The following is a 576,716-nucleotide window of genomic DNA, read 5'->3' on the forward strand; positions in this document are numbered from 1 at the left end:
TAGTACCTGACATGCAGAATACCACGGACTACGCCACCCCCTATCTGGGCGGGGGAAACCCCTCAACTCTGCAGTGTGACTGATGCTAAACCTTCCCCGCAAAGGAACAGTTTACAAGAGGCATATCTATGAGCAGTTCAAATTTATTACAAATTATTATAAATACAATTAAATGATGTGAAAGACAGGAACAAGGACAATAGAGGGCAACTGGCTGGAACTCCTCAAAGTAATAAGGTCGTATCAGCACACACAGCTCCCATCTCAGGTGGCCCCAGTGAGAGAGAGGAAAGAGGCAGCAAAACCCACACCACACAAGCATGCACACAGCAAGCACTGCACACACACACACACACACACATGCAATAGCTGTGAATATCACTACAATATGACACACTGTGTTGTATATTACCAGTACACACCAAGATAGAAGTGTCCCCCCTCAGTGCAGCCCCCCACAGAAAGGAGCTAGTCAGGTGCGGATCCGGCCCTGTACAGAGAGAACCTACATGGAGACAAAAGCAGGAGAACAGCCAGCTCCCAGTACGACAATAGACTAAAGTTAAAGCTTACGTACAGTATAACTACGGGGCAATATTTACCCAGGTAGAAACACTCAGGGCAAGTAAATACTGTGGCTATTTGAAGACAGCCAGAGCAGCTAAACAAACAAACAAACAAAAAAAGCGTAAACTAAAAGTAAAACAGTGACTGGCCTGGTTTTGCAAGAGCGTTCAGTGCTGCCCCACAGCACAGTAACATGGGAGCAAAATGGGACATTCCAGTGCAAATCAATGTCTGTAGCCCAGCTACTCAAGAGGTGGTAAAGTCTTTACTGTAAAATCAGGCAGTCACCTCTGTGTCCTCCATGAAGTGGAACACAAAGCACTCACCCTGCATAACGGGAACCCAGACACAATGGTAAATGGCAGGAGGAAGCCAAACTTTATAACTTCCTAGTTGGTCATGTGACAAAACAAGCAGCCACACAAATCAAAGCCCTGCATTATCAGTGCAGGTAGCCACACACAGATCCCCACATGTATATTTAGGAAAGCAAGTTAAAATAGATTGAAAGCAAGTTGAGGCATGCAAATGAAATGAAAACCATCTACAATTCAAAGTGCAATTAAGTTTGTCATTAACAAACACTTTTAAGCCTCTGAAGTGTTCTTCTATTATGCTGTGTCAGTTATTCTGTAAGTATGTTGATCAAATAATACACTAGCACGAAAATATAACTGACTTGGAGCAATAGTGTGTGATATTTTCCAAACTCAATTATATAAAAATAATCCCATAAACAAATATGAAAGATGCAATGTACACTGCTTTATAAAATATTCATGGGTGCCAAATTGGCTAGAGTCTTCTTTATTGAATGTGAATTTAATAATCGTTTTAGTGGACAGCCGTCAGTGCACAAGCTATTTTTTTTATAAAGCAAAATAATATGCTTGAGATGAACTGTATGTGGCACTGTAATGTGATCCTTCAAAGTAGATGAATTCCTTTTGCTTTACTCTCCGTGTTACCATTTCCTCTCACTTATATAATTCCCAGAATTTCAACCTACTGAAATAAACACTAAACAGGCTGTATTATTTAGCCAGTTTTAGCTAAATTATCCATCACAGTGCGAGAAATTTAGCTTGTAGTCTGGACTGGGGTTTTCAGATGTTTATTTATCAGGTGCATATAGAAGATCAGTACAGCATCATAGTCACCAGTCAGTCTATCCATGTACATTACATGATTTCTGAGAGAAAAGTAGAGAAAGGAAGGTGATAAGACCGTTCTGCTGAGTGTGAATATCCCCAATTTAGAACAAACACACATTTCATCCTGAACAGCCTGAGCAGACCCTTGTCACACAAAATAGTGGTAACAATACTAATCTCAACAGTCATTTCAAGTTTTTTTTTAATTTCTGTTTATATCTTCACAGATCTTCACAACTACATTGACAAAGCAGTTAGAATTTACATAAAAATAAGTCTTCACTAGTGGCGTAGTGGAGGCCATATGCATGTATAGGCTGTATACTCACTTTATTAGTCAGGCTGTTTGTTTTTTTGTTTGTACATGACTTTAAAAAAACATAATCTTGCACATCTGAGAGTTTATAGCAGAAGACATAAATAATAGTAGGAGTATGTATGTACATGGAGGATATTACACAGTTGCGTGAAGATATGAAGTTTATCTTCAAGTGGTGAATATATTCATGAGTGAGTGAAGTAAACGAGAGAAAATATTTTCAACATGAGAAGATAAACCTCATATCCCAGTGCCACCATATAATGTTCTTTATATTATACAGGCACAGCCAAAAAAAAAAGCAAGTCAATAAAAATAATTTGAATTTTGAACCAGTTTGCCATTTTGACAACACACAACTCGTCAGCCGAAAAACACTGGGAGTGATGTCTCATCTCATCTCATCTCATCTCATCTCATCTCATTATCTCTAGCTGCTTTATCCTGTTCTACAGGGTCGCAGGCAAGCTGGAGCCTATTCTAGCTGACTATGGGCGAAAGGCGGGGTACACCCTGGACAAGTCGCCAGGTCATCACAGGGCTGACACATAGACACAGACAACCATTCACACCTACGGTCAATTTAGAGTCACCAGTTAACCTAACCTGCATGTCTTTGGACTGTGGGGGAAACTGGAGCACCCGAAGGAAACCCACGCGGACACGGGGAGAACATGAAAACTCCGCACAGAAAGGCCCTTGTCGGCCACGGGGCTCGAACCCGGACCTTCTTGCTGTGAGGCGACAGCGCTAACCACTACACCACCGTACCGCCTGGGAGTGATGTAATCAGAGTAAAATATTTAAATAATATTGACTGGCTTTGAGTGGTATATCAGATATATTCCATTCAGCTAGCATGATATTGAATGAGTCGAAGACGAGTAGCTGAATGGAATATATCTGATAGACCATGAAAAAAGCCAGCCAATATTATTATTATACATACACATTTGATGGAACAATTACAGAATTTACAAAAAGTTAAGAACAGGGCGGTAACTTACCAATATTGAATACTGATTCTGATCGAATGTAATTCAATGTTCTGTCAATCCAATGTACAAAGTCAAAGTTCTAACAATAAAAATGGTACAAGTCCAAAAAGCCTGAACAACAACCCAATTTATATACAAGCTAGATACAGGTTGACAGTTCAAGTTCAAAGTTACTTTTGGTCGTAGTTAATTGTTCCATTGCAGTTGTTCAAAACAAAAGGGCTTTGCTGAGTGAAGTCCACGAGTGAAGTCGTCTTGTAAAAGTCTCCATCATTTTTCCTCACCTCCAAGTAGAACTTTGACAATATTTCCACTATTGCTCTCTTTTCCAGTTTTTCGATGTCCGTTGGTCTGTTTTTCTCTTGTAAATATGCGTGAAGAATATCCAGTGAAGGTTTGGTAGCCTTTTGGGTGTTCAGCGCATCTTTCTTTTTCAAAATTCTCTCTAAATCTTCCGCTTTTAATGAAGCAAACCTCATGGCCATGTTTATGTACAAACTGTTACAGTCACTTGCTAGTGCAGAAGTTTTGCATCTCCGACATGTCTCTTTTTCAGTTTTTGGGTGTCCGTTGGTATGTTTTTCTCTTGTAAATATGCGTGAAGAATATATAATAAAGTTTTGGTAGTCTTTCGGGTGTTCAACGCATCTTTAGGTTCAGTTTATTTATTTAGTGCTTAATCCGAGCACTGAATTAACCCCATCTTCTCTCTCTGCCAACTGACAAAGAAATGATTATGCACATGCACAGCAGAAAAGTTTTGTCATTGGCTCTTTGCATGAGCTCCGAAGTGTGACGTCATGTTGTCTTGACAATATGCAATATTATAACAATATTGTACGCTCATTCTCCATTTAGGAGAGTGGTGTAATACATGGAGGATAAGCGATATGATAACAATACTACATGCCATCAATAAAACCACTAGAAGGGAATAGAATACATGTTTTTATTCAATCAAAAAAGTGGCCTGTATGTACAGTGCCTTGCAAAAGTACTCATACCCCTTGAACTTTTTCACATTTTTCCACCTTACAACCATGAACTTAAAAGTTTTTTATTGAGATTTTATGTGATAGACCAACACAGAGTAGCACATAATTGTGAAGTGAAACGAAAATTATAAATGGTCTTCAAAATTTTAAACAAACAAAAATCTGAAAAATGTGATGTGCATTAGTATTCAGCCCCCCTGCATCAATACTTTGTAGAGCCACCTTTTGCTGCAATTACAGCTGCAAGCCTTTTGTGGTATGTCTCTACCAGCTTTGCACATCTAGACACTGAAAATTTTGCCCATTCTTCTTTGCAAAATAGCTCAAGCTCAGCCAGATTGGATGGAGAGCGTCTGTGAACAGCAATTTTCAAGTCTTGCCACAGATGCTCAATGGGATTTAGGTTTGGACTTTGACTGGGCCATTCTAAAACATGAATATTCTTTGATCTAAACCATTCCATTGTAGCTCTGGCTGTATGTTTGGGGTCATTGTCTTGCTGGAAGGTGAATCTCCTTCCCAGTCTCAAGTCTCTTGCAGCCTCCAACAGGTTTTCTTCCAGGATTGCCCTGTATTTAGCTCCATCCATCTTCCCATTAACTCTGACCAGCTTCCCTGTCCCTGCTGAAGAAAAGCATCCCCATAGCATGATGCTGCCACCACCATGTTTCACAGTGGGGATGGTGTGTGCAGGGTGATGAGCAGTGTTAGTTTTCTGCCACACATAGCACTTTGCATTTAGGCCAAAAAGTTCAACTTTGGTCTCATCTGACCAAAGCACCTACTTCCACATGTTTGCTGTGTCCCCTACATGGCTTCTTATGCCTGTCTTTCAACAATAGCTTTCTTCTTGCCATTCTTCCAAAAGGGCCAGATTTGTGGAGTGTACGACTTATAGTTGTCCTGTGCACAGATTCTCCCACCTGAGCTGTGGATTTCTGCAGCTCCTCCAGAGTGATCATGGGCCTCTTGGCTGCTTCTCTGACCAGTGCTCTCCTTGCTCGCTCTGTCAGTTTAGGTGGATGGCCATGTCTTGGTAGGTTTGCAGTTGTGCCATACTTTTTCCATTTTTGAATGATGGATTGAACAGTGCTTCTTGAGATGTTCAGAGCTTGGGATATTTTTTTATAACCTAACCCTGCTTTTAAACTTCTCCAGAACTTTATCCCTGACCTGTCTGGTGAGTTCTTTGGTCTTCATGATGCTGTTTGTTCTTCAGTGTTCTCAAACAAACCACTGAGGCCTTCACAGAACAAGTGTATTTATGCTGAGAGTAAATTACACACAGTAGGACTCTATTAACTAATTAGATGACTTCTGAAGGCAATTGATTGCACTGGATTGTATTTAGAGGTATCAGAGTACAGGGGGCTGAATACTAATGCACACCACATTTTTCAGATTTTTATTTGTTTAAAATTTTGAAGACCATTTATCATTTTCGTTTCACTTCACAATTATGTGCTACTCTGTGTTGGTCTATCACATAATCTCAATAAAAAACTTTTAAGTTTGTGGTTGTAAGGTGGAAAAATGTGAAAAAAATTTAAGGGGTATGAATACTTTTGCAAGGCACTGTACAGTATAATAATGGAAAAGATATAATTCAGATCTGTGACGTGTTTCATATGAATGTGAGTTTTTCAACACAAGAAGATAAACTTCATATCTCCAAGCTATGGTTATGGAAGCTATGGAAGCCTTGGTTCCCTATGCCCTGGATCTACCTCATATGAAAAATACAAGTGGTGTGTTTCCCAGTCAAGCACTTGTGTCCATATAATATAAAGATGTATGTATGATTTGATATGACATACGCTATGTTGCTTGATCAGATGATCCACATTGTACAGTGATGCTTGAAAGTTTGTGAACCCTATAGAATTTTCTATATTTCTGCATAAATATGACTTAAAATGGGTGGCATGGTGGTGTAGTGGTTAGCGCTGTTGCCTCACAGCAAGAAGGTCCAGGTTTGAGCCCCGTGGCCGGTGAGGGCCTTTCTGTGCGGAGTTTGCATGTTCTCCCCGTGTCTGCATGGGTTTCTTCCGGGTGCCCCGGTTTCCCCCACAGTCCAAAGACATGCAGGTTCGGTTAACTGGCGACTCTAAATTGACCGTAGGTGTGAATGTGAGTGTGAATGGTTGTCTGTGTCTATGTGTCAGCCCTGTGATGACCTGGTGACTTGCCCAGGGTGTACCCCGCCTTTTGCCCGTAGTCAGCTGGGATAGGCTCCAGCTTGCCTGCGACCTTGTAGAACAGGATAAAGCGGCTCGAGATAATGAGGTGAGATGACTTAAAATATCATCAGATTTTCACACAAGTCCTAAAAGTAGATAAAGAGAACCCAGTTAAACAAATGAGACAAAAAGATTATATTAGGTCATTTATTTATTGAGGAAAATGATCCAATATTACAGATCTGTAAGTGGCAAAAGTATGTGAACCTTTGCTTTCAGTATCTGGTGTGACCCCCTTGTGCAGCAATAACTGCAACTAAACATTTCCGGTAACTGTTCATCAGTCCTGCACACCAGCTTGAAGGAATTTTAGCCCATTCCTCCATACAGAACAGCTTCAACTCTGGGGTGCTGGTGGGTTTCCTCACATGAACTGCTTGCTTCAGGTCCTTCCACAACATTTCGATTGGATTAAGGTCAGGACTTTGACTTGGCCATTCCAAAAGATTAACTTTATTCTTCTTTAACCATTCTTTGGTAGAATGACTTGTGTGCTTAGGGTTGTTGTCTTGCTGCATGACCCACCTTCTCTTGAGATTCAGTTCATGATCAGATGTCCTGACATTTTCCTTTAGAATTCACTGGTATAATTCAGAATTCATTGTTCCATCAATGATGGCAAGCTGTCCTGGCCCAGATGCAGAAAAACAGGCCCAAACCATGATACCACCACCACTATGTTTCACAGATGGGATAAGGTTCTGCTGGAATGCAGTGTTTTCCTTTCTCCAAACATAATGCTTCTCATTTAAACCAAAAAGTTCTATTTTGGTCTCATCTGTCCACAGAACATTTTTCCAATAGCCTTCTGGCTTGTCCATGTGATCTTTAGCAAACTGCAGACGAGCAGCAAGGTTCTTTTTGGAGAGCAGTGGCTTTCTCCTTGCAACCCTGCCATGCACACCATTGTTGTTTAGTGTTCTACTGATAGTGGACTCATGAACATTAACATTAGCCAATGAGAGAAAGGCCTTCAGTTGCTTAGAAGTTACCCTGGGGTCATTTGTGACCTCGCAGACTATTACACGCCTTGCTTTTGGAGTGATCTTTGTTGGTCGACCACTCCTGGGGAGGGTCACAATGGTCTTGAATTTCTTCCATTTGTACACAATCTGTCTGACTGGATTGGTGGAGTCCAAACCCTTTAGAGAGGGTTTTGTAACCTTTTCCAGCCTGATGAACATCAACAACACTTTTTCTGAGGTCCTCAGAAATCTCCTTTGTTCATGCCATGATACACTTCCACAAACATGTGTTGTGAAGATCAGACTTTGATAGATCCCTGTTCTTTAAATAAAACAGGGTGCCAACTAACACCTGATTGTCATCCCATTGATTGAAAACACCTGACTCTAATTTCACCTTCAAATTAACTGCTAATCCTAGAGGTTCACATACTTTTGCCACTCACAGATATGTAATATTGGCTCATTTTCCTCAATAAATAAATGACCAAGTATAATATTTTTGTCTCATTTGTTTAAATTACTTCTCTTTATCTACTTTTAAGACTTGTGTGAAAATCTGATGATGTTTTAGGTCATATTTATGCAGAAATATAGAAAATTCTAAAGGGTTCACAAACTTTCAAGCACATCTGTATGTTTTCATTCATTTAATTAATTTCATTTCATTCAATGTATTGCTTAATTAAGACCCTGGGTTTATTAATGAGTTATGTCTTATCCTGTATGTCTAGACTTTTTTCCCCTGGAAAATACTTTTTTTTTAAACTTGGAAATAAAGTTTGCTAAAAACATTTCTTTTGAATTGCTCAAAATCAGGGTGCATCAGAGAGCCACCTCCTTTTAGACCTAATCTAATCTAAAATTTCACACAGCAAGATGCTGTTTATCTTGAATATCGCTTAGCTGGCAAAGTGTTGCTTTAGAATACCAATCATCCAGAGTGCTGCTGTCATGACATGAAGTGCAACTAAAAAATACACAGAATGATCAGAGAATATAGATTTGTGAAGCGGCTTGGTTATTTGGTCAAAGTTATGTGTGTGTGTGTGTGTGTGTGTGTGTGTGTGTGAGAGAGAGAGAGAGAGAGAGAGAGCCTGTTATCAATTTAGCAATCCTTGTGACTTCAAAGCAGCTATATACCATGCCATTTGTATAAAAATTTGTGATCACTGTCTACAATGAGGCTTTCTATAAGAAAGCAGCATCATCTTTGTTTGTGATGGACTGCCAAAACATGTTTACCCAAGTATGTTCTCATTTGGTATTTTCTTATCTGTTGATCCATCCATTATCTGCAGCCACTTATCCTGTCCTACAGGGTCGCAGGCAAGCTGGAGCCTATCCCAGCTGACTGTGGGTGAGAGGTGGGGTACACCCTGGACAAGTCGCCAGGTCATCACAGGGCTGACACATAGACACAGACAACCATCCACACTCACATTCACACCTACGGTCAATTTATAGCCATAAATTAGCCTAACCTGCATGTCTTTGGACTGTGGAGGAAACCAGAGCACCTGGAGGAAACCCATGCAGACACGAGGAGAACATGCAAACTCCACACAGAAAGGCCCTTCCCAGCCACTGGGCTCGAACCCAGAACCTTCTTGCTGTGAGGCGACAGTGCTAACCACGACACCACTGTGCCGTCTGCAGTGAATTCATTTGAATGAAATAGTCATGTTGTCATGCTCCACCCTGTACTTCCACTCCGGAGATTACTTATCTCCCAGGTCAGCACTAATCTGGATCTGGGACGGGAATTCCATCTTGCCTGCATTCACTTCCTGTTTTTTTCTGCTGTGTATGTAAATGCCGTTCTTAGACAGGGACCTTGCCAGAACGTCTCGCTTGTTACTCTTGTCGTTTCTGTGCCTCTTATGCTTCTCCTGGTTTTTCTCTCTAGCATATGTTCTTGTTTATGTTTTTTTGCACTAAGTCTTTTTTCTTGTTTATGATTTTTTTGCATGAAGCGTTTTTTGTTGTTCATATTTTTTTGCACTCGTGTTTTTTTCTTGTTCATGGTTTTTTGCACTAGCGTTTTTTGTCCTTGCCTGCCTTGTTGTTGTGCCAAAGTTTTTTGTCTCTTTGTACCTGGACTATTTTGCTATTTGTTTTTTCATCCTGTTTATTTATCTTTTTGCCACACACTTTTCCCTGGATTAAATCACCTTATTTATTGGATTACTGTCTGTGTTCTGCTTCTGGATCCTAATCTCGCACCTCATCTCGCCACCCTTAACAGTGCATTCTGGCCAACATGGATCCAGCAGAACTGACCCAGCTGAGAACGGCTATACAGCAGCAAGGAGCTCTCCTCAGGACCCACCAACAGGAGCTCCAACAGATTACCCAGAACCTCTCCACCCTGTCCAATTCACTCAACCTTCTAGCCACGCAACTCCAGCACTCCTAAGCCGTGCTTACCCCTACCCAGTTGCCTCTTTCTTCACCTCCTGCCACCTCCGCTCTCCACGAACTGAGACTCCCTTCGCCTCAGCCCTACAGTGGAGAACCAAGTACCTGCAGATCTTTTCTGTCTCAATGCTCACTGATCTTGGAGCTACAACCTCTGGCCTTCCTCACAGAATGTTCCCGGGTAGCCTATACCATCACACTCCTCACCGACAAGGCCAGGGAATGGGGAACAGCAGTCTGGGACGCCGATTAATCCTTTTGTTCCAGCTTCAAAGAATTCTCAGAGGAAATGAGGCAAACATTCGACCGCTCTCTGTCCAGCTGGGAGGCAGCTAGGGAGCTCGTGGAGCTGCAACAAGGGTCCCGATCTATCTCGGATTATGCCATCAAGTTCCAGACATTGGTGGCATCATGCGGTTGGAACGAGAGTACCCAGGTCGATGCATTCCTACATGGCCTGTCTGACGCCATAAAGGATGAACTAGTCTCTCAGGAACTGCCATCGGACCTCTCCAGCCTCATGAACCTTGCCAATCACATTGACGCTCGGATTCAACAATGGAAGAGAGAGAAGAACTGCCCCAGCTTCACCTCCTCTCCACCTTCCACCTCATCTGTCAAACCCATGCAGGTAGATCGGATACAGGTGTCAGTGGAGGAATGACTGCACCGGCAGAGCATGGGGGCCTGCTTCTACTGCGGTCAGCAAGGACACATCTGCCGAGCCTGCCCACTAAAAGGACGAGCCCACCAGTGAATCGAGGGGCCCTGGTGGGCAATGCTCGGAACCAGTCCCCTGCTGACTGACCGTTGCTCCCCATTATCATCACCCACAACAACCGGCATCACCATCTTCAGGCATTCGTCGACTCGGGGGCGGACAGGAACCTGATCTGCTCCACCACCACCAAGGATCTCAGAATCCCGTTACTCGCCCTCGAGGTCCCTCTCACTGTCCTGACACTCAATGGCACTGGCTTGACCACCATCACTCACCTTACTGTCCCACTCACCTTAAGGATTTCAGGCAATCACTCTGAAACTATTCAATTTCACGTCATGAACGACCCTCACGTTCCCGTTATTCTAGGACTACCTTGGCTGATGCAGCACAACCCTCACTTAAATTGGACTAATAACACCATCCTAGGCTGGAGTCCTTCCTGCCTGGCCTCCTACCTGAACTCCACTCTGCCTCCTGCCAAACCACCACAGCCCTCAGCCAGCGAGTTTCCTGACCTCTCTCATGTGCCTCCTGAATATCTGGACCTTAAGCTAGTTTTCAGTAAGACACGAGCAGTGTCCCTCCCTCCTCACAAACCCTATGACTGTGGTATCAACCTCCTGCCCAGGAAAGCGCCACCCAAGGGACGCCTCTACTCTCATTCTCCCACCGAAAGACAAGCCATGGAAAAATACATCACTGAGTTGCTGGCAGCTGGGATCGTCCACCCTTCCTCCTCCCTAGCAGGGGCAGGGTTCTTCTTCATCAAAAAGATGGACAAGTCACTCCGCCCCGGCATTGACTATCGGGGTCTCAATGCTATCACAATCAAGAATCGTTATCCACTACCGCTCATGACCACGGCCTTCGAACTACTTCAGAGAGCCAAAGTGTTTACTAAACTGGACTTAGGCAATGCCTACCATCTCATTAGGATCAGGGAAGGGGATGAGTGGAAGATGGCCTTTAACACCACCACAGGCCACTACGAGTACCTCGTGGTCTCTTTTGGCCTGACCAACGTGCCCGCGGTCTTCCAGGCACTAGTTAACGATGTCTTGAGGGACTTCCTTAACACCTTTGTCTTTGTGTACCTGGATGAAATCCTGATTTTCTCTCGCTCCCTGGAGGAACATTGGGGTCATGTCCGGCAGGTCCTCCAACGCTTGCTAGAAAACAAGCTGTTCATCAAGGCAGAGAAAAGTGAGTTCCACCAAAGCTCTGTTTCATTCCTGGGGTTCATCATCTCTCTGGCAAAGATTCAGATGGACCCCCTCAAGCTGGAGGCAGTCGCTGATTGGCCCACTCCATCTTCGAGACGAGAGCTCCAGCGCTTCCTGGGGTTTGGCAACTTCTACAGGCGCTTCATCCACAGCTTCAGCACGGTGGCTGGACCTCTCTCAGCCCTGACCTTGATCAAGACCCAGTTCAAGTGGGGGAAGGAAGCAGAGAAAGTCTTTTCCACACTCAAGCACAGGTTTACCACAGCACCCATTCTCACCATACTCGATCCAACCAAGCAGTTTATCGTCAAGGTTGACGCTTCTGAGTCGGGGGTTGGAGCCATTCTCTCCCAGAGAGCCAGTAACAACAAGGTCCACCCGTGCTCCTTCTTCCCCCACTGGCTGTCCCCAGCCAAATGTAACTATGACATCGGTGACAGAGAGCTACTGGCTGTGAAACTAGACTTGGAGGAGTGGAGGCACTGGCTCAAGGGGTCTGATCTTCCCTTCCTAGTCTGAACTGACCATAAAAACCTGGAGTATCTCAAGTCCACCAAATGCCTCAATTCTCAACAAGCCCAATGGTCTCTCTTCTTCTCCCGGTTCAAATTCATGCTCTCCTACTGCCCAGGCACCAAGAACTGCAAACCTGACGCCCTGTCCAGGATGTTCTCTTCCAACTAGGAGGAGTCCAAAACGTCTGTAACCATCCTCCCTCCACAATGCCTGGTGGGGGCTACCATACTTGAGGTTGAGACACTAGTGCAAAAGGCCCTGGAGCAGGACCCAGAAGAAGGTAACTCCAACAACATTCCATGGAATCATCTGTTTGTTCCCTGTCCTGTGTGAACCCAGGTGCTGCAGTGGGGTCATGGCTCCAAGATGGCCTGTCATCCGGGAGCTGCCCGAACCCTGGCACTTATCCAGCAGCACTTCTGGTGGCCATCCATCAAGGAAGACGTTCAGGAGTTCGTGGCAGCCTGCTCCCGGAACAAGACAGCCAATCGACCCCCTGCTGGCTTGCTAAGACCCCTCCCGACTCCACATAGACCTTGGTCTCACATCGCCCTGGACTTCGTCACAGGACTCCCCAACTCAGGTGGAAACACATGCATCCTCACTGTTATTGACCATTTCTCTAAGACCATTCATTTCATCCCTCTGCCCAAGCTCCCCTCAACTAAAGAAACCACTGAACTACTCATCCAGCACATTTTCCGTCTACATGGACTACCCACTGACATAGTTTCTGACCAGGGTCCTCAGTTCACTGCGCAATTCTGGAGGGCCTTCTGCAAATTCATCTCGGGGCCACCTGTAGTCTCTCCTCAGGCTTCCACCCACAAACCAATGGCCAGACAGAATGGGCGAACCAAGCTTTGGAGGTAGCACTCAGGTGCATGGCGTCTAGGGATGCCAGTTCTTGGAGTAAATGACCTACCTTGGATCGAATATGCTCATAACACTCTCCCTTCCTCTGCAACAGGTCTCTCTCCATTCCAGTGCTCCCTAGGTTACCAACCACCACTGTTCCCCAGCCAAGAGGAGGAAGTCGCCTTACCCTCAACCCAGCTCTTTATACGTCGCTGCAGGAGGATGTGGGCATTGGCCCGGAGAAGACTCATTCACTCCACCCTCGCATCCAAGAGGCAGGCCGACAAATGCCACTCCAAGGCACCCACCTACCGGGTAGGACAACGAGTAATGCTCTCCACACACCACCTGCCATTTAGAACCGTCTCCCGCAAGCTAGCACCCAGGCTCCTTGGACCCTTTCCCATCAAGAAGGTAATCAACCCATGTTCTGTTAGACTGGTATTACCACTCACCATGCGACGTGTTCACCCCACCTTTTACGTATCACAGCTCAAACCTCTGGTCTCCAGTCCAAAGTTTTTTGTCTCTTTGTACCTGGACTATTTTGCTATTTGTTTTTTCATCCTGTTTATTTACCTTTTTGCCACGCCTTTTCCCTGGATTAAATCACCTTATTTATTGGATTACTGTCTGTGTTCTGCTTCTGGATCCTAATCTTTCACCTCATCTCGCCACCCTTAACACATGTATAAAAAGCTTCTTTCTCTGGCCTGAATTACTGTGTTCACACTAGCAAGAGACATTGCTTGTGTCACTTCAGTGTCTTTAGTTGATGTGTAAAAAGCACTAATATTGTAGTGTTGCTTGTAGACATGTTCAGTCTGTCCATTTTTAAAAATTTATTTTAGTTTTGGTAGTCACCAAAGTACGTAGCATATTGCACACTATTTCCTATAGTGTATGACTTTCTTTTGTTTAAAATGTATGTAAAATGTATTGTAACCTTGTGAGTGGGGGGGGGAAAGGCACACGACATGTGACATACCAAGGAATCGTTCGAGCAATTGTTTGGATTAATTGATTTACCGTGTCGTACATAATTTGAATAGAGTTGAGAAAATTGTAACTCGCTTGTCATGCTGTCACTTTGTGACTTGCTGCTGTCACTCAAATTGGAGCTTGTTAGTATGACTGCATGGTGAGGAAGGTCTGACTAAAATAACACAGCATACATATCCTTCATCTCTCTCTCTCTCTCTCTCTCTCTCTCCCCATCTCTCAATATGCTCTAAATACAGATGGTGTTGCCTGCATGGATTCAGTGTGCACCTGTATGTACCTAATTATTGTCACACAATGCACCTTTCACTCCTGTATGATTACAGACACTCCATAAATGGGCACTCCATAAAAAGAACAGCCTCCATTTGAGATTCAACCGTATTTGAAAAGTGATTACTCTTTGGTTCCTGTGAGCTCTCTCTTATAGCCAAGCACAGCGTCAGGCATTAATGACTTGCTGTGTGACTAATTGCACAACAATCAGTGTGCTAGTCATGTGTGAAAAATGCCCCTTGTTTAAACTGAGAGCAGCACATTTCTCCCAAATGAGTATGTGCTATAGACCAGATATATGCAGGCAACCATTGATAGCTTTGAGAACAGGATGAGCAGTTGATTATATTTTGAGTGGTGCTGTGTGTAAATGTAAATCATTGCATTACCTTTTATGTCAAATTCATTACCCGCCACTTTAACAGGACCTTAACACAACATAAAACATATTGTTTGTATGTCTATAATAATTAACAGCAGCAGAGTTGTTGAACCCTTGGCTCAAAATGTTGTGTAGGTGGATAGAGTAAGTGTTAAGGCCTCTGCATGCTCTTACGACAAGGCTTTCGCAGATAGCTTTTCGCAGACAGTTGTAATTTATCATTGAGCGGGGAGTAATAGGCGTGCGCGATGTTATTCACCGGCACAACGCAAGGAGGCGCGAAGTCGCTAGGAGTAGTTGGTGGGTGTGGTTAGTGGAGTGTTTATCCTCCGGTTACTTATAATGACTAGAACTTTTTTTTTTTTATAATGACTAGAACTGGAGTCGTATAGATGTACGTACTTCCTCAATCAACCGCTCTTCGTGCTGCTCCATCTTCGCTCGTGTTTTTAAAAATGCCGGTCGTGAAAACAAACCAAACCGGGAAAGTAGGGAAGCGGAAGTGCGTGTACAGCGGATGTAGAGTGGACCAATCAGAGCCCTCTTGTCTGCGACGCTGTCTGCGAGGCTTCTGCGGTGGTCACAATTTTTGGGAGGTGCGCGCAGAGCATCTGCGAAGGTGGGTGGGGCTACGCAGACACTGTCTGCGATGCTATCTGCGAGGACTGGGTTGTCAGCATAAATTGGCCTTTAGATGTGGGACATGAATGTAATGATATGGGCCAAGAGAACAGCTTAGAGTGGGACCACACACACACACACACACACACACACACACACACACACACAAAGAAATATACAGAAACACACAGAAACATACACTGATCAGCAATAACATTAACATAACCTGCCTAATATTGTTTAGGTCCCACTTGTGCTGCCAAAACAACCCTGAAATATCAAGGCATGGACTCCACAAGACCTCTGAAGGTGTGCTGTGGTATCTGACACCAAAGTGTAGGCCAAGTGAACATCTTGAACTCTTTTTCATGTTCCTCATACCATTCCAGAACAATTTTTGCTGTGTGGCAGGGTGCATTATCCTGCTAAATTAGGCCACTGCCATTCGGGAATACTCTTGCCATGAAGGGATGTACTTGGTCGGAACAGTCTTTAGGCTGTTGGTACATTTCAAAGTAACATCCACATGAATGCCAGGATGGAATGTTAACATCCACATGAATGCCAGGATCCACATGAATGCCAGGGCCCAGAGCATCACACTGCCTCCACTGGCTTGCCTTCTTCCCATAATACATTGTGATGCCATGTCATGCCCAGGTAAGCAACGCACATGCACTGGCCATCCAAATGATGTAAAAGCAAATCATTCCAGAGAGGCAGAGTCTCTCAGAAGTTAAGATGGGTAGAGTTTCACCACTGTGTGAAAGACTGTGTGGGCAAACAGTGCAACAATTTAAGAATAACATTCCTCTATGTAAAATTGCAAAGAATTTGGGGATCACGTCATCTATGGTCCATAACATCATTAAAAGATTCAGAGAATCTGGGGAAATCTCTGTATGCAAGCGACAAGGCCGAAAACTGACAATGGCTGGCTGTGATCTTCGGGCCCTCAGGCAACATTGCATTAAAAGCAAACATGTCTGTAGTGGAAATCACTGTATGAGCTCAGGAACACTTCAGAAAACTATCGTCTGTGAAAACAGTTCATTACTGCATCCACAAATGCAAGTTAAAACCATATATAAACAATATTCACAAACACCGCCACCTTCTCTGGGCTTGAGCTCTTTTACAATGGACTGAAGTGAAGTGGAAAATTGTCCCGAGGTCTGATGAATCAAAAACAAAATGTGATTCATCAGACCAAGCCACCTTCTTCCATTGCTCCATTGTCCAGGTCTGATACTCATGTGTCCATTTTAGGCACTTTCAGTAGTGGACAGGGGTCAACACGGGCACTCTGACCGGTCTGCAGCTATGCAGCCAGTGACTTCTGATACCTTTCTATTAACAAAGTCAAAGTCAAAGTCCTTCCCACGCCTTACAGTACCTGGTATTCCTAGGCAGTCTCCCACTCAAGTACTAACCAGGCCCAACCTGTATGTGGCGCATCGGGCGGCGCCGATCTCCGTTTCCATAGCCCTCAGCCTCTTGCCTATTACATAGCTAGGGTTACAGTGGGGGGCTAGTCCTCTGGTAACCACGAGAGTTTAACTCCCCATGCACATCTGTATTGCAGCGTGCCTTGCCAGATGGCAGTAGGTACCATTTTTATGATGGTCTTTGGTATGACCCAACCGTGAATAGAACTCACGATCTCCCGATCAAGAGGCGGACATGCTACCACTAGGCCACTAGTCGGTCACCTTTCTATTAACATTTCAACAATTTGCGACACAGTAAGTCTTCTGTGGGAACCATACGGGCTAGCCTTTGCTCCCCATGTGCATCAATGAATCTTGGATGCCCATGACCCTGTCACCAGTTCACCAGTTGTCCTTCTTTGGACCACTTTTGATAGGTACTAATCACTGCATACCAGGAACACCCCACAAGACCTGCCATTTTGGAGATGCTCAGACCCAGTCATCTAGCCATCACAATTTGTCCTCAGTCAAAGTCACTCCAATCCTTTCCCATGCTTACAACACACTTCATTTTCAAGAACTGACTGTTCACTTGCTGCCTAATATATCCCACCTCTTGACAGGTGCCACTGTAACAACATAATTCAGTTTTTCACTTCACCTGTCAGTGGTTTAAATGTGTGTGCTAACTTTAAATGCTAGGCCTAACACTATCTTTCTTGCTCACTGTTTCTGTCTCTCTATATGTACTGAAATGAAGGTAATGAAATCATTTTAACGGTTATATTTTTATGCAATAATATTGCCGAATAATGGTGTCAAATTATGGGTGTTGTGTGTTATTACATGTACTAGTCTATGTGCAATAACCCTGCAATCCTCTTATTCTCTTTCTGCATGACAATACTGATAACAAGTTGAAGCAAATATATATTATATGCAAATGATGAAAGAGCACTTCTTAAGTGCGGGGTGTGTGTGTGAAACCTTTCAGTAATTCGGCTCAGCCTTTGCAGCATGTCAGTTATTGTAGGCATAGATTAATTCTTTTTCCTATTGTATTTTCTTCCTTTAATGGCTAGTCATATTTGTTTTAATTTATGGATATGTTTTGGATTCTTTCAAGTTCAAAATTCAAATACCAAATACCAAATTTCTTATGCAAATACTCCTATGAATGAATTGCAGATACATTTGAAATACATTCTAAATCCAGCTTGATACATGAGCCCCAATGTGTGTGTATAAAGTGAATCAATTCTGCATTATGTCTAGCTTTCTAGGTAGAGATGCTGTTCAATATGTACTGTGGGGCAAACTAGTATGAAATTAAAAACATATACAGGGGAAGACATAAAGGTGCTGGGAGTAGCCGATGTCAATGTGCAATGTCAAAACCAACAAAAAAACTTACCTCTCTACATAGTCGGTGGCACTGGACCCAACCTGCTGGGCCGAAGCTGGCTCAAACAATTAAGATTGAACTGGGCAGAAATTCACAACATGAGTGTAGCAAGTGGGGAAAGGCTGACCGTAGAACAGGTGCTGGCGCGTCATGAAGATGTATTCAAGGATGAGTTGGGGATGTTGAAGGGAGTCAAGGCGACCATTAACGTTGTGCCAGGCACAATACCCAGATACTTCCGTCCTAGACAGATCCCTTTTGCTATGTGCCCTAAAGTGGAAGCCGAAATAAACCGCCTGATAAAGGAACAGATAATTACGCCTGTCAAACACTCAGACTGGGCATGTCCGGTGGTACCCATATTGAAACCCGATGGGTCAATTAGGCTGTGCAGTGATTATAAGCTCACTGTGAATCGAGTGTCCTTCTTAGAACAGTACCCAATCCCAAAAATAGAAGACCTGTTCACAGCCGTGTCTGGAGGCCAACAGTTTTCAAAACTAGATATGAGCCATGCTTATGCACAGATTCTGATGGATGAGGACTCAAAGAAGTACCTCACAGTGAACACACACAAGGGTCTTTTCACATACAACTGCTTCCCTTTTGGCGTTTCCTCTGCCCCGGCTGTTTTCCAAAGAACGATGGAGGGGTTGCTGCAGGGCATACCAATGGTGGCTATTTATTTGGATGACATTCTTGTGACAGGTGTAAATGCCCAGGACCATCTCAAGAACTTGAATGTGGCGTTGAGACGCTTGGAGGAGGCCGGGTTGCATCTGAAGAGGTCCAAATGTGAGCTACTGAAGGATGAAGTGGGTTATTTAGGCCACAAGGTGAATCCACAGGGTCTGCACCCAATGACGTCAAAGGTCAAGGCAATCAGCGATGCCCCGACACCATCAAACGTTACAGAGCTCAAAGCGTATCTGGGGCTGCTGAATTATTACAATCACTTTCTCCCTAACCTGTCTACGCTGCTTGCCCCAGTGCACCAGCTGCTGAGAAAAGATGAGAAATGGGCATGGACAAACAAGCAAGCTGAAGCTTTCCGTAAGTCCAAAGAACTCCTTCAGTCTGCCCATGTGTTAGTTCATTATTCTGCGGATAGGGAACTAATTTTGGCGTGTGATGCATCCCCTTATGGGGTGGGTGCTGTGTTATCGCACAGGATGCCTGATGGAACTGAGAGGCCGCTGGGTTTCATGTCAAGAACCCTTACTGCATCAGAGAAACGATACTCTCAGCTAGACAAAGAGGGTTTAGCTGTCATATTCAGTATCCAGAGATTCCACAAGTACCTATATGGATGTAAGTTTACCATCACAACCGATCATAAGCCTTTGATAACACTGTTCCATGAAATAAAACCTGTACCCCACATGCTCTCACCCAGGATCCAGAGATGGTCTGTTCTGCTCAGAGCCTATGAGTACAGGATAATCTACAAACCTGGGAAATTCCACAGCAACACCGATGCGCTAAGCAGACTGCCAGTTCTATCCCTGCAGACAGAGCAGGAGACACCAGAGCGGGTGCTGATGTTGGACCAGATGGATGATGTACCCCTCAATGTGTCTCAGATCAGAAAGTGGACATCCAAAGATGCCACACTGTCTCAAGTATACAGTTATGTTCTCAGTGGATGGCCAGAGATAAAAGATCCTGAGCTCATGCCGTACTACAGCAGGCGACTGGAGCTGAATGCCCAAGATGGGTGCATCCTCTGGGGAGCGCGAACTGTGATTCCTCCACCCAGGCATACAGCACTCCTGAAAGCACTCCATCAATCACACCCAGGCATCTCACGCATGAAAGTGCTGGCCAGGTCTTACATGTGGTGGCCACGGATGGACCAGGACATAGAGAGAGAGGTGAGCGTGTGCCAACAATGCCAAGAGAATAGAAAAGCACCACCAAATGCGCCACTGCACCCGTGGGAGTGGCCGGAGAGGCCAGGGTTGCGCATCCACATTGATTATGCAGGGCCATTCTTGGGAAAAATGTTCCTAATAATCATCGACGTGCACTCAAAGTGGTTGGAGGTTTACCCCACAAATGGAAGTACAACCCAAACAACCATTGAGAAGTTACGCCAGTGTTTTGCAGCACAAGGTCTTCCACAAATACTGGTCCCAGATAATGGTAGCTGCTTTACAAGCTCAGAATTTTGCCATTTCATGGCTCAAAATGGGATTCAGCATATAACATCAGCTCCGTTCCATCCATCCTCCAACGGGTTGGCAGAAGGGGCGGTGCAGACTTTCAAAGAGGGGGTGAAGAAAATGAAAGGAGGCAGCATTGAGGCACGGGTTTCCAGATTCTTATTTAGCTACCGCATCACACCACAAACAACAACTGGGGTGTCACCAGCAGAAATGCTGATGAACAGAAGGCTGAAGTCTGCCTTTGATCTATTAAAACCAGACTTAAAGTCCAAGATTGAACACAAACAGATGAAACAGAAAGAGAACCACGACAAAACCGCTCAGCTGAGAAGGTTCAGCCCCGGCGATGCCGTATATGCCAGGAACTACGGCCTGGGTCCTAAATGGATACCAGCTACTGTAGAGTCACCGACGGGTCCTGTGTCCTACACTGTGATCTTAGGTAATGGCCAGTGCATGAGGAGACATGTTGACCAGGTGAGAGCTCGTCATCCTGAATCCTCACCGTCACTGGAAAAGAGCCCAGAACTCCCAGAGCCTCACAGACCTGACGACGAGCCGGAACCATCGTCAAGTCAGCCAGTGACAGAGCTGCCACCTTCTTCTGGCCAGGGGAATCTCCAGAGCCCCATTCCTGAAAGACTGGACTCACCTGGAGTTCCACCAGTAGAGCTGCACTGATCCACCAGAGAACGGGTGTCACCCCGATACCTAAAAGACTATACTAGCTAGCAGTGAGATCATGTTTGAGGAAAGGCAAGAATGCACCTTATGATCTCATGGAAGACAGGCAGTCTACCTTGTACTTCCTTAGTTTAGTTAAAAAAAGAGAAAAAAAACTGTTTGTAAATGTTTATGTATTGTCAAGACAATGTGTTCATGAGCTTGGTTCTGTGTACATCTCAGGTTGTGAACAAAAGAAACCTGCTAGGAAGTTCTGTATTTTCAGTATTATGTATTTTTAGTAGTTTGTACTGTTAGTACCTATGTTTTATCTTAACAGTGGGGGAGTGTAGTAATCCTATGATTTACCTGAAGCCCCTAGGGGGCACTGGGGGGTTTGCTATGCATATATAGAGCTATTGCATTTGTGTTCAGACCAGAGAAGAATATCCCCAATGCATTGTGTAAATGTAATGCCCGTGCTCTCTTCATATAAAAGATTCAAACGGATTTGTAGGTACTGCCTGTCTCGTCTTTCAGGACTTCAACTCCCATCACCAGCTTCCGCGTTGACCTACGTCACACCTGGGCGGGATCACCTACGTCACATCCTCTGTGAAGCCATAAGTAACTGAACACATTTCCGCTCTCTCTCTCTCTCTCTCGTCTGGACAGCTGTCTGCAGGCACAAAGAGATCCGCTCGGCCGAGCAACCCAGATAAAGACGTCTTTCTGGCAAGAATCAGAATTTAGCGCTTTTCTTTTACTTACCTTTGGCCACGGTAAACTCTAGAATCGTGCGATTTTGACTCAGATTGAGATATAACCGGTTTCATTTGTTCCTTATAAGTACGTACGACTGCAGCCCAAAGCAGTTAATTTAAAGTTAGAAGCGACCGGCTTCCTTCTAATTAAAGCGCTGTCCACATTGTTTGATCAGAGACTTCTTTTCATCACGAGCAACCACGCGTCGGACCAAGAAATTCTCTGCGCTTCACGGAGGCCTCCACAACTGAAACTCCAAAAGTCTCGGAACATCTTCTCATAATCTTGCATAGAGGCGAGATACTGAAGTAAGATTGGAATTTTTGGGCAAATTAGTCTTAGGAATTAGCTTATGAAGTAGTGTGAATTTAAACTCAGGAACTGTTTAAGTGTGCACACTGATTTTTTTGTGTTCCATAATTGTTCTATGTTCTCTCAGTCGTTTGTTTAATAGATAAGGTTTTGCATGCTCTCTATTCCTTTCTAACACTTTTAATTTCAGTATTACACATATTTTGACCTCATCAAGATTTCAGTGAATTTGGTAATGTTTTATGAGCTAGTGGGTTAGCTACAAGCTAACTCTTTTGTTCTACTTAGGAACACGTGGTGACCCCTCCTCCACACATACATATCTTAGTTAGCAACCAAAACTAACTCTTTTGTTCTACTTAGAAACATGTGGTCACCTCCCCCCACAACACAAACACACTTTAGATAACATTCCAAGCCCTGATTCAATTCAAACCCACATATATCAATGACGACCATTTGAATGTATTTCAACTGCTAACATCTAATTTTTTTTATCACACACACACACACACACACACACACACACACACACACACACACACACACACACACAAACACACCTTAGCTAGCATCCCATGCTAGCCTTTTGTTTAAGCCATAAGGCCTCTCCCACACACACACACACCTTTTGTTCTTAACTCCACGAGGTAGGATTCTTGGGCCTTAGCTAGCAACACAAAGCTAATCTTTTACCTCCACACGTGGCTACACACACACAAATACACACACACACACACACACACACACACACACACACACACACACATACCTCACTGTTTGCTGAAGATTTCAACTGCTATTATTCATTTTTATCTTTGTTATAATAAATTCAATTAATTATTGAAACTGTGTGTTTATTTGTTGTACCGATATTTTTGAAGTTACCCAATCTCAAAGGATTCCAAGGTGCATATAGGTTGTGTAAAATGGTAAGTGATCATAATAATTTGGAATATGCCATGATTTAGCTGTTTGATAATTTATTATTAAGCATCAAAATTAAAGGTATTATTTAATGAGACTGATTTAATGGTATTTAATGAGACTGATTTAATGATTTAATGAGACTGATTTAATGAGATTGATCACTTAATTACAAATTGCACCTACAGACTGATGGTGTTTGTGTTTGTTAATGTAGTCAAGATACTACAAGCTTCTTTAATGAAGTAGAGGGCAGAGGTACAGTAGGGCTCAGGCAAAAAAATCAGTGGTCAAAAAACAGGCCAGGAGGTCAAAAACACAGAGGAGCAGGTAGGCATGGTCAGGGACAAAAACAGGACAGAAAAATCTTAACAAAAATCAAAGAACACAGGGACAAGGGAAATCCAGGCAGAGGAAGCAAAAACACAATCCAAAGGAACAAGCAGGTAAAATGGGCAAAAAACTGGACAGAAAACAAGGAACAATTCAGGCAGGGGGAATCATGAAGACAATACCAAAGGGTTGTAGCCAAGCGAGGAAAGTCTACGAGAGACAGTCTGGCAACTGGAGTAGCTCCAAACAGTTCTTAAGAAGGCCCTGGCTGATGGGAGAGGAGTGGTAGCAGGTGTGGGAGTGCTGCTTCAGGGAAAATGGCCTTCAGTAGGGCAGGACTGAATTCCTGTCCCGGATCCGGCCTGGAGCCGGCATGGAAGTCCCACAAATTCAGGCATGGATGGACTGGACCGGACTCTGACAGTACCCCCCCCCTTAATGGGCACCTCCAGATGCCTTAGGAAGTGCCTCAGAGTGTTGTTGGTGGAAGTCCGTGATGAGGGTGGGATCCATGATGAACCTAGCAGGAACCCAGCTCCTCTCCTCAGGACCATACCCCTCCCAATCAACCAGGTACTGGAGTCCTCTGCCTTGGCATCGTACCTTCAGCAACCTCCTGACCGTGAAGACCTCACCACCATCTATGAGCCTGGAAGGAGGAGGGGGTTTGGGTGGGGATAGGGAACTGGAGACAAGGGGTTTGACTTGGGAGACATGGAAAGTTGGGTGAATACAGCACATGGTTACGGGCAGAGACAGTCTTACAGAGCAGGGATTAATTTCCTTGGATACAGGGAAAAGTCCTATGAACCTGGGAGCCAATTTGCGGGAGACCGTCTTGAGGGGCAGGTGGTGATTGGAGAGCATTACCCACTGCCCCACCCGATAGATGGGAGCTGCCGAGTGGTGTTTGTCAGCTTGCTCTTTAAACATCTTGACAGAATGTAGGAGCTTTTTCCTGGTCAATGCCCACATTCTCCTGCAAAGGGCACAGTGATGACTTCTTCTTGGATGGGGAAGAGTGGTGGCTGGTAACCCAGAAAGCACTGGAAGGGGGAAAGACCTGTAGCAGAGGTGGGTAAGGAGTTGTGAGTGTACTCTATCCAAGGAAGGGTCTTGCTCCAGGAGGCAGCATCCTTGGACACTATGCATCTGAGAACCACTTCCAGCTCCTGATTGGCCCATTCCATCTGTCCATTGGTCTGAGGGTGAAAACCTGAAGACAGATTGCAAGAAGCACCAATGAGTTTACAGAAAGCCTTCCAGAATTGAGCAGAGAACTGTGGTCCATGGTCTGATATGATGTCTGAGGGGAGTCTGTGTAGACGGAAAACATGGAGTATCAGCAATTCCGCAGTCTCCTTGGCAGTGGGAAGCTTGGGCAGAGGGATAAAATGAACAGCTTTAGAAAAACGGTCGACAACAGTGAGGATACAAGTATTGCCACATGAATTAGGGAGTCCTGTGACGAAATCCAGGGCTATGTGTGACCAGGGCTGGCGGGGAACAGGAAGGGGTCTCACCAGGCCAGCAGGTGGTCTGTTGCCAGTCTTGTTCCTGGTGCAGATGTCACAAGCTGCCACAAACCTCTGGACATCCTCCTTGATGGATGGCCACCAAAAGTGTTGTCGGATGAGTGCCAGAGTCCAGGCTGCTCCTGGGTGGCATGCCATTTTGGAACCATGACCCCACTGCAACACCTGTGCCTGGACAGAAACAGGAACAAAAAGATGGTTAGGAGGTGCATTACTGGGCCCTGGGCCCTGCTCATGGGCCTTCTGGACCAGGGTTTCCACCTCTAACAGAGCAGCCCCCACCAGGCACCATGGAGGAAAAATGGTCTCGGGGGAGGTCGATTCCTCCTGGAGGGAAGAAAACATTCTGGACAAGGCATCGGGCTTACCATTCTTAGAGCCTGGGTAGAAGGGAAGTGTGAACTTGAAATGAGAAAAGAAGAGAGACCATCGGGCCTGACAAGAATTGGAGCACTTGGCAGTCCTGAGGTATTCGAGGTTCTTGTGATCTGTCCATATAATGAAGGGAAGGTCTGACCCTCCAACCAATGTCTCCATTCTTCCAAGGCCAGTTTAATTGCCAACAGTTCCCTATTGCCAATGTTGTGGTTTCTCTCAGAGGGGGAAAGCTGATGAGAGAAGAAGGAGCAAGGATGAAGCTTGTTGTCACTAGCTGATCTTTGGGACAATATGGCCCCGACCCCTGACTCCGAAGCATCGACCTCAACTACAAACTTCCGGGATGGATCTGGAATGGTGAGCATAGGTGCTAACGTGAACCTTCATTTGAGCTCGGAGAACGCCTTCTCTGCCCCTTCCCCCCAGCTGAAAGGGACCTTGGTGGAAGTTAGAGCCGTGAGGGGCCCAGCCACCATATTAAAGTTCCTGATGAATCGCCTGTAGAAATTCGCAAACCCAAGAAACCGCTGAAATTCTCACCGAGAGGACGGGGTGGGCCAGTCAGCAACTGCCTTGAGTTTCAGGGGGTCCATCTGAATCTGTGCAGGGGAGATAATGAAACCCAGAAAGGAGACAGAATTTCTATGGAACTCACATTTCTCAGCCTTAACAAAGAGTTTATTTTCCAGGAGTCGTTGAAGGACCTGCCTGACGTGGATGCAGTGTTCATCAAGGGAGCAGGAAAAAATCAATATATCGTCCTGATAAACAAAAACAAAAAGGTTAAGGTAGTCCCTCAGGACATCATTAACAAGGGCCTGGAAAACAGTGGGAGTGTTAGTCAGGCCGAATGGCACCATGAGATATTCGTAGTGGCCCATGGGGGTGTTGAAAGCCATCTTCCATTCATCCCCTTCCCTGATCCTCATGAGGTGGTAAGCATTACACAGGTCTAGTTTGGTGAAAATCTGGGCTCCCTGGAGTAACTCACACGTGATAGACATGAGAGGTAGGGGGTAACGGTTCTTGATGGTGATGTCATTTAGCCCCCGGTAATCAATGCAAGGGCGCAAAGATTTGTCCTTCTTCTCCACAAAAAAGAATCATACCCCTGCAGGAGAAGAGGAGGGACGAATAATTCCAGCTGCTAAGGACTCAGTGATGTATTTATCCATGGCTTGCCTTTCAGAAGGAGAGAGTAAAGTTGCCCCTTAGGTGGTGCAGTCCCAGGGAGAAGGTCAATTCCACAGTCATAGGGCCTATGGGGAGGAAGGGAAACAGCTTGAGACTTGCTGAACACAGGTTTAAGTCATTATACTCAGGAGGCACGTTAGAGAGGTCAGGATATTCACCAATGGTGGGCTGGAGCAGCTCGGTGTGAGGGAGGGTAGATCTCAGGCATGACGATAAACAGAATTGACTCCATCCTAAAATGGTGTTGTTAGTCCAGTTGACATGGGGGTTATGTAGAGTTAGCCAGGGCAGACCAAGAACTATGGGCACATGGGGATTACTCATGACAAAACTGGATGGATTCAGAATGGTTGCCAGAAATTCTTAAGGTGACCAGGGCTGTTTTATGGGTGATAGTGGTCAGACCAGTACCATTAAGGGTCAGGACAGTGAGGGATGGGTTCAGAGCCATCAGTGGGATCCCCAGGTGCTTGGCGGTGGTTGAGCAGATCAGGTTTCTGTCAGCCCCTGAATCAATGAGTGCCTGGAGGTTGTGGGGCTGATTGCCATGGATAATGACCACTGGGAGTAGCGGTCAACTGGTAGGGGGCTGATTCTGGACATTGCCCACTGGGCCCCTAAACTCACTGGTGGGTTCCTCATTTTAGAGGGCAAAATTGGCAGAAGTGCCCCAGCTGTCCACAATAAAAACATGCCCTCATATTCTGACAGCGCTGTCATTCCTCAGGTGAGATGTGGGATCAGTCTGCCTGCATTGGCTCAGTGGAAGGAATGGGGGGCTGAGGGGAGCAAGACTAGTCCGAGTTCTCTCTTTCACCTGTCTGATCCGGGAGTCAATACAACTGGCGAGGTCCATGAGACCAGGACGATCAGGTGGCAGTTCTCATGAGACCAGTTCATCCTTGATGGAGTCTGACAGCCTGTTCAAAAATGTGTCAAACAAGGCACTCTCATTCTAGCCACAAGATGCCGCCAAAGTGCGAAACTTGATAGCATAGTCAAAAGCGGACCGGGCACCCTGCCGCAGCCCCATGATTTCTCTTGCTGCCTCTCTGCCAGATAGGGAGCGATCGAGAGTTTGCCTAATCTCCTCTGTGAAATCCTTGAAGCTGGTGCAGCATGGTGCATTGGCATCCCACATAGCTGTTCCCCACTCCCTAGCTTTGCCAGTGAGGAAAATGATGGTGTAGGCCACTCGGGAACGTTCTGTCGGGAAGGCCAGTGGTTAAAGCTCAAGGGTTAGCAAGCATTGAGATAAAAATGATCTGCAGGTACCTGGTTCTCCATCATATGGCTGTGGGGCAGGAAGTCTTGGCTCTCTGAAGAGGGCTGGAGCAGGAGCTGGAGGATCGATACGTGGAGGGGGTTGTGTAGGAGCAGATGTTACTTGAAGCTGTTATAGCTGAGTGGCAAGAAGATTGAGAGTGTCAGAGATGGCGACAAGGTTTTGATTCACCTGTTGGATGTCCTGTTGGTGGGTCCCAAGGAGCACTCCCTGTCTCTGCACCACTGCTCTTAGCTGGGCAAAATCTGCTGGGTCCATGTGGGCCAGACTGTGCTGTCAGAAATGGCAAGCTGAGGTGAAGTGAGTACCCAAGAGCAGACTCAAGACAGGCAGTGTACAGAGAAAAGCTTCTTTAATGAAGTAGAGAGCAGAGGTACAGTAGGGCTCAGGCAAAAAATCAGTGGTCAAAAAAATGGGCCAGGAGGTCAAAAACACAGAGGTGCAGGTAGGCATGGTCAGGGACAAAAACAGTACAGAAAAATCTTAACAAAAATCGAAGAACACAGGGACAAGAGAAATCCAGGCAGAGGAAGCAAAAACACAATCCAAAGGAACAAGCAGGTAAAACATGGGCAAAAAAATGGACAGAAAACTAGACAAAAAACAAGGAACAATTCAGGCAGGGGGAATCAAGAAGACACAATACCAAAGGGTTGTAGCAAGGCAAGGAAAGTCTATGAGAGACAGTCTGGCAACTGGAGTAGCTCCAAACAGTTCTTAAGAAGGCCCTGGCTGATGGGAGAGGAGTGGTAGCAGGTGTGGGAGTGCCGCTTCAGGGAAAATGGCCTTCAGCAGGGCAGGACTGAATTCCTGTCCCAGATCCAGCCTGGAGCCGGCATGGAAGTCCCACAAACTCAGGCATGGATGGACTAGACCGGATTGTGACATAGCCTGTCTGGTCTAATCCCACAGAAGAACTATTGCACCACAAATTGCTCCAAATGTTAATGCTGGCTACAGTATGATGGAAAGGTGTCAGAACACAAAGTCCATCACAGCTTGCTGCGTAAAGAGCTGCATAGCTGCAAACCAGTCGGAGTGCCCATGCTGACCCCGTCCACCACTGAAATCTCTTACAATAGGCATGTGAGCATCAGAACTGGACCATGGAACAGTGAAAGAAGGTGGCCTGGTCTGATGAATCACATTTTCTTTGACATCATGTGAACAGTGGTTATGTTCAAATGATGTTCACAAGAACATCCATCATATGAACATGTGGATGTTACTTTGACATGATCAGATCAGACAAAACTTTATTTATCCTCAAAGGGCAATTAGAAGGGTGAAGAGCGGTACATAAAAAAAAGAGCAAGAAAATAAAATCACAAAAAGAATAAAATCACAAAAAAGGGTGGGCAAAAAAAAGGCAGCAGATAAAATATGGCAAATAAATAACATTGTTGCAGACTAAGTACACCCCTTTGATTTGAATGCTCGAGCAAAGATATGATACAAAGAGAAGATAGATATCTGTGGTTTTGACCCATATTATTTAAAAAAAGTCAGACTTTTCTGAAGATAAGACGCTTCTACCGACCATCGAGTGCCCAGATATCGCGTTCTATCTGGTTTGGCTGCCAAAGAATCAAGTCCGATCTTGGACAAAACATAGCCCATTTTCTGAGTGGGTGCCCAGTCTGGATTGTTTCTTTCGTATAATTTTGCTGCCGCTCCTAAATAACTATAAATAAATAACATTGTTGCAGACTAAGTACACCCCTTCATGGCAACAGTATTCCCTCATGGCAATGGCCTCTTTCAACAGCATAATGCACCCCGCAACACTACAAATTGTTCAGGAATGGTTTGAGGAACATGACAAAGAGTTCAAGGTATTGACTTGGACTCCAAATTCCCCAGATCTCAATCTGATCCTGCATCTGTGGGATGTGCTGGACAAACAAGTTTGATCCATGGATGCCCCACCTCACAACTTACAGGACTTAAAGGATCTACTGCTAATCTCTTGTTGCCAGATATGACAGCACACCTTCAGAGATCTTGTGACGTCCATGCCTATAATAGATGACTTGCACATGATCAAAATGTGCTACATCATGAGCATCCGCCATGATGGTGGGTATGCAAAGCAACTAGGATAGCAGCTGCTGAAAGCGTGTCTGTAAACAATTGCTGAATTTTCTCAGTATTACCACGATTTGAATGCTCGAGCAAAGATATGATACAAAGAGAAGATAGATATCTGTGGTTTTGACCCATATTATTTAAAAAAGTCAGACTTTTCTGAAGATAAGATGCTTCTACCGACCATCGAGTGCCCAGATATCGCGTTCTATCTGGTTTGGTTGCCAAAGAATCAAGTCCGATCTTGGACAAAACATAGCCCATTTTCTGAGTGGGTGCCCAGTCTGGATTGTTTCTTTCGTATAATTTTGCTGCCGCTCCTAGAAGTGAAATGGTAATACATGTGTTAAAATTATAACAACAAACGAGTGAACCACGACAAGAGAACGCTCATTTTATAGCAAATTTCTAGCAACACGAAATAAAATTCTTCCATGATATTATTGACAGAGCTTTTGAACCTCACCTGAGATAAAATGATTACTGCAAACATGAGCTGTTTTGGTTTTAGCCTCGGTTAGATCAGCCCTGCCAATGTTGTTCAGCCATGCTTGTTTCCTCTCCATACTAAGCCTCAGAGTTTCCTTGTCCTCTTTCTGAATCACGGACGGAATTCTAAAAAATCGGAGTGTGCCACGGTCACGAGTACTGTTATGATCACAACCATATACAGCACAAAGATATGGCATAGCTAAAAGAAAGCTTAAAGCAGTGGAAAAACAAAGACAGTTGTGCACGCATGACTATATTTTGTATGGAATGTCGCCTGACCCTGCATTTGTATATCCACCAACATGGCCGACATCCAGATTTCTACTTTGCTTTGATGTCACTTACAAGTCAAGGATATTAGGCCTGTGGTTTTAATTTTATGGCTGATCGGTGTAGTCTCTGAAGACATATTTGAATATTGTATGTTGCTCTCATGTATTAACATTTGTTAATGTTGTAGGCTTCCTAGGCACCATATTAGCCCAGTAGCAGTATTTGCTGTATGAATTATGCACATTATATTATAAAACTTGAAAAATGAATAACACAAGCTATTCTGCACCTAGGCAATACCTGGAATCACCATTTCTTGTAGCATGTTTTAATACAGAATATAAGGTTAAGGAATATAAGGCTCCTGTGCAGAAACGTGATGTGGTGTATTTTGTTTTAGGATGTGTCAGTGCTAAAATATTACAAAATGCTTATTTTATGTTAGCAATAACCCTGAAAATTGGTTTTCCCCATAGTACCAGCAATGTATTTTTGACAGAAAATGATTAGTCACACTTTTTTTGTATCACATATATCCATATGTCCAAATTTTGGGACTTTATTGAGCAATAAAAAATATACACCAGGGAAAATATTTAACTTTTTCCATTATTATTTTTTTCTGTTTTTCTTTTTAAATTGTCCTTCTTAAATTGATCTCCTCCAACATCATGAGAAGAAAAATGCAGGTCGGTGTCTTTTCAGCAAGATAACAGTCTGAAAATGTTTGACCTTATTGATAAAACAATGACATCCATGGTAGCAAAGAAGAGCAGTTTACGTCTGTTATTTGTGTGTGTGTGTGTGTGTGTGTGTGTGTGTGTGTGTGTGTTGTTGGTGTTGCTGTTGAAAGTTTTTTTAATAGTCTAAAAAATTAAGTGCGTTCATCCGGCTCATTTGTATTTGGTTCATGTTCCATATCAGCCGCCTCCCTGGAGAGTTCAACTAGTTTCTTAATTTTTGGACCCCACTCATCCAAGTTGTAATCTTGTTCAGAAGGGATTCCAGCTGAGCCTAGGGAACTGATGGAACCTGCCGATGACCCTTGACCTTCATATGCGTAAGTCTGTAGCGAATCGTAAGGGGGGACACTAGTATCCTGGTCTGCCTCTGCTAGTCTCTCTTTGATGTAGTCATGGACATGTGTATCCTCATCTGTCTCCAGGGAGGTGGGACTGTGACGGTTACAGCAGGGTCTTCTTGTTAACCTGGGATAAATCCCCTCTGGCTGAACATCTCGCCGGAACTTGAGCTCTTTAGCAGCTTCAGGATTGCGGAGAGCAATGATATCAAAAGCTTCAGTATCCTCCTCGCCTCCGCCTTCATCGTCATAGGTGACCACGTTTTCCCGAACATCTTCCTCTGAGATGATCAAAGGCTCTTTCTTGCTTCGCCTCAAAGTGATGAACAGAATCACGATTGCTGAAAGGAAAAGCAGAAATAATGGTGATCACTTTGCATTAATTTAAGAGTTAAAATGATTGCATTTGTAAGCAACAAACCACTTATATTTAATTTCAAAACATGCTTTGGGTTAAGCTACAGTTCAGCAAAAGACATATGGTTAATAATATTAGTGTAACATGTGGTAACATGCTTATTGTTCTCAGTAAAACAGGAAAGGTTTAAAATGTGTATAAAAGGTTGATTATAAATGGAAAAGTAGTAGTATGAAAAATATGAGTTATGACAGAAGATATAGAACAAGAGCTCATGATGGATTGACATCCCATCCAAGTGTGTATTCCCATCTCATGCCCAGTGTTCCTGGGATAGACTCCCAGATTCACAGTGAACCTGACTATGATAAAGTTTTTACTGAAGATGAATCAATGATTTGGGTGGCACAGTGGTGTAGTGGTTAGCACTGTTGCCTCACAGCAAGAAGTTCCTGGGTTTGAGCGACCAGCGAGGGCCTTTCTGTGTGGAGTTTGCATGTTCTCCCCGTGTCTGCGTGAGTTTCCTCCGGGTGCTCCGGTTTCCCCCACAGTCCAAAGACATGCAGGTTAGGTTAATTGGTGGCTCTAAATTGACCGTAGGTGTGAATGTGAGTGTAAATGATTGTTCGTCTCTATGTGTCAGCCCTGTGATAACCTGGCGACTTGTCCAGGGTGTATCCCGCCTCTCGCCCATAGTCAGCTGGGATAGGCTCCAGCTTGCCTGTGACCCTGTAGAACAGGATAAATGGCTACAGATAATGGATGGATAGATGGAATCAATGATATACAGTATAATAGGAAAGTACCATAATAAACCTAATAATATCATAATTAGAAAAAGAAAACCTTTTCATAATCACTGCAAAGAACATCAAGGGAAAATAAAATCCACTGACCAATTACATTACATAATCTAATTATAAACTTCAAAATAAAGAACATATTAAACTGCACTGGAATCTTACATTGTACTACATTTCATAACTCATACCAAATTTATATTACAGGAAGTAAATGATCTGTAATGTTGGAAAGCTGTGACATATTAAATTAGCATTCAAACATCACCTTAGCAAAATGTCCTTTACTGAGGAAATTGGACCGACTCAATGGAAGTGAATAACAGTTCTTTAATATTGCATTAGGATGCAGGGCTCCAGTAGAGCAGTGTGTATCTGGGACTTGTGAGTTTATAAAACACATTAGCTGTGTTTGGCATGGAGACCAATTTTGCCGTAACCGAATGTATTCTTTTGGTAAAAGAGGAACATTATTGCTGGCTCCTCATACAAAACATTTAGCCTAAGGACTCTATATTTTGCATAAACATCAAGGAATTAACAGGGGGATAATTGACCTCTGGTTATATTCATATACCTTCCTTTAATAATCAGTTCAGACTATTAGAAAACCACGACCCTGATTTAAATACTAAATCCATTAGCATAAAGACACTTTGCATTCTCTTATTCTCTAGATTAAATTAAAAATCCAAGCATCACTAAGCTACCACGACACAATTATACTCAATATAAAAATGGCTGTTTATTATTTTCATTGTGAGTGCTTGAAAACATTCCACTTTCCTTAATGAAGTTAAAGTCGAGTGCTACTTGGAGAAAAACAGCAAAATGCATTTTGTGCCATATTTAAAGCTGCTTATTTTTATTATACTTTATTGCCATGCAGATTTTGATAAGAGCGTGAGGTAGAAAGATGTGTTTTTTATTTAGGAAATGAATTGTTTTGGAATAGCAGGCTTTGGGATATATTTATCCGAAAGGGGCTGCCTAGGTGAATGCTGAAACTTTCTAGTCCTTGAAAAGCTGACTCATCCATCCAGCACAGAGCCACAAAGGGAACAGACAAGTGATGGAAAGAGGAAGGGAATGGGGGGGATAATCAATCTGTGCCTCTGTTTTCAGGTCTTGTACATTTTAATAGCGATCACTGGCCTGTGACAAGCCAGGTTTTTCCTCCTACTCTCTTGCTGCCCACAGCCTCTGCACCTTCTCATCTCCTGTTTTTTCTCTCTCTCAGTCTCGACCCATGCTTTATTCGTTTCTCCCACTTAACTGTCTGATTTTAAATACTCTGACTATAAATATTTTTTGTGGCATTGATTCAGTGATTTTCTTGTATGATAATTCTTGCTCTCTCTGTCACTTTCTGTGAATGTATGATACTCACTTTAACTACTCCATCTCAGTGATGCCATTCTCTTCAACTTTCCATCTCAAGCTTTCTCTCTCTCTCTCTCTCTCTCTCTCTCTCTCAATCAAATCATGCTAGTGCTGCTTTGCTAAATAGAAAATTTAGCCTAAATTCTATCCTTGGACACATTAATAACTAGAAGGGCACTTGCTTCTCGATACTTCCACTAAGTCACATATTATCACCATCAAAATCAAATTACTTGAACCAAGGATAATACTAAAGCTGTATACCAAATTTCATCAAAATCTGTTCACTATTTTTTGAGTTATGTTGGGAACAGACAAAAAAGTCCTGGATCTACATACATATCTGGATCTTGGATCCATATACTACATATCCAGATTTGCATCAAAATCTAAGCAATTGTTCCTTGGCCCATGGCTCACTTTTCCTCAAAATTTCATCAAAATCCATGTCCTACTTTTTGAGTTACATTGAGAACAGAAAAACAAACATAATGGAGGTGAAAACATAACCTCCTCCAACAAAGTTGGTGGATTTAATCACTGCAAAAAAAAAGTGCAAAGGACAAAACATCACCGACACATCATTTAGCTTGTGTTCTTAGTTTTTTTGTTTCATCTTTCTATTAAAATTCAGATACTGTCCTGGTTCTGGTTGACCGCTGCTCATGTGACCCACTGTGTATATGGGACAGTCTAAATGCTAGGAATATATGTAACCTTCATGCTTCACTGTTCAGGACAAACTGAGTTGATCTTCTAAGATCCCCCCACACAGATACATCTTCCTGCAATCACAGCACCCCATAGGTTTATTAATATTGGACATTGGCCTCTCATGTCAAAATCTGCCCTCTTTTTGCTGGTACACTGTTGTTTCCTAAGAGTGCTCTAATTGCATCTGTTGTGCTTATAATGAAATTTACCAACAGGTCTGGAGGATTCTGTCAGCACTGAAGAAAAACAGCATTAAGTAAAAGTAACACTTATGTCAATGTGCAAAGGTGACCTTTAATATGGTTATGACTCAATTAACTGCTGTCTTCACAATATTGAAATCTAGGCTGAATATTCCCCATCCCACATTGTCTACTTGTAAAACAAATGCCAACTGGTAAATAACCACAGTCAATATAGATATATAAGTCTGTGCTATATAAAAATCACAAGTGCACCCACATGAAAATGTGGCCTAGCCTACAATATCTGCATCTAAACATGATTTGAAGTCCTAGTTCTTATGGCAGTATTAGTCAATTATGTTATTTGTGAAAAATGATCACTGCTTAATGTGTGCATTTTTCTGAGTGTTATCAAATGTAGTCACACAAAATGTGAAGAAAATGGGGAAAAAACAATCAGTGCTTGTAATAATAGCACAACAAAGACTCATTTATGTCAAAAAGAAAAAGAAAACTATTAAAGTCATGCCTAATTCAGGAATATTCCCTTTCTCACAAATTGGACATAAAAAGTAAACAATAATACCTCCATAAACATTTATTAAAAAATATGAACATTAGTGTTTCAATAAAAAAGACGAAAAGTTGATATTTTGCTTGCTGTGTCAAAGGCAGAAAAATTGACATATGTGCATTTCACAAAAAATTAACAGAAAATGTAAAAGAAAAAGAAAACCTCTTTTAATCTTCTGCGTCTTTTTTGACAGTATTATTACAGGCCTCTTATCTCACTGCTATTTATTAGCACCAGTACTGCCTTCCCAAAAACTGACCTTTCTTTGTTTGCATGTGATGTCATAACTAATTATGCATGAGGCTTTGAACCAGAAGTGGGCCATGTTGGAGGATATACACAAACTCATGTGCTGCCCATTTACTTGAGAAGATATGCTCGAGAGGTTATGCTCAAAAATTCCATTTGTTTCTTCGCTATGCCTACTTTATCCTTGACGTGATCAAAATGTGCTATGTCATGAGCGTCCACCATGATGATGGATGTACAAAGCAACTAGGATGGCAGCCACTGAAAGTGTGTCTGTAAATAATGCTGAATTTTCTTGATATTGCCATGATTTGAATGGTCCAGTGAAGATTTGACACAAAGAGAAGATAGATATGTGTGGTTTTGACCCATATTATTTAAATAAAGTCAGATTTTTCTGAAGATAAGATGCTTCTACCAACTATCGAGTATATCGTGTTCTATCTGGCTTGGCAGACTTCATGGGTTGATAAATATCAAATGAAGTTTTATAAGTCCATGGAAGTCGATAACTTCTTTGTTTCTGGATGGGTAAATACCTTATTAATAAAACCAGTCAATGATGATAAAGCAATTGTACTTGCAAGGGTAAGTTAGGGCTTCTTTTGCATTTAGTTTACTTCTATGTGTAAACAACAGACAAAGTGTGAAATTTTGATAGGTCTCTAGCTTTACCATTTTCTGAGTGGGTGCCCAGTCTGGATTGTTTCTATCGTATAATTTTTCTGGTGCGCCAAGAAGCGAAATGATAATACACATGTTAAAATTATAACTACAACTGAGTGAACCATGACAAGAGAACGCTCATTTTATAGCAAAATTCGAGAAACACGAAAGAAAAATTATTCCACGATATTATTTAGAAAGCTTTTAAGTCTCACCTGAGATCAAATGATCACTACAAACATGAGCTGTTTTGGTTTGAGCTTCTGTTAAATCATTGTCAGCCCTGCCAATATTGTTCAGCTGTGCTCGTCTCCTCTCCATCCTAAGCTTCAAAGTTTCCTCGCCCTTTTTCTGAATCACAGACGGAATTCTAAAAAAAATCTGGATTACCATGGTTACGAGTACTGCTGTGACAACAACCATACACAGCACAAAGATATGGCATAGCCAAAAGAATGCTTAAAGTAGTGAAAACAAAGAGAGTTGTGCATGCATGACTATGTTTTGTATGTAATGTCACTTGACCCTGCATTTCTATATCCACCAACATGGCTGACATCCGGGTTTCTAAGTGGCTTTGACGACACTTGCAAGTCAAGGATATGCTGCAATTGAATCTGGGCACAGCTCTATTCAAGACAAGGGGAATTATAGGTTATTTAGAATTCCAACAATTAGAAATCAAGGAGAAAAAACAAGACAGTTGTCCACGGAGTGTAGACGTCAGTGGCTGTCCAACATAAACTGGCTTATCTAAGCAATGACAAAGCAAAAACCACACGAGTCTGCAGTGAACATTTTATCAATGGTAAGCGCCACGAACTAGTAATTAATGAAAGATTGGAATATATAAGAAATATTGGATTGTTTAATAGCCTGGTCATGCAGAAACTCGCTGCTGTCAAACGTGACGAAGCTGTGATCATCGAGTGTGTGAGCCAACAATCAAAGGCTTCTATGATTATTTCATTTTAAAAAGAGCTGTATATAATTTTTGATGACATTGCTTTTATTTTGCTTTTTCTTTCCATTAGGGAAACCAGCTGATCTCTACGATTTTACGGATCCAGACTGGGCTCCAACACAAAATATAGGCAACAACAAAATAAAAGATGGTACTAAAGCTGTAGCTTGAAATGCTAAGCTTACAGAGTGCAGAAAGAAACACAAAATTATTGAAGAATCTTCCCAAACGATCACAGAGTCAATCAAACAAGATTCAGGTCAATCAACTACCTCAAATCCTGCAGCCTCCTCACCTGGTGAGTGCTCTTTTATAACTAAATGTTAGATGTGCGGTAGATGCCTATCAAATCTATTTTAAAAATAGTCAAAATGATTGTTTTTAAAATAGATTTGAGAAATGACTACAAGCTTCTACTTACTACTGTATATCTTGCCACTCTCTCTCTCTCTCTCTCTCTCTCTCTATATATATATATATATATATATATATATATATACGGGCAGCACGGTAGTGTAGTGGTTAGCGCTGTCACCTCACAGCAACACAGCAAGAAGGTCTGGATTCGAGCCCCGTGGTCGGCGAGGGCCTTTCTGTGCGGAGTTTGCATGTTCTCCCCATATCCGCGTGGGTTTCCTCCGGGTGCTCCGATTTCCCCCACAGTTCAAAGACATGCAGGTTAGGTTAACTGGTGACTCTAAATTGACCATAGGTGTGAATGTGAGTGTGAATGGTTGTCTGTGTCTATGTGTCAGCCCTGTGATGACCTGGTGACTTGTCCAGGGTGTACCCCGCCTTTCGCCCGTAGTCAGCTGGGATAGGCTCCAGCTTGCCTGCAACCCTGTAGAAGGATAAAGCGGCTAGAGATAATGAGATGATCCTCTAACATGGTGGTGGTCAAAGACGCAAGCAGTTTTGGTTACATGGTTGCAAACAAAGAATACTGCCCTCTGAGAGGTGTATTTATTGGTTCTAACTTTTCTTATGCATGAATTAATATGAAGGCTGGCATAGTGGTGTCATGGTTAGCACTGTCACCTCACAGCAAGATGGTCCTGGGTTCGAGCCCAGTGGCTGATGAGGGGCTTTCTGTGTGGAGTTTGCATGTTCTCCCCGTGTCTGTGTGGGTTTCCTCCAGGTGCTCTGGTTTCCCCCAAAGACATGCAGGTTAGGCTAATTGGTGGCTCTAAATTGACCGTAGGTGTGAATGTGAGTGTGAATGGTTGTTTGTCTCTATGTGTCAGCTCTGTGATGATCTGGAGACTTGTCCAGGTTGTACCCCACCTCTCACCCATAGTCAACTGGGATAGGCTTCATCTTGCCTGTGACCCTGTACAGGATAAACAGCTATAGATAATGGATAGATGTAATTAATATGAAATCTGATGACAATTCATAAAAATTTGCATGTAGCTCTATGATTTTAATGTGCTAAAAAGGTCAGCAGAATGGTAATGATTGGTTCATGCACGACGCATATCAATGGATAAGAAGTTCCAGAAAATTGCATTCTTCACTTTGTGCTTGGCTGCCTGTGTCTATAAGAGTCTTTAAATTAGACCTCCTGTAGGCAGGATGTGTGTCACAGTGAGGCCAATAATTCAGTGTTCAAATTAAACTTAAAAAAAAAAGAAAGAATTCAACTTACTCCAAAGTTAAAAACAGTTTTAAGGGTGGAACTGCAGGGTGTGGATGTGGACTTACCCAGTAGTATTAGCACACACAGCAGGATGGCGATAAGTGCTCCAGTGCTGAGGCCCGCAGAAGAAAGGAAAGCCTCGCCCTGACAGATTTTGTGCCGGGTACCATGCTGACAATGGCACACACGCAGGGTCAGTGTGCTGGTGCTGCTCAGCAGGGGCTCACCTCCATCCCACACCACCACAGGCAGCTCATATGTCTCCTGACTCAACCTGTGGAAACGGCGCCGCCTCGATACAATGCTAGCTGTGCTGTCTGAGAGAGAGAGAGAGAGATGGAAGAGGAAAAGAATGGAATGAGGGAAACAAGTAGAAAAATTAACATGTGAGCAAGCAATTACAGAGACACAAAAAAGAGGATGATGTTATGAAATATTATGAAATGTTATGAGATATTGGCAAATTTGTGTTTGTTGTACAGGCAGGTTAAGGAATATAAATATCAGAACATGAAGGATGTGAGAAAAAGGGAGGATGATAGAGAATGGGGAAAAGGAGAGACGAGAAGTATTAGATTACATTAGTGTGGTTTGAGCACAGGCCATTCAGGCTGTCTGGTGCTCTCAGAGTGTTTAGGAGCCCATTCCCACAGATGGGCTTTTAATGGGGGAATTAAGGTGAGGTTCTGGCACTTAGAGCACGGAGTAGATGAGTCCTATCTAGTAACTGCAATCTGGAACACTGAGAGCAAACCACTTGAACAGAACATCAACCTAATGAGTTTCCATATCTCTACCCCTGCCATTGTCTCTCTCTCTCTCTCTCTCTCTCTCTCTCTCTCTAACCACAGTTGGCAACTATCCTTTTAAAGTGTCCATGCTACAGAAGTGTTGATATTGTTGAACATAATGCAATGGTGTGAGACACATTTTGATAATGAATAAATTGATTACAAGAGGTAATAATGAGTACAGATGACGGTTATGTCAAATTACTATATATCTAGTTTTTGGAAAATATGAACATACTTCATTTAAAATGTTAGACACAGTGCACCATTTTGGTTTTTATGACCAAAACCAACTGCAGTCTTTAATATTACAAGCAGTAAATCAACACTGTCACAATAATTTAGATTTGCATTAGTGTCGATTTATGCTTACATGCTTTATCATCCATCCATCCATTATCTGTAGCCACTTATCTTGTACAGGGTCGCGGGTATGCTGGAGCCTATCCCAGCTGACTATTGAGGTATTTCACCTGACATCACAGGGTCACATGACGCCCCGGTGTCCGCCATTTTGGACGGCAAGCTACATACTAAAGCTGCAGACAGAGAGGGAGAACCAGCTTGGAAAAAAACGTGTTACAGACACCTAGAATAGATTAATTTGTCAGTAAGCACTCTATAAATAACCATGGTGTTTGCTTGTTGTGCTGTGGGCTGCCACAACAGACAGGGACAGCGTGCAGGACTCTCCTTTTACCGGTTTCCTACTGACCCAGACAAGAGGGCCAAATGGATTGCAGCTGTGAAGAGACAGGATTGGGAGCCAACAGAGTACTCCAGACTTTGCAGTGATCATTTAATTTCAGGTTAGTTTATCAGTCAACGCAATTTTGATAAAATATATAGCAAAAAGTAAATGGGTCAGTGTTTGTTAACCCATCTGAGCAGTGAAACAAGGCAGTGTTAATTTGTCTAGGGTTGCATGTAGCAGACATTTTGTTCTCCTGTTTGTCATGTATTATTTTCCTTTTGATGAATAAAGTTTATAAATACTACTTATATCATGTCATAGCCAGAGCTCGCTAGCGCGCCGGGGAGCTCGCTAGCACGCTCGGGCGCCGGAGCTCGCTGGCGCTCTCGGGCGCCGGAGCTCGCTGGCGCGCTCGGGCGCCGGAGCTCGCAGGCGCGCTGGGGAGCTTGCTAGCGCGCTCGGGCGCCAGAGCTCGCTGGCGCGCCGGGAAGCTCGCTAGCGCGCCGGGGAGCTCGCTAGCGCGCTCGGGCGCCGGAGCTCGCTGGCGCGCCGGGGAGCTCGCTAGCGCGCTCGGGCGCCGGGGAGCTCGCTGGCGCGCCAGGGAGCTCGCTGGCGCCCCGGGGAGCTCGCTGGCACGCTGGGGAGCTCGCTAGCGCGCCGGGGAGCTCGCTGGCACGCCGGGGAGCTCGCTAGCGCGCTCGGGCACCGGAGCTCGCTGACGCGCCGGGGAGCTCGCTAGCCCGCCGGGGGAGCTCACTAGCATGCTTGGGGGCCGGGGGAGTTCGCTGGCGCGCCGGGGGAGCTCGCTAGCGCGCTCCGGCTATGACATGATATAAGTAGTATTTATAAACTTTATTCATCAAAAGGAAAATAATATTCTATTCAATATTCTATTCTAATCGCCCAAACCTGTGTATGGCGATGGGTCAGTGAACAATCCTGGTGGAAGCAGGTAAACGTCGTTCTCTAAGCCTGCTAACCTCAATTTTTGCAAATACCTCTCCCTCTGCTCGCCCTGTAAATGCCCTACGTCGCTGGATAGTGAAGGTGTTTTCTGCATCTCGCTCCTTTTTCTTTTATGTTTTTCGTTTGTCGCCTTCCTTGCATTCAAACTGATTAGAGCCGTGCCGTCCAAAATGGCAGCATCACATGACTTGGTCACGTGGGTGAAATACCTCAATAGGCGAGAGGCAGGGTACACCCTGGACAAGTCGCCAGATCATCACAGGGCTGAAACATAGAGACAAACAACCATTCATACCCACATTCACACCTACGGTCAATTTAGAGCCACCAATTTGTCTAACCTGCATGTCTTTGAACTGTGGGGGAAACCGGAGCACCCGGAGGAAACCCATGCAAACATGGGGAGAACATGCAAACTCCACACAGAAAGGCCCCCTTTGGCCACTGGACTCAAACCCAGAATCTTCTTGCTGTGTGGTGACAGTGCTAACCACACCACCACCGTGCCGCCACATGCTTTATCAATCCAAATTAATTCAGTCTGATTCCAGATTGTATTTGACATCTTGAAATTTACAAGACTCTTATAATTAAGATTCTTTCAAGGGTACTTCAAGATGTCATTGGACAGTTGAGGGTTCTCAGTTTTCTAAAAAGCTTCTACTTGGAACCCTTTTTGATAGGAAGCATTTTGATAGGATTATGTAAGATTCTATGTAGGCCCTTTACAGGTTCCCTCAAATGGACAGCCAGAGAACCCTTAAAGGTCCAGCGAGGCAAATGAACAGTTGGTCAAATGGTGAGATGTTTTTTATTGGTCTAAACAAGATCAACTGTTAGCTACTGCTCACTTACGTATATCCCTGCTCCTGCTTATATCAGAATACAAGCAATTGAAGGAATGGGACACATTATGTATGTTGACTTCAAATAATTAACCCTGAAACAAATAAGTAAAGAGCAGTGTTCTGCCCAGGTATTTCAAATTATCATTTTGAAAGAGCATTTTGCTTCTTGAAATAGTGTCAAAATCCACCCTATATGTTTTGTAAATACATTCAGTCAGTAAACAGGAAATCGATGTGGGGCAGATCTGAAAATGGTATACACAGTATAGAACCCCAAGCTGAAGCTCGATACCAAATATCAAGCAGTTATCATCTGTAGTTGCTGAGAAAAGTGTTACAAAAATTTTATAAATCCACCCTATATGTTTTGTAAATACATTCAGTCGGTAAACAGGAAGTCGATGTGCGACAGACCTGAAAATGGTATGCATGGTATAGAACCCCAAACTGAAGTTTGGTACCAAGTGGCTATGATTTGTGGTTGCTGAGAAAAAGGGTGTTTCGGATGGACAGAGAGACGGACGGACGAACAGAGGTAAACCAGTATACCCCCCTCCTTCGGAGCGGGGGTATAATAATACAATAGAGCACAGATTCCCAATCCTGGTCCTGGAATACACCTTGCACATTTAAAGGTGCCCTTTCACCAAAAACGTTTAATACTGGCTCTTTTTGAAATACCATAGTTCACTCCGAGTTGCATATGCATGCTGCATGTGAAAATGTAATTCTACTCCCATTCCCTGTATTAGCTTATGAAAGAAAATAGTCAGAAAAACGAGCGGATCAGAAAAAGCCATACGAAGTTACATCACTTCGAAAATTAGTATTCATGGCCTCGCCCACCTTGACTTGCGACCGCCCAGGGGAAGAAAGTTTGGATTTAAGTACGAGGAGAGATAGCAGAGCCCATCTGGTCAGTAGCTAACGAAGAGGACCTAACAGCAAGTTGAAAACATGTCTGGACAAGTTAGTGCCTGTGTTATTTAACAAAGAGCACCTAACAGCAAGTTGAAAACATGTCTGAACAAGTTCGTGCCTGTGTTATTTGTGGCAGTAACACATCAACGTTGCATTTCTTGCCCAAGATAGAAGAGCTGAAGAAGAAATGGTTGGAATTTATCTTTGGAACAACACCAGCGAAGTATAATGCAACGTTAGTACTGTGTTCTGATAATTTCAACCACAGTGACTTTTCAAACTTCGGTGCCTTCAGTAGTGGTTTTGCTTTGAGGTTGTTTTTAATACTTGGATCTGTAGTCAAGACGATCGACCACCAGCTCACAAGCTGTAAGTAAAACACTTCGAACTTTTTGTTTGAAGGTTTTTGTTACAAAATAGCATGTTGATATTCTCCACATTAGCACGCATGACATGGTCACAAGCTAGGCAGGGATGAGAGTTTCTCACTTTTTGGCTGATTTCTGCTTTTTCTGAGTAAAAAACGACCTTTTTATATTATGCCAAATCTGTTGAGAATTTTTTTTATTAATTTCAGGGGGTTGGGGTATGTTCCTTCATGTTATTCAAACTTTATTAACTCCAACGATGTTTACACATTATTTGTAAGTCACCATCTTTAGTCTTGTTTGAATCTCGTTGAATGTGATGTAAAATTCGCGTTATCTACATTGTTATTGGCCAAAACATCGATGTCGAGACCATAATAGCCAATCAAAACAGTTTTTACAAAGACACCCACATCCGCTTGTTCTGACCCACTGGAGGTAGTGTCACAGTGCTGTTAGCCAATCAGAGGTAACACGTTTACTGATTGCTGTTAGCCAATTAGAGGTAACACGTTTACATATCATGAATATTAATGAGTAAGAGCTGAAATCCTGTCGTTCTCCCGCCACCCACTCCTCCACCAAACTAGAACAGCCTGAAACAGGAGAACCACAGCATTTTTTTCACCAAAACTGGCTCACAGGGCATTCATTCATACTAGAGACCACCGCACAATTAATGAAAAAATGATGCAAGGAGACCTTTAAGAGTTTTCGTTGCTCTAAACATACCTTATTCTGAAGTAATTAAGTTGAAAGTGGTGTGCTAGAGCAGGGAAAACACTAAAGTGTGCTGCACTTTGTACTCCAGGGCCATTTACATTTACCTCATTTGGATGATGCTTTCATCCAAAGAGACTTACAGTTGAACAGTGTTGGGATCCTGTCAGATAAAGCATGTTGAGTGATAAAACCTTCAGCAGTTATCCCAAATGCAACTGCAAGATCATCCCAGTGAGGTGTCAAAGGGTTTAACGGATCCCATAGACAGACAGATCGAACACAGTTAAAGGTCCGAGACTAAACTCTAATTATGTATCTGACTGTGGACACATAACCATGGATAATGGGTCAGTGAGAATCACCTGGATAATTCAATTCAATTGTATTTGTGTTTATTTATTTGGATACCTTCTGGGCTTACGCAGGCACCTGAGATTTTCAAATGAGTTATCAGCTGAATTATGGCTGCATATAAATATAGCTGTTATAATTATGACTGTTTTGGTTTTCTTTCATTACATTGCTAAGTTATATCAGTCTATGCATTGTAAAACATAGTAACCTAAAGAGAAGTATAAACCTGCATTATCAAGGTTAGAATGAATATTTGAATTGCTTCTCCTCAAGGTGTAAATGTTGTAGGGTTTGGCATTGTTTTTATTAAATATTAAGGCAATAAATATCTAGTACCTGCAGCACTGTTCTGGCACTGAGGGATACATCAGCAACATGTGGTCTAAATATTGCAGATTGCCAATCGTTATGTTATAGTCTCAGTGGTGTTCCAGAGTGTACCAGGGCCAAAGCCTGCAATGTATGGACTGAATGTAAATACACACTTTAATGGAAGTTCTTAAGTGCATATCCACTAACAATATTCCCTGCATGATGAATACAACTAAACATCTTGTTCTTTTTAATTTTTTTTCTTTTTTATTTAAATTAGTATTTATGTCACGTTTGTTCTTATATACAATAATAACATTCACTTGCTTTTTGAAATAATAGGGTATTTGGATCTCGGTCGTCTCATTATCTCTAGTCGCTTTATCCTGTTCTACAGGGTCGCAGGCAAGCTGGAGCCTATCCCAGCTGACTATGGGTGAAAGGCGGGGTACACCCTGGACAAGTCGCCAGGTCATCACAGGGCTGACACATAGACACAGACAACCATTCACACTCACATTCACACCTACGGTCAATTTAGAGTCACCAGTTAACCTAACCTGCATGTCTTTGGACTGTGGGGGAAACCGGAGCACCCGGAGGAAACCCACGCAGACACGGGGAGAACATGCAAACTCCGCACAGAAAGGCCCTCGCTGGCCACGGGGCTTGAACCCGGACCTTCTTGCTGTGAGATGACAGTGCTAACCACTACACCATTTAGAGATTTGTACACCAGCAGCAATGCTTTAAAGTCAATTCTGTAGCTTACTGGAAGCCAGTGAAGGGACCTTAGAATAGGAGTAATGTGCTCTGTTCTTTTTGTTCGTGTGAGAACCCTAGCCGCTGCATTTTGAACCAGCTGAAGTCGTTTGATGGTCTTTTTTGGCAGGCCTGTGAAAAGGCCATTGCAGTAATCAACCCTACTAGAGATGAAGGCATGTATCAGTTTTTCCAGATCATTTTTTGACATAAGTCCTCTTAGTTTGGAAATGTTTTTTAGGTGATAAAATGCCGTTTTAGTAATTGCTTTCATGTGACTGTCAAAGTTTAGCTCGCTGTCAATGAAAACACCAAGATTTTTAACCATTTCTTTAGTTTTAATCCCTTTTGTGTCAAGAATAGTGGTAATCCTGAGTCTTTCATCTTTTTTTCCAAATAGAATTACTTCTGCTTTATCTGTGTTCAGCTGAAGAAAATTTTGTGACATCCAGTTGTTGATTTGATCGATACACTGGTAGAGACATTCAAGGGGGGCATAATCATTAGGTGATAAAGCAAAATAAATTTGGGTGTCATCTGCATAGCAGTGATACAAAATTGAATTGTTATTGATAATTTGCCCAAGTGGGAGCATATAAAGGTTGAATAGTAATGGTCCAAGAATTGACCCCTGGGGGACACCACAGGTCAAGGACATTGACGTTGAGGAACAATTTCCCATGGTAACAAAGAAGCTTCTATCTTTTAAGAATGAATTTAACCAATTGATAACTTTACCAGTCAACCCAACCCAATGTTCAAGTCGATATAGCAGTATGTTGTGATCAACAGTATCAAAAGCTGCACTGAGGTCCAGTAACACCAGGACCGATGTTTTGCCTGCATCAGTATTAAGACGTATGTCATTTATAACTTTAATCAGCGCTGTTTCAGTGCTATGATTGGCACGAAATCCTGACTGAAAATGATCAAAACGGCTGTTTGATATCAAGAAGGCAGTTAATTGATTGAAGACAATTTTTTCAAGGATTTTCCCGATGAATGGTAAATTTGATATTGGCCTGTAGTTATTTAATACTGAAGGATCCAGATTTTTTTTTTTAAGAAGGGGTTTTACAACGGCTTTTTTCAGGGACACAGGAACAACGCCAGTCTCTAGGGATGCATTTATAATTTGAAGCACATCTGTAATTATAAGATGAAGAACAGACTTAAAAAAGTTGGTGGGCAGAATGTCCAATTCAGATGTTGAGGAACTGAGATTTTGTACAGTTTTTTCAAGAGTCTCATAATCAATTAAACAAAATTCTGACATTGTGTTGAAGTTATCTATCTGTGTAATTGGTGATTGCAGTTTTTCAATTTTTTGCAACTGAGGTATATTATGAGCAATATTCTGCCGTATTTTAACAATTTTACCTTTGAAGAAGGATGCAAACTCATTGCATTTATTAACTGAGAGAAGTTCAGGTGCTAATTGTGGTGGGGGATTAGTTAGCTTCTCTACTGTTGAAAATAGCACACGGGCATTGTTCATATTCCTGTTGATGATGTTGGAGAAGAAAGACTGTCTTGCTTTACGAATTTCATAATTATAATTACAAAGCATCTCTTTATGGATTTGATAATGGATGTGAAGTTTAGATTTGTGCCATTTTCTTTCAGTCTTTCTACATTCTCTCTTTAGCAGTTTAACAGCCGGGTACTGCTTCCATGGTGCTTTCTGCTTATCATTGACTCTTTTGATTTTGAATGGAGCAATATCATCCATAATTTGGGTCATATTTAAATTAAAAATTTCCAGTAAATCATCTACAGAGTCTGACATTTTGGTTGAGTTCTGAGAGAGAGCTTGCTCAAAGAGAACACGTTGTCTTTTATGACTCTCCTACCCATAGTCGTTGAGCTGTTCTGAATGTGAGGAGACATAGAAACATCAGAGAAAACACAAAAATGATCAGATAAGGCCAGGTCAACAACAGTAGGAGAAACAGTAAGACCCTTTGTGATGACGAGGTCAAGGGTATGACCACGAGAGTGGGTCGGCCCCTGTACATGTTGTACTAGGTTGAAGTTGTCAATAAGTGCAAGTAGTTCTTTGGCATAAGTGTTTTCAGTATTATCTACATGCAAGTTAAAATCCCCAGATATAATAAGACAATCAAACTCTAAGCAAATGACTGACAACAGTTCACCAAACTCTTCAAGAAAGACTTTGGCTGAATGTCTCGGAGGCCTATAAATAGTTAATAATAATATGTTAGGAGAGCATGTAACAAGTGCACATAAGTGTTCAAAGGATGTAAAATCACCAAGTGAGGATTGTTTACATTGAAAAGAGACTTTGAATGTCTTTGAATGTATTTACTATTTCATCTTTGCACTATGCACCATCCTGGCGACTTGTCCAGGGTGTACCCTGCCTTTCGCCCGTAGTCAGCTGGGATAGGCTCCAGCTTGCCTGCGACCCTGTAGAACAGGATAAAGCGGCTAGAGATAATGAGATGAGATGAGATGAGATGAGATGAGACGAGACTATGCACCATATTGCACCAAAAGGGAAATCCTTTCTGTGATGAACAGCTAAAATCCAGATTCATATATCAGTAATATCACTTGTAAAATATCTGAACACTTATACCGTCATTCTGTGCCCACTGTATACTTTATATTTATTTAACTATTCCATACTTGACTTACCTGGATTACTTTGCACTATGCACCTATTTTTGTTGTTGTTGTTTGCTTGTTTGTTTGTTTTGTGTATACGCTTTATCTGTTTTGTACCATGAGAGCTAAGTGAACCAGAGTCAAACTCCTCATGTGTGTCCACATACCTGGCAATAAAAGTGTTTCTGATTCTGAGGTTAGGCTAATTGGTGGCTCTAAATTAACCATAGGTGTGAATGTGAGTGTGAATGGTTGTTTGTGTCTATGTGTCAGCCCTGCGATGACCTGGCGACTTGTCCAGGGTGTACCCCACCTCTCACCCATAGTCGGCTGGGATAGGCTCCAGCTTGCCTGTGACCCTGTAGGACAGGATAAGCGGCTACAGATAATGGATGAATGGATGGATGACTGTTTATTACTATTTATTCAGTATTTGATTCTTTTAAATATTCTCATTGTAATAGCATATAATTACCATTATTATTTATTATATACAGTATCACAATTGTACCACTATATTTAATACAGTGCATTATGGCATTCAGCTGCTGTCCCCCCCACTGTAATATAAATTACAAGCCCAAATCAGAAAAAGTTGGGACAGTATGAAAAATGCAAAAAAAAAAAAGAAAGCAATGGTCTCTAATTTATTTTGACTTGTAATTCACTGTAGACAGATACCCAAGATATTTAATGTTTTGTCTGGTCAACTTCAGTTTGTTTGTTAATATACATCCATTCCTGTGTTACAGGCCTACAACACATTCCAAAAAAATGATGGGGCAATTTAGGGCTAGTAATGAGGTCAAACTATTAAATAATGAAATGTGTATTGTGGTCAGATGACAGCGTATTGCAGTACATTTTTGGAAGAAATGGATATCATGTGCTCCAGACCAAAAACGAAAAGGCCCATCCACACTGTTACCAGTAACAAGTCCAAAAGCCAGGGTCTATCATGGTATGGGGTTAGGTCAGTGCCCTTGGCAAAGGTAACTTACACTTCTGTGATGCAGAAAAGTACACGATTTTGGAGCAACACATGCTGCCTTCAAGATGTCATTTTTTTTCAGGCATATTTCAACAAGACAGTGCAAAACCACATTCTACACACATTACAAAGGCATGGCTGTGGAAGAAGAGGGTGTCTCTCCCCTCTGTCCCCAATAGAGAACGTGTGGTGAATTTTGAAATTAAATGTATGACCCCATACTGTTGCACACCTTAGGACCTGTTTACAGGAAGAATGGCACAAAATAACACCTGAAACACTTCACAACTTGGTGTCTTCAGTCCTGAAATATCTTTTGAGTGTTGTGAGAAGGAATGACAACATTACAAAGTAGTAAATGCTTTACCATCTCACCTTTTAAAAAAAAATATGTTGCAAGAATCAAAGTGGGGGCGGCACGGTGGTGTAGTGGTTAGTGCTGTCGCCTCACAACAAGAAGGTCTGGGTTCGAGCCTCGTGGCCGGCGGGGGCCTTTCTGTGTGGAGTTTGCATGTTCTCCCCGTGTCCGCGTGGGTTTCCTCCGGGTGCTCCGGTTTCCCCCACAGTCCAAAGACATGCAGGTTAGGTTAACTGGTGACTCTAAATTGACCGTAGGTGTGAATGTGAGTGTGAATGGTTGTCTGTGTCTATGCCCATGTTTACATTAGACCGTATCAGCGGATCATCAGATTAACGTTTTTAAAACGATTAGTGTGCACACAGCAACACCAATACACGATTTGCGTGCACACAGCAATACCAATACACGGATACGCTCGGCTCCGCAGGCATCCTGCGCTCCAAATCACTCCGCCCTGAACAGCGAGTGCCCTCTGGAGGGTGCGCACTCCAGCCTTGCGCAGCTCACAGAGCACGCGAGTGAAGTGAACAAGCTGTGATTCGGGACTGAGCCGCTGTGTGTGTGATCCCAGTGCATATCACTTACCACTTGCAAGTAGAAGGATGGCAAGCCTAAAGACAATCATAACTACACAATGGGCAGTATTTGCATCAGTATTTGCAGTATTTTCATACTTTTATACTCTTTAATGAAAGGTGATACAAGGCGGAAGTCCGCGCCGTTTTTCAGCAGTCGCGTCACATGACCAACGCCAGCGAATCAGGAAGGTGGATGTCACAGTGACGTTGTCCAATGAGACGCCAGCTAGAGCTCAGCACAGCGTATCCGCGTATTCTGAATGTTTACACAGCACCGGAGCTGACACGATCTGGATTGAATACGTGGACGCTGGCGGATTCCCGTTTCCCGGCGTTTCCAGGCGGTTTAATGTAAACGGACAGTGCATCCGCGAAGAAAACGAGACAGATACGGTCTAATGTAAACGTAGCCTTAGTGTCAGCCCTGTGATGACCTGGCGACTTGTCCAGGGTGTACCCCGCCTCTCGCCCGTAGTCAGCTGGGATAGGCTCCAGCTTGCCTGCGACCCTGTAGGACAGGATAAAGCGGCTAGAGATAATGAGATGAGAATCAAAGTGGAAAAAGTGTATATTAAAAAAAATCCCAATAAAATTCATGAAGTAAAACATATGCTGTTTTATTGTTTTGTATGCAATAAATGTCAAATATTACATATTAATAAATGCTTTCAGCTTTAATTTCAGTTTCAACACACAGTCCTTACTTGTTCTGATTTGAGGGTGTACAACTGAGTGTACCACTTTCTGCTTAACGTGCAATATTTGGATATTAGGATGGGTATTGTGTTGTGCTGTCTGTGATGTGTGTGTTGTAAACTGCGTTGAACATATCATGCTCTGGCCAAGCACCATGGAACTTGAATATTATTGGCAAAGTTATTGGTTGTATCTTTTCTTGCAACATCATTCATTTGAAAAACCAGCTGGATTTTACATGAGATCAGATATAATAACTCTGAGCCTTAGCCTGGCTCTGTGTTGAACCTGTCCTTGAAATTGTGTGCCAAGAGCTCCAGCATGCCTGAGTATTATTGTCTGCAGCTTGTTTCACAGCTTATTAGAGCTTCTTTAAAACACTTGTACAGCTATTGAGTGCAGTTTCCTCTGTGATTATTCTTCCCCATACCAAGTACAAGCTCCGAATTTGTCCCTAGTCAGGGTAATTTCATATTTTTTACATTTATACATTATGACATTGATATTAGTCCATTATTGCTTAATAAACTGTGCTAAAATGTCAAACTTTTGTTCCGAGTTTCGCTTTGTTATCAGGCATACACACACAAAAAAAATAAAGGTCATATCACTAAAGCATGGATCAATGTCAATCATATGGTTTAGTTCTTGAAAAAATTTCCAGATGTCTTTCATTCAATTTCTAAGCTAATAAGAATTATTTATAACAATGTTTTCCAGATAACCTTTTGTGACATTGCACTAGCTACGTTAGCAATTTCTGCAGTGGTGTCGAAATTACAACCCCATTCCAAAAAAGCTGGGATGCTGCGTAAAACCTAAATACAAAAGATTGCAATGATTTGCAAATCTTTTTTTTAACCTATATTCAGTTGAATGCAATACAAAGAAAAAAATATTTAATATTCAAAGTGATTAACTTTATTTTTTATTATTTTAATTTTTTTAATAAACACTAATTCTGAATTTGATGCCTGCAACACATTCCAAATAAGTTGGGATAAGGGCATGTTTACCACAGTATCATATCACCTGCTCTTTTAACAACACTTAGTAAGTGTTTAAGAACTGATGACACTAATTGTTGAAGTTTTGACGTTGAAGTTCTTTCCCATTCTTGCTTGATAAATGAATTTAGTTGCTCAACAGTCCAGGATCTACTTTGTCATATGCACCACTTCATAATGCACCACACATTTTCAGTGGGAGGCAGGCAGGCCAGTTTAGCACCCACACTTTTATATGAAGCCACACTGTTGTAACACATGCAGAATGTGGCTTGGCATTGTCTTGCTGGAATAAGCAGAAATTCCCCTGAAAAATACATTGTCTGGATGGCAGCATATGTTGCTCCAAAACCTGTACATACCTGTAGCAGTTTGTGTAGGTGGGTGGAGCACAGAAGGACGGCAGGACAGAACTGATTTCACAAAACTCTCTTTTATTCAGCTTTTCAGTGTTTATATCCATTCCCACACACTCAGACACATGCACACACATTAGCCGTCTGGTTGTGGAGAGAGCTCTCTCTGCTCTCGCTCTCTCTCCTTAAATAGGGCGCGGTCACTGGGAAGACACACAAACACATTAATTAACGACAGGTGTAGTGATTCTGCCACTTACCTTCCCTGACTCCGCCCTCCTGTCACAGACCGATGCTAGACCACGCCCCCGCTGCCACATACCCCCACCGCCCGACTCAGGCCAGGCAGCTGTCCGGCCCGCAGCCGACTCCCCCCCCCCCTTGACGGGAGAGGAAGTCCACCACGACCATCTGCGCCCCCGGCCTGTGGATCACCTTGAAGTTAAATGGTTGGAGTACCAGATACCAACGGATGATCCGCGCGTTGGCATCCTTCATGCGGTGGAGCCACTGGAGGGGCGCGTGGTCCAAACAGAGGGTGAAAGGGCGTCCCAGCAGGTAGTACCGGAGGGCGAGGACCGCCCACTTGATTGCCAGGCACTCCTTCTCGATGGTACTGTAGCGCCCCTCACGCACCGACAGCTTCCGACTAATGTATAAGACTGGGCGATCCTCCCCCTCCACCTGCTGAGACAAAACGGCCCCCAGCCCTCTGTCCGACGCATCCGTCTGCAACATAAAGGGGAGAGAAAAGTCAGGGGAGTGTAAAAGTGGCCCCCCACACAGTGCAGCCTTTACCTTAGAGAAAGCCCGCTGGCATTGCTCCGTCCACTGGACCGGATCTGGTGCCCCCTTTTTAGTCAGATCAGTCAGCGGGCTGGTGACGTCCGAATAATTAGGTATAAACCTACGATAATAGCCAGCCAGCCCCAGGAACTGTCTCACCCCCTTTTTGGTCTTGGGCCTCGGGCAGGCCGCAATCGCTGCAGTCTTGTTAATCTGGGGACGCACCTGCCCATTGCCCAAGTGGAAGCCCAGATACCGTACTTCCACCCGCCCAATCGCACACTTCTTTGGGTTGGCTGTGAGACCCACCCGCCTCAGCGACCTAAGGACGGCCCTCAGATGTTGTAGGTGCCGCGGCCAGTCATTACTATAAATGATGATATCGTCTAGGTACGCGGCCGCATGGGTGGCGTGGGGGCGGAGGACCCTGTCCATCAGCCGCTGAAACGTAGCGGGCGCCCCAAACAGCCCAAAAGGAAGTGTGACGAATTGGTGTTAGCTGAACGGTGTGGAAAAGGCCGTTTTTTCCCGGGATAATGGAGTCAAGGGGATCTGCCAATAACCCTTTGTTAAATCCAGTGTCGAGTAAAAACGAGCCGTGCCTAGCCAATCAAGCAACTCATCAATACGAGGCATTGGGTACGCATCGAATTTAGACACCGCGTTGACTTTTCTATAGTCTACACAGAACCGGACCGACCCGTCGGCCTTGGGTACCAAGACCACCGGGCTGCTCCAGTCACTGTGGGACTCCTCGACGATGCCCATTTCGAGCATGGCCTTGAGTTCTTCCCGAACCACCTTTTTCTTGTGTTCAGGTAACATGTAAGGGCGGCTACGCACTACCACCCCCGGGGGCGTCTCAATGTGGTGCTCTATGAGGTTAGTGCGGCCGGACAGGGGCGGGAACACGTCCGAAAACTCGGTCTGCAACTGGGCAACCTCCACGAGTTGGGTTGGGGAGAGGTGGTCTCCACAGGGGACCGGAGAGGGACGTGATGCTAATGTTCCTTTTTGAACCTCCGGCCCCAGCTCTGCCTTCTCCGGAACCACCGACACCAACGCCACGGGGACCTCCTCGTTCCAGAGTTTGAGTAGGTTGAGGTGGTAAATCTGTAGCGCCCCACCCCTGTCCGTTCGCTTCACCTCATAGTCGACGTCCCCGACTCGCCATGTGACCTCAAAGGGTCCTTGCCACTTGGCGACTAATTTAGAGCTCGATGTGGGCAACAGTATGAGTACTTTCTCTCCCTGTGCGAACTCTCTAACTCTCTCTTGTCGTACAGGCGGGTTTGCCGTTCTTGGGCCTGCCACAAATTCTCCTGGGTTAGGTGTGTGAGTGTGTGGAGTTTTGCGCGCAGGTCAATAACGTATTGAATTTCATTTTTGCTTGGTGAAGGTCCCTCCTCCCAGTTTTCTCGCAGCACATCTAAAATGCCACGCAGCTTACGCCCATATAATAATTCAAACGGGGAGAACCCCGTGGAGGCTTGGGGGACCTCTCGCACTGCAAAGAGCAAGGGTTCGAGCCATTTATCCCAGTTATGTGCGTCCTCACTTACAAATTTTTTAATTATGTTTTTAAGGGTGCGATTAAACCGTTCCACTAAACCATCTGTTTGTGGGTGATACACGCTGGTGCGGATCAGCTTAATACCTAATAACCCATACAGTTCATTCAGTGTTCGTGATATAAACGAGGTGCCTTGATCAGTCAGAATCTCTTTCGGGATTCCAACTCGGGAGATGACGCGGAAGAGTGCCTCCGCAATACTGCATGCTGAGATATTGCGAAGAGGCACTGCTTCCGGGTATCGTGTTGCATAGTCCACTAGAACTAATATAAAGCGGTACCCTCGTGTTGACCGATCTAATGGCCCGACGAGATCCATCCCAGTTCTTTTGACCAGGGTCTCGATTAATGGTAGAGGGCGCAAGGGCGCTTTTGGAATGGCTGCTGGATTTACTAACTGGCATTCGCGGCACGCCATACACCACCTACGGACATTGTCATGAATCCCCGGCCAATAGAATCGGGCCATTATTCGGGCTAGTGTTTTATCCTGCCCTAAGTGTCCAGCCATGGGATTAAAGTGAGCCGCCTGGAATACCAATTCCCTGCGGCTCTTCGGAATTAAAAGCTGCGTGACTCGCTCTTTAGTTTGAGTGTCCTGCGTCACTCGGTATAATCTATCCTTCATAATCGCGAAGTAGGGGAAGGACGGGGTGGCGTTCGGCTGGAGCGTTTGACCATCGATTACTCTCACTTGGTCAAACGCATGCCGCAGAGTCTCGTCTCGCGATTGCTCTAATGGGAAATCCGCGAGGGATTCCCCAATAGAGAGAGGAGGGGCCAGCGGCTCCTCACTCTGATGTGGAGATGATGTAGACGGCTCTGTGACAGCTGCTCCCGCCAAAGCAACACCGGGACCTCCCCCTGTCAAATGGCAGGACCCACTCTTCACTAAGTGTGTCATTAAATCCTGAAATCCCAGCCAATCAGTCCCCAAAATTAAAGAGTGGGTAAGGCGAGGATTAACCGCCGCCTTCACTATAAATTTTTCCCCTCGGAAAAAAATGTGGACCGACACTAAAGGGTAGTTGTGAACATCCCTGTGCACACACAACACCTTCACCAATTGTGCTCCCCCCACTGCCTCGTGTTGCACCAGGCTTTGGTGGATTGAGGTCTGATTACAGCCAGAATCCACCAACGCCTGATATGTATCCCCTTGGATACTCACCGGTATGCGATACGCTCCGGCCCAATCGAGGGCGGCTCTTGGCGCGTTGGGGATCCGAACCACCGCGCCCACCTCCATTACCAAGCATTGCTGTTGGAGGTGGCCCGGTTCCCCGCAGTGCCAGCAAACCGGCCCGGGGTTCCTCTCTGCACTAGTGCTCTGGGGCTCACTCACCTGAGGGGGGGGAGAAACAGACACAGAAGGGAGACACAGATGGGCACCGCAGGTGCGGCGGGCCGGCTGAGGTGGTGCCGGCCCCCGCCTCCGCGGTGGGGGAATGGGGTGAGGAGAAGACACAGGAGGAGGGGAGAGAGAGAGAGAGGAGAGAAGAGAAGAGGTCGTCTGCTGTCCTGCCATCGGGACAACCGCCAGATGATCCTCCGCCAGCTCGATTGCCTGATCCAGCAACGCCGGGCGGTGGCACTGGACCCACTCTGCGGTTCCCGCTGGTAAACGCGCAACAAACTCTTCCAGTACCACCTGGTCGATGAGTCCCTCGGTGTTGCAGCTGTCGGCCCTCAACCACTGCCAGCAGGCGTCCCGGAGTTGCTGGCCAAACGCGAACGGCCGGACGACTTCCTCCAAGCGCAGAGTGCAGAAACGCTGATGTTGTTGCTCCGGGGTGCATCCCACCTGCTGGAGGACGGCCCGGCGAAGGTCCACGTAGGCCAGCCAGCGGTCGGCAGGGAGCTGTAGCACGGCCAGCTGCGCCTCTCCCATTAGCAGGGGGAGGAGGTGCGCTGCGCGCTGTTCCACCAGCCACCCCGAGGTCTCTGCTACCTGCTCAAAGAGCGTGAAGAATGCCTCGGGGTCGTCCTGCGGGCCCATCTTCATGAGGGTGAGGGGGGAAGGGCCCGCGGCGGTGGAGATGGTGGACCCCGCCAACGCGAGGAGGTGCCGGAATGCCCGACGATCTTCCTTTTGCGCCAGCACCAGGGCCTCGAACCGTTGTTCTTGCTCTTTTCGGAGGGCGAGCAGCGCCTGGTGCTGGCTCTGTTGGGCCGTGGCGAGGGCATGGATCAGGTCGGCGAAGGTGGAGGACTCCATGGGGCTGTTGTCTTCTGTGCTCGTCCTGGGTTTCGGCACCACTGTAGCAGTTCGTGTAGGTGGGTGGAGCACAGAAGGACGGCAGGACAGAACTGATTTCACAAAACTCTCTTTTATTCAGCTTTTCAGCGTTTATATCTATTCCCACACACTCAGACACACGCACACACATCAGCCGTCTGGTTGTGGAGAGAGCTCTCTCTGCTCTCGATCTCTCTCCTTAAATAGGGCGCGGTCACTGGGAAGACACACAAACACATTAATTAATGACAGGTGTAGTGATTCTGTCACTTACCTTCCCTGACTCCGCCCTCCTGTCACAGACCGATGCTAGACCACGCCCCCGCTGCCACAATACCTTTCAACATTAATGGAGCCATAACAGATGCGCAAATCACCCATGCCATGGGCAATAACACCCCCCCACACCATCACAGATGCTGGCTTTTGAACTTTGTGCTGGTAACAATCTGGATGGTTGTTTTCCTCTTTAGCCAATAGTTAAACGTTCATGATTTCCAAAAACAATTCGAAATGTGAATTCGTCAGACCACAGCACATGTTTCCACTTTGCGTCAGTCCATCTTACCTAAGCTCAGGCCCAGAGAATTTGGTGGCATTTTTGGATGATGTTGATATATGGCTTTCACTTTCTATTTGCAGATACAGCGACAAACTGTGTTTACCGACAGTTGTTTTCTGAAGTGTTCCTCAGCTCATGTAGTAATGTCCTTTATACAATCATATTGGTTTTTAATGAAGTGCCATCGGAGAGATCAAAGGCCACGGGCATTCAGTGTTGGTTTTTGGTCTTTCTCCTTACATGCATAAATTTCTCTGAATCTTTTGATGATATTATGGATTGTAGATGGTGAAATCCCAAAATCCTTTGCAATCGTACATTTATGGCCCTTTTCCACTACCCTTTTTCAGCTCACTTCAGCTCGCTTCAGCCCGACACGGCTCGCGTTTCGACTACCAAAAACCAGCACGACTCAGCTCGTTTCAGCCCTGCTTAGCCCCTAAAACTCGCACCGTTTTGGAGTGGGGCTGAAGCGAGCCAAACCGTGCCGACTGAGGCTGGAGGCGTGAGCAGACACTCCCCTGTGCACTGATTGGTGAGGAGGAGTGTCCTCACATGCTCACACACGCCCCGCGAGCGCGCTGGGATCTGTAAACACCGCAAACCCGGAAGAAGAAGAATTACGAATTACGAGAATTTCTGAAGCCTTATGCGCCTCGCCTCATCTATACGCTCTTGCCAGTATCTGTTGGCGTTGTTGGTGACAACAAGCCACAGCACCAAGACCAGCAACACTAACGACTCCATGTCCTCCATGTTTATTGTTTACTATTCGGGTCGTGAGACTACCGCTTAAAAGATCACTGAATCAGTGACACAGAGCATCGTGCACGAGTTCGCGGAGCGCAAGGCTCGTCGTATGCCCTTCAAATAATGCGCGCAGTAGGCTATTGATGTTTTATTATGAGCCATGTACAGTATGTCACCTAATGTTTTTTTGTTTCTGAGTTACATGTTCGTCTGAAGGACTTGATGTACAAAATAACATAGTTGCACCCCGTAGTGTTGAAATTGGTAAACACAGTGCATTCAGTGAGGTTTGCACCGCCCTCCTTTTATTTCTGACTCTTCCTGTCACCACTCTGAGCGCTCATTCGTATGCCCTTCAAATAATGTGCGCAGTATAGGCTATTGATGTTTTATTATGAGCCATGTACAGTATCCTAATGTTTTTTGTTTCTGAATTACATGTTCGTTTGAAGGACTTGATGTACTAAATAACATAGTTGCACCCGGTAGTGTTGAAATTGGTAAACACCGCAGTTGCGGACATTTTGTAGCCTAAAATGATGTTATGATAAGCTTTAATAAAATGCCCGGTCATTTGCCCCGCCCCCGGCCCGGCTCGGACTTGTTCCGCCACTGTCACTGATGTCACTGTTTGCGCTGCTTAACGACATCACATGACGTCCACCCACTTTCGCTAACTCCACCCAATGTGTCCACCCACTTCCAGCCAGCACGGTTCAGCGCGGTTGTAGTCGAAATGCAACTCCAACAGCCCCGCTCAGCTCGACTCAGCTCGACTCGGCACGGCACGGCTCAGCCGCGTTTGTAGTGGAAAAGCGGCATTAGATATGTTGTTCTTAAAGTGAAGAACCTTGCCCCATCCTGGCTTGTGAATGACTGAGTTTTTCGAGATGCTCCTTTAATACCCGATCATAATACTATCAGTCATAGTACTGTTGTCCATTATCCTGTTTACCTGTTTTTTGGGTTTTTTTTTTTAGCATTCCACAACTTTCCCAGTCTTTTGTTGCCCCTGTCCCATTTTTTTTTTCTTTCTGGAACATGTTGCAGGGGTCAAATTCAGAATGAGCACTTGCAAAAAAGTTTATCAATTTGAACATTAAATATATTGTCTTTGAATTGTATTCAGTTGAATATAAGTTGAAAAGAAATTGCAAATTATTGTATTCTGTCTTTGTAAAACATGAATAAAGTATCCCAACTTTTTTGGAATTGGGGGAATAAAAGTAACACACTGAGATGGAAGGAGTGAGGGAAGGAAGGAGATGAATTGCCAGAAACAAACATGGTTAATCATATGCACAATGAATTTGACTTGGTTGTTGGCATAGCTGAATTTATAGATTCAAAAGTTATTGCTGCAGCTCTCTGAAAGAAGTGGATAATAACAAGGATAATAAAATGACATTCAGCATGATAACAATGTCAGGTGAAGTCATGAAAAATAGAAGGTGCCAAGAGTCTGGTGAATTAATTAGTGTTTCATAACACATATTAACACAGTATTGTCTGTTGTTGTTTTGCAGGCAGAAATTATGTGAAACAGAAAGGCACAAAGGATCATCAACACTATCAGAAAGCTTACTGTTGGCTCTAGAGCTAATTCTCAGCCAAGCAATCATTAAAATAATACAGAATGAGGAAAGAAGCAACCGATGTCATGATAAGCTTGCACAGACAAAAAAAAAAACACAATGTGATGCAATCAGGTTTTAAAACAAGCCCAGAGAATTTAACCTCACACAATGTTGCAGTGTTGTAGTCGAGTTACTAAACCTCTAGTCCAAGTCCAGTCTCGAGTCCCCAGTGTTCAAGTCCGAGTCAAGTCCAAGTCATTAAAGCATATATGCAGAGCCATGGCCTCACTTTTGTTTATAAATGCCTTGAGACCTCAAGAATGGCACAGGAATAGTTTTAAGCATTAACAATAAATCTAATATAGTAATTTTTACGATTAAAGTGATTTATATAGGTAGCGGTCTGAGCGAATGATCTTGATGTCCGTAATGTCACAACAGGAAGTCTATCGGTCTCATTGCCATTTTCGTTATACTAAAACACAGAGCTGACTGCAACTCTAATCCTCCATTTTGAGCTAATTTATCGCCATGCCACATAGATGCGTTTCTGGGTGGTGCAGCAACACAACAGAAGCTGGATTTACGTTGCTGTCCCAGGTTTTAGTAATTGCCTGAGCCGAGCAGTAATGGCGGAATACACAGTATGAAGAAAAGTGAATGAGTGGAGCAGCCGTCTTATTTCTAAACTGGATATTGCTGCCATCTCGCCCCTACATGGAAGACGAGAATGAACGGAGAACTGAACAAACAACTGAAAGTCAGATTGTTTCAAAAACAATCGGCCTTCAAGAAGCGAGAACACAGATGGGTAAGCTCCAACTCTCATTTGGATAAAAAAAAACAACAAAACATTGTTTACCTGCATTTAGATTAATACATGTAACTTGTATTGTGTTTAAGTTACCAGTATGAGATTATTTAATTTGCTTCAGAATGTGATTGTCCCAGTTCATCTGATTATTTAATTAGCCTTTTACATTTTATCAGTGAAAATGCATGCATGTACATGTATGTTGCACAAGTTATAATTCCTATCCTGTTTTAATGAGAGTCAACCCACAATCAATGAAGTCAAATCAGTCTTAGTTGAGCAAGTCGGTAACAGTATTTCTTAAGCCTCACTCACAACCCGCTGTAAGTGTTTTGGACACGCACGGGTCGCAGGGTTTGGTAGCTTGCAGCCGTGCCACAGGGTCGTGGTGAACCCGGGGGAAAGTTTGGGGGAGGAGTACGGGCAAAGTACTTGTCAAGTATAGGTTGCACACTTGACTTCCTCGAGGCGTGGGAAAAATTGCACCGTTCGCTCGTGGAAAGCGTATATCTGACGCATGTGATCAGTGTGTGTTCAGTGAGTGTGGAGTGTGCGAGACTTGCATTTTACCAGTTTCCTGCGCAACGAGTTCGGGCCGCACTTGTGAAGCATGTGTGACGCATGTGATGAGCACGTTATAATCACTCATAACTTGCATGTGATATAAGCCAGGAATGGATATAAAATCAGTGTGTCTGCAGCATTCTGCATCTGTCTTTCGGCTGAAGAACATTGGATATTTAATGGGAAAAAGTAAAAATTTTCAGTTTAAAGTTTAGAAAATGGGACCCAAGAAGAAGCGAGCAAAAGTGAAGTAACCCAGCCTGAAACAGCAGAGGGGGAGGAGGAGGAAGAATTTGATGATGATGGCAGCAGCACTGGTGAGCCCCACACGGATATGGAAAAGTTTGCCTTCAAGCCGGCAGAAGGCACAGCACCCCGCCAGAGGGATTTTCACAGGTAAATACACATGCTTTAAACATTCATTTCAGTAGCTATATGCTTATGTAATTAATATTATATATGCTGATTTTCATGTATGTTTCAGCTAACGATGCCCAGAAGTGAGGACATTACAATCCCATCATCGCTGTCAGGCCATTGTGCCATGCTCAGTGATAAGGACAAGGACATCCCGACACCCCGTCCTACCACTCAGCAGGAGTAGGAGCAGGACAGTAGCTCAGAGTCAGGGTGTGTTTCAGTGCCCAAACTGTTGGGCTATTTAGTTGGGATTTTTTACAATGTAATAAAATGCATTATTCCCTTATACTCATGTTTTATTATTTGACGTTTGCATGGTAAATTAAACATATACTCAAATAAAAACAGCAAATGAGGTGGTCTTCTTCCCTTCTACAATGCTACACGCTATACGATCGGTTCTTTGGTTCCTCCCCAATATATATACCCAGAGTCTTGCCCCTTGTGTCGTGTGCAGGTTGCGTGCGCTGTGTGCACACCACACATAGGGGTAGAAAGTGAGATGTACTTCTGTCTTGTGCGTCACACAAATTGTAAGTGTGGATACTTGTGTAGTATTTCTGAGGTACGTCACTCATACAATGACCCTGTGTCACTCATGAGTCTTACTATCATTGCAAAAAGCCTCTACTAGCCGCGCTGCTGACTTGGTTCAGGCGTACAAAAGGAGTATGGGTTCCGTATGTAGTGTATGCATTCTTGATTTGTCACAAGACCTGGAGAATTTGCATGTGCAGGACCAAAAGTCTCTACGGGCAGTCTGCGACCTTCTACGGCGCTGAACACACGCAAGTGTTGCGCAAGTCTCAAGCATGGTTTTGCCAATTTTTTTACCGTAGACCACCCATAGCAGCCCATACGGTGGGTTGTGAGTGAGGCTTTACTTTCACCACAAATTTTTATTGATATGACTTTGGTCTATAGCTGTAAAAGGCCTCGGTCTTAAAACTGGTTCGTGCTGTGATGTCACGCACTCAGGCATGGCTAGCTCAGCGGGGCAGCTCGAATGCCAACTTTGTGGTTGATTTTAACTCTTAGAAATATATTTTTTTAATTCCCACTTATTCAGCATACAAGAGTCAAAGATGGGGATACTATCCACTCAGAAATGTTTTTAAAAATAAAGGCTCTGCGTACCTCCTTTAAAGAAAATTTTGAGTCGGGTCTGAGTCAAGTCCACTATTGATCTGAGCCGAGTCCGAGAACAAAACTCCAACTGCACCATTTGATGGTGGCTGTTGCTGCCTTTATGTGAAAATGTCTCTGCTACTATGTTGGACTAACATTATTGCTTGACTGCCCCATTTTAGTTAACAGGCTACAGATAAAAAGCTTGTTCATCACTCAGCAAGTCCTGCTATCAACAGAGCAATGGACATAGCATGTCATTTCTTTCTCTGGGTGTAGTCTTACCAAATGATGATTGAAGTTCGAGGTTGTCCCCGTCATCTCCTCGATAGTTCTTCTACATATGGAACACATAGCAGTGCATTTTTTCCCACTGCACGAGAAGTCTGTTTAAGCAAAGCGGACAATCCTAGGGGGGTTCTCTCCAGACATTTTAGCGCCATTAATGTTAGTTTGTTCCTGAACATGATGTATGAACAGGCAAATGTGCATTCTCTTGCATGATTAGTATGAAATTAGTATAAAAATTAATGTAGATATAAATATCTTATGCCAAATTATTATGACATGTTACAAAAAATAAAGAAAAAAATCGGAGTCCTTGTCTCCAATTTACGAGACCGAATGCAGTTAATGCACGAGTCCGAGTCCAAGTCCGAGTCATCAGTGCTCAAGTCCAAGTCAAGTCACGAGTCCTTAAAATTAGGGCATGAGTCGGACTTGAGTCCGATTCCTGGAGTCGAGTACTACAAGCCTGCAATGTTGTAACCAGAATATAGGAAAATCTCCATGCACACTTACTGAGAAGCTGGTTAAAGGAGATACGCAGAGCCATGGCCTCACTTTTTGCCTCAAGAATGGCACAGGAATAGTTTTAAGCATTAACAATAAATCTAAGTGTGGCAGCGGGGGCGTGGTCAAGCGCCGGTCTGTGACAGGAGGGCGGAGTTGGGGAAGGTAAGTGGCAGAATCGCTTCACCTGAGTGTAATTAACCTGTGGTTTGGGTGTGTTCTCCCCAGTAAACCGCGCCCTATTTAAGGAGGGAGAGTGAGAGCGGAGGGGAGCTTGCCGAGAGGAGATTACGGAGTGTGTGTGCGCGAATCTCCGAATGTTGCTGGTTAAGTGCCCGACTGAAAAGTGTGGCAATAAAAACCGATATTTATCCTGATCTCTGTCCTGCCGTCTTCTGTGCTCCACCCACACGTTGAACCCGCTACAGTGGTGCCAGAACCCGGGAAGGTGGAGCACCTGTCCTGCAGCCCCATGGAATCCTCCCCGTTCGTGGACTTGGTCCACGCCCTCGCCACGGCTCAGCAGAGCCAGCACAAGGCACTCATCACGCTCTGGAAGGAGCAGAAGCGCCGCTTCGAAGCCCTGGTGCTGGCTCAACAGGAAGACCGAGAGGCATTCCGGCGTCTCCTCGCGTTGGCGGGGTCCACCAGCGCCCTGGCCGCGGGCCCATCTTCCCTCACCTTGACCAAGATGGGCCCGCAGGACGACCCCGAGGCTTTCATCACGTTGTTCGAGCAGGTCGGCGAAGCCTCGGGGTGGCCGATGGAGCAGCGCGCGGCGCGCCTCCTCCCCCTCCTGACGGGAGAGGCACAGTTAGCTGCACTACAGCTCCCCGCCGACCGCCGGCTGGCCTACGCCGACCTTTGCTGGGCTGTCCTCCAGCGCGTGGGGTGCACGCCGGAGCAGCAGCGCCAGCGCTTCCGCGCGCTGCGGATGGAGGAAGTCGGCAGCCCGTTCGCGTTCGGCCAGCAGCTCCGGCATGCCTGCTGGCGGTGGCTGAGGGCCGAAGATCGCGACGCCGAGGGAATCATCGACCAGGTGGCGCTGGAACAGTTCATCGCCCGCCTACCCGCTGGAACCGCGGAGTGGGTCCAGTGCCACCGCCCGGCGTCGCTGGATCAGGCCGTAGGATTGGCGGAGGATCATCTGGCGGCTGTCCCGGCGGCAGGACAATGGATGACATCATTTTCTCTCTCCTCTTCTCTCTCTCTCTCTCTCTTCCCCCTCCTCCCGTGTCCCGTCCTCGCCCCATTCCCCCACCACGGAGGCGGGGGCCGGCTCCACCCCAGCCGGCCCGCCGCACCCGTGGTGCCCTCCCGTTTCTCCCTTCTGTGTCTGTCTCTCCCCCCCCTCAGGTGAGTGACCCTCAAAACACAGCTGCAGAGGGGAGGCCCGGGCTGGTTTGCTGGCGCTGCGGGGAACCGGGCCACCTGCAGCAACAGTGTGCAGTGATGGAGGTGGGGGCAGTGGTGCGGATCCCCGATGCACCAGAGGCTGCCCTCGATCAGGCCGGAGCGTATCGCATTCTGGTAAGTGTACAAGGGGCGACATATCAGGCGTTGGTGGATTCGGGTTGCAATCAGACCTCGATCCGCCAAAGCCTGGTGCAAGACGAGGCATTGGGGGGAGCACAAGGGGTGAAGGTGTTGTGTGTGCATGGGGATATTCACAGCTACCCGTTGGTGTCAGTCCACATACATTTCAGAGGGGAAAAATCGATAGTGAAGGTGGCGGTTAATCCTCGCCTTACCCACTCTTTGATCTTGGAGACTGATTGGCCGGGATTTCGGGGGTTGATGGCACGCCTAGTAAAGAGTGGGTCCTGCCGGTTGTCAGGGGAGGGTCCCGGTGTCGCTTTGGCTGGAGCTGCGGTCGCAGAGCCGTCTACGTCATCTCCGCGACAGAGTGAGGAGCCCCCGGCCCCTCCTCTTTCTATTGGGGAGTCCCTCGCGGATTTCCCACTGGAACAATCGCGAGACGAGACTCTGCGACACGTGTTTGACCAAGTGAGAGTAATCGATGGTCAAACGATCCAGCCGAACGCCACCCCGTCCTTCCCCTATTTTTCCATTTTGAAGGATAGGTTATACCGAGTGACACAGGACACTCAGACGAAGGAGCGAGTCACCCAGTTGTTAATTCCAAAGAGCCGCCGGGAATTGGTATTCCAGGCGGCTCACTTTAATCCAATGGCGGGACACCTCAGGCAGGATAAGACACGCGCCCGGATAATGGCCCGATTCTATTGGCCGGGGATTCGCGGCGATGTCCGTAAGTGGTGTACGGCGTGCCGCGAATGCCAATTAGTAAATCCAGCGGCCATTCCAAAAGCGCCCTTGCGCCTCCTACCATTAATCGAGACCCCGTTTGAAAGAATTGGGATGGATCTCGTCGGGCCATTAGATCGGTCAACACGAGGGTACCGCTTTATATTGGTTCTGGTGGACTATGCAACGCGATACCCGGAAGCGGTGCCTCTTCGCAATATCTCCGCACGTAGTATTGCAGAGGCCCTCTTCCACGTCTTCTCCCGGGTTGGAATCCCGAAAGAGATTCTGACTGACCAAGGCACCTCGTTTATGTCACGAACACTGAGCGAACTGTATGGGCTACTGGGTATTAAGCCGATCCGCACCAGCGTGTATCACCTACAGACGGACGGTTTAGTGGAACGGTTCAATCGCACCCTCAAGAATATTATCAAAAAATTCATAAGTGAGGATGCACATAACTGGGATAAGTGGCTCGAACCCTTGTTGTTTGCAGTGCAAGAGGTCCCCCAAGTCTCCACGGGGTTCTCCCCATTTGAATTATTGTATGGGCGTAAGCTGCGCGGCATCTCGGATGTACTGCGGGAAAATTGGGAGGAGGGACCTTCACAGAGCAAAAACGAAATTCAGTACGTTATGGATCTGTGCGCAAAACTCCACACGCTCACCCACCTAACTCAGGAGAATTTGCGGCAGGCCCAGGAACGGCAAACCTGCCTGTACAACAAGGGCACGCGCCTTAGAGAGTTCACTCCGGGAGATAAGGTACTCGTCCTGTTGCCCACGTCGAGCTCCAAATTAATCGCCAAGTGGCAAGGGCCCTTTGAGGTCACACGGCGAGTCGGGGACGTCGACTATGAGGTTAGGCGAACGGACAGGGAGGGGGCGCTACAGATCTACCACCTCAATCTGCTGAAACTCTGGAACGAGGAGGTCCCCGTGGCGTTGGTGTCGGTAGTTCCGGAGAAGGCGGAGCTGGGGCCAGAGGTCCAAAAAGGGTCATTGGCATCTCGCACCTCTCCGGTCCCCTGTGGAGACCACCTCTCCCCGACCCAACTCACGGAGGTCGCCCAGTTGCAGACTGAGTTTTCGGATGTGTTCTCGCCCCTGCCCGGTTGTACCAACCTCATAGAACACCACATAGAGACGCCCCCGGGGGTGGTAGTGCGTAGCCGTCCTTATAGATTACCCGAACACACAAAAAAAGGTGGTTCGGGAAGAACTCGAGGCCATGCTCAAAATGGGCATCGTCAAGGAGTCCCACAGTGACTGGAGCAGCCCGGTGGTCTTGGTTCCCAAGGCCGACGGCTCGGTCCGGTTCTGCGTGGACTATAGAAAAGTCAACGTGGTGTCTAAATTCGACGCGTACCCAATGCCTTGTATTGATGAGCTGCTCGATCGACTAGGCACGGCTCGCTTTCACTCGACACTGGATTTGACGAAGGGATATTTGCAGATCCCCTTGACTCCATTATCCCGGGAAAAAATGGCCTTTTCCACACCGTTCGGCTTACACCAGTTCGTCACACTTCCGTTTGGGCTGTTTGGGGCGCCCGCTACGTTTCAGCGGCTGATGGACCGGGTCCTCCGGCCCCACGCCACCTATGCGGCCACTTACTTAGACGACATCATCATTTATAGTAATGACTGGCAGCGGCACCTGCAACACCTGAGGGCCGTCCTTAGGTCGCTGAGGCGGGCGGGGCTCAGTGCCAACCCGAAGAAGTGTGCGATTGGGCGGGTGGAAGTACGGTATCTGGGCTTCCACCTGGGTAACAGGCAGGTGCGTCCCCAAATTAATAAGACAGCAGCGATTGCGGCCTGCCCGAGGCCCAAGACCAAAAAGGGGGTGAGACAGTTCCTGGGGCTGGCTGGCTATTATCGTAGGTTTATATCTAATTATTTGGACGTCACCAGCCCGCTGACTGACCTCACTAAAAAGGGGGTGCCAGATCCGGTCCAGTGGACGGAGCAGTGCCAGCGGGCTTTCTCTGAGGTAAAGGCTGCACTGTGTGGGGGGCCACTTTTGCACTCCCCTGACTTCTCTCTCCCTTTTTTGTTACAGACGGATGCGTCGGACAGAGGGCTGGGGGCCGTTTTGTCCCAGCAGGTGGGGGGAGAGGACTGCCCAGTGTTATACATCAGCTGAAAGCTGTCAGTGCGTGAGGGGCGCTACAGCACAATCGAGAAAGAGTGCCTGGCGATCAAGTGGGCGGTCCTCGCCCTCCGTTACTACCTGCTGGGGCGCTCTTTCACCCTCTGTTCAGACCATGCGCCCCTCCAGTGGCTCCACCGCATGAAGGATGCCAACGCGCGGATCACCCGTTGGTATCTGGCGCTCCAACCTTTCAACTTCAAGGTGGTCCACAGGCCGGGGGCGCAGATGGTCGTGGCGGACTTCCTCTCCCGTCAAGGGGGGGGGAGTCGGCTGTGGGCCGGACGGGCGCCCGGCCTGAGTCGGGCAGTGGGGGTATGTGGCAGCGGGGGCGTGGTCAAGTGCAGGTCTGTGACAGGAGGGCGGAGTTGGGGAAGGTAAGTGGCAGAATCGCTTCACCTGAGTGTAATTAACCTGTGGTTTGGGTGTGTTCTCCCCAGTAAACCGCACCCTATTTAAGGAGGGAGAGTGAGAGCGGAGGGGAGCTTGCCGAGAGGAGATTATGGAGTGTGTGTGCGCGAATCTCCGAATGTTGCTGGTTAAGTGCCCGACTGAAAAGTGTGGCAATAAAAACCGATATTTATCCTGATCTCTGTCCTGCCGTCTTCTGTGCTCCACCCACACGTTGAACCCGCTACACTAAGATTGTAATTTTTATGATTAAAATGATTCATATTGTCATGCTCTGCCCAGACATCCACTTACGGTTACGGTTCTCCCACATCAGCACTGATCTGGATCCGGGACGGGAATTCCATCCTGCCTGCTTCCCCGTTCAGCGAGCGCTCACCTGAACTCTCTTCCTGGTTTTCACCCGTGCATATTTAAAGGCCGTTCTCAGACTCTGACTTTGCCAGAATGTCTCGTTTGCTACTCTTGCCGTTTCTGTGCCTCTTTTGCATCTCATGGTTTTTTGCTCTAGCTATTTTTCTGGTTCATGGTTTTTTGCACTAAGCATTTTTTCTAGTTCATGTTTTTTTGCACTAGCATTTTTGTCTTTGCCTGTCTTGTGTTTTTGTCAAGTTTTTTTCTCTTTTTACCTGGACTATTTTTGCCATTTGTTTTTTGTCATTTGTTTACCTTTTTGCCACACTCTTTTTTTCCCTGGATTAAATCACCTTATTTATTGGATTACTGTCTGTGTTCTGCTTTTGGATCCTTATCTCACCACACCTCCACCACCCATAACACATATAGGTAGCGGTCTGAGTGAATGACCTTGACATCTGTGACATCACTGCAGGAAGTCTATCGGTCTCGTCGCCATTTCCGCTATACTAAAACACAGAGCTGACTGCAACTCCGATCCTCCATTTTGAGCTAATTTATCACCATGCCACGTAGATGTGTTGCTGGCCAGTGCAGCAACACAACAGAAGGTGGATTTATGTTGCATTCATGGCCCAAGAATGTTCAAACTGCAAAGATTTGGATGCATTTTGCGAGAAGTTCACGGGCACATTGGGCACCTACGAAGTGGTCTTTCCTCTTCTCTGCACATTTTACTGAAGACTCGTACAAAACCTCTGATCTGTTGAGGAGCGTTGGCTATAAGCCCGTATTGAAAGAGGGTGCAATACCAACAGTTAAAGGAAAAGAAAACTACAAGAAAAGGGAAAGTAAGTTCAGTTGCACCAGTTCTCCCAGAGTGTGAGCTGAGGGTTGTTGATAGAACGGGATGGGATGTGACATATTATCGCTCGGGCAGTGACCTCCCCATGGTTGTTGCTAAAATCGGTGACGTTCCGTACCATCCTGGGTTTTAGTAATTGCCTGAGCTGAGCAGTAATGGTGGAGTACTCAATATGGAGAAAATGGAGAATGAGTGGACCAGCCGTCTGATTTCTCCGCTGGATATGCTTGTCTCAGCAGCAATATCTCGCCCTTATGTGGAAGAAGCGAATGAACAGAGAACTGAACAAACTGAAAGTCAGATTGTTTCAAAACAATTGGCCACAAGGTCGGCCTTCAAGAAGCAAGAACGCAGACGGGTAAGCTCCGACTCTCATTTGGATACAAAACAACAAAAACAACAACACTCACTGTTTACCTGCATTTAGATTAATACATGTAATTTGTATTGTGTGTTTAAGTTACCGGTATAAGATTATTTAATTTGCTTCAGAATGTGATTGTCTCAGTTCATCTGATTATTTAATTAGCCTTTTATGTTTTATCAGTGAAAATGCATGCATGTACATGTATGTTGCATAAGTTATAACACCTATCCTGTTTTAATGAGAGTCAACCCACAATCAGTGAAGTCAAATCAGTCTTAGCAAGTCGGTAATGGTATTTCTTACTTTCATCATAAATTTTTATTTATATGACTTTGGTCTAGAGCTGTCAAAGGCTTCAGCCTTAAAACCAGTTCCTGCTGTGACGTCACGCACTCAGGGCTGGCTGGCTCAGCAGGGCAGCTCGAATGCCAACTTTGTGGTTGATTTTAATTCTCAAAAATATATATATTTTTTATTCCCATTTATGCAGCATACAAGAGTCAAGGGTGGAAATACTATCCACTCAGAAATGTATTTATAAATAAAGGTTCTGCGTATCTCCTTTAATGTGTGAAGCTAAGTGTTGAAATGCCACAAAAGAGGATATTTTTTCAATCACATGTAAGCACAAATAAGACTGGAGGAAATTTCTCAAAGTGAGGGAGTAGAGTGAAGGGAGACATTTTTTATTTCTGCAAGAGAGGAACTTGATTTCCAATTTCATGATCAGTCCTGTAGGCACAGTAACAGCAGTCCTTGCAAGCATAGACTCAAAAGGGAGTTATGTTCTCAATCATGCTTCAAAAATATTATGGAGACCACTCAACAGTTCTATATGTGTGAGAGAGTGGTTTGATGACACTCTGTGTCATGAAAGTAAAACAGTACAACTCTGTGTTTACAGTGTGAAGGTTATTGTTGCTAACCCTCTGTTTGTGTTGCTTGCTATAAGAGCAATGTACCTGCTTAGCTCTGGAGACACAACAGCAATCGCTACATCAAAGAGTAGCTGAGAGAGACTGCAAAATCAAAGTAAAAGGACCTGTTACTCCTTTTACCCTTTCGCAATGAAAGTAGTCAAAGAAGTGAAAGAAGTCACTGTACTGCAAAAAGGAAGGCAAAGAACGATGAATAATAGCAATAAAAGAACAAAATATGCAGTTTGTTTTATCTTATATCCTGAAATGAAAATGCATTTAACAGTGGATTAAATAACTGCCAAGATATTAGGTATCACATTTTTAGACACACAATTTAGCTGCACAGACTCTACTGCTGTATTCTAACCTATTATTCTGCATAGAAATGGATTCCAATTAACACCTTCAGTTACACCTTTTGGAAAGTAGTCTTTTTATGCTCTTTTATTTGGAACATACACTTGTGGTCAGAAGTTTACATACAGTGACATGAATGTCATCTTGGATATGAATGTCATGGCAATATTTGGGCTTTCAGTAATTTCTCTGAACTGTTCTTTTTCTGTGGTAGAATGTACATCTTTAAATAATAATAATAATAATAATAATAATAATAATAATAATAATAATAATAATAAACACTAGAATTTGGTGCACAAGTTTTAATTTTCTTTGGGTTTTCTGAAATCAACACAGGGTCAAAATTATACATACAGGGTCAAAAATTTACATACACTCGACTAGATTATTAATTCAGAGGTGCTGAAACTTTCAAAATGTCTCTTATCTTGCCAAGACCATGGTCTCTTAACTTCCTGTTAGTGATCATGATTGACTACAGCTGGTAGCTTCTCTGTGCCTTCATAAAAAGGGTTTGTTTACAGCACTCATTGGATTGACCAACACACAGTAAAACGGGAAAGTCCAAGGAGCTCAGTGCAGATCTGAGAAAGAGGATCGCAGATATACACAACTCTGGACTGTCTCTTGGAGCCATTTCTAAACAACTGCAAATTCCAAGATCAGTTCAAACAATTGTATCCAAGGTATTGTGAGGTGTAGTGACTTTGCCAAGCCACTTTGCTTCAAGAAAACCCAAACTGTCACCCTCAGCTGAAAAGAAATTGGTTTGGATGGTCAGGAACAACCTGGGAACCACCATGGCACAGCCCTGCCATGAACTGGAAGCTGATGGATAACTGTCTACAGTTCAGATCACCATGGACTAAGAGGCTGTTATCCAAGAAATAATCCCCTGCTCCAAAATTGACACCTTCAAGCTTAACTAAAGCTTGAAGCTGACAACATGGACAAATTAAAAGGCTTCTGGAGGATAGCTGTATGGTCAGATGAGACAAAGATTGAGTTGTTTGGCCACAATGACTACCATGTACAGAAGGACACTGTACTGGACACACCACTGGTGGTGGTAGGATCATCATGCTCTGAGGCTGTTTTGCTGCCAGTGGAACTGGTTCATTGCACAAAGTGGATGGAATAATGGAGGACTACCTCAGAATTCTTCAGCATAAACCATCAGAAACTTGAACATGACTTGGGACTTAGGAGTTACAACAGGACAATGAACCCAAACACGCATCAGAGCTGGTTGTGGAGGATAAAGCAGGCTAACATTAAGCTTAAAACAAGTCCTGACTTCAACCCTATTGAAAATATATGGGCCGTGCTTATAAGTTGAGTCCATGTCAAGAAAAAAAAATAATTGAACTTTACCAATTCTACCATGAAGAGTTGTGAAATATCCAACCAGAATTCTACCAGAAGCTTGTTCATGGTAAACAAAAAATGTTTGGTCAAGGTGAATCTTGCAAAGAAACATTTTACCCAAATATTAGGTGTGCTGTATGTATATTTTTGACCCTGCATGTATAATTTTGACCCTGTGTTGATTTCAGAAAACCCAAAGGAAATTAAAACTTGTGCATCAAATTCTAGTGGTTTTTTTTAATTAAAGATGTATGCTGTACAATCATTCTGCCACAGAAAAAGAACAGTTCAAAGAAATGACTGAAAGCCCAAATATTGCCATGACATTCATATCCAAAATGACATTGACATTCATGTCACTGTATGTAAAATTTTGACCACAACTGTAGTTGACTTAATAATATGTCCAGCAGTTGGTCACACTTCTCCAGATCTTGTAGGTCATGGGAAAGGATTGTCTGTGTCATACTGATGACATTCTGGTATTTATAGACATGAATGAGGAACATCATTCACTTTCATAAAATGCTGCAGAGTTAAGATATGTACTGATAAGTCATATCAGTTGAAATGACCCATGTTAAATTCCTGGGCCATGCTGAGGTGCAACATGATCCAAACAACATGAAAGCCATCACTTAGATACATCCATCCATCCATTATCCGTAACTGTTTATCCTATGCAGGGTCGCGGGCAAGCTGGAGCCGATCCCAGCTGACTATGGGCAAGAGATGGGGTACACCCTGGACAAGTCGCTAGATCATCTCAGGGTTGGCACATAGAGACAAACAACCATTCACACTCACACCTACGGTTAATGTAGAGCCATCGATTAGCCTAACCTGCATGTCTTTGGACTGTGGGGGAAACCAGAGCACCCAGAGGAAACCCACACAGACACAGGGAGAACATGCAAACACCACACAGTAAGGCCCCCGTCAGTCACTGGGCTCAAACCCAGAACCTTCTTGATGTGAGGCGGCAGTGCTAACCACTACACCACCATGCTACCCCATCACTTTGATGTTAAACACAAAACTGTTCTTTCTTTCTTTCGTTTGATTTATCTAGACCTTTTCTAATACCTAAAGTTGCTTTACAAAGTGTGTAACACAAAGTAAAACCAATGAACACCAAGTGAAACAAAAGTGTGAAGAAAAAAGTTTTTCAACTCAGAGTTGAAAGATGCAACACAAGTGTAGTCACAGAGAAACTGAAGTAGGCCATTCCACAGTTTTGGGATCATGAAGAAGCAGAGGTGGAAAAACCCGGGTGCAGAAAGTAAAAACCCTGCCACATTTTTGCTCCAGCCAATTCAATGAAACAGCTGATCCTAATTACCACATCCCCTAAGCCAGGTTGATGAGCTAATTGGTGAAATCACCTGTGTTGAGAGCACAGGCAGAAGGAAAACCTAAGCAGGACTTTTACTTTGTCAATCCAGTTTTTCCACCTCTGTGAAGAAGAAGTCGTCTTTATTTGTCACATGTATACTCAAGCACAGTGAAATTCCTCCAGTGAACACACACATGCACACACAAGTAACCAGTGAACACACACATACCCAGAGCAGTGCCTGGGGAGCAGCTGTGTGTGTTAGTACGAGACCTTGAGAGCTTTAGCTTGTGGAGCAATAAAGCTCACATTACAATAATTAATATGAGTTCTAACTCTATACTTAATTATGATGTTTATATGGCAATATATTCACTATTTTTATTTATAATGGTGGTCCAAAGTCACTGCCTAAGCAGCACACTGCTCCTCCCACTCCCACTCTGATGATGCTGAAGAAACAGCGACACTTCAGCACCACTGCTTTGGACCACCAAGAGCAGTGTGACCATGGGGTGGAACCAGCTAAACACTCACTGCTGGAGCAGCTTAAGCGTTGTCTCAATCTATCCTCCTCAAGCAGTCAAAGGAGTATAAAGAGGTGCCACCACAAACACAGGTTAGCTGGGTTGTCTCATGCCCCTTTTCCACCAAATCAGTTCCAGGGCTGGTTCGGGGCCAGTGCTTAGTTTGGAACCGGGTTTTCTGTTTCCACTGACAAAGAACTGGCTCTGGGGCCAGAAAAACCGGTTCCAGGCTAGCACCAACTCTCTGCTGGGCCAAAGGAAAGAACCGCTTACGTCAGCGGGGGGCGGAGTTGTTAAGACCAACAACAATAACAAGACCGCGAAAGATCGCCATTTTTAAGCAACGAGAAGCAGCAGCTGTACAAATGCGAAGTCATTTATTATTATTATTGTTGCTGTTGCTGCTGCTGCTTCTTCCGTGTTGTTTTTGCTTTGATATTCGTGCCAAGGTTTATGCAAACGTAGTGACGTAACTGATGTATACAGCAACGTAATGACGTATACAACGACGTAACTGACGTATACAGTGACGTAATGACATGTCTTCCCTTAGCACCGCGAGCTATGGAAAAGCAAACTGGTTCTCAGCTGGCTCGCAAGTTGAACAAGTTGTGAACCAGCACCAGCACTGGCCCCGAACCAGCCCTGGAACTGATTTGGTGGAAAAGGGGTATCAGAGCAGACTGACTCATGCCTCGTTCTGTGTCCTGCTCAAGTCATTTTGCTGAGACTGAGGATAATGAGGAAGACGCTGGAGAAACTAGAGTCCTTCTTGGCAGCCACCTTTGCTCCTGCAACTGTAGAACAATGGTGAATGAAGCCCACGCAGCCTCCGCCTGCCTGCAACCCAGTGCTTGGCTGGTCTTGGCCTTCTGCCTCCTGCACCTGCTTCGCTCCTCTCATTTCCACACAGCCTCCCTTTTCCTCCCTTTTGCAACAAATAAAAGAGCAAATGTTTTTCCACTACGCCTGGGTTGAATGCTTGTGTTTCCAGCCGCGAGTGCTACATATTTTATAATCAAATGAAAAGAAATACGCATAAAGCCATGACAGCATAATTCATAAATTTGTGTATTTTTTGTAAAATATATCACTCATAAAATATATCACTTAGGAACACATGTATACTTTCACATTCAGGCAGTGATCTAATCAGTCCAACAGTGGCAGCAGTACAATGCAAAATATCATGCAGATATAGGTCAAGCTCTTCAGTTAATGTTCACATCAAACATTAGATGTGAACCCTTTGTGACTATTTCACCCTCCTTGGTTTGTAACTGTCATGTGACGGGGAGACTTAGGCCCTGTCCACACGGCAACGGATTCAGGTGACTCCAATACAATTGCTTATCGTTTAGGCCTGGCGTCCACACGGCACCGGCGTTTTGGGTGCCCAAAACGAAATCTTTTTGAGAACGGGTTCCAGAGTGGAAAGATCTGGCAACGTTGCCGTTGTGAAGTCGTCTGGATGAGTAGAACGGATTTGTTTACGATGACGTCACAACCACATGACTGTGAGTGCTTCACGCCGGGTAGAAGTGTAACGAACTCGATGCGAGTTGTCAATAAATCCTATAACTTGGTTCATGAAACACGCTTACAAAATATTTTCACTGTGAATATTTATTGTGTAATGGTGCAAAGTGAGAGAGAGAGAGAGAGAGAGAGAGAGAGAGAGAGAGAGACTCTGCCCTTAGGGCAGAGTCAATCCCGCCAGCAAAAATAGGGAAAAAAAGGAGCGATCTCACCTCTTCAGATGTTGGTTTAAGTCCTAAAGTACATTCCTCAAAAAGGGCGTAGAAGAGCAAATTAATCCATCAACGTGTAGCATTCAATTTATTCCGGACCATTAAAGACGCCGCCTTCCGCGTAGAATCATACGTCATCCTCGCCGCCATATTGGATAGGTCAAAGCGGAGAATAAAGATTCATGTGCTGCGTTTAACTGTACCGTCCAAACGAGATCACATGGGATTACCTTTCACAGGTGAGAAACAACAAATTAATCCATCAACGTGTAGCATTCAATTTATTCCGGACCATTAAAGATGCCACCTTCCGCGTAGAATCATACGTCATCCTCGCTGCCATATTGGATAGGTCAAAGCGGAGAATAAAGATTAGCTGCGTTTAACTGTACCAACAGGTTTGCCATCCAAACGAGATCACATGGGATTACCTTTCATAGGTGAGACTGGAAAAATACTTTTCATTGTATTTGGTCATAATAATGTAATTTTACGAACAGATTTTCCTGACTTTGTGACTAATATGAAGTCTCGCGCATGATATACTAAGTAACTTTAAAAATGCACAATGGAATTCAACACGATATCACTTTAGATCCATGCATATATTTGAAATTTATGATATTGTATGTAATGCACACACATCTTGAAACATCGATAAAGGACATTTATTGTCAAACTCAAGAATTAATTCACAATAAAAAAATTCAAAGTGACAGTTGGTCCATGTTCGGACCGTCATGCTGGAGATTCTGGGTCTGTGTCGTCCAGGGGTCTCAGCAGCAGTGACTGAGGGTGTCAGGAATCTGTCACGGAGGTGAGCTAGCCTGATGTGCTGATCCTGAACTGGCGTCGTGACTCGAGGCTGACCAGGGCGTGGACGATCCCTGGTGCTCCCTGTCTGTCTGTAACGCTGACTCAAACGGGAAATGGTCGAATGATGAACACCGAAGTGCCGGGCGACCTCTGTCTGTGTACTTCCGGCACGCAACATCCCGATGGCCTGTTCACGTTGATTTTGGCTTAGGCGTGGCATCTTCAATAATGACAATTTTCCCATCATTTCCCCCGGGTATTTATAGGCAAGATTGTGTGTGTACAGTGTATGCAAAATTTGTTTGAAAATTAAAGCCTGTCCATGTCATTGACTACCCGAGTCATATTGTACATTATTGAGTACAATTCCCTTAAATTCTGATTTGAGCACAGATTTGGAACTTATTCGGGCGGAACGAAGTTATTTTTCCATTGTGATATATTTCTTTTCTTCTTGAGATAAACTCAGCATGAATTCAGCAAGTTTTATCAATGTGCGTTTTTAAAGTTACTTAGTGTAGTTTATGCGCATGCGTCCTTACTTCTATTGTTCTGGTGTCTCCGAAGGGACCGTCTTACAGCGCCCCTAGAGGTGTGGCATATGTATTGCATCGTTTTCAGCAAGCGTTGCGTTGCCATATGGACCTGATATTTTACTGTTCGTTGCCCATTTGGACGCGATATATTTTTAAATAACATCTCATTGCTGTTGTCGTGTGGATGTAGCCTTAAATGGAGGATGGGAACTGACTATCACTATATTCGAGAGAGAAAAAAAAGACTATCTCAGATACAAAATGTTCAAGAAGGTGATGAGGTCTGGGAATAGTTTAATCCTTATATTCCTTATGTCTGTCTATATCCTTGTATTGGATAGTTATGTCTGCCCTTTTATTGGAGCAGAATAATGCCTATACCAGCACAGCTGATGCATGATCTGCACTCTGTAAATAGCCAGCTGATAAAGGGCAGGAGAAACATCTCATGTGTGGTACCTCATAATTAATCCAGATTAGATTGCAAGAGTTATTCCACATGACTGCACATGTTTCTCTGTGTATGAGATTGCATGAATATATACAGATGGTGGGGAATCACAACCAAGTAGGAAGGTGTTTTCTGTTTAAAAGAATCATTTCTTTTAACACACAATTAAATGGCTGCACAAAAAGAGTGCCGTCCCACTCCATTTTCCAAACAAACTCCTGTAATAATTATAATGGTAGACAGTTGAGGACAAAACATGCCTAATTAACTTTGTGTGTGTGTGTGTGTGTGTGTGTGTGTGTGTGTGTGTGTGTGTGTGAGAGAGAGAGAAACCAGAACCTCAACATTTTTGGAGCGCCATAGTTGGCTAAGTGATCGCAAGCAGTGATTTATATTCATGATCACACTTTCCATTTTAACCCAACTGTCATGAAATGCAGGTCCATAGCCAAAGCCCCACTTAACCAATTCAAGAGGGCCATGTCCTATAGATCAACAATATTCAAATGCAAATTAGATGCTCCCTGCAAATTATCCATCCATCGCATGCAATACAGTAGATGCTAATGTATGACCACCAAAACAAACATTTAATGTTCTAGAAATATTCTATAGACCTGAATATTGCATATTATTATTATACATACTGTAGAGGACACTTTTTTGATGGAATAAAAACATGTATTCTGTTCCCTTCTAGCAGGTTTCATTCATTTGGTTCGATAGCATGCAATATTGTTAGCATATCGCTTATCCTACATGTATTACATCACTCTACCCAATGGAGAATGAGTGTTGAATATGGTTTATGATATTGCATGGATGCCAGGACAACATGACGTCACACGTCAGAGACAAAAAACTTCTGTGCTAGTGAGTGACTGTGACAGTTTGTAAACAAACATGGCCGGCAGATTTGCTTTGTTAAATATGGAAGATTTTGAGAGAATTTTGAAAGAGAAAGACGCGCTGAACACCCGAAAGGAATGTGTATGTATAAAAAATAATCATAATATTGGCTGGCTTTTTTCATGGTATATCAGATATAATCCACTCATCTAGCATAATATAGAACTCGTTTTCAACTCGTTCAATATCATGCTAGCTGAATGGAAGATATCTGATATACCACGAAAAAAAGCCAGCCAATATTATTTAAATATTACATGATCTGCGCTGCTAGAGGGCAAGAGTAGTTACAGATGTTATCAACCTGTCATCTATCTATCTATCTATCTATCTATCTATCTATCTATCTATCTATCTATCTATCTATCTATCTATCTATCTACACATACACTGTGTGTGTGTGTGTGTGTGTGTGTGTGTGAGACTCTTCCCTGTGTAAGAATTATTAGGCAGCAGCATGAGTTACTAAATGTCAAATGGATGGTTTTTCTTTTCATCCCCCCACCTTCCAATACACGAGAAGCATTGCTTTACCCCTCATGGCTCTTCGTTGGTAATTATTTATTCTTTGGTCATTCTTTTTTCCCCTGTAGCATCTCATCAGGAGATTCTACATTCAGTTTAGCATGCATACAATAGCATTTATAAAAACATGAGTATTGCCTCTCCTGTCACAATTTCAGCCCTTTACTCTCCCATTAAATATATGTGAGTAGCATGTCGGATAATTAAAATTTTCAGATATCATCCTGACAGCTTTATACCCTCGTGATTAGTGAGTATTCATGAAAGGCTTTGCTGTGATCACATGTGCAGTTCGATAATGTTTTTAAATTAACTGATCTATTAAAGAAAAAGTCATTTAGAGTAAAAAATACCATATAATTTTTTTTGAAAAATACATGAATATATAAATAAACGTCACCCTATCAAATGTTCACCCTATTATCCAGAGATTGTGTGGCTCCCATGGTTGGGAGTCCAAGAGACCATGAGAGCAAAATCAGCTGGGCTCTCAGGGAGAGAGGGGTGGCATACTACTCCTTCTCAATAAATCACAGCAACACTAGCCAATCATGGGCATCTGTGAGCTCATGCGGGCTTTCATCTGAGTGTTTTGTGCTGCCTCCTGACATTACATAAGCAGTAGTTTGAAAAGATGTGGTCAGCCTGCTTCATGTTTCTCGGTGGAAGCATGTAATAGTCTTCACCCTCCTTGGTTTGTAATTGCCATGTGACAGGGCAGACCTAAATGGAGAATAGGACTTGGCTATCACTACATTAGAGAGAGAGAAAAAAAAGTTGAGATATTCTTTTAGATTCTGTACTGACTGATTGATTGCTTTATGTATTGCACAATTAAGACATTGTATGAATCTCTTCTTGGAGGTAACTCCATTTGGTACTAGATAACAGCATGTTATCTGTTAGAAATGCAATGTGAAGTGTTGACCAAGCCATATTTCAAACTAGATGTACAGTGTATAGCCAAGGTTAGCAAAAGTTTCATGTGAGAACTTTCCACTACCTTTAAAACATCTGTAAAAAAAAATCAGTATCACAAATTGTAAACTGAAGCACAAAAATAATACTGCTAGTATAAACAGAAAGTGCAGTTTGTGCACAGGAGTTAACAAGAACAAAAAGATAAATAAAAAAATGTGTTATATGTGTCATCAGTATGAAAGTATCCATGCAGTTGGAGTTATAAGGTGGAAGTTTTGGCCATATTTGTTGGATATGGTCAAATAACCAAGAGCCTAGAATGAAAGTCCATCCTTAAAAGTAGTTAAATCCCCCATTAAAACACCAGAATTAGTCTGATTATTCAGAAACAGTGAAAGGGCAAGTAATCAATTCTCCTCTCAGAAGCTTTTACAAATACTGAAAACTGCTTAAAGTGTAATCATCTGTCAGGAAAGCATTAACATTTGTGTAATAGCTTCCAAGCCTCAAAGTGAGTGGCCAAATGAGTAACTGTATAAAGAAAATAACCATTGCCTGAGGAATGAACCCATTAAACAGCATGTGCACTTTAATAGCACTTTAATAATAATGGCGGGGGGGCATCCTTAACAGAGTCCCAAAAAATGTAGTTACAGCATGCTTCCCTGTTAAAAATAAATAAATAAAAAATAACCCATCCAGCCAACCAATAAATAAAAAAATAAACAAATAAATTAATAAATAAATAATCTAAGAACAATATTAAGAAAAAAATATTGCTTTCATACAGACCTGTACATGCAGTAAATTGCTACTCAGACCGACACCTTTCCAAGTTTTTTGCCTAGAGAGTAATTTGCCGAGGTTGACCACATAGGTAGAGATTGTCCTCCTTCAGACTTAAAGCTAACACAACCTTGATCAATTACAGAAATCCTACAGGGAGGCCATTCAGCAAAACAAACATATCCTCTAGTGTGTGTAGGACAATAATATGAGAGAGAGAGAGAGAGAGAGAGAGAGAGAGAGAGAGAGAGAGAGCAATGTCAAATATGCTTTGAGAATTAGCTGTAGCTAGTTACCAATTGCAGAAAGAAAGAAAGAAAGAAAGAAAGAAAGAAAGAAAGAAAGAAAGAAAGAAAGAAAGAAAGAACAGACTGATGTCTGTCCAGGATGTTTTTTTTTTGTAATTTTTATAAATTTCTTCAATTCAACAGAAATAGCATGCCTCTTTTTAAATTTATTGTAGCATAGCATCAAGAAACAGAATGCAACACATATTATATACTTGGCCTTAAAGAGTGTAAATTATTTGTGAGTCACATTATACCACATTTATAACCAATTATAAGTTGTATATGTGAGCTATAAGCAAAGTGAGACATTACTTTAAAAAAAAAAGATTATTAAACCTACAGCATGTACAGCACTGTATGAAGCCCAAAATTCACTATAGTTAGATGTCTACAAAAGACACTGAATGAAAGTTAACTGTACTCCTGTTATTAAAAGACACAGCAAAAATGAGTCAGAATCTATTCATGCTGAAAATGAACTTTTCTATTAGCAGTATTATGTGTTGTTTTACATTCACAATTCATATTGCATATAAACATAGCTATAATAATTATAACAATATGGCCGTTCCTTCATGAGTCCATTAAAAGTTTTGACTGTGAACTTTTTGGTTTAAACGGGAAGCATTATGTTTGGAGAAAGGAAAACACTGCATTTCAGCATAAGAACCTAATCCTATATGTGAAACATGGAGGTGGTAGATAAAGGTCTGGGCATGTAGTGCTGCATCTGGGTCAGAAAGGCTTGCCGTCATTAATGGAACAAAGGATTCTGAATTATTCCATTGAATTTTAAAGGAAAATTTCAGGACCTCTGTCCGTCAACTAAATCTCAAGTGAAATTGGGTCATGCAGCAAGACAGTGAGCCTAAGCCCACAAGTCATTCTACCAAAGAATGGTTAAATAAGAATAAAATGAATGTTTTGGAATGGTCAAGTCAACATCCTGATGTTAATCCAATCGAAATGTTGTGTGAGCAGTTCATGTGAAGAAACCCATCAACATCCCAGAGCTGAAGCTCTTCTCTTTGGAGGAACGGGATAAAAGTCCTCCAAACTGATATGCAGGACTGATCAACAGTTACCAGAAACATTTAGTTGTAGTTATTGCTGCACAAGGAGGTCAACACTAGATACTGAAAGCAAAGCTTCACATACTTTTGCCACTCACAGATATGTAATATTGGATCATTTTCCTGAATGAATAAATGACCAAGTATATTATTTTTGTCTCATTTGTTTAATTGGGTTCTCTTTATCTACTTCTAGGACTTGTGTGAAATCTGACAATGTTTTTTGTCATATTTATACAGAAATATAGAATATCCTAAAGGGTTCACAAACCTTCAAGCACCACTGTATGGACCCATCCCACGTGACATCACGACAAATGCGGCTGCCATTTTGGACATGAACTACCAGTAGTCTACCACAGCCAACAACGAGGAACGACGGCGAAGCATCGAAAGGAATATAGCCACCAAAGAAAGTTTTTACTTTCAGCAAGACTTCCATCATGCCATTATATTGTTGTGCACCTGGATGTAGTAACCATCAACACACAAGGCAAGATTTATCATTTTATCGGATCCCGACAGATGCTGACCGACGGAGAAGATGGATGGTCTCTAAAATATTGGCAAAATGATGTTTATTGACATAGCAATCATGTGTAATGGGAAGCATTTGCATATCCGAAGTGTTGTGTTTACATCAAAGATAAACCGATATGACAACGACTGCTGCTGCCAGGTTGGGGACACAAACTAGTAGAAAGGAAGTGTGCCAACAGTGCCAACACACTTCCTTTCTACTAGTTTGTGTCCCCAGAATTTTCCCACGACTTCTATCCATGTTTCTGTAGTTGCCCCTCTTTCCCACGGTTGTTTTGCTACAATGTTTGTAGTGGGTGTGGCAGTAGGTTGAGAAAGTGTTTATCATTCGGTGCATCTTCAGATCATGCGAGTGCTAGTCTTCAGCGTTAGCCATGTCGAAAAGAAAACAAGGTACTCTTTCGAGTTTTGGATTTGTTAAGAAAAATAAAAATTCCAAGGAGCAGCAAGATGGTTCTTCAGCAGATGACAGTGGACAACCGTCCGCAACCACCATCACTGCACCTGCTGGGAATGCCGGGCCCGCTGTCAGCATGCAGCAGGATGAGCAAAACCCGCAACAGACTGTGTGAGAAAAGCCTGTCATCACTACTTTTTGTGGATTTAAATGGGCCCCCACTGGAGCGATTTGACCCAGCACCCTTCATCACATCATGGATTAAATCAGGTCATCGCCTGTCCATGTCATGGGTTTCGGGACCAACAGCCAAGGAAGAAGAGCCCAGGCCTTTGTGGTCGATTCTGCTTTAAGGTAAGATGCATTTAATTATTCGTCTGCTGTGGGTTTGGAATCGGTAGCCTGACCAATTCGTTCATGTTTGTGGTGCCATTTGTTTGTTGACGCGTGTTGAAATGGAAGATTGGTTGTTGACATGATTTCCAGTGATGCTTTGGTGCTGCTGTGGATCAGATGTGTTGAGTAGCCTGACTGTTTTTTTTTTTTCTTGCGTGTGGTATCATTGTTGACGCGAGGTTGTTTTTTGAACATGCCAATGCGGACACGATTTCTCCTGATGAGTTATGACTTCAGACGCGATGCGTGTGTGGAGTCCGCGTGATATGTGCGTAAGATAGGCTTCTCATGTGTTTGGAGATCCGCGCTCTGAGACAAGCGCAAGCGCAAGCACCCCCCCCCCAAGGGAAAAAAAGGGACCCCCCGAAAATATCGGCATAGTTCGAACACTGGGTTGGAGAAAGTAATGGCAAATAGTGAGTGCACAACCATAGAAGGTAAACTGTACACAGCGCCAGGGCAGTGTGATGGTATGTCTACTTTTAGATTGTGTTAGCTTATCAATGAACACACTCGTCACTCAACGAGTTTCACGTCTTTACAACGGATACTTAAATGTGTGTTAGGTATTATTGTTGCAGTCTAAGCAGTCATTGTAGCAGCTAGATGAGCAAGAACCGAAAGGGTCTGTGCCATAAACCGTTATTTCTTCATGTCCAAAATGGCGGTCGCGTTTACGAAGGTCACGTGAGTGGGAAGGGTCTATAGAAACTTAACACAACTTATCTAAACCAAAGGATTAATAGTCTATCCATCTTTACTTCATTATCATTACCATACATATACCAGCGTGCTTGAATTACTTTATAATTCTATAACCCCAAATCAGAAAAAGTTGGGACAGTATGTTGAAATTTAAATTAAAACTGAAAACAATGATTTGTAAATAAACTTTGACCTGTATTGTACTCAAAACAAGACTATAACAGCACATTTTACCTTGTGAATTTTGTTTTTCAAAATAAACACTTCAATTTTGATTCTTGCAACACATTAAAAAAATGGGATGGTAAAGCGTTTACCACTTTGTAAGGTTTCTGTTCCTTCTCGCAACACTTAAAAGCTATTTAGGGATGAAAGACACCAAGTGATGAAGCGTTTCAGGTGTTACTTTCTCCCATTCTTCCTGCATACTGGTTTGAAGGTTTGCAACACTACGGGTTGTTGTCATTTTTCCATTTCAAAATTCACCTCACATTGGGGACAGACACCCTCTTCTTCTACAGTCATGCTTTTGTAATATGTGCAGAATGTGGTTTTGCATTGTCTTGTTAAAATATCCCTGGAAAACATCTCATCTTGAAAACAGCATGTGTTGCTTCAAATCTCAGCGTACTTTTCTGCATTAATGCTGTCATCACAGAAGTGTAAGTTACCAAGGGCACTGACGCAACTCCATATCATGATAGACCCTGGCTTTTGGACTTGTTGCCGGAAACAGTCTGGGTGGTTCTTTTTGTCTTTGGTCCAGAGCACATGGTGTCCATTTCTTGGAAAACAAAAAAAAGGATCTGGAAAACTGATTCATCTGACTACAGTATTGTTGTGTTCACATATATACCGGTACGATAGTGGTATAACTGTATCGATACAAAGTATACCGGTACAGTTTAGTGCATCTGTCCACACTAGCGAGAAATGTTTGCGGTTTTCTTTCACGGTAGTTGAAATGCGCGTGCGCGAAATGTTTCCATGGTTACCGAGTAACTTCCTTCCGAGAATATGCCAGATGAAACAACGTGTGTGTGCTTTTTGTTGTCAGTGTACAGTCTGTATTTCTGGTGGTCATTTATTCAGTCAAATCGTATAAAACGCGTGAGGCAGTTGAGAAAGAAACAAAGAAAACGAATCTCCGTTCTTCACTATTTTATTCAGCAAAGACATCGATTGAGGTGTGTGACTTTGCACATGCGCATTATATTTGTATCGATACAGAACCGCTTCATCTGTCCACACTACAGCGAAGCGCTACAGTACCGATACTGTACCGGTACGAAACCCATACATTTGTGGGTTTCGTACCGATACAGTTATACCGCTACAGTACCGGTATAGTTGCTAGTGTGGACAGATGTTGCGGTACGAAAGTAGTATTGTATCGGTACAAAATCCCTAGTGTGGACAGGGTATATGTGTAACCACTGTGAGATGGCCTATCCCAGATGCTTCAGAGCCCAGAGAAGTCAACGGTGCTTCTGGACACAGTTAACATCAGGCCATTTGTGGCTGTAACTCTGTATTGTAGCTTGACAAAGGTTTGCCAAAGTAATCCTGAGCCCATGTGGTTATATCAGCCATAGATGAATGACGGTTCTTGATGCAGTGCTGTCTGAGGGAGTGGAGATCATGGGTGTTCAGCTTAGGCTTGTGCCATTGCCCTTACCTTTTATGGTCATTTAATGATATTATGCAACAGAGAAGGTGATATATCCAAATCCCTTACTGTCTTTCTTTGAGGAACATTGTTTTTAAGCATTTCAATAATTTTCTCACACATTTGTTGAAAAACTGAAGATCCTTGGCCCATGTTTGCTCCTCAAAGATGAGGCCTTTCCTGGACACAGATTTTGCACCAAATCATGATTACAATCACCTGTTGACATCACCTGTTTCAAATCACATCGTTATTTGTTTTACCTCATTACTAGCCTTAAATTTCTCAGTCCCAACTTTTTTTTGGAATGTGTTGCAGACCTAAAATGCAGGAATGGTTGATTATTAAGAAATTAAATGAAGTTGATCAAACAAAACATGAAACATCTTGGGTTAATACAGTCTGCAATGAAATACAAGTCAAAGTAAATTTAGAAATCACTGTTTTCTTTTTTTAAATGTGCATTTTCCATACTGTCCCAAACTTTTTCTGATTTGGAGTTGTAATAGTCTCATCTCATCATCTCATTATCTCTAGCCGCTTTATCCTGTTCTACAGGGTCGCAGCCTATCCCAGCTGACTACGGACGAAAGGCGGGGTACACCCTGGACAAGTCGCCAGGTCATCACAGGGCTGACACATAGACACAGACAACCATTCACACTCACATTCACACCTACGGTCAATTTAGAGTCACCAGTTAACCTAACCTGCATGTCTTTGGACGGTGGGAGAAACCGGAGCACCCGGAGGAAACCCACGCGGACACGGGGAGAACATGCAAACTCCGCACAGAAAGGCCCTCGTCGGCCATGGGGCTCGAACCTGGACCTTCTTGCTGTGAGGCGACAGCGCTAACCACTACACCACCGTGCCGCCCGAGTTGTAATAGTGAGTCTTTAAAATCATAATCATATATGTTCACTGTCTGTGGATGCTGAGTCTTCATATTCATACAGCTAGATGAACACTGGCACTGACACTAACTGTACATTACTTGTATTAACAAAGTGAAACAACTGCTGTGTTTGCAAAGAGAAAACACACACACACACACACACACACATATACACGCACACATATACACACCCGTGTATATTACAGCCTGAGGACAGATATTAATAAGGAAGTAATAATGAGCTGTGAAGTGATGGAAGGATTAAAGATAATTTGCATTATAATTTCAGCCTGCAACAATTCCCTGGAAATATTTGTGTATGGAGGATAACTGTGTGTGCGTGAATTTGTTTATTATTCTCGCATGTGTGCTAAAAGAATTATGTGATTACACATCTGGTATGCAGCAGGGAAGTGAGTCTCCTTGACCAGTGATTGATGCCTTTGGGCGAGTGTCATTCCAAACATGCTCCCTTGCTAATTATCCTTGATGCCTTTACAAGTCTAGATTGAGCAACTCACATAATCAAAGTGAATGTCTGCAAGGGCTCCTGTTTTTTGCTCAAAGCCCATTTACTTTGTAATATTATGCATTGAGAGACACTGAGATTAGAAATTCATTCTTGTCCATTAAACTTGCAGTTCCAGACACTGAGGAGTGTATATGGATTTTATCAAACTAAAGATGGAGCATACCAAAAACTCACAGTATGACAGTCATACATTCGTATAATTTTTTAATGAAAATTATCAATGAAAACCCATTACATCACATTTATTTAACTAGTAAGTCCAATGGCTGCCAAATGTATCTGTAAAAACATTATCATTATATAATCTTAGCTGGAGTTACTTTCACCAGTTCTTAGATCATCCTGAGCTGACAAGCAAAAGTAAGCAAAGGCCTGCCTGTCTCCACATTTGTAGCCTAATCTTCTTATGTGTTAGGTATCCAGGCGACAGACAGATATAAAAGCAGAACAGAGTTTATTGAGGCAAACTGGCAGACAAATCCAGATTGAAAGGCAAAAAGAATAAAAAAAAGGGCAATGGTCAGGTGAGACACAAAGAGAGCATCAAAGGCAAGCTCCAAAGGCCAAGTCCAAAAACATAAACTTGCTTATTTCTTTAATAAAATAAAGTCAGCAGGCCAATAACAAAGGTTTAGTAAAGTCAAACACACAGACCTAAGCATTTAACTGACGTGAACAAAGAGAACTAAAATATTTAAACAAGTGTTGCCAGGACGGTGGTGTAGTGGTTAGCGCTGTCGCCTCACAGCAAGAAGGTCCTGGGTTCGAGCCCCGGGGCCGGCGAGGGCCTTTCTGTGTGGAGTTTGCATGTTCTCCCCGTGTCCGCGTGGGTTTCCTCCGGGTGCTCCGGTTTCCCCCACAGTCCAAAGACATGCAGGTTAGGCTAATTGGTGACTCTAAATTGACCGTAGGTGTGAATGTGAGTGTGAATGGTTGTCTGTGTCTATGTGTCAGCCCTGTGATGACCTGGCGACTTGTCCAGGGTGTACCCCGCCTTTCGCCCGTAGTCAGCTGGGATAGGCTCCAGCTTGCCTGCGACCCTGTAGAAGGATACAGCGGCTAGAGATAATGAGATGAGAAGTGTTGCCAGGCAAAACAAACATCACCCGACAGCACTTATTTTATACTTATATGTTGATAATGGTAATATTTCTCAATCATCAGCTGTCAGGTTATAGTCCTATGAAAATCCATGACCTTGAGTACATGTAAAAGCCAGCATCTGTGATGGTATGGAGGAGCATCAGTGCCCATGGCATGGGTGAATTGCATGTGTGTGAAGGCACCATTGATGCCGGCGAGGGCCTTTCTGTGTGGAGTTTGCATGTTCTCCTCGTGTCTGCGTGGGTTTCCTCCGGGTGCTCCGGTTTCCCTCGCAGTCCAAAGACATGCAGTTAGGTTAACGTGGGGCGGCCTTGGGCTGAGGTGCCCTTGAGCAAGGTACCTGACCCCTGACTGCTCCCCGGGCGCTTTGGTGTGGCTGCCCACTGCTCTGAGTGTGTGCGTGTGTTCACTGCTTCAGATGGGTTAAATGCAGAGGATGAATTTCACTGTGCTTGAAGTGTGCATGTGACGAATAAAGGTTTCTTCTTCTTCTATTGAGAATCTATGGTGTGTCATGAAGAGGAAAATCAGATGATGGCGACCATGGACTGTTGAGCAGCTGAAGTCTTGTATCAAGCAAGAATGGATAAAAGTTCCAATTGCAAAAATGCAACAATTAGTGTCTCCAGTTCCCATACGATTAAAAAGTGTTATTAAAAGGAAAGGTGATGTAACACAATGGTAATAATGCCTCTTTTTTTTTGAGTGCGTTGCAGGCATTAAATTCTAAGTTTGTTTATATTTACAAAATGCAACTAAGTTGCTCAGTAAAAATATTGAAAATCTTTTCTTTGTACATTTCTCAGTTGAATAAAGGGTCACATGAATTAACAAATCACAAATTTTTGTTTTTATTGCATTTTGGAAAATATCCCTGTGGCAGTGGGGGCGTGGCCAAGCAGCAGTCTGTGAATGGAGGGCGGGGTCGGGGAAGGTAAGTGGCTAGGTCATTACACCTGATGTCAATTTGTGTGTGTGTGTGTGTTTGTTGCAGGGATGGAGTATAAAGGGAGGGGGAAAGGAGAGAAGAAGGCCCCCGACCACAGCACTTGTGTGAATGAGTGAGTGAGCGAGTGCATGAAAGAAAGAAAGCAAGCAAGCTGAAAAGCTCAACAAAAGTGTGTTTGTGTAAACACGAACTCTCGCCTGCCATGCTTCTGGGCTCCACCCACATCGGGGTTTACTACAGTGGTGCTGAAACCCAGGCCGCACAGAAGGAAACCGTCCCATGGAGTCCTCCCCATTCAAAGAGCTCATCCTGGCCCTCACTACCGCCCAGCAGAACCAGCATCAAGAGCTGATCACCCTGCAGAAGGAGCAGCAGCAGCGCTTTGAAGCCTTGATGCTGGCCCAGCAGGAAGATCGCCAGGCGTTCCGGCACCGGCTCACGTCAGCAGGGCCGCCGGCCACCGCTGCCGCCACCCTCACGAAGATGGGACCGCAGGACGATCCGGAAGCGTTCCTCGCTCTCTTTGAGCAAACAGCCAAGGCGTGGGGGTGGCCGCTAGAGCAGCATGCGGCATGCCTCCTCCCTCTCCTGACTGGCGAGGCACAGCTCGCAGTGCAGCAGCTCCCTGCGGACAGCCGGCTGGTTTTTGCGGACCTGAGGAAAGCCATCCTGCAGCGTCTCGGCCGCTCCCCGGAGCAACACCATCAGCGCTTCCGGACACTAACACTGGAGGAGGTCGGCCGGCTGTTTGCATTCGGCCAGCAACTCCGGGATGCCTGCCGGCGGTGGCTGAGGGCGGAAGACAGCGACGCAGAGGAGATCATCGATCTGGTGGCACTGGAGCAGTTTATCTCTCAACTTCCGGAAGGAACGTCGGAATGGGTCCAGTGTCACCGCCCGGCATCGCTGGAACGAGCCATTGAGCTGGTGGAGGACCATCTGGAGGCGGCTCTGACGGCAGGCAGACGAGGCACCTCCTCTCACTTCTCTTCCCTCTCTCTCCCTCTCTCTCTCTGGTCCCCCTCTCCACCCTGTTCCCCTGCCACGAAGGTGGCGGCTGGCTCCTCCCCAGCTGGCCCATCGCACCCGTGGTGTCCTCCCATCTCCCTCTTCTGTGTCTGTGTTGTCTCACCCTCAGGTGAGTGACACCCATAACACCAGTGCAGAGGGAAAGCCTGGGCCGGTGTGCTGGCGCAGCGGGGAATCGGAGCATCTCCCGAATCAGAGCCCCGCAAGGGAGGTGGGGGCTGTCATCCAGATCCCCGACGTGCCAGGAACCGCCCCCGATTGGGCCTGAGTGTATCGCGTACCGGTGAGTATTCAAGGGGGTACATATCACGCTTTGGTGGATTCCGGTTGTAATCAGACCTCAATTCACCAATGCCTGGTGCAAGGTGAGGCATTGGGGGGAGCACAAGCGGTGAAAGTGTTGTGTGTGCATGGGGATGTTCATCATTACCCTCTAGTGTCTGTCCATATTCTATTCCGGGGCCAAACACATAAGATGAAGGCGGTGGTTAATCCTCATCTTACCCACTCGTTGATCTTGGGTACTGATTGGCTGGGATTTAAAGAATTAATGGAGTATTTAACACGCAGTGGGTCCTGCCCTAGTAGGTCATGGGAAGATCCTGGTGTGGCATTGGCTGGAGAAGCTGTCACAGAGCCGTCCACATCAACACCGTGTCAGAGTGAGGAGCAGCCTGCTCCTCCTCCCTCTCTTGGGGATTCTCTTGGGGATTTCCCGTTAGAGCAGTCGCGAGACGAGACTCTGCGGCATGCGTTTGACCAAGTGAGAGTAATCGATGGTCAAACTCTTCAGCCAAGCATGGCACCAACCTTCCCCTATTTTGCCATTATTAAAGATAGATTGTACCGAGGTGACGCAGGACACTCAAACCAAGGAACGAGTAACCCAGTTGTTAATCCCAAAGAGCTGTAGGGAACTCGTATTCCATGCGGCTCACTTTAATCCCATGGCTGGACACTTGGGGCAAGACAAAACACTAGCCCGAATAATGGCCCGGTTCTATTGGCCTGGAATTTGCGGGGATGTCCTTCGGTGGTGTGCGGCGTGCCGTGAATGCCAATTAGTAAATCCCACGGCCACTCCAAAAGCGCCGTTGCGCCCTCTTCCTCTAATCGAGACCCCGTTTGAGCGAATTGGGATGGATCTCGTTGGGCCATTAGATCGGTCAGCACAGGGATATCGCTTTATTTTAGTTCTGGTGGACTATGCAACATGATATCCGGAGGCAGTGCCTCTCCGCAATATCTCAGCACGCAGTATTGCGGAAGCGCTCTTCCGCGTTATCTCCCGGGTCGGGATTCCGAAAGAAATCCTGACAGACCAAGGCACCTCGTTTATGTCACGCACACTGCGCGAGCTGTATGGGTAACTGGGGATTAAGTCCATCCGCACCAATGTATATCACCCACAAACGGATGAATTAGTAGAGCGATTCAACCAGACACTCAAAAACATAATCCAGAAATTTGTTAGTGAAGATGCGCGTAATTGGAATAAATGGCTCGAACCCCTGTTGTTCGCAGTACGAGAGGTCCCACAAGCCTCCACAGGGTTTTCTCCCTTTGAATTATTATATGGGTGTAAGCCACGTGGCATTCTTGATGTGCTACGGGAAAATTGGGAGGAGGGACCTTCACCGAGTAAAAATGAAATCCAGTACGTGCTTGACCTGCTCACAAAACTCCACACCCTCACGCAATTAACCCAGGAGAATTTATGACAGGCACAAGAACGTCAAAGCTGGCTGTATGACAGGGGCATGCGCCTTAGAGAATTCACGCCGGGAGAAAAAGTACAGTGGTGCTTGAAAGTTTGTGAACCCTTTAGAATTTTCTATATTTCTGCATAAATATGACCCAAAACATCCTCAGATTTTCACACAAGTCCTAAAAGTAGATAAAGAGAACCCAGTTAAACAAATTAGACAAAAATATGATACTTGGTCATTTATTTATTGAGGAAAATGATCCAATATTACATATCTGTGACTGGCAAAAGTATGTGAACCTCTAGGATTAGCAGTTAATTTGAAGGTGAAATTAGAGTCAGGTGTTTTCAATCAATTGGATGACAAATCAGGTGTGAGTGGGCACCCTGTTTTATTTAAAGAACAGGGATCTATCAAAGTCTGATCTTCACAACACATGTTTGTGCAAGTGTATCATGGCACGAACAAAGGAGATTTCTGAGGACCTCAGAAAAAGCGTTGTTGATGCTCATCAGGCTGGAAAAGGTTACAAAACCATCTCTAAAGAGTTTGGACTCCACCAATCCACAGTCAGACAGATTGTGTACAAATGGAGGAAATTCAAGGCCATTGTTACCCTCCCCAGGAGTGGTCGACCAACAAAGATCACTCCAAGAGCAAGGTGTGTAATAGTTGGCAAGGTCACAAAGGACCCCAGGGTAACTTCTAAGCAACTGAAGGCCTCTCTCACATTGGCTAATGTTAATGTTCATGAGTCCAGCATCAGAAGAACACTGAACAACGATGGTGTGCATGGCAGGGTTGCAAGGAGAAAGCCACTGCTCTCCAAAAAAACTTGCTGCTTGTCTGCAGTTTGCTAAAGATCACATGGACAAGCCAGAAGGCTATTGGAAAAATGTTTTGTGGATGGCTGAGCCCAAAATTGAACAATTTGGTTTAAATGAGAAGCGTTAAGTTTGGAGAAAGGAAAACACTGCATTCCAGCATAACAACCTTATCCCATCTGTGAAACATGGTGGTGGTAGTATCGTGTTTTGGGCCTGTTTTGCTGCATCTGGGCCAGGACGGCTTGCCATCATTGATGGAGCAATGAATTCTGAATTATACCAGGGAATTCTAAAGGAAAATGTCAGGACATCTGTCCACGAACTGAATTTCAAGAGAAGGTGGGTCATGCAGCAAGACAACGACCCTAAGCACACAAGTCGTTCTACCAAAGAATGGTTAAAGAAGAATAAAGTTCATGTTTTGGAATGGCCAAGTCAAAGTCCTGACCTTAATCTAATCAAAACGTTGTGGAAGGACCTGAAGTGAGCAGTTCATGTGAGGAAACCCACCAACATCCCAGAGTTGAAGCTGTTCTGTATGGAGGAATGGGCTAAAATTCCTCCAAGCCGGTGTGCAGGACTGATCAACAGTTACCGCAAACATTTAGTTGCAGTTATTGCTGCACAAGGGGGTCACACCAGATACTGAAAGCAAAGGTTCACATACTTTTGCCACTCACAGATATGTAATATTGGATCATTTTCCTCAATAAATAAATGACCAAGTGTAATATTTTTGTCTCATTTGTTTAACTGGGTTCTCTTTATCTACTTTTAGGACTTGTGTGAAAATCTGAGGATGTTTTATGCCATATTTTTGCAGAAATATAGAAAATTCTAAAGGGTTCACAAACTTTTAAGCACCACTGTACTTGTATTATTGCCCACATTGAGTTCTAAATTAGTCACCAAGTGGCAAGGGCCCTTTGAGGTCACACGGCGAGTCAGGGACGTTGACTGTGAGGTAAAGCGAACGGATAGGGGCGGGGCACTGCAAGTCTACCACCTCAACCTTTTAAAACGCTGGAATGAGGGGGTCCCTGTGGCGTCGGTAGTCCCAGAGAAGGCGGAGCTGGGGCCAGAGGTAAAAAGGATAACATCGCAGGCCGCTCCAGTCCCTTGTGGAGACCACTTCTCGCCGACCCAACTCACGGAGGCAGCCAGGTTGCAGAAGGAATTTTCCGACATGTTCTCGCCCCTTCCGGGCCGTACCCACCTCATAGAACACCACATCGAAACGCCCCCGGGGGTGGTAGTGCATAGCCGCCCTTACCGCTTGCCCGAACACAAGAAAAAGGTGGTTCGGGATGAACTCAAGGCCATGCTCGAAATGAGCATAATCAAGGAGTCCCACAGCGACTGGAGCAGCCCAGTGGTCCTGGTTCCCAAGACTGATGGGTCGGTTCGGTTCTGTGTGGACTATAGAAAGGTCAACGCGGTGTCTAAATTTGACGCGGACCCAATGCCTTGCATTGATGAGTTGCTTGATCGGTTAGGTGCTGCTCACTTTTATTCAACACTGGATCTCACCAAGGGATATTGGCAGATCCCCTTGACTCCTCTATCCTGAGAGAAAACGGCCTTTTCCACACTGTTTGGGTTACACCAATTTGTCTCGCTCCCATTTGGGTTGTTTGGGGTGCCCGCTATGTTCCAGCGGCTTATGGACAGGGTCCTCCGCCCTCATGCTGCCTATGCGGCCACCTATCTAGATGACATAATCATCTACAGTCATGATTGGCCGCGGCACTTGGAACACCTGAGGGCTGTTCTAAAGTCGCTGAGGCGAGTGGGCCTCACAGCTAACCCAAAGAAGTGTGCGATTGGGCGGGTGGAAGTATGGTATCTGGGGTTCCACTTGGGTCATGGGCAGGTGCGTCCCCAAATTAACAAGACTGCAGCGATTGCGGCCTGCCCGAGGCCCAAGACCAAAAAGGAGGTGAGGCGGTTCTTGGGGCTGGCTGGCTATTATCGTAGGTTTATACCTAACTATTCGGACGTCACCAGCCCACTAACCGACCTCACTAAAAAGGGGGCTCCAGATCCAGTCCAGTGGATGGAGGAATGCCAACAGGCCTTCTCTGAGGTAAAAGCTGCACTGTGTGGGGGGCCACTTTTACACTCCCCTGACTTCTCTCTCCCCTTTATTTTGCAGACTGATGCATCGGACAGGGGGCTGGGGGCCGTTTTGTCCCAGGAGGTGGAGGGTGAGGAGCGCCCAGTGCTGTACATCAGCCGAAAGCTGTCGATGTGCAAGAGCAAGTACAGCATAATTGAAAAGGAGTGTCTCGCCATCAAGTGGGCGGTCCTTGCCCTCCGATACTACCTGCTGGGGCGCCCTTTCACTCTCTGTTTGGACCACGTGCCCCTCCAGTGGCTCTACCGCATGAAGGATGCCAATGCGTGGATCACCTGTTGGTATCTTGTTCTCCAGCCATTCAAGTTCGAGGTGATCCACAGGCCGGGGGCACAGATGGTGGTGGCGGACTTCCTGTCCCGTCGGGGGGGGAGTCAGCTTCAGGCCAGACGGCTCCCCGGCCTGAGTCGGGCGGTGGGGGTATGTGGCAGCAGGGGTGTGGCCAAGCAGCAGTCTGTGAATGGAGGGTGGGGTCGGGGAAGGTAAGTGGCTAGGTCATTACACCTGATGTCAATTTGTGTGTGTGTGTGTTGCAGGGATGGAATATAAAGGGAGGGGGAAAGGAGAGAAGAAGGCCCCCGACCACAGCACTTGTGTGAATGAGTGAGTGAGTGAGTGAGTGAGTGTGTGAAAGAAAGAAAGCAAGCAAGCTGAAAAGCTCAATAAAAGTGTGTTTGTGTAAACACGAACTCTCGCCTGCCATGCTTCTGGGCTCCACCCACATCGGGGTTTACTACAATTCCAACTTTTCTGGAAATGGGGTTTGGAAAACACAATCATTTTCACCCCTTAATATAAAGGGTAATGTGAAAAATGTGCAAGTATTTTCATCTCACATGATGTATAACCTGGATAGCCTTGACTGTTTGGCTAAAAAAACAACAACCAAACAACAACAACAACAACAAAAACCCAGATACAGCATGTATGGCTTATCCCTGACCAAAACAGTTTAAAAGTAAAGGTCATGAAATTACCCTGAAAATAGCTTCAGGTTCATAGGTTTAACCAGAATTGCCATGCATCCCAGGGTTCTGAAATCACATGACCAATGATGGTTCTAAAACTGGAGCAGCTTGATAACAGACCAGTGGTTCTTGAACACATTATCCACAGTGTATCATTTACAGTTTCACCATTGCAATTTGTGAAGCATTGACATTCATTTCACCATCTTCCTCCCAGACTTTACACATTTAATCTTACTGTATCGTAGCCCAATAGCTCTGTGGTGAGTTCAAGTACAATACAGTATTAAACATCTGAGTTATTCTTATCCTCAGTAGAGTACAATATCAGGACCCTGAACAATTCTCACCCTCAGTAGAGGGCAATATCTGAATATTTTGTAATTCTTATCCTCAGTAAAGTATTAGTGCTTGAATGATTTTTATCCTGAATAGGATGACCGATTCATGGCCTCTGTTAGTTCCAAAGGAACCTGCCTTGGTGCTCCAGAATGAATAAAAGCAGAGTAGAAGATTATACACTAAATGCAACCAAGTTTATATGTCTCTGTCAATCAAAATAAAGAATAAATTCATATACAATAATGCAATTACCTGGACCACAATCATTTCCCAATTTGTGCTCAACTCCAGTATTTATAAACATACAGAACATCCAAAATATTCATTCAGATCCTTACTGGATCTAGGTGAAGTGAACAAAATGTACAGATTCACAAACCCTAACCTATATAATTTTTCATTCTAAATTATTATGAATTTGCAAGTAAGGATGGAGTGCTTTTCATAAGCCCTTTTTACACAGGTTTTCCATAATATTGGTGTAAATAAGGTACTTCAATATTCCGGCTTTAGTGATTTATACTGAACCAAATAAAGCTGGCATGAAGCCATGCCTGTGTGTTTTTATGTTGTGAGCTGGAGTGTCGATGTCTAGGGTGACTTATGTATGCATAGGAAATATGAATTCCCTGAGCATAAAAAAGTGTCACAGAAAACTGTGCTTGCAAGTAGAGAGAGAGAGAGAGAGAGAGAGAGAGAGAGAGAGAGAGAAAGGTAATGAGGAAGAGTGGAGTGCAGAGACTTGTGCAAGCAACATATTTGTGGATCAGAAATATGTTGGAGGAGAAAGTGAAGAAAAGGAGCAATTGTTCCTACACAGAGTCAGAACAACACACCCCCTCATTCTGCATTTGGACATTTTATACAGGATGTGAGATAAATGAAAGGTGTAAGACTTCTGCCTTGAACAGACTGTGCAAAAGGAACTATAGACACCTTTAAAAAGAGAAGATGACACACTGGGTATATTTACACCACTCTAGTTCTTTATAGTCAATTGAAAGGATTTCACTCACTATCACACTCTGTACCCTATGATCTCCAGCACACCATGAAATGGATCACCAACAGTCAGAACTTATAAGCTCTCTGCTTAAACTGATAAACACCCAACATCCCAAAGGAGGAGAGAGAAAGCTCAATAAGGAGAGAAAAAAAGCCCAACTTATAAGACTTTCAGCACTCCAACAATATTCAATTCCATTAATAATTTGATTCTCTATGTCTGTGTGTTTCGTCCTTGCTGACACTCCATACGAACTTAAAACATTCTCAAACCTCTGCTCTTCCCATCCTTGCCTGCTATACTTATGGACATCCAAATGTCTTGCTTTGTCTTGCTCTTCATCCCTCCACCCCAATAGAAATAAAACACTGAAAAACGAGTAAAGAGCTGGAGCTGAGCACATGGTCTCCTTTAGCAGGAGTTGTTAGGGTAAAGCAGGTGGTTCAGGAATACAGGAGTGGATGAAGCAGATAATCTGTTTCACAACAGTGATTGCTGTACTGAGCTATAACTCTCACTCTCAACCACCCAGCTTAGTCATCCAGGATAATGAGAATGACAGGGATATTTTTAATCTCCTAGTTAGGAAGAATGTAAAAGTAAGTTGCTATGTGAAAGTAATAAACATTTTAAGATTAAAGTCTGTGGCATTATCATGCTATTGTAATAAATAATAATGAAATAGATTGTACCAGAAAATGGAAATGACAGTTAAAATGTACAAATAAAAAAGATCATGTCCTCTTACTCCACACACGCTATGTTCTCTGAGCAGCATACTGCCAAGATTATCACAACACTCATTTGGATTTAGGATACATTTCTTTTAATCATATGGTTTATTAAATATAGTTTTGTACGATAGTTAATTCTGGTCCACCAGTTTGATTGGTCAAGTGGCATTACAAGAGTGCTTACATTTCCTATAACTGCACAGGGTCATTTCACTGTGTGTATCACTCCACTTGTCTGTGTTTGCCACGTAAAATTCCACTTCCTAGTATCAAACTGTTACTACAGTAGTGTTAGGGACATTATTAGCACACATGCCAAACAATACTTTTCAGGAATACAACTTTTGACTTAAAATATGAAAGCTTGTCAGATGAAGATGAAAAGGAAAAAGGGATGCTAATTTTACTAGAAGAACTTTTAATAGGAACATACAAATCAATGTAAGCGAGCTAGCCAGCAAGTAGACGTACTGTGAAATAAGTGTGGCTTATTAATAAGTAGATGTGCTGTAAAATAAGTGTGAATCTATTTCTGATATGAGAGCAAAAATTTAAAAAAAAAGTACATTTGGGCCATACTGTGTCTGAAATGTCACTCAACTTAATTGTGATTACTTATGACATCCCCCCGGGTGCTTCTGTCTACGGCCAAAATCACAGCATGCTGATATTCAGTATAACCACACTCTTGCTCGTTTGATATTGCTTGAGCATCAGTTTATCAATCTTATGAAAAAAATTACTTCTGTAATTTTTTTATTGATATGTTATCTTGATTTTATATGTGCCAACATTTTGCTATTTGATAATGGCTCTGTGATGAAATGAATATTATTTTAATAACATTTTTATAACTAATACATAACCGGCACATGCCAGTGAGTAATTTAGTTTGCATTGCACTGCACATTTTTTTGAATTCATTTGAAAACGTAATATATTCATAATACTTTTAAAAAAGTTCTCCTATCTCTCTCTCTCTGTCACTCAACACACACACACACACACACACACACACACACACACACACACACAAATTTATTGAATTGCATACCTTCATTGTCCTTTAAGGTAAAGTTGGGATTAATTGGAATTCCTTCAGGGAGAGAGAAATAAAATCTTGGCCCATTTGCAAAGTCATCCTTATCCACAGCACTGATCGTCTGGATGATCTGTCATTAGCAGAATGGAAAAAAAAATCCTGTTGAGTCTCCATTGTTCATCACATATCTCAATCTGATAATCAGACATTTGTAAGTGGAAAAAAAAGCACAATGTCAATTAGATTCATTAACCAAAAGTCACCCTGAAATCCATCAGATAATCAATTCAGTTCACGTTTGGCCTAAATACTTCTTGTATTAAAAAGAGCCTTTAACTGGAGTATGGTAATTAGGCCATGTGTATCAGTCCCAACAGTTGTTTCAGTACATCTGGTTCAGGAGGGAATCATGAATTCCTCCATTTTCATTTCTTTTTTCCATTAGACAGAGATTATAGTGATTTTACAGTGATATTAGCAATACTTTTAGCCCTCATTGCCCTGAATGAGAACATTGTTTTCAATAAACAATCCCAAGCACATCATGAATGATCAGATTCAGCCATTTTATCAGTGTGCAGTATCAATGGCAGTTTTGTTTTTGCTAGCTATAATATTTGTAATAAATAGTTACAATTTAATGGTCCAAACATGGTCTGTTGGGTACTACATAGGTTCTAGACCCATATACTATTGACAGTGTTGCCAAACTGAAAAAAAGTACACATAATATTTCATTAAGAAACTACAGATACAGCCCCCAACAAACAAACTATCAGACTTTACAGAGTGTTTATAGAGCTGGAGATCATTTCATGTCATTATGGTGTCATGACAAGTCATAGGTATTCATACAAATATTAGAAACAGTTTAAATTTTATGGGCATAAATATGTGTCACTAGAAACTGAACTTGAGTCACATAATTTGAATTTGTATTGCCTAACTTGAATAATTGCATTGAAAAACTGAATCTGAATAGCATGGTTGAAATTGAATTTACTCGTTTGGAACTGATGACGAATAAACTTGAACCTGAATGTAATGTTATGAAATTGAATAAATTTGCTTTGAAATGGCATTTGATTCTCACTGAAAATTCAACTCTCGATATATTTCCACATTGTCACATCCGAGCACATCCACGTGCATTTTGTGCTCTGAGCATGTTGTGTGCACAGCAAAGACTTATGCTTGGTTCGCACATTGCCGTTTCAGCCTTGTGTATGTACGGTGTATCAGGATACATGGCAGTAAGAAAAGAACATCACAGCATCACCAGCTTACGTAGCTAGCTTATATAGCTAATACTCTAGGATGCGTAACACAATCTCCTTGTACACCAGGGTGCGGCATATTTTTAAGTCCGCACTTAAAAATCCATAGCACATATGTAGCAGCTTTGATACGTCACACATACGTCATGTGTATGCCGTAAAAATGAAAGCTATGCAGCAGTGAAGCAGCAGGAATATTGCTCTAACACCTATTATGCCGTGCGAATGCTTTAGTTGACATGTGCCTGATGAAGGTGGCTCCGGGGCTGGCTGGGAAGATGCGGCTGATGTCTTCCCTCTTCCCTTGCCCTTCTTGGGTCCTGACTTCTTCACTGGCATGATGCTTTCTTGACTGTGATGAATGACAACGAATGCAGCGTGGGGCCCCCTTTTATACCCACCTGTGAACACCGCAGATACACTGCAGGTACGTAGCAGCAACGTCACACATAAGAACGAAACGCCACGCCAATGAAAGCAATGAAACGGTTATGCTGTGGCAACACATCATACGCCACGCATATGCTTCAGTATGCCATAACTTTACGTCCCTTGAACCCCAGACAAACCCCAGATACGCCACAGGAATGCCACAGAAACATCACACATATGCCATGTACATCACAGGACTTTAACTTTGGACAAAATATGCCTCATTTCTTGGTGTTTGACCCACACGCTGCTTACTTGGCAAGATACAAGACAGTGTGATAGTAGCCTTAATAATTATATACACCTGTCCCTAATCAGAGCACAATCACTGCACACATAATGGGGCTCTAGGACTTTGTGAAGTATACATGTTGTACCCTATGTCTCACTTTTACCAAGCCCTGCATCTCTGTGTTTACTCTAGTTTTTGATTTTGTTTTGTTTATTTGGACTCTGCCTTTTGCCTTGCCTCTAATGCTCTGTTCGTGCCTCGTATGACCCATGCCTGTTTAACAACTCTGTTTTTGCCTCATATCTTTGTATCACGTTTGCATGCCTGTAAATAAACCTTCCTGCAGTTATGTCCATCTGCAACCACATTTACTGACAAAATTCAGTTCTCACAAATCAAATTCAGTTTTTGCAATTTAATTTCAAATTTACTGTCTCACAAATCCCAGTTATTGAAAAAGAGCCATAGAATGCAGATCATAAATGTAGCCATGGTGACTGGCTATGTACCTTTGTAATGTACAAAAAGGCAGTGGGAGTAGCATCTGGAGTACTCTTTTTTTTATTTATTTATTTATTTTTTTAAATATACGGAGGTGTGTTAGTTTGAGACAGTTGTTAGTTATTGGTGGCACAGTTGCCAATTCCACTTATTTTAAGTGATTTTGGGCTTGTTTTTCTGTAAAGTTGCTTACAAATATTTGTAGTCACTGGTTGCGATTTTTTGGACTTGTTCCTAAAGTGTAGGTTCTTATTTGGGATTGCTCCCTATTTCCTGTCTCTCTCCCATAAGCCCTTTTTACACAGATTATCTGTAATATTGGCATAAAAAAGGCACCTCCAGCTTTATATTCCAGCTTTAGTGATTTACACTGAACTAAATAAAGCTGGCATGAAGACATGCCAGTGTGTGTTTTTAGACTGTGGGCCGATGTTCCGTGACCAGAGGTGTGATGTGTCACAACAGAGCCCCAGTGTCTAGGGTGATGTATCTACGCATCGGATACCCCGAACATGCCGGTGTTGCTTTCAAAACAACGGCAGGTGAACTGAGTGTTGAGGTGCTTTTGTTAGCTGTGCACATTTATACTACTCTTCAAACACAAGCAAAGTTGTTGAGTGTCATATGCAACATGTTGTGTTAAATAATTCATGTTGAAGGGAAGTAACAGCCTTAATATATATAAAACATGTTTGTGTCCTTTAGATGAGCTGGCTTTTCGGGGGAAAAGCGTCAGAGAAAACTGCGCTCACAAATGGAGAGGAGAATTGAATTTTTACCAAAAAATTGTGTGTAAGGGAACCCCAAAACGAAAATGGTTATGGTAAAATTCATATTTAATTAATGGTAGACTGCCTTTCAGATTTTTCAAGTTTAGGTCTAAAAAGAATTTTCCCTGACACCCAATTATTTTTGTTTAGTGGACTGAAAGCTACTGAATTTGAATCATAGACTTCCAATTTTATTAGGTCTTTTTTTTTAAAAAATAAAACAATTAATGAATTTAGGGCTGCGTGGTCCTAAATTCTCAGCTGTTTCTTCCTGCTTCACTATGACCCAATACAAGATACTATGTCATGCATCACGTGGTGGGCTTTTCCCATTCGCACAAGGCATTGTGGGATACAAATTTGAAACAGGAGAGAACAGTGGAGGACGTGAGTGTGCGAATGAAATGTGGAAGACCAACTACAGTAACGGAAAGCAAGAAGAGAAGACGTTATGTTGTGAAGGAAAGGAAACACAGGACCAAACTGTTATATCGGCAGTCAGCGAGCATCTCGGTATGATCAGCTGTTTGTTTAGCGACAAAATTATGTAACTGTCAGTGCACGGTCAAAGGTAAACCTGTAAATGGCAGTAATGCAACACTGGATGCCAGCTGCCATAAAACCCAAAAGAAGAAGAAGATGATGACGGTAAACCTGCACATGCGCACATGGACTTCCTCTGTCTGCTTGATCATGCAAAGCGAGCGATTTCATGTACATTATTTGCTCAGGAATCCCCTCAAATTAAATAACTTCTCAGCCACAGAATGGCCTGATATTTTGTGAGATATTACAGAAATAAATATATATCACAATGACCAAATTTCAGAGGGAACGAAATTTCACAGATTTTATGAAATAGAAAGGCTGTCTAGCTTTAAGCCAATGAGTGACTCAACAAAGAAAACAAGGCAGGAAGCCAACGACAGTCCATGAAACAATTAAAAACAGTTTCTCTGCTTTGACAGTATGGACAACAGTTCCTCACCTCTGGATTTAAAACAGACAGAAAAGCATTTACTGCAACAGAACCATGTAACATTCTCCAATGGAGAGCACCAGTGGGTTTTTTTTTTTTGCTAATGGTGGTTTGTATAATATTCTTCAAACTAGCTTCACATTTTCTCTAATTATTAGCTTTTCTCTCCATACAGTGTCTGGAAAGTTGCTCAAAAAAAATCTCACTGGTGCATTTTCTTTCCATTCACAGACCCCAAAACCAAACTGTTTTCTCTCAGTTCATGCATGATATGACCCATACAGTCCTCCTCTGTAAGGTCTGATGTAAGCTCTATTTCCAGAACAATGTCTTTGTGGTCGGGATGATTTTCATCCCTACTATATTCCTACATTTAGTCCCACTCCACCTCTTTCAGCTGGACCTAAAACTCAGCAAAGGTTGAACCAAATGATTGAACCAGAGGCAACTATCTCCATGTTTTTCAGTCCTGGTCCTGCTTGATTTAAAAGGTGTTTCAGTTGAGTGCACCCTTTGGTAATTAAAACTGATGAAAAACTAGGAAATAAAGCACAGCCAAGATGAGCTCCAAGAGTAAGTGGGTCCTCAAGGAGCTAGTACAAAGATTCTACAGGCTCCATCCATCCATCCATCCATCCATCCATCCATCCATCCATCCATCCATCCATCCATCATCTGTAACCACTTATCGTGTCCAGGGTCACAGGCAAGCTGGAGCCTATCCCAGCTGACTATGGGCGAGAGGCAGGGTACACCCTGGACAAGTTGCCAGGTCATCACAGGGCTGAAACATAGAGACAAACATCCATTCCCACTCACAGTCAATTTAGAGCCACCAATTAGCCTAACCTGCATGACTTTGGGGGAAACTAGAGCACCCGGAGGAAATCCACACAGACACGGGGAGAACATGCAGACTCCACACAGAAAGGCCCTTGTCAGCAACTGGGCTCGAACCCAGGACCTTCTTGCTGTGAGGCAACAGTGCTAACCACTCCCCCATCGTGCCACCCAGGCCCCATCCAATGATATTTAAAAAGACCCCACACCTTAAAAAGGCCTTAATAAAATGCTGGTAAACTAGAGAGTTTCAGGCCTTGACAGACAACTAGGAAAAAAAAAATAAGATCGAGCCCAATGCCTCTAGGACCCTGAAGAGAAGTCCTGGCCACAGGTCTCCACACTAAATCAGACGGACTCTACAGGAGTCAATGACTACGTTTACATGCACATCCAAATCGAGCTGCTGTCGGTAATCGAGCTGAAGGTCCCAGCAGGGTGCCAGAGAAATCCAATCCTACATGCACACAATGAAATCGGGCTATTGTGTGAGGTGCACTGTGCACCCGAGCCACAGGTGGCGCTACATGCCCCATCGTGTTGGTACACTTCCGGTTGTCGTCATGAAGAAGAGCTATTCAAGAGTGTAAACAAAGTTATCAGTTCCGTGTTCTCCATTGCGCGTTTTTCTCCCATCCATGAATTTTAATATATTCAACTCCTTAAGCTGAATGAGCATGAACTCTGTCTCCTCATTGCTCCAGAAGTGCACGTTTCTGCTTGCCTGTGGCAGTGGGGGCGTGGTCAAGCGCCGGTCTGTGACAGGAGGGCGGAGCCAGGGAAGGTGAGTGGCAGAATCACTACACCTGACGGTAATTAACCTGTGTTTGTGTGTCTTCCCAGTAACCGCGCCCTATTTAAGGAGGCAGAGGGAGAGCAGAGGGGAGAGCTCATCCCGGGACTAGAACACAGCGCGCGCGCGTGTGTGTGAGTGTCAAGAATAAAAGTAGGCTGTTAAACTGAAAAGTCTGACAATAAAAAGCCTATTAGTACCAGAAGCTTTGTCCTGCCATCCTCTGTGCTCCACCCACACTTCAGAGAGCTCTACATCGCCATTTTCTCTTCTTCATTTGTTCCTCCTGACCTCTTCTGCTGCTCGCTACTACTGTTGTCATGCCGACCGAGGCTGTTGTGTTTCCCGCTTGTGGTCTCGTCACTCGTCACTTCCGGAAGGGGCAGTAAGTAGCTCGACAACTAGCTCAATAGGGTATACATGCACAAAGTAGCTCGGCAGAAATCGCATAAACTAGGTCGTGTAGCTCGATTCCGAGAAATCAAGTTCGGTTCAATTTCAGCCGAATTAAGGTGTATACATGGCATTTTGAACTTCGATTTCAGTCGAGCAACGGCAGTAAACGGCAGTATGTGCATGTAAACGTAGTGACTGTATAAACTGTGGTCTGCAAGTAGCAGCTCTAGTAACCAGGTGAATCATTCCCTGTCCACCCTCACCTTAGGGAAGAACAGTACATTTTGAGGAGTCCAGTATAGTTTGCCCCAGAAGAAATCAACCACAGCTGACTGGATTCTTACCAAAAGGCCAGGAGGGGGTCCCATTCATGCCAATCTATTCCACTGCACTGAAGTGACCAGGGTTGTTAATAAGGAAGACTCTGCCTCTGTAGGACATTTTTGGAAGAATCCCCTTCCATTTTTTTAGCTTTCCAGTAACTTTCTCCACTACAACTTCCCAGTTTTGTTTTCTATAATCCTCTGATTGGAGTGGCATGGTGGTGTAGCAGTTAGCACTGTCGCCTCACAGCAAGAAGGTTCTGGATTTGAGCCCAGTGACTGACAGGGGCCTTTCTATGTGGAGTTTGCATATTCTCCCCATGTCTGTGTGCGTTTCCTCTGGGTGCTCTGGTTTTCCCCCACAGTCCAAAGACATACAGGTTAGGCTAACTGGTGGCTCTAAATTGACCATAGGTGTGAGTGTGAATTGTCGTTTGTCTGTATGTGTCAGCCTTGCGATGACCTGGCGACTTGTCCAGGGTGTACCCTGCCTCTTCCCCATAGTCAGCTGGGATAGGCTCCAGCTTGCCTGTGCCCTGCACAGGATAAGCAGTTACAGATAATGGATAATGGAATCCTCTGATTCCTAAAACACTCTAAGACATCTCTAACTAGAGTCATATCAAGAATAGACCTGCCAGGAATACAACAGGTCTAGCTGAAGTGAATAACTTGTTCCAAAACTTCCTTTAAACAAGAGGCCAATGCTTTTGACAGAGTTTGCATGTTCTCCCCATGTTTGCGTGGGTTTCCTCTGGGTGCTCTGGTTTCCCCCACAGTCCAAAGACATGCAGTTAGGTTAACTGGCTCCTCTAAATTGTCTATAGGTGTGAATGTGTGTAAATTGTTGAGAGGAAAAAACCTCTATAATAATCCAGTAGAAGGCAATGGGAAACCATTACTGTAATTCTTCCCTAGAAGCTTTGATGGCTGAAGCCATCAGAACAGACCTGCCATCAGGGAGCACACTAAAGAAGAAGAATGTTTCTGACAAAATTTTAGCCTGAACAGAGGAGGGGGATAGGATGCCAGTGCCTTTAGGCCCTGTCCACACGGCAACGGATTCGGGTGAATCTGATAAAATTGTTTATCGTTTCGGCCTGGCGTCTACACAGCACCAGCGTTTTGGGTGCCCCAAAACGAAATCTTTTGAGAACGGGTTCCAGAGTGAAAAAATCTGGCAACGGAGCCGTTGCGAAGTTGTCTGGATGAGTAGAACGGATTTGTTTACAATGACGTCACAACCACATGTGCTTCACGCCGGGTAGAAGTGTAACGAACTCAATGCGAGTTGTCAACAAATCCTATAACTTGGTTCATGAAACGCGCTTACAAAATATTTTCACTGTGAATATTTATTGTGTAATGGTGCAAAATGAGAGAGAGAGAGAGAGAGAGAGAGAGAGAGAGAATAACCCTTAGGGCAGAGTCAATCCCGCCAGCAAAAATAGGGAAAAAAAAGGAGCGATCTCACCTCTTCAGATGTTTATTCCGGACCATTAAAGAATTCTGGAAGATATCAGAATGTTGGCGTACCGGCTTCCATCTATCCCCGTTCATTCCTCTTTCTGCGTCTCCATTCAAAAAACGAGCACGTGATTTAAAGGGACTATATCCAAAGGATAGGGAGTGAGAAAGTGTGTGCGTGTGACAGGGATAGTCACTGTGCGCATGCGCAGTTATGCGCATGCGTCTACTTCTATTGTTCTGGTGTCTCCGATGGGACCGTCTTACAGCGCACGTAGTGGTGTGGCATGTGTATTGAATCGTTTTTAGCAAGCGTTGCGTTGCCATATGAACCTGATATTTTACTGATCCGTTGCCCATGTGGACGCGATATTTAAAAAAAAAAATCTCGTTGCCGTTGCCGTGTGGATGTAGCCTAAGTCTTGCAGGTCTCCCTTTTTGGGCAGTCAGGTGATGACAACTCTCCTGCAGCTCAACGGCAGGACCCTTCTTTTGAGGCTGTTATTAATAACAGTGAGCAGGTCTGCCCCAATCACAGACCAGAAAGCCTTAAGAACTCGACTGGCAGGCCATCAGTGTCAGTAGATTTCCCAGTTTCCATGCCCATTAGAGTTCTATGAAGCTCCTGTAGTGTCAAAGGCACAGCAAGGCCTTTACTGGATTCTTCAGAGAATTTTGGCATGTCACTATAAAATGTGTCAGTATCATTGTCACATCCTTTTATCTCACTGTGATATGGATCGGTATGAAAGTTTATGACATTCATGAATTTCCTTAGCTTCTATTAACTCTACTCCATTGTTTGTACATAAGCACTATTTTTTTCCTAATTTGACAATTTTTCTTTAAATTAAAGAAAAATTTGGAGGGGGCATCCATGTGTGTCACACTCTGGAACTTGGAATGTCTAATGGCCCTTTTCCACTACCCTTTTTCAGCTCACTTCAGCTCGCTTCAGCTCACTTCAGCCCGACACGGCTCGCGTTTCGACTACCAAAAACCAGCACGACTCAGCTCGCTTCAGCCCTGCTTAGCCCCTAAAACTCGCACGGTTTTGGAGTGGGGCTGAAGCGAGCCAAAGCGAGCCGAGTGAGGCTGGGGGCGTGAGCAGACACTCCCCTGTGCACTGATTGGTGAGGAGGAGTGTCCTCACATGCCCACACATGCCCCGCGAGCGCGCTGGGATCTGTAAACACCGCAAACCCGGAAGGAGAATAATTACGAATTACGAGAATTTCTGAAGCCTTATGCGCCTCGCCTCATCTATACGCTCTTGCCAGTATCTGTCCGCGTTGTCGGTGACAACAAGCCACAGCACCAAGACCAGCAACACTAACGACTCCATGTCCTCCATGTTTATTGTTTACTATTCGGGTCATGAGACTACCGCTTAAAAGCTCACTGATGTCACTGTTTGCGCTGCTAAACGACATCACCTGACGTCCACCCACTTTCGCTAACTCCACCCAATGTGTCCACCCACTTCCAGCCAGCACGGTTCAGCGCGGTTGTAGTTGAAATGCAACTCCAACAGCCCCGCTCAGCCCGACTCAGCACGGCACGGCTCAGCCCGACTCAGCCGCGTTTGTAGTGGAAAAGCGGCATAAGGGTCCCATTGAACTGTACACTCAGTAGATCTTTTAAAAAGCCCTTTTTTGGGGGGATCTAGGGGAATAACCTGCTCCAGTCCACCCATTGTTGCTATCTGGTCTTGCAGCACAGCAATCTCGTTTTCCAGCGTTCTCACAGTACGTTTCAGGTCCTGAGTAGCATTGCAGGTATACTACTGACAGAGCAGTAGTTTTACCGCAGTCCCACCACTATTGTAGAGAACTGTACTCCTGCAATGTTTCTCTAAAATCAATACAGAAATGTTTTAAAAAATCCTTAAAATGAACATTATCATTTAGAGCAATACTAAAATGTCAGTATGCACTCTTGACCTTTACAGATTTGATAAAACAACCACAATTCATCAAATTGTGATCAGAAAATCCTATTGGGATGATTTTTACAGGACTGAAAGATGTTAAAATGATGACTAAATCAATAAAGCACATCAAGCCTTGCAAGAGAGACAAAATTTTCTCTGCAATGTGCCCATGTGCACTGTCAGGTGTTTTTAAACATCCGTCTCCAGACATCACAAAGACCATACAACTCAACTATTTCCTTCAAAGCCATTTGTGAAGCAGCATCTGGCTTTAAATGATTCCGATCCAGTTTATGATTTAGGGTCCAGTTAAAATCTCCCCCAATGAAACATAAGAATCTGTATCACACTGCTGCAACACATCATCAATTGTTCTTAAAAACAATTCTTTCTGTACCAATTATAGGTGCATACACATTAAATAAATCAGAGATATTTTTTAAATTTTCACAGTAACCTGCCTGCCACAATGTCTTCAACATGTGAAGAATCAGGCAGAAAATGCTTTGAAAAAAATAGATACCCCTCTACTAACAACATCTGAGGCTTAAAAATATTTGTCCACTCCATTCTTTTACTCAATCAATACTGTCTGTACTTCACTGTGTGTTTCATGAACAAAAAAATATCCATATTATCATTTGAAGCCAGTTTATATAACATCCCTCTTTTCAGTTGATGTCTTGCACCATTTAGGTTGAGACTCTCTATTTTGAGATCATACATGGAAAAAAAGAAAGGGTATATTTAACAGTTATTCCATAAAATTGAGTCGTATAGGTTCTGAAAGCCATGTATGATGAGATTGAGTGGAATAATTGTTTTATTCTATCCACATTCACTGCATTTTGAGAAACAGAGCATTTCTATTTATTTAAATTTTTTTTTGCAAATTTGATAAATAAAAACTTTATATAAAATGTCCAACAAAATAATTTCTGCTGAGGTGGACTTCTTAAAAGCCTACCGATGGCTGCATGAATGGATTTTAGTGTTGTTTTTTGTAGAAAGTGCCGTCTTGCTGTCATGCCCAGCTACAGAATAGCTTTAGACATTTCTTCCTTGGACATTTCAGTGATGTAATTTTCAAACTTCTTTGAGTTTTTGAATCAGTCTAAAAAAATTCAACAATTTTTAAAGTGATGAAGAATGTAAACAACCCGGTGAAATGACAGTAACAATTTGTGAAAAATGCTATAGGAATAATAATTCTTGAAAAATAAAAAAAAAAAGATATGTTCTTACCATCAAATACTTTTATTATATGTTTTATTGCTTTGTTTTGTATTTTTTAGGGTTTTGTTTTCGAGTAGAGTTTTTATTTCATACTTGGTTGGTTCAGCAAAACATCTCCACCATTTTGTTTTTCTCTACTCATGGTATATGAGCTGATAGCCTAGTAGTAGAGTAGCCAATCAGAGCACACGAGTGCTCATATCCAGTGAATGTGGATACAATAATACATATTGCTCTATTATCTCTTTCCATCCATTAATTGTGTCTTTACTTTCAGTACCAATTTCTTCAAATGTCAAGTTTCTTTATCAATAAACCATTCATCCCCCATCCCCCTCATAAAATACTTCACAGAATCAAGAAACATTTGTTTATCAGGGAAGAACTGTTCAGCACACACAGCTTTCATCCTGTCTGTAGCTTTAAACGTGTAGCCACTGTGTAAACTCATTCTTCTTTTCTCAATAAAGGACTGTGAATCTGACTTTTCAGCCTCACTCTCTGAAACAGAGCCAGAAACTTTAAATTCTGACTCCTCACCTGTTACTATTTTGGGACTTTCCTCTGTAGGCTCATAAGTAGCCCGTGTTTTAGCGTTAACCCCCAAAGCTTTTGATCTGGTTTTCCTTTTCTTATACTCTGAGATTGAACAGCAGTCTCTTTGCTCAGTGACTCAGACTGACCTGCCTCCTCTACAAAGTTTACCACTGGAGAGTTTAATTCTTTTTCACCCTCTTTAGTTTGTTTCTCAGCTGTAGTCGGTTCATCCTGTTCCTCCCCAACTTCACCAGGTTCTGTCATCTGTTCAGAGATGTTAAAGTGCATATTCTGGACCAATTTTGTGTTTTTTTTAGATGAAAGTATGTCCCTTTACACACTCATCCAGAAGGGTAATTTTGCACAAGGCCATCTGTCTACAGCAGAAAAAAATAAAATAACAAAACGTGTCTGGAAAAATCCCAAGGGAGTCTGGAGCCAGATTCGTGACGTTACCTGCGGAAGCGGCAGCAGGCTGCGCGAGCTTGCATAGTTTCAGTGCACAGCCTGTGTAGACCAAGCGCTCCCATTTCTCCCTCATTGTCCGGTCTTTTGGAAAACGATGAGTACTAATCCCATCAAGATTGGTGTTGCTACACCCTCCTACGATACATCTGTTAACCATTTTAATAATTACGTGATAACATTGAAGAAATTTGCAGAAAACCACCAGGTCGTTTTCTCATAAACAAACCAGCGCTGACGTAGGACTCAGAGGGAGGCATCCCGCATGTGACATCACAAAAATCAATGTTTCCCGGGAAATCCAAATGCCAAGTTTTTTCAGAGGCGGACCAATTTGCCTCAAATGGCTTGATTTCAACTGAATTTTTCTGGTATTGCGCAAGGTAAAAAAATTGCAGAGAATGCAGAATTTTACAGATATTTGACCAAAGTTTAATATAAAATAGGAGAATTACATTGATCTTTCTCCTGAATTTACCCATGATATGCACTTTAAAGGATATGGGACATGAAACATAAATGCACGCTATATCAGTTTTTTCCATTAAAAATATGAATTAATTGCATCAACAAATACAAACTCATCTATTAAATTCAGCAAAATCGTTATATTCGTGATGATTATATGGCATTTCTGCTCGACTTCCGATATGCATTTTCTACAACCGGAAGAGCCGCTGTCACGTGATCATACGTCACAAAAACTTTCGGGCACAGCACAAGCGGGTAGATGAATGGAGAAGTGGATGACAAGAAAATTGTTTTTATAGTCTTTAACGTACATTGAACATCATGGTGTATTGTGCTGCTTATGGTTGCAATAATTCCAATGGGAAATGCCCTGGAGTAAGTTTTTTTGCATTCCCCAAGGACCCGAAGCTGAGGAAAGTGTGGGCTCACCTGCGCATGCGCAGTAGTGATGTGTCGGTCGCGAACGATCCGGTTCAAAGAGCCGGCTCTTTGAAGTGAACGACGGGAGCCGGCTCTTCGGTGGGAGCAGAGTTGGGGAGCCGAATTAGTTTTTTGTCCTTAGGTGCCTCAGAGAGAGAGAGAGACTTTCACAAAAAAAGTTGCTGTCCGATTGCGTCTTTGTGTTGTCTATTGAGGTATTTCACCTGACGTCACAGGGTCACGTGACGCCCCGGTGTCCGCCATTTTGAACGTCAAGCTACATACTAACGCTGCAGACAGAGAGGGAGAACCAGCTTGAAAAAAAATGTGTTACAGACACCTAGAATAGATTAATTTGTCAGTAAGCACTCTATAAATAACCATGGTGTTTGCTTGTTGTGCTGTGGGCTGCCACAACAGACAGGGACAGCATGCAGGACGCTCCTTTTACCGGTTTCTAGTGATGGGAATTTCGGCTCTTTTTCGGGAGCCGGCTCTTTTGGCTCTTCTTACTATAAGGAGCCGGCTCTTTCGGCTCCCAAACGGCTCCTGAGATTTTATTTTTGACTTAATTGCTGCAATTAACTAGTTAATTAATTACATTATTATTTATATTTTATCAATAGGATGTTTTCCATTTTATTTTTTAGTTTTTGTAGCCATTGTAAAGCTTTGTAAAGTATAGCAGTGTAACAATGTTCTAGCTATAGAAATAAAACTTACTTACCAATTAATAAATTATTTTCTCACAAACATAATGCAAAACTGTGTTATATTACCAATATAAAATACACAGCTAATTTTCCCCTCCTCAGGTGCCTCACAGACTCCTCTCCCCTGCGCTCCACAGCTTTAAGCATTACACCAATTTTCGTATTTTCGCAGCTGTGAATGACATCAACCCCCCCCAACCAAAAAAAGTAGGCGTACACCATGCTACTTTTTTTCCTTTGAATGGTAATAGACAACACAAAGACGCAATCGGACAGCAACTTTTTTTTGTGAAAGTCTCTCTCTCTCTGAGGCACCTAAGGACAAAAAACTAATTCGGCTCCCCAACTCGGCTCCCACCGAAGAGCCGGCTCCCGTCGTTCACTTCAAAGAGCTGGCTCTTTGAACCGGATTGTTCGCGACCGACACATCACTACCGGTTTCCTACTGACCCAGACAAGAGGGCCAAATGGATTGCAGCTGTGAAGAGACAGGATTGGGAGCCAACAGAGTACTCCAGACTTTGCAGTGATCATTTCATTTCAGGTTAGTTTATCAGTTAACGCAATTTTGATAAAATATATAGCAAAAAGTAAATGGGTCAGTGTTTGTTAACCCATCTGAGCAGTGAAACAAGGCAGTGTTAATTTGTCTAGGGTTGCATGTAGCAGACATCAGACATAAAACGCAATAACAGAGGCTAGAAAGAAACGGGACACAGAAATAAATAAACAGGGCTCCATACCAAGGCTGGGTACAGTGTTTGTGATAAAAGACAGATCCAATTTAATACGAATCACAGCTTACTTTCTTGTTAAAATGTGCAAAGGTCTCCACCATCTCATACCGCCTTGCACTGAAGGACTTAAGCGTGCCGTCCAAAATGGCTGCGTCATGTGACTTGGTCACGTGGGTGAAATACCTGAATTACCATTCAAAGGAAAAAAAGTAGCATGGTGTACGCCTACTTTTTTTTGGTTGGGGGGGGTTGATGTCATTCACAGCTGCGAAAATACGAAAATTGGTGTAATGCTTAAAGCTGTGGAGCGCAGGGGAGAGGAGTCTAATATTTTATTTAATATTTTATTTAATAAAATATTTTGTTGCACGGGCGGCACGGTGGTGTAGTGGTTAGCGCTGTCGCCTCACAGCAAGAAGGTCCTGGGTTCGAGCCCCGTGGCCGGCGAGGGCCTTTCTGTGCGGAGTTTGCATGTTCTCCCCGTGTCCGCGTGGGTTTCCTCCGGGTGCTCCGGTTTCCCCCACAGTCCAAAGACATGCAGGTTAGGTTAACTGGTGACTCTAAATTGACCGTAGGTGTGAATGTGAGTGTGAATGGTTGTCTATGTCTATGTGTCAGCCCTGTGATGACCTGGCGACTTGTCCAGGGTGTACCCCGCCTTTCGCCCGTAGTCAGCTGGGATAGGCTCCAGCTTGCCTGCGACCCTGTAGAACAGGATAAAGCGGCTAGAGGTAATGAGATGAGATCAATTTTGTTGCACATTGTTCTGTGTTTGTTAAAATAATTTCCAACTTTGCTTCATAGTTTCTTAGGCCTGATTTATACTTCATAATTTATTTTGTGGCATTTTGTTCAAGGTCAAGTGTGAAATAAAGCCATAAAGGATAAACAGTTGATGTCTTCTGTGTATTTTATATGGGTAATATAACACAGTTTTGCATTATGTTTGTGAGAAAATAATTTATTAATTGGTAAGTTTTATTTCTATAGCTAGAACATTGTTACACTGCTATACTTTACAAAGCTTTACAATGGCTACAAAAACTAAAAAATAAAATTGAAACATCCTATTGATAAAATATAAATAATAATGTAATTAATTAACTAGTTAATTGCAGCAATTAAATCAAAAATAAAATCTCAGGAGCTGTTTGGGAGCCGAAAGAGCTGGCTCCTTATAGTAAGAAGAGCCAAAAGAGCCGGCTCCCGAAAAAGAGCCGAAATTCCCATCACTAATGCGCAGTAGGCTTCGCGCATGCGCAGTAGGCTTAGTAGGACAAATCCAAGAGGTAGGATAACTTTACAGAACACCTGTTGAAAAAACTTTGCACCTATTGTTTCCCACAAACTGTGTTCGGACCATTTCACTGAGGAGTCTTTCAACATTAATACTCAGGTACTGAGCAATATTAATTGCCAAGCCAAATTTAAGAGGTTACTTAAAGATGGAGCCGTTCCCAACGTCCCAATTCAGGAACAAGACGGCGGAGTGAAACCCGAAGTGCTACAGCCACCACGAGGTGCATTCGCTAAGCGACTGAAAGCCGAGGTAAGGATTAGTATTATAATTTTGGGTGTATCAATTATTGATTATCATAATTCTGACTCGTTTCACCATTTTGAATGTTTTCATCTCGGACTCTGGAAGCACTGTATCTCAATCAATCTCGAAAAATATCAGCAAAAAAAAACTAGCTTGCAACGGACTTTAGCTAGATCTATGATGAACTTTCAATGTATGATACAAAAATAATACTTCTTTCAACAGATCATTAGCCTTTGAGCAGAATTGTTTTTAACTTACCAGGAAGTGTTATCGAGCCGACCGCTTTCAGTTTCATGGGGACTGAATGAACTCTCACTCTCAGAATCATCTGACCCGTCAGAGTAAAGACAAGATCCATGTTCATGTGAATTTCCAGCTATCGGTTCGAATTGATAGGGTCTAACTTCACATCTCTGTGAAACATCGGGAATGTCACTGTCGATGGTGTCCATTTCGGTAACCTGTTTACATTAGATTCCCAAGCGCTGGCTCCTTGGAAAGTTTTTGTTACATCACGGGTCACGTGACCACCTAGCTCATTAACGAATCCTTGTTTTACGCTGATGTATAAAAAAACTTGAATAATGTGATGATTTTCACATTTTTGATGCCCTGCAGTGATTTAGATGGCATTTCTTATGTCCTTTATACATAATTATGCCCAGAAAAAAATCCATGTCCCATATCCTTTAAGCACAGGTGCAGCACCAGGACTCTCAGGTCTAACCTCTCCAACACTCTGAACAGATGTAGAGGCTTGATTCACATTGCCACTTGAAACTTTCTCTGGTCATGAATTAATCAAATGATCCTCTTGGCTGCAATTAAAACACTGCATGGTCTCGGATGTCGCAAAAATCACATAAAATCATCTACTCTAAATTTACACGCAACATTGAGTTTGTCAGATTGATTTTCTTTTTAAATCATGTGAACTTGCTGATGGAATTAAATTACATGTTTCAGTCGTGGCGATTTGCGACTCAGTGGAATTTTCCTAATCGGTGAAACTAGTTTGCCGTATCGGGACAGTACTTTAGCCAGTAGTTCATCTTTAATGAAAGGTGGAATGTTAGAAATTGTTATTTTTGTTGCCGGTTGTAATAAAGGCTGCACACATGGTAAAGTGCCCTGGTTGACAACACCGTCTTCAACTAAGCGATTCACTTTGTCTACACTATCTAAGAAAATAACAATTCCATTATTCATTTGGGCGGCACGGTGGTGTAGTGGTTAGTGCTGTCGCCTCACAGCAAGAAGGTCTGGGTTCGAGCCCCGTGGCCGGTGAGGGCCTTTCTGTGCAGAGTTTGCATGTTCTCCTTGTATCCGCGTGGGTTTCCTCAGGGTGCTCCGGTTTCCCTCCACAGTCCAAAGACATGCAGGTTAGGTTAACTGGTGACTCTAAATTGACTGTGAGTGTGAATGGTTGTCTGTGTCTATGTGTCAGCCCTGTGAGGACCTGGCGACCTGGTGTACCCCGCCTCTCGCCCGTAGTCAGCTGGGATAGGCTCCAGCTTGCCTGCGACCCTGTAGAACAGGATAAAGCAGCTAGAGAAAATGACATGAGATTATTCATTTGGGACATGGATCTGATAATTTCATGTCCCACAATTTCACCAACAGGAAGGCTACATTCCTCAACAGAAACACTGGCCATGGAGATCACAATTTTGATACTCATCTCAAACACTTCGTCAGTGTACCCATACCAACCGGCACAAAGCCGGCAGAACACGTACCTGGATTCAAACCTATAACAACAGGAAAAAGCAAACTAGATCTTTCCACAGTATCATAGCAAGAAGCAGAGAGTAAAAGTTTGAAAACTCACTCTTACAGCTTACACTCACAAGTCATATACTCACCAACTCACTCCACGCATGTGCAGAGAGAGAGAGAGAGAGACGAGGAGTGTAAAGACCTATTCAAGCAACATGGCTGTGGACCAGAAATATTTTGAGGAGAAAGTGAAGAGAAATAGGATGTGATATGAGGCAGAAAGGCGTGTGGACCTCAGATGTCGTACACTGAGATGTTTGAATTCACGCTGGTCTCAGAAAGCAGAATGTCAATGTCAAAGACATCACACTGCTGTTCTGCCATGGCATTCCTTTTACATAGACATTGATTCTGGCTCTGTTACTACAGTCTCTTGCAAAAGTATTCATTGCCCTTGGTGTTTGTCCTGTTTTGTCACATTACAAGCTGGAATTAAAATAGATTTTTGGGAGGTTAGCACCATTTGATTTACACAACATGCCTACCACTTTAAAGGTGAAAATTGTTGTTTTATTGCGACACAAACTAGCCTAGTAAACTAGACCCACCCGCCTAGCGGCCAAAAATATTTTTTGCCTAGCGAATGGGTCTAGCCTCGCACCATATAAACAAAAACACCCCAGGCATCAAATCGTGCCCGCCAATCACAACGCAAGGTTTTTGTTTGGATTCTTTGGGCGGGCTTTTGCAGGAGTGACGACAAAGCTGCGAGACGCTGGAGAAAGCGCAACAGGGAAGATGGCTACGGGCTAGTGAACAGCGCGCGTTTGACTCCGCTTTGGAATCAGTTTTAGAAGAATTAGACTTGGAGTTTTCGTTGAAACATGAGCAGGAAGAGGATCTCCGCTCATTCCTTTTCAAGAAGGACGTTTTCGCTGTTTTGCCGACCGGTTATGGCAAAAGTCTGATCTACCAGCTGGCTCCGCGGGTAGCCAAAAGGATGGACTAGTTTGTGCAGTACGAAGAATTAATAAACAGCTTTGAAACATTACTTTTTGATTGTTTCTTATTTTCCTGTTATTTTAAATTTAAGGGAAATTATTTCACCAAACACCACTAAATAAAAACTCTCAAAAACAGTTTAAGCAAACCCTTGAAAAACACTTGGAAAAAAATGTGTATGTGGTACAGACTCCAAACTTGTGGTCATTATCTCCAAACTTCTTAATATCTAGAACCTGTTTATTAATTAATACGCATTTTGAAAAATTATTTATTTCAAGGCCTCCCCCACTGCTTTCTGTCGCTCTGACTACGTCACAGTCACTGTTGCACTGATTGGTCAGAGCATTGGCCTATACGCACAGAGACAGTTTGAAAGACAGTGGGTTGTTCCTCCTACCCGCTTCGGAAATGTCTACGGATCGAGGCCAGACTAAATATTCACATTTAGTCTGGCTTGCCAGGCTAGACACAAACAATAATTAAGATGAAAAAATGGAAATCTAGAGTATGCATAGGTATTCACCCCCCCCCCCCCCCCCCAAGTCAATACTTTGTAGAGCCACCTTTTGCTGCAATTACAGCTGCAAGTCTCTTGGGGTATGTCTCTATTAGCTTAGCACATCTAGCCACTGGGATTTTTGTCCATTCTTCAAGGCAAAACTGCTCCAATTCCTTCAAGTTAGATGGGTTGCATTGGTGTACAACAATCTTCAAGTTATGTTAAAATACTACTATTGACCTTTAAAGCACTAAATGGTCTCGCACCACAGTACCTGAGTGAACTTCTGCTCCTCTATGACCCGCCACGCCTACTTAGATCTAAAGGTGCAGGCTATCTGCTGGTACCTCGTATAGTGAAGGCTACATCAGGGGGCAGAGCCTTTTCTTACAAAGCCCCACTGTTATGGAACAGCCTTCCAAGTAATGTTCGGGAATCAGGCACAGTCTCAGCATTTAAGTCTAGACTGAAAACATATCTGTTTAGTCAAACCTTTTGTTAATGGTGTTTATGAGGTAAAGGAGTAGATCTGGAGGGTCCTCAGACATAGAGTGTTTTGGTAAACTGGGATGTATGGATGCTGTCAGTCCCCACTCGCTTGCTCACTCGAGTTTGTTGACGGTGTAGTGGCTGGCTGCTTTATGTCCCGGGGCTCCCTCATGCCTGTGTTACCTTCTGGCTCTCTCCTTTTAGTTATGCTGTCATAGTTAGTTGCCGGAGTCCCTGCTTGTACTCGGTGCAATATGTATACTGTTCCTACTTATTCAGGTGACATTGGGCATACCTAACCACCTGTGTTTTCTTTCCCTCCCCCCCACCCCAAATCTGTCCCTCTGAGTTACATGGAGTCAACAGGAAATCTTTTGGTGGAGACGGTGGGGACCTCGACTGGCTATCGTAGCCTGCAGGGAATCGGCCATCAGACATTCTGTCGCATGTCCCAGACCCGGTGAAATGTAACTGAATTGTCTTGGCCAGGCCTAAGGGTCCCATCTGCATCTCATCATTGCTGAGGAGTGTGCTCCCATCACCCAATCAAGCATCCAGCCAGAGCAGGTCATGATATATTTTTTACCATATTAACATGCCATTGTGTGTTATGCCTGATGTAAAGACTCTCGTCTCTGCGAGCCTACCACACAGATTTAATACTTGTCATTTTTAGGGCATACCTAACAACGTGTTTTCTTTCTCTCTCTCTCTTCCCCCCCCCATCTGTCCCTCTGAGTTACATGTTGATCCTGGGATTGAGATGCTGGCCTCTTCTGCCCCTCGGACCTGCTTGATCCATCCTGGTGCCCTGTGTCTGGTCGGAGTTTTATCGCCCCACTCCTGTGAAGGACGGCCCCATGAGGACATTTGAGGGTTATACCTGTTAAAACTGTTAATATTATAGTCAGGCTGTCTGTTGTTGCCCAAATGAGGATGGGTTCCCTTTTGAGTCTGGTTCCTCTCGAGGTTTCTTCCTCATGTCATCTGAGGGAGTTTTTCCTTGCCACTGTCGCCACAGGCTTGCTCATTGGGGATAGATTAGGGATAAAATTAGCTCATGTTTTAAGTCGTTCAAATTCTGTAAAGCTGCTTTGCGACAATGTTTATTGTTAAAAGCGCTGTACAAATAAACTTGATTTGATTTGATTTGAAGTTATGCTACAGATTCTCAATTGGATTGAGGTCTTGGCTTTGATTAGTCCATTCTAAGACATTTAAATGTTCCCTTTAAACCACTCCAGTGTAGCTTAAGTAATATGTTTAGGGTCATTGTCCTGCTGGACCGTGAACCTTCATCCCAGTCTCAAACCTCTGGTTGACTCAAACAGATTTTCCTCCAGAATTGCCCTGTATTTAGTGCCATCCATCTTTCCTTCAGTCCTGACCAGCCTTCATGTCCCTGCAGATGAAAAATATCCCCACAGCATGATGCTGCCACCACCATGCTTCAATGTAGGAATGGTGTTCTCAGGATGCTGGGTTTGCGCCACACATGGCATTTCCCATGGGCGGCACAGTGGTGTAGTGGTTAGCACTGTCGTCTCACAGCAAGAAGAACCTTTGTTCGAGCCCAGTGGCCGACGAGGGCCTTTCTGTGTGGAGTTTGCATGTTCTCCTCATGTCTGTGTGGCTTTCCTCCAGGTGCTCCGGTTTCCCCCACAGTCCAAAGACATACAGGTTAGGCTAATTGGTGGCTCTAAATTGACTGTAGGTGTGAATGTGAGTGTGAATGATTGTTTGTCTCTATGTGTCAGCCCTGCGATGACCTGGTGACTCATCCAGGGTGTACCCTGCCTCTCGCCCATAGTCAGCTGGGATAGGCTCCACCCTTACCCTGCACAGGATAAGCAGCTATGGATAATGGATGGATATATGGATATATATACACACACAAATCCGTGCAAAAGTCTTAGGCACATGTACAGAAATGCTGTAGACCAATCAATGCTGTAGACCCCACCTCTCGCCCATAGTCAGCTGGGATAGGCTCCAGCTTGTCAGGTTTGCAGTGGTGATCCTGCACAGGATAAACAGCTGCAGATTATGGATGGAAGGATGGCCAAAAAGATCAATTTTAGTCTCATTTGACCAGAGAATCTTCTTCCACATGTTTGGGGAGTCTGCCACATGCTGTTAATCATAATAATAATCAGTTGAATTTATATAGCGCTTTTCTCATACCAAAGGTCACTTTACATTTAAAAAAAAAGTCCACCAAAAGAAGGTCAGGATGTCATTCCAATGGTGTAGCTGCCACAGTCCCACCAAAAGGCACATGAAAATATGTCCCACACCGCCTGCACAACATCACGCTGCTGGGCAACATCACTCGGAACACTACACCATGGATCCACAAAGCGAGCACAGAAGCACCACCACGCTGAGCGCTGGTATGTCCCAAACCACCTGCACAGCCACCATGACACCACCAACCAGCATCGCTTGGAACACCACACCAAGCACAAAAGCACCGCCGCACAGAGTGCTGGACAACCACGATGCTAAAAGAGCAATGAGTCCACAGCCAGGAGCACAGGCATCACCCACAGCGAACCAAGGCCTGGAGGGAACCAACGCCCAAAACTGGGTCCGGAGCTAAACCACAACGGGCAGACAAAACACTCAAACAAAAAACAAACATCAAACTACACAAACACAAAAAAAAGAACACAAAAAAAGGAAAATAAAATAAAAATAAAAAGCTGTGGTGAGAAGCGGCAGCCAGAATGCGCACAGCGTACTCTCAACCGGAAATGGAAACAGAAACTCCAAACCCCAAACTGTTGGGCAAACTCCAAACGTGTTTTCTTCAGCAATTAATTTTCTGGCCACTCTTCCACAAAGCCCCACTCTGTGGGGTGTACAGCTTAAAGTGGTCCTATGAACAGATACTCCCATCTTCGCTGTAGATCTTTGCAGCTCCTTCAGTGTTTTCTTTGGTGTCTTTGTTGCATCTCTGATTAATGCCCTCCTTGCCCAGTCTGTGAGTTTTGGTGAGCAGCCTTCTCTTGTCAGGTTTGCAGTGGTGCCATATTCTTTCCATTTTGCTATAATGGATTTAATGGTGCTCCCTGGGATATTCAAAGTTTGGGATATTTTTTATGACCCAACCCTGATCTATACTTCTCCAAAACTTTGTCTCAGACCTGTTTGGAGTGCTCCTTGGTTTTCATGTTTCTTGCTTAGTAGTGTTACAGAGTCAGGGTCCTTCCAGAACAGGTTGATTTATACAGACATCATGTGACAGATCATGTGACACTTTGATTGCACACCGGTGGAGCTTAATCAACTAATTATGTGACTTATGAAGTGAACTGGTTGGACCAGCTCTTATTTAGGGGTTTCATATGAAAAGGGGTGAATACCTATGCATGCTCCAGATTTCTGGGGTTTTTTTCATCTTAATTATTGTTTTTGTTACAATAAAACAACAATTTTCACCTTCAAAGTTGTAGGCATGTTGTATAAATGAAATGGTGCTCACCCTCCAAAAATCCAGTTTAATTCCAGCTTGTAATGCAGCAAAACAGGACAAGCACCACACTGTATGTATGTACTATATATATATATATATATATATATATATATATATATATTGCTCTGCATTTCACTGTTTTCAGCAACCCATGAACACCTTTTGTTCTCAGAATTCAGATCACAAATGAAGATGGATGTGTTCAATCTTGGCGACCCTAATACTGAAATGCAGGACAATCATCACTTTTGCATCCTGTCATAGTTGTCAGCAACTTCCACAAATTGAGGCAGTACCACATTGCCAAATGATTCAGATTCAGTTTTTCAATGTAATTATTCAAGTTATACAATACTGTGGCAGCGGGGGCGTGGTCAAGCGCCGGTCTGTGACAGGAGGGCGGAGTCAGGGAAGGTAAGTGGCAGAATCACTACACCTGAGAGCAATTAACCTGTGTTTGTGTGTCTTCCCAGTGACCGCGCCCTATATCAGGAGGGAGAGCGAGAGCGGAAGGAGCTCCCCAACCAGAAGACTGGTGTGTGTGTGTTAGACTGGGAGAGTGCATGTTTAACGCTGAAAAGTGTAAAAATAAAACAGTCTGTCAAACCTTATCTCTGTCCTGCCATCCTCTGTGCTCCACCCACCAACACAGAATCGTTACAGTGGTGCTGAAACCCGGGATCTGGAGCACAGCAGCCAAACAGCCCAATGGAGTCCTCCCCGTTCGCTGAACTGGTCCACGCCCTCGCCACGGCCCAGCAAAGCCAGCACCAGGCGCTACTCACCCTCCGAAAGGAGCAAGAACAGCGGTTCGAGGCCCTGGTGCTGGCTCAACAAGAAGATCGAGAGGCGTTCCGGCACCTCCTCGCGTCGGCGGGGTCCACCAGCACTCCTACCGCAGGCCCGTCTCCCCTCACCGTCACCAAGATGGGCCCGCAGGACGACCCCGAGGCGTTCATCATGCTCTTCGAGCAAGTCGCCGAAGCCGCGGGGTGGCCGATGGAGCAGCGCGCGGCGCGCCTCCTCCCCCTGCTAACGGGAGAGGCACAGCTGGCCGCGCTACAGCTCCCCGCCGACTGCCAGCTGGCCTACGCGGACCTCCGCCGGGCCGGCCTCCAGTGCATGGGGCACACACCAGAACAGCAGCACCAGTGCTTCCGCGCGTTGCACTTGGAGGAAGTCGGCCAGCCATTCGCGTTTGGCCAGCAACTCCGGGACGCCTGCTGACGGTGGTTGAGGGCCGACAACCGCTACGCTGAGGAGATCGTCGATCAGGTGGTGCTGGAGCAGTTTGTCGCGCGCTTGCCAGCCGGAACCATGGAGTGGGTCCAGTGCCACCGCCCGGCGTCGCTGGATCAGGCAGTCGAGCTGGCGGAGGACCATTTGGCAGCTGTCCCGGCAGCAGGACAGCAGATGGCATCTTCTCTTCTCTCCTCTTCTCTCTCTCTCTCTCTCTCTCTCTCCCCCTCCTCCTGTGTCCCATCCTCACCCCATTCCCCCACCGCGGAGGCGGGGGCCGGCCCCACCCCAGCCGGCCCGCCGCACCCGCGGTGCCCTCCCGTTTCTCCCTTCTGTGTCTGTCTCTCCCCCACCTCAGGTGAGTGAGCCCCAGATCACCGGTGCAGAGGGAAAGCCCGGGCTGGTTTGCTGGCGCTGCGGGGAGCCGGGCCACCTTCAACAGCAGTGCACGGCGATGGAAGTGGGCGCAGTGGTTCGGATCCCCGACGTTCCAGAGGCCGCCCTCGATCGGGCCGGAGCATATCGCATACCGGTGAGTATCCAAGGGGATAGATATCAGGCGTTGGTGGATTCTGGTTGTAACCAGACCTCAATTCACCAAAGCCTGGTTCAAAACGAGGCATTGGGGGGAGCACAGGGGGTGAAGGTGTTGTGTGTGCACAGGGATGTTCACAGCTACCCTTTGGTGTCAGTCCACATTTTTTTCAGAGGGGAAAAATTTATAGTAAAGGCGGCGGTTAATCCTCGCCTCACCCACTCTTTAATTTTGGGGACTGATTGGCCGGGATTTCGGGGTTTAATGACATGCCTAGTAAAGAGTGGGTCCTGCCAGTTGACAGGGGGAGGTCCCGGTGTCGCTTTGGCGGGAGCAGCTGTCACAGAGCCGTCTACGTCATCTCCGCGTCAGAGTGAGGAGCCACCGGCTCCTCCTCTCTCTATTGGGGAATCCCTCGTGGATTTCCCATTAGAACAATCGCGAGACGAGACTCTGCAACATGCGTTTGACCAAGTGAGAGTAATCGATGGTCAAACGCTCCAGCCGAACGCCACCCCGTCCTTCCCCTACTTCGTGATTATGAAGGATAGATTATACCGAGTGATGCAGGACACTCAAACTAAAGAGCGAGTCACGCAGCTTTTGATTCCAAAGAGCCGCCGGGAATTGGTATTCCAGGCGGCTCACTTTAATCCCATGGCTGGACACTTAGGGCAGGATAAAACACTAGCCCGAATAATGGCCCGATTCTATTGGCCGGGGATTCGCGGCGATGTTCGTAGGTGGTGTATGGCATGCCGCGAATGCCAGTTAGTAAATCCAGCGGCCATTCCAAAAGCGCCTTTGCGCCCTCTTCCGTTGATCGAGACCCCGTTTGAGAGAATTGGGATGGATCTCATCGGGCCATTAGATCGGTCAGCACGAGGGTACCGCTTTATATTAGTTCTGGTGGACTATGCAACGCAATACCCAGAAGCAGTGCCTCTGCGCAATATCTCAGCACGCAGTATTGCAGAGGCACTCTTCAGCGTCATCTCCCGAGTCGGAATCCCGAAAGAGATTCTGACTGATCAAGGCACTACATTTATGTCACGAACACTACGCAAACTGTATGGGTTATTGGGGATTAAGCTGATCCGCACCAGTGTGTATCACCCACAAACGGATGGTTTAGTGGAACGGTTCAACCGCACCCTCAAAAATATCATTAAAAAATTCGTAAGTGAGGATGCACGTAATTGGGATAAGTGGCTCGAACCCTTGTTGTTCTCAGTGCGAGAGGTTCCCCAAGCCTCCACGGGGTTCTCCCCGTTTGAATTATTATATGGGCATAAGCCGCGCGGCATCTTAGACGTGCTGCGGGAAAATTGGGAGGAGGGACCTTCACAAAGCAAGAATGAAATTCAATACGTTATGGACCTGCGCGCAAAACTCCACACGCTCACCCACCTAACCCAGGAGAATTTGCGGCAGGCCCAGGAACGGCAAGCCTGCCTGTACAACAAGGGTACGCGCCTTAGGGAGTTCACCCAGGGAGATAAAGTACTCGTACTGTTGCCCACTTCGAGCTCCAAATTGATCGCCAAGTGGCAAGGTCCCTTTGAGGTCACACGGCGAGTCGGGGACGTCGACTACGAGGTGAGGCAAACGGACAGGGGTGGGGCACTACAAATTTACCACCTCAATCTCCTTAAACTCTGGAAGGAGGAGGTCCCCGTGGCATTGGTGTCGGTGGTTCCAGAGAAGGCGGAGCTGGGGCCGGAGGTTCAAAAAGGGGCATTGACATCACGTACCCCTCCGGTCCCCTGTGGAGACCACCTCTCCCCGACCCAGCTCACGGAGGTCGCCCAGTTGCAGGCCGAGTTTTCGGATGTGTTCTTGCCCCTGCCCGGTCGCACTAACCTCATAGAGCACCACATAGAGACGCCCCCGGGGGTAGTAGTGCGTAGCCGCCCTTACAGACTACCCGAGCACAAAAAAAGGTGGTTCGGGAAGAACTTGAGACCATGCTCGAAATGGGCATCGTCAAGGAGTCCCACAGTGACTGGAGCAGCCCGGTGGTCTTAGTACCCAAGGCCGACGGGTCGGTCCGGTTCTGTGTGGACTACAGAAAAGTCAACGCGGTGTCTAAATTCGATGCGTACCCAATGCCTCGTATTGATGAGTTGCTCGATCGACTCGGCACTGCTCGCTTTTATTCGACGCTGGATTTGACAAAGGGATATTGGCAGATCCCCTTGACTCCACTATCCCGAAAAAAAACGGCCTTTTCCACACCGTTTGGTTTACACCAATTCGTCACCCTTCCGTTTGGGCTGTTTGGGGCGCCTGCTACGTTTCAGCGGCTGATGGACAGAGTCCTCCGCCCTCACGCCACTTATGCGGCCGCGTATTTAGATGACATCATCATCTATAGTAATGACTGGCAGCGGCACCTCGAACATCTGAGGGCCGTCCTTAGGTCGCTGAGGCGAGCGGGGCTCACAGCCAACCCAAAGAAGTGTGCAATTGGGCGGGTGGAAGTATGGTATCTGGGCTTCCACTTGGGCAACGGGCAGGTGCGTCCCCAAATTAATAAGACGGCAGCAACTGCGGCCTGCCCAAGGCCCAAGACCAAAAAGGGGGTGAGACAGTTCCTGGGGCTGGCTGGCTATTATCGTAGGTTTATACCTAATTATTCGGACGTCACCAGCCCGCTGACTGATCTCACTAAAAAGGGGGCGCCAGATCCGGTCCAGTGGACGGAGCAATGCCAGCGGGCTTTTTCTGGGGTAAAGGCTGCACTGTGTGGGGGGCCACTTCTACACTCCCCTGACTTTTCTCTCCCCTTTATATTGCAGACCGATGCGTCGGACAGAGGGCTGGGGGCGGTTTTGTCCCAGGAGGTGGAGGGGGAGGACCGCCCTGTCCTGTATATCAGCAGAAAGCTGTTGGTGCGTGAGGGGTGCTACAGCACCATAGAGAAAGAGTGTCTGGCCATCAAGTGGGCGGTTCTCGCCCTCCGGTACTACCTGCTGGGGCGCCCTTTCACCCTCTGTTCGGACCACGCGCCCCTCCAGTGGCTCCACCGCATGAAAGATGCCAACGTGCGGATCACCCGTTGGTATCTGCCGCTCCAACCCTTTAATTTCAAGGTGGTCCACAGGCCGGGGGCGCAGATGGTCGTGGCGGACTTCCTCTCCCGTCGGGGGGGGGAGTCGGCTGCAGGCCAGACGGCCTGAGTCGGGCGGTGGGGGTATGTGGCAGCGGGGGCGTGGTCAAGCGCCGGTCTGTGATAGGAGGGCGGAGTCAGGGAAGGTAAGTGGCAGAATCACTACACCTGAGAGCAATTAACCTGTGTTTGTGTGTCTTCCCTGTGACCGCGCCCTATATCAGGAGGGAGAGCGAGAGCGGAAGGAGCTCCCCAACCAGAAGACTGGTGTGTGTGTGTTAGATTGAGAGAGTGCATGTTTAACGCTGAAAAGTGTAAAAATAAAACAGTCTGTCAAACCTTATCTCTGTCCTGCCGTCCTCTGTGCTCCACCCACCAACACAGAATCGTTACAAATACAAATTCAAATTATGTGATTCAAATTCAGTTTCTAGTGACATATTTCTGCCCATATTCATTACATTAAGAACCAGATAAATATACATGATTATTTTTTAAGTGTCATTGCAATTCAATACATTTTCAGAAGTGTTATAAGCAGAAACATTAAAATCGCTCTATAGAATTACCAGAATAAAGATGCAAAACCTTATAATTCATACATATTCTGTACCCCTTTTATCCAGGACTGCAGTGAATTTGGAGCCTTGAATGTGACACAGGACACTTCACCCAGCTGGGAATCCCACACACTCACAACTAAGGGCAATTTAGCATAGCCAGTGTGCCTACATACATGTTTATAGAGAACCTGGAGGAAATTCATGCAAACATGAGAGGAGCATGTGAAACTTTACACAGATAGTGGCCTGAGCTCAGGACTGAACCTGGCACCTTGGAGCTGTGAAGCAGCAATGCTACCAACCGAACCACTGTGCTGTGATGTGTTAAAATGGTTGCTGTGAAACTATGCTTTCTTGATTTGACTGAATTCATATGCAAATAACAGGTATACTACTAACTCTAGTCGAAGCTTTCAATCACAAAACTCCTGTGCTGTTTATATTGTTGACATAGTAGATCAAATCAAGTCAAGTTTATTTTTATAGCACTTTTAATGATAGACATTGCCGCATAGCAGCTTTACAGAATTTTAGTGACTTTAAACATGAGCTAATTTTATCCCTAGTCTAATCCTAGTCTATCCCCAGTGAGCAAGCAGCGACGGTGGCAAGGAAAAACTCCCTCAGACAACATGAGAAAGAAACCTCGAGAGGAACCAGACTCAAAAGGAAACCCATCCTCATTTGGGTCATAACAGATAGTGTGATTATAACATTTTTAAGTTTTAACATGAAGTCTGTTTTGTTGATGTTATAAACTGTGAATTGATGGAAAATTGAGTGCAAAACTGTTCATGACAACTGCAGTCCTAAAGTTAGCAAGTCAACTTAGTCCTCGGCTATAAAAGCATTACTATAAGTGCCCAGAGCATCTTCCAAGTGTGACTTTTGACTGTCCATATGGGGCTGTCCTCCACAGGAGCAATGTGATGAGACTCCAGCCAGACATAGATGTAGCTTGCAATATTTTTAGCAGACAATACTACACTCTATCTTGTGTTGCTGGTCAGTAATTTATGTTGAACATTGTACCATGTACCAGGAACTAATTATTTATGTAAACCCACTCAGGTTCATTTGTCTAACAGAGAGAAACAAGTTAACATGACACCCATGGATGAGGTCACTACTGCATATTAGATCTAATGCAGATGGGAGCTCTGTGCATTTAATCAACTTTAATCCATTATATTTAAATGAGTAAATCAGACACATCATATATTATTGGCCTGTTTAGCCTTATATGCACGATTGACTAGATTTTAATGTAGCGTTGCAATTATGAATATTTAAAATGCATTTCAGCCCATCCTTTTCCTCCAGCCATACCTATTCTCTTTCATTCATTCATTCCTTACACTCCACCTCCATCTCTCCCTGTCTCATTTTTCCATTTTCATCGATTCATTATTCCTTTTCCTTTTCATGTTTGCTTTTTTCACTAAATCACTCTCTTTACTCCTTCTTTCTGTCTTTGCACCATCAGCTGTTCTTATAACTGCAGTGCTCTTAAAGAGAGTTTTATGCAAAGCGATAAAAAAGAAAACAGTCATGTGCACGGAGCTGAAGCAGTCATACTTGGCTGCACAGATCCTCACTCTGAATGAACGATGATTAGTGCGTCTTCAATATTTTGTCTGCCTCTTTCCTTATTTTCTTTTCCCTTGCTATCTTCTCTATGTGCTTTATGTTAGCATATAGACTCTGTATCAAACCTTTTATGGTGTGTACAAGAAATATAGAGAAAGCCTTTTTGAGACTTACCTGTCCTGCTCTTATGCTTTCGCAAATGATGATTTCATCCTCTGTGTTGATTTCTGGCTGGTTGTCGTTTACATCTAGTACCTGAATTGTGATGGGGACATGACTCAGAAGACCTGAGTTATCTGTAAATGGATGAATAAATTCATTAATGAACAGACAAACTCAATAGATATGGTAACAAGTTACATTGGTCAAAGCCTATATATATACAGCTCTGCACACTGAGCTGTTTTCTGAATGGTAAATGTATGACTGTGGAAAGAAAAAAGCCTGCTATAATATCATTCCTGGTTATTTTTCAGTCTCAAAAGTTCAGTTAGTGACAATGTAATGCCAGTAAGGACATAATGAAATGACAATAAGGAAGGAATAATCCGCTAACCTCCAAAAATATTCAGTGTGGTGTTATGCAAAAATGAGTTACTGGAATAAAGTGTAAACACACACACTCACACACCCCATGTCTGAGGCCATCGATGTACATATTACTACCACTGCATGTTTGAACACAGCCACTCTATGTAGGTTATAGTAGCTGGGTTAGATCATAAGATCATGATGAAAAAAACAAAACAAAACCAAAACAAAACTGACATTCTGTATTTTGTACCAATAATAAGTGAATGTGGGTAAAATAGTGGCAAAGTGGGAAGCATTACTACCTCACAGCTCCCTGCAAACCTGCCTGATCCTCCACTTTCCTCCTACCTCCCAAAAGCATGCTGGTAGAAGGATTGGCTATGCTAAAACTGCCTCTAAGTGTGAATGAGTGTGTGAAGGTGTGTGCATGGTGGCCTGTAATTGACTGGAATCTCATCAAGGGTGCATTCCCTCCTCACACCCAAGGTTCCTGGGCTATGGATCTGCTCCAACCCTGACATGTAAGTGGTTACTAAAGGTGAAGGACTGAACAAAATAAGTAAATGTCATTTTTCCCTTTTTTGTTCTGCTTAGTAAGCAAAGATATTAACCTTGTGTTTTATCTCAGTCTCTCTGTCTGTCTGTCTTTCTCTGTTGAATTACATGTCAATACCAGTGATGGCTCTCTCCTGCTCTTCAGATCTGCGTGATCCATCCTGATGCCCTACTTCTGGCTGGAGTTCTCATCATTTCGCTCCTGTGGAGGACTGCCCCATATGGACAGTTGAAAGACACACTTAGAAGATGGCTCTGGGCACTTACAGTTTTGCTACGATGGTTTGGGATTGCAATTTTCATGGTGACTTTGGGGCTGCAGTTGTCATGAACGGTTTTGCGCTCAGGTCTCCATCGATGGACAGTTGGTGGCTTTAGCAAAACAGACTTCATGGTGGGATGATAATGAATTTCCTGGTTACACAGTTGTACTTTGTGACTATATAGGACAAAGTTATATCAGCAAGTTATTTATAATCATGCTATCTATTATCACCCAGTGAGGGTGAGTTCCCTTTTGCGTCTGGTTCCTCTCAAGGTTTCTTCCTCATGTCATCTCAGGGAGTTTTTCCTTGCCACCATCACCTCAGGCTTCCTTCCTCATTAGGGATAAATAAACTTATTAGGGATAAAATTAGTTAATGTGTTTAAAGTCTTTATTTTTCTGGAAAGCTGCTTTCTAACAATGTCTGTTGTTAAAAGCACGATACAAATAAGCTGACTTGACTTAGTGAGTACATGATTAATGGCAGTGGTGGTGCTCTTGTTGAGAATGACTTTTCTAAACTTTCAGTTGTTCTAAATTTACAGTAAATGCTGAAAAAAATCAGGTTTGTGTATCTACTGGTTTAACAATATAGTTTAAAATACAAACGTGCCTTTTACTTTAATCACATTTATAGAGAACACTACCTATGAATCTGAAATAGCAGGCAGTCTGAGACCTGACAGATAAGTTGTGTTATTGAAGTGAATTATTTATTTGGGATCATACGGCAGCTACCTACTGTATTGCGTTATTCCAAACTGGAAAGCAATACTACTTAGTTTATTTAAAGGTGAGAGTGATACATTTTTGAACAATCCATGAGGAAGGACACATGAAATATATGATAAAAGAGTGCCCTGTAGTAAGATAAATCTATGGAAAATCTCACTGGGCTTCCCCTTTGCTTTAGTCTCACAGGGCCTATTTCACATTTTGGGTATGTTTTTATGAACCTCTCCCCTTTTATTTGAGAAATAACGCTGATTTCATTCAACACCTTAAAGAGCTCAAAATTGACACTGAATAATTTCATATGGTGCATGTTCCTGATCAATATTATATCTATATAAACATAACATGATCATGCTGTTATTAAAAAAAAAGTTGCCATATAAACTGGTCAGTTAGATATATTTGCACTGACTTTACAGGACCCGATAAAAATGTATTTAAAATGTCTGAGCAATTCTATGAGAAGACAAATTACTTACAGCATGGATTCTGCTGTAATTGAAGATGATATGAAGCATTTGTGTTGTATGTATGGCACCATGCTATTCTCTCAGGCATAATATTATCACAATCATTAAAAGTAGACAGCCTTTTGATTTCATAAAATCGGTTAAATTTAGTTCCCTCTGAAATTTGGTCATTGTGATATTCGTTTATTTCTGTAATATCTAAAAATAATTTAAAAAAAAACCCAGGTCATTCTGTGACTGGGAAGTTATTTAATTTGAGGGGATTCCCTAGCAAATAATGTGCATGAAATCACACGCTTTGCACATTCAAGCAGACAGAAGAAGTCCGTGTGTGCATGCACACATTTACCTTTGACTGTACACTGACAGTTCCATCATTCTGTCACTAAGTGAACAGCTGATCACACCGAGGTGCTCGCTGACCACCGATATTTATTAGTTTGGCCCTGCATTTCCTTTCCTTCGCAACGTAACGTCTTTTCTTCTCACTGCCTGTTACTGTAGTCGGTCTTTCATGTTTCATTTACACACTCACCTCCTCCATTTTTATGTCCTGTTTCAAATTTGTATCCCACAATGCTTTGCGCAAATAGGGAATGCCCACCACGTGATGCATGACGTAGTATCTTGTATCACGTCACGGTGAAGCAGAAAAAAATAGTGGAGAATTAAGGGCCGCATGGCCCTAAATTCATTAATTGTTCCATTTTAAAAAATCTAATAAAATTGGAAGTCTGTGATTCGAATTCAGTAGCTTTCGGTCCACAAAACAAAAATAACTGGGTGTGAGGGAAATTTCTTTTTATGACCAACACTTGAAAAATCTGAAAGGCAGTACAGCTTTAAGAAACATGTTGAGTGATCTACTGCTACTAATAAGTGGCATAAACATTTCCATAAATATAATTCCCTGACTGCTATTCATTTCAAAATTTCTCATAAAAAAGTTTCAATATATGACACAAAAATATAGGAGACTTGATGATTCATAGTCCATTGTGGCAGCCGGGGTGTGGCCGAGCATCAGTCTGTGAATGGAAGGCGGAGTCAGGGAAGGTGAGTGGTCATGTCACTACACCTGTTCTCAATTAACGTGTGTTTGTGTGTCTCCTTCAGTGACTGCGCCTGATAAAAGGAGGGTGAGAAGGGGAGGACGGCGCCAAGAGCTTGCTTCTAGCCTGTGTGTATATGTGTGTGTGTCTGTGAGAGTGTGTCTAAGTTGTGTGCTGTAAAGCAGCAATCAAGTCGAGAATGAATCGCAAACAACCACCTGCCGTGCTTCTATGCTCCACCCACACGAGTCTTCCTACAGTGGTGCCGAAACCCGGGACAAGTACAGAAGGGAACAGCCCCATGGAGTCCTCGCCATTTAAGGAGCTGATCCATGCCCTCGCCACAGCCCAGAAGAACCAGCACCAAGTGCTGGTCGCCCTCCAGAAGGAGCAGGAGCAACAATTCGAAGCCTTGGTGCTGGCCCAACAGGAGGACCGCCAGGCATTCCGGCACCTGCTCGCATCGGTGGGGCCCACAACCGCCACCGAAGAGGACCCTCCCCACCTCACCTTAACGAAGATGGGTCCGCACGATGACCTGGAAGCCTTCCTCGCGCTCTTCGAGCAGGCAGTGGAGGCGTGGGGTTGGTCGGTGGACCAGCGCGCCTCCTTCCCCTGCTGACGGGCGAGGCGCAACTGGCCACGCTGCAGCTTCCTGCCAACAGCCGGCTTGTCTACGCAGACCTTTTCCAGAGCCATCCTCCAGCGTGTCGGCCGCTCCCCAGAGCAACAATAGCAGCGCTTCCGCTTGCTGTGCTTGGAGGAAATCGGCCGGCCGTTCGCGTTCGGGCAGCAACTCCGGGACGCCTGCCGGCGGTGGCTGAGGGCAGACGACCACGACGCTGAGGGAGTGATTGACCTGGTGACACTGGAATAATTCGTCGCGCGACTTCCGGAAGGAACAGTGGAGTGGGTCCAGTGTCATCGCCCAGCGTCGCTGGACCAGGTAATTGAGCTGGCAGAGGACCACATGGCGGCAGTTCCGATGGCAGGACAGCATGTCTCCTCTTCTCCTCTCTCTTCTCCTCTCTCTTCTCCTTCTCCCTTTGTTTCCCGTCCTCGCCCCATTCCCCCACTGCGGAGGTGGGGGCCGGCTCCCCCCCAGCCGCCCCAGCGCACCTGTGGTGTCCTCCCATTTCCCCCTTCCTTGTCTGTGTCTCCTCCCCCTCAGGTGAGTGATGCCTGTAACACTGGTGCAGAGGGACAGCCTGGGCCGGTGTGCTGGCGCTGCGGGGAGCCAGGACATCTCCAACATCAGTGCTCCGTGATGGATGTGGGCAGGGTGGTCAGGGTCCCCAACACGCCAGAAACCGCCTTCGATCGGGCCAGAGCGTATCAAATACCAGTAAGTGTCCAATGGGATACGTATCAGGCTTTGGTGGATTCCAGCTCTAACCAGACCTCAATCCACCAAAGCCTGGTGCAAAGTGAGGCATTGGGGAGAGCACGAATGGTGAAGGTGTTGTGTGTGCACGGGGATGCTCACAACTACCCTTTGGTGTTCGTCTACATTCTATTTAGAGGGAAAAAATATGTAATATAAAGGCGGCGGTTAATCCTTGTCTCACCCACTCGCTAATTTTGGGGACTGATTGGCCGGGGTTTAAGGAATTAATGACGCACATAGTGAAGAGTGGGTCCTGCTGTAATTTAGCTAGGGAAAGCCCCGGAGTAGTATTGGCAGAAGAAGCTGTCACAGAGCCGTCTATGTCAGCACTCCGTCAGGGCGACACGCTGAGTGAGGAGCGCCCCGCCCCTCCTCCCTCTCTCGGGGATTCCCTCAGGGATTTCCCGTTAGAGCAGTCATGAGACGAGACTCTGCGGCATGCATTTGACCAAGTGAGAGTAATCGATGGTCAAAGACTCCAGTCAAATGCGACGCCGGCCTTCCCCTACTTTGCTATTACTAAGGATAGGTAATACCGAGTGACACAGGACACTCAAACTGGTGAAGAGACAACACAGTTATTAATTCCAAAGAATTCGTATTCCAAGCAGCTCACTTTAATCCCATGGCCGGACACTTGGGGCAGGATAAGACACTAGCCCAAATAATGGCCCGGTTCTATTGGCCAGGGATTCACAGGGATGTACGTTGGTGGTGTGCAGCGTGCCGCGAATGACAATTAGTAAATCCCGCGGCCACTCTAAAAGTGCCTTTGCGCCCTTTCCCTTTAATCGAGACCCCATTTGAAAGAATTGGGATGGATCTCGTTGGGCCATTAGATTGGTCAGCATGGGGATATCACTTTATTTTAGTTCTGGTAGACTATGCAATGCGATATCCGGAAGCAGTGCCTCTCCGCAATATCTCAGCACGCAGTATTGCAGAAGCACTCTTCCGCTTTATCTCCCGGGTTGGGATTCTGAAAGAAATCCTGACAGACCAAAGCACTACATTCATGTCACGCACACTGCACCAGCTGTTTGGGTTACTGAGGATTAAGTCTATCCGCACCAGCATTTATCACCCTCAAATGGTTGGTTAATAGAACGGTTCAATCGAACTCTCAAAAATATAATTCTGAAGTTCGTCAGCCAAGATGCATGTAATTGGGATAAGTGGCTCAAACCCCTGTTATTTGCAGTATGAGAGGTCCCACAAGCCTCCACAGGGTTTTCACCGTTTGAAGTGTTATATGGGCGTAAGCTGTGTGGCATTTTGGACGTGCTACGTGAAAATTGGGAGGAGGGACCTTCACCTAGTATAAATGAAATTCAGTACATTCTTGACCTGCATGCAAAACTCCACACCCTCATGCACCTAACCCAGGAGAATTTGCGGCAGGCACAAGAACATCAAAGCTGGCTGTATGACAGGGGCATGCGCCTTAGAGAGTTCACGCCGGGAGACAAAGTGCTCGTATTATTGCCCACATTGAGTTCTAAACTAGTCACCAAGTGGCAAGGGCCCTTTGAGGTCACACGGCGAGTCGGGGACGTCGACTATGAGGTGAAGCGAATGGATAGGGGTGGGGCACTGCATATCTACCACCTCAACCTTTTAAAATGCTGGAATGAGTGGTGTTGGTGTCGATAGTCCCAGAGAAGGTGGAGCTGAGGTCAGAGGTAAAAAAGATAACATCTTGGACCACTCTGGTCCCTTGTGGAGACCACCTCTCACCGGCCCAACTCACGGAGGTAGCCAAGTTGCAGAAGGAATTTTCCGATGTGTTCTCGCCCCTTGCTGTTTGTACCCACCTCACAGAACACCACATCAAAATGCCCCAGGGGGTGGTAGTGCATAGCCGCCCTTACTGATTGCCCAAACACAAAAAAAGGTAGTTCGGAACGAACTTAAGGCCATGCTCGAAATTGGCATAATCGAGGAGTCCCACAGTGACTGAAGCAGCCCAGTGGTCCTGGTTCCCAAGACCGACGGGTCGGTCCGGTTCCATGCGGACTATAGAAAGGTCAACGCGGTGTCTAAATTTGACGCATACCCAATGCCTCACATTGACGAGTTGCGCTATCGATTAGGCGCTGCTCGTTTTTATTCAACACTGGATTTAACGAAGGGATATTGGCAGATCCCCTTGACTCCTCTATCCTGAGAGAAAATGGCCTTTTCCACACCGTTTGGCTTACACCAGTTCGTCACACTTCATTTTGGGCTGTTTGGGGTGCCCACGATGTTCCAGCAGCTTATGGACAGGGTCCTCTGCCCCCACGCCACCTACACAGCCACGTATCTGGATGACATTATCATCTATAGTAATGACTGGCCATGGCACCTTGAACACCTTAGGGCTGTTCTAAAGTCGCTGAGGTGGGTGGGTCTCACAGCCAACCCAAGGAAATGTGCGATTGGGCGGGTGGAAGTACAGTATCTGGGTTTCCACTTGGGCCATGGGCAGGTGCATCCCCAAATTAATAAGACAGCAGTGATTGCAGCCTGCCCAAGGCCCAAGACCAAAAAGGGGGTGAGACAGTTCCTGGGGCTGGCTGGCTACTATTGGAGGTTCATACCTAATTATTTGGACATCATCAGCCCGCTGACTGATCTCACTAAAAAGGGGGCACCAGATCCAGTCCAGTGGACGGAGCAATGCCAACAGACTTTCTCTAAGGTAAAGGCTGCACTGTGTGGGGGGCCACTGTTACACTCCCCTGACTTTTCTCTCCCCTTTATTTTGCAGACAGATGCCTTGGACAGAGGGCTGGGGGCCATTCTGTCCCAGGAGGTGGAGGGGGAGGAGCGTCCCGTACTGTACATTAGCCGGAAGCTGTCAATGGGGAAGGCAGGTACAGCATGATTGAAAAAGAGTGTCTAGCCATCAAGTGAGTTGTCCTTGCCCTCCGGTACTACCTGCTGGGGTGCCCTTTCACCCTCTGTTCGGACCACGCACCCCTCCAGTGGCTCCACCGCATGAAGGATGCCAATGTGTGGATCACCCGTTGGTATCTTGCACTCCAGCCATTTAAAGTCGAGGTGGTCCACAGGCCAGGGGAACAGATGGCGGTGGTGGACTTCCTCTCCCGTCAAGGGGGGGAGGAGTCAGCTTCAGGCCGGACGTCTCCCTGGCCTGAGTCAGGCGGTGGGGGTATGTGGCAGCAGGGGCGTGGCTGAGCATCAGTCTGTGAATGGAGGGCGGAGTCAGGGAAGGTGAGTAGTCATGTCACTACACCTGTTATCAATTAATGTGTGTTTGTGTGTCTCCTTCAGTGACTGCGCCTGATAAAAGGAGGGTGAGAAGGGGAGGACTTGCTTCTAGCCTGTGTGTGTATATGTGTGCATCTGTGAGAGAGAGTGTGTCTAAGTTGTGTGCTGTAAAGCAGCAATAAAGCCAAGAACGAATCACAAACAACCGCCTGCCATGCTTCTGTACTCCACCCACACCAGAGTCTTCCTACATCCATATATATATATATATTTGGATGACTCAAGAATGGCTATATGACATAAAATAGTTCTACCATTGATTCAGCAATGTATCTCATCTCATCTCATTATCTCTAGTCGCTTTATCCTGTTCTACAGGGTCACAGGCAAGCTGGAGCCTATCCCAGCTGGCTATGGGCGAAAGGCGGGGTACACCCTGGACAAGTTGCCAGGTCATCACAGGGCTGACACATAGACACAGACAACCATTCACACTCACATTCACACCTACGGTCAATTTAGAGTCACCAGTTAACCTAACCTGCATGTCTTTGGACTGTGGGGGAAACCGGAGCACCCGGAGGAACCCCACGCGGACACAGGGAGAACATGCAAACTCCGCACAGAAAGGCCCTCGCCGGCCATGGGGCTCAAACCCGGACCTTCTTGCTGTGAGGTGACAGCACTAACCACTACACCACCGTGCCGCCCGCAATGTATCTTATGATGTCAAAAAAAAAATGGATATGGTGTGAGTCAGTCACAGTACCGGTATATCCTAGAGATTCCATAAACTGATGTTACACTTTCAAGTTATACACCCAACTCGAGTCACAGCTGTGGCTCCACGAGCATTTCTCTGTGTGTAGATCTGCATATCATGATCATGCTTAGTGAGGCAGGCAACAGCCTGCTGTAAATAAATAAATAAAAGTTAAAAAAAGCGATAGCATGGTACGTTGTACATGCCCAGGTCAAAGGTTGCGCCGATGTAAACAACAAACATGGCTGCCTCCAGTGAGTTTATGCCAAGATTCAATCTCAGAGACAAAAGTTAAAGGTTAACGATTTTAGTTTGGAATTTTTTTGACGAGGGATATAAATCAAATATACCATGCACTGAGAGGCACCGGCAATCAGGGCCGCTGACCGCTTTGGCTGGGCCCGGGACAAAATGCTCTGAATGGGCACCCCCAACACCCCCCCGGGCCAACCCACACACACATCCTTTAACCGAACGCCATTAAATGTATTCCGTTATGCCCCAAGCCTGCATGCGACAGCCCCCGCAATGCCTTCCTAAACTCGTGGATAGTCTACTATAATCACGTGATTGGGGTGCTCTTGAAGGAGCAGCGATGGACGGGGGATTTCGGGCAGGGCTGGGGGCGAACATAATATACTGTGCGTGTGTACTGTCCAGTGTGAAAAGCAGAGAAGAACACACCGCTTGAGAAACGGTGGGATATGATTGCGGGCTAATGTGAATATTCTTAGCTTCAATCAGATATATGAAACACAATGTTATTAAGCCGTTGTGGTTATCAAATGATTCAATGCCCTGTGCGTTTGATATGGTGTTCAGTGTGACTTGCTCTCCCCTCATTTGTAACATGAATTGCGTGCCGCGCGTGCCTTGGTTGGGGTTACTTTACGGGGCTGGAAAAAGTTGGCTGTGTCTTACCTGGCTCAGCTGCCCCACTGCCTTTGCTAGTACCTGCTGCATCATCCGAATCTTTTTTAAAATATTTATGCAGTGAGCCTCTGAGTCTCTTGGTTTCCTCCTCTCTTTTTCTCTTTTCTTTTCTGTGCTCCTGACCAGAGCCGGTTCTGCCCTAATCTGGACCCGGGTGCAACATCGCGCAACCCCCCCCCCCAAAAAAAAAAACACACACACACACCAGTCTAAATCAGGACAACCATCACATAACTATAAACATTTTACATCAACTATTTTAACTAAATGGGCTATAATAAATAAGCCTGCAGCCACGGCGGGCTGCCTTAAAAAGTAACCATTCAATGACAACTGAAAGCCTGCAGCCACGGCGGGCTGCCTTAAAAAGTAACCATTTGTCCTACCTTAAAACTGTATGCATCGTGTCTTACTCGTTTTGCATTTTCTGCCTCCTTTTTTGTATTTTCGACCCTGTGTTTATTTTCTTTCCTTTTCTGAAAACCCGATTTGTGTCCAGACATTTTGTTCTGCTACCAACGAACTAACTCGTCAGGTCTCGTCTCTCGAGCCCGCGATGATTCCCGTGGGAAGGGCAACAATTGACACATTTTTACAAACAACCAATAAACAGCCAATAGGGAGGTTGCAACGTTCAGGCTCTCCTTTGCTCAGAGACACTCAGTAATGCACTTATTCAGGAACAGAGAGAACTCTTTATTTTTTATTTTATCTTATTTTTTTGGGGCCCCTCTCTACACCAGTCCCGGGTGCAAATACTACCGTTGCTACCCCTCCAGAACCGGCCCTGCTCCTGACTTCTGCATGTTGGCAAATGGCACGCACGCTGATTGTCGAAGTGCTATGATCGAACGATGTCATTTTTTCCCCCTTAATCAAAGAGTCAGACCAAACCATTTTTGTATTAGGGGTGGTAGGGGGTTCTTGATGCCTTTTTCAAAGACAATAAAGGCAAAAGATCTAGAAATCATTTATTGAATGCAAATATAGCACATTTCTCCCCCAAATCAACACATTTTGAAATGAAATAAAATAATCGCAACTTCATGAGAGCCCAGTTCTGGGCCCTCCCCATTCCTGGGCCCAGGACAACATACCCGTTTGTCTGTCGGCGGGCCTGCCGGCAATTATGGCTTCTCTGAGGTGACTGGCATAGTACTATTTTCTGAGGGGCACAGCCCTATCACCTCAGAGAATCCATAATTTCAACCGGAGCCTCTCAGTGCATGGTATATTTGATATATACTGTCCAAGCAAATGTAAAGATTTATTGAAAGCCAAACTATGGAGTCAGAGTTTCTTAATTCACAAATAGATGTTACATGATTCACAACTGTATTTCATCCCCAAGGATCACTGTTGGTGAATTACAAGAAAAAGAAAAACCTTGGGGTTTCCACCAAGTCTCTAAAACCACCATCAGACGCTACCTCATTGCTGACAGATTATTTTGAAGGTATGTCAGAAAAAAAAGCCTTTTCTGTCAGTTAACCACAAACAAAAATGCCTAGAGTTTGTGAAACACAACTACAACTTTGACTGGAACCATGTTCGATGGTCTGATGTCACAAAAATGGAGCCTTTTGGCAATAAACACTCAAGATGGGTTTGGTGTAAAAAGAAGGATGGCTATAATGAAAAGAACCCAATCTCAACTGTAAAATATAGTGGAAGTTCTGTCATGTTGTGGGGCTGTTTTTCCTCCAAAGACCCTGGAAACCTTGTTAGGGTACATGGCATCATGGACTCCATGGAATACCAGGACATTTTAAAGGATATGGGACATGAAACATAAAAGCACGCTATATCAGTTTCTTTCCATTAAAAATATGAATTAATTGCATCAACAAATACAAAATCATCTATTAAATTCAGCAAAATCGTTATATTCGTGATGATTATAAGGCATTTCTGCTCGACTTCCGATATGCATTTTTTGCAACCAGAAGAGCCGCTGTCACGTGATCATACGTCACAAAAACTTTCGGGCACAGCACAAGCAGGTAGATGAATGGAGAAGTGGATGACAAGAAAATTGTTTTTATAGTCTTTAAAGTACATTGGACATCATACATTGCACATCATGGTGTATTGTGCTGCTTATGGTTGCAATAATTCCAATGGGAAATGCCCTGGAGTAAGTTTTTTTGCATTCCCCAAGGACCCGAAGCTGAGGAAAGTGTGGGCTCACCTGCGCATGCGCAGTAGGCTTCGCGCATGCGCAGTAGGCTTGGTAGGACAAATCCAAGAGGTAGGATAACTTTACAGAACACCTGTTGTAAAAACTTTGCACCTACTGTTTCCCACAAACTGTGTTCGGACCATTTCACTGAGGATTCTTTCAACATTAATACTCAGGTACTGAGCGATATTAATTCATGAAACATGAAACAGGAAGTATAAGGATGAGAAAAAAAAACAGTTTAAATCGGGAAGCTGCGCACATTTGCGCCAGGCTGCACAAATGCGCGCAGCTTCCCGATTTAAACTGTTTTTTTCTCATCCTTATACTTCATGTTTCATGAATTAATATCGCTATTTTTTTTTTAAAATCGGATCTGCGCGTTTCAGCCGTGAAAAAGGCGGCATCCGCCGAAAGGCGCGCTGTTTGCATCCCTGCACGGAGGCCAGGGGACGGGGCAGGAATATTTTTGTTGATATGAGTGATCCGGTGCGATCTCTCGACCCCCTGTTGAAGACCTCTGCGCTAAGCGACTGAAAGCCGAGGTAAGGATTAGTATTATAATTTTGGGTGTATCAATTATTGATTATCATAATTCTGACTCGTTTCGCCATTTTGAATGTTTTCATCTCGGACTCTGGAAGCATTGTATCTCAATCAATCTCGAAAAATATCAGCAAAAAAAAAAAAAACCTAGCTTGCAACGGACTTTAGTTAGATCTATGATGAACTTTCAATGTATGAAACAAAAATAATACTTCTTTCAACAGATCATTAGCCTTTGAGCAGAATTGTTTTTAACTTACCAGGAAGTGTTATCGAGCCGACCGCTTTCAGTTTCATGAGGGCTGAATGAACCCTCACTCTCAGAATCATCTGACCCGTCAGAGTAAAGACAAGATCTATGTTCATGTGAATTTCCAGCTATCGGTTCGAATTGATAGGGTCTAACTTCACATCTCTGTGAAACATCGGGAATATCACTGTCGATGGTGTCCATTTCGGTAACCTGTTTACATTAGATTCCCAAGCGCTGGCTCCTTGGAAAGTTTTTATTGCGTCACGGGTCACGTGACCACCTAGCTCATTAACGAATCCTTGTTTTACGCTGATGTATAAAAAAACTTGAATAATGTGATGATTTTCACATTTTTGACGCCCTGCAGTGATTTAGATGGCATTTCTTATGTCCTTTATACATAATTATGCCCAGGTAAAAATCCATGTCCCATATCCTTTAAATCAAAATCTAGCTGCATCAGTCAGGAAACTAAAACTAAGTCATCGTTAGATCTTCCAGCAGGACAATGATCTGAAGCATATGTTCAAATCAACACAAAAATGGTTCGCTGACCACAGAATCAAGCTTCTGCCATGACCATCTCAGTCCCCTGACCTGAACCCCACTGAAACTGTGGGGTGAGCTGAAGAGGAGAGTGCACAAGAGAGGGCCTTGGAGTCTGGATGAGTTGGAGAGATTGTATCAAGAGGAATGGTCTCAGATGCCTTGCTTTGTATTCTCCAACCTTATAAAATGCTGTAGGAGAAGGTTCAGTGTTGTTTAAGTATTAAATGCAGGGGTGCCAATCATAGTGGTACATGAGTTTTTGTTGAAAATAATGTCTTGATGAGGGATTCGCTTTTCTCTGAATGAATTTATTTCCCTTAAAGTTGGATTTTTTTCAGTGTGAGATGAAATAACTTCACCAAAAGGTGGATTTTCCCCCAGTTGTACCAATTTTCATTCAAAAATATTTTGACACTGTTACATTTGTTTACAGACTGACGAATCTGCATTTACAAACTGTTTGACATTTGTGAGCATTCCTGCATTTGTTTGTGGATTTTTGAGGCTTTCCTAACATGGCTTGATTCAAAAGTGCATTTTTTTGTCTGCCTATCAGATGTCTCTTACAATTTCATCCAATCATATGAAAGTGAATTCAAGGGTATGATTGAATGTGACCACACTGCATTACATCTGCACAGTGTGCAGTTATGTCGATTTGTGAATCACGTGACATTTACTTGTAAATTAAGAAACTGACTCCATATTAAACATATATCATTTTTATTTGCTGATCTATAGTGTATGTTTTTCTGATGGCAAAATTCTAAAAGTCTCGCTCAAAGACACAAATAGTCTCAAATGAAATTTAATTTACACAACTTGACCGTGTCATTAACCAAGATTTATGCATGTGGGCATTTGAAGATTCCCATAGCAACTAATGACACTGTGCCAATTGAAGAGGCAAACATGGTTTTGCTTGGTCACTTTTTTAAATTTTTTTTATACCCAACCTGTGTTTACAGTGTCTTCCTGCAGACATAATGAACACGTTCGCCTCAAATATCCAATTCTAACCACAGCAATTTTGCACTCACACTTTTTCAATGCCTGTCAGTGGTGGAATATCATTACCAGCGATTACACTTTGTTATTCGTGAATCATTAATACTGTGTGAAGGCTGGGGGAAAAGGTAATTGCCTAGATTAGCTCTACAGCCAGAGAGCAACAATGATCGACTCATATTAGTGGTGAGAGCAGCCAGTGATTTATATCATCTGTTTGGGAATTGACCAGAGAATGATGTTGATTTTGTTGCAATACCTTATGTAATGCAAATACGGATATGTCTATACACACACACACACACACACACACACACACACACACACACACACACACACACCAAAGGACCACACTGAAGATATCCAAGCCTTCACACTGCTCTAGCTTTAGTATACTTGACATTATCAGGCCAGATTAAAATCAGTGTAATTTCCAAAAGCTTGAATTTTCAATAACATTTACTATTATAAAAGTATGCGTGGGACTCAGTGAAATCCCATTTCTACATGTCATTTAAAAAAAAAAAAAGAATAAAATTACCAGCCAAACCCAAGGACTCGCCCACTGAGAGAAGGAAACATGCTGCATTTGACTGTATTCAGTTGGAAAGTCTGAACTTTTGGCATGTTCAAGCAAACTGTGGAGTGGTGGGGTGGGCATATATACTGCCATGAAAGCATGTAGTTGTTAGCAACAAGCTAGCCAGCTAATATTAGTGATCATGAGGTCTTGATCCATCCATCCATCCATCCATCCATCCATCCATCCATCCATCCATCCATAACCGCTTATCCTGTACAGGGTCGCGGGCAAGTTGGAGCCTATCCCAGCTGACTATGGGCAAGAGGCAGGGTACACCCTGGACAAGTCACCAGATCATTGGATGGCTGACACATAGAGACAAACAACCATTCACACTCACATTCACAACTACGGTCAATTTAGAGCCACCAATTAGCCTAACCTGTATGTCTTTGGACTGTGGGGGAAACTGGAGCACCCGGAGGAAACCCACGCAGACACGGGGAGAACATGCAAACTCCACACAGAAAGGTCCCCATCAGCCACTAGGCTCAAACCCAGAACCTTCTTGCTGTGAGGTGACAGTTCTAACCACTACACCACCGTGCTGCCATGAGGTCATGATGTGTTGGTTGGTTGGTTGGTTGGTTGATTTATTTATTTATTTGGCAAACTGTCTGGTCAATGTTACACCATAGATTTAACAAACTGATAGGTCTAAGTTGGTTGTGCTAAAGAAAGTTAATACTGTAAGTCACTGAAAGTCATGAAATATTTTATTTACTGTTGATGGTGTGAGCAGCCATATTGATATGATTTCATATGCTGAGCATAAGGTTGAGAAGTCTTTTTGGAGTGGAATTCCAAGTTGAAGGGTCATTTTCTTTGATGTTTCCTTGTCAGAAATTCAGAAAATCCACGTTTACGAGCTTTAACGGAATGCAGTAATATAGTGAGCCACTTAGGTAGTTAGAGCATAAATATAGAGAATGTACTACTCAATGTCTCATCTCATCTCATTATCTCTAGCCGCTTTATCCTTCTACAGGGTCGCAGGCAAGCTGGAGCCTATCCCAGCTGACTACGGGCGAAAGGCGGGGTACACCCTGGACAAGTCGCCAGGTCATCACAGGGCTGACACATAGACACAGACAACCATTCACACTCACATTCACACCTACGGTCAATTTAGAGTCACCAGTTAACCTAACCTGCATGTCTTTGGACTGTGGGGGAAACCAGAGCACCCAGAGGAAACCCACGCGGACACAGGAAGAACATACAAACTCCACACAGAAAGGCCCTCGCCGGCCCCGGGGCTCGAACCCAGGACCTTCTTGCTGTGAGGCGACAGCGCTAACCACTACACCACCATGACTCAATGTATTTTTACTAATCTTTTGTATGGCTAATATTCTGTAGAATATAAACTGTACAATCAGAATCAAATGTGGTACCCACCCTCTTCTTTTGCCATGACAGTGACATTGTGCCAGGCTGTGTCCTCTCTGTCCAGGAGGTGAGTGGTTCTAATGATTCCGCTGATAGGTTCAATATCAAAATATCCCTCACTTCTTTCTCTTTGTGCTATGGAATACCTACATGAAGAGTCAAGAGAGAAAGAGATTCATGAGATAAAGAAAATGAATATTGCATTTTCATTTGCAATACTGTGCCTCCATTTTAGTACATATCATCATTATTTGTAAAGCAGTGATTTTGTTGTAATCCATAAAAATTGCAGTATACAGACTTGTTTACAGGCTTAATGATTGAAAGTCTGCTGCCACTGCAAACAAGTGGTGGAAGTTTCATGAGCTAAATTTCATCAAAATGGCTTTCACCTATGTGATTATTAAATACAGAATTTAATAGAGCTCAGTCTATTATCTCTCCTAATTACAAACACTACAAATTATGTTTCAAAGGGATGCAGAAGACAGCAAAACACACTGCACTACTTGTTTTTGTGGAACATTTAGCAACACTGGCAGTAGTGCTTTGCAATATGTAGGACAGTTTAACAGATCTGTGAGATACTGTATGAGATATTATTACCATTACCTCTGATCAGCATTTTAGTATCCTCTTCCAATATTTTGTACCTGGTACTTTTTCACAAATTACATATGCAAACTAAAATGCCCACAAGAAATATGGCCAATTTGTAAATCCTCATGCTATTTTTTATGATTACTTTTATGACCTGAATCAGACAGAAAGATTAATGCGAGAAAAATCAGTGAACTCTTGATGCTATATTATTCTGTTTATTTCCTGACAATATTTATATTGATTGACTCATGTTGGCTTAATTGTAAACAATGACGCTATATTGCAGTCACTATAGTAGTAGTTACTGCATTAAGTGACTAAATGGGGTTTGCAAGTACAACCTCAATTCCTAAAAAGTTGGGATGTTGTGTAAACTGTAAATTAAAAAAAAGAATGTGATAATTTGCAAATCACGGAAACCCTATATTTCATTGAAAATAGTACAAAGACAAAATATCAAATGTTGAAACTGAGAAATTTTATTGTTTGTTGAAAAATATATGCTCATTTTGAATTTGATATTAGCAAAATGTTTCAAAAAAGTTGGGACAGGGGCATGTTTACCACTGTGTTGCATCACCTATACTTTTAACAACAGTCTGTAAATGTTTGGTAACTGAGGAGACCAATTGCTGTAGCTTTGAAAGAGAAATATTGTCCCATTCTTGCCTGATATACAATTTCAGTTGCTCAACAGTTTGGGGCCTCCTTTGTCGTATTTTGTGCTTCGTAATGTGCCAAATGTTTAAAATGGAAGACAGGTCTGGACTGCAGGCAGGCCAGTTCAGCACCCGGATTCTTTTACTAGAGCCATGCAGTTTTAATATGTGCAGAAAGTGGTTTGGCATTGTCTTGCTGAAAGAAGGAAGGCCTTCCCTGAAAAAGATTTTGTCTGGATGGCAGCATATTGCTCTGAAACATGTATATATCATTCAGCATTAATGAGGCCTTCCCAGATGTACAAGCTATGTACAATGTCATGTGCACTAATGCACCCTCATACCATCACACATGTTGGCTTTTGAACTGTGCTCTGATAACAAGCCGGATGGTCTCCTCTCCCCTTTAGCCTGGAGGATGTGGTGTCCATGATTTCTAAAAAGAATTTCTCCTTTTGATTCATAAGATTAGATAAGATAAATCTTTATTGTCATTGTCACTTTTCCAAAGGTACAACGAAATTGAAGGTGCTGTTGACTCATTATGAGTTATAGAAAGAAAAAAAAGAAGGAAGAAAAAAAGGAGAACAAATAAAGTATAAAAATAAATAGTGAAGTATACAGAGTTGCACTGGTAAAATGGTATAACAGAATATAAACAGAAATCTATTGTATGGTTCTATATGTACACGGATTGCACTTAAAATAGTACAAACAGAATTGTTTTGGTTCTGTATGTACACAGATTGCACTGATAAGAAAATATATGCACCCATATTGCACAAATTACGCACTGGCCAAGAATAGTTCTATTGCGCACTTGAGTTTAAAGCCATGATTGCTTTGGGATAAAAACTGTTGTTTAGGCGGTTTGTCCTGGTTTTCATTGCTCTGTATCTCTTGCCTGATGGGTCATCAGACCTCGAGACAATTTTCCACTTCACCTCAGTCCATCATAAAAGAGCTTGGGCCCAGAGAAGGTGGTGGTGTTTGTGAATATTGTTTATATATGGTTTTAACTTGCATTTGTGGATTCAGTAATGAACTGTGTTTAGAGACAATGGTTTAATGAAGTGTTCCTGAGCCCATACAGTGATTTCCACTACAGACACATCTGCTTTTAATGCAGTGTTGCCTGAGGGCCTGAAGATCACAGGCATCCAATGTCAGTTTTCAGCCTTGTCTCTTGCATACAGAGATTTCTCCAGATTCTCTGAATCTTTTAATGATATTGTGTACCATAGATGATGTGATCCCCAGAGTCTTTGGAATTTTACATTGAGGAACGTTATGCTTGAATTGTTGGACTATTTGCCCATGCAGTCTTTCACAGAGCGGTGAACCCCTCCCCTGCTTTACTTCTGAGAGACTCTGCCTCTCTGGGATGCTCTTTTTATACCCAATCATGTTACTGACCTGCTGCCAATTAAATAAATTATCCATCCATCCATCCATCCATCCATCCATCCATCCATCCATCCATCCATTATGTGTAGCCACTTATCCTGTTCTACAGGGTCGCAGGCAACCTGGAGCCCATCTCAACTGACTACAGTATGGGCGAGAGGCGGGGTATAAATAAAAAAAAATACATAAATTAATAATAATAATAATCTCATCTCATCTCATTATCTCTAGCCGCTTTATCCTGTTCTACAGGGTCGCAGGCAAGCTGGAGCCTATCCCAGCTGACTACGGACGAAAGGCGGGGTACACCCTGGACAAGTCGCCAGGTCATCACAGGGCTGGCACATAGACACAGACAACCATTCACACTCACATTCACACCTACGGTCAATTTAGAGTCGCCAGTTAACCTAACCTGCATGTCTTTGGACTGTGGGGGAAACCGGAGCACCCGGAGGAAACCCACGCGGACACGGGGAGAACATGCAAACTCCGCACAGAAAGGCCCTCGCCGGCCACGGGGCCCAAACCCGGACCTTCTTGCTGTGAGGCGACAGTGCTAACCACTACACCACCGTGCCGCCCCTATAATAATAATAATAATAATAATAATAATAATTCTTCTTATTATTATTATTATAATTATAATTATTATTAGGCGGCACGGTGGTGTAGTGGTTAGCGCTGTCGCCTCACAGCAAGAAGGTCCGGGTTTGAGCCCCGTGGCCGGCGAGGGCCTTTCTGTGCGGAGTTTGCATGTTCTCCCCGTGTCCGCGTGGGTTTCCTCCGGGTGCTCCGGTTTCCCCCACAGTCCAAAGACATGCAGGTTAGGTTAACTGGTGACTCTAAATTGACCGTAGGTGTGAATGGTTGTCTGTGTCTATGTGTCAGCCCTGTGATGACCTGGCGACTTGTCCAGGGTGTACCCCGCCTTTCGCCCGTAGTCAGCTGGGATAGGCTCCAGCTTGCCTGCGACCCTGTAGAAGGATAAAGCGGCTGGAGATAATGAGATGAGATGAGATTATTATTATTATAAAAAAAATTCAGCATTACACAACTTTTTCAGTCTTTGTTGCCCCTGTCCCAACTTATCTGAAACGTGTTACTGAAATCAAATTCAAAATGAGCATATATTTTTAAAAAAACAACAACATTTCTCAGTTTCAACATTTGATATGTTGTCTTTGTACTATTTTCAATGAAATATAGGGTGTCCATTATTTGCAAATCTTCACATTCTGTTTTTATTTATGTTTTACACAGGGTCCCAACTTTTTTGGAACTGGCACTGTAACTTCCGTGTTAAGTAAAGTCACTGCAAGAAACACTTGTTAAGCTATTTTGCAACAGGATTAAAAACATAAATTTGTAACAGAATGTAGGCGTTAAGTTTAAGAAACTGCCTGTCATAGCATGTTACAAACATGGAACTGATAAATAGCTTTGTGCTTGCACAAACCATGAACAAATTTTCAAAACTCAAGTGTTATTGTGTTTGTCAAAGAGCTGTGTAAAAGATTTGCCCATGTGTGACATACGAAATGTGTTTAACAGTATAAAAACCATTGAACATATCATGTCATGTGTGGCAGCGGGGGCATGGTCAAGCATCAGCTGTGGGCGGTGAGGAGTCGGGTAGAACTGCCAGGTAACATGTGATGAGTATCACCTGTGTTTGATTACTGGCAGTTTACTTTTGTGTGTTCACTGTGTTCTTGTAGAGATAATCAGAGAGAGAGGGAGAGAGGGAGAGAGAAAGAGCTGAGCTACGCAGCACTGGGTCATTTGTGTGCGTGAAAACTAAAATCGCTGAAAAGTGGAAGTGAAGGAAAATAAAAATGCACTTGGAGTTGTCAAGCCTGTCTCCCTGTTCCTCATTCCCTCACCTATGAGTGCTCCATCATATTCGTGTACATTCCAAGAGAGCATGGACTCTTTTGGTCTGACATTTAGTCACAGAAGTACACTTACATTAGTAACTGTTGATCAGTTTTCTGATTGATGAATTGGTTGATTGATTTCTGCATTTTGGATGTGGTGTAAATCTACTCAACTAGTAAGACATGGGCTTTTATTTACATGATCAATGGCTGACATATTGGCAACCAGTCAACAGTTTCCATGCTGTTACTAATCTCATCTCATCTCATTATCTCTCTAGCCACTTTATCCTTCTACAGGGTCGCAGGCAAGCTGGAGCCTATCCCAGCTGACTATGGGCGAAAGGCGGGGTACACCCTGAACAAGTCGCCAGGTCATCACAGGGCCGACACATAGACACAGACAACCATTCACACTCACACCTATGGTCAATTTAGAGTCACCAGTTAACCTAACCTGCATGTCTTTGGACTGTGGGGGAAACCGGAGCACCCGGAGGAAACCCACACGGACACGGGGAGAACATGCAAACTTTGCACAGAAAGGCCCTCACCGGCCACGGGGCTCGAACCCGGACCTTCTTGCTGTGAGGTGACAGCGCTAACCACTACACCACCGTGTCGCCCCATAGTGACAATAAAAAATGTAAACCTAAAATGAGGATGTCACTGCACAGCTGGACCAGAATGTGAAATTTTAGGATCCGGTTTGAGGAAAGCAACCATGGCTTCCAGCTTGCCTTCCAGTGACACTGCACTGAGTATGTGTCTGTCCAGAGAAAATCATTGTCAGTGAAGTAAAACTGATCCACTGAGTGATAGCATTCGAGTCCTGCCAGTTGATTCTGGCACATGATCTTCAATATTATCTTTACTGTGGATTCAGGAATAGGTAAGACAGGGCCTCAGCACCTGGCTGAGAATACGCATTGTCATCTTTGAAGTGTTCATAATTTAAGATTCCTAAGTGAAAGGTTATTGGTTCACATAATTTCAGCTGTTATTGAAGTGATCAAGTTTAATAAATGTATACATTCTCACTAATTTGTTTAACATTGCTTTTTTTTTTATAAGAACATAGCTAGCACTAAGATTTGATGTACTCAGTATCACCATATTTTCATTTACACACAGTTTTTCATAGGAGGAAAAAAAAGTTGAAATGAACAAAGTTTCATGAGGAATCCTGCCAAGGAGGACTCCCTGAAGTCATGGATCACACACAATTAGAATTTGAAAATGAAAAGTATGAGTCTCCAAAAGATGTTCCTGGAACATGTATACAATGCAATGATTAAGAGACCTCTGTCTTGTAGATTCATAAGCATGTGAAATCACCTCAAACACCCGAAGCTGTATATAGTTCCTTAGCATATACTATCAAAACAAAGAGCCGATCTGTCTTGCACTAAGCTGTTCTACTATCATCTTATCTACCTCACATGGCACTGGCTAGGTGCTGTCCTGGAAGAATAGCCATTAAATTTTTCATGAAGGAGTAAACACTTGGGGCATGATTGCTGGATGGGGCCACAATGAAGCATAACTAAATGGAGTGCAAGCTGGAAAAAGTCTTTGGTAGTGTCGTTCACCCACATGCCACATCAAATATTGCAAACAGAAAGAGGTTTAAAAGGGGCCAGTCTGGGTCAAACAGTACAGTCAGGTGCTAAGGTTGGCCACATAACTGGTATGGATGGTATAGCTAATTTGGCTCATTTTAAGAATGATAACAGAAGGCGGGTATGGCTGCAACATACACAAATTGCCCAAACACCATATGTCTGAATACAACTGGTCAGTATGCATGGTTAACACATTACATGATGAATGCTTTCCATCCATCCATCCAGCCAGCCAGCCAGCCAGCCAGCCAGCCAGCCAGCCAGCCAGCCATTATCCATACTGATCATCCTTCAGGATTACAGGGGAAATCAGAGCAAATCCCATCTGACATTGGGTGAGAGGTGGGGCATACCCTGGGCAGGCCGCCAACCCACTGCAGTGCCAGCGAATGCTTTCCACTTGCTCAAATTTGGTAGTCACTTGACTATGCAAGAGGTGATTACTGACCCACTGGTCAAAAGGTGATTACTGACCCACTGACTAACTGCTCAGCTATTGTCTGGATGTCTGAGATGCCACACCCACAGTTTACAGCAGCCCATTTGAGGGTGCCAAATTCTACATACCACCAGAGGATCTCATGTTTTTGGCAGGGATTAGCATGTAACTTTCACTTGTCACAGCAGTGTGTAAAACCAGGACCTTGCAGGTGAGTGGGAAAAGATTGGCATTGAGGATTGTGTTACAGTAGCTGACAGCCATAGCTTAAGGTCTAGCATTAATGGCTTTGGTGATGCACCCAAAGGAGGAGCATGTATGCCAGACAAATGGCCCATGCTCATTGTGGTATTACTTGCTCGGGACAATAGCTCTTGTACAGTATGTTCCTGGATTCAGCCATAGTGCAGTGTATATTTTTGCCTCTCACTGGCTTACTGGGAGGGAGATACTATAAGTGAATAAGGGTAATTGTGAATGGCTATGATCAAGGCATGTTGTCCAGATTCCAGATTAAAAGACTGAAAGTATACTTGCCAACCCTCCCGATTTCGGCGGGAGGCTCCCGATTTTAGCCTCCGTCTCCTGCCTACCGATCATATTTGTTAAAAACTGGATAATCTCCTGGTTTTGAGAAATCCCTATTGCCAAGTTAAAAATACTCCTGATTAAGTCCAATCAGAATCGTATGAGAAACACTGCTGAAGTCAACTGATTTTTAACCAATCAACGAACAGAACGACAGTCACTTCTGTAATGTAGGATTCAGCCAGACTGTCCGACATTTTTTATGAGCAGTCATTCATCATGGCCACTAAACCCAATTCCAAACAGCAAAAATATGAATGCAAATACCAGGTTGCATGGGAGAATGAATTTCCATGGATAAGCAAATGTTCGACCAGCCAGACCAACGCATTTTGCAAGATAAGACTACAAAGCGATTCATTTATCCCAATTATTCAATTGCAATTCAATTATCCCAATCTTATGGTGGGGTAAAAGCAGGTAAATTACATATTCTTCAAAACTACAATAGGTCATTCACACCCTTTTATGTAAATTCTTAATGTTATCTTATTTTTTAATTAAAAATAGTTGATCATTTGTATGTGTATGTAACAAGTACTTATGAGACATTGAAATTAACTTAAGATTTATATTGTTTTGTATTTTTTTGTAGTAAGAAGTATAATTAAATTGCATATACAGTAGGATCTGCACCTCTGTATTTATCATATTGAAATTTTTTTTAACTCTTGAGAATTTCTTTTTGCAGTTAAATCAGAATATACTGGACATTTGAGTGCGAAATTAAACTAGTCTTCTATATCATTTCAGAAACAAACTGTACAACTTCTAAAGCGTTTAGTGAAATTTTGCATGACAGAGAATTTGTTTGATGAGTGTATTTGAATAGTGTGGTAGTGTCTTAGTGCTATTTTGAATTTATGTTTGAAAGTTTTAAGTGAAAGTTTACAAGTGAAATTATAAACATTCTTCTAAAGCATCACTTGTGTTATTTTCTGTGGGTCTCTGTATGGATACAATATACAGGCATGATATTTTTCAGCTAAAAATCTGATTTAAGACTTCCCTTTCATTATTATATTAAAATTCAAGACAAGAGTATTATTTCAGATTTTTCACTCTGAGCTATCTCATGCCTGATACATGAATCCCATAACCTATAGTAATTGATAGAACAATATCAACAATTCAAAAAGTCTTTAATTGTATAAATTTCAAATGGTTTGCAATTAATTGGGATCCACTGTTTTTATCGTTTCAACTGCGCACCATACTCTTGTCCAACTGAAAATGTCATTCACGCACTTTTCTCCCTCATGAGAATTTTGAAAAGTTGGCAAGTATGTGAAAGGATTTTTTAAAAACATTTTTGGGTAAAAGAAAAGAAAAGGAAAACTGTTTCATAGCATTTAACTTTGGTGTTCCACTGATACTAAGAAATCTGACTGAACTTATTACTATCATACACTACAGATACACAGAGAAATGTGGGGTCATAGTAGAGCATAGTAAAGGCATTCATGGCAACTCACTAACGTAAATTAAACTTAGCCTGTTCAAATTAAAGGGAGACAAAATAAGAAGGATGAGGTGATAAAGGTTAAATTATGGTACAGTGGTGCCTCTATGGCAACGCACTTCCATGAATATATTATGGTTTAAAAGCTTGCATAATCTTATGCTTACTTATGCATAGCATGTGGGAGGATAGATCCATTATTTTTGATTTGAAGTCTACAGATAATGGTCTTACAGCACCCCACAAAACCTTCACTCCTTCATCACCCTATCAAAGACGCATACAGTGTCTTGCAAAAGTATTAATCCCCCTTTGTGGTTGTCATGTTTTGACGCATTACATGCTGGAATTAAAATGGATTTTTGGAGGGTTAGCACCATTTGATTTACACAACATGCCTACAACTTTAAAGGTGAAAATTGTTTTATAGTGATACAAATAATAATTAAGATGAAAAAACAGAGCCCTGGAGTGTGCATAGGTATTCACCCCCTTTCATATGAAACCCATAAATAAGAGCTGGTCCAACCAATTAATTTCTTAAGTCACATAAATAGTTGATTAAGATCCATCTGTGTGCAATCAAAGTGTTACATGATCTGTCACATGATGTCTGTATCAGTCAACCTGTTCTGGAAAGACCCTGACTCTGTAACACTACTAAGCAAGCAACATGAAAACCAAGGAGCCTCCAAACAGGTCAGAGACAAAGTTGTGGAGAAGTATAGATCAGGGTTGGGTTATAAAAAATATCCCAAACTTTAAATATCCCAGGGACCACCATTATATCCATTATAGCAAAATGGAAAGAACAAGTCACCACGACAAACCTGACAAGAGAAGGCCACCCACCAAAACTCACAGACTGGGCAAGGAAGGCATTAATCAGAGATATAACAAAGACACCAAAGATAACACTGAAGGAGCTGCAAAGATCTACAGCAGAGATGGGAGTATCTGTTCATAGGACCACTTTAAGCTGTACAGTCCGCAGAGTGGGGCTTTATGGAAGAGTGACCAGAAAAAAAGTCATTGCTTACGAAAACACATTTGGAGTTTGCCCAACATCATGTGGCAGACTCCCTAAACACATGGAAGAAGATTCTCTGGTCAAATGAGACTAAAATTGATCTTTTTTGGCCATCATAGGAAATGCCATGTGTGGCAGAAACCCAACACCCTGAGAACAGCATTCCTACAGTGAAGCATGGTGGTGGCAGCATTATGCTGTGGGGATATTTTTTCATCTGCAGGGACATGAAAGCTGGTCAGGACTGAAGGAAAGATGGATGGCACTAAACACAGGACAATGCTGGAGGAAAACCTGTTTGAGGTGGTGTTTACATTAGACCGTATCCGTCTCGTTTTCGTCGCGGATGCACTGTCCGTTCACATTAAAACGCCGGGAAACGACTCCACAGGCGGAACAACTTGAATCCGCCAGGGCCCACGTATTCAATCCATTACGTATCTGATCCAGTGCTGTGTAAACATTGAGGAACGAGGATACGCTGTGCTGAGCTCTAGCTGACGTCATCATTGGACAACGTCACTGTGACATCCACCTTCCTGATTCGCTGGCGTTGGTCATGCCATGTTGGTCATGTGACACGACTGCTGAAAAACGGCGCGGACTTTCACTTCCTGCTATTTGTCCCGAATCACTGCTCGTGCGCTTCACTCGCGCGCTCTGTGAGCTGCGCAGGGCCGGAGTGCGCACCCTCCAGAGGGCACTCGCTGTTCAGGGCGGAGTGATTTGGAGCGCAGGATGCCTGCGGAGCCGAGCGTATCCGTGTATTGGCGTTACTGTGTGCACGCGAATTGTGTATTGGTGTTGCTGTGTCCACGCGAATCATTTTAAAAAAGTTAATCTGATGATCCGCTGATACGGTCTAATGTAAACACCACCTGAGTCAGCCAGAGGTTTGAGACTGGGACGAAGGTTCACGTTCCATCAGGACAATGAACCTAAACATACTGCTAAAGCTACACTGGAGTGATTTAAAGGGAAACATTTAAATATCTTGGAATGGCTTAACCAAAGCCCAGACCTCAATCCAATTGAGAATCTGTGGCATAACTTGAAGACTGCTGTATACCAATGCAACCCATCTAACTTGAAGGAGTTGGAGCAGTTTGGCCTTGAGGAATGGGCAAAAATCCCAGTGGCTAGATGTGCTAAGCTAATAGAGGCATATCCCAAGAGACTTGCAGGTGTAATTGTAGCAAAAGGTGGCTCTACAAAGTATTGACTTTTTTTTTTTGGGGGGGGGATACTTATGTATACTCCAGATTTCTGGCTTTTTTAATCTTAATTATTGTTTGTGTCACAATAAAACAAAAATTTCCACCTTTAAAGTGTTAGGCATGTTGTGTAAATCAAATGGTGCTAACCCTCCCAAAAATCCATTTTAATTCCAGCTTGTAATGCGACAAAACAGGACAAACACCAAGGAGGATGAATACTTTTGCAAGACACTGTATTAACAAAAGAGAAAGGCAATTTTTTTTTTTGAAAGAGCCAGGAGACAGGATGGAATTGGGAAAACAAAAGATTCAGCAGAATGGGTAGGTGGCAGCAGTACAATGGTAATAATTGACATACAAACTTGCAACATTGACGTCAGTAAATTGAATGTACAGTACCAATCAAAAGTTTGGATACACATACTCATTCATAGGTTTTTCTGTATTTTGACTATTTTCTACATTGTAGAACAATACTGAAGACATAAAAACTATGAAAAAATATATGGAACATATATGGAATTATGTGGTAAACAAAAAAAGTGTTAAAAAAACCCTAAATATGTTTCATATTGCACATTCTCATATATATATATATATATATATATATATATATATATATATATATATATATATACACACACACACACACTAATTGGCATTATCTTCACCAGCTTCATGAGGTCATTACGTTGACATAAAGTGTCTTTTAATTGATAAAAATAAAGAAAAAAACATTGACTTAGAAGGTCTGTCCAAACTTTTTTTTACTCATACTGTATGCTCATGCTGCATATGAACCATTTTACCTTCTTACCTGATCTGGCTGTTCTTGCTGTCTGGATCCTGTGCTGTAACTGATCCAACTTCTGTACCAATTTTTGCATTCTCATAGACATCCAGAATATAGTAATCCATTGAGAAAACAGGTGGTTCATCCACATCCCCAACTGTTATCTTGAAAGTAGCATTATCCTTAAATGATCCCAGATGGGAGAAGCGGGGGTCAAGGTGTGTATTCTCTGCTGCAATATGTAGAGTGTACTGTCTCTTCTTTTCATAGTTAAGTGGCTTGAAAAACAACAATGAAAAGTTGGTTCACTGATTTTCTAATCAGAAACATTGCTGTCAATCACAGATAAATTACATTTATGTTATATTTATTACAGACTCTTCAGTGCTATCCACTTAGTCACAAATAAAATGTTTTGAATACATGTCCAATGTAGTCATGGTAGGGGAATAAATAATACTTGGCTAGAGGTTGTCTTCACCTTTAGTAAAGTTGCGTGCAGATGTTTTTGTAGGCCAACCAAACAAACAATTCCCACCAGTTTCAGCAACACTGATTTTCTTCATACTGGTGTTTTAAAGATTAACAATACCCCAAAATTAACTCCTTTATACTGACAGATAATATCTATACAAGACATGTTTGAATGTTCACTTGTTCATATTTTTATCTGTATACTGTGTACAGATTTTATTTTCAAAGAAAAAACAGTGTCACTGGGCGCTGACGTCTTACTCTCTCCAAGGTTCACATGTTGTGCTCTGAGCCCAAAAAACATTAAAGAATCCAAGATTGTGACATCATTACATGATACATGACTTATAGGCTACGTTTACATTAGACCGTATCTGTCTCATTTTCTTCGCGGATGCACTGTCCGTTTACATTAAACCGCCTGGAAACGCCGGGAAACGGGAATCCGCCAGGGTCCACGTATTCAATCTAGATCGTGTCAGCTCCGGTGCTGTGTAAACATTGAGAATACGCGGATACGTTGTGCTGAGCTCTAGCTGGCGTCTCATTGGACAACGTCACTGTGACATCCACCTTCCTGATTCGCTGGCGTTGGTCATGTGACGCGACTGCTGAAAAACAGCGCGGACTTCCGCCTTGTATCACCTTTCATTAAAGAGTATAAAAGTATGAAAATACTGCAAATACTGATGCAAATACTGCCCATTGTGTAGTTATGATTGTCTTTAGGCTTGCCATCCTTCCACTTGCAAGTAGTAAGTGATATGCGCTGGGATCACACACACAGCGGCTCAGTCCCGAATCGTGGCTTGTGCACTTCACTCGCGCGCTGTGTGAGCTGCGCAGGGCTGGAGTGCGCACCCTCCAGAGGGCACTCGCTGTTCAGGGTGGAGTGATTTGGAGCGCAGGATGCCTGCGGAGCCGAGCGTATCCGTGTATTGGCGTTGCTGTGTGCACGCAAATCGTGTATTGGTGTTGCTGTGTGCACACTAATCGTTTTAAAAACGTTAATCTGATGATCCGCTGATACGGTCTAATGTAAACATGGGCACAGAGGCTGAGCTCAAGTGGACACATTGCTTCTAAATTGTTGTAAACAACCTTGAAGATGCCCGAGTGTCAAGCATTTGGTTGTAAAAATAAGCCAGATCTTTGAAGCAGTGAACACACACACACACACACACACACACACACACACACAAACAACTAAACAGTGAGCAGACCCATACCCAGTCTTTGGGAGCATTTTGCTGCCTATAAACTCCATTGCTGGCCACTCGCAGTGTTTTTTTTTTTTTTTCAAAATTAAAATTTTCCTTGTATTTTTATGACATTTTTATTTGCTTTTATTAACTGAGAAAAGCGATCTTTTTAGATGTGAAGAATCATGTTGCTGTGGCAACAGGATTGCTTACTAGTATCTGTGTCGGTACTGTGTATGCATTATTGAGCTGAGTGAGATTTAAACTTCATAAAAGTGAAGTCTGTTGACACGTGTTTTTTTGCCTGTAAAAATCACATGGTTATAGAAAATTTCAAATTAGCTTTTTAGAATTAGAAGGCCTTATTTGTCATATATACATTACAGCACAGTGAAGTTCTTCCTCTGCTTTTAACCAGAGGTGAAAACACACACACACACACAGACAGAGAGAGAGAGAGAGAGAGAGAGAGAGAGAGCAGTGGTGCCTGGGGATTTTTTATTTTTATTAAAGTTTTTTTTTAATTAATTTTTTTTTTTTAGAATTAGAAGCCTTTACTTGATGTCTCTGTGTAATGAAAGGAAACGGTGTACTAGTGTCCTAGTTATGACACAAGTGGATATCTGGTTTCAGTGCAAATAGTTCCGTCTGGGTAAGCCTATTTTCATAAAATTCATAACTTTTAAATATCAATATCATAACTTTTAAAATGGATCAATTGTTGTTATAAAGTTTTATTTTTAATTTAAACATGCGGAGGGAACATCAGAGCACTTGCCATGATCAGCAAACAGCATTTATTTTGGGGGTTTGTTTGACTTTAAATGCCAATCACCTGTAAATTTTCAGGACCCTTCACAGCTGGTTTTCATATGCTAAATCTTTTGTCATGCAGCTTAGCCACTGCTGCAACGGATTCAGGTGAATCTGATAAAATTATTTATCGTTTCGGCCTGGCGTCCACACGGCACCGGTGTTTTGGGTGCCCCAAAATGAGAACGGGTTCCAGAGTGGAAAAATCTGGCAACGGCGCCGTTGGGAAGTCGTCTGGATGAGTAGAACGGATTTGTTTACGATGACGTCACGACCACATGACTAGAACAAGCAGCACTCTCGCTGTTTTGTATGAACCACTGCATTGCATTCACTTTTGTATACAGCTTTTCTTTTAAATAAACAAGTAACTGAACCATTTTTTGAATTTCTTTTTTTTATTGGATAAGACTGCTTTTCAAAATGTTCACACACAATATAAAAAGTTACATAAATTATATAAAAATGCTTTTCAAAATGTTCACACACAATAAAAAAATTAAGTTATATAAAACTATGCACACTAATAAAACTAATTTGTACACACAGAAGGCACGATTTCCTCGCCCATCTTCTTCTTGTTGTGTGTTTGTTCCTGACAGCGCTTCACACCGGGTAGAAGAAGGGGTTTATGCCATAGATTTACATAGAAGACTAGATTCCTCACTGTGTATTCCAGAACGTCCGCACAGGGCGGCGATCTTACCATAGACAAGCTTTTCCACAGAATTTGCAGTACACTGAGGTAAACTGAGGTAAGACCATTGAGGTGCTTAAACGTTTATACTCTTATCTCGCTGAAATTTTGATGTATATACAAATGGTTTTATTTCTTAAAACATTATTAATGTGGTTGTAATTCTGGGTGCTTGAACATGCTAAAATCGTACCTTTTCAAAAACGACTTACTGCAGCTTTGTCAAAGTTGTGTTTCATGCTAGGCTAGCTCGTAGCACCAAGTAATTTTACATAGAAGGTCATGAGATAATATTTTCAATAACTGAAGTTGCACTTGCACATGGTTTTCATTTTCGGGTTGGTTAATTGAAAACAACTTGCATTATGATTTCTAGAGGAAATTAAATTACTTCTGTGCTAACATATATTGACTTTGACATGATAATCAGCTTTGAATGTTCTTTTTGTAAATGTAAAGATATCTTTTTATCCTTGGAAGTATAACCACATGTGATTAATTAAATGCTTTTTTTGTCACAAACTACCGTGAGTCGCTGTCACTGTTTTATACTATTACTTACTCAGGCAGTGCATTTATTATGCTATGATGTGAGTTTACATTTGTTATTATGCTATGATGTGAGTGCATTAGGTTTTTGAGGTGGATGAAGTATTTCTGAAGTTTCAGAAGTGAGTAAGCTGTTTATTTAACTTTAGCTTCCCCTACGGCCCTATCACATATTTTCACTAAAAATTGGAAATAAATTGTATGGTTATTTGTCCTAAGGCCGCAGTTATCCATAAGTATGCAGTGTTAGGCTTCTCACAGCATAGGAATTTCAGCATGCATCCTGTCTTACAGTCTGTAGTATACTGAAATATTTTCGCCAAGCTATGCATATTTTTTTAAAACATAAAATGATTATTCATCATTAATATCATAAATACATACTTCCGTTTGTTTTTTTTATATAACAAACCAAACCGTTTGAATATCGACTGAAATTTGAGGAAGTTACGGTCATCTGAAAAGTACATATCGCTACCAACACAATGTAATGGGTAAGCCAGCTGTCTCAGGTAAGATGGCCGCCATGTGCGGACGTTCGACTTCGTTGACGGGCAACGGGGACAAGGCATCTAGTCTTCTATGTAAATCTATGGTTTATGCGCATGCATCTACTTCTATTGTTCTGGTGTCTCCGATGGGCCCGTCTTACAGCGCCCCTAGAGGTGTGGCATGTGTATTGCATCGTTTTCAGCAAGCGTTGCGTTACCATATGTACCTGATATTTTACTGATCCGTTGCCCATGTGGACGCGATATTTTTTTAAATAAAATCTCGTTGCCATTGTCATGTGGATGTAGCCTAAGAGACATACACTATTTTTTTCTCTTTTCATAGGGTGCCAATGAGTTTTCTTATTTGGATTGCTTTCTTTCAAGTTGTTAATATGAAATCTTGTAAATTTCACACACACACACACACACACACACACACACACAAAAAAAAAAATCACAACATTTTTCTATGTGATGTAAATGTGACAACATGGTCTGTATATAAATGTGTACTAACTGGTGCCAATTATGATTTACTTTATTGTCTTCTTAGGGAAATTTACATAAACTCAGGAGCTCTCATAGGATAGGATTCTTTTTTCAAACTAATTGGATTTTCTTTAATACTACATTCTCCAATAAATGCTACCATGAATTATTTACGAATGAATTTGTTCATATCCAGCTTGATAAATGAGGCCTTTTGTCATCTGGTGGTCTGATCGGACCAAAATATTGAGATTACTTCTTGGATGAGCTCCACATTCTCTGAATTTAGGCAGGACCACTGACTTGTAAGGTGATTCTTTGTATTGTATGAGGAATCAGTGGAGTTATAACATTGGGTTTTATTCCCATCTTTACCCAATAGATCAACACAATCGACTTTATAATTATATAATTAGAGTATAAAAAGAAACATCTTTTTCTCTGCAAAATAAACACGATAATTTTATTGATGTGGTTTTTGAATGGTGTCCAAATTTTCTGCAGCATTGTAAAATATAGAAGAGAAATCTATGAAGATGGCTCAGTACCTTTTTCAGACTAATGATGCCCTCTCTTGTGTCTTTGTCTGTAGTTATTGAGAACACATTGGCTCCTTCCTGGTTAATAATACTGTATTTGATTTCAGCATTGAGTCCCACATCTTCATCTTCTGCTTTGATCTTTCCCACCGGTTTCCCCACCTGAGCAGACTCTGGCACAAACACCTGGAAGCTTTCTGCAGACACACAAGAAAAGGACGAGGGAACACGAGCTGTCATATTACAGCATGGTTCTTTAAATCTCATTAGCATTGAAAAGCTTATTCAAGAAAACAATATATATAAAATGGTGCAAATCCTTTTATATAGATGTGCTTCAGAATTGCAAGCAGACTGTATTATTTTATAGGTGGGGTGATAGGATTCCTTTTTGTGTGCACAGTAACTGTGAATAAATTCATATAAGATTAATGCATTATTCATAGTTCAGAACTGGTTTTTTTGTTTTGTTTTTATGAAAGCTGCTGAGACATCTGCTATCCGATACATAATGATTAGAAATAGTACTTCAGAGAGCCAGTGAAATAATGTGCCATGCTGGAATAAGATTGGATCCATACATGAGAGAGGAAGACATGCATAACTGGTCATTAAAAAAAGAAAAAAAGTGGGGGTTTATAAGAACAGGGCCTGAATAACAAAAGTAATAATTACTTAATAAATGCATGGGTGATACTAAGGGTATTAATTTCTGAATTAATATTAAGTCATGCTGGGTGTTGTGGTTGATTGATTGATTGATTGATTGATTGATTGATTGATTGATTGATTGATTGATTGATTGATTGAGCTAAACCAGGAATGTTGCAGACCCAGTGGAGAAAAAAAAAATCATAGCAACAATCATCATGCACTGAACACAATTCTAAACACAGCACCTTAAAAAAGGGGAAATATATTTTTATATTGAAATGTTGAGTTTCATTGTTTTTTTGCATTGCATGTGCATTGTTTGTGGGTTTGAAATGAACAAATGAATTTTTTACATCTGCTCAGTAATGAGTCAAGTCCCATAAAAAATAATCCACCCAGTAGATAAGTGTGGCCATTTGAACAGTATCATCAGTACACAGACACACCTTACTATTGGGGACAATAAAAGGCCACCCCAAATCCTCCAGATTTGTCATACATGACAATGTACAGATGTCACAAGTCAACAGGGAGAGGGCAGGTCTCAGGTTGTGCACACAGTTTCTGGAAACTGAAAATATCCCTGTTCTTCAGTGGCCTTCCTATTCACCAGACATGTCCCCTATTGACCATTTGTGGGACGTTCTGGATTGTCGGGTAAGTTAGCATATTCCTGTCCCTTGGAATATCTGTGAACTCTGCACAGCTCTGATGGAGGAATGGGACAGCATTCCAAGAGCCTCAATTAATAGTCCCATTCACTCTAAGCGAAGGAGAGGCACTGCATGAGAGAATGCAAATGGTGGTCACACACTACTGAAAGTGTGTATGTATTTTGTTGCACACTGGTGATTTCATATACATGAATTATTTAGTTTAACTGTTTAGAGCACATGTACATAAAATGTGTATATAGCTTAGGTGTTGCGTTTATATTTTTGTTCAGTGTACATACATCATACATGCTAATGTTAGGCAAGTGCAGGTGTATCTTAATTAAAAGCTCAGTCCAAATCATTAAAATCCAAAAACAAAATAGGAAAACAGGCACAGGCCAGGTGATCTTCAAACAGACAAAACTGGGAAAGGGAAAGATAAAACATACAAACGTCCAATGTCCAAGTTGAGAACAATACAGAGATCTAAGTTGCATGCTCAGAGTGAGATTTTGCAAAATTTGTGTGTGTGTGTGTGTGTGTGTGTGTGTGTGTGTACTTGCTCCATATTGAGGACCTGAATACATATTTTTTAGCAATATAGGACATTTTTGGGAAGTAAAGACATTTTGGCTGGTCCTCACTTCTTCAAAGGGCTGTTTGTGGGTAAAGACTTAGTTTTAGGGTTCAGGTTAGAATTAGGTTTAGGTTAGGGTTAGGGTCAGGTGTCTAATTAAAGTGTATGTAATGCCTTATTGTAATATTTTAAAATGAATATATATCGTTAGTAACAACCAAAATGAATTAATAAAGCGGGGGGGGGGAATAATATGAATTATTTGTTATTTTATTATCAAGCACAAAACTATCGATAAATCATGGCTTCTGGATCCCGAAAAAAAGCAGCTTTGCCCCAGGGCTAATCTTGCATGACGTCAGGTATGGAACCCTGGTTATCTGGGTCATTTCGGTTCATCTGACTCCGTGCTTGTTTACTTGCTGAAATTGCATATTGTTGTTGGAATCTTACAAAAATAATGATGGGAAAGTGCTGCGTTGTGTTTGGATGTTCAAATCTATATACAACAGGACATTCAGTTCACGAATTTCTGAGAAATGACACTAATGTAAAGCGACAGTGGGTGAGATTTGTGCAAACGAAGTGGGCAGATTTCATGTCGCCTAATAATAATAAATCTGATTCATCAAGTGTTCATCACCACCAGAACGACCAGATGGGAATTATTGGAGCAAAAAGAAACCCATTTATTTAATAAATTACATTTGATCTGACATTTGGACAGTTCGTCGATTCCCCTATTATCGCCCACTTCATATTTTCTTTCACACTGAATAAGCGTACGTTTTAAAGATTATATTTCTGCATTTACTGAGGTACATGCAAATATTTTCCCTATATTTTGCAGTGGCCAGCTTAGAATAGAAATCCACCAACCAATCTGTGTTTCCAATTCTCTCTGGCTGGTGGGGCGCTATCGGCAGTGAGTGGGACTGTCATGAACTGGCAGTTTCTCGTCTTGGGGGCTCGAAAAGATAACCATTTACTCCGGAATATCTTTGATAATCATCTGCCCCTTCGTCCGACATATAAGAATCCCAATCACGATCAGAATTCTCTCCAAAATGTGATTCCATATCGAGACTGGTCTAACCACTGCTGTGCATGGGAATGAAATTGATACCTGGATCTTTGTTACACATTTGACATCATGCTCACTTTTCGGATCTTCCAGTTCGGTCTTGGCAAATTCTGTGAAAATCGACTGATTTTATTGATTTTCCATTAATTTATGGCCTTTTGGATCAGCTATGGTTTGAAAACACATGGTCAATCAATATAATGATTGTTGCTTTGTACAATGAAAAAAGTGTGGTTTAGGGATGTTAAATTCACTTTTAGTTCAGGTGTGTGTAATCAGGAGTGAAGCAAACTAGAGCATGTGACGAAGTCATGCGAGGCAGTTTATAATCTGTGTAGCTGATAGTGACACACAAAAAGTGACAGTCTTGTTTTGTGCTCACTAATCACTTTTATTATAACTGGTGCCAAATTGTATCTCCAATAGCTGTTAATTTTTACATGAACTATGCAACAAATAGTAGCTCAGATGAATACATATACAATAGGTATCACCTTCAGTTTTGACTTGTGCAAGTAGTATATCTTCACAGCTATACCGGGATATTCATTCATTCTCAGGTTCTTAAGTAAAAGGGCATAGGGGAATTAAATTTGTCCATTCAAAAAAAAAGAAAAGAAAGCAAGACTTGAGGAATAGCCAAAAAGCCAAGACTAAAGGAATACAAAAGATCTGAACCATCATCTTCAGATTACAAGCAAACTTGCTGCCAGTATGCAACAAAAAAGCTCTAGCTTATACTTAAGAATGATCAAGTTAATGATTTGATTAGTTTTACATTTTGTGTGGTTTTGCAAGTGTGAACGCTGAAGTTGATACTTATGGACATAAAATGTACTGCAGTAATCTGTTACCACAGTCGTTATGTCTCATTTATAGTTCATGTGTGGCTACATTGTTAATAGAAGTAACATAAAATTGGGCCAGAAGCGTTATAAACTGAGATGAACATGACTAAAAAATTCTGTGTCTATTACTCACCCGGGGGAAATTTGGGAGGATTATCATTGACGTCAGTTAGTGTGATGTTAACCATGGTGGAGCCTGACAGTCCTCCCACCTGACCTGCCATGTCTTTGGCCTGGATGACCACTGTATAGTGCTCTCTTGCTTCTCGATCCATGTCAGGCAATGCTGTTCTGATTACTCCTGAAAAGAATAAAGCTCAATCTTCATTTATTCATTATGTTAAAGTCTTAAATACAGGGACAAATTGACCAATAAATATCAGTAAACTATTCTTAACTGTTGTCACAACATCAGGCTTACATTTGGATATCCCTTTGATGGTATGCGAATTATAACTTAGACCATACCATACCATAAAAACAAGCCTCTAATATGTTCTGTGTTTTTTTATTCTGAAGTTTGCTCTCTGCCAAAGCCTGTCTTACTCTATTTTTCATTAAATTTTATATGAATGCACAGCCTTGGAGTGATAGGGAACACAACCTTCACACAATACTCATTCCATTGTATTTACCCTTACAGTGAAACACACACACACACACACACACACACACACACACACACACACACACACAGAGCTATCCTCATATTTACTCAAAATATGTTTACACTCATTTTGATCGAATAAATGGGATTAAATAAATTGCAATCTAAGTTATTTTGTTTTACATACAGTCTCAGAAACAGTAATCAAGATGCTTACATTCACAGCTCTCAGTTTGATATTTTCAGTTTGAAAATGCAAACAAACAAATCTTGTGTTACCACAATTGCAAGCTTAGATTTTGATATTCATACATATAATAAATAAATAAATAAATAAAATGGGGCGGCACGATGGTGTAGTGGTTAGCGCTGTTGCCTCACAGCAAGAAGGTCCAGGTTCGAGCCCCGCGGCCGATGAGGGCCTTTCTGTGCGGAGTTTGCATGTTCTCCCTGTGTCCGCGTGGGTTTCCTCCGGGTGCTCTGGTTTCCCCCACAGTCCAAAGACATGCAGGTTAGGTTAACTGGTGACTCTAAATTGACCGTAGGTGTGAATGTGAGTGTGAATGGTTGTCTGTGTCTATGTATCAGCCCTGTGATGACCTGGCGACTTGTCCAGGGTGTACCCTGCCTTTCGCCCGTAGTCAGTTGGGATAGACTCCAGCTTGCCTGCGACCCTGTAGAACAGGATAAAGCGGCTAGAGATAATGAGATGAGAAATAAATAAAATTATATACACACACACCCTGGTTTGCTTTTCAGGTCCTAAGCAATAAACAGTTATGTCAAATAACTTGTATCTTATAACATGCATACCATAGAACCAAGACTTTAATATATATATTTACATTTAAATTTATGGCATTTTCCAGATGCTCTTATCCAGAGTGACTTACATAAGTGCTTTGAAGCTTTGTATCAAGTAATGTATCCTGATACATATTCCCTAAGCCATGGACTAAGAGTACGACCAGTCTAAAATTCTGTCGGGGAGATGTTGTCATCGCCGAACCCAATCCACACTTGAGGCGAATCATGTTTGGTTGACTTAACCAGAATTGCAGCAGTAGGGTGGCCAGTTCCTTTCTGCACACTCACACACACATTCATACCTATGGGCAATTTACAGTAGCCAGTTAACCTAATTGCATTTCTTTGGACTGTGGGGGAAACCAAAGCACCCAGAGGAAGCCCACGCAGACATGGGGAGAACATGCAAACTCCACACAGAAAGGCCCCCATTAGCCACTGGGCTCGAACCCAGAACCCTTTTGCTGTGAGGCAACAGTGCTAACCACTACACCACCTTGTCACCCACTGGGGAGATAATATAGTAAAAACAGCACAAACAACATGAGAATTTTTTATGAAAGTGCTCATTTAAATACTTCAGGAAGAGATCAGATTTCAGACATCATTTGAAGACAGCCAGTGATTCAACTGTTCGGATATCTATGGGAACAGATTTCACTACCACCTAGGTGCCAGAACAGAGAAGATTCTTGATGAATGCCCTCCTTGTACTCTGAGAGATGGTAGGACCATTCGATTATAGGGAGCATGGTGCAGTGTGGGGTGCTTTGAGTTAAGTGGCTGGTGGTCCATTTTTGGATTTGCAGGCAAGCATCAGAGTTTTAAACCTGAAATGGGCAGCTGCAGGAAGCGACTCGTGTGAACATAGCAATTGGGTAATATGTTCTGTATTCTTTATTCTCAATACTTTGTCTAATAAGGTTGGCCTTTATCTACATTTCCAGCCTTGGAGAGACAGTATAGCTTATGCAATACTCCTCTATCATACACACTGCAAGCTGTTTAGAGCTTATTTGCATCAAACTGCATGTAGATAAAGCCTTACATTGGATGAGAGTAATTTCAATTTCCTTATCCTACAATGTGTTGTTAAATCTGTCAGATGTGAGTTAGCTCTCTACATTTTAACTAACATACAGTACCAGACAAAAGTTTGGATGCACCTTCTAATTCAGTGTTTTTTCTTTATTTTTATTCTAAAGTAATGATGGATGTCATTTCTCTTTACTTAGTTGAGCAGTTCTTGATTACTATGAATTAATGTGGATTATTACAGTTGTGGAATAGGACTATTTACTGAATTTTTATTATTACTTTGCCCGGGACAGAGTCCACCAGGGGGCGGGGTATTGTTTTCGGTGGGGTTTGTTTGTTTTTTCTTAATGATATTACGGGAAAACAGCTGGACCAATCTTCATGAAATTTCCAAGATAGATGGGCATTGGTCTCAAATAGAACCTCCAACATTTTGAGGGTCAAGGTCAAGGTCACCAAAAAGGTCAAAATAATTTTTTTCGTGATATCTTCCTTCATATTCATTCAGATGTGTTCTGATTAGCTGAGAGCAGTATGGTGTGTTCTGATTGGCTGAGAGCAGTATGGTGTATTCTGGTTGGCTGAGAGCAGTACGGTGTGCGAATGAGAATCAGAATCAGAACCATGTTTATGGCCAAGTATGTTCTCAGACAAGGTCAAAATCAAGGTCAAAGTCACCAAAAAGGTCAAAATCATTTTTTCGCGATATCTTCCTTCATATTCATCATAAGTGCTACCAGGTGAGGTTTGTTTTGCCTGGCAACACTTGTTTATTATTTATTATTTGCTGTTTGATCTCAAATGCATTAAGTAGGCAAAAATTCCACTAATTAACTATTGATGAGGCGCAGCTGTTAATTGAAAAGCATTCTAGGTGACTACCTCATGAAGCTGGTTAAGATAATGCCAATATGTCTGTGAAGGTTCTCAGTCATCCAGGTCATCATAAACCAAAGGTGCAAAAGAAGGCAACTGGACTTTTGAAATTCTTGAAGACATTTCACCTCTCATCCGAAAGGCTTCTACAAACACAACATCCCTGTACACTTCAGACCCAATAACACTCTGAGGCTGAAGTTGGTCCACCTTAAGGACAGAATACCCAGATACAAACAGGACAAAGTAGTGTACGCAATTCAATGCAGTGAGGAATGCACAGACCTGTACATTGGGGAAATGAAACAACTGCTTCACAAGCACATGGCTCAACACAGGAGAGCCAGTTCCTCAGGTCAGTACTCTACAATCTATCTTCATCTCAATCGCAAAGGATGCTCATTTCAGGACTGCAATGTACAAATTTTAGCCAGAGAAGACCAGTGGTTTGAAAGAGGAGTAAAAGAAGCCATCTTCGTCAACCTGGAACAACAATCACTGAACAGAGCAGGTGGTCTAAGACACCACTTATCAACCACCTACAATACAGTCCTTGGCACACTTCCCAGAAAACTGAATACACATCCACACCAAGACTCAGCTGACTTCAATGACAAATATGACGGCGAAGAGAGCCAACAACCCACAGATCACCCTAACAACCTTCGAGGCTGCTAACACAATTCACACTTGGCCTCCAGTGACTCGAACACCAACAGGATGACTGAGAGGGTCAATGACCCATGTGACCTCAATGACTCTCCTAGGGTTGCTTTTGGTCCACTAGGATAAATACCTGGAACTCCCCACTTGTCAGACAGAACTGATGAAGCCTTTCAGATGAGAGGTAAAATGTTTTCAAGAATTTCAAGCAAGTCCAGTTGCCTTCTTTAGCACCTAAGATTATGCCAATAGTGTGCAAAGTGTCATCAAAGAAACAATGGCTACTTGGAAGAATCTAAAATATGAACTGTTTTGTTTTTTAACAATTTTTTTGTTTATCACATAATTTCATATATATATATATATATATATATATATATATATATATATATATATATATATATATATATTCCAAATGTTCTTTCAGAGTTTTGAGGTCTTCAGTCTTGTTCTATAATGTAGAAAATAGTGAAAATGCAGAAAAAAACCTATGAATAAGTAGGTGTGTCCAAACTTTTGACTGGTACTGTAAAAGTTGGTCTTCCATGACTTGGCATTTAAACCAGCAGTGAATTTTAAGCCATACAAGTGTTGCCAGGCAAAACAAACCTCACCTCGCAGCACTTATTTTATACCTATATGTTCATCTCATCTCATTCATCTCATTATCTCTAGCCACTTTATCCTGTTCTACAGGGTCGCAGGCAAGCTGGAGCCTATCCCAGCTGACTACGGGCGAAAGGCGGGGTACACCCTGGACAAGTCGCCAGGTCATCACAGGGCTGACACATAGACACAGACAACCATTCACACTCACATTCACACCTACGGTCAATTTAGAGTCACCAGTTAACCTAACATGCATGTCTTTGGACTGTGGGGGAAACCGGAGCACCCGGAGGAAACCCACGCGGACATGGGGAGAACATGCAAACTCCACACAGAAAGGCCCTCGCCAGCCACGGGGCTCGAACCTGGACCTTCTTGCTGTGAGGCGACTGTGCTAACCACTACACCACCGTGCCGCCCTATATGTTGATAATGGTAATATTTTTCAATCATCAGCTGTCAGGTTATAGTCCGATGAAAATCCATGACCTTGAATTTGACATTTCACAGTCATTCAAGGTCAAAGGTCATGATGCCAATTGAAAGCCCATATGGCACTTCCTATAAGTTGATAATGGTAAATGTCTGTCTACCATCAACCATTTTCAAGTTACAGCTCTCTGAAAATCCGTGACCTTGAGTTTGATCTTTCAAGGTCACTCAAGATCAAAGATCATGGTGCCAAATGAAAGGCCATATGGGAGTTCCTGTATGCTCATAATAGTAAATATCTGTCTATCGGCAACCGTTTTTGAGTTATTATGGAAAATATGTTATTTTGACCAAAAGGTTGGACCTTTCTGGTGTCCTTGACCCTCACCTTGACCTGATTACCCCCAAAATTTAATCAGGTAATCTACGGACCATTGCCCACCTACCCTGAAAATTTGAAGTCAATTGGTGCAACCGTCTAGACTCTAGATTGTTACAGTTTCTCTCAATTGCTAAAACACTAAACCCTATTGTCTGAACCAAATGCTCAGTTGCCTGAACCCACTGATTGAATCAATCACTCTTTTGGCAAAACCACAAGCACTTTTCACCTGTTTAGACACAACTTGCCAACACATTTTCATTGTGATGCACCCGTGCTGCATAATGGTGAGCACAGGTGACAAAAGTCAAACACAATTAAAGCACAGGTGTCACCACTTGAACACAACAACTCAAAATTGATCACACATTTGGCTAATGATGTGAGGGAACATGTAAGCCAGTTCAGAGAGCACTGGTTTGTGAGGCCCTACAATGGATAGAAATCTGAGAGGAAGAGTTCGTGTGAGAGGAGGTCGAGGTGGTCAGCGAAGACAAAGAACAGTAATATCTGATGAAATCAGAGCTACTGTGATTGACCATGTTCTTGTCCATGGTATGAGCATGAGGGAGGCTGGAGAAAGGGTACAACCAAACATCAGTAGATTCATTGTGTCCACCATAATCCGAAGATTTAGAGAAGAGAACAGGTAATTACCTTTTTTGACATTATAGTACAGTATGTAAATGTTGACAGCAATTACTGTATGACATACTATATACTGTACCACAGTATACTTTAAGTAAATATATGTTTCAGTACATCACTGTACCAATGTACTGTAGTATTGTAATGGAGGGTTGGTCTAACTGTTTGTAGGCCTAGTATTCCATGTATATTTTTTGTAACTGCATGTTCTCTTTTTGTAGAATTGAAAGACTGCCACATGGGGGTGGGAGGACAGGTATGTTCTCCCCACACCAAGAGACCCTAATTGTTGATATGGTCCGTAAGAACAATGCCGTTAAACTGAGTGAAATTGAGCAGAAGATCATTGAGGACCATGTACATTTTGAGAGTATCAACAGTGTCAGCCTCTCTACTGTTGATCGTGTCCTCAAGCGCAACAGACTGCGCATGAAACAGCTGTACAGAGTGCCCTTTGATTGCAACTCAGACAGAGTCAAAGAGCAAAGATTCCAGTATGTACAGGTTGGTATATATCCAGACACATTCAATGTTGATTACTCTAAGTAGTGATTTACTGTAGTGGCCTAAATCACTTTTTCTGTATCACTTACAAAACTATATCTATTTCTACAGAGGGTTTTTCAACTGGATTCAATGGAAAGACCCCATGAATATATCTACATGGATGAAGCTGGGTTTAATCTCACCAAAAGGAGAAGGAGAGGCCGTAATGTGATTGGCCATCGGGCCATTGTTGGTGTCCCTGGGCAGCGTGGTGGCAATGTCACATTATGTGCTGCCATCAGCAATCATGGGGTTGTCCACCATCATGCCAACCTGGGGCCCTACAACACTCACCAGCTCCTCATTTTCCTCAATCACATGCGAGATGCTCTGTTAGGGCAGCAGGATGAGCATCCCATCTATGTTGTTGTTTGGGACAATGCGAGTTTTCACAGAGCCCTCCAGATTAGAGAGTGGTTCAATATGAACCAAGGTTTTATCAATCTTTGCCTTCCACCGTACTCCCCTTTCCTAAACCCCATTGAGGAATTCTTTTCCTCATGGCGGTGGAAGGTATATGAACGCCAACCTTACACCAGGGTAAATCTCCTGCAAGCCATGGAACTTGCCTGTGGTGACATAGGTGTGGAGGCATGCCAAGCTTGGATACGGCATGCCAGGGTTTTTTTCCCCCGTTGCCTGGCCAGACAAAATGTGGCCTGTGATGTGGATGAAGTCCTGTGGCCTGACCCAGTACGGAAACATGATGCTGTGGCTGAGTAATGCACTTATTTGTATATTTTTGTACTTTATTTTTACATGGGCTTACTGTACACAAGTGGCAAATGCACAAGATTTCTGCTTGTGCATTTACATGTAGCACTTGTAAAAACAAGATTTCTGTTTTTTGTCTTTTTGTACAAGTGCTAAATGCACAGGGTTTTTTTTTTTTTGTTTTGTTTTGCAACATGCATTTAGCCTACAGTGAACAATAAACATTTATTTCTCCAGCGTCATGTCCTGAGCATTGTGTTTTCTATTTTTCTATGTAGTGTTTAGTGACTGCTCAGTAGTGTTTTTAATTTTGATTGACTTGGGCACGATTTGACAACATAGTTCAGTTTTGAGCACAGATTGAACTGTTTTGAGGTGAAAGTTTGGTTTTGCAAGAAGAGTCTGAGGTTTTGTGAATGTAGCTTGGAAATTGGGTTTTGTGTTCACAGTTTAGAGAAAAGGAGAGCAGCTTTCAAGAAATGTGTCTTAGCAATCGAGAAAAACTGTAACAGACACACAAACAAATCAAAAGTCATGCAGAGCATGATACCTGCAAAAATCACAAATAAACGGAAGTTATGGCTGACCTTAACCCACCAAAAACTAATGATGTCTTTGTGTGACCCTAGTGAGTTGTCCTGTGCATTTTGGTGAAGATTGGTCAAAAAATGACGACGTGAGAGCACCAACAAACAAATGGACAAACAAACATCCATCCATTATTTGTAGCTGCTTATCCTGTTCTACAGGGTCGCAGGCAAGCTGGAGCCTATCCCAGCTGACTATGGGCAAGAGGCGGGGTACACCCTGGGCAAGTCGCCAGGTTATCACAGGGCTGATACAGAGACACAAACAACCATTCACACTCACATCTACGGTCAATTTAGAGCCACCAATTAGCCTAACCTGCATGTCTTTGGACTGTGGGGGAAACCGGATCACCCAGAGGAAACCCACGCAGATACAGGGAGAACATGCAAACTCCACATAGAAAGACCCTCGCCAGCCGCTGGGCTCAAACCCAGGACCTTCTTGCTGTGAGGCGACAGTGCTAACCACTACACCACCATGCCGCCCCAACAGATGAACATACTTGAAAAAATCTCTGATTTTTGCAAGTAACAAACAGACCGCACTGATTACAATACCTCGCCCCTCTTCCTCCGTCGCGGGTGAGGTAATAATTATCTGGAGAAGCAGATATGACATCAGCACTGCTTGATGAGTGTATGACTGGGAATAAAATGTATTATCTTATTCCTAATTAACTCTGAGATATTTGCCGTTACTGAATTCCATAGGGCAAATTTACAATATCTAGACAATAAAATCATGATGACTGAGCCTTTTGATCTTTCTTTGAGGCAGTATTTTATTCAAGAAAACTGAGCTCCAGTTACAAGTTGAAACAGAAATTGAGTACATTTTATTAATAGCTGTTCCATAAACCGAAGTTTGCATATTGCAGGAACAGATGTACCACATAAAAGCCAAAGAACATATAGTAAACTTGTTGCTCAGTGTCAGATTTTATCACTGGCTCTCAGGCAGATGAACATTAATATTCCTTTTATTTTTGTCTTTAAGCTTCAAAACAGATTTGCTTTATGATACATGCAAAATATTCTTATTAATTTAACCTAACTGCTATGTGTGCAACATGCTGTCAATCTTGCACATTCATGGTGGTTTCTTAGTCACACTTTGACTTCATATACAGTGGTGCTTGAAATTTTGTAACCCTTTAGAATTTTCAATATTTCTGCATAAATATGACCTAAAACATCATCAGATTTTCATACAAGTCCTAAACATAGATAAAGAGAACCCAGTTAAACAAATGAGACAAAAATATTATACTTTGTAGTGGACATCTATTATGGACATAATTCACCATACCTTTTTCCTCTGATCTGATGTGCGTTCCGCACGACATGTTTAATGTGTTACCTGGTTAGAGTATTAGCGACGCGGCCCCTTTAAGGATGGGAACTCGGTTTGTTTATCTGATGGGGAGCGCCATCTTGTTTTTCTTCGGGAACTTGGTTTGTTTATCTGATGGGGAGCGCCATCTTCTTTTTCTTCTTCTTTGAGTGTTTCAATAAACGACACGCCGTTGCTTTGTCAAAGTGAGAAATTGACTCTTCTTTTCTAATATCGCAATTTCCACAACTTGGTCATTTATTTATTGATAAAAATGATCCAATATTACATATCTGTGAGTGGCAAAAGTATGTGAACCTCTAGGATTAGCAGTTAATTTGAAGGTGAAATTAGAGTCAGGTGTTTTCAATCAATAGGATGACAATCAGGTGTGAGTGGGCACCCTGTTTTATATAAAGGACAGGGATCTATTAAAGTCTGATCTTCACAACACGTTTGTGGAAGTGTATCATGGCACAAACAAAGGAGATTTCTGAGGACCTCGGAAAAAGCGTTGTTGATGCTTATCAGGTTGGAAAAGGTAACAAAACCATCTCTAAAGAGTTTGGACTCCACCAATCCACAGTCAGACAGATTGTGTACAAATGGAGGAAATTCAAGACCATTGTTACCCTCCCCAGGAGTGGTCGACCAACAAAGATCACTCCAAGAGCAAGGCGTGTAATAGTTGGCAAGGTGACAAAGGACCCCAGGGTAACTTCTAAGCAACTGAAGGCCTCTCTTACATTGGCTAATGTTAATGTTCGTGAGTCCACCATCAGGAGAACACTGGACAACAAATGGTGTGCATGGCAGGGTTGCAAGGAGAAAGCCACTGCTCTCCAAAAAGAACCTTGCTGCTCGTCTGCAGTTTGCTAAAGATCATGTGGACAAGCAAGAAGGCTGTTGGAAAAATGTTTTGTGGACGGATGAGACCAAAATAGAACTTTTTGGTTTAAATGAGAAGCGTTATGCTTGGAGAAAGAAAAACACTGCTTTCCAGCATAATAACCTTATCCAATCTGTGAAACATGGCAGTGGTAGTATCATGGTTTGGGCCTGTTTTGCTGCATCTGGGCCAGGACGGTTTGCCATTATTGATGGAACAATGAATTCTGAATTATACCAGCAAATTCTAAAGGAAAATGTCAGGACATCTGTCCATGAACTGAACCTCAAGAAAAAGGTGGGTCATGCAGCAAGACAACAACCCTAAGCACACAAGTCATTCTAACAAAGAATGGTTAAAGAAGAATAAAGTTAATATTTTGGAGTGGCCAAGTCAAAGTTCTGACCTTAATCCAATCAAAATTGTTGTGAAAGGACCTGAAGTGAGCAGTTCATGTGAGGAAACCAACCAACATCCCAAAGTTGAAGTTGTTCTGTACAGAGGAATGGGATAAAATTCCTCCAAGCCGGTGTGCAGGACTGATCAACAGTTACCAGAAACATTTAGTTGCAGTTATTGCTGCACAAGGGGGTCACACCAGATACTGAAAGCAAAGGTTCACCTACTTTTGCCACTCACAGATACGTAATATTGGATCATTTTCCTCAATTAATAAATGACCAAATATAATATTTTTGTCTCATCTGTTTAACTGGGTTCTCTTTATCTACTTTTAGGACTTGTATGAAAATCTGATGATGTTTTCGGTCATATTTATGCAGAAATATAGAAAATTCTAAAGGGTTCACAAACTTTCAAGTGCCACTTTGTGTGTGTGTGTGTGTGTGTGTGTGTGTGTGTGTGTGTATATGATTGAGCGTCAGTTGCGCTTTCTGCGAGATGTATTACAGCCATCGATTGCCGCGGCTATTAAAGGACATCCGAAAGATGCCCAAAAGGTAAGCAAAAACAAGCTGACTTACCTGTGGCAACACCGTAGAAAGAAGGCAATTGTTGTTATTCTTAACTGTATATTCCCAACGCCTCTGCCTGAGTCGGGTAATCCTGAGCAGGTGTATAATTATTATCGCCAAAAATGCCAGCATAGTCCATCGGCATGGTTGCTCGAGCTGCCCCCGTGGAGTAATGACGTAAACAGCACATCCACTGAGCCCCCGCCAGTAACATCGGCCTTCTCAATCGAGGAGATTGAGAGAGTTATACTTAACTTGCCTAATAACAAAGCAAGTGGTGCAGATGGTGTCACTTATGAAACCCTTAAGGCCACTAGGCTAATGTCGTGTCCCACACTGAGAAGCATATTTAACACCTGTTTGCTTAATGGTAAAGTTCTCTGTTCATGGAAAGGAGCGCTCATCTATAGAATACCTAAGAAAGACAATGTGCCTGAAGACCCCTCCACATGGAGGGATGTCTCTCTGGCCAAGTTTACATTAGACCGTATCTGTCTTGTTTTCTTCGCGGATGCACTGTCCGTTTACATTAAAACGCCGGGAAACGGGAATCCGCCAGGGTCCACGTATTCAATCCAGATCGTGTCTGGTTCGGTGCTGTGTAAACATTGAGAATACGTGGATATGCTGTGCTGAGCTCTAGCTGGTGTCGTCATTGGACAACGTCACTGTGACATCCACCTTCCTGATTCGCTGGCGTTGGTCATGTGACGCGACTGCTGAAAAACGGCGCGGACTTCCGCCTTGTATCACCTTTCATTAAAGAGTATAAAAGTATGAAAATACTGCAAATACTGATGCAAATACTGCCCATTGTGTAGTTATGATTGTCTTTAGGCTTGCCATCCTTCCACTTTCAAGTGGTAAGTGACGTGCATGCCCGATATGCACTGAGATCACACACACAGCGGCTCATTCCCGAATCACTGCTCGTGCGCTTCACTCGCGCGCTCTGTGAGCTGCGCAGGGCAGGAGTGCGCACCCTCCAGAGGGCACTCGCTGTTCAGGGCGGAGTGATTTGGAGCGCAGGATGCCTGCGGAGCCGAGCGTATCCGTGTATTGGCGTTGCTGTGTGCACGCGAATCGTGTATTGGCGTTGCTGTGTGCACGCTAATCGTTTTAAAAACGTTAATCTGATGATCCGCTGATACGGTCTAATGTAAACCCCACCAAAGTTACCAACTGTGTACAAAGTCTTTATGAAGTGCCTTCTCTCCAGAATATTATCATGACTAGTTGACACAGGAACTTTATCTAGCAAACAAAAAGCCTACATTGAACGTCAAGGCATGAATGAACATGTTTTTTGTTTAAAGACGGCTATTGATGACTTCAAACATGACTCTGCCAAATTGCATGTAGTATTTTTGGACTTTAAGGATGCCTTTGGTACTTTACCTCATGAGGTGATGCTGAATTCACTGGAAGAAATACACCTGCCAAAGATGTACACTGACATAATAAAGGATGTATATAGGAATTCTTACCTACAAGTCATCTGTGGAAAACAACTCACACAGCCTGTAAATCTAGAAATGGGGATTAAAACAGGTTGCCCATGGAGTGCAGTAAATTTTATCATTACAATTAACCAGTGGCTAAAATGGCTGTGTACACATGCTCCTCCCCAAGTATTATCACCAAACCCAGTCCAGGGCTATGCTGACGATGTGGTCATTGCGTCCCGTGATGAGGGAGTAATTAAAAACATGCTGGCCTGCACCGACAGCTTCCTCACCTGGTCTGGCCTACAGGTAAAGCAAAGTAAATGTGCAGTCTTTTGGGAGAGGAGGAGTGGAGGCGACCGCTGGTATAGAGCCAAGACCGACCAGCCTCCTTCTTTCACCATCCTAGACCAGCCACTCAGAGTGTATGCCAGACATGAAACCTACAACTATCTGGGGCATAAAATTAACATCGCTGGGGACTGGAGTGAACAAGTGATTGATATGGTTCAGCAGTTTATAAACAGACTGGATCTAATCGATTCTTCACCTCTTCCAGTAACTCTGAAGGTCCAGGCAATCAGAGACATAGCCTTTGCCAAAATACAACATCTATTTGCAAACGTCCATATCCCACAAAAAGATCTGCGCAGAATGGACAACAAAACTGTGCAAGTGGTGAGGAAATGGCTGTCTCTCAACACACACTCCACAAGATGCTTCATCTTTCAGAAAAAAACAGGATGGGGGGCTTGGCGTTCCAAACTGCATGTGGGAATACACAGCTACAAGGCAGTCACACCTCATTAACATGCTGAACTGTGATGATATTAGTGTGAGACAATTAGCAAGAACATCACTACTGCTGGACTTCAAAAAACGGAAAGTAACCCATGCAGGCAGTGGAGAGGACAACTTTCTGGGCTTCAGAAGGAAGAGCAGTGGTAAGCTGGATACCAGGGCACAGGGATTTGGCGTGTCATCAGACTGGCCTGACTTAAATGACTTGTGCTGGAGAACAGGCACTGAACTAAAATGGACCTCCCACCTTCAACCTATAGAGGTCACCGATGCACTGGTGGATGACCCATCAATCACGGTTCAAGCCAGGCTGCATTATAACAACATTACCTATCTCCTGCTGCCTAAAACATCAAGGCAAACCCTTCTGTCCATTCAAAGGGAGCGCAACATGGAGTATTGGTCCAGCCTGAAGCTCCAGGGAAAGCTGGCTAAACTCACCTGTGCAGACCACTCTGTATCACATGCCATATACAACAATAACTCTATCAGTGACGAGATCATCACCTTCTGTGTGAAGGCTCGCTTACAGGTTCTCCCCACCAAATACAATCTCTCTCTGTGGTACCCCTCTATCCATTCCCCTTTCTGTATACTACACGACCATCCACAACATCTGGAGTCAGTAGCCCACATTATGAACAGTTGTCCATTATACAAAGGACTGCATACTGCCAGACATGACAGACTGGTGGACCTCATCGCCGCCCAGATCCCCCATACTCCACAGGAACAGATCTACAAACACACCTCTATAAAGCCACATTGGTTTAACTCATCCACAAACTCTTTCTCAGGAATAGCAAACACACCGGATATCATTTGCTTGTCACATGACAACAAAACAGTTAGACTCTTTGAAGTAGCCTGTACTTTTGACCTGTTCATGGAGGAATCCTACTGTACAAAAAAACTAAAGTACCAACCTCTAATATCTGCCATTGAGAGCTATGGTTACAAATGCTTGCTCATTGTGCTTGTCTTTGGGAGTCTAGGCCATGTACATAGGCTGGTGGTCAGTGGACTTAACATCAGTGGACTAAGTAAAAGAAGTGCCAGACAGCTAGCTAAATACTGCTCCATATCAATAGTTATAGGGAGCATGTTCATCTGGAAGAGAAGATGCTTCCTGCATCCCTGAGACTGCATCGCCATAACAGGATGTTTTTGGTCCTGATAGTGTTTGGATTATTCACCATATTTGGTTCCTATTGATATTAACTTGTAATGTGGAATTAAATAAAGTATATATATATATATATATATATATATATATATATATATATATATATATATTAGTGCTGTCAAGCGATTAAAATATTTAATCGCGATTAATGTCGCGACTGTCATAGTTAACTCGCGATTAATCGCAATTTAATCGCACATTTTTGTCACATGAAAAACCATTGTAATTCTCTTATCAGCATAAAAACGTGAATGGGCTTGCCTTGTATTGCAAAGCATAACACGTCTTGACACAGCCACTGCAAAGCGAAACCTAAGCCGAACACCGGGGGTGGCAAAAGAACCATGAGTGAAGTGATCTACTGCTTGAGTTAGTCTATAACTCAGAGAGACAGGTTACACAGTGATGGTAGGCTTGACATGCTTGATTATAATATAAAGTACACTATTATATTAATTTTAAGTTGTTCGTTGATAAATATTGCATTAAATCTGATCTTTACTGTTTCAGCTCACTTAACACATTTTGTACTTTTACACTTTCTGCCTGTTGATGCGTCGCACTGTCCAATCAGAGGCGGCCAAATTTGCATATTACAGGAAGGATTTCTGGGATAGCATTGAGTTTACAGTTCAGAGGGATCTGGCTTCTTTAGACGCTGTCTTCTTAAAACTGAATAAATATTTAAAAAGAGCCAAATGAGCCAGTCTTTTGAACGGCTCTTTTCAAAGAATGGATCACAAAGATGCGGATCCCATCAAAGAGCTGTAAATCCCATCTCTACTAGCGCGCCCTGCCCGCGCTGGTTCTTTGGGGGGGAGGAGGGCAGAGGACTCTGGCTGTGCGGGGCGTGGCATTACAATCTAGCTGCTATCGGTTTTCTAAGCAAAGTCTCTGTTCCAAGTTCCTGGCAGTTTCAAAAGCTTATGAAAAACCTACATCATGTCACAGAGCGTTAATCTCGCGATAAAAAAATTATCGCCGTTAAAATTGAGTCAAGTTAACGCGTTAATAACGCGACATTTTTGACAGCACTAATATATATATATATATATATATATATATATATATATACACACAGTAGTGCATCTCAAAAAATTAGAATACCATGAAAAAGTTCCTTTTTTTCATAATTTAATTCAAAAAGGTAAACTTTCATATATTCTATATTCATTACATGTAAAGTGAAATATTTAAAGCCTTTTTTGTTTTAATTTTTATGATTATGGCTTATAGCTCATGAAAATCAGAAATCCAGTATCTCAAATTATTAGAGTATTCCCTAAGATCAATCAAAAAAAGGATTTACAATACAGAAATGTCCAACTTCTGAAAAGTATATTCATTTATACACTAAATACTTGGTTGGGGCTCCTTTACCATGAATTACTGTATCAATGCGGTGTGGCATGGAAGTAATCAGTCTGTGGCACTGCTGAGGTGTTATTGAAGCCCAGGTTGCTTTGATAGTGGCCTTCAGCGTATCTGTGTTTTTGGGTCGGGTGTTTCTCATCTTCCTCTTGACAATACCCCATAGATTCTCTATGGGGTTCAGGTCAGGCAAGTTGGCTGGCCAATTAAACACAGTAATATCATGGTCAGCAAACCATTTGGTAGTAGTTTTGGCACTGTGGGTAGGTGCTAAGTCCTGCTGGAAAAGGAAATCAGCATCTCCAAAAAGCTCGTCAGCAGATGGAAGCATGAAGTGCTCTAAAATCTCCTGGCAGATGGCTGTGTTGACTTTGGACTTGATAAAATACAGTGGACCAACACCAGCAGATGACATGGCACCCCAAATCATCACAGACTGTGGAAACTTCACACTGGGCTTCAAACACCTTGGATTCTGTGCCTCTCCACTCTTCCTCCAGACTCTAGAACCATGATTTCCAAATTAAATGCAAAATGTACTTTCATCTGAAAAGAGGACTTTGGACCACTGAGCAACAGTCCATTTCTTTCTCTCCTTAGCCCAGATAAGACACTTCTGACATTGTCTCTGGCTCAGGAGTAGCTTGATATTAGGAATGCGAAAGTTGTATCCCCTTTCTTGAAGATGTTTGTTCGTGATGGGTCTTGATACACTGACACCAGCCTCAGTCCACTCCTTGTGAAGCTCTTCCAAGTTCTTGAATCAACTTTTCTTGACAATCCTCTCAAGACTGCAGCCATCCCTGTTGCTTGTGCACCTTTTCCAGCCACCCTTTTCAGCAATGACCTTTTGTGGCTTACCCTCCTTGTGGAGGGCATCAGTGATCATCTTCTGGAGAACAGTCAAGTCAGCGGTCTTCCCCATGATTGTCGTTGTGTGTACTGAACTAGACCGAGAGATACACTGTGTTCATACTGTTTTACTCAAACTCAAAATGAAATATTCTAATATTTTGAGATTTTTTTTTGTTTTTGTACTGTATGCCATACTGATTAAAATTAAAATAGAAAAATGCTTGAAACATTTTAGTTTATGTGAAATGAGTCTATAATATATAACATTTTCACTTTCTTAAATAACTGATGGAAAATATTGAACTTTTCACAATATTCTAATTTTTTGAGATGCACTAGTGGGGTGGCATGGTGGTGTAGTGGTTAGCCCTGTTGCATCGCAGCAAGAAGTTCCTGGGTTTGAGCCCAGCGGCTGGTGAGTTCCTTTCTCTGTGGAGTTTGCATGTTCTCCGGGTGCTCCGTTTTCCCCAAAGACATGCGGGTTAGGTTAACTGGTGGCTCTAAATTGACCGTAGGTGTGAGTGTGAATGGTTGTTTGTCTCTATGTGTCAACCCTGTGATGACCTCATGACTTGTCCAGGGTGTACCCTGCCTTTTGCCCGTAGTCAGCTGGGATAGGCTCCAGCTTGCCTGCGACCCTGTAGAACAGGATAAAGCGGCTAGAGATAATGAGATTATATATATATATATATATATATATATATATATATATATATATATATATATATATATTACAGGGACAGCCACAGTCCCCGTCTAGAACTACAAATCCCATCAACTAACTCCTGCGATGACCTACGTCACGTCGTCACATGATCACCTACGTCACGTGACCCCGACTCTATAAGTGACCTGGGCTCCCTCAACTCTCTCTCTCTCTCTCTGTGGATCTTCACATCATACAGACATATAGAGATACCCCCGTTCATTGGACCATCCGAAATCATGACGTCTGCCTTGCAAGAAAGAAGACTCGGCATGCTTTCGTATATACCACTGGCCACGGTAAAGAGTACCTAAATTGCGTCGTCTCACTCAATTGAGTTACAACTGGTTTATTTGTTTATTATAAGTAACGTTACGACTGCAGCCCAAGCAGTTAATTAAAAGTTAGAAGCGAACGGATTCCTTCTGACTTAATCGCTGTGCACATGATCGGTCAGAGACTTTTCCTCACGAACGACGAAGCTTTGGATCAAGGACTTCTCTGCGCCTTCACAGAAGCGACCCACGAGCCTTCTGTGAGCCTCCGCAAGCACCCGAAACTCCGGGAAACTTTGGGACATCTCTGCATTCTTGCATAGGAGCAAGATACTGGAAGTAAGGCTGGCATTTGGGCAAACTAGTCTTAGGAATTAGCTTTATGAAGTAGTGTGAATTTAAACTCAGAAACTGTTTTAATTGTGCATACTGTAGACACTTAGAGTGTCAAGTTGATCATTGTGGTTCTACATTGTTCTCTCTGTTGTTTTAATAGAGAGGTTGTTGCATGCTCTTCTCTATTCTCTCTCACACCCCTTAATTTCATTATTACACACACTTTGACCTCATCAAGATTTCAGTGGATTTGGTAATGTTATAAGGTAGTGGAATTACCAATCACGACGAATTCCTTTGTCTCAAGAAAACCACGAGGTGATTTTCCCTTCTCCCCAACACCTTAGATAACATTCCAATCTCTGATTTATCTACAGCGCACCTCCCGCGCGCATACTCAAACTCTCTCTCTCCTCCTCTCTGCCTTGCACTCCTCCCTTCTCACACTGCGCAGCCGCGCACGGGACACGCCCTAAGAGCTCAGTTGCTCGCTTGGCAGCAAGGAGACAACATCTCTCCCTCTCATACACACACACACACACACACACACACACACACACACACACACGCTCATCGAGTACTACCTCACTGTTTATGCCTTGTCTATATATTGCTGCTGACCATATTGAATGTATTCAACTGCTATTACCCATTTAGTATCATTGTTATAATAAATTCAATTATTCTGCTAAACTGTGCTTGTCTGTTTTTGCTGCTGTATCCTTGAAGTCACACAATCTCAAAGAACTCCAAATTGCCTTCACCCAAGTGTATATGAATGCTATTGGCTGTAGTGTCTATGTAATATGGTAAGTAATACATTATTGCTGCATCAGTAGTGATCATAATAATTTGGAATATACCATAATTTAGCTGTTTGGTAATTTATTATTAAACACCAAAATTAATGGTATTATTAATGAGACTGATTTAATGAGACTGATCACTTAAGACCAACTGCACCCACGATATATATATATATATATATATATATATATATATATATATATATATATATATATGGTTCTATATTACCTTTATAATTATTTTTAGGAGTCAAATGCCCACATTCAAATTACCAGAAAATAAACAATGTGTCTTTTGGATGCAAGTTATCTTACTGTGATTTTTTTTCCAGTGCTTTATAAAAGCTAGTTGTAAGGTGATCCTGCCAGTCAACAACACTTGACTCCTCTTGTAACCATCTGACGTTAGAACAGCACACGCTGACTACCACTGCATTATTTAAGCAGATGCTGCAACATTCTGGCGGATTGCAGCTTCCTGTATATAATGCATTTTAGATGTCCAGGAAACCCCTGCAGACAAAAATGAATTGTAGATATATTATTCAGTGCAATATTTCTCATGTTTTAATTGACAAAGGCACTGACATTTCTTCATAGTTCTCATCATATGGAATTAGCTACTATTCTGCATATCATGATAGAATGATTAATTGACAGAATTTATATACTGTTTTGTGTTGTGTACCAGTGTACTCTTTAGATATCAGCTTGCAGGCTTTGGCTCATAAAAGAACAGGCATGTGGTTGTGACCAGAAGTGTAAGCTTAAGTGGATTCCATGCATTTACAAAGAAACTTGAGACGTCACGTATTGCACATGTAATATTGGGGCAACCCAAGAATACATTTTGGATGGGACAGCAGTCCATCACAGGGCATCTCATACCTAGAGGCAGTTCAAACCTTGAGGCAAGTTTCAAATTGTCCATCCACCAACTGCATTTTTTGGGGAGTTTGGAGGAAATCAGAGAAAATCCATATGGATATGAGGAGAACATGTAAAAACCACACACACACTTTTCTCACTATCCTTGTGAGGACCTTCCATTGACATAATTCCATCCATCCATCCATCCATCCATCCATCCATCCATTATCCATAACCACTTATCCTGTACAGGGTCGCAGGCAAGCTGGAGCCTATCCCAGCTGACTATGGGCGAGAGGCGGGGCACACCCTGGACAAGTCACCAGGTCATCGCAGGGCTGACACATAGAGACAAACAACCATTCACACCTACAGTAAATTTAGAGCCACCAATTAGCCTAACCTGCATGTCTTTGGACTGTGGGGGAAACCGGAGCACCCCCCACACAGACAGAACATGAAAACTACACACAGAAAGGCCCCCATTGGCTGCTGGGCTCGAATCCAGAACCTTTTTGCTGTGAGGCAACAGTGCTAACCACTACACCACCGTGCCACCCCACTGACATAATTATTGCAGTTAATTAATGCTGTGCCTGCACCTAAACCTTACCCTAACCTTAACCTTAATAATAAAAAGGAAATGTTTTGGCTCTTTTATTTATTTATTTATTTTTTTTTGGGGGGGGGACCCCCACAGCAATTTCCTTGTGGGGACCATCCAAATGTCCCCACAAGGTCAAAATTGTCATATTTTAATGTCCTTGTGGGGACATTTGGTCCTCAGTAGTATATAAACACACACACACACACACACACACAAGGAAAACATGTCAAACTCCATCGGTGTGCATTGGTTTAAAAAAAAAAAATCGGGGATTTCCGCTTCTACTCATGCACTCTAAAGTTTATTCACCTCATGGACAAACACACACAAAAAAGGATACAATCATATTATGCTCCATACCAGGTAAATTTCTTTTCGAATCATTTTGGTACTTTTTATTCATCCTTTTATTCTTCCATGTCATACAAGTGGCAGAACAACAGTCTAACAGACCAACAGAATACAGTATCATGCATCATATATCATGTATTGTACATCAGCATACACTGGCATACAACATTAATTTCCAAGAAGTTAGTGTGGACCTCTTGACTGCGCTGTATACCCTGTTGTGCGAGAGATCATTTGTAAACCACACACATACACATACGCACACACGTTGAGTAATGATGAGTTAGAAATATTTACATGTGCAAATGTGTTACACAAAAAATAGGCAGTGCTTTATAAGTCAATATTATGTTTCCTATTTTGTCTGCTTAGTGTAGTTGTATTTACTGAATAACATCTAAACTGCCAAGTATCAGATGGTGGAAATTCAGTACAGAATGACTGTGTGCACTCACAGATGTGTGCACAATCAATACCCTCAATCAAAAGCACCCCGAGGCTTGTAAAACTTCCTACTGTGCTCCAGCAAGATAAATCAGGGGAGGGTTTGATGATAACACATTTATTTCACAAAGAGTTATTGTTCTTTTCATTTTTCATGAACAGACATCTTTCCAACTAAATAATAATGAAATCAAACATGGAGCATGGAAAGACAGATTTGTGGCCTTCATATGTAATGTTGTGCAAAGTAGACTGTGTTTTATTCAGAAAAGGAGTGCAAAGTTTGCCCCATCTAAAGTTCCACCCTTGCCCTTAGTTCTTGCCCGTAGGGTAAATGAGAAAAAGAGCTTGTAGGGGGAATAACAAATTAAGATTGTTCACTGGTGAAAGGGACTACAGGGAAAGTTATTTTTACTACCATTTTTATGATGGTAAATATAACAGACAAGTTGAGTGATTTAACAGAGACGTTACTCCATGATTTCCCCAATGAGATCCCTATTCCAAATCTGGCACCATCTTTAGCATAGCACTTGAGAATAAATAATATACATGACAGGAATTTAATCTGCATGGGTAAAGTGGTGCTTGAAAGTTTGTGAACCCTTTAGAATTTTCTATATTTCTGCATAAATGTGACCGAAAACATCATCAGATTTTCATACAAGTCCTAAAAGTAGATAAAGAGAACCCAGTTAAACAAAGGAGACAAAAATATTATACTTGGTCATTTATTTATTGAGGAAAATGATCCAATATTACATACCTGTGAGTGGCAAAAGTATGTGAACCTTTGCTTTCAGTATCTGGTGTGACCCCCTTGTGCAGCAATAACTGCAACTAAATGTTTCCGGTAACTGTTGATCAGTCCTGCTTCCTGGCTTGGAGGAATTTTAGCCCATTCCTCCATACAGAACAGCTTCAACTCTGGGATGTTGGTGGGTTTCCTCACATGAACTGCTCGCTTCAGGTCCTTCCACAACATTTAAATTGGATTAAGGTCAGAACTTTGACTTGGCCATTCCAAAACATTAACTTTATTCTTCTTTAACCATTCTTTGGTACACTGAAAAAAATGGCCTGTTAAATTAACACAAAAAAATCTTGTACATCGGTTGCACTTATTAAAATCATATCCACTAAGACCAATTAAGTCATGTTCAGTCAAACAGAACATGACTTAATTGGTCTTAGTGGATATGATTTTAATACCGTATTTTCTGGACTATAAGCCGCTACTTTTTTCCTAGGTTTTGAACCATGCGGCTTATACAAAGGTGCGGCTATTCTGTGGATTTTTCTTCCACCGCTAGGGGTGCTCTAACCGGAAGTAGAATCAAAAATAAGATAGACGAAAAATCAATGCAAAGAAGAATTAGCAGATCTTTAGCAGATAGAACACGCATGACAAATTACTAACTGGTAATTATTTTCAAATCCAGCGAAGATGATTAAAGTGACTTGTGGTTTCAAACACAGGAGAAATGAAGGTAAATAAATACCGGTTATTTTCTCTTGGTTCTGTTCCGTTTTAATCAGCAAAGTTGCTGCTGTGTTAAAAGGCACTGTTCGGAAAGAATCTGTTCAGGTACATACATGTACATTTACAGTACAAAATCGTTCTGTACATGCAGTAAATATCTAATTTTTCAACATAGATATCTGCGGCTTATAGCCCGGTGCGGCTTGTATATCTTTTTTTAAATTTTTTTTAAAAAATAGAGCGGATGCGGCTTATATACAGGTGCGCTCTATAGTCCAGAAAATACGGTAAGTGCAACCGATGTACAAGATTTTTTTGTGTTAATTTAACAGGCCATTTTTTTTCAGTGTAGAACAACTTGTGTGCTTAGGGTTGTTTTCTTGCTGCATGACCCACATTCTCTTGAGATTCAATTCATGGACAGATGTCCTGACATTTTCCTTTAGAATTCGCTGGTATAATTCAGAATTCATTGTTCCATCAGTGATGGCAAGCCGTACTGGCCCAGATGCAGCAAAACAGGCCCAAACCATGATACTACCACCACCATGTTTCACAGATGGTATAAGGTTCTTATGCTGGAAAGCAGTATTTTTCTTTCTCCAAACATAATGCTTCTCATTTAAACCAAAAAGTTCTATTTTGGTCTCATCTGTCCACAAAACATTTTTCCAATAGCCTTCTTGTAAACATGATCTTTAGCAAACTGCAGACAAGCAGCAATGTTCTTTTTGGAGAGCAGTGGCTTTCTCCTTGCAACCCTGCCATGCACACCATTGTTGTTCAGTGTTCTCTTGATGGTGGACTCATGAACATTAACATTAGCCAATGTGAGAGAGGCCTTCAGTTGCTTAGAAGTTACCCTGGGGTCCTTTGTGACCTCGCCGACTATTACACGCCTTGCTCTTGGAGTGATCTTTGTTAGTCGACCACTCCTGGGGAGGGTAACAATGGTCTTGAATTTCCTCCATTTGTACACAATCTGTGTGACTGTGGATTGGTGGAGTTAAAACTCTTTAGAGATGGGTTTTTAACCTTTTCCAGCCTGATGAGCATCAACAACGCTTTTTCTGAGGTCCTCAGAAATCTCCTTTGTTCATGCCATGATACACTTCCCCAAACATGTGTTGTGAAGATCAGACTTTGATAGATCCCTGTCCTTTAAACAAAACAGGGTGCCCACTCAAACCTGATTGTCATCCCATTGATTGAAAACACCTGAGTCTAATTTCACCTTCAAATTAACTGCTAATCCTAGAGGTTCACATACTTTTGCCACTCACAGATATGTAATATTGGATGATTTTCCTCAATAAATAATGGACAAAATATAATATTTTTGTCTCATTTGTTTAAAACCCTTTGGTGACTGACCCCTTGAAAATCGTTCCTCCAGGAACGATGACGTTTCAGTTGTCAAGACAACGGAAAAACTAAAATACAAGAGCATTTTGTTTTGTGCACAAGAGCATTGTGTCGTATCTTTCTGTTTTGTATTTTAGTTTTTCCGTTGTCTTGACAACTGAAACGTCATCGTTCCTGGAGGAATGATTTTCAAGGGGTCAGTCACCAAAGGGTTAACTGGGTTCTCTTTATCTACTTTTAGGACTTGTGTGAAAATCTGATGATGTTTTAGGTCATATTTATGCAGTAATATAGAAAAATTCAAAAGGGTTCACAAATGTTCAAGCACCACTTTGTGTGTGTATATATATATTATATATATATATATATATATATATATATATATATATATATTGTGGCAGCAGGGGCGTGGTTAAGCATTGGTCTGTGAATGGAGGGTGGAGTCAGGGAAGGTAAGTGGCAGAATCACTGCACCTGATGAATCACCTCCATTCACCTGTGTTTGTGTGTCTTCCCCAGTGACCGTGCCCTATCAAAGGAGAGAGAGAGCAGAGAAAGGGAGCTCTCTCCCCAACCAGAACACTTGTGTGTGTGCGTGCGTGTGTGGCTGGGAGAGTGTGAAAAGCTGAAAAGCTACAAATAAAAAGAGTTTTGAGAACTCAGTTCTGGCCTGCCGTGCTTCTGTGCTCCACCCACCCGTTCTGATTCCTACAGTGGTGCCGAAACCTGGGACTGGAGCACAGAGGAGAACAGCCCCGTGGAGTCCTCCCCCTTCAAGGACCTGATCCATGCCCTCGCCACGGCCCAACAGAGCCATCACCAGGCGCTGGTCACCCTCTGGAAGGAGCAGGAGCAAAGGTTTGAGGCCCTGGTGCTGGCACAGCAGGAAGATCGCCAGGCGTTCCAGCACCTACTTGCGTCGGTGGGGTCCACCACCTCCACCACCGCGGGCCCCCCCCCCACCTCACCCTAACGAAGATGGGCCCGCACGACGACCCTGAGGTCTTCCTCACGCTCTTTGAGCAGGCAGCAGAGGCCTGGGCCTGGCTGGTGGAACAGCGCGCGGTGCGCCTCCTCCCCCTGCTCATGGGTGAGGCGCAGCAAGCCGTGCTACAGCTCCCTGCTGACAGCCGGCTGGTCTACGCCGACCTCTGCCGGGCTGTCCTCCAGCATGTGGGGCGCACCCCAGAACAACAATGGCAGCGCTTCTGCGCTCTGCACCTGGAGGAGGTTGGCCAGCCATTTGCGTTTGGCCAGCAAGTCCGGGACACCTGCCGATGGTGGCTGAGGGCCGACAACTGCGATGCCGAGGGAATCGTCGATCTGGTGGCGCAGGAACAATTCATTGCCCGACTTCCCAAAGGAAAAGTGAAGTGGGTCCAGTGCCATCGCCCGGCGTCACTGGATCAGGCCATCGAGCTGGGGGAGGACCATTTGATGGCTGTTCCAACGGCAGGACAGCATGTCTCCTCTTCTCCCCTCTCTTCTCTCTCTCTCTCGCCCCCTCCCCTTCTGTTCCTCGTCCTCGCCCCGTTCCCCCACTGCGGAGGCGGGGGCTGGCTCCACCCCAGCCGGCCCACCACACCCATGGTGCCCTACTGTTTCCCACTTCCGTGTCTGTCTCCCCCCCCCCCAAGTGAGTGAGCTCCGGAACACCGGTGCAGAGAGAGAGCTTGGGCCGGTTTGCTGGCACTGCGGGCAGCCAGGGCACCTCCAGCATCAGTGCTGGATGGAGGTGGGCGCAGTGATGTGATGGAGGTGGGCGCGGTGGTCCGGATCCCTGATGTGCCAGAGACCACCCTCGATTGGGCCGGAGCGTATCTCATACCGGTAAGTATCCAAGGGGATACGTATCAGGCTTTGGTGGACTCTGGCTGTAATCAGACCTCAATCCACCAAAGCCTGGTGCAAGATGAGGCATTGGGGAGAGCACAATTGGTGAAGGTGTTGTGTGTGCACGGGGATGTTCACAACTACCCTTTAGTGTCGGTCCACATTCTATTTCGAGGGGAGAAATTTAGAGTAAAGGCGGGAGTTAATCCTCACCATACCCACTCGATAATTTTGGGGACTGATTGGCCGGGATTTCGGGAATTAATGAGTCATTTAGTGAAGAGTGGGGCCTGCCATAGTTCAGCAGGGGGAGGTCCCAGAGTGGCATTGGCGGGAGCAGCTATCACAGAGCTGTCTACGTCGTCACCGCATCAGAGTGAGGAGTAGCAGGCTCTTCCTCCCTCTCTCGGGGAATCCCTCGCAGATTTCCTGTTAGAGCAGTCGCAAGACAAGACTCTGCAGCATGCGTTTGACCAAGTGAGAGTAATTGATGGTCAAACGCTCCAGCCAAATGCCACCCCGTCCTTCCCCTATTTTTCCATTACTAAGAATAGATTATACCATGTGACGCAGGACACTCAGACTAAGGAGCCAATCACACAGCTTTTGATCCCAAAGAGCTGCCGGGAATGTATATTCCAGGTGGCTCACTTTAATCCTATGGCTGGACACATGGGGCAGGATAAGACACTAGCCCAAATAATGGCCCAGTTCTATTGGCCAGGGATTCGTGGCGATGTCCATAGGTGGTGTACGGCGTGCCGTGAATGCCAGTTAGTAAATCCAGCGGCCATTCCAAAAGTGCCTTTGTGCCCTCTGCCATTAATCGAGACCCCGTTCAAAAGAATTGGGATGGATCTCATCGGGCCATTAGATTGGTCAACACGAGGAAATCGCTTTATTTTAGTTCTGGTGGACTATGCAACGCGATATCCGGAAGCAGTGCCTCTTCACAATATCTCAGCACGTAGTATTGCAGAAGCACTCTTCCGCGTCATCTCCCGAGTTGGACTCCCCAAAGAGATTCTGACTGATCAAGGCACTACGTTTATGTCATGCACACTGTGCGAACTGTATGGGTTACTGGGAATTAAGTCGATCCGCACTAGCGTTTATCACCCACAAACGGACGGCTTAATCGAACGGTTTAATCGCACCCTCAAAAACATAATTAAAAAAATTGTAAGCGAGGACGCACGCAACTGGGATAAATGGCTCGAGCCCCTGTTATTTGCAGTGCGAGAGGTCCCACAAGCCTCCACGGGGTTCTCCCCGTTTGAATTATTATATGGGCGTAAGCCACGGGGCATTCTAGATGTACTGCGGGAAAATTGGGAGGAGGGACCTTCAACGAGCAAAAACGAAATTCAATACGTTATCGACCTGTGTGCAAAACTCCACACACTCACACACCTAACCCAGGAGAATTTGCGGTAGGCCCAAGAACAGCAAGTCCGCCTGTACGACAGGGGCACGCGCCTTAGGGAGTTCACACCGGGAGATAAAGTACTCGTGCTGTTGTCCACGTCGAGCTCCAAATTGATCACCAAGTGGCAAGGACCCTTTGAGGTCACACGGCGAGTCGGGGATGTCGACTATGAGGTGAGGCGAATGGACAGGGGTGGGGTGTTATAGATTTACCACCTCAATCTGCTAAAACTTTGGAACGAGGAGGTCCCCGTGGTATTGGTGTCATTGGTTCCAGAGAAGGCGGAGCTGGGGCTGGAGGTTCAAAAGGGAACATTGACTACCACTCCGGTCCCCTGTGGACACCACCTCTCCCCGACCCAACTCACAGAGGTTGCCCAGTTGCAGACAGAATTTTCTGACGTGTTCTTGCCCCTGCCCGGCCGTACCCGCCTCATAGAACACCACATTGAGACACCCCTGGGGGTGGTAGTGCGCAGCCACCCTTACAGACTGCCCAAACACAAAATAAAGGTGATTCGGGAAGAACTCGAGGCCATGCTCGTCATGGGCATCATTGAGGAGTCCCACAGTGACTGGAGCAGCCTGGTGGTCTTGGTTCCCAAGGCTGACGGGTCAGTCTGGTTCTGAGTGGACTATAGAAAAGTCAACGCAGTGTCTAAATTCGATGCGTACCCAATGTCTCATATTGACGAGTTGCTTGATCAACTAGGCACAGCTTGTTTTTATTCGACACTGGATTTGACAAAGGGATATTGACAGATCCCCTTGACTCCATTATCCCGAGAGAAAACGGCCTTTTCCACACTGTTTGGCTTACACAAGTTTGTCACACTTCCTTTTGGGCTGTTTGGGGTGCCTGCTACGTTCCAGCGGCTTATGGATAGGGTCCTCCGCCCCCACGCCACCTATGCGGCCGCATACCTGGACGATATCATAATCTATAGTAATGACTGGCCGCGGCATTTAGAACACCTAAGGGCCGTCCTTAGGTCGCTGAGGTGAGCGGATCTCACCGCCAACCCGAAGAAGTGTGTGATTGGGCGGGTGGAAGTACGGTATCTGGGCTTCCACTTAAGCAATGGGCAAGTGCGTCCCCAAATTAATAAGACAGCAGCGATTGTGGCCTGCCCGAGGCCCAAGACCAAAAAGGGGGTGAGACAGTTCCTGGGGCTGGCTGGCTACTATTGTAGGTTTATACCTAATTATTCGGACGTCACCAGCGCACTGACTGATCTCACTAAAAAGGGAGCACCAGATCCGGTCCAATGGACAGAGCAGTGCCAGCGGGCTTTCTCTGAGGTAAAGGCTGCACTGTGTGGGGGGGCCACTGTTACACTCCCCTGACTTTTCTCTCCCCTTTGTTTTGCAGACGGACGCATCGGACAGAGGGCTGGGGGCTGTTCTGTCCCAGGAGGTGGAGGGGGAGGATTGTCCAGTGCTGTACATCAGCAGGAAGCTGTCGGTGTGTGAGCGTCGCTACAGCACCATAGAGAAGGAATGCCTTGCCATCAAGTGGGCGGTCCTCGCCCTCCGTTACTACCTACTGGGACGCCCTTTCACCCTCTGTTCGGACCACGCGCCCCTCCAGTAGCTCCACTGCATGAAGGATGCCAACGTGCGGATCACCCGTTGGTATCTGGCATTCCAGCTGTTTAAATTCAAGGTGGTCCACAGGCCGGGGGCGCAGATGGTTGTGGCGGATTTCCTCTTCCGTCAATGGGGGGGGGGGGGAGTCAGCTGCAGGCCGGACAGCTCCCCGGCCTGAGTCGGGCGGTGGGGGTATGTGGCAGTGGGGGCGTGGTCAAGCATCGGTCTGTGAATGGAGGGCGGAGTCAGGGAAGGTAAGTGGCAGAATCACTGCACCTGATGTAAGTTAACCTGTGTTTGTGTGTCTTCCCCAGTGACCATGCCCTATAAAAGGAGAGAGAGAGCAGAGAAAGGGAGCTCTCTCCCCAACCAGAACACTTGTGTGTGCGCGTGCGTGGCTGGGAGAGTGTGAAAAGCTGAAAAGCTATAAATAAAAAGAGTTTTGAGAACTCAGTTCTGGCCTGCCGTGCTTCTGTGCTCCACCCACTCACTCTAATTCATATATATATATATATATAAACTCAACAAAAATAAAAACTTTACACTCGTTTCAAAGTCAATAATTTGAACATTTTGGAAAATAGGTTTGAAATAACGATTGTATTCAATTATCTTGTCATTAAAGATGCTATAGCATACAGATCATGTTTGTCATGGAATCGGTTCCACCGGAAATGCGACAACAATGTCCATGATCAAAAACTGTGAGTCACAACTTAATGCAGAGCAGAGCGCTGGCGATTTCGAATGGTTTGGGCAGTCACTCGACCTCCAAACAATTCATTCCCAGTGGATGTGGCAGTGACAAACCGACTATGCAAATGACATAAGACAATCTGTCGGTCTTCTGCGTGTGACGTCACACGTGGTCGACCAGGACGGGGGCGGTCGGCTGTGGTGCCAGTTTGATGGAGACGTGTCTGGAGATTATGGATGGTCTGTCGACTGCATCCCATAACCCTCGCAACGTCAGTGACGGATGTTCCCGTATTCAGCATGCCAATGGCACGTTCACGCTGAATGTTTGACAGTCGTGGCATTGCAAATTAACAAATAATTAACCATAAAACCTTGTTTTTCTGAGATGACACTCTACTCTGCTACCGTGAGATCAATTGCACGTGTATCAATAGGTCACGTCACTTGTGTCACGTGGAAACATGATTTTAGCATGCAGTGCTCTCGCACGTGCTACGTAGGCCCGACCAGTAGAATGAATGTGTGACGTAATGCCCTTGACAATGCATTTAACCATAATCACAACAAGAACTCTTTCAAGAAAAGTTTCTAAACACTATTTGAAAAATAATGAGTGTCAAGTTTTTATTTTTGCTGAGTATATATATCATATATCAGCCCTGTGATGACCTGGCGACTTGTCCAGGGTGTACCCCGTCTATCGCCTGTAGTCAGCTGGGATAGGCTTGAGATAATGAGATTTTATATATATATATATATATATATATATATATATATATATATATATATATATATATATATATAAACACATCAGTGGGGTGTAAATTTAAGCATTTAAATTTAATCATATTAATTTGCAAGTTTTAGACCATGTTGGTTGCGACATGGATTTCTGCAGGACCTCCCTGCTCTGTTGCCTTGGTTTAAACTCAACTCTTCACAGATTTCCATGTGATTTAGAAAAGAACATGACAGATGGGGCTGTGGAATGGGGTAAGCTTGTCTTAGGGCAATTAGAACATTACAGTTGGATCAAGCTTTGAGTGACTAACCACATTAGTCACATTTGGTGTAAGGCAGGCTATCAGTCACCTGCCACAAAGAGAATCTCCTATCTAAGCAGGTCAGCAGAGATAATGATTAAATAATGTATTATCCAAGCTGAAAGACAGTGTTGAATCACCAGAGCACTAATAATATAATAGAGTATAGGCATGTGTTTATTGAGCATTTCTGAAAGAAAATTTCAGTCTAGGCTTTCTCACATGGGAATGTCTTCAGGTCAGAGGGATTTGTGGTTTCTTGGCAACTTGGTAAGTGTTTTTTTTTTCTCTCTTCTTAACTTATTAAGAGAGGACCAAATGTTTATCACTGTTAGCATAAGTAATACAGTGCCTTCCACGATTATTGTAAAGATTAATAAAAAGGCTTAGGGGGAAAAAATCCATGTTTTGGTGAAGTTGCTTCATCTCACACTGTAAAATGAGAAAAAAAATCCAACATTTAATTGAAAATAAATTTATTCAGAGAAAAACAAATCCCTCATCAAGACAATTACTTTCGACAAAAACTCATGGACTGCTATTATTGGCACCCCTCCATTTAATACTTAAACAACACTGAATCTTTTCCTCCAACATTTTATAAGGTTGGAGAATACAAAGCAAGGCATCTGAGACCATTCCTCTTTCTACAATCTCTCCAACTCATCCAGGTTCTGAGGCCCTCTCTTGTGTACTTTCCTCTTCAGCTCACCCCACAGAGTTTCAGTGGGGTTCAGGTCAGGGGATTGAGATGGTCATGGCAGAAGCTTGGTCAGCGAACCATTTTTGTGTTGAACATATGCTTCAGATCATTGTTGGAGGATCCAATGATGACCCAGTTTTAGTTTACTGACGGATGCAGCCAGATTTTGATTTAAAATGTCCTGGTATTTCATGGAGTCCATGATGCCATGTACCCTAACAAGGTTTCCAGGGTCTTTGGAGGAAAAACAGCCCCACAACATGACAGAACTTCCATCATATCTTACAGTTGGGATCGGGTTCTTCTCATTATAGCCATCCTTCTTTTTATGCCAAACTCACCTTGAGTGTTTATTGCCAAAAGGCTCCATTTTTGTTTCATCACACCATAAAACATGGGTCCAGTCAAAGTTGTAGTAGCATTTTGCAAACTTCAGGTGCTTACTTTTGTAGTTAACTGACAGAAAATACTTTTTTTTTTTCTTGGCAGACCTTCCAAATAATCTGTTGGCATGGAATGGTGTCTGAGGGTGATTTTGGAGACTTGGAAACCCCAAGATTTAACTTTTTCTTGCAATTCACCATCGGTGATCATTGTGGATTTTTTTTTTTGCTTCCCTTACCATCCTCCTCACTGTACATGGGGGTGAAAATAAACTTGGGGCCTTTTCCAGGCAAGTTTGTAACAGTCCCAGTTGGTGACCACTGTTTTTTTTTAAAATTATTATTGCACTGACAGTAGAAAGGGACATTTTCAGGTGAGTAGCTTTTTTTTAATAACCATTCCGTGACTTATGAAGATCAACACACTTCTCCCACATTTGGTTTGTGTGTTCTCTTCTCTTACCCATGTTGATGGATGACTAAGCGAATTTGGCCTCTGTGTTACATCATATACCTTGTACCCCAGTTAATCAAGAAGTAAGTCATGGACTACAGCTTGAAAGTTCCTCCACACTCCAATCAACTCAAAAAAGCACAAATTAAATGGTAAACATGCTTCAGTTACATTGTGTTCACTATAATTTTCAGGGGTGTCAGTAATAGCGGCACGTGTTTTGATGAAAGTAATTATTTCTTTGTGAGGGATTTATTTTTCTCTGAAAAATTTTTTTTTCAAATAAAGGTTGGATTTCTTCTCTTTTTTCAGTGTGAGGTGAAGCTACATCACCAAAAGGTGGATTTTTTTTTCTCACCCTTTTTATTAATCTTGTCACATCCATGTGCATTTGTGCTTTGAATGTGCAGCGGCACGCCCAAGAATACCAAGTGCAGCGTGTGCTGCAAGGATTAATTACTATGCACCTGTTCCTGATCAGAGCGCAATCTCAGTGCGTGCATATAAAGACTCTGCAAGAACACAGACTTTACAAGTATACACATTGTACTTATTTCCCCATGCTAACGAGCCTTATATTGTTTTGTGCTTCTCTGCTTCTTGACTCTGATTTGCATTTCCTCTGACATCCTGTTTGCGCCTCATATTACCCTTGCCTGTTACACGATCCTGCCTGACATTTTGATCTGTATGCTTGCCTATTGTAAATCAACTCTTCTTGCACTTACATCCATCCAACTTCCCATTACTGACAAATCTTTATAAGGGATCCCAATAATCGTGGAGGGCACCGTATAACCATCAGTAATAAACCCAACCTGTTTTTCAGATGGTAAACATAACTGGATAAAAAAAAGTATGAAATGTTGCTCTTTATAAATAAAATATTCTGTTGTTGAAAAAAAATACTTTTCCATATACACACCGAAAAGTTTGTTAACCTTTTTTTTGGTTAAATTACCTCATTTAAATACTCTAAAATGTTAAACTCTAACCAAGAAAAAAAAAGTTAATGATTTGAGGTTTAATAATGTTTAATAAATTGAGAAGTTAGAAAATATGCTATTTTATTGGAAAAATCTATATGTCATCTAATCAGAAAAGGTCAAAATCTTTATTACTCTGATGACATGATTAAAGTACATCACATATTTTTGCTTTACAGATAGCATTAGCTCTGCCTATGAGTGATTTATGTCTATGTTTAACAGATTCACCATCCAAGTGCACCTGCATTTACTAAAGCACTCATTTAGAGAATAAAATATGAGTGACAATGTTTTTTCTGTAATAAGGTGTCATAATATGTGAATAATATCGACTATATATATATATATATATATATGTTACATTGTCTCTAGTTTGTCCCTAATAAATCAAATCGCTGGTATCATCCTTACCTCATCCACAGAAAAGGTGTCTAGCTAAAATCCACTTCACATCCTTAATGTCTTAACTCTGTTTTAACAGAGCCATTATTTCTTGCCTCTCTCCTAATGCTGAGATATTATCCCAACTGCAGCATTACTTAACCTCTGCTCCTAAGGCAACAAAGAAGCCTGGCAGACAGCCATCCATTCCATTAGAACAACACAAAAGACTAATGACCTGACCTCTCTCTCTTTTATTTATTCATTTATTTATTTATTTTATTCTTTTGCCAAGTGGAAGAGCTTATCCGATATTATTACTTTCTTGAGTGCTTCAAGAGACGAAAATTAACTTGTGAAAAACTGCTGAAAACCTCTAGGTTTCAGGTGGCACAGTGGTGTAGTGGTTAGCACGGTTGCCTCACAGCAAGAAGGTTCCAGGTTCGAACCCAGCGGCTGGCAAGGGCCTTTCTGTGTAGAGTTTGCATGTTCTCCCCGTGTCTGTGTGGGTTTCCTCTGGGTGCTCTGGTTTCCCCCGCAACCCAAAGACATGCAGTTAGGTTGATGTGGCGTGGCCTTGGGCTGAGGTGCCCTTGAGCAAGGTACCTGACCCCTGACTGATCCCCGGGTGCTCTGGTGTGGCTGCCCACTGCTCTGTGTGTGTGTTCACTGCTTCAGATGGGTTAAATGCAGAGGATGAATTTCACTGTGCTTGAAGTGTGCATGTGACGAATAAATGTTTCTTTTTCTTTCTAGTTTATCTTGCTAGAAAGCAGAAGAGTGTTCGCATTCTGGATAGTTCTGATGGCAGTGTGAAAATCACTGTATTTGGACACTGATGTCTCCTAATGCACAAGTGCTGGCATTCATTTGGTAAATGTTGTTAAGCAGTATGGCATTATGACTTACAGAAGTGTTTGTTTGTGCACTTAGGGTAGTGGCTAATGAGGATCAGCACGATTCCGAAGAAGCCAACAACTTAGGGCTGGCTTTTAAAGCACCATTAGTGCTCCATGAGATGCTTGTTGCAGATACTGGTCTTCAGTGTCTCATCTCATCTCATTATCTGTAGCCGCTTTATCCTGTTCTACAGGGTCGCAGGCAAGCTGGAGCCTATCCCAGCTGACTACGGGCGAAAGGCGGGGTACACCCTGGACAAGTCGCCAGGTCATCACAGGGCTGACACATAGACACAGACAACCATTCACACTCACATTCACACCTACGCTCAATTTAGAGTCACCAGTTAACCTAACCTGCATGTCTTTGGACTGTGGGGGAAACCGGAGCACCCGGAGGAAACCCACGCGGACACGGGGAGAACATGCAAACTCTGCACAGAAAGGCCCTTGCCGGCCACGGGGCTCGAACCCGGACCTTCTTGCTGTGAGGCGACGGCGCTAACCACTACACCACCGTGCCGCCCGGTCTTCAGTGTGAATTTGAATATGGAAACAGGCCAAGCTGTTTGGACAGTTAAGAGACATTCCACCACCACCACCTGTGTAACTGTACTGTAAAGAGTTGTTGGAACATGATGATTAAGGGGGGGATTCAAACTGTGTTGTGTTTACAGCTTGAATGTATGGTGCAGTGTAGAATTTCACCATTGCCATCAGGTAGAGCAAGCAACTTTTTTTTTTTTAATACCAGCAGCTATAGATATGGTGTCATTGATATCTGGTTATTTAGCACAAAAGTCTTTTAGCACAAATCTAAAGTCTTTTAGCACAACTCTATGTTCTTTAGCATTACTCTGGATTATGGTCACAATAATGGAAAAAAAAATACTCATCTTAATATTGGAAGGGGTTTATTATGATTGCTTAGGGACTGGAAGCCAGAATTTCTGCTGCTGTGCATGCTAAGACAATTATCTAAAATATAACTAGCTGAAGAAAATAATTGAAATAGCTGTACATAGTTTTCCTTTCTTTCGACCATTTTTCTTTTGAAAAAAGAATTAAAATAAAGAACAAGCAAAAAAGCTTTCTTTAAACTCTTATCATCTTGTAAATTTCACTTGACTTTTCATTCTTTATCAAATTAGCAAATTGTAAATAATAAATATGATATAATTTAAGCTTAGCACTTTAATAAAGACAAACCAAACCTGGAAGTTGGCTGTAGTGGTGTACTGTGTGTGTGTGTGTGTGTGTGTGTGTGTGTACGTGCTGTGTTAAATAATTTGTAGGGAGGATTGGTGACTAACATACAGGCTACATCAAACATGGTGGTTTCAAGATGGCAGAGTGGGGAAATACAATCACTCATTTTCGATCGGAATCTCGGCAAGTTTCATAAAAAAATCCATCAAACAACTTTAAACATGATCAGTAAGTATTCATAATAAAGATTAAGTGTTCTTGGATCGGCGGCATGGTGGTGTAGTGGTTGTTGCCTCACAGCAAGAAGGTCCTGGGTTCGAGCCCAGTGGCTGATGGAGGCCTTTCTATATGGAGTTTGCATGTTCTCCCCATGTCTGTGTGGATTTCCTCCAGGTGCTCCAGTTTCCCCCACAGTCCAAAGGCTAATTGGTGGCTCTAAATTGACCATAGGTGTGAATGGTTGTTTGTCTCTATGTGTCAGCCCTGCGATGACCTGGCAACTTGTCCAGGGTGTACCCCACCTCTTGCCTACCTGTGACCCTTCACAGGATAAGTGGTTACAGATAATGTATGTATGTATGTATGTATGTATGTTCTTGGATCTTGTGCTAAAGAACTTAGAATTGTGCGAAGAGACTTTAGATTTGTGCTAAAATACTTTTGTGCTAAATAACTGTAAAGCGTGTCATCCAGGCTATTTTCACTGCAATGATGATCAGGACGAAAGATGAAAAAATGAATGAGTGACAGTACGCCAGCATAAGAAATACAGCAGAATGATATGAAGAGAAGTCTGCATTCTGGTTCAGTTGGAAGAACCTCATGGCACATGCATAAAGATGAGTCAAGTTGTCAAGTCTACACATGATAAGAGACCGATCACACACCTGTGTAGCCTTCTTTAACAGATGTGTCATTTATTTAATTTATTTATTTATTTTAAATTTCAGGTTTGATGCAAACAACGGCAAATTAATGAGTCCGTTACTCTGTTAATCACATTTAATTGGCTCCCAGCTGCTATGGGGAGAAACAGGATTAACAAATTGGGCTCATGTATTTTTCCCATTTCTGTTTGAAAGGTGCTAGCCAGCTAGTTATACTCTGAGCTTAGCGATACTAAGGCAACAGCTGCTGAAGTACTGGAGGTTTATTGCGGGAGGAGAAAAAGAAGATAGATCTGGTTTCATAAGATAAAATCTGATTTTCCCACTATTACAAGTGTACATGTTATTTTCAGTGAAACTCTCATAAGGATATTTTATTAATAAGGTAAGATTGGGGCAGCATGGTGGTGTTGTGGTTAGCATTGTTGCCTCATAGCAAGAAGGTTCTGGGTTCGATCCCAGTGGCTGATGGGGGCTTTCTGTGTGGCATTTGCATGTTCTCCCCATGTCTGTGTGGGTTTCCTCCAGGTGCTCAGGTTTCCCCCACAGTCCAAAGACATGCAGGTTAGGCTAACTGGTGGCTCTAAATTGACCATAGGTGTGAGTGTGAATGGTTGTTTGTCTTTATGTGTCAGCCCTGTGATGACCTGGCAACTTGTCCAGGGTGTACCCTGTCTCTTGCCGATAGTCAGCTGGGATAGGCTCCTGCTACCCTGTACAGGATAAGTGATTATAGATGTTTGGATGAATGGATTATGAATATAGATTAAAAATGAAATAATTCACCACCTTCTACTATTGTCTGGCATCCATCCAAGATGCACAAGTGTGTCCATCCATTATCAATACCACTTATCCATCAGGGTCACAGGGGAACCTGGAGCCAATCCAAACTGACTTCGGACGAGAGGCGTGGTACACCCTGAGCAGGTCACCAAACTATTGCAGGGCTAACATTCACACCTATGGGCAATTTAGAGTAGCCAGTTGACCTAATCCACATGTCTTTGAACCCAGAACCATTTTGTTGATAGATGACAATGCTAACGACTGCACTACCATGCCACCCCACAAGTGTGTCACACTTCACAATTGCACAGATCCTGTGGTAATTTTATTGAGTGTATTTCTATGAATGACCCAATACTCATTGCAACACTCATTATCCAATGATATACCAAAGAATAGAATGTAAAAACATATCTGTACATTTAATAAAATTTAAATTGTCATTCTGTCAACTTGCTTGTATTTTCAGCTTAGCACTGACAATACAAGTACTGTACTAGGTTCTATTCGCAGGTCTGAGAGTAAGAGGCTTCAGTTTAGTATGGGAAATAATGCAGTTAATTCTACACAGCCATTGTGAAGGAGACAATGATTCTGGCCCAGGGTGAGCCAGGCTGTGATAGACCGTTAGCCTTTTGTTCACCCCTCTCCAAGTCATGGAGAAGGTGATGGCATCAGTTTCTCCTTCAGTCTCCAAACTAGATTGTTTATTTGTAAAGGATCTGTACATTATGTGTGATCTCTACCTCTGGTGCTTGCTATTACCGGTCTCTCTGATAATTAAACCTAGGTACATCCAGATGGTCTTGAACACCAGTTTTAAAGACTCTTTGTCTCTATTTAAGTAATATCACATGACAGGGAGTGCTGTTGTACTGAATACAAGCTTGGCTGTGATTAGGCATGAGGTCATAGGGTGAGTGCTGTAGCTAATCAGCATGACATCAAGTGTAATATTGCTTTTATGCATCAATTCTACAAACAAACATTTAATGTTGAGTAAGTAACACTTCACTCACAACCCACCATAAGTGTTTTGGACACGCATGGGTCGCAGGGTTTGGTAGCTTGCAGCTGTGCCGCAGGGTTGCGGTGAACCCGGAGGAAAGTTTGGGGGAGGAGTACAGGCAAAGTACTTGTCAAATACAGGTTGCATGCCTGACTTCCTCGAGGCATGGGAAAAATTGTGCTGTTAGCCCCTGGAAAGCGTATGTCTGACTCATGTGATCAGTGCGTGTTCAGTGAGTGTGGAGTGTGTGACTTGCATTTTACCAGTTTCCTGTGCTAGGAGTATGGGCCACACTTGTGAAGCATGTGTGACACACGTGATTAACATGTGACAATCACTCATGACTTGCCTATGACGCAAGCCAGGAGTGGGTATAAAACCAGCATGTCTGCAGCATTCTGCATCTGTCTTTCGGCTGAAGAACAATATCGCTTCATGCTGTTCCTCAGCTTCTATCATCTGCTTATTAGGGTCCAACTCCCTCAGTCATTGCGGCAGTATAGTGACAGCCATCTTCTTCCCTTGTATAATGCTACATGTTACATGATTGGTTCCTTGGTTCCTCCCCCAATATATATATATACCCAGAGTCTTGCCCCTCATGTCACGTGCAGGTCGCATGCATTGCGTGCACACCACACATACCCCTTTTCCACCAAATCAGTTCCAGGGCTGGTTCGGAGCCAGTGCTAGTGCTGGTTCACAACTCGTTCAACTTGCGAGCCAGCTGAGAACCAGCTTGCTTTTCCATCGCTCGCGGTGCTAAGAGAAGACACGTCATTACGTCGCTGTATACGTCAGTTACGTCATTGTATACGTCATTACGCCGCTGTATACGTCAGTTATGTCGCTACGTTTGCATAAACCTTGGCGCGAATATCGAAGCAAAAACAAAGTGGAAGAAGCAGCAGCAACAACAACAATAATAATAATAATAATAATGGATGACTTCGCGTTTGTACAGCTGCTGCTTCTCGTCGCTTAAAAATGGCGATCTTTCGCGGTCTTGTTATTGTTGTCGGTCTTAACAACTCTGCCCCCCCGCTGACGTAAGCGGTTCTTTCCTCTGGCCCAGCAGAGAGTTGGTGCTAGCCTGGAACCAGTTTTTCTGGCCCCAGAGCCAGTTCTTTGTCAGTGGAAACAGAAAACCCGGTTCCAAACTAAACACTGGCCCCGAACCAGCCCTGGAACTGCTTTGGTGGAAAAGGGGCAACATAGGGGTAGATACTGAGATGTACTTCTGTCTTGGGGGCCACACAAATAGCAAGTGTAGAGTACTTGTGTAGTACTTCTGAGGTACATCACTCATACAATGACCGTGCATCATTTGTGCATCTTTCTGTCATTGCAAAGCCCCTACTAGCCGTGCTGCTGACTTGGTTCAGGCGTACAAAAGGAGTACGGGTCCCATACGTAGTGTATGTGTTCTTGATTTTTCGCATGACCTGTAGAATTTGCATGTGCAGGACCAAAAGTCTCCACAGGCAGTCTGCGACCTTCAACGGCGCTGAACACACGCAAGTGTCATGCAAGTCTCAAGCACAGTTTTGCCAAATTTTTTATCGTAGACTGCCCATAGTAGCACGTACGGGGGGTTGTAAGTGAGCCTTAACATTGTGGACACAATATGGACACATTGTGTGTTTATTTGCTCCGTGAGTGGAAGTAGATCCTGAAGAAGCCACGCTCACTTTATAGCATGCCGGCTAGCTAGCTTATATTGATTTGTACATTTCCAGTAAAACTGACATCCCTTCTTCCTTTTCATCTTCATCCGATGAGCTTTCATTATTTTAAGTCACAAATTATACACACACTACCGTTCAAAAGTTTGGGGTCACTTTGAAATTTCCTTATTTTTGAAAGAAAAGCACTGTTCTTTTCAATGAAGATCACTTTAAACTAATCAGAAATACACTCTATACATTGCTAATGTGGTAAATGACTATTCTAGCTAAATTCTACTAAATGTCTGGTTTTTGGTGCAATATCTACATAGGTGTATAGAGGCCCATTTCCAGCAACTATCACTCCAGTGTTCTAATGGTACAATGTGTTTGCTCATTGCCTCAGAAGGCTAATGGATGATTAGAAAACCCTTGTACAAGCATGTTAGCACAGCTGAAAACAGTTTAGCTCTTTAGAGAAGCTATAAAATGACCTTCCTTTGAGCAGATTGAGTTTCTGGAGCATCACATTTGTGGGGTCGATTAAATGCTCAAAATGGCCAGAAAAATGTCTTGACTATATTTTCTATTCATTTTACAACTTATGGTGGTAAATAAAAGTGTGACTTTTCATGGAAAACACAAAATTGTCTGGGTGACCCCAAACTTTTGAACGGTAGTGTATTCCTGAAAATGATCATTTGCTATGTCTGCTGATGTCGCTAATACTACCATAGTAACAGTTATAAATTAGGAAGTGGAGTTTCCCTTGCCAAACGCAGACAAGTGGAGTGATACACAGAGTGAAACCTGCATGTGTGATTGCACTAACTATAAGTAATGTCGCTCAACCTATCAAATTAATGGACCAGAACTAAATGCTGTATAATATGCTATATATATATCAATAATACTCAGTGATGATGCCCCAGACAAGCTTAATTTTTAGTAGCTACTTTTCCATGTAGCCTAAGAATCAAGTACAAAGAACAGAAGACATTATGTGAACTAACACCTAATGCCCAGGTCAGACGGCAGGCTGCAACTAGTTTTCAACTACTTGGGTCGACCTGCAATAACAAAATCGCAGGTAGACACAAGACTGGTCTTGCATCGACGCATGATGATGCAGGTAATGGCAGAGTGTTGCAGAGGGTCTTTATTCGAGGCAGGTTGACACAAGTGTATCACAATCTGTTCGCATTTCAGCTGCGATCTGCTTCCAATTGGTGCAAATAGCAGGTTGACGCATGTAGAGGCAGGGGGTCATGCAACGCTTGAGTGACCAATCGCAGGTTGAAGCAGGTAGTGGCAGCTAGACACAGGGGAAAACAAGTCTTTAGAGATGGCTGCAATGCATTGGAGATAGACACAGACTGCACCTGCAAATAGTTTACAACAACCTGCGAGCAGTCTTATGGCCTTATATTTTTTAAAGGTTTTCTGTGTGCTGTGTTAACCTGCGTCTAGCTGCGTTTGCTTTTGATTGGTTGCATCCTGTCGTAACAGCTTAAAAACTCTGCATCTTGCAATACATCTGACAACAATGCAGGATTTGATGCAAAACGTCTGCGTCCACCTGCGATCAGTCGCCACCTGACCGATCGCAGGTTGCAGCATGCGTCTTTCTGCTGTCTGACCTAGGCATTAATCAGAAAAGAGTAAACTGACTGAGGCCGATTTGAATGACATTTCTATTTGATGGAGCAATGTGGGTGTTTACTAAAAAAGACTAATGGCCATGCGAATATTTGAATCCAGTTACTTTCAATCCAGTTACTTACAATCCAAATCACTGTACACATTTTGTGTATTTGCATGACAGAACTGGTCCTGGAAGGAAACAAACACTGGAATGGGCATCCAACTAATATTTCAAAGCATAATTATGTATGACATAAATTCTTCTTCTTGCCTATTTATAAGGATAATATTTAATAAGGATAATGCCTGTAATTAGGATAGAGTTGAAACATGAGAACAAGAGATGTGATTAAAGTGATTAAACTCTCAGATAGCATGCTTGTAAATAATTTCATAATCAGAATGAATTCAGTCGGTGGCACAGTGGTGTAGTGGTTAGCACTGTCGCCTCACAGCAAGAAGGTCCTGGGTTTGAGCCCAGTGGCCGGCGAGGGACTTTCTGTGTGAAGTTTGCATGTTCTCCCCATGTCTGTGTGGGGGTGCTCCGGTTTCCCCCACAGTCCAAAGACATGCAGGTTAGGCTAATTGGTGGCTCTAAATTGATCGCAGGTGTGAATGTCAGTGTGACTAGTTGTTTGTCTCTGTGTCAGCCCTGTGATAACCTGGCGACTTGTCCAGGATGTACCCCACCTTTTACGCATAGTTAGCTGGGATAGGCTCCAGCTTGCCTGTGACCCTGTAGAACAGGATAAGCAGCTACATATAATGGATGAATGGATGGATGGATGAATTCAGTCAGACCTACATGTAAAACACTGACAGTAATACATTTTGCTTTGTGACAGGTGGTGGTGGCCAATGCCACCTCTTTAATTGTGCCCTAGGAAATCATTTAAGAACAGCCACATTATAATATTACTAGAAAGTCTCCTCTGTTAGAAGTAGCTGGAGATGAGTGGTGCTTTTTTTTTTTTTGGTGAATAGGCACACACAGCTTTCCTGAAGATAAAGAAACCATTGAAGTAAAAGCATAACAGGCAAATATCAAAATTACAGGCTGCCACAGATCACATGACCAGTCATCCAAAATATAAAGTTATAAATGGCTGGAGAGCTAACAACAGTAATCTACAATGCACTGATCAACTGCAGATGTGTTCTTCATTTTGTCTGTCATGGTATACTCTATGTAGGTATATATGATGACTGACAGGGGAAACCATTTTGACAATTACATGTTTAATAAAAGTACTCAGAATTATCTAGTGGAAAGCATGTGCTTCCTTTTTGGGTGCCTCATCAAGTGTACTTGGATGAAACCAATTTATATCTGTGCATCTTTTACCCCATAGTCATACCATACTAGCTACATTTACACACACACACTATATATATATAAAGTCAAAGTCCTTCCCCCGCCATGTGGCGCATCGGGCGGCGCCGATCCCCATAGCCCTCTGCCTCTCGCCTATTACATAGCTAGGGTTACAGTGGGGGGCTAGTTCTCTGGTAACCATGAGAGTTTAACTCCCCACTCGCATCTGTATTGCAGCGTGCATTGCCAGATGGTAGTAGGTACCATTTTTATGATGGTCTTTGGTATGACCCAACCGTGAATAGAACTCATGATCTCCAGGCGGACACACTAACCACTAGGCCACTAGCCAGTATTTTATACACACAGTGGTGCTTGAAAGTTTGTGAACCCTTTAGAATTTTCTATATTTCTGCATAAATATGACCTAAAACAACATCAGATTTTCACACAAGTCCTAAAAAGTAAAGTAAAGTAACTTTATTGGTCTCCCTAGGGAGAGATTTAGCTTAGAGTCAGGGAACATTGCTGCATCAAGAAAGGGACACAAACACGCATCTAATTAACTAAAAGAACATATGTGCAATCTGGCATTTTTGCTTTTGCATAAAAGTAGATAAAGAGAACCCAGTTAAACAAATGAGACAAAAATTTTATACTTGGTCATTTATTTATTGAAGAAAATGATCCAATATTACATATCTGTGAGTGGCAAAAGTATGTGAACCTTTGCTTTCAGTATCTGGTGTGACCCCCTTGTGTAGCAATAACTGCAACTAAACATTTATGGTAACTGTTGATCAGTCCTGCACACCAGCTTGGAGGAATTTTAGCCCATTCCTACATACAGAACAGCTTCAACTCTGGGATGTTGGTGGGTTTCCTCACATGAAGTGCTCACTTCAGGTCCTTCCACAAAATTTCGATTGGTCAGGATTTTCCTTTAGAATTCCTGACATTTTCCTTTAGAATTTGCTGGTATAATTCAGAATTCATCGTTCCATCAATGACGGCAAGCCATCCTGGCCCAGATGTAGCAAAACAAGCCCAAACCATGATACTACCACCACCATGTTTCACAGATGGTATAAGGTTCTTATGCTGGAATGCAGTGTTTTCCTGTCTCCAAACATAACGCTTCTCATTGAAATCAAAAAGTTCTATTTTGGTCTCATCTGTCCATAAAACATTTTTCCAGTAGCCTTCTGGCTTGTCCACATGATCTTTAGCAAACAGCAGACGAGCAGTAATGTTATTTTTGGAGAGCAGTGGCTTTCTCCTTGCAACCCTGCCATGCACACCATTGTTGTTCAATGTTCTCCTGATGGTGGACTCATGAACATTAACATTAACCAATGTGAGAGAGACCTTCAGTTGCCTAGAAGTTACCCTGGGGTCCTTTGCGACCTCACCAACTATGACACGCCTTGCTCTTGGAGTGATCTTTGTTGGTCGACCACTCCTGGGGAGGGTAACAATGGTCTTGAATTTCCTCCATTTGTACACAATCTGTCTGACTGTGGATTGGTGGAGTCCAAACTCTTTAGAGATGGTTTTGTAACCTTTTCCAACCTGATGAGCATCAGCAACACTTTTTCTGAGGTCCTCAGAATTCCCTTTTGTTCGTGCCATCAGTCGTGGATCAGACTTTGACAGATCCCTGTTCTTTAAATAAAACAGGGTGCCCACTCACATCTGATTGCCATCCCTTTGCTTGGTAAACACCTGACTCTAATTTCACCTTCAAATTAACTGCTAATCCTAGAGGTTCACATACTTTTGCCACTCACAGATATGTAATATTGGATAATTTTCCTCAATAAATAAATGACCAAGTATAAAATTTTTGTCTCATTTGTTTAACTGGGTTCTTTTTATCTACTTTTGGGACTTGTGTGAAAATCTGATGATGTTTTAGGTCATATTTATGCAGAAATATTGAAAGTTCTAAAGGGTTCACAAACTTCCAAGCATATCTATCTATCTATCTATCTATCTACAATATGTGTGTGTGTGGTTTTTTCTTTCATTTGGAATGAATTAATTCTGTTTGGTGATTCCAAATGTGCCGTTTACATGAAAGTGATTAGATAGCGTGCGTGTTGTGATGGCGGCCCAAGGAAACAACCGCCCAAGCAGCACATTGCTCCTCACTCCACCGCTCCCATGGTGGTGAAGAGACAGCAATACTTCAGCACCACTGATATGGACTGCCAAAAGTAGTGTGGCCATGAGGCACAGCCCGCTGATTACACATTGCTGGAGTGGCTTAAGTGGTGCCTCAACCTACCCTCCTCGAGCAGCCAGGAGAATATAAAAAGGCACCATCACAAACAGAGGTTAGTTGGGTTTTCTCTGAACCTGCTGACTGACACCTTCCTCCTCTTTCTGTGTAGGTCATCTCACCAATGATGATGAAGACAATGGAGAAATCAGTGCTCTTATTGGCAATTGCCTTCACTCATACTTCCAGAAGAAGAGCAATGAAATCCCAGACACAACCAACATCTGCCTGTGACGCAGCACCAAGTTGGCTCTGGGCCTCCACCTGCTACAATTATCCTACCCCTTGCACTTCCCCTGCCTTTTTGTAAATAAAAGAGCATTTAACTTTTCCATTGAACCCAGGGTTGAGTGACTATGCTCCCTGCCGCAGCCGTGAGTGCCACAGTGTTTATATGTCCCAAGTGTACACTCAGAATATAATTTCTGAAATGCCCACTGTCCTGCTTAGCTGGCTTACTCTGTAAGAAGAAGAAGCGAGCAAAAGTGAAGTAACCCAGCCTGAAACAGCAGAGGAGGAGGAGGAGGAGGAAGAATTTGATGATGATGGTAGCAGCACCGGCGAGCCCTGCATGGGCAGGGACAAGTATGCCTTCAAGCCGGCAGAAGGCACAGCACCCCGCCAGAGGGATTTTCACAGGTAAATACACATGCTTTAAACATTCATTTCAGTATCTATATGCTTAGAGAAATAATATTATATATGCTGATTTTCATGTATATTTCAGCTAATGACACCCAGAAGTGAGGACATTGCAATCCCATCATCGATGTCAGGCCACTGTGCCATGATCAGTGATAAGCACAAGGACATCCCGACACCCCATCCCACCACTCAGCAGGAGCAGGACAGTAGCTTGGAGTCAGAGTGTGTTTCAGTGCTCAAACTGTTGGGCTATTTAGTTGGGATTTTTTACAATGTAATAAAATGCATTATTCCTTTATACTCATGTTTTATTATTTGACGTTTGCATGGTAAATTAACATATACTCAAATAAAAACAGCAAATGAGGTGGTCTTCTTCCCTTCCACAATGCTACACGCTACATGATCGGTTCCTTGGTTCCTCCCCCAATATATACCCAGAGTCTTGCCCCTCGTGTTGCATGCAGGTCGCGTGTGCTGCATGCAGGTTGCATGTGCTGCGTGGAGGTCGCGTGCACTGCATGTACGCCACACATAGGGGTAGAAAGTGAGATGTACTTCTGTCTTGCGGGCCGCACAAATAGCAAGTGTGGAATACTTGTGTAGTACTTCTGAGGCACATCACTCATACAATGACTGTGCGTCACTCATGCGTCTTACTGTCATCACAAAAAGCCCCTACTATCCGTGCTGCTGACTTGGTTCAGGTGTACAAAAGGAGCACGGGTCCTGTACGTAGTGTATGCATTCTTGATTTGTTGCAAGACCCGTAGAATTTGCATGTGCAGGACCAAAAGTCTCCACGGGCAGTCTGCGACCTTCTATGGCGCTGAACACACGCAAGTGTTGCACAAGTCTCAAGCACGGTTTTGCCAAATTTTTTACCATAGACCGCCTGTAGCAGCCCATACGGCGGGTTGTGAGTGAGGCTTAAATTAGCATTGTTAGTTAACTATGAAACTTTCAATTTATGATAAACTGGCTTCAACAGTCACAAAGAGGATAAAATCACACAGTATGGCTAACTCCTTACAGTTTTCCGTTGGGGTTGTGATGCCAATAAAGTTGGAACTGCCCCTCTTTTCATTGTCAAACAGTGAGTGAAGCCCTGACCTCTTGTCTCATCTGCTGCTTATAACACCTCACCTGACTCACTGCTTCATTGCAATAGCCTTTCTGAAGCATTTCAAGGGTCTGCATTGCTGATTTCAAAAGTTTGATAAGTTTGAGGTCCACAGTAAATGTGCACAAGCACGATGTAACAAAAATGCAGGTTTCAATGTTGACAGCACAATCTCATGTGGCATACTGACTCAGGAAAGTTACTGCTCACTCTTGCAGCACGTGCATGACCATTCATTCATAACATGAACTTTTTAATTGTACCTCATAGTCTGCCATTTTCTTTGTTGCTGCTCAGTTCTCATTCTTATGTTCTTCACAATATCTGCAGAACTGTTAAAGTTTTGGCCATGTAGGTCCATGGTCGGCGAGGTCTATTGCCTTGGCGAGAACATGGGCAGGTGTGTGCAAATTTTGTGGCATAAATATAACTCCCCTATTTTGAAAATGCAGAATTTATATTTGAAAAAGGAGACAATAGTGCTTCTGGCTCATGGTATGTCAACTGCATTAACCAAACTCTCCTGTTTCAACTATCCATCCATTATCTGTAGCCGCTTAACCTGTCCTATGGAGTCACAGGCAAGCTGGAGCCTATCCCAGCTGACTATGGGTGAGAGGCAGGGTACACCCTGGACAAGTCGCCAGGTCATCGCAGGGCTGACACATAGACACAGACAACCATTCACACTCACGGTCAATTTAGAGCCACCAATTAGCCTAACCTGCATGCCTTTGGACTGTGGGGGAAACCGGAGCACCCAGAGGAAACCCACGCAGACACGGGGAGAGCATGCAAACTCCACACAGAAAGGCCCTCGTCGGCCGCTGGGTTTGAACCCAGGACCTGCTTGCTGTGAGGCGACAGTGCTAACCACTACACCACTGTGCCACCCCTGTTTCAACTATGCCAAGGTAAATATTGTTTTCCATTCTTTGGCACCTTTAAATCAAGTCCAACCACATCACCCTTTTTCATTCAAATTCACACAAAATCATCATGAGCTCATGTTGGCTCTGAATGCAAGATGTACAGTATAATGATTAAAGCAATCAGTACAACGATGAATAGGTAAGTCATAAAAGTATCTAGATGTTGTACACACACACATACACATATATATATATATATATATATATATATATATATATATATATATATATATGGATGAAAATCTGCTAATGGGTAATAATATGTAACAAATCATGTCAAAATTCATATTCTTTTATTGAAAAATTAAACTACATCATATTAAACTTTTATTATTTTATTAAACATATTAACAATTGAAAAGATAGTAATCACACTGGATTTTTAAAAAAATAATCTGCGAAGTTATCAAATCTACGCTTATGCATGTTATTTTTTGACGGAAAAAAATGAAGTATTTTTAGTTTTTTTCTCCTTATTTTACAAAACTCCATGCATATAAGAATGAAATAATCAGGTTTTTACAATACTTAATGGAAAATATCAAAGATCTTTCCAGAAAATGAGAATATAATTATTCAAGAAACAGGTGAAAAGATTCACGACCAAGAGCCAAGGTGATAACTTTTCTGTTATCACTTATGAACCGACATAACACAAGAATTCATTGTGAAGAAATCCTCATAACATAACAGTAGTAACTTACTATTAACATTAAGGATTGGAAACTGGACTCTGTGGAACAATACAATATTAAAACACATGTGGGTTAGTATACTTATGCATGTTACTTTTGACAGACATAAATTACCAAAGATGAATTCATTGAAATGTACTCTAATTGCACTATAAGATCTGACTAGGGAAAGGGGAATATGAATATTTAAGTAACAGGAGAAATCTAAGACTAAAATTATATAGTAAAATTCATAAATGAAGACTACAACATGAGTATTGCACACAGCCGGAACTGTCTGATAGTAATATGCATGCACCATAAAGTAATAAATGAGACTTAAAATTTGGATTACAGCCATGGAAACATATTTCTGGGCCATCAATCTCTTCCTTTTTCCAACAAGTCCACTTAAAGCTCTCTGACTCCAGAAGGAGACCTGTCTGACCTGTCTGACATGGTGACAAGTACACCCAAAACAAATTGTATTTATCTTCAATTGGGGGACGTCAAAATATAACGTGCATAAGAAATGTCCATCAGATTGTAACGTGCGACTTCCTGCTTCCGTCAGGGACCAACACATTCCACACGATCATTCACCCTCCCGGCAAATTCTTTCAGTTGCACTGGCGTCAATTTTTGTTTACATCCATTATGAAGTATTTCAGCCAGTTCCCCGATCGCTACGGTTCATTTTTAGTGAGTGAAGAACAAATCTATACTTACGTGCATTACGTATTATGCACATTAGCTTTCTTGACAGACTGCAAACACACGCTGCTCAGGCGGCCAGTTTCTCCATCTTCTCGGAAAGCAATGATGTCATCAAAACTTGTGGTAGTGTGGATTTCCTGGAGGTTTGTGTATCATGCGGTGCTATGCCGGTCGGAGATATACAATACAGTCTTGTGTATGTTATTTTCTGACAGACAGCGATCCTTTGATTTTACCATCGATGTATTTTGAAAACAGGCAGATTCCAAGGTGAGAATTAATTATAAATCAATTGGTGCTTTTATATTAAAGTGATTGATTACATATATTGCTCTATATTAATGTTGTTAGTTGGAATATTCTTATTCACAAGTTGATGTTGACTTCTGACGGACACAGTAACGTGCATAAGGGTCTTTTTTTAAAATGATTTTTTCGTGTTTAGAAAATGTGCAGGCCCATTGTATGTGGTTTTTTAAACACTTCAGTAAACCTGTTTTATGGAGTATAGTTGATTTAATTCCGACAATAAGTTGCATAGCAATCAAACCTTGTCGAAGTTGGTTAGTCAGAACTGTTACGGTCGGGTGTCTAAAATTCACCAACTTCAAAAAATTAATTCATGATTTTATTGGGAAAATATAGCTTGTGATATCTGAAGTTGTCAACATTATTTCTTAGAGCAATATTATTTTATTTAAACCAAAAAATATCCAATTTATGTTTAAAATAGTGGATGGAGATGATTTTTTTATACGTGTCTCACCATTATTACCCATTAGCAAATTTTGACTCATATATATATATATATATATATATATATATATATATATATATATATATATATATATATATATGCACACAGTGGCATGCAAAAGTTTGAGCACGCTTACTGAAAATGTTTCTTACTGTGAATAATTAAATGATCAGAAGATGAACTGATCACCAAAAGGCATAAAGGTAAAGACAACACATTTCTTTTCAGTGGTTTCTGCAAGATTTGTGTATTTTTTTTGTACAATTGGAGAGTGAAAAAAGAAAAGGAACACCATGCGAAAGTTTGGGCACCCCAATACATTTGAGTTTTCAGGTAACTTTTACCAAGGTTCCAGACCTTAATTAGCTTATTGAGCTGTGGCTTGTTCAAATTCTTCGTTAGGAAAGGTCAGATGATGCAGATTTCAAAGCTGTATAAATTCTCTGACTCCTCAAACTTGTCCCTAAAATCAACAGTCATGGGCTCCTCTAAACAACTCCCTTGCATTCTGAATAATAAAATAATTGATACTTACAAAGCAGGAGAAGGCTACAAGAACGTAGTATAGTGTTTTCAGGTAGGTGTTTCCTTAGATTGTAATGTTATTAAGAAATGGCAGTTAACAGAAACAGTGGAGCTCAAGGTGAGGTCTGGAAGATGAAGAAAACTTTCTGAAAGAACTGCTCGTTGGATTGCTAGAAAGGCAAATAAAAACCCCTGTTTGACTGCAAAAGACCTTCAGAAAGATTTAGCAGATCCTGGAGTGGTGGTGCACTGTTCTACTACGCAGCGACACCTGAACAAATATGACCTTCATGGGAGAGTCATCAGAAGAAAACCTTTCCTGCATCCTAGCCACAAAATTCAGTGTCTGAAGTTTGCAAATGAACATCTAAATAAGCCTGATGCATTTTGGAAACAAGTCCTGTGGACTGATGAAATCAAAATAGAACTTTTTGGCCACAATGTGTAAAGGTATGTTTTGAAAAAAAAGGTGCCAAATTCCAGGAAAATAACATCTCTCCAACTCTGAAGCATGGGTGTGGCTTGATCTTGCTTTGGGGTTGTGTTGCAGCCAGTGGCACAGGGCACATTTTACTGGTTGAGGGAAGCATGGATTCGAATAAATACCAGCAAATTCTGGAAGCAAACATCACACCATCTGTAAAAAAGTTGAAGTTAAAAGAGGATGGGTCCTGCAATAAGACGAGGATCCAAAACACACCTCAAAATCTACAATGGAATACCTCAAGAGGCACAAGCTGAAGGTTTTGCCCTGGCCCTCACAGTCCCCTGACCTAAACATCATTGAAAATCTGTGGATAGATCTCAAAGAGCAGTGCATGCAAGACAGCCCAAGAAACTTGTAGAACTGGAAGCCTTTTGCAAGGACGAATGTGTGAAAATCCCCCAGGTAAGAACTGAAAGATTATTAGCTGACTACAGAAAGTGTTTACAAGATGTGATACTTGCCAAAGGGGGTGTTACTAGGCACTAACCATGCAGGGTGCCCAAACTTTTGCTTCGGGCCCTTTTCCTTTTTTGCCATTTTGAAAAAATAAAAGATGAAAATTAAAAAAATTGTTTTTGCTTAAAATATAAAGGGAATGAGTCATCTTTAACTTTATGCTTTTTGGAGATAATTTCATCTTCAACTTGCTTAACTGTTCACAGTAACAGCAATTTTGACTAGGGGTGCCCAAACTTTTGCATACCACTGTGTGTGTGTGTGTGTGTGTGTGTATATATATATATATATATATATATATATATATATATATATATATTCATTCACTGGATATGAGCAATTGCGCGCTTTGATTGGCTACTCTACTACTAGGATATCAGCTCATATACTGTGAGTAGAGAAAAACAAAATTGCATAGCGTGTTGCTCAACCAACTGAGGACGAAATAAAAACTCTACTCGAAAACAAAACCCTAAAAAATACAAACAAAAAACCAATAAAATATGGAATAAAAGTATTTGATGGTAAGAACGTATCTTTTTTATTTTTCAAGAATTATTATTATAGCATTTTTCACAAATTGCTATGATCATTTCCCGGGTTTGTTTACACTCTAAGTGGAAATTATTTTGTTGTATGTTTTGTAAAAAGTTTTTATTTAACGAATTTGCAAAAAATAAAAATAAAAATGCTCTGTTTTTCAAAATCTAGTGACTGTGGATAGAATAAAAGAGTTATTCCATTCAATCTCATCGTAAATGGCTTATAGACAACTCAGTGCTACATGTTTCTTTAAAGTTGACTAAGTTACCCTTTGTAAAAGAATCTCTTAAAGTCCTTCCTGTGCCATGCAATCCGGTGGTGCTGATCTCTGCTTCCATAGCCCTCAGCCTCTCGCCTATTGAGGTATTTCACTCACGTGACCAAGTCATGTGATGCTGCCATTTTGGACGGCACGGCTCGAATCAGTTTGAATGCAAGGAAGGCGACAAACGAAAAACAAAAGAAAAAGGAGCGAGATGCAGAAAACACCTTCACTATCCAGCGACGTAGGGCATTTACAGGGCGAGCAGAGGGAGAGGTATTTGCAAAAATTGAGGTTAGCAGGCTTAGAGAACAACGTTTACCTGCTTCCACCAGGATTGTTCACTGACAGCTAAGATTTGTTCACATTTTCATTTACTTTCGGTCCTCAGGATAAACAAAATGTTATTAAATGTCATTGAAATAACTTCTTAGTCTGTTGAGACATGGCCCGTTATAAGTTTTTCCTTTACTGTATTTACTAGTTTACTGAGCGCGCTCCGGGGCTGGCTGGCTGGCTGGCGCTAGCTAGCTAGCTAGCACGCTCCAGGGCGGGCTGGCTGGCTGGCTGGCGCTAGCTAGCTAGCTAGCGCGCTCCGGGGCTGGCTGGCTGGCTGGCGCTAGCTAGCTAGCTAGCGCGCTCCGGGGCTGGCTGGCGCTAGCTAGCTAGCTAGCGCGCTCCAGGGCTGGCTGGCTGGCTGGCGCTAGCTAGCTAGCTAGCGCGCTCCGGGGCTAGCTGGCTGGCTGGCGCTAGCTAGCTAGCGCGCTCCGGGGCTGGCTGGCTGGCTGGCGCTAGCTAGCTAGCTAGCGCGCTCCGGGGCTGGCTGGCTGGCGCTAGCTAGCTAGCTAGCGCGCTCCGGGGCTGGCTGGCTGGCGCTAGCTAGCGCGCTCCGGGGCTGGCTGGCTGGCTGGCGCTAGCTAGCGCGCTCCGGGGCTGGCTGGCTGGCTGGCGCTAGCTAGCTAGCTAGCGCGCTCCGGGGCTGGCTGGCTGGCGCTAGCTAGCTAGCTAGCTAGCGCGCGCGCTCCAGGGCTGGCTGGCTGGCTGGCTGGCGCTAGCTAGCTAGCTAGTGCGCTCCAGGGCTGGCTGGCTCAGTAAACTAGTAAATACAGTAAAGGAAAAACTTGAGACTGAAAGGTTTTAACAGTCATCCACATGACTGAACGTAAACGTTGCTACAGTAACATACTAGGTACTATGATGTTGACATTAGCTAGCTTGCCGTTCAAAATGGCAGACACCGGGGCGTCACGTGACCCTGTGACATCAGGTGAAAAACCTCAATACAGTTAGGATTACAGTGGGGGGCTGGTCCTCTGGTAACTACTAGAGTTTGACTCCCCACTTGCATCTGTATTGCAGCGTGCCTTACCAGTAGGTACCATTTTTATGATGGTCTTTGGTATGACTCCTTCTAATAGGAAAACCAGTCATTCTGTCTTAATGTTCAAATTCAAATGCTTAGTTTATATGTGTGCATCATTTGTATGCACAGAAACTATATTCACCTGATGTAAAGTAGTGACTTTGTCTTTAGATTAAAAAAAAAAAGTCACATGCTCAGCCCTACAGGTTCCTAGATCAAAAAATCCGAAGTGACAGGCCTGTGTAGAACAGGATATTGTTGTATGTTCTCCTGTCACTCTTCCTTTCTCAGTGACATGATTCATTGCTAAGGGACTAGTATGTCAGAAAAAAATAAATCCGCTTTCAACCTTTACATGAGCAGGTGACAGTTAACTGAATTCCTCTTCCCTGGATGCTTAAGCGATCGTTTTCAGGTCGAGTCTGAGAAACTGATTAAAAAAAAAAAACCCTACTATTTCATGCACTTTGAGTGTTTTCTGTTGTATGAAAATGTGAAGAGAAAGGTTTCTAATGAGCCAAAGCAAATTTTGGATGGATACAACATGGGCTTACACTGGCAAATCTGTGACAATTTCCACCCCTTCCACAATTTCTAGTTTATGAAGGTTGGAGTTAGGGCTAGATGTACTGTAGGACATGTCAAATCAGGTTGATGGAAATATTCAGGTTGAATTTTTATTCTCGCTTTTTTGTGAGTGTTTTTTTGTTGTTGTTGTCTTGTTTTGTTATATTTCATACTGGTCTTTGTGGCATTCTGGCCTGAATAAACTGAAAATAAACCATTATGGATACTGCAGGTGCCCTGTTAAATTTGTTTGTCTTTCTGGTGGAATATCTGTGTCAACAGCTTGACACCCAAGTATAAGAGTGAATGTGTTCGTTTGTGATAGAGAGAGAGAGAGAGAGAGAGAGAGTGTTATGGCTGCACAGGTTCAGGATGAATCCTACACTGACACTGTCACATCCTTTTTCAAAAGAATTTCATTATAGTGACTGATGAAAGTGCACATTTTGACAGCAAGGAAAAATAGCACATAGAAAGCACATAGTCTCAAATGTGCTGTCTTTCGGAACAGTTGAAAAGGTCTTATTTTAAGCTAAATTATTTTGTGATTTTGATTCCTAGATCAGTATCAGTGTTTCCTGTGGCATAATTAACATCTCATCTCATTATCTCTAGCTGCTTTATTCTGTTCTACAGGGTCACAGGCAAGCTGGAGCCTATCCCAGCTGACTACGGGCGAAAGGCAGGGTACACCCTGGACAAGTCGCCAGGTCATCACAGGGCTGACACATAGACAACCATTCACACTTATGGTCAATTTAGAGTCACCAGTTAAACTAACCTGCATGTCTTTGGACTGTGGGGGAAACCAGAGCACCTGGAGGAAACCCACACGGACACGGGGAGAACATGCAAACTCCGCACAGAAAGGCCCTCACCGGCCACGGGGCTCGAACCCGGACCTTCTTGCTGTGAGGCGACAGCACTAACCACTACACCACCGTGCCACCCGCATAATTAACATGATCTAATAAATCACTACAATGTCAGTCCATGTACAAGGGTGAGTCAAATTAAAACTTTCAAAGTGCAACACTAATTAGAATATATTTTTTAGGATTAATCCAGATAGTCTTTAAATGACGGAACATTGGAGGTGTAGGAAAATAATACACTTTGGTCATGAGTTTTTGCTGAAAATAATGATTTCTTCATAACAATAATAATAATAATAATGAGTTCAACTTATATAGTGCCTTTCTCACACCTAAAGTCTCATCTCATCTCATTATCTCTAGCCGCTTTATCCTGTTCTACAGGGTTGCAGGCAAGCTGGAGCCTATCCCAGCTGACTACGGGCGAAAGGCGGGGTACACCCTGGGCAAGTCGCCAGGTCATCACAGGGCTGACACATAGACACAGACAACCATTCACACTCACACCTATGGTCAATTTAGAGCCACCAATTAGCCTAACATGCATGTCTTTGGACTGTGGGGGAAACCGGAACACCCGGAGGAAACTCACGCGGACACGGGGAGAACATGCAAACTCCGCACAGAAAGGCCCTCGCCAGCCATGGGGCTCAAACCCGGACCTTCTTGCTGTGAGGCGACAGCGCTAACCACTACACCACTGTGCCACCCACACCTAAAGTCACTTTACAAAAAAAAAAAGTCCACCAAAAGAGGGTCAAAATGTAATTCCAGTAGCACAGCTGCACACAATCCCACCAAAAAGTTCAAAAACATATGTCCCACACCACCTGCACAGCCACCATGATGTCACTGGGCAACATCACCTGGAACACCATGCCATGAATCCACAAAGTGAGCACAGAAGCACTGCCAAATACTTGACTGGTATGTCCCAAACTACCTGCACAGCCACCACGATGCCACCAGGAAACATTGCTCGGAACACTGTACCAAGCACAGAAGTATCGCTGCACAGAGCGCTGGACAACCCTGATATTCAAAGAGCAACAAGCTCACTGCAGTCCATAGCAAGGCATCACCCATAGCAGACCAAGCCCTGAAGGGAACTGACACCCAAAACTACTTCCGGAGATACACCACAACCGGTGGACAAAACGTCCAAACAAAAAAACAAACATCAAATCATCCATCCATTATCTGTAACCGTTTATCCTGTGCAGGGTCGCAGGCAAGCTGGAGCCTATCCCAGCTGACTATGAGCAAGAGGCGGGGTACACCCTGGACAAGTTGCCAGATCGTCGCAAGGCTGATACATTGAGACAAATAACCATTCGCACTCACATTCACACCCACGGTCAATTTAGAACCACCAATTAGCCTAACCTGCATGTCTTTGGACTATGGGGGAAACCAGAGCACCCGGAGGAAACCCACACAGACACAGAGAGAACATGCAAACCCCACACAGAAAGGTCCCTGTTGGCCACTGGGCTCAAACCCAGAACCTTCTTGCTGTGAGGCAACACTGCTAACCACAACACTACCATGCCACCACATCAAATCATACAATCACAAAAAGAAAAACAAAAAGCTCTGGTGAGAAGCGGCAGCCAAAAATGCACACAGTGTACTCTCAACTGGAAACGGAATGTACTAGGATGATTGATGAGGGATTTATTTTTCTGTGAATACATTTCTTTCAATTAAAGGTTGGATTTTTCTAATATTTTTTTCAGTGTGATGCTCGTCTCGTCTTCTTCCGCTTATCCAGGACTGGGTCGCGGAGGCAGCAGTCTAAGCATGGAAGCCCAAACTTCCCTTTCCCCAGACACCTCGGCCAGCTCCTCGGGAAGAACACCGAGGCGTTCCCAGGCCAGCCGAGAGACATAGTCCCTCCAGCGTGTCCTGGGTCTTCCCCGGGGCCTCCTCCCGGGGGGACATGCCTGGAACACCTCCCCAGGGAGGCGTCCAGGAGGCATCCGAAAAAGATGCCCGAGCCACCTCAGCTGGTTCCTCTCGATGTGGAGGAGCAGCGGCTCTACTCCGAGCTCCTCCCGAGTGACTGTGCTTCTCACCCTATCTCTAAGGGAGAGCCCAGCCACCCTGCGAAGGAAACTCATTTCAGCCGCTTGTATCCGCGATCTTGTTCTTTCTGTCATTACCCAAAGCTCATGACCATAGGTGAGAGTCGGAACGTAGGTCGACCGGTAAATTGAGAGCTTCGCCTTTTGGCTCAGCTCCTTCTTCACCACGACGGACCGGTAAAGCGACCGCATCACTGCGGAGGCTGCACCGATCCGCCTGTCGATCTCACGCTCCATCCTTCCCTCACTCGTGAACAAGATCCCGAGATACTTAAACTCCTCCACTTGAGGCAGGACTTCTCCACCAACCTGGAGAGGGCAAGCCACCCTTTTCCGGTCGAGAACCATGGCCTCGGACTTGGAGGTGCTGATTCTCATCCCAGCCGCTTCACACTCGACTGCAAACCGCCCCAGTGCATGCTGAAGGTCCTGGTTTGAAGAAGCCAACAGGACAACATCATCCACAAAAAGCAGAGATGAAATCCTGTGGTTCCCAAACAGGATTCCTTCCGGCCCCTGGCTGCGCCTAGAAATTCTGTCCATAAAAATTATGAACAGAACCGGTGACAAAGGGCAGCCCTGACGGAGTCCAACATGCACTGGGAACAGGTCTGACTTACTGCCGGCAATGTGAACCAGACTCCTGCTCCGTTCGTACAGGGACCGGACAGCCCTTAGCAAAGAGCCCCGAACCCCATACTCCCGAAGCACCCCCCACAGAATACCACGGGGGACACGGTCGAATGCCTTCTCCAGATCCACAAAGCACAAGTGGACTGGTTGGGCAAACTCCCATGAACCCTCGAGCACCCTATGAAGGGTATAGAGCTGGTCCAGTGTTCCGCGACCAGGACGAAAACCGCATTGTTCCTCCTGGATCCGAGGTTCGACTATTGGTCGAATTCTCCTCTCCAGTACCCTGGAGTAAACTTTCCCTGGGAGGCTGAGAAGTGTGATTCCCCTATAATTGGAGCACACTCTCCGGTCCCCTTTCTTAAAAAGAGGGACCACCACCCCAGTCTGCCACTCCAGAGGCACTGTCCCCGACCGCCACGCGATGTTGCAGAGGCGTGTCAACCAAGACAGCCCCACAACATCCAGAGACTTGAGATACTCAGGGCGGATCTCATCCACCCCCGGTGCCTTGCCACCGAGGAGCTTGCAAACCACCTCAGTGACTTCGGCTTGGGTAATGGACGAGTCCACCTCTGAGTCATCAGCCTCAGTCTCCTCAGTGGAAGACATGACGGTGGGATTGAGGAGATCCTCAAAGTATTCCTTCCACCGCCCGACAATGTCCCCAGTCGAGGTCAACAGCTCCCCACCCGCACTGTAAACAGTGTTGGCAGAGTACTGCTTCCCCCTCCTGAGGCGCCGGGCGGTTTGCCAGAATTTCTTCGAGGCCGACCGATAGTCCTTCTCCATGGCCTCCCCGAACTCCTCCCAGTTCCGAGTTTTTGCCTCCGCAACTGCCCGAGCTGCAGCACGCCTGGCCTGCCGATACCCGTCGGCTGCTTCAGGAGTCCCGGAGGTCAACATGGCCCGATAGGACTCCTTCTTCAGCTTGACGGCATCCCTTACTTCCGGTGTCCACCACCGGGTTCGGGGATTGCTGCCACGACAGGCACCGGAGACCTTGCGGCCACAGCTCCGAACAGCTGCATCCACAATGGAGGTAGAGAACATGGTCCACTCAGACTCAATGTCCCCCGCCTCCCTCGGAAGCTGGGAAAAGCTCTCCCGGAGGTGGGAGTTAAAGACCTCCCCAACAGAGTGCTCGGCCAGACGTTCCCAGCAGACCCTCACCATACGTTTGGGCCTGCCAGGTCTGTCCAGCTTCCTCCTCTGCCAGCGGATCCAACTCACCACCAGGTGGTGATCAGTTGACAACTCAGCCCCTCTCTTCACCCGAGTGTCCAAGACATAGGGTCGGAGATCAGATGACACGACTACAAAGTCGATCATCGACCTCCGACCTAAGGTGTCCTGGTGCCACGTGCACTTATGGACACCCCTATGCTCGAACATGGTGTTCGTTATGGACAAACTGTGACTAGCACAGAAGTCCAATAACAAAACACCACTCGGGTTCAGATCGGGGAGGCCGTTCCTCCCAACCACGCCCCTCCAGGTGTCACTGTCATCGCCCACGTGAGCATTGAAGTCCCCCAGTAGCACAATGGAGTCCCCAGTCTGAGCACCCCTCAGTACCTCTCCCAGGGACTCCAAGAAGGCCGGATACTCTATACTGCTATTTGGCCCGTAGGCACAAACAACAGCAAGAGCCCTCTCTCCAATCCGAAGGCGCAGAGAGGCGACCCTCTCGTTCACTGGGGTAAACTCCAACACATGGCGGCTGAGCTGGGGAGCTATAAGGAAGCCCACACCAGCCCGCCGCCGCTCACCACGGGCGACTCCAGAGAAGTGGAAAGTCCAGCCCCTCTCGAGGAGCTGGGTTCCAGAGCCCAAGCTGTGCGTGGAGGTGAGCCCGACTATCTCTAGCCGGTACCTCTCAACCTCCCGCACAAGCTCAGGCTCCTTCCCCCCCAGCGAAGTGACATTCCATGTCCCAACAGCCAGCCGCTGTGTCCGGGGATCAGGTCGTCGAGGCCCCTGCCTTCGACTGCCACCCAATCCACACTGCACCAAACCCCTACTGCTACCTCTGTGGGTGGTGAACCCACAGGAGGTCAGTGTGATGCTACTTCACCAAAAGGTGAAAAAAAAAAAAAAAAGCATCAGTGTGATGCTACTTCACCAAAAGGTGAAAAAAAATTTCTCACCCTTTTTACTAATCTTTACAAGGGGTACCAATAATTGTGGAGGGAACTGTAGATATACTTTCTAACAAGATTTAGAAGGTTGCTGAAATGAGCCTAATTCTCCGTTTTCAAGCAATAGTTAAAGGCCGCAATGTAATATGGAAGGTTTGAATTTTTCTTAAAATTTTTTTAAACCAATCGTTCATCTGTATCCTTTTGCATGATTCATCACAGTCTTTTCAAGTAGACACTTTACAGAAGGGAATAAAGCCGGACACTGTAAAGTGATAAGTAGTATGAATGATCATAAATGTTTCAAACCTTTCAAAGATTGATTGATTGGCTGTGAGCTGATGAGGATTTTGCGTATTGCAGTAGGTTTCATAGTCATGGAAATCGGTCAAACAAAAATACAGAGAACTAACCAATCACCAAAGTCATCATGAATTCTGGTATAGGTAAAGAAAAACATAATGGCAGACTGTGAGGTTATACAAAAATAATTCACACTCAGGTGAAGTGATCTTGAAGAGTCTTATGCTACTTATACCACAGTGGTTTGCTCACCATAAACACCTTCTGACCAATCAGATTCAAGCCAATAATCCTTTGTCACACGTACACTCAAGCACAGACTTAAACACACAGTGAAATTCCTCCTCTGCATTTAACCCATCTGAAGCAGTGAACACATACATGCACACACAAGTGAGCAGTGAGCACACACACACACACACACACCCAGAGCAGCGGGCAGCTATGCTACAGTGCCTGGGGAGCAGTTGGGGGTTAGGTGCCTCGCTCAAGGGCACTTCAGCCCAACCTCAGCCCATGGCTGCCCCATGTAGTTCAATAATTCAGCCACACTGTGGTATAAAAAGTTTTTTAATCAGTGAATACATTAGAAGTGTTTTGTAGCTTGGCCAGCACTGTGAGTATCTAGTAATATTACAGGTACATGACTCTCAGGCAGATTAATATTTCAGCTCTTCTGGAAGCAGGCAGCTGTTTAAGCTCTGTACATAGCATCAACCACACAAAACCAATGTTGTGTAAAATTCCTTCTCTGATAGCAATCATGCACAAATGATTCATTTGATTATACATTTCGAGTGTGGTCACCAAAACACAACGAGGTAAATGTAACATTCTACCATGGGGCTGTTTGGGTGAAGAAAAACAAACAAACAAACAAACAAACAAACAAACAAAAAAAGAGTATTGATTCTGTTATGAACAGCTGTTTAATTCCTGCATAGAGCTTTTGAAAAATGCATCTGCACATTTGCAGCTTGGCATCGGTGTATAAGGAGAGTTTGGTACATGGAACCGACATTCCATCAACCTCAAACACTGTTGCAAATCTGGCACATGCAAAAAAGTGTTCATCTTTAACAGGATCCCAGACAACCTTAATTCAAATTTGTTAGTTTATTCTGCACATTTAACTCTGGACAATTTCTCATATCTTAGACAATATCAAGCAGGATTTACTCAGCATTTGACATGGAAGAGAGGGGCAGTTCCAACTTTATGTCATCACAACCCCAACTGCAAACTGTAAGTGGCTAGCTGTGTGATTTTTACATTACATTACATTATATTACATTACAGGTGATGCACAATAAAACTCTGACAGCCCAGAGAACAGTTAGGGGCCAGGTGTCTTGCTCAAGGGCACTTCAGCTTTTCCTGCTGGTCCAGGGAATCGAACCTGTGAACTTTTAGTCCCAAAACTGCTTCTCTAGCCTTTAGGCTTCCCATGGCCTAAAGGTTAGAGAAGGCTATCTTCTTTTTGACGGTTGAAGACAGATCACCATAAACTGAAAGTTTCATTGTTAGCTAACAACTTTAATTTACATTGTGTTATTGTAGAGATCAAAAGCAAGTAGTTAGTATGGGTAACATTAGCTACTCATAGGCACAAAGTAATTAGGATAGCTAACTAGATAGTATGAAGATGTAGCTTACATACACAGAGGATCATTTTATTTTCCTGCCTGTCTCCCATTCAAATAAATAGCCTGTGTTGTCATATAAATCTGCAATATAAGATGCAGATTTGTCAATCTCTTTGTCAAGTAAATCTCTCATTTATATTTCATCAACAAAACACAATTCATAATCTAACTAGTTTGGTTGCTTAGAGAGATATCCACTCTATAGGTAACTAGCTCCTACGAGCTAACATTAGCTTCTGCAAAATAATTACAATGTTCTTGTTACAATGCTAAAAATAAATTTATGACTATGCTAACATTGTGGTTAGACTGAAGTGGGAGAAGATTGTTACTGGGAAAACTGAATTATAAAACTTACCACACAGAAACATTCATTTCCAACCTCTGAGCAACTGGCTGTTCATCAACATATGTTACCTCCTCCAGTGTAGACTCAAACAAGTGTTGCCAAGTAAAACAAACCTCGCCTGGCAGCACTTATTTTCTAACTATATGTTGATAATGGCAATATTTCTCAATCATCAGCTGTCAGGTTATACGTAGTCTTATGAAAATCCATGACCTTGAGTTTGACATTTCAAAGTCATTCAAGGTCAAAGGTCATGGCAGCAACTGAAAGCCCATATGGGACTTCTTATATGCTGATAATGGTAAACATCTGGCTAACATGAACCATTTTAAAGTTATAACTCTTTGAAAACCCATGACCTTCAGTTTGGCCTTTCAAGGTCATTCAAGGTCAAAGATCATGGTGCCAAATGAAAGCCCATATGGCACGTCCAATAAGTTGATAATGGTAAATATTTGTCTACCATCAACCGTTTTCAAGTTACAGCCCTCTGAAAATCCGTGACCTTGATTTTGACCTTTCATGGTTACTCAAGGTCAAAGAGCATGGTGTCAAATGAAAGGCCATATGGGAGTTCCTATATGTTCATCATAGTGAAAATATGTCTATCGGCAACCGTTTTTGAGTTATAATGGAAAATATGTTATTTTAACCGAAAGGTTGACCTTTCCAGTGACCTTGACCTTCACATTGACCCGATTACCCCCAAAATTTAATCAGGTAATCTACAGACCATTGTCCACCTACCCGGAAAATTTGATGTTAATCAGTACAACCGTCTAGACGCTAGATTGTTAACAGACAGACACACAAACAGACAAACAAACTGCACTGATTACAATATCTCATCCTGCTGACTCCGTCGTGGGCAAGGTAACGATAGGGTTGGATGTGTAAACACTCCATGGTTCACCTCTCATAGTTATAGCAATCTATTTCAACATGTTGCTTCTGTGTGAGCCAATGTGGTGTCTCACTGCAAACCAGCCAATCAGAGCAGAGCTCATCAACTTTGTCCCTTTTCAACACCCGTATGCAGTTCCATTTCCGGAAAGTTGGATCGATACACGATTCACCGCAGTGGGCTCCTTATCAGGAGCCCCCACCGGTAGGTCTCTTTGCAATCTCTACGGATCTTTTATGTTATCAGCACATCTTTTCTTTACTTTATTTTATTGGACACAGTTTAGCTGCTGGGCATATTAATTATTTGTTTCAGAGCGAACTCCCACCCACCCACAATTACGTGACCGTCCAGGTGGGCGCACGCATCAACAAATAAGATTATTCTCATCATTATTCAGGTGGGAACATTCCTCTTATCATTCCGCAATCATGCCTAATACATGGGGACAAAAGGTGCCAGCCGATGATGACATGGTAACCGTGAAAGAAATGAAAGAAATGCTCGATCAAAACAAACAGTACTATGAAGACCTCCTGAAAAGGCAGGAATCTATCTTCCAAAACTTTACCCAAATGTTAATGGACTCATCAAATAAGAGGATTGATTCGCTGGTTAGGGAAGTCCAGGACCTAAAAATGTCGCTCCAATACTCGCAAGCCGAAATAGACTCGCTTAAAGCTTCAATCAAAGACTCAAGTAAGAATTCTAAACCGGAAGATGAATCAGAGATGGCCAAAAAGGTCGACTACTTGGAGAATCAAAGCCGGCACACAATATTATCATTGATGGGATTGAAGGAGACAATATCAGGGAAACTTGGGCAGACACTGAGGTCAAGGTAAGAGACATATTCACAAAGAACCTAAAGTTGGAAGCAAAGGATATCGAGATTGAAAGGGCACATCAGAATGGCGCTATCAACAAGGAAAACCCACAACTGAGACAAGTTGTCGTTAAACTCCTACGGTACAAAGACAAGCAACTCATTTTAAACCGGGCAAGATCTCACCTAAAGAACACACCAATCTACAGTACATCAATGAAGACTTCTCTGAGGCAGTTTGAAAAAAAATGAGCAGAACTTCTCCCGGAACTGAGAGCCGCAAGAACTCGTGGAGAGTATGCTGTACTGAACTATGATAGACTAATCATCCAAAAGAAACACGACCCTGATATACATTAAAGACGATGATCTTCTTGATAGTATTGTCATTATTGTTGTATATGTATGCTATTTATGACTATGTCCACTACTACTATTGGTACAGGAAAACAAGGAATTCAAACTATAGGTATATGTCCAAACATATTTGAAAATGACAGTTTGATTTTTGATCCTTTTTTCTTGAATAGTGAATATGAAAATGATTCTAAATATACAGATAACTGGGACCCTGATGTAAATTTCTTAAGAAACTCCAAAAGCAATTCATGCCATGTACTACTCAGAGAACTCGTTTAACACTTTGTGCAATACACTATTCCAGAATACATTTTCAATTTTACATCTCAATATTAGAAGCCTCCCACATCACCACAACCACTTTGTACATTACCTGTCCACTCTCCACCATGAGTTTTCAATCATTGGTCTCACTGAGGCATGGCTACAAGATTCTACTTTACATCTGTATGATATACCCAATTATGCTTCTGTACATAGTTGTAGATTGACAAGACTGGGTGGGGGAGTATCTATCCTAATACACAAGAGCCTTCAATTCATAGAACAAAAGGACCTTGCCATACAAGTAGAAGAAAAATTTGAATCAATCTTTATAGAAATCCCTACATGTTCTTCTACAATGGAAAAAGGTCTTATAATAGGCTGCATATATCGACCCCCAGATTCGGATATAAAAACATTTATAAGTCACCTTACCCCAACCTTAGATGCTATTGAAAAGGAAGGCAAAAACTGTTACTTAGTTGGTGATTTCAATCTTGATCTTTTAAAAAATGAAAATCACTCATTAACTGCAGACTTCCTAAATACATTGTATTCGTGTAGCTATTACCCAACCATCACCAAACCATCAAGAATAACAAACAAATCAGCAACATTAATAGATAATATTATGACAAACTCTTTATTAAACTCATACACATCAGGTCTCCTTGTTGCAGATATATCCAATCACTTTCCAGTATTCTACATTACAAAATATGTATGTAATAGAGATAAGAAAATAGAATGTGAAAAACGCAAGTGCCGAAAATTTAATAGGAATAATATCGACAGATTTAAACATCTTTTATCAGACGAAATCTGGGAAGGCGTATATGAAAACACAAATGCAAATACTGCTTATTGCAATTTCCAACAAATTTTCAATTCACATTTTGATACGTTTCCCACTTACAACAACTACAGCAAAGTGCAACCTGGGTATCGACAAGTCTTGGTTCACGACAGGCCTGTGCAAGTCCTCTAATATGAAAAATAGACTCTACAAGAAATATATAAAGAATCCTACACCAACAACATTACATAGATATAAATCGTACAGAAATAAATTTAACAGTCTGATTCGTAAATTCAAAAGAAAATATTACCAAGACTAATTTACAGCTGCATCCACTAACATAAGAAACACCTGGAAACTAATCAATGAAATTCTTAACAGAAAAAAGTAACTAATGTTCTTCCTACTAAATTTTATGAAGGAGAATTAGAGGTATCTGATCCAAAAGCCATAGTTGACAAATTCACAGATTTTTTTTGTGAACATTGGCCCCTCTCTGGCGAAAGAAATAGATGTGACTGATCGTTCTCCCTCGTCATACCTTCAAAATTCTTACTCATCTATAAGCTCTTTTGAAGAACCTACCACAACAGAAATTCACGATATTATTATCAATTTAAAAAATGCAGCCCCTGGTCAAGACGGAATAAGTGCCCTGCTCTTAAAACAGATTGTTCTCAAAATTTTAGAGCCAATTACACATTATTAAGACTTCTCTGGAAAGTGGAATAGTGCCAACAGACTTAAAGATAGCCAAAGTTATACCACTATACAAAGCTGGAGATCCCTGCCTATTTACCAATTATCACCCAATATCTATCTTACCGGCCTTCTCAAAAATCCTGGAAAAAGTAGTTTATAAATGGATCATAAATCACCTAGAAATTAATAATATCTTATATACACATCAATATGGATTTCAAAAAAAAAATATTTGAAATACATGGCACTTTTACAATTTGTTGATAAAATCATGACATCTTTAGAAAATAATGAATACATTATAGGAATATTTCTTGACCTTTCCAAAGCTTTCGAAACAGTAGATCGCAACATACTAGATGACAAACTTATCACCTATGGATTTAATGGTTCCGCCCTACATTGGCTAAAAGACTATTTGACTGACAGAAAACAGTTCATCTCTAATCGAAATAACAATTCTTCCCAAAATGTCATAACATATGGTGTACCCCAAGGATCCATTCTCGGTCCCCTTTTGTTTCTGATTTATGTCAATGACTTGGCATCGGTATCAAATAAATTATTTACTTTGTTATTTGCAGATGAAACAAATTTATTAATTTATCATTATTTATGTCCCACAAAAATTTTGACACCTTAGTGATATCTATAAATAAAGAATTGTACAAGGTAAATCAATGGTTCAAGGTGAATAAATTGTCCCTTAATATAAAAAAAAAATCATTATCTTTGCAGGCAGAAACAAGAAATACCATAAAGAAAAAGCTAGAATCTATATAAATGGCAAACCTATCAATCAGGTAAGTCACACTTGCTTTTTAGGTATATTGATAGACGAAAAACTTACATGGAAGAATCATATTGATTTAATTAGCCAAAAAAATTCCAAGAACATAGGTATCATAAGTCAAAACCTTGCTCTCACGAAACATATTTATGACCCTTTACTACAGTTTGATATATCCTTATTTAATATATTGCAATATTAACTGGGCTAGTACTTACACAACATCCATCAAACGACTCTATCAACTACAAAAGCGCTTTGTTAGAATCGCAGCCAATGCCTCTTTTACAGCACACTCAGCGGCTCTGTTTCATGATTTAAAAGTTATGACTGTGTATGACATCAACAAACTACAAATTGCTTTATTTTTTCATAAAATTGTCCATAATAGCTCTTGTTTACCTGATCAATACAAAGTTTTTTTTCAATTTCAACTCAGATATCCACCACCACAGTACAAGACAGCAGAATCTTTTAAGACCAATTATGACAAAGTCTAGTCAAAAACAATTTACAATAATGTTTAGAGGCCCCACCATATGGAACAATTTAAGCCAACTACAGCAAACTTGTCTGTTATTACCCAGTTTCAAAAAAATTCTAAAGATGGATTTCATAGAACACCCAAGCACTACTTCCATCTGATTTGTTTGTTTTCCTTGTTTCAGTTATACACATTTCCTTTTATGTTTAATAACTTATTAGTTTCATTTTGAATTTTATTTAATAGATTTCAAGACTCTTATTTGTTTTTCATGTGTGTAAGCTTCTGATGTATATAGATTTTATTATATAATTTTGATTTGTTTCTTTCATTAGTTAATTTTGTTTGCTTATGTATGTATACTTTATAATGCTAGCATTCTTATATTTTTAAGTTTTGGGGGAGGCCAACGAAAAATCATATAGTTTTCTGGCCTCCCCTGCATGTTTTTTTTTTTTTAATTGCTATTATTATATGATTTAATGTCCTTATACATGCGAATAAACAATAACAATATTAATGGGCCCACCAAAAAAGGATGGGCCCAAAAAACAGCTTGTTTCATTCTAGGGCCAAATCACAGGGATATAAATCAGCATGTAAAACTGCATCTGGGTATTTTTCACCCTGACCAAAATCACATACCTTCTATTTCAACCAGGGAACCATTTAAAATACTGAATAAATGCATTCCATGACACATTTAACATGCAGTTGTAAAAATCTGACCTTGTTTGAATGGATTCTCTGATTCTGCTGATTTTTAATGTTTCAGAAACATTTTCTTGTACCTCATAAACTCCATACTTTCTCACTTTTATAACCAAAGATTAATCATTTAGGATTGTTTTCATTTACAGTGGTTATGAGATAATCATCCAAAGTGTTTGGAAATGCAACGTAGCACAAAGAGAACATGCGGATAAAACAAACAAACAAACAAACAACAACAACAAAAAACCTTTTCCTTCCAGGAGGGATCCATGTTCTCTATGTTCTCTGTTATAGTGTGGAGAATGGACTAAAGAGTATACAGCATACATAAGGCTGTGAACAAAGCAATTCACTAACCCATAAACTGAGCCTGAAATTTTTTCTTTCATTTTCATTTATTTTTTAAAATGTCTAAATTTGTCTAGTAAATGTATGTCCTTCAGTCCAACCTGTTCCTCACTGCTTGAGGTTAACCAGATCCTTGGTTAGCAATGTCGTTAAGTATAATGTCTGTAAGTGTAAAACCACAACCAACGAGAAATCTTAGAACTACAAGAATTTGGAACATTCTTTCTGATGAACTAAATTTAAACATGGACAAACTTGGCTCTTTTAAATCTACCATGTTGAATTATTATTTTTCTGTTTTGAATAATTATGACTGGAATAACCCCCACACTTTTAAATCTATATGTTTGAAATATAATTTTGTCCATAATCTTGCCCTTGCCCATTACAAACAAAAGACTACTTTTGTTTATAATGCTTTTTTAATCTATCTATCTATCTATCTATCTATCTATCTATCTATCTATCTATCTATCTATCTATCTATCTATCTATCTAGATAGATAGATAGATAGATAGATAGATAGATAGATAGATAGATAGATAGATAGATAGATAGATAGATAAAAAAATGCACCAACTGCAATGCAGATTTGGACATGGCACAAAAAGTTCAAAGAGGAAGGTTGTCTGTGTGCCATGTCTCAGGCGGTGCACATATTGAAAATTTGTGAAACTGTTCATGAAATCCACACACTTTTTAATTTCTCATTCAAATTTTGAGGAATAAATCTTGTATTGCTCAACATTAAGCCTGTTCAGTTTCATTTGCCTAGACTATGTAGTTTCTGGGATATTTACATCTCAAATAATATAAAATTTTTTGAAACACCCTATATCATCATCTTTTTCTTTTGGCTGCTCCCGATTAGGGGTTGCCACAGTGGATCTTTTGGCTCCCTGTCTTCCACATCCTTCTCTACCACACCTGCCACTTTCATGTCCTCTCTTACCACATCCATGCATCTCCTCTTTGGTGTTCCTCATTTTCATGTGCCTGGAGGCTCCATCCTCAACATTCTCCTTCTGACATGCTCTGCATCTCTTCTCAGGATGTGCCCATACCATCTCATCTCTCTTAGCTTAATTCCCAAGCTCTCTACATGTGCTGTCCCTCTGATGTGCTCATTCCTTATCCTGTCCAACTTTGTCACTCCCATTGCAAACCTTAACATCCTCAACTCTGCCACCTCCAACTTTGCCTCCTGTCTCTTCGTTAAGGGTACTGTCTCCAATCCACACATCACAGCTGGTCTCACTTCTGTCTTATACATCTTATCTTTCACTTTTGCTGGGACTTTCCTATCACAATGACTCCCAAAATCCTACTTCAACTGCTCCACCCTGCCTGCACTCTCTTTCTCACCTCACTATTGCAGCTCCCATTTTCCTGCACAGTTGACCCCAGGTACTTGAATTCACCAACTTTCTTTACGTCTACTCCTTGCATCTTCACTACACTTTCATCTGCACTCAATGCACATGCATTCTGTTTTGCTACTGCTCACCTTCATTCCTCTTCATTCCAATGCATACCTCCATATCTCCAAACCCAGCTCAACCTCCTTTCTACTTTCACCACATATCACAATATCATCCACAAACATCATGTTCCGCGGTGACTCTTGCCTCACTTTGCCTGTCAAGCTATCCATCACTATGGTAAACAAGAAAGGACTCAAAGCAGATCCTTGATGAAGTCCCACCTTCACCTTCAACCATTCAATCATTCCAACTGCACACCTCACTACTGTTTCACTGTTCTCATACAGTACATGTCTTGCACCACTCTGATATACTTCTCATTCACTCCACACTTTCTCATACAATACCATAACTCATCTCTCGGCACTCTATTGTATGCCTTCTCCAGGTCTACAAACACACAATGTAGCTTTCTCTGGCCTTCTCTGTACTTCTCTATTAACATTCTTAAAGCAAAAATTGCATCCGACGTGCTCTTCCTTGGCATAAATCCGTACTGCTTTTCACAGATTGCTACCTCTCTTCTCAGTCTCGCTTCCAATACCCTTTCCCATAACTTCATGGTGTGGCTCATCAATTTTATCCCTCTGTAATTACTGCAGCTCTGTACACATCCCTTATTCTTGTATACTGGGACGAGTACACTCTCCATTCATTTGGCATTTTCTCATTCTCTAGGATCTTATTAAACAATCTCATTCGGAACTCCACAGCCGTCTCACCCAAACATCTCCAAGCCTCAATTGGGATACCATCTGGTCCGACTGCTTTCCCAATCTTCATTCTTTTCATGGCTGCCCTCACCTCATCCTTACTAACCAACTCTGCTTCCTGATTTGCTGTCTCCAACGAATCTGACCTTTTCTCTCTTGGATTCTCCTCATTTAATAAATCCTCAAAGTACTCTTTCCACCTTCTTAATACACTCTCTGTTTGTCAGCACATTTCCATTTACATCTTTCATCACTCTTACGTGCTGTATGTCCTTCACTTCCCTGTTTCTCTGCCTAGCCAGTCTGTACAGGTCTTTATCTCCTTCTTTGGTCTCCAGTCTTTCGTACAACTCCTGGTATGCATCTGCTTTTGCCTTTGCTACTGCTCTTTTTGCCTTCTGTCGCGTCTCTGTATAACCGCCTGCTTTCCTCATCTCTCTGATTGTCCCAATTTTTCTTTGCTAGCCTCTTCTCTTTTATAATTTCCTGCACTTCTTTGTTCCACCACCATGTCTCCTTGTCTTCCTTCCTCCTTCCCGATGACCACCCTAGCACCTTCTTTGCTGCCTCTCTTACTAGTATAGCAGTAGTATCCCAATCTTCTGGCAGACTTCCATTACCACTCAATGCTCGTCTCATTTCTTCCCTAAACTCCTTATATATATATATATATATATATATATATATATATATATATATATATATATATATATATATATATATATATTTTATTTACAAACACACACACACACACACACACACCAGTTTACATTATTTTTGTTAATTTAAGTACTGACAGTGAAGCTAATAAAATTTAAAAAAAAAAATCCAATTATAGCAACATAAAAGCAAGCACAAACATCTTGAAATTAATTTGACAAGAATGGAAATGGTCTCACCCCGTACCTGTTTGTGGGTCTACAGAGAAGTAAGGCTGTCCATGTAAAATGCTGTACACCACGCGAGCACTATTTCCATAGGTGGGGTCATCTGCATCTGTTGCTGTCACTTGGAATACTGACGTACCTGCAGAGAAAATACTCTGTAAACCATGCCTGAGATTCACAAGTGGTGAGATGTTTGCTATCAGGAAAAATAGTACTGTCATGCTGTCCTTCAACATCTACATAGAGCTTAAAAGGATCCAGCTCACTTTTAAACATACTGTATATACATTTATAATATAGATATGAGTGTTCTACTGGGAAATACGCCACTTATATTTTTCACACAAATTCCATCTGGGACATTGAGTAACATATTTTCCAATATCCTCACTCATGGGGATATCAACGAATTGTTTTGATTAACTTGTGTAGTTTTTGTTTGTGAATGTGTCTATGCAATAAAAAGAAAATCACAGGTTGGCTTGAAGATATGAAGTTTATCTTGTCTTGTTGAAAAACTTGCATTTTTCATACAAAATACATCCTGGACCTGAGTGACATATTTTCCAATACTTTCACTTGTGAGGATATCGATGAGGTCACTCCCAATGTTTCCCTGCTGACTTGGCACGCATTGTCAAAATGGTGCACCAGTTCAAAATTAAAATTCTATTTATTTATCTCATCTCATTATCTCTAGCCGCTTTATCCTGTCCTACAGGGTCGCAGGTAAGCTGGAGCCTATCCCAGCTGACTACGGGCAAAAGGCAGGGTACACCCTGGACAAGTCGCCAGGTCATCACAGGGCTGACACATAGACATAGACAACCATTCACACTCACATTCACACCTACGGTCAATTTAGAGTCACCAGTTAACCTAACCTGCATGTCTTTGGACTATGGGGGAAACCGGAGCACCCAGAGGAAACCCATGCAGACACGGGGAGAACATGTAAACTCCGCAGAGAAAGGCCCTCGCCGGCCACGGGACTCGAACCCGGACCTTCTTGCTGTGAGGCGACAGCACTAACCACTACACCACCGTGCCGCCCTATTTATTTATTTATTTTTTATTATTGTGGTGGATGTGTCTATATAATAAATAGACTATTACATGGTGGTGTGAAGATATGAAGTTTATCTTCTCATGTTTGAAAAATATTTCACTTATTTGTTGCGCTCAGTCATAAAATATGTTCACCACTCAAAGATAAACTTCATGTCTTCGTGCCACCGTGTAGAGTAGAGTGGGGTAATACACCCCCAGGGGGTAATACGCCCCCGGCCTGTTTTACCCAAAATAACCACCAGATGGCGCAAAGTTACATTTCTATTGTTGCTATAGACTGGCTTGACAACGGGGATATACAAATATCCACTGTGGATCGCATATCAGCAACGCAGCAGAGAGAAATAAAATTTCATGGTAAGTGATATAATTTTCAGATATCAGTAAAACTGTATTTAGATAGCTGCTATTTCATCAGATATCACAGCTGTGTATGTGGTATGAGTAGACAAGTCAGTATGTTAAAAAAAATACATTAGGTATAAAAAGTTGAATCACATTTTGAAAGTAAGACCCTTTTTTGTAAAAGTGTAGTCTGTGGGGTAAAACGCCCCCTTAATGTCGGGGTAAATGGCCCCCAGGGGGCATCATTTCCTTTTATCATAATTACTGTATTTCATACATTTCTGAATAGCAGATACATAGTTTTTAATAACATCTCGCTTACCTGGTTGAGTAAAGAAAGTAATTTGAACTTAATATTAAAAATAATTGAAATAAAAAAAATTGAAATAAAAATGCAAAATATAATAAAATAATGCATATATTCATTAATTCAGGAATATTTTCTTGTTTCTTTCACATTATAGGCTTAAGTAAACACTTTTGCTATCCAAACAGCTTTTTTTGAGTAAGGGGGCCTATTGCCCCACCTCAGGGGGCCTTTTACCCCACTGGGGGGGTAAAAGGCCCCCTTGGCACAATGTTTGTTTTTGTTAAAAAAAATTAAGTATTAACTTTAGGCAAACTTTAGGTGGCATTATTGTTCATGTCACTGTTGTCAAAAACTATGATTAAAACTAAACACATGGTTCATTTCAACTTGGAGAAAAACTGAATTTTCCTTAAGGGGGGCTTTTTCCCCCCACTCTACTCTAATATCCTTGTGGCAGCGGGGGCATGGTCAAGCGTCAGTCTGTAAATGGAGGGCGGAGTCAGGGAAAGTAAGTGGCAGAATCATTGCACCTGATGTGAGTTAACCTGTTTTTGTGTGTCTTCCCCAGTGACCGCGCCCTATAAAAGGAGAGAGAGAGCAGAGAAAGGGAGCTCTCTCCTGACCCGAATGCATGTGTGAGAGAGTGAATGAGCTGAAAAGCCACACATATCATTAAAAACAAAAGAGTTTCTGAGAACTCAGTTCTGGCCTGCCGTGCTTCTGTGCTCCACCCACCTGCTCTGGTTCTACAGTGGTGCTGAAACCCAGGACGGAGCGCAGAAGGAGACAGCCCCATGGAGTCCTCCCCCTTCAAGGACCTGGTCCATGCCCTTGCCTCGGCCCAACAGAGCCAGCACCAGGCGCTGGTCGCCCTCCGGAAGGAGCAAGAACAACAGTTCAAAGCTCTGGTGCTGGCACAGCAGGAAGATCGCCAGGCATTCCGGCACCTGCTCGCGTCGACAGGGTCCACCATCACCACCGCCGCAGACCCTCCCCACCTCACCCTAACGAAGATGGGTCCGCACAATGACCCCAAAGCCTTCCTTACTCTTTTTGAGCAGGCAGCAGAGGCATGGGGTTAGCCGGTGGAACAACACACGGCATGCCTCCTCCTCCCCCTGCTAACAGGCGAGGAGCAGCTGGCCGCGCTACAGCTCCCTGCCGACAGCCGGCTGGTCTACACCGACCTCCCCAGGGCCGTCCTCCAATGTGTGGGGTGCACCCCGGAGCAGCAACGGCAGCACTTCCGCATGCTGTGCCTGGAGGAGGTCGGCCGGCTGTTCACATTTGGCCAGCAACTCCGGGATGCCTGCTGGCAGTGGCTGAGGGCTGACAACCGCGAAGCCGAGGGAATCATCGACCTGGTGGCGCTGGAACAATTCATCGTCCGACTTCTGGAAGGAACAGCGGAGTGGGTCCAGTGCCATCGCCCGGCGTCGCTGGATCAGGCCATCGAGCTGGCGGAGGACCATATGGTGGCTGTTCCGACGGCAGGACAGCGTGTCTCCTCTTCTCCCCCTCTTCTCTCTCTCTCCCCTTCTGTTTCTCGTCCTCACCCCATTCCCCCAACGCAGAGGTAGGGGCCGGCTCCACCCCAGCCAGCCCGCCACACCCGCGGTGCCCTACCGTTTCCTACTTCCATGTCTGTGTCTTCCCCCCCCTCAGGTGAGTGAGCTCCGAAACACCAGTGCAGAGGGAGAGCCTGGGCTGGTATGCTGACACTGTGGGGAGCCGGGGCACCTCCAGCATCAGTGCTCAGTGATGGAGGTGGGCGCGATGGTCCGGATCCCTGATGCGCCAGAGACCGCCCTCAATTGGCCAGAGCATATTGCATACCGGTGAGCATCCAAGGGGATACATATCAGGCTTTGGTAGACTCCAGCTGTAATCAGACCTCAATCCCCCAAAGCCTGGTGCAAGATGAGGCATTGGGGAGAGCACAATTGGTGAAGGTGTTGTGTGTACATGGGGATGTTTACAACTACCCTTTAGTGTTGGTCCACATTCTATTTCGAGGGGAGAAATTTAGAGTAAAGGTGGTGGTTAATCCTCGCCATACCCGCTCGATAATTTTGGGGACTGATTGGCTGGGATTTCGGGAATTAATGTCACATTTAGTGAAGAGTGGGGCCTGCCATAATTTAGCGGGGGGAGGTCCCAGTCTGGCATTGGCAGGAGCAGCTGTCACAGAGCCATCTACGCTATCACCGCATCAGAGTGAGGAGCAGCAGGCTCCTTCTCCCTCGCTTGGGGAATCCCTCGCGGATTTCCCGTTAGAGCAGTCGCGAGACGAGACTCTGCGGCATACGTTTGACCAAGTGAAAGTAATCGATGGTCAAACACTCCAGTCAAACGCCACCCCGTCCTTCCCCATTTCTCCATTATTAAGGATAGGTTATACCGAGTGACGCAGGACACTCAGACGAAGGAACCGATAACGCAGCTTTTGATCCCAAAGACCCACCGGGAATTTATATTCCAGGCAGCTCACTTTAATCCCATGGCTGGACACTTAGGGCAGGATAAGACACTAGCCCGAATAATGGCCTGATTCTATTAGCCAGGGATTCGCGGCGATGTCCATAGGTGGTGTACGGCGTGCTGCGAATGCCAGTTAGTAAATCCAGAGGCCATTCCAAAAGCACCTTTGCACCCTCTGCCATTAATCAAGACCCCATTCAAAAGAATTGGGATGGATCTAATCGGGCCATTAGATCGGTCAACACGAGGATATCGCTTTATTTTAGTTCTGGTGGACTATGCAACGCGATATCCGGAAGCAGTGCCTCTTTGCAGTATCTCAGCACGCAGTATTGTGGAAGCACTCTTCCGCGTCATCTCCCAAGTCGGAATCCCCAAAGAGATTCTGACTGATCAAGGCACTATGTTCATGTCACGGACACTGCGCGAACTGTATGGGTTACTGGGAATTAAGCCTATCCGCACCAGCATTTATCACCCACAAACAGATGGCTTAGTCAAACAGTTCAACTGCACCCTCAAGAACATAATTCAGAGATCACATGACCCATCGACAGTGATGCCTGCGTAGTTTTTAGCTCTGCTCTCAAAGTCTAATTTTTTCAATAATCCTATCATATATCTTGAATACTTCGACAACATTTTCATCATGAATCCTTCCCCAAGCAAAGAGGCATGGAAAAGGGAGAATGAACAGTTGCCTATAAAGGAAAAATTCAAGGATTCTGCCATCTCTAAGGATGAACTCGATGCAACTATAGCTAATGGCATAAAGCTAGCCCTCCAAGAGCAACAACGTGGCCTAGATATGGCGGTAGCCTCTGCTGTCAGGGAAGCGGTGGACTCTATCCTTGTCCCAGCACTACATGATTTACGAACAGAAATCCAAAAGACTAATGAAACTGTGAAAGAAATTAGTAGTGAACTTGAAAATGTAGCCAAATCTACTAAAAGGACCCAAGACCGTGTGGACTCTGTCCAGGCAGCTGCATGAGAGGATAGGCGATTGGCTATCAAGCTAAGAACACAACTAGAACAGCTCACCGCAAAGTTTACAGATCTGGAGGACTGGGGACAAAGAAATAACGTAAGGCTGGTTGGCTTACCAGAAGCAGTGGAGAGCTTGGATGCAATCGGTTACCTCAAAGATAACCTCCCCAAGTGGATCCCTTCATTGGTGGACCGAGACATTGACATAGAGCGGGCTCATCGTGTGCATGATGGAAGAGAGGCTAACTCCAACAAGCCACGCACCCTTATCTTTAGATTACTGCGTTGGCAAGACAGATCGGCTACCCTCAACGGGGCACGTCAAGTTTATCCAGTTAAGTACGCTTCCAACGGAGTTGCCCACTGGTCTCCGTCTGTTTCGGCACCAACAGCTAGCATGCTCCTGTTCTTCCCTGACTACAGTCCAGCGACTACAGCAAGGAGAAAAAGCTTCAGTTCTGTCATAAAGAAAGCTAAAGACATGGGCCTGGAGCCATTCCTCATCTACCCTGCGTGGATTAAGCTGCAGTATAAAGGAGAAAAGAAGATGTTCAACTCCCCCGAAGCCGCAGAAGATTTCATTAACTCTCTTCCATGGAGGTCCACCACTACAGCGGTACGGCGCAATGGTGGAGCTACTGACACTGCAGCCTCTAATCTGAGCATTGAGAAGAACCACGGGGCTTCTCCACACACAGAAGGCAACTTAGTGGATATGAAGGAATGAACTTTCATAATTTAACATGCACAAGTTATGTAGTAATGGACAGTCTCAGGATCCTTACAAGGTATTTGGTATGTTTTGAAATGTGAGATTAACTAGGCTATGTCTTCTGATAGTTGTTTCCAGTATGATTTAACACTAGCATGCTAAATTGGCCTAGCTTCACCAGTTCGAGAGGTGATGCTTTTTTTTTTTTGTTTAGCCTATGACTGTGTGGGCTTATCTGTTACTATAGCCATGTGTTGGTGTGGATTGGTCACAAATCAGACAATGCATATGTTTTTACAGACCTACGGTTTCACGTCTGTGCGGTCTGTGTTTGTTTTTGTATATAGTTTTACCCACCCCTTCCCCATTACAGACATAGTCATACTCTTTGTTAGGATATCAGCAACTGTGCATTTGTACAGTATTTGGCAGGACGATCGCACGCATATTCTCTATCTTATATTAACACGCTTATATTTTAAGGCAGATCTTAGCTGTATAATATGTTGACACAGTCATTGAATATATTATCACTCAACATGAATGACCTAAACTCCGCTATCAAACAAACTCGTGTTCTTGAGTATCTCCATCCTAAAAAGGTGGACATTGCCCTGATCCAAGAAACACACCTAAAACAATGTGACGTGGCACGCTTTCAAAACAAACATTTGTGAGGGCCACCTGGCTCAAGGTAGCCACCACATATAAGGAGATATACACTGTTAGTGGTATATATACACACGTGCACATTTATTTTACAACATTTACAAACCATAGTAAACCAAGCAAGTAAAGACACAACAAGCAGGCCGCCAGCCACACCCGCTGGAAGAACAAGCTACCAGCCTCTCACCGTCAGGCCAGGGCTGGAAATGAGAGAGCTACCAGCCTCTCGCCGTCAGGCCAGGGCTGGAAATGAGAGAGCTCCCTCCCAGGTGACAGAACCCCAGCTAAATACCCTGGACTCCGCCTCCTGGTTACACCCAGACTGCAGGCTCCAACTCCACCTGCAGGCTATGCAAAAAACACAGCAAAATCAAAACACAGCCTGCAGTTAGTATTACTGTGGGAGCATAAAGTGTGGGAGGCAGTGGCGTAACGCCGGACGGCACGGTTGAGCCAGGGCGTCACATCACTCCCCCACAAAAGACAGGAACCCATAGCATGGGTTACTGTGTAAGAACATCACAAATCCTACACAGCAATACACAGCAATAATACAAAATACACCCAAAAATACCAAACACGTGCACACACTCATAGGCCTAAGTGAACACCTATACAGGCTACACAGTCACACCAAACTAAAATTGAATCCGTCCACATAGTCTCACTCAGGCCGTTAAACCATCCCACCATTCCATGTTTCCGGACACACGGGAACGCTGAAACAGAGCAAGACATGAGAGAGACAAACAGACAGACAAACAGGCACAGACCAACAGTCACTCATCCTTCCAGGGCACGAGAAAGGGCATCAGCCAAGACATTTTCATGGCCACGGATGTGTCGAATGAGGAGTCTGTAAGGCTGCAAAAAACATGCCCAGCGCATCAAGCGTGGATTAGAGTTCTGGAGTGAATGAATGAATGTGAGGGGGTTATGGTCCATAAACACTTCCACAGGATGTACCCCTCCCCCCACATAAACATCAAAATGCTGGAGAGCCCATATTAAAGCTAAAGCCTCCTTTTCTATCGTAGAATAGTTCAATTGATGTTTATTGAACTTCCTAGAGAAAAAACAAACCAGGTGGTCAACACCTGTGTCGTCCTTCTGCAGTAGCACCGCACCTGCACCAACATGGCTGGCATAAACCTGCAACAAAAATGGTTGTTCCAGTCTAGGCGCAGCCAAAACAGGAGCAGAGGTCAACAACAATTTCACATTGTTAAATGCTTCCTGACAGTCAGACGACCACATGTACTTTACTGAACTCCTCAGCAAATTGGTCAGAGGGTCAACAACAGTTGAAAAATTGGAACAAAAGTTCCTGTAATAACCTGCCATACCAAGGAATCGCATGAGTTCCTTCTTTGTAGTGGGGGGAGGATACGTGTCAATAGCCAGCACCTTAGCTCTCACAGGCTGCACTACCCCCTGTCCTACAATCTTACCTAAATATACTACAGTGGCTTGTGCCAATCCGCACTTTGCCAAATTTACAGTCAGATTTGCTGCCAACAATCGTTTAAACAAAGCACGGATGTGTTCCAGATGTGTAGACCAGGTATCAGAGTAACACACGGCATCATCTAAATAAACCGCACACCCCTCCAACCCCCCAACCACCCTATTCATAAGGCGTTGAAAAGTCGAAGGGGCATTGCGTAGTCCGAAACTCATCCTCGTATATGAGTAAAGCCCAGATGGTGTAACAAAAGATGAAATTTCTTGATCTCTTGGACTTAATGGCACCTGGTAGTACCCCTTTAGTAAGTCAAACTTACTAACAAAACGAGCATTACCCACCTGATCCATGCAATCTTCGATTTGAGGTAAAGGAAAAGAGTCTACCTTTGTCACAGCATTAACCTTCCTATAGTCTGTGCAAAACCTGAAAGAAGAATCAGATTTCCTAACCAACAGACAAGGAGAAGCCCAGCTGGAATAAGAGGGTATGGCTAAGCCATTATCAAGGAGATACTGTACACATGAATCCAAACTTTTCCTTTTATCAGGTGGTACATGATAAAACCTCTGTCGAATCGGTTTTGCATCCCCCACATCTATATCATGCTCAATTAAGTTGGTACACGTTGGCGTATCTGAAAACAATGAAGAAAACTCAACAATCAAACTTTTTAGTTGTTCCTGCTGTTCACCATTTAAATGACCAAGAATGGAATCCAAGTTAGCCAACATCTCACTGTTACTTAGGCGAGCCTGCAACACTGCATCATCCGGACCACACACACCATCCTTAGCCCCCTCCTGAGGAACATGTGCGTCTGGCCCCACAGCAAGTGTAACCGGTCTCACCTTTTCCTCCTCACTCTGCACCTGTGAAGATGAAGGGAAATAAGGCCGGAGCAGGTTAACATGACACAACTGTGTTTTATGCCTCCTTTCTGGAGTTGACACCACAAAGTTAACATCAGATACCTGACGCAAAACTGCATATGGCCCCAAATACTTGGCAGCAAATGGATAACCTGGGATGGGGAGTAATGCAAGGACCTGATCACCTGGGTAAAAAACCCTGACTACTGCATTGCGATCGTAATGATCCTTCATTTTCTTTTGAGCACTACTCAAATTTTCACTCGCCCTTTTTCCTTCCAGGAACAGCTTGCGATGGAAACCCTGAACATACTGGGCCACACTCTCCGGTGGGTTAGCACCTGCACAATCCAACTCAATACCTAAAACAGAGAGAGGAGTACGCACCTTATGGCCAAAGACAAGCTCATTAGGACTAAACCCTAAACTGTCTTGTACTACGGCACGTGCTGCCAGCAGTAGCCATGGCAAACCCTCTACCCAGTCCCTCTTCAGCTCTATACAATACACACGCAGCAAGGACTTCAAAGTAGAATGGAACCGCTCTAAGGCCCCCTGACTCTGCGCGTGATATGCAGAGCTGAGACTGTGCTTAATGCTGAGCTGTTTCAAAACCAAAGCAAAAGATTTTGATGTGAAGTTGGACCCACGATCGCTTTGAACCACTTTAGGTATGCCAAATGTGGATATAAAATCAGACAAAGACTTCACTACTGTCTTGGTAGTAATCGACCTCACTGCATATGCTGCAGGATAGCGAGTAGCCTGGCACATTATTGTCACCATATACTCCATACCAGACTTTGACTTTGGCAGGGGTCCCACACAATCAATAATCAAATGCTCAAAAGGTGTACCGACAGAGGGTATCGACTGCAAAGGAGCAGGTTTTATACTTACGTTGGGCTTCCCAGCCACTTGACATACATGACATGACTTGACAAATTTTGCAACATCACACTTAATACGCGGCCAGTAAAAATGCTGCAACACCTGACCATAAGTCTTTTTAACACCAAAATGACAAGATGTTTCCCCATGAGCCGTTTTCAATACCAATTCACGATACTTCTCTGGTATCACCACCTGCACTACCTGGTCTGCCACATCAGCCAGTGCAGGAGGTGACCACCGACGAAGCAACAGCCCCTTCTGGACAAAATAACCATGACCACCAGCTTGATCATCAGCAGCCATTGCAAAATACTTCACCAGAGTGGGATCAATTCTCTGCGCATCAACAACATCAACAGTAGATAAGGGAGCAGGTAAATCGGGAACAAAGAATTTGAACATTGACACACATTGTTCTGCCGATTTCTCTACCTGCGCACGGGCCATGGCCTGAGTTACTGCGCAGGCAGTGAACACCTCAGGAAACTCCTCAAGACATTTATCAGACTCCGGTGGTTGTAACTGACCTATATTAACCACTGGCGATGGAGAAGGCAGACAAGAAAATACCCAATCACGTCCTAGATTATTTCCTAAAATCAAGTCAATGCCATCCACAGGCAGCGATGGACAAACAGCAATATTAACCACACCATTCACAAAACCAGACTCTAATTCAGTTCTATGCAGTGGTACAGAAAACGAATGTAAGCCAATTCCACGAATCAAGACCACTCTATCAGTATCTGAGTCCAATGAAAAAGGGAGAACAGATTGAGAAATAAAACTCTCTGAAGCCCCAGTGTCGCGTAATATCTTAACTGGCACCCTACAAGAGTCACCCACTAAAGACACATAACCTTCACTGATAAACGGAGTGTAATCATTGTCCGAGGTAGATATAGGCACATCTGGCACATTTTTGTTTTCACCACACATAGAACTTTAAGACAAGGCAACGGTAGAATTAACACGCATCATCATTCCACACACGGAATGAACAAACAGAAGACACGCAACCCACATTTTTTACATTACCCATGTCTTCATTCTTATTCCTATCCCACAAGGGACATTGACGTCTGTAATGACCAGGCTTACAACACTTATGGCAAACATTGCCCACAGTATCATCATTACCCTTACCTTCAGACACAGTGTTAGCTTTTACAGGAGAGCTATTGTGATCAGAGCGCTGACCTCGCCGATAGTAGTCTCTACGCGGAGTGAAGTCCTGAACATGACTCTTGTGTGTTAGAAAATAACCATCTGCAAGAGAACTAGCATCAGAGACAGATTTAACCTTATGTTCATTTACATAAGTAGCCACCCTTTCCGGCAAGATGTTTTTAAATTGCTCTATTATCATTAAATTACACAAAGATTCAAAATCCTTAACTGACTCGGCAGCAAGCCAACGATGGAAAAAATTGGACAATTCCCTGCCAACCTCAGCATATGTCTGCTTTCCAGATCTTCGATGGTTACGAAATCTTTGTCTGTACGCCTCCGGTACAAGCTCATAAGCTCTCAACACTGCATCTTTAACAAGTTTGTAATCTCTCCGCTCAGTAGCCGAGAGAGCTACAAAAGCGTCCTGGGCATGTCCCTGCAAAGCAGTTTGAAGTAAGAAAACTTTATCCTCACCTGTCCATTTTAGGTCAGTAGCCATACTTTCAAACAGAGAGAAGAAAACGCCTGGGTCGCGTTCGTTAAACTTGGGGAGAAACTTCACTATATTGGCCAAACTAGGTGACAGAGTATTACCGTATATCCCCTCAACCATCAAATCCAAACGAACACGCTCCATACGTAATTTCTCCATCTCCAATTCTTGTTCTTTCTCCCTTTCAGCAGCCTCTAATCGTCTCTGATCAATCTGCATTTGCAAAATGACTTTTTGTTGCTCGAAAGTTACGTTACCTACCGCTGATGCCGCAGCACCAAGGGCATCGCGTTCATCAGGCTGTTCCATGGTTTTCACTAATGGCAACACCTGTATTGCCTTCAACCTCTCACCGAGAAACACAAGCAACTGCTCCTTTTTAACAGACTTAGGCAGTGTGATCTCGATAGAGTAAAAGTCTGCTACTTGGAATAACTCCTTAACAATCAAGGTAAACAGGCTCTCAGATGGAGCCGCCAAAAACTTTTCTACTGCGCTCATTACCAGCGCAACAACAATGCCCAACAAGCATAAAATAAATCACAGGCCTATGAAAAAAACAAAATGCTCTCTCTACCAACCCCGACCTCAAAAATCCAAACAATAACCAAACATTTAGTGAGGTGAAAACACAGCTAACACCGCAGGGCCAGCTAACCACAGAGCATTCCCCCTAAACATTTACCCCCCGACTAGACTACCCTATCTTCCGACGGAGTCCAAGAGCCGGGGATCAGTGCCCAAAAAGAACACTCACCAATACCGTCAGATGCCAGCCGTCCCATCAAAGCCGATGCAGCCTTACTCCGCGGCGGTGCCCTCCGGCCCAGACTACCGTCACCAGAACCTACAGCCCAGCGCGGAGCGCTCTAAATGGGGAGAGATTTAGCTCAAGTGACCAGCCACCCCACAGTGAAGCCCGACTACATCCCACAGATATTACACGTTAGGAAATTGAAAAGAGACCAAGAGTTTAAACAGCTTGCCTTACCTTACCAATAGCACATATTCCCAAACAAACAGCGTACATCTCCAACAACCAGGCGAGTAAACAGCAGGGCCAAACCACGCCCCCTACTACAAAATTTTCATTCACAAAAAAACTCTCGCCTGTCACCACTAGCATACACACCTGACCTTACGTCAGAGCCTAGTGAAACCACAATGCCCATAGCAATTACCGAATTACCGAATCCGTAAAACTCGGACAAGAGCCCCCAATATGTGAGGGCCACCTGGCTCAAGGTAGCCACCACATATAAGGAGACATACACTGTTAGTGGTATATATACACATGCACATTTATTTTACAACATTTACAAACCATAGTAAACCAAGCAAGTAAAGACACAACAAGCAGGCCGCCAGCCACACTCGCTGGAAGAACAAGCTACCAGCCTCTCGCCGTCAGGCCAGGGCTGGAAATGAGAGAGCTACCAGCCTCTCGCCATCAGGCCAGGGCTGGAAATAAGAGAGCTCCCTCCCAGGTGACAGAACCCCAGCTAAATACCCTGGACTCCGCCTCCTGGTTACACCCAGACTGCAGGCTCCAACTCCACCTGCAGGCTATGCAAAAAACACAGCAAAATCAAAACACAGCCTGCAGTTAGTATTACTGTGGGAGCATAAAGTGTGGGAGGCAGTGGCGTAACGCCGGACGGCACGGTTGAGCCAGGGTGTCACATATTACAGATTAATGATATCGTCATGCGCCCTAAATAAGACCAAGGGGGTATGCATCCTTATTAACTGGAAAATGTCTTGCGATATAAATGTCACTGGTAACGATGAGAATGGAAGACTTGCTTTTGCCCGTGTTAGCATACATAATCATAAATTGGCGTTCACATCCATATACTGCCCAAATGAGCCTGACAGGGACTTCTTTTCTTAGATTGGAAACACATTATTAGAACAAAATGACTGTTCTTTAGTGGTGGGGGGTGATTTCAATGCAGTCCTTAACCCATCTCTTGATAAATCTAATTCAGATGCAATAGCTAATCCTTCATCTACCCTATTGAATACACTTATCAAAGATTTAAATCTTGTTGATATTTGGCGTTTGCAGAACGCTACTGCCAGAGATTACACATTTTTCTCCAATAGGCATAAGATATTTTCCCGGATAGATTATATTTTTCTTAGCCCAACATTAATTGCTGGACATGTATCCATTACCATTTTACCAATTCTACTATCTGATCATTCTGCAGTATTATGCAACGTTGATCTGCCCAACATTAAGACAAAGGCCCCCAGGTGGCGTTTAAACACATCTTTACTAACTAACTCTAGATTTATTAGTTCACTCAAAAGTCAATTAAAAGATTTTTTAGATATTAACACAAAGGAATGCTCCAATCCACAAATTTTATGGGAGGCCATAAAGTGCTTTATTCGTGGTTTCTGTATTTCATTCTCCTCAACTCTAGCTAAAACAAAAGCTTCCCAGATCACAAATCTTGTAAACAAAATAGAATCATTAGAGAACTTACAAAAACATAGCTTCTCAGATGAGCAATCTAAACTGCTGACATCTTTGAAAAATGAACACAAGACGCTGTCTGCATCAAAGGCGGAATTTATTCTGCATAGAACTAGACAAAAGTACTACTTTGATTCAGAGAGACCTAGTCACCTGCTGGCTCTTATGCTTAAGGAATGTGAAACAAAAGCTCACATCCCAGCAATAAATAAGCCTGATGGCAAAATTACAACCAATCCGCAGGCCATCAATAATACTTTTTCAACATTTTATGAAAATTTATACAAATCAGAGATTGCTCATTACGACGCTACTTGTAAACATTTTCTTGACAAATTGGAGCTTCCCTGCCTTGAACAAACAGACCAAGATGATCTGGAAGCTGCACTGAATCTGGATGAACTACACAGAGCTTTGAAATGTCTCAATAAAGGCAAATCACCTGGTTTGGATGGCCTCCCACCAGAGCTTTATGTAGAACTTTGGGACATGGTGGGCACACTCATACTTGATTCATTTAATTTTACAATCAAGAGTGGGACCTTTCATAGAGACCAAAAAACAGCACTCATCACCTTAATTTTGAAAAAGGGAAAAGATCCATTGGAATGCTCTAGTTTTAGACCAATATCCTTACTTACAAGTGATCTTATATGCCAAAGTACTTGCTCTGCACCTGGAAAAGGTTATTCAATCTCTAGTCAATGAAGACCAAACAGGCTTTATCAAGGGACATTATGTATCTGACAACATGAGAAGGCTGCTACACATTATAGATGTGGCAGAGACACACCCAAATCCTTGTGCCGTATTTTCACTTGACACAGAGAAAGCCTTTGATAGGATAGAGTGGAAATATATGTGGGCAGTATTACAACATTTTGGTTTCAGACATAATTTTATAGCAATGATCAAGGAGCTATACCACTCACCTTTAGCAAGTGTTCTAACAGGGGATATAATCTCTTCTCCTTTTACCCTGTAGTGTGGAACAAGACAGGGATGTTCACTTTAGCCACTTTTATTTTGTCTCTCTCTGGAACCTCTGGCACAAGCCGTTAGGCAATCTACAGCTTCTCCTATGAAAATTGTTGATCATAATCATATTATATCTCTGTATGCGGATGATATAATTTTGTTCTTAAATAACTTTGACACCTCTATTCACCCAGTCATTAAGGAATTCAGTCATTTCAGCAGCCTGTCAGGCTACAAAATTAATTGGACAAAATCTGCCCTTATGCATCTAAATAATACACACACAAATGCTCCTATTCCTAAATATATTCAGACCAAAAGTTCTTTTACATATCTGGGCATTACAATCTATAAACACATATATAAAATTAACAGAGATAACTTTAACACTATGCTAAGCAAAATAAAATCAGACATCCATAGATGGAGGAATCTAAAGACGTCTCTTCAAGGTAGAATTAGCACAGTGAAAATGAACATATTGCCCCGTCTCAACTTCCTTTTCTTTATGCTACCACTCTGCCCCCCTCCAAACTATTTTAAAGACATTAACACCATGGTTTCATATTTTATTTGGGATGGGAGATGGCCTAGGACCCGTTTGACTACACTGCAACGACCCAAACTGCTGGGGGGTTTGGCAGTACCAAACTTTGAACTTTATTATTGGGCTTTTCAGATCAAAGCACTCAGCACATGGGTTGACCCACAGTCTACCACTTCATGGAAATCGATTGAATCTGCTAAAATATTACCACACAAGCTGCAAGACATCCTATTCTCTAATGTAACAAATAAAACGATTAAAAATAATTTTGGGCCCATCATTGTGGCGCAACGTGACTAATTATTTTTTTTCGCAACATAACCAGGAAGTAATGGCGTCGTTACGAGGCAGAGGCACTCCGCACAGAATACTGATTTTCCATCTATTTTGCATTCTGTTGCGAGACGTCTTACTTCTTCATAGTTCTAGTAAGCCTAGTTATATCTCTAGTGCAATAATGCTGATGAGACGACCTACAACAGCCGTGTTTTCAACATCTTCAGGCGGGACAAGAACCATCTCAGCTCCGCCATTACGCTTGGCAAAATCCTGTCAACTTATACAATGCCTTACGCTCGCTGCCTTGATGCTTATGGCCGGTGACATATTTCCTCATCCGGGCTGGGCAAATTCACAGCCTAAAACTGGCTCTGCAACCTGCTTAGTAATAAATGCTCGGAGTATTAAAAGCCTTTACAAAACGCCGACTGGTGGAAAGATCTGCAACTTACAGAAGTTTCATGAACTTGTTTATTCCGAGAATGCCGATCTTATATGGGTCACTGAGAGCTGGCTTAATAGTGAGATCGATGATAAAGAAATTCTCCGCTCTGGATAGACCATCTACAGAAAGGACAGAGAGTCTCGAGCAGGCGGGGTGTTTTTGGCGGTAAAACAAGATTCATTTATTTCGTCATGTGAAGTTGAAAGAATCAATTCAGAGCTTGAAGTGATCTCAGCAGAATTGACCACTATTTCAAATAATAAAATGCTAGTTTGTTGTGTTTACAGCCCTAGTGAACCGGACAGGATATGGCTGGACTCATTTGATATTTATTTGTCAGAACTTGCATCAAAATACGACAACCTATTAGTATGCGGTGACCTAAATTTGCGTAAAATCCTTTGGGAGACACCGGAACTGACCACAGGTGCTAACGAGCTCAGGTTCATGGACATATTAAATGATTACTTCTTAACGCAAGTAAACCACATTCCAACCAGAGGCAAGAACGTACTAGACCTGGTAATCACAAGCACACCCGAGCGTGTAGAAGATATCACGGTTCTTACCCCTGAACAATGCGGTATTCAGTCCGATCACGGAATCACTGTTTTCCATTTTAAAACATCTATAAAAGCGGCGCCGCGATTGGACAGAGAGGTTTTTGATTATAGAAGGGCGGATTTTGATGGTCTGCGAACTGCTTTGGAGGCTGTAAATTTATCTGGAGCGATTAACACGAGCACAAGTGTAAATACGAACTGGACGCGATGGAAAGACACATTTATGGCCGCAGTTTCGGACTATGTACCTAAAAAGAAAATCAAGGGCAGAAATTCCCCTCCATGTATTATTGGTGATATTGTGCATGCAATTAGAAAGAAAGAGACGCTCCGCAGGAAGCTAAAAAAGGAACCAGCGAACCAAGCATTAAAGGAGAAATTCAGACAACTCCGCAAGGATGTGAAGCAAATGGTTTCGGAGAGTCGCGTTAATTTCTTCAACTCATTGGACACTACCCTTCATCAGAACCCTAAACGCTTCTGGTCTCTCTTCAGACTTAAGACTAAATCAGCCAGCGTTCCACTGGAAATGAAGTTAGGGGACTGCACTGGTAGTGACGCGCAGGGGGAAGGAACAATAACCGTCAAAACCCCAAGTAAAATTGCAGAGTTGTTCAACCGCCATTTCACTTCTGTATTTAGTGACAACGTTGGTAATAATGCTTGCGCAGTCCAGCCATCAGTTTCTGGTCCTTGTTTAGACAATCTCCACTTTACAAGCCAATGCATCCTTTCTGCTCTTAAAGCACTCAACACCAATAAAGCTACTGGAGCAGACGAAATCCCCGCAAGACTTTTAAAGGAGACCGCTGAGCAGATCGCACCCTCCCTGGCACAACTTTTTAACATATCTGTGCAACAAGGCCACCTACCAGATGAGTGGAAGTTAGCTAATATAGTACCTGTTTACAAAAAGGGAAATAAATCTCAAGTGGAAAACTATCGACCAATATCTCTCTTATCAATAGTGTCTAAAGTCCTGGAGAGGTGTGTACTAGTTCAGTTGCGAGACCATCTTAAGGGTCTTATTAATTGTATACAACATGGTTTTATTACGGGACGTTCGTGTGTTATGCAGCTAATAGAATTATTGGACTGTATTGGCTCCCAACTAGACTCAGGGAAGCAGACTGATGTGATTTATCTTGATATGTCAAAGGCGTTTGACACGATTAGTCACTCTATTCTGGCAACAAAACTCCGTCAGTTTAACATCAGTGGTAATGCGCTAAACTGGTTCAAAGGTTATCTCCACGATCGTCAGCAGCGTGTAACTGTACTTGGTGCTACGTCATCCCAGCGTCATGTTACTTCTGGAGTTCCACAAGGATCCCTGCTAGGACCAGTTCTATTTCTACTCTACGTAAATGATCTACCGGATGTCGTCAAGTCATCTCGCGTCGCAAGCTTCGCTGATGATACTAAGCTCTATCATTGTATTGACTCTCCTTCTGACGCTGAATGCTTACAAGAAGATCTCCTTCGTCTTGAGCGCTGGTCTGAAGAATCAGGACTTGTATTTAATGAGAGCAAATGCAAGTGTCAAAGAATAACAAGAAAAAGGAACCCTATCGAGTTTAACTATACTATCAATGGCAAAGAACTGGAAGTCACTGACACCGAAAAAGATCTAGGAGTCTCCATTAAGAGTGATCTAACCTGGTCGAAACACGTATTCGACTGCTGTTCTAAGACTAATAAGCTCCTAGGGTTTCTGCATAGGAGTGCTGCAGAGGATCAGAGCATGCGCACACGCTGCACACTCTACCTTTCAATTGTGTGCTCTTCAATGGGGTATGCCACACAGATCTGGGCACCACAGGCTATTGAACTGATGAGGAAGGTGGAACGAGTTCAAAGAAGGGCAACAAAATTCATCTTATGTCTGCCATTTAGATGCTCGGAGTCCTACAGAGACCGCCTAACTCTGACGTCACTTCTACCGCTATATTACTGGCATGAATATCTGGACTTAGTTTTCTTTTTTAAAGCACTTAATGGACTTGTAGATATAAATCCAGACATTCTCCCTAAGCCTATTGTACCTACTCGTGTAACCAGATCTACAAGTAATCCTAATGTACTTATTTTCAGGCCTAGTAAATGTAAAACTGTAACCTTTCAAAGATCGTACATAAGTAGAATTACTAGAATTTGGAACACTCTCCCGGACTATCTTAGACTAAGCACAATTACTCTAGCTGATTTTAAAGTTAATCTTAAACTCTATTATGAACAGGCCTTAGATTTCTTTGATCCCGAAAACCCAAGGACATGGCGATCCATTTGCACAGTATGCAACAATGCCCGAGGTCTAGCTGGACCAATAATTTGTTGTTTCTAATTTTGTGTAATGTTTACGGTTTTTTTTAATTGTTTACTGTCTTTTTCATGTTAGGGGCCACAGTAATTGGCATTTGCTGTTGTGGCTGTCCTGCCTAATATATTTTTGTTATTTATTATTTTGTTTATATATTTTTTTGTATATTTTTCTGTGTATTATGTACTTGGCAAAGTCAAATAAATAAAAATAAATAAATAAATGAATTCTATACAGGTGTGGAAGAAAGCAGAACTTTGGATGGGCGCACCCTCTAAATTCTGTCAGAACACACCACTATGGCATAACCCGAGATTATTATGCGGTAATAAGCCATTTCATCAACCATCTTGGTCATCTCTTGGAGTGAATACGTTAGGTGATAGATAATCTCAAAGTCTTTGTTCCATACAAGACTTAAGAACATGCTTCTCTCTTTGTGTCCTCTTATTTTGTTTACTTTCAACTAAGATCTGCCTTAAAAACGTAAGGCATTCCCTGGGATTCTCCTCTCCCCTCACATCCCATGTTACGATGGATTGCACCATTACTGGGCAGATCATCTGTCTCTTTAATATATAGTTCACTGATACAGCACAAGGCCAAGGCTTTACCAATTGAATCCATATGGAACAGGGAGCTTGGGAGTTTGAATATAAACTTAGATTGAGAGAGAATATGGTGTAATTTAAGTATGACTTCTAAGAACCTAGATCACCAACTAATTCACTTCAAAAAGAACATAATTCGAAAATTTGTAAGCAAGGACACACGCAGCTGGGATAAATGGCTCGAGCCCCTGTTATTCGCAGTGCGAGAGGTCCCACAAGCCTCCACGGGGTTCTCCCCATTCGAATTATTATACAGGCGTAAGCCGCATGGCATTTTAGATGTGCTGCATGAAAATTGGGAGGAGGGACCTTCAACAAGCAAAAATTAAATTCAATACGTTATCGACCTGCATGCCAAACTCCACACCCTCACGCACCTAACCCAGGAGAATTTGCGGCAGGCCAAGAACGTCAAGTCCGTCTATATGACAGGGGCATGCGCCTTAGGGAATTCACACCGGGAGATAAAGTACTCGTGTTGTTTCCCACGTCGAGCTCCAAATTGATTGCCAGGTGGCAAGGACCCTTTGAGGTCACACGGCGAGTCGGGGATGTCAACTATGAGGTGCAGCGAACGGACAGGGGTGTGGCGTTACAGATTTACCACCTCAATCTGTTAAAACTTTGGAACGAGGAGGTCCCCGTGGCGTTGGTGTCAGTGGTTCCAGAGAAGGCGGAGCTGGGGCCAGAGGTACAAAAAGGAAAATTGACATCGCCCACCGCTCCGGTCCCCTGTGGAGACCACCTCTCCCCAACCCAACTCACAGAGGTTGCCCAGTTGCAGACAGAATTTTCTGACGTATTCCCACCCCTACCCGGCCGCACCCACCTCATAGAACACCACATTGAGACAGCCCCGGGGGTGGTAGTGTGCAGCCATCCTTACAGACTGCCTGAACACAAAAAAAAGGTGGTTCGGGAAGAACTCGAGGCCATGCTCGAAATGGGCATCGTCGAGGAGTCCCACAGTGACGGGAGCAGCCCGGTGGTCTTGGTTCCCAAGGCTGACGGGTCGGTCTGGTTCTGTGTGGACTATAAAAAAGTCCACGCGGTGTCTAAATTCGATGCGTACCCAATGCCTCGTATTGACGAGTTGCTTGATCAACTAGGCACAGCTCGTTTTTATTCGACACTGGATTTGACAAAGGGATATTGGCAGATCCCCTTGACTCCATTATCCTGAGAGAAAACGGCCTTTTCCACACCGTTTGGCTTACACCAGTTCATCACACTTCCTTTTGGGCTGTTTGGGGTGCCTGCTATGTTCCAGCGGCTTATGGATAGGGTCCTCCGCCCCCACACCACCTACGTGGCCGCATACTTGGATGACATCATTATTTATAGTAATGACTGGCCGCAACACCTAAAACATCTAAGGGCTGTCCTTAGGTTGCTGAGGCCAGCGGGTCTCACAGCCAACCTGAAGAAGTGTGCGATTGGGCGGGTGGAAGTATGGTAGCTGGGCTTCCACTTAAGCAATGGGCAGGTGCGTCCCCAAATTAATAAGACAGCAGTGATTGCAGCCTGCCTGAGGCCCAAGACCAAAAAGGGGGTGAGACAGTTCCTGGGGCTGGCTGGCTACTATCGTAGGTTTATACCTAATTATTTGGATGTCGCCAGCCCGCTGACTGATCTCACTAAAAAAGGGGCACCAGATCCAGTCCAGTGGACGGAGCAATGCCAGCGGGCTTTCTCTGAGGTAAAGGCTGCACTGTGTGGGGGCCACTGTTACACTCCCCTGACTTTTCTCTCCCCTTTGTTTTGCAGACGGACGCGTCGGACAGAGGGCTGGGGGCTGTTCTGTCCCAGGAGGCGGAGGGGGAGGATCGTCCAGTGCTGTACATCAGCCGGAAGCTGTCAGTGCGTGAGGGCCGGTACAGCACCATAGAAAAGGAGTGCCTCGCCATCAAGTGGGCGGTCCTCACCCTCCGCTACTACCTACTGGGACGCCCTTTCACCCTCTGTTCGGACCATGCCCCCCTCCAGTGGCTCCACCGCATGAAGGATGCCAACTCGTGGATCACCCGTTGGTATCTGGCACCCGTTGGTATCTGGCACTCCAGCCATTTAAGTTCAAGGTGGTACACATGCCGGGGGCACAGATGGTCGTGGCGGATTTCCTCTCCCGTCAAGGGGGGGGGGGGGAGTCAGCTGCAGGCCAGACGGCTCCCAGGCCTGAGTCGGGCGGTGGGGGTATGTGGCAGCGGGGGCGTGGTCAAGCATCGGTCTGTGAATGGAGGGTGGAGTCAGGGAAGGTAAGTGGCAAAATCACTGCACCTGATGTGAGTTAACCTGTGTTTGTATGTCTTCCCCAGTGACCGCGCCCTATAAAAGGAGAGAGAGAGCAGAGAAAGGGAGCTCTCTCCCAACCCGAATGCATGTGTGAGAGAGTGAATGAGCTGAAAAGCCACACATCATTAAAAATAAGAGTTTCTGAGAATTCAGTTCTGGCCTGCCGTGCTTCTGTGCTCCACCTCCCTGCTCTGGTTCTACAATCCTCTATTTATGTCCTTGCAGCAGCTCAGAGAGTGCACCGTAAATGAAGTTGTATAGAACAGTGCTCGTCATAATTTCTTTGAGTTTTTCAATAAAGAAATATGTTCCATACCTGGGAGTGTGAGCCTTATAGTGGATAACATATTTACTTAATTATGTGCGTATTAAGAGTAAACTAAACATGTGCATCTTTACTTTGTTCAAATGGCCATAATGTGCACCACTTAAACATTTTGTTGAAGGTGCTTCGCTTCAGGAAACCCAGGGTGTTGTATTTATTGGATTAATTATTCAGCTTACTTGGAATAAAACTGCCTGAAAGAGTTATGCAATCTCATATAACCACGGGCGCAGATAGAGGGGGGGATGGGGGGGATTCGTCCCACCCAGATTTAAATTCACCTCGTTCGGTCCCCCCCACTTATAGGGAGGAAAAAACGTCTATGCTGTCTTTCTTTGCATAAGGCAAACCTCACGGAAAAATCAAAAGACTAATTACCATTCGGTTTATTGAGGTGCACAGCAGTACATACATAGTTGCAACTGCGCAGACTGCACAGGTTGCGAGCTCGAGCTTGGTTGCTATGGTTATCCACAAGTTTGACAGGCATATCGGGGACAGCTCCTCCTAGTTCAGGACCCCAACACGGCATGATGAAGGGTGCCAAAAGGCAGAAAACGATTGCATCGTTTTTTCAAAAAAAAAAAACGACTGTAAGTAAACTGTGCCTTACTTTATCATATCACCTTGCAATTTTTTGATAGTCTGTTCAAAGTAATGTCGTAGTGAAAGTAAAATCGTACAGAGTAGAGATGCCTTTCTGGTAGCCTCCTTCTTTCGGTGGTAGCCTGTAGATACAGTGCTCAGAAGGCAGTTTTAATGTTTAATCTGGTGTTCCCTGCCATAATTTCAGCGAGCATATTGTTTCATAAGGAAACTTTGCGAAGAGTTGTTGACTGACTGCCGCTCACGCAACACACAGGCATAGTTAGAAAGTCAGGATGCACTGGTTTACACTTTACACACACACACGTAGCCCAGCCTCTTGCTATGTTTAACAGTTGGAACTTAGCGGTTTTAAAACTAGTTTTGCAATTTCTGTGCGTGATGATAATGTGTAAACTTTGGATTTCCATAGGCTATGTTAAAATGTTATCATTGTCCTGGCCTGCAGGTAGTTCCTGGTGATGGCAGTGAGGGAGGTGAAATAACATGTATACACACTACCGTTCAAAAGTTTGGGGTCACCCAGACAATTTTGTGTTTTCCATGAAAAGTCACACTTTTATTTACCACCATAAGTTGTAAAATGAATAGAAAATATAGTCAAGACATTTTTCTGGCCATTTTGAGCATTTAATCGACCCCACAAATGTGATGCTCCAGAAACGCAATCTGCTCAAAGGAAGGTCAGTTTTATAGCTTCTCTAAAGAGCTAAACTGTTTTCAGCTGTGCTAACATGATTGTACAAGGGTTTTCTAATCATCCATTAGCCTTCTGAGGCAATGAGCAAACACATTGTACCATTAGAACACTGGAGTGATAGTTGCTGGAAATGGGCCTCTATACACCTATGGAGATATTGCACCAAAAACCAGACATTTGCAGCTAGAATAGTCATTTACCACATTAGCAATGTATAGAGTGGATTTCTGATTAGTTTAAAGTGATCTTCATTGAAAAGAACAGTGCTTTTCTTTCAAAAATAAGGACATTTCAAAGTCACCCCAAACTTTTGAACGGTAGTGTGTGTATATATATACAGTATATACACACACACACACACACACACACACACACACACACACACACACACACATATATATCGCCACAGGCTTGCTCATTGGGGATAGATTAGGGATAAAATTAGCTCATGTTTTAAGTCGTTCAAATTCTGTAAAGCTGCTTTGCGACAATGTTTATTGTTAAAAGCGCTATACAAATAAGCTTGATTTGATTTGATTTGATATATACACAAAATGGAATCATTTGCTGACAGCTCAGTCCCCCCCAGTTCAAAAATCCTATCTGCGCCCCTGCATATAACCATAAACAGTGGTCTATCAACCTTATAACGGAAAGTCATTCAGACAAATTTAGGGAGTATGATTCCTAGTCAGGCATGCAAAATGTACTAATCCCATCAAATCAGTATTGAGCTCTATGGTGTTGTTCATCCATCCATTTCTCATAATAAAGCATCATCTCCAGTTTGTCCTGCACCAGAATGGAATTATATTATTTTAGTTTTCTTTATTTCTTTTATTCATTTTTTTTGTATCTCACAGTTTATACTTTCTTACATTTTTGTCTTTATTTCAGTTCTGTACATCAGTTTCCTCTTTCTTTATTTTCTGTCCTCTAGCAATGGTAGACCCCTTCAAAGACTCAGGTCACATATCTCATCTCATTCATACCCCATACTCATTCGAACTCTCGCTCTCATTACTGCACAGTGAGCTCAATCCATCTATCTACAGTGTCTGATGTTGACTTATTGCCAGCACTACAGTGCACTGGATGCAGCTCTGAAGGCCCTTGAACAAAATAGGATTATTGAGGCCAAAATGTCCTTGACTTTTCTTCTACATTTCTCTCTCTCTCTCTCTCTCTCTCTCTCTCTCTCTAACTGTTTATTACACTGGGCAACTGTAGAGACTATGCAACCACAATTAGGGAGTTCCCTCTTGCTATTGCTGGGTTTCAATCACGTGACTTTTCTTAGCAGTTTTACCGGAAGTGAAATAGCTGGTGGTCTAAACGGCTGCCGTAGTGCAAACAACTAGCGATAACTTATCAGAGTATGCTTGTAATCTAGAAGCCACTGCTCACTTTATATATATTCAGAAGATTGCTATGTGCAATGGAATAGACCCCTACAGTCTGGGAAAGAAGGATTTGTCAAACGATCTCAAAAACTACCCTTCAGTCAAGTTCCCGACATCTCGAACTATCTGGTGTTGCAGACATCCTTCTACACTGCAAAACAGATGAAAGCGTGGAAGAGTATGGAGGCTTATGACTTTTTTGTATGTGGCTGGGTAAAGGACCTCTGTATCAAGTCACTGCCAAATGAATCCTGTATTGTTTTTGCCTGTGTATGTTTTTTTAAGCTTTTTGTTCATGTCTTTACAAAGAAGCGCTGCAAGTTGAAGTGTCAACAAACAACAGTTTGCTTGATTCTCACTTGTGTTGGCTCTTATCTCTCAGATAAATCATTCACAAAGATCATCAGAAACCCCTTTAAAGACCTGGATCTTAGTTAAACAAGACAGAGAAGTGATCATGGCAACTGTAGAGACTAACTGTATGGCTGGGTAAGAATTTTGTCGTGACCTTCATGCATATGGACTTTGTGAGGAGTAAACAAAGGAATAGCTGGGGACTTTAGTGCTTCGTGACTAAAAAAAGTACCGTAAAATAATGACACATAGCAAGAAAAGTACTTGGAAAACACTAAGGACATAGCTGAGAGGGAGATACCGGTACAAACCTTTCACCAAGTGATCACTGCAAACTCGAGCATGCTTCGACTCAGCTACCTTCGATTTTAGCGAGAGGTTCAAAAGCCACCTTTCTCGATGTCTTTTTGTGAAATCCTGTGTTTGTTCACCTTTTTTTATTAGTTCACTTGGAACCCTGAAGAAACTTTTCAATTTCACAGTTTGATTGATTTGAACAGCCTAAAACAACACAAGTGTAAGGCATTTTTCATGCGAGCAATGCACCTTCTCCATACAAACACTTTGTCAACTGAGCTTTGGTAGACCACCAGCTAAAGTTTTGAATAACTAATGAGGCGGATGTGACATCACATGAAACCCAGTAATAGTACTCATACAGTAAACCAGATAAATTAAAAAAATACAGTAAACCAGATGCACGTAACCCGAGCCATCATTCCAGAAAAAGCTAAGATGTATTCAAGCCATTAACAAGTTGGCAATCACCTGGCTGGCAATCACCTGGTGAACAAGACTGCGAGTGAAGTGAAACTTCGCAATTCTGTAAATGTGTTTCTCTTTTAACACTTCCAAGTTTACTCTAAGTGTAACCATAGTAGTTGATGTTGAAGATTTCATTTAAAGAGAATTTCCCCTACAAGTTTAGTCTCAAGAAAAACCCAGGAAGGAGCAAATATTTAGCGATGGACTGATCATGTCTTAGATCTGGTGAATTCATGCTGAATATTTTTGAAATGAGCCCATGAGCTGCATCGTTATGCAACTGAGAAGTGAATTGAAGACTGAAATTGAGCAATACATAATTGCACTTTCTGTTCCAAGTGAGATTAACATATTGTGTATGAATGATTTGATAAGTAAAACTGAACATACTTTTTACCCAAGTCACTCAGGTACTTGCAATGCAACTCCACATGCTCTCCTTTGCCCTCTTGCATAAGACTCTTCTTTTCTTTCACACACAATCCATCCATATAAAGCATCAATTTTGCATTTAAAATGATCGTTTAGTGCTGCATGTACATTCCAATCTCCTACTATAAGTATGATCATAAACTTAGTGCAAACACACATTAACACTGACATGAGCACACTTCTCACTGAAACATGGGACTGTTTGGATGCAATAATAATTTAAAAAAAAAAAATCACATAGTATTGATTCTGTTATGAATAACTAAATCCTGTATAAAGCTTTTAAGAAATGCATGTGCACATGTACAAGTGCATGCACACACACAGAGTTATAATTAATTGATAATGGTTTCTGCTTTTTTTTTATCCTCCGCCCAAATGAAGTTTGGCGGGGGATTTAGAAACGGGTCCATCTGTCTGTCTGTCCATCCGTCCGGCCACGTTTTTGTTTCCAGGCCATATCTTTAAAACCACTGAAGATATCTTCATGAAACTTTGTATACATATCAAGCAACGTGTGAACTGGTGACTTTTGCTATTTTGGATTTTTGAAGAAAAGTATTTTTTTCAAATTTTTACATTAAAAATAGATTTTGACTTAGTTTCTAAGAGCAATATTTGTTTCCGGAGCATATATCTAAAACTATTCATGATACGGATTTGAAACGTGGTATACATGTTAACAAGGTGATGTAGATGTGCCTTTTCTTACTAAGAAATTTGAGAAATTTAAATTTTTCATGTTTCCATGGAAACAATTTCAGACTTAGTCTCTCAGGTTAGTCTTAGGGGTAGGTTTTGTTTCCAGAGCAGAACCTGAAAACTATGAGTAGTATGGTCTTGAAAGTTGGTATATATATTCATTAAGTAATGTGCCTTTTGATGCTAAGAAATGTGAGAAATTTTAATTTTTAGCTCACCTGGACCAAAGGTCCAGTGGGCTTATGCCATGGGCTGCTGAGGTCAGTGTAAAGACGTAGGGTTGGATTCCTGCAGCAGGACTTGGAAAATGTGACAAATAGTATCTTGAAACTTGGTATATATTTGATATATAGGGCATGGGATATAGATGACTCTGTCTTCTTGTTTTGTTTTTTGGTGGTCTTTTATTTTTTTTTTTAATTCATTGAATGTCAGTTTGTACTTTTGCTTGTAACTCAGGTATTGCCTGAATCCAAACTATTTTCAACTCCCATCCTTCAGAAAATGTTATACCATTAACAATGTTTTCTCCAATGGAATGTTAGGTTTCATGATTTTAACTTAATTAACTACCTTTTCAGAGGCATATATTAATTTGACTGATTATTTAATGTAGCCCAGCACCTACATTGCTGGTAAGTAACATCCATTATTCTTCCTGGGTCAGGCAGATAAATCCAGAACATTTTTGGCTTCCTGTGTGAGGAACCCTGTTTTGCTTACATTTCTTGTGCCTCTCATGTGAGGAGGCTTATTTTACTTACATAATACATGTCTGAAACGGTAATTATAGCTGGCATAAAAGAGTTTAACTCCATGGAGGACATGATGTGCAAACACAGTTCTGGTCCAGCTGTGTCAACGTGTTTGGACTCTCATCTCATCTCATTATCTCTAGCCGCTTTATCCTTCTACAGGGTCGCAGGCAAGCTGGAGCCTATCCCAGCTGACTATGGGCGAAAGGCGGGGTACATCCTGGACAAGTCGCCAGGTCATCACAGGGCTGACACATAGACACAGACAACCATTCACACTCACATTCACACCTACGGTCAATTTAGAGTCACCAGTTAACCTAACCTGCATGTCTTTGGACTGTGGGGGAAACCGGAGCACCCGGAGGAAACCCACGCGGACACGGGGAGAACATGCAAACTCCGCACAGAAAGGCCCTCGCCGGGCCCAGGGCTCGAACCCAGGACCTTCTTGCTGTGAGGCGACAGCGCTAACCACTACACCACCGTGCCGCCTGTTTAGACTCTAATTACCATTTTTTTGATAATCAGAAGAAAAGAAATAAAAAAGTGTATACCCAAGTAGTGCCAGTGTAAGAGAGAAATACTTGTAGCCAAACACATCATTTGACTATAATCAGTCAGTAACAAAAGTTTAAAAGCCACATCAGTATTCATGTGGGTATTCAGACTTGGCTTATGCATGTGTTTAATTTAATACAGTTACCATGGCATCAACAGCATGACATTTCAACACTTTAACATTCATTCTATCCATTTTGGATATCACTACAGTGACGTGGCTGCTCTAACGACTTCAATCAATCAATCAATCAATCAATCAATCAATCAATCAATCAATCAAGTTTTATTTATATAGCCCTTTACAATAACCAAAAAGGTACCCAAAGTGTTTTATATCAAAGCCATAAAACAGAACACCAAAACACAGGTTTTAACTGTGGAAGGTGCCACCGTGCTGCAGATTACCAAAAGCCTTTCAGAAGTACATGAAATTAAACAGACAAAATGAAGCACCCCTCAAAAACAAGACTCCCCTAGTCAGGATTGTATGCCAATCTAAAAAAGTAGGTCTTCAACTTTGATTTAAAAAGGCCGGGATCAATAGTGGTGCGAATGTCGGGGGAAGATTGTTCCACAGTCTGGGAGCAGTGACAGCAAAAGAATGATCACCCCACTGTTTATATCTTGACCTTGGAACTTCTAACAGAAGCTGACCCAAAGAATGCAGGGCCCTACCATGATCACGAATAGTTAAAATCTCAGACAAGTAAGAGGGAGCCAGGCCATTGATGGCATTAAAAACAAACAACAGAAGTTTAAAATCAATTCTAAAATGGACTGGAAGCCAATGGAGTGACGACAACACAGGAGTAATGTGTTCATGTCTAGACGTGCTTGTTAAAAATCGGGCTGCAGCATTCTGTACAAGTTGAACACGTAAAATTGAAGACTGGCTGAGGCCAACATACAGGGCATTACAATAGTCCAGCCTCGAACTGATAAATGCATGAATTGCCTTCTCGAGATCCTGCCGATTGAGAAACGGCTTCGCTTTGGCCAAGAGACGAAGTTGAAAAAAGCTCGTTCTAACAACAGAACTAATCTGTTTATCAAATTTAAGCCCACTGTCAAACATTACCCCAAGATTTTGTACAAATGGTTTAAAAAAGGGGGCCAGAGTACCAATGTTGTAAAAACATTTGACGTGGGTGACATGCCAAATAAAATACATTCTGTTCTGCTGTCGTTCAAATGCAAAACGTTCCATGCCAGCCACTGCTTTACATCAGTAATACAATCCATTAACTTAGTAAGCGCAGTATTTTCATTGGGTCTCATGGGCAAATATATCTACAAATCATCAGCATAAAAATGAAAAGACAGATTGTGTTTTTTTATAATTGATCCCAGAGGTAACATGTACAAAGAAAACAGAATAGGGCCGAGAATAGAGCCCTGTGGCACCCCACAAGAGAGGGATGCATATGAAGAACAGAGGTCGTCAATCATCACAGCGAAGCTCCTATTTGCCAAGTATGACCTAAACCATTGGAGAGCAGTGCCACGAATGCCAACATACTGCTCTAGGCGAGATACAAGGACTACATGGTCAACTGTATCAAAGACCGCTGTAAGGTCAAGCAACACCAGCATGGCAGGATTCCCGGCATCCACAGACAGAGCGATATCATTGTGCACCTTTAACAGTGCTGACTCAGTGCTATGTCGGGATCTGAAACCAGACTGGAATTTATCAAGAATAGAATTTCTCTCTAAAAATGACTGTAATTGAATAAAAACAACTTTTTCTAAAACCTTAGAAAGAAAAGGCAAATGGGAGACAGGCCTAAAATTGGACAGAACAGAAGGGTCAAGATGTGTTTTTTTAAGGAGGGGCCTAACTACAGCATGTTTAAAGGCAGCTGGGACAAACCCAGAATTAAGACAAGTATTTATAAAAACAAGCAAACTTGACCCAACAGAATTAAAAACCTCCTTCAAAAACTTGGCTGGAATGACATCTAAGGGACAGTTAGTGGGTTTCATGCCACTAACCACTTTCGTAAAAAACGACAGAGAAATAGTCTCAAACCGGTCGAAAACAGCAGACTGTGTAGGAGGAGCATCCACATCATGAAGGAACGTATCAATGTTACTAATATTCTGTCTGACTGATGCCACTTTGTCAGTAAAGAAACAGACAAACTCTTCACAGGTTGCAGCGGAGGCATCAGACAGAACAGTGGGGCATGGATTAATAACAGAGTCAATAGTATTAAATAACAATCTAGGATGATGAGAGCTATTGGCTATAATGGAAGACAGATATTTGGACTTGGCCTCCTTCAGAGATCTCTGGTAAGCAGCTAAACTGTCCCTTAACCAGCCCAGGGATACATGCAATTTATCCTTTTTCCACCGCCGTTCAGCCTGTCTACATTGTTGCCTAAGCAGACGGGTGTGGTCATTCAACCAGGGATCCGTCTTGGTCTTAATGCTTTTTTGCCGAAAAGGGGCAACAGAATCCAGAATTGCAGAACAGGTAGAATGGAAAGTGGAAAGTAGACTCTCTGGGCAAAGGGAAGAAACCAGCCCACTGTCAGCATGCAGCTGAGAGTCTCTAAAGGCAACAGCAAACTCTCCAGCCGTTGATGAAGTAAAAATACGGCGTCTGTGAGCTAAGGAAACAGGCTTATTGGCAGGTGGGGGAGCAGCAAAATCGAAAACAATGGGGAAGTGATCCGAAATGGCAGTGTCCACTATTTCTCTGAGGGAAACTGAAAGCCCGTGAGAAATAATAAGATCGAGTGTGTGCCCATGCTCATATGTTGGTGCATTAACAGACTGGATGAGGCCAAAGGAATCCAAAAGGCTTTTAAACTCATTAGCCAATTGATTTGCTGCACAACAAACATGAATATTAAAGTCTCCACAAATCAATAATTTATCAAACTTTGCATTAAAATCAGACAAAAGCTCAGAGAACTCTTGAATAAAGTCCTTATTGAATTTGGGAGGACGATAGACTGTGGCACACAACACGGGGCAGGCGAGGTTGATCACAAACAACTGCAGTTCAAAGCTGGAATAATTATTAGCGGTTAACATTCGGCATCTAAAACTCTCCTTAAATACAGCAGCCAAACCGCCGCCACGACCAGCAGCTTGCGGGGTGCTGAAAAAAGAACAGCTGGAAGGGAGGAGCTCCGAGAAGGCGGTGTTCTCACCTGGTTTCAACCAGGTCTCTGTCACCAGAAGGAAATCCAGATCATGTGTTGTAAAAAAGTCATTAGAATTAATGTCTTATTTGTGAGAGATCTGGTGTTAATCAGTGCAATATGAGCTGAGCAACAGCCAGACTGATGAGAGGAGTGGGTGAGCGAGCGAAGATTCCCCGGCACACAGCCCCGCTGACAGGTCCACACTAGCCGACAACATGGGAACAACACCCCGGTGTCATGGAGAACCGGTCGGAGCCACCGATACCTGTACTCCATGGAACTCCGCAGATCATAGCCCCTATAGTCCATGGAAAATCCGGCTAATAAACGACGGGGATCGTAACGAGAAGAAGCTAGGTAAGATTTAAATTTAACGAGAACTCCTCTTCACTTTCCATGTCTTCTGCGGTGACTGCTGTGAGGTAGCCAGCAGGAAAGACACCGTAGATGTAGCGGTATAAATGCCAGAAAAGGCGGAGGTGTCTTTAAATGTCCATCAGAGCCGCAGATCGGCAGTTTTTCCAAAGACTCACAAATAATAAGAAGTGTCAGGCGATCATACACCTGCAGTGGGGACACACTCCGTATAACAAACAACAAACTCAAGACAAACAACAACACACTCAACAGAGGAAGACGGCCAGCCAAACACACAGGCGCCATCTTAGAATTCAAAAAGTTTGAATTCAACTTTCTGACTTCAGCCATCAAAGTCTCTAAGGAACATTACAGTAAGAAAAAAGGAAAGAAAGCACAACTTTATTCATCACACACACTTGTGAAATTCCTGTCTGCATTTAACCCATCTGAAGCAGTGAACACACACCCATTGCCTTCTACTGGATTATTATAGAGGTTTTCTCCTCTTAACCATTCACACTCACACCTATGGACAATTTAGAGCCACCAATTAGCCTAATCTGCATGTCTTTGGACTGGGGAGAAACCAGAGCACCCAGAGGAAACCCACGCAGACACGGGGAGAACATGCAAACTCCACTCAGAAAGGCCCCTGTCAACTGCAGGGCTCGAACCCAGAACCTTCTTGCTGTGAGGCAACAGTGCTAACCACTACACCACCGTGCCGCCGTTTAGCATTCATTAATGAAGATATTTCCTGTCAGTTGAATTTTGCAGAGGAGACCTGTGCCTTTTCAGGAAGCTGTGTGTTTGGATTCCACATGTCAGCACTGGAACTGAACAGCAAAATCTCTTATTTTGTAAACTCTGCTACTAAAACATCTTGTATTGTCATTTATTTTAAACTAAAGCTGAAAGCAGCAGACCTAGACTGACAAAATGAAGCCCAAATAAGACCCATAGTTGACCACATTGAGAAATCTTATTTAATCACCAAAACAATCAGACCTCTTATGTGGTACAGATCTCATCTCATCTCATTATCTCTAGCTGCTTTATCCTGCTCTACAGGGTCGCAAGCAAGCTGGAGCCTATCCCAGCTGACTACGGGCGAAAGGCGGGGTACACCCTGGACAAGTCGCCAGGTCATCACAGGGCTGACACATAGACACAGACAACCATTCACACTCACACCTACGGTCAATTTAGGGTCACCAGTTAACCTAACCTGCATGTCTTTGGACTGTGGGGAAAACCGGAGCACCCGGAGGAAACCCACACGGACACGGGGAGAACATGCAAACTCCGCACAGAAAGGCCCTCGCCGGCCACGGGGCTCGAACCCGGACCTTCTTGCTGTGAGGCAACAGCGCTAACCACTACACCACCGTGCCGCCCGTGGTACAGATTATTTAAATTATTTTAAGGATGCTGAGGTTGAGTGGATGTGTCACAAATGTTTTTTCAATAGTGTCTACACTGCTGCTTTTAAACACTAGACCACTGCTGTTAAAACACAAGCACAAGCATAAGGGGGATAAAAATATGGACTGATCAAGCTTATAAAATAGGACATCATATTTTTTATAATTACAGTGCCTCGCAAAAGTATTCATACCCCTTGAACTTTTTCACATTTTTCCACCTTACAACCATGAACTTAAAAGGTTTTTTTTATTGAGATTTTATGTGGTAGACCAACACAGAGTAGCACATAATTGTGAAGTGAAACGAAAATGATAAATGGTCTTCAAAATTTTAAACAAATAAAAATCTGAAAAATGTGGTGTGCATTAGTATTCAGCCCCCTGTACTCTGATACCTCTAAATACAATCCAGTGCAATCAATTGTCTTCAGAAGTCATCTAATTCATTAATAGAGTCCTACTGTGTATAATTTACTCTCAGCATAAATACACTTGTTCTGTGAAGGCCTCAGTGGTTTGTTAGAGAACACTGAAGAACAAACAGCATCATGAAGACCAAAGAACTCACCAGACAGGTCAAGGATAAAGTTCTGGAGAAGTTTAAAGCAGGGTTAGGTTATAAAAAAATATCCCAAGCTCTGAACATCTCAAGAAGCACTGTTCAATCCATCATTCAAAAATGGAAAAAGTATGGCACAACTGCAAACCTACCAAGACATGGCTGTCCACCTAAACTGACAGAGCAAGCAAGGAGAGCACTGGTCAGAGAAGCAGCCAAGAGGCCCATGATCACTCTGGAGGAGCTGCAGAAATCCACAGCTCAGGTGGGAGAATCTGTGCACAGGACAACTATAAGTCGTACACTCCACAAATCTGGCCTTTTTGGAAGAGTGGCAAGAAGAAAGCCATTGTTGAAAGACAGGCATAAGAAGCCATGTAGGGGACACAGCAAACATGTGGAAGAAGGTGCTTTGGTCAGATGAGACCAAAGTTGAACTTTTTGGCCTAAATGCAAAGTGCTATGTGTGGCGGAAAACTAACACTGCTCATCACGCTGCACACACCATCCCCACTGTGAAACATGGTCGTGGCAGCATCATGCTATGGGGATGCTTTTCTTCAGCAGAGCCAGGGAAGCTGGTCAGAGTTGATGGGAAGATGGATGGAGCTAAATACAGGGCAATCCTGGAAGAAAACCTGTTGGAGGCTGCAAAAGACTTGAGACTGGGAAGGAGATTCACCTTCCAGCAAGACAATGACCCTAAACATACAGCCAGAGCTACAATGGAATGGTTTAGATCAAAGAATATTCATGTGTTAGAATGGCCCAGTCAAAGTCCAGACCTAAATCCCATTGAGCATCTGTGGCAAGACTTGAAAATTGCTGTTCACAGACGCTCTCCATCCAATCTGGCTGAGCTTGAGCTATTTTGCAAAGAAGAATGGGCAAAAATTTCAGTGTCTAGATATGCAAAACTGGTAGAGACATACCACAAAAGACTTGCAGCTGTAATTGCAGCAAAAGGTGGCTCTACAAAGTATTGACGCAGGGGGAGGCTGAATACTAATGCACATCACATTTTTCAGATTTTTATTTGTTTAAAATTTTGAAGACCATTTATCATTTTCGTTTCACTTCACAATTATGTGCTACTCTGTGTTGGTCTATCACATAAAATCTCAATAAAAAACTTTTAAGTTCATGGTTGTAAGGTGGAAAAATGTGAAAAAGTTCAAGGGGTATGAATACTTTTGCAAGGCACTGTATGTGCTACTATTTTGTATTGACATCAGCCAAAAGCATCGTATCCAATGAGGTCATCCATCCATCCATTATCTGAAGCCACTTATGTTCTACAGGGTCGCAGGCAAGCTGGAGCCTATCCTAGCTGACTATGGGCGAGACGCAGGGTACACCCTGGACAAGTCGCCAGGTCATCGCAGGGCTGACACATAGACACAGACAACCATTCATGCTCACATTCACACCTATGGTCAATTTAGAGCCAACAATTAGCCTAACCCACATGCCTTTAGACTGTGGAGGAAACCGGAGCACTCGGAGGAAACCCACACAGACATGGGGAGAGCATGCAAACTCCACGCAGAAAGGCCCTCGCCGGCTGCTGGGCTCGAACCCAGGACCTTCTTGCTGTGAGGCGAGGTGACAGTGCTAACCACTACACCACCGTGCCGCCCCCAGTGAGGTCATGAGATATTAAATTGAGGTCGTTGAATTGCATGATGTATCCTATTTGTTGTGGGTTCAATTCACTATTTTGAGTTCACAAATTGATGCCTATGTTTTGGATAATTTGATCTGCTCTTCTGTAAACATGCCCACGGTTTATTAGATAATCTGACTAAATACTCATCCTCTAAGGTTACGCCTACATTTAGTAGGCAGTTAATGATTTTAGAGTGAAATATTTTGGTTACGACAAATTGTATTTTGGTTAACACAAATCAGACAGTGGTGCTGAACTTAATATTGCACCCCACTCACACAAGAAAAAAAGAACAAGTTCAAGGTCAGCATTGCACATAACAGAGACACTATTTAGTTTTAATGCTAATAGAATAAGTCTTAGTGGACATATAGCTTTTTTTTCCCCTGAACACCAGAGCCTTTATTCAATTGTTCCCAGTGAGGAGAGAGCATCTGCAGTCAAATGAAGCCACTTGGAGACAAAGCGCTGCATCCAGCATCTTTTTTTTTTTCCAGAGCATTCTGCATTTTTGTACAGTCGTTCCAAGCGCTTCTCTGGGAAAATCTCTGAACTTTACAGAAAGGCACTGGTGTTGTCACTGTCGCTCCTTTTCAGGCAACCAATCATATGGGTGGGACTCGTCACCCTGGTAACCAAAAAAATATGTAGGATAAACTTGTTCTGGCTGTCTGTCTATCCCAAGCTCTATGATAGATAATAAAAAGCAAAAGGGTGATGCAAGTCGATCATACAACAGCGGTTAGAGTTGTGATATGCTGTCAAGACTGGTGTCATAGAAACAAAACCCACACACAGTGTAGGAGTGCTTTTTTGATGAAGCGCTGGGATGAAGCATTCCCCAGTGCCCTGTCAGCGCTTTTCTGCTTGAGAAAAATGCAATATGGACACACGCCCTAACAATAAACAACTTCAGTCTCACTGTGTATGCTCACTTCAAGCCTGAATATCTCATTGTCCATACAATTGTATGCAAAGGTTTGGGCACCTCTAACCAAATTATATATTTTGTTGATTTTTGAAGTGAAGTAAACACAACTTCTGGAGGAAGCTGTATAAAAATGGTGGATGTTGGATTCTTGTTGGATTTTGAGGTATGTTTTGGATCATTGATCTGTTGTACATGCCAGCTTCTGTCATGTTTGTTTCCAATATTTGCTGTAATTTACTGGAATTCATTCTTCCATCTACCTGTGAAATGTTTCCTGAGTCAATGAGTGTCATATAAAACATGCAGTTCAAAGACATGCAGTTAGGTTAACATGGGACAGCCTTGGGCTGAATTGCCCAAGAGTGGCGGTGTGCACATAAGCAGCGGCTTTGCTCTCCTATGATGAACTAAATTTCATTGTACATTTGTGCAGTGACAATAAAGGCATTCTATCTCTGTTGTATTTTCTATAGAACCCCAAACCAAAATAGATCAACTCCCATGCTTATCAGTTGTTATCTTATCAGCATTGTTATCAAATGCTGCTCCATTTTTCTCCAGATATACCCAGGGAGCCAAAGAGTTCCTTTATATCATCAGTCCACATCACTTTAATTACTAAGTTTAATTAATTACCGCGAGTTGGCCTAGTGGTTAGAGTGTCCACCTCTCAATCATGAGTTTTACTTGTGGTCGGGTCATAGCAAAGACCATCATAAAAATGGTACCTACTGCCATCTGGCAAGGCACACTGCAATAAAGATGCGAATGGGGAGTCAAACTCTCGCGGTTACCAGAGGACCAGCCCCCAATGTAACCCTAGCTATGTAACAGGCGAGAGGGCGAGGGCTATAGAAACGGTGATCGGCACTGCCCAATGCGCCCATGACATGGGAAGGACTTTAGAATTTTTTAGACTTAATTAATTAATGATTTAAATAATTCAGAGTCTTTAAAACTACAAGGGTGTCCAAACATTTGCACCTGCCGACTTCTATTCTATTTATTATTATTATTATTATTATTATTATTTAAAGTACAGAAAATATATTTGTGGCAGCGGAGGCGTGGTCAAGCATCGGTCTGTGACCGGAGGGCGGAGTCAGGGAAGGTAAGTGGTAGAATCACTGCACCTGATGTCAGTTAATGTGTGTTTGTGTGTCTGCCCCAGTGACCGTGCCCTGTATAAGGAGAGAGAGAGCAGAGGAAGAGGGCCCTCTCCCCAACCAGACGACCTGTGTGTGTGCATGCGTGGCTGGGAGAATAACGTCACTGTAAAGTGTCCAAATAAAGAGATTTTGGTGAACTCAGTTCTGGCCTGCCGTCCTTCTGTACTCCACCCACCCGTACGAATTGCAACAGTGGTGCCGAAACCCGGGAGCGGAGCACAGAGAAGAACAGCCCCATGGAGTCCTCCCCGTTCATGGACCTGGTCCACGCCCTCGCCACAGCCCAGCAGAGCCAGCACCAGGTGCTAGTCGCCCTCCGGAAGGAGCAGGAGCAAAGGTTTGAGGCCCTGGTGCTGGCGCAGCAGGAAGATCATCAGGCATTCCGGCACCTCCTCGCATTGGCAGGGTCCACCACCTCCACTGCCGCGGGCCCTCCCCATCTCACCCTAATGAAGATGGGCCCGCACGACAACCCCGAGGCCTTCTTCACGCTCTTTGAGCAGGCAGCAGAGGCCTCGGGCTGGCCAGTGGAACAGCGCGCGATGCGCCTCCTCCCCCTGCTAATGGGTGAGGCGCAGCTGGCCGTGCTACAGCTCCCTGCCGACAGCCAGCTGGTCTACGCCAACCTCCGCCGGGCCGTCCTCCAGCGTGTGGGGCGCACCCCCGAACAACATCAACAGCGCTTCCACACTCTGTGCCTGGAGGAAGTCGGCCGGCTGTTCGCGTTTGGCCAGCAACTCCGGGATGCCTGCTGGTGGTGGCTGAGGGCTGACAACCGTGATGCCGCGGGAATCATCAATCTGGTGGTACTGGAACAGTTCATCACCCGACTACCCGAAGGGACCATGGAGTGGGTCCAGTGCCATCACCTGGCGTCGCTGGATCAGGCCATTGAGCTGGCGGAGGACCATTTGGCGGCTGTTCCGACGGCAGGACAGCAGATCTCCTCTTCTCCCATCTCCTCTCTCTCTCTTTCCCTCCTCCCCTTCTGTGTCTCATCCTCGCCCCGTTCCCCCACCACGGAGGCGGGGGCCGGCTCCACCCCAGCCGGCCCGCCACATCCGCGGTGCCCTCCCGTTTCCTCCTTCCGTGTCAGTCTCTTCCCCCCCTCAGGTGAGTGAGCCCTAGAGTACCGGTGCAGAGAGAAAGCCCGGGCTGGTTTGCTGGTGCTGCGGGGAGCGGGGGCACCTCCAGCAGCAGTGCTCGGCAATGGAGGTGGGTGTGGTGGTCCAGATCCCCGATGCGCCAGGAGCCGCCCTCGATCGGGCCGGAGCGTATCACATACCGGTGAGTGTCCAAGGGGATACATATCAGGCGTTGGTGGACTCGGGCTGTAATCAGACCTCCCACCAAAGCCTGGTGCAAGACGAGGCATTGGGGGGAGCACAATTGGTGAAGGTGTTGTGTGTGCACGGGGATGTTCACAACTACCCTTTAGTGTCGGTTCACATTCTTTTTCGAGAGGAAAAATTTAGTGTAAAGGCAGCGGTTAATCCTCGCCCTACCCACTCGATAATTTTGGGGACTGATTGGCCGGGATTTCGGGAGTTAATGAGTCATTTAGTGAAGAGTGGGGCCTGCCGTAGTTCAGCAGGGGGAGGTCCCAGTGTGGCATTGGTGGGAGCAGCTGTCACAGAGCCGTCTACGTCATCTCCGTGTCAGAGTGAGGAGCTGAAGGCTCCTCCTCCTTCTCTCATGGAATCCCTTGCGGATTTCCTGTTAGAGCAGCCGCAAGACAAGACTCTGCGGCATACGTTTGACCAAGTGAGAGTAATCGATGGTCAAACACTCCAGCCAAATGCCACCCCGTCCTTCCCCTATTTCTCCATTATGAGAGATAGATTATACTGAGTGACGCAGGACACTCAGACTAAGGAGCCAATTACACAGCTTTTGATTCCAAAGAGCCGCCGGTAACTGGTATTCCAGGCGGCTCACTTTAATCCCATGGCTGGACACTTGGGGCAGGATAAGACACTAGCCCGAATAATGACCCGGTTCTATTGGCCAGGGATTCGCGGCAATGTCCGTAGGTGGTCTACGGCATGCCGCGAATGCCAGTTAGTAAATCCAGCAACCATTCCAAAAGCGCCTTTGCGCCCTCTACCATTAATCGAGACCCCATTCGAAAGAATTGGGATGGATCTCATTGGGCCATTAGATCGGTCAACACGAGGGTATCGCTTTATTTTAGTTCTGGTGGACTATGCAACGCAATACCTGGAAGCGGTGCCTCTTCGCAATATCTCAGCATGCAGTATTGCAGAGGCGCTCTTCCGCGTCATCTCCCGAGTCGGAATCCCCAAAGAGATTTTGACTGATCAAGGCACCTCATTTATGTCATGCACACTGAGCGAACTGTATGGGTTATTGGGAATTAAGCCGATCCGCACCAGCGTCTATCACCCACAAACGGACGGTTGAGTCAAACGGTTCAATCGCACACTCAAGAATATAATTAAAAAGTTTGTTCGCGAGGACGCACGCAATTCGGATAAATGGTTCGAACCCCTGTTATTTGCAGTGCGAGAGGTTCCACAAGCCTCCACAGTCTTCTCCCCATTCTAATTATTATATGGGCGTAAGCTGCGCGGCATCCTAGATGTACTGCGAGAAAATTGGGAGGAGGGACCTTCCCCGAGCAAAAATGAAATTCAATACATTTTTGACCTGTGCGCAAAACTCCACACACTCACACACCTAACCCAGGAGAATTTGCAGCAGGCCCAAGAATGGCAAACCCACCTGTACGACAGGGGTATGCGCCTTAGGGAGTTCGCACCAGGAGATAAAGTACTCGTACTGTTGCCCACATCAAGCTCCAAATTGATCGCCAAGTGGCAAGGACACTTTGAGGTCACACGGCGAGTCGGGGACGTCGACTATGAGGTGAGGTGAACGGACAGGGGTGGGGTGTTACAGATTTACCACCTCAGTCTGCTCAAACTCTGGAACGAGGAGGTCCCCTTGGTGTTGGTGTCAGTGGGTCTGGAGAAGGCGGAGCTGGGGCCGGAGGTTCAAAAGGGGCATTGACATCGTGTACCTCTCTGGTCCCCTGTGGAAACCACCTCTCCCCGACCCAACTCACGGAGGTTGCCCAGTTGCAGACCGAATTTTCGGACGTGTTCTCGCCCCTGCCCGGCCGCACCGGCTTCATAGAACATCACATCGAGACGTCCCCAGGGGTGGTAGTGTGCAGCCGCCCTTACAGGCTACCCGAACACAAGAAAAAAGTGGTTAAGGGAAGAACTCAAGGCAGTGCTCGAAATGGGCATCGTCGAAGAGTCCCACAGTGACTGGAACAGCCCGGTGGTCTTGGTTCCCAAGGCCGACAGGTCGGTCTGGTTCTGTGTGGACTGTAGAAAAGTCAACGCGGTGTCTAAATTCGATGCATACCCAATGCCTCGTATTGACGAGTTGCTGGATCGACTAGGCATGGCTCGCTTTTACTCGACACTGGATTTGACAAAGGCTTATTGGCAGATCCCCTTGACTCCACTATCCGGAGAAAAAATGGCCTTTACCACACTGTTTGGCTTACACCAATTTGTTACACTTCCTTTTGGGCTGTTTGGGGCACCCGCTACGTTCCAGTGGCTTATGGACAGGGTCCTCCGCCCCCACACCACCTATGCAGCCAGAACTTAGATGATATCATAATCTATGGTAATGACTGGCCGTGGCATTTAGAACACCTAAGGGCCGTCCTTAGGTCACTGAGGCGAGCGGGTCTCACGGCCAACCTGAAGAAGTGTGCGATTGGGCGGGTGGAAGTATGGTATCTGGGCTTCCACTTGGGCAATGGGCAGGTGCATCCCCAAATTAACAAGACAGCAGTGATTGCGGCCTGCCCGAGGCCCAAGACCAAAAAGGGGGTGAGACAGTTCCTGGGGCTGGCTGGCTACTATCATAGGTTTATACCTAATTATTTGGATGTCACCAGCCCGCTGACTGATCTCACTAAAAAGGGGGCACCAGATCCAGTCCAGTGGACGGAGCAATACCAGCCGGCTTTCTCGGAGGTGAAGGCTGCACTGTGTGGGGGGCCACTGTTACACTCCCCTGACTTTTCTCTCCCCTTTATGATGCAGACGGACACGTCGGACAGAGGGCTGGGGGCTGTTTTGTCCCAGGAGGTGGAGGGGGAAGATCATCCAGTGCTGTATATCAGCAGAAAGCTGTCAGTGCGTGAGGGGCACTACAGCACCATCGAGAAAGAGTGCCTAGCCATCAAGTGGGCGGTCCTCGCCCTCCGCTACTACCTGCTGGGATGCCCTTTCACCCTCTGTTCAGACCACACACCCCTCCAGTGGCTCCACCACATGAATGATGCCAACACGCGGATCACCCGTTGGTATCTGGCACTCCATCCCTTTAACTTCAAGGTGATCCACAGGCCGGGGGCACAGATGGTCGTGGCGGACTTCCTCTCCCGTCAAGGGTGGGGGGAGTCGGCTGCAGGCCGGATGGCCGCCCGGCCTGAGTCGGGCGATGGGGGTATGTGGCAGTGGGGGCATGGTCAAGTGTTGGTTTGTGACCAGAGGGCGGAGTCAGGGAAGGTAAGTAGCAGAATCACTGCACCTGATGTCAGTTAACGTGTGTTTGTGTGTTTTCCCCAGTGACAGCGCCCTATATAAGGAGAGAGAGAGCAGAGGAAGAGGGCTCTCTCCCCAACCAGACGACCTGTGTGTGTGCATGTGTGGCTGGGTGAATAACGTCACTGTAAAGTGTCCAAATAAAGAGATTTTGTTGAACTCAGTTCTGGCCTGCCGTCCTTCTGTGCTCCACCCACCCTTCCAAATTGCAACAATATTGTTTGCTAAAGAGGTCATGTTTATGTCTTTTAAAGTGACACAGGTCAATGTGCTGGTTCAGGAATCATTTAATCCACTCCACTTTCTGAATTGTTTGAGCTGATACCCATCCTCATAGTTGGTATGCATCATCTTGTTTCAATACATTTTATTTCCTAATGCAGGGCATCCTAACCACATGTTAGTCTGTTTACAAACCACTTGACAACCAGTTTGGAAAAGTCATGTAAGGTCATGCGTGGGTCAGTGGTGGCAATCACGGAGCTGTAGCAAACATGGTGGATCGCCTAGATCGAATGAAGACTCCTAAATCAAGACAAAAAACAAATTGAAATATTCCAAATCTAAACGGACCTGTGAGCTTGAAGGCTCTCGAGTGCTCACTTCTGTGTCAGAGGCTGCCAGTTCCACCATGTTTCTTGCTACTTCGCTCATTATCTATATAATAAGCGGCAAAGTTTGTTTGTTTGTTTGTTTGTTTGTTTGTTTGTCTTGAGGTACATTGTCATTTCTCTATGGAGTTTCACCAAATTTGGCAAGTAGGTCCAGGGATGACCTGGAATTTTGCAGATGTAAACAAAATTCATGTATGGGCCCCAGGGAGGTCCCTGGGGGGCACAATGTCCACCCACCCCCTCCCTCAATGCCTTTCATGTTACATTTATCAACATAAACTCTCGGCAGATCTTCACTAAACTTGACACATTGGTACAGGAGATAGCCACAATTTGGCAGAACTCAGAAATTCCATATTTGGGCCCCAGGGGGTCCCTGGTGGGCTCCTGGGTGGTGGATGTTTTGATTTTTGTTTGTCTTGGGTTAACATCACCATTTATCAATGGATCATCAGTAAATTTGACATAGAAGTCGGGGGCAACCCAGAATTTTGCAAAGCCTGGGCAATGCCGGGTAACCTGCTAGTAATATTATAATGAGAATAAAGTTCAGTCGTTTCCATACCAAAGTGTAAACATTACTGCACTTTTCCCCCCAGCTCATTCTACTTCACAGGCATGAGGCAGCACGAAATACACCATGCAATTCAAGTACCTAAGGGTTAGTCTAGCTCCACAGGTTATGATTAATCTTTTTAATACATTGACCTGTGTCACTAACTTCAAAAATCAGCAAAAATGTAATTTAGCCATAGGTGCCTTATTAATTTCATACAACCTTATTAAATTTCCTGCTCATTTCAGAATGAACAACAACAACAAAAAAGTGTGATATGCATCCATGGGCATACTAATGTACAAACACAAGTAAACATCCATCCATTATCTGTAGCCGCTTATCCTGTGCAGGGTCATGGGCAAGCTGGAGCCTACCCCAGCTGACTATGGGCGAGAGGTGGGGTACACTCTGGACAAGTCGCCAGATCATTGCAGGGCTGACACAAAGAGACAAACAGTCATTCACATTCACATTCATACCTATGGTCAATTTAGAGCCATCAATTAACCTAACCTGCATGTCTTTGGACTGTGGGGGAAACCGGAGCACCTGGAGGAAACCCACGCAGACACAGGGAGAACATGCAAACTCCACACAAAATGGCCCTCGTCGACCACTGGGCTTAAACCCAGAACCTTCTTGCTGTGAGGTGACAGTGCTAACCACTACACCACTGTGCTGCCCCACAAGTAAACATGCTCTCAGTTAAACTATTGAATCTGCAAAATAATGTTCACACTTAAACAAAGGATTTTTTTTCCACCAAACATAGTTTTTCCCCCTTCATGTGTATAGTATTGGTATATGGCATGTGTCTGTGTAAGTATGTATGTAGTATTTGATGGTAGTGTTGAGATTGAAATCCTGACCCTTCACTAAAACCATCTCCAACAGAGCACTATCACAGTGATAGAGGACAAAAACACAGTGAGTTATTTTCTCCTTCCTGCATCAACAGCCTTCATCAGCTCCCTCAATTGTACAACTGTCTCCCACAAACAGCTTGTCGATAATGATTGATTGGGAGTGAGTTCTGCCAGCTCAAGAAACTAACAAGCAGGGAAGAAAGGGGATATTTTTTTGTACCATTAAGCCAATACAAAGAAACTAAACCCTCTTACAAATCTTTTTCTTATCAATTTTCATATGGATAAATTCATGTCAGTTACTTAAATGTATATAGATTGGAAATGTGACCTGTTGTATTGGTAATTTTACAGACTTGCTCAAGTTACAACAATCTAGTTAAGGAAGATCCGATGAAGTTAAGCCAAGTTTCACACAAAAAAATAAGAAAAACAAAATGCCTTGTTGTGCATCATCAACCAGCCATCAGGCATCAAGATAGATGGCAGAAAATACCTCCTCCATCTCTGTAGCTGTTTGTTCAGAGAACAATGTGACAGTGGTTTGTAATATAACTTTGCTCACTTTATGTAATTAGCAGGACTGTGTGTTTATGGCTCTGTATCTCTTGATGATGTTGCCTAGAAACAAAGACTAATGTGGCATTGTTGCCCTTCAATTTCTGAATGTCACCCATGACTACGTTCTCAACGTCTCCAATTAAAACAGCATTACATATTCCTTAGCACTAATTGGTTGACCTGGTGACCAGGAACCTACAAGGAATTGTACAATTCTCTCTATCTGAACATAACAAAATCTATACATTACCTGCTTTGTTAGTCATGCTGTAGTCGAGAGGTCGGGGTTGTATTTCCTGATAACATTTCACTTCATGACTAAATAATGAGTTGAAAGACGCTCTTAAGTGACAAACATTATCTTTGTAAATGGGTTTTCCGAACACACTCGTAAGAAGGACTCTAAAGAGCAACTTTGCTAAGAGCATCGTTGCAACATGCATCCTTGCTAAAGGCATTAGTAGTTGCTAAATCCAGTCGATGAAGTCACAGGGCATTCATTTTTAATCAAAAACCAATTAAATATAAAGTGCTTAAAATATGGTGACATATTGTATCAACATTAAGCATTGCACATATAATGTGGTAATAAATAATTGAAACTATTTAACATTTTTGGATATAAACATTTTTTATTCCAAGTGTGTTTTTTATTGAAAGAATATGCAAATAATGAGCTAAATAATGAAGTAAAATGTTTGCCCTGTGCCCAATCATTTCTTTGTTACCCAATGAAGAGCTTCATGTCCCTTATAAAATGGAATGCAGCTGATTGGTATTTGGTGTATGAAGGAGATATCTATACCATCACCTGCCTTCCCTTCCCCAGACTGCAGTGCCTCCCCACCCCCCATGGCCTCACTGCCTCCTCATCCCCCGGACCCTCTCAAGTGGCTGCTTCCCAGACTGCAGGCAGCTAGAGTCCAGCTGGCTGAGAGTGTCTGTGCAGCCGGGAGCTGCTGAACATTGAGAAGGAGCGGCTCCAGTTGCTCTGAGACCTGCATGACCAAAGGGAGGGGCACCATCAGGAGCAGATGGGCCTTAAATGGGCAAAACTAGACCTGCTGTCCAGACAAGTAGAGCTTCGGAGTGGATTTGCTGGAGTGCAGTCATGATTATTTTAACTGATATTCACAATGCCAAGTTGGCAATGTTCTCCCAAAAAAAAAAAAAAAATTATATATATAATACACACACACACACGCACAGAGGTGCTTGAAAGTTTGTGAACCACTTAAAATTTTCTATATTTCTGCATAAATATGACCTAAACCATCATCAGATTTTCACACAAGTCCTAAAAGTAGAAAAAGAGAACCCAGTGAAAGAAATGAGACAAAAATATTATACTTGGTCATTTATTTATTGAGGAAAATTATCCAATATTACATATCTGTGAGTGGCAAAAGTATGTGAACCTTTGCTTTCAGTATCTGGGATGACCCAATAACTGCAACTAAACATTTCCAGTAATTGTTGATCAGTCCTGCACACCGGCTTGGAGGAATTTTAGCCCATTCCTCTGTACAGAACAGCTTCAACTCTGGGATGTTGGCGGGTTTCCTCACATGAACTGCTCGCTTCAGGTCCTTCCACAACATTTCAATTGGATTAAGGTCAGGACTTTGACTTGGCCATTCCAAAACATTAACTTTATTCTTCTTTAACCATTCTTTGGTAGAACAACTTGTGCGCTTAGGGTCATTGTCTTGCTGCATGACCCACCTTGTCTTGAGATTCAGTTCATGGACAGATATCCTGACATTTTCCTTTAGAATTCGCTGGTATAATTCAGAATTCATTGTTCCGTCAACTATGGCAAGCTGTCCTGGCCCAGATGCAGCAAAACAAGCCGAAACCATGATACCACCACGAGCATGTTTCACAGATGGGATAAGGTTCTTATGCTAGAATGCATTGTTTTCCTTTCTCCAAACATAACACTTCTCATTTAAACCAAAAAGTTCTATTTTGGTCTCATCCGTCCACAAAACATTTTTCCCATAGCCTTGTGGCTTGTCCACATGATCTTTAACAAACTGCAGATGAGCAGCAATGTTCTTTTTGGAGAGTAGTAGCTTTCTCCTTGCAACCCTGCCATGCACACCACTGTTGTTCAGTGTTCTCCTGATGGTGGACAAATGAGCATTAACATTAATGCTCATGAGTTAATGCTCATGGGCATTAACATTAACTCGCCGACTGTTACACGCCTTGCTCTTGGAGTGATCTTTGTTGGTCAACTACTCCTGGGGAGAGTAACAATGGTCTTGAATTTCCTCCATTTGTACACAATTTGTCTGACTGTGGATTGGTGGAGTCCAAACTCTTTAGAGATGGTTTTGTTACCTTTTCCAGCCTGATTAGCATTAACAATGCTTTTTCTGAGGTCCTCAGAAATCTCCTTTGTTCGTGCCATGATACCCTTCCACAAACATGTGTTGTGAAGATCAGACTTTGATTATATACCCGTTCTTTAAATAAAACAGGATGCCCACTCATACCTGATTGTCATCCCATTGATTGAAAAAACCTGAGTCCAATTTCACCTTTAACTGCTAATCCTAGAGGTTCACATACTTTTGCCACTCACAGATATGTAATATTGGATCATTTTCCTCAATAAATCAATGACCAAGTATCATTTTTTTTGTCTCATTTGTTTAACTGGGTTCTCTTTATCTACTTTTCGGACTTGTGTGAAAATCTGATGATGTTTTAGGTCATATTTATGCAGAAATACAGAAAATTCTAAAGGGTTCACAAACTTTCAAGCACCACTGTATATATGTTACAGGTGCAGAAATGTATCGCATTTATGACACTAAATTAGATAACCACTTGGATTTAACTGGAGTTAAGTTTGATTAAAATATTGTGTGATCAATGTGACGTTATGATATCCATACATAATTCCATCTCATCTCATTATCTCTAGCTGCTTTATTCTGTTCTACAGGGTCGCAGGCAAGCTGGAGCCTATCCCAGCTGACTACGGGTGAAAGGTGGGGTACACCCTGGACAAGTCACCAGGTCATCACAGGGCATATATTCATAATGTTTTGCATATATTTATTTAATAATTATGTCATGTACAAGAAAAATAATTTAACACTGGCAGCAGATTCAACACCAGTTTCCGGCCGTTGATTCGAAGAAACCCTTGGAGGTCCATGCACAATCTGTGCATTCAGCTGTGAGCGAGACATTCTTTGCTGTGAAAGAGTGATCCAGATCCATCTTAAGTTAAGAGCAAACTAAAGTACTACTTTGGCTATGACGTTGTTTGGGAAAACCATGCTAGCTTAATGATGGGTCTTAAGAGGCAGTTGAAGATGCTCTCAGCATCAAGAAGCTTTCAGGAATCCTCCCCAAGCGACTTTGATAAGGGCCAATTTGTGATGACTGGATGACTGGGTCTGAGCATCTCCAAAATGGCACATCTTGTAGGGTGTTCCTGGTATGCAGTGGTTAGTACCTACCAAAACTGATCCAAGGAAGGACAACCGGTGACCCAGCGACAGGGTCATGGGTGTTGAAGGCTCATTGATTCCCATGGGGCATGAAGGCTAGCCCATATGGTTCAATCTCACAGAAGAGCTACTGTAGCACAAACTGCTGAAAAAGTTAATGCTGACACCTTTCTGTTTTAGCCAGCAGTAACTTTTTCAGCAGTTTGTGCTACAGTGGCTCTTTTGTGGGACTGGACCATATGGGCTAACCTTCGTGCCCCATGCGAATCAGTGAGCCTTGGCTGCCCATGACCCTGTTGCCAGTTCACCGGTTGTCTCTTCTTGGATCACTTTTGGTAGGTACTAACCACTGCATACTGGGAACACCCCACAAGATTTGCCATTTTGGAGATGCTCAGACCCAGTCATCTAGCCATCACAATTTGGCCTTTGCCAAAGTCACTCAGATCCTTACGCTTGCCCATTTTTCCTGCTTCCAACACATCAACTTCAAGAACTGACTGTTCTCTTGCTGCCTAATATCCTTTGACAGGTGCCATTGTAACAACATAATCAATATAATTCACTTTACTGGTCAGTGTTAACATTCAGTATTTATTATAGTGTTATTTATAATAGTGTCAAGTAATGAGTATGGTTTTATTGTTTGCATTTATATAATTAGTGTTTGCACAGTCTCATCTCATCTCATTATCTCTAGCCACTTTATCCTTCTACAGGGTCGCAGGCGAGCTAGAGCCTATCCCAGCTGACTACGGGCGAAAGGCGGGGTACACCCTGGACAAGTCGCCAGGTCATCACAGGGCTGACACATAGACACAGACAACCATTCACACTCACATTCACACCTACGGTCAATTTAGAGTCACCAGTTAACCTAACCTGCATGTCTTTGGACTGTGGGGGAAACCGGAGCGCCCGGAGGAAACCCACACGGACACGGGGAGAACATGCAAACTCCACACAGAAAGGCCCTCGCCGGCCACGGGGCTCGAACCCAGGACCTTCTTGCTGTGAGGCGACAGCGCTAACCACTACACCACCGTGCCGCCCTGTTTGCACAGTATAATTTTTATATAGTTTCAACTTTTGTTTTAGTGGACATTGGAAAATATTGTGTAATGTTTATTTTTTACAATCATTTTATGAATGATGCCAGTTACTCCAGCCATAAACACCAGCCATGCTGTTTCTAGGACCATGATCACAAAAACAACAGCAATTTTGACTCTGTAGGGGCACCGCATTGTTCATAATTCACAGTTAGGTGTTCAATTGAAATGATTGTTTCTGTCACGTCCTGCATTACCTGTTGAGTCGTTGTTTTGCTCTTTACTGTGTCGCGTTATGATGACGTCGGTTGGCGCGTCGAAACTTTACATATAAAACTGACATGCAGTAAGTTTTGAGAGGATTAACGTTTTCCCAAGTTTGGGCTTTTAAACCTATCCGCTGTGTCTGTGTCTCCCCACTGTGTCAACACCTTTACAACTCCTAATAAACAACAGACCGATTGTGCAGGGCACACATCCAATTAATTCACATAGGGCAAAAATAAGGAAATAATTAACTTCCTTAAAGGCAGCTCTGTTTCATCCAAAGCTATTACAACTGTTATGGTCAATCCAAAATGATTATACCAAGTGCTGAATTGAAAGAAGCAGTGTGTAGTTATTGGCCCCTAACTAGAAATTACCTGTACAACACTCATATTATTGACACATTCTGCATGTAATTTGATGCAAAAATATATACATACTAAAGCCATTTTTTTAATGTTCACAGAAAACAATTTCAAAAATCATCAAAATAAACAAACAAATATACAAAAACAAGCTGAAACTAACTAGGGTGTGGGAGTAGGAATGAGTACATCTTTTAGAAGTGATGGACAAGTGCAACTTGGAATAAACAAAGTGCAGGAGATGGGTTCTTTTGTTTGTGCTAAAAAATGGTGGTGGTGGCGCTGTGGAGGGGGGGTTTGGATAAGCACAGAACAAAAGCAAGGATTGATGGGATCACATGAGGGAAATGAACATCATAGGAGCTTTTTGTGGGGATCTCTCTCTCTCTCTCCCCCCTTTTTTCTTATCTCTCATCTTCCTGAACTAAAGAAGTGAGGATAGTGCTACACTGAGTGCTATCTAAATGTTTTAGGGGTGCCTGGGAATTGGGATCTCCTCCAGAAAACAAATACACTTAGTGTAATCCATGGAGTAAATCTGGGAGGGGAAAGAAAAGAAAAGTGACTTGGATGGCAGATTGAAGTAAAAACAGAATGATGATGCTCAGTTGCGACAATCTACATATTTTTTTAAACCAAATTTTAATTTCCTACAAGAATAGATATTGTCATTTGCACATTTACACATTATACATTTAGTACCTTTTTTTAATGACCTGTATGACCGAGTGCAAGAAAAGTTTGGAGTTGATATTAAGTAAACCAAGTTAAATGGCAAATTTTGTTCTGTAAAACTTGTAAACATCATCTGTGTATTTGCAGTTTATTTTAGTTGGCATTGGAAGACTTCGGGACATTTTGAAAACAAAACAAAAACAAGCAAACAAAACAAAAAATAAACCAAAGCAAGCAAGCAAACAAACAGTTCCTCACCGACTTCTGACCTCTCAGGGACAGACGTGATGAAAGGGCCGTCAGGGAATTTGGGTGCGTTGTCATTGATGTCTTGCACTTTGATAATGAACTCAGACTCTGGTTCCAAGGGTTTGTTGGTGTTCAGGTCAATGGCTTGAGCATGGAGAACATAATGGGACTTTTTCTCCCGGTCCAGACTCTTGGTGGCATGGATATCTCCTGTTACCTCATTGATTATGAAGATAGTTCCTGCGCCTTCCCCACTTAAGATATATCTGACTGAGCCATCACCTTTATCTGAATTTGAATGAAGCTGAGAGGAGAGAATAAAACAAGGGGGGAAAATCAGTATGATATCTTAGGTTACATAGAATATGTAATTGTCTGCTATTTAAACATTTCAAAATCTATGGTATTTATTGAGATAGTTATTCATATTTCATACTCATATCGTACACTTTGTGAATTATTTTTATATTGTACGCCTTGTGAATAAGACTGAAGAGCATCTGACATCTTGTGAAATCCATGTTTGATATTTTGAAGGGTAAACTTTACATTTCATACTCCAAGAAAAGTAGAATAATTCATTTAAATCCTTATATCATTTGAGAGTGAGTTTGGTTCAGTTTCCCAAAATTTGCAGGGAGGTGGTGAACAAAGAGGGAGTTAAGATGAGTGAGAGAAATGGGGAAATATAATTCTTGTTTCTTTCATAATTAATAGCTAGAGGATAATCTACTGTTCTCTTGCTAATAGATAAGCTGCATCTCAGCCACAGCTCATCACAACTATACATCAGTAAATGTTTTACAAAAATTAATAAATAAACAAGGTAATAAATAGCTGTGTGCTGCTTAGGCTGCATATAGTCTTGCATTATGTAAGCTGTTCTGCCTTAAAACTTATTTTTCTTTTCAATTACTGGGTTCTGAGGCAAAATCAATTTGCCACAAATATCCATGTTAAGACAAATTCAGATTTTGCCATGTTTTGGTACCCAGAAGGAGGACTGAAATTTAGATTCAATCTCATCTGCAAAAGACCTGCAAAGACCCCTCCCCCCATTTTACCATTGGAAAATATCACTAGGAGCAGCTTTGGAGTTCATTTGGTGCATTTCCTTACTGCTGTTTTAAGGTTTCTTGACCTGTCTGACAGTGCAGCAGTTCAAGAATATTTATACTGCAGTACTTCTGAAATTTTGAATTGAACTCATTAGAAGCTTTTTTTTTAATAAAGGCATGCCTCCAAGAGTAGTGACAGTAAGGTTTATATTAATGTACTCATTCTAATACGCTATTGTTTCTAGAGTAGCATCTCATTCACTTGTATGGTGGGTGCTCCAAATAATCTAAGACTAGTGTCAGTGCTTTTTAACAGTTAGTAGGTTTTCCACCATGAGAAAGTCTTCTAAATAGAGGATTTTTTGTTTTTCTCTATTTGTGCTTTCTGTTTTCTCTTTAAAATAACAAGCTACATTGGTTTTGTATTAAGACAGAGACAGAAACACCTAATAAAAACGTATTAGCAATCAATAGAGAGAAAGTCAGGCTGGTGAGGAAGCAACTATTTATAGCTACTATAATGTTAGTGATAACAGGAGCAAGCTACAGTAAGTGTGATGACTGGCAAATTTCTGTGGTACAAGGGGAATAAAACAAAACAGGGCATGGTGTTACAGGTATAGTTAGATAATAAGCTTAAGTGTGGGAAGAGTGACTCCACTTCACATAAGACCACATCACACCACTCCATCAATGATTATGTTCGTATAACCGGAATGATTATGTTCCTATTAAGGTTGTGTTTTATTCCAACTTCAATATTCTGTAAGTTACTATTCCTCAACAATTTTAATGACATTGTCTAAGAAGTATCTGATTTATATTCATAAACCAAAGGGATAAAACAACACACACACACACAATATATATGGGCGGCACGGTGGTGTAGTGGTTAGCACTGTCGCCTCACAGCAAGAAGGTCCGGGTTTGAGCCCCGTGGCCAATGAGGGCCTTTCTGTGTGGAGTTTGCATGTTCTCCCCGTGTCCGCGTGGGTTTCCTCCGGGTGCCCCGGTTTCCCCCACAGTCCAAAGACATGCAGGTTAGGTTAACTGGTGACTCTAAATTGACCGTAGGTGTGAATGGTTGTCTGTGTCTATTGCCGCTTTTCCACTACCAACGCGGCTGAGTCGGGCTGAGCCGTGCCGTGCTGAGTCGGGCTGAGTCAAGCTGAGTGGGGCTGTTGGAGTTGCATTTCGACTACAACCGCGCTGAACCGTGCTGGCTGGAAGTGGGTGGACACATTGGATGGAGTTAGCAAAAGTGGGTGGACGTCACGTGATGTCGTTAGGCGGCGCAAACAGTGACATCAGTGATCTTTTAAGCGGTAGTCTCACGACCCGGATAGTAAACAATAAACATGGAGGACATGGAGTCGTTAGTGTTGCTGGTCTTGGTGCTGTGGCTTGTTGTCACCGACAACGCCAACAGATACTGGCAAGAGAGTATAGATGAGGCGAGGCGCATAAGGCTTCATAATTCTCGTAATTCGTAATTCTTGTTCTTCCGGGTTTACGGTGTTTACAGATCCCAGCGTGCTCGCGGGGCGTGTGAGGACACTCCTCCTCACCAATCAGTGCACAGGGGAGTGTCTCCTCACGCCCCTAGCCCCACTCAGCTCGGTTTGGCTCGCTTCAGCCCTACTCCAAAACGGTGCGAGTTTTGGGGGCTAAGCAGGACTGAAGCGAGCTGAGTCGTGCTGCTCTGAGATAGTCGAAACGCGAGCCGTTTCGGGCTGAAGTGAGCTGAAGCGAGCTGAAGTGAGCTGAAAAAGGGTAGTGGAAAAGGGCCATAAGTGTCGGCCCTGTGATGACCTGGTGGCTTGTTCAGGGTGTACCCCACCTTTTGCCCGTAGTCAGCTGGGATAGGCTCCAGCTTGCCTGCGACCCTGTAGAACAGGATAAAGCGGCTAGAGATAATGAGATGAGATGAGATGAGATGAGATGAGAACTGCTGAATATGTCAGTAAGACGTTCATCATACCAGATTGAAGATTATTGACTGTTGTTTTGTTGGGTAGTATGCACACCAAAGGTTGTCCTAATCCATACAGCCTTGCAGAGATCACAGATTAAAGAATGCAGGGGCTGATTACTGAGCAAACTCCTCTGCCTGCCCTTTTCCTTTGGTAAACACAACACTGAGACAAACAGTCAGTAATTAACTGAAGGGTCAGAGCCCCGGCGGCAGTTAGATATTCTCCAATCACAAGTTGTTAGTTTAAGGTAATGAGATGTTGCATTCAGATTCAGTTTGTAAACACAACATGGAAAATTAGTGGTGGAGCAGAGAGTGAATGAGAAAGGAAAATTTTTTTTATAAATGAACACGAAAAGATGACCTTAACAAATAAAGTCTTCTTCTTCTTGATTGAGAGGATATGCATAAACAGTTCTTTCACTAGGTATCTTTGAAGTGTATGACACTTGAAACTAGTCACATCTTTATATGCACATTTACAACATTGGAGAACCAAAATGTAAGTGTAAAGGACCTCGTTTGATATTATATAGGATATTTAATATACATTCTTCCAGGCTTGTAGTACTTGAATCCAGGAGTCTGACTCGTGCCCTAATTTTAAGGACTCGTGACTCAACTTGGACTTGAGCACTGATGACTCGGACTTGGATCCAGACTTGTACATTAACTGCATTCTGACTTGTAAATTGGAGACGAGGACTCTGATTTTTTCTTCATTTTTTTGTAACATGCCATAATAATTTGGCATAAGATATTTATATCTACATTAATTTTTGTACTAATTTTGTGCAAGAGTGTTACACCTGCGGGCCTTGGCACATGCATCAGATAGACTTTTGGGTGCAGTCCGAACAGTGCGCACACCAAGTTGACTCTTGCGCACACACCATAAATGACTCACACCTGCACAGGATTAAGGCGCAATCAATGCGCCTATATAAAAACTGTGAAAACACACTTACTTTGCGAAGTATTGAGTTCCGTTGCTGACACATTACCGAGCCTTATTTCCTTGTTTGGTTTCCTGATCCCTGATTTCCTGTTTCTTGTCTTTGATTCTGCCAAGTCTACGATAGCCTATTTGTGCCTCGCTCGACCTATTGCCTGTTTCACCGTTTTACGATTTTGCCTGCTGTTCTGGATTGTTTACCTGTCTTCATTTGTATTAATAAACACACCTTCTGCACTTACATCTGTCTCCTAACCATCTCTAACAGAATACTTCATACTCCGTGACAAAGAGAATTCACATTCACCTGTTCATATGTCATGTTCAGGAACAAACTAATGTTAATGGCACTAAAACAGCCACTGTCAAATGGTGTGGTTGGAGTCTTGTTCTTGGACTCGATTCAGATCAATAGTGGACTCTCCTTGAAATTATTTTTAATGACTTGGACCTGACTTGGATATGAACACTGGGGACCAGAGACTGGACTCGGACTTGAGGTTTAGTGACTCGACTACAACACTGCAGTCTTCACAATATTATTTTTGTGATATTATTCTCAGAGTGATCATTCACTCATCTGCAGTAGACACTCTATCCTGGGTAGAAGGTGTAAGAATTTATCCTGCTTGATGAGATGCCAGTCCATTGTAGAACAACATGCATACACACATTCACACCTATGAGCAATATTGCCAGTATATAAAATTGCAAGCTTAGTATTGCATGAAATGGTTGTATTTGCAGTGAGACTGAATCTAGCCCTGCATCCTTAAAATTATACACTCTAGTCTCCAATTTCAGTCATGGCCTCCCTTGTCTCTGAGAGCACATAAATTTCACTTAACCTAGAGTCAGGGTTCTAATTTGGCCACTGACTTGCTTGGGACCAGGCTAATATATCACACTATCCTATCTACAGATCCCAAGTGCTTAGCCGATTCCCCTGCTAATGTTAGGAAATAAAAATGTCATCTGGTCAATGAGGCCAGTACTAGCCCAGCATAACACAGGGTTGGTGACTGGTCAAGCATTTTTAATAATGACAGAAAATGGATGTTGGTCTCAGTTTTCACTGCTAACTATCTACCTATATATGATATATGTGTTAATCACTAAAATTTACACATGCTAAAGTGATGTATATATCAGATGACCAATGAAATGAAACAAACGAAAACTGATGCAAAATATCAGATGTATGACCTGTGTCTCAAAATTTACTTTTAACTTAAAAGCAATGTAAATAATGTTGAATAATCAAATAGCACATCTTTCTGGGTAATTATGACTGCATGAACAATTTATGCCACAAACCTATTTCTTTTCCATTAATTAGGTGGAACATGACACTCTAATTTGCTTAAGAGAATAACTTGTTTAAAAATTAACGTTACAAATAATAATTAGAATTACATCACAAGCAAAAAAAAAAAGGGCAGAAAACAAAATGTAAATGAAGTTTTTGTGTGTGCCGTTTGTTATTGATAGCCACAATATTTTCAGATATCCATGAGATTCCAGGAGGAGTCAAACTGTAAGTTAAACCAGTCATACACCCATAATTGTACATCCAATATAACACATATTAAAGGCTATGAAGTGTGCCAAAAACTAATAATGAAGCAGAATACAATATGAAGTGGAGAACTCAATGAGATCCTTTTTCAAAGTCTCTTTTTTTAATGATGTTGGCAGTGGATTTTTCGAACATACTATGAATATACCTAATATGAGTTTTACTTTTCAAACCTAATTAATTATAATTTTTGTTTTCATCTAGTGAAAACAGATTATCCTGTCTCTACATATTAAACAAGATCAACTGTGAGATACTGTTCACATACCCCCTGCTCTCGCTTGCGTCAGAATGCAAGCAATCAAAGGAATAGGACACTTATTATGAATGTTGACTTCAAGAAATAATTAACCCTGAAACAAGTAAGTAAAGAGCAGTGTTCTCCCCAGGTATTTCAAATAGCATCCTGGTAAACTGTCATTTTGAAAGAGGATTTTGCTTGACATAGCATCAAAATCCACTCTATATGTTTTGTAAATACATTCAGTCGGTAAACAGGAAGTCGATGTGGGACAGACCTGAAAACGCCATACATGGTATAGAAGTCCAAGCTGAAGCTAAGTACCAAATAATCAAGCAGTTGTGATTTGTAGTTGCTGAGAAAAGTGTTACGAAAATTTTGTAAATCAACCCTCTATGTTTCGTAAATACATTAAGTCAGTAAACAGGAAGTTGATGTGCGACAGACATGAAAACAGTATACATGGTATAGAAGCCCAAGCTGAAGTTTGGTACCAAGTACATAGTGGTTATGATTTGTGGTTGCTGAGAAAAAGTCCGGTTGTTTCAGATGGACGGAGATAGAATAGAATAGAATAGAATAGAATAGAATAGAATAGAATAGAATAGAATAGAATCTTTATTGTCATTGCACATCAGGTATACAATGAAATTGCAGTGCTTCTCTGGCCGGTGCATAATAAATATTAAAAAATAAAAATAAAAAAACAGTAAAATATTAAAAGAAAACAGTAAAACAGTAAAATAAGAATAAGAAAGGAGTAAAATAGAAATTAGAAAGGAATGCATATTTACATCATTTACACATTACACTAGCATACACTCTCTTATGAGTTCAGGGACCTGATGGCCAGGGAAAGAAACTGTTTTTAAGTCGGTTTGTCCTGCTTTTGAGGCACCTTTATCTCCTGCCAGAGGACATGAGGGTAAACAGGTGCTGTCCCGGGTGTGAGGGGTCAGCAGTGATTGCCCTCACTCTCCTGAGACACCGTGTGCTAGCGATGTCTTCTAGCAAGGGTAGGGGACTGCCAGTGATGTGTTGTGCAGTTTTAATGACCCTCTGCAGGTTCTTTCTTTCTGCCACAGAGCAGTTGGCGTACCAAGCTGTAATGCAGTACGTCAGGATGCTCTCGATGGTGCTGCGGTAAAAGGCCACTCACAGTTTCTCCTCCAGATGGCTCCTTCTGAGTATCCTTAGGAAGTGGAGTCACTGTCAGGCCTTTTTTACCACCATAGATGTGTTGGCAGTCCAGGAGAGGTCCTCGGCTATGTGTGTCCCAAGGAACCTGAAGGAGGACACCCGCTGGACACAGTCTCCGTTGATGCTCAGTGGGGCTGGATCCCCCCTGTGTTTTCTGAAGTCAATCACCATCTCCTTAGTTTTGCTGGTGTTGAGCAGCAGGTTGTGTGCAGAACACCAACTTGCCAGCTTGTTGATCTCATCCCTGTACGCAGTTTCATCCCCTCCACTGATAAGGCCGATGACCGTGGTGTCATCTGCAAATTTAATGATGGTATTGGAGGGGTGGATGGGTGTGCAGTCATGCATATACAGGGAATACAGGAGAGGGCTCAGCACACAGCCCTGAGGAGAGCCTGTGCTGAGGGTCAGGGTGGAGGAGCAGGTGGTGCCTACCTTAACCATTTGAGAGCGGTCAGTCAGGAAGTCCTTGATCCAGGCACAGGTGGAGGGGGAGAGAGTGATGTTAGTCAGCTTTTCCACCAAGATGTCAGGAATAATGGTGGTAAATGCCGAGCTGAAGTCTATGAACAGCATCCTGACGTAGTTCCCTGGCTGCTCGAGGTGGCTGAGTGCTGTGTGCATAGCTATAGCGATGGCGTCCTCCATCAATCTGTTAGCTCTGTAGGCGAACTGATGTGGGTCCAGGTTTGAGGGGAGACAGTCCTTGATGTGGTGAAGGATGAGCCTCTCAAAGCATTTCATGACTACTGATGTTAAGGCAATAGGTCTGTAGTCATTGGGACACTTTGGGGCAGGAGTCTTTGGGACAGGGATGATGGTAGCTGATTTCAGGCATTGGGGGATAGTAGCCTGTGACAGTGAGAGGTTGAACAACCTGATCAGGACTCCCCCCAGCTGGTCAGCACAGGCACAGAGTACTTTTCTGAGTACACCATCTGGTCCGGCTGCTTTCCTGATGTTCACAGTCTTCAGCACCTGCCTCACCTGGTGTTCCTGGAGTGTGAGTGTGCTGTGACTGGAGGTCTGTGGTGGTCGTGCAGCTGTGTGTGGAGCCTCTGCTTCGAAGCGGGAGAAGAAACTGTTTAATTCCTCAGCCAGCGATGCATCAGCGATGGTAGTGACGGGTGTGGAGCCTTTGTAGCCGGTGATGCTCTGTAGCCCCTGCCACACCAGCCGCGGGTTATTGTTGGCGAGATGGTCCTCAGCTTTCCTCTTATGAGCAGCCTTAGCGGCTTTGATGCATCTCTGCAGCTCTGCCCTCACCACGCTGTACTGTTTTCTGTCACCTGACTTGAAGGCAGAGTTTCGGGTTCTCAGGAGTGTCCGGACATCTGAGGTCATCCATGGTTTTTGGTTGGGGTAGATCCGGATGCACTTCACCACAGTAACACTGTCAGTGCAGTTCTTTGTGTAGAACAGAACAGTCTCTGTGTGCTCCTGTAGGTCAAGATGTTCAAATATGCTCCACTCAGTGCGCTCAAAGCAATCTTGATGCTGGGAGAGTGCTCCTTCAGGCCAGGTTTTAATGTTCTTTGTGACAGGTTTGGATTTCTTCCTGAGGGAGGTGTATGCAGGGACCAAGAGCAGTGAAAGATGGTCTGACATGCCCAGGTCAGGGAGGGGTACTGCTCTGTAGGCTTGCTTCAGGTTGGAATAAACATGGTCTAATGTGTTCTTCCCTCTGGTGGATCACTGTACATACTGTACAAAATTAGGGAGAACAGTCTTAAGGAAAACTTGGTTGAAGTCCCCAGCAACAATAAAAGCTCCCTCTGGATGGGCCTGCATTTGTTTATTAACGGTGGCGTACAGCTGAGCGAGCGCTGTGCTAACATTAGCATCTGGTGGGATATACACAGCAGCAATGATCACTGTTGTCAGCTCTCTGGGCATGTAAAAGGGTCTATGCTGCACAGTCATTACTTCCAGGTCAGGAGAGCAGTGTGTGTGTATGACCCTACTGTTTGTACACCAGTCCATATGAACATGAATACAGAGCCCCCTCCTCTGCTCTTACCGGAGGTTTTATTCCTGTCGAAGCAGTGCATGGAGTGGCCGGTTAGCTGAACGGCCGAGTCCGGGATGAGTGGATATAGCCAGGTTTCCATGATAATTATCACACTGCAGTCACGAATGTTCCGGTTGTGTGCCATCAGTAACTCCAGTTTGTCAATTTTGTGGATGATGGACCTCGCATTTGTTTTTTTTTTTTTTTTTTAAGATATTTTTTTGGGCTTTTTGCACCTTTATTGGATAGGATAGTGTAGAGACAGGAAATGAGCAGGGGAGAGAGAGACGGGAAGGGATCGGGAAATGACCTCAGGCCGGAATCGAACCCGGGTCGCCCGCATTCATGGTATGGCGCCTTAACCACCTGAGCCACGACGCCCCCAAGACCTCGCATTTGTGAGGAAGATGCTTGATAGCGGGGGTTTGTAGAGCTGTTTTCTTAGCCGTGCTAGTAGGCTGCCCCTGCAGCCCCGCTTCTGCCTCCGCTCTCTGAGCCACCTCCGGCATCTCTTTGGCCCGACAACAATCCAGGGTGTGCCCGGCGATCTCGCTATGTCCAGCAGAATGTTATGGAGCCGCTGGTAATCCGTTGTAATGTCCACACGACACAAGAATCCCACCTTACTCAACATAGCTGGGGTGTAGATTTGTTTTATCTCACTCGGACAAACAGAGGTAAACCAGTATCCCCCCCCCCCAGGAGTGGGGGTATAATTAAATTGCTATTCCTGAAGAAATTTTTAGGTTTAACAAATTTTTAGTTTACTAAATGGTGAGGCTAACTAACTAACTAACTAACTAACTAACTAACTAACTAACTAACTAACTAACTAACTAACTAACTAACTAACTAACTAAGACTGTACAAAAGGCCCTGAGACTTGAAGCACTATGAGAAACCATATTAGTCCTGCATCTGATTCTCTTGTTTCTCTAACATAGGTCTTTCCAGCTGGGAAAAGAGAGGGATTTGGCTTATCTGTCTCTTTCCAGTTTATTTCCACCATGCATGTTTGGCTCTTGACACAGAGCATCTGAATGCAAAGCATTATCCTAGACACTGGATAAAAGGAATAATTTGGCAGTCCATGGCATGACCTAGAGTAGAGAAAGGAAGCATGAAGGCTCAAAGGACAAAGGAGTGGGTGAGAAGATGTGCGAGGGAGGGACAAATGGATGAGAGGAGTGAAAATGACAAGATGAGGGAAGACTAGTGAGAGGAGGGAAGATGAAGAGAGAAAGATGGAAGGAGGAGAGAAGGGGAAAAGTCAGAGAGGTCAGGGAGTAGGATAAACTCATCAGTCAGCACTAAGCCTCATACTCACAATTAGCAAGGAGGTTTTTATGTATGATTAAATTATCTTCAGAGGACAGTAAGGGGTTGGGATTTTGTGTGTGTGTGTGTGTGTGTGTGTGTGTGTGTGCATGCGTGCGTGTTATATAGGCAACAAATAATCTGCCATATTTTCCAGGCAATATGTAAAGATGTCCCCAATACTGACTGTCCTCCCATTCCCAATTAGAAGAAAACCTCAGTACATACAAACATATGTGTTTCTTCTTTAGCCCCTATTGTACAATCTAGCTTATTTCATGATTTGTGGAAAAAGTGAAAACAGGATAAAGTGTCGACAAGTCACCGAAGTCATCCCGTGATCTACAGTGACAGGCATTCAAGTAAGCATTGCTGATGCAACCTGGCTCAGGAGAGAGATGTGAAAAAGTTAGGTGGAGTTTACCTTGAAAACGAGAAGCAAAACAATGTGCATGTTTTGTTTTCATGAGCCCAATGTGAAAAAAAAAACATACTGTGTCATTTTTGCTTCAACATATTCTTTCCTGTCATTTGTATTGCCTGGCACTACCAGTGAAACTAGTAACTGGCAGTATAATAAAGACATATGTCCATTAGCCCATTTGAGTGATTGAGTGTTGCTGTTGTTTAACACTCTACTGTTACAGGGGTAAAGCCTGTCATTTAGTACCTGTTTTATTCCCTTTATCAGACCTGGAACCATGTATATATAATATGCAGTGTCTTGCAAAAGTATTCATTCCCCTTGGTGTTTGTCCAGTTTTGTCTCATTACAAGATGGAATTAAAATGGATTTTTGGAGGGTGAGCACCATTTCATTTACACAACATGCCTACTAATTTAAAGGTGAAAATTGTTATTTTATTGTGACACAAATAATAATTAAGATGAAAAAAAAAAAACAGAAATCTGGAGTGTGCATACGTATTCACCCCTTTTCATATGAAACCCCTAAATAAGAGCTGATCGAACCAATTCACTTCATAAGTCACGTAAGTACTGTAGCTGATTAAGATCCACCTGTGTGCAATCAAAGAGTCACATGATCTGTCACATGATGTCTGTATAAATCAACCTGTTCTGGAAGGACCCTGAGTCTATAACACTACTAGCAAGCAACATGAAAACCAAGAAGCCTCCAAACAGATCAGAGACAAAGTTGTGGAGATGTATAGATCAGGGTTGGGTCATAAAAAATATCCCAAACTTTAACGCTACGTTCACACTGCAAGGCTTAATGCTCAATTCCGATTTTTTTGTGAAATCTGATTTTTTTGTGAGGTCGTTCACATTAACAAATATATGCGACTTGTATGTGATCCTCAGTATGAACGAAAAGCGACCTAAAAGTGTTCCGCATGTGCATTGCAGGATACGACGACGTCACACGCAGTGAGCATGACCAGTGTTTACGGAAGTAAAACCGCCCGGTTGCGGTATGACCCATCCAATCTAGCTTGAATAGCTGTATCCCCCCAAATGGAAATCAGCTCCCTAACCTCTGCGTCCTTCCATTGAGAAGATTCAGAACCTTCACAGCCCGAAGTGTCCCTCGCATTGATGTCATGCGCAGGGGCGCAGATACGTTTTTTGAACTGGGGGGGGACAAAAAACTGGGGGGGACAAAGCTGCTAGCAAACCAACCCCAACCCCGATATGCCTGTCAAACTTGTTGTGGGTTACCATAGCAACCAAGCTCGAGCTCGCAACCTGTGCAGTCTGCGCAGCTCAACCAACCGAATATCAGTCTTTGTTTTGTTTTATGTGAGTTGTTGCAACTATGTATACACTGCCGTGCACCTCAATAAACCGAATGGTAATTAGTCTTTTGATTTTTCCGTGAGGTTTGCCTTATGCAAAGTGGGGGGGACCGAACGAAGTGAATTTAAATCTGGGTGGGACGAATCCCACCCGTCCCACCCTCTATCTGCGCCCGTGATTATGTGCCATGTTGTTGTAACTTTTTTTGAGAGACCCGCCGCCTACTTCAGTGCAGAATAGTGACATTTGTGGCTTGTTGATGACGTGTAAGTCGGATGAATGCGACCTGGCAGTTCAGACTGAAGTCGCATATGAAAAGAGCGGATAGGAATCGGAATTAGGACCACATATCCAAACGGCCTGGGTCGGATTTGAAAAAATCGGATCTGTGTCGTTCATATTGTCAATAAAAGATCGGATACAGGTCACATATGGGCGAAAAGATCGGATTTGAGTCACTTCAGCCTGCAGTGTGAACGTAGCCTAAATATCCCAGGGAGCACCATTAAATCCATTATAGCAAAATGGAAAGAATATGTCACCACTACAAACTGGACAAGAGAAGGCTGCCCACCAAAACTCACAGACCAGGCAAGGAGGGCATTAATCAGAGATGCAGTAAAGGTACCAAAGATAACACTGAAGGAGCTGTAAAGATCCAAAGTGGAGATGAGAGTATCTGTGCGTAGGACCACTTTAAGCTGTACAGTCCACTCTTGGAAGAGTGGCCAGAAAAAATGCCATTGCTTAAGGTGGTGTTTACATTAGACCGTATCAGCGGATCATCAGATTAATGTTTTGAAAACGATTAGTGTGCACACAGCAACGCCAATACACGATTCGCCTGCACACAGCAACGCCAATACACGGATACGCTCGGCTCCGCAGGCATCCTGCGCTCCAAATCACTCCGCCCTGAACAGCGAGTGCCCTCTGGAGGGTGCGCACTCCGGCCCTGCGCAGCTCACAGAGCGCGCGAGTGGAGTGCACGAGCAGTGATTTGGGACTGAGCCGCTGTGCGTGTGATCTCAGTGCATGCTGGGCATGCGCGTCACTTACCACTTGCAAGTGGAAGGATGGCAAGCCTAAAGACAATCATAACTACCCAATGGGCAGTATTTGCATCAGTATTTTCATACTTTTATACTCTTTAAAGGGATAGTTCGGGATTTTTGACATGAATCTGTATGGCATCCCCATCAATAGTGTCGTGCAAACACACTGACTTACCCCTGACAGCATCCTGTGAGTCCATTTCTTGTCCAGTTTTGGTCCAGACGAAAGTAGTCCGGCAAGTTTGTTGGGGTCACGAAAGTAAAACGTTTTCCGTCTCAAAACAGTATGTGTTCAAAAGAGTGATATATTTGCATCACAAAACCGTTGTCAAATAAAAAGTCAGACCTCGAAATCGCTTGGCACTATTTTCTCTCCCTTCTTATCACTGCGCGCTGCCGGCTTCATCCAGCTGCGGCTCCAGCTTCAAGGATAAGCTGGAGCCGCATAAGTAGGAGTCCCGGCGGGTGGTTTGTATTCGATTCGTTTATATCTCGACCTTGTTAGCTGTCAGATTTATGTTCATGGACCCGGTAAGCTGGTAAATAATATTTATTATTATTTTTTTTCTTTACCAAATTCTAACAGAAAACGAGAGCGCCCGAAAGGGAAAGCTGAGCCGAGCCGCCTCACGGCTGTAATGCAAATTGCTTTCCTCCTCAGTATACAAGTGCGCTTCCATGTCAGGGAAAAAGAAACTACCACTGCTGCCTATGTAGTGCCCTATTTATACAAATAGGAGTCATTCAGGATTCAGCCATGTTTTTGCTCCGTGTCATGGTTGAATCCTGAATGACTCCTATTTTTTTTTCAAGTTTTGCCTTGAGGAATAGGCAAAAATCCCAGTGGCTAGATGTGCTAAGCTAATAGAGACATACCTCAAGAGACTTGCAGCTGTAATTGCAGCAAAAGGTTGATCGACAAAGTATCCACTTTTGGGGAGTAAACACTTACGCGCACTCCAGATTTCTGTTTTTTTGTTTTGTTTTTTAATCTTATTTATTGTTTGTGTCACAATAAAACAACAATTTTCACCTTTAAAGTGGTAGGCATGTTGTGTAAATCAAATGGTGCTAACCCCCCAAAAAAATCCATTTAAATTGCAGCTTGTAATGCGACAAAACAGGACAAACACCAAGCGGGATGAATACTTTTGCAAGACACTGTATGTCTGCAAACATCCTCATGAAGGAATCTTTACATAGCAATATTCCTGAAACATTGTACTTCACTTTATTAGTAAATTATGTTCATAACTGATAGAAAACTTCGAACATTTAAGTGTTCTTTGGTTGTCCTTTTGGGGGGAAACTAAAACAGATGAGAACAATGAGAAAGAGTCCCAAGTGGAACCCTTTTAGGAAGAGAACATATAATTATCTATTGAGCCCTTAAAGAGCACTGAAGAACCTTGACTACAATACTTTACATTACTGGCATTTAGCAGATGCTCTTATCCAGAGCAGCGTACAACACACCCAAAACAGCCTGGGGAGCAACTGGGGGTTAGGTGCTTTGCTCAAGGGCACTTCAGCCATTCCTACTGGTCTAGGGAATCAAACCGACAACCTTTTGGTCCCAAATGTGCTTCTCTGACCATTAGGCCATGGCTTCTATTGTGTAAATCCATCAGTTTGGTTGATTTATCTAATTCCATAGCACTATTAAATTCTCAAAATTCTCAGCAATTAATTGCCTATAACACTGTACAACATTTAGCAGTCCCTTTCCCAGAACAACTTACAGAAGTTTTTTTGTCATCTGTATCAAAATAATATCCTCATGTTAGTTTATTTGTTGAGGAGGTTAGTACAATGAGATACTCATTAAACCAGTCAGTGGTGGAGCCATCCTGGACAAGACCTCCCCCATCAGAATAGAAATATTTCTTCAAAGGATAAATCAGAAGTAATAATAACAAAAAGACAAAGTCATCTCTATCCCCCACCCTATATACCAACTATATACCAAGTTTCAAGATATTATTTCACATTTTTCAAGTTCTGCTGCAGGAAACCAACCCTACCTCTTTACACTGACCTCAGCAGCCCATGGCATAAGCCCACCGGACCTTTGGTCTAGGTGAGCTAAAAATTGAAATTTCTCACATTTCTTAGTATCAAAAGGCACATATACATTACTTAATCAACACATATACCAACTTTCAAGACCATACCACTCATAGTTTTCAAGTTCTGCTCCGGAAACAAAACCTACCCCTAAGACTAACCTGAGAGACTAAGTCTGAAATTGTTTTCATGGAAACATGAAAAATTTAAATTTTTCAAAGTTCTTAGTATGAAAAGGCACATCTACATCACCTTGTTATCATGTATACCAAGTTTCAAATACGTATCATGAATTGTTTTGGATATATGCTCCAGAAACAAACATTGCTCTTAGAAACTAAGTCAAAATCTATTTTTTATGTAAAAATTTGAAAAATACTTTTTTTTCAAAAATCCAAAATAACAAAAGGCACCAGTTCACATGTTGCTTGATATGTATACCAAGTTTTATGAAGATATCTTCCATAGTTTTAAAGATGTGGCCTGGAAACAAAAATGTGACTGGATGGATGGACAGCCGGACGGACAGATGGATGGATGGAACCCGTTTCTATATCCCCTGCCAAACTTCGTTTGGGCAGGGGATAATAATAATAATAAGTTAAATTTACATAGCGCCTTTCTCATACCCAAGGTCGCTTTACAATTATAGGGGAAAAAAAAGTCCACCAAAAGAAGGTCAGGATGTCATTCCATTGGTGTAGCATCCACAGTCCCACCAAAAGGTGCACAAAAATAAGTCCCATACAGCCGCTGAGCCGCCACCAGGCAACATCGCTCGGAACACTGTGCCATGGATCCACAAAGTGAGCACAGAAGCACTGCTATGCAGAGTGCTGGTATGTCCCAAACCACCTGCCCAACCGCCGCGATGCCACCGAGCAACATTGTTCAGAACACTGCACCAAGCACAAAAGCTTGAAAAGCACAAAAGCCGCACAGAGTGCTAGATAACCACGATGTTAAAAGAGCAACAAGCTCACTGCAGTCCATAGCAAGAAGCACAGGCATCCCCCATGGCAAACCAAGGCCTGGAGGGAACAGACGCCCAAAACTGGATCTGGAGCTACACTACAACCGGTGGACAAAACACTCAAACAAAAACAAAAACAAACATCAAACTACACAAACACAAAAAAGAAAAACAAAAGGGAAAATAAAATAAAAAGCTCCAGTGAGAAGCAGCAGCCAGAATGTGCACAGTGTACTCTCAACCAGAAACGAAAACCAGTATAGAGTACTTTGTATTGATTTGCACTGACCCGTCCTTCTAAGTGGACATGTGAACCTAACCATGCCAGTGTACCTGGTCTTGTAGTTTTGTTCTTGCAGTCAGTTTAAATGACTGTTTTCCCCACCATACAGCCAGACCTCAATTTTTAGGAAACTATTTTTAGGGTACAGTCCTAGTGATATCCAGAGAAACAAATGAATCTCATATCCAAAGAAAGGAGTCATTTAATCACATGGATTATGGACCAACATTTCTCCTATTCTCTATTATGAAATGAAAGGGAGAAGAAAATTAAATCTGTGATGGTGCATTTTATCCTGTTGTAAATTATCTCTCACTTGTTAATGAGAATTCACTAATGATCTGTTTGCATACAAGGTATGAAAGATGAAAATGTAATTCAACTGCAACTGTACTTTGATTTTTTTTCTTTTTTTTAAGGACCAGTATTTTTGCCTCAGATTCCATTTATAACTGCATGAATTTGAAGAATCTTATAGCAGGCTATTGCACACTAATAAAACATACACAGAGAAGAACCTGTTCTGGTTCTTCAGAACATACTTTGAAGGCACATTTTCAAATTTTGTAAATATTCTTTTATTGTACACCTACTAAAAGCATTAGTCAGCACAGAGAAATATGAGATGGAATGAAATGTGAGCACAGAGAGACAAGTGAGATAGAACTGAGGGGAAATACACTCCAGGGTTATTCAGGAGCTCAGTACAACATGGGAAGTGAAGGTTTATTCAGACTGTTAGATACTAACGTTGCTCCATGAAGAATATATAAAAGCTCAGATTATTGCAGATGTGTTTGACTCTATTGCCGCTTTTCCACTACAAACGCGGCTGAGCCGTGCCGTGCCGAGTCAAGCTGAGTCGAGCTGAGCGGGGCTGTTGGAGTTGCATTTCGACTACAACCGCGCTGAACCGTGCTGGCTGGAAGTGGGTGGACACATTGGGTGGAGTTAGCGAAAGTGGGTGGACGTCATGTGATGTCGTTAAGCAGCGCAAACAGTGACATCAGTGACAGTGGCGGAACAAGTCAGAGCCGGGCCGGGGGCGGGGCAAATGACCGGACCCTTTATTAAAGCTTATCATAACATCATTTTAGGCTACAAAATGTCCGCAACTGCGGTGTTTACCAATTTCAACACTACCGGGTGCAACTATGTTATTTAGTACATCAAGTCCTTCAAACGAACATGTAACTCAGAAACAAAAAACATTAGGATACTGTACATGGCTCATAATAAAACATCAATAGCCTATACTGCGCACATTATTTGAAGGGCATACGAATGAGCGCTCAGAGGTTGCAGCAGTGACAGGAAGAGTCAGAAATAAAAGGAGGGCGGTGCAAACCTCACTGAATGCACTGTGTTTACCAATTTCAACACTACGGGGTGCAACTATGTTATTTTGTACATTAAGTCCTTCAAACGAACATGTAACTCAGAAACAAAAAAACATTCGGCGACATACTGTACATGGCTCATAATAAAACATCAATAGCCTACTGCGCGCATTATTTGAAGGGCATACGGCGAGCCTTGCGCTCCGCGAACTCGTCCACGATGCTCTGTATGTCACTGATTCAGTGAGCTTTTAAGCAGTAGTCTCACGACCCGAATAGTAAACAATAAACATGGAGGACATGGAGTCGTTAGTGTTGCTGGTCTTGGTGCTGTGGCTTGACAACGCCAACAGATACTGGCAAGAGCGTATAGATGAGGCGAGGCGCATAAGGCTTCAGAAATTCTCGTAATTCGTAATTCTTCTTCTTCCGGGTTTGCGGTGTTTACAGATCCCAGCGCGCTCGCGGGGCGTGTGTGGGCATGTGAGGACACTCCTCCTCACCAATCAGTGCACAGGGGAGTGTCTGCTCACGCCCCCAGCCTCAGTCAGCACGGTTTGGCTCGCTTCAGCCCTACCCCAAAACGGTGCGAGTTTTAGGGGCTAAGCAGGGCTGAAGCGAGCTGAGTCGTGCTGGTTTTTGGTAGTCGAAACGCGAGCCGTGTCGGGCTGAAGTGAGCTGAAGCGAGCTGAAGTGAGCTGAAAAAGGGTAGTGGAAAAGGGCCATAAGTCTCTGTATCTGTTAAAGTTTTCCAGGCCTAAATTTTGTCATGTGCTGGGCAGCACGGCGGTGTAGTGGTTAGCACTGTCGGCTCACAGCAAGAAGGTTCTTGGTTTGAGCCCAACGGCCAAAGATGGCCTTTCTGTATGGAGTTTGCATGTTCTCCTCGTGTCTGCGTGGGTTTCCTCTGGGTGCTCTGGTTTCCCCCACAGTTCAAAGACATGGAGTTGGGTTAACATGGGACAGCCATGGACTGAGGTTGGGCTGAAGTGCCCTTGAGCAAGGGCACCTAACCCACAACTGCTCCCCAGGCACTGTAGCATATCTGCCCACTGCTCTGGGTATGTGTGTGTGCTCATTGCTCACTTGTTTGTGCATGTGTGTGTTCACTGCTTCAGATGGATTAAATGCAGAAGTTAAATTTCACTGTGTGCCTAAGTCTGTGCTTGACTGTATGTGTGACAAATATAGGCTTCTTGGGTTTTCAATGGTTTCCTCTGGGTGCTCTGATTTCCCCCCACAGTCCAAAGACATGCAGGTTAGGTTAATTGGTGGCTCTAAATTGACCGTAGGTGTGAATGTGAGTATGAATGGTTGTTTCTTTCTATGTGTCAGCCCTGTGATGATCTGGCGACTTGTCCAGGGTATACCCTGCCTCTCGCCCATAGTCAGCTGGGATAGGTTCCAGCTTGCCCATGACCCTGCACAGGATAAGTGGTTACGGATAATGGATGGATGGATGGATGGATGGATGGGTTTTCAATGTCATGGTTCTCATGATGATGAACGCTGCTGTCCTGTCATTGGTTTGTTGTCTCATTGTGTTCACTTGTTTTGTGTTAGTTCTTGATTACAACCTGCTCCCAAAAAAGGTGGGATGCTTTGTAAAACGGAATGAAAACAGAATGCAATAATTTGAAAGTTTTGTGTGTGTGTGTGTGTGTGTGTGTGTGTGTGTGTGTGTGTGTGTGTGTGCACGCTCACGTGTGCAAGTGCACATTTGCAGAATGTTACATTATTACAGTTGTTACAGTTCAAGTACTTGCTTGTTGAGGTAAAGATCATTTCAACATAAAATGCTAAGGTAGTTTGAAAAGTTTGTGAAATGATCAAGTGGCCATTTAATTAATAAGAATAAAATCTTCATTCTGAAGTTTTTCATGAGGCGATGTCAGCTTGAGGTCAGTAGGGATTACAAATTAGTCTGGTGAGTCTGTTCAAAAAGACATTGTCTGGATGCTAGCATACATTGCTCCGAAACCTGCATGTACCTTTCAGCATTCATAGAGCCTTTACAGATGTGCAAATTACCTATGCCATGGGCACTAACAGACCCCCATACCATCATAGATGCTGACTTTTCACTTTGTGCTGCTAATAATCTGGATGGTCCTTTACCTCTTTAGCCCAGAAGACACAACATCCATGATTTCCCAAAATTAATTCGAAATGTGGATTCTTCAGACCACAGCACTTTTTCACTTTGCATTAGTCCATCTCAGTTGAGCTCAGGCCCAGAGAATTCAGCGTCATTCCTGAATAGTTTTTGATATATGGCCTTCGCTTTGCATTTGTAGATGCAGCAATGAACTGTGTTTACTGACAATGGTTTTCTGAAGTGTTTCTGAGCCCAGATAGTAATATACTTTTTATGCAATCATGTTGGTTTTTAGGGTGGCACAGTGGTGTAGTGGTTAGCACTGTCACCTCACAGCAAGAAGGTCCTGGGTTCAAGCCCAGTGGCCGGCGAGGGCCTTTCTGTTTGGAGTTTGCATGTTCTCCCTGTGTCTGCGTGGGTTTCCTCCGGGTGCTCCGGTTTCTCCCACAGTCCAAAGACATGCAGTTAGGTTAATTGGTGGCTCTAAATTGACCGTAGGTGTGAATGTGTGTGTGAATGTTTGTCTCTGTGTATCAGCCCTGTGATGATCTGGCGACTTGTCCAGGGTGTACCCCGCCTCTTGCCCATAGTCACCTGGGATAGGCTCCAGCTTGCCTGCAACCCTGCAGAACAGGATAAGTGGCTACAGATTATGGATGGATGTTGGTTTTTAATGTAATGCCATTTGAGGGATTGAAGGTCAAAGGTATTCAATATTGGTTTTTGCTTTGGCCCTTATGTGCAGAAATTTCAATGTATTGTCTGAACATTTTGATGAGATTATCAAATGTAGATGGTGAAATCACTGAACTTTTTGCAACTGTACATTGAGATATGTTGTTCTTAAAGTGGTGAACCTCACCCCATCCTTGCTTGTGAATGACTGAGCCTTTCAAGGATGCCCCTTTCATACCCAAACATGATTCTAACACCTGTGACCAATTAACCTGTTTGCCTGTCGAATGTTCTAAACAGATTTTGTTTGTTTGTTTGTTTTTGTTTTGCATTCCACAACTTTCACTGTCTTTTCTTGCTCCTGTCCCAACATTTTTGGAATGTGCTGCAGGCATCAAATTCAGGATGAGTGTATATTTACAAACAAAAAAAAAACAATAAAATTGATCAGTTTGAACATTAAATATCTTGCCTTTGTATTGTATTCATATGAATATAGGTTGAAATGTCAAGTTTATTTGTAAAGCGCTTTTTACAACAGATATTGTCACAAAGCAGCTTTACAGAAAATTAAAGACTTTAAACATGAGCTAATGTTATTCTTAATTTATCCCCACTGAGCAAGCTTGTGGCAACGGTGGGAAGGAAAAACTCCCTCAAACGAAATGAGGAAGAAAGCTTGAGAGGAACCAGACTCAGAAGGGAACCCATCCTCATCTGGGTGATAACAGATAGCATGATTATAAATAATTCGCTTCTATAACTGTGTCCTTTATAGTCACAAAGTATAACTGTAAAACCAGGAAAATCATTCTGGTTTTAACATGAAGTCTGTTTTGTTGACGTTATAAACTGTTCATTGATGGAAATTTGAGTGAAAACTGTTCATGACAACTGCAGTCCTAAAGTTAGCAAGTCAACTGTAGTCCTGTGAAATGGATTTACATTCTGTTTTTATTTATGTTTTACAGAGCATCCCAACTTTTTTGGAACTGAGGTTGTAGTTTGTCTTTTTGTGTGTCATTTTATTTTACATTACAATTAGTTATATTAAGTCTGAGCCTAGGTCCTGTTCTTCTATTTTGTTTTATGGATTACCTTGCATGAGGCTTGTCTTCCTGTGTTCTGACCTTTGCTATGGACTTCAATTACAATTATTGGATTAGCCCAAATAAAAGCACTACTGAGTTTACGCACTTGTCTCCTCTCACCCTCTTGATGCAACACATGTTGCATGTGCTTTCATATTAATCTATCTTAAACGTCTGATGTACCGTAGATGAATGGGAGGCTCCCACGTGGAACAACCATAGAGACAAGGGATAATAAAAAGGATTTTCCTTGCCAGTGTATTCATATTGTTGAAGAGCAGACAACAGTTTGTCTTGACTGAGTGTATGCAGTCAGCTAATGACAACAACTTCCATGTCTGAACATCGTATAGAGAGTAGAAAAGGCCACAGTCTTTTTCATAATCATTTATCCTTCTAAAGAAAGCATCTGAGGGCGGCATGGTGATGTAGTGGTTAGCACTGTTGCCTCACAGCAAGAAGGTTCTGGGTTTGAGCCCAGCGGCCGGCGAGGGCCTTTCTGTGTGGAGTTTACATGTTCTCCCCATGTCTGCATGGGTTTCCTCTGGGTGCTCCGGTTTCCCCCACAGTCCAAAGGCATGCAGTTTAGGCTAACTGGTGGCTCTAAATTGACCGTAGGCATGAGTGTGAATGGTTGTTTGTCTCTGTGTCAGCCCTGCGATAACCTGGCGACTTGTCCAGGGTGTACCCCGCCTCTCGCCCATAGTCAGCTGGGATAGGCTCCAGCTTGCCTGCGACCCTGTAGAACAGGATAAGCAGCTACAGACAATGGATGGATGGATGGAAGAAAGCATCTGAACCTTAATTGCAGTCACAGTCAGTTGTTTGTCATTCTTCTGCATGATTTACACATTTTGCCCATCAGAAGTAACCCCAGCAACCAAAGTACCAATTCTAAAGACCAAATTTATCTTTATGACTGTAGGGGTTTGTAGCTTAGATTATAGTGGAAATTAAATAGTAACAGAATTATTACACAACCTAAGTGGGAGCTATTTCATCCATCGATATTAGTCATGGATAGGTATTTGTAATAAGACTTTGGTGAAACTCCTCTTACTGCACAGGCAAAATAGTTCCATTGTAACTTAATTAATTACAATGAGATTCATTTATTTCAAAGCTTAGGTAATGGAAATCAAGCAATCCAGGGACCGAAATCATGAGAAAAGACAAACAGTGTGTCAAAAATCTTTACAACACACACCATTTATTCCTAAAATTATGACACAACTAGGATCCAAACACAAAAAAACAGAAGCAATAAACAATAGTGAAATGAGTGGAATATAACAATGAAATTACCTAAAATGCACAATATTACGTATAAACATAATATCGGGTTACTATCTTAACTAGTTAGATGCCTGAGACCCAACACAGCAAAGTGGTGGTAGATTTAAACAAAGTAAACAACTTATGCTGAAGAACTTATCGAGAAAACAGCAAAATGCACCCTGATTACCAAACAGATTGTGTGCATGTTTGTTTGTTGCGCATTTTTTCTGGAAGTTCTCATACTGCTTTAATGATGAGCTCATGGCAGAAGCATTTAACGGTATTCAGGCAGCTGGAGCTTTTAAAGTCTTCTTCAGGTTTTAGGAGTTTTGTGGTTCTCATGGCTAAATTTTCTTGAAGAGGATGAAATCTTCATGTTGCATATGGAAACAGATGGAAACTGAGTGGAGATGCATACCATTGAAAAGATGAAGAGCTCAAAGTTTCTTGAATTGTGGACCTTGGAATTGCATTGAAAGTGATGCATAGCAGCAGAGATTCATATTAATGGAAAACAGCAAAGAGCCATCAGTTTTAAGTGTGCATAATTGTTTTGTTGTGAGCTAGTCATGCATATATAATTATGCAAAATAGTGATCTGGCCAATGGGATTTTGGCCTTACCCCCTTGGGAGGTGATTTGGAGGAATATGATTCCAGACATTCTGGAGGTGCAGTTTTTAAACTAGTTTTGTACTTCGTTACAAAACTTATGGATAAACCAATATTAATGGAAAGCACATATCAGAATTAAACTGTGAAGAGTCAGAGCTTCAACACATCAAACACATTTAAAGAATCACCCTCCACTCAAGAAGTATTAGCTTGTTGGGATAAACATACTTATTAGATTAGAAATACTGTACATTCACATGGATTAAAATACCGATTATAAAATACCTTTAGACGAACCCCCAGATGAAAACAAACAAACAAAAAAAAAACACATTGGTTTAGCAATAAGTCCATTCTTAAACACTGAATGCTGAGTTAGTTGATAAAGTTTGTTGAATTGATTAGATGGCCATTTCATCCATTATCTGTAGCCACTTATCCTGTTCTACAGGGTCACAGGCAGGCTGGAACCTATCCCAGCTGACTACGGGCGAGAGGTGGGGTACACCCTGGACAAGTCGCCAGATAATCACAGGGCTAACATATAGACACAAACAACCACTCACACCTATGGTCAATTTAGAGTCACCAGTTAACCTAACCTGCATGTCTTTGGACTGTGGGGGAAACTGGAGCACCTGGAGGAAACCCACGGAGACACAGGGAGAGCATGCAAACTCCACACACACACAGTGGCCTTCGTTGGCCACTGGGCTCGAACCCAGGACCTTCTTGCTGTGCAGCGACAGTGCTAACCACTACACCACTATGCCACCTGGCCATTTCATGAATAAGAATAAAATCTTTCTTTTGTTCTGAGGTTTTTCGTGAGACTCTGTTCCAGAAGAAGTCAGCTTGGGGTCGTAAAACATTGTGGCTTGAAGGCAGGCACCAGAAAGACTGGGTTTTATGACTGCTTGACAGTCTTCATCTATCTTCACTTAATTTATAAATAGAATTTGTTGAGATTATTGTATGGTGGTAGGCTCTGTTAATAGGGGGATAAACTCCAAAGTCCCTGGTCATGAGCTTGTTTTTGAATCAACTTCTGACTCAGCAAGTTGGACCCTCTGGGAGGGGGATCTGTGTGATGAGGTTTCCTGTCTCTGGCATGTACGTATGAAAATTTTGCAAGCTAAAATATTGTTGGAAATGTCAACATTTGGGCATAGCTACAGTGTCTTGCAAAAGTATCCATCCCCCTTTGTGTTTGTCCTGTTTTGCCACATTACAAGATGGAATTAAAATGGATTTTTGGAGGGTGAGCACCATTTGATTTACATAACATGCCTACAACTTTAAAGGTGCAAATTGTTGTTTTATTGTGATAAAAACAATAATTAAGATGAAAAAAAAAAACAGAAATCTGCAGTCTGCATAGGTATTCACCCCCTTTTGTATGAAACCCCTAAATAAGAGCTGGTTCAACCAATTCACTTCATAAGTCACATAATTAGTTGATTAAGATCCCCCTGTGTGCAATCAAAGTGTCACATGATCTGTCACATGATGTCTGTATAAATCAACCTGTTCTGGTAGGACTCTGACTCTGCAGTACTACAAGCAACATGAAAACCAAAGAGCATGCCAAACATATCAGAGACAAAGTTGTGAAGAAGTATAGATCAGGGTTGGGTTATAAAAAATATCGCAAACTTTGAAAATCCCAGGGAGCACCATTAAATCCATGATAGCAAAATGGAAAAAATTTGTCACCACTACAAACCTGACAAGTGAAGGCCACCCACCAAAACTGACAGACTGGGCAAGAAGGGCATTAATCAGAGATGCAACAAAGACATCAAAGAGAACACTGAAGGAGTTGCAAAGATCCACAGCGGAGATGGAAGTATATGTCCATAGGACCACTTTAAGCTGTACACTCCACAGAGTGGGGCTTTATGGAAGAGTGACCAGAAAAAAAAAAGTGTCGTTGCAAGAGTCGCCGACCCCCCACAGGGGACTTTTAGGACTGTTAGTAAACACACATCTAAGGCCCTGTTTACATTATTTTGAATGAGCGGATCATCAGATTAATGTTTTTAAAACGATTCGCATGCGCACAGCAACGCCAATACACGATTCGCGTGCACACAGCAACACCAATACATGGATACGCTAATCACATGACTAATTAGACGGCACGTCACATGATCCCAGTGCATATCAGACATGCGCAAGTCGCTCACCACTTGCAAGTGGAAGGATGGCAAGCGAACACCTTCTCCAGCAGATAAACACACCTGGCTGTGATGTTCATGTTCTCACTGAGTTTAAGCACCTGAAGGAGGTTGAAATGTGTAAATAAACCTCAGTGCGGCTCAGCGCTTCCTCCTGCGCTCCAAATCACTCCGCCCTGAACAGCGAGTGCCCTCTGGAGGGTGCGCACTCCGGCCCTGCGCAGCTCACAGAGCGCGTGAGTGAAGCGCACGAGCAGTGATTCGGGACTGAGCCACTGTGTGTGTGATCCCAACGCCAGCGAATCAGGAAGGTGGATGTCACAGTGACGTTGTCCAATGACGACGTCAGCTAGAGCTCAGCACAGCGTATCCGCGTATCCTCAATGTTTACACAGCAACGGTTCAAATACGAACTGGGTTGAATACGTCGGCCCTGGCGGATTCCCGTTTCCCGGCGTTTCCCGGCGTTTTAATGTGAACGGACAGTACATCCGCGAAGAAAACGAGACAGATACGGTCTAATGTAAACTTGGCCTAAAGCTCCATGAGTTTTTGTGCTAGAAACATTCAAGTAACACCACTAGAAACCTTGAATCTTCTAGTTTAAATATATATTAGTGCTGTCAAGCGATTAAAATATTTAATCGCGATTAATGTCGCGACTGTCATAGTTAACTCGCGATTAATCGCAATTTAATTGCACATTTTTGTCACATGAAAAAACATTGTAATTCTCTTATCAGCATAAAAAAGTGAATGGGCTTGCTCACCGTTCGAACTACGGGGGTACTCGGGGGATCCGAGATCCCCTGAAACAGACATGAGATCCCTTGAAAACATGATTTGGGAAATGTTGGGGGGTCTCTAAAATATTGGCAAAATGATGTTTATTGACATAGCAATCGTGTGTAACGGGAAGCATTTGCATATCCGAAGTGAGTGCGCGATGGAGATCCGCGCTCTGAGACAAGTGCAAGCACCCCCCCAAGGGAAAAAAAGGGACCCCCCGAAAATATCGGCATAGTTCGAACACTGGTTGTACCAATGTGTTTTTTTTTTATTGCAGAGCATAACACGTCTTGTCACAGCCACTGCAAAGTCAGGCTGGAGCCGCCGATGGGAAAACGAAACCTAAGCCGAGCACCGTGGCTCTTCGGGGGAGGGCAGAGGACTCTGGCTGTGCGGGGCGTGGCATTACAGTCTAGCTGCTATCGTTTTTCTAAGCAAAGTCTCTGTTCCAAGTTCCTGGCAGTTTCAAAAGCTTATGAAAAACCTACATCATGTCACAGAGCGTTAATCTCGCGATAAAAAAATTATCGCCGTTAAAATTGAGTCAAGTTAACGCGTTAATAACGCGACATTTTTGACAGCACTAATATATAACAAACTTTATCTTTAGCACTTTGTAAAGAGAATAAAAACAAATTTTATGAATTTCAGTACTTCAGCCAGCAGCAGCCTCTTAACGACACACCCATCAGCTATTCACATGTTAAGCACATGGAACATCAGTGTCGTCATTCGCTCATTGTGTAGCAAGGGGAGGTGAAAATGCCCCATTTCACCGGTATAAACAAGTGCACATGTTCACTTGTTTCCATACCAACTGAGAAACTTTGAGGACGTGCCTGGTCAAGACAGTCTGTTCCATGCCCCAAACCTGTGGTAGAGTACAAGTTCATGGGTGGTGTGGACTTATCTGACCAGTTGATCCAGTACTACACAGCACAGCACAAAACTGTGAAGTGGTACAAGAAGCTTTTCCTTCACTTCCTGGACATTGCTGCAACAAATGCCTTCATCCTCCATAAAGAACTCATGCAAAACATGCAGAAGAAAAGCCTGAGCCATAGGGATTTCATGGAGGAGCTCACTGCACAGCTGTGCGGTGTGCCACTACGTTTTGAGCCCCCAAAGGCTCCTCTGAAGAAAGTTGGCAAGACTCACAAGCCAGTTTGGGGGATTGAGCTGAACAGAAATCAGAATAAGGCTGGTGATGGTCGCAGAGACTGTGTGTACTGCAGGTTACAGGGAAGGAAAACAAAAACCCTGTGGAAGTGCAAAACGTGTGATTTTTCCTTTGCCTTCAACCTGACAGGAACTGTTATGATGCTTGGCATCCAGATGAGGACTGCAATGAGGACTGACAGCAGAGAGCCACAATCCAGGGATGATCATTAGCTATTGAACATTTTGAGTATCTTACAGTTGAGGAAGGCATATTTATTATAAGATTTAGAAGAAGCCAGAATATTTAATCTGTGACTGTGATAGCTTTGGCTTTTAGGGCTTCTTTTCTTTGCAGTAACTTTCCAAGCAGAGAGGTGTGGGGGCAGGGAGGTACAGTGGCCAGGGCCAGGGTCTTTGTCTTTGACAAATGGACTATTGACAGTGACAGAGGGGAGGGGGGATTACAGGTGAATTACACCGACCTCATCAATATTCATTTGAAAGGGCAACTGGCTTTGGAGAAAACAAAGGAAGTCTGAAGTTTCTACAATTAGTATTGAAACTGCATAACATTTCTGAATGCTGGTCTTACTTTTATGTAGCCAACACCTATGCTTACAAGGTTCAGACTTCAAAAGTCTTGTGCAGATAATTTATAGTGTTTTTTTAAAAGGTTTGAAGACTCTGAAAATAGGTTTTTTTTGTAAGGTTGTGTTTGCACTTAATTTAAATAAAAACAAATTTCATTACATTCACTTTACTCTCATAATATTATTGCTGAGGGTGTCCAGAATATAACCATGTGTGTCACTTTTGCATGGATGTTTTTAGTTAGATGAAATACTTAAAAATGTCAAGGTTTATCAGACTGCCACAGAGTGTATGACAGGCCCAGGACCTCAGAGTGTTAAGAAAACACGTTTGGAGTTTGCCCAATAGCATGTGCCAGACTCCTCAAACACGTGGAAGAAGATTCTCTGGTCAAATGAGACTAAAATTGATCTTTTTGGCCATCGTGGGAAATGCCATGTGTGGCACAAACCCAACACCCTGAGAACACCATTCCTACAGTGAAGCATGGTGGTGGCAGCGTCATGCTGTGGGGATGTTTTCCATCTGCAGGGACAGTAAGGCTAGTCAGGACTGAAGGAAAGATGGATGGCACTAAATACAGGGTAATTCTGGAGAAAAACCAGTTTGAGTCAGCCAGAGGTTTGAGACTGGGACAATGGTTCACGTTCCAGCACAACAATGACCCTAAACATACTAATAAAGCTACACTGGAGTGGTTTAAAGGGAAACATGTAAATGTCTTGGAATGGCCTAGTCAAAGCCCAGACCTCAATCCAATTGAGAATCTGTAGCATAACTTGAATATTGCTGTACACCAATGCAACCCATCTAACTTGAAGGAGATGGAGCAGTTTTGCCTTGAGGAATGGGCAAAAATCCCAGTGGTTAGATGTGCTAAGCTAATAGAGACATACCCCAAGAGATTTGCAGCTGTAATTTCACCAAAACGTGGCTCTATAAAGTATTGACTTTAGGGGGGTGAAAACCTATGCACACTCCAGATTTCTCATTTTTCATCTTAATTATTGTTTGTGTCACAATAAAACAACAGTTTGCACCTTTAAAGTGGTAGGCATGTTGTGTAAATCAAATGGTGCTAACTCCCCAAAAATCCATTTTATTTACAGCTTGTAATGCGACAAAACAGGACAAACACCAAGGGGGTCGAATACTTTTGCAAGACACTATATGTTTTGATGCAACATGACTCGGATAATATAAATATAGTGATTGAAGTGGTCAATGATATATGTAAGTCTATATGAGGATGGGAACATCTGGACTAAAGACCTGCCAAACTTCATGAAACTCTGTATTTAGTTATCAGAATATGCTAATTTTTCTGCGTGTGAACTTTTCTACATTTCTATGTGTCTACACCTTAACTAAAACAAATGAGTGTGATGGTTACCATACAATCCTGTACATATTTGGCCTACAATTTATGATTTTTTGACAAGTGGTTTGTAAGAGGACTTCAAAACGATACTAACCCCCAACCTGACAGAACTACACATTATTCCTCTTGAGGTTTGGTAAGACAAGGAATTCATATAAAAAGTCTATTGCAACCCTGCAATCCATTATGATTAATTAATTAATTAATTAATTAATTAATTAATTAATTAATTAATTAATTAATTAATTAATAGTAAGCATGATATCCTGGTCAGGATCACAGTGGATTCAGAGTTTATCTTGGAAACATGATGCATTAGCATGTGATCCCTGATCAATGAAACTATGTACTGACAGTAAGAGCTTTGAAACAGCAATGCTCCCACTGTTCCAGTTTGCCATCCCCCTTTTCACTCAACCATAATTATATTGCAATTCATTATAGCTCACACATTATGCATGAGTGAAATGACAACCATTACTGCTCACAGATTGACTACTCTACTTTACACATTTACTCTATATGACACCAAGGAGTGCAGATTTTTTTCTACAGTTTTCAGATTTAAATAGCCAGACTCGAATGACAATATGTACACCAGCAATCCATCCTTCCATTATCTGTAACCGCTTATACTGTGCAGGGTGCGGGCAAGCTGGAGCCTCTCCCAGCTGACTATGGGCGAGAGGCGGGATACACCCTGGACAAGTTGCCAGGTCACTGCAGGGCTGACACATAGGTGGGGTTTACATTAGACCGTATCAGCAGATCATCAGATTAACGTTTTTAAAACGATTAGTGTGCACACAGCAACGCCAATACACGATTCGCGTGCACATAGCAACGCCAATACACGGATACGCTCGGCTCCGCAGGCATCCTGCGCTCCAAATCACTCCTCCCTGAACAGCGAGTGCCCTCTGGAGGGTGCGCACTCCGGCCCTGCGCAGCTCACAGAGCGCACGAGTATAGCGCACGAGCAGTGATTTGGGACTGAGCCGCTGTGTGTGTGATCTCAGTGCATGTCGGGCATGCGCGTCACTTACCACTTGCAAGTGGAAGGATGGCAAGCCTAAAGACAATCATAACTACACAATGGGCAGTATTTGCATCAGTATTTGCAGTATTTTCATACTTTTATACTCTTTAATGAAAGGTGATACAAGGCGGAAGTCCACGCCGTTTTTCAGCAGTCGCGTCACATGACCAACGCCAGCGAATCAGGAAGGTGGATGTCACAGTGACGTTGTCCAATGACGACGCCAGCTAGAGCTCAGCACAGCGTATCCGCGTATTCTCAATGTTTACACAGCACCGGACCAGACACGATCTGGACTGAATACGTGGACCCTGGCGGATTCCCGTTTCCCGGCGTTTCCAGGCGTTTTAATGTAAACAGACAGTGCATCCGCAAAGAAAACGAGACAGATACGGTCTAATGTAAACTTGGCCATAGAGACAAACAATCATTCACACTCACATTCACACCTACGGTCAATTTAGAGTCACCAATTAGCCTAACCTGCATGTCTTTGGACTGTGGGGGAAACCAGAGCACCCGGAGGAAACCCACACAGACACAGGGAGAACATGCAAACTCCACACAGAAAGGCCCCCATCAGCCAGTGGGCTCAAACCCAGAACCTTCTTGCTATGAGGTGACAGTGCTAACCACTACATCACTGTGCTGCCTACACCAGCAATCTAACGTTAATTTTTCTAATCATCAATTTGACTTGTTTTGCCATCATTTACCAATGGTAAGACTTGTAGTGTAAAGTGAGCACAGGGAAAAAAATAAAGGAGTTAGTCAGTCATCAGTGGGGCTTTGTAGGGAGAGGGCAGAAAGCTCTCCTTTGCTCAGTTATATTCATGCATTTGCAATCTTTAATTTAAGTGAAGATAGGGAGAAAACTACATATCCATGCATGCACATACACACTGGAATTGTTGGGTGCTTATGGGACATTCCATGGAATGGGTGCCATTTGCTTGTTGTACCACTCCCAGATTAAACTTAATTTGTTATGTCTTTTCAACACTGATTATAATAACACACATATTTAACTATTCAAAATGTGTATTGGTCAACCTCAGGCTATGTTACGAGGTTTGCAAGTCAAAGATGGCTGCATTTTTTTCAGTCCTATTACCAAAACTCTGAAAGTAACAGGACTGAGTTTTTAGCCTAGGATTAGCCAATACATGGAATTAAGCCACATGGCGTTATCGCTAATAGCATGACCACACTTAGCACATTCTAATGATTTACCAAAAATCTGTATTTTTAAAATAAACAAATATCATCTAAGAAATAATTTAAGTAACAGGACAGTATGTTGACATTGACCTTATCAGTCAAAGTTAAAAAATCATCATACAGAAAAGTAAATGAGAGAACTAACTTTTGGTCTTCCCATGGCCTTCAGAAGACACAACTGATGTAACTTCCTGTTGATCATGTGATTTATGGAATGTTCCAAATTTGTCAGATGGGGTAATATATTTGGGTAACAGGACTGAGTGAAAACCCAGGGACATGACTAAAATGTGTATTTTAACTAAGAGATTGTGGATTTCTTATGAAAAAAATATATTTAAACCATGGATAGGATATGGAGTCACACAACAGTGCAAAAGAAATACTGTTTCTGAAGGATTTTAATCATAATATTTCATAGTTAAGTATAAAGTTAGAGTGCGGGGACAGGTAACACATGCTATTTTTCAGTGTTTTAGGTAGTTTTTATTAATCCTTACAATTATATATCTTAAATTTGAAATCAGATCAATGTGCGGGACATTCTGCGTAATAAGGAAATATATTTTAAAGTACATTTTTATGTGCATTTATACATATAAATTTCTAGGGACGGAAATGGCACCGATTCTGTGGAATGGCTCTTATATTAATATCCAGGAGTCTTTTTTTTTTCCATTTTATCAAGAGTCATTTTTGCCTCATTGTTATATTTCACTGACCCTTGTGATAGTAGTTCTTGTAATTTAACAAGCAAGTTAGACGGCAATAAAGATTTTGGATTTCTTGCATGCGTGTGTGTTAGATATAATCCCTCATAATGAACTGTTTCTTCTTAATGGCATGTTTTCATCATGGATTAGTGAATTTTGTTGGCTTAATTTGTTTTTGAACTGTGCCGTGTGGGATGAAGGTGAAGGTGGGTAGTGGGCTGTTGAGTGGGAGAGCATCTTGACTCACCATGACACAGTCACTCAGCAAACAAATCAGCACACTTCAAAGCCAGACGCCAAGCATGAAAAGTAATTATTGTTCCATGCAATTACAGGACTGATAAGGTTCCATTATTCAAGGCCTCAATTCAATCAGCACTGTCCTGCGAGTGCCCTTTTAGGACTACAGGAACAATGTCACAGCTATGCTATGAACCTGTTTTTTGACCCAACCTCAGATTTTTTTTTTCCATCAGCAAGCACATTATAACAGGCAGATTGATATGTTTATCTCTTTATGTATTCTTTCTTCTTAAGCATGATATGGATAAGAGAAAGCACAAAGAATGATCATCGCAATTCAGAAACAGCTATACATAACATATTAGGTAAATGGCTAAACTGTAGGGTGTTTTATTTGTTTTTTTATTTTTTATTCTTTTTTTTATTTTTTGTCTCACTGTGTAAACCACTGAGAAGACATGAAAGAACATGGACAACCTGTCTTCCTGATCTCTATTTCAAACAGGGGAAAACAAAAGTAAATAAATAAAAACAACAACAACAACAACATGGCAGAGGTTTTAAGAGCAAAAGATGAGGAACTTCCTGTATCTTTTTATGCAAAAAGATGTACTCTTCCTGTATCTTTTTATGCAAATATCAAGGGAGAATATATACATTTTCATTCTGCACATCTTCTTCAAATGATAGAATTCAGGGCTGTTTGTTTGGAAAACCAAATAGGGCAGTTGGTTCTAATGATTATGTGTAAAACAATCTTTTGTTTTCATTTTAGTCTCCATTTTTCTGACCTGGACGCATGATTCAACCACAGTTACAATAAAAAATGTCTCTTTCTGGAGGTGTTTCAAGAAGAAATGTTTTTTTTTTCTTTCGAACAAATCATACAAATCCAGAGGTATGACTCAAAACAGATGGACTGGAACAGGAGTGTTGTGCTGTCACTCAAATATTGTCAATATTGAGCTGAATAGAGACAAAACAAGAAAGAATTGTGAAAGATGTTAGCCAGGTCCAGTTTGGACTTCAGTTTTGAACAATACTGCAGACATATTTATTACATCTTATATCTTAATGTGTTTAAGTAGCATGTATTATATATTTTGTAAATAATTAAATATTGAAATGTTTATCAAAGACTGCTAAACCACATAGATAAGAAATGGTCTGACAAGTTAAGCAGCTTACACTAAATTGAAAATAAATAGACTTTCAATGCTAGAAATCAAACAGAATTTGTGTGTGTGTGAGAGAGAGAGAGAGAGAGAGAGAGAGATGCGTGTAGTGAGAATGAAACACAGTAATTCATTTTCACAGTTGACTGAGGCTGCACTGAACATGCCAACAAGAGTCTAAGGTGTTGATTAGACATCTCTGCAATTAAATGTGGCATGGGTTTACCTTTTTACATTTTTTTATTTTTTAAATTCATTTATTTTTACACATGTAATTACATTTATCTGATCGGTTTTGTAAGCAATGATGCTGGTATTGGCTCACTATAAACCACCCAACACTTCTCAGTGACAACCATACAAAGATACTTGGAACTGCGAGAAAGTTAGCTAGTCATAACAAACAGGAGAATACTAATATTATTCTTAATTTTTTTATTTTATTTTGACATTTCAAAATATATCAACATCATTGTTACTGTCATCCACACATGGTGAATAATCATCATTGGTGCACATCCATTACTGCTTATCCTGTGCAGGGTTGCAGGCAAGCTGGAGCCTATCCCTGCTGACTATGGGCAAGAGGCAGGGTAAAGCCTGGACAAATCACCATGTCATTGCAGGGCTGACACATAGGCCAAGTTTACATTAGACCGTATCTGTCTCGTTTTCTTCGCGGATGCACTGTCCGTTTACATTAAACCGCCTGGAAACGCCGGGAAACGGGAATCCGCCAGCGTCCACGTATTCAATCTAGATCGTGTCTGGTCCAGTGCTGTGTAAACATTGAGAATACGCGGATACGCTTGTGCTGAGCTCTAGCTGGCGTCGTCATTGGACAACGTCACTGTGACATCCACCTTCCTGATTCGCTGGCGTTGGTCATGTGACGCGACTGCTGAAAAATGGCGCGGACTTCCGCCTTGCATCACCTTTCATTAAAGAGTATAAAAGTATGAAAATACTGCAAATACTGATGCAAATACTGCCCATTGTGTAGTTATGATTGTCTTTAGGCTTGCCATCCTTCCACTTGCAAGTGGTAAGTGATATGCGCTGGGATCACACACACAGCGGCTCAGTCCCGAATCGTGGCTCGTGCACTTCACTCGCGCGCTCTGTGAGCTGCGCAGGGCCGGAGTGCGCACCCTCCAGAGGGCACTCGGTGTTCAGGGCGGAGTGATTTGGAGCGCAGGATGCCTGCGGAGCCGAGCGTATCCGTGTATTGGTGTTGCTGTGTGCACGCGAATCGTGTATTGGTGTTGCTGTGTGCACACTAATCGTTTTAAAAACGTTAATCTGATGATCCGCTAATACGGTCTAATGTAAACTTGGCCATAGAGACAAACAACCATTCACACTCACACCTATGGCCAATTAAGAGCCACCAATTAGCCTAACCTGCATGTCTTTGGACTGTGGGGAACCAGAGCACCCGGAGGAAACCCACACAGACACGGGGAGAACATGCAAACGCCACACAGAAAGGCCCCCGTTGGCCGCTGGGCTTGAACCCAGGACTTTCTTGCTGTGAGGCGACAGTGCTAACCACTACACCACCAGGTGCACTGTGCAAAAGTCTCAGGCACATGTAAAGAAATGCTGTAGACTAAAATGGCTTAAAAATAACGAAATGAAATGTTTCAACATAAAAAAAATACTATAAACAGCAGTAAGCCACAATAAATGAAGCAAAGCCAATATTTGGTATGAAATGGCTTTAAAAAATAGTAGTTTCAGGTACAATGAGTGCAGTTTTATAAGGAAATGAACTGTAGGTTTTACTGGACCCTTTGACTGTCACACTTGCTTTTGAAGTTTGCAGCAAAACCCAGTAGCCTTCATCATGTTTTCTTTATTAATCTGAAAAGAGGTATCTTATGTAATATGCTGCTCAGATACAAACATATTTTTTGTAACATTTAATTTTGTGCTGGAAAATGAACGTTTGGACTCTAAAATGTTTTTGTACTGACTCTATAATGTAGAAGTCATAAAATAGAAATCTATAACAAAGTTTGTATGAAAAAAAAATTAGGGTACCAAAGACTTTTGCATAGAACTGTAAATACTGTCTCATCCAATGAGAACAGACGTGTACACTTCCAATAGCTAGCCATTACTCCCAGAGATGCTGTAAATTCTCAGTTGGTCAGTCAGTTGTAAAATGTAACTTATAAATACTTCAGAAATGTCAATGGCAATACATCCAGTTTCCTTTTTCAAAATAAATATATTGATTTAATGTATTCATAAGCATATTATTTAATAAATAAATGTTATAGCATATCTTTGTTTTGCCATTGTTCAGTAGCCACTATGTGGTATAGAGGGTTAATCCCATGTAAACTGTATGGCCAAAAGCATGTGGACACATGATCATCATACCTGTATGTGATTCTTCCCCAAACTTTTGCAACAAAGTTGGAAGCACGCAATTGGATAGAATGTCTTTGCATGCTGTAGCATTACAGTTTCCCTTCACTGGAACTAAAGGGCCCAAACCTGTTCCAGGTTGACAACACCCTTGTGTACAAAGAGACATCCGTAAAGATATTTGCCTTGGTTGAACTCGAGTGGCCGGAGCCTTGACCTCAAGCCCACTGAACACCTTTAGGATGAAGCGGAATAGCAATTGCACACCTTCTAACTCTGCATTGGCACCTGACCTCACTAATGCTCTTGTGACTGAATGAGCACAAATCCCCACAGCCACATTCTAAAATACATTGGAAAGCCTCCCCAGAAGAGTGGAAGCTTTTATGACAGCAAAGAGGGGGGATCAAACCTATTTTAATACCCAAGGTCTTGAAATGGACAAACATGGGTGTGATGTTCAGGTGTCAACATAATTTGGCCATATAGTTTATCATCTTAGTTGCACCCGGTAAAAATCCTCCTCAGGAAACATTACAATTAGAAAATATAGATTGTCTGATTGGTCTTATCTTATCCCGATATTGTTAAAATTTACAAGTTGATTTCTAAACGATCAACTTGTTCTTTTTTGATGTCATTTACATTAGATAATCCCGTTTACAGCTCTTGATGTTTCAGTCATTAATAGTTCACTGATATCAACTTATTCCTTGTTTTATCAAAGAGTTGGATTCTAGTATATTTTATGATAGGTCATTGAATTAAAGAATAAAACATAATAGGACATGCTTTTATAGGAATTAATCAATTATGTGGTCGTGTGGTCCAAAGGCAAGTAGACAATGGAATGGAATTTTAGCCCATTATCCTCCATACAGAACAGCTTCAACTTTAGGATGTTGGTGGGTTTCCTCACATGAACTGCTCACTTCAGGTCCTTCCACAACATTTCGATTGGATTAAGGTCAGGACTTTGACTTGGCCATTCCAAAACATTAACTTTATTCTTCTTTAACCATTCTTTGGTAGAACGACTTGTGTGCTTAGGGTCGTTGTCTTGCTGCATGACCCACCTTCTCTTGAGATTCAGTTCATGGACAGGTGTCCTGACATTTTACTTTAGAATTCACTGGTATAATTCAGAATTCATTGTTCCATCAATGATGGCAAGCTGTCCTGGTCCGGATGCAGTAAAACAGGCCCAAACCATGATACCACCACCACCACCACCACCACCACGAGCATGTTTCACAGATGGGATAAGGTTCTTATGCTGGAATGCAGTGTTTTCCTTTCTCCAAACATAACGCTTCTCATTTAAACCAAAAAGTTCTATTTTGGTCTCATCCGTCCACAAAAAATTTTTCCAATAGCCTTCTGGCTTGTCCACGTGATCTTTAGCAAATTGCAGACGAGCAGCAATGTTCTTTTTGGAGAGCAATGGCTTTCTCCTTGCAACCCTGCCATGCACACCATTGTTGTTCAGTGTTCTCCTGATGGTGGACTCATGAACATTAACATTAGCCAATGTGAGAGAGACCTTCAGTTGCTTAGAAGTTACCCTGGGGTCCTTTGTGACCTCACCGACTGTTACACACCTTGTTCTTGGAGTGATCTTTGTTGGTCGACTACTTCTGGGGAGGGTAACAATGGTCTTGAATTTCCTCCATTTGTACACAATCTGTCTGACTGTGGATTGGTGGAGTCCAAACTCTTTAGAGATAGTTTTGTAACTTTTTCCAGCCTGATGAGCATCAACAACGCTTTTTCTGAGGTCCTCAGAAATCTCCTTTGTTCATGCCATGATACACTTCCACAAACATGTGTTGTGAAGATCAGACTTTGATAGATCCCTGTTCTTTAAATAAAACAGGGTGCCCACTCACACTTGATTGTCATCCCATTGATTGAAAACACCTGACTCTAATTTCACCTTCAAATTAACTGCTAATCCTAGAGGTTCACATACTTTTGCCACTCACAGATATGTAATATTGGATTATTTTCCTCAGTAAATAAATGACCAATTATAATATTTTTTGTCTCATTTGTTTAACTGGGTACTCTTTATCTACTTTTAGGACTTGTGTGAAAATCTGATGATGTTTTAGGTCATATTTATGCAGAAATATAGAAAATTCTAAAGGGTTCACAAACTTTCAAGCATCACTGTATGTTTTTAATCCATTTATGTTGAACGTTTACCTTACAAGTCCTTGTTTAAGTTTTTACTATAAAAATACTAGTGTATTAAAATGAGTGCATTAATATAAACTTTACATTCAGAATTACTGCCCAAGCCATTTTGTAATAGATAATTAATCAACACCTTTTGATAAGTGATGTGGTATAAAGGTTAAATATCAGTTGATATGTTGTTGAGAATAAATTGAGAGGCTTGTTCTTGTTTTATTGTCTTTCTACACTCATCTCATCTCATTATCTCTAGCCGCTTTATCCTTCTACAGGGTCGCAGGCAAGCTGGAGCCTATCCCAGCTGACTACGGGCGAAAGGCGGGGTACACCCTGGACAAGTCGCCAGGTCATCACAGGGCTGACACATAGACACAGACAACCATTCACACTCACATTCACACCTACAGTCAATTTAGAGTCACCAGTTAACCTAACCTGTATGTCTTTGGACTGTGGGGGAAACCGGAGCACCCGGAGGAAACCCACGCGGACACGGGGAGAACATGCAAACTCCACACAGAAAGGCCCTCACCGGCCCCGGGGCTCGAACCCAGGACCTTCTTGCTGTGAGGCGACAGCGCTAACCACTACACCACCGTGCCGCCCCCAACATTTTCATTTTAGTTCTATTTATAAAATATATGTAGATATTTGTTCCAACTGACAGAATTATCATAAACCCTATGCGCAAGCAATTACTGCTCAAATGCTCCATGCACAAACAATTAAAATACTTGATCAGGGATTTGAATTTCCATTGCAACAAGTTCAGTATATTAATATGCTAATGGATTTACAGACATGTTTACCAGTTGGCATGGTTGAGAGAACCATGTTACACAAGCCTAACAAGTCTGAGAAAAAAACATAGATAGCTGATGTACAGTACTTGCAAACATTTAAAGCTGTAAACATTCATTCAACCCTTCTGAGCTTACTGTGCCAGAGTTCTGCAGCACTAAACTAATTGGATATGTAAGACTCATCAATCATGGCCAACTGTTGCATAAACAAGAAATATGGGCAGCAAAAGAAAATGAATGCTGCAAATTCATTCTGTATAAATGGCTTGAATTCACTACAGTCTTAATAATTTTATGTGTGTCAGTATTTCGGAAACTAGAAATAAATTAATGATGTTTTTCCTCTAAACAGAGTCAATGGAAGTACTGTATGTTTTTTGACAAAAGCAGCTGACTTCAATTGTGACTAATCATGTATAAAGCTTGTTTATTTTTATTCTATCACATAAGATTATGTGGTGTTTTTTTATTCTTCTGACACATTTAGATTACACACTATTATACATCTACAAGAGGCATATTTAAGGTGCATACGAAATATACGTAATTAAAGCACATTGCCTACCTTTCCTACATACTGTGCATCTGGTCCAAGGTGCTCCTCCAGTACAAAGAACTGGTTCCATATCCATCCCCGCTTTGGTCTATGGTGGACTTCTGTCTCCCCATCTTTTGTATGGTTGTGACTGTGAGTCAGGTTATGATTCCTGGAGATCATCCTGGCCTGTCCATGGTGACTTGCCCCATAGCCTCTATCCAGGAAGCAGAGACAGAGAAGCACAGGACACAGACAGGAAGTTGGACTCACCTTCATGATGGTGAGTAAGAACAATATTTCCAGTATTCCAAAATAATGTGATAATGTGTTTTCCCAAAGTATCACAATATTCCAAATGATCGAGATATCCCAGAAGCAAGTATATTCCTATTGATATGGACTATCTTCTGCTTCATGAGCTTCTTTTTCATCCGCCCCCTTCAGCCAGTTCTGTAACCCACACAGTTGTAACCCTCCTTTGGTGCTATTTTAGAGAGATGAGATCCAAGAAGAGAGAACGGCCAGAGTCAGAGGTCCAGAAAGCTTTTATGATGCTCATGTTTCAGTCTTCCATATCAATATGACTGTACAAATGCATTTACATAATGGACTCAGAGGGCTTTTGCTTCAGGAAACAATTGGTATTGGGTTTAGAAAGGTTTTAGCAAAGTTGTGCAGAGACACAGATCATCTTGAGATACCTAGAGAAGGAAAAAATATAATTATAATTATTCGCTTTAAAGTTAGCTGTCTAGCATCACAAGGAGCATGTTGCACACAACATCAACAACAACAATAATAATAATAATAATAATAATAATGGATACAAACTCAGTGTGTCCACAAATAAATGTTTTTATCTTTAAAAATTGTGAATGCACATTCAACAATTGCCCAACCCATACTTGGGACAGTACTTAAGGATCTCATCTCATTATCTCTAGCCGCTTTATCCTTCTACAGGGTCGCAGGTAAGCTGGAGCCTATCCCAGCTGACTACGGGCGAAAGGCGGGGTACACCCTGGACAAGTCGCCAGGTCATCACAGGGCTGACACATAGACAACCATTCACACCCACGGTCAATTTAGAGTCACCAGTTAACCTAACCTGCATGTCTTTGGACTGTGGGGGAAACCAGAGCACCCCCACGCGGACAACATGCAAACTCCACACAGAAAGGCCCTCGCCAGCCCTGGGGCTCGAACCCAGGACCTTCTTGCTGTGAGGCGACAGCGCTAACCACTACACCACCGTGCCGCCGTACTTAAGGATGATTTATGGATATGTTTTGCTCTGGGAATATAGACTGTCGCATGCTTGGACAACAAAGTTTTGGCACATTTGAAATATACATGGAAAACCTCAAGCTTTATTTAATGACAACAACAACAAAAAAAATCTTATTAAAGTTCCATTTTTAGTTTTCTTCCCTGAACACAAGCATTTGATCTTGATTAAAGATGAATGAATTCAATTGCTAGAACCTGGGTGGTTACTTCAAAGTGCATTCAAATGTCCATATGGATTTACAGCATTAGTGGACTTCAAGAAGACAAATGTGTGTAACATTTGCAGCTTCTTTTTCCTCTGGATACCAGAACATAATAATGTGAGGTGATGAATTACACAGACATATTTAAAAATAAATAAATAAATAAATAAATAAATAACTGAACAATGGAATACTGTTCTTTTAAATATAAATATTACAGTACTAGACAAAAGTTTGGACACACCTTTTTCTTTATATTTATTAATTAAAGACACTTCCTGTCTTAAGGTAATGTTGGACTGTCATTTCTCTTTACTTTGAGCAGTTCTTGACATAATATGGATTACTGCAGTTATGGAATATGGCTATTTACTGTATTCTTATTATTTACTATTGACTGTTTGATCTCAAATGCATTAAGAAGGCAAGAAATTGCACTAATTCACTTTTGACGAGGCACAGCTGTTAACTGAAAAGCATTCCAGGTGACTACCTCATGAAGCTGGTTAAGATAATGCCAATAGCGTACAAAACGTCATCAAGGTAAACGCTGGCTACTTTGAAGAATCTAAAATATAAAACATATTTTCTTAACACTTTTTTTTTGTTTCCAACATAATTTCACATCTGTTCCATTTATTGTTTCATAGTTTTGATGTCTTCAGTATTGTTCTACAATGGAGAAAATAGTCTTCCACACAAGAGAGTCCCTCCAACAACAAAATCACAGGTGGTACAAAATTCCAATAGCCTTTCACCATTTTCATTCCTATTACCACAACCCTCTTTTCCCATGGCTCTTTCATAGGTGATATTGTTGTTCCCAGCTTTTGCATTCAAGTCTCCCATTACAATTTTCAGATCATATCTTGATACGCTTTCCAATTCTGCCTGCAGCTGCTCGTAAAATTCATCTTTGACATCTTCGTCATTGTCGTTTGTTGGATGATGGTGGATGATAGTGGCGTTAACCTGTTTACCTTTCATTCTGATCTTGATGAGTCTGCTATTGACTGGTTTCCATTCAGTAAGGCTCTTCTCTGTGCGTTTCCTCAGTATGATGGCTACTCCCTCACAATGTTGACTGTCCTTTCCTGAATATAATACTGTTTCACCTGTGGTGGTTCTCATTCTTCCCGACCCTGTCCATCTGCTCTCACTTATGCTGAAGATATCCAAGCTATAACATCTCATCTCAGATGTTACTTGTGCTCTCAGGGTCATTGAGACGCACAAGCCCCCATACCATGACAAAGTGATGATCCCGGGGGGGGGATAATACAACCCCGATTCCAAAATAGTTGGGACAAAGTACAAATTGTAAATAAAAACTGAATGCAATGATGTGGAAGTTTCAAAATTCCATTGTGGCAGCAGGGGCATGGTCAAGCGCCGGTCTGTGACAGGAGGGCGGAATCAGGGAAGGTAAGTGGCAGAATCACTACACCTGAGAGCAATTAACCTGTGTTTGTGTGTCTTCCCAGTGACCGCGCCCTATATAAGGAGGGAGAGTGAGAGCGGGGGAGAGCTCTTCCTGACCCAGACGCTGAGAGTGTGTGTCTGCAAAGTACACATCCATTGTTATGCTGAAAAGTGTAGAAATAAAACATTCTGTCAAACCTTATCTCTGTCCTGCCGTTCTCTGTGCTCCACCCACCAACTCCGAACTGTTACAGTGGTGCTGAAACCCGGGATCTGGAGCACAGCAGCCTCCCAGCCCCATGGAGTCCTCCCCGTTTGCTGAACTGGTCCACACCCTCGCCACGGCCCAGCAAAGCCAGCACCAGGTGCTACTCACCCTCCGAAAAGAGCAAGAACAGCGGTTCGAGGCCCTGGTGTTGGCCCAACAAGAAGATCGAGAGGCGTTCCGGCACCTCCTCGCGTCGGCGAGGTCCACCAGCGCTCCTACCGCGGGCTCGTCTCCCCTCACCGTCACCAAGATGGGCCCGCAGGATGACCCCGAGGCGTTCATCACGCTCTTCGAGCAAGTCGCCGAAGCCTCGGGGTGGCCGATGGAGCAGCGCGTGGCGCGCCTCCTCCACCTGCTCACGGGAGAGGCACAGCTGGCCCCGCTACAGCTCCCCGCCGACCGCCGGCTGGCCTACGCGGACCGCCGCCAGGCCGTCCTCCAGCGCGTGGGGCACACCCCAGAACAGCAGCGCCAGCGCTTCCGCGCATTGCGCTTGGAGGAAGTCGGCCGGCCATTCGCGTTTGGCCAGCAGCTCCGGGACACCTGCTGGCGGTGGCTGAGGGCCAACAACTGCGACGCCGAGGGAATCATCGACCAGGTGGTGCTGGAACAGTTCGTCGCTCGCTTGCCAGCAGGAACTGCGGAGTGGGTCCGGTGCCACCGCCCGGCGTCGCTGGATCAGGCAGTCGAGCTGGCGGAGGACCATTTGGCGGCTGTTCCGGTGGCAGGACAGCAGATGGCATCTTCTCTTCTCCCCTCTCTCTCTCTTCCTCCTCCTGTGTCCCGTCCTCGCCCCGTTCCCCCACTGCGGAGGCGGGGGCCGGCACCACCCCAGCCGGCCCGCCGCACCCGCAGTGCCCTCCCGTTTCTCCCTTCTGTGTCTGTCTCTCCCCCACCTCAGGTGAGTGAGCCCCAGATCACCGGTGCAGAGGGAAAGCCCGGGCCGGTTTGCTGGCGCTGCGGGGAGCCGGGCCACCTTCAACAGCAGTGCACGGCGATGGAAGTGGGTGCGGTGGTTAGGATCCCCGACGTGCCAGAGGCCGCCCTCGATCGGGCCAGAGCGTATCGCATACCGGTGAGTATCCAAGGGGATACATATCAGGCATTGGTGGATTCTGGTTGTAACCAGACCTCAATTCACCAAAGCCTGGTGCAAAACGAGGCATTGGGGGGAGCACAGGGGGTGAAGGTGTTGTGTGTGCACGGGGATGTTCACAGCTACTCTTTGGTGTCGGTCCACATTTTTTTCAGAGGGGAAAAATTTATAGTGAAGGCGGCGGTTAATCCTCGCCTTACCCACTCTTTAATTTTGGGGACTGATTGGCCGGGATTTCGGGGTTTAATGACACGCTTAGTAAAGAGTGGGTCCTGCCATTTGACAGGGGGAGGTCCCAGTGTGGCTTTGGCGGGAACAGCTATCACAGAGCCATCTATGTCATCTCCGCGTCAGAGTGAGGAGCCGCCGGCTCCTCCTCTCTCTATTGGGGAATCCCTCGCGGATTTCCCATTAGAACAATCGCGAGATGAGACTCTGTGACATGGGTTTGACCAAGTGAGAGTAATCGATGGTCAAACGCTCCAGCCGAACGCCACCCCATCCTTCCCCCACTTCCCAATTATGAAGGATAGACTATACCGAGTGACGCAGGACACTCAAACTAAAGAGCGAGTCACGCAGCTTTTAATTCCGAAGAGCCGCCGGGAATTGGTATTCCAGGCGGCTCACTTTAATCCCATGGCTGGACACTTAGGGCAAGATAAAACACTAGCCCGAATAATGGCCCGATTCTATTGGCCGGGGATTCGCGGCGATGGTCGTAGGTGGTGTACGGCATGCCACGAATGCCAGTTAATAAATCCAGTGGCCATTCCAAACGCGCCTTTGCGCCCTCTACCGTTAATCGAGACCCCGATTGAGAGAATTGGGATGGATCTCGTCGGGCCATTAGATCGGTCAGCACGAGGGTACCACTTTATGTTAGTTCTGGTGGACTATGCAACGCAATACCCGGAAGCAGTGCCTCTGCGCAATATCTCAGCACGCAGTATTGCAGAGGCACTCTTCCGCATCATCTCCCGAGTTGGAATCCCGAAAGAGATTCTGACTGATCAAGGCACTACATTTATGTCACGGACACTGTGCGAACTGTATGGGTTACTGGGGATTAAGCCGATCCGCACCAGTGTGTATCACCCACAAACGGACGGTTTAGTGGAACGGTTCAATCGCACCCTCAAAAATATTATTAAAAAATTCGTAAGTGAAGACGCACGTAATTGGGATAAGTGGCTCGAGCCCTTGTTGTTCTCAGTGCGAGAGGTTCCCCAAGCCTCCACGGGGTTCTCCCCGTTCGAATTATTATATGGGCGTATGCCGTGCGGCATCCTATACGTGCTGTGGGAAAATTGGGAGGAGGGACCTTCACAAAGCAAGAACGAAATTCAATACGTTATGGACCTGTGCGCAAAACTCCACACGCTCACCCACCTAACTCAGAAGAATTTGCGGCAGGCCCAGGAACGGCAAGCCCACCTGTACAACAAGGGTACGCGCCTTAGAGAGTTCACACCGGGAGATAAGGTACTTGTACTCTTGCCCACGTCGAGCTCCAAATTGATTGCCAAGTGGCAAGGACCCTTTGAGGTCACACGGCGAGTCGGGGACGTCGACTATGAGGTGAGGCGAACGGACAGGGGTGGGGCGCTACATATTTACCACCTCAATCTGCTTAAACTCTGGAACGAGGAGGTCCCCGTGGCGTTGGTGTCGGTGGTTCCGGAGAAGGCGGAGCTGGGGCCGGAGGTTCAAAAAGGGGCATTGGCATCACGTACTTCTTCGGTCCCTTGTGGAGACCACCTCTCCCCAACCCAACTCACGGAGGTTGCCCAGTTGCAGACCGAGTTTTCGGATGTGTTCTCGCCCCTGCCTGGTCACACTAACCTCATAGAGCACCACATAGAGATGCCCCCGGGGGTGGTAGTGCGTAGCCGCCCTTACAGGCTACCCGAACACAAAAAAAAGGTGGTTCGGGAAGAACTTCAGACCATGCTTGAAATGGGCATCGTCGAGGAGTCCCACAGTGACTGGAGCAGCCCGGTGGTCTTGGTACCCAAGGCCGACGGGTCAGTCCGGTTCTGTGTGGACTATAGAAAAGTCAACACGGTGTCTAAATTTGATGCGTACCCAATGCCTCGTATTGATGAGCTGCTCGATCGACTAGGCACGGCTCGCTTTTATTCGACACTGGATTTGACGAAGGGATATTGGCAGATCCCCTTGACTCCACTATCCCGAGAAAAAACGGCCTTTTCCACACTGTTTGGTTTACACCAATTTGTCACACTTCCGTTTGGGCTGTTTGGGGCGCCTGCTACGTTTCAGCGGCTGATGGACAGGGTCCTCCGCCCCCATGCCACCTATGCGGCCGCTTATCTCGACGACATCATCATATATAGTAATGACTGGCCGAGGCACCTGGAACACCTAAGGGCCGTCCTTAGGTCGCTGAGGCGAGTGGGTCTCACAGCCAACCCAAAGAAGTGTGCAATTGGGCGGGTGGAAGTACGGTATCTGGGCTTCCACTTGGGCAACGGGCAGGTGCGTCCCCAAATTAACAAGACCGCAGCAATTGCGGCCTGCCCGAGGCCCAAGACCAAAAAGGGGGTGAGACAGTTCCTGGGGCTGGCTGGCTATTATCGTAGGTTTATACCTAATTATTCGGACAACACCAGCCCGCTGACTGATCTCACTAAAAAGGGGGCACCAGATCCGGTCCAGTGGATGGAGCAATGCCAGCGGGCTTTTTCTGAGGTAAAGGCTGCACTGTGTGGGGGGCCACTATTACACTCCCCTGACTTTTCTCTCCCTTTTATGTTGCAGACCGATGCGTCGGACAGAGGGCTGGGGGCGGTTTTGTCCCAGGAGGTGGAGGGGGAGGACCACCCCGTCCTGTACATTAGCAGGAAGCTGTCAGTGCGTGAGGGGCACTACAGCACTATCGAGAAAGAGTGTCTGGCAATCAAGTGGGTGGTCCTCGCCCTCCGCTACTACCTGCTGGGGTGCCCTTTCACCCTCTGTTCGGACCACGCGCCCCTTCAGTGGCTCCACCGCATGAAGGATGCCAACGCGTGGATCACCCATTGGTATCTGGCACTCCAACCCTTCAATTTTAAGGTGGTCCACAGGCCGGGGGCGCAGATGGTCGTGGCGGGCTTCCTCTCTCGTCGGGGGGGGAGTCAGCTGCAGGCCGGACAGCCGCCCGGCCTGAGTCGGGTGGTGGGGGTATGTGGCAGCGGGGGCGTGGTCAAGCGCCGGTCTGTGACAGGAGGGCGGAGTCAGGGAAGGTAAGTGGCAGAATCACTACACCTGAGAGCAGTTAACCTGTGTTTGTGTGTTTTCCCAGTGACCACGCCCCATATAAGGAGGGAGAGCGAGAGCGGGGGAGAGCTCTTCCTGATCCAGACGCTGAGAGTGTGTGTCTGCAAAGTCCACATCCATTGTTATGCTGAAAAGTGTAGAAATAAAACATTCTGTCAAACCTTATCTCTGTCCTGCCGTCCTCTGTGCTCCACCCACCAACTCCGAACTGTTACATCCATATTTTATTCAGAATAGAACATAGATGAGGCGGCACGGTGGTGTAGTGGTTAGCGCTGTCGCCTCACAGCAAGAAGGTCCTGGGTTCGAGCCCCGGGGCCGGCGAGGGCCTTTCTGTGTGGAGTTTGCATGTTCTCCCCGTGTCCGCGTGGGTTTCCTCCGGGTGCTCCGGTTTTCCCCACAGTCCAAAGACATGCAGGTTAGGTTAACTGGTGACTCTAAATTGACCGTAGGTGTGAATGTGAGTGTGAATGGTTGTCTGTGTCTATGTGTCAGCCCTGTGATGACCTGGCGACTTGTCCAGGGTGTACCCCGCCTTTCGCCCGTAGTCAGCTGGGATAGGCTCCAGCTTGCCTGCGACCCTGTAGAAGGATAAAGCGGCTAGAGATAATGAGATGAGATGAGATGAGAACATAGATGACATATCAAATGTTGAAACTGAGAAAATGTATTATTTAAAGAGAAAAACTAGGTGATTTTAAATTTCATGACAACACCACATCTCAAAAAAGTTGGGACAAGGCCATGTTTACCACTGTGAGACATCCCCTTTTCTCTTTACAACAGTCTGTAAACGTCTGGGGACTGAGGAGACAAGTTGCTCAAGTTTAGGGATAGGAATGTTAACCCATTCTTGTCTAATGTAGGATTCTAGTTGCTCAACTGTCTTAGGTCTTTTTTGTCATATCTTCCATTTTATGATGCGCCAAATGTTTTCAATGGGTGAAAGATCTGGACTGCAGGCTGGCCAGTTCAGTACCCGGACCCTTCTTCTACGCAGCCATGGTGCTGTAATTGATGCGGTATGTGGTTTGGCATTGTCATGTTGGAAAATGCAAGGTCTTCCCTGAAAGAGACGTTGTCTGGATGGGAGCATATGTTGCTCTAGAAGCTGGATATACCTTTCAGCATTGATGGTGTCTTTCCAGATGTGTAAGCTGCCCATGCCACACGCACTAATGCAACCCCATACCATCAGAGATGCAGGCTTCTGAACCGAGCGCTGATAACAACTTGGGTCGTCCTTCTCCTCTTTAGTCCGAATGACACGGCATCCCTGATTTCCATAAAGAACTTCAAATTTTGATTTGTCTGACCACAGAACAGTTTTCCACTTTGCCACAGTCCATTTTAAATGAGCCTTGGCCCAGAGAAGACGTCTGCGCTTCTGAATCATGTATACGGCTTCTTCTTTGAACTATAGAGTTTTAGCTGGCAACGGCGGATGGCACGGTGAATTGTGTTCACAGATAATGTTGTCTGGAAATATTCCTGAGCCCATTTTGTGATTTCCAATACAGAAGCATGCCTGTATGTGATGTAGTGCCGTCTAAGGGCTCGAAGATCACGGGCACCCAGTTTGGTTTTCTGGCCTTGACCCTTACGCACAGAGATTCTTCCAGATTCTCTGAATCTTTTGATGATATTATGTACTGTAGATGATGATATGTTCAAACTCTTTGCAATTTTACACTGTCAAACTCCTTTCTGATATTGCTCCACTATTTGTCGGCGCAGAATTAGGGGGATTGGTGATCCTCTTCCCATCTTTACTTCTGAGAGCCGCTGCCACTCCAAGATGCTCTTTTTATACCCAGTCATGTTAATGACCTATTGCTAATTGACCTAATGAGTTGCAATTTGGTCTTCCAGCTGTTCCTTTTTTGTACCTTTAATTTTTCCAGCCTCTTATTGCCCCTGTCCCAACTTTTTTGAGATGTGTTGCTGTCATGAAATTTCAAATGAGCCAATATTTGGCATGAAATTTCAAAATGTCTCACTTTTGACATTTGATAAGTTGTCTATGTTCTATTGTGAATACAATATCAGTTTTTGAGATTTGTAAATTATTGCATTCTGTTTTTATTTACAATTTGTACTTTGTCCCAACTTTTTTGGAATCGGGGTTGTAGTCAAAATACAGAAAAATCTATGACTGAGTAGGTGTGTTCAAACCTTTGACTGGTACTGTATATACAAATATACAAAATTGCATGTCTTATATGATGACACATAAGAATCCAGCTATTACAGTAAACCATGTGTGATTCCTCTAGATCCAACAGATTCTGGTATTTTCATATTCATAACTAATCGCAATACTTAATTTGGAATAAAAATTATTTTAAAAAGACACAAATATTAGCATTTGGAGTTGAGTTAGTTTCCATACATTTGTTTTAAATCAAACAAAATCTTCCCACAGTCCACACTCACTCAAGTTCTACTTTTTTATCATTAGATCAAGTTGATAAACTATAAAGGGGAAAAAAACAACAACATTTGAGTAGAATGAGAAGGTATAGATGGAATATAGAGGCAGTTATGCAAAGATACCTCTTTTCGACCAACAGGGAATGGGAACAGCTTCTGTTCTGGTTTGCGCAACAAATTTTGAACCGTTCAGAGCATTGACAAAAAATAAATTGATTTGGAACCTGAAATGTTGGTTTGCAACTGGAACCAACATATAGTATTTTTTTTCCCAGTGTGAACTGTGATAGTGTCAGTGGGCATGTCATTATTTTGCAGAGGGAGCGGAACACAACAATGGAGAATGCAAGGGAAAAGGATATATCTTCAGAAAAAAATGGAATGAAAACAAATACCTGCAGTAATAGAAGAAAAGCTTAAAGGTAATCAAAGTGCTCTGAATTGTGCAACACCCTCTGTTCATGAGACATCCTTGATCGCAATGGTTCTACTCAAAACTGGTTTGCTACAGGTACCAAGGTTCAAAGAATCCTGAATGGAACTGGTTCATAACCCATTCCCTGTTGGTCGAAAAGGAAAGCTAAGGTTACAACATCAATAATGTAATGGCAACACTGGGAAAACAAACAAACAAAAAAACACACTTGCTTCACATTTCATTTCAGACATTGCTGGAAAAAAGACAACTGTTATTCAGTGATGCTTGGATTGTTTTTGGCAGTTTGGAGAGTGTGGGAAAAGCTGGCAGCTTTTCATTCAGTAGGCTGTTGGTCTGATTGCAATTAACACACCTCATCATACCTACTTTTTTCATTCCCTAACACCCAAACTTCTTTGTGTGTGTGTGTGTGTGTGTGTGTGTGTGCAGATGACACATCATGATAGCAGAGTAAATGATCTTCACTACAGGCAAAGCATAGTGAGAGAGAGAACGAGAATGAGAAGGACTGAGAATGAAACATACAGAGTTATGAGACATCTGAGATCTTGAACATATTAAAACTAGAGAAAAGGAGTAAAAAAAGGACATTAACATGTTTGTCAGTGCTATTCAATTTACAAATTGTTGCCCATCACTTGATAAAGTGATTCAGAAATTAACAGCTGTACTGTGGTGGAACCTGTCGTGATCCTGAACAATTGGCCATTTCTGCTCTTATATATGGGGGTGGCATGGTGGTGTAGTGGTTAGCACTGTTGCCTCACAGCAAGAAGGTTTTGGGTTCAAGCCCAGTGGCTGACGGGGGCCTTTTTGTGTGGAGTTTGTATGCTGTCCATGTGGGTTTCCTCCAGGTGCTCCAGTTTCCCCCACAGTCCAAAGACATGCAGGTTAGGTTAATTGGTGGCTCTAAATTGACCGTGAGTGTGAATGGTTGTTTGTCTCTATGTGTCAGCCCTGTGACGATCTGGTGACTTGTCTCGGGTGTACCCCACCTCTCGCCCATAGTCAGCTGGGATAGGCTCCAGCTTGCACCCTGCACAGGATAAGTGGTTATGGATAACGGATGATTAAGGACGCTTGTAGGTCATCACTACAACCTGAAATTAATCTCCATTATTATTATTATTTTTTAATTACACTGAAAATAATGCATTGAATTTCCTTGATTGAAATGTGTACATTGGTTCTACGAAAATGAACTGAGTTGCATTTACACAGTTTGATTTCGTACAGCCAGCAAGATTTGATAGAGAGAATAAAAGCAAACTCGACACATGCTCAACCGAGGAGCAGGGAGCATTGAGCTCTGAGGTGGCAATTACACTGCCCAACCATATCATGTGACCAATTTCCTTTTAGTATAAGCAGTGGAATCACATTTTAATTAGAAATGAAATATTTTATGCAAACTATACATATTTTCTTTTCCATTTAACATACAAAAATACAGAAGAAGGTAAATATAAATTAGGCTGCACCTGTAGCACTAGCTAGTCAGGTATCCAGCTTACAGTAGATACCATTAATGCACTGTGTACCTAATTCTCTACATTTTAAATTTCATTGCAGAGATTAATAGGGGGAAGCCATGGCCTAATGGTCAGAGAAGCAGCTTTGGAGCCAAAAGGTTGCTGGTTCAGTTTCCTGGACCAGCAGGAATGACTGAAATGCCCTTGAGGCTCTTGAGCAAGGCACCTAACCCCCAACTGCTCCCTAAGCTGCTCTGGGTATGTTGTACATCGCTCTGGATACAAGCGTCTGCTAGATGCCATTAATGTAATGTAAGGATTTAACAATTGAGGACCTCACAAACAAGCATCTTGATAGTCAAACATATCACACCATCACCTTTGGACTCACTTTTACACCAGCAATGTTGTTCCTAATGTAGCACAGTGTGGTGTCAACAAGACAACCCTACTGCTGCCATGTTTTCCCAGTGAAGCACACTCTGAAAAGGCGGAGGCAATTAGCATATGAACAAAACATTTAAGTTATTAATTATTATTAATGTATATTTGTATTTACATATCACATTTACATTTAGGTTTACATGTACACAACATTTATCATTTACATATAAACACATGATTTGCATTTATAAATAATTTGTAATTTGCAAGTCATTTTACACAGAACAATAATGTTCAGAAATAGAGCACTTTTTTTGTGTGTGTGTGTGTGTGTGTGTGAATTTATCTCTAAAAGTATGAAAATTGTGCTAAATGATGAATAAACACCCATAAAAAAAGTTAAATTATTTTTTTTTACAAAGGGTGCCCCATAGAGGAGATCCTTTCCAGATAATACTTAAAAATAAAATTAAAAATTAAAAAATAATAATAAAAAAGCTATACATTTCTTGAAGAAGAAGAAACCTTTATTTGTCACATGCACACTTCAAGTCCAGTGAAATTCATCTTCTGCATTTAACCCATCTGAAGCAGTGAACACACACATTCAGAGCAGTGGACAGCCACACCAGAGCACCCAGGGAGCAGGTACACTCAAGGGCACCTCAGCCCAAGGCCGCCCCACGTTAACCTAACGGCATGTCTTTGGATTGTGGGGAAAACCGGAGCACCCGGAGGAAACCCACGCAGACACAGGGAGAACATGCAAACTCCACACAGAAAGGCCCTCGCCAGCCGCTGGGTTCGAACCCAGAACCTTCTTGCTGTGAGGCGACCGTGATAACCACTACACCACTGTGCCACCCTTAATTTCTTGATATGATAACAGATTAGGACATGAAGCAGAGTTATTAAAGGAGACTTAACAGAATATAAACACACACAGATGTAAGAGTGAAATGCTGGGGTGGGGTTTGACACAGAGGGGTGAGAAAAGTCTCACATTTTTCCACAGTATGCTTACTGTAACTAATATAGACTAACTGCCAAACGTCTCTCAGCTTCCACTGTGAAATATGCACAAACAGGTGCTTGCTCCTACACACACACACACACACACACACACACACACACACACACAGAGAGTCAGAGAATAAGATGAATTTTAAATACAATGAAGTGCCCACATATATTCATGCCAGATTGTGGGTGAACATCTTATATTTTCTGACAACCGCACATGGACAGAAATGCTGTGAAAGGCATCTTGTATTTTTTGGTCATCTACAACCAGTGGATGGAAATAGTGATGCAATAAATGCAGAAAAATGACAGTTTTCATTTCTGCACACGACTGAGAAGCAGAAAACTGCTTGAATTACATTATTCATTTTGGTTGCTTCCACAAGTGACTCTCTCATCTCTTTTCTCTGTGCCTTGTCAGATATGGTTATGAGAAACTTGGTTTCTGTTTAAGATTTTGCTCAGGGTGATTTGTTTCTCTTCTCATAATGTACATGCTTAATTAATTTACAGTGTACACTTAATTAAGGCAAGCTTTTTTTTGGATCGTCACAGAGCATTTATTTCTGCTGGACTTAAAATAGCTGAATAAATATGTTGGGTCAGAAACAAGGGAAACAAGGCAAAATAATCTGTGTTGAACTGCAGTATTGTTGTTCACATATGCACTGTAAACCTAGATGGCCACAAAACCTAATTCAATAATATGTGTTACTTATTGTTATTTACAGGCACACAGACACTTTTTAAACCATATTTTGACATCTGTTGCTTTCTATTCTATTTCTATTCTTCTCCCAGTTATTTCTCCTCTCACTGGGCCTTCCATATTCATTTATTATTATATTACCTCCTCTGTTGAGCTTTAGTCCTCTGACTGCATGTCTTTAGAGCACTATTTTATTAAGAGCTCCAAGTCAATCTGAAAAACAGATTTATAATACTGTATGTATAAGCGATGCTGCTAATATTTGTTTTAGATCAGAAATGAAATACATGGGCTATGTGCTTTGTAAATACATGATCTTGTTATGAATTTGGTGGCATTAATAGTAATCCTGTTTATATGTGTGGTTGGAGGAATTAATTCAAAAAGGAAGAAGGGAAATAGGTAAGGAAGGATAGAGGATGCTTAGAGACAGAGAAAAGGCAAAACCAGAATGAAATAGTGTCTTCTGACATCGTTATCACAGGAGAACAAAGCCTGTGGGATATAATTTATCTGCTAAACCATTATATGGGAATGTTTTTACTTTGACAAAATCTGTTTACCCTTAAAATCTGACTTCATCTATCTCTCTCTCTCTCTCTCTCTCTGCTGCATTTCTAACATGACCAAATCAATCTTCAGTATCCGTCAGTATCCAAACTTTACTGCATTGTGAAAAAGCCTATACAGCTGCTTTTGCACTAAAATAGTGTGATCCAATTGACCAAAGCCACTTTGGTGAAAGAATAGAAATATTCTTGGTTTCTCACTGTGTCAGTGTAGTTGTTAACTGTGCTGTGTGTGCTAGAAGCATCCTGTCATAGATTTGTGAATAAAATTCCTAAATTCAGGGGCTACCAGATTTATCAGCACCACCAGTGGTTGTATGAATATCAGTAGAAAATAGACACGAAGAAGAAGAAGAAGAAGAAGCATGGCTCAAGCTGTGGAACTATGCCTGATATGATTTTCATTTGTGCTGATAGTTTTCTGCCTATATCACTGGATCATCAGTAACACTTCATTAACAGTGATTGAAAGGTCACATTTGAAATTCAGCTTCAGGTGTGATGAATGGGAATGAGGTGGATTGTTTACTCTATCATCCTTTTTCCTGGATGGCACAGTGGTGTAGTGGTTAGCACTCTTGCCTCACAGCAAGAAGGTTCTGGGTTTGAGCCCAGTGGCCAACAGGGGCCTTTCTGTGTGGAGTTTGCATGTTCTCCCTGTGTCTGTGTGTTCCTCCGGGTGCTCTGGTTCCCCCCACAGTCCAAAGACATGCAGGTTAGGCTAATTGGTGGCTCTAAATTGACCGTAGGTGTGATGTGAGTGTGAATGGTTATTTGTCTCTATGTGTCAGCCCTGTAATGATTTGGTGACTTGTCCAGGGTGTACCCTGCCTCTTGCCCATAGTCAGCTGGGATAGGCTCCAGCTTACCTGTGACCCTGCACAGGATAAGTGGTTACGGACAATGGATCGATCCTTCCCCCCCATGCCTTTGAAAAAGAAACTAAAAGTTAATAAACTACACACACTGTACAATGAAAGCACAGATTAAGTTAAAGTACAGATGACAACTGGAAGTTTATTGTGCAAAACTTTTCTGTACAAGTTATTTATATGCATTATTCAGGGGAAATCCAGCATGAACCCAGTAGGACTTAAAAAAAAACCTGCCTGTCTATATTTATGTCTTCATGAGTTTTGTTCTGAAGTTGTTGATAGATATTAGATATCATCCCTCCATCCATTGTCACAATCAACCGTCACTGCCTAAATGTAAGGAGTTGTTGCTGTCATGCATTTGTGACTGAAATTTCTAAACATGGCCCATTACTGACCCACACTTCTCCTGGATGGCATAACACTGTGGAATAACAGTGACAAACTCATCCAAATCTTGATGCCAGAACTCAAATATGACTCAGTGTACATCCATTTCCCAGGCCTGATGTGGAACAGAGCTGACAGCTGGACTACTGCAATTCAAGACACAAGCTGGTTGTATTCAATTCAAAACTGGTTGAATGTGTGCCATTTTTGACCTAGATTCCAAATGATGTGTAAAAAAGGGGCTATATTTGGCCCAAAATCTATGGGTGTTGGCTTATGTGGGTACCAGGCCAGCTCCCTTATAATAGACTCATTTTGCTAAGGGCTTGAGGCACTGAGTCTGAAGAGAAAGAGTGGAATAAGCGTTTCCGTTTGTGTGTATGAGTGTATTTCATCTTGATGAATCAAGCTGGTGGTAGGGGTGAATCAGAGTGTGGATGTGTGTATATGTGTGTCAAGAGGGTCACTAAGTCGGTAATGTGTGAATAGATCGCTCCAGGGCACATTTCTCATCTTATCTCAGGCTAGGAAATCGATAGAGAGAGGCTGTCAATTTCTCACTCACGCTCTCTTTCCTCTCCATTGTTCTTTTTCTCATAAATAAACCTCATCATATTTATTAAGCTATTCTGCCTGATTTTCATCCACCAGCAACCAACCCTATGTCCTATTGCCCCTCCTCAGAGCACTTCCCTAGATACACACAAACAAGCAGATATTCTCAGTTAGGAAGGGTTTTTTTTTCAATTATGAATTTATATCCATGCAAAATATACAGTAAGTATACTTTATTTTCTGTCATCAATGATGTTTCTTTTTTCATCATTTTCATCCATCCATTATCTGTAACCACTTATCCTGTGCAGGGTTGCAGACAAACTGGAGCCTATCCCAGCTGATTATGGGCGAGAGGTGGCATACACCCTGGACAAGTCACCACAGGGCTGACACATAGAGACAAATAACCATTCACACTCACATTCACACCTACAGTCAATTTAGAGCCACCAATTAGCCTAACCTGCATGTCTTTGGACTGTGGGGGAAAACAGAGCACCCGGAGGAAACCCACGCAGACATGGAGAGAACATGCAAACTCCACACAGAAAGGCCCCTATTGGCCACTGGGCTCAAACCCAGAAGCTTCTTGCTATGAGGCAATAGTGCTAACTACTACACCACCGTGCCGCCCCTTTGATCATTTTCATTAAATTAAAAAGAATAGACATTAAAAATAAAATAATTTCACAGATTATTTACGAATAAACTGAACTTAATTTGTTTACATTATGAAAACTAAAAGCTAAATTAGGAGTGGTATGAAATCAATATAATTTGCATTATTTACAATATACATAACTAATGAAAGATGCACTTTATGGTGAATAACCAGAAGCTACAGGGTTAGTATTTATAAAATCACTCATGGACAGTACTTCCATTCACATGGTAAACAGATGTAGAAAGTATATGTTAGAAATGATTTCTAGCAGAAGCAATAACAGACATTCATCAGCATTAGCTCTTAATAGCTATATTATCTTTTACCACACATACATACAGACATACATGGTTCTAAAATATTACTCAATGCCAAGTTCTACTCTAGTAGAACAGTAGAAGCAAGGATATATATATACACACAGTGCCTTGCAAAAGTATTCATCCCCCTTGGTGATGCTGCATTACAAGCTGGAATTAAAATGGATTTTTGGAGGGTGAGCAGCATTTCATTTACACAACATGCCTACCACTTTAAAGGTGCAAATTGCTTTTTTATTGTGACACAAACAATAATTAAGATGAAAAAATGGAAATCTAGAGTATGCATAGGTATTCACCCTCTTTCATATGAAACCCCTAAATAAGAGCTGGTCTTCACTTCATAAGTCACATAATTAGTTGATTAAGATCCACCTGTGTGCAATCAAAGTGTCACATGATCTGTCACATGATGTCTGTATAAATCAACCTGTTCTGGAAGGACCCTGAGTCTATAACACTACTAGCAAACAACATGAAAATCAAGGAGCACTCCAAACAGGTCAGAGACAAAGTTGTGGAGAAGTATAGATCAGGTTTGGGTTATAAAAAAAATCCCAATGATTCTCTGGTCAAATGAGACAAAAATTAAGGTTTGGGTTAAAAAAAATCCCAAACTTTGAATATCCCACAGATCACCACTAAATCCATTATAGCAAAATGGAAAGAATATAGCACCACTACAAACCTGACAAGAGAAGGTTGCCCACCAAAACTCACAGACTGGCCAAGGAGGGCATTAATCAGAGATGCAACAAAGACACCAACTATAACACTGAAAGAGCTGCAAAGATCCATGGTGGCCATGGGAGTATCTGTTCATAGGACTAGTTTAAGCCGTACAGTCCACAGAGTGGGGCTTTATGGAAGAGAAAAAAGCCATTGCTGAAGAAAACATATTTGGAGTTTACCCAACAGCATGTGGCAGACTCCCCAAACACATAGAAGATGATTCTCTGGTCAAATGAGACAAAAATTGATCTTTTTGGCCATCAAGGGAAATGCCATATGTGGCGCAAACACAACACCCTGAGTACACCATCCCGACAATGAAGCATGGTGGTGGCAGCATCATGCTGTGGGGATGTTTTTCATCTGCAGGGACAGGAAAGCTGAACATGACTGAAGGAAAGATGGATGGCACTAAATACAGGGCTATTCTGGAGGAAAACCTGCTAGAGTCGGGCAGAGGTTTGAGACTGAGATGAAGGTTCACGATCCAGCAGGACAATGACCCTAAACATCCTGCTAAAGCTACACTGTAGTGGTTTAAAGGGAAACATTTAAATGTCTTGGAATGGTCTAGTCAAAGCCCAGACCTCAATCCAATTGAGAATCTGTGGCATAACTTGAAGATTGCTGTACACCAACGCAACCCATCTAACTTGAAGGAGTTGGAGCAGTTTTGCCTTGAGGAATGGGCAAAAATCCCAGTGGCTAGATGTGCTAAGCTAATAGAGACATACCCCAAGAGACTTGCAGCTGTAATTGTAGCAAAAGGTGGCTCTATAAAGTATTGACTTTGGGGGAACAATACCTATGCACACTCCAGATTTCTGTTTTTTTTCTTCTTAATTATTGTTTGTGTCACAATAAAAAAAAAGTGCACCTTTAAAGTGGTAGGCATGTTGTGTAAATCAAATGGTGCTAACCCTCCAAAACTCCATTTTAATTCCAGCTTGTAATGCAAGAAAACAGGACAAACACCAAGGGGGATGAATACTTTTGCAAGGCACTGTATATATTGGAAGCAGCTTTGGTGTTCCTTGTAACAGAAATAACATGCAGCCATAATTAATTAATAATCAAATAAGTTATTACGGACTTAGCATACTATATAGATTTAATATTTAGAATTTTTATATCTATGTAACAAGCACATGATTCTATTTACAGTATTCTGATTGAATATTGTGTCAGTAATTTCAAATGTTAGTTTCAACGGGAAAACACCATTCATTTTTAAATACTAACATTAACACGACATACAATTTTAGGATTTACTGTATACTGATTAAATAGATAATATATAAAACATTATGTCTAATAATTATATTTATTACACTGCTTTGTTGAATACTCAATTCTGGTTGGTCAATTATGGCATTTTACAGTCCGTCATTTATGAATAACAGAATGTTGCTATGCGCACAGTTCTGATCATAGACTCTGGAGGACCAGATCCAAATCATATCAGTCCACAGAAAGAAGTCTGGTAAATCATCAAATTAATAACATTAGCTAATTTGAGACACCCTGTGGAAAAGAAAGAAAGAAAGAAAGAAAGAAAGAAAGAAAGAAAGAAAGAAAGAAAATAATACCTCCATCAAGAACACCTTGGAAGGTTTTCCCAATCTTAATTTTAGTTTAGTTTAATTTTAATTATAATGCTTAGGAGGCTAATCTTAAGAAAACGCCAGAGTTTATGTTGCTATGGATACAGTTCCAACTGTAGAAACCACCATTCTATTTTAGTTTTAGTGGAAGCAATAAAATAATTTTTAAATCAATATTTTGTGTCAAATTATTGATTTCTTTTATAAGTAACCATGTAATAATTGGGATAACGTGCAGCAAGACACTCATTCATTATTGCAAAATAAACTCCTTCAGGGTGATTCAAGACCCCACTACTTCACACTGGGGTCCTGCATCATCCTGTTGGGGTTTATTTTGCTGTAATGAATGGCACATTGTATATTATCCCTACAGTATAAAACAATGTTAGATAATACAAATAATCATGTGCCCCTTAACAGAAATAAATGTTCATAAAAATAGCATTCTTTTCAGTTCCCCAACAACGTAACAAACTCGAGCCCAAGAGGTTTTGATTCTAGATATTTTTTTCCTCAGACTCTCAGGCTAGCTGGTCCCTGGGGAAGCTCCACTGGACAAAGTTTCTTTGCAAATGGAAACTCTGCATCTCTGCGTTTTGTTTTTCAATAAGGGTTATTTCCATACTCCCCTAGGTGACGGAGAACTCCCCACACATTCAGGCTCTTCTTTAGACATACGAATAAACTGCAATACTTTAATACATCACACTTTTGGCCTTTTCTATACAAATGCATCAATAGAGCCTTTTCAGCCTTGCAGACACAGGAAAGCTGGACAAAAACAAAGCCTCATATAGTTTATATGAATGTGTTATCGTATTATAAAAATGCTTTTCTTCTAAGACCATGGTAATGATAATAAATGCCCTTAAATGAGGAGTTCAAAATTGGCCCCTATGTGTGATGCATCTAATTAAGAATTGCCATGTATTACTTGGATTATCTTTTCCTGACTAATTAGATTTAATTCCTCCTTGTCATTATTAGAGAAGTCTGGTGGCATCATGGAGAGCTGAAATAAACACTGCTGTTTGTGGGGGAGCAAGCTGTTAACCCTGGGAATGAATGAATGAATTGATGAATGAATGAAAGGCTTACCTAAATGTCTTTATCTTCATTTGAAAGGACATTGGTACAAATATTTAAACATGACTCTCACAGTAAACAGAGTGTCTGCATGTGTTAATCACTGGAACTGAAGGGATGAATAATATGAACTCATTTCTGTTTATGTGCAAGCCTCAAGCAATACCTCAACACTGTTTACAATAATCTTAATGCACTTAGATTTAGAACAACCAGCATATAATTTAGACATTGTGAACACCATATTATGGCTAAACAGATTACTCTTTCGATTCAACCTCTTTAAAGTTTAGACTCGTTACATAAACTGGATGAAAAACCTGACTGATTCTAAATTGCTGCTTGGGAAAAACATTTCAGTTTGTTCGTAATGTGAACATTGCAATGTACTTGTATATTGTGATCCTGTCTAGGGTTTGTGCTTGAGAAAGAAGAGATTCAAAGTGCAGTTGGAGCAAAACACAGGCTGGTGTTAGACTCCTTGGCTTAATATTCTGATCAAAGGCTGGCATCTGTGAACTCTGTAGTGAAGAGTTTATCAGACCAACACTCATCGTGCATAGAAATGAGCTGCCTGAAACCATTCTTTTAGAAGAACAACAACTTTATTCATCACGTGTACACTTAAGCACAGTGAAATTCCTCAGTGCATTTAACCCATCTGAAGCACTGAACACACACATGAGCAAGCACACACGCATATCCAGAGCAGTGGGGAGCCACGCTACAGTGCCCAGGGAGCAGTTGGGGGTTAGATGCCTCGCTTAAGGGCACCTCAGCCTAAGGCCACTCCAAGTTAACCTAGCTGCATGTCTTTGAGTTGTGGGGGAAACCAGAGCACCCAGAGGAGCGAGTAGCACATCGGGAGAACATGCAAACTCCACACAGAAAGGCCCTTGTCAGCCTCTGGGCTTTGACCCAGAACCTTCTTGCTGTGAGGTGACAATGCTAACCACTACACCACCATGCCGCCACACAAGAGTAGCAAGAGTGTAGCTGGTCGTTGGAAAAAAAAAGCCAGTTGCATTGAAAATACTAATTAGCATTTGCATCAAAGTTACTGCTGATATGCCTGCTTGATGCAGAATGTTAATCACATATTACTTTCATATGAGGTTCACACCCAGTCATGTGACAGACTATGAGAAGCTGGATGCTTAAAGTGTTCTTATACAGAGACTTATGGGGGCCAACAAACAAACAAAAACAAAACAGCAAATCAGAAAATGCAAAAAAACAACCAGCCAAACAAATAAAAACCCACAATAACAAACACAAAAACAGTTAGAGGGTGGGTCCTTAAATATTGCATGCTTGGTGATATTTGGACACATCATATCACTGACCAAAAAAAAAAAGAATTGCACTTTTTTAGTTTGTTATTTAATTAGACTAGCTAAAACAATGTGTTACTTATTATAGTGATGAGTAATTTCTACTGAATACACAGCACATTAGTTTAGGCTTAGTAAACTAATATTTCTCTGACTGTAAACATCCTCTGGTTTTCTGTGCTCTCTCAGCCTGACACATAATTTAGCCATAAGCAATGAGCATGTGATGAAACTACCCTTTCCATTTTCAGTTAATACTGATGTGTTTTTGATTTGGCTGTTGTATTTTCATATATGTGGTGGTGTTTTCATTTTGATGCATTTTTTTTCCTGATTTGCTTTGTTTTGGTTGCATTTCTGCATTTATGAGCTATTGTGAAGGCTAAGGGAAGAACTGAATTTTAATAGATGTTGGTGACCAATGGCTTTTCCATGAAGAGACAAATTCAAGTTTATGCAAAAAAAAGGTAAATCAATAAAAGTGTAACTTTCACAGTTGTGTTGTAACAAATGTTCTGACGATCAGTGGGATTGGAGGATAAAACACAGTTGTTATAATGGTGTCTCCTGTAGCTTGTAACTGCATTATCTGGAAGGAGACATATGATGATCACATCATTTGTGTGAGCGTAGCTTGGGTTTTAACCTTACATTAATGGCAAAAATATAATCCGGAATCTCACAGTCAACCAAACTCTTCTTGTGTTAACGAACTTCAATCACATTTCCCTTGGCTTTACAACAACCAACCAATATACAACTCTGCCATGATAGTAAAATCTACATTATAGCTGAATAGGATAGGAGTTGCAAAGGAGACTAATACATTCTCTAGTGTCTCATACGTGAAGCTGTGGATGATACAGAGCAGAGAATAAAAAAGTGGGGCAGACAGTGAGCAAATATAGGTATAATGTAAAGAAAGCAGGTTAAATGGACGTTGGTAAATATGTCTGGTAAATATGGGCTTTGTTAAATACAGGGTTAGTCAAAATTATGTTAACAATTACAGTGGTGCTTGAAAGTTTGCGAACCCTTTAGAATTTTCTATATTTCTGCATAAATATGACCGAAAACATCAGATTTTCACACAAGTCCTAAAAGTAGATAAAGAGAACCCAGTTAAAGAAATGAGACAAAAATATTATATTTGGTCATTTATTTATTGAGGAAAATGATCCAATATTACATATCTGTGAGTGGCAAAAGTATGTGAACCTTTGCTTTCAGTATCTGGTGTGACCCCCTTGTGCAGCAATAACTGCAACTAAACATTTCCAGTCACTGTTGATCAGTCTTGCATACTGGCTTGGAGGAATTTCAGCCCATTCATCCATACTGAACAGCTTCAACTCTGGGATGTTTGTGGGCTTCCTCACATGAACTGCTCGCTTCAGGTCATTCCATAACATTTCGATTGGATTAAGGTCAGGACTTTGACTTAGCCATTCCAAAACATTAACTTTATTCTTCTTTAACCATTCTGTGGTAGAATGACTTGTGTGCTTAGGATCGTTGTCTTGCTGCATGACCCACCTTCTCTTGAGATTCAGTTCATCGACAGATGTCCTGACATTTTCCTTTAGAAGAATTCACTGGTATAATTTAGAATTCATTGTTCCATCAATGATGGCAAGCCATCCTGGCCCAGATGCAGCAAAGCAGGCCCAAACCATGATACTACCACCACCATGTTTCACAGATGGGATAAGGTTCTTATGATGGAATGCAGTGTTTTCCTTTCTCCAAACATAAGGCTTCTCATTTAAACCAAAAAGTTCTATTTTGGTCTCATCCATCCACAAAACATTTTTCCAATAGCTTTCTGGCTTGTCCATGTGATCTTTAGCAAATTGCATATGAGCAGCAGTGTTCTTTTTGGAGAGCAGTGGCTTTCTCCTTGCAACCCTGCCATGCACACCATTGTTGTTCAGTGTTCTCCTGATGGTGGACTCATGAACATTAACATCAGCCAATGTGAGAGAGACCTTCAGTTGCTTAGAAATTACCCTGGGGTCCTTTGTGACCTCGCCAACTATTACACACCTTGCTCTTGGAGTGATCTTTGTTGGTCAACCACTCCTGGGGAGGGTCACAATAATGTTGAATTTCCTCCATTTGTACACAATCTGTCTGACTGTGGATTGGTAGAGTCCAAACTCTTTAGAGATGGTTCTGTAACCTTTTCCAGCCTGATGAGCATCAACAACGCTTTTTCTGAGGTCCTCAGAAATCTCCTTTGTTCATGCCATGATACACTTCCACAAACATGGGTTGTGAAGATCAGACTTTGATAGATCCCTGTTCTTTAAATAAAACAGGGTGCCCACTCACACCTGACTGTCATCCCATTGATTGAACACACCTGACTCTAATTTCACCTTCAAATTAACTGCTAATCCTAGAGTAGGGGTGTCCAAACTGATCCATAAAGGGCCGTGTGCCTGCAGGTTTTCATTCCAGCCATGCAGCAGCACACCTGATTTGGCTTATTCAATCAACTGACACACCCACCCTTTAATCAAGGGTGGGTGTGGCTGCAAGTATTTGACTGTGTGAAGACAGTTCAGTTGATTGAATGAGCCAAGTCAGGTGTGCTGCTGCATGGCTGGAATGAAAACCTGCAGCCACACGGCCCTTTATGGATCAGTTTGGACACCCCTGTCCTAGAGGTTCACATACTTTTGCCACTCCCAAATATGTAATATTGGATCATTTTCCTCAATAAATAAATGACCAAGTATAATATTTTTGTCTCGTTTGTTTAAATGGGTTCTCTTTATCTACTTTTAGGACTTGTGTGAAAATCTGATGATGTTTTAGGTCATATTTATGCAGAAATATTGAAAATTCTAAAGGGTTCACAAACTTTCAAGCACCACTATAAATGGTAGAAACCATTTATTCACAAAACATACATCATATGTGCAAGATGATTTACAGGATGGTCTCAACCGCTTCGCCATCATGTTCAACACAAAAAAACAGTGAGCAATAGTACCATTTAATCTGTCACCCATGGCGTACGTCTATCTCATCTCATTATTTCTAGCCGCTTTATCCTGTTCTACAGGGTTGCAGGCAAGCTGGAGCCTATCCCAGCTGACTACGGGCAAAAGGTGGGGTACACCCTGGACAAGTCGCCAGGTAATCACAGGGCTGACACATAGACAACCATTCACGGTCAATTTAGAGTCACCAGTTAACCTAACCTGCATGTCTTTGGACTCTGGGGGAAACTGGAGCACCTGGAGGAAACCCACACGGACAACATGCAAACTCTGGATGGAAAGGCCCTCATCGGCCATGGGGCTTGAACCTGGACCTTCTTGCTGTGAGGCTAACCACTACACCACCGTGCTGCCCCGCGTACGTCTATCTGCAGGAGAAAAATAATCCATTAGTATTAACATAATTTTGACTCACCCTGTATGTCTGAACATATTTAAGAGTATATAAAGCCCATTCTACTGCGAACTGAACAATATGCATGACCATGCTGTGAAGGTGTGTGTTTTTATTTTTCATTTTCTTTTGCTTAATGAAGCATTGTCACTTTGATATCACTTTGTGTATTAAGTATAGAGGTCTGTGCAAGAGGTGTAGAATGCAAAGGTGTATGTTTGTTTTTTTCAACCCTACTCCCATCCACTCATGAAGCAGTTCCTCCCATAGTCACTAGCACTGTATGAATGCATTTTATGCTCCTGGTTGCACATCATTATCCAGTCTCACTAGTGAAATTGGATAATGAACAAGATGGAAAAATTTCCAAGATGCTGCAGGAGACATAGCATCCTCTCGTTCAAGTAGTCAGTCACTGAGCTCTAAGAGGACTGGGGGGAAAAAAAGAAATAGTGTAATGTGATACACAGCTTAATTATGCACATTTCTTCCACTGTTTTTTTTTTTTTTAAGTATGATATTTACAATCTAGTGTAAAAAGTATAGAAGCTGGAAATGTTACTTGTAGTCTGTCTATGGCTGATAACTGAAGTGTGGTTCAACGTATTCTTGACTTGTTGAACAAAATAGAGATGTTTTGCTTTAATTATAGAAAATATGATGAGCCAACTATTTTATTGAATTGCAACTAGTAAAAATTAATGTACAGTCCCTATCACAAGGTTTAGAAATTGGTATTATTTAAACTTAAATTCTGCTGTGTAAACTTTCAAAAAAAGAAAACACAACTAACATGGAAGATAAGATTGATTTCTAAAATTCTGCTTGCGAAAATGTTTCACATTAATGTGTACATTAGCTGGTAGGAGACATGTGAAGATTACATTGCCCATATTATCAAGGATAAAATATTATCTTAAATTAAAGGGCCAAATTATCATCTGGTGTTATGTTGTAATTTTACTGAGTACAATATTTCTCCTGACTGATTGCAGAGACTTTTTGGGGGCCTACAACCTGCACACAATCGTAATCACTATGTAATTCCATTGCTTCATTTCTGTGTGATTGAGCATATAGACATTTACACTGTTATGTTTGTTTCTTTCATCTTACTGCAATTAAAAAAATAAGTCTTTACACATTTGGAGTATTCTTACTGACCTAACAATATATCGCTAAGTTTAGCTCTGCAACCCCAAAATGTCTCTTACCCGTATATTCCATAGTTGCTTGAAAGTACACAGTAAGAATGTGTCTTGATTTGAGGCTCCATCAGTGCATACTCCCAAACAGGTAGTAGTGCTAGAAATGCTATCACATGTGAAGACTGAGTCAGCACTGTGATGAAGTCTATAGCACAGCCTATAAGGAACCCCAAAGTGATACTCATAGTTGTTTTTGGTCTGTATTTTGTGGTGAACCCTTTAAAGTCATGCTATATAAGGATAGGATTTTTCTATTTCAGTCATCCTGTCATGAATGAATGAGGACACTAGCTTTCAACAGCCACTGATAAAACAATTCTCAGCCAGGCAGTTGACCACAATAAACAACCAACCAATAATAAATAAATAAATAAATACATTAACGAATCTTTGCAGGACTATACAGCAGGAGTGCAACTCACTGGTAATGGCTAATTATCAGTAATGGTTGAACCTAGGATCACCAATAATTGCATAAACCACAGCCAATTAATGGTTAGGCTATTTCTTTTGATAATAGTCAGTCCTGTATCTATCTTCCCAGAAGGTCTTTTTATATACAAAAGCTTGTTAGATAAAAATGAAAAGGAAGAATGAAGAAAGGAGGCCAAGTTCATTGAATCCATCTTTAATGGGTCAATGTACAAATCTCTATGAGCAAGATAGCCAGCTAGCCAACAGACTATTGTGAATGTGGACTCTTTATTAATTTATTTGAAAATTACAGAGGTTGTACTTGGGGTTTGGAGCATGGTTTGCCTTGATACATTTTCTATGATATCCATATAAAATTGAAAAAAAAAATGAACACCACATTTTTCTTTCTTTCCAATAAATTTTAAAAGAAAATAACCAGATAGCAATCATTGAAACTGTTAAATCAACATTTTTTGTCAGTTATTTTCACTGAATAAACATCAAACACCAGTATTGATTCTTCATCACTTTTGCACCATCAGTTATTATAGAAACAACTTTGAAATCATAACTAAAGATCAGTGGGACTTCAGTGGTATTTCAACCAATATTAAACCACAGCATATAACTGTTTAACCCCATTTCCAGAGAAGTTGGGATATTTTCCAAAATGCAATAAAAACAAAAAAATGTGATTTGTTAATTCATGTGAACCTTTATTTAACTGACAAAAGTACAAAGAAAAGATTGTTCTACTGACCAAGTTAATCTCATCTCATCTCATCTCATTATCTCTAGCCGCTTTATCCTGTTCTACAGAGTCGCAGGCAAGCTGGAGCCTATCCCAGCTGACTACGGGCAAAAGGCAGGGTACACCCTGGACAAGTCGCCAGGTCATCACAGGGCTGACACATAGACAACCATTCACACTCAATTTAGAGTCACCAGTTAACCTAACCTGCATGTCTTTGGGGGAAACCGGAGGACCCAGAGGAAACCCACATGGATAGAACACGCAAACTCCACACAGAAAGGCCCTCGCCGGCCACAGGGTTCGAACCCGGACCTTCTTGCTGTGAGACGACAGCGCTAACCACTACACCACCGTCCCACCCACCAACTTAATCGTCTTTTGTAAATATCAACAAAATTAGAATTTTATGCCTGCAACACACTCAAAAAAAGTTGGGACAGAGGCAAAATAAGACTGGAAAGTTTATAGAATATTCAAGTAATACCATTTTGGAAGATTCCACAATAAGCAGGTTAATTGGTAACAAGATTGGGTATAAAAGGAGCAGACACCAAAGGTTCAGTCTTTGCAAGCAAGGATGGGTCGTGGCTCACCCCTTTGTGCCAAAATTCATGAAAGAACTGCTAGTCGATTCAAAAAGAACATTTCTCAATGAAAGATTCTAGGGCTTTCAAAATCTATCATACATAATATTGTGAAAAGACGCAGGGAATTCAGAGACATCTCAGTGTGTAAAGGGAGGTCAGAAACCACTGTGATCTTTGAGCCCTTGGGCAGCACTGCCTGAGAAACTGTCATGCTAATGTGACAAATATAGCCACATGGGCTTGGGAGTACTTCAGAAAACTGTTGTCACTTCACATAGTCCGCTGCTGCATACAGAATTGCAATTTCAAACTGTATTATGCAAGGAGGAAGTCATTCATCAATTCTATGCAGAAAGACCACTGATTTCTCTGGGCCGGAACTCCTCTTGGATGGACTGAAAGACATTTGAAATGTATGTTGTGGCTAGATGAGTCCACATTTCAGCTTGTTTTCGGGAAAAATGGACATCGAGTTCTCAGTGCTAAAGGTGAACACGACCATTCGGTTTGTTATCAGAGAAAGGTGTAAAAGCCAGCATCTGTAATGGTATGGGGGCATCATAGTCCAGGGCATGAGTGAGTTGTGTGTGTGTGAAGGTACCATTGATATATTAGGGCATATATTAGGATTTTAGAGAAACATATTCATCAAGGCAACGTCTCTTTCCAGGAAGTCCATGCTTATTTAAGCAGAACAGTAGTATGTAGAATGTAGTCTTCATTCTAGTAGTCTTCATTCTACATGGACTACACTGGTGCTTGAAAGTTTGTGAACCCTTTAGAATTTTCTATATTTCTGCATAAATATGACCTAAAACATCATCAGGTTTTCACACAAGTTCTAAAAGCAGATAAAGAGAACCCAGTTAAACAAATGAGACAAAAATATTATACTTGATCATTTATTTATTGAGGAAAATGACTCAATATTACATATCTGTGAGTGGCAAAAGTATGTGAACCTCTAGGATTAGCAATTAATTTGAAGGCGAAATTAAAGTCAGGTGTTTTCAGTCAATGGGATGTCAATCAGGTGTGAGTGGGCACCCTGTTTTATTTAAAGAACAGGGATCTATCAAAGTTTGATTTTCACAACACGTTTGTGGAAGTGTATCATGGCACAAAAAAAGGAGATTTCTAAGGATCTCAGAAAAAGCGTTGTTGATGCTCATAAGGCTGGAAAAGGTTACAAAACCATCGCTAAAGAGTTTGGACTCCACCAATCCACAGTCAGACAGATTGTGTACAAATGGAGGAAATTCAAGACCATTGTTACCCTCCCCAGGAGTGGTCGACCAACAAAGATCACTCCAAGAGCAAAGCGTGTAATAGTCGGCGAGGTCACAAAGGACCCCAGGGTAACTTCTAAGCAACTGAAGGCCTCTCTCACATTTGCTAATGTTAATGTTAATGAGTCTACCCTCAGGAGAACACTGAACAACAATGGTTTTCATGGCAAGGTTGCAAGGAGAAAGCCACTGCTCTCCAAAAAGAACATTGCTGCTCGTCTGCAGGTTGCTAAGGATCATGTGGACAAGCCAGAAGGCTATTGGAAAAAAATGTTTTGTGGATGGATGAGACCAAAATAGAACTTTTTGGTTTAAATGAGAAGCCTTATGTTTGGAGAAAGGAAAACACTGCATTCCATCATAAGAACCTGATCCCATCTGTGAAACATGGTGGTGGTAGTATCATGGTTTCGGCCTGTTTTGCTGCATCTGGGCCAAGACAGCTTGCCATAGTTGACGGAACAATGAATTCTGAATTATACCAGCGAATTCTAAAGGAAAATGTCAGGACATCTGTCCATGAACTGAATCTCAAGAGAAGGTGGGTCATGCAGCAAGACAATGACCCTAAGCACACAAGTTGTTCTACCAAAGAATGATTAAAGAAGAATAAAGTTAATGTTCTGGAATGGCCATGTCAAAGTCCTGACCTTAATCCAATTGAAATGTTGTGGAAGGACCTGAAGCGAGCAGTTCATGTAAGGAAACCCACCAACATCCCAGATTTGAAGCTGTTCTGTATGGAGGAATGGGCTAAAATTCCTCCAAGCCAGTGTGCAGGACTGATTAACAGTTACTGGAAATGTTTAGTTGCAGTTATTGCTGCACAAGGGGGTCACACCAGATACTGAAAGCAAAGGTTCACATACTTTTGCCACTCACAGATACGTAATATTGGATCATTTTCCTCAATAAATAAATGACCAAGTATAATATTTTTGTCTCATTTCTTTAACTGGGTTCTCTTCATCTACTTTTAGGACTTCTGTGAAAATCTGATGATATTTTTGGTCATATTTATGCAGAAATATAGGAAATTCTAAAGGGTTCACGAACTTTCAAGCGCCACTATACAACAGCGTGACTTTGTAAACACAGAGTGCGTGTGCCTGACTGGCTTGCTGACAGTTCAGATCTGTCTACTATTGAGAATGTATGGGGCATCATGAAGAGGAGAATCAGACAATGGTGACCACAGACTGTTGTGCAGCTGAAGTCTTGTACTGTATCAAGTAAGAATGGACAAAAATTCCAATTGCAAAACTGCAACAATGAGTATCCTCAGATCCCTTATGATTAAAATTGTTATTAAAGCAAAGGTGATGTAATACAATGCTAATAATGCCTCTGTCCCAACTTTTTTTTTTGAGTGTTTTGCCAGCATCAAATTCTAATTGTTTATATTTACAAAATTCAATTAAGTTGGTCAGTAAAACTACTGAAAATATTTTCTTTGTACATTTGTCAGTTAAATAAAGGTTCACATGAATTAACAAATAACATATATTTGTTTTTATTGCATTTTGGAAAATATCCCAACTTTTGTGGGAATGGGGTTAGTATTAGTACCTCAAAATATTGTGAAAAAAATATGTCCTTCTTTATCACCAGCCAAAATAAAGGTTATGAAATATATCTATAGCCCAACATTATTAAACATTAGATTTTACTCAATATGTACAAGTAAAATCTAAAATTACAATGGATAACTTTGCTTCAGTCATAAATAAATGAATTAGATAGATAGATAGATAGATAGATAGATAGATAGATAGATAGATAGATAGATAGATAGATAGATAGATAGATAGATAGATAGAATAAAAACATTTTACTTCATTACATTTAATTTAGTATAGGCCTATATGTTAGTAGCCGCATGGGCAGGCTTCTTCTCAACATTGGTGCACCTTAAGAAGTATTTGATATATCCACCTTTATTTTTTGTTTTATGCTCTGCCATGACTTCTTATTTATCTTTGTAACATGTGGCACTGTAAATGAAGTTAGTGTTTGCCATTCTGAGCTAATAGACTATCAAATTTAGTGAATTACACTTCATAATTTGCTAGCTGTACATTCAATGTGTGTGCTTAAAACAAAAACAAACAAACAAACAAACAAAACAAAACAAGCTGGAGTTTTTACATAGTCCAGGAACTGTAGTGTGAAACAAACATAATGGCTCAGGCCAAGCCATAAACAATTCCAGCCAATTAACATGTTGCTTTTGGAGCATGGAAGAGAGAGGTGCAATTTGATTGGCTGTTGAGCTTAAATATGAACAATCCCGTGTCAGAATTGTGGGCTCAACCTTTAAATCAGGACACAATGGTGTTAATATAGGCACAAGTTCGATACCATATCATACTGACGTTAGAGTATGATATCCAAACTCCATTGGTAATAGGATAATTTTTCTCGCATAAAAGCAAAATGTTAACGTTATTGTCCAAGGAAATAATCCAGGACTGAGGACTGCATGTCATGAAAATAGCATGTATTTTAATATTGTGAAAAGCACATGACTGCAGTGTACATAATTTAAATAAACTATAAACATTTATGAATATTCAATTTGTTACAATTCAACATTTAAACACTAAAAAGATAAATGCATGCTTACCTGATATGGATTCACAAATGAGATATGTGGGATACAGTTATGTTGATCTAACACACAATGGTCTCTTGGTCAACTATAGTTTTGACTTTTCACTCATAAATGTCATAATTTTGACTTTTCACTCATGAATGTCAATTCTAAATTGATGGCTTTTCAATAATATCACTTAATCATTTCCTGGTCAGATATCAATCAATACTCAATCAATTATAATAAGAACAACTATAAATCAAATGTTATTCCAATGTCATTGTCATCAACATTACTGTACTTTCACTGGTACTGTAATGGTGATCCAACATTTATTAAGTATTGAGTTTTCAATCTCAAACATAATGATTCAGATGGAAAATTAATATTTTTCAATGTCATCTTCCTATCTGGGTATAGAAAGACTGTACTTGGTGTTAGGGGCATTTTATTCATTCAATTGAACAAAAACACCAATTAATCCCATGTTATCTATCCATCTATCTACCTCTGGTGTAACATTTCTTTGTTTTTGAAACTGTCAAACCCATTAGGAATGTGAATAAAGTGACTTGAATGTCACTTCCTAATAAGGTTTGTGGTTCAACACAAATGTATGATGCTTGTTTCAGCACCCTCAGTAAACTATCTTGGCTGACACCAAAACAAGTTGTAGAAATACAACCCCGATTCCAAAAAAGTTGGGACAAAGTACAAATTGTAAATAAAAATGGAATGCAATGATGTGGAAGTTTCAAAATTCCATATTTTATTCAGAATAGAACATAAATGACTGTGGCAGTGGGGGCGTGGTCAAGCGCCGGTCTGTGACAGGAGGGCGGAGCCAGGGAAGGTGAGTGGCAGAATCACTACACCTGACGGTAATTAACCTGTGTTTTGTGTGTTTTCCCAGTAACCGCGCCCTATTTAAGGAGGCAGAGGGAAAGCAGAGGAGAGCTCATCCCGGGACAAGAACACAGTGTGTGTGTATGTGTGTGACGCTAGCAGATTAAGAACTGGCGATGATACTGAAAAGTCTGGGAATAAAAAGCCTTTTTGCATCTGAAGCGTTGTCCTGCCGTCCTCTGTGCTCCACCCACACTTCAAAGAGCTCTACAGTGGTGCCGAAACCCGGGAAAGGTGGAGCACCAACCTTGCAGCCCCATGGAATCCTCCCCGTTCGCGGACCTGGTCCACGCCCTCGCCACGGCTCAGCAAAGCCAGCACCAGGCGCTCGTCATGCTCGGAAAGGAGCAAGAGCAGCGCTTCGAAGCCCTGGTGCTGGCCCAGCAGGAAGATCGCGAGGCGTTCCGGCATCTCCTCGCATCGGCGGGGTCCACCAGCGCCCTGGCCGCGGGCCCGTCTCCCCTCACCGTGACCAAGATGGGCCCGCAGGACGACCCCGAGGCGTTTCTCACCTTGTTCGAGCAGGTCGCCGAAGCCTCGGGGTGGCCGATGGAGCAGCGCGTGGTGCGCCTCCTCCGCCTCCTGACGGGAGAGGCGCAGCTGGCCGCGCTACGGCTCCCCGCCGACCGCCGGCTGGCCTACGCGGACCTTCGCCGGGCCGTCCTCCAGCGCGTGGGGCGCACGCCAGAACAACAGCGCCAGCGCTTCCGTGCGCTGTGGTTGGAGGAAGTCGGCCGGCCGTTCGCATTCGGCCAGCAGCTCCGGGACGCCTGCTGGCGGTGGCTGAGGGCCGACGATCGCGACGCCGAGGGAATCATCGACCAGGTGGTGCTGGAACAGTTCATCGCCCACTTACCAGCTGGAACCGCGGAGTGGGTCCAGTGCCACCGCCCGGCGTCGCTGGATCAGACAGTAGGACTGGCGGAGGATCATTTGGCGGCTGTTCTGGTGGCAGGATGGCAGACGACGTCTTCTCTTCTCTCCTCTTCTCTCTCTCTTTCTCCCCTCCCTTCTGTGTCCCGTCCTCGCCCATTCCCCCACCACGGAGCCGGGGGCCGGCTCCACCCCAGCCGGCCTGCCGCACCCATGGTGCCCTCCCGTTTCTCCCTTCTGTGTCTGTCTCTCCCCCCCCTCAGGTGAGTGAGCCCCAGAGCACAGGTGCAGAGGGAAGGCCCGGGCCGGTTTGCTGGTGCTGCGGGGAGCCCGGCCACCTGCAACAACAGTGTGCAGCAATGGAGGTGGGCGCGGTGGTACGGATCCCCGACGCGCCAGAAGCAGCCCTCGATCGGGCCGGAGCGTATTGCATACCGGTGAGTGTACAAGGGTAACATATCAGGCGTTGGTGGATTCTGGTTGCAATCAGACCTCGATCCGCCAAATCCTGGTGCAAGACGAGGCACTGGGGGGAGCACAGGGGGTGAAGGTGTTGTGTGTGTGCACGGGGATGTTCACAGCTACCCTTTGGTGTCAGTCCACATATATTTCAGAGGGGAAAAATCTATAGTGAAGGTGGCGGTTAATCCTCACCTTACCCACTCTTTAATTTTGGGGACTGAGTGGCCGGGATTTCGGGGTTTAATGATGCGCCTAGTAAAGAGTGGGTCCTGCCATTTGACAGGGGGAAGTCCCGGTGTCGCTTTGGCTGGAGCTGCTGTCGCAGAGCCGTCTACATCATCTCCGCGACAGAGTGAGGAGCCGCCGGCTCCTCCTCTTTCTGTTGGGGAATCCTTCACGGATTTCCCATTAGAACAATCACGAGACGAGACTCTGCGACATGCGTTTGACCAAGTGAGAGTAATCGATGGTCAAGCGCTCCAGCCGAACGCCACCCCGTCCTTCCCCTATTTTTCTATTATGAAGGATAGATTATACCGAGTGACGCAGGACACTCAGACGAAAGAGCGAGTCACACAGCTATTAATTCCAAAGAGCCGCCGGGAATTGGTATTTCAGGCGGCTCACTTTAATCCCATGGCTGGACACCTAGGGCAGGATAAGACACTAGCCCGAATAATGGCCCGATTCTATTGGCCGGGGATTCGCGGCGACGTCCGTAAGTGGTGTACGGCGTGCCGCGAATGCCAGTTAGTAAATCCAGCGGCCATTCCAAAAGCGCCTTTGCGCCCCCTACCATTAATCGAGACCCCGTTCGAAAGAATTGGGATGGATCTCGTCGGGCCATTAGATCGGTCAACACGAGGGTACCGCTTTATATTGGTTCTGGTGGACTATGCAACGCGATACCCAGAAGCGGTGCCTCTTCGCAATATCTCAGCACGCAGTATTCCAGAGGCCCTCTTCCACGTCATCTCCCGGGTTGGAATCCCGAAAAAGATTCTGACTGATCAAGGCACCTCGTTTATGTTACGAACACTGAGCAAACTGTATGGGCTATTGGGTATTAAGCCGATCCGCACCAGCGTTTATCACCCACAAACGGACGGTTTAGTTGAACGGTTCAATCGCACCCTCAAGAATATAATTAAAAAATTCGGAAGTGAGGACGCACGTAACTGGGATAAATGGCTCGAACCCTTGTTATTTGCAGTGCGAGAGGTCCCCCAAGCCTCCACGGGGTTCTCCCCGTTTTAATTATTATACGGGCGTAAGCCGCGCGGCATCTTAGATGTGCTGCGGGAAAATTGGGAGGAGGGACCTTCACAGAGTAAAAACGAAATTCAGTACGTTATGGACCTGCGCGCAAAACTCCACACGCTCACCCACCTAATTCAGGAGAATTTGCGGCAGGCCCAGGAACGGCAAGCCCGCCTGTACAACAAGGGCACGCGCCTTAGAGAGTTCACTCCGGGAGATAAGGTACTCGTACTGTTGCCCACGTCAAGCTCCAAATTAATCGCCAAGTGGCAAGGACCCTTTGAGGTCACACGGCGAGTCGGGGACATCGACTATGAGGTAAGGCGAACGGACAGGGAGGGGGCGCTACAGATCTACCACCTCAATCTGCTTAAACTTTGGAACGAGGAGGTCCCCGTGGCGTTTGTGTCGGTAGTTCCGGAGAAGGCGGAGCTGGGGCCGGAGGTTCAAAAAGGGACATTGGCATCACGTACCGCTCCGGTCCCCTGTGGAGACCACCTCTCCCCGACCCAACTCACGGAGGTCGCCCAGTTGCAGGCCGAGTTTTCGGATGTGTTCTCGCCCCTGCCCGGTTGCACTAACCTCATAGAACACCACATAGAGACGCCCCCGGGGGTGGTAGTGCGTAGCCGCCCTTACAGGCTACCTGAACACAAAAAAAAGGTGGTTCGGGAAGAACTTCAGGCCATGCTCGAAATGGGCATCGTCGAGGAGTCCCACAGTGACTGGAGCAGCCCGGTGGTCTTGGTACCCACGGCCGACAGGTCGGTCCGGTTCTGTGTGGACTATAGAAAAGTCAACGCGGTGTCTAAATTCAACGCGTACCCAATGCCTCGTATTGATGAGCTGCTTGATCGACTAGGCACGGCTCGCTTTTACTCAACACTGGATTTGACGAAGGGATATTGGCAGATCCCCTTGACTCCATTATCCCGGGAGAAAACGGCCTTTTCCACACCATTCGGCTAACACCAATTCGTCACACTTCCGTTTGGGCTGTTTGGGGCGACGCTACGTTTCAGCGGCTGATGGACAGGGTCCTCCGGCCCCACGCCACCTACGCGGCAGCATATCTGGACGACATTATCATTTATAGTAATGACTGGCAGCGGCACCTGCAACACCTGAGGGCCGTCCTTAGGTCACTGAGGCGGGCGGGTCTCACTGCCAACCCGAAGAAGTGTGCGATTGGGCGGGTGGAAGTACGGTATCTGGGCTTCCACTTGGGCAACGGGCAGGTGCATCCCCAAATTAATAAGACAGCAGCGATTGCGGCCTGCCCGAGGCCCAAGACCAAAAAGGGGGTGAGGCAGTTCCTCGGGCTGGCTGGCTACTATCGTAGGTTTATACCTAAGTATTCGGACGTCACCAGCCCGCTGACTGACCTCACTAAAAAGGGGGTGCCAGATCCGGTCCAGTGGACGGAGCAGTGCCAGCGGGCTTTCTCTGAGGTAAAGGCTGCACTGTGTGGGGGGCCACTTTTACACTCCCCTGACTTCTCTCTCCCTTTTTTGTTGCAGACGGATGCGTCAGACAGAGGGCTGGGGGCCGTTTTGTCCCAGCAGGTGGAGGGGGAGGATCGCCCCGTCCTGTACATTAGTAGGAAGCTGTCGGTGCGTGAGGGGCGCTACAGCACTATTGAAAAGGAATGCCTGGCGATCAAGTGGGTGGTCCTCGCCCTCCGTTGCTACCTGCTGGGGCGCCCTTTCACCTTCTGTTCGGACCACGCGCCCCTCCAGTGGCTCCACCGCATGAAAGATGCCAACACGCGGAACACCCGTTGGTATCTGGCACTCCAACCCTTCAATTTCAAGGTGGTCCACAGGCCGGGGGCGCAGATGGTTGTGGCGGACTTCCTCTCCCGTCAAGGGGGGGGGGGGGAGTCGGCTGCGGGCCGGACGGGCGCCCAGCCTGAGTCGGGCGGTGGGGGTATGTGGCAGCGGGGGCGTGGTCAAGCGCCAGTCTGTGACAGGAGGGCGGAGCCAGGGAAGGTGAGTGGCAGAATCACTACACCTGACGGTAATTAACCTGTGTTTTCCCAGTAACCATGCCCTATTTAAGGAGGCAGAGGGAGAGCAGAGGAGAGCTCATCCCGGGACAAGAGCACAGTGTGTGTGTATGTGTGTGACGCTAGCAGATTAAGAACTGGCGATGATACTGAAAAGTCTGGGAATAAAAAGCCTTTTTGCATCTGAAGCGTTGTCCTGCCGTCCTCTGTGCTCCACCCACGCTTCAAAGAGCTCTACAATGACATATCAAATGTTTAAACTGAGAAAATGTATCATTTAAGGAGAAAAATTAGGTGATTTTAAATTTCATGACAACAACACATCTCAAAAAAGTTGGGACAAGGCCATGTTTACCACTGTGAGACATCCCCTTTTCTCTTTACAACAGTCTGTAAACGTCTGGGGACTGAGGAGACAAGTTGCTCAAGTTTAGGGATAGGAATGTTAACCCATTCTTGTCTAATGTAGGATTCTAGTTGCTCAACTGTCTTAGGTCTTTTTTGTCATATCTTCCGTTTTATGATGCACCAAATGTTTTCGATGGGTGAAAGATCTGGACTGCAGGCTGGCCAGTTCAGTACCCGGACCCTTCTTCTACGCAGCCATGATGCTGTAATTGATGCAGTATGTGGTTTGGCATTGTCATGTTAGAAAATGCAAGGTCTTCCCTGAAAGAGACGTCATCTGGATGGGAGCATATGTTGCTCTAGAAGCTGGATATACCTTTCAGCATTGATGGTGTATTTCCAGATGTGTAAGCTGCCCATGCCACATGCACTAATGCAACCCCATACCATCAGAGATGCAGGCTTCTGAACTGAGTACTGATAACAACTTGGGTCGTCCTTCTCCTCTTTAATCCGAATGACACGGCGTCCCTGATTTCCATAAAGAACTTCAAATTTTGATTTGTCTGACCACAGAACAGTTTTCCACTTTGCCACAGTCCATTTAAAATGAGCCTTGGCCCAGAGAAGACGTCTGCGCTTCTGGATCATGTTTAGATACGGCTTCTTCTTTGAACTATAGAGTTTTAGCTGGCAACGGCGGATGGCACGGTGAATTGTGTTCACAAATAATGTTCTCTGGAAATATTCTTGAGCCCATTTTGTGATTTCCAATACAGAAGCATGCCTGTATGTGATGCAGTGCCATCTAAGGGCCTGAAGATCACGGGCACCCAGTATGGTTTTCCGGCCTTGACCCTTACGCACAGAGATTCTTCCAGATTCTCTGAATCTTTTGATGATATTATGTAATGTACAGTAGATGATGATATGTTCAAACTCTTTGCAATTTTACACTGTCGAACTCCTTTCTAATATTGCTCCACTATTTGTCAGCGCAGAATTAGGGGGATTGGTGATCCTCTCCCCATCTTTACTTCTGAGAGCCGCTGCCACTCCAAGATGCTTTTTTTATACCCAGTTATGTTAATGACCTATTGCCAATTGACCTAATGAGTTGCAATTTGGTCCTCCAGCTGTTCCTTTTTTGTACTTTTAACTTTTCCAGCCTCTTATTGCCCCTGTCCCAGCTTTTTTGAGATTATTGCTGTCATGAAATTTCAAATGAGCCAATATTTTGCATGAAATTTCAAAATGTCTCACTTTCGACATTTGATATGTTGTCTATGTTCTGTTGTGAATACAATATCAGTTTGAGATTTGTAAATTATTGCCTTCCGTTTTTATTTACAATTTGTACTTTGTCCCAACTTTTTTGGAATTGGGGTTGTAGTTAAGGTGGGTGGAGCACAGAAGCACGGCCGGCCAGAACTGAGTTCTCACAAAACTCTTATTTTAGCTTTTCAGCTTCTCATTGCACTCACCAAACACACGCACACAAGTGTCCAGGTTGGGGAACAGTCCTTTCCTCTGCTCTCCCTCTCCACTTATAGGGTGCGGTCACTGGGGAAGACACACAAACACAGATTAATTCCCATCAGGTGCAGTGTTTCTGCCACTTACCTTCCCTGACTCCACCCTCCATTCACAGACCGATGCTTGACCACGCCCCCACTGCCACATAACCCCACTGCCTGACTCAGGCCGGGGAGCTGTCTGGCCTGCAGCTGACTCCCCCCCCCCCCCCTTGATGGGAGAGGAAACCTGACACAACCATCTGCGCCCCTGGCCTGTGGACCATCTTGAACTTAAATGGCTGGAGTGCCAGATACAAATGGGTGATCCACATGTTGGCATCCTTCATGCGGTGGAGCCACTGCAGGGGTGCATGGTCCGAACAGAGGGTGAAAGGGCACCCCAGCAGGTAGTAGCGGAGGGCGAGGACTGCCCACTTGATGGTGAGGCATTCCTTTTCGATTGTGCTGTACCTGCCCTCACGCACCGACAGCTTCCGGCTGATGTACAGCACTGGGCCTTCCTCCCCCTCCTGGGACAGAACAGCCCACAGTCCTCTGTCTGATGAGTCCGTCTGCAAAATAAAGGGGAGAGAAAAGTCAGGGGAGTGTAACAGTGGCCCCCCACACAGTGCAGCCTTTACCGCCGAGAAAGCCTACTGGCATTGCTCCATCCACTGGACTGGATCTGGTGCTCCCTTTTTAGTGAGATCAGTCAGCAGGCTGGTGATGTCCGAATAATTAGGTATAAACCTACGATAGTAGCCAAACAGCCCCAGGAACTGTCTCACCCCCTTTTTGGTCTTGGGCCTCAGGCAGGCCGCAATCACTGCCGTCTTATTAATTTGGGGACGTACCTGCCCATTGCCCAAATGGAAACCCAGATATCGTACTTCCACCCGCCCAATTGCACACTTCCTCGGGTTGGCTGTGAGACCCGCTCGCCTCAGCGACCTAAGGATGGCCCTTAGGTGTTCTAAGTGCCACGGCCAGTCATTACTGTAAATAATAATGTCATCCAAGTAGGCGGCCGCGTAGGTGGTGTGGGGGCAGAGGACCCTATCCATAAGCCGCTGGAATGTAGCATGCACCCTAAACAGCCCAAAAGGAAGTGTGACGTACTGGTGTAAGCCAAACAGTGTGGAAAAGGCCGTTTTCTCTCAGGATAATGGAGTCAAGGGGTTCTGCCAATATCCCTTTGTCAAATCCAGTGTCGAATAAAAACGAGCCGTGCCTAGTCAATCGAGCAACTCGTCAATACGAGGCATTGGGTACGCGTCAAATTTAGACACCATGTTGACTTTTCTATCGTCCACACAGAACTGGACCGACCCATCAGCCATGGGAACCAAGACCACCGGGCTGCTCCAGTCACTGTGGGACTCCTTGACGATGCCCATTTCGAGCATGGCCTCGAGTTCTCCTCGAACCACCTTTTTTGTGTTCGGGCAGTCTGCAAGGGCGGCTGCACACTACTGCCCTGGGGGCATCTCAATGTGGTGTTCTATGAGGCGGGTGCAGCCGGTCAGGGGCGAGAACACGTCAGAAAATTCTGTCTGCAACTGGGTGACCTCTGTGAGTTGCGTTGGGGAGAGGTGGTCTCCACAGGGGACCGGAGCAGTGGGTGATGTCAATTTTCTTTTTGAACCTCCGGCCCCAGCTCCGCCTTCTCTGGAACCACTGACACCAATGCCACGGGGACCTCCTTGTTCCAAAGTTTTAACAGACTGAGGTGGTAAATCTGCAACACCCCGCCCCTGTCTGTTCGCCTCACCTCATAGCTGACATCCCCGACTCGCCGTGTGACCTCAAAGGGTCCTTGCCACCTGGCGATCAATTTGGAGCTCGACGTGGGCAACAACACGAGTACTTTATCTCCCGGTGTGAATTCCCTCAGGTGCATGCCCCTGTCGTACAGACGGACTTGATGTTCTTGGGCCTGCTGCAAATTCTCCTGGGTTAGGTGTGTGAGTGTGTGGAGTTTGGCGCACAGACCGATAACGTATTGAATTTCATTTTTACTTGTTGAAGGTTCCTCCTCCCAATTTTCACGCAGCACATCTAGAATGCCACGTGGCTTATGCCCGTATAATAATTTGAATGGGGAGAACCCCATGGAGGCTTGCAGGACCTCTCGCACTGTGAATAACAGGGGCTCGAGCCATTTATCCCAGTTGCATGCGTCCTCGCTTACAAATTTCCGAATTATGTTCTTGAGGGTGCAATTGAACCGTTTGACTAAGCCATCTGTTTGTGGGTGATAAACACTGGTGCGGATAGGCTTAATTCCCAGTAACCCATACAGTTCGTGCAGTGTGCATGACATAAACGTAGTGCCTTGATCAGTCAGAATCTCTTTGGGGATTCCAACTCGGGAGATGACGTGGAAGAGTGCTTCTGCAATACTACATGCTGAGATATTGCGAAGAGGCACTGCTTCCAGATATCGTGTTGCATAGTCCACAAGAACTAAAATAAAGTGATATCCTCATGTTGAATGATCTAATGGCCCGATGAGATCCATCCCAATTCTTTCGAACGGGGTCTTGATTAATGGCAGAGGGCGCAAAGGCGCTTTTGGAATGGCCGCAGGATTTACTAACTGACATTTGTGGCATGCCGTACACCACCTATGGACATCGCCGTGAATCCCTGGCCAACAGAACTGGGCCATTATTCGGGCTAGTGTCTTATCCTTCCCCAAGTGTCTGGCCATGGGATAAAAATGAGCTGCCTGGAATATAAATTCCCGGTGGCTCTTGGGGATTAAAAACTGTGTTATCGGTTCCTTAGTCTGAGTGTCCTGCATCACTAAGTATAACGTAAGTATATTATTAAGTATAACTTAATAATGGAAAAATAGGGGAAGGACAGGGTGGCGTTTGGCTGGAGTATTTGACCATCGATTACTCTCACTTGGTCAAACGCATGCCGCAGAGTTTCATCTCACGACTGCTCTAACAGGAAATCTGCAAGGGATTCCCTGAGAGAGGGAGGAGGAGCCTGCTGCTCCTCACGCTGACGCAGTGATGACGTAGACAGCTCTGTGACAGCTTCTCCCACCAATGCCACACCGGGACCTCCCCCCCGCTGAACTATGGCAGGCCCCACTCTTCACTAAATGAGTCATTAATTCCCGAAATCCCGGCCAATCAGTCCCCAAAATTATCGAGTGGGTAAGGTGAGGATTAATCGCCGCCTTTACTCTAAATTTCTCCCCTCGAAATAGAATGTGGACCGACAGTAAAGGGTAGTTGTGAACATCCCCGTGCACACACAACACCTTCACCAATTGTGCTCTCCCCAATGCCTCGTCTTGCACCAGGCTTTGGTGGATTGAGGTCTGATTAGAGCCGGAGTCCACCAAAGCCTGATACGTATCCCCTTGGATACTCACCGGTATGCAATACGCTCCGGCCCGATCGAGGGCGGTCCTGGGCGCGTCGGGGATCCGGACCACCATGCCCACCTCCATCGCCGAGCACTGATGCTGCAGGTGCCCCAGCTCCCTGCAGCGCCAGCAAACTGGCCCAGGCTCTCCCTCTGCACCGGTGTTCTGGAGCTCACTCACCTGAGGGGGGGAAGACACAGACACGGAAGTAGGAAATGGTAGGGCACTGCGGGTGCAGTGGGCCGGCTGGGGTGGAGCTGGTCCCCGCCTCCGTGGTGGGGGAATGGGGCGAGGATGAGGAACAGAAGGGGAGAGAGAGAGAAGAGAGGGGAGGAGACATGCTGTCCTGCCATCGGAACAGCCACCATATGGTCCTCTGCCAGCTTGATGACCTGATCCATCGACACCGGGTGATGGCACTGGACCCACTCTGCTGTTCCTTCCGGAAGTTGGGCAATGAATTGTTCCAGTGTCACCAGGTCGATGATTCCCTTGGTGTTGCAGTTGTCGGCCCTCAGCCACCGCCGGCAGGCGTCCTGGAGTTGCTGGCCAAACGCGCACGGCCAGCCAACCTCCTCCAGGCACAGTGCGCCGAAGTGCTGCCATTGCTGCTCCAGGGTGCGCCCCAGACGTTGCAGGACGGCCCTGTGGAGGTCAGCATAGACCAGCTGGCTGTTGGTGGGGAGCTGTAGTGCGGCCAGCTGTGCCTTGCCCGTTAGCAGGGGGAGGAGGCCCACCGCGTGCTGTTCCACCGGCCAACCCCATGCCTCTGCTGCATGCTCAAAATGAGTGAGGAAGGCTTCGGGGTCGTCATGCGGACCCATCTTCATTAGGGTGAGGTGGGGAGGGTCCGCGGCAGTGGTGATGGTGGACCCCGCCAACGCGAGCAGGTGCCGGAATGCCTGGCGATCTTCCTGCTGCGCCAGCACCAGGGCTTCAAACCGTTGTTCCTGCATCTTCCAGAGTGTGACCAGCACCTGGTGCTGGCTCTGTTGGGCTGTGGTGAGGGCATGGACCAGGTCCTTGAAGGGGGAGGACTCCATGATGCTGTTCTCTTCTGTACTCCGTCCTGGGTTTCGGCACCACTGTAGAAATATTTAAGATGGGTGGAGCACAGAAGCATGGCAGGCCAGAACCGAGTTCTCACAAAACTCTTTTATTTTAGCTTTTCAGCTTCTCATTGCACTCGCCCAAACACACGCACACAAGTGTCCAGGTTGGGGAAAAGCCCCCTTCCTCTGCTCTCCCTCTCCACTTATAGGGCGCAGTCACTGGGGAAGACACACAAACACAGATTAATTCCTGTCAGGTGCAATGATTTTGCCACTTACCTTCGCTGACTCTGCCCTCCATTCACAGACCAACGCTTGTCCATGCCCCCACTGCCACACAAGTACACTATAAAAATAGATAATTTTCCTTTTTGGAGTTTAAGAATAAGTTGAAGACTTTAAGTACTTACTTGAATAAGGTTGTGATAATAATACTCATCAAGATTAATCAGAATAATTGTGTTAATTCTATGTCCTTAACTGGCTTTCATTAGAAAAGAGTCTTTGAAAAATCAAAAGTGTCATTGCATAGATGTCTGCAGGATAAATTAGATAATAGGCTTTATTTAAAAAAAAAATAATAAAATGTCAGGCAAAATTTTAAGTGAAATAACCAGACAGAATTTAAAAACTAAAAAACTGAATGTTACTCAAAACATGGAGCTGGCAGAAAGGAATATCTAAAGGAAAAAAAAAACTGAGAAAAGATCACAAGTCATACACACAAGATCAAAACTTAGTGGGGGAGGTTTAGAAAATGGAGATTAGGCAGCAAACGAAACCGAGCCATGAGCAAGCCTAAACTGAAAGCTATTTAAGCTGATGGAGTAGTTAGTAAATGAGGTGCAGGTGAGTGTGATTAGTGAGCTAGTGAACTGAAATGGGATGTCAGCATGTGATATTCAGCAGGGCATTCTGGCAAATTAAGTTCTTGCAGAATACGACCTACAGTGGTGCTTGAAAGTTTGTGAACCCTTTAGAATTTTCTATATTTCTGCATAAATATGACCTAAAACATCCTCAGATTTTCACACAAGTCCTAAAAGTAGACAAAGAGAACCCAGTTCAACAAATAAGACAAAATATTATACTTGGTCATTTATTTATTGAGGAAAATGACCCAATATTACATATCTTTGAGTAGCAAAATTATGTGAACCTTTGCTTTCAGTAACTGGCGTGACCCCCTTGTGCAGCAATAACTGCAACTAAACATTTCCAGTAACTGTTGATCAGTCCTGCACACTGGCTTGGAGGAATTTTAGCCCATTCCTCCATACAGAACAGCTTCAACTCTGGGATGTTTGTGGGTTTCCTCACATGAACTGCTCGCTTCAGGTCCTTCCACAACATTTCAATTGGATTAAGGTCAGGACTTTGACTTGGCCATTCCAGAACATTAACTTTATTCTTCTTTAATCATTCTTTGGTAGAACAACTTGTGTGCTTAGGGTCATTGTCTTGCTGCATGACCCACCTTCTCTTGAGATTCAGTTCATGGACAGATGTCCTGACATTTTCCTTTAGAATTCGCTGGTATAATTCAGAATTCATTGTTCCGTCAACTATGGCAAGCTGTCCTGGCCCAGATACAGCAAAACAGGCCCAAACCATGATACTACCACCACCATGTTTCACAGATGGGATAAGGTTCTTATGATGGAATGCAGTGTTTTCCTTTCTCCAAACATAACGCTTCTCATTTACACCACAAAGTTCTATTTTGGTTTCATCCAACCACAAAACATTTGTTCAATAGCCTTCTGGCTTGTCCATGTGATCTTTAGCAAACTGCAGATGAGCAGCAATGTTCTTTTTGGAGAGCAGTGGCTTTCTCCTTGCAACCCTGCCATGCACACCATTGTTGTTCAGTGTTCTCCTGATGGTGGACTCATGAACATTAACATTAGCCAATGTGAGAGAGGCCTTCAGTTGCTTAGAAGTTACCCTGGGGTCCTTTGTGACCTCACCTACTGTTACACGCCTTGCTCTTGGAGTGATCTTTGTTGGGCAACCACTCCTGGGGAGGGTAACAGTGGTCATAAATTTCCTCCATTTGTACACAGTCTGTCTGACTGTGGAGTCCAAACTCTTTAGAGATGGTTTTGTAACCTTTTCCAGCCTGGTGAGCATCAACAACACTTTTTCTGAGATCCTCAGAAACCTCCTTTTTTTGTGCCATGATACACTTCCACAAACATGTGTTGTGAAGATCAAACTTTGATAGATCCCTGTTCTTTAAATAAAACAAGGTGCCCACTCACACCTGATTGTCATCCCATTGATTGAAAACACCTGACTCTAATTTCACCTTCAAATTAACTGCTAATCCTAGAGGTTCACATACATTTGCCACTCACAGATATGTAATATTGGATCATTTTACGAAATAAATAAATGACCAAGTATAATATTTTTGTCTCATTTGTTTAACTGAGTTCTCTTTATCTACTTTTAGGACTTGTGTGAAAATCTGATGATGTTTTAGATCATATTTATGCAGAAATATAGAAAATTCTAAAGGGTTCACAAACTTTCAAGCACCACTGTAGTGCCTGTTTCTCAATGTAAAGGACACTTCCTTGATAGGATAGGTTCTTCCATGTCAGGTCCTTCAGAGGCCAGGCAAGACTCCTTCCTAATATTTGGAGAACACATAACGTAACAGTCTAGTGTGTGTTCAAGTGGCAAATTTCCTGTTTGCACGGTGGCAGGAAAAAACTCAAGAATATTCATAAGGAAATTGTTACCTGATTGGCTGGAAGATGCCTTTTGGTTCACTGTGTTGTTTTGATGCAAAATAAATCAATCAGTATCCAAACTAGATAACTCTTATCAGTCCTAACCCCAGCCCAAATCCTATTCCCAGTCTTATTGCCATATTTGTGTTCTCCAAGATTGGATTCCCATCACGAAATGATGAAACATTAAGGCAGTTCCCAGGCAATCAGGTAGAACCTTCGTCATGAATATTCATGAGTTTTCACCTGCCACCCTGGAAAAAGGAAATTCAAGTGCAGCTGTGCATCATTGCAAAGGTCCTGCCTTGTATGTGTACATAGGATTGTGGGTGCTTTAAGAACACTGTGGATAAACACATGTCCTTGAAAATTCTCTGAACAAAGGGTTGGTCCTTGGCAGAATTTCAGTGATTCTTCCTAGACATCCAACTTGTCCTTCGGCATGATTTGATGACCTGGCGTCCTTGAAATGGATCCTCTTAAGGATCCTTCCTGGACACTGAGAAACACCTAGTGTTCTTATCTTCTAAAATGGGTTCTCCTTGGAACAGAAAGAGAAAATCTCTTTTTGTGGGTTCTTGTATACAATTTTTCAGGATTCCATTCAACAGATAAACCAAGGGGTTCCAGATTTAATGTTTTCTGATATTGCTAAGATGAGCAGTGAATTTGTTTTTCTTTTTTTTTTTCCTTTGGGCAGCACAGTGGTGCAATGGTTTGCACTGTTGCATCACAGCAAGAAGGTTCTGGGTTCGAACTTTTGCAACCAATTGGGACTTTTCTGTGTGGAGTGTTCATGTTCTCTGCAGGTCTGCATGGGTTTCCTTCCACAGTCCAAAGACATGCACTACTTGAAATTGCCCATAGGTGTGAGTGTGAATGTGGTTTTTTTTGTTGTTGTTGTTTTGTTTTTTGTCTCTGTGTTAGGTCTGCAATAGACTGCAGACCTGTCCAGGATGTACCCCGCCTCTCATGCAAAGTCAGCTGGGATTGGCTCCAGCTTCCCCCACAACCCTGACAGATAAATGGTATAGATGATGGATGGATGGATGGATGGATTGTTTACAAGAATACATATCGATAACTTTATTTTGTGATGTTCAACCACAGGACTTGCTTTATTTATTTACACAAAGATCAAGAGTTGCTGTTCACTCTCTTGTGCATGAATGAGGGGAGACACATTTTTTCCCCCCTCATACAATAGTTTCATACTGGGTAAGTATGGGTTGGATGTAATTATTTATTTCAAGCTGTTGTATCTGCAAGACCTGTATCTACATGATTTTATGCAATGCACTGCTGCCACATGATTGGCTGATTAGATAACTGCATGTACAGGTGTTCCTAATAAAGTGGATGGTGAGTGTTCAGTAAGTTGTGTTTGGTGATTGTTTTCCAGTATTGTTCTCTGAAGGTGAAACAATATTTAAAAAAATGTTTGTAACATAACAGTACTGTATATGTGCCTGGATCATATTTTTGTAATAAATGTCAGTGTTGTATTGATATAAAAATAAATGGCTAAATGTGATATCCCTTGTTTTGGTACTAAGCTATTATAATACTGTGGTATTAAAGATTAAATATCAGGTATTTAATAAAAAAAAAATCTGATTTGCACTCTACCAAAAGAGTGTGTGTGTATGTGTGTGTGTGTGTGTGAGAGAGAGAGAGAGAGAGAGAGAGAGAGAGAAGAATAGCACTTTGGTCTTTAGTCATTGTATTATAGACTTTCTAAATAAACAGTGAGTTTAAGTTTAATAAGAAGAGTTTAAGGATTTAATCATCTGTCACTAAAGAGCCCATGCATACTTGCTTTTCCACTTTGATCATTCATCAGTGCATGACTGCTGTATAAGACTGAGTTTAAACATGGGCTAAAGGTTAAGATCGCTCTAGGCTTTGCTGAGAGACCATTGCAGTGCTTTCAATCACATTCCAATGACATTCCTTCCAATAGACCTCCTCAGACTCAAAATCACATGATCTGAAATGGGGAAACACAAATCCAAAATGGAGGTTGGTATTAAGAAAATCCTCCTCTCTAAAATGCGCCGAACACACTGTCGTTGAATTAGATAGCTTGAAATCTTTTCTTTTATCACTTTTAATTCTTGTAATCCAAATGGAAAATAAATACAAATTTAACTGGCTCAGCAAGAGGAACGTTTCAGTGCTACAGCACACACAACTACCAAACAATGCGACTTCATTTGTAAATTTAATAATTTCTTCCCTCCTGAAGTCTTTTATCGCTTGGAAAAGAAAGAAATGATAGACTACTATCAGTTGAATTGTTATTGCAGACATAAGCTGCATAATAATGTACCATTTTGAGCTATATTTCAGACATTGTAGTTCATGAATACAGATAATCCATACAAACACATGAGGCGTGTAGGCATTTGTTTACCCATTTCAAACCACATGACCACATCACTCCAATGGAGCTGAGGAGGTCTATTTCCAGTCCCATTGAAACAATAGTAGTTACGATAGTAGAGTTAGCGACATTATCAATGGTCATGACAAACAATACATTTTTCCTTAATATAACTCCCGACATAAAGTATGAAAGCTTATCAGATTAAGATGAAAAGGAAGAAGGGAAGACAATTTCATTGAATGCACCTTTAACAGGAATGTACAGATCACTGTGAGCTAGCTAACAGGCAATCAGTGAGTGTGGCTTCTTTTTTCATTTATCTGCAAATAAAAAGGTACAATTATTGTACTTGGAGTTAGTGGCATGGGTTATTAATAAATTTTCTATGATGTCATTAAAAAAACCTTATACGACATCTTTTTTTCTTTCCTTCCATTCACGATCTTGTCCCATGTTATCTATCTATCTATCTATCTATCTATCTATCTATCTATCTATCTATCTATCTATCTATCTATCTATCTGTTTGTTAAACATCTGGATTTTACATGAAAAGTTACATAGCTTGTACTTGGGGTGAAGTTAGCATTTGTATATTTTCTATTATTACATTCATATGATGGCAGCATGGTAGTGTAGTGGTTAGCACTGTTGCATCACAGCAAGAAGGTCCTGGGTTCAAGCCCAGCGGCTGACGAGGGCCTTTGTGTGTGGAGTTTGCATGCTGTCTGTGTAGGTTTCTTCCATGTGCTCTGGTTTCCCCCACAGTCCAAAGGCATGCAGGTTAGGCTAATTGGTGGCTCTAAATTGGCCGTGAGTGTGAATGGTCGTTTGTGTCTATGTGTCAGCCTTGCGATGACCTTCATATGACTTTTTTTTTGGTAATGTATACCATCAGGGGTGGCACGGTGGTGTAGTGGTTAGCGCTGTCGCCTCACAGCAAGAAGGTCTGGGTTCGAGCCCCATGGCCGGTGAGGGCCTTTCTGTGTGGAGTTTGCATGTTCTCCCCGTGTCCGCGTGGGTTTCCTCCGGGTGCTCCGGTTTCCCCCACAGTCCAAAGACATGCAGGTTAGGTTAACTGGTGACTCTAAATTGACCGTAGGTGTGAATGTGAGTGTGAATGGTTGTCTGTGTCTATGTGTTAGCCCTGTGATGATCTGGCGACTTGTCCAGGGTGTACCCCGCCTTTCACCCGTACTCAGCTGGGATAGGCTCCAGCTTGCCTGCGACCCTGTAGAACAGGATAAAGTGGCTAGAGATAATGAGAATGAGATGAGTATACTATCAGTTTCTGGTGAAGGAAAGAGAATGAAATGCTCAGTTTGATTGGAAATCCATCCATCCATTTTCCAAAACCACTTATTCTGTGCAGGGTCGCTGGCAAGCTGGAGCCTATCCCAGCTGACTATGGGTGAGACTCTGGAAAAGTCACCAGATCATCGCAGGGCTGACACAGAGAGATAAACAATCACTCATACTCACATTCACACCTACATTCAATTTAGAGCCACCAATTAACCTAACCTGCATGTCTTTGGACTGTGGTGGAAACCAGAGCACCCGGAGGAAACCCACACAGCCACAGGGAGAACATGCAGACTCCACACAGAAAGGCCCCCTTTGGCCACTGGGCTCGAACCCAGAACCTTCTTGCTGTGAGGCGACAGTGCTAACCACTACACCACCGTGCCGCCCTCTGATTGGAAATAATTTTTTAAAAATCATGTTAGCTTGCCTTATTATTATTTTTTATATATAAGTAGACCAGTTGTGTGTTGGTTGCCTGAGGGGCTATGCATGGCAGGATGGTGCTCTCCCCACAGAATAGTCTTCACTGCCAGCTATTGCATTACTGAATGCTCTTTCTGCTCTCAGCTGAATCATTTTGGAAATAGGGAAGTCAGGAAGGACAGATAAATCATTTTCCACTTAATGAAGATGGAGATGCAAAAGCATGCTACCTCTATTTCTCTTGGAGTCTCTTGTCTTTCAAAGATCATGCAACAATTCTTGGAATCAAATCACATCTACTCTTTCATGCTTTTCACAGTAAACAGCCCTCCCTCTGTGTGTGTTGTGTGCATATAGTGTGTGTGTGTGTGTGTGTGTGTGTGTGTGTGTGTGTGTGTGAGAGAGAGAGAGAAAGGTGCATAAATATCTTAGATGTGACATGAGCTAAAGTGAGGAAATATTGGCAGTGCTACTGAGTGACAGAAAAATAATCACACGCGCACACACACACACTTAACAGCAGTTTAATAAATAAACATTTAGTATTCATCTTTGCTTTATTCCTTTATTCTTAATGAGAGCTCAATCTTCCCATCATGAGAAGAGCGTACAAAAGAGCAGATAAAACACTTGGCAAGTATATGGGTGTGCGTGAGGTTCACCGGCATAAATGTGTTTCAGCCTGGATAATAACATAAGGAGCCTAATAAGCTGCTTCTGTGCTTCATGTCTGTACTGTGTGCTGGTTAGCAGAACAGACTTATCATGTAAATCAGAGTAGAGTAGCACAGTCATGGGCGCACACACACACACACACACACACACCAAAAAAGGCACAGAAACTCCATAGTAGCATATCATTCATGCAACATAACAGAAACTATGTGAAAAGCACATACACATGTTTTGTCATTCTTTCCACTCATTTCTTTCCACTCTCATGTTTTCTACTGACACTTCATGGCTCACCACAGCTATACTTTATGTCCTTTTCAGTTCCTGACTTAGTCTTTTCTGTTTAACCCCGATATCTCTCAAAATACCAGCTTTTCCCTCCAAACTGCTGCATGTCCATCTGTCTTCATGAAATATACTCATCTGTTCCTTCTTTTTCGACACTCTTACTTGTATGTGCACCTGCACACAGTTACTGAAATAATAACAACAGTCTTTCAAAATCCTAAAGGTGTTCTCAGACCAACGAGCAGCTCTAGTGAAATAGATTGTGTCATACTATACCTCACAAGATGGTTCCAGAGAAGCATTTCCTCTCCTGCTGAATGTCCAGCTCCAATTTCTGTGCCTCTCGCTCCATTTCCCTTGTGCTGCTCTACTCCTCAAATGAGAATCTCTCCGTTCTGTGCACTGCATGTGTGTGTGCAAGGGAGAATCCTCACTGACTGTTCTAATGCAGCAGCTTAGCTCTTGGATTGGCCGGCTCAGAGCTCACTGAATGCCTGTCATGCCTGCACCAACCCTTTCTTTCTCTCTCTCTCCATGTTCACATCTTTGGCTAACACTTAAAATCTCACATATTTTCTGCTTCTCATTTGCACTATTACAGAGTCTTGTGTTAAAAGCTGTTTGTCATGTTTTGTCATGGTTGTGTTTTCTTTCCTTATTCTTTACATTATCCCTGACACTTTCTCTCTTTGGTTATTCTCTCTCTCTCTCTCTCTCTCTCTCTCTCTCTGTCTCTCTCTCTCTCTCTCTCGCTCTCTCCTGTCCCCCCGATGTGTAGCCCTGTCTTTCCTCCCCTTGAGACTTTTCTCAGGTATACTAAAGGCTAGTGGCAACCCAGCTCACTCTGTGCATTCCCTCTTACCTGCTCCAAGGGGAAATGTAATGAATAATAAAGCAAAATAGAATGGGGGTAAAGGGGGACACAAACCGCAGGAAAGTAACATTTCACCTTTTGAAAAAAGAAAAAAGGATGACTGACTGAGGGCTTGTCTGAAATATTAATTAATCCATTAGATGGGCAGAAATTGAAGTACTTTTGCTGGTGGTGCTTGATGGAAGGGCAAGGGAAAAGAGGATGGTAGTAGCTATAATGAGCACATGAATAGCAGTCTGATGGGACTCAAGAGAGAATGGAGTGAAAATTTCGAGGAGGATAAGAGCCAGTGGTGGGATATAGTAAGAGAGACAGTTGCTAACTGTACATCTTTGATCTCAGTTCTGGATCAAATGGACTCTTGAATCTCCCACAAATAATTATCCATCCTGTGAGTCACACACTCGATTGCTACATCTTGATGTACATGGTGAATATACGGTACAGGTTTTGTTTGTTTTGTGGGTGGCATGGGAGCATAGCAGGTAATACTGTCACATTACAGCTCCAGGGTTCCTGATTTGATCCTGTGCTCGGGAAAGTGTCTTCATAGAGTTTTTGTGCATTTTCTCCCTGTGTTCATATGGAATTTCTCTGGGTTTTCTGGTTTCCTCCCACCTCCCAAAAAGCATGCCAGCAGGTGAACTAGCTATATTTAAATGGTTCTGAGGTGTGAATGAGTGTGTGTGCAGTGTCCTGTGATGCACTGGAATCCATCTAGTGTGTATTCACCCAGATCCTGAATCACACCCAGTGTTCCTGGGATAAGCTCCAGATCCACCATGACCCTTACCAGGATAAAGTGGTTACTGAAGATGAATGAATGAAAATAAATAAATTTGCTATCTCACAGCCAATACTGACTTTAGAGAAAGTGACCGTTCCAACAAACAAAGTTATGTGTAGGTGCACTCAACTCAGACTGATATTAACTCATCCATGTGAAAGTATATCATGGCAGGTGGGGGTGTGGTGAGCAAATTAACATGGAACACCTGCTTTTTATTTTGTGAATGGTTATTTAACACACTGTTCTCTCTCTCTCTCTCTCTCTCTCTCTATCTATCTCTCTCTCTCAGGGAGTGGGGCTGAGGTGTGTGTATGAGAGAGAGAGAGAGAGAGAGAGAGAGAGAGTGTGTGAGTGAGTGAGTAAGTAAGTAAGTGAGCGGAACTGAACCATTATGCTGGAAAATTCTTTGACTTTTCGTCTTTTGTCTTTTAATACCATGCAGAGCACATAGGATCTAAACGCTCCCCAGTCATCTCCCCCAGCTTGAAGAAAGGCATCACATGGACATGGATTCCAGTCCTCTCACCTTGGTTCTGTAGTCACTCATGCAGATGCAGGCCCAACAGCGTCGGGTGGACAGGCAAGCTGCAGACTGAGCCACTGGACTCAGTGAAGACCTCCTCTCTTCATCCCACATGATCCCCTCGTCAAGCTCCTTCTCTTTAACTAAGATAACACACCTCGATGAAGGCGAGGCATACCATGTTCAAGGGTACCACCTCAGCATGTGGATGTCTGAGAGTAGAGTGGGGGTGCGCATTCAGGCTGTCCTGAAGAGAAAAGCCCAGCTGCTGGCCTGTAGTCTGGCCCGGAGTGCCAACTGGATTACGTGTCAGTAAGGGGAGCTGTGTTCAAGCCAGTCAGATTGTCACTCGAAGAACATCGGCAGCACTTCCAACCCACACCATTAGAGGAGGGGGTGATCAGCTGTTTTACCAATGCCCAGTGACTCCTGGATTCTTGCAAGAACTGACTGTGACTTGACCATGCCCAATTGGAGAAGGTTATTGAGCAGGTGGCACTGGAGCAGTTCATCCATTAGTTGCCATCCAGAATGATGGAGTTGGTCCAATGCCACCTACCTGACGCACTAACTGAGGCTGTTCAACTGGTTGAGGATCACATGTCCACATGCACAGACTTGGAAGCACAGCATGCCCTCCTGCCTTTTGTTTCCTGAGAGAACAGACTCCCACTAAACCACGCCCCACCTGCAACACATGTGTACATTCAACTCCAGAATTATTGATTTCCTTCATTATAATGAGCAAAGATAAATAACATGTAATGAGTGATTTTCAGCTTAAATACAGAAACTGCAAAGTTTAAATATGTTTTTGAATTTTATTTTTCTCTCTCTGATGAAGACCTTTTTTTCCTGCAAAACAGAAGTTTCAAAGCATAGAAATTTATGGATAGGACTTTATTACAGGCAACCAGTAATTTACTTGTTGATCTGGTTATGATATGCAATTTATTCAGTATTTTATATTTAATAGTACATAAAGCAGGTATACATATAACAAAATACAAAAATGATGCCCTTTTGAAATATTGGGTTTGACACAAACTCCCTGTCACTGGGACTCTCAATTCCCAACTTGCTGAGAACTACTGGATTTTGTTTGTTTGTCCGTTTGCCTTTTTTTTTTTTTTGGTCATGTCTCTGCCCCATCCTGTGACTGTTTGATTAGCCTGTTGTGTTCACCTGTTTTGTGTTTCCTTGATTAGTGTGGTTATTTATTCCTTGTAGTTTCTATTTCTGGTTGTGACGTATTGCTGAGTATATTGTATACTTATAAGCGTCATTTCACTGTTTATTTCCCATTTGCAGAACTGTATTATCATTTGTGATTAAACATCCCCCCCACTAATATGGATTAATCGTTTGAATGTTCTCAGAATCCATGTGAGTCACAGACAAAATATTTTCATGTCAACTGCACTGCCGTGTTAACCTATCAATTTGCCCATGCTTATGTGTATATGACCTGATTTATACAAATGATACCAACATGTGTGTTGACCTCTGCTATCAATAATGACTATCCATCCATCCATTATCTGTAGCCGCTTATCCTGTTCTACAGGGTCACAGGCAAGCTAGAGCCTATCCCAGCTGATTATGGGTGAGAGGCAGGGTACACCCTGGACAAGTCGCCAGGTCATCGCAGGACTGACACAGAGACAAACAACCATTCACACCTACAGTCAATTTAGAGCCACCAATTAGCCTAACCTGCATGTCTTTAGACTCTGGGGGAAACCGGGGCACCCAGAGGAAACCCACACAGATATAGGAGAACATGCAAACTCCACACAGTGGGCCCCCGTCGGCCGCTGGGCTCGAACCCAGGACCTTCTTCCTGTGAGGTGACAGTGCTAACCACTACACCACTGTGCTGCTCTCAATAATGAGTACAATTCCTGAATTTTCCCCGATAAAGTAAACCCTAAGAATACGCACTTGCGTCCTGCCTCATTCTCCTTCACATTACAAGGTTGAGCAAAGCCAATTTTATTTGTATAGTGCTTTTAACAATAGACATTGTTGCAAAGCAGCTTTATAAAAATATATAAATACAGGATATAAATTTTAAACATCCATCCATCCATCCATTATCTGTAACCGCTTATCCTGTATAGGGTCACAGGCAAGCTGGAGCCTATCCCAGCTGAGAGAGGCGAGAGGGTGAGAGGCAGGGTACACCTTGGAGAAGTCGCCAGGTCATCGGAAGGCTGACACATTGAGACAAACAACCATTCACTTCTACGGTCAATTTAGAGCCACCAGTTAGCCTTACCAGCATGTCTTTGGACTATGGGGGAAATCGGAGCACCCAGAGGAAACCCATGCAGACACAGGGAGAACATGCAAACTCCACACAGAAAGGCCCTCGTTGGCTGCTGAGCTCGAACCCAGGACCTTCTTGCTATGAGGCAACAGTGCTAACCACTACACCAGCATGCCACCCCCCAATTTTAAACATATGAATTAATACATTTTTTGATAATAATCAAGCCTGAGGTAATGGTGGCAAGGAAAAACTCCCTGAGATGACAAGTCAGCCTATGTTAAATGAACGTAAGTATATTGTGATGTGTCATTATATTGTAATCATCTTAAAGTCTTATTTTATCAACATTTTCTTATTTCATTACCTTGGCTCATTATTTGGTTTAAGTCAAACACTGCATACTACACTGCGTACAGTACAATTCATTTAATATGTGCAAAACAAAAAATACGAAATACAGGTGTGAAAAATAGAAAACATTTTAGTTTGAAACATACCAAAATACAAATGTAAAACATAGCAAAATACAAAATTTAGTGACCGCTGGCATCACTGGTGCTTGGCTGTGGGTCATCTACGTCATCATCAGCTGTTGCAGCGCTCGGGCTGGCGGGAGCATTTGCTTGTTTCATAAACCAGGAGCTTGGGCGGAAACTGTATGACGGAGTGTGCGAGGGAGCGCGAGAGAGACTGCGCATGTGCCTGGAGCTGGGGCAGAAACTGTTGTACGCGGCAAGAGGCGCTGCCGGGAGCTGGGGCAGAAACTGTCGTATGCTCAGCTAGCTCAGCTGGGAAACACTTGCCAGTCATAACCAGACGGTCATAAAGTTGATCGGTCGTAAGTCGCATAGGTCGTAAGTCGATGACTACCTGTATAGTTTTATTAAGAAGTCTATTTTGTTGAAATTATCAACTGTTTACTAATAGAGACATGAGTGCAAAACTATTCATGACTCTTGTAGTTCTAATATTATCATGACAATTGCAGTCTTAAACCATCACAGCAAGACTGTTTGTATTAATTGTACAAAGCCATCTTTGAAGTGTATCTTTAGGATGTCTATATGGAACCATCCTCAACAGGAGTGAAGTGATGAGAACTCCAGCCAGAAGCAAGGCATCAGGATGGATCAAATACAGTGGTGCTTGAAAGTTTGTGAACCCTTTAGAATTTTCTATATTTCTGCATAAATATGACCTAAAACATCCTCAGATTTTCACACAAGTCCTAAAAGTAGATAAAGAGAACCCAGTTAAACAAATGAGACAAAAATATTATACTTGGTCATTTATTTATTGAGGAAAATGATCCAATATTACATATATGTGAGTGGCAAAAGTATATGAACCTTTGCTTTCAGTATCTGGTGTAACCCCCTTGTGCAGCAATAACTGCAACTAAATGTTTCCGGTAACTGTTGATCAGTCCTGCACACTGACTTGGAGGAATTTTAGCCCATTCCTCCATACAGAACAGCTTCAACTCTGGGATGTTGGTGGGTTTCCTTAGCCTAGTAAACTAGACCCACCTGCCTAGCGGCCAAAAATATTTTTGCATAGCGAGTGGGTCTAGCCTCGCACCATATAAACAAAAACACCCTGGGCATCAAATCGTGCCCGCCAATCACTACGCAAGGTTTTTGTTTGAATTCTTTGGGCGGGCTTTTGCAGGAGTGACGACAAAGCTGCGCGACGCTGGAGAAAGCACAACAGGAAAGATGGCTACCGCTAGTGAACAGCGCGCGTTTGACTCCACTTTGGAATCAGTTTTAGAAGAATTAGACTTGGAGTTTTCGTTGAAACATGAGCAGGAAGAGGCTCTTGGCTCATTCCTTTTCAAGAAGGACGTTTTCGCTGTTTTGCCGACCATCTATGGCAAAAGTCTGATCTACCAGCTGGCTCCACTCGTAGCCAAAAGGATGGGGCTAGTTTGTGCAGTACGAAGAATTAATAAACAGCTTTGAAACATTACTTTTTGATTGTTTCTTATTTTCCCGTTATTTTAAATTTAAGGGAAATTATTTCACCAAACACCACTAAATAAAAATAAAAACTCTCAAAAACAGTTTAAGCAAACCCTTGAAAAACACTTGAAAAAAAAAATAAGAGTTATGTGGTCCAGACTCCAAACTTGTGGTCATTAATTCCAAACTTCTTAATATCTAGAACCTGTTTATTAATTAATATGCATTTTGAAAAATTATTTATTTCAAGGTCTCCCCCACTGCTTTCTGTCGCTCTGACTACGTCACAGTCACTGTTGCGCTGATTGGTCAGAGCATTGGCCTATACGCACAGAGACAGTTTGAAAGACAGCGGGTTGTTCCTCCCACACCCGTTGGAAATGTCTACGGCTCGAGGCCAGACTAAATATTCACATTTAGTCTGGCTTGCCAGGCTAGGGTTTCTTCACATGAACTGCTTGCTTCAGGTCCTTCCACAGCATTTCGATTGGATTAAGGTCAGGACTTTGACTTGGCCATTCTAAAACATTAACTTGATTCTTCTTTAACCATTCTTTGGTAGAACGACTTGTGTGCTTAGGGTCGTTGTCTTGCTGCATGCCCACCTTGTCTTGAGATTCAGTTCATGGACAGATGTCCTGACATTTTCCTTTAGAATTTGCTGATATGATTCAGAATTCATTGTTCCATCAATGATGGTAAGCTGTCCTGGCCCAGATGCAGCAAAACAGGCCAAAACCATGATACTACCACCACCATGTTTCACAGATGGGATAAGGTTCTTATGATGGAATGCAGTGTTTTCCTTTCTCCAAACATAAGGCTTCTCATTTAAACCAAAAAGTTCTATTTTGGTCTCATCCATCCACAAAACATCTTTCCAATAGCCTTCTGGCTTGTCCATGTGATCTTTAGCAAACTGCAGATGAGCAGCAATGTTCTTTTTGGAGAGCAGTGGCTTTCTCCTTGCAACCCTGCCATGCACACCATTGTTGTTCAGTGTTCTCCTGATGGTGGACTCATGAACATTAACATTAGCCAATGTGAAAGAGGCCTTCAGTTGTTTAGAAGTTACCCTTGGGTCCTTTGTGACCTCACCAACTATTACATGCCTTGCTCTTGGAGTGATCTTTGTTGGTCAATCACTCCTGAGGAGGGTAACAATGGTCTTGAATTTCCTCCATTTGTACACAATCTGTCTGACTGTGGATTGGTAGAGTCCAAACTCTTTAGAGATGGTTTTGTAACCTTTTCCAGCCTGATGAGCATCAACAACACTTTTTCTGAGGTCCTCGGATATCTCCTTTGTTTGTGCCATGATACACTTCCACAAACATGTGTTGTGAAGATCAGACTTTGATAGATCCCTGTTCTTTAAATAAAACAGGGTGCCCACTCACACCTGATTGTCATCCCTTTGATTGAAAATACTTGACTCTAATCACCTTCAAATTAACTGCTAATCCTAGAGGTTCACATACTTTTGCCACTCACAGATATGTAATATTGGATAATTTTCCGCAATAAATAAATGACCAATTATAATATTTGTGTCTCGTTTGTTTAACTGGATTCTCTTTATCTACTTTTAGGACTTGTGTGAAAATCTGATGTTGTTTTAGGTCATATTTATGCAGAAATATTGAAAGTTCTAAAGGGTTCACAAACGTTCAAGCACCACTGTAGCTCTGGAGAGCAGGAGAGGTCAGCATCACTGGTGTCTCAGGAGTGGCAGAGAGAGAGAGAAAGAAAGAGAGAGAGAGAGATTGTTAGGTATGTTCATTATCACGTAATGGTTAAGAACAGTGTACATTGTCCAATGAGTGCAAGCATATGTGGGGCTTTGTAAGAGAAGGCTCTGCCCCCTGCTGTAGCCTTCACTATTTGAGGTACCAACAAATAGCCCGCCCCTTTTGATCTAAGTAGGCATAGCAGGTCATAAAAGAAAAGAAATTCACTAAGGTACTGTGGCGTGAGATCTTTTAGTGATTTATAGTTCAATAGTAGTATTTTATAATCAATGAAATTTTTTTTGATTGGGAGCCAGTGCAGTGTGGATAAGATTGGAATGATGTGGTCATGTCTTCTGGTTCTAATAAGGACTCTTGCTGCTGCATTCTGGAATAACTGGAGCTTATTTATGCACTTACTGGAATATTCAGACAGTAAGGCATTATAATAATTCAACCTAGAGGTAACAAAGGCATGAACTAGTTTTTTCTGCATTGTGTAGTGACATTATACTTCTTATCATGGCAATATTTCTGAGATGAAAGAACGCTATCCTTGTAATATTATCTACATGATTTTCAAATGAAAGAGCAGACTCAATAATCAGACCGAGGTATTTTACTACTGCACGTGATGAAACAGAAAGGACTTCCAGAGTTATGATGCAATTGGAAAGCTTACTTCTAGCTCCATGTGGTCTGAGTATAACGGTCTTGTCAGAATCAAGTAGAAGGAAGTTAATAAGCATCCACTGGCTAATGTTCTTCACACATCCATTCATTTTTTTTAACCTTGTGTGTCTCATCTAGCTAGCTAATTTTTTTCTTTTCCAGTTGAGAGTATGCTGTGCACATTTTGGCTGCCGCTTCTCACTGGAGCTTTTAATTTTATTTTCTCTTTTGTTTTTATTTTTTGTGTTTGTGTAGTTTGATGTTTGTTTTTTGTTTGTGTTTGACTGTTTTGTCTGCTGGTTGTGGTGTAGCTCCAGACCCAGTTTTGGGTGTCGGTTCCCTCCAGGCCTTGGTTTGCCGTGGGTGATGCCTATGCTCCTTGCTATGGACTGCAATGAGCTTGTTGCACATTTTAACATCGGGGTTGTCCAGCGCTCTGTGCGGTGGTGCTTTTGTGCTTGGTACAGTGTTCCAAGCAATGTTGCTCAGTGGCGTCATGGCGGCTGTGCAGGCAGTTTGGGACATACTAGCACTCTGCATGGCAGTGCTTCTGTGTTCAGTTTGTGGATCCATGGCGTGGTGTTCCGAGTGGTGTTGTCTGGTGGTGTCACAGCAGCTGTGCAGGCGGTGTGGGATTTGTTTCCATGCACCTTTTGGTGGGACTATGGCTGCTACACCATTGGAATGACATCCTGACCTTTATTTGGTGGACCTCCCCCCCCCCATAATTGTAAAGCGACCTTGGGTATTGAAAAAGGTGCTATATAAATTTTACTTCTTCTTCTTATTATTATTATTTGCTGAAACATAAAACTGTGTGTTATCAGCATAATAGTGAAAGCTAATAACATGCTGATGAATAATATTACTTTAACATATCTAAAAACAAAAGCACTAGGCCTAAGACAGAACCTTATGGAACACCAAACTTTATCTTAGTATGCCTAGAGAAGTAATCATTTACATCTATAATCTGACAACGATTAGTTAAATAAGACTTGAGCTGAGAGAGGGCCATTCCTTTAACTCCAACAACATTTGCTAATCTATTACCAAGGAGAATAGTATGATCAATGGTGTCAAAAGCTGCACTAAATTCAAGCAACACAAGCAAGGAAACACAACCCTGATCAGAGGCAAGTAGTAGGTCATTTACTACTTTAACCAGTGCTATCTCTGTGCTATGATGTGCAAAATCCTGACTGATACATTTCATGAATGTTATTCCTATGTACAGTGGATATAAAAGGTGTACACATCCTATTAAAATGATAGGTTTTTCTGATGTAAAAAAAAAGAGACCAAGATAAATAATTTCAAAACTTTTCCCACCTTTAATGTGAGCTATAACCTGTACAGTTCAATTGAAAAACAAATAAATCTGTTAGGGGAGAAAACATAAAAAACATACAATAAGCTGGTTGCATAAGTATGCACACCCTTAAACTAATACTTTTTTGAAGCACCTTTTGATTTAATTACAGCATTCAGTCTTTTTGGGTAGGAGTCTATCATCCTGCCACATCTAGACTTGGCAATATTTGCCCACTCTTCCTTGCAAAAGCACTCCAAATCTGTCAGATTGCGAGGGCATCTCTTGTGCATAGCCCTCTTCAGGTCACCCCACAGATTTTCAGTTGGATTTAGGTCTGGGCTCTGGATGGGCCATTCCAAAAGTTTAATTTTCTTCTGGTGAAGCCATTATTTTGTTGATTTCGATGCATGCTTGGGGTCATTGTCATGCTGAAAGATGAAATTCCTCTTCATCTTCAGCTTTCTAGCAGACACCTGAAGGTTTTGGGCCAAAATTGACTGGTATTTAGAACTATTAATAATTTCCTCCACCTTGAATAAAGCCCCCGCTCCAGCTGAAGAAAAGCAACCCCAAAACATGATGCTGCCACCACCATGCTTCACTGTGGGTATGGTGTTCTTTTGGTAATGTGCAGTGTTGTTTTTACGCCAAACATACCTTTTGGAATTGTGGCCAAAAAGTTCAACCTTGGTTTCATCAGACCATAACACATTTTCCCACATGCTTTTGGGAGAGTTGATGTATTTTTTTTTTTTGCAAAATTTAGCTGGGCCTGGATGTTTTTCTTTGTAAGAAAAGGCTTCCATCTTGTGACCCTACCCCACAGTCCAGACATATGGAGAATATGGGAGATTGTTGTCACATGTAGTACACAACCAGTACTTGCCAGAAATTCCTGCAGCTCCTTCAGTATTGCTGTAGGCCTCTTGGCAGCCTCCCTGACCAGTTTTCACCTTGTCTTTTCATCAATTTTGGAGAGACGTCCCGTTCTTGGTAATGTCAGTGTTGTCCCATATTTTCTCCACTTCTTGATGACTGTCTTCATTGTGCTCCATGGTATATCTAATGCCATGGAAATTTTTTTGTACCCTTCTCCTGACTGATACCTTTCAACAATGAGATCCCTTTGATGCTTTGTAAGCTCTCTGCAAACCATGGCTTTTGCTGGAGGATGCAACTGAGTAAATGTCAGGAAAATCCTACTAGGACAGCTGAACTTTATTTGGGGTTAATCACAGTCATTTTAATTGATGGCAGGTGTGAACCCAAAAAGACTGAATGCTGTAATTAAATCAAAAGGTACTTCAACAAAGTATTAGTTTAAGGGTGTGCACACTTATGCAACCAGCTTATTGTACTTTTTATTATTTTTTATGTTTTCCCCTCGAACAGATTTGTTTGTTTTTTAATTGAATTGTACAGGTTATAGGTCACCTTAAAGGTGAGAAAAGTTTTGAAATTATTTATCATGGTCTCATTATTTTTTACATCAGAAAAACCTATCATTTTAATGGGGTATGTACACTTTTTATATCCACTGTAGGTATTAGCATAACGGCTGTCTCACAACTTTTTCTAGGATCTTGGAGGTAAAGGGAAGGTTTTGATATTGGCATATAGTTAAACAGCTGACAGTGGTCAAGGTCAGGTTTTTTAATCAGGGGGTTGATAACTACTAGTTTAAAGGATCTAGGTACATAACCAGTGATAAGAGAATAATTTACTTTTATAGAAGAGATTACTGTAGCAGAATCAAAGATTAAGAGATGATTGCTTGATGTCTATGAGCTAACATCTAGCTAAAATCTTATCAATGTTCATGTGATATACCAGATATGCCACTAACTTTTGATTATTGGTGCAACAGTAGCTGTGTTTACTTGCACCCTAATAACCAATAAATAATCAGTCTGATTTTTCATCTGGAATAAATTCTGATGAAGTGCACATTTTAAATGAGATTCAAGATGGAGCTTAATCTACTTCATGTACCATAGCTATATTGCATGCTCTTAAGTGCAGACTTTGGCACTTATTGATGCAATTGTACTGGTGTTATTCACACATTATGATGAATTAAGTTCAGAATTGAGAGAGAGAGAGAGAGAGAGATCTAAAAGGTAAACTGCAGTGAAGGTTTACAGTGAAGGATTGATACTTCCCTATTGATTTGAAATGCTCTTTCTCCTTCCTTCAATGCTTCCATATGACCAACACTCTCAAAGTCCAATATACACAATCTAATGACAATCAGTCATGAATCAATTGGAATGAGCAGCCATAAAATGTGTCAGAAACCACTAAAATGCCTTTCCTGAAGACTAAAACATCAACAAACCTATAACCAGTGTGGGTGCATAGAAATTTATCATCTAACCTAACTTCTGATGATGTTGACATAATTACAGAATATTTTTAATGTTTAAAATGCTTTGTACCATGCAAAAATTAGTAAGTGATAACCTTTGGCCAACTTTTTGCATTTAACTATTGTGTCAATGGCATTGGAATTAGTTCACTGTGTGCATGCTTGTGCATATGATTATATCAGCAGTTAAAACGAAACTTGCTGATAAGATCTACTTTATACATGCAATGAAAGTACATACAACACATTGGATTAAGTTTTTCCATAATGCAAGTACAAAATTCAACCACTATGGGCTGATCCTTTAGGTGACTTAATCTGCACCAAGCAGAATGTACAAACATTACATAAATATCTCATCTCATCTCATTATCTCTAGCCGCTTTATCCTGTTCTACAGGGTCGCAGGCAAGCTGGAGCCTATCCCAGCTGACTACGGGCAAAAGGCGGGGTACACCCTGGACAAGTCGCCAGGTCATCACAGGGCTGACACATAGACACAGACAACCATTCACACTCACATTCACACCTACGGTCAATTTAGAGTCACCAGTTAACCTAACCTGCATATCTTTGGATTGTGGGGGAAACCGGAGCACCCGGAGGAAACCCATGTGGACACGGAGAGAACATGCAAACTCCACACAGAAAGGCCCTCGCTGGCCACGGGACTCGAACCCGGACCTTCTTGCTGTGAGGCGACAGCGCTAACCACTACACCACCGTGCTGCCCATTACATAAATATAAGAATCCCATTTAATAATATTACCTTTGCACATCTCATCTCATCTCATTATCTCTAGCCGCTTTATCCTTCTACAGGGTCGCAGGCAAGCTGGAGCCTATCCCAGCTGACTACGGGCGAAAGGCGGGGTACACCCTGGACAAGTCGCCAGGTCATCACAGGGCTGACACATAGACACAGACAACCATTCACACCTACGGTCAATTTAGAGTCACCAGTTAACCTAACCTGCATGTCTTTGGACTGTGGGGGAAACCGGAGCACCCGGAGGAAACCCACGCGGACACGGGGAGAACATGCAAACTCCGCACAGAAAGGCCCTCGCCGGCCCCGGGGCTCGAACCCAGGACCTTCTTGCTGTGAGGCGACAGCGCTAACCACTACACCACCGTGCCGCCCACCTTTGCACATATGTATTGCAATAGATTATACAGACTCACACAGTGCAAACTGAAGAACTTGATAAATACTTGCTGTAAAGGTAATGGACAGAGGAAAATTCCACCATGAAACATATTAAAGGTGTTGACTGCAAAGTTGAATTCTGGGCAAAATGTTGTTTTTCTATTGCTGTTGAAGTTTTGAGATGTTTTGCTGCTGCACACACCATGTATCCTGTGTGTAACTGCTTTGCTCAGAGAAAAAGCATCCCGCATTTTATGATTCAGGAGATTGCCAAAGCAAGTGAGCAACAATAATCACGTGACCACCATGGGGCGTGTTTGACCTACTTTTAACCAAAACAAGTTGGCATGGGCAAACATGGTGAATTCCGCTTTCTTGCCAGCTAAAAGCCAGTGGAAAAGAAAAGAAAAGCCTGTCTAGTGAGTGCAACTGCAAGATAGAGCAAGGTTAGATGGCATGTCATTTTTCTGGACAGATAACTAAATCATTCTAGCTAGCACTTAGCTATCTTAGCCTTGGAATGCATGGGATCGATTCCACGGTAGTGAGTATGGAGTTATACACCTCATGTTTTGACCTTAGATCGAAAGAAATGATAACACAAAAGCAGTAACAGAGAAAAGATATGCTTGTCTTTTGTTTTACAGATCTATTCGTGAATGTCAACCACAAATTACATACCTGCTACTCAAAACTCTCCGAGGTCAATGCAGAGTCACAATGTTTTCTACACATCGCCATCTTGGTGTGACGCAGTTCCATAGTTATGCTGATTAGTTAAAGCTCCTTGTTTTCAGCTATTTCTGTAGGGCTATACTATTTAATTCAAGAGGTAGGAAAACAGTCCCAAAATGGAGAACAGCGACCCTCAGCACATCAGAATGATCACATCTCGTCCACATGATATTGTTCTTGTGAGAAATAGAAAAATGCCATACACAATAAAAAAAATTTGAAAATTTCAGATAGCTTTGAAATCAGCACTTTTAAATGTGCTCATATTGAAATTACAGCTCTGATCCTAATTTGCAGGTAGGCATTGCATTTCCATTATTTCCAGAAATAGGTAGCAGTTGTTTTCCATGCTGATGTCACAGGTGGACATTGCTAGTGCAGTTATAATGTGTTGGATGGATGGATGCTGTTAAATGGTCATTAAGGTTGTGTGAATGGTGTGCTATTGTAGACTGCACTATGTGTGTGTGTATCCATGTGTGATCTAATCATCCCTGAACTACTTTATACCTCTGTTCTGCTAATCAGTACAGTGTAAACATGACTGAGAGGAGTATCACAGCAACTTATTAGGCTCAATTTTCTTCTCTTTATGCTTTTACCCAGGCTAAAACTCTCATTTGTGTTTTCACATCACACATACTTTAAGTATTTCATTTTCTTTTCTATGTTAGACCACAGCGAGAAGGTTGGGTCTTGATCACATAGAGACAGTGAGAGAGGACAGAAGTGGCCACAGGTGAATGCTAATAATGTTTTAGTGATTACACTGCTGTCGTGTGTGTGTGTGTGTGTGTGTGTGTGTGTGTGTGTGTGTGTGTGATTATTTATCTATTATTCAGTGCATTTTTTTTTTCAGTTTAGCTCATGTTACTGGGATATTTATGCACCCGTCTTACTTCTCAAACACACACAGCCACTGAGACATTCATACACTCACAGAGACAAACAAATAACACACAAAGGGAGTGCTGTTTACTGTTTAAAAGTATGAACAGTTAGCTCTGATTCGAGACCAAGAAAAAAGTAAGCCATGAAATCAGTCTGTCTAGTTGCTTGACTGTTGATGTATGCAGCCACATAAGCTCCTGAAAACTGCTAAGGGTAATCCAAGATTGAATGTGTCTATACATATCCACAGGCAAATAATTTCCAACTAATTGTGCTGATAGAAAAAGCACTCGAAGATAGTTGCAGAGTCTTCTGGTGCATTTTCTGAGAATAAACACAGTGAATGAACATAGAGAAAACCATCACCCTCAAATATTAATATAATCATTATGAGTAACACTGGAAGGCAATATACACTCGATATTCCTTGCACGCATATTCAGACCAGCTGTCCTACTGGTGACAAACTTTGCCCAACAGGAAGAATATTCAAGCTATTAATTTCTCAGACTGTTTAAAATATTTAGTTTCTCTCTCTTTTTGAATGTCTATCTAAAATATATGGCTTAGTATGATATAGGATTATTTTGCATTGCCAGTCCGCTGTTTTCTTTTAAGCAAATACAAATCATAGTGGATTTTTTTAGGGGAAAAATTCTTTAATATCACATTATTCAGGCATTCTCATTTCCTTCATATATCAGGAATAAGGCCTAGGTAGTTTGATAATGCCATAGGCAGCAGGGACACTGGTATTTTTTCATAGTTTAATTAATCGCAGACTAAAGCTTCAGACCTTCAGATTGAAACATTCTGAACATTCGCTGGCAGGACCAGGTTACAAACCTCGAAGTCCTTGACCGAGCCGAGCCCACCGGCATCAAAGCCATGATCTTGAAAAAACAATTCTGATGTTGTTCGAATGAAAGGCAACCCAAACAGCTGCTGTTCGGAGAACTGTGCTCAGGCAAGCGAAACCAAGGCAGGCCATGAAAACACTACAAAGACTGTGTAAAGGCCAACCTTGCACACGCTGGAATCGCCCCAAAACAGCTAGAACAACAAGCGCTAGACAGATCAAACTGGCGCACACTAACACAGCGAGTCTAGCTCAACTTTGAAGAAAAAAGACGAGAAGACATCACTGACACGAGAACAAGAAGAAAGAAGGCCTCAATTGTGGAGCCGAACGACCCTGGACAGTGCCCCTGCCCTCACTGTCCCCGCACCTGCCACTCGAGGATTGGGCTGCTGAGCCACCTCCAAGCCCACAGCAGAAGTAGTCAACCATAAAAGGACAACGTCATCATCAGACTGATGGACAACCAAGATTCAGGCATTCTCTTTTCCTTCATATATCAGGAATAAGGTCGAGATAATTTGATAATGCCATAGGCAGCAGGGACACTAGTATTTTTTCATAGTTTAATTAATCATAGACTAAAGCTTCAGACCTTCAGATTGTTAAAACCCAAACACTCCTCAAATTAATATTTTTATAACAACCACATAAAAGTTAAATAAATGTGTGTTAATATGTTATTACAGGCCACAGTGACTCACTGTAGATTGTATTATGCCCAGTGGCACCTATTTTTATAGGTATAATATTTTAAAATAGAATGATGGATCATGATGTTATATTAACGTCATCAATATCTTGATGGTATTGCTGTTACCACCCAGAAGTTGATTATTTGTCTATAACAGCATGTACTGTGTGTGTGTGTGTGTGTGTGTCTGTGTGTGTGTGTGTGTGTGTGTGTGTGTGTGTGTGTTTTCCAGCAGTTTTTCAGTGGTAATGTTTTTATTTATTTTAATTATTTAAATAATGACATACAATCCCGATTCCAAAAAAGTTGGGACAAAGTACAAATTGTAAATAAAAACAGAATGCAATAATTTACAAATCTCAAAAACTGATATTGTATTCGCAATAGAACATAGGCAACATATCAAATGTCGAAAGTAAGACATTTTGAAATTTCATGCCAAATATTGGCTCATTTGAAATTTCATGACAGCAACACATCTCAAACTAGAAAAGCACATGGAGAGCGCAGACCTCCGCCAAGAATCCTTTAAAAAATTCTGGGATCTGGACTGTGATCCAGATCACCGCCAAAATTTAATGGATTGTTACTTGTGGCCAGTCACACCTCTAGAAAAAAATTTCAGAGCAATCCGTTCATAACTTTTTCCATAATGTTGCTAACAGACAAACCAACCAACAAACAAACAAACTAGAAAAGCACTCGGAGAGCGCAGACCTCCGCGAAGAATCCTTTAAAAAAATCCGGGATCCAGAAGGTGATCCGGATCACCGCCAAAATTTAAGGGATTGTTACTTGTGCCCAGTCACACCTCTAGAAAAAAATTTCAGAGCAATCCGTTCATAACTTTTTCCGTAATGTTGCTAACAGACAAACCAACCAACAAACAAACAAACTAGAAAAGCACTCGGAGAGCGCAGACCTCCACGAAGAATCCTTTAAAAAAATCCGGGATCCAGAAGGTGATCCGGATCACTGCCAAAATTTAAGGGATTGTTACTTGTGCCCAGTCACACCTCTGGAAAAAATTTCAGAGCAATCCGTTCATTACTTTTTCTGTAATGTTGGTAACAGACAAACCAACCAACAAACAAACAAACAAACCAACGCTACCGAAAACATAACCTCGTTGATGGAGGTAATAATAATAACTAGAATGCATTTCCGGAGAAAATGCAAACGTGTGCTTGCTCAGGTGCGCCGCCATGGCGACCCGGCAAGAGAGGTGACCGCATGCCCGCACAACAAGTTTTGTGTCAACAAGCGAAAGTTTGGCCAAGACACAAGGCGGATTCTCATACGGAGATGACAGGCTGGCAAGGTTTTTTACAGGGACATCCCAGAGCATCGCTAACATGAAAATCTAGATGTAATTCTAAATCCGTAGAGATATGACCCCAAAAACATATTTGCTCATTGTGGCGCCCCTAGTGGCCAAATGACACCAAATTTGATGAGAGTACATGAACTGGTGCCAAAAGTCATCTCAATAAATATGGTCTTGATACATCAAAGCGTTTCTGAGATATGAGCCAAAATATGTTTTTGCTAATTGTGACACCCAATAGTGGCGAAATGACACCATATTTGATGAGGGTAGTTTGGATGGTGTCCAAAATCATGCCACTAAATATGGTCTTGTTATGTCAAAGCGTTTCTGTGATATGAGCTCACTTCCTGTTTGGTGGTTTGCCATCGATTTTGATTGGCTGCCACAGGCGAACGCTTTGACATATGAGAGCAAAATGAATGTAATTCATTAGGCATGGACTGGAGATTATGTCTGCCAAGTTTCCTGATGATCGGACAAAACATGCGGCCAGGGTCACTCTACCTTCACTTTGGACAAAATTCAAAATGGCGGAAAATCTAATGAGGCGGAGAATGACGCCATAGGGTGCATTGGAAGCGTCTATTTCCAAGGATTCCAACAGCACCAGACTTATGAAAATCGGACATACGGGTCAAAAGTTACGTGCATGAATGCATGTAAGACTGTGATCAGTTGGTGGCGCTAGATCATGAGATGTACCAACATGAAACTTGATGAAATCAATCAGGGTCCATTCCTCTATCAGTCTACCAAGTATCATGACTTTACACCTTACAGTTTGGCCTACAGAAGGAAAAATCTGTTTTTTGTGTCGTGCGCCCATTCATTTCAATGGGGAAAAAATTAATCCTTTAAAAAAATCCGGGATCCAGAAGGTGATCCGGATCACCGCCAAAATTTAATGGATTGTTACTTGTGCCCAGTCACACCTCTGGAAAAAATTTCAGAGCAATCCGTTCATTACTTTTTCCGTAATGTTGCTAACAGACAAACCAACAAACAAACAAACCAACACTACCGAAAACATAACCTCCTTGGAGGAGGTAAAAAGTTGGGACAGGGGAAATAAGAGGCTGGAAAAGTTAAAGGTACAAAAAAGGAACAGCTGGAGGACCAGATTGCAACTCATTAGGTCAATTGGCAATAGGTCATTAACATGACTGGTTATAAAAAGAGCATCTTGGAGTGGCAGCGGCTCTCAGAAGTAAAGATGGGAAGAGGATCACCAATCCCCCTAATTCTGTGCCGAGAAATAGTGGAGCAATATCAGAAAGGAGTTCGACAGTGTAAAATTGCAAAGAGTTTGAACATATCATCATCTACAGTGCATAATATCATCAAAAGATTCAGAGAATCTGGAAGAATCTCTGTGCGTAAGGGTCAAGGCCGGAAAACCATACTGGGTGCCCATGATCTTCGGGCCCTTAGACGGCACTGCATCACATACAGGCATGCTTCTGTATTGGAAATCACAAAATGGGCTCAGGAATATTTCCAGAGAACATTATCTGTGAACACAATTCACCGTGCCATCCGCTATTGCCAGCTAAAACTCTATAGTTCAAAGAAGAAGCCATATCTAAACATGATCCAGAAGCGCAGACGTCTTCTCTGGGCCAAGGCTCATTTAAAATGGACTGTAGCAAAGTGGAAAACTGTTCTGTGGTCAGACGAATCAAAATTTGAAGTTCTTTATGGAAATCAGGGACGCAGTGTCATTCAGACTAAAGAGGAGAAGGACGACTCAAGTTGTTATCAGCGCTCAGTTCAGAAGCCTGCATCTCTGATGGTATGGGGTTGCATTAGTGCGTGTGGCATGGGCAGCTTACACATCTGGAAAGACACCATCAATGCTGAAAGGTATATCCAGGTTCTAGAGCAACATTTGCTCCCATTCAGATGACGTCTCTTTCAGGGAAGACCTTGCATTTTCCAACATGACAATGCCAAACCACATACTGCATCAATTACAGCATCATGACTGCGTAGAAGAGGGTCCGGGTACTGAACTGGCCAGCCTGCAGTCCAGATCTTTCACCCATTGAAAACATTTGGCGCATCATAAAACAGAAGATACAATAAAAAAGACCTAAGACAGTTGAGCAACTAGAATCCTACATTAGACAAGAATGGGTTAACATTTCTATCCCTAAACTTGAGCAACTTGTCTCCTCAGTCCCCAGACGTTTACAGACTGTTGTAAAGAGAAAAGGTGATGTCTCACAGTGGTAAACATGGCCTTGTCCCAACTTTTTTGAGATGTGTTGTTGTCATGAAATTCAAAATCACCTAATTTTTCTCTTTAAATGATACATTCTCTCAGTTTAAACATTTGATATGTCATCTATTTTCTATTCTGAATAAAATATGGAATTTTGAAACTTCCACATCATTGCATTCCATTTTTATTTACAATTTGTACTTTGTCCCAACTTTTTTGGAATTGGGGTTGTACTATCCTTTTTTTATGTTTGTAGTTAAATTGAGTGTTGTGGAACACCAGTGAAACAAGCTAATTGTTGTTATTACTTTATAACAAGTATAATCTCTCATTCCTTCACCAACCTCTCTTTTGTGCTCTCTTGAAGTTAATAAGACAAAAACAACAGGACCCCCCCCCCCCCCCCCCCCCAAAAAAAAAAAAAACACTTGTCAAGTTACCAAGAAACGGGACAGAGCAAAGTCCTCTGTCTCAAAAGTAATTTCTCATCTCATCTCATTATCTCTAGCCACTTTATCCTGTTCTACAGGGTCGCAGGCAAGCTGGAGCCTATCCCAGCTGACTACGGGCGAAAGGCGGGGTACACCCTGGACAAGTCGCCAGGTCATCACAGGGCTGACACATAGACACAGACAACCATTCACACTCACATTCACACCTACGGTCAATTTAGAGTCACCAGTTAACCTAACCTGCATGTCTTTGGACTGTGGGGGAAACCGGAGCACCCGGAGGAACCCCACACGGACACGGGGAGAACATGCAAACTCCGCACAGAAAGGCCCTCGCCGGCCATGGGGCTCGAACCCGGACCTTCTTGCTATGAGGCGACAGCGCTAACCACTACACCACCGTGCCGCCCCAAAAGTAATTTTAATTATATAATTATAGAAACATTTTAGATTTATGGAAGGAATCATGGTTGTAAATGCTCCCAGCTCAGGGAAGTTTATGCTTTCTGCCTTTTTTTTTGAGAAAGAGAGAGAGAGGGAGAGACAGCACTACCGTATATCTTAGCTATATCTTAGGTGAGAACAGGAACTAAGTAGTCTCTTGGATGTTTTTCAATATTAACTCACTCGAAACTGCTAAAATGTGCAACATGTCATTTAGTAATAAAATAGACATTGTAATTGTTGGCACTTCGTGCTGCAACACAACCCTCACTACCCAATACGACCCCCTGCCACTCACCCCACATTGTGCAAAAATCAGCAGTGCTTCTGTATAAAATTAGCATAACACTTACTTTGTTGTCTGGTTTTGTGCAAATTATCCCCCCCACAGCCCTAAAACTATGGTTTGTTGGCCACAAATTGTTTTTTGATATGGTTGCATTTTAAAAGTACATGAATAATTGCAGTAAATTATAATAAGCCATGGTATAATTTTTATTTTCTTTTGTTCTCTCTCAAATTGTTCATTAAAATCAAGGAAATCTATAGAAAACCAAATGACCATTAATAATTAGCTATGTAAATAAATTTAAGGCAAAAGAAAATATGCACTTATAAATTAAAAATAATTATTGAAATGTATTACTATACATAACATGTATCATTTTGCTTCTCTTCAAAAACATTACTATACTGTCTGAGCTATAGCAATCAATATGAGGAGATTGCAATTATACATGGATCTTAAGATGACCTTGAAATTATCCATAACATATTATAATAAGTTAGGGTCGACTGCTTCAGTTTCCAGTGTACCTTAAGGCTGTGGGATAAAGGTCCTCAGGGAAGCCCATTCTTTCTTTTCAGAGTCGCTTCACTGACCTTGATCCCTATCTCAACTAGCAACACAGGAATAACAATTATAACTGCAGGCAAAATAGTCTTCACTTATTATTGCATTCTAATCAACCTTTTTACCTTCACACAATCAATGACTCTTTATTATCTAGTCCTTTTTTTAAATCTTTCAAATTTAGAGCAGAATGACTTAGAGCAGATAACTCAAAGTAATTTTCTGGGGCTTCTGGACTTTCCCCCATTTAATTAGAGAACTTCTATTTATGAAAAAATAAAATGAATGATAAAAAGAATATGACCATTTATAAGCCTGTGGCTTTTCTTTTTAGTATCCAGTGCCAGTGAAAAGTTTGGAAACATCTTCTAATTCAGTGTTTTGTCTTTATTTTTATTAATCAAAATACACTTCATGTCTTAAAGTAATAATGGACATTTCTCTTTACTTAGTTGAGTGGTTTTTGATATAATATGGATTACTACAGTTGACTATTTACTGTATTATTATTATTATTAATATTTACTATTTACTGTTTGATGAAAACATTAAGAAGGCAAGAAATTGCATTAATTAACTTTTGACAAGACACACCTGTTAATTGAAAAGCATTTCAGGTGACAACCTCATGATAATGCCAATGGTGTGCAAAGCATCATAAAGGGAAACGCTGGCTACTTTGAAGAGTCTAAAACATGAAACACTTCTTTAAAAGCATTTTTTCTTTGCCACATAATTCCATATATGTTCCATATGTTATTTCATAGTTTTCTTAACTTCAGTTTTGTTCTACAATGTAGAAAATAGTCAAAATACAGTAAAACCTATGAACGAGTAGGTGTGTCCAAACTTTTGACTGGGACTATGTAATGTGTATGTAAATTTATGGACCTAGTATTAGTTTTACCTATTTCACAAGTATGCTGATGTGGCTACAGGAATTCTTTCTCAGCCTTAGTATAGCTGCCTCACGGTTCCAGGGCCCCTGCTTTGATCCTGAGCTAAGCTTACTTTGTGTATGCAGTGTCTCTGCTTGTCTTTCCACTGTCCAAAAACATTCTGATAGGTGAATGGGTGATTATAAATTGGGTGGACATGTTGTTATCCCTGTAATGGAGTGGTGTATCATCCAGTATGTATACCAGGAAGGACTCCAGATCCACTGTAACCTTGACAGGTCTGACTGACACCGGAGGTGGATGCAATCACAGTTTAACAGTTTTTTATTTAAACAGTTCAACAAATCCAAATCAACCTCAAGAATTGTGATCAATGCTCAGGCAGAGTTCTGGCAATCAACAAACAGGATTAATCAGGCAGAACTAGGATCAGAATCCCAGTAAGTCAAAGCCAGTGTTGTAGTTGAGTCACTAAACCTCGAGTCCAAGTCCAGTCTCGAGTTCCCGGTGTTCAAGTCTGAGTCAAGTCCAAGTCATGAAAAAAAAATTGAGTTGAGTCTGAGTCAAGTCCACTATTGATCCGAGTCAAGTCCAAGAACAAAACTCCAACCGCAGCATTTGACGGTGGCTGTTTTAGTGGCATTAACATTAGTTTGTTCCTGAACATGACATATGAACAGGTGAATGTGCATTCTCTTTGTCCGGGAGTGTGAAGTATTCTGTCAGAGATGGTTGGGAGACAGATGTCAGTGCAGAAGGTGTGTTTATTAATACAAGTGAAGACAGGTAAACAATCCAGAACAGCAGGCAAAGTCATAAAATGGTGAAATAGGCAATAGGTCGAGCAAGGCACAAACAGGCTATCGTAGACTTGGCAGAATCAAAGATGAGAAACAGGAAATCAGGGATCAGGAAACCAAACAAGGAAATAAGGCTCGGTAATGTGTCAGCAACGCAACTCAATACTTCATAAAGTAAGTGTGTTTTCACAGTTTTTATATAGGTGCACTGATTGTGCCTTAATCCTGTGCAGGTGTGAGTTGTTTACGGCACGTGCATGAGAGTCCACTTGGCGCGCACTGTCTGGAGCGCACCAGAGAGTCTATCTGATACATGCGCCAAGGCGTGTAGGTGTGACACTCTTGCACAAAATTAATATAAACATTAATGTAGATATAAATATCTTATGCCAAATTATTATGGCATGTTACAAAAAATAAAGAAAAAAATCTGAGTCCTTGTCTCCAATTTATGAGTCTGAATGCAGTTAATGCACGAGTCCAAGTCCGAGTCATCAGTGCTCAAGTCCAAGTCAAGTCAAGTCTCGTCTCATCTCGTCTCGTCTCGTCTCGTCTTCTTCCGCTTATCCGGGACCGGGTCGCGGAGGCAGCAGTCTAAGCATGGAAGCCCAAACTTCCCTTTCCCCAGACACCTCGGCCAGCTCCTCGGGAAGAACACCGAGGCGTTCCCAGGCCAGCCGAGAGACATAGTCCCTCCAGCGTGTCCTGGGTCTTCCCCGGGGCCTCCTCCCGGGGGGACATGCCTGGAACACCTCCCCAGGGAGGCGTCCAGGAGGCATCCGAAAAAGATGCCCGAGCCACCTCAGCTGGTTCCTCTCGATGTGGAGGAGCAGCGGCTCTACTCCGAGCTCCTCCCGAGTGACTGTGCTTCTCACCCTATCTCTAAGGGAGCGCCCAGCCACCCTGCGAAGGAAACTCATTTCAGCCGCTTGTATCCACGATCTTGTTCTTTCTGTCATTACCCAAAGGTCATGACCATAGGTGAGAGTCAGAACGTAGATCGACCGGTAAGTTGAGAGTTTCGCCTTTTGGCTCAGCTCCTTCTTCACCACGATGGACCGGTAAAGCGACCGCATCACTGCGGAGGCTGCACCGATCCGCCTGTTGATCTCACGCTCCATCCTTCCCTCACTCGTGAACAAGATCCTGAGATACTTAAACTCCTCCACTTGAGGCAGGACTTCTCCACCAACCTGGAGAGGGCAAGCCACCCTTTTCCGGTTGAGAACCATGGCCTCGGACTTGGAGGTGCTGATTCTCATCCCAGCCGCTTCACACTCGACTGCAAACCGCCCCAGTGCATGCTGAAGGTCCTGGTTTGAAGAAGCCAACAGGACAACATCATCCGCAAAAAGCAGAGATGAAATCCTGTGGTTCCCAAACAGGATTCCTTCCGGCCCCTGGCTGCGCCTAGAAATTCTGTCCATAAAAATTATGAACAGAACCGGTGACAAAGGGCAGCCCTGCCGGAGTCCAACATGCACTGGGAACAGGTCTGAGTTACTGCCGGCAATGTGAACCAGACTCCTGCTCTGTTCGTACAGGGACCGGACAGCCCTTAGCAAAGAGCCCCGAACCCCATACTCCCAAAGCACCCCCCACAGAATACCATGGGGGACACGGTCGAATGCCTTCTCCAGATCCACAAAGCACATGTGGACTGGTTGGGCAAACTCCCATGAACCCTCGAGCACCCTATGAAGGGTATAGAGCTGGTCCAGTGTTCCGCGACCAGGACGAAAACCGCATTGTTCCTCCTGGAGCCGAGGTTCGACTATTGGTCGAATTCTCCTCTCCAGTACCCTGGAGTAAACTTTCCCTGGGAGGCTGAGAAGTGTGATTCCCCTATAATTGGAGCACACTCTCCGGTCCCCTTTCTTAAAAAGAGGGACCACCACCCCAGTCTGCCACTCCAGAGGCACTGTCCCCGACCGCCACGTGATGTTGCAGAGGTGTGTCAACCAAGACAGCCCCACAACATCCAGAGACTTGAGATACTCAGGGCGGATCTCATCCACCCCCAGTGTCTTGCCACCGAGGAGCTTGCAAACCACCTCAGTGACTTCGGCTTGGGTAATGGACGAGTCCACCTCTGAGTCATCAGCCTCAGTCTCCTCAGTGGAAGACATGACGGTGGGATTGAGGAGATCCTCAAAGTATTCCTTCCACCACCCGACAATGTCCCCAGTCGAGGTCAACAGCTCCCCACCCACACTGTAAACAGTGTTGGCAGAGTACTGCTTCCCCCTCCTGAGGCGCCGGATGGTTTGCCAGAATTTCTTCGAGGCCAACCGATAGTCCTTCTCCATGGCCTCCCCGAACTCCTCCCAGTTCCGAGTTTTTGCCTCCGCAACTGCCCGAGCTGCAGCACGCCTGGCCTGCCAATACCCGTCGGCTGCCTCAGGAGTCCCGGAGGTCAACATGGCCCGATAGGACTCCTTCTTCAGCTTGACGGCATCCCTTACTTCCGGTGTCCACCACCGGGTTCGGGGATTGCCGCCACGACAGGCACCGGAGACCTTGCGGCCACAGCTCTGAACAGCTGCGTCCACAATGGAGGTAGAGAACATGGTCCACTCAGACTCAATGTCCCCCGCCTCCCTCGGAAGCTGGGAAAAGCTCTCCCGGAGGTGGGAGTTAAAGACCTCCCCAACAGAGTGCTCGGCCAGACGTTCCCAGCAAACCCTCACCATACGTTTGGGCCTGCCAGGTCTGTCCAGCTTCCTCCTCCGCCAGCGGATCCAACTCACCACCAGGTGGTGATCAGTTGACAGCTCAGCCCCTCTCTTCACCCGAGTGTCCAAGACATAGGGCCGGAGATCAGATGAAACGACTACAAAGTCAATCATCGACCTCCGACCTAAGGTGTCCTGGTGCCACGTGCACTTACGGACACCCCCATGCTTGAACATGGTGTTCGTTATGGACAAACCGTGACTAGCACAGAAGTCCAATAACAAAACACCACTCGGGTTCAGATCGGGGAGGCCGTTCCTCCCAACCACGCCCCTCCAGGTGTCACAGTCGTCGCCCATGTGAGCATTGAAGTCCCCCAGTAGCACAATGACCAAGTCAAGTCATGAGTCCTTAAAATTAGGGCACAAGTTGGACTTGAATCCGAGTCCTGGACTTGAGTACTACAAGCCTGGGCAAAGCTAAGGTCAAAATCAGAATATCACTTGAAAAAATACACAGGCTTCATAACCAATTGGAGCAAATGCAACACTGAGCATATACTTTGCCAAGTTGTGGTGGCAGTGTGTGCTTATATGCTGTTGGCGTGATTGTGTGAGAGAGTCCAGGTGTGTGCAGGCAGTATGTGGGTGAACTTGAATGAGAGATAGTTTGTGATGGATTCTGGGAGTTTGAGTACTCAGCAGCCATGTCTGTATGCCACAGAGTGTTCTTGGACTCATCCTGAAAGGAGTCTGTGCTGATGTGAAGTGACAGGAATAAAGTGTTTATTTCAGATGAATGAATATCTACAATATATTAATCTCAAATACTAGCAATATTTTAAATAAAATGTATCCTTTTTCTACATATATTACTGCTAAATAAACTTTGAGTTAAAATTAGTTTAAAAAAACATGTACAGGTAAGAGATATGTTTTGGAGTACATTTTAAGCACAGTTTAAGTGTATTAAGTGATTGATGTAACTGCAAGTACACAAGAGATAGGGATGCTGTAGGAATATCTTTGCTATATCAATGTCAAAGAACTGCTAGAATCTCATACTTAAGGGTCGTATTTTTGTTTAGTCTTTATTCAGCTTCGCTATATTTATGTATTAGCTGATTATCTTTCAGGAAATTGCTAGCTACGAAATTGACTATTATCATATTGGGCCACAATATCTATTCTATATTTTCCAAAACCAGTTGTTTTTGAAGTTTCTGACAACTTCTATCAGATACTGGTGTGTAGGCTATGTAGACAGGACAAAAAAAAAATGTAGGTGTAATTCATGTTTAAAGTGTCGTAACCTACTTTTTGGGCTTTGCATATATACCCTGTGCGGCACGATGGTGTAGTGGTTAGCACTGTCGCCTCACAGCAACAAGGTTCGAGCCCAGTGGCTGACGAGGGCCTTTCTGTGTGGAGTTTGCATGTTCTCCCCGTGTCTGCGTGGGTTTCCTCCAGGTGGTCCGTTTTCCCCCACAGCTCAAAGACATGCAGGTTAGGCTAATTGGTGGCTCTAAATCAGGGGTGGGGAACCTTTTTCCTATCAAGGGCCATTTCGAGTTTTCTAACATCCTATGGGGGCCAAACTAATTTTTTTAACCCATAACGTCTGCTGAAAATTTTAAGATGCAGCCCATTTATTTTAGCTTTCTTTCATGCTATTCAAATAAAAAAGCAACTTTATTGGTGTAACTTTGTTTTATCCCTTTTTAATCTTCCCATTTTCTTTTTAAATTTTATCCACCTCTTATTGTTTTAATGCTCTGTTTTTAGTCTTTTGTTCTTATTGATTTTATATGTACTGATGTAAAGCACTTTGAGCATTTTATGTCATGAAGATGCTACAATACAATAATATTTTACCAATTATTATCATATCTGGCCGACCTAATGTGAAGGCTGGAACTGCTTCTCTTTGGCGAGGCATCTGATGTCAGATGGTACAGATGACAATGCTACTCACAGCTGGTTTTCCAGGTTTGGGTTAGTCAGTCTTGAGCGGAACTGATTCTTTGCAAGGGTCAGTTTTGAGAAGAACTGCTCACAGCAGTAGGTTGTCCCAAACAGTGATACAAACTTCAGTGCATGTGTCCTCAGAGTGGGAAAATCCTCAGGACGCACGTACAGTTTGTAGAACTCAAGCAGAGGAAGGTTGTTGTACCTAGCTTTGAGCTCATCATTGCTTTGCAGCTCAAACAAATCCTCACCTTTGGTAGTGCCATGAATGGCTTGCAAAGACAGCATTTCCTCCTGTGTATTAAACTTGGCTGTAATCCCATGCACAAAAATGGCGAGTTGGGCGGTATTTGTGATGTCTGTTGTCTCGTCGCAGGCTAAAGAGAAAAACTGAAAATCCCTCGCAGTATCCTTCAGTGTTTTCTCAATATCCTTCAGTGTTTTCTCAGTGTCTTGTCAGTAATCCGATCGGAGGTGGTTCTTCGAGACAAACTGACACTTTGGAAAAGTTTCACTTTGTCCGGTGCGAGCAGTTCCGCGGCAGTGACAAGGCATTCCTTCACAAACTCCCCTTCTGAATGTGGTTTCAGTTTCTTGGCGATTAGCTCACTTACCACAAAACTAGCCTGTGTAACGTTTTCTTGGTTACCTTGAGGTCTTGTGAATGTTGCTTGTTGGGCACCCAAACTCTGCCGAAGAGCATTAATTTTATCCACACACAATTGTCCTTTCAGCTCATCCAGCTTGGCATGTTTGGTGCTGTAATGACGCTCCAGATTAGCCTTTTTCATCACTGCAAGGGCGTCCCCACAAACTAAGCAAACTGGCTTGCATTTTACTTCTACGAAAAAATAATCGTTTGTCCATCTTTCCTGAAAAGTGCAACATTTCGCATCTACCTTTCTTTTCTTCATACTCGCCATGGTGCGTTTTGGTGAAATCATTAAACAGCCTGTCTATGCCCGCTAAATGATGTGACGTGACCACGCATGATCACGCTCTGCTTGTGTGGGGTTCAGGACCCTGACCTTGGCCCAGAAAGACAACCACTCACCTATGCTATTAATTGCGGTCTCATTTTTTCTCATCTCATCTCATCTCATCTCATCTCATCTCATCTCTAGCTGCTTTATCCTTCTACAGGGTCGCAGGCAAGCTGGGGCCTATCCCAGCTGACTACGGGCGAGAGGCGGGGCACACCCTGGACAAGTCGCCAGGCCATCACTTTTCTGATTTAAATTTTTTTTGTGTGTGTGAGTCATTATGAATCATCTTGCGGGCCGGATCAAATGGTCTCGTGAGCCGTATACAGCCTGGAGGCCGGACGTTCCCCACCCCTCCTCTAAATTGACCATAGGTGTGAGTGTGAATGGTTGTCTCTATGTGTCAGCTCTGCGATGACCTGGCAACTTGTTCAGGGTGTACCTCGCCTCTTGCCCATAGTCAGCTGGGTTAGGCTCCAGCTCGCCTGTGACCCTGGACAGGATAAGCGACTACAGATAATGGATGTATGGATGGATATATACTCCATCAATGCTGAGGTTTAATTTTAGGTTGATATATTTGCTGTTTTGATCATCTCAGATCACGACACCTTAATCCATAAACAGCACTTAGTCTTAATTCCACGTGGATGCCTTTGTTGCTCTAGTTGTTCGTTATAATGAGCAGGCTAATAAATACTTGCATTGCCCTTTAGATGAACAAAATAAATCAATATTTGTTGTGTGGAGTAGCATTCATGCTGCAAACCTGATATGGAATACAGCAAGATCAGGTCTGGCCTGAATTCTGCATGTGGGATATCTGCACAAATCTAATGGCACAATATGTAACAATGCTGATACACCACTACTCTACAGGCATGCCATGTGGTGTAATGGAGTTTTCTGCTTCTCTATGTTGCATAGGAAGTATTTTAGTGGTGGGAACAAGAGATCTTTTGTGTGTTGTCATTCTGTGGCCTTATGTGGCTTGAAAATGTGAATCTAGACAGATAATCATACGGATATGTCTTCTTGAGCACACAGGGATGCCAGTCATATTATTATTATAATTAATCAAACGTGGAGAAGCATTGTTTTAAATCTGGATGAACAGGTTTCAAAGGAGTTTCTAAAGAGTTTTAAATATGTATGAAATTATTAAAACATCCCAAGTGCCCTGGTCTTCTTTGCATTTATTGTTATATTTGTCCTTCTGGCTTGTTCTGAGATTTGTCAAATCTCAAAACAAAGTTTTAAGTCTTATCAAAGTTGCAATTTAAAACTTAGTGTACAAAGCAATATTATACCACACATAAAAAAAAGCAAAAGCAAAAAAAAAAAGCCTCTAAAACCCTGGCTCCCCTGCCTTGCATTGGATTCCAAATATTGACTGACCTTTCAGTGCCTCTATATTTGAGTAATACAAGACAGAAAACCACAAATAGGCAGTGAAAAGTAAATATCCATGATGTTTCTTGAAGGTTCTTTCTTTCTTTCTTTCTTTCTTTCTTTCTGACATGCATTTGCATGTTTAAAGAATAAAGCAAAACAGGAACTTTCGAAAATAATATATTGAATTGGTTCACAAACACAGTCTAATGTAAGCTGTGTAACAATTACTCGACAAAAGATTGTACTGAAGAATTATGCATAAAAGCACAGCCAAGAAAAATATTTTAACTTTTCTAAATGAAACATGGTGTGAGGGATTTGGTTGCAGATTTTCTTTAACCTGTTTCAGCTTATCTTTTTCTTGTGTGGAAACTCTTCAAAATTAAACCTATTTGCCAACTCCTAACACATGTGCAGTGCCTTTCAGTGTTTCCACATTTTGTAGTGTTACACCCTGGAACCAAAATGGATTTAATTAGGATTATTTCATGAATCAGCATTAGTCAGAGAAGCAACAAAGTGGCCTCGATACTAGCACCATCAAGCTTTACTGTAGGGAATCTTGTTCTCAGGGTAATAAGGAGTATTGGGTTTTCACCAAAAGTAGCATTTTGAGTCAAAGCCAAAAAGTACAATTTTAGTCTCATCAGAGCAGAGCACCTTTTCCCACATGTTTGCTTAGTCTTGACCTGTGTTTTGGCAAACTCCAAAATGGAATCTAGTTTAGTTTACCATTCTTCTATAAAGCCTAGCTTTGTGAAGTGTTTGGACAGCCTCTTGGTTGTTTATGTGACTCAAGACCTCTATACTTTTCTTCTGCTCTGATGTGTTGGTGGACAGCCTCCTCCAGGAAGACTTGCTGTTGTTCCAAATTATTTCCTTTCTTGTTTTTATTAATTTACTTAAATCCTGCTCTGCAGGATTTCCAAAGATTTTCAAAGTTTGGGATATTTTTTTCATCCATGCCACAGACTTGGTTTGACACTACCTTAGTCTTTATTCTCTAACAAAACTGTAGGAACAGTGTATTATTTACTTTGATATCACATAACCTCAACTGGCAATTAGTCAACTCCATTCAATTAATTATGTGATATCTCAAGGCTGTTGGCTATACCAGAACTAATTTAGGGGTTTACAGGAACAGGGTAAACTGTTGCAAGAACACTTTTTTTTTTAATTATTTAGAAATAATTTTGCAAACTTTATTGATTTCTCCTTCCACTTCATTGGACTGTTTTAACAAGTGGGTACACTGACTGCATGTAAGAGGTAGTAGTGGAAAATGTGTAATTAATTATGTACAATTAGTGTTGGATGCAAAATGAGGTAGCAAGCTTCTCACTGAATATGTTTTACTAACTACTATGAATTAATGATCAGATTTTAAATTCCACAGGGTATTCTATGGCATTTCCAGTTGTGTAAAAAAAAAAAGGTCTGAGTGAGATTTATCACAACAATCCTTTAAGCATGCATTCAATTAAATACAAAGCATGACATTAGTAATGCAAATTGTACAGCATATATTAGAACTTACATTGCCTTTATCTGCAGGGTGTGATATAGGTTATACTCTAGGTTATACCATAATAACTGAATTCTATATTGAGTCATAACATTATCTTAGTCATCAGACAACCTGCACAGACCTGACGATGTGATTGTTGTACACAATCAGAGGCTGTTTACTCTGTTTTTCTAACTTATTCTGTCAAGTGCTATTTGCAGCATGAGCAGGTCACCTCCAGACACACCTGTGAGAGACGAAGAAACTAATGGCAGTGGATGTGGGCCCCTGTCATGACATTGAGTATCTGGAGACATCAGACATCACTGCCACAGAGCATTACATCCAACATCATGCTGAATGAGTGATGTGAAGTATGGTGTGGAGAGAATTAGGTGACAGAGACTCTTCAAGCTGAGAGGTCACAATGACATTTTCACATAAATGCAATCTCAAGGGGCAGTAGTGAGTGTATGGTCAATAACATCTGATATCAGGACAATAACTTATTTATTTTTTCTTGATCGTGATGCATCAGTTAAAGCATAAAATTTGGGGAAGTAATTGTTTGCACGTTTCTGTGTAATTTTTAAGGAACATTTCACTTTGTATATGGGAGGTATAATACTTTCTAACCACCCCAAAGTTGATTATTACACACACACACACACACACACACACACACACACACACACACACACTATATATATATGTATGTGTGTGTGTGTGTGTGTGTGTGTGTGTGAGAGAGAGAGAGAGAGAGAGAGAGAGAGACTACATTGTCGAAGCTGATAAGAAAAGAGCTGTTTATAGCTAATAAACAGTAATAAAAGCAGGACCTAACCTGTTTTGCAGATGTCCCACAATATTAAACATAATTGTAAATGGATAAATGTAACATTCGTTAACATTCTTTAATAAATAAAACATTGATAGAATTGTCAAATTGCTGTTGTATAAGAGGAATAAAACACTTCTGGACATGGTGCTTTTGAAAATAATCAATTTACAGCACCCTCCACAATTATTGGCACCCCTGGTTAAGATGTGTTAAAAGCCTTAAAATAAATTCAATTTTTATTGCAGAAGCCTAAATTCACACTGAAAACTGTAGAAAAAAATTTAACCCTTAACTCAAGTGAATTAAAAAAAAAATCCCTGACTAAGAAATAATTATTTTTCATAAAATCACCTGTTCCACAATTATTGGCACCCATAACAATTCCTAGAAAATAAATGTAATTGAAGCATTTCTGTCATTTCTACTGTAGTTTATAAAGTTGATCAGAGTATCTAGGAACCTCATCTCATCTCATTATCTCTAGCCACTTTATCCTGTTCTACAGGGTCGCAGGCAAGCTGGAGCCTATCCCAGCTGACTACGGGCGAAAGGCGGGGTACACCCTAGACAAGTCGCCAGGTCATCACAGGGCTGACACATAGACACAGACAACCATTCACAGTCAATTTAGAGTCACCAGTTAACCTAACCTGCATGTCTTTGGACTGTGGGCGAAACCAGAGCACCCGGAGGAAACCCACGCGGACAACATGCAAACTCTGCACAGAAAGGCCCTCATTGGCCACAGAGCTCAAACCCGGACCTTCTTGCTGTGAGGCGACAGCGCTAACCACTACACCACCGTGCCGCCATCTAGGAACCTTTAATTAGTAATTCATCACATCCTGTTTCCCTGGGGTATAAATATGATGTGACACAGTGGCCTATTTCTCTTATCCATTTAACATGGGAAAGACAAGAGAACACACCATTCAAGTAAGGCAAATGTGTGTCGACCTTCATAAGTCAGGCAATGGCTACAAGAACATAGCCACTCACCTACACCTGTCCATATCTACTGTCAGAGGAATCATCAAGAAGTTTAAAACAACTGAAACAGTGGCAAACAAGCCTGGACGTGGATGCAAGTTTATCTTGCCACCACACACAGTGAGGAGGATGGTAAGAGAAATAAAAAGTTCTCCAAAGCTCACTGTTGGAGAATTGCATCAAAGAGTAGCATCTTGGGGTCACAAAGTCTCCATAACAACCATCAGGTGTGATCTACATGCCAACAAGCTGTTTGGAAGGCATGCACGGAAAAAGCCTTTTCTCACTTACAAGCATAAACGTAAATGTCTGGAGTTCGCTAAGCGGTACTGGGACTTCAACTGGGACCGTGTGCTTTAGTCAGATGAGACCAAGATAGCGCTTTTTGGCAACAAACACTCTAATACATCACAAAAGATGAGTATGCAGAAAAGCACCTCATGCCCACTGTGAAGTATGGGGGAGGATCGGTGATGCTGTGGGCCTGTTTCTCTTCCAAAGGCCCCGGGAACCTTGTTAGGGTGCATGGCATCATGGACTCTTTGAAATACTAGGACATTTTAAATCAATCTGGTTGCCTCTGCCCAAAAGCTGAAGATGGGTTGTCACTGGGTCTTTCAGCAAAATAATGACCCTAAACATGTGGCCAAATCTACACAAAAATGGTTCACCAGACACAAAATCAAGCTCCTCCCATGGCCATCTCAGTCCCCAGACCTCAACCCAATTGAAAACCTATGGGGTGAGCTGAAGAGGAGAGTGCATAGGAGAGGACCCAGGACTCTGGATGATTTAGAGAGATTGTGCAAAGAGAAATGGTCGAAGATCCCTCTCTCTGTATTCTCCCATCTTGTGAAATGTTATAGGAGAAGATTAAGTGCTGTCTTGTTGGCAAAAGGGGGTTGTACAAAGTATTAACATCAGGGGTGCCAATAATTGTGGCACACATGATTTCATGTAAAATAATTATTTCTTTATGTGGGATTTTTCCCCCACTGAATAAATGCACTTGAATTAAAGATTGGATTTTTCTCTTTTTTTAATTGTTGTCCTATATTATTTAAAAAATGAATTTATTAGAAGCCTAAGAACATATCTTAACGAGGGGTGCTAATAATTGTGGAGAGCGCTGTATATATATATATATATATATATATATATATATATATATATATCGAGAGAGAGAGACTCCATGGGCTAGTCTGTCTGGGAGACAAGGAGGATTAAATTGCTACTTAAGAACTGTGTCTGTAATCCACATGACAGGTTTGCTTGAGAAAGAAGTGTGTGTGTGTGTGTGTGTGTGGGGGGGGGGTGTCCAAGAATGCATGGCAAAATAGTTGAATACAAAGATGTTGTGATCATACATGTCTCAATATTTAATATGCACAGACAAAATATCACAGACTTATGTAATCATCATGTTGCATCATGGACTACATCAGAACAAGCTTTGATCAATTTTGTGAATCAAAAACACAACCTTGTACACAATAAAGATCATTTTCTGCTCTCACTTACAAAGTAGGCGGCATGGTGGTGTAGTGGTTAGCACTGTCGCCTCACAGCAAGAAGGTCCGGGTTCGAGCCCCGTGGCCGGCGAGGGCCTTTCTGTGCGGAGTTTGCATGTTCTCCGGGTGCTCCGGTTTCCCCCACAGTCCAAAGGCATGCAGGTTAGGTTAACTGGTGACTCTAAATTGACCGTGAGTGTGAATGGTTGTCTGTGTCTATGTGTCAGCCCTGTAATGACCTGGTGACTTGTCCAGGGTGTACCCTGCCTTTCGCCTGTAGTCAGCTGGGATAGGCTCCAGCTTGCCTGCGACCCTGTAGAACAGGATAAAGTGGCTAGAGATAATGAGATGAGAGACTTACAAAGTACATATCTTTACTAAGAATTTCTTTTGAGTTGTCTTGAAGTCACAGTTATCTAGAGTTATCTTTATTTCAGTTCATTTGGCGGTCATCCTCTTCTGTTCTTGACACATATTGAAAGCCCATTAAGAAGTACAGTGGTGCTTGAAAGTTTGTGAACCCTTTAGAATTTTCTATATTTCTGCATAAATATGACCTAAAACATCATCAGATTTTCACACAAGTCCTAAAAGTAGATAAAGAGAGCCTAGTTAAACAAATGAGACAAAAATATTATACTTGGTCATTGATTTATTGAGAAAAATGATCTAATATTACATATCTGTGAGTGGCAAAAGTATGTGAACCTTTGCTTTCAGTATCTGGTGTGACCCCCTTGTGCAGCAATAACTGCAAATAAACATTTCCTGTAACTGTTGATCAGTCCCGCACACCAGCTTGGAGGAATCTTAGCCCATTCCTCCATACAGAACAGCTTCAACTCTGGGATGTTGATGGGTTTCCTCACATGAACTGCTCGCTTCAGGTCCTTCCACAACATTTCAATTGGATTAAGGTCAGGACTTTGACTTGGCCATTCCAAAACATTAACTTTATTCTTCTTTAACCATTCTTTGATAGAATGACTTGTGTGCTTAGGGTCATTGTCTTGCTGCATGACCCACCTTCTCTTGAGATTCAGTTCATGGACAGATGTCCTGACATTTTCCTTTAGAATTCGCTGGTATAATTTAAAATTCATTATTCCATCAATGATGGCAAGCCGTCCTGGCCCAGATGCAGCAAAACAGGCCCAAACCATGATACTACCATCATGTTTCACAGATGGGATAAGATTCTTATGCTGGAATTCAGTGTTTTCCTTTCTCCAAACATAACGCTTCTCATTTCAAACAAAAAGTTCTATTTTGGTCTCATCCATCCACAAAACATTTTTCCAATAGCCTTCTGGCTTGTCCATGTGATCTTTAGCAAACTGTAGATGAGCAGCAATGTTCTTTTTGGAGAGCAGTGGCTTTCTCCTTGCAACCCTGCCACGCACACCATCATTGTTCAGTGTTCTTCTGATGGTGGACTCATGAACATTAACATTAGCCAATGTGAGAGAGGTCTTCAGTTGCTTAGAAGTTACCCTGGGGTCTTTTGTGACCTTGACGACTATTACACGCCTTGCTCTTGGAGTGATCTTTGTTGATCGACCACTCCTGGGGAGGGTAATAATGGTCTTGAATTCCCTCCATTTGTACACAATCTGTCTGACTGTGGATTGGTGAAGTCCAAACTCTTTAGAGATGGTTTTGTAACCTTTTCCAGCCTGATGAGCATCAACAACACTTTTTCTGAGGTCCTCGGATATCTCCTTTGTTTGTGCCATGATACACTTCCACAAACATGTGTTGTGAAGATCAGACTTTGATAGATCCCTGTTCTTTAAATAAAACAGGGTGCCCACTCACACCTGATTGTCATCCCATTGATTGGAAACACCTGACTCTAATTTCTCCTTCAAATTAACTGCTAATCCTCGAGGTTCACATACTTTTGCCACTCACAGGTATGTAATATTGGATCATTTTCCTCAATAAATAAATGACCAAGTATAATATTTGTGTCTCATTTGTTCAACTGAGTTCTCTTTATCTACTTGTAGGACTTGTGTGAAAATCTGATGATGTTTCAGGTCATATTTATGCAGAAATATAGAAAATTCTAAAGGGTTCACAACCTTTCAAGCACCACTGTATAATGATCCACAAATAGCACTGCACTACCTTCATACTTATACCGGTACGAAAGTGGTATAACTGCATAGATACAAAGTATACTGGTACAGTTTAGTGCATCTGTCCACACTAGCGAGAAATGTTTGTGGTTTTCTTTCACGGTAGTTGAAATGCGCGTGCGCAAAATGTTTCCGTGGTTACCAAGTAACTTCCTTCCGAGAATATATGGCATCCGTTATTTCGAGATCTCGAGAAAACAAAACAATTATTTCATGATCTCACCTGGATCACTGTATCTCCCTTGGTAGAGACGAAGCCGGGCCAGTCTTCTGCGGAGGTGCCGCAGACTAATTTTGAAATTATCCCTTATTAAAAGACTTAATAGTCTGTTTTTCATTTGCATCATTATAGCAGCTTGATCTAATTAAAAAGGTCATTAGGCGAAGAAGTGCCGCCACCATCAACAATGAGTTAGCTGGCTGCATATCTTAGGAAAAGGCTATCATTGTTTGTTAACGTTATGCAAGGTTTGATCACTACATTACCTGAAATATTCTGGCGATTTTGTCCAGAGTCATGTCATCCTCTTTCAGGGTGACCCTCCTAGCGCCTTTGTACACCACAAAGGATGTGTCCATCTGCGCTGTTAAATGTCAATGACTGCTCATCCACGTTGTTGGGGCCGAGGCTACTTTTTCCGCTTGCGCGAGCAGTAGAAAAGCACAGTGGGAAATGGGGACCAATAATCGTAAATTAGAGTTATTATTTCGTTTTGGTTTCCCTGTTTATTATTTGTTCTGTTTTGAGTTGGAAAAAGGAAAACAAACACCAATCCCTCATTTTTTTGTCATACAGAAAAACAGGAAAACGAAATATTGAGTGTTTTTTTTTGTTTTTCGTTTTCCAGATTGAATGGAATACTTGAATGACCGGATGACACGCGGACCCCGAGGCACACCTGAATGAACCATTTCTCAGCTGTTTACTCGAGATCATGAAATAATTGTTTTGTTTTCTCGAGATCTCGAAATAACGGTTTTGTTTTCTCGAGAGCTCGAATTAGTTGTGTTGTTTTCTCGAGATCCTGAATTAATTATGTTGTTATCTGAGGATAACAAGGTGAATAAAATAAAAGGATATGAAGGGCCTCTCTCGGCTTCTGTACGGATGAAACGACGTGTGTGTACTTTTTCTTGTCAATGTATAGTCTGTATTTCTGGTGGTCATTTATTCAGTCGAATCGTATAAAACGCGTGAGGCAGTTGAGAAAGAAAGAAACAAACAAATCTCCGTTCTTCACTATTTTATTCAGTGAAGACATCGATTGAGGTGTGTGACTTTGCGCATGCGCATTATATTTGTATCGATACAAAACCACTTCATCTGTCCACACTACAGCAAAGCGCTACAGTACCGATACTGTACCAGTACGAAACCCATACATTCGTGAGTTTCGTACCGATACAGTTATACCGCTACAGTACCGGTATAGTTGCTAGTGTGGACAGGTCTTGCGGTACGAAAGTAGTTTCGTATCGGTACAAAATCCCTAGTGTGGACAGGGTATTAGTCTGCCTTTCCAAAACATCTAATCCTTCACTCTCCATGGCAGGCACACAGATACGGGTACATCTCCAACAATTAGAATATTGTGAAAAAGTTTTTTTTTTCTCATAATTTAATTTAAAAAGGTTAACTTTCATATATTATATATTCAGTACACAAAGTAAAATATTTCAAGCCTTTTTTGTTTTCATTTTGGTGATTATGACTTATACTTCATGAAAATCAGAAATCCAGGATCTCAAATTATTAGAATATTTCCGAAGATCAATCAAAAAATGATTTACAATACAGAAATTATAAGAATGTTCATTTATACATTCAATACTTGTTAGGACTGGGACTGTTTTGGCCTCTAGAGGCCGCTGTTATTTCCTGTTTTTTGTCTATGTTTGTTTTGGCCTCTAGAGGTCACCACTGTGTCCTGTGTTTCGGGTTGGTGTTGATTGCCTGTTTTCATTAGTGTCACCTGTTTCCAATTTATTTTGTGTATTTATACCCCCTGAGTTCAGTCCTCTTGTCACGGAGTCTTTGTGCTGTTATGTTTAAGCTCCAGTTACCTCTGTTCCGATTTCCTCGTCCATGTCCTCATGTTCTTTGTAATTTTGTTTTCTTTTGGACTTTGTGGATTTTGTTTTTTGACTTTGTGAATCTTCTGAGCATTTGGTATTTTTGCCTTTTCTTTTCTTGTTTTTTGGGCTTTTGTATTGACTTTGAACTTTTGGATTTTTTATTTTTTCCCTTAAGATCTTCTGAGCGTTTTGGATTATACTTTTTTGGATTTTTGTAAATATTGTAAATAAACCTTTTGATACTTTTTCTACTTCCACCTCACGCCTCTGCATTTGAGTCATCCCCCTGGTGGCCTAGTGGGGGTTTGCTGGATTATCACACCAGCGAACAAGGTTCGAATCCCAGCAAAACCCTAACAGAAAGACTCCGTCATGACCGACTCAGCAGAGGCTGCTTCAACTGTCTACCTGGCCAACCTTCAGGGAATTATGGCAGCTTTGACACACTTTGGAGCGACCATGGAAGCTCATGGACGAATGCTCACCAGCCAACGTGAGGCACAGCTGACACCTCTGCCTGCATCTCCTGATCCAGCTCCTGCTCCAGTGCCTCCCTGTTTCCTTCACCTCGCGAACCCAGCCTTCCTGCACCACAGAGGTATGACATCAGTACCGACGCAACCAGAAAGCTCATGTCCATCTGGCAAGGAGGAAGCATCGCAGATTACGCCATCTCATTCTGGACGCTCGCAGCAGTAAGTGGATGGAACAAGACTGCCCTGGTGTCAGCCTTCCACCATGGTCTGTCTGACCCCATCAAGGATGGCCTGGCCTCTATTGGATGCCCAAGTGACCTCGAAACTCTCATCTCACATTCTACTCGTCTGGACAACAGGATGAGAGAACGCCGCCAAGTCCTGAGCCCCCCCAGCCTCCCTACCTCTACCTGGAGCCCGTCTACCTCCTCCAGTGACTGTCCAGAACCCATGCAAGTGGGTCATACTCGCCTCTCCGCATCTGAGAGGGAGCGCAGAAGGAGGGACAAGTGCTGCATCTACTGTGGCAAGCCTGGTCACTTCCGAGCATAATGTCCCGAACTCTCGGGAAAAGGACTGCCCCGTCCAGCCGAGGGAGGGTTGTGACGGGGCCTACCCTCTCTCCTGAACTCCCTGGCCAAGGAATCTACATCCCGGTCTCCATCTCCTGGGGTGAGTCTGTCCACTCTTGTCAAGCTTTGTTAGACTCAGGGGCAGCTGGGAACTTTATGGATATTCACTTCGCCCAAAGTATCAATGTCCCGACTGCACCTCTTGAAGTCCCACTGTCTGTGTCTGCCCTGGATGGCCAAGCCTTAGGTGACGGAAGAGTCACCCAAGTAACTTCTCCAGTCCTCCTCCAGTCTCAAGGTCACAAGGAAGAAATTTCCCTGCACCTGATTCCTTTACCTGAGTTCCCAGTTATTCTAGGTCTCCCTTGGCTTACCTGCCACAACCCTCGTATAGACTGGATCACTAGCCAGGTTGTGGAGTGGGGTCCTGCATGCCATGCCTCTTGTCTGCTCTCTAGCTCTCCTGTGTCTCCGGCCAAGCCCCCTGATCTCACCGAGTTATCTCAAGTTCCCACAGAGTACTGGGATCTCAAGGAGGTCCAAGAGCAGGGCTGCCGTTCTTCCTCCGCACCGAGCCTACGACTGTGCCATCGACTTGCTCCCTGGGACTACCCCTCCTTGTGGCAGACTGTGTTCCCTCTCTCAGCCAGAACGCAAGGCCATGGAGGAATACCTCAAAGACACCCTGGTCTCTGGGTTCATTCGACCCTCCACCTCACCTGCTGGTGCTGGCTTCTTCTTTGTTGGTAAGAAGGATGGGGGGCTCCAACCATGTATTGACTACAGGGGCCTGAACAAGATCACTGTGCACAACCGATATCCCCTTCCGCTGATGTCCACAGCCTTCAACCTGCTCCAAGGCGCCACCGTCTTCACCAAGTTGGACCTACAGAACGCATACCACCTCATCCGTATCCGACAGGGAGATGAGTGGAAGACTGCCTTTAACACCCCGTCTGGGCACTACGAATACCAGGTGATGCGCTTCGGACTCACCAACGCACCAGCTGTTTTTCAGGCCCTAATCAACGACGTCTTGAGGGACATGATTAACCTGTACGTTTTTGTCTACCTCGACGACATCCTTATCTTTTCCAAGACCATGCAGGAGCACTGCCATCATGTCCGCCAGGTTCTCCAGAGGCTGCTACAGAACAATCTGTTCGCCAAGGACCAGAAATGCGAATTTCATGTTCCCGAGGTCTCCTTTCTGGGTTTTATCGTACGGACAGGCCAACTCCAAATGGACCCAGCCAAGACCCTGGCCGTCCGGGACTGGCCCACTCCCAAGTCCGTCAAAGAGGTTCAGCGGTTCTTAGGATTTGCTAACTTCTACTGCAAGTTTATCAGGAACTTTAGTTCTGTAGCAGCACCCATGTCGGACCTCACCAAAGGGACAGGTGGATCTTATGTCTGGTCTCCTCAGGCAGAAAAGGCGTTCAAAGACCTCAAGGATCGCTTCTGCACGGCACCCATTCTGGTCCTCCCGGACACCTCCCAACCATTCATCGTGGAGGTGAACGCCTCGGACAGTGGTGTCAGCGCGGTGCTCTCTCAATGTTCGGAAGGAAAGCTGCACCCCTGCGCTTACTTCTCCCACCGCCTGAGTCCTGCGGAGTCCCGGTACGATGTGGGGGATCGAGAACTGCTAGCGGTCAAATTGGCCCTTGAGGAGTGGAGGCACTGGCTGGAGGGAGCGCAACATCCATTCCTGGTTTGGACTGACCACAAGAACCTGGAATACCTCCAGCAAGCCAAAAGACTGAACCCACGACAGGCTAGGTGGGCCCTGTTTTTCAGTCGGTTTGACTTCACCCTCTCGTACTGCCCCGGCTCCAAGAACACCAAACCTGACACACTGTCCAGGCTGTTCTCTGCCACTAACAGGGAGAGTGAAGTTGGGCCTATCATCCTTGTGTCCCGGATTGTGGCCCCTGTCTGCTGGGGTATTGAGGAGGCCGTCCGACGAGCCCAACGCCAGGACCCCAGTCCTGGGACGGGGCCACCAGGACTCTTGTACGTCCCACATCAAGCCCGGGCCAAGGTTCTCCAGTGGGGTCACTCTTCCCCTCTCACCGCCCACCCGAGAGCTCGGAGGACCCTGGACTTCCTGAAAAGACGCTTCTGGAGGCCTAACATAGAGAAGGAAGTAAGGTCATTTGTCCTGTCCTGTGAGGTCTGCACCAGAACCAAGAACCCGCGACAGCGTCCCCAGGGTCTCCTGCATCCTCTGACCATTCCCCGGCGTCCCTGGTCCCACGTGGCAGTCGACTTCATCACAGGTCTCCCTGAGTCTCAAGGTAACACTGTCATTTTGGTTTTAGTCGACAGATTCTCGAAGGCCTGCCGCTTCATACCACTGTGCAAACTCCCTTCTGCTCTTGAAACAGAGAAACTTATTTTTAATCATGTCTTCTGAGTCTTTGGTCTCCCACAGGACATCGTCTCAGACCGAGGGCCCCAGTTCTCCTCCCGAGTGTGGCACGGGTTCTGCAAGGTTATCGGAGCCACTGCCAGCCTCTCCTCTGGGTTTCACCCACAGTCCAACGGCCAGACGGAGAGGCTCAACCAGGACCTGGAAACCACCCTGCGAGGCCTGGCTATGGATAACCCAACATCGTGGAGCACCTGGCTGCCATGGGCAGAGTACGCCCACAACACCCTGCAGTCATCAGCCACCAAGCTGTCACCATTCCAGTGCCAATTCGGGTTCCAGCCACCTCTGTTCCCGGACCAGGAGGAGGACACGGGGGTACCCTCGGTCAACCAATATGTGAGACGGTGTCGCAAGACCTGGAGCAAGGTCAGGAAGACCCTCATCCAGACCTCCAGAACCAACCAGACTCAGGCCAACCGCCATAGAAGACCTGTCCACGCTTTCCGCCCTGGGCAGCGGGTTTGGCTGTCCACTAAGGACCTTCCGCTGTGGGTGGAGAACCACAAGCTGGCTCCTCGCTACATTGGCCCCTTCAAGGTGGTGCGCAGGGTGAACCCTGTCTCCTACCAGCTCCAGTTGCCCCAGACTCTGAGGATCAACCCCACATTCCATGTTTCCCTGTTGTGGCCCGTACTGATGTCCACGTATGCCCCTGCCCCTAGGAACCCCCCACCCCCCCGCATCTTCCAGGGTCAGACTGTGTTCACCGTGCATCGCCTGCTTGACTCCCGCCGGGTCCGCGGCGGGCTGCAATATCCTGTGGACTGAGAGGGCTATGGTCCTGAGGAGCGCTGCTGGGTTCCCGCTCGGGATGTCTTAGATAAAGAACTGTGTCGGGACTTCCATTCGGCCCATCCGGATCGCCCTGGGAACGTCAGGAGACGCTCCTGGGGGGGGGGGGGGGGTCCTGTTAGGACTGGGACTGTTTTGGCCTCTAGAGGCCGCTGTTATTTCCTGTTTTTTGTCTATGTTTGTTTTGGCCTCTAGAGGTCGCCACTGTGTCCTGTGTTTTGGGTTGGTGTTGATTGCCTGTTTTCATTAGTGTCACCTGTTTCCAATTTATTTTGTGTATTTATACCCCCTGAGTTCAGTCCTCTTGTCACGGAGTCTTTGTGCTGTTATGTTTAAGCTCCAGTTACCTCTGTTCTGATTTCCTCATCCATGTCCTCATGTTCTTTGTATTTTTGCTTTCTTTTGGACTTTGTGGATTTTGTTTTTTGACTTTGTGAATCTTCTGAGCGTTTGGTATTTTTGCCTTTTCTTTTCTAGTTTTTTGGGCTTTTGTATTGACTTTGAACTTTTGGAATTTAAATTTTTTCCCTTAAGATCTTCTGAGCGTTTTGGATTATGCTTTTTTGGATTTTTGGAAATATTGTAAATAAACCTTTTGATACTTTTTCTACTTCTGCCTCACACCTCTGCATTTGAGTCATCCCCCTGGTGGCCTAGTGGGGGTTTGCTGGATTATCACACCAGCGGACCAGGTTTGAATCCCAGCAAAACCCTAACAATACTTGGTTGGGGCTCTTTTCCCATGAATTACTGCATCAGTACGGTGTGTCATGAAGGCAATCAGCCTGTGGCACTGCTAAGGTGTTACTGAAGCCCAGGTAGTTTTAATAGCATCTTTCAGCTTGTCTGTATTTTTGGGTTAGGTATTTCTCATCTTCCCCTTGACAATACCCCACAGATTCTCTCTGGGGTTCAGGTCAGGCAAGTTGGCTGGCCAATCAAGCACAGTACTATCATTGTCAGCAAACAATTTGGGAGTAGGTTTGGCACTGTGAGCAGATGCTAAGTCCTGCTGGAAAAGGAAATCAGCATCTGCATAAAGCTTATCAGCAGATGGAAGCACGGAGTGCTCTAAAATCTCCTGGTGGATGTCTGCGTTGACTTTTGACTTGATAAAACACAGTGGACCAACACCAGCGGATGGCATGGCACCCCGAATCATCACAGACTGATGAAACTTCACACTGGACTTCAAACACCTTGGATTCTGTGCTTCTCCACTCTTCCTCTGACTCAAGGACCTTGATTTCCAAATGAAACGCAAAATTTACTTTCATCTGAAAAGAGGTCTTTGGACCACTGAGCAACAGTTCAGTTCTTTCTCTCTTTAGCCCAGACAAGACACTTCTGATGTTGTCTCTGCTTCAGGAGTGACTTGATATTAGGAATGTGACAGTTGTAGCCCCTTTCCTGTCTGTGCGTAGTGGCTCTTGATGCACTGACACCAGCCTTAGTCCACTCCTTGTGAAGTTCTCTCAATTCTTAAATCAACTTTTCTGAACAATCCTCTTAAGGCTGCAGTCATCCCTGTTGCTTATGCACCTTTTCCAGCCAGCCTTTTCAGCAATGGCCTTCTGTGGCTTACCCTCCTTGTGGAGGGTGTAAATGATTATCTTCTGGACAACTGCCAAGTCAGCAGTCCTCCCTATGATTGTGGTTGCATGTATTGAACTCAAGAGGTACACGATATTTATCCTCATCTCATCTCATTATCTCTAGCCACTTTATCTTTCTACAGGGTTGCAGGCAAGCTGGAGCCTATCCCAGCTGACTACAGGCGAAAGGCGGGGTACACCCTGGACAAGCCACCAGGTCATCACAGGGCTGACACATAGACACAGACAACCATTCACACTCACATTCACACCTACGGTCAATTTAGAGTCACCAGTTAACCTAACCTGTATGTCTTTGGACTGTGGGGGAAACCGGAGCACCCGGAGGAAACCCACGCAGACACAGGGAGAACATGCAAACTCTGCACAGAAAGGCCCTCACCGGCCATGGGGCTTGAACCCGGACCTTCTTGCTGTGAGGCGACAGCGCTAACCACTACACCACCGTGCCGCCCGATATTTATCCTGTTTTACTAAAACTCAAAATGAAATACTCTCATATTTATATATATATATATATATATATAAACACACACTATATAGTGCAGTCAGCCATAATTATCTCATCTCATTATCTCTAGCTGCTTTATCCTGTTCTACAGGGTCGCAGGCAAGCTGGAGCCTATCCCAGTTGACTATGGGCGAAAGGCAGGGTACACCCTGGACAAGTTGCCAGGTCATCACAGGGCTGACACATAGACACAGACAACCATTCACACCTACGGTCAATTTAGAGTCACCAGTTAACCTAACCTGCATGTCTTTGGACTGTGGGGGAAACCGGAGCACCCGGAGGAAACCCACGCGGACACGGGGAGAACATGCAAACTCCACACAGAAAGGCCCTCACCGGCCATGGGGCTTGAACCCGGACCTTCTTGCTGTGAGGCGACAGCGCTAACCACTACACCACCGTGCCGCCCGATATTTATCCTGTTTTACTAAAACTCAAAATGAAATACTCTTTTATATATATATATATATATATATATATATATATATATATATATATAAAACACACTATATAGTGAAGTCAGCCATAATTATCAAAATTAAAATAGAAAAATGAATCATTTAAGTTCAGATTTAATGAGTTTAGAATAGATTAAATTTTCCCTTTCTTAAATAACTGATGGAAAATATTAAACTATTCAAATTGTTTGACATGCACTAGTGTGTGTGTGTGTATATATATATATATATATATATATATATATATATATATATAAATAACTGGTTTCTCATTTGGGACATTATGGTCAAAAAATAAATATTCTAATTTTACAATTTTTTTTGCATTTACCTAACACTCAATGTTTCTTTTGTCATGTTTAATAAGAATAAAGATAGCATCTTGCTTTATCTGGCCTCCACTGTGGAAAATTTTTTTGATTACAATTCAGATTTTTTTGTAAAATTGATTTACTTATAAAATAACTACATCATGAAGAATTAAAGCCCCTCCTTCACAGATGAGTGAAAATATTGAATAAATTTTCTCTTTTTGATTGCTTGGGTTAAAATAGCCAGGTTATGATGACTGAATTGATTATTCACTTAAATATGAATAAGATGATACATTTTGGGTATTTGATATGGCGAAATAGGACACAATGTAAAACTCAAGAACACACCGGAAAGATGAGAATAACAGCGGTGGTAAAAGAACAGCGACTGTACCGGCTGAAGGTCGCGCGGGTCTCTGCTGCGGGGCGCAAGCAATGGGACATCACTACCACACCGGACAGAGCGCGAGGTGGGGGCGGGGTAAAATGACTGGCCATAGATTCTATCAAAAGTTCGATCTAAATTGACCATGGCTGCAAAATATTGGCCAAAAATATGCAAACACTCCGAAATATGAAAGTAAGATGAAAAAGAAACACTCTATTGCCTCATACTGCAAGTCTAAAACAAAATAAAACTGTCAAAACTCACCTTTTCAGTGATAACGTCCGAACAGATCACCTGCGTAACAGAAAGACCGCAAATGGAAGCACGATCAACTTCTAACTGCTGGAGTGGTAAATTCCATTCTACACATGCAAATTGTTAATGTGTGTCCTTCCCTGCACACATATAACACACTACAGCAAAAAATAGACCCCAACTCATTTTATAGCTCAGAAATTCATACAAGATCAGCTACCATCGTAACATATTCTGTAAGAAACATATTCTATACCTAACTTTCAGCTTTCATTTTAAAAAACAAAATCGCAGATTTATAACTAAATTTTTATATGGCATAGTGATTTTAAGTTACTACTTTTGGTGAGGTCGTGACCTTGACCCTGAGGCTTTCCGTTTAGATCAAAACACACGATCGTATTGGTTTTGGGTATGCGGAAAATGGAGTTACAATGGTGATCAAATATTTTGCATGATGTTTTATTACAGTTATGATCATTCTGTGAGCGCACCAATCCTTAGGTGTATAAAGTTACAACTTAAAATACAATTAGTGATAACTGTAGACTTTTCAGTGGACTACGACCTTTTTAAGGGAATGTGATGTAGTCAACCATTTATCATGTCCCAAATCAAGCCACCATTTTTCCACAAATTTGTAGAATTTTTGCCAAATTCTGAATATTCACATCAAAGATTTAGTTTTATCTGTATTATTTCTTTCATCATTTTATTTCAAATTAAAACCAGCATCACCATTCAAAACTGTATAGTTTTAACCGTATTGAGTGTGAGTATATTTAGTGGGGTTCCCCCACAGTACCCAGTTTCTAAGACAGACCCATATATATATATATATATATATATATATATATATATATATATATATATGAGAGAGAGAGAGAGAGAATATTACACAGTCGCACAAAGATATTAAGTTTATCTTTGAGTGGCAAATATACAATCCCACTTCCAAGAAAGTTGCAACACTGTGTAAAATGTGAATAAAAACAGAATGCAATGTTTTGCAAATCTCATAAACCCATATATTTTTCACAGTAGAACAGAGATAATATATCAAGTGTTTAAACTTAGAAAGTACACCATTTTGAGAAAAAAAGGTAATTTTGAATTTGATGGCAGCAACACATCTTAAAAAATTTGGAACAGGCCATGTTTACAACTGTGCAGCATACACTCTTTTAACAGTCTGTAAACATTTGGGAACTGAGGAGACCAGTTGCTGGACTTTTGGGAGAGGAATGTTGTCCCATTATTGCCTGATATAGGATTCTAGCTGTTCAACAGTCATGGGTCTTCTTTGTCATATTTTTTGTTTCATGATGCGCTAAATGTGTTTCAATTGCTGAAAGGTCTGGACTGCAAGCAGGCCAGTTTAGCACTTGTACTTTTCTACTATGAAGCCATGCTTTTGTAATAGATGCAGTATGCGGTTTAGCATTGTCTTGCTGAAATATACAATGTCTTCCTAGAAAAAAAGACATCATCTGGATGGGAGCATGTGTTGCTCAAAAACTTGCATCTACTTTTCAGCATTGATGATGCCTTTCCAGATGTGCAAGCTGCCCATGCCATCAGCAATAATTAATCCCCATACCATCAGAGATGCAGGCTTTTGAACTGAGGACTGATAACAAGGTGGATGGTCCCTCTCCTCTTTAGTCCGGAGGATGTGGCATCCATGGTTTCCAAAAATAATTTAAAATTTCGATTCATCTAACCACAGAACAGTTTTCCACTTTGCCTCAGTCCATTTTAATTAGCTTTGGCCCAGAAAAAAACAGCGTTTTTTTCACATACGGCTTCTTTGCATGATCGAGCTTGAACCTGCATTTGTGAATGGCACGGCAAGTTGTGTTCACAGACACTGATTTGTGGAAGTGTTCCTGAGCCCATGCAGTGATTTCCATTCCAGAATCATGCCTGCTTTTAATGCAGTGCCACCTGAGGGCCCAAAGATCATGGGCATCCAGTATTGATTTTTAGCCTTGTCCCTTGTGCACAGAGATTTCTCCATATTATCAGAATCTTTTGATTATATTATTTACTGTATAAAATTAAATATTGAAAGTCTTCACAGTTTTTGTTGAGGAATATTATTCTGAAATCGTTCCACAATTTATAGACAGTTTTTCGCAGATTGGTGAACCTTTGCCCATCTTACCAACGCTCCCACCACGGGCCCGTCCCCCCTCACCCTAACAAAGATGGGCCTGCAGGACAACCCTGAGGCATTCCTCACGCTCTTTGAGCAAGTCGCGGAGACCTCGGGGTGGCCGATGGATCAGCGCGCGGCGCGTCTCCTCCCCCTGTTAATGGGAGAGGCGCAGCTGGCCGTGCTACAGCTCACCGCTGACCACCAGCTGGCCTACACGGACCTTCGCCGGGCCATCCTCCAGCGTGTGGGGTGCACCCCCGAGCAGCAGCGTCAGCGCTTCCGCACTTTGCGCTTGGAGGAAGTCAGCCGGCCGTTCACGTTTGGCCAGCAACTCCGGGACGCCTGCTGGCGGTGGTTGAGGGCCGACAACCGTGACGCTTGGATCATTGACCAGGTGGTACTGGAACAATTCATCGCATGCTTGCCAGCAGGAACCACGGAGTGGGTCCAGTGCCACCCCCTGGCGTCGCTGGATTAGGCCATCGAGCTGGCGGAGGACCATTTGGCAGCTGTCCCGGTGGCAGGACAGCAGACAGCCTCTTTTCTTCTCTCCTCCCTCGCTCTCTCCCTCTCCTCCTGTGTCCCGTCCTCGCCACATTCCCCGACCACGGAGGCGGGGGCCGGCGCCACCCCAGCCAGCCCGCCACACCCGCGGTGCCCTCCCGTTTCTCCCTTCTGTGTCTGTCTCTCCCCCCCCCTCAGGTGAGTGAGCCCCAGAACACCAGTGCGGAGAGGAAGCCCAGGCCGGTTTGCTGGCGCTGCGGGGAGCCGGGCCACCTCCAACAGCAGTGCATGGTAATGGAGGTGGGCGGGGTGGTTCGGATCCCCGACGCGCCAGGAGCCGCCCTCGATTGGGCTGGAGCGTATCGCATACCGGTGTGTATTCAAGGGGATACATATCAGGCGTTGGTGGATTCTGGTTGTAATCAAGCCTCAATTCACCAAAGCCTGGTGCAAGACAAGGCATTGGGGGGAGCACAGGGGGTGAAGGTATTATGTGTGCGCAGGGATGTTCACACCTACCCTTTGGTGTCGGTCCACATTTTTTTCCGAGGGGAAAAATTTATCGTAAAGGTGGCGGTTAATCCTCACCTCACCCACTCGATAATTTTGGGGACTGATTGGCTGGGATTCGGGGAGTTGATGAGTCATTTAGTGAAGAGTGGGTCCTGCCCTAGGTCAGCAGGGGGAGGTCCCGGTGTCGCCTTGGAGGGAGCAGCTGTCACTGAGCCGTCTACGCCATCTCCGCGTCAGAGTGAGGAGCCCCAGGCTCCTCCTCCCTTTCTCGGGGAATCCCTGGCAGATTTCCTGTTAGAGCAGTCGCGAGACTAGACTCTGCAGCATGCATTTAACCAAGTGAGAGTAATCGATGGTCAAACGCTCCCGCCGAACGCCACCCCATCCTTCCCCTATTTTTCTATTGTGAAAGATAGATTATACCGAGTGACGCAGGACACTCAGACGAAAGAGCAAATCACACAGCTTTTGATTCCAAAAAGCCATCGGGAATTGGTATTCCAGGCGGCTCACTTTAATCCCATGGCTGGACACTTAGGGCAGGATAAGACACTAGCCCGAATAATGGCCCGATTCTATTGGCCAGGGATTCACGGCGATGTCTGTAGGTGGTGTACGGCGTGCCGCGAATGCCAGTTAATAAATCCAGCGGCCATTCCAAAAGTGCCTTTGCGCCCTCTACCATTAATCGAGACCCCGTTCGAAAGAATTGGGATGGATCTCGTCGGGCTATTAGATCAGTCAGCATGAGGGTACCGCTTTATATTAGTTCTGGTGGACTATGCAACGCGATACCCGGAAGCAGTGCCTCTTCGCAATATCTCAGCACGCAGTATTGTGGAGGCACTCTTCCACGTCATCTCCCGAGTTGGAATCCCGAAAGAGATTCTGACTGACCAAGGCACCTCGTTTATGTCACGGACACTGAAGGAACTGTATGGGTTATTAGGGATTAAGCCAATCCGCACCAGCGTGTATCAGCCACAAACGGACGGTTTAGTTGAACGGTTCAATCGCACCCTCAAGAATATAATTAAAAAATTCCTAAGTGAGGACGCACGTAATTGGGATAAGTGGCTTGAACCTTTGTTGTTTTCAGTGCGAGAGGTTCCCCAAGCCTCCACGGGGTTCTTCCCGTTTTAATTATTATATGGGCGTAAGCCGCGCGGCATTCTAGATGTGCTGCGAGAAAATTGGGAGCAGGGACCTTCACAAAGTAAAAACGAAATTCAATACATTATGGACGTGCGTGCAAAACTCCACACACTCACCCATCTAACCCAGGAGAATTTGCGGCAGGCCCAAGAACGGCAAACCCGCCTGTACAACAAGGGTACGCGCCTTAGGGAGTTCGCACCGGGAGATAAAGTACTCGTACTGTTGCCCACATCGAGCTCCAAATTGATCGCCAAGTGGCAAGGACCCTTTGGGGTCACACGGCGAGTCGGGGACGTCGACTACGAGGTGAGGCGAATGGACAGGGGTGGGGCGCTACAGATTTACCACCTCAATCTGCTCAAACTCTGGAATGAGGAGGTCCCCGTGGCATTGGTGTCGGTGGTTCCAGAGAAGGCGGAGCTGGGACCAGAGGTTCAAAAGGGAGCATTGGCGTTGGGTACCTCTCCGGTCCCCTGTGGAGACCACCTCTCCCCGACCCAACTCGGGGAGGTCGCCCAGTTGCAGACCGAGGTTTCAGACGTGTTCTCGCCCCTGCCCGGCCACACCGACCTCATAGAGCACCACATTGAGACGCCCCCGGGGGTGGTAGTGCGCAACCGCCCTTACCGGCTACCCGAGCACAAGAAAAAAGTGGTTCGGGAAGAACTCGAGGCCATGCTCGAAATGGGCATCGTCGAGGAGTCCCACAGTGACTGGAGCAGCCCGGTGGTCTTGGTACCCAAGGCCGACGGGTCGGTCCGGTTCTGCGTGGACTATCAAAAAGTCAACGCGGTGTCTAAATTTGACGCATACCCAAAGCCTCGTATTGATGAGTTGCTCGATCGACTAGGCACGGCTCACTTGTATTCGACACTGGATTGAACAAAGGGTTATTGGCAGATCCCCTTGACTCCACTATCCCGAGAAAAAAACGGCCTTTTCCACACTGTTCGGCTTACACCAATTTGTCACACTTCCTTTTGGGCTGTTTGGGGCTCCCGCTACTTTTCAACGGCTGATGGACAGGGTCCTTCGCCCACACGCCACCTATGCGGCTGCCTACCTCGACGACATTATTGTCTATAGTAATGACTGGCCGAGGCACCTCGAACATCTGAGGGCTGTCCTTAGGTCGCTGAGGCGAGCGGGTCTCACAGCCAACCCGAAGAAGTGTGCGATTGGGCAGGTGGAAGTACAGTATCTGGGCTTCCACTTGGGCAACGGGCAGGTGCGTCCCCAAATTAACAAGACAGCAGCAATTGCGGCCTGCCTGAGGCCCAAGACCAAAAAGGGGGTGAGACAGTTCCTGGGGCTGGCTGGCTATTATCATAGGTTTATACCTAATTATTCGGACGTCACCAGCCCGCTGACTGATCTCACTAAAAAGGGGGCACCAGATCTGGTCCAGTGGACAGAACAATGCCAGCGGGCTTTTTCTGAGGTAAAGGCTGCACTGTGTAGGGGGCCACTGTTACACTCCCCTGACTTTTCTCTCCCCTTTATGTTACAGATGGATGCATTGGACAGAGGGCTGGGGGCTGTTTTGTCCCAGGAGGTGGAGGGGGAGGACCGCCCAGTCTTGTACATCAGTAGGAAGCTGTCGGTGCGTGAGGGGCGCTACAGCACCATTGAAAAAGAGTGCTTGGAGATCAAGTGGGCGGTCCTCGCCCTCTGTTACTACCTGCTGGGACGCCCTTTCACGCTCTGTTCGGACCACGCGCCCCTCCAGTGGCTCCACCGCATGAAGGATGCCAACGCACGGATCACCTGTTGGTATCTGGCACTTCAACCCTTTAACTTTAAGGTGATCCACAGGCTGGGGGCGCAGATGGTTGTGGAGGACTTCCTCTCCCGTCACGGGGGGGGGGGGGGGGGGGAGTCGGCTGCAGGCCGGACGGCTGCCCGGCCTAAGTCAGGCGGTGGAGGTATGTTGCAGCGGGGGCGTGGTCAAGCGCCGGTCTGTGACAGGAGGGCAGAGTCAGGGAAGCTAAGTGGCAGAAGCACTACACCTGACATCAATTAACCTGTGTTTGTGTGTCTTCCCAGTGACCACTCCCTACTTAAGGAGGGAGAGCGAGAGCAGAGGGAGCTCTTCCCCCAATGAGACGCCGATTGTGTGTGTGTGTCTGTGGATTTAAAATAGTTGTTCACTGAAAAGTGTGGCAATAAAAACGCTGTACCAACCTGAACTCTGTCCTGCCGTCTTCTGTGCTCCACCCTTCTATGAGAACCGTTACATGGCTACTCCTCAAGAAAAGGCACAATGTGTATCCTGGTTTGAGTATACCATCTTGATGTGCTTCGTGCAACTAATGGTGCCCATATAGAGGTCTATTAACTGCAGTTGAAAAAAAATTAATAAACACTGATTAAAATAAAATAAATCTAGTTACAATATCTCAACAACTGCCTTTGTAATAATTGTTTTAAATTGTAAAGAGACTTTATGGACACCCTGTGTGTGTGTATATATATATATATATATATATATATATATATATATATATATATATATATATATACAGTGGGGCTAAAAAGTATTTAGTCAGTCACCAATTGTGCAAGTTCTCCCACTTAAAAAGATGAGAGAGGCCTGTAATTTTCATCATAGGTACGGTTTCCCTCAACTATGAGAGACAAAATGAGAAAAAAAAAATCCAGAAAATCACATTGTCTGATTTTTAAAGAATTTATTTGCAAATTATGGTGGAAAATAAGTATTTGGTCAATAACAAAAGTTCTTCTCAATACTTTGTTATATACCCTTTGTTGGCAATGACAGAGGTCAAATGTTTTCTGTAAGTCTTCACAAGGTTTTCACACACTGTTACTGGTATTTTGGCCCATTCCTCCATGCAGATCTCCTCTAGAGCAGTGATATTTTGGAGCTGTCACTGGGCAACACGGACTTTCAACTCCCTCCAAAGATTTTCTATGGGGTTAAGATCTGGAGACTGGCTAGGCCACTCCAGGACCTTGAAATTAGAGGTCTGTGCGGGTCGGATTTTTCAGTCCCGCTCCCGCCCGCACCCGCAAAGAATTATGATTTTCAGTCCCGGTCCCGCCCGCGCCCACAAAAAAATTATGATTTTCAGTCCCGCTCCCACCCACGCCTGCCATATTTTGTCCCGCTCCCACCCGCAAATCCCGCATGATGCAGACGTTCGCGTTATTTCTCAGGAAAGTTCTTGTCTTGACACAGCGTGATGGTGCCCCGCCCCCTACTTTGAGTGGATTTCAGCATAAATATCTACAGCTCACGTTGTTATTATTTACCTTGTTTTGGAATTCAGCATGTACTGTATCTAATAATAATAATTAGTGCTGTCAAACAATTAAAATATTTAATCGCAAATCATACATTTTTATCATATGAGAAACCATTGTAATTCTCTGATCAGCATAAAAAAGTGAATGGGCTTGCTTTGTACCAATGATTATTATTATTATTATTTTTTTTTTTTTTATTGCAAAGCAGAGCTAGTAAGAGAAGTAAATTGATTTACTGCTTGAGTTAGTCTACAACTTTAGTCAGAGAGACATGTTACACAGTGACGGTAGGCTTGACTCAATGCTATCCCAGAAATCCCTACTGTAATATGCAAATTTGGCTGCCTATGATTGGACAGCCAAATTTGCATATTACAGGAAGGATTTCTGGGATAGCATTGAGTCAAGCCTACCGTCACTGTGTAACATGTCTCTCTGACTAAAGTTGTAGACTAACGCAAGCCGTAAATCACTTCACTCATGGTTCTCTTGCTAGTTGGGTGTGAACTGCGAGTCATTAGAGTGATCAATGGCAAATTTAAGATGCTATTTCTCTGGCAATCTAACTCTCTCTGCAAATTTAGGCATCTTAAAAAATCCAGCACAAATTATATATGATAGACATAAATTAATAATTTATACATTTTATTTCAAACACATTTTTAGTTAGTGGGACTGCAGCTTATCACCGCTCACGCCCGCGCGCGCATATGTGCACTTCTGGTCCCGCCCGCGCCCGCAATAAGCTTTCAAAATTTGTCCCGCGCCGCACTGCTTTGCGGCGGGCCCCGCGAGTCCTGCGGGACTCCCGCGGGAGTGCAGGGCTCTACTTGAAATGCTTCTTATGAAGCCACTCCTTCATTGCCCGGGCGGTGTGTTTGGGATCACTGTCATGTGAAAAACAGCCCCAAAGCATTATGTTTCCACCCCCATGCTTCACAGTCGGTATGGTGTTCTTTGAATGCAACTCAGCATTCTTTCTCCTCCAAACACGACAAGTTGAGTTTTTACCAAAAAGTTCTATTTTAGTTCCATCTGAACATATGACATTCTCCCAATCCTCTTCTGGATCATCCAAATGCTCTCTAGCAAACTTCAGATGGGCCTGGACATGTACTGGCTTAAGCAGGGGGACACATCTGGCACTGCAGGATTTGAGTCCCTGGTGGCGTAGTGTGTTACTGATGGTAGCCTTTGTTACTTTGGTCCCAGCTCTCTGCAGGTCATTCACTAGGTCCCCCACCTGTGGTTCTGGGATTTTTGCTCACCATTCTTGTGATCATTTTGACCCCACGGGGTGAGATCTTGCGTGGAGCCCCAGATCGAGGGAGATTATCAGTGGTCTTGTATGTCTTCTATCTCATCTCATCTCATCTCATTATCTCTAGCTGCTTTATCCTGTCCTACAGGGTCGCAGGCAAGCTGGAGCCTATCCCAGCTGACTACAGGCGAAAGGCGGGGTACACCCTGGGCAAGTCGCCAGGTCATCACAGGGCTGACACATAGACACAGACAACCATTCACACTCACATTCACACCTACGGTCAATTTAGAGTCACCAGTTAACCTAACCTGCATGTCTTTGGACTGTAGGGGAACCGGAGCACCCGGAGGAAACACACGTGGACACAGGGAGAACATGCAGACTCCACACAGAAAGGCCCTCGCTGGCCACGGGACTCAAACCTGGACCTTCTTGCTGTGAGGCGACAGCGCTAACCACTACACCACTGTGCCGCCTGTATGTCTTTAATTTTCTAATAATTGCTCCCGCAGTTGATTTCTTCACACCAAGCTGCTTACCTATTGCAGATTCAGTCTTCCCAGCCTGGTGCAGGTCTACAATTTTGTTTCTGGTGTCTTTTGACAGCTCTTTGGTCTTGGCCATAGTGGAGTTTGGAGTGTGACTGTTTGAGGTTGTGGACAGGTGTCTTTTATACTGATAAGTTCAAACAGGTGCCACTAATAAAGGTAATAAGTGGAGGACAGAGGAGCCTCTTAAAGAAGAAGTTACAGGTCTGTGAGAGCCAGAAATCTTGCTTGTTTGTAGGTGACCAAATACTTATTTTACCGAGGAATTTACCAATTAATTCATTAAAAATCCTACAATGTGATTTCCTGGATTCTTTCCCCCCATTCTGTCTCTCATAGTTGAAGTGTGCCTATGATGAAAATTACAGGCCTCTCTCATCTTTTTAAGTGGGAGAACTTGCACAATTGGTGGCTGACTAAATACTTTTTTGCCCCACTGTGTGTGTATATATATATATATATATATATATATATATATATATATATTAGTGCTGTCAAGCGATTAAAATATTTAATCGTGATTAATGTTGCGACTGTCATAGTTAACTCGCGCTTAATCGCAATTTAATCGCACATTTTTGTCACATAAAAAACATTGTAATTCTCTTATCAGCATAAAAAAGTGAATGGACTTGCTTTGTACCAATCTTTTTTTTTATTGCAAAACATAACACCTTAACACAGCCACTACAAAGTGAAACCTAAGCCGAGCACCGGCGCGGGGCTAGCAAGAGAACCATGAGTGAAGTGATCTACTGCTTGAGTGTCTACAACTCTAATCAGAGAGATAGATTACACAGTGACGGTAGCCTTGACATGCTTGATTATAATATAAAGTACACTATTATATTAACTTTAAGTTGTTCGTTGATAAATATTGCATTGAATCTGATCTTTACTGTTTCAGCTCACTTAACACATTTTGTACTTTTACACTTTCTGCCTGTTGATGCGTCGCACTGTCCAATCAGAGGCGGCCAAATTTGCATATTACAGGAAGGATTTCTGGGATAGCATTGAGTTTACAGTTCAGAGGGATCTGGCTTCTTTAGACGCTGTCTTCTTAAAACTGAATAAATATTTAAAAAGAGCCAAATTAGCCAGTCTTTTGAACGGCTCTTTTCAAAGAACGGATCACAAAGATGCAGATCCCATCAAAGAGCCATAAATCCCATCTCTACTAGCGCGCCCTGCCCACGCTGGTTCTTTGGGGGAGGAGGGCAGAGGACTCTGGCTGTGCGGGGCGTGGCATTACAGTCTAGCTGCTATCGGTTTTCTAAGCAAAGTCTCTGTTCCAAGTTCCTGGCAGTTTCAAAAGCTTATGAAAAACCTACATCATGTCACAGAGTGTTAATCTCGCGATAAAAAATTTTCGCCGTTAAAATTGAGTCAAGTTAACGCGTTAATAACGCGACATTTTTGACAGCACTAATATATATATATATATATATATATATATATATATATATATATATATATATATATATATATACACATTATCTGTAGCCGCTTATCCTGTCCTACAGGGTCGGAGGCAAGCTGGAGCCTATCCCAGCTGACTATGGGCGTGTATATATATATGAACCCCAACACTCCCCCCCCCCCACACACACCAACATTATTTAACCACAGGTGCAAATGTTTTGCCACTCACCTTCCTTGGCCTCGCTGTCCCTTCACAAACCAGTGCTCAGTCACTTCCTCACTGTCACAGTCATGTTTCAGGTTTAGGTAAACCCTGAAGCAAAATGTGGAAATCAATAAAATCATTCACGAAGTAAGGAATAAAACATCATGTGTACTGTTCCAGAAAAAAAATCAGGAACAGTATAGTGCAAGGTTGGGAACCCTGGAGAATTACAGTGTTGTGGTATAATGTATTAATTTATTAAAGTTTTATTATCCTACCTACAGAAATGTATCTGTCTGTTCTAAATTCTAGTTACAAACACTGTCCTCAAACAACTTCCCCTGTATCCTGTACTTGCTCATTGAGTGGTGAGAGATGGAGAACTCACACTTCTGACTCATGTTCTTAGCCTGCTTATTCTCGTGGCAGGTTCTTTTTGTTTTGCCCATGCAATGTGAAAATGTTATATTCTGGTTGCACACACACACACACACACACACACACACACACATGCATATATATCTCCATCCATTATCTGTAGCCGCTTATCCTGTGCAGGGTCACAGGCAAGCTGGAGCCTATCCCAGCTGACTATGGGTGAGAGGCAGGATACACCCTGGACAAGTTGCCTGGTCATCTCAGGGCTGACACACAGACAAAAAACCATTCACACTCACACCTATGGTCAATTTTGAGCCACCAATTAGCCTAACCTGCATGTCTTTGGACTGTGGGGGAAACCGGAGCACCCGGAGGAAACCCACGCAGACACAGGGAGAACATGCAAACTCCACACAGAAAGGCTCTTGCCCGCCGCAAACCCAGGATCTTCTTGCTGTGAGGCAACAGTGCTAACCACTACACCACCATGCCGCCTATATAAGTATGTGTGTGTGTGTGTGTGTGTGTGTGTGTGTGTGTGTGTGTGAACCAAAAATCAGCATCCAAGATAATCTGATCCAAAAAAGCACAAAAGCACTGCTTAACAGTGGCTGTTAATTCAGAGTATAATTAATTGTCATTTTAAGTGGAATTACATGACATAAATTAAGTTTATTTTTTTTTTAAATGTGGTATTTCTGTTCCACAGGGGAATTTTGGCCATGCTACTAGAAATTACTTCTCCTGTATGTTTTCAGGTAGTGGAACTTCTTTCTCACAAAGGATCTCATTTCATGAAGGTATGCGACAGAAAACATTCAAACATATTTACTATAAGATTCTACAGAGGACTGAGATTGGCACATTTGTTCCATTTTGTGCTTTTGGCTTCATCAGTATACAGTTGGTCATTTATCCTACAGGTGCACAAAATGAAATGACTAAAAAGCAGGTATATTTGTGATAATTTTGTTTCCATTGGGGCGGCACAGTGGTGTAGTGGTTAGCGCTGTCGCCTCACAGTAAGAAGGTCTGGGTTCAAGCCCCGTGGCCGGCGAGGGCCTTTCTGTGCGGAGTTTGCATGTTCTCCCTGTGTTCACGTGGGTTTTCTCCAGGTGTTCTGGTTTCCCCCACAGTCCAAAGACATGCAGGTTAGGTTAACTGGTGACTCTAAATTGAGTATGAATGGCTGTCTGTGTCTATGTGTCAGCCCTGTGATGACCTGGCGACTTGTCCAGGGTGTACCCCACCTTTCACCCTTAAGGCCAATTTATGCTGACAACCCAGTCCTCGCAGATAGCGTCGCAGACAGTGTCTGCGTAGCCCCCCCACCTTCGCAGATGCTCTGCGCGCACCTCCCAAAAATTGTGACCACCGCAGAAGCCTCACAGACAGCGTCGCAGACAAGAGGGCTCTGATTGGTCCACTCTACATCCGCTGTACACGCACTTCCGCTTCCCTACTTTCACGGTTTGGTTTGTTTTCATGACCGGCATTTTTAAAAACATGAGCGAAGATGGAGCAGCATGAAAAGCGGTTGATTGAGGAAGTGAGGAAGTACGTACATCTATATGACTCCAGTTCTAGTCATTATAAAAAAAAAAGTTCTAGTCATTATAAGTAACCGGAGGATAAACACTCCACTAACCACACCCACCAACTACTCCTAGCGACTTCGCGCCCCCTTGCGTTGTGCCGATGAATAACATCGCGCACGCCTATACTCCCCGCTCAATGATAAATTACAACTGTCTGCGAAAAGCTATCTGCGAAAGCCTTGTCGCAAGAGCATGCAGAGGCCTTTAGTCAGCTGGGATAGGCTCCAGCTTGCCTGTGACCCTGTAGAACAGGATAAAGTCTCATCTCATCTCATTATCTCTAGCCGCTTTATCCTTCTACAGGGTCGCAGGCAAGCTGGAGCCTATCCCAGCTGACTACGGGCGAAAGGCGGGGTACACCCTGGACAAGTCGCCAGGTCATCACAGGGCTGACACATAGACACAGACAACCATTCACACTCACATTCACACCTACGGTCAATTTAGAGTCACCAGTTAACCTAACCTGCATGTCTTTGGACTGTGGGGGAAACCGGAGCACCCGGAGGAACCCCACGCGGACACGGGGAGAACATGCAAACTCCGCACAGAAAGGCCCTCGCCGGCCCCGGGGCTCGAACCCAGGACCTTCTTGCTGTGAGGCGACAGCGCTAACCACTACACCACCGTGCCGCCGCACAGGATAAAGTGGCTAGAGATAATGAGATATTTCCATTGGTTATAGCAAATTTATACTATCCTGTAGGTTTTAAAAGGGGAGTCATCAATTCTCAAGAAAGGTTGTTGATATTTGGATTCAACAGCCAAACAAATCCACACCTCCTTTCAGTGATTCTTCAGAAGCTCCACCCCCAAAATTCATGGACGTGCATTGCCAAAACAGCAACATGAACAACTGGCCAAGCTGACCAAAAGAGAAATGTCTCTTTCTCATCGCTGAAACAAAACAACCATTAAAACATCATCAAACAAATGATATGCAAGCACACAGACACATAATCCAAACTACAAGGAAAAAAAAAACCTAGGAAGAGTTAGTTGTTTAGATTGTTTTTACAAAGCTACAGTGACCGAAGAGGGGGCCATAGGCTTGTAGTAACATTACCTCTCGTGGCATTTCGAACTATGCATCAAACCAAATCATCCCACTGTCCTAGCAAACTTGTGTTTTAGATCTCTCTGGCTATAAATTCCTTTGCAAGTATTGTATGACCAAATACAATGCTCAAGTCATTTAAATGGCTTTATTGTCATTTCAACCATATACAACTGATACAGTACACACTGAAACAAAACAACGTTCCTCCATGACCATGGTGTTACAAAAAACAACACACAATTACATGAGAATACACAGAACTAAATAAGATGACACAGATGTACACAGGTCTACATAAAGTGCACATGTGGAAACACTGCAAGTCAGTACAATAATACTAAAACAGGGCGATAGTAAAAGAAAAAAAACAAAACAAAAACAAACACACAAACAAAAAGGACCAATACACAGTTCAAGTGTGAATGAAGCAATTTGCAGTAACTAGAAACTAGCACCTAGCATTATAAAGAAGCACTTGTCTTCTTGCACCATTTTGTATTGAGGTAAACACACAAGCAACCACTGCGAGCCTTACCACACAGAGATGCATTTCTGTCAGCATGAAACGAGGTGAGCCTATATAGTTGAATAAACTCCCACTGAGTAGTCTGCTGGATTAGGATTGCCATTGGAAGCAACCATTGGAAAGTAGGATGGATGGGAGAGCCAGCTGTCTCTTTCTGGCTGCACTGTTAGATATAGGGGTACAGTAGGAGTCCATTTCTGTTCCCCAAGGTACAATCTACACTAATGTACCCCCTAGGGCTCATTATTGGACATCAAGGAAACTATGTGCACGTTATACAGAGGGTATATAAAGAAGTATATAAATGGTACAAATGTGTACCTGAGGGGATACTGCCCCAGTGACAAGCCATTATAGCAGGACTTACTACCTGCCCACAGTGTCAAAAATACTGCTAAATGAAATGGTTTGCTGACCATGATATTACTGCGTGTGATTGGCCAGCCAATTCTCCTGACCTGAACCCCATAGAGAATCTATGGGGTGTTGCCAAGAGGAAGATGAGAAACACCTGACCAAAAAATACAGACGAGCTGAAGGAGCTATCAAAGCAACCTAGGCTTCAGTAACACCTCAACAGTACTACAGGGTGATCGCCTCCAAGCCACGCCGCACTGATGCAGTAATTCATGGTAAAGGAGCCCCAACCAAGTATTGAGAGTATAAATTAACATACTTTTCAGAAGTTGTACATTTCTGTATTGTAAATCCTTTTTTGATTGATCCTAGGAAATATTCTAATAGTTTTGAGATACTAGATTTCTGATTTTCATGAACTATAAGCCATAAACATCAAAATTAAAACAAAAAGTGGCTTGAAATATTTCACTTTACATATAATGAATATGGAATATATGCAAATTTACATTTTTCAATTAAATTATGAAAATAAAAATACCTTTTTTCAATTTCAATATCCATCCATCCATTATTCATAACCATTTATCCTGTACAGGGTCACAGGCAAGCTGGAGCCTATCCCAGCTGACTATGGCCGAAAGGCGGGGTACACCCTGGACATGTCACCAGATCATTGCAGGACTGACAACAGAAACAAACAACCATTCACACTGACATTCACACCTACAGCCAATTTAGAGCCACCAGTTAGCCTAACCTGCATGTCTTTGGACTGTGGGGGAAACCGGAGCACCCAGAAGAAACCCACACAGACATGGGGAGAACATGTAAACTCCACACAGAAAGGCCCCCGTCGGTCACTGGGCTGGAACCCAGAACCTTTTTGCTGTGAGGCAACAGTGCTAACCACACTACACTACTGTGCTGCCCCAATTTCAATATTCAATTCTAATTTTTTCAGATGCACTAGAATTATGATCGGGCAAAACTAGGGAAAAATGACTCATTCTTCCTCAAGGTCAGACAGAAATAAATATATGAGGCTATCAAGATATTTTATGATTTCCTCTAATATAAATCATCACTCTGGAGTTATGAAGCCTCTATAATGAGGAGTATGATGGCTTTGAGAATGTGTATGAGGTAAAGATTAGAAAGCCTTTAAGCAATACCACCTTCCAGTAAGCAACATTCAAGCGGTCGATACTCACAAACTGCATGCTCATTTAGTATTGGTTTGGTAAGAGAGAGAGAGAGAGAGAGAGAGAGAGAGAGAGAGACTGTATGTACAGCAAATAGTGGTCAGGTATCCAGGCCACCATTTGCTGTACATACAGGCTCTCTCTCTCTCTCTCTCATATATACACACACACACACCTCTGTGTCTTTTACAATCTGGACTGTATACACACCTCTGTGTCTTTTACAATCTGGACTGTACATTTAGTTTGACTGTGTATTTCATTCCACCTTGACATGATAGTGGACTGGTAAATGTTATATTTCTGGATTAATTGTTTAATGATTAAATCTAAAGTTCTTAAATGGCTCTATCAAAAGGTTATTAATTTCAGGTTATGTCATATTATCTAAATGGGTTTTAGACTTTTATACATCCTATCAAATCCTACAATCCACTCAGATCATGTCATAAATCTGAAACAATTGAGTGTGGAGGAAGGAGACAGAGATGCAGGTTAGTCCATTTCATTTTCTAATGCAGTGTTCTATGGAGCTGAATACATCCTAAGCCTGGTTTAGTTATTTGAAATTAGCAAGAAAGACACTATATATCCAAAAGTTTGTGGAAACCTGATGATTATGCCCATACACGGTTTGGCTTCGAAATAATGAAACTGGGGAACCATGTGCGCAAACCACATGGTATACATTGACCAATGGGCAGGTCTAAACAACCCCTGAAAGTTGTTTATAAGCGTGAAAGTGAAAGTTTGAGAATACGCATCGCTTGAAGTAGACATGTTTTTCTGTTGTGTCATAAAAATGGTCAGTTCAAAAATAGAGCAAGGCATCAATTTGAAATTTTTGGTGAAATTTGAGAAAACGCACCAGCACACTCAACACTCTCAGTGAAGCAATTTTTGCCTGAGAAATGCATCACAGTACTTGACCACCCTCCATATTCAACTGACCTAGCACCATGCAACTTTTTTTCATTTCCCTAAAATGAATTCTGCACTCAAATGAACCAATTTGGAGTCTGTTCCAGAAGTGAAGAAGAAAAGTACAACCCCGATTCCAAAAAAGTTGGGACAAAGTACAAATTGTAAATAAAAATGGAATGCAATGATGTGGAAGTTTCAAAATTCCATATTTTATTCAGAATAGAACATAGATGACATATCAAATGTTTAAACTGAGAGAATGTATCATTTAAAGAGAAAAATTAGGTGATTTTGAATTTCATGACAACAACACATCTCAAAAAAGTTGGGACAAGGCCATGTTTACCACTGTGAGACATCCCCTTTTCTCTTTACAACAGTCTGTAAACGTCTGGGGACTGAGGAGACAAGTTGCTCAAGTTTAGGGATAGGAATGTTAACCCATTCTTGTCTAATGTAGGATTCTAGTTGCTCAACTGTCTTAGGTCTTTTTTGTCGTATCTTCCGTTTTATGATGCGCCAAATGTTTTCTATGGGTGAAAGATCTGGACTGCAGGCTGGCCAGTTCAGTACCCGGACCCTTCTTCTACGCAGCCATGATGCTGTAATTGATGCAGTATGTGGTTTGGCATTGTCATGTTGGAAAATGCAAGGTCTTCCCTGAAAGAGACGTCGTCTGGATGGGAGCATATGTTGCTCTAGAACCTGGATATACCTTTCAGCATTGATGGTGTCTTTCCAGATGTGTAAGCTGCCCATGCCACACGCACTAATGCAACCCCATACCATCAGAGATGCAGGCTTCTGAACTGAGCGCTGATAACTTGGGTCGTCCTTCTCCTCTTTAATTCGAATGACACGGCATCACTGATTTCCAGAAAGAACTTCAAATTTTGATTCATCTGACCACAGAACAGTTTTCCACTTTGCCACGGTCCATTTTAAATGAGCCTTGGCCCAGAGAAGACGTCTGCGCTTCTGGATCATGTTTAGATATGGCTTCTTCTTTGAATTATAGCAACGGCTGGCAACGGCGGATGGCACGGTGAATTGTGTTCACAGATAATGTTCTCTGGAAATATTCCTGAGCCCATTTTGTGATTTCCAATACAGAAGCATGCCTGTATGTGATGCAGTGCAGTCTAAGGGCCCGAAGATCACGGGCACCCAGTATGGTTTTCCGGCCTTGACCCTTACGCACAGAGATTCTTCCAGATTCTCTGAATCTTTTGATGATATTATGCACTGTAGATGATGACATGTTCAAACTCTTTGCAATTTTACACTGTCGAACTCCTTTCTGATATTGCTCCACTATTTCTCGGCACAGAATTAGGGGGATTGGTGATCCTCTTCCCATCTTTACTTCTGAGAGCCGCTGCCACTCCAAGATGCTCTTTTTATAACCAGTCATGTTAATGACCTATTGCCAATTGACCTAATGAGTTGCAATTTGGTCCTCCAGCTGTTCCTTTTTTGTACCTTTAACTTTTCCAGCCTCTTATTGCCCCTGTCCCAACTTTTTTGAGATGTGTTCATTTGTCATGAAATTACAAATGAGCCAATATTTGGCATGAAATTTCAAAATGTCTCACTTTCAACATTTGATATGTTGTCTATGTTCTATTGTGAATACAATGTAATTTTTTGAGATTTGTAAATTATTGCATCTCATCTCATTATCTCTAGCCGCTTTATCCTGTTCTACAGGGTCGCAGGCAAGCTGGAGCCTATCCCAGCTGACTACGGGCGAAAAGTGGGGTACACCCTGGACAAGTTGCCAGGTCATCACAGGGCTGACACATAGACAACCATTCACACTCACATTCACACCTACAGTACGGTCAATTTAGAGTCACCAGTTAACCTAACCTACATGTCTTTGGACTGTGGGGGAAACCGGAGCACCCGGAGGAAACCCACACGGACACGGGGAGAACATGCAAACTCTGCACAGAAAGGCCCTCACCGCCCATGGGGCTCGAACCCGGACCTTCTTGCTGTGAGGCAACAGCAATAACCACTACACCACTGTGCTGTCCTAAATTATTGCGTTCTGTTTTTATTTACAATTTGTACTTTGTCCCAACTTTTTTGGAATTGGGGTTGTACTGTTTCTGAGACAACCAACAGAAGAAGACCGACTGCACCAATTTGATCAGTGGAAGACCAGAATGCCGTGGTGTGTAATCAGGGGCGCCGCCAGAAATTTTGGGCCCCATGAAAGATTAGAATTTTGGGCCCCCCAACTTTGCCCACCCTTGTCACAATTGCACTATTGTCATTTGACTTTTGATAGCCCATGGACCTTGAGTTTGTGACTTTGTTATTACATTTTATGTATTAACCTACCCAGGGACTAGATGAAAACTGGTCAGTGACTAATTCTGGTGCAGTTACAATCACAAATGAAAATTCAAGATTTTGCCACATGCCTTCTTGTGCTAGGACAGTTGGTAGTGAAATGTGTGATGTGACTGCTAATAAATCATAGAAAAAGTTTTCTACCCAGCATCAAACTGTATATGGTGCTTGCTCATTAAAAACTTCAATCCTAAAGCATTTATTGGTTGTATTGCTGCTTACCTCCTTCTCCGGGGGGGGGGGGGGGGGGGGGGGGGGGGGGGGGGTTCAGTGGTTTGATAGGGCGGAGGTCCCCCTGAGGCTGAATCTGTGCATATTTAGGGCACCCCATTAGTTATGAAACTGGTTATTAGCACTAGTTATTAGCACCAGCATAATGTAATATTTCATCTTGTTTATCACACAAGTTAGTTCAGTTATTAAAATGGAAAAAAAATGTCACTGTACAAACTGTAAAAGTATTCTCTTGATAGGCTAATCCAACCATGTTCATACTGTTCATTTACCATTCGCTAATATTTTGAACACACGTGAGCGATAGCTACCTTTCTTTTGGAAAAACTGAGTGACCAGTTGCCTGCCTCTCCAGTCCCTCTCAGCTTTCAGCTGCCTTTCTTTATGTTTTTGACAGCCACTCTTCATATTTAGTGATCATAGACTGTACGCACTTCACTGCTGGTTGGCTGGCTGCTGCACCGTGACACAGCAGCAAGTAGCGTTGCACTGATCAGCACACAGATTTAACGCATTGCGCTTCTACCAGAACTGGACCGTACCATTTCGCAAAAGAGGGAGGGTTAAATGACAATATGTTGAAGAACTCAAGAAATAGACAACCTTGTTCAATTACAGTGGTGCTTGAAAGTTTGTGAACCCTTGAGAATTTTCTATATTTCTGCATAAATATGACCTAAAACATCATCAGATTTTCACACAAGTCCTAAAAGTAGATAAATAGAACCCAGTTAAACAAATGAGACAAAAATATTATACTTGGTCATTTATTTATTGAGGAAAATGAGCCAATATTACATATCTGTGAGTGGCAAAAGTATGTGAACCTCTAGGATTAGCAGTTAATTTGAAGGTGAAATTAGAGTCAGGTGTTTTCAATCAATGGGATGACAATCAGGTGTGTGTGGGCACCCTTTTTTATTGAAAGAACAGGGATCTATCAAAGTCTGATCTTCACAACACATGTTTGTGGAAGTGTATCATGGCACAAACAAAGGAGATATCCGAGGACCTCAGAAAAAGTGTTGTTGATGCTCATCAGGCTGGAAAAGGTTACAAAACCATCTCTAAAGAGTTCGGACTCCACCAATCCACAGTCAGACAGATTGTGTACAAATGGAGGAAATTCAAGACCATTGCTACCCTCCCCAGGAGTGCTCAACCAACAAAGATCACTCCAAGAGCAAGGTGTGTAACAGTCGGTGAGGTCACAAAGGACCCCAGGGTAACTTCTAAGCAACTGAAGGCCTCTCTCACATTGGCTAATGTTAATGTTCATGAGTCCACCATCAGGAGAACACTGAACAACAATGGTGTGCATGGCAGGATTGCAAGGAGAAAGCCACTGCTCTCCAAAAAGAGCATTGCTGCTCGTCTGCAGTTTACTAAAGATCACGTGGACAAACCAGAAGGCTATTGGAAAAATGTTTTGTGGATGGATGAGACCAAAATATAACATTTTGGTTTAAATGAAAAGTGTCATGTTTGGAGAAAGAAAAACACTGCATTCCATCATAAGAACCTTATCCCATCTGTGAAACATAGTGGTGGTAGTATCATGGTTTGGGCCTGTTTTGCTGCATCTGGGCCAGGACGGCTTGCCATCATTGAGGGAACAATGAATTCTGAATTATACCAGCGAATTCTAAAGGAAAATGTCAGGACATCTGTCCATGAACTGAATCTCAAGACAAGGTGGGTCATGCAACAAGACAATGACCCTAAGCACACAAGTCGTTCTACCAAAGAATGTTTAAAGAAGAATAAAGTTAATGTTTTGGAATGGCCAAGTCAAAGTCCTGACCTTAATCCAATTGAAATGTTGTGGAAGGACCTGAAGCGAGCAGTTCATGTGAGGAAACCCACCAACACCCCGGAGTTAAAGCTGTTCTGTACAGAGGAATGGGCTAAAATTCCTCCAAGCCGGTGTGCAGGACTGATCAACAGTTACCGGAAATGTTTAGTTGCAGTTATTGCTGCACAAGGGAGTCACGCCAGATACTGAAAGCAAAGGTTCACATACTTTTGCCACTCACAGATATGTAATATTGGATCATTTTCCTCAGTAAATAAATGAGCAAGTATAATATTTTTTCTCATTTGTTTAACTGGGTTCTCTTTATCTACTTTTAGGACTTGTGTGAAAATCTGATGATGTTTTAGGTCATATTTATGCAGAAATATAGAAAGTTCTAAAGGGTTCACAAACTTTCAAGTACCACTGTAGCTCATTTTACCAGATGGAATATTGCATTGTTGTTATTTCAAAAGTCTTATTAAAATAATTAAAAGCATATTATCAGCCCCTTAAAGGGCCCCATGGCAGTGCTGGGCCCCTAGAATTGTTCTAACCTTTCCCCCCCCGGCGGCGCCCATGTGTGTAATTGCAGAAGAGGAATATACTGAAAGGGAAAATAATTGAAATGTAAGTTTCCTTCATTAAAATTGAATTACAACATTAGTCTCATTATTTAATAGCTACACCTCATGTGTTTTTAGAAAACCCTATTACAGATTTAGTCCCCTTTTGCAATTATAATAAGCCCCACTTTTCTGAAAAGGTTTTCCATGAGATTTTGGAATGTGGCTTTGGGAATTTACCCATTCAGCCACAAGAGCATTAGTGACGTGAGGCACTGATATCGGGCCAGAACACTTAAGGTTCAGTTGGCATTCCAGTTCATCCTAAGTGTTCAGTAGGGTTGATGTGATTTGTGTAAGCCACTTGTGTTCTTCCACTCCAACCCTGGCAAAGTGAGTCTTCATGGAGTTTGCTTTATGCACAGGGGTATTGTCATACTGAAACATCTTTGGGACTCTTAGTTCCAGTGGAGGGAAGTTGTAATGCTACAGCATACATTCAAGACATTCTTGATGAGCATCTGCTTTCAACTTTGACAACAGTTTTGGGAAGAAACACATATGGGTGCAATAGACATGTTTCCACAAATTTGTAGCCATATAGTGTACCTTTAACTGAACAAAACACATGATTTGCAACTAAATTACTCTTTAGCATGAAATAAAGGAAATTTTTATTTTTCAATATTAGCATGCCAGGTGGAAAACATCATGGTTGCACAACCCAGCTGAAGGTGTTTCTGATAAAAGTACAACTGTGATTAATTGGCACTAATTATCTTCCATTATGAACTCATGCTAAAATAACATTAAATATGATTTTTGCACCATTTAAAGTGTCAGCAAGTACAATGAGTGAACTGTATAATGACATTATTGTCACCATTTATTGTTTTGTATGCTGTTAAAACCCTGAGAAGATATTGTAGCTCTGCAATATTTTAAAGACTACTAAAAAAAAAGCTATATAAAACATCCTGAAGTGTTGAGTCACTCTGAAAAGTATTTGGTTTAAAAAAAGTTTAAAATTGTGTGTGTGTGTGTGTGTGTGTGTGTGTGTACAAAAACAAATCTCAAGAACTAGAATCCATCATACAGTGTCATTAAGGTACAGCAACTATTAATAATGGTATTGCTCTATTGAGTCCATACAGAGCAGTGGCAATTAATTTATCATGAAGCTCATCCTCATTTGGTGGTCCTAGTGGAGATGAACCCACAGTCTCCCTCAAATCGGACCATATGGTAGCCACCTGTGGAATGTGCCAGTGAGCTAAAGGTTTTAGACCTCACACATATGGCACTAGCTAGGGCATCTGCTCTAATGAAATTCTGCAGGAGGCAGCAATCAGTGCTGAACCCAATAACCTATCACTGCATGCAGTAATAGGTCACCACTGTAGCTCTCTCAGCTGTCATATAATCTAAATTATATATATATATATATATATATATATATATATATATATATATATATAATCTAAATAAATAAATTTTATTTATATATATATATATATATATATATATATATAATCTAAATAAATAAATTATATATATATATATATATATATATATATATATATATATATATATATATATATATATATATACACACACACACACACACACACACACACACACACACAGTGAGAGTAAAAAGTATTTGATCCCTTGCTGATTTTGTTGGTTTGCCCACTAATAAAGACATGATCATTCTATACTTTTAATGGTAGATGTATTCTAACATGGAGAGACAGAATATCAAAACGAAAATCCAGAAAATAACTTTAAAGAATATATTTTAATTGATTTGTATTTCATTGAGGGAAATAAGTATTTGATTCCTCTAGCCAAAAGCACTTAATACTTGGTGGCAAAGCCTTTGTTTGCAAGCACAGCGGACAGACGTTTGTTGTAGTTAACCACAAGGTTAGCACACATATCAGGGGGAATTTTGGCCCACTCTTCTTTGCAGATCCTCTCTAAATCATTAAGGTTGGTGGGCTGTCGCTTGGCAACTCAGACCTTCAGCTCCCTCCATAGATTTTCAATTGGATTGAGGTCCGGAGACTGGCTGGGCAACTCCATGACCTTAATGTGGTTCTTCTTGAGCCACTCCTTTGTTGCCTTTGCTGTATGCTTCCGGTTGTTGTCATGTTGGAAGACCCAACCACGGCCCATTTTCAACTTCCTGGCAGAGGGGAGGAGGTTGTCCCTCAGGACTGCACGGTACATGGCTCCATCCATCTTCCCACTGATGCAGTGAAGTAGCCCTGTGCCCTTGGCAGAGAAACACCCCCAAAACATAATGCTTCCACCTCCGTGCTTGACGGTGGGCACAGTGTTCCTGGGGTCATAGGCAGCATTTTTCTTCCTCCACACATGACGAGTAGAGTTTAGGCCAAATAGTTCAATTTTGGTCTCGTCTGACCACAGAACCTTCTCCCAATCACTTTGTGCATCTTTGAGGTGATCATTGGCATACTTTAGGCGGGCCTCTACATGTGCCTTCTTAAGCAGGGGTACCTTTCGGGCACTGCAGGATTTTAATCCATTGAGGCTCAAAGTGTTGCCAATTGTTTTCCTGGTGACTGTGGTCCCAGCTGCCTTGAGGTCATTCACTAACTCCCGCTGTGTGGTTGCAGGCCGATTTCTCACAGTTCTCATGATCATTGCCACCCCACGAGGTGAAATCTTCTGTGGAGCACCAGACCGAGGTCTATTGATGGTCATGTTATACTTCTTAAATTTTCCCACAATTGCACCAATGGTTGTTACTTTAATACCCAGCATCTTGCTAATGTTTTTGTAGCCCATTCCAGATTTGTGCAGGTCAACAATCCTGTCTCTGAGGTCCTGAGAGAGTTCTTTGGTCTTACCCATGTTGGAGAGTTTGGAATTTGTCTGATTGTCTGATTCTGTGAACAGGTGTCTTTCATACAGGTGATTAGTTAGAACAGGTGTCTTCAATTCAGGTAACAAGTTGATTGGGAGTGTCTAACTGGTCTGTGAAAGCCAGAACTCCTAATGCATACTAGGGGATCAAATACTTATTTCCCTCAATGAAATACAAATCAATTAATATATATTCTTTAAAGTTATTTTCTGGATTTTATTTTTGCTATTCTGTCTCTCCAAGTTAGAATACATCTACCATTAAAAGTATAGAATGATCATGTCTTTATTAGTGGGCAAACCAACAAAATCAGCAAGGGATCAAATACTTTTTACTCTCACTGTGTATATATATATAACACAACAAAATAAAGAGAGAAAATATTTCAATTTGGACGCCTTTGTACGGCGTACAAATTGAAGTATTTTCTCTATTTTGTTGTATTATTGCTCCTAGTTTGAGCACTCTTGTGTCTAAGGATTACCCTATTCTTTATATATATATATATATATATATATATATATATATATATATATATATATATATATATAAAATGCCATCCTGAAGTGTAATCTAGTTGCATTATCCCCAATTAATTTGGTCTGGTTCTATTCCCTTTCTGTCTCAATGTTATATCTAGAAATTAAGTTTCTCAATTCTCAGGAGGACAATGTAAATTCCAGTTCAGGTAAAATACAGATAAGTCTATTTTAAATGATTTACTTTGTATTCAATATGTGCCATATTATACATTCATATTATAAGTGCTAATTAAAATACAGAGGGCAACGGTGGACTGCTCTATACCCCAATGTAATCTCCACTGTAAAAAAGAAACAAATAGACAAAAAACCTTGTAAATTTACAGTATTGTACAGTATCTCTACTGTAAATATTGTGTACAATGGCACATGGCACTGTATTTTATTCATTAAAGTGTAAAGCTGTATTTGTATGAGACAACATATTGGGAACTGCATATTGGTAAAAAAATACTGCTGAAAAGATTTATCGTTTTATTTATTCCTTATTCGCTCATCTTAAACATGCTTGAACTTGAAAAAGTAACTATTCTAACAAGAGTACATATTAAAAGAATAGGACCATTTTATGAATCTAAGTCTCCTTAAAGAACAATTCCACCCTGAAGCACTTTAACCCTCCAGTTTGTCTAGCTCTCTCACCTCTATACTATGCCTCAAACAAATAAGGGAATTGAAGAGTAAACTCTCAAGCTAATGCTGAGTTGAGTTTGTTACTGACCAAAGCTATATTGCATTCTAGAATTTGGATTTATTTATTTATTTGCGCCATTTCCACTACTTGTACATTGGATTTCTCATTCATATAACTTCGAATATTACTGAAAAGTGGTGAATAAAAAGAAGCGCTTGCTCTTTTTTCAGTGATAACAGCAAAATCTGATTCGATAAATATTTTATGACATTTCAGTGTGTGCTTTTCTTTCAAGCATTTTGTCTGTGTCTGACTCTCAAATTACATACAAGTTCTGTATGTCATTGTGGATCGATAACATGAAATTCTAATAAATGTTGTAGAAATCCACCAGATCACTATAAATATAGTGGGATTGGCAAAATGCGACAAGACAGCTGCCCAGGAAGTGACCTTTTGTACTTGAGCAAAACAAAAGTGTGTATATTGTTTTCAGACAACAGCTGCCTAAAGTGATAATTGAATTACTTTTATAAGAGCTGGGGAAATGGTTTTGGGAGGTGGAGATAAGAGTACAATTTGGTGGTATAACGTTGGAACTGTTGGGCTGGGTTTGTTCAAGTGATCTATTGCAGGAATCTTTTCGATCTCAACTGTTTAGTTCTCCCCAAATAATTTTGCATACAATCGTATCAAAATGCATCACATTTAAAGGTAGACTGCCTTTCAGATTTTTCAAGTATGGGTTATAAAAATAATTCTCCCTGACACCCAATTATTTTTGCTCGTGGACCAAAAGCTGCTGAATTCAAATCACAGACTTCCATTATTTATTAGTTTTGTTTTTTTTTAATACGAGAGCAATTAAGGGGCGGCATGGTGGTGTAGTGGTTAGCGCTGTTGCCTCACAACAAGAAGGTCCGGGTTCGAGCCCCGTGGCCGGCGAGGGCCTTTCTGTGTGGAGTTTGCATGCTCTCCCCGTGTCCGCGTGGGTTTCCTCCGGGTGCTCCGGTTTCCCCCACAGTCCAAAGACATGCAGGTTAGGTTAACTGGTGACTCTAAATTGACCGTAGGTGTGAGTGTGAATGGTTGTCCATGTCTATGTGTCAGCCCTGTGATGACCTGGCGACTTGTCCAGGGTGTACCCTGCCTTTCGCCCGTAGTCAGCTGGGATAGGCTCCAGCTTGCCTGCGACCCTGTAGGACAGGATAAAGCAGCTAGAGATGATGAGATGAGATGAGAGCAATTAATGAATTTAGGGCCACGTGGCCCTAAATTTTCCGGTATTTTTTCCTGCTTCACCATGACCCAAATTAAGATCCTACATCATACATCATGTGGTGGGCTTTCACTCTTCATGCAAGGCATTGTGGAATACAAATTTGAAAGAGGAGAGAAAAATGGAGGACGTGAGTGTGTGAATGAAATGTGAAAGGCCGACTATAGTAACGGAAAGCAAGAAGAAAAGATGTTATGTTGTGAAGGAAAGGAAATGCAGGACCAAACTAATAAATATCGGTGGTCAGCGAGCACCTCGATGTGATTAGCTGTTCATTTAGCGACAAAATGATGTAACTGTAAGTGCACAGTGAAGGTAAACCTGCACATGCGCACACGGACTTCCTCTGTCTGCTTGACTGTGCAAAGTGAGCAATTTCATGCACATTATTTGCTCGGAAATCCCCTCAAATTAAATAACTTCCCAGCCACAGAATGGCCTGATATTTTGTGAGCTATTACAGAAATAAACATATATCACAATGACCAAATTTCAGAGGGAACTAAATTTCACCGATTTTATGAAATCGAAAGGCCGTCTCACTTTAAAAGTTACATTATAGCGTGGAAAGCAAAATTAGTTCCCCCCAATAGATTATTAATGAAAACCTTCTACTTTACCTCTTCAATTAATTAATTAATTAATTAATTAATTAATTAAAATTAAATTAAATAAAATGAAACGTTATGTATCCTGCAAGAAAACAATAATCCAAAATGTAAGGGAAAACATCTTACATTTTTTTAGGGACAAGGACTGGCCAAACACTCTGGCAGCATAATAATAATAAAAAAAAGATGACAGGAAGAATAATGAGTGAATATAGACAAAATACAAAAGCCACTCATTGGATACAAAAGATAATATAGAAATTATGAGAGAATGTTTATATTCAGAAAACGAACATGCAAAGGTTTGAACTTATACAGTTAGGTCCATTTGGACACTGACACAAATTTTGTTTTTTTACCTGTTTACTGAAACATATTCAGGTTATAGTTATATAATGGACATGGACATAAAGTCCAGACTTTCAGCTTTCATTTGAGGCTATCCACATTAAAATTGGATGAAGGGTTTAAGAGTTTCAGCTCCTTAACATGTGCCACCCTGTTTTTAAAGGGACCAAAAGTAATTGGACAATTGACTCAAAGGCTATTTCATAGGCAGGTGTGGGCAATTCCTTTGTTATGTCATTCTCAATTAAGCAGATAAAAGGCCTGGAGTTGATTTGAGGTGTGGTGCTTGCATTTTGAAGATTTTGCTGTGAAGAATTGCGGTCAAAGGAGCTCTCCATGCAGGTGAAACAAGCCATCCTTAAGCTGCGAAAACAGAAAAAACCCATCCGAGAAATTGCTACAATATTAGGAGTGGCAAAATCTACAGTTTGGTACATCCTGAGAAAGAAAGAAAGCACTGGTGAACTCATCAATGCAAAAAGACCTGGACGCCCACAGAAGACAACAGTGGTGGATGATCGCAGAATAATTTCCATGGTGAAGAGAAATCCCTTCACAACAGCCAACCAAGTGAACAACACTCTCCAGGAGGTAGGCGTATCAATATCCAAATCTACCATAAAGAGAAGACTGCATGAAAGTAAATACAGAGGGTTCACTGCACAGTGCAAGCCACTCATAAGCCTCAAGAATAAAAAGGCTAGATTGGACTTTGCTAAAAAACATCTAAAAAAGCCAGCACAGTTCTGGAAGAACATTCTCTGGACAGATGAAACCAAGATCAACCTCTACCAGAATGATGGAAAGAAAAAAGTATGGCGAAGGCGTGGTACAGCTCATGATCCAAAGCATACCACATCATCTGTAAAACACGGCGGAAACAGTGTGATGGCTTGGGCATGCATGGCTGCCAGTGGCACTGGGTCACTAGTGTTTATTGATGATGTGACACAGGACAGAAGCAGCCGGATGAATTCTGAGGTATTCAGAGACATACTGTGTGCTCAAATCCAGCCAAATGCAGCCAAACTGATTGGTCGGCGTTTCATAATACAGATGGACAATGACCCAAAACATAAAGCCAAAGCAACCCAGGAGTTTATTAAAGCAAAGAAGTGGAATATTCTTGAATGGCCAAGTCAGTCACCTGATCTCAACCCAATTGAGCATGCATTTCACTTGTTAAAGACTAAACTTCAGACAGAAAGGCCCACAAACAAACAGCAACTGAAAACCGCTACAGTAAAGGCCTGGCAGAGCATTAAAAAGGAGGACACACAGCGTCTGGTGATGTCCATGATTTCAAGACTTCAGGCAGTCATTGCCAGCAAAGGGTTTTCAACCAAGTATTAGAAATGAACATTTTATTTACAATTATTTAATTTGTCCAATTACTTTTGAGCCCCTGAAATGAAGGGATTGTGTTTAAAAAATGCTTTAGTTCCTCACATTTTTATGGAACCATTTTGTTCAACCCACTGAATTAAAGCTGAAAGTCTGAACTTCAACTGCATCTGAATTGTTTTGTTTAAAATTCATTGTGGTAATGTACAGAACCAAAATTAGAAAAATGTTGTCTCTGTCCAAATATTTATGGACCTAACTGTATTACTTCCATCTTCTTACTACCCTGTGGCTAACATCATTGAATAACCTGTAACTGAAATTTAGTATGAACTTATCACTGAATGTTATCAGCATCATCAAATTCTACAAGTGACAAGTCAAATGTTTAATCTGTAACAAGTAACATGAAATTTCAGTGGGTACACGGAGCACAAGACCTTATACACAGGTCATCTGTTACTCTCAATGCACTTCCAAGGAATACTTCAGGAAATGAGACATGCCATTGTAAAAAAAAAAAAAGATCCAGGTCATATGTAAAAAAATAGGATTATCACTCAAACATTTATTCTGTAATAAAAATCATGCCTCATTGAAAGGTGTCATTCACTCACTGTCTGCACTGACTATAAAATAAAATGTCACAAAAAATGGAAAAAAAGGAGCTTCAGCATGCACAGTACACAAGGCAATACATTGATGTGACTCAGCATAGACTTCCCAGACACACATTAAGCCATGTTTCAATGTAGAAACCATGTTGACTCTATCTTCACCAAGAAATAGTCTATGAAATAGTTACAGTTTCCAAATGACAAGTCACTGAAATAATCTGTCTTTTGAAGCAATAGCTCCAAAAGAGATCAAAAAGCAATAGGCTTTAGCCCAGTGAAAGTACTTTCAACTTGAGCTAGTGATGATGACAGGCTATGAATCTTGACTTAGAAGCATCGAACACACCATCAATTTTGTCCAACCTTTCCAGTCAAACATGTTTTATGTGGAACGATTGAGGACTAACAAACTCATCCTCATACAAATTCCCCTAGTGTCATTCCTTCTGAGGATAAATCAAAGCTCAATATGACTGGGGGCACTATTTTATATCATATAGATAAAAAAAAGAGACAACAAAACATTTTTGCTTTCAGGTGTAAAAATCAGCTAATAAAATATATGCTGCTGTATTGTGGAGTGCATGCGTCAATAGGTGACAACTGTTTTGGTAGCACAAAGGGGACCCACACAATAATAGGCAGGTAGTTTTAATGTGAGGGCTGACTGGTGTGTGTGTGTAGCTCCATCCATCCATTCATCCATCATCTATACTGCTTATTCGTCAGGGTAACAGGGGAAGCTGGAGCCAATCCCAGCTAACTTCACTTTCTTTACTCTGAGGCAACATTGTTAACCACTGCACCACAATACCGTCCATGCCGCCCCCCCCCCCCCCCCCCCCACACACACACACAGTGTCTTGGAAAAGTATTCATCCCCTTGGTGTTTGTCCTGTTTTGTCACATTACAAGTTGGAATTAAAATGGATTTTGGGGGGGTTAGCACCATTTGATTTACACAACATGCCTGCCACTTTAAAGGTGCAAATTGTTGTTTTATTGTGACACAGACAATCATTAAGATGGAGAAAAAAAAATCTGGAGTGTGCAGAGGTATTCACCCCTTTTGTATGAAACCCCTAAATAAGAGCTGGTCCAACCAATTCACTTCATAAGTCACATATATTAGTCGCTTAAGATCCACCTGTATGCAATCAAAGTGTTGCATGATCTGTCACATGATATCTGTATAACTCAACCTGTTCTGGAAGGACCCTGACTCTGCAACACTATTAGCAAGCAACATGAAAACCAAGGAGCATTCCAAACAGGTCACAGACAAAGTTGTGAAGAATTATAGCTCAGGGTTGGGTTATAAAAAATATCCCAAGGAGCTGCAAAGATCCACAGTGGAGATGGGAGTATCTGTCCATAGGACCACTTTAAGCCATACACTCCACAGAGCAGGGCTTTATGGAAGAGTGGCCAGAAAAAAAGCTGTTACTTAAGAAACACATTTGGAGTTTGCCCAATAGCATGTGACAGACTCCCTAAACACATGGAAAAAGATTCTCTGGTCAAATGAGACTAAAATTGATCTTTTTGGCCATCATGGGAAATGCCATGTGTGGCACAAACCCAACATCCTGAGAACACTATTCCTACAGTGAAGCATGGTGGTGGCAGCATCATGCTGTGGGGATATTTTTCATCTGTGGGGACAGGAAAGCTGGTTAGGACTGAAGGAATGATGGATGGCACTAAATACGGTACAGGGCAATTCTGGAGGAAAAACTGGAGAGTCAGCCAGAGGTTTTAGACTGGGACGATGGTTCTCATTCCAGCAGGACAATGACCCTAAACATACTGCTAAAGCTACACTGGAGTGGTTTAAAGGGAAACATTTAAATGTCTTGGAATGGCCTAATCCAGTGGTTCCCAAACTTTCTCTGCTGGGCCCCCCTTTGGTAGATAAGAAAATTTTTGCGCCCCCCGCGACAAAAAGAAAAAAAAAAGATAAACAGGACACACATACATATTTTGTTTTCAGACTCCATTGCAGTTTATTAATATAAACCTCAACCTTTTTTGAACAAATAAAAGTAAACTGCCATAAACTACAGGTTACAATATAATTATTTTAAGTATAACTGTTTTCAAGCACCTTAACTGTGTAACAGGTTTCTTTTTTTAATATTCAACATTATCAATGCAGTTTTCAAACATTGCCTCTCTGCAAAAATGAGTTTTAAAACATGACCAACTCCCTGAGAAGAAAAAAACAAAAACCTAAAGATTTGTTGTGCAAAAATGACACCTTTAATTCTTGCATCTTTTCAGTGACTGGTGTGGGCCTGCTTCATGCTGCAGATCTTCTCAAATCTGGGTTGCAGTTTTGAGATTGCCACTCTGAGTTCATTTTCAATGTCCAGCTTTGATCTGTATTTTGTCTTGATTGAGGCCACAGCAGAAAAACCTATCTCACATAGGTAGGATGTGGCAAAAGGAAGAAGTATGGTCAGGGTTAGCAGTGGGTAATCTTTCTCCACTCCAATCCAAAATGCAGCCAGTGTCTTTGACTGAAACTGCAGCCTCATTGTTGAATCAGAGGTGACATCAATGAACTGTTCCTCCTCTGATGTGCTGGAGTTGGCAGGTGGCGTTGCACTGAAGGGGTCATGGATCCAGTCATATTCTTTGGGATCCTGCATCAAGAAATATTTCTGGAAATGGTTCTGAAGGGCAGAGATGTGTGCTTTCATGCATGGGATCACTGTGTTCTGCAGTTTGTTGTCTTCAATGAATGATTTCAGGTTCTCAAATGAGTCCACATTTCCAACCTTCACTCGCTGCAGCCACATCTCAAGTTTTCTGGTGAATGATGTGATTTTATCTGCCAGATGTGGGAGGTGTGTATTTGTGCCCTGCAACTTCAAATTCACTTCATTGAGTTTCAGAAACATGTCACTGAGGTATGCAAGTTTCATGAGGAACTTGTTACAGTAAAATTTGTGGGCAAGATCATTGCCTTCTTCCTTCAAAAAGATGCAGATTTCATCTCGCAGTTCAAAGACCCTGGACAGCACCTTCCCACATGACAGCCATCGGGACTCGCTGTGAAACAGAACAGCTGTGTGGTCGGAGCCCATTTCCTCGCGCAGTGCCGAAAAAATCCGGGCTTTGACAGGTCGTGTTTTGATGTAGTTGACGGTGGCAATAATGTCGGTTATTACATCATTCAGCTCAGGACTCAGCTGTTTAGATGCCAGTGCTTTGCGGTGTATCATGCAGTGCGTCCACTGCACATTGGGGGAGACGCGCTTGATGAGTGCTTGCAGCCCTGCCCATTTCCCAGCCATAGCCTGTGCAGATCGCCACATAGTCCTCCCATTTCAGGTTGGCCTCTTTCAAGTAAGAGTCAATGATTTTAAACAGTTCTTCTGCTGTGGCTCTGCCAGTAACTTTTTTGCAGAAAAGCAGTTCCTCCCTCATGTCATCTCCATCTATGAATCTGATGTAAGTAATTAATAAACAGTCTTTGTTACTGTCAGTGGCTTCATCCATCTGAAGAGAAAAGCGGCTGTCATGCACTTTGTCATTAAGCTGCTCCTCTATGTCCTTTGACATATCATAAATGCACCTGCCGATGGTGTTGTTGGACAGAGGAATAGCCCTTAGTTTGCTGGCTGCAGTGTCATCAAGCATAGTTGATACCATGTCCATAGCACAAGGAAGTACTAATTCCTCCGCTATTGTGTGCGGCTTTTTACACTGTGCCACTCGGTAGGCAACTTTATATGAGGCGAGTTGAGCATTTGCCAGCACAGATGCAGCTTTAGTAAATAGGGACTGTTGAGCATGGCAGTGTGGCAGCGGGGGCATGGTCAAGCGCCGGTCTGTGACAGGAGGGCAGAGTCAGGGAAGGTAAGTGGCAGAATCACGACACCTGAGAGCAATTAACCTGTGTTTGTGTGTCTTCCCAGTGACCACGCCCTACTTAAGGAGGAGAGCGAGAGCAGAGGGGCTCTTCCCGGAACCAGATGCCGAGTGTGTGTGTCTGTAAAAGTCATTCAAAGTTGTTAGACTGAAAAGTGTGACAATAAAACGGTTTATCAACCTGAGCTCTGTCCTGCCATCTTCTGTGCTCTGCCCATACATAGGAACTGCCACAGTGGTGCTGAAACCCGGGATCTGGAGCGCAGAACGCCGAACCGCCCCATGGAGTCTTCCCCGTTCGCCGACCTGGTCCACGCCCTCGCCACGGCCCAGCAAAGCCAGCACCAGGCGCTCGTCACGCTCCATAAGGAGCAGGAGCAGCACTTCGAGGCCCTGGTGTTGGCCCAGCAAGAGGACCGACAGGCGTTCCGGCACCTCCTCGCGTCGACAGGGACAATCGATGCTTCCACCATGGGCCCGTCCCCCCTCACCCTGACAAAAATGGGCCCGCAGCATGACCCCGAGGCTTTCATCACGCTCTTTGAGCAAGTTGCGGAGACCTCGGGGTGGCCGATGGATCAGCGCGTGGCGTGCCTCCTCCCCATGCTAACGGGGTAGGTGCAGCTGGCCACGCTACAGCTCCCCGCCAACCGCCGGCTGGCCTATGCGGACCTTCGCCGGGCCATCCTCCAGCGCGTGGGGCGCACCGCCAAACAGCAGAGCCAGCGCTTCCACACTCTGCGCTTGGAGGAAGTCGGCCGCCCGTTCGCATTTGGCTAGCAACTCCGGGATGCCTGCTGGCAGTGGCTGAGGGCCAACAACCATGACGCCGAGGAGATCGTCAATCAGGTGGTGCTGGAGCAGTTCATCGCGCGCTTACCCACAGGAACCTCGGAGTGGGTCCAGTGCCACCGCCCGGCATCGCTGGATCAGGCCATCGAGCTGGCAGAGGACCATTTGGCGGCTGTTCCGGCGGCAGGACAGCAGACAGTCTCTTCTCTCCTCTTCTCTCTCTCTCTCTCTCTCTCTCCCCCTCCTTCTGTGTCCCGTCCTCGCCCCATTCCCCCACTGCGGAGGCGGGGGCTGGCACCACCCCAGCCGGCCTGCCGCACCCACGGTGCCCTCCCATTTCGTCCTTCTGTGTCTGTCTCTCCCCCCCCTCAGGTGAGTGAGCCCCAGAACACCGGTGCAGAGAGGAAGCCCGGGCCAGTTTGCTGGCACTGCGGGGAACCGGGCCACCTCCAAGAGCAGTGCATGGCAATGGAGGTGGGCGTGGTGGTTTGGATCCCCGACGCACCAGAAGCCGCCCTCGATCAGGCCGGAGCGTATCGCATACCGGTGAGTATCCAAGGGGATACATATCAGGCGTTGGTGGATTCTGGTTGTAATCAGACCTCAATTCACCAAAGCCTGGTGCAACATGAGGCATTGGGGGGTGCACAGGGGGTGAAGGTGTTGTGTGTGCATGGGGACGTTCACACCTACCCTTTGGTGTCAGTCCACATTTTTTTCCGAGGGGAAAAATTTATAGTGAAGCCAGCGGTTAATCCTCGCTTTACCCACTCTTTAATTTTGGGGACTGATTGGCCAGGATTTCGGGGTTTAATGACACACTTAGTAGAGAGTGGGTCCTGCCATTTAACAGGGGGAGGTCCCGGTGTCGCTTTGGCGGGAGCAGCTGTCACAGAGCTGTTTACGTCATCTCCGCATCAGAGTGAGGAGCCGCCGGCCCCTCCTCTCTCTATTGGGGAATCCCTCGCAGATTTCCCATTAGAGCAGTCGCGAGACGAGACCCTGCGACATGCGTTTGACCAAGTGAGAGTAATGGATGGACAAACGCTCCAGCCGAACGCCACCCCGTCCTTCCCCTACTTCGCGATTATGAAGGATAGGTTATACCGAGTGATGCAGGACACTCAAACTAAAGAGCGAGTCACGCAGCTTTTAATTCCAAAGAGCTGCCGGGAATTGGTATTCCAGGTGGCTCACTTTAATCCCATGGCTGGACACCTAGGGCAGGATAAGACACTAGCCCGAATAATGGCCTGATTCTATTGGCCGGGGATTTGTGGTGATGTCCGTAGGTGGTGTACGGCGTGCCGCGAATGCCAGTTAGTGAATCCAGCAGCCATTCCAAAAGCGCCTTTGCGCCCTCTTCCATTAATCGAGACCCCATTTGAAAGAGTTGGGATGGATCTCGTTGGGCCATTAGATCGGTCAGCACGAGGGTACCGCTTTATATTAGTTCTGGTGGACTATGCAACGCGATACCCGGAAGCAGTGCCTCTGCACAATATCTCAGCACGCAGTATTGCGGAGGCGCTCTTCCGCATTATCTCCCGAGTTGGAATCCCAAAAGAGATTCTGACTGATCAAGGCACCACGTTTATGTCACGGACACTGCACGAACAGTATGGTTTATTGGGGATTAAGCCGATCCGCACCAGCGTGCATCACCCACAAACGGACGGTTTAGTGGAACGGTTCAATCGCACCCTCAAGAATATAATGAAAAAAATTGTAAGTGAGGATGCACGTAATTGGGATAAGTGGCTCGAGCCCTTGCTGTTTTCAGAGCAAGAGGTCCCCCAAGCCTCCACGGGGTTCTCCCCGTTCGATTATATGGGCGTAAGCCATGCGGCATTCTAGATGTGCTGCGGGAAAATTGGGAGGAGGGACCTTCACAAAGCAAAAATGAAATTCAATACGTTATGGACCTGCGCGCAAAACTCCACACCCTCACCCACCTAATCCAGGAGAATTTGCGGCAGGCCCAAGAACGGCAAGCCCGCCTGTACAACAAGGGTACGCGCCTTAGGGAGTTCACACCGGGAGATAAGGTACTCGTACTGTTGCCCACGTCGAGCTCCAAATTGATCGCCAAGTGGCAAGGACCCTTTGAGGTCACACGGCGAGTTGGGGACGTCGACTATGAGGTGAGGTGAACGGACAGGGGTGGGGCGCTACAGATTTACCACCTCAATCTGCTTAAACTTTGGAATGAGGAGGTCCCCGTGGCGTTGGTGTCGGTGGTTCCAGAGAAGGCATAGCTGGGGCCGGAGGTTCAAAAAGAGGCATTGGCATCACGTACCTCTCCGGTCCCCTGTGGAGACCACCTCTCCCCGACCCAACTCACGGAGGTTGCCCAGTTGCAGACCGAGTTTTCGGATGTGTTCTCGCCCCTGCCCGGTTGCACTAACCTCATAGAGCACCACACAGAGACGCCCCCGGGGGTGGTAGTGCGTAGCTGCCCTTACAGGCTACCCGAACACAAAAAAAAGGTGGTTCGGGAAGAACTTGAGACCATGCTCGAAATGGGCATCGTCAAGGAGTCCCACAGTGACTGGAGCAGCCCGGTGGTCTTGGTACCCAAGGCCGATGGGTCGGTCCGGTTCTGTGTGGACTATAGAAAAGTCAACGCAGTGTCTAAATTCAACGCGTACCCAAAGCCTCGTATTGATGAGTTGCTCGATCGACTCAGCATGGCTCGCTTGTATTCGACACTGGATTTGACAAAGGGATATTGGCAGATCCCCTTGACTCGACTATCCCGAGAAAAAATGGCCTTTTCCACACCGTTTGGTTTACACCAATTCGTCACACTTCCATTTGGGCTGTTTGGGGCGCCCGCTACGTTTCAGCGGCTGATGGACAGGGTCCTCCGCCCCCACGACACCTATGCGGTCGCCTACCTCGACGACATCATCGTATATAGTAATGACTGGCCGAGGCACCTTGAACACCTAAGGGCCGTCCTTAGGCCGTTGAGGTGAGCGGGTCTCACAGCCAACCCAAAGAAGTGTGCGATTGGGTGGGTGGAAGTACGGTATCTGGGCTTCCACTTGGGCTATGGGCAGGTGCGTCCCCAAATTAACAAGACCGCAGGAATTGCGGCCTGCCTGAGGCCGAAGACCAAAAAGGGGGTGAGACAGTTCCTGGGGCTAGCTGGCTATTATTGTAGGTTTATACCTAATTATTCGGATGTCACCAGTCCGCTGACTGATCTGACTAAAAAGGGGGCACCAGATCCGGTCCAGTGGACGGAGCAATGCCAGCGGGCTTTTTCTGAGGTAAAGGCTGCACTGTGTGGGGGGCCACTTTTACACTCCCCTGACTTTTCTCTCCCCTTTATGTTGCAGACCGATGTGTCAGACAGAGGGCTGGGGGTGGTTTTGTCCCAGGAGGTGGAGGGGGAGGACCGCCCTGTCCTGTACATCAGCAGGAAGCTGTCAGTGCATGAGGGGCGCTACAGCACCATAGAGAAAGAGTGTCTGGACATCAAGTGGGCGGTCCTCGCCCTCTGGTACTACCTGCTGGGGCGCCCTTTCACCCTCTGTTCAGACCACGCGCCCCTCCAGTGGCTCCACCGCATGAAGGATGCCAACGTGCGGATCACCCATTGGTGTCTGGCACTCCAACCCTTTAATTTCAAGGTGGTCCACAGGCCGTGGGTGCAGATGGTCGTGGCAGACTTTCTCTCCCATCAAGGGGGGGGAGTCGGCTGCAGGCCAGATGGCCGCCCGACCTGAGTCGGGCAGTGGGGGTATGTGGCAGCGGGGGCGTGGTCAAGCGCCGGTCTGTGACAGGAGGGCGGAGTCAGGGAAGGTAAGTGGCAGAATCACGACACCTGAGAGCAATTAACCTGTGTTTGTGTGTCTTCCCAGTGACTGCACCCTACTTAAGGAGGGAGAGTGAGAGCAGAGGGGCTCTTCCCGGAACCAGATGCCGAGTGTGTGTGTGTGTGTCTGTAAAAGTTATTCAAAGTTGTTAGACTGAAAAGTGTGACAATAAAACGGTTTATCAACCTGAGGTCTGTCCTGCCGACTTCTGTGCTCCGCCCATACATAGGAACTGCCACAGGCAGTTTACGAGTTTTTGTCTGAAAAACTCAACTGGCTTGTTTTTGTGCTCTGGATGTTTTGTCTCCAAGTGGCGTCTTAGCTTGTTCGGTTTCAAGCTGTCACAAGCTAGCACTTTAAGACAGACAACACACTGTGGTCTCTCCTCATTACCCACTGTTGTACAGGTGAAGCCAAAGACAAGATATGTGTCGTCATATTTTCTTGTCTTTGCCTTGGAATGAACTTGCTTTGGAAGCACATGTGGCGATGCTTCATCCTCTGATTTGTGTTTACGTGGGAGCCCCCACGCCCCCTGCCAAAAACTTCTCCATGGTATGCTAGCAGTGTAATTTATTGATTCATTCATTCTTTCATTCCATCCGCGCCCCGCGCCCCCCTGCAATGGCTCTGCTCCCCCCACTTTGGGAACCACTGGCCTAATCAAACCCCAGACATCAATCCAAATGAGAATCTATGGCATAACTTGAAGATTCCTGTACACCAATGCAATCCATCTACCTTGAAGGAGTTGGAGCAGTTTTGCCTTGAGGAATGGGCAAAAATCCCAGTGGCTAGATGTGCTAAGGGGTCATCCATAATTTTCATCATTATCACGAGCGTGCAAACCATACACGGGGGGGGGGAGGGGGTTAATGACCAGGCGTACACTTTTTAAAAATGAAAAAACGATGATCCGTCAATGTGCTAATTGGCATCTGCCATGTTAAAAATTTCGCGCCACATCGGTCTTGCCAGCTAGCTCTACATGCTTTCTTTCTTCAATACAACAACAATGGCTGACCCAGATTTTGACCGCGTTTATAAATTTGTGAATAGCAGAAATACCGCTATTCACAAGACTCCTTCAAACGAGTACGAGCAGTTTTTAAACATGTATTGTTTCCTGCATTCATCTGAGAGGAGGCAGTTAGGGCAGGACAGGCTGCTTGGAAAGAATAAAAAATGAACGCTTCAAAGCCAAAAGGCAACAGCTCCCCTTAAAAAGACAGTTCCTAATTTTCAAAAATCATACCCTCCAGGATGTTGCGATTTGCAAATTCAACCAATCCCTGTGAATTCAGTGCGGTGTTGCAATTATATCCAATCACCGCAACTTTCCCGCAAATTTGACCAATCGTTGGCGTTGTCTTGAGGTGATGTTGACAAACTACCTTCCGCCTTACTTCCAGTGTTGCCAGATTGGGTGGTTTCCCGCCCAGTTGGGGGGTTTCAAGTGCATTTTGGCAGGTTTTGAACATATTTTGGGCTGGAAAACGTCAGCAGTATCTGGCAACACTGCTTACTTCCATGTATACGTTCAAGAGAAGCAGCACGTGTGAGTCAGTGTTTATGTCGGCTTAAATTCTGTTACTGAAAGTGTGTTATGTTTACAGTGAAGGACTGTGTGCACTTTACATTACTTTTTTTACTTAATACAAGAAATTAATGGATGCCAACATTTTTACCAAAATGATATTTTATTTTCCATTGTTTAGGCAGCTTCAGCATCATACTGTGAGATTCTGTTCAAATTGTTATTTTCTTCTATGAAGCCTGAGCCATTTATTTTATTAGTTTATAATTATTGTTTAATTTAGTCTTCAGGAGAGACTGCCTGCACACAATACTAGTATTAATAGTTTTTTTTTTCTTACATGAAAGCTGAGGCATTTATATTATATTTTAAGGTAACTTCATGTTGTGCTGTGAGGTTCTATGCACTTTAACTTTTGAACCAACAGGTGCATTTGGATAAGTAAAGCCTATTTTTCTGCATTTTTGTAGTCTTAGTAATCTTTTATATTGGCAAAGTTGTTTATAGGACCATTTCTCAGTGTCTTTGTTTTTTTTTTAATCAATAGTTTTTCAGTAATAACTTAATATTTAACATATCACTCAATTTTAATCACACAAAGAGAAAATTGCAAAAATTTTTTGCAACTTTCACTTCCTCCCACATTGTAATCGCAACAAAAACCTAAAAAACACCGCAACTTTCATCGCAATTTTTTGGAAACCCCCCGCAACATCAGACATTTTAGCCGGCAACAATCACAAAAAAGGCCCGCAAAATCCTGGGGGGACTGTAAAATGAATCGCCTGCTTTCTATGAAAATTTCTGGACCCGTCTTGTGTCTTCTTTTTTGCTCTTGTGAAACTTTGTATTGTCCTGTCATCCGGTTTTAATAAAAAGTAATACAAGACATGGTTTTATTTTGAATTCCTATTCCACGTAGATCCATCATCATTTTTTTGTCCGCTAATGTACACTTTTGGGGGGAGGGAGGGGGGTTGCTCAAAAGTCTACTCTTTGTAGACTCATGATAATGATGAAAATTATGGATGACCCCTAAGCTAATAGAAACATATCCCAAGAGACTTGCAGCTGTAATTGCAGCAAAAGGTGACTCTACTGACTTTGGGGGGTGGGTGAATACCTATGCACACTCTAGATTTCTGTTTTTTCATCTTAATTATTGTTTGTGTCACAATAAAACAACAATTTGCACCTTTAAAATTGTAGGCATATGCAAATCAAATGGTGCTAACCCCCCAAAAAATCCATTTTAATTCCTGCTTGTAATGCTACAAAAAAGGACAAACACCAAGGGGGATGAATACTTTTGCAAGACACTGTATATGTACAGTGTATATAACACTGAAAGAACTCCAGTTAAAAGCTCACTCAGCATTTCATAGAATCTGGCATGAATGTAAAGGCTTCAGTTCTGAGAAGTTTAAAGATATCCAGGGTTATTTAGCATGATATGCATAATGAAATTAATTATGAATTTACAGCATAGCATTATTTCAAAATGGACTTACCATGAGAGACACAACACCTATTTATGTTCCCCTGAGTATGTACACTGTATGTATGTTCTTTGTAGATCACTGACTAACCTACACTGGTCACCCACATTGGTACCCATCTCATTATCTCTAGCCGCTTTATCCTTCTACAGGGTCGCAGGCAAGCTGGAGCCTATCCCAGCTGACTACGGGCGAAAGGCGGGGTACACCCTGGACAAGTCGCCAGGTCATCACAGGGCTGACACATAGACACAGACAACCATTCACACTCACATTCACACCTACAGTCAATTTAGAGTCACCAGTTAACCTAACCTGCATGTCTTTGGACTGTGGGGGAAACCGGAGCACCCGGAGGAAACCCACGCGGACACGGGGAGAACATGCAAACTCCACACAGAAAGGCCCTCGCTGGCCATGGGGCTCAAACCCAGACCTTCTTGCTGTGAGGTGACAGTGCTAACCACTACACCACCGTGCCGCCCCACATTGGTACCCATCGGTACAAATGATCTTTGTAGCGCTATTTGGACAAGATAAACTTTTCAAGGTGTCCTGGGATAATTTGCTATTTTACAGGTGCTATGTGATTTTGTTCCCATCCAGATTGGCTATATCTGTGTTTTTCTCTGTCCTCCTCTGAGAAAATTACAGACCAAACTACCTACTGTTTTTCACCAAACCCAGCAGTCACCTAATAATTTTAGTCCCATCTGGATATGTATGTCCATGATTTTCTATGCAGTTGTTGCTTCATGTTGGAAGAAAATACATTTGACTGCTGCTATTTAATATTTATTCTTAGATGTATCAGTGATATTTAACACCTAATCACAAAACAAAAAAAAAAAACATGTTTTTAAAGAAGCACTCAATCATATGCTTTTTTGGATGATAAAACATTGACTACCTGGGAAAGCCTTTTCAGGAGGAGAAAAAATACAATTACGAAAAGTGAGATCCCAGTGGTTGATTAAAGGAGCCATTGTAATGGCAGCTACAATTATAAAGTATTACTTTATATACATATATGCACAATATCATTCACTTTTAGTTTTCTATCACTAATAACTAGTTGTATCACAGCCAGTTCCTTAAATATGTAATGACACCCATAATGCAAACACCCTGGAGAAAATACAGTACAACCTGCTAGAAACTCACTCCCAGACGCGAGAGTTTCTGGCACTGATGTGTTAAAAAAAAGACAGATGTCCCCCTAAAAACTAATCCAGTTTGAAAAAGGCTTAAGACAGCTGCCTCCGATCCTTGACCTCTACGTAAATGTACCTGTTGGGTTATATAGGCAAATAAATAAACAGTCCTAACAATAAATATTGTTTCAACATAATTTAATCTGGTGGCTTATGATTTTTGCACAGTGATGTATGGAAGAATGATTCTCTTTTAATTTCTGAACAACATGAAAAGCACTGTGGTAAAATCATTGAACATAATTCTCCAATTATCCTAAAAAATCTGTGTATCCACTTTTTATGTGTTCTATGAATATCCCAAGGAGACCATATGGTACAGCAACCTTTTATTAAACTTTTAATTTGTGTTGAAAAATATCACTTGGGGCGGCACAGTGGTGTAGTGGTTAGCGCTGTCGCCTCACAGCAAGAAGGTTCTGGGTTCGAGCCCCGTGGCCGGCGAGGGCCTTTCTGTGTGGAGTTTGCATGTTCTCCCCGTGTCCGCGTGGGTTTCCTCCGGGTGCTCCAGTTTCCCCCACAGTCCAAAGACATGCAGGTTAGGTTAACTGGTGACTCTAAATTGACCGTAGGTGTGAATGTGAGTGTGAATGGTTGTCTGTGTCTATGTGTCAGCCCTGTGATGACCTGGCGACTTGTCCAGGGTGTACCCCGCCTTTCGCCCGTAGTCAGCTGGGATAGGCTCCAGCTTGCCTGCGACCCTGTAGAACAGGATAAAGCTTCTACAGATAATGAGATGAGATGAGATGAGAAATATCACTTGCTTTTGTTTATCATTCTGTCTTCAAGGAACTGATCATTATTTGCTTTCTCCACCTATTTTGACACCTGCTAGCATGTAAATAATTTATGTTTTAGCCAAGTGTCATTTAGCTACGGTATGTGTGGCATGCTTTTGTTGGCATATAGAATATAATTAGTATATACACATATACGGCAACTAATAAACACTACACGTACTAATATGTGTCGCAGGGCTGACACATAGAGACAAACAACCATTCACACTCATACCTGCAGTCAATTTAGAGCCACCAATTAACCTAACCTGCATATCTTTGGACTGTAGGGGAAACCAGAGCACCCGGAGGAAACCCACACAGACATGGGGAAAACATGCAAACTCCACACAGAAAGGCCCTCGCCGGCTGCTGGACTCGAACCCAGAACCTTCTTGCTGTGAGGCGGCAGTGCTAACCACTACACCACCGTGCCAGTAAAAGCTTATATGAAATGCAAAATAAAAACATGTCTGTATTTGACTAGCATAAAAATGAAACAGAATGAGGAAGTTCAGTGTCAGTTGTTTGTCGGACACTTGGACCTTTTTATAATTAACTTTTTCTTTTTTTTCTTTTACTGCATATTGAGTTCATAAATACCTCTTTTTATTACAGAAAATAGTTGCATATTTATTTGCCAAACTTCATTAAACCTACAGAATTGGTATGCAATATTTTTTTCTACACCACTGTGATTCAGCAATAATTACATTTCACTCTACCTGTTTTGCTTCACTGCCTTTTTCAGACCAGTATCTTATTAAACTATAAACTTTAGTTTCCATCCTAAATATTATGTATGTAGAAGTGGTGGAATTTTCACAGGGAATTTTAGATTCATAAAATGATGCTTATTATATGCCTTTCATATGTATATCTTATAATTATACATAATTATAATCAGTGTAAAATTGACTACGTGCCCAATGCCTTTGGTCTCTATCAAAGTGACTCTGCATACAAATAAGTTAATATTTAACAATGGTAAAAGAAAGAGAGAGAGAGAGAGAGAGAGAGAGAGAGAGAGAGAACTTTCACAGAGGAGAATGGTTGAAAGCATTTTACTTGCCAGTTTCTGTAGGCATCAACAATTAAAAAAGTGTGGTAAGTTACAGCTGCTATAAAGGCAATGACCCATGAGACACACATTGTGTCAGAAATGAAATGAATGAATGTTGGGGTTAAAAATGGCAGTGCACAAGGAAATTGTTGACTCAGGTACTTGAAGACCAATGAAAGATTGTAGCTTTTCTTAGTAAAGACCTCATCAACAGATTCACTTTCTCTCTTTCTGCAAATTTGTGAAGCATAGCACAACTATAACACAAAACCTGGAGGGATGATACATCCCATAATTGTCATTGATCTTTCCAAGGTAATGGCCTGGTCTATACATCATGTCCTGGAATTGGTGTCATTATAGTGCCAATCTTACACTGTAAAACTCCATACACTACTATTAGATAAAATCAAGGAATCGTGGTTTCACTTAGGCTATCTCAAAACAATGTTGGTTCAATTTTTTCTTTTTTATCAGACATCTAGTTTTAGATTTTTTTACCTGACATGTTTCGACGTACGTAACTGTCGTCTTCCTCAGAGTGTCACCGGATGTTATTGGTGATGCATCTTATCAGCTGATGTTTCCGAAGGCGTGACCTTCCTGTCTGATTTGACAGGTCGGTCACGTCTTCTGCTGTCCGTTCGTCCCCTGCAAGATGGCACTCCAGGTATGGGAGAGCATGTATGCTCCCTCATCCCGGTTGATGGTCCTCGGGCTTTGCTTTCGGATCTCCATGGCCTCCCTGATCCAGCGCTGATGTTTCAGCACATGGCCCTAAATTTAAACAAATAAAATAAATAAATAAATAATTTTAAAAAAACCTAATAAAATTGGGAGTCTCTGATTCGAATTTAGTAGCTTTAGGTGCATTAAACAAAAATAACTGGGTGTCAGGGAAAATTCTTTTTATGACCTAAACTTGAAAAATCTGAAAGGCAGGCTACCTTTAAAAAACAGCAAATGTCTAAACTATCATCTTCTTATGGTGGTGCAGTGGGGCAAGGTGGTGCAGTGGTTAGCACTGTTGCCTCACAGTAACAAGGTTCCAGGTTTGAACAGAAGGTTCTGAATTGTGTGTGGAGTTTGCATGTTCTCCCTGCGTCTGCATTGGTTTCCTCCTACTATTCAAAGACATGCAGATTAGGTAAAAATACCCAGTCACTGTAGTTGCACAAGCCAGTCCATACGTACTGCCAGGTCCAAGCCCAGATAGATTGGGGAGGGTTGCATCAGTAAGGGCATCTAGTGTAAAAAACAAAACAAACAAACAAACAAACAAACAAAAAAAAAACCCAAACAAACAAACAAAAACCCTGTCATATCAAATATGCAGATCCAGATGACCTGTGTGCTCTACCCTAACAGGAGCAGCTGGAAAAAGAAGATGGGGGATTTATGGGTGTTGTCGTGGCTCAGTGCTTAAGATTCTGACTTATTGATCAGAAGCTTCTAAGTTTAAATCCTGGTCTGCCAAATGAGTAAAATCTAAAATGTTATTGATAGATATTTGTTTGCATGCTTGCCAAACCTGGCAAAAGCTTGCCAGGTTCAGGCTGGTTTGATTGCTAATTTTTTGGCTAGTTCCAGTTAAACCCTTGAAGCATATCTTCATTTGCACATCTGCTCTCTGTTTTCATAAGGCTATCCTGATCAGTGATGTAATGCTTCATCACCTGTTGATGCACCGTGTCACACACAGACAACTCTGCTTTTTACATCACATGTTCCAATCATATGGCTACACCACAATCTTAGATCCCATCTTCCAATAATTTAGTTACAACACACTGTTTAATGTGGGTATATACTCATGTTTGTGTTCCAGTAAACTGAGAAACATCTCTGAACAGCTGTGTCTGCTTCAGTGACTGTTGCTCCCCAACATCCATGAGGCAGAATCTCTGAGGCAGCAGAGGTCTACATTCCTAGATCATACTTTGTCAATTCAACTTTCTTCAGTACAGACAGATCAAAACCTACCAGTTATGCAATCCCAAATGGCTGGCATTATGTGTCTCAGTGATGTGTATAAAAAATCTTAATTGTGAACTATTTCTCATTGTAATGAACCTATTGTTGCTGCCCTAAAAATTTGAGTACTTGCATACAATTGCATGCTTGTCTGTGCAATCCTGACTTAGATTCAGAGCACAATTTCAAGAATACAGCCTTAGGGGATCAAAATCGGCTAATAGGCAGCCATTATGAGCCAAAAAATCCTCACGACTCTCTTTGTCTTGTGCCATCAGCAAGATTGTTTAGTGCTTTCTGCCAATTGCTCTGCAATACTTATTACATACCACATTGTAGGTCTGAATTTAATGGAATGGGTTTAACGTATAATAATGTGCTCAGAAGACAAATTAAGTATGTCTGAATTTCTGACTCATTTTAGAACTCAAACCTTTTCTGAAGTGTTCTATTTTCCTCAATAAAATCGGCAGTTTTTAATCATGCATCCAAACATGCACAATATTTGGTAAGTGCTGAAAAATGCATACGTTAACAATAAACGTGTATGTATTGATGATGTGCTCATTCATAAATCAAGCTTATTTTTTTAAACCCTGACAAATCTCATCTCATTATCTCTAGCCGCACCCTGACAAATGTGTTTCATATTCCGTTTATATACCAAAACCCAGGTACTAGTACTGCAACAGACTTTGACCATTTCATTAGAAATCAGTTTAATGTATCCCACAAGAACATCATGTAAAGTAATATATGCAGCCCACAGCTTGGTTACCTTTTTAGAATTCCACACTTCATTTTTTCAAGATTTCTATTTGAAATGAAATACCTGAGGTGTTCCTCTCAAGCTGTTCCAGCATTTTTTTTTAAATGGCTTTGCTAAGGAAAAGCAACAGTAGCCATTTTACCTTATCTTTAACACCAATGTCCAAACACTATAATTTACTGAAAGACTTTTTTTTTTTGTCTGTCTGAAGTAGATTGCATCTCTATTACAATGCATCCAATCTCAGAAAATCACATCATCTTCCTGCCTGGGACAATGATTGACTTGCAGAGAGGAAATAAAATTACAACCCTAATAGAACAATGTCATTTTGGGCCAGAAACACAGCAGACTATCACCTGGCTAACATTTTTTGGTTTGTGGGGCCTTTTTATATTCAGTCAGCCCTGGTTCCTCACTATATCCATCCATCCATCCATCCATTATCTGTACCGTAGCTGCTTATCCTGTGCAGGGTCGCAGACAAGCTGGAGCCTATCCCAGCTGACTATGGGCGAGAGGCAGGGTACACCCTGGACAAGTCTACTGAAACATGCTTACAGTTAAAATCCTAACACACTCCTGTAAATGCCTACATATAAAATATGCATACATGATTTTGTGAAAGAAGCATTGTATTGCAGAGAACCGATCACATTCATGTTCAAGATTTTTTCATCAATACAAAGGAATCAGTGCAATGGTCATAGCTAAAATGTCCCTACCTAGCAAATGTTATGATAGCAGAAATGTCTACCAAAATTTGGACTTTTATTAGAGGGTATAAAAGATAATAGCATGGCCCTCCTTAGGTCTCATCACATGATGTAGTGCTTTGTTAGGAGACATTTATGTAACATTTACAGGTGTTGGCACATTGTAACAGTCAGTAAGTTCCCTGACATAGGAGGAAATTCTTCAGGATGGAGGAGATGTCATCAGGATGGCACTTTCTGGTTTCTCAGTGTGGCAGCGGGGGTGTGGCCAAGCAGCAGTCTGTGAATGGAGGGTGGGGTCAGGGAAGGTAAGTGGCTAAGTCATTCCATCTGCTGTCAATTAATGTGTGTGTGTCTGTTTGTTACAGGGACGGAGCATAAAAGGAGAGAGAGAGAGAGAGCAGAGAAAGGGGGCTCTCTCCCCAACCATAATGCATGTGTGAGTGAGTGAGCGATGAAAGAAAGCGAGCAAGCTGAAAAGCCCGAATAAAAAGTATTTATATAAACATCAACTCGGGCGGCACGGTGGTGTAGTGGTTAGCGCTGTCGCCTCACAGAAAGAAGGTCCGGGTTCAAGCCCTGTGGCCAGCAAGGGCCTTTCTGTGTGGAGTTTGCATGTTCTCCCCGTGTCCGTGTGGGTTTCCTCCGGGTGCTCCGGTTTCCCCCACAGTCCAAAGACATGCAGGTTAGGTTAACTGGTGACTCTAAATTGACTGTGAATGGTTGTCTGTGTCTATGTGTCAGCCCTGTGATGACCTGGCGACTTGTCTAGGGTGTACCCCGCCTTTCGCCCGTAGTCAGCTGGGATAGGCTCCAGCTTGCCTGCGACCCTGTAGAACAGGATAAAGCGGCTAGAGATAATGAGACGAGATGAGATAAACATCAACTCTCGCCTGCCGTGCTTCTGTGCTCCACCCACATCAGGAAGTGTTACACTCAGGAACATGACAAGCTACGTTTTTTTTTTTTTGCTCTCATTAACTTCAAGAGAGAAAACAGAGAGGCTGGTGAAGGAATGACAGTCTATAATGTAAGTAGAAACTAACTTTCCACGTAGATTGTCCACAGCATTATAGGTAACTATGAACAGTTAAAAAGCACAGTGGTTTGCTCAATAATAAATTAAAAATGGTGATTGTTGGCAAATCACCATGGTATAAGTGAACTAACACACGTCAGACCATGTTGTGATATGAAAACTGATCTGCTGTCATACCACCATAGCACTGATTATTTTCAGCATGACATTTTGTGTGTTGTTACTTACTTAACGTTCTGCAATGACTTGAAAAGTTGGTGGGTTGAATAGGTGGCAACTCAGTGGCATAATTGCAGAGTCAAAGCTAATGCTAAGGCTTGCCAATGGGAGCACCACTCACTTGTCTAACAAATTTGATCTCATCAGTGAAGCACCCACTGAGGAACCTGAAAGACCTCTAGATGTAGGAGACTATATTCTGTCGTCAGCATCCGTTTGCCTCGTGAGATGATGGTGTAGTGCTAGGGGTTGGATGTGCATCTCCTAAAGTGGCTTTGGAGTCCCACTTTAGAGTGACAGTCTCTTGCACACTGGCTGCAAACAAAGGGGGATGGTTGACTGGCAGTTGCTGCCCTTGCTTTCCTCCTAGCTCTCTTGTCAGCAAGCTGGGTGTTTCTGGCATTCTCAGCCCTCTCAACTCCCTCCTTAATAGTAGCCCTCCATGCTTCTCGACAATCTTCTGTGCTTTCCCAGGTGTTCAGGTTGATATCTGCCAACTTCATGTCTCGTTGGCGGACATCTTTAAATCAGAGCTGTGGTCGGCCAACAGGGCAGGAGCCCTCAAACAACTCACCGTAAAGCATGTCCTTGAGAATGTGACCTCGATCCATACGTCACACGTGGCCCAGCCATCTAAATCATCTCCGACTAAGCAGTGCAGGCAAACTTGAGATGCTGGTTTGCTGTAGGACCTCTGTGTTTGGAACTCTGTCCTGCCACCTGATGGTGGCATGCATCTGAGACAACAGAGGTGGAAGCTGTTCAGTCTTCTCTTGTGTCTGGGGTACCCAGGACTCACTGTTGTCGAGGAGTGTGCAGAGTATGCATGCTTGGTAGATGCATAGCTTGGTGTTCTCAGTCAGCTGGCTGTTGCTCCACACTTGCTTGTTCAGTTTGGCCATGACAGCTGTGGCTTTGGCAATCCTCATACCCACTTCTGCATCCAAAGAGAGGGAACTGGAGATTGTGGACCTGAGATAGGTGAAGGTGTCCACCACCTCAAGATGTGTATTGTCGATGATGATGTCTGGGGCAGAGTCAGCATCCTGAGCCATGATGTTGGTCTTTTTCAGGCTGATGGTTAAGCCAAACTCCTTGCAGGCGTGAGGCAAACAGCTGGCTAACTGCTGCAGTCCAGCTTCACTGTGTGAAGTCAGTGCTACATCGTCTGTGAACAGCAACTCATGTATGAGGACCTCCCTGACCTTGGTTTTCACACGCAGGCGAGCAACGTTAAACAGTTTCCCATCAGCTCTGGTGCGGAGGTAGATCCCTTCAGAGCAATTGGCGAAGGCATAATGCAGGAGCATGGAGAATAAGATTCCGAAGAGGGTCAGTGCCAGGACACAAAATTGTTTCACTCTGCTGCTCACTGGGAAGGCCTCTGAGGTTGCTCTGTTGAAGCAGACTGTGCTGTGCATGTCCTCATGGAAGGAAGTTACCATGTGGAGCAGCCTGGGGGGACAGCCGATCCTCTGCAGGAGACTGAAAAGACCGCTTTGGCTCACCAGGTCGAAGGCCTTGGTCAGGTCTATAAAGGCAATATACAGTGGTACATGTTGCTCTCGACACTTCTCCTGCAGCTGGCATAAAGAGAAAATCATGTCCACTGTGGATCTTCCAGCTCTGAAGCCACACTGTGACTCCGGGTAAACTCGTGAAGCAAGGCTCTGCAGGCGTACCAGAATGACATGGGCGAAGACTTTGATAACTACGCTGAGGAGAGAAATGCCGCGATAGTTGTTAAAATCGCTACGGTCACCCTTGTTCTTGTACAGGGTGACAATGTTTGCATCCCTCATGTCTTGTGGGACATAGCCTTTCTCCCAACAGAGGCACAGGAGCTCATGCAGATGCTTCAGTAGTGCTGGTTTACCGCTCTTCAAAACATCGGGTGGAATTCCATCTTTCCCAGGAGACTTCCTGCTGGTGAAGCAGTCAGTGGCTTTGCTGAGCTCATCCATAGTAGGCAGGTTGTCTAGCTCCTCCATGACTGGGAGACTTGGTAGGGCTTCCAGGACAGCATTGGTCACCACGTTTTGGGTAGTGTGCAGTTCTAGGTAGTGTTCCAATCAGCGTTCTAGCTGTTTGCTCTGGTCAGTGATGACATCCCCTATCTTGGACTTGAGTGGAGCGGTGTTGGTGGCTGTGGGGCCTGTGGCTGTTTTGATGCTGTCGTACATGCCCTTGGCATTTCCACTGTCTGGAGCTGACTGGATCCTGCTGCACAGGTTCAGCCAGTAGTCATTGGCACATCAGTGGGCAGTCTGCTGGGCCTTGTTCCATGCAGCTCGAAGGGCATCACATGTGGGGTTCTGCTTGTAGGCCAACAGTGCATTCCTCTTAGCTTCTGTAACTGGCTGCAACTCCATCCAGTGAGCTTTGTACCAGTCTGTGTTCCTGCACTCTTTCCTTCTGAAAGCTGTGACTGCTGAGGAGTAGATGGCATCATGGAGTTGTGACCACTTGGTGTCAACATTGTTGTCGCTGGTGGTAAAGGTCTCCAATTTCTCTTTGAAGGTGTCTTCAAATGCCTTAGATCTTGCAGGATCGTTTGCACAGCAGATATTAATGTGTGGGAGACCTTTGGTTTTGACATGATGGATCTTCTTGGGCACCAGTCTCACTCTGCTGCAAACAAGGGAGTGGTCTGTGTTGCAGTCAGCGCTATGGTAACTGTGAGTGTGGAGGATGCTGATCAGGTCCGCACACCTGGTGATGATGAGGTCAAGCTAGTGCCAGTGGCTGGACCGGGGTGTCTCCAGGAGACTTTGTGGAGCTCCTTACACTTGAAGTAAGTGTTGGTGACACACAGACCATGGTGACAGCACAGTTCTAGCAGTCTCTATCCATTCTTGTTCATCCTGCCTATGCCATGATGACCTAAGCAGGATGGCCTGGCTTCAAAGTCAGCCCCCACTCTAGCATTGAAGTTTCCTAAAAGGTACAATCCTTCAGTGCTGGGGATCCTGGATATTGCCTCATCCAGTGCCTCGAAGAACTGATCTTTCATCTCTGGGATAGAGCAGAACGTTGGAGCATAGATGCTGAGGAGGTCAATGGTGCCTGATGATGTTGACACACGGAGAGCAAGGATTCTCTCTGTTTCACCTGTTGATGTTTTGATAGCTGCAGAAAGGGAATTCTTCACAACAAAGCCAACACCATACTTCCTGGGATCGTCCTGTGAGAGACCCTGACAAAAGAAGGTATAGTCAGACTCTCTGATTGAGCCACTGTCAGCCAGACGGGTCTCCTGTAGGCAAGCAATGTCAATGTTCAGTCTTGCCAGCTCCTTGTTGATGACTGCAGTCTTGCGAGAGTTGTTGATCTGCTGGAGATTGTCAGTGAGTCTAGTGCACATGGTCCAGACATTCTAGCTTGCTAGCCAAAGAGCTGGAGTCTTCACATTCTTGATACCTCTGTGTTTACCTGGTGCAGGATTTCCAGCTTGCTTGTCAAGATCGATAACCTCTAAGCCCCATGCACCTAATGGAGCAGGCAAGCTGTGGCGGGACAGCACCTTACTGGCTGTATATTGTGCTGTAATATAGTCTCCTGTCTCCTCAAGCTGGGCAGGAGACTATATTACAGCACAAAAAAATTAGCGAGGCCTTTAGGGACACTATCAGGTGTAGTTAGGTGTATACTGGAAGTCAGGGTGGTGGACATAGCAGGTAATCTAGAGTCAACATAGGTTTTTAAAGTTAGTTATTCATTTAGATGCAAATGATATACACCTTTGTCAGTCAGAGGTTACTAAGAGTAACTTTGTAGAGGTGTTTAAATTAGTGAAGGTGATGTCTGAAGCTGTTATACTCTCTGGTCCCATCCCAATGCAGCATGGTGATGTAACTTCAAGCAGGTTATGGTGGCTGAAATGCTGGTTGTCCAGGTGGTGCTTAGGAATCAATGTGGGCTTTATAGATACAGTGCTCAGCGTAAATGACTACATCCCCTTTGAAAAGTAACATTTTAAACAATATCTCAATGAACACAAACAATTTCCAAAATGTTGAAAAGGCAAAGTTTAATATAACATCTGTTTAACTTATAACGTGAAAGTAAGGTTAATAATATAAACTTAGATTACAGATTTTTCAGTTTTACTCAAATTAGGGCTGTGCAAAAATGAGTACATCCCACAACAAAAACTACTACATCTAGTACTTTGTATGGCCTCTATGATTTTTAATGACAGCACCAAGTCTTCTAGGCATGGAATGAACAAGTTGGCGACATTTTGCAACATCAATTTTTTTTTCCATTCTTCCACAATGACCTCTTTTAGTGACTGGATGCTGGATGGACGGTGATGCTCAACTTGTCTCTTCAGAATTCCCCAAAGAAAATAATTTCTTTACACCACAAAGGTGAAGGCTACAAGAAGATCAGCAAAGCTTTACTTATCAGACAGAATAATGTAGCAAAAGTGGTACAAAAATTTAAGAAAGATGGAACTGCAACCATCTCACAGAGACGTCCAGGTCGTCCATGAAATTAACACCTCAACAGAAGCGTCTTCTGATGAGAAGTGTTGAAGAAAATCGGCATGCAAGTTCACTGCAGTTATCTAAAGAAGTAGAAAGCCAAATTAGGGTGACTATTTCCCATGACACAATATGACGTACACTGCAGAGGAATGGCATGCATGGATGCCGTCCACAAAAGAAGCCTCTCCTAAAGCCCAGGCACAAAAAAGCCTGCCTAGAGTTTGCCAGGGCCCATGCTGACAAAGATGAATACTTCTGGGACTCTATACTTTGGAGTGATAAGACCAAGATAAATGTTTTTGGAACTGATGGCTTCAAAACTGTATGGCATCGCAAAGGTGAGGAATAAAAAGAAAAATGCATGGTGCCTACAGTGAAACATGGTGGTGGCAGTGTCCTTATGTGGGGCTGCAAGAGTGCTGCTGGTGTCCGGGAGCTGCATTTAATTGATGGCTTCATTAATTCACAGATGTATTGCTCTATACTGAAAGAGAAGATGCTACCATCACTCCGTGCCCTTGGTCATCATGCATTTTTCCAACATGACTAAACACACATCTAAGGCCACTGTTGGATTTCTGAAGAAGAATAGGGTGAAAGTGATTCAGTGGCCAAGTATGTCTCCTGATCTGAACCCAATCAAACACCTATGGGGAATTCTGAAGAGACAAGTTGAGCATCATTCTCCATCCAGCATCCAGTCACTAAAAGAGGTCATTGTTGAAGAATGGAAAAAGATTGATGTTGCAAAATGTCACCAACTTGTTCATTCCATGCCTAGAAGACTTGGTGCTGTCATTAAAAATCATGGAGGCCATACAAAGTACTAGATATAGTAGTTTTTGTTGTGGGTGTACTCATTTTTGCACCACCCTAATTTGAGTAAAACTGAAAAATGTGTAATCTAAGTTATATTATTAACCTTACTTTCACGTTATAAGTTAAACAGATGTTGTATTAAACTTTGTCTTTTCAACATTTTGGAAATTGTTTGTGTTCATTGAGATATTGTTTAAAATGTTACTTTTCAAAGGGGGTGTAGTCATTTACACTGAGCACTGTAATTGGAGTAGTTTTAAGGGCAAGGTTGGCCTGTTAGGGCAAGACAGTATTTATCCCACTAAGAAAGGTGTTGCTCTTATTTCTTGTTGCATAGCCTATAGTCTCAGAACAGGTCTTATCTTGTTAATTTGTGATAATCCAGAGTCAAGGCCAGGGTGCAGAAAACAGTCTAAACCGACTATTGCTAGCTACCTTGAGTCACTACTCAGGTTCCTCTATATTCAGAATGTGTCTATTCCTTGAGCTAAATAAAAATGTAAAAATACAGCCAGAACCTTTGATCTAAAGCTAGGAGTGTGAAATACTCTAAATTGCTTGTTGTTAATTAACTTATTACTGATCAAGAGTTTAATGTACTGTGTTTAACAGAAACATGGATTAAGCCAAATGGCAATGTAGTGTTAAATGAAGCTAGTCCTCTTGGATACAGTTATATACACTAGCCTCGTCTAACTGGCAGAGGAGGAGGTGGCACAGTTATTACGTCTGCCAACTTTGTTGGAGTCAAGTCAAGTTTGTTTGTATAGCGCTTTTAACAATAGACATTGTCCCAAAGCAGCTTTACAGAATCTGAATGACCCAAAACATAAGCCAATTTTATCCCTAATCTATCCCCAATGAGCAAGCCCATGGCGACAGTGGCAAGGAAAAACTCCCCCCATATGACACGAGGAAGAAACCTCAAGAGGAACCAGACCCAAAAGGGAACCCATCTTCACCTGGACAACAACAGATAACATGACTATAACATTAACAGTTTTAACATGAAGTCAGTTTCGTTGATATTACAACTCTTCATTCATGGAAACTTGAGTGCAAAACTGTTCATGACGACCACAGTCCCAAAGTTAGCAAGCCAACTGTAGTCCTCAGCTGCAAAAGCATTACTGTAAGTGTCCAGAGTGTCTTCTAAGTGTGACTTTCAACTGTCCATATGGGGCCATCCTCCACAGGAGCGACGTGATGAGACTCTAACCAGACAGAGGGTATCAGGATGGATCAGGCAGGTCTGAGGAGCAGAGAGGTCAGCACCTCGATCCCAGGATTGACATGTAACTCAGAGGGACAGATTTTTTTTTGGGGGGGGAAGAAGAGAGAGAAAACACAGGTTGTTAGGTATGCCCAATGTCACCTGAATAAGTAGGTACAGGTATTTGGAGGAGGTTATATTTTTGCCTCTGTTTGTATGTTGATATGTCTGTTTGTTGTTGGTGCTCTAGCATTGTCATTTCTTGGTCAATCTTCACCAAAATGCACAGGACAACTTACTAGGGTCACACAAAAACATCATTAGTTTTTGGTGGGTCAAGGTCAATAAGGTCAAATCTTGTAAAAACACCTAATTGGCCATTACTTCAGTTTCTTTGTGATTTTTGCAAGTATTGTGCTCTGCATGACTTTTCATTTGTTTGTTTGCTTGTTTTTTCCCCCAATGTAACTCAAAAACTAGTGAATGGATTTTAATGAAATGTTGAGGAAAAGTGGGCCATGGGCCAAGGAACAATTGATTAGATTTTGATGCAAATCCGGATATGTATGTGGAGCCAAGATTTTTTTTTGTCTGTTCCCAATGTAACTCAAAAATTAGTGAACAGATTTTGATGAATTTTGGTGTCCAGCTTAAGTATTATCCTAGGTTTGAATTATTTGATTTTGATGTTGATAATATGTGGCTTGGCAGGGGTATGCACTCTAATGAGTGCCCTTCTAGTTTATAATGATAAAGTATAATTATATGCTACCTCTAGATAATATTATTTGTAAGCATGGTATTAGTTTTCACTGTTATGCTGATGACACACAGTTACCGTATATGTTTCACCAAAGCCAGTTGAGAAACAACAGCTTAATAAAACTGAGGAATATGTAATGGACAGACACTGAATGCTTATTAATTTCCTTCAATTTAATTCTGACAAGACAAAAGTACTTTGACTAACACCACATGCAGCTAGAAGTAAGTTTCTGATTACATAGTAAGTCTGGATGGCCTTTCTGTTTCATCTTGTGCAGCAGTAAAAGACCTTGGTGTGATTATTGACTTTACTCTTTCATTTGAAGTTCATGGAGATAATATTATGATAATAGACTTCTTTCATCTCAGAAATATTATTAAGTTATATCACTACATGATGCAGAAAACTAGCTTATGCCCTCGTTAACTCTACAATGCATTAATGTCTGGATGTTCCAGCAGATGCATATATAAGCTCCAGTTAGTCCAGAGTGCAGCAGCAAAAGTCCTCACCAGACATTTGAACGAGAATATATGACCACATCACCCACATCATCTTATCCACACTCCACTGGCTCCCAAATTTCACATTGATTATAAAATACTACTACTGACTGATAAAGCACTGAATGGTCTCACACCACAGTACCTGAGAGAACTTCTGGTCTTTTATGTCCTGCCATGCCTAATTAGATAAAAAGGTGCAGGTTATTTGTTGGTACCTCAAATAGTGAAGGCTACAACAGGGGGCAGAGCCTTTTATTACAAAGCCCCACAGTTATGGAACAGCCTTCCCAGTAGTGTTTGGGACTCAGACATAGTCTCAGTGGTTATGTCTAGGTTAAAAACATACTCTTTTTGGCTAGTCAGGCCTTTTGTTAATAGCTTTGTTTTAGGTATAGGAGCAGGTATGGAGGGTTCTTGAGCATAGAGTGTTTTGGTAAACTGGGATGTTTGGATGCTGTCATCCCCCACCCCTTTCATGTGTTCACTCAAGTTTGTTGACGGTGTAGTGGTTTGCCACTTTATGTCACAGGGTGCCCCCATACAGAGGTGGGTAGAGTAGCCAAAAATTGTACTCAAGTAAGAGTATTGTTACTTTAGAATAATATTACTCAAGTAAAAGTAAAAAGTAGTCATCCAATTAATTACTTGCGTAAGAGTAAAAAGTACTAAGTGAAAAAAACTACTCAAGTACTGAGTAACTGCTGAGTAACTTTGTTTATTGATCAGGATGTCATAACAGGCAGAGATTTCATATATATTTCACACATAAACTGTGTGTGTGTAGTTCTGTGTATTAACAATAACAACAAGAAGCTCAAGGCAGTCTGCACATAAACCATAACACTGTGTGTGTGTGTGTGTGTGTGTGTGTGTGTGTGTGTGCGCGCGTGCACGTGCAAGTTCACTCCATGAAGTGACTGTTCAGCTTTAACAGCAGCTGGCTCTCAATTTTGCACTGTGAAGCTGTGACCTTTTAGCCGTGAACAGGTGAAAACAATAATAAATTAAATATTAATTAATTAAATCTTTACAAAGTAACATAACAAAACAATGGTTAGAGGTTACAAAGAAAAAGAAGAAAAAGGCAGTCTGCACATAAACCATAACACTGTGTGTGTGCGCGTGCACGTTCACTCCGTGAAGTGACTGTTCAGCTTTAACAGCAGCTGAACATCACACGTAATATCTCCTTGTACGAAAAAGACTGGAAATAATCCTGTAAGATGCGATCAACGATGTTAATCCTTTCATCTCCCAAAAAGTTGTTTACTGGCTCCATCTCGCAGAGGAGTTAGTAAGTGGAAGTAACAAGCAAAAAGGTTGCTAACTACAGTAGCTGCCAGTGCCCAGCTTGGCTGGGTGGTGGTGGGGATTGCTAGCAAGCGGTCAAGCTAACAAGCTAATGCCCTTCCTTTTGTGAACAAGCACTTGTAGACAAATAATAAAACAAATCTCACAGAAAAAAAAGCACCTAAAGTCTTCACAAATCCCTCTAATCCACAACAAATACAGTAGCTTGAAAAATGGAGATTTCACAAACGATATGTTACGCGTTTTGTTATTTAGTAGGTTTTCACCAGTCTTCCATTCCCAGTTTTTGACCAGAGCCGTGTACAACTGTAACGCTATTGAGGAGCTGACATTAGGCGAGCAACCTTATTTTCATGAGCATTTTTTGGTTTCACATCAATAAAAAGTGATTGTTAGGAAGATTTTTTGTAGTTTTATTTCTTGGTTCTCTGGTGTGTGTGTTTGAGTTTTTATAAGCTGAAACGTCCACTGGTTTGGGGAGACATGTGACACCGCATAACATAACTATTATTTTTTTGTTGTTTGGAGAGTGAACATGGTTTGTATGTGTGGCCAGGGGTGTGCCTCTTCGGCTTGACGAGAAATGCTGGCCATTGTCTCTGCCATTTTTCTTCTGCTTCCGTGCTCTTTTCCACCTGGACTGGTCTTGCCGCGGGAATTTTGTGTGCGGGCGCACGCAGCGGCTTGGCTCGGTTTGATTGGTGAAACGGAGTTAAACCATAGCTCCTCCCATTATGGCTCTGGCTGCTGCATTTGATCGGTGAGATGCTGTCATATGACAGAGCCTCTGCTGGAAGTCTCGACAAAACATAAACAAACAGACCACGCATCGCACGGATCAATAAAAATAAAGTAGTGAGTAATGAGCAGAATATAGCCCAATGTAACAGAGTAAAAGTACCGCTTCTTCTTCACAAATATACTCAAGTAAAAGTAAAAAGTATGCTGCATTAAAACTACTCTTACAAGTACAATTCATCCAAAAAGTTACTCAAGTAAATGTCACGGAGTAAATGTAGCACGTTACTACCCACCTCTGCCTTCATGTCTGTGTTAGCTTCTGGCTCTACCTTTCAGTTATGCTGTCATAGCTAGTCTTGTCAGAATCCCTGCCTGCCCTCAGTACACTGTTCTAATCCATTACATGGCAATGGGCATACATAACAATCTCTCTCTCTCTCTCTCTCTCTCTCTCTCTCTCTCTCTGCCAAGCTACAAATACCACTCCTGAGCTACCAGTGATGCTGAAGAATTAATATTTTTCTGTAAAGCTGCTTTGTGACAATGTCTACTGTTAAAAGCATGATACAAATAAAATTGACTTGTTTATTTTAGCTATTTAACATACTTAGCTGCTTAGCTACTATTTCAACCTTTGTGTGTATGTTATGCCCATGTGTGAGTGTGTGTCTGTACCGGTACATATGTCAGTTAAGTCTTATAGAACACATGCATGCAATGAACATTGGTATTGTATGTGTTTGGAATGGCTAGGGCTATGAATAATTTGGTCTCGGGAGTTGGATGTCAATATTATCCATATTGAATAATCTCATCTCATCTTATTATCTCTAGCCGCTTTATCCTTCTACAGGGTCGCAGGCAAGCTGGAGCCTATCCCAGCTGACTACGGGCGAAAGGCGGGGTACACCCTGGACAAGTCGCCAGGTCATCACAGGGCTGACACATAGACACAGACAACCATTCACACTCACACCTACGGTCAATTTAGAGTCACCGGTTAACCTAACCTGCATGTCTTTGGACTGTGGGGGAAACCGGAGCACCCGGAGGAAACCCACGCGGACACGGGGAGAACATGCAAACTCCACACAGAAAGGCCCTCGCCGGCCCCGGGGCCCGAACCCAGGACCTTCTTGCTGTGAGGCGACAGCGCTAACCACTACACCACCGTGCCGCCCATATTGAATAATATAATAATATAATAATCTCAAATAAACTTTAAACAAATAAACTTTAAGACAAATTGATGCCCATGCTAACACATATGGGATAGGAAGACAGTTTGACAGTGTGAAGGGCAAAGTGTCAAAGTTTTTAACTGCCCCAACATAAAATTAAGATTTAGTGTCATTAGTCCTTTCTACAGCAGCTCTCTTAGGAGGCATTATCAGGGTTCACTTGCTGTGCTGGACTGTGAGAGCTACCACTGAGCTGTCCCACTTAAAGATGTTAACTGGGGCACCCTGAAAATCTAGACATACACAAGAACAAAGACATTAAAAACAGTGTATTTACAGTACTCACTTGTTGATGGCTACCGAAAGAATCTGGTCAAAGTGAAACTTGCAAAGGGATATTTACCCAAATATTTCTCAAACACATAAAGAAGGCAACAAATTCCATAAATTAACTTTTGTTGAGACACAACTGTTAACTGAAAATCATTCCAGATGACTACCTCATGAAGCTGGTTAAGATAATGGCAATAGTGTACAAAGCGTCATCAAGGTAAACGGTGGCTTCTTTGAAGAATTTAAAATATGAAACATTTTCTGTTTTTTAAACACTTTTTTGTTTACCACATAATTCCATATATGTTCCATATGCTATTTCACAGTTTTGATGTCTTCAGTATTGTTCTAGAATGTAGAAAATATTTAAAAATTCTATAATGTAGAAAAAAAAAACTATGAATGAGTAAGTGTGCCCAGACTTTTGACTGGTATTCTCTCTCTTTCTCTCTCTCTCTCTGTTTCTCTCATAGATATAAATGACTGTTTTAGGTCAGAGTTAAAGGATCATCCCATCTATAGTTGGGTACAGCAGTCACCAAAACAAGTAGTCTCGTTTCTGTATGACAGATTCAACTCTCAAAAATATACACCCACATCAGGAATGAAAGCCTGGGATAGAGACATAACAAACTTGGGACAGGACTTAGACTGGGAAGCCATTTGGGACAATGTCTCTGGTGCCTCAAAAAACCCAAATCATAGATATATACACTTAAAATTCTGCCATAGGGCATATGTAATGCCAAGAATAAGACATCAAATGGGATTTGTGTCTGATCCATATTGCTCCTTTTGCCCCCATGGAACCATTGGCTCCTTTTTACATGTTATGTGGGAGTGGCCAGAGGTATCTAGACTGTAGAGAAAGGTAACTGAAACAATTACAGATTTAACAGGAGTTCAGTTCCCTCTGAACCCAGCTGTGCACCTTTTAATTGATGATTCCCATCTCTCCTTTGCGGAAAAAAAAACATTGCAAGGTATGGCTTGCAGGGCTCACAGCAGCCAAAAGATCATTGTCCAGCGCTGGAAGTCCCCTCATGACATTTCCACTAATCACTGGCTACGGACATTCTTGGACATATCCTACATGAAGTTGTCATCAGCAAGAATAAATAATGCTCAGCTGTGGGAGGACTTGATTTCCAAGATGAAAGACCTGCTGTTGATGTAGACATTTTATGTCTGTGACTGTCTTGACTTACTATGTTGGGAGGTGTGGGAGGAGAGTGGTGGTGGGGGATTTGGGGAGTGGGGTGGGGTGGGGGGGTATTGCATATATGGGGCTATATAACATGTTATTTGCTGTATTTAATTGTGTGTTTGGCAAATAAAAAATGCATGAGAAAAATAAATGAGTGTTTTACTGGGAAATACACCACTCATATTTTTTCATACGAGCCACATCCAGGATACCGAGAACCAAAACTGTGACATAAATCTCTATATGTCACTCATGAGGACATCGATGAATTGTTGTGATAAATTTGGGTACTTTTTTTGTGAATGTGTCTCTATAATAAAAAGAAAATCACACATTGGCTTGAAGATATGAAGTTTGTCTTCTTGTGTTGTAAAACTTGCATTGTTCATGCAAAATACATTGCAGATCTAAGTGACATATTTTCTGATACTTCACTCCGATGATGTCATGCCCAGTGCTTTCCCACTGACTAGACTTTGACTAGTGCTTTGTCAAAATAGTGAACAATTTCAAAATTAAAATTCTTTTTATTAACTTCTGTAGAACTTTGCACATGTGGGTGGAGCACAGAAGTACGGCAGGCCAGAACTGAGTTTCCAAAAACTCTTTATTAACACTTTTCAGCATTTTTCACTCTCCCAGACACTCAGACACATGCACACACACACACATCAGCTGTCTGGTTGGGGAGAGAGCTCTCTTCCTCTGCTCTCTCTCTCCTTATATCGGGCGTGGTTGCTGGGAAGACACACAAACGCAGGTTAATTGACATCAGGTGTAGTGATTCTGCCACTTACCTTCCCTGACTACACCCTCCGGTCACAGACCGACACTTGACCACGCCCCCGCTGCCACATACCCCCACCGCCCGACTCAGGCCAGGCAGTCGTCCGCCCCGCAGCCGACTCCCCCCACGACAGGAGAGGAAGTCTGCCACAACCATCTGTGCCCCCGGCCTGTGGATCACCTTGAAGTTAAAGGGCTGGAGTGCCAGATACCAACTGGTGATCTGCGTGTTGGCATCCTTCATGCAGTGGAGCCACTGGAGGGGCGCATGGTCCGAACAGAGGGTGAAAGGGCATCCCAGCAGGTAGTAGCAGAGGGCGAGGACCGCCCACTTGATGGCTAGGCACTCCTTCTCGATTGTGCTGTAGTGCCCCTCATGCCCTGACAGCTTCCTGCTGATATACAGCATGGGGCGATCCTCCACCTCCTGGGACAAAACAGCCCCCAGCCCTCTGTCCGGCACATCCATCTGCAACATAAAGGGGAGAGAAAAGTCAGGGGAGTGTAACAGTGGCCCCCCACACAGTGAAGCCTTCACCGCAGAGAAAGCCCGCTGGCATTGCTCCATCCACTGGACCGGATCTGGTGCCCCTTTTTAGTGAGATCAGTCAGCGGGCTGGTGACGTCGGAATAATTAGGTATAAACCTACGATAGTAGCAAGCCAGCCCCAGGAACTGTCTCACCCCCTTTTTGGTCTTGGGCCTCGGGCAGGCCGCAATCGCTGCTGTCTTATTAATTTGGGGACACACCTGCCCATTGCCCAAGTGGAAGCCCAGATATCGTACTTCCACCCGCCCAATCGCACACTTCTTCGGGTTGGCCGTGAGACCCGCTCGCCTCAGCGACCCAAGGATGGCCCTCAGGTGCTGCAGATGCCACGGCCAGTCATTACTATAGATTATTATGTCATCCAAGTATGCGGCTGCGTAGGTGGCGTGGGGGCGGAGGACCCTGTCCATGAGCCGCTGGAACATAGCGGGCGCCCCATACAGCCCAAAAGGAAGTGTTACAAATTGGTGTAAGCCAAATGGTGTGGAAAAGGCCGTTTTTTTCTTGGGATAATGGAGTCAAGGGGATCTGCCAATAACCCTTTGTCAAATCCAGTGTCGAATAAAAGCGAGCCGTGCCTAGTCGATCGAGCAACTTGTCAATGCGAGGCATTGGGTACGCGTTGAATTTAGACACCACGTTGACTTTTCTATAGTCCACACAGAACCGGACCGACCCGTCGGCCTTGGGAACCAAGACCACCGGGCTGCTCCAGTCACTGTGGGACTCCTCAACGATGCCCATTTCGAGCATGGCCTTGAGTTCTTCCCGAACCACATTTTTCTTGTGTTCAGGTAGCCTGTAAGGGCGGCTGCACACTACCACCCTCGGGGGCGTCTCAATGTGGTGTTCTACGAGGCGGGTGCGGCTGGGCAGGGCCGAGAACACGTCCGAAAATTCGGTCTGCAACTGGGCAACCTCCGTGAGTTGGGTCGGGGAGAGGTGATCTCCACAGGGGACCAGAGAGGTAAGCGATGTCAATGTTCCTTTTTGAACCTCCGGCCCCAGCTCTGCCTTCTCCGGAACCACCGACACCAATGCCACAGGGACCTCCTCCTTCCAGAGTTTGAGCAGATTGAGGTGGTAAATCTGTAGCGCCCCACCCTTGTCCATTCGCCTCACATCATAGTCAACGTCCCCAACTCGCCGTGTAACCTCAAAGGGTCCTTGCCACTTGGCGATCAATTTGGAGCTCTCCCGGTGTGAACTCCCTAAGGTGCATACCCCTGTCGTACAGGTGGATTTGCTGTTCTTGAGCCTGCCACAAATTCTCCTGGGTTAGATGTGTGAGTGTGTGGAGTTTTGCGTGCAGGTCAATAACGTATTGAATTTCGTTTTTGCTCAGTGAAGGTCCCTCCTCCCAATTTTCCCGCAGTACATCTAGGATTCCACGCAGCTTATGCCCATATAATAATTCGAACGGGGAGAACCCCATGGAGGCTTGTGGGACCTCTCGCACTGCGAATAACAGGGGTTCGAGCCATTTATCCCAATTGCATGCGTCCTCGCTTACGAATTTTTAAATTATATTCTTGAGGGTGCGGTTGAACCATTCGACTAAACCGTCCATTTGTGGGTGATAAACGCTGGTGCAGATCGGATTAATTCCCAATAATCCATACAGTTCGCGCAGTGTGCGTGACATAAACAAAGTGCCTTGATCAGTCAGAATCTCTTTGGGGATTCTGACTTGGGAGATGACGTGGAAAAGTGCTTCCGCAATACTGCGTGCTGAGATATTGCGAAGAGGCACTGCTTCTGGGTATCGCATTGCATAGTCCACCAGGACTAAAATAAAGTGATACCCTCGTGTTGACCGACCTAATGGCCCGATGAGATCCATCCCAATTCTTTCGAATGGGGTCTCGATTAATGGTAGAGGGCACAAAGGCGCTTTTGGAATGGCCGCTGGATTTACTAACTGGCATTCGTGGCCTGCCGTACACCACCTACAGACATCGCCGCGAATCCCTGGCCAATAGAACCAGGCCATTATTCAGGCTAGTGTCTTATCCTGCCCCAAGTGTCCAGCCATGGGATTAAAGTGAGCCACCTGGAATACCATTTCCTGGCGGCTCTTTGGGATCAAAAGTTGTGAGACCATCTCCTTAGTCTGAGTGTCCTGCGTCACTCGTTATAATCTATCTCTCATAATGGAGAAATAGGGGAAGGACGGGGTGGCGTTTGGCTGGAGCATTTGACCATCGATTACTCTCACTTGGTCAAACGCATGCCGCAGAGTCTCGTCTCGCGACTGCTCTAACGGGAAATCCGCAAGGGATTCCCCGAGAGAGGGAGAAGGAGCCTGCTGCTCCTCACTCTGAAGCGAAGATGATATAGACGGCTCTGTGATAGCTGCTCCCGCCAATGCCACTCCGGGACCTCCCCCTGCTGAACTATGACAGGACCCACTCTTTACTAAAGGTGTCATTAATTCCCGAAATCCCGGCCAATCAGTCCCCAAAATTATCGAGTGGGTAAGGTGAGGATTAACTGCCGCCTTTACACTAGATTTCTCCCCTCGAAATAGAATGTGGACCAACACTAAAGGGTAGTTGTGAACATCCCCATGCACACACAACACCTTCACCAATTGTGCTCCCCCCAATGCCTCACCTTGCACCAGGCTTTGGTGGATTGAGGTCGATTTACAGCCAGAGTCCACCAAAGCCTGATACGTATCCCCTTGGACACTCACCAGTATGCGATACGCTCCAGCCCAATCGAGGGCGGTTCCTGGCGCGTCGGGGATCCGGACCACCGCACCCACCTCCATTACCGAGCACTGATGCTGGAGGTGCCCCGGCTCCCTGCAGCGCCAGCAAACCGGCCTGGGCTTTCTCTCTGTACTGGCACTCTGGGGCTTACTCACCTGGGGGGGGTGGAGACAGACACGGAAGCGGAAAATGGAGGGCACCGCGGATGAGGCCGGCTGGCTGGGGTGGAGCCGGCCCCCGCCTCCGCGGTGGGGGAATGGGGCGAGGACGAGACACAGAAGGGGAGGGGGAGAGAGAGGAGAAGAGGAGATCTGCTGTCCTGCCATGGAAAAAGCCGCCAAATGATCCTCCGCCAACTCGATGGCCTGATCCAGTGACGTTGGGCGATGGCACTGGACCCACTCCACTGTTCCTTCAGGAAGCCGGATGATGAACTGCTCCAGTGCCACCAGATCAATGATTCCCTCAGCGTCGTGGTTGTCAGCCCTCAGCCACCGCCAGCAGGCGTCCCAGAGTTGCTGGCCAAACGCGAATGGCTGGCCAACCTCCTCTAGGCATAGAGCACGAAAGCGCTGGCGTTGTTGTTCGGGGGTGCGCCCCACACGCTGGAGGACGGCCCGGCGCAGGTCCGCGTAGACCAGCCGGTTGTCGGTGGGGAGCTGTAGCGCGGCCAGCTGTGCCTCGCCTGTTAGCAGGGGGAGGAGGCGCGCTGCGTGTTGTTCCACCGGCCAGCCTGAGGCCTCTGCTGCTTGTTCAAATGGTGTGAGGAAGGCCTCAGGGTCGTTGTGTGGGCCCATCTTCGTTAGGGTGAGGTGGGGTGGGCCCGCGGCTGTGGAGGTGGTGGACCCCGCCGACACAAGGAGGTGCCAGAACGCCTGACGATCTTCCTGTTGCGCCAGCACCAGGGCCTCGAACCGTTGTTCTTGCTCCTTTCGGAGGGTGAGCAGTGCCTGGTGCTGGCTCTGTTGGGCCGTGGCGAGGGCATGGATCAGGTCTATGAAGGGGGAGGACTCCATGGGGCTGTTCTCCTCTGTGCTCTGATCCCACGTTTCGGCACCACTGTAGAATTTTGCATGGGTGGGTGGAGCACAGAAGTATGGCAGGCCAGAACTGAGTTTCCAAAAACTCTTTATTAACACTTTTCAGTGTTTTTCACTCTCCCAGACACTCAGACACGCGCACACACACATCAGCCGTCTGGTTGGGGAGAGAGCTCTCTTCCTCTGCTCTCTCTCTCTCCTTATATCGGGCATGGTCGCTGGGAAGACACACAAAAACAGGTTAATTGACATCAGGTGTAGTGATTCTGCCACTTACCTTCCCTGACTCTGCCCTCCGGTCATAGACTGACGCTTGACCACACCCCCGCTGCCACAACTTCCTTTTTTTTTTTTGCTTTTTTGTGTGTGGATGTGTCCATTTAATATAAAGAGCATTACATGGTTTGCACAAAGATTTGAAGTTTATCTTCTCATGTTGAAAATATTTTCACTTGTATGTTTCGCTCACTAATTAGCCATAAATATAAAAACACTGACAGGTAAAGTGAATTACATTGATTATGTGATTATGTTATTACAGTGGTGCCTGTCAAGGGGTGGGATATATTAGGCAGCAAAAGAACACTCAGTTCTCACAGGTGATGTGTTGGATACAGGAAAAATGGGCAAGTGTAAGGATCTGAGCAACTTTGACAAGGGCCAAATTGTGATATCTAGTTGACTGGGTCTAAGGGTCTCCAAAATGGCACATCTTGTGGGGTGTTCCCAGTATGCAGTAGTTAGTACCTACCAAAAGTGGTCCAAAGAAGGACAACCGGTGAACCAGCAAGAGGGTCATGGGTGTCGAAGGCTCGTTGATTCACATGGAGCACAAAGGCTAGCCCATATGGTCCAATCTCACAGAAGAGCTACTGTAGCACAAACTGCTGAAAAAGTTCATGCTAACACTTTGCTGTTTTAGCCAGCATTAACAATAATACTTTAACCTGTTGTAATTCATCCCTTCATAATGGCAGTGTCAGGTACGTGAGGGAGGCGGATGTATGTGCACAAGTGTTCAGTTTGATAAAGTGTGTGTGTGTATGTATATATATATATATATATATATATATATATATATATATATATATATATATATATATATATATAAATAAAAGGCAAACAGTCCAAATCAGCAGGGTAGATCAGAGACATGAAAACAGGCAAAGGGTCAGTTGAGGCACAAACAGAACATAGAAGGCTAAGCGAGAACAATAATGAGAAACAGGCCAAAGAATCAAGAAACCAGGAAAACAAGAACACGGGTAGAAAGGCTGGGTAATGCATACTTAACGTAGCATAATACTTTGCGATGCACTTGCATCAGCTTAGTCCTTAAATAGGTAAACACAGTTTTCTAATCGAGTTCAGGTGCACCTTGTTCACAGTGCATGTGCTGGAGTCCACTCGGCGTGCACAGCCCGAGGCGTGCCTTCAGGTGCATGTGCCACAGCATGCGGGACTGACAGAACCCCCTCCCAAAGAGCTCCCTCTGGGAGTGAAAATCCATAATACTTGGCCCTGGTGGGGTTTTGGTTCAGGACACCATTTGGGTTCTTGGCTAGGAGTGAGCCTGCACAGGGGACTTGACTTGGGTTCTGGGCCGGAATCATGCTCATACTCCGGAACCGACTTGAATCTTGGACTAGGCTCGGATCCAGGACTGAAGGTGGCTTCAAACTCCAGGCTAGATTCGAGCTCTGGAGATGAGTTGAGCTTTGGGTTGGACTCTAGCTCCAGCTCAGGAGATGACTCAATCTTGGGCTCTGGATCTGGCTTAGGCTCAGGGCTGGACTCACACTCTCGAGATTATTTGAGCTTCAGTGATGACTCTGGCTCCAGCTCAGGAGATGAGTCAAGCTGGAGTTCTAGAACTGGCTTGGACATGGGGCTGGAAGTGTGCTCAAGCTTTTAGCACGCAATCAGTGCAACTGTTTTATTTGACTGCAAATGCTAGTGTTTAATTTGCACTATGTGGATTACTGGGCTGCTTTATCTGCTGAGTGCTCTCGCGCTAGCTGGACCATTAGTGGAGTCGGCGTCTAACAATGGGCTGAATGTTTTCCTATGGATTACTCTGCCAAAGGCGACTACCATGTCATATTCGGATAACGAACATAACTTCACATCACCTCGTTGGATTACTGGGCCTCTCTGTTGGTCAACCGAGAACCCGTACCAACGACATGGACTGCAAGAGATATGTTCACCTGGTCTCAACTCTGCTGCTTGTAAACACAGGCGGAGGTTACCACCAAGCCGCCAACACCGCTATCCATCAAGGACTGTTTGGATGATCTTCTTGTTACTCCTATCAGGTAACATTCACCCCAACCTGGGCCCTGAGCTGACACAACTTCAAAACCCAGTCGAACTTAAAGATAGTTCTGGATTACGCTTTATTCATGCCAATGTGCGCAGCTTAATTGGTAAAATTGACGTTATTCGGCTGTGGCCAAAGCTGACTGAATGCGATATCATGGTTCTGACTGAAACTTGGATGAAACCATCAACCTTGAATGATATGATACACATTGGGGGATATAATGTTTTTAGATCAGATCACGTAAGTAAAGGAGGGGGGGTTGCAATCTTCGTCAAAAACACCTTGAACTGTTCCCTCATCAAATCACTCAGCAAACCAAAATCCTTCGAATTAGCAGCCTTAAAATTAAATCTCCCCAGCGGTGCTGAGCTGGTGGTAGTAGGCTGTTATCGCCCACCGTCAGCCTTACCTGAGGCCTCTACTCTTCTCCTGGACACTTTAAAAAACTTGTCCGACAGCGAACTTATTCTCTTGGGGGATTTAAATTGGGACTGGCTGTCACCATCTTCCAATGCACTCAAGGACATATGCGACGTTGCGCATCTTACGCAGCTGATACAATCTCTGACATGGCTTAACCCGAAGCGTATGGACAAGTCCACTCTTTTGGACATCATTCTTACAAATGCGCCACATAAATATTCTGCTGTTGGAATATTTTGTAATGATATAAGTGATCATTGTACAGTAGCATGTGTAAGAAGCTGTAAACTTCCTAAAACCAAGTCACGGTTTATTTTTAAAAGGAATTATAAACGTTTTGATGAGCAAGCCTTCCTTCATGATTTATTTCATAGTGACTTAAATCTTGTTTATGAAATGGTGGATGTTGAATGTGCTTGGAACTTTTTTAAAAACACTTTTCTGTCCTTAATTAATAAGCATGTCCTTAATTAATAAGCATGCACCTATGAGAAAGTTTAGAATAAGTGGTAAAGATAACCCATGGTTCAATAATGCTATAGCAGATATTATCAGGGAAAGAGACACTGCCTGGGTTAAAGCTAAAATAAGTAATGAGACTAAACACTGGGAAGATTATAGAGCACTGAGAAACAAGTGTACTAGACTGATAAAAAATGCAAAAAGCGAATATTACCTTCATCTAATAGATAAGAATTTGAATGATCCTAAAAAAATTTGGAAACTGGTTAAATCAACTGCTGGTGATATGGCGCCACCCACTCTACCAGAGTGTCTAAAAATCAATCAAAATGATGTAAAGGGTGAACAAAACATAGTAGATGCTTTTAATGAACATTTCATTAATGCTGGTGTACAGGCCCAGTCTAGTCTCACTGGAACTTATGGGGACTGTCAAATCTCCACTGTCAATAGTCCTGTAACCTTTAATTTCTCACTCATTTCCATGGTCCAGGTGCACAAAGCCTTGTTGAACCTGGATTGTAAGAAATCTGCCGGGCCAGATCAGATTGAGCCTTACTTTTTAAAGATGGCTGCAGGCTTAATTGCTGGGTTTATTGCAACTATCTTTAACCTTAGTTTATGCAGTGGGGAAATTCCAAACTCCTGGAAGTCAGCATTTGTTCTTCCATTATTAAAAGGAGGTGATCCTTCCTGTTTGGACAATTACCGTCCTATCTCCAGGCTGTCTGTTACTGCTAAATTATTTGAATCCATTGTAAACGAACAAGTTAAAACTTTCTTGTCTGATAATAATATTTTGTCCCCCAATCAGTCTGGTTTTAGACAGAGTCATAGTACAATAACGGCAGTAATGTCAGTTACAAATTATATAATTACTGCTCTGGACAACACAAAATCATGTGCTGCACTATTTATAGATTCAACAAAAGCATTTGATACTGTTGACCATGGTCTTCTTCTGTATAGATTACAGGCTATAGGCTTCAGTAACACTGTTTTAAACTGGTTCTCCAATTATTTAACTAGGAAAACTCAATGTATTGCAATAGGAGAATGTAAATCCACTTTACTTACAGTCAAAACAGGTGTGCCCCAGGGGTCAATCTTGGGACCCATCTTGTTTTCTATCTATATAAATGATATGTGCATGGGTTTAGACCCAGCAAAAACCCACCTTTATGCGGATGATACAATTCTTTATACATCTGCCTCATCATTAAAAATAGCAGTAGATTCTTTACAACATGCATTCAATTCTTTACAGTTGAAACTTGTCAAATTAAAACTTGTGTTAAATGCTAAAAAAACTAAGTTCATGATTTTTGATTGTGCACGCTCTTCTCCTGAGTATACTCTTTCAACACTAGACGGCACTCAACTTGAGTAGGTGACCTCTTATAAATATTTTGGAATCTGGCTTGATGACAAGTTATCATTTGGAGTTCATATAGAGAGTATACTGAAAAAACTTCATCCTAAATTAGGTTTTTATTACCGTTTTAAAAAAATGTTTCCTTTTTACTGCTAGAAAAAGATTAGTACTGAGCACTTTTCTGCCAGTGTTAGATTATGGAGATATAGTATACATGCATGCTTCATCATCTTATCTGAAAAAACTAGATGTTGTTTATCATTCTGCTTTGAGGTTTGTAACTGGTGCTGCAGCAAGAACTCATCACTGTGATTTGTATGGTATGGTGCGGTGGACTTCATTACATCTTAGAAGGAAATTTCACAGCCTTGTATTCATTGCAAAGGCTTTAATGGGTAAACTTCCTCAGTACATTTGTAATTTATTGTCACACCGCACTAATACTTACAGTACACGCTCATCAGTAAAACTCCTCCTTCAATCTCCAATAACACGGACAGAGCTTGGCAAATCTGCCTTTTCCTCACATGCTCCAATTGAATGGAACTCGCTACAAAATATCTTAAAGCTGGACTCTATACCCTCCCTAAATGTTTTTAAAAATCTTTTAAATTCAGTTCTTTTACAACAGTGTCAGTGTTTTTCATAATTTCTTTTTAGCCCACACTCCCATATATATATATATATATATATACAGTGGGGCAAAAAAGTATTTAGTCAGCCACCAATTGTGCAAGTTCTCCCACTTAAAAAGATGAGAGAGGCCTGTAATTTTCATCATAGGTACACTTCAACTATGAAAGACAGAATGGGGGGAAAGAATCCAGGAAATCACATTGTAGGATTTTTAATGAATTAATTGGTAAATTCCTCGGCAAAATAAGTATTTGGTCACCTACAAACAAGCAAGATTTCTGGCTCTCACAGACCTGTAACAACTTCTTTAAGAGGCTCCTCTGTCCTCCACTCGTTACCTGTATTAATGGCACCTGTTTGAACTCGTTATCAGTATAAAAGACACCTGTCCACAACCTCAAACAGTCACACTCCAAACTCCACTATGGCCAAGACCAAAGAGCTGTCAAAGGACACCAGAAACAAAATTGTAGACCTGCACCAGGCTGGGAAGACTGAATCTGCAATAGGTAAGCAGCTTGGTGTGAAGAAATCAACTGTGGGAGCAATTATTAGAAAATGGAAGACATACAAGACCACTGATAATCTCCCTCGATCTGGGGCTCCACACAAGATCTCACCCCGTGGGGTCAAAATGATCACAAGAACGGTGAGCAAAAATCCCAGAACCACACAGGGGGACCTAGTGAATGACCTGCAGAGAGCTGGGACCAAAGTAACAAAGGCTACCATCAGTAACACTCTACGCCACCAGGGACTCAAATCCTACCATGCCAGACGTGTTCCTCTGCTTAAGCCAGTACGTGTCCAGGCCCGTCTGAAGTTTGCTAGAAAGCATTTAGATGATCCAGAAGAGGATTGGGAGAATGTCATATGGTCAGATGAAACCAAAATATAACTTTTTGGTAAAAACTCAACTTGTCGTGTTTGGAGGAGAAAGAATGCTGAGTTGCATCCAAAGAACACCATACCTACTGTGAAGCATGGGGGTGGAAACATGCTTTGGGGCTGTTTTTCTGCAAAGGGACCAGGACGACTGATCCGTGTAAAGGAAAGAATGAATGGGGCCATGTATCGTGAGATTTTGAGTGAAAACCTCCTTCTATCAGCAAGGGCATTGAAGATGAAACATGGCTGGGTCTTTCAGCATGACAATGATCCCAAACACACCGCCCGGGCAATGAAGAAGTGGCTTCGTAAGAAGCATTTCAAGGTCCTGGAGTGGCCTAGCCAGTCTCCAGATCTCAGCCCCATAGAAAATCTTTGGAGGGAGTTGAAAGTCCGTGTTGCCCAGTGACAGCCCCAAAACATCACTGCTCTAGAGGAGATCTGCATGGAGGAATGGGCCAAAATACCACCAACAGTGTGTGAAAACCTTGTGAAGACTTACAGAAAACATTTGACCTCTGTCATTGCCAACAAAGGGTATATAACAAAGTATTGAGATTAACTTTTGTTATTGACCAAATACTTATTTTCCACCATAATTTGCAAATAAATTCTTTAAAAATCAGACAATGTGATTTTCTGGATTTTTTTCCTCATTCTGTCTCTCATAGTTGAAGTGTACCTATGATGAAAATTACAGGCCTCTCTCATCTTTTTAAGTGGGAGAACTTGCACAATTGGTGACTGACTAAATACTTTTTTGCCCCACTGTGTGTGTGTGTGTGTGTGTGTGTGTGTGTGTGTGTGTGTGTATATATATATGTATATACACACACATCTTTTTTCCTTCTTTTGTCTATTTTCTGAAATGTTTTTTGTGTAACCTGTTGGTCTGTGTTTATTTTATTTCCACTCTTTTATAATATCTGTATGTGTATTGCATGTCTACTGTATGTGTTTATGGTCTATGTATTTGTGTTTTATCATCTATATGTTGTAATTTTTTATTATCTTAACTGCTGCCACCTTGACCAGGACTCCCTGGAAGAAGAGATAATGTATCTCAAAGGGACATTCCTGGTAAAATAAAGGAGAAATTTAAAAAAATAAAATAAAGATGACTTGAACTCTGGCTCCAGCTCAGGAGATGACTCAAGCTGGAGTTCTGGAACTGGCTTGGATTTAGGACTGGACTCGAACTCAAGAGATGACTTGAGCTTCAGCAATGACTCTGGCTCCAGCTCAGGATAAGACTCGGGCTCTGGGGATGACTCGAGTTCTGGACTTGGCTCTCTTTCAGACTGTGGACCTGGCTCAGGTACAGGCTTGAGCTCTGTCAGCACATTGCTTTGGTCCTGGTTAGGACCTGGTGACAGGACAATGCAGACATCTTCATGGCCAGCTGAAGCAGAGGTCATTCTGATGCCCTCTGACACAGGTTCAGGAGCAAGCTCAGGTTCTGGCCTTAACTCTGACACCGGCACTGAAGCTGGTGCAGGTGCCGACTCTGGTGCTGGCTCTGATGCAGGTTCTGACACTGGCTCTGGAGCAGACACTGGCGCTGACTCTGGCTCTGGAGCAGACACTGGCACTGACTCTGGCTCTGGCACTGGAACTGACTCTGGCTCCAGCTCTGGCACTGGAACAGACGCTGGCAATGGCACAGGAACAGATGCCGGCTCAGGTTCGGGCATGGATTCTGATACAGACACTGGTTCAGGCATTAATTCAGGTGCTGATTCTGGCTGAGAAACCAGCTCAGAGGAGACAACCTCCAAGAGGGGCTCAGGAACAACAGCCTCCTCTGCTGTCTCTACAGTACATCAGCCACTAGGAAGAGCTCTGATGTGATGGCTTCCTCGGCTGAGACGCCCACTGGAGGGAGCTCTGGAGAGACGGTCTCCTCTACTGAGTCAGCCACTGGCATGATTGCCCCTCCCAAAAAATTTTCATGGGGTTCCTCCTTTTCTCTTCCTCTTTTGGCTGATCCCGATTAGGGGTCGCCACAGCAGATATTTTGTTGCTCCCTGTCTTCTGCATCCTTCTCTACCACACCTGCCACTTTCATGTCTTCTCTCACCACATACACACACATTTTCATGTGCCTGGCAGCTCCATCCTCAACATGCTCTGCATTTCTTCTCAGGATGTGCCCATACCATATCAGTCTCATCTCTCTTAGCTTAATTCCCAAGCTCTCCACATGTGCTGTCCCTCTGATGTGCTCATTCCTTATCTTGTCCAAGCTTGTCACTCCCATCACAAAGGGGGTTCCTCCTTTTTTAATGATTCAAAAATGAACTTGAGCATAGCAAAGATAGTCTGTGAACTTCAAAGATATGAGTGCTTGAAACAAATCAGGTAATCCACTCATCTGCATGCTCGTTCAAAAATAAACGTTAGTATAAAGCTTACTCAGATGGGTTCTGGTGGCTTGGGCTCTTGGAGGTCCTCATAGAAGAAGTCACACTGCAGATTGAATCCCATGGGGTGATATATTCCATAGTAGATTGCCAGGAGACTCCAGTCAGTCTGCAGCCAAAAATACGAAGCGAGGGGCTAAGACAGGGAAACTCAGAAGCGGCGTGGGATCACGTACTGAAATGCTTCTACTACATCCATTATACAGTATGGTGAGGTATTCTGTCAGGTATGCGAGGGAGGTGGATGTATGTGCAGAAGTGTTCAGTTTAATAAAGTGCATATATATACACAAATACACACAAAGGCAAACAATCCAAATCGGCAGGCTAGATCAGAGACGTGAAAACAGGCAAAGTGCTGGTTGAGGTGCAAACAGAACATATTAGGCTAAACGAGAACAATAACGAGAAACAAGCCAAAGAATCAAGAAACCAGGAAAACAAGAGCACGGGTAGAAAGGCTTGGTAATGCATACTTAACGTAGCGTAATACTTTGCGATGCACTTGCATCAGCTCAGTCCTTAAATAGGTAAACACAGTTCTCTAATTGAGTTCCGGTACGCCTTGTTCACAGCACACGTGCTGGAGTCCACTCGGCACGCGCGCAGCCCAAGGTGCGCCTTTAGGTGCACATGCCACAGCGCGCAGGACTGACAGGCAGTAAAAACTGCATATAGACTTTAATAGAAAGAGATTATAGTGCTAATCATTTGGTGTGGTCAGCTGAAATCTTGAATTACTCAATCATGTCAGTGCTCTGTGTGCATAAAACCTACAACACCAATCTGCACACATTATTATTGAAGTTAAACCACTCTTGACATTTTGCTCAAATGCTAGGGCTATTTGTAAACTATAAAAGTTGGCAGAGGCGAATGGGGGAAAATGTGAAAAGGGGAAATGAGACCCTTGTGAGATACTCAGGAGTGTAAATGTGTGACTCTCTCTCTTTCTCTCTCTCTCTCTCTCTCTCTCATCAAAGCTGATGAAAGCAACATTTATGACAGCAGATGCATGTTAGAAAAAGACTTTTTTAAGTGACTAGAATGGCTTATGTTCTTATGTTGGTGTTAAGTAGCTTTATGTAAATAGGAATATCAGACACTTGCTAGCCTTGCTGTTAAAATTGTGCATGCAGACGTTCACCTGCATGAGCCCCCCCCCCCCCACACCCCTTTATGAACCAGTTAGTGGAAAAGGGTATGAACACACATACACATACAATGCATGCAGCTCACATTGTCTGCACACACACACACACACACACACACACACACACACACACACACACACACCTTATCATACCTAGAAACATGTTGCTCTGCTGCTGTGAGTGAATTGTCGAGACCTATGCATCAGTCCAGAGAGAGAGAGAGAGAGAGAGAGAGAGAGCTCATTGTGAAGAAATACAGACCTGTCTCTTTGGCAGAATTTATTTCAGCAATTACCTGGAGAATAGCAAGCAAACCCAAGGACTCTAATTGTTTAATGCAAATCTTACTGACACATCTTTGTGTATTCATGTTTTCTAACTGACTGTTTTACTAGCAGCAAAAATACAACACTGGTAAATAAAATAAGAATTTGTCGACTTAAGAAGAGATATAGATTGTGTCTTTTCAAGGGCAGATTTGAGGTTTGATGGACATTTAATTTTGAAATGCTGCAGTTTGCAGCAAATGCAGTTTCAGAAGTGAAAGCTTTTGCATTGGAAGAGTTTGTCGAGGCCACAGCAAAAGACATTTGGTTGGCCCCAAAGATTTTCTGGCAAACCCTTTTGGCACTTGAGAACAGGGAAACAAGACCATGCACAAGCTCAAAAGAGCAAGTGGAGGGAGTGTTGATCTCTGCTTGGGGATATTGTTGAGAAATGAAAAGGGTACTTTAAAGCTAAACAAAACCCCAAAAAAATAAACTCCTTTATCCTGACAGATAATATCCATATAAGACATGTATGATTATTCATTTGTTCATATTCGTGCCTTTGAATTTGAATATTTCAAGAGAGCCCAAAGAGTGTGTCCCCCTTCCATAAAATATTGGGAATCACACTCCTCAGCCAGCCAGGAAACATCTTTAAAGGGCTATTGACACGAACATGACTCTATGCAATTTCTTAAATAAACTATACAACATGGCAAACATGTTAGATTTCTGTTATAATTACGTGAAAAGAAGCTGTTGTTACGGGAATATCCAACTTTTAATTGCACAGCGCAAGAAAACTGGGTCTGTGGCTCACGGCCATGTTGTGACGTCAGCGGGAGAACATGCTGCGGTTCACTGGCTGTTCTACTCTGGTTCTACTCAATGGAAATGGCGCATGAAAACGCTGGTGAACTCTCTAGTGCTAGCTCTTCCTCTTCTGGGAGTCTAGAATTGTGTTGATCTCTTCGGAATAGAATCTATGATAGCCTACCCTCTTTACCCTTTGCCTCTCGTTGCTAGGCGGCAGTTATATGAAAGCCGCAAGCTTTCACAAGCAAATACATGACTGATATCATGCCGACTTTATGATTACATTTATGATTATCATGTAGAATCTATAGCTCTACGTACCTTTATCTTATGTCATTTCACAACACATGTTCTGACAGGAGGACTGTCTTTGGATCCGGCATAGCTACTAGTAGACCCCCTCTGGAATACTGGCAGTGTTGCCAGATTGGGAGGAATCCCGCCCAGTTGAGCGGTTTCAAGTGCATTTTGGTGGGTTTTGAACATATTTTGGGCTGGAAAACTTCAGCAGTATCTGGCAACAGATACTGCTGACGTTTTCCAGCCCAAAATATGTTCAAAACCCACCAAAATGCACTTGAAACCGCTCAACTGGGCGGGATTCCTCCCAATCTGGCAACACTGTGTAGGCACTGCTGATGGTAGCAACACACGTTTGTGCTGAACTGAACACCCAAGAGATTCTTTTAAGCTGGGAAGGGTGTCAAAACAATCCAAATCGAAGTGTTCAGAGCACAGGACGGATGTTGGTGAGGGCTCCCACTTGTCACGAGAGTGCGCCTAACTTGCTTCACCCACTTCGCATGCAGCTCGGGATCTCTGGGAAACTTGAATAAACTTACCCCATCCTTGTAGGTTTTGGAGCAAAAGCCGGCAACACAACGCGAAGGCATAATAACTAATATATATATATAATGTATAATAATAATACTAATAATGACAAACTGAACACCTGTCGCATCAACAACAAACTGGTAAGTTAGGAGGAAGGTTCTTTCGCTGACGTCATATAGCTCCTCCTCCTCTTTTGTCTCCTGGGTGCTGCAGCCTTGTCAAATTTGCCCAAATAGCCACGTTTTTTATCATAACTTGTAAAATAGGCGCCTTCGTGAATTAATATATGGATCATCGGGAATTACTTTTTATGTTATAAAACATCGCCAAAGATGTCAAAAACGTGTCATCAGCCCTTTAAGAATGTACTGTGAGTAGACTGTCTCTCATAATTGACCATAGGATTCAGTGGGAACAATGAGTGTTCTGTCATGGAATACCAGAGCATTCAATCAAATACTTATATAATGACAATGAAATGGCTAAGGGTCATGGTGGATCCAGAACCTATCCAAGGAACAGTGGGCACAAGACAGGAAAAATTTGCCCCAGACGGAACACCAGCATGTGTTTGGACAGTGGGAAGAAACTGGAGAACCTGGAAGAAAAACCCATGTGGATATGGAGATAAAGTATGAAATTCCATATGGAAATTCCATGGAGCTATGAGGCAGCAATACCTCCTGGGAATGATACCATGCTACCAACAATCAAATACAACTTGACAACTGGTAAATTTGCCATATGAATACTTGGTACATTAAGTCACTGAATCACATACTTGTGATATGACTGCTTTTTTGCTGTAATAGGTTACTCGTGATTTTCAACACAATAGATACATTATGGATGAATGATTAATAAACGGTTTCACCATCCTGTCTGAAAAGATAAATCACAAGCAGCTCAGGAGACCAGCAGATATAGCTGGCTATTTTTATTGTAAATCAAGCACACTTCATCTATCGAGAGCTGGACAAGAGAGCTGTAAATGTTAGTATCTCCTATACAGCCCCAGGAACTTGGGACTGTGTGGCACATCAGAGAAGAAGGTAGTACACTTCGTGAAGTGTGTTGCACATGAGCTGATAAGTAACCTTGTATGTGTGCCAGCCAGGAACTGCAACTCCCATGATACCCTGCTGCCTCTAGTCCACTGGTTATTATTCAAAATGTAGTAGACCACAAAGACCATAAGATACCCTTTGAGGAGACAGTTATTAGAACTAATGTAAAATCTGTATGTGTGCTCTTTCTTTCTGTGTGTGTGTGTGTGTGTGTGTGTGTCTGTCTGTCTGTCTGTCTATCTCTGTCTGTCTCTCCCACTCTCAGTCTCTGTCTTTCAAACAGACACATTTCACATCCACAATAAGTGTGCCCTGAGGCACACTGTGAATTCAGTTAGATCTCAGGTTGCTGTTATGCCACTGTGACCGATGGCAGCCTGTAGGATGGTAGACAAACTTTAACCTTCACACCAAGAGAAGATTAATGTCCCCATGTGGAAGGCCTATTACACAGTCATCTATAACAGTAGCCTACTATTTTAGACAAATAAAGTTTTAAAACTGTTGCAGGCAGATGGAATAGGCATTATGCCTCCGTTTTATATGACCAAGAAGTATAAAAAGCATGAAACAGTTTAAATGATGGTCCATTTTCTTGTCTATTGAGAAATCAAGTTCAAGTTCAAATTTCAGATTTATTATCCTTTAATAAAGGAAATTTGGTGTGCAGCAGGTATTCAGAGAACATGAGTTAAGAAGACATAGACATGAACATGGACCACACAGACACATTCATAAATATATTTACACACAAGCACATTGTTCAAATGGATATACCCACCAGCCCACCCCCCACCCAGACCCATGACTGTCACTGTTAGTTATTGCCATTAAACAATGACAATAACAGTAACTACAGAAAAATAGGAGGAAAAAAAAAACAAACAAACAAAAAAAAACCTAGGTGTCCCTTTCATGAATTAAGGGTCCTAATGGCCACTAAAATAAAAGAATCTCTGGCACGCCTTGTCCTTACAGCAGGAATTCTAAAACAGTGGCCTGAGGGGAGCAGACTAAATTCCCCAAAAAGTGGGTGGTCAGGGTATTTTAGAATTTGTTGTGCCTTACTCATGACCCGTTTTACATACACATCTTGCAGCTGGGTAAGATGAACCCCACCTACCTTTGCTGCCACATTAACGAGCTTTGATAATCTGCCCTTACTGGTCAGTGGCAGACCACCATACCACAAAACAATACAAAAGGACAAAACAGATTCAATAAAACTTTGATAAAATAAAGTCATCAAGGTCCTACACACATTGAAAGACTTCATCTTCCTTAAAAAGAAAAGCCGCTGTTGGGCCTTTTTACACATAGCCTTTTTACTCCAGGTGTTGGTAGAGGGAGTTTAACAATGTTAGGATGGCATCCTCCACACCTCTGCCAGCCCTATAAGCAAACTGGAGAGGATCTAGCTGTTGCTCCAACTGTTTCATTAATTCCCACTTAACCAGTTTCTCAAATGACTTCATCACCAGTGAGGTGAGAGCCACTGGTCTAAAGTCATTGAGGACCTTGGGGTGGCTACACTTAGCTAAAAGGATAACAGTGGCATGTTTCCAAATTTTTGGAATAGCTTGCATCTGAAGGGATAGGGTGAAAATAAATTGAAAAATTTCACTCAGCTGTCCTGCACAAGACCTAAGCATGCGACCACTAATGTTGTCCGGGTCAGGGCTTTTCCTTATTTTAGTATGCTTGAACAGCTTTTCGACTGCAGCAACATCAGTACTAAAAGCAGACACGTCTCTGACCCTTTCCCGCATGTCTATCATTAAAATCATCATTCGAAAATCTCAAATAAAAATGATTTAATTCATCTGCCAGCTGCACATCAGAGGCAAAACCTTTTAAAGACACAGTATTACTATTGCAGCTGTTGTTTAGGCCTGTCATATGTTTCATGACATTCCACACAGATCTGAGGTCAGACTCATTAAACTTTGACTCAATCTTAGTTTTATCAAATCAAATCAAAGATGTGCCTTTGAGGAATAGCTTAATAAGGCATATTTTATATATATATATATATATATATATATATATATATATATATATATATATATATACAACCCCGATTCCAAAAAAGTTGGGACAAAGTACAAATTGTAAATAAAAACGGAATGCAATAATTTACAAATCTCAAAAACTGATATTGTATTCACAATAGAACATGGACAACATATCAAATGTCGAAAGTGAGACATTTTGAAATTTCATGCCAAATATTGGCTCATTTGAAATTTCATGACAGCAACACATCTCAAAAAAGTTGGGAGAGGGGCAATAAGAGGCTGGAAAAGTTAAAGGTACAAAAAAGGAACAGCTGGAGGACCAAATTGCAACTCATTAGGTCAATTGACAATAGGTCATTAACATGACTGGGTATAAAAAGAGCATCTTGGAGTGGCAGCAGCTCTCAGAAGTAAAGATGGGAAGAGGATCACCAATCCCCCTAATTCTGCGCTGACAAATAGTGGAGCAATATCAGAAAGGAGTTCGACAGTGTAAAACTGCAAAGAGTTTGAACATATCATCATCTACAGTGCATAATATCATCAAAAGATTCAGAGAATCTGGAAGAATCTCTGTGCGTAAGAGTCAAGGCCGGAAAACCATACTGGGTGCCTATGATCTTCGGGCCCTTAGACGGCACTGCATCACATACAGGCATGCTTCTGTATTGGAAATCACAAAATGGGCTCAGGAATATTTCCAGAGAACATTATCTGTGAACACAATTCACCGTGCCATCCGCCGTTGCCAGCTAAAACTCTATAGTTCAAAGAAGAAGCCGTATCTAAACATGATCCAGAAGCACAGACTTCTTCTCTGGGCCAAGGCTCATTTAAAATGGACTGTGGCAAAGTGGAAAACTGTTCTGTGGTCAGACGAATCAAAATTTGAAGTTCTTTATGGAAATCAGGGACGCCGTGTCATTCGGACTAAAGAGGAGAAGGACGACCCAAGTTGTTATCAGCGCTCAGTTCAGAAGCCTGCATCTCTGATGGTATGGGGTTGCATTAGTGCGTGTGGCATGGGCAGTTTACACATCTGGAAAGACACCATCAATGCTGAAAGGTATATCCAGGTTCTAGAGCAACATATGCTCCCATCCAGACGATGTCTCTTTCAGGGAAGGCCTTGCATTTTCCAACATGACAATGCCAAACCACATACTGCATCAATTACAGCATCATGGCTGCATAGAAGAAGGGTCCGGGTACTGAACTGGCCAGCCTGCAGTCCAGATCTTTCACCCATAGAAAACATTTGGCGCATCATAAAACGGAAGATACGACAAAAAAGACCTAAGACAGTTGAGCAACTAGAATCCTACATTAGACAAGAATGGGTTAACATTCCTATCCCTAAACTTGAGCAACTTGTCTCCTCAGTCCCCAGACGTTTACAGACTGTTATAAAGAGAAAAGGGGATGTCTGACAGTGGTAAACATGGCCTTGTCCCAACTTTTTTGAGATGTTTTGTTGTCATGAAATTTAAAAATCACCTAATTTTTCTCTTTAAATGATACATTTTCTCAGTTTAAACATTTGATATGTCATCTATGTTCTATTCTGAATAAAATATGGAATTTTGAAACTTCCACATCATTGCATTCCATTTTTATTTACAATTTGTACTTTGTCCCAACTTTTTTGGAATCGGGGTTGTGTATATATATATATATATATATATATATATATATATATATATATATATATATATATATATATATATATATATATATATAGACTTTCTTTTGTCTTTGCCAGATAAATTAAATACAGTAACTACAAAAGAAGGGGACTGCAAATGAATGAATAATGTCACCATCTGCTGATGCCAATTTAAAGCAACCATAATGTTGATTTCTTGTTTGGAAGTCTTATGGAGATATATAAGCAGTAGTCATTATGACTAATGCAAATGGTTGCTATAACTCATGTTGTTGCCTACACTATTCTGTTTTAGTGGTAGTAACACCAGCTGTATCTTTTTGCCACTTAATTTTCACCTTGCCTTTTTATTGAAGGTACTTTAAAGTGCAAATCATAGTCACAGTATGTTCCGTCATTGCATAAACCAGCTTCCATATTTTGTGATGATGTCTTGATATTTACTAGTTGTAACATTTTTTTTTATTCTGAAGCAGCACAGTGTGCTCTGCTCATTATCTTCTTCCACTTACTCTCTTTGTCTTGGTTTTCTGTTCATAGTAGTCCTACAAATGTTTTGAAATGTACTGCTTGTCAGAATGAAAGTAAAATGGAACAGTTACTATGATTCAGTTATTTTACTGCAGTACATTAGATTTGAAATGAATCAATGACTGTGGAGTTTATATATTAGGGGATATCCAAGGGGATCATAAAAAGTTTATACCATAATTAAGGACTTGAAGTAATTGAAGCTGCCCAGTTGTTTCTCAGTCAGCTGTGTATCACTGCATCATTAATTCTGGGTGTGTAGCAAACATCTCTACATTAAAGATTTAGTGGGGAATACTTACATTATACTTACATACACAATATTTACATGGCACATACATTCAAATACCCAGAAATTACAATATGAAAGTCACAATAAACACATCATACCTGGTGATAGCTTTTTTTTTAAAGGCAAGGCAAGGCAAGTTTATTTATATAGCACATTTCATACACAATGGCAGTTCAATGTGCTTTACAGAAGCAAAAACAAAAACAGTAAACAATAGAGAAATAAAATTACATAAAATAATTTTATTTTTAATCTAAAACAATTAATTAAAAGAATTAAAAGAATAAAAAGAAAATAATAAGAATTAAACAATAGTAGAAATAAAATAATAAAATGCCAAAAAGAAAAAAGGAGAAAAAGAAAAAGAAACCAGAGGAATAAAATAGAATAAAATTAAAGTAAATTTAAAACATGCAGAGAAAGTAAAGATTATAAAAAATGTAAAAATATTAATTATTTAACAGAAAGCATCTGAAAACAGCCTGGTCTTTAACCTAGATTTGAAGCTGCCAACAGCAGGAGCATTTTTAATGTCTTCTGGCAGATGGTTCCATAGCTGTACTGCATAGTAGCTAAAAGCTGCTTCACCACACTTTGTTTTAACAACTGGTTTTAATAGTAATTTTTTCTGTTGCGATCTGGTAGATCTGATTGGGTTAGGCCGCTGCAACATATCAGAGAGGTAATTGGGCCCTGTGCCATTTAGAGATTTATACACCAGCAGCAATACTTTAAAGTCAATTCTGTAGCTTACTGGAAGCCAGTGAAGGGACCTTAGAATTGGGGTAATGTGCTCTGTTCTTTTTGTTCATGTGAGAACCCTCGCCACTGCATTTTGAACCAGCTGAAGTCGTTTGATGGTCTTTTTTGGCAGGCCTGTGAAAAGGCCATTGCAGTAATCAACCCTACTAGAGATGAAGGCATGTATTAGTTTTTCCAGATCATTTTTTGACATAAGTCCTCTTAGTTTGGAAATGTTTTTTAGGTGATAAAATGCCATTTTAGTGATTGCTTTCATGTGACTGTCAAAGTTTAGCTTGCTGTCAATGAAAACACCAAGATTTTTAACCATTTCTTTAGTTTTAATCCCTTTTGTGTCAAGAATAGTGGTAATCCTGAGTCTTTCATCTTTTTTTCCAAATAGAAGTACTTCTGTTTTATTTGTGTTCAACTGAAGAAAATTTTGTGACATCCAGCTATTGATTTGATCAATGCACTGGTAGAGACATTCAAGGGGGGCATAGTCATTAGGTGATAGAGCAAAATAAATTTGGGTATCATCTGCATAGCAGTGATACAAAATTGAATTTTTATTGATAATTTGCCCAAGTGGGAGCATATAAAGGTTGAAAAGTAATGGTCCAAAAATCGACCCCTGGGGGACACCACAGGTCAAGGGCATTGACGTTGAGGAACAATTTCCCAGGGTAACAAAGAAGCTTCTGTCTTTTAAGTATGATTTTAACCAATTGATAACTTTACCAGTCAATCCAACCCAGTGTTCAAGTCGATATAGCAGTATGTTGTGATCAACAGTATCAAAAGCTGCACTGAGGTCCAGTAATACCAGGACCGATGTTTTGCCTGCATCAGTATTAAGACGTATGTCATTTATAACTTTAATCAGCGCTGTTTCAGTGCTATGATTGGCACGAAATCCTGACTGAAAATTATCAAAATGGCTGTTTGATATCAAGAAGGCAGTTAATTGATTGAAGACAATTTTTTCCAGGATTTTCCCGATGAATGGTAGATTTGATATTGGCCTGTAGTTATTTAACACTGAAGGATCCAGATTATTTTTTTAAGAAGGGGCTTTACAACAGCTTTTTTTAGGGACACAGGAACAATGCCAGTCTCCAAGGATGTATTTATAATTTGAAGCACATCTGTAATTATAAGATGAAGAACAGACTTAAAAAAGTTGGTGGGCAGAATGTCCAGTTCAGATGTTGAAGAACTGAGATTTTGTACAGTTTTTTCAAGAGTCTCATAATCAATTAAACAAAATTCTGACATTGTGTTAAAGTTATCTATCTGTGTCATTGGTGATTGCAGTTTTTAAATTTTTTGCAACTGAGATATATTATGAGAAATATTCTGCCTTATTTTATCAATTTTACCTTTGAAAAAAGATGCAAACTCATTGCATTTATTAACTGATAGAAGTTCAGGTGCTAATTGTGGTGGGGCATTAGTTAGCTTCTCTACTGTTGAAAATAGCACACGGGCATTGTTCATATTCCTGCTGATGATGTTGGAGAAGAAAGACTGTCTTGCTTTACGAATTTCATAATTATAATTACAAAGCATCTCTTTATGGATTTGATAATGGATGTGAAGTTTAGATTTGCGCCATTTTCTTTCAGTCTTTCTACATTCTCTCTTTAGCAGTTTAACAGCCGGGTAATGCTTCCATGGTGCTTTCTGCTTATCATTGACTCTTTTTATTTTGAATGGAGCAATATCATCCATAATTTGGGTCAAATTTAAATTAAAAAATTCCAGTAAATCATCTACAGAGTCTGACATTTTGGTTGAGTTCTGTGAGAGAGCTTGCTCAAAAAGAACACATGTGTTGTCGTTTATGACCCTCCTACCTATAGTCGTTGAGCTATTCTGAATGTGAGGAGACATAGAAACTTCAAAGAAAACACAGAAATGATCAGATAATGCCAGGTCAACAACAGTATAAGAAACAGTAAGACCCTTTGTGATGACGAGGTCAAGAGTATGACCACGAGAGTGGGTCGGTCCCTGTACATGTTGTACCAGGTTAAAGTTATCAATAATTGCAAATAGTTCTTTGGCATAAATGTTATCAGTATTATCTACATGCAAGTTAAAATCCCCAGATGTAATAAGACAATCAAACTCTAAGCAAATGACTGATAACAGTTCACCAAACTCTTCAAGAAAGACTTTGGCTGAATGTCTCGGAGGCCTATAAATAGTTAATAATAATATGTTAGGAGAGCATGTAACAAGTGCACATAAGTGTTCAAAGGACATAAAATCACCAAGTGAGGATTGTTTACATTGAAAAGAGACTTTGAATATATTTGCGATCCCTCCACCTTTCCCTTGTCGGGTAACATTCAAAAAATTAAAATTTGGGGGAGCTGCTTCGATAAGGGTGGTAGCACTATTTGCTTGATCCAGCCAGATTTCAGTTAGAAGCAAAAAATCAAGATTGTGTTTACAAATAAGATCATTAATTAAAAATGACTTGTTTAAAAGTGATCTAATGTTCAGAAGAGCTAGCTTTACAGAAATTCTAGAAGCAATATTTGGTTGTGCACTCTGATGCTGTTTTAAAACAGGAAGGAGATTAGATTGGTTCACCCCCAGGGTTAAATGTGCTCTATGTTTTCTGTTTCTTATCAACACAGGAATAGTGTCAACATCGGGTCCCAACTTTTTTTCAACATTACATCCATTTGCAGGGACCCAGACAACATCAAACAAGACTTTCTAAATGTTCCATTTGGTTTGAGGGTGAAAGGACTGGAGATGACATGTATCTTTTGGATGGTGAAAAAGATTTGTAGCCAGCTGAAAGTCCTGGACGAACACAATTTTGATGTACTGGATACACTGCTTGTCGCGACAGATTTGGGCTGGAAAAGGAAAGTGTAGCCATTGGGAGCAGTTTTTTCATGCTATTTGGGAAATCCATCCGAGGAGAAGTGGAGTCGTCTGTCCTTGAATGTTGGGAGGCCTGCAAGTCAGATGTTTGTGTGTCCTTGATGACAACTTGCAAAGATGATTGTTTAGGCTTTGTAACTATGTCAGTCTGCGACATCTTATCAACTGTTTTCCTCGGTGCTGGCTGAGAAAAGATTGCAAGTTTGTAGTGGTCTGCTAAGACTTTGGCTCCAATCCAGCTGAGTTCAGTGCTATTTGGCTTGTAAAATTCTTTGCGATTCCAAAAAAGGTTAAAATTGTCTATGAAATTCATACCAAATGAGGAACAAGTTTTTCCAAGCCAGGTGTTAAGACTGAAGAGTCGACAAAAAGCAAAACTTCCTCTCGCTGGGAGTGGGCCACTGATAAAAGATTGAATTCCAGTCTTATAGAGCTCAGAAAAAAGTTTTCTGAAATCATCTTGGACAAACAGCTGTTCTCTGAAAACATCATTTGCTCCCACATGCACAATGATACGTCTTATAGTTTTATGCTCGGACATGAGTTTCAAAATGCTGTCTTTGGTGTCAGAGATGGATGCATTTGGAAGACAACAAATAATCATCTCATAACCTTTTAATTGTCTTACAGTGGAATCACCAAGAACAAGGGTTGTGGGATCAGGTGGTGTTACGAGCTGCTTTTTGCCTCTTCTCACAGCTCTTCGATCTTGGTGTGATCTCTTTTTACTATGTGTTTGTCCGCTTGACAAATCCTCTTCCACATCCCTGAGGCATTCAAATTTGTTCTGAAGCCTTATAGGCTGTGGATTTTCCATAGGATTGTAGATACTATTGTAATTTGTAGAACGAGCTGGTGTTGAAGTAATTACTCTTCTGTTTTTGTTTTTTGGCTTAGCACCCATCATTTGCCAGTTTTCAGTACTTACAGGTTGAGTTATGAATTCTTCCACTTGGTCTGCAATGTCCTCAGTCTGTCGGAGCGCAATCTCTGCATTCTCAGCCACTGTTTCTGTACTCCTTTCCTGAGATATCGCTTTTAATTCATCCGTCTTTGGCAGAGCATTAATCTTTGATTCCAGAATAGAAATCCTCTGTTCTAATTCCATGCATTTTCTGCAGGATTTTTTGCTTCCTGGCATTTAAAAAAAAAAAAGTGGAAATTAAAATTAAATTAAAAGCTTATAAAGATAAAAAATAAAAAAAAATTAAATAGTGGAAAGTCAATGAGAAAGTAAAGTATAGAAATAAAGATTAAGAAAGCAGGAGCAAAGCAAAGAAGCGTCCTACTCGCTTGAGTAGGAGGAGCAGAAGCAGTTACAGACTCATAGACATCCCAGCCATAGTCAATGGATCTCAAATTCAATGTAAATTTAATGTATAGCCATACTACTTTGACCAAATAAGTGTGATTAGGAATTTCTGCAATTTAAAACCATAGTTTATTTTACACTGGCCAATGTTCTTTTCAGTGTGCAAAATACAATCACCAAATTTACTGATTAGTGTTTTACAAACTACACTGCAATTTTCTGTTCATTTTAAATTCCTAAACTTCACAACTTGCATCCATTAATCTCATAAATACATTCTTTTCTTGCACCTAGAGGGTTTATCAGGGGGGAAATCTTAACATGTATAACTCTACAAAACTTCACTTTTATAAAATGATTCAACTAGAAGCCCTTTAGAAAACTAATAACAGTTAACCATCCAAGAATATTAATTTCACTAAATAATTCTTACTTTCAGTATAATGTCCTTTAAGAGGAAAAACTGAATAAAGCAGGAGTCTGAGGCAGTGGCACAATGTATTGCATATGGCATCAAGTATGTTGCTTCTGATTTCTTTCATCAAAATAATTCTTTTTTATTCACTTGTTTATTATGCTTTTCCTGGTGGAGTTGCAATGGCAACAGGCTGAGAAGGTCCAGGTTCTCTATCTCCATCCACAAATTCAAGCTGTTCCTGGGGAATCTCCAAACATTCCCAAGCCAACTGTGAGATATTATCCAGTGAGTCCTGGGTCTGTCCTAGGGTCTCCCTCAGCCTAGTGGGATGTGTATAATACCTCACAGGAGCTAACCAGTGGGCATCCTTTTTAAGGCGCACAAACCATATCACTGGCTCCTTTCAATTTTATGTTCTTTTTTTTCCCATTATTCATGAAAAAAATATCCCAAGGTACACCTCCACCAGGGAAAGGTATTTCCCCTTGTCTGAAGGGGGCAGTCCATGTTTCTGGGAGAGAACTAGGCAGAGAACTAGGCTTTCTAAAAAAAAAAAAGCTTCCTCCTAGGACTCTTCATAAAACTCAACAAAAGTAAATAATATGTACTCTGTTCCATGACCTGGATGGAACCTGTGTTGTTCCTCCTAGGTTAAATTATCAGAGGGAGACTACACTCCAGTACTACGTATGTCAAAGAATTTTTCACAGTAGACTGAAGAGCATGATTTCATCTCTAATTTTTGTTTTATTTATTGTTTTTCTTTACTAACTACAATTACTATTTGGTTCTGTATGGATGCTAAATTTTACCACATAACTGTTCTTTCAGGCCTGCCAAACCTTTGCTAATTTACAAAACCAATATTGTTTTCATAAATAACGCAGGGAACAGCCACACACTGAATGACTGTCATGGGGTTTGTTTGCATGAACACAAAATGATGAGATTTACTTGTCCGAATGCCACACTGACACACACACACACACACACACACACGAGCAACAACAGCAAGAATGTTAACAAATGATATACAGTATATTGTATGTTTAAAAGGCATACTTAACAGCAACATGCTCAAAGTGTATTCCTCTCCACTTTCCACTTGAGTTATTTAATTCAAAGTACGAGTCATCCATCCATCCATCCATTCATCCATCCATCCATTATCTGTAGCCACTTATCCTGTACAGGGTCGCAGGCAAGCTGGAGCCTATCCCAGCTGGCTATGGGTGAGAGGCAGGGTACACCCTGGACAAGTCGCCAGGTCATTGCAGGGCTGACACATAAAGACAAACAACCATTCACACTCACATTCACACCTACTGTATGGTCAATTTAGAGCCACCAATTAACCTAACCTGCATGTCTTTGGACTGTGGGGGAAACCAGAGCACCCAGAGGAAACCCACACAGACACAGGGAGAACATGCAAACTCCACACAGAAAGGCCATTGTCGGCTGCTGTGCTCAAACCCAGGACTTTCTTTCTGTGAGGCAACAGTGCTAACCACTACACCACTGTGCCACCCCACTAGTCATTAATGTATCCCCCAAATGAATAAATATAAATTAACATTCAAAAAAGAATGTACAGCAAGCCTTTAAGTATACTTACTTTAAGTACTTTTTTTAAGCCTTTAAGTACTTTTTACTTTTTTATTTTTTTATTATTATTTATTATTTTTATTTTTTTAATTTTTATTTATTTTTTTTTCTTTGTCTATAATTGTAAAGCGTCCTTGGGTTTCTTGAAAGGCGCTATATTAATTTAACTTATTATTATTATTATTATTATTATTATTACTCCTTAAACCTTTATGGTCCTTCATGGACTACACAAGAGAATAGTTAGATATTCAGAGTGGCATGGCATTTTACAAGTTTCATTCTGGATCAATTTTATTCTCAGCAGGCAAACACCAGCAGTAATTGGTCAACTCCAGGATTACTATAACCCCCCCACACACACACACACACTTATTTTCCAACTCAAAATATTGGAGTAGCACCATAAACAGAATGAATGTATGACACCAAAAACCCTCTGGAGACACGACATTTTATCCTACAGTCCGCACCACTGACATATCTAGTCAACAATTACAAGCACTTAAAGCTGTAGAGATGGGTGCACTTACCTGTCTCTTTGACCCAAACATAAATCTGAGATTTTGTTCAAAGAATAACTCATTCACTGACAGCAGAGCTTCTCTTCTTTGCCTGTAATAGACACAAATGAGAGAGAGGTATACTTCCATCCATCCATTATCTGTAACCACTTATCCTGTGCAGGGTCACAGGCAAGCTGGAGCCTATCCCAGCTGACTATGGGTGAGAGGCAGGGTACACCCTGGACAAGTTACCAGGTCATTGCAGGGCTAACACATAGAGACAAACAATCATTTACATGTACAGTCAATTTAGAGACACCAGTTAACCTAACCTGCATGTCTTTGGACTGTGGGGGAAACTGGAGCACCCAGAAGAAACCTACGCAGCCACGGGGAGAACATGCAAACTCCACACAGAAAGGCCCTCGTCAGCCGCTGGGCTCAAACCCAGAACCTTCTCACTGTGAGGCAACAGTGCTAACCACTACACCACCGTGCCACCCAGAGGTATGCTTGAATCTTGAAAATCAATCTTAAATCAGACTTGCAAAATTAGGAGTGATTATAATACACATCCTGTAGACTCTCATACATCTTTATAAAAGGAGGTGCAAAAAAAAAACACAACTATGCCGAGGGTATACAGTGTTCGCCACCATTATTGGCACCTTTTGTAAAGAAGAAAAAAAAAGGTGAGTAAAAATCTACCTTTTGGTGAAGTAGCTTCATCTCACACTGAAAAAAAATGAGAAAAATCCAACCTTTAATTGAAATTAATTTATATAGAGAAAAACAAATGACTCATCATGAAATAATTATTTTCAACAAAAACACGTGCCACTATTATTGGCTCCCTTGCATTTAATACTTTGTACAACTTCCCTTTGCCAGCAGAACAGCTTTGAGTCTTCTCCGATAACATTTTATAAGGTTGGAGAATACAGAGCAGGGTATCTGAGACCATTCCTCTTTACAGACTCTCTCCAGATCATCCAGGGTCATAGGCCCTCTCTTGTGCACTCTTGTGGAGGGCACTGTATTTAATTAGCTCTACATCTAAAACAAGGGGGCGGCACGGTGGTGTAGTGGTTAGCACTATCGCCTCACAGCAAGAAGGTCCGGGTTCGAGCCCCGTGGCCGGCGAGGGCCTTTCTGTGTGGAGTTTGCATGTTCTCCCTGTGTCCGCGTGGGTTTCCTCCGGGTGCTCCAGTTTCCCCCACAACCCAAAGACATGCAGGTTAGGTTAACTGGTGACTCTAAATTGACCATAGGTGTGAGTGTGAATGGTTGTCTGTGTCTATGTGTCAGCCCTGTGATGACCTGGTGACTTGTCCAGGGTGTACCCCGCCTTTCGCCCGTAGTCAGCTGGGATAGGCTCCAGCTTGTCTGCGACCCTGTAGAACAGGATAAAGTGGCTAGAGATAATGAGATGAGATCTAAAACAAGCACAAAACAAACAAACAAACAAAAAAACACCACCTAATTATGTAGCAAAACAAGTGGTTATTAATAAAGACTAATGCATCACTAAACCTTTTACAAATGTCTAATTTCAGCTTTAATAACCAAATAACAGGATCCTAATTTACCTTTTATATGTGTTCCTTTTTCTTTTTTCTTTACCATACCTATATGGGGCGGCACGGTGGTGTAGTGGTTATCACTGTCGCCTCACAGCAAGAAGGTTCTGGGTTCGAACCCAGCAGCCAATGAGGGCCTTTCTGTGTGGAGTTTGCATGTTGTCTGCGTGGGTTTCCTCTGGGTGCTCCGGTTTACCCCAAAGACAAGCAGGTTAGGTTAACTGGTGACTCTAAATTGACTATAGGTAAGAATGGTTATGTGTCTCGATGTGTCAGCCCTGCAATGACCTGGTGACTTGTCCAGGGTGTATCCTGCCTCTTGCCCATAGTCATCTGAGACAGGCTCCGGCTTGCCCATGACCCTGCACAAGATAAGTGGTTACAAATAATGGATGGATGGATGGATGGATGGATGGATACTTGTATGATCAGCTTTTACACTGTAACTAAAGCATTAAATACAACATGGGCCAGTTAGGTAAATGTGTCTGTAGAATCCCCACACTCCAAAATTGATTTTTTTTCATCAGATTGCCATGATCATGCATTTTTAATCATGTGGTTGTGTTATTGGAATGAAGGCTTATGTATGAGGCAAAAATAAATGGTTGAATAAATGGATTTCTGTACAGTATGCCCACTACCCTGGTCCTGGTTTGTACTCATTTTACCAATCAGAACCGCACTGGTAATAATTTATGCTGCTCACCCAAATCAGGTTTCGAGTGATTATTTAAATGTAATATGTATTATCCAAAGTATATTATGTTTATTGTTACCATCATTTGCTTATTTGACCTGCTTCCTGAGCTACTTGCATAAAAGTACTCTGTGCCATGTAATGGGACTAGGCTAGTACGTAGATCTGGTTGTATAGTTGGCAGTAGACATTAGTCAGTGCTGACAGATGGGAAACATGTGATTGATGCTTGTGGCTGAAAGAAGGCAGGAACACCAGGGCTATGTGACTAAGATTTCAAACAGCTGGCATTAATCTGCTTCCCCATGCCGTGTGGGCCAAGGAACAAGTTCAAGGTGGAAAGAGAGGGGAGTACACAGGAGGAAACACCATGAAACTTTGAGTTCTTAAGTGTTGTGGGTCCCATTTCAATACTTTACAGGTAGATATGTGCAAGTTCATATTTGGTGTTATAGTAAAAGTAACATTCTGGACTTTATATCAGATTTGATATTTGGTTAAAATTTCCTCAAACTGAATGGTAGAGCTGTTGAAATGAAAACATTTTGAGAGAAGCTTAATTTAAAATGGTCTATTATCAATTACTGCATTTTGTTTTAATTGGGCCTCCCTAATGATGAAACCCAGGTAAGGACTTTGATGTTCTTTTTTACTTTTCAAAGTTGAATTCATTAGATTCAAAAATGGTGTGTGTGTGTGTGTGTGTGTGTGTATATACATATATACATACACACACACAACACAGAGAGGCTACATGCACATACATTGTAGTTTTAAAATTCACCACTTTTGCTACATTTACACCTGGCGTCCCTATACTCTGGAATTTTTCAAGCACCAAAAACAGAGACTTTTGGAAACTCTGCTGGCTCCAGGGTTGTGTTTCCATCTGGATGGGGCAGAAACGGACACTTTTGGAAACGATGACACAGATGCCTAGGTTTACATCCTGGCTGGGTCTTATCAGTCACGATATTTCCATCCCTGATTTATCACACCCTTGGCACATGACCCTTTTCCAGAAGAAAACAAACAGCCAGCATGTTTATACTGGCATGCGCATGCCTGGTGTATGTGAATGGTCATTTGATATGTGTTTTCAGGTGTGGTAGTATGGTCGGAGATTATTTCTGATACAGAAATAATCTGAAATGCTCGTCTGGATAGGGCTTGTTTTCATTTTAAAATGCTGTTTGAAAACTAGAATTAATTATGAGGAGAGAGAGAGAGAGAGAGAGAGAGAGAGAGAGAAGCTTTGTAGGTACCTAAACATTAATAGCAAAGGTTAAATATTTAAGCTTTTTAAGTTCTGTATTCATAATACACTACATTATAAATGTAATTATTTCTGTTGTGTAGCATAATTAGTAACATGTAATGCACTGCAGAATTATTCATAAATGGTCAGTAGCATAATTCCATCCATCCATTCATTATCTGTAACTGCTTATCTTGTGCAGAGTTGCAGGCAAGCTGGAGCCTATCCCAGCTGACTATGGGAGAGAGGTGAGGTACACCCTGGACAAGTCACCAGATCATCGCAGGGCTGACACATATGGGTAGAGACAAACAACCATTCACACTCACATTCCCACCTACGATCAATTTAGAGCCACCAATTAACCTAACCTGCATGTCTTTGGACTGTGGGGGAAACCAGAGCACCCAGAGGAAACCCACACAGACACAGGGAGAACATGCAAACTCCACACAGAAAGGCCTTTGTCGGCCGCTGGGCTCAAACCCAGAACCTTCTTGCTGTGAGGCAACAGTGCTAATCACTACACCACTGTGCTACCCCAGTAGCATAATTGCAAGTCTTAATTAGATTTTTTAAAAATTTTTTATTTAAACATATTTGGGGTCAGAGTTTGCCCCAAGAGCATTAAAGCTCATCTAAGGGGGCTTACTCCAAATAACATTTTACATTAATATATAGAACAAACAAAAACGACAAAACAACAGACAAAAAAGGGGGGGGGATGGGATATAAGCAAACAGTTGGCCCAACTACTCCTGTGTGTGGAATCATTTAGATTCCTCAATAAAAGTTTGGACATATGAAAATAACTTTCTATTATTATCAAAAGATAACAAATTGGAACTAAATAAGAAAGTTTAACTGAGTCCTACATAGTAGACCAACTGCTTGCAAATAAATGAGCAGCTGAGGAGAGCAGTTTGTTCCTATGGGCAGCAAAAAATGGACAATAAAAAAAAATGCTTTATCATTTCAGAATGAAAACCACATAAGCAAGCAGGTGATATTTTACATCTAATACAAAAAAGATGATAATTAAGCGAGCATGCATTAAACCTCAATCGAATATGTAAAATTGACCAATATCTATTAAGGCTATAATCATAAAGAGCGTTTGGTGAATGGTTAGATAAATTAATCAACAAAGCTTTTTTAAACACATTTATAGAATTAAGACTACGAATTTCAAGACTGAGATTATTCCATAGGCTAGTGGTGGAAAGGAAAAAAAAGATTTTTTAAAGTGTTCTGTACGACACAAAAATAAACAAAAATTACCAACATTTCTTAAGGAGTAATGAGTCATATTTAAAACTTGCCTAGGTAATAAAGCAGTAAGATAAGTAGGAGTGAGATTATTCACAATCTTATAAAACATGGTTAATTTGTGAACATTCCTCCTACAAGTCATGTCCTCCCACCCCACTTCATGCATCAGCCCTTGCTTGCTGGTTCCTCTAATGGCTCCAGTTACTATTTTTGCAGCTTCATATTGGACATGTTCAAGGAGATCACTCTGGCATTGCATGCAACCATCCCATATGACATCAGTATATTCCATTATTGGTCTAATCATTGATTTATAGAGTCGATCCAGAGTTTTTCGATTGACCTTAAATTTGATATATCTTGAAATATCTTGTTATTGTAAGTAGATCATACATATATCACAAATCATATCTTTAATATTGTAATGCAGAGCAAAACAGGTGGATTTTAGTATCTGCACTGCAAGGTATATCAGACACTTTTGCTTTCATAAATTGTGCTTGCATATTATTGAAATGACACATACTACAGCGATATGTCAGGCCACTGAGTGAAGCGAGCTTTTTATGTCTTTTAAATAACAATTAGATTTCTTTACACTTATATTGTTCTTACAATGTTTTTATTAATTGAACATTGTAATTCTTAAAACTGATTGGTCAGAAGGTGTTGATTAATTTTCTATAATGGCACAGCACAGTAGTGCTGGCTGCAAGCCAAAATCACAGGTTTATATTAATGTGCTTGTTGCAATACATTAGTGTTTCACAAGGACTCCCCAGTCTATCCAGGACTGGGACCAGTACTAAGTATTTACTGACTTGTGCAACCCTAGTGGTTGAGTATTTTTAAAATAAAAACTCATCTCTTTATGCAAAATAATGTTTTGTACTCCAATGAATGAACTTAGTATTTATTCATCTAAAATAGGTTTCCAACCTATGACATGCAGCACAACAAACCATGTATTTGAAGCAGTTGGGAAAGGTTATCTCAGTTCCTCAATCACGTATCTCAGTTCGAATTGTTGTGTGTGCATGTGTGTGAGTGACAGGATGATATTTGGCAGAGAGTGTTATCTTGTCACTTTCCTTTAAATCATTTCTCTCCTTGACCCTCTCCAAATGTATCGAGAAACAAGAGTACAAATAAGATATTAAATTTTGTATGATATTATATAACTAAACCTTGAAGACTATATTGATAAATTGCTGTATGACACTGATGGATGTAGGTGTGGGATGGACTGACATCCAGATCTAAATTATACTGTTCTTTCTCCTGCATCTCAAGGGTAATGCAGCCATTCATAGCAATAAGCTCACTAACCTTCTCAAGAGAGGGAGGAAAAGAACAAGTATGGGTATTTAGTAAATCTAAATTAAAACAACCATGCAAACATTTAGCATTTGAAAGATACAGGACATATTAGAGTCTTTCAGAATTTAAACATTGACAAGTTACATGATTATTTAAAGATATTAAAATGTTTTAAAACTTGTTTAATCATGAAGTATTATATTGCATGTGTACAGGAAAAAAAAATCCTTCTCACACTTTCTCACCCTGTGCAAGGTAAGCACTTAAGTGCTTGTCAGTTGATCTGCCTTTTACTCAAGCATCTCTATTTCTGCTGGTCAAGGAACAGTTCCTCCTCCTCCACTTTCTTCAAGGTTGTTCCCCTTTTCTCCAGAGCTGTTTTGATGTTATCTATCCATCTTCTCCGAGGCCTTCCCACCAACCTTGGACCCTCAGGCTTGCAGTGGAAGTACTTCAGTGGGAGCCTGTTTTCATCCATTCTTCTCAAGTGGCCAAACTATCTCAGTTGTCCTTGCTCTCTTCTATACCAAGTATGTTCAAGTCCTTCCTTATGTCATCATTCCTCACTCTGTCCATACAGGTTACCCCTTTTATGATTCTTAATTTCAGCAGTGTTGAGCTTCACATCCAGTGAACTTTTGGTTTTGGAGTTTAATGCCCAAGCTTCATGTCCATATGTGAGGATTGGTCCAAATATGGAGGTGTATGAGATGGTTTTGACTTTGACAGATATTTCGGTCTTTGAGTAGGGGATATAAGAGGCCAGCAATGCTACTCATCTTGCTGATTCTATGATTGATCTTTATTTCTGAGTCATTTGATTGTGAGAACATAACTCCAAGGAATTTGAAGGTTTTGGTTTGCTTCAGTTGTTGTTCTTCCAGGTAAATGAAGATTTCTTGTGGCTGTCTTGAGAGGTGGAGTACCTCAGTTTTGTCTCCACTAATTTTCATTCTGTTGTCCCTGAAGGTGTTGTTGGTCCTGTTAATAGAGTTTTGGAGCCTTGCAGATGTGTTTGCGGAGATTGCTGGGTCGTCTGCATACCTGAACAGCTCTTCTTTCTCAGCTTCATTTTCTATCTCTTGTAAGGAGTCCCTTAAATGTTTGTCCAGGAACAATATACAGTGGTGCTTGAAAGTTTGTAAACCCTTTAGAATTTTCTTTATTTCTGCATAAATATGACCTAAAACATTATCAGGTTTTCACACAAGTCCGAAAAGTAGATAAAGAGAATCCAGTTAAACAAATGAGACAAAAAAGATATGATACTTGGTCATTGATTTATTGAGGAAAATGATCCAATATTATATATCTGTGAGTGGCATAAGTATGTGAACCTTTGCTTTCAGTATCTGGTGTGACCCCCTTGTGCAGCAATAACTGCAACTAAACATTTACAGTAACTGTTGATCAGTCCTGCACACCGGCTTGGAGGAAATTTAGCCCATTCCTCTGTGCAGAACAGCTTCAACTCTGGGATGTTGGTGGGTTTCCTCACATGAACTGCTCGCTTCAGGTTCTTCCACAACATTTCAATTGGATTAAGGTCAGGACTTTGACTTGGCCATTCCAAAACATTAACTTGATTCTTCATTAACCATTCTTTGGTAGAACGACTTGTGTGCTTAGGGTTGTTGTCTTGCTGCATGACTCACCTTCTCTTGAAATTCAGTTCATGGACAGATGTCCTGACATTTTCCTTTAGAATTTGCGGCTATAATTCAGAATTCATTGTTCCATCAATGATGGCAAGCTGTCCTGACCCAGATGCATCAAAACAGGCCCAAACCATGATACTACCACCACCATGTTTCACAGATGGGATAAGGTTCTTATGCTGGAATGCAGTGTTTTCCTTTCTCCAAACATAATGCTTCTCATTTAAACCAAAAAGTTCTATTTTGGTCTCATCCATCCACAGAACATTTTTCCAATAGCCTTCTGGCTTGTCCATGTGATCTTTAGCAAACGGCAGATGAGCAGCAATGTTCATTTTGCAGAGCAGTGGCTTTCTCCTTGCAACCCTGCCATGCACACCATTGTTGTTCAGTGTTCTCCTGATGGTGGACTCATGAACATTAACATTAGCCAATGTGAGAGAGGCCTTCAGTTGCTTAGAAGTTACCCTGGGGTCCTTTGTGACCTTGCCGACTATTACACGCCTTGCTCTTGGAGTGATCTTTGTTGGTCGACCACTCCTGGGGAGGGTAGCAATGGTTTTGAATTTCCTCCATTTGTACACAATCTGTCTGACTGTGGATTGGTGGAGTCCAAACTCTTTAGAGATGGTTTTGTAACCTTTTCCAGCCTGATGAGCATCAACAATGCTTTTTCTGAGGTCTTCAGAAATCTCCTTTTGTTCATGCCATGATACAGTTCCACAAACATGTGTTGTGAAGATTAGACTTTGATAGATCCCTGTTCTTTAAATAAAACAGGGTGTCCGCTCACACCTGATTGTCATCCCATTGATTGTAAACACCTGACTCTAATTTCACCTTCAAATTAACTGCTAATCCTAGAGGTTCACATACTTTTGCCACTCACAGATATGTAATATTGGATAATTTTCCTCAATAAATAAATGACAAAGTATAATATTTTTGTCTCATTTGTTTAACTGGGTTCTCTTAATCTGCTTTTAGGACTTGTGTGAAAATCTGATGATATTTTAGGTCATATTTATGACGAAATATAGCATATTCTAAAGGGTTCACAAACTTTCAAGCACCACTCTACATAAGAGAGGGGAGAGGACACTTCCCTGTATGACTCCACTTTTGACCTCAAACCATTCACTGCCCTCAGCTTGTGTGTTCACTTTGTATTTGTTTCCAAAATATGTACTTTTAATTGCTTGTTGGAGTTTCTGGGGTACCCCATATTCTTCAGAAGCTAAGACCTCCCATATAAATGTGCGAGGTACTTTGTCAAAGGCCTTTTCAAGATTGATAAAAGCCAGGAATTGGTCAATATTTCATTCCCCTGATTTCTCCTAAATAATTTTTCGGGTGAAAATAAGGTATATTTTTTTCCCTTGCTTGGTCTAAAACTTGCTTGCCATTCTGCCAGTTTGTCTTCTACACATCTTCATAGTCTTGCTTCTTGGATTCTTTTGTATATTTTTCATATATGGGGTGTCAAAACAATTCCTCTGTAGTTTTTACATTCTGTCTTGTCTTCTGTCTTACATTTGGGGCATATGATGGCCTTTGTCCATTCCTGTGGGGTTTTCCCTTCATTCCAGCATTGGTTGAATATTTCAACAATCCAAAGTATTCATGCTTCTCCGATGTTTTTCAAGATTTCAGTGGGGATCCCATCCTCTCCTGGGACCTTGCCATTTCTCATTTTCTTTCAGGCTGTCATTGTTTCTTCCAGGGTTATTGGGTCTCCGGGGTGGTCATTGAGTTCTGCTGCCCTCCCAGAGTTTAGTTCATCCCCCACATCCACATTGAACAGCTCATCAAAGTACTCCTTCCATCTCTGGTCTATCTCTTTTGGGTATGTTACAAGGTCCATTCCATCTCTGTTTTTAATTGCATACGTGGTGGGCGTCGGGTTCTTTCTGTAGTTTTTGACCAGTGTATCGATCAGCTTCCTTGTGCCTTTTACTGTAGATCTTCCTCAAGGTCTCTTCCAATTCTCCTCCATGAATCTCTCTTGGCACTTCTCTTCACTCTTTCTGCCTCTCTTCTGGCTTCAGTGTAATTAGCTCTATCTTGGGGGTTGTGCGTCTTCATCTATTTCCTGAAGAGCCTCATCTTGTTAGGTACAGCTTCTTGCACTTCCTGAGTCCACCATGGCATTTGTTTCCTTCTCCTTCCCCTAGTTCTCTTGTATTCAATAATCTGGGATACATGCTGAGTAGTGGAGGATTTCAGTTGGTCCCAAGCATAGTTTACATTTTCGAGGCTGATCATGCATTGTGTGTGCAGCAAGCTTTTTATGCCACTGGCTTGCAGGGCCTGTCATGGCAACCCTCTTTTTTTATCCGGGCTTGGGAACCGGCATGTTGCATATGATGTATATGCTTCATGGCAAAAGTGTTGGAACTGCTCATTAGTACCTTCCTCATGTTGTAAGCCCCCCAAAGATAACAGGTCTCCCTGGCAGACACCAGGTGGGAACAAGCTGCCACACCTCAACAAGGTTACACAGTTCCTTGTTCTGGTGGGATGAGGCCCCCAGGACCATGACAGGCCAAAAAAAATAAATAAATGTGTGTGTGTGTGTGTGTGTGTATATATATATATATATATATATATATATATATATATATATACACACACACACACACACACACACACACATATATATATATATATATATATATATATGAGAGAGAGAGAGATAGAGAGAAAATGTAATTTTATTAAATATTATAAAACTTTATTTTATTTAAAAAATCATTATAAAATAAAATAAACATCATTTATTAACATTTGTGAATTGTCAAATTTTGAACAACCAATGACATGTTCATAGCTATAAATAATGAATTAAGGAAAGTTATTATTGTTGCATGTTTAAATGTTTTAAATGTCAAACACCAGCTTTGTTAATTAATAATACAGCTTGTCCAAAGAGGAAGGAAATGCCAACTGAAACATTAAAAGTGCACATAATGACTTTAGTCTCATCTCATCTCATCATCTCTAGCTGCTTTATCCTTCTGCAGGGTCGCAGGCAAGCTGGAGCCTATCCCAGCTGACTACGGGCGAAAGGTGGGGTACACCCTGGACAAGTCACCAGGTCATCACAGGGCTGACACATAGACACAGACAACCATTCACACTCACGGTCAATTTAGAGTCACCAGTTAACCTAACCTGCATGTCTTTGGACTGTGGGGGAAACCGGAGCACCCGGAGGAAACCCATGCGGACAACATGCAAACTCCACACAGAAAGGCCCTCGCCGGCCACGGGGATCGAACCCGGACCTTCTTGCTGTGAGGCGACAGCGCTAACCACTACACCACCATGCCGCCCATAATGACTTTAGCGTTTATCATATATAAATATATTCAGGCAGCTTTCAACAGGAATCAGTATTTATGTGAAGCCTAATTTCTATTCCAAAAGTTTATCATCCAAATTTGGCTTCATAATATGTATCATGGAGGTGAAGAGAAATGTATTATCTTCACTCCAAAACAGGGTTGACTAAGGTTAAATCTAGATAAAATAGAACAATAGGAAAGCAGAGGAGCAGGACTACAAACATTACAAACCCTCATCATTATTCATCAAAGTTGCATAGAAACAAGATCAGATTTAGGCACTCATAATGACAAATGAACAAATCTTCTGATTCCTGATAGGACATAAAAATATGATTTGAACACAATTGATGAATCAGCTTCAATGGAGTTGATGCAAGATCCTGCCAACTTCCCCATATTGACTGTACATGTTATACACATACAACACATCCCAATTTACCTTTATGCAGGCTACATTTAACTGATATGAAACACTCTAAGTAATGCAGTGCTGTGAGCCAATAAAAAAGCACTCATTAGGTGATCCACAATGTGAGAAAGATCTGAAGAAGACTGAAAGAGCAATTTAAGGTGTTTGGAAATATGTAACACAGAGATGAGAAAATACATTTCAATGAAGCACTTTTGTCCGAGGTTGCTGAATTAAAAAAAAGAAAAACTTTGGAATGTGCTCTGTTTTTAAAATGCACTTGCAGGTTGTTATATGGACTATATTTCTATTTATTAATTTTAGTGCTTTCATTAACTCTGGCTTAATTTGCCAGATTTAAAAGCTTCATTTATAAATATAAGTGAGTTGCATGGCCAGCCTAAAAAGATAAACTAATTTTATTTCATATAAACAAATGCTGAAAGAAATTAGTCAATCTCTGAAAATAAGATCGATACTCATTAAAAAAAGAATAAAAATGCTTTTGTGTTCAGGAAATGATCAAACAAAATGTGTAATAATCTCACAATTAGCATTTAAATGTGGGGTTAATTTGGAGATTAAAGTGGCATTTTGCATATATTTCTGGGTTGATTTTGATGCGCTATATCTTTGGGACATTATCTTGTTGAAAGTGTTGTTGTCATGTCTTAAACAGCTTTGCACTACAATATCCTGGTATTTACCATAATAACTGATGCCATCAGTCTAAAGAACTGATCAGCTAGTCCATTTGGCTCTAGAATACTCAGATGCTTGTGCATTACATTTCTGGCAAATGTTCAGCTGTTTAAAAGCATTTTAGGTTGTTATTATTATAGCCTTAAGTACTTACACAAATAACTCATCGGGTTGATTGAGTGGAAATATTGAAAAAGTGTGGGCAGCTTTCTTGGGGAAGGGGACGTTGTTTATTCTTATATAAGTACACACAGACACACACACACACACATATATATATGAGTCATTCTATAATTAGGGGTACATTTCATGTAAAGCAAAATCTCAAAATATCAGTATTCTTTTTCAATAAATAACCTATATGTTTCCATGGTATATACCCTCAAGTTCCTAAACAAATTAATTGCCAAGCTTAATCTTAAATTACTTTTAAAATATTTTAATGAAAATGAACATTTGATTGTTTATTTTGTCAACCGTGTTACGGACAAATGTTATGTCATCTTAAACATATATAAAAATACTACACATTTGAAAACACATTTGTTTGAAAGTGCTTAAGTCCATTAACAAGATGTTTTTAATTAATCTGTACAATTTATGGAAAATATGAATTTTGAGCTTCATAAATAGGATTTTATGGTTCACTGTGATGCAGAATGACACTTTTTTCAACATAAATCCTTGTTACGTTGAATTTAGAGTTGTTCTCCCTCCTTATACAAGACTTCCCTATCCAGAGATAATCCCCAATCTTTTAATTTACAGTTCATCAAACACATAAGAGATTTATAGCACAAAAAACACTTGCAACACAGTTGACAGGCAATGTAACACAACTGACGGGAGTAACACAGTTGACAGGGCAGAAGAACAAGAGGACACTTTTTAGGATAAAAAGAGCTTTTTATTGTTTTAAATTTAACTACAAATAAGCTGATGAATTCAGGTGAACTGTTAAAACAACATTTAGACACAATTTCAGAGAAACGTAGCTTATTTAACAAATTGAACATATTAAATCATTCTGTTTGTTTGTCTGTCAATATGAAGATTAAGTGACAAAAACATACTCCTCCTCAACTGTGTCATAGCTGATGGGTAACACAGTTGACGGTAACACAGTTGACATTTCGGCCATTTTTAGAGTGTTGTGCTAACTGCAGACCTCAGAGCTTTCACTACAAGACCTTAATTCATATTTTTATTATCTTTAGCTGTATACTTTGTAAATACAATTTCTAAATCAGGCTTATATGAATATGTTGACAACACAGTTGACAGACAATTAACCCTCTCTAGGACTATACAACAGTAGTATTGATGAAAATATTGAAGAGGTGAACTCAAAACTTACCACACGGTCTTCAAATTTCCCACCAAAGAGGATATGACATCACATGATGTTGGTCACATGACTTAGGACCAAACCATTTGCCGATTTATGGGGGGGGGGGGGGGGGTTCAGTGGGTAACACAGTTGACATAAGTTTCTTGGACGCACACAAAATTCTTCATTTAATTTATAATATAAAGCATTTTAGGCTTTTAAACACTTTTGTCATATTATAATAATTACCATGAATACATATTTGTAAAAATTTTAAACAAAAACCTTTTTTTAAAATGTAAATATGAAGACCAAACCTGACATTTGGAAAATCGGACAGCATAAAAACACCAAATTCCAGTATTATATATGCATTTTTGCAGAGTAAAATGATGTAATTTGTTGACTTTTTGTATTATATAAAAGAGAAATGTGTGCTAATGTACAAAAGATCATTGGCTGAAGTTAATAGTTAGTGAAATTGACAAATACAGCACATGGACATGAAATGTACCCCTAATTATAGAATGACTCATATCTCCAGCTTTCCTATCAGTGACCAGGTGACCATTATCAAATTTGTGATCCATGATACATGCCCTCCAAAGGTCGCACTGTATTGCTGCACACTTAAACACACATGCATACTTTAAACTGTGGTATATATGTATCTTGACAGCATTCAATGATTGCAAGTGACTTGATTTAAGCAATATTGTACTACATGTCAGACACAATGCCATTTATTGTATTGATAAGAGATATCTGGCTCCTTTCAAATGTAAACTGTGATGGGAATTTTTCATAGCCTCTGAGGCCATCTACTGCACTTATTTTTGTCAAACATTCATGAAGCATCTTTACAGAAATACACATCTCTACAATCCAGTGAGGAGGTTGAGGGTGGCAAATGAAAAACTCTGGTCTTGTTGAAGTATTGATTGCATACATATGCATTTACATATTTCAAGCTCATATTATGATCACAAAGTGAAGTGGAAATGGCACTGCGTCACTCACAAGTGCTTATGCATTAGAGATGCACTTTTTTAATAAATACTTATTTATTTATGGGATTCAACCGGTAACAATTTCTAGAATTCAATCTCAAATCTATTTGGCCAGGGCTGCTGGTAAAAACATTTGTAGTGACACCACTATATCTAGAAGCATGACTATAATGCTGATGGTTGAAATAAAAAGCTACCCTGAATATCAGTATTGATATATTGATCTCAAACTGTGCAAAAGATTTCATTTATGATTAAATTCTGAGATTTTCTTTTTTTTTCTTTATTTTGAACTTCACTCATTTACAAGTTGGCCTATACTGTATTCACTTCGGCAACAGTTTCTGAAATGATACCGTTTTACTGCCTGCTGTGGTACCCAAGCCATCTACAGTAGCAACTTTTTCAGACCAATTGATTTTTTTATTTTATTTATTTATTTATTTATTTATTTATTTATTTTTGTCAGAGCAGCAAGCTAATCACAAATTTTCAGCTAGAATCTTAGACCAGGCCCATCTATCCAGCTACATTTCAATACAAGACTGATAGAGGGGATTTTCAGGAATGTGCCCTTTATAACGATTACATTGATGAGAGATTCATGTAAATTAGCTCTTAGTGTGTGTTTGCCCTATGTGTTATTATCTTGATGTATTATATTATTGCCAGATAAAATGCATGAACATGAATTTTTGAACAGTATTAAAAAAAGACAGAAATGATCTCTTGCACTTTTACTACCTCACCTTATTAAGATACTATTCAAACCTGAAACATCTGCTTTAACCACCTCTAAACATCTGCTCTTCAAAGCCAGCATTGTAATCTATTACAATTCTCATTTTTATCTTGAAATGATAAAGATTTGAGGCTTGAACATCATAGAGATCGAGGCCCAGTGTTTAACAGTCTCATACTGTAAGTCTGCATCTGGGGCATAAATAGGTTTTCATTATGAAAATGGAAATGTTCTTCCCCACCTCCCCACAATACTGCTTAAATAATACTGTTATCACTGAGATGTGTGGTTGGGGAGATTGTAACTCAAAATGAACACATTTAATCTACTAATCATCTTTTATCTCATCTCATCTCATTAACTCTAGCCACTTTATCCTGTTCTACAGGGTCGCAGGCAAGCTGGAGCCTATCCCAGCTGACTATGGGTGAGAGGCAGGGTACACCCTGGACAAGTCACCAGGTCATTGCAGGGCTAACGCATATACCCCTTTTCCACCAAATCAGTTCCAGGGCTGGTTCGGGGCCAGTGCTGGTGCTGGTTCACAACTCGTTCCACTTGCGAGCCAGCTGAGAACCAGTTTGCTTTTCCATAGTTTGGGGTGCTAAGCGGAGCCATGTCATTACTTCGTTGTATATGTCAGTTACGTCGCTGTATACGTCAGTTATGTCGCTGCGTTTGTATAAACCTTGGCGTGAACATCGTAGCAACAACAACATGGAGAAGAAGCAGCAGCAGCAGCAATAACAACAACAACAATAATAATGGATGACTTCACGTTTGTACAGCTGCTGCTTCTTGCCGCTTAAAAATGGCAACCTTTCGTGATCTTGCTATTGTTGTTGGTCTTAACAACTTGCCCCCCCCGCTGACGTAAGCAGTTCTTTCCTCTGGCCCAGCAAAGAGTTGCCGCTAGCCTGGAACCGTTTTTTCTGGCCCCAGAGCCAGTTCTTTGTCAGTGGAAACAGAAAACCCGGTTCCAAACTAAGCACTGGCCCCGAACCAGCCCTGGAACTGCTTTGGTGGAAAAGGGGCAATAGACAGCCATTCACATTCATTCCTACAGTCAATTTAGAGCCACCAATTAGCCTAACCTGCATGTCTTTGGACTGTGGGGGAAACCAGAACACCTGGAGGAAACCTATGCAGACACCATGCAAACTCCACACAGAAAGGCCCTCGCCAACCGCTGGGCTCGAACCCAGGACCTTCTTGCTGTGAGGTGACAGTGCTAACCACTACACCACCGTGCCACCCTTTTGAGAATATCTGCAAATTAAAATTTTCTGAGGGCTTTATGAGAGTGTGAATTCTGTGCTGATGCCTCTCCTTTGTTGGCCATACACACAGATGAATCTGTTAAAGGTCCCATGGCATGGTGGTTTGTTGATGCTTTAAACAGGCTCGTGGAGGTTTCCGGATGTTATATCCGCAGCCTTTCTCGAAATGAACCCTCAGCACGTAGACATAGCCTCCTGGGAGAAAGCCCCATTTCAGCGCTTTTCCCAGTGCGTCGTTTTGCTAATGAGAAGCAGGAGGCGGGGAAGGGTAGAGGGTGGGGGCGGGTCTTATCATTAATATTCATGACATGTAAACGTTTTACCTCTGATTGGCTAACAGCACTGTGACGCTACCTCCAGTGGGTCAGAACAAGCGGATGTGGGTGTCTTACTATGGCGAGAGAGAAGGAACAAACCGCGAAGGGAAAAATACCATGTGCTGACATCATTAAGGTGCGACGCGAGGAAATAAAATAAATTCAACAAATGTTTGGGTTTTTACTGAACAAACAAACAAATAAAATGAACGAGTGACTTAAAAAAAAGAATGTGGGTGTCTTTGTAAAAACTGTTTTGATTGGCTATTATAACAGAGCATGCTGCATGCTTTTTGGTTTTGTAGCGCAGAGTACCTGGCTAACTGCAGGAAGCAGTTAGCTGCACAGCTAATGTAGCCATTGCAAGGCTAACGCACCGATTTTAAAACACGGCAAAACATAAGCTCATAAGTTACAGTCAATTTCCAGACTAAACTCATTTTAACAGAGCATGCTGCATGCTTTTTGGTTTTGTAGTGCAGAGTACCTGGCTAACTGCAGGAAGCGGTCAGCTGCACAGCTAATGTAGCCATTGCAAGGCTAACGTGGCACCGATTTTAAAACACGGCAAAACATAAGCTCATAAGTTACAGTCAATTTCCAGAGTAAACTCAGTTTAACAGAGCATGCTGCATGCTTTTTGGTTTTGTAGCGCAGAGTACCTGGCTAACTGCAGGAAGCGGTTAGCTGCACAGCTAATGTAGCCATTGCAAGGCTAACGTGGCACCGATTTTAAAACACGGCAAAACGACTTAACAGTTATACACTTACTTGTTCGCTGTTTGTGGCTGATGCGGCAGGGATGCTTGGTATGGACCCAGGCTTCAGTGACAGTTGATGTGCAAAACCTGCCCTGTACTGTCCCAAGTTGTGGAAACATTCATCAGGAAAATGCTTCCAACAAACATACACTGTCTTAGGTAGACTCGACGGCGTATTATTGAAGTAAATAAAATTAAGCCACTGCGTCTTCAGGGGCTCTCCCATCGGCAGTAAAAACAGACTCCTTTCTGTGTTGTCACATCCATGTACAGCGCAATTTCCATGTTTCGCTCGCTTAGGTGATGCCATGTTGTTGTGTCCTCTATGGTCTCCTCACTACAACTGGGCGGGCAATTCATACAGTGGGTGGGAATCCAGAGGGGGGGGTATGGGGATCATCTCCCTTGCTGACGTAGTAAAGGGAAGAGTTAATCAACGTGCCGTTTTGACGTGCCATTCTCAAATGTTGGGCATAGTTTGGTTTACACATTATGAAATTTCTAGCCACTGGGGTGACTTAAGAAGGTCAGAGGAACTCATTTTAACATTAAAAAAACCTCAGAAAGTGAAAATTTCATGCCATGGGACCTTTAAGGGACAGATCAGTGCACACAGGTGTAACTGTATGCAAATTCTAGTATGAGAACCAGATAAAACCCTTGATCATTAATTCACTAAATTGTTTAAGATGTACTTTGATTTTTTTTAAGAATAAGTCTGGTCAGATAATACAGAAAAAAATAATTTAAATCAATTTATAAAGTGATAATAAAGTGATTTTCTTTATTAAAGGGGACATATTATGAAAACCTCACTTTTTTAGTGTTTGTGCACATACATTTGAGTATCTAGAGCAGGGGTACCCACAATATTTTGATTCGCGAGCTACTTTTAAAATGACCATGTTAATATGATCTACTCGGACTAGGTTGTTACCACTACTAGGCCTACTATGACTACTAGTACTACTACTACTACTACTAATAATAATAATAACAATAATGACACTTGTTTTGATTTATAAACATTCATATGCAATTTGTTTAATAATATGCAAACATGCATACAAAAAGGTGACTGAAATTTACATTCAAATTATGTTAAATGCATAAGCTTTGTACTCCTAAACGTATTTTTGTTCAAATCACTGTTAACTTTTATAAACCGCAAACTACTAATAAGTAAACATGAAACAAGCCCACTGTAAAAAAAAAAATGGGCTATGTTTAGAAAAAAAAAGTTAAATGCATCCAGACAGGCATTGTAAACCCCAAAACATTTTTGTTCACATCAATTGACTTTTGTATAGCCTGCTAGACAGAGATTTGACATTTATAACAATTTTATATAAAAACATTTTTCCTTCTTTTATATTTTTTTTCCTTCTTTCTTTTATTTTTTTATTTTTTATTTTTTAACCGTGGAACTTAGCAACAGCACAGCATTAATACATAGCATACTGATGTAGGCCCTAAATCAGATCTTAATCCGATGATGATCGGCACTGGAGGGAGTCAGAGAGGGCTGCATAGTCCGGACAGTAGCTGCTGGTAGCGAGCCTCAAGCAGGCCTCAAGATGATCGTCGGACATACTGGAGCGGTATTTGGACTTAATGATCTTCATATGCGAAAAGGCCGACTCGCACAAATAAGTGGAGCCGAACAATGCGGTTAAGGAGGTGGCACATTGCCGCATGTTCGGGTACTTCGCCTCCGTGAGTAAATTCCAAAATGGCCCATGCGCCCTGGACTTCAACTCGATGTCAGACTGCAGCATCAGCATCTCGTCTTGCACGGCAGGCGTGTTCAGCTGAAACAGTGCCGCAACTTTTGAGGCGAGGGAATCCACCTCAGTATCTTCCCCGAATGGGTGGCACATGAATGTAGCTAGTGGTTCGAGCAAAGCAAAGTCTTGAAATCGCTTCTCAAACTCTGACTGGAGAATTTCAATCTGCTCAGTGTAGCGCGCACTGTTAAGTTGCGCAAACGCCCTCCCTTGCATCTCCAGCTCCGAGGCGAGGTTTCGGAAGTTTCCTAAATCATGGCGCTGCATCTTTGAAACCAGCAGTTTCATTTTACTGGTTGTCATGGTAACCTAATGTAACATTTTTTTTTGACGCAGCGCTTGGCTGACATTTCGCTTCAGGGAAAAAGCGAATTTGTTTACATGTAAAAATGACCACGACATTTTTTTTTTTAATTTCATAACAAATATATTAATATTTACATATCAATCATGAGATCTACCATCCCTGCCTTCGAGATCGACCGGTCGATCGCGATCGACATAGTGGGCACCCAGGATCTAGAGTGCCCATCAACCCACAAACTCTGAAATAAGACAACCCAGTCAGTTTCTTTTGGGCTGCCTATTTCAGAAAACATGTGCTTCAACAAGCCATTCAACTCCCCTTTCGATGTCACAAGGAGCTCATTGGAATGATGTCACACCCTCATCTGAGTATCTCCACTCATAGCTTGGGAACTACCTTTGCAAATGCAGCTTCATGAGGAAAGTGCTACCTGATTGGCCAGCAAAAGAGGGGCCTGGGGTGAGCAGTGGCTCATTATCATTTAAAGAAACATGCACTTAAATCAGCTATTTTGAACAGGGCTGTTTAGACAGGATGAGAAGCAAGTCAAAACCATTTCATCAAGACCTCAGGCAACTGTGTCAACTTGTGGAGAAGGCTTATGTCACCTTTAAGTCTTTGCTCTCAATTTGAATTATCTAATTGTTGTACCTGTCATTTTCTCCTGTTTTGACTTTAGCTATAACCATACATGTCAACCCCAAATAGGCATCACCTGAACTACAGTGTCTCAAAATCCTTACTTTCTATAAAAAAATCCATAGTAACTACTAACATAACCATTCATAAAATAAGGTAATCTTACCTCCATTTGTTTCAGCAATAATTATTAAACTGTGATATGTTGCACACTGCATTTAATCCAAAATGATGTGCGATAAAATTGCAGAACACAACTTCAGATTTCACTACATTGTCACTACCAACTTTACTAGGTTGTTTCTGAGCAAAAAAAAATATTGGCCACTGATTCCTTCTCTCTGTTACATTTTGCTGATGAAGCTTCAATTTCATATGTTCTGTTTGGTCATCCAACCCCAATGCCACAACCTTAACATCCCAATTACAAAGTGAACAATTGGCATAATCACTTCCTAGTTTCAATGGAAGAATGATGCCATCAAACATTTCCATCCATTCTGGAAGAAAACAACCCCCTGATTTTGCCTTCAATTATTTCTTTGGTGGAACCTCTGCCATGACTTGCCTTGTGTGCTTGAAAAATTTGCGCTCAGCCAGAAGGTGACTTCTTGAGCAGCTGCGCATGTGTGGACATTCGCATCGATTCTTGTTATTCCGGAAACGCAGATAGAGTAATTCCAAATGTAAATGAAGGTGTCTTCTACAATGTTTGTGTACTAAAACTTTGAAAAAAAAATTTAGGGTAAAAACACAATTTCCATAGTATTTTACCAATACACCTTCATTAATTTCAAATGCCCCAAATCCATACTAAATATGGATAAACCATAGGGGTTGACGTATATGTATAACTCCATCAATCTCCCCCCCCGAAACACTTCTTCACCCCGTAGCTGTTTGATGACAGAGTAACATGCCTCTGTAACTACAATTTTTCCTCTCTCTAACTCTCTTTCACTTTGACCTGCAGAAGAGTGCTCTCTCTCTCTCTCTCTCTGACTGTGATGGGTGCAACTGCTAGATTTCCTGAGGCTATTCCTATTCACACCCAAAAATCTAAGGTTGTGGTTAAAGCACTGATCAAGTGCTGCATTATGTTTGGCTTGCTTAAGGTCACTCAGTCAGACCAGGTGATGGATATAAGATAATTCTTGCTGCATTATCTGGGGTGCATGCATGGAGGCACGAGGATCTGCTCTCTTCCTTTGTGTTTTGTTGCTCCTGTGCATGTTTGAGCCTGTTTTACTGTTTGTCTTCCCTGTGCTGTCTGTTGCTACCCAGTCTGGTTCAGGTTCCACTTTAGATTCAAGACATCTCCCAAGATGTTGCCCCACCACTCTGAATTCAGCTGCAAGCCTTTAAACAAAAGCTGAAGCAGCAACTTGCTTTTAACTTTGATGTGTGGCGTTTTTTCTGCATTCAACCTGTGCTTGACTCATGACCCCAATTTCAGACTTAGCTGTATTGTGAAGTTCGCTTTGCTTTGTTTTGTACTCACAACATTTTGTAGATATTACTCAGAAAGAGTTTGGGGACCATTTCCTTTGGGAAGTTTTTTTTTCCTGTCATTTGTAAGAGAGTCAAGGAAGTAAGCTGGATTTTTCTTCCTTTTCTTTTGGTGTTATAGTTAGTTCTGAGTTTAGTAGGGAGGTTGTGTACAGAGTTATTAGGTACATTTTGATCTCTCACCATACGACCACCTGTGCCCTTGACCCTATCCCCTCATTCACTCCTGATATCCTCCCATTTATCACCTCCCTTGTAAACTCCTCCTTATCCTCTGGATACTTTCCCTCCAGCTTTAACCAGGCCTATATTATCCCACTGCTGAAAAATATCATCCTAAACCCCTCTGTCATCCACAGCTACTGCCTGGTTTCTATTCTCCCCTTCCAATCAAAGATGCTTAAATGTGCTGTTGCTAACCAACTCTTCTCTTTTCTTGTGCAGAACAACCTCCTGGATCCTCACCAGTCTGGCTTCCTAGCCGGACACTCAACCAAGACTGTGATTCTCTCCACCAGTGAGACATTTCATGCAACACATGCCACCTCCCTCTCCTCTGTCCTGATTCTCCAAGACCTTTCTGCTGCGTTTGACACCAGTGATCACCCCGTCCTCCTGTCATCTTTATCGGCAGTGGGGATCTGCAGGACACCCCTGGATTGGTTCAAGTCCTACGTCTCTGGTCACTCCTTTCAGGTTACCTGGGCTGGTACAGCACTGACACCACACCCACCTGCTACTGGTGTCCTCCAAGGTTCAGTCCTTGCTCCTCTTCTCTTCTCCTTCTACATCCAGTCTCTTGGCCCATTTATCTCTGCTCATGGTCTATCCTACCATTATTATGCTGATGACACTCAACTGTTTCTCTCTGTAGCGAGACCCTGATGTGGGTGGAGCACAGAAGCATGGCAGGTGGTTGCTTGCATTTGAAGTATTTTCTTTATTGCTGCTTTTCAGCATAGGACTCAAAAACTCTCACTCTCTCACACACACACAGGCTAGTATTGAGCCCTCGGCACTGACCTCCCCTTCTCACTCTCCTCTTATAGGGCACGGTCACTGGAGGAGACACATAAACACACATTAATTGACAACAGGTGTAGTGACATGACCACTCACCTTCCCTGACTATGCCCTCCATTCAGAGACTGATGCTCGGCCACTCCCCCGCTGCCACATACCCCCACTGCCTGACTCAGGCCAGGGAGCCGTCTGGCCTGAAGCTGACTCCCCCACCTTGATGGGACAGGAAGTCCGCCACCACCATCTGCGCCCCCAGCCTGTGGACCATCTCAAATTTAAATGGCTGGAGGGCAAGATACCAACGGGTGATCCGCGCTTTGGCATCCTTCATGTGGTGGAGCCACTGGAGGGGCGCGTAGTCTGAACAGAGGGTGAAAGGGCATCCCAGTAGGCAGTGCCGGAGGGTGAGGACTGCCCACTTGATGACTAAGCACTCTTTCTCTATCATGCTGTACCTGCCTTCTCGCATTGACAGCTTCCGGCTAAGGTACAGCACAGGACGTTCCTCCCCCTCCACCTTCTGGGACAGAATGGCCCCCAGCCCTCTGTCCGATGTGTCTGTCTATAAAATAAAGGGGAGAGAAAAGTCAGGGGAGTGTAACAGTGGCCCCCCACACAGTGCAGCCTTTACCTTAGAGAAAGCCTGTTGGCATTGCTCCGTCCACTGGACCGGATCTGGTGCTCCCTTTTTAATGAGATCAGTCAGAGGTCTGGTGACATCTGAATAATTAGGTACAAACCTCCGATAGCCAGCCAGCCCCAGGAACTATCTCACCCCCTTTTTGGTCTTCGGCAGGCCGCAATCGCTGCCATCTTATTAATTTGGGGACGCACCTGCCCATGGCCTAAGTGGAAACCCAGATACTGTACTTCCACCCACCCAATTGTATTTAGATATAACCTATCCTTAATAATAGCAAAGTGGGGGAAGGCCGGTGTTGCATTTGGCTGGAGAATTTGACCATCGGTTACTCTCACTTGGTCAAATGCATGCCGGAGAGTCTCGTCTCATGACTGCTCTAACGGGAAATCCCCAAGGGAATCCCTGAGAGAGGGAGGAGGGGCAGGGCGCTCCTCACTCCACATATCGCCCTGATGCAGTGCTGATGTAGACGGCTCTGTGACAGCTTCTCCTGCCAATGCTACTCCGGGGCTTTCCCCAGACGGATTACTGCAGGACCCACTGCTCACTTTGTGCGTCATTAACTCCTTAAAACCCGGCCAATCAGTCCCCAAAATCAGCGAGTGGGTGAGACAAGGGTTAACCGCTGCCTTTACACTATGCTTTTCCCCTCAAAATAGAATGTGGACGGACACCAAAGGGTACTTGTGAACATCCCCGTGCATGCACAACACCTTCATCACTCGTGCTCTCTCCAATGCCTCACCTTGCACCAGGCTTTGGTGGATTGAGGTCTGGTTACAGCCGGAATCCACCAAAGCCTGATATGTCTCCCCTTGGACACTTACCAGTATACGATACACTCCAGCCCAATCGAGGGCAGTTTCTGGCATGTCGGGGACCTGGACCACCGTGCCCACCTCCATCATGGAGCACTGATGTTGGAGATGTCCCGGCTTCCCGCAGCACCAGCACACCGGCCCAGGCTCTCCCTCTGCACTGGTGTTATGGACATCACTCACCCGGGGGGAGGAGACACAGACAAGGAAGAGGAAAACGGGAGGACACCACAGGTGCGCTGGGCTGGCTGGGGGGTAGCTGGCTCCCGCCTCCATGGTGGGGGAATGGGACGAGGACAGGAAGCAGAGGGAGAGGGAGAGAGAGAAGAGAGAGGAGAAGAGGAGATACGCCTTCCTGCCATCAGAACTGCCACCATGTGGTCCTCTGCCAACAATGCCGGGTGATGACACTGGACCCACTCTGCTGTTCCTTCCGGAAGTCTCGTGACGAATTGCTCCAGTGCCACCAGGTCGATCACTCCCTCGGCGTCGCAGTCGTCTGCCCTCAGCCACCGCCGGCAGGCATCCTGGAATTGCTGCCTGAACGCGAACAGCTGGCCGACCTCCTCCAAGTGCAGCAAGTGGAAGCACTGGCGTTGTTGCTCTGGGGAGTGCCCAACATGCTGGAGGATGGCTTGCCGAAGGTCCATATACACGAGCCGACTGTCAGTGGGGAGCTGCAGCATGGCCAGCTGCGCCTCACCCATCAGCAGGGGGAGGAGGTGTGCCGTGTGCTGGTCGACCAGCCAACTCCACACCTCCGCTGCCTGCTCGAAGAGCGTGAGGAAGGCTTCCGGGTTGTCATGCGGACCCATCTTTGTCAGGGTGAGGTGGGGAAGGTCTGCTCTGGTGGCGGTCATGGGCCCTGCAGATGTGAACAGGTGCCAGAATGCCTGGCGGTCTTCCTGTTGGGCCAGGACCAAGGCTTTGAACCGTTGTTCCTGCTCCTTTCAGAGGGCGACCAGCGCTTGGTGCTGGTTCTGCTGGGCTGTGGCGAGGGCATGGATTAGGTCCTTGAATGGCGAGGACTCCATGGGGTTGTTCCCTTCTGCACTCAATCCTGGGTTTCAGCACCACTGTAGTGAGACTCTGATGTGGGTGGAGCACAGAAGCACGGCAGGCGGTTGTTTGCGTTTGAAGTATTTTCTTTTTTGCTGCTTTTCAGCATAGGACTCAAAAACTCTCACTTTCTCACACACACACACACACACACACACACACACACACACACACACACACACACACACACACACAGGCTAGTATCGAGCCCTCGGCACCGACCTCCCCTTCTCACTCTCTTCTTATAGGGCACAGTCACTGGAGGAGACACACAAACACACGTTAATTGACAACAGGTGTAGTGACATGACCACTCACCTTCCCTGACCCCACCCTCCATTCACAGACTGACGCTCGGCCACGGCCCCACTGCCACACACTCTTTTCCTCCTTCTGACGCACAGGTCACTGCTCACATCTCTGCTTGCCTGCATGACATCCAGAGCTGGATGGACAACCATCACCTGAAGCTCAACTCAGGCAAGACACAGGTGATCTACATTCCAGCTCCATCCTTTCTACCTTTCTACTTCACCATCTCCCTGGGGGACATCTATGTCACCTTCATCCAGTGTGAAGAACCTTGGGGTGTTGTTCAACAACAGAGTCTCCTCTTTGGTGAACATCACTGCAGTGACCCAGACATGCAGATTCTTCCTTGACAACATTTGAAGGATCTGCCTCTTCCTCACCACCTACTCTATTGAGCTCCTGGTCCAAGCACTGACCCTCTCCCATTTAGAATACTAAAGATCTCTCCTCGCTGGCCTCCCAGCATCTGCCACCAGACCCCTGCAGCTCATCCAGAATACTGCAGCCCACCCAGTTTACAACCTCCCACTTTCCTCCCATGCTACCCCTCTGCTCACTGTGCTTCACTGGCTGTCTATCGCAGCTCATCAAATTAAAGACATTGAGGGTAGCTTACCAGGAAGTCAAGGGGTCAGGTCCAGCATACCTCCAGAGACTGATCTGACCCTACATGCCAGACAGATCTGTATGTTCTGCTGCTACTGGTTGCCTGGACCCTCCTTCTCTCTGCTCCTGCCTGAATTTGAGGAGAAAATTACTTAATACTTGTGAAATTATCTTACTGCATGGACAGATATTTTTACTTGATAATACATCTTAGAATAAGTTGGTTGCAATCTAGAACTAGTTTTAATAATCTCAGAATTGGTGTCTTGTATTCTTCTAATTGGAAATGCTTGATCATTTCAACTATTTTCAAGATATTTTCACTTGCTAAGATATCCTTTTTTTTTTTGCAGTGTACTGTCTAGCCTAGTCATAAAGACTTACTGTCAGTCACTGTGGTTTTTATTTTTCTCTATTTAGTTATGTTTTGTTGGCTCATTGGTATGGTTGGATTATTTTCTTTGTTGTTACATCAACAGAATATTACACTAGGTGTTATTCTGTCACTTGTACATGAGCATTCTTTTCTAGAAGTTCAACACTTCTACCTGACTTTTGCGCTTGTTATATGTCGCTGTGGAAAAGAGCATCTTCTAAATGTCTATAATGTAATGCAATGTAATGTAATTTAATTTTTAAACAAAGTAATAACCTTAACAAGTCCTTCATCTTGTCACCTCTAGGGGTCCCCATAAGGTGTTTTTGGTATGACAAAGAGCTAGCAGATCCCCTTAAAGCCAAACAAAATCCAAAAAGTAATCTCCTTTATACTGACAAATAATATCCATACAATACATGTTTGATTAAAAATTTGTTCATATTTGTACCTGTATACTGTGTACAGATTGTTTTTCTTTTAAAATAAAATGTCCCTGGGCCCTGCCATCTTACTCTCACCAAGGTTCAAATATAGCACTCTGGGGACAAATTATGTGAGGGAATCCAAGATTGTGGCTTCACTTACTCACCACATGACTTACCAAGGCTGAGATCTAGTGGATACGTCACTTCTAAATTGTTCTAAACAACACTAAAGATGCCTGAGTGTCAAGCATTTGGCTATAAAAATAAGCCCGACAATTGAAGCAGCGAAAACACACACACACACACACACACACACACACACACACACACACACACACACACACATACCAAGCCAGAAGGCTGTTTTGCTGCCGATAAACACTTCATCGCTGGCTACTTGGAGAGGTTTTTTTAAATTAAAAAATTTCCTTGTATTTTCATGTGACATGCTTTTGTTTGTTTTTATTCCGTGAGAAAAGTTATTCACCGAGAATAGTTTTATTCACTGAGAATCACGTTGCTATGACAACCACCATTGTTCACTAGTATCTGTGTCAGCATTTTGTATGTGTTATCTGGCTGAGTTAGATTCACACTTGGTAAAAGTGAAGTTTCTTGATTCACATATTTTGTTGCCAGTAAAAATTACATAGTTCCAGAAAAATTCTGATTAAATTTTTAGAATTAGAAGCCTTTACTGGTAACATATACATTACAGCACAGTGAACAATCTTCCTCTGCATTTTAACCCATCTGAAGCAGTTAAACACACACACACACACACACACACACACACACACACACACACACACACACACAAACAACCCAGAGCAGTGACAGGCTGCACTCCAGTGCTTGGGGATTTTTTTTTTTTTTTAGAATAAGAAGCCTTTATTTGATGGCTCTGTGTTGGTAAATGTTGTACTCATGGGAAAGCTATGTCACAAGTACATATCTGGTTTCAGTGCAAATGGCCATGCCCAGATAAGCCTATTTTAGCAATATTATAACTTTTAAAATGGATAAATTGTTATTAGGTTTTATTTTTAATTTAAATGTGTGGGCGGGGGCACATCAGGGCACTTGCCATGATCGGCAAATGGAGTTTATTTTTTGGGTTTTATTTGGCTTTAAAAACTATTTTAAAAACCCTAAGGAACCATGTAGATACATTATTTGGCTACAAGTAGGACACCTGACCATCACACCCATATGTGCTTTTTGAAGTTCCCATTCCAGCTTTAGTTCTCTTTCGCAGTCATAGTAATCTCTACTCTTCTTCCTTTCCACTACTTTTTGCAGTGTATTTATGGGGATTTGCCCAAGAGCATGAGTGAAGTTGGGCACCGATATTGGGTGAGGAGGTCTGGAGAGCAGGCAGCATTCCAGTTCATCCCAAAGGTGTTCAGAAGGGTTGAGGTGAGGGCTCTGTGTAGGCTACTGGATTTCTGCCCCTTAAACTTTGTCAAACCATGTCTTCATGGACCTTGCTTTGTGGACAGGGGCACTGTCATGCTGGAACATGTTTGGACCTCTTAGTTCCAGTGAAGGGAAACTGTAATTCTACAGCATACAAAGGCATTCTAGACAATTGTGCACTACTTTGTAGCAACTGTTTGGAGAAGAACATTTATGGGTGTGATGATCATGTGTCCACAATCCTTTGGGCAAATAGTGTATTTATTTATGTTAGTTATATTTTCTTGAGTCATTGTTGAAGATTAACACAGAAACTATCTCATCTTTATGTCCATGCATACAGAGTAAACAGTACATACTCATAAAACATTACACATACACTACGATTCAACTGGTTCATAAAAGCATATCAGACAAGTTCTTTTTCCAGCCAGAAATTCATGGTCAGATCATTAAAGGTAAGTATAAATGAATTAAAGTATGAAAATCTGTTCATTCATAAATTAGAAATTGAAATCATTGACAAATTGATGTGGTATAAAAGTAATAAAACATTGTGATGTTATTGGAAAATAATGCACTTCAGGTTGGTAATATAGCACCCTAATATTGATTATTTCCCTATAACAACACATTCTGTCATGTTTTATTACTTATATAATAATCCTTTAAATGTCCACAAAGACAATCTATGCAATTCTGCACTGCAACAGTAATGGTCCTTTGGTAGGTTGAGTCTTATATTCCTAACTTTGGTAACTATGAATCTGCCCCTTGACTGGGTCATAAAAGTATGTCAGGCAAGTTCTCATTTTGGCCAGACATTCAAGGCAGCCAACTACATCATCTTTCTCCTGTACGCTTTTTCTTTTTGACTTTACTCTGCCCTTCTCAATACTATTCTTCCCTCCATTCAGAAGCAATGTTGCCATCTTAATATTTTAGACTGACGTTGACATGAATCCTCTGTGTGTGAGCAGTACAGCAAATATCAAAAGATTACAGTGCAGGAGACCATCTGTCATCCCATGCAATCTATCCTTCAAATGCAACCTAAGTGAGACAAAGAGAAAGTTGTTGTTCTCAAACAAATATAATGTGCACTGAGCTGCTTATTCACTGTTGCTCTATAAGCCAATCAATACAGATACTTCTTCCTTGAAAATAACTCAGGCTATAAAGTTCACTGTTGCTCTATAAGTCAATCAATACAAATACTTCTTCCTTGAAAATATTTCAGGCTATAAAGTACCAAGGTTGTTAAAACACATAGTATATTGGAAAATCTTTACTGAGAAACAAACTTTTTTTTTTTAAGTACTTATTGATGGCCACATTTCGAACACCCTATGTTTTAAAAGGGAAATGCAGAAATGACTCTAAAATTATTTAAAAGTAAATTTTTAAGGATTATTTTCTCAACTACATTGTCTTATTTTCATTTACACTGATCAGCCATAAAATTAATCACACTGACAGGCAAAGTGAGTTACATTGATGATGTTGTTACAGTGGCACCTGTCAAGGGGTGGGATATATTGAGCAGCAAGAGAACAGTCAGTTCTTGAAGTTGATGTGTTGGAAGCAGGAAAAATGGGCAAGCATAAGGATCTGAGAGACTTTGACAAGGGCCAAAATGGCACATCTTGTGGAGTGTTTCCAGTATGCAGTGGTTAGTACCTACCAAAAGTGGTCCATGGAAGGACAATTGAAGAAGAAGAAGAAGAAGAAAACAACAACAACAACAACAACAACTTTATTCATCACACATACACTTATGAAATTCCTCTCTGCATTTAACCCATCTGAAGCAATGAACACACACATGCACACACACATGAGCAATGAGCACACACATACCCAGAGTAGTGAACTGGCAACAGAAATGCGTCGTCTAACTGTCGGCAAACATTTGTTGAATATTCATGAACCCTTTGCCCAAATAATTATCAACCTTGGAAAAGGATCCCTGAATGTAAATGCACTTTTTCAAGTCTCAGCGAAAGTTAGGCTATGCTTCCCCACTGTGTCACTGAAGAGCTCATGAGGATCGGGAATATGGATTCGAGACAAATACATCTGAAGAGGCTAGGTGAAGGTTCCCCGAGCTTCTTGAAGTATTCCCAAACCCATCTGTGAGTATCTGCCGCTTAGTTTGCCGATGAAAACATTGCCATCAAATTTCAATGCATCCATCGAAACACTTAATATGAAGAGAGAGACATTACACAATATTTTTGTTTATTTACAGTACATTTAGTTTGTCAATTTAAGTTTATGTTTACTGATTAATAGACCATTTTTATACATACCTATCACATTTGATTTTACCTGTTTTAAGAATCATTATCAGCTTCTCCACCTCAAATCCTGGCAGTTTTCTTTGCTGCCTACAATTTGAATGTGCACTTTCACAGTAATTTATAGTGCTGCTTTATGAAAAAAATCCCACTTTTCATGCAGTGTAAGAAACTCTAATTTAAGCATCTGGAATAATGTTCTGTTGAGACTGTGAGAGCACAAGTATACAATACACAGGACAAGCTTTCATTATATCTTCAGGAAAAAAAAGTTGTTCCCTTTTCTTCTCTTAGTCATCACATGTTACCCTTCTAACACTAACAATTTTTTTTCTTCTTACTGAAGAAAAAAAACACAAAGCCTTCTTTGGACATGGATGACGAAGGTGTGTAAGTGGATTTCTCTGTGAAGTGAGTTTGTTACAATTGTCATTTAGACTTTGATGGATGATCTCTTAAAAATGAACTGGGTAACAACAGACAGAAGCACTTCAGTCACAGCAGTGATGCTCTCCCTATTGCTTCCCAGCCATGTGCAAGATTGCACTGTTAGTCAGAGCCAGGTTTAACTTTGTTTTGAGGAATAGCAATGGTATTGAATTGTCGTCATGGGTGTAAACTGGTTCCCTCAGACTCAGTGTGGAGAAATGCAATTACTTTTCAGGGATAGCACAGTGAGGAGGCATTAAAGATCTGACATTCCCAGTTGGAGAAAGAGGCATAAAACACATTAGATATATGGTGGTCATTGAAAAACCTACATACTGAGTCCAAAGACCTCCTGCTATTTTTATACTTTTATGTTGTAGATCAGGGTGGCATGGTGGTGTAGTGGTTAGCACTGTTACCTCACAGCAAGAAGGTCCTGGGTTCGAACCCAGTGGCTGGCAAGGGCCTTTCTGTGTGGAGTTTGCATGTTCTCCCTATGTCTGCGTGGGTTTCCTCTGAGTGCTCCGTTTCCCCCCCACAGTCCAAAGACATGCAGGTTTGGTTAACTGGTGGCTCTAAATTGACCGTAGGTGTGAGTGTGAATGGTTGTTTGTCTCTGTGTCAGCCCTGTGGTGACCTGGTGACTTGTCCAGGGTTTACCCTGCTTCTGGCCCATAGTTAGCTGGGATAGGCTCCAGCTTGCCTGTGACCCTGTAGAGCAGGATAAGTGGCTACAGATAATGGATGGATGGATGTTGTAGATCATATATTGGATGGTGTAACAAGTCCATCTCAGGGATTAGCATCCCAGAGCCCATTATTGTTTACCTAGTTATCTTTAGACTTTGCTATACTGGATTTTACATTACCATATTAACTTAGCATAGCTGCATAGCTAACATACTTCAGGGCAAAATAAGTACACAATTTCAAACTTTAATCAGGTCTTACACCAATTAGCTTTTAGAAAAATGAATTTTATTCCTTGACCTAGGCTACTAAGCATCTGTCATGAAAATGATTTAAAATCTATGTTTAAGAGAATAAAGTGATCACCAGTGTTCCTTTACTTTCTGTAATTATCCACAAAAGCAGTGTTGTGTCTGTGACAGCCTTAAAGGAGTGATACTGCAAATGATACTTGCTGCTGTTGCTCTCACAAAGTATTTTCCCCTCAATATGGTATTGTAACACTTTTGTGGTTCAGGAGAAATGAGGAAATGGGAGACAGGCTTGTGACAACTCAAGGTGAATTTTATTTTCACTGAGTTTCACTTTTCAATGATTTTAATTCATTCTGCGCACTCTAAGTACACACACACACACACACACACACACACACACACACACACACACACACACACATGGTGCTGGGCTGCTCAGCTTTCTCCCTCTCTGGTTATAGCTTCCATACACACACACACACACACACACACACACACACACACACACACACACACACACAAAGGACACATAAATAAACTGCCAGCAATCCAACACAGGTGACACTTGTGTTACCTACTGGTTCTACCCACCTCCTCTCCATCCACAGCTGATGCTCAACCACACCCCTGCTGCCACATACCCCACTATTTGACTCAGACGGGGAGACGTCTGGCCTGTATCTGAATCCCCTTGGTGGGAGAGGTAATCCGCTAGCACCGTCTGTGCCCCCAGCCTGTGTGACCTGGAACTTAACTGGCTGAAGTGCCAAATGCCACTGAGTGAGCTGTGCATTGGCATCCTTCATGCAGTGGAGCCATTGGAGGGAGATGTGATCAGAACACAGAATGGAAAGGGTTCCCAGCAGGCAGTATCTACGAGTGAGGACTACTTAGCCTCTTGCACTGAGAGCTTATGGCTGGTGTAAAGCATGGGGTGCTCCTCCCATTCCACCAACTGGGACAAAATAGCCCCAGCCTTCTGTCAGTCTGTAGACCAAACAGGAGAGAAAAGTCATGTGAATGCAACAGTGGACCCCCACACAAAACCAATTTTACCTGGGCGAAAGTCCATTCACATGGGTCTGTCCACTGGACCAGATCTGGCACTCCCAGGGTTAACCCTAACCCTTTTCGTGAGGTCATTGAGTAGTCTGGTGACATCCCAAAAATTAGGTACAATGCTTCTGTAATAGGCAGCTGATGCTATTAGGAACTACCTCACCCCCTTTTTGGTCGTGGATCTTTGGTAGGCCACAGTCACTGCTGTCTTATCAATTTGGGGATGCTCCTGCCCATGACTTAAGTGGAAGCCCAGATACCGTACTTCCACCGACCCAACTGCATATTTCTTTGGGTCTGTTGTGAATCCCGCTCTTCTCAAGGATCTCAAGACAGCCCTCACATGTTGTAAATGCTACTGTCAATGATTAAGTCAAGTCAAGTTTATTTGTATAGCGCTTTTAACAATAAACATTGTCGCAAAGCAACTTTACAGAATTTGAACGACTTAAAACATGAGCTAATTTTATCCCTAATCTATCCCCAATGAGCAAGCCTGCAGCGACGGTGGCAAGGAAAAACTCCCTCAGATGACATGAAGAAGAAACCTTGAGAGGAACCAGACTCAAAAGGGAACCCATCCTCATTTGGGCAACAACAGACAGCATGACTATAACATTAACAGTTTTAACATGAAGACAGTTTCGTTGATGTTGTAACTCTTCATTGATGGAAACTTGAGTGCAAAACTGTTCATGACAACTGCAATCCTAAAGTAAGCAAGTCAACTGTAGTCCTCAGCCATAAAAGCATTACTGTAAGAGTCCAGAGCGTCCTCCAGGTGTAACTTTCAGCTGTCCTCATGGGGCCATCCTCCATAGGAGTGATGCGATAAGACTCCAACCAGACACAGGGCACCAGGATGGATCAAGCAGGTCCGAGGGGCAGAAGAGGTCAGCATCTCGATCCCAGGACCGACATGTAACTCAGAGGGACAGATGGGGGGGGGGGGGGGGAGAAAACACAGGTTGTTAGGTATGCTCTAAAAATTACACAAGTATTAAGTCTGTGTGGTAGGCTTGCAGAGACGAGAGTCTTGACATCAGGCATAATACACAACAATGGCATGTTAATATGGTTAAAAAAAATATCATGACCTGCTCTGGCTGGATGCTTGACTGGGTGATGGGAGCACACTCCTCAGCAATGATGGGATGCAGATGGGACCCTTAGGGCTGGCCAAGACAATTCAGTTACATTTCACCGGGTCTGGGACATGCGACACAATGTCTGACGGCTGATTCCCTGCAGGCTACGATAGCCAGTCGAGGTCTCCACCCTCTCCACCAAAAGATTTCCTGTTGAGTCCATGTAACTCAGAGGGACAGATTGGGGGGAGGGGGGGAGAGAGAGAGGGAAAGAAAACACGGGTTGTTAGGTATGTCACCTGAATAAGTAGGAACAGTATACATATTGCACTGAGTACAAGCAGGGACTCTGGCAACTAACTATGACAGCATAACTAAAAGGGGAGAGCCAGAAGGTAACACAGGCATTAGGGAGCCCCAGGACATAAAGCAGCCAGCCACTACACCATCAACAAACTCGAGTGAGCAAGCGATTGGGGACTGACAGCATCCATACATCCCAGTTTACCAAAACACTCTATGTCTGAGGACCCCCCAGATCTACACCTTTACCTCATAAACACCATTAACAAAAGGCTTGACTAAACAGATATGTTTTCAGCCTAGACTTAAACACTGAAACTGTGTTTGATTCCCAAACATTACTTGGAAGGCTGTTCCATAACTGTGGAGCTTTGTAAGAAAAGGCTCTGCCCCCTGATGTAGCCTTCACTATACGAGGTACCAGCAGGTAGCCTGCACCTTTTGATCTAAGTAGGCGTGGCGGGTCATAGAGGACCAGAAGTTCACTCAGGTACTGTGGTGCGAGACCATTTAGTGCTTTAAAGGTCAATAGTATTTTATAATCAATACGAAATTTGATTGGGAGCCAATGCAGTGTGGATAAGACAGGCGTGGTGTGGTCATATTTTCTAGTTCTAGTAAGGACTCTTGCTGCTGCATTTTGAACTAACTTGGGCTTGTTTATGCACTTATTGGAACATACAGACAGTAAGGCATTACAATAATCCAACCTGGAGGTAACGAAAGCATGAACTAGTTTTTCCGCGTCATGAAGTGACATTAAATTTCTTATCTTAGCAATATTTTTGAGATGAAAGAAAGCTATCCAGGTAATGTTATCAATGTGAGTTTCGAATGAAAGACTGGGGTCAATAATCACTCCGAGGTCTTTTACTGCTGCACGTGAAGAAACAGAAAGGCCATCCAGAGTCACTGACTACGTTTACATGCACATCCAAATCGAACTGCTGTCGGTAATCGAGCTGAAGGTCCCAGCAGGGTGCCAGAGAAATCCAATCCTACATGCACACAACTGAAATCGGGCTATTGTGTGAGGTGCATTGTGCACCCGAGCCACAGGTGGCGCAACACGCCCCATCGTGTTGGTACACTTCTGGTTGTCATCATGAAGAAGAGCTATTCAAGAATGTAACAAAGTTATCAGTTCCGTGTTCTCCATTGCACGTTTTTCTCCCGTCCATGAATTTTAATATATTCAACTCCTTAAGCTGAATGAGCATGAACTCTGTCTCCTCACTGCTCCAGAAGTGCACGTTTCTGCTTGCCTGTGGCAGTGGGGGCGTGGTCAAGCGCCAGTCTGTGACAGGAGGGCGGAGCCAGGGAAGGTGAGTGGCAGAATCACTTCACCTGATGGTAATTAACCTGTGTTTGTGTGTCTTCCCAGTAACCGCACCCTATTTAAGAAGGCAGAGGGAGAGCAGAGGGGAGAGCTCATCCCGGGACTAGAACACAGCGTGAGCGAGCGCGCGCGCGCGCGCGCGTGCGTGTGTGTGTGTGTTTTTTTTTTCTCAAGAATAAAAGTAGGCTGTTAAACTGAAAAGTCTGACAATAAAAAGCCTATTAGTACCAGAAGCTTTGTCCTGCCATCCTCTGTGCTCCACCCACACTTCAGAGAGCTCTACATCGCCATTTTCTCTTCTTCGTTTGTTCCTCCTGACCTCTTCTGCTGCTCGCTACTACTGTTGTCATGCCGACCGAGGCTGTTGTGTTTCCCGCTTGTGGTCTCGTCACTCGTCACTTCCGGAAGTAGCTCGACAACTAGCTCGATAGGGTATACATGCACAAAGTAGCTCGGCAGAAATCGCATAAACTAGGTCGTGTAGCTCGATTCCGAGAAATCAAGTTCGGTTCAATTTCAGCCAAATTAAGGTGTATACATGGCATTTTGAACTTCAATTTCAGTCGAGCAACGGCAGAAATTCGATTCTCTCTATGTGCATGTAAACGTAGTGACTGTGTAATCAGAAAACTTACTTCTAGCTGTATGTGGTCCTAGTACAAGTACTTCAGTCTTGTCAGAGCTAAGCAGAAGGAAATTAATAAGCATCCAGTGTCTAATGTCCTTCACACATTCCTCAATTCTATTAGGCTGGTGTCTCTCATCAGGTTTTGCAGAAACATACAACTGTGTGTCATCAGCATAACAGTGGAAACTAATACAATGTTTATGAATAATATCACCCAGAGGTAACATATATAGAGAAAAAATTAGTGGACCCAAGACTGCTTTGGTGTTCCTTGTGGATCACCAAACTTTACCTCAGTACGTCTAGAAATATCACCATTTATATCAACATACTGATAACGATCAGTTAAAGAAGAGCTGAGCCAGGAGAGGGCCGTTCCCTTAACTCCCACAACATTTTCTAGTCTATCCAGAAGAATGGAATGATCAATGGTATCAAATGCTGCACTAAGGTCAAGCAGCACAAGCAAGAAGACACAGCCCTGATCAGATGCCAACAGTAGGTCGTTTACTACTTTAACCAAAGCTGTTTCTGTGCTGTGATTCGGTCTAAATCCTGACTGATACATTTCATGGATGTTATTCCTATGTAAATATAAGCATAACTGCTGTGCCACAGCTTTTTCAAGGATCTTGGAGATAAAGGGGAGGTTTGATATTGGCCTATAAATGGACAGCTGACAGGGATCAAGGTCAGGTTTTTAATCAGGGTTTTGATAACTGCTAGTTTAAAGGATTTGGGTACATAGCCAATCGTGAGAGAAGAATTTATTATTTTTAGAAGCGGTTCAATTACTTCAGGTATTATCTGTTTGAATAGATGTGTAGGTAAGGGATCTAGTACGCAAGTTGAGGCTTTTGATGCTGAGATTAATGAAAGTAATTCAGTTTCTTTAAGGGGAGTAAAACATTCAAATTGATGATCTGATAGAGTTATATGGTTAACTACAAGGTCACTTTCATTGTCTGACCTTAAATTAGTAGTTTGAATTTTTTGTCAGATATTCTGAATTTTGTCATTAAAAAAATTCATGAAATCGTTACTATTATATACTGCAGGTGTGCATGTGTCTATAGTGGACTTATTCCTGGTTAATTTTGCTACAGTATTAAATAGGAATCTAGGATTATTTTTGTTATCTTCTATTAGGGAGGAGAGATATGTTGATCTTGCAGCACTAAGCGCTTTTCTATACTTCAGGAAGCTCTCCTTCCACGTTAATTTGAACACTACCAATTTTGTTTGACACCATTTACGTTCCAATTTTCGAGTAGTCTGTTTTAATGTGCGAGTGTCATCATTATACCAGGGTGCTAATTTTTTTGTCTCTGACCATTTTCCTTTTTAGAGGAGCTACATTATCTAAGGTATGGCGGAATGTTGACTCTAAGCATTCAGTTGCCTGATCAAGTTCTGCAGGGGCTGACAGTGACCCAATCAAAGTTGATAACTCTGGGAGATCATTTATAAAGCTCTGTGCAGTAGTTGACGTGAATGTACATTTAATACAGTAGCGTGGTGAGGTGCATATATTATTACTCAGACATAGTTTGAATGAGATGAGATAATGATCTGAGATAACTTCAGACTGGAAGTATGACTATATTGTCTACGTTTAACCTGAATGTTAGTATTAGATCAAGGATGTGACCACCATTATGGGTCGGTCCTATGACATTCTGATTAATCCCTACTGAATCTAAAATGGACACAAACACTGTTTTTAAAGGGTCTTCTGGGTTATCAAAGTGAATATTAAAATCTCCGACAACTAAAGCTTTGTCTAAGGAAATAACCAGATCTGAGATAAAATCTGCAAATTCAGAAAGAAACTCAGAATATGGCCCCGGGGGCCTGTAAATAATAAGCAATGGAATTAACTGAGTAGACTTATTTTTCGAGGCTACATACATTATATGAGTATGAAGAACTTCAAATGTATTAAATTTATAACCAGGTTTTTGTGTTACACCGAGATAATCATTATAAATAACCGCAACGCCTCCTCCTCTGCCAGTTTGATGAGGCTGGTGTATATAACTGTATCCAGGAGGACTCGCTTCATTTAATGCTATATATTCATTTGGCTTAATCCATGTTTCAGTTAAACAAAGTACATTAAACTCCTGATCAGTAATGAGTTCATTAACCATTAGCGCTTTAGATGTAAGAGATCTAATATTTAATAGTCCCACCTTTAGATCAAAGGTGCTAGCAGCAGCTGTACAGTCAGTATGATCTAATTTTATATTGATTAGGTTACTGGAGCAAACTCTCTGAAAATTTCTACCTTTTTGTTTAGCCCGGGGAACAGACACAGTCTCAATGTAGTGGACCCTGAGTGACGACTCTGTGCAGCTAGCAGACAGTTGGTTTAGCCTGTTCGTCTGCTCCCTGGCCTTGGCTCTGGATTGTCAGGAATTAACTAGGCCTGCTCTGAGACTATGACCTATGCTGCAGGAAATGAGAGCAGCACCTTCCCGACTGGGATGGATACAGTCTCGCCCTAACAGGCCAGCAGTGCCCTCAAAATTAGCCCAATTATCTATAAAGCCCACACTGTTTTCAGAGCACCACCTGGACAACCAGTAGTTCAGCGACCATAACCTGCTATAAGCTATATCGCCATGCCTCATTGGGATGGGGCCAGAGCATACTACAGCATCGGACATCGCCTTTGCTAATTTAAACACCTCTACAAGGTTACTCTTCATAACCTCAGACTGACGAAGGCGTATATCATTAGCTCCTGCATGGATAACTATCTCTGAGAACCTGTGCTTGCCTAGGACCCTCAGATTACCCGCTATGTCCGGCACCCTGGCTCCCGGTATACACCTGACTAAAGCTGCTGGTGCCCCTAAAGGCTCAGCTAATTTCACGTGCCATATGATAGAGTCCCCTATAACCAGAGGTCTTTCAGGTTTCTCAGTGGGTGCATCACTAAGGAGAGCAAACCCGTTCGACACGTGACGCGGAGAGGAGTGGTGCTCCTGTGGGCGAGCCTCAGCGGTAGCTTTGGCTCTACGTTTATGCCGCCGAGTCGTCACCCATTTGCCCCGCTGTAAGGGCTCTAATGCCAGAGTTGGGGGATTGCTAACTCCACCTAGGGCATCCAGACTTTCCCCTACAGAAACTACTCTGTTCTCATGCTCACTAACCTTCTCTAAAGCCTGGCGCTTCTATCACTGTAATCTTCTCCGTCAGAGAGCTAACTAATCTGCGCTTATCACAAATAAAGCTAATAAAGCTATCACTGAAGGTGTGCCATGATGAAAAGATTCACGTACCTTAATTGAAGATCTGTTGATATTAAAGCAGATCCAGTGTAGATGGCCTTCGCTTGTGGTCTTTACACAGGAGGAAAGAAAAAGAAAGCTTCCGGTCTTCGTGTTCTTCCGAAAAAAAAGAGAGAAAAAAACGGAAAAAGGAAAGCAAAAGTGAAAAGTACAAAAAGGAAAGTGACAGTACAATAAAAATGAAGAGGATACTGGAAAATTATTTGTAAAAAAAAGTTTAAAAAGATTAATAATTAACGCCAGCACTCGCGGGAAAAAAGGACTCGGCGCAAACAACTCAGGAACCAGGAAGTGCGTAGCACAGAATGCACAAAAAACATGCTACATTTGAAAGAGCTAAGATTGTATGTGTTTAAATTCAGTTAATCAGAAAGAGTGTTCAACATTCTTGTAGTTCTAACGGTAAAGGATTTCTGGTAGGTTGTGGTTTTACACTTATGGACATCGTACTTAACGATGATTACATTACATTACATAACATTTAGCAGATGCTCTTATCCAGAGCATCATACAATGAGTGCAAAAGTCAGGTACACAAAGTGCTGAACTTCTATACAAAAAAAGGTCTAGTGCCAACTAAACAAATGGCAACAATACTAGTGTAATATTCTGTTGAAGTAGCAATGTTTAAATAGCCATGGAAACAAGCCAACCATACAAAGTAAAACTAAATAGAAAACTCAAAGGGCTAACCCCACGATAGACAGTACACAGCCTGAGTTGGTAAAGACTGAAACACAAGGAAGCAGGGGAGAGGTGCAGCCTGAAGAAGTGATTCTTCAGTGTACACTTGAAGGTGGTCATGGAGTCGGCATTTCTGACCACAATGGGAACGTTATTCCACCAATGGGGAACCAGGACAGACAGCAGTCTTAAGTCGGCTGGGGAGGAGTGGAGAGGAGGAGGGGCCAGGTGACCAGTAATTGCAGAGTGTAGGGATCTGGCTGGTGTGTAGGGGCAAATCAGACTCTGGAGGTATGCTGGCCCTAACCCCTTAATAGCTTGGTAAGCAAGCACCATTGTCTTAAATTTGATATGAGCTGCAATAGGTAGCCAATGCAGGTCAGCAAGCAGAGGGGTGACATGAGAAGAATGAGGAAGGTTGTAGACTAGGCAAGCTGCAGCATTCTGGATGAGCTGCAGGGTTCTGATGGCAGAAGCTGGAAGGCTAGCAAGGAGAGAGTTGCAGTAGTCCAAGCGGGAGAGGATCAGTGCTTGGACCAGGAGCTGAGTAGAGTAGGTGGTGAGAAAAGGGCAGATCCTTCAGATGTTGCAGAGGAATCTACACATCTGGGTCACTAAAGCAATGCTCGCTGAGGAGGAGAGTTTGTTGTAGAACATGACCCCTAGGTTCTTTGCACTGGATGAAGGTGACCTAGAGATGTCCCCCAGGGAGATGATGATGTCCAGGGGTGGAGAGGATGGAGGATGGAACTTCAGGTGATGGTTGTCCATCTGGCTCTGGATGTCATGCAAGCAAGCAGAGATGCAAGTGGAAATCTGTGTGTCAGAAGGAGGAAAAGACAAACAGTTAGGTGCCATCAGCATAGCAGTGGTAGGATAGACCATGAGCAGAGACAATCAGGCCGAGAGACTGGGTATAGAGGGAGAAGAGAAGTGGACCAAGGACTGAACCTTGAGGGATGCCAGTGGTAAGTGGACACGGTGCTGATACAGTACCAGACCAGGTAACTGGGAAGGAGTAACTGGAGAGGTAGGACTTGAACCAATCTAGAGCTGTCCTGCAAATCCCTAGAGCTGATAAGGATAACAGGAGGATGGGGTGATTTACAGCATCAAATGCTGCAGATAGGTCAAGGAGAATCAGGACAGAGGAGAGGGAGGCAGCATATGCTGCGTGGAGTGCCTCACTGAGGGGGAGAAGCACAGTCTCAGTTGAGTGTCTGGCTTGGAACCTGGACTGGTGAGGATCCAGGAGGTTGTTCTGCAAGAGGAAAGAGGAAAGTTGGCTAGCAAGAGCACATTGATTACTGTAAATGATTATGTAGTCTAAACTGGCAGCAGCATATGCACTGTGTGGGCAGAGGATTCTGTCAATGAATTATTAAATAATGCAAATGGAAGAGTGACAATCTGGTGTAAACCAAATAGAGTGGAAAGAGATTTTTTTTTCCCTCAGAATATTGGAGTCAAGGGATTCTGACAATACTCCTTTATTAAGTCCAGTGTCAAATAAAAGTGAGCTGCTCCTAACCAATTGAGCAGTTCATAAATGTTAGGCATCAGATATGTATCAAAGTCAGACACTGCATTGATACAAAAACAGACTGACCTGTCAGTCTTGGGTACTCCAGGCACTGTGGGATTCCTTGATGACCCCCATGTTGAGCATAGCCTTGAGTTCATCCCAAACCACATTTTAATTGTGCCCAGGTATGCAGTATGGGAGGCTGTGTACAACCACACCTGTAGGAGTCTCAATGTGGTCCTCTATGAGGTTAGAACCACTGGGTAGAGATGAGAACAAATCAGTAAATAACTCCTACAACCTGGCAACCTGTGCTCTCTGGGACAGCAAGAGGTGGTCACCACAAGGGACCAGGATGAATTTTGTCACACTTTTTGGACTTACCTCCAGTACCAACTACTCCCTCTTAGGAATCACCATCACCAGAGCCACAGGGACCTCTTCTCTCCATGGTTTTAGGAAATTGAGGTGGTATATCTGAAGTGCATTGTCTCTATCTGTTTGCCTGACCTCATAGTTGACTCCAGCTCAAGTGGGACCTCAAAGGGTCCTTGCCACTTCACAAGTAATTTTGTGGTCAATATGGGTAGTAAAATGAACATTTTAGCTCCTTGTGGAAATTCTCAACCCCATATACAGCTGGGACTGCCATTCTTGCACCTGTAGTAAATTCTCCTGGGTTGGGTGGCTCAATGTGTGGAGTTCTGCTCTCAGGTTAAGAACATACTGAATCTCATGTTTACTAGTAGAAGGTCCTTCCAAATTTTTCCTGACTTCCAAGATGCCACGAAGCTTGCACCTATACAATATTTAAAATGGGGAGAACTCCAAGGGGGCTTGTGGGACCTCTCAAACTGCAAATACAGTGGTGCTTGAAAGTTTGTGAACCCTTTAAAATTTTCTATATTTCTGCATAAATATGACCTAAAACATCATCAGATTTTCACACAAGTCCTAAAAATAGATAAAGAGAACCCAGTTAAACAAATGAGACAAAAAATATTATACTTGGTCATTTATTTATTGAGGAAAATGATCCAATATTACATATCTGTGAGTGGCAAAAGTATGTGAACCTTTGCTTTCAGTATCTGGTGTGACCCCCTTGTGCAGCAATAACTGCAACTAAACATTTCCGGTAACTGTTGATGAGTCCTGCACACCGGCTTGGAGGAATTTTAGCCAGTTCCTCCGTACAGAACAGCTTCAACTCTGGGATGTTGGTGGGTTTCCTCACATGAACTGCTCGCTTCAGGTCCTTCCATAACATTTCAATTGGATTAAGGTCAGGACTTTGACTTGGCCATTCCAAAACATTAACTTTATTCTTCTTTACGTTAGGACTGGGACTGTTTTGGCCTCTAGAGGCCACTGTTATTTCCTTTTCTGGTCATGTTTGTTTTTGGCCTCTAGAGGTCACCACTGTGTTCTGTGTTTTGTTTTTGTCTTATTGCCTGTTTCCTGCCCCACCCTGTCCTTAATTAGTTTGTGTATTTATACCCCTGTGTTCAGTCCTCTTGTCACGGAGTCTTTGTGCTGTTATGTTTAGCTCCAGTTACCTCTGTTCCGATTTCCTCGCCCGTGTCTTTGTGGTTTTTGTACTTTGCTTTCTTTTGGACTTTTTGGACTTTGTGTTTACCATTTTGGATCCTCTGAGCATTTGTATTTTTGCCTCTTCTTTTTTGGTTTTTTGGCTCTTTGTTTCTTTGAACTTTTGTTTTTTTTTTTCCTGGTTATCTTCTGAGCATTTGGATTATACTTTTGTTTTTGCCTTGGATTGGAAATAGTGTAAATAAACCTTTTGATACTTTTTCTACTTCCGCCTCACGCCTCTGCATTTGAGTCATCCCCCTGGTGGCCTAGTGGGGGTTTGCTGGATTATCACACCAGCGAACCAGGTTTGAATCCCAGCAAAACCCTAACAGAAAGACTCCGTCATGACCGACTCAGCAGAGGCTTCTTCATCTGTCTACCCGGCCAACCTTCAGGGAATGATGGCTGTGTTAACACACCTCGGATCCACCATGGACACTCATGGATGGACTCTCGCAAGCCAACGTGAGACCCTTGCTCGCCATGAGGTACTGCTTCAGCAGATTGGGAGAACCCTGGCACAGCTGACTTCTCTGCCCCCATCTCCTCCACCTGATTCTGCTCCTGCTCCACCATCCGCTCCTGCTCCAGTGCCTCCTGCCATGCTGCCTTCTTCACCTCGCGAACCCAGCCTTCCTGCACCACAGAGGTATGATGGCAAGCACAGTGAGTGTCGAGAGTTCCTTACCCAGTGTCAACTCACCTTTGAGCTTCAGCCTACCACCTACACTATGGATCGCTGCAAGATTGCCTTTGTGATAACCTTGTTAGCTGGTAAGGCACGAGCCTGGGCTACTGCTATCTGGCAGAGACAGGGACCTGAGTGCTCTGATTTCCAGCTGTTTACTGAGGAGATGCTGCGTGTCTTCGAGCAAGCAGACATCAGTAAAGACGCAGCCAGAAAGCTCATGTCCATCCGGCAAGGGGGAAGCGTCGCAGACTACGCCATCTCGTTCTGGACGCTTGCAGCAGTAAGTGGATGGAACGAGACTGCCCTGGTGTCAGCCTTCCACCATGGTCTGTCTGATCCCATCAAAGATGGTCTGGCTTCTATCGGATGCCCAAGTGACCTCGAAACACTGATCTCACATTTTACTCGTCTGGACAATAGGATGAGAGAACGCTGCCAAGTCCTGAGCCTCCCCAGCCTCCCTGCCTCTACCTGGAGCCCGTCTACCTCCTCCAGTGACTGTCCAGAACCCATGCAAGTGGGCCGTACTCGCCTCTCCGCATCTGAGAGGGAGCGCAGAAGGAGGGACAAGTGCTGCATCTACTGTGGCAAGCCTGGTCACTTCCGAGCATCATGCCCCGAACTCTCGGGAAAAGGACCGCCCCGTCCAGCCGAGGGAGGGTTGTGACGGGGCCTACCCTCTCTCCTGAACTCCCTGGCCAAGGAATCTACATCCCGGTCTCCATCTCCTGGGGTGAGTCCGTCCACTCTTGTCAAGCTTTGTTAGACTCAGGGGCGGCTGGAAACTTTATGGATATTCACTTCGCCCAAAGTATCAATGTCCCGACTGCACCTCTTGAAGTCCCACTGTCTGTGTCTGCCCTGGATGGCCAAGCCTTAGGTGACGGAAGAGTCACCCAAGTAACTTCTCCAGTCTTCCTCCAGTCTCAAGGTCACAAGGAAGAAATATCCCTGCACCTGATTCCTTCACCTGAGTTCCCAGTTATTCTAGGTCTCCCTTGGCTTACCTGCCACAACCCTCGTATAGACTGGGTCACTAGCCAGGTTGTGGAGTGGGGTCCTGCTTGCTATGCCTCTTGTCTGCTCTCTAGCTCTCCTGTGTCTCCTGCCGAGCCTCCTGATCTCACTGAGTTATCTCAAGTTCCCACAGAGTACTGGGATCTTAAGGAAGTTTCCAGCAAGAGCAGGGCCGCCATTCTTCCTCCGCACCGTGCCTACGACTGTGCCATCGACTTGCTCCCTGGGACTACCCCTCCTCGTGGCAGACTGTTTTCCCTCTCTCAGCCAGAACGCAAGGCCATGGAGGAATACCTCAAAGACGCCCTGGTCTCTGGGTTCATTTGACCCTCCACCTCACCCGCTGGTGCCGGCTTCTTCTTTGTCAGCAAGAAGGATGGGGGGCTCTGACCATGTATTGACTACAGGGGCCTGAACAAGATCACTGTGCACAACCGATATCCCCTTCCGCTGATGTCCACAGCATTCGACCTGCTCCAAGGCACCACCGTCTTCACCAAGTTGGACCTACGGAACACATACCACCTCATCCGTATCTGACAGGAAGACGAGTGGAAGACTGCCTTCAACACCCCGTCTGGGCACTACGAATACCAGGTGATGCCCTTCGGACTCACCAACGCACCAGCTGTTTTTCAGGCCCTAATCAACGACGTCTTGAGGGACATGATTAACCTGTATGTTTTTGTCTACCTCGACGACATCCTTATCTTTTCCAAGACCATGCAGGAGCACCGCCACCATGTCTGCCAGGTTCTCCAGAGGCTACTACAGAACAATCTGTTCGCCAAGGCCCAGAAATGTGAATTTCATGTTCCCGAGGTCTCCTTTCTGGGTTTTATTGTACGGACAGGCCAACTCCAAATGGACCCAGCCAAGACCCTGGCCGTCTGGGACTGGCCCACTCCCAAGTCCGTCAAAGAGGTTCAGCGGTTCTTAGGATTTGTTAACTTCTACCGCAAATTTATCAGGAATTTTAGTTCTGTAGCAGCACCCATGTCGGACCTCACCAAAGGGACAGGTGGATCTTATGTCTGGTCTCCTCAGGTGGATAAGGCGTTCAAAGACCTCAAGGACCGCTTCTGCACGGCACCCATTCTGGTCCTCCCGGACATCTCCCAACCATTCATCGTGGAGGTGGACGCCTCAGACAGTGGTGTCAGCGCGGTGCTCTCTCAACGTTCGGAAGGAAAGTTGCACCCCTGCGCTTACTTCTCCCACCGCCTGAGTCCTGCGGAGTCCTGGTACGATGTGGGGGATTGAGAACTGCTAGCAGTCAAACTGGCCCTTGAGGAGTGGAGGCACTGGCTGGAGGGAGCGCAACATCCATTTCTGGTTTGGATGGACCACAAGAACCTGGAGTACCTCCAGCAAGCCAAGAGACTGAACCCACGACAGGCTAGGTGGGCCCTGTTTTTCAGTCGGTTTGACTTCACCCTATCGTACCTCCCCGGCTCCAAGAACACCAAACCTGACGCACTGTCCAGGCTGTTCTCTGCCACTAACAGGGAGAGTGAAGTCGGGCCTATCATCCCTATATCCCGGATTGTGGCTCCTGTCCGCTGGGGTATTGAGGAGACCATTCGACAAGCTCAACGCCGGGACCCTGATCCTGGAACGGGGCCACCGGGCTTCCTGTACATCCCTCATCAAGTCCGGGCCAAGGTTCTCTAGTGGGGTCACTCTTCCCCTCTCACTGCCCACCCGAGAGCTCGGAGGACCCTGGACTTCCTGAAAAGACGCTTCTGGTGGCCTAACATGGAGAAGGAAGTGAGGTCATTTGTCCTGTCCTGTGAGGTCTGCACCAGAACCAAGAACCCGCAACAGCGTCCCCAGGGTCTCCTGCATCCTCTGCCTATTCCCCGTCGTCCCTGGTCCCACGTGGCGGTCGACTTCATCACGGATCTCCCTGAGTCTCAAGGTAACACTGTCATATTGGTCATAGTGGACAGATTCTCCAAGGCCTGCCACTTTATTCCACTGTGCAAACTCCCCTCTGCCCTTGACACTGCTAAATTGTTGTTCACACATGTCTTCCGAGTTTTTGGTCTCCCTCAGGACATCGTCTCTGACCGGGGGCCCCAGTTCTCCTCCCAAGTATGGCATGGCTTCTGCAAGAGCATCGGGGCCACTGCCAGCCTCTCCTCTGGGTTCCACCCCCAGTCCAACGGCCAGACGGAGAGGCTCAACCAGAGAAGCTCAACCAGGACCTGGAAACTACCCTGTGAGGCCTGGTTATGGATAACCCGACATTGTGGAGCACCTGGCTGCCATGGGCAGAGTACACCCACAACACCCTGCAGTCATCAGCCACCAAGCTGTCGCCGTTCCAGTGCCAATTCGGGTTCCAGCCACCTCTGTTCCCAGACCAGGAGGAGGATGCTGGGGTGCCCTCGGTCAACCATTACATGAGACGGTGTCGCAAGACCTGGAGCAAGGTCAGGAGAACACTCATCCAGACCTCCAGTACCAACCAGACTCAGGCCAACCACCATAGGAGACCTGCCCACACTTTCCGCCCTGGGCAGCGGGTTTGGCTGTCCACCAAGGATCTTCCGCTGTGGGTGGAGAACCACAAGCTTGGTCCTCGCTACATTGGCCCCTTCAAGGTTGTACGCAGAGTTAACCCTGTCTCCTACTGGCTCCAGTTACCATGTACGCTAAGGATCAACCCCACATTCCATGTTTCCCTGTTGCGGCCCATACTGACGTCCACGTATGCCCCTGCCCCTAGGAACCCCCCCCGCATGTTCCAGGGTCAGACTGTGTTCACCGTGTGCCGCCTGCTGGACTCCCACCGGGTTCGCAAGGGCCTCCAATATCTTGTGGACTGGGAGGACTATGGCCCTGAGGAGTGCTGCTGGGTCCCAGCTCGGGACATACTCAATAAAGAACTTTGTCGGGACTTCCATTCGGCCCATCCTGATCATCCTGGGAACGTCAGGAGACGCTCCTGGGGGGGGGGGTCCTGTTAGGACTGGGACTGTTTTGGCCTCTAGAGGCCACTGTTATTTCCTTTTCTGGTCATGTTTGTTTTTGGCCTCTAGAGGTCACCACTGTGTTCTGTGTTTTGTTTTTGTCTTATTGCCTGTTTCCTGCCCCGCCCTGTCCTTAATTAGTTTGTGTATTTATACCCCTGTGTTCAGTCCTCTTGTCACGGAGTCTTTGTGCTGTTATGTTTAGCTCCAGTTACCTCTGTTCCGATTTCCTCGCCCGTGTCATTTATCCCAATTCTGTGCATCCCCATGAATAAACTTACAAATCATGTTTTTAAGCACTTGATTTAACCGAATAACCATTCTACCCATCTGCAGATGTTAAACACTGGTATGAATCAATTTAATCCCCAATAATTTATACAGCTTCAAAAGTGTGTGTGACATGAACATTGTTCCTTGAACAGTCAGGATCTCTTTCAGGATCTTGACTTGGGGGATAACATGGAAGAGTGCCTCTGCAACACTGTGTGCAGAAATGTTATGTAGAGACACTTCTCCAGGGGTAGCACATTGCATTAATCAACTAGGACAATTACAATGCCCCCATGCAATCCAGTCTAATAGCCTGATGAGATCCATACCAATTCTTTTGAAGGTGAACTCAATTAGTGGTAAAGGGCACAATGGCACTTATGGGGTGGCAAGTGGATTCACTAGCTGACATTCATGGCACACCGCACACCACCTGAGAACATTGCTGAGAATGCCAAGCCAATAGAAATAGCCCATGAAAAAGATCAGTGTGTCTTTAATAAGGGAAAAGTATGAGTGGGAAAGTACAATGTTCGGCTGGGCTTTCTGACCATTGATTACTCTCACTTGGTCAAAAGCATGTCTAAGGGTCTCATTGTGTGACTGCTCCAGGGGGGAAATCCCCTAGGAGAATCCCTGCAAAGGGAGGAGGAGCCCAACCTACCCATTGTGTCCCCCTGATGTGGAGCTGACATCGATGGCCTTGGGACCAGCTCCCCAAGAAAGTCAGTGCAGATTCCACACTGTGCTTCTTTGCAGGACTCATCCACAAAGATTTCCCTCACTGACCTTTGAAATCCTGGCCAATTTGTACCAGAATTAGTGGATGGGTGAGGTGAGGACTAAGCCCTGCCTTTACTCTATGCTTTTCTCCCCTGAATTTAATGAAGGCTCACACCAGCAAATAGTTTTGAATATCCTCATGTACACACCTCACTTTTATCAATCATGCATTCCCAAAAGACCTGCATCAAATCAGGCTTTGATGGATTGTAGTCTGGTTGCACCCTGAGTCCACCAAGGCCTGATGTGTACTCACTTGAATACTCATTGCCACTTGGTACATTCCTGCTCAATTGGGGGAGGCCAAACACATCAGGAATGCCAAGCAGAATCCATGCTTCTTTAAGGCCCGGTCCCACTGCACTTACGGATGCAAAGAGGATGTAAAACATAAAAAAATCTTTGCCATCCGTTGGAAAACGCTATGCATCCATTGTGTACTCATTGCATACGTGCTTCATACGCTCTATCCATCGAGCATCCGTCCACTGTGATTTCATCCGCCAAAAAGTTTTGAGCTGCACAAAACTTTTAGAACGGATGAACTTTCCACCGTGTACGATGTAAATCCGTGACATATATGAGCAACAAACATTCTATGTCCGTCATCATCCGTTAAACATCTGCTGTATCCTCTCTGCATCCTCTGGGCATCCTCGCAACTCACATCCGCTGCAGCTGAAAATGGAAAGAGGGAGGAAAGATAAGGTACATGAAACGTCTATTCATCGTTAGTAGCACGGAAATAGAAAGGATGTAAGCGTATGCATCTCATATATAAAGTCAGTCTGGGGAGCTGACTTCAGGTGAATTGGCCCCTAGTTCCATGATATAAGGACAAGGGGAGGGCTGGGAGACACAGGGGAAGGATGAGAGAGAGAGAGAGAGAGAGAGAGAGAGGGAGGGAGGACAAGGACACCTACTCCCAGAAACACTACCAAATGGTCTTCCATCAACTAGGCCACATCTTTCAGCAATGCCAGATGGTGGCACCGGACCCATTCTGCCACTCCTTCCTGCTGTTGGATGACAAACTGTTCCAATAACACTCAGTCGATGATGTCACTAGAGTCCCACACTTCTGCTAGCAGATCTGCTCGGAGCTTGTGGGGAAAGGCAAACAGGTGGCCAAGCTCACTGAGTGCCAGCATGTGGAAGCGCTGGAAATGCTGCTCCAGAATGTGGATGAATCATTGCAAAATAACCTGCTTCAGTTGGAGATACTCCAGCAGGGTGGCAGCTGGGAGCTTTTGGGCTGTGAGCTGGGCTTCCCCTGACAGGAGTGGCAATAGTGACTGTGAGGCTGATCATGTGCACACTTACACTGCTTGCTCCACAAATGCCTACAGACCCATCTTGATGAGCAGAAGCTGGAGTAGGCATTCCACAGGTAGAGTATGGCTGCAGCATCCATGGGAGCTGCTGCTGAAGTCCCTGCTGGCTGGACCAGGCTCCAGATCATCTACCAGTCTTCTGTCTGGGTCTGGACCAGAGTAGAGAAGTGCTGTTCTTACTCTGTCCACAGCACAATGAAAGCTTGATGCTGGACTTGGTGCATGCTGGCGAGGGTCTGGAGGATCTCGGCGACTGGTGTGGACTCCATAATGGCGCTTCCTCCTCAAATCCCAGGTTTTAGAAGAAGATAAGCCAAGAAGCAATTTGTCACACATACACTCAAGCACAGACTTAAGCACACAGTGAAATTTAATCTCTGCATTTAACCTATCTGAAGCAGTGAACACACACATGCACATATACCCAGAGCAGTGGGCAGCTATGCTACAGCGCCCAGGGAGCAGTTGGGAGTTAGATGCTTTGCTCAAGGACACTTCAACCCATGGCCACCTCATGTTAACCTAACTGCATGTCTTTGAACTGTGCACCTGGAGGTCTTTCAACTACAGCACCCAGAGAAAACCCACACAGACATGGGGAGAACATGCAAACTTCACACAGAAAGGCCCCCATCAGCCACTGGGCTTGAACCCAGAACCTTCTTGCTGTGAGGTGACAGTGCTAACCTCTACACTACCATGCCACCCGTGGCACCAGTATAACACTCACATTTTGGGGAAAATGAGGAAATGGGAGACAAGCTTGTGACAACTCAAGGTGCATTTTATTTTGGCTTAGTTTTGCTTTTCAGTGATTATATTTCACTATATGCACTTTAAGGACACACACACACACACACACACACACACACACACACAGCACTGGGCTGCTCAGCTCTCTCTCTCTCTCTCTGTGGTTGCCACAGACACACTCAAAGGACATGCAGAAATAACTTGTCAACAATCTGAAAGGTGAAACGTATTATGGGTTACCTGCTGGTTCTACCTGCCTCCTCTCCATCCTCAGCTGACTCTTGACCACACCTCCACTGCCACAGGTATATTTATATGCTGTTGTTCATACAGATGATATCAGAAAACAGCTTTCTAAGCTCATTGCAAGGTGGTTGGTTGCACATATACCTATTTCTCTCATCTCATCTCATCTCATCTCATCTCATCTCATCTCATTATCTGTAGCCGCTTTATCCTGTTCTACAGGGTCGCAGGCAAGCTGGTGCCTATCCCAGCTGACTACGGGCGAGAGGCGGGGTACACCCTGGACAAGTCATCAGGTCATCACAGGGCTGACATATACCTATTTTGTACCCACAAAAAAATAGATTTTACAGAAGAGCATATTCCAGCTAAAATAAATTTATATAATAGTTATTAGCTCTGATTTAACAGTTACTTTTCAGAAGTTGGTATGAACTTAAATTGTATTCTTAAGAATGATTGGTGCTCTCACATTCAAGCCACCAGTCCTGAGGCTATTCACTACTTGCCTTTTCTTGTGTTATGGCCTGTTCTAATGATGGCAAGCTAAGAGCCATCTCCTCCTCTGCAGGCATTCCTCGCTGCACCATGGTGCTGAAGACAGCATCCCATTCAATAATCCATAAGCGAGCAGCAGTGGTTTAGTACCACTGACCAAAGACAGCATCTCACACACACGAGAGGAGGAGCGGTTTAATACAGCATGGCTGGCAGGTGCTAATTACAGCGTGCACATTCACCTTCCCAGAGCTCACCTCAGAGTATATTTTGGCTGCTTATGACACAGCAAGTGAGCACATCCTTCTAATGCTCAAGTTAATGCTCTGTGTGCTTTCCCCATGCTAGATATGAGCTCTGATTACACACTCTCACTGCAGGAGGAAAAGCTGCCATTGAACCGCACAGGACTCCAGCCCTGCATCCCTCACCTTAGGATGCATTCCCCCTGCTTCACACCTCTGGATCCACTACCACTCCCCTACCACGCTCACTGCATAACCTTATCCAGCTAAGGAAAGAATAAAAATCCCACCTGTTTTGTCATGTGTCTGTGTCTGCCAGTGTCACTAGAGCTCCCTCACACTGTCCATTGATTTGATTGGTCTGTTGTACATACCATAGGGAGATTGCAGTTATGGTATGTAGTGGTGTACAAGAACATGTATGTTCATTAGTCAGAATAGTTCACATTGTGTCTGCATTCATTATGCCTCACAACCTAACTAGCTAAACTTAACATTTGCTCCCTTGAGATAGGGATTATTTACAATGAGTGCCCAGTTGGCATAGTAATGGATAACATTAAAACACATTTTTTTCATAGCAAGACAAAAATAGGACAAACAACAAAATATTTATTGCATTCCACTTTGCAAGAAAGAAGGGAGGCGGCATGGTGGTGTAGTGGTTAGCGCTGTCGCCTCACAGCAAGAAGGTCTGGGTTCGAGCCCCGTGGCTGGCAAGGACCTTTCTGTGTGGAGTTTGCATGTTCTCCCCGTGTCTGTGTGGGTTTCCTCCGGGTGCTCTGGTTTCCCCCACAGTCCAAAGACATGAAGGTTAGGTTAACTGCCGACTCTAAATTGACCGTAGGTGTGAATGTGAGTGTGAATGGGTCTGTGTCTATGTGTCAGCCCTGTGATGACCTGGCGACTTGTCCAGGGTGTACCCCGCCTTTCACCTGCAGTCAGCTGGGATACGCTCCAGCTTGCTTGGTACCCTGTAGAACAGGATAAAGCGGCTAGAGATAATGAGATGAGATGAGAAGAAAGAAGGGGTCGGATGCATATTAACAGGCCCATAGCCAAAAAAAAAAAAAAAATTAGTGACGTCCAACCTTATGTCTTCCAATCAGTCTTCTGTGGTTTTATTTTTCTCTGAAATGGTAATTTGCCCTAAGGTGCTGATGTCCAAGGTTTCATCTGTTTCACAGTAAGGTTTCACAGTAAAATTATTTGCCTTGTGTATTCTTTATATTATATAATTGTTGTTTTCAGCCTCATAGCATGCTATGAGTTTATTTTGAACTTATGTGATAAACAGCTTGCATGTGTGCGTTGCATACGTCTCAACAAGAAGTTAAAGTTGGGTAATGGAGCAACTCTTTGAGCTACACATAATGGGCAATTAATGGTGAAGTATTTAGTCAAGTTCAATTGAATACTGGTGCATTAGCAATCTTGGCACAGTTCGACTGTAGTGTGTCTATCAACTGAGCCACAAAGTACAAACTGAGCCAGTGGACAGAGCTGTAGTGTTGTGGTGTGGCACAGTGTAGTGGTTAGCACTGTTGCCTCACAGCAAGAAGGTTCTGGGTTCGAGCCCAGTGGCTGACGAGTTCCTTTCTGTGTGGAGTTTGCATGTTCTCCCCATGTCTGCATGGGTTTCCTCCAGGTGCTCCGGTTTCCCCCCACAGTTCAAAAACATGTGGTTAGGTTAACATGGGGTGGCCTTGGGCTGAAATGCCCATGAGCAAGGCACCTAACCCCCAACTGCTCCCCGACACTGTTGAATAGCTGCCCACTGCTCTGGGCAGTGTATGTGCTCATTGCTCACTTGTGTGTGTCTGTGTGTGTGTGTGTGTGCATGTTCACTGCTTCAGATGTATTAAATGCAGAGAGGAATTTCACTGTGCTTGAGTGTGCATGTGACAAATAAAGGCTTCTTCTTCTTAGTGCTGCAGAAATGTCATGTGTCCTGGAAATTTAGACAGAGAAACACAAGTAAAAATAAATGCTGGATGTGATGCACAAAACATTTAAACTAGCTATTCATATTATCATCTATTCATTTATTGAGAGTCAGCTCTGTGTTCTCTGTTTTTCTGATTGGTGTTGTTTACATATTGGTTGCTGTTTACATATTAAAATTTACAAGTGGTTATTTGAAAAGTAAATGAATTAATGAGTTCTTGAATAAATTACATGAAAGCTTGGACATAGTTTTATTTTAATCTCTTCTTCTTCTGAAATGTTTGTGTTGGTTCCAACAGGATGAAATCATTTTCCTCAAGTGGAAATGAGAAACACACATATTACTTCAGATACTGGTGTTTTCTAGTATAATTGTATCAAATGATTTTAAGTCACTTCTTTTTCAATTTGCTGCAAGTCATCATTTCTATCAATTTATGCAGTAGTACACATAAAATTAACATGCAATGGAATGTCAATTACT

The 576,716-nt window shown here is 43.1% G+C and overlaps 1 protein-coding gene and 1 pseudogene across 3 annotated transcripts; both read right to left on the bottom strand.

Moving 5' to 3' along the window:
- Positions 1-31,364: 31,364 nt before the first annotated feature.
- On the bottom strand, positions 31,365-330,264 carry LOC132898496 (cadherin-18). 3 transcript variants are annotated; one of them, XM_060940160.1, is made up of 12 exons: positions 329,910-330,264; positions 289,909-290,203; positions 238,763-238,882; positions 167,301-167,468; positions 163,358-163,545; positions 158,116-158,369; positions 146,398-146,534; positions 130,140-130,261; positions 99,681-99,798; positions 39,191-39,442; positions 31,701-31,934; positions 31,365-31,667 (listed from the first exon to the last, which is right to left on the bottom strand). In XM_060940160.1, the coding sequence occupies exons 1-12, from the start codon at positions 330,156-330,158 to the stop codon at positions 31,387-31,389; spliced, it is 2,418 nt and encodes an 805-aa protein (XP_060796143.1). In that variant the 5' UTR covers positions 330,159-330,264; the 3' UTR covers positions 31,365-31,386. The 3 variants fall into 3 exon arrangements, with proteins under 3 accessions (XP_060796143.1, XP_060796141.1, XP_060796142.1); XM_060940158.1 differs by having other exon boundaries at positions 31,365-31,934; XM_060940159.1 differs by having other exon boundaries at positions 31,365-31,934; positions 163,358-163,541; positions 167,297-167,468.
- A 175,250-nt stretch (positions 330,265-505,514) lies between these two features.
- LOC132897641 (uncharacterized) lies at positions 505,515-563,021 on the bottom strand (annotated as a pseudogene).
- Between the last annotated feature and the right edge of the window lie 13,695 nt (positions 563,022-576,716).

The sequence above is a fragment of the Neoarius graeffei genome, chromosome 14, assembly GCF_027579695.1.
Source record: "Neoarius graeffei isolate fNeoGra1 chromosome 14, fNeoGra1.pri, whole genome shotgun sequence".
In the NCBI taxonomy this organism is placed as follows: Eukaryota; Metazoa; Chordata; class Actinopteri; order Siluriformes; family Ariidae; genus Neoarius; species Neoarius graeffei.

Coding starts and splice junctions, on each gene's coding strand:
- LOC132898496 (XM_060940158.1), bottom strand. CDS start 330,158: ATGAAGGTGAGTCCAACTTCCTGTCTGTGTCCTGTGCTTCTCTGTCTC. Junction 99,799..130,139: donor AAAGCATAAGAGCAGGACAG/GTAAGTCTCAAA, acceptor TGCTAATGACAG/ATCATCCAGACGATCAGTGC. Junction 39,443..99,680: donor TACCTTAAAGGACAATGAAG/GTATGCAATTCA, acceptor TCTCTCTCTCAG/ACAGCACAGCTAGCATTGTA.